Genomic DNA, 515,432 nt, shown 5'->3' with positions numbered 1-515,432 from the left:
AAACAAGACTGGCAAAAATTAAAAGGTCATCAAGTTTTGGAGAGTGCTTAGACTAGTAATAAGAATTTCTATCTACTGCTGGAGAATACATAAGGTTATATAGCACTTTTGGAAAACAGGCATTATCTAGTAAAATTGAAGTTGTACAAATCCTAAAATCTCAGCACTTCCTTCTAGGAGTGTAGCCCTCAGAAACTCTATCTTATGTGCACTAAGAAGCATACATATGAATGAAAAGTGCAGCAATGCTTGAGTAGCAAAACACTAGAAATAATGCAAGTATCCATCAACAAGGAGAATGGACAAAAAAAAAAGTATTTTTCAATGGAACACTATGCAATAGGCTAAGTAATGAAATAACAACAAATTCATAAACTTTAATGAACTTCAGAAATATGATGATTTGTAAAACAAGGAAGCCACAGAAGAATGTGTTTTAATCTAATTTACATAAAGTTAAAAATGTCAACGTAGTTTTAAGGATGATACATACATATAAAAAATCAGGGAATTATGTAAAAAACTACACAGAAAAGCAGGAAAATATAAGCATACAATTCAGGAGAGTCTTTGGTTTCCCTTCTGGAGGAGAAGGGGAATGCATCATGAGATATGCAATCAGAGAGAGAGAGACTCAGAGTATTTCAATTTAATTGATAATATTTAATTTCTTAAGTTGAGTGATATGTCTTAGGTGTTCATTTTATTAATCTTTCTACTTTATGTCATAATATTTTTATATATTCAATATTTCATAATAAATAAAGAAGCAATTTGAGCATTTAAAGACTTCTGAGATATATTATCAAATGCAGTAATAAAAGACAAAAGCAAGAACAAGTACAGACCTGGGTATATAAAATGTTGCTATTTTTGTAAAAAAATACTACATAGGATATTTCCTCATATATTTAAAGAAATTAACTCTAGAACTAATAGGCAAAAACATATTCCTATATCTCTTGAAATTGGGTAGCAAATGGACAAGAGATTTAGAAACAGAGAGGTTAAAAACCTTTCTCAAAGTCCCAAAATGCTGGCAGAGTCAGGCCTAATTTCATTCCTTCCTTTAGCAATTACTTGCTGAGTACCAGTTCTGTGTCAGGAATTGGTCAGGCAGTTTGGATGTATTAGAGAACAAAATGAAGAACTCTGTCTTTGTTTAATCAAATTCTAGCTGGAGGAGATGAGAATAAAAAATAAACACAATTCATAAATAAACAAATAATATATCATGTTAGATATTTGTTAGAATGTGATAAATGCCGAGCATATGATGACAGGGTAGAACAGCGTTGGACATAGTGAGGCCTGGGAGGGGGAGGGCAGTGTTAGCTTGCAGAGTTAAATAGAGCAGTCAGGGCAGGTCTCATCAAAAGGGTGAGGATTGAGAAAAACCTTGAAGGAAGGAAGGAAGTGAGCTAAGCTAAGCGTGTATCTAGAGAAAGAATATACCGGGCAGCTAAAGCAGGCCTTAAGGAGCAGATGTAGCATCCAAGCTGATGAAGTCAAGTTTGCTGATTTAAAAAGTTTCATCATTGTCATTACTATGCTCCACTGATTACTCTGAGTTTTACTGTTTCTCACACTGGCATGGATTGTTAGACACAGCTTGTGTGAATAGAAACAAATTTTTCCTTTTAGAAATATCAACTAATTTGTAATTTAATATTTTAAATCAGTTGTGTATGGTCCTAAAATGGGAATAAATTGGTATTACACTATGGGGTCAACCCACAGAAATATCATGAAAGACTTGAGCAAGGATGATGTGCAGAGACTTAAAGCCTTTCCCACCTTTCCTATCATGGGGCACATATAAAACTCACTTGTTTCCAAAAACTGAATACATTAAATCCAGAATAAAGGAAATAGAAGAAGCAATACTGCCTAGGCTTGCATCATTGTTTTCTCGAGGGTATTTGTAAGACAATGGTGGGAAGCTTTCTCTAAAACCTTCTCTTTTCAAGGAGAGTTTCTCAAAGAAAAATATTTTTTCTGGTTTTAAAAAATATATATCAGCCTATAAAGAAGAAATATAGCAGTCAATATTAAAAATATAACATGATGTTAAAGGAGAAGAAAAACCCACCCACAGTCTACCTGGGGGATTTGTAGAGGAAAAAGGGAAAAGAACAAGCATTGCAACTGTTATCCTCCCAAAATAAGCTGCTGTAAGGACTTAAGTTGTTTTAATCTTCTCTTTATGTACCACTAGTTTTCTTGACCTAGCAAAAGTCATTCAGTATGTGTTCATATATCTGTGAAAACAAGGACAATGACCCCATCTCTCTGTGGATCCTTTGGGATAATTTAGTGACTTTAATATCTAATACCAACTTACTATTATGCCCATTGCCTTTGTTCTCAAAATTCTCACCACTACCTAATAATAGACAAAATGACAGTCATGTCTATAGCCACTTGCAACAAAAGACTCTCAGTAGTGTCGTATTGCAATATAATGAAGAGAAATTACAAGTGAGTAGAGAGGCAGCAACTACCCAGAGACAATCTGAGGACTGAATGAAAAGAACAGTCTTGATGATGTCCTTATAAATGTGCCACCAGGCTAAGGGGAGAGAAAGCATGCTTCCTAGTTAATTTTTCATATTAGTGTAATGAGAAGAAATAGATAAACTGCCAGAGAGCTCATTTGTCTAATGTTTCAACCAGCAGACATGGCACACCTCTCACTTAAAGGGGTTAAAGGTGGACAAAAAATATATATAATTCTAAGCTGCTTGTTTTGACCTTATAAAATAACAAATCAGGGCCACTATGGATAGTGGTTTGAGGATGACACCAGTCATTTATAGTTCATTTCTCCTACCAGATTCTGATTTTTACAAAATATTTCATTTTAGTAAACTGCTGGCTGAATTACACTTAGAGCATCAAGGCTAGCCTTGTACTTCCCATTACTATGGATAGTTCCCTGAGCAGTCAAATAAATATGTTTTTGTAGATGCTCATTCAGCTGTTTTTTGAATAGTGAGTATTCATTATTCAAACCATATAGCAACTATTCAACCTAAAGACCAACTTCTCTTAGAATTTTGACAAGGAACAAATGAATAAAATATAAATATGTAGTAAATACTTTTCTTTGTTTATAGACTAGAAAAACTGCTGATCCCTAGCACAACTGCCTCATATTGTAGCCATAGAATGACTGGTTAAAGGACTGCGCTTATTAGGTCTAAACATTACAGATCCACTGGGAATACAATATTGGTTGTAAAGTATTTATATGTCATAGTTTTCTAAAATGCTCTACAATCATTAGCTACTCCTGACAACAACTCTATGAAAACAGCTCTATGTGAGGTGGGTTACCTGCTCTGCTCAGTTCTACTTTGGGGAGTCTGGTGTGGATAGTATCTGTCCAAAAATTACCCAGGGCAATAATTCACGACAGGAGTTGGGCTGACCTAAAGATATACTGTTACTATATCCACAGTCAATTCATTGACCAAGTTCCTCATTTGAGAAAACAGTCATTGCTTCTTGTTCATTTTGTTCCTTAAAACACTGAAATCCCAAGACTATTTCAGACAACTCTCTCTTTGTAATAATCATAAGAATTTAAAGATATTGATTATCTATAAATGGATTACCTTTTACTGATTATCCACCATGACCGTGACTAATATGCTTGGTGTAATGGAAAGAAGAGAGGATTTGGAATAAAGCCTAGCTCTACCATTAATTAAAGAGATTTTGTCAAGTAACTTCACTTCCTTTTGTTCATCTGAAAGATAAAATATTTTGAACAACTGATTTCTAAGGTCCCTTCTGGCATTAAAAGGCAGTCATTTTATATCCTTTATGTTCATATAATGGCAAATTCTATGATTACATTCATTTTTTCCTGATTATGTTCTGGAAAAATATCTGAGACTATCTAATATATTAACTGATATTTCAGTGATTGCCTTTTTGGAAAATCATTGTATGTGGGCTGACAGTGTCCCTGGTCTTAAAGGACTGGGTTAATGTAACAAATTCATATCAACAGGAGAGATGAGATGGAGGTACAGGTAGATGACAAGGAACTGTGAGTAAATGCATGCCATTGTGCATGTGAATGAAATCTATCAAATTTACTCTCAGTGGAAGATAAATGGAGAAATACTCTTACACTAATTACATTTCAAAACCATATGTAAATAGTCCAAAATTGTTTTCAGCTCACTTTATTTAGCATAAACAGTTGGAATGTGGTCATGCTTAAAATTCACATGTCCTTGTCTGTCTAACAACCCTGAAATAATTCACACTAATTTGATGCCTTGGGCTGTTGCTAAGCTTTCAAGCAATGGAGAGTAAAATGCCAAAATCTTTGAGCAAGGTATTAGAAGTTTTAAATGGTCATTAACACTTGAGTGAGAATTAATTTCTGTGGTTTACTAATCAGACTGTAAAGGAATAGGACATAAACATGTGATGGTGTGGTAGACAATACAGTACAATGTTTACAACTAGAGTAATTTAGGGAGGGCAGGTATGGATAACAAGAAAGAATGGGTTGCTGTTGAGGAAGTGATTCCAGAATCCTCAGATTGATGCCAAAAGAAGAAAGGAGCATAGAAAGATAGAATAACTTTCAGTATCCTTTTGTACTTTTCACTATTGCCTCTGGTTGATCTTGGCTTCATCAAATCTTATGTGGAAAATTAAATTATTGGTACTGATTCTTCACTTTCCTATTTGAAAGTGGGTATCCATATCCTTACCATGTCATCATGGTGAAATTCCACATACTTTTACTTTGGGCTTGGCTATGTGACTTTCTTTGGTCAATGGAATGTTTGTTAGTGGATGTGATGCTAACAGAGGCTTGAATTATGATTGCTTACTTTGACTTGCCTTTTATATTTGATAATTTGCCATGAGGAAAATATACACCAGATAGCAACAGACCAAAGGAGAACGAGAGGCATATAGACACAAGCTTCAGCTTTCAGTTAAGCCCAGCTAACCCACAGTCCGAAACAGTGCCATAAAGCTGCACAGCTGAACCCAGCCTGTGTTATTAGCAGGGCTGCAGTTGTCCTACAAACCCAGAGTAAGAAAATGCTTACTGTTATAAAACACCAAGTTTTAGGGTCTTTTTTTCACAGGATCAGTATATTGAACAATAATAGTAAACCATGCTTTAGTAATGCCTTCTCACTTTTTCAGAAAACTCTTTTCTTGTTTATTTCTTGAATATCAAAACAATACATAATCAATGCAAAAAATTTAGAAAGTAACTTTGTATATTTTACCAAATATATGAACATATTTAAGCTTATAGCAATTTTGACTTGTATACATATAAAAAGCAAATAAAATAACATTGTGTCTGTAAAAATAAGTCCATATTAAATAACCCTTCTTTCACAAATAATTGCATCTGTATTGTAGATCTACAAAGAGATATCAGAGTTGAAGTTAGTCTTGAGCAGGAAGAAAAATTCCTTGAATGTGGACTAATTTCAAACAGGTTATAAGCAGAACTTATTTATTACAGTGTTTTTAATGGAAGTAAATAATCAGGTTACTTTAAAAAATTTGAACTAAATATTGACAGATTCTGTGTATATCTGAAAATATAAACTTGTGGAAAAATTCTGATAGTTGAAGAGATAGGTCTGTTACACACTCTCAAAAATGAGACCCAATAGTTATACATAATTTTCTTAGTAATTGTATTTAAAACTGTAATTTTAATTGATTATTTACTCCATTTTAATTTTACTCAGGTGTGCAAAAATACTTTATTTTAAATTTATAAATTTAATCTGAGCTGTTATTTGTAATATATTTGCACTGAGTTTTTTCTACTCTCTGAGTTTGCCAGGCCATATAAAATCAAACCATCTCATATCAGATGGTCAGTGAATAATGTGTGAAGAGTATGCGATGCTATATCTAGAAACAAAATTACATGTTTCAAAACTTGTATATTATACAATGATGGAAATAATATTAATTGTAAAATGCACCATTTTTTGAAGTGCTATTGTATGCCAAGCACTGTGATAAGCATTCTACATGGATTATTTTATTTGTTACAGCAGCACTTTGAGTAGGCCCCATTAATATTCTCGTTTTAATAGCTGAGGAAGTTATGGCAAAATTCTCCATTTTTCTTAGATTTGCTTCCATATTGAAGCAAAAATGTTCTTGTGTCTGTTATCAATATAAGGAAAATATGATCTATTGAAAACAACTGATTTACATAAATAACTGCTCTTCATGTTAGACCACCATAGAATAGGGTAGGGATTGGTGTGACCCCCATCTTCCAACCCTGTTATCATTGACATTATGTCAAAGACTTTCCAAATATCTGCCAACCCTCTAATAAGTATAGACTCGGCCACATTTTTCCTTGTTTGTTAATGATCGATGGTGTTAATGGAACAGCATTGAAAATCTTGTTAACATCAAGATATATTTAATCTATTGCTTCTCCTTGATCTCCTAAGTCACTCTGACATATAAGGAAATTAGATTAATCTGACATGATTCATTCTTTATACAGCCTTTTTTATTACTCCCCAGTACGAGGTAGCTGCTGATGTTCATTTAACTGTTGCCAATTGATTTTTGATGATAAGTTCTATCTTCATTTTTTGTGTTGGATTTTAGTTAAAATGTATCATTACTTTGTGACCCTTATTTTAGATTGGGAAAAGGGTATAAATATATTTTATTGTATTGATCAGTTTTATTAAGAATTCTTAAAATTTAGTTTGTTGATTCTTTAATTTAAAAACTTTAAATATATATATCATGATTCAATTAATATCTTCATTATCAGAGGCTATTGGTCACTAGAAACAAAAGGTTTGAACACATAAAATTCAGTCCTAATTTTTAACTCATTTAAATTTACTTCCTTCCACTCTGGATCAAGTGTAGCATTGTTTTTTTTTTTTTCTTTTTTCTTTTTCTTCAGATTACTATAGTGGAAGTTTTAAAATAAAACTGAAGACAAAAATAACACTAAAAGTTTTGTGTTTTGAATGTTCTTTCTGTGTCTGGATACTTCAAGTTTGATAATTTAGCTAAACAACCATTTTAGAATTAATTTTGAGAATCCACCACATTATTCTTTACTCTAAAAGCATTGTGACCAAAGCAAGATGTATAATGCATTATATTTGTCTTCAAAGAACTTACGATGTTTTTTTAGTCAAAATAAACCAAGTAATTAAAGGATAGATTAATATCAGGTCATCAAGGTGCATAGGTCTGAAAACCTTGATGAAAAACTTAGTTCCTCTGATGTCCTACACTTATTTTACAGACAGGGAAAAGGACATCCACTATTCTTCGGAGAGGTAGAACAGGGGTTGAATTCTTGTGATCATTTTAAATCTTGCTCGTTCAAAAAACTTATATAGAACAAAAAATATTTCTGCTTAGGGTGGGAACCAGATATTTATGGCCCACCTAGTCATTTCCTGGTCCTATTGTCCACTAGTTGTCCAGATCTTTGGCCAACAATGCACACTACCCTTTCCATGCAGCCACTCTCTGGATATCACTTATATTTCATAGAAGTCTCCTAACCAGTCCTTCTGGATGCCAAAGCTTAAAAGGTCAAGCACTATTGGGAAGAAGAAAAATTATCTAAGATAATAATAAATAATATTTAAATCTTTAAAAACAAGAAAGCAGAACAGAGGAGAGCAATTGTGTCTCAGAAAGAGTAGAGAGTAGAGGTGTAGGGACAATTTTATGAGCATGAACGGAGAGGTACCTAAAAGTTCTGCCATCACTCTCGCTCCCGTCCATAAATATGCACAAAGAATCTCATTTCCAAGTTGCCTCTAGATAATCCCTTGTTAATCTACTCTAAAGTGTTATCTTTTTCAGTCAGTACTCTCAGTTAAACTTTTCCCAATTTGGCAGCACAAAAAAAAGTATGAAATTAAATGAAATAATGTAGGTTGACAGTGTTTGGCACAGTTGTTGAATATAAATACAGTACTCTTCAATATATTTCTAAAAATTATCTTTTGGGCTTAGCTTTTCTGATTGTATCCTAATGTAGTATATTTTTTCATTTTTCATGTTTTTAGGAAAAAAGGCCTGTAGTGTCTATTTAGCTTTATACTTCTTCCTACCCTTCCTTCATAGCTTGGTGTAGGGGCTGGAATGTTTTGTCATCTAGATATCAGTAATTTTTAATGATTTTCCTAGACTCTTCTGATGCTTATACTGCATTTCCATGGATCATCATCTCCTGTGATCTCCATTAAATCCTCTGAAATTCACTTTCTAACACAGTATACTGAAAATTTCTAATGGTCTGAAAAGTGCACAGAATGACATCAGGATGAAGAAGCAAAGAGAGGAGCTCAACAAAAAATCTCACCTCAAAAGTTCAAAGCCCTTTTATGCATTCAGCTGACTATTCACAGAGATTCTTTCTTCTACTCGGCTGTTGGAAGCAGCTTCTGAAGAATTTGCAGAGGTTGTCTCATTATATCTAGCTAGGCACATTGAAAACACATACAAAAAAGTGGTTCTATTATTATATGTTACATTTTGTGCCCAATAATGTTAACCATGGAAGAAAACATATATCAGACTCTGAGGTCAATTAAATCCTGGTAGTAAAATAGGTGAGATTAAAAAAAAACCCAAAACAATGTATGTTTTTGAATATTATCTTTTTATTATCACAATGAAAGTAACTTAGAAACAATAGTTTTTTTTTCTAACACCAAAAAAAGAAAAAGAAAGAGGAAACCTCAAGAAATGCCTCTGGTATGTACACTTTTTGAAAAAGAAGAGAGAAAAACGGTAATTTTTATCAAATTAATTTTCTAGGTCTTACAATTTTAATATTTGTTCTTTAAACTTGTTTCCTATGCATGTGGTACTTTTCCCTAGTTTATTAATTTATATTTTATCTTTATTAGAATGATTATAACTGTAACCAATTTTGCCTGCCCCTTCCACCCAGATGCCTTTGTAATAAATGAGGAATTGAATTTGCTTAAAATTTTAGAGGTTTGAGCCCAGTGAGACTTAACTAAGCTAATATTAAATTTAATCACAACTTATTTAATCTTTTAATGTTTTTCAGTATGGTATTCAATATGATTAAAATGTAACAAATAATAATAATACAATTGATAGTCAAAAATGTGAAGAAGGGAAAATATGGATCATAAACAGGAACTATTAACATTTGTTCATCATCATTCCAGTTATTTCTATCAATGGACAAATAGGAAGATAGTAAACATATAGGTAGATACATAAAACATTTATTAGTATTTAATGATATTTTTAGTTAAATATATTAACTTTTGCATGAATATAAGAGGATATAATAAACCTGAAATGAAAAGGAAGACATTGCAGAACTTAAGGTCAAAAGTTTTTCATGAGGTAATAGTTCCTTAAAAATAATCCTTCTGAAGCTAATGGGGGCAAAAAAGTCTTGAAATACGTCAAAGATTGGAGTTATTGTAGTTTGTCTTTTAGCCAAGTGTTCTCCAAATGTCTAGCATTTCCAACATTTTAAAAATTTCCAGTATTAACTTCCTGCCATGAAAGAACAAAAACCAGTGTATTGATACTTTTACTTCCCTTTCTCCAACCCTATTATCTTATGTGTTTATTATTTTTTACACTATTACATTTTTTTTCATTAATTAATTAATTTATTTTTTGGCTGTGTTGGGTCTTCGTTTCTGTGCGAGGGATTTCTCCAGTTGCGGCAAGCAGGGGTCACTCTTCATCGTGGTGTGCGGGCCTCTCAGTATCGTGGCCTCTCCTGTTGTGGAGCACAGGCTCCAGACGCGCAGGCTCAGCAGTTGTGGCTCACGAGCCCAGTCGCTCCGTGGCATGTGGGATCCTCCCAGACCAGGGCTCGAACCCGTGTCCCCTGCATCAGCAGGCAGACTCTCAACCACTGCACCACCAGGGAAGCCCACTATTACATTTCTTAAATTATAACTTCCACAGTTACAGGACTTTTGTCATTTTTGTGATTCACTTTTATTTCTTCTTTCCTCCATTACAGCCTTTATAGTTTTGATATTTGTGAATCTGTCACACTAGTGCTCAATAAATACTATTTTTCTTTTTTCCTTCCCACCAGTAATACCAACTGATTTGCTCCATTACAGATCAGCTTTTTCTTTCTTTTTTTTTTAGCTAACTTTTACTCTTCCAATGATTTCTTTGAATCAGTGTTGTGGGCATTTGTATCTCTCTGAATATATTATGATGAATTGTTAGAATTCTTTTTTCTCTGTGTCACATGTAAGATTTGCATGCACAACAAAAGCACAAATCATTACTTTTTTTTTTTGTTATTCACATAAGATGCATTCGGGGGGAGGGGAAATCTAAATTACAATGATTTAAAAGAATGTTCACTTCCCAGGAACATACCAGGAAGATTATTTCACTGTAGCATAACAATGACTGATGACCTTGTAGGAATATATCATCTAAATAGTTTTGTCTTTGCAGTCTGTATTAATATGATTAGTAAACATTTGGGATTTATATTATGCTTGATAAACTAAAGCATCATAAAAATAAAACACATAGCTGATCTTCATTTTTGAAATGAATAAAAGTAATAAAATAATGAAATACAGGAGATTCTATATGACATATTTTTGCATAATTTAGAATAATTTTATTTTAGAGCAATAGTTTTGCAAGAAGAATTGCATCCACACAGAAGTGACATATCTTTTGTTAGTTATTGTTCCCCTCAATTCCAAGTTTAGTATCATTGATAGTAAGAAAGACTACTAACATATATTTCTACTGCTTTATCTTCTAGAAGCACACAGACTTTCAATAATTGTGATTTTAGCAAGTATGATGTTCATCTTTGCAATAGCCACAGAAAGCAAATGGTAAGTGGTAAGAGAATCATAACAAGCAAGTAGTAAAAGAATCACAATGATCACTGTCTTAAAATGATTTTAAAGGCCAAATAAGATGTCCCAGAATAATTTATAACATAATCTAAGATTTTTAATTCCAGTTAAAGATGTTGAAGCAGAAGGAAGGGGCAAAGTAGAAACAAAATCCATAGAAAAGGGGAAGATAAAAAACACACACATGCATATACACAGGTGCAGGCATCCAAGGATATTTTAGGTTTTCAAATAAGACTAAAAAATATTATTTATATCTTCTCCTAATATCTCTTAATTAAACATGTCCAACATAATAATATCAGTAACAAATCAAGTAAATCACCATACATTTTACATATTTAAACTACCAAAGAGTCTTAGATGTATAAAGATACTTAACAATAATAGTATTACTCTGGTGTAAATTTTGCTAACTGCTCATTATTGGAAAATTTTAGTATTTTCAATGTCTTCAAAATTTCTGGAGTCCTGCATTTTTGCTATTAGTTCAAGGAATCCCCTTTTCTGAAACTTTCTGATGTGAAAAACCATGCTCTTTTACCTAGTCTTACAATGGTAGGCCCCATTTGTTTTATTAAAAGCTTAACATTTATTGAGAATTCATGAAGTGAAAAAATTATAAACACATTAGAAATAATTTATAACTAAATATTAATCTATATCAGAGAAGTCTATGAAAAATATTTTTATTGTTCTGATTTTATCTAGCTTTGTTTGGGATGAAAATCTAAAAGCCCCTATTCTGGATATTTTCTGAACACATATGACTTTTCTAACTCTTAAGACAGAATAAAATAATATAATGACATGTTTATAGTTCAGATGTTAAGCTAGTATAAGCAGTACTCTTTTTTTTAATGAATTATTTTTGGAGTATAGTTGCTTAACAATGTTGTGTTAGTTTCTACCATACAGCAAAGTGAATCAGCTATACGTAGACATATATCCCCTCTTTTTTGGATTTGCTTCCCAGTTACATCACCACAGAGCAGTAAGTAGAGTTCCATGAGCTATATAGCAGGTTCTCATTAGTTATCTATTTTATACATAGTATCAGTAGTGTATATACATCAATCCCAATCTCCCAATTCTCCCACCCCCTCCTTTCTGCCCTTGGTGTCCCATATGTTTGTTCTCTACATCTGTGTCTCTATTTCTGTATTGCCAATAAGATCATCTATACCATTTTTCTAGATTCCACATAGATGTGTTAATAAACAATATTTGTTTTTCTCTTTCTGACTTAATTCACTCTATATGACAATCTCTAAGTCCATCCACAGCTATACAAATGACACAATTTCATTCCTTTTTATGGCTGAGTAATATTCCATTGTATATATGTACCACATCTTCTTTATCCATTCCTCTATTGATAGACATTTAGGTTACTTCTATGTCCTGGCTATTGTAAATAGTGCTGCAATGAACATTGGGGTACATGTATCTTTCTGAATTATGGTTTTCTCTGGGATTACTGGGTCATATCATTGTTCTATTTTTAGTTTTTTAGTTCTATTTTTAGTTTTTTAAGGAACCTCCATACTGTTCTCCATAGTGGCTGTATCAATTTATATTCCCACCAACATTGGAAGAGGATCCCCTTTTCTCGAAACCCTCTTTATTGTTTGTAGATTTTTTTATTGATAGCCATTCTGACCAGTGTGAGGTAATACCTCATTGTAGTTTTGATTTGCATTTCTCTAATAATTAATGATGTTGAGCATATTTTCATTTGTTTGTTGGCCATTTGTATGTCTTCTTTGGAGAAATATCTATTTAGGTCTTCTGCCCATTTTTTCATTGGGTTGTTTGTTTTGGTTTTTTTTTGGATATTGAGCTGCATGAGCTGTTTGTATATTTTGGAGATTAATCCTTTGTCAGTTGCTTCATTTGCAAATATTTTCTCCCATCCTGAGTGTTGTCTTTTCATCTTGTTTATGGTTTCCTTTGTTGTGCAAAAGGTTTTAAGTTTCATTAGGTCCCATTTGTTTATTTTTGTCTTTATTCTCATTACGCTAGGAGGTGGGTCAAAAACGATCTTGCTGCAATTTATGCCAAAGAGTGTTCTGCGTATGTTTTCCTCAAAGAGTTTTATACTGTCTGGCCTTACATTCAGGTCTTTAATCCATTTTGAGTTTATTTTTGTGTATGGTGTTAGGGAGTGTACTAATTTCATTCTTTTACATGTACCTGTCCAGTTTTCCCAGCACCACTTATTGAAAAGGCTATCTTTGCTCCATTGTATATTCTGACCTCATTTGTCATAGATTAGGTCACCACAGGTGTGTAGGTTTATCTCTGGGCTTCCTATACTGTTCCACTGATCTATATTTCTGTTTTTGTGCCAATACCATACTGTCTTGATTACTGTAGCTTTGTAGTATAGTCTGAAGTCAGGGATTCTGATTCCTCCAGCTCCATTTTCTTTCTCAAGATTGTTTTGGCTATTTGGGGTCTTTTTTGTTTCCACACAAATTAAATTTTTTTGTTCTAGTTCTATGACAAATGCCACTGTTAATTTGATAGAAATTGCTTTGAATCTGTAGATTGCTTAAACTCTACTCTTGTCTAAGATACTTTTGTGCTAGTTAGCTTGATCTCAATTTTAAAATCTTTGAACTTTTTATATGGCCAAAGCTTTCCTCCCTATATTAAGCCATGAGGTCAAGCCCCTCTCTGCTTCAACTGGTTATTAGAAGGAAATAAGCTATTAAAGAAAAAACCTCCACTTTTAATATCATCGCACTGATTCAAAACCACATGGAGAGCTAGTTCTACTTTGAAAGACAGGGTGTTGGGACTTCTGAGAGAAGCTACTATCAATCAAGGGCTTGTGATGCTATAGAGCACATCTCCTTCTGTCAAAGATGGCTAAATAGCCATCAGGAATCCCTGGCATTTTCCCCATAAAAATGTGTCAAGTAACAAACAATGGAAGCACAACATAGAAAAGACCCATACAGGTGGGCCTTGACTATTTGTGACTGAGGAAAAACATCCAGTTTGTGAGACTATTTTACCTTAGGATTTTCTGTGGGCATCACAGAAGTAGTAATTAGAGCCATTTCTATTATTTCATTTTTGCCTTACATTTCCTTTAAAGTGCCTGGCATTAAAATATAACTAGATTTAGCCATAGGGTGAGTGTTTTTAAATTAAACTCACCTAAAAACCATTCTGTAATTAAGATCACATTCAGAATTTATCAGTTATAAATATCAACATATATCATTTTGACTGGACAGCAGTACTTCCTGTGAAATACAAAATATATGAAATACAAATGCACTCAATTCAAATGCGCTTTTATTAACCAATGCATTTGTGACAGCACAACATAATTAGCCTAGGTTACAATTATAAGCAGTTTGATATTACTTGCCATAATCATAAACTAATATTTTATCTTTGTCCATCAAACATAGACTTTATGGTGAATGCCCTCTAAGTGCTTACATGTTGAGAAAATACATTGAAGACAGTTTTTCTTATTCTGCTTTTCTTATCCAAACAAACACTTCTGATTTTGCTACATTTTTAAGCCAGAGCAGGCTACTCTGAAGGGTAGAAAAGCCTGGTTTGGCTCATGGGGTTTCAGTGTCTTTACCCTGTGTTTCCACAGTTCTTTCTAAAACACCTTGGCTTACATTTCTTGTATTCTAGCTCTTTGCTCTAATGCCTGATTTTACACCATTGTCCAGTTCCAGGAGAGCTGGGTTTGTTTGTTTTTTTCTTATTCATTGTCAGATAAATCCTAGAAGCTGACTCAATACTTTGCTAATATTGGCTCTCATACATATTCAAGAATAGATAGATTAATTAGTCTAGCAAGATCCTGAAATGTTGAACTTAAACTTAAGGCACATTCAAGCCACCACTGACAAGCAAATAAATTTATTTAATTAATCACTGAAGTATGGAGCACAAGCCTAATTTATGTACCTCCAGTGATTTCCCTTCAGCAATAGTTATAAAAATAATTTTCTATGTCACTTTGTTGAGATTCCATCAAATATAAATCTCTAAAATAGAAGAATGGACATAAAGATGCAGCAAGCAGATGAACATTTGTTAGAGCTGCAGACCAGTAAATATGCCTGCTCATAAGTAATGAATCCATTTTATATTTTATCTCACTGGCCTCTCCAAAACTCATGCCTCAATTTTTTGTTTTGCCTCTTATGAGTATCTTCTAAATATCTAAATATCTTTTTCTCTTGAATAATAAAGTTACATCTTATTGTTGGCACTTTATTTTCCCCAGGGTGAATAATTGAAAATACTAAAAGCTGGTGAGACCAAGAAGCAGGTGTATTTCTTATAGCATTCTACAGTGTTCTTTCCATCTGTCCAAGTTTTTGATTCAACTTGACAGGAACTAAATATGCTTAATTCCTGTGAGGAATAAAGTTCTCCTGGCGATCACCTTCAACCAGAGTTGGGAACATGCTGTAAGATTGAAAGCCAGGATTTTATTTTTGCTTGCCCTGGTGATCTTGTCTCCCCAAAGGCAAAACATATGTCTGAGGAAACATCGAGGAGAATACTGTTTTACTTGGTGCCATGAACTCAAAGTAGATGTATGTTGATCTTCAGTATTTGTTTATACATACTGTCTTTAAATATAATGAGAAATATAGACTGTCTCTATTCTAAACTATTTCACTGCCTGCCAAGATGAAATTTACTCAGATTTATTGTTGCAGGGAGAAAGTTGAGTATTTTCAAGAGGTTGTTTGATTTGGCACCTGACTTTTCCTGTTTGTGAAGTGGGTAAATAACACCTCCCTTATAAAATATTTGTGAAGACTACATGAGAATGTAAATACAAATTGAAAGTGATATGTAGATTAAAATGCCTAGAACAGTTCTTCAAAGAGTGAAATTGCCCCCCAAATATTAATCTCATCATTCCATCCTTTTCATTTTTAATTTAATTCATTTTCATTTTTAATTTTTTCCTCTATTCCATTGGGAAACTGAAAAAATATTAGTACTCAACTGTAATCTGAAAGACAGAAAAGAAACACCTAGTACTGTTGAGCTGCCATGTGACTAGATGATCAGTTAGGACAATGAGCCAAACTGAAAGTAACAATCAAGCCTTTCTTCATTTTCTGTGATAGTGCAATCAGGAGGCAAAAATAAGCTCCAGCTTTCCAGTGTTTTATTTTCCTCAAGGAGCAGCACTGGTTGAGGAACGGATGACAAGGAGTGTAGGTACAAGAAATCTTCCCACTGCCCAGATGCACTAAACAAAAATCTTCTGTCTTATCATGGATCCAGGGTACCAGGGGTGGGGAAGAGAGGCAAGGGGTGGAGTAGGAGTGGAAAAAGACTGAGTCAGAGTGGACAAAATGCCTCAGCTAAGGGCCCCTGATAAAAAGTTCTCTGTGATGCACCTGGAGTAGGAGTGTAGATCTGTACATGACCATGGCTGAGTTGGGGGAGGGGGTACTGAGTCCTTAACTGCAGTTCTCTCCAGAAAGCAATGCACTGTCTGTGCACCAAGTCTGGTGTGAGGAGGGTAGTCTTTCTCCTTGAGATCTGCCAGGCTAAACCTTATCTTTGCCAAAGGTCAGGCTTGAAAATTTACACATAAGATTTTTGCCTGGAGTTGGACTTCTCAGTTACTTTTGTGAATGCGAAATTGGAAAGCAGCTAATCCGTATTAGAAAAAAAAATGTATATGCTAGAGAAAAGGTCCTTGTAATTCTAAATTACAAAATAGACATAAATGACTTCAGGAAAAAATGAATGTACCCAGTTTTGGGGCAATAGTTAAATAGATTGTGGTTCATCTACATAATGATATATTAAGTAGTAGCTATGAAAGGTGTTTTCAAGAATATTTAATGATGTGTGAAAATATTTGCAGTATAATGTGAAATAAAGACTGTAGAGTACTCTATGTGATATAAAGCAGGAGACAGTACCCCAATTTATAGTTATATTTGTGTGCATGTGTGAAACCTTGTGAAAGCATATCTAATGTTAAAAGTAGCTATTTCTGGTTAATTGGATTATGAAAAAAAACTTTGTAACTTCATGAGACTTAACAAAGTCTCAATAATGAGCATATATAACTCATAATTATTAAGTATATTATTATAAAGGCAAATATAAAAAACTTTAAGTGTATGGTGTCTGAGTAAAGGGAAAAGGAGCTGAGAGCTTACACAGATGCACTTGTTACTACTCTCAGCACAAGCAGATGGAGCAGATGAAAAAAGGTCCCAGAGGTGTAAAGGAACATTCATTGGAACCTGCCTCTCAATGAAACTTATGTCTGCTTCTTTTCTGGGCTTTTAGCTCATCCTTTTTTGTGTGTGAAAATATTGTACATACATATAGTAATTTAGTAAACTAAATGTGAATTGACTTATAACAAATGAGCAGTGATGTTTGGAAGGATATGGGGGAAGAAAGCACTTTTTTTTTTTTAATATTTTTTTTTTTGTTAAGTATTTATTTATTTATTTATGGCTGTGTTGGGTCTTCGTTTCTGTGCGAGGGCTTTCTCTACTTGCGGCAAGTGGGGGCCACTCTTCATCGCGGTGCGCGGGCCTCTCACTATCGCGGCCTCTCTTGTTGCGGAGCACAGGCTCCAGACGCGCAGGCTCAGTAATTGTGGCTCACGAGTCCAGCTGCTCCGCGGCACGTGGGATCTTCCCAGACCAGGGCTCGAACCTGTGTCCCCTGCATTGGCAGGCAGACTCTCAACCACTGCGCCACCAGGGAAACCCTGAAAGCACTTTTTGAAATAAAAAGTGGGATTATGACTGTTAATTATGAACGAACCACTTCTTTACTCCCTCCTTATTTTCTCCTAGATGCTATGCTGCCTTCCTTCTTCAGGAATGTGTGCCCAGCTGAGTAGAATCCTGATTCTCTGGGTGCACACCTGAGAGGCTTGCTCACACTGTCTCTCTGCAGATGTAACCTCTGCCATTTTAGTTGTGATACATGCTATTGACAAGCAAGGGTATTGGAGAACATCACTGCATTTTTTTCTATTTTGCATCATCTTGACAACTTAAAATGTCCCCTAACAGCACAATCCTTCCATTACATTTTGACTTTAAAATTTAAAATTAGAGATTTGTTTCAGAGGATTAAGAACTCTTCACCTCGGACTCACCCTTTCCTAATCAGTGGTCTTGATCCTGACATTCAAATTTTATTTTCCTCAAGAAATTCGAAGGCTAAATTACTGCCATTTAACAAAGCAAGAGGAGCAGATCCTGAAATAACAGAGGAGGACTATGAAGATTTTTCCTGAAAAACTGATGTAGAACTGATGCCATTAATGCTTGTGTTTCTTTTCAAAATAATTCTTTGTGTACACAGCTGTTCCCTTCCTGTTCAAAATAATCCGAAACAGAAGCAAGTAAGTTTCAGAATTACTGGAAGCTCAGCTTGTAATCACGGAGCAAGTTAATCAAGAGAACACATTTATATCAATATGAATATAAATTTTTAACAAATTCCATGTGTAATGAGTATAGACAATCATGTATTCATTGAGGAAGGCCAAAAGGTTGGATATTTCACTTTATTGTTTTTCAAAATTGCCTTTAACCTTAGTAGCCACTATTTTCTCATTTGGATAGATACACAATAATGGAAATTTTAATATTTTAATAGCTTTGATTATGTACTTCATTTCATTCAGACAAGAGGAGAAATTGGTGCCTAGCTCCAAGGTATTTTAGAAGAGTAGGCCATCTCATAGATATAAGGATATAGTGGAGCCCCAGGCTATGAAGATAGGTGGAATGTAGTGTTTTCAGTGAAAGGAATAATGGATGTATACACAGACATGAAGTAAGCAGCTTGTATTCTTTTGCTTTTTTTTTCTTTGATTTATCTTGAACCCCATTATCTCTTGTAGACTATGGTAGGCAGCCCTCTACTGTGTTTGAGGCAACCCTGTCTTTGGAAAGTTGCACAGGAGCCAGGATGGAGACTGAGGGAGACAAGAATCTGTCCTGACTCCTCTCTAAACCAAGAGGGAAGAATATTTCTTAGACCCTCTGGTATGTGACCAAGCCAATTTACTTAGAAAGAAGATGAGGTAGAATTAGAGGGTAAAAGCCTGTCAATTTAATTAATTTCTTATCATTCCAACTCATTTTAGCTGCAGGATGAGTGAGTTAAAATCCTGTCTCTACTATTCATAGCAGTGTGATATGGTTACGTGTTTAACTAATCTGGCCATCAGTTTCCTCATCTGTAAAATGAGGCTACTACTTTGTACTTCCCTCAGAGGGTTGCTGAGATGATTAAATGAGTCAGCACATGCAAAGTGGGGCCTGACACATGCTGAGAACTAGGTATGTATTTGTCTTTTACCATTCCCTTTCTCTCTTTAGCTGTTTGAATAATCTGCATTCTGACCATTTCTTTACTTAGAGAAATGATGAATCATTTCAAAATGTCAAGTTAATTGTCTCATCTAAATCACTGCTACTTTACACTCAGCTTGGGTCTAGTCTTTGGCTAAAGAAATGGCATGGTACCATGGACATACTGTGGATTTATGAGAATGCAGAGCAGTTACTTCTCTGATCTCCCATGGATCAAATTTAAAACAGTTAAGTAAGCATTAGAGCAAATTGATTCATTTAAAATGTTTTCATTCCATTAATGTTATTTTTATTATTTTTAATAATGTTACTGTTTTGTTATAATTTATTTCAGATGCACAAAGTTGCTTAGTTCATGGTGCACTGGTAGCCTTGGTTTGCAAAATGCTTACCCCTCATTTTATTGTTATTATTATTATGTCATACTCCATCTCCTACCTACTTTGTTTCCCTCTCCTATAAAGACCCTGGGCTAGTCATCACCTGTTAACTCTCAGATCCAACCAGTCTGCATTTCCCTCTGCCTTTCCCTTGGTCTGCTTTTTAACACAAGGAACTGACCACCCCCCTCCATAGAATACATGTCCAGGCTCCCTTACCCTCTGGCATCAAGTTAGACTGGGTCAATGGAAGGCACAAGAAAGGAGGGAAGGGGAAAAGCCTGGTGATTCTCCTCCTGTCTCTATCTATATATTAAACTACCTGACATGGATTCCATTTTCCTGACTGGGCTCTGACTATATATACACAAAACTAGAGTATTAAAATATATTCTAAGTTATGCATGCATTTCTAAAAATTATATGCTGATATTTGTGTTTTTAAAATTAATATTAATAGTTTTGTGCTTACTTTAAACTTATTATTTTTTAAAATCTAATCACAGTGCTGTATAAATTTTACTTCTTTATTTTAGACCACTTTATAGTAGTTCATCCTTTACAAAGACAAAATTTCTAGTATTGTTTCCCATAGTAATAGATATCTCAATTGTCTTCAACACCCCACTACACATTCGGATAGCAGGAATTTGCCTATATCTCATCCTAAGGTAATGCATTAAAAGTTCTGCTATTATCAGTCAGGGTAGGCTATTGCTTTTTCAAAATACAAATATTCCCTTTTTCTCCTTATATTCTGGAGTTTTCTATCAGAGATTAGGATTGAACCTTATTAAATGCTTTTTCTGCATCAATGAAATGATCATTCTTCTCCTTTAGTCCACTAATAGGATAATTTACATAGATGATTTTCTGATGTTTTAACTAACTTTCCCAGAGATATAACCTACACAATGATGTATTATGTGCTTCATATATTATTATGTACTTTTAGTGTTGATTAACTAATAAAAATACTTCTTACTAGGCAAATCTATTCTGCTCCTGAGTTTAGAGAGCAAAGATTCAGAAAAAATCTTAATTTTCTACTCTTACCCTCATTGTTTCTTATTATTTCTATCCTTCCTGTTTCTTTGCATTTACTTTTTTGCTCTTCTTCCATCTTCTGAAGTTTCACTAATATTTTTCTCAAAGGCTTAGCTGTATGCCATACTTTTTTATTTAGATTACTTCATTTTATTCAATACTTCATTGTCTTTCTTCTTCAATGAAGAATTATTTAATATAATGTTTTCAATGTATGGAATTGTTTAGCTATAATAAATTTGCTTTTATATTGATTTCTAATATTATTGCATTATGGTAAAAAATGTATAAATACATATATATATAGAGAGGGAGAGAGAGAGACTATATGTGGCATATTTTGTGATCCTGAACAGATCCAGTTTTTGAAAATGTCATATCTTGCTTTTATATCTTATATAGTTTGCTTAATTTACATCTTTTTGACATATTAGTTTCTAAGTACTAGAACAGAATATTAAAATTTCTGAATTCTAACAGATATTGATTTATTTATGATTTTATTGATAGGTTACATACATTCAGATTTTCTGATAATCTATTTTTTATTATTCCTTTAGCCAATATAATATTCCTCTCATTTTCTCTTTTGATGTTTATCACCTAAAATTACACTTTTTTCTAATATTAAGATTGTTATCATGCTGACCTGTATTTGGTTTATACAATCAGAGAGGCTTTCTCTTTTAAATTTGCAGTCTAATCCTTTTATAGTTATTATAATTACAATTATATTAGGACTTACTTTTGCCTTTGTATGTCAGATTTTCTATATATCATATTTATTTCAGACTCTAGTTACTTCATGTTCTTTCTTCTTTCCTAACTGCATTAAATAATTTAAATTTTCTTCCTCTTCTGATTTAAAAGTTTGTTCATTTGATTTTTACTCTTGGTGACTCATACACATATATATTTTTATGTATACTTATGTATATTTTTTCCCATCTCTTTCTTAAGGTCAAAAATATTCATTTCTTTCTTCCTTCTGCTTAATAGATAACCTCTCCAAGTCTATTTTTCTTCTCTTTTCTTAATTTTAGGACGTTATTTATTTAGACCACTGTAGAGCTTTGTTGACCCACTTATCCAATTTTATCTTCTAAATCTTGTTTCTTCCCGAATCCATTTCTATTTTGAGTACTTCCTCCAATATTGTTTTCAAAGAAAACTTTGCATAGTAAATTTTATGAAGTCTCATATGCCTGAGGATAATATTTTGACCTCACATTTAAATTATAGCTTTACTGGATAAAAATAAATGTTCAAATTTCTCTTCCATCAACACGTAAATATTATTCCATTACCTTCTGGCATGAAGTTTAGCTGTTGAGCTTTTCTCTCTGGAAGCCTTTAGAATGTTCTCTGCATTGGATGATCTCAAATATTATAATAATATACATATGTGTGGGCCTTTACCTTTATGTTTAATGCTATATATGCATTTTTCATCTTCTTTTAAACTGAAGATGTTTTATTGTTGTTTCAAATGTTTCTTCATTTTTACCTTTTTTTCTCCTTCTGCTATATGTATGCTATGGATGATGAAACTTCTATTTTTATTCCATATCTCTAGACTTATCCTTTATTTTGTCATCCTTTTAATATTTTTGTGTGCTTTCTGTAAAATATTACTTGACCTCATCCTCCAGCTACTAATTATTTTCTTTATTCTATTTTTAGTTATTTATTTCCTATTTTATATTATTCATACCATCATTTCCAATTGGTTCTTCTTCATACAGCTTACATGTCTGCTACTAATTTTATGGCTTATCTGAAAGAATATATATGCTGTGCTTTTTAAGTTCAAAATTTGTATGGTTTATTATTATTTTATTTTTCTGACAAGTTATTCATTCTCTTATTTCTTTCATAGACCTTGAGCTCTTAAATGTCTTTCATTTTTTCCTATGATTTCTTATTCCCTTGGGGTGTCAGCTATCTTGTCTTTATTGTTTAATTGTTGTTGTTTGTTTTGTTTTGTTTCATTTTTAACTTTTTATTTTATATTGATGTATAGTAACACAATATTGTGTTAGTTTCAGATGTACAGCAAAGTGATTCAGTTATACATACACATGTATCTATTCTTTTTCAAATTCTTTTTCCATTTAGGTTATTACAGAATATTGAGCAGAGCTCTCTGTGCTATACAGTAGGTCCTTGTTGGTTATCCATTTTAAATATAGCATTGTGTACATGTCAATTGCAAAATCCCTATCTCCCCCCCTCCCCCCAGTAGTCATAAGTTCATTCTCTAAGTCTGAGTCTGTTTCTCTTTTGTAAATAAGTTCATTTGTATAATTTTTTTTAGGTTCTGCATATAAGTAATATCATAATATATTGATATTTCTCTTTCTCTGTCTGACTTCACTCAGTCTGACAATCTCTAGGTCTATCCATGTTGCTGCAAATGACCTATCTTGTCTTTATTGTAAACCTGGAGAAGGGGTGGAAGCCACAGTCTTATGCTAGGCTTGTCAAGGTGAGTTTAAAAGTCTTTGGGATAAGACTTCAAGGCCAAGAACTTCTGGCATTCCAATCAGGTCTCAACTCCAGTTCCATCAGGTGACCTTGCCCATCAGAGAGCAGCAATACTTGCACTCCTATTTTCCAAGTGTTCCTTCCTTAGGTTGACATTGTGTGACTCCTGGGGTTAAGATGTGGGGGAGGCAGGATCATTCCAAGCCATCAGTCTTGTCTCCTACCCCAGCTGGACTACATTAGTTTACGCTGTCATCTCCTCTTTGTGTTCAGTTGGCGTTGATGGAGGAAAGAACGGAGCACACCAGAAAGCTCTTCCGCACCATATTCTCTCATTTGGCTCTTGGCCCTGCTCCACCTTGGGTCCCCAATTTCTTCCCTCATAATGACCCTACCAACTTCCATTTCCCCAAAGGTCTTTCACAATTTTGCCTTATGCTCCAGATTCCATCAACTTCTTTCTAACTTCTGTGGTATGTTTAAGGCTAGTTTCATCAGCAGCTTAAACAGAGCTCTGATTTTGTTTCTTATTTTATTTAAAGATGCAGAAATTGTGTTCCTGGCATATGTTGATAACACTTGGTAATGTGTCACTCCCTAGCAAACTGGACATATATTAAAGCAGACCAGAGCCCTGAAATGGAAGTGATTTGTTTTCATATGAGGTCCAGATTTATATGTAAAGTTGAGTGATTATGCGGTAGCATTCAGTGTTTTCTTTTTCTCTCTTTTTTAATGTTCTGAATGTTTTATAATTTGGAACTATTCAGATGAAACTTTAGAGCTGTGTTGAATTGTTGTTGGTAATTTATTGATAGTAACTAAGTGACTGTGCCTGGTAGCAGAGCCAAGATACTCTGACATTCTGAAAACAACTAATATCTGTTTAACATTTTGCAAAGTATTATCATAGTAGCTGATACCACAAAACTGTAAAACAAGCTTTATTATAATTCTCACTTTATCGATGAGGAAACCAGGGTTAAGAAGGGCTTTTTGACTTTTCAAAATCATTCAGCCAAGAATAAAAGACAGGTAAATAGCATAAAGAAAATAACAGAACCTGGGCTGCCTCAAATGCTGGATTAAGCAGGCACAAGTACTGAGTATGCTAGTACTAAACCAAGCCAGCAAATGCAGAAGGGAGCAAATGCAAGAAATAGATATCTACTTATGGCTGCAAAACCTGAAAGAACCAAGCTGGTCTGGCTGCCAGAATTTAGCCTCCTCTATATCTCTATTTAATATAAGAAAACTACCTAGAAAATGTAAGAAAACACACACTTAGTTTAAAATTGTCTTAGCAGTGGGGAAGCAGTGGGTGGGAGGGACAGGACAGTGGGAGGGGGAACAACTCAGGTGCTTTCCCCACAGCTTTCTAAAGAGGAAAACATTTTGGTTACTACACTTATTTTTAAAATGTCAAAACAATGGCATTTTCCTTCTCTCCACACTACCCTGACTTCTGTTTCTATCTCACACTTTCCTTGACTGATTTTTGTGCTACATCCCTTCTACCTCCACACTTCTTTACTCCAGAAATTTCTATGCTATTAAGGTGCTTCTCCTATTTTCCTCTATTTTTTCTCTTATTATTCTCTTCTGTTTCTCTTTAATCCAGCATCTGGATCATAATTATTCTACAATGATACATTAGGATCACCAACTCTGCAACATTTATGCCTAAAAGAAAGCTTTACAGTATTCTGATATTTGAGTTAATTTCACATTTTTATGTGTTCTTTCCAGTATGTAGATATTTTATTATTCCTAAATATTATTCCATTATCTGGGAGATTCTGAATAAAAGTGATGAAAGTGAGAGTCTTTATCTTTTCCCTGAGTTTAACAAAAATGATATATACCAGTTGTTCTGGGTATCTTATAAATATCTAAGATTTAGGAATTGTCTTTCTATCTTTACCTTAGTAAGTCTTTTGAATTTTATTTTGCTTTTAAATCAAAACAGGCATTTAAAATAATTTTTTAAAAATATTTTTATTGTATATTAAGATAATCATCTTTTTAAAAAATTAATCATGAGCATAGTAACTCATGATAAATAATTGCTTCATTCTTAAGAAAAAGCTTACCAGGTACTATTTGTAAATATTATATTTAAAAGTTTAGCTTTTTGTTCATAATTTATATTGATCTATGAGTTTTCCTTTATGTGCACTACTTATTCAGATCTGATTTCAGATTTGCTTTAGCCTCCTTCAGGAATAAGTTGTTTTTTGTTTGTTTTTTTTACTTTCCATTTTTCTTAAATTTGTTTCTAACACTGATGGTATCTCTTCTTGAAGTTTTGGTGAAACTCATCTGCAAACTGTCTAGAACTGACATCCATTTTAGAGGTAGTACTTTCCATTGAAATTTTTTTTTTCAAATTCTGTGATTATTAGTTTATTTAGTTATTTTAATTCTCCTTGAATTTTAGTATCTCTTTGTTAATGTATATTGTCTTAAAATATTAATTTAATTAAATTTAGTGACATAAATTTGCCTGCAGCAGTATCTTATTTTTTATAACTATTTTAATTTATGTAACTACTATGTTTTTAAGTCTTTTCTTCCAGTTTTGTTGTTGTTTGGTTGTTTTGGTCTTCTTCCATTTTTCTTGATCAGATTTCCCCAAGGCTTGCTAGGCTATTGATCTTAAATAAGTTGTTTAAAAAACTAAAATAAAATAAGCTTGTTTATAATAACCAATAACATTGTTTCTATTATATTGTTTCTTGTTTTTATAATTGTTATGCTCTCTCTATTTTTAATTTATTTTGCTTTTCTAACTTCTTAAATTGAAAATTCATTTGATAAATTTTCAAACTTTTTTGTTTTCTATTATATATATTTAAAAATGTAAATTTTCTCCTTGTGCCATTCTGGTCTCTGCCATGTTTAAATATACAAGTGATCTCATTGCCTACCATTTTAAAGTACTTGCTAATTTTTACCTCATTTCTTCTTTAACACAAGAAAAATTTAGTGGCATGTCACTTACTCTAGACATACACAACACTGGGAGAAAGGAGAGGAGGAAATGTTATTCTTCTGTTGAAAATGTCCAATTTTTCTCACAATGTTCATACAAGTAACATCTGCTTTGGGAAAGTTGTTGAGTTTCTTTAATGCCCAATATATGATCTGGTTTATCGACTGCTCTAGATTTATTTGAATATAAGTTTATTTCCAGTTTTTTGATACACAATTATATTTACCTGTCTATGACTATAAGCTGGTTGTTTTATTAACATCTCTCTATAATTTCTTTTAAAATGTGTTATCTCAGTTTCAGAGGGAGGAGAATTAATAAGATTTAATTATAATAGTGAATTTGTCAATTAATTTGTATAATTATCAAAAAATGTTTTTACTGTATTACAACAATTTTTTTAGGCCTAAATAGGCTTCTTATTACTATGGGTCTTCACAAATTAAATCTTTAATGAACATTAAATAATACTGAACATTTATTGAGCTTCCTACATAACAGGCTGTGTTTAAGTACTTTGCATTTCTACTAGGTTGATAGTATCATTATTGTTATTATTATTTCAATTTTACAGAAAAGAAACCTGATATAAAGAATGAATACCCAAAGTTACTCTCAGCTAGCAAGCAAAGAGGCTTCCTGGACCCAATCCCACTGGCTCCAGAGTCATGTTCATTAATTATCACAATATGTGACTCATCATCAATATCATTCACAATTTTGTCTTTTTCTTGAATTCTATATTGCCTTTCCTTTATATGGTGGTTGTCTGGCCTACCTTTTCCCATTCTTTTGTTTTCAACCATTTTGTATTAGGTCCAATGCTTGTTAACATCATACAACTGGATTTTTAAAAACCAGTTTGATAGTCCCTCCTTTAATAAACAACAGAACCCCCCACCACACACACACACATTTTAATTATGGGTATTTTGACTTAATGTTGTTTTATTTTCCTATTTACTATATATGTATTAATTTTTAAATTTATTTTTTCTTGTAAAATGTTCTTTACTAAATAATATTCATTTACCTCTCCTAATTTTCTTCATTACTCTATCTTCATGAATGTCATAATCCTCTCCAGTTGTCTAATGGTTAGTTCAACATTTTATCTTGTGTTTCTCTGAAAAGTCTAAAGAAAATCAGCTTTTATTTCTTCCTCTGAAACAGGACAAGAAATTTAAAATATCTAACTCTACCAACATATTCTGGGGGGAATTTTGTGCCAGTTATTTTTTTAAATATTGAATATTATCAATAATTTATAGTTAATTGAAAATATTACTTTCGTCTCATCAAGGTTTCTTGTATATAAAAATCTATTCTTTTGGCTTTGCTTTTGTAAGACCAGAATGTCCATAATAATAACCTTTTTCATTTGAATAAAATTTCTGTTTTCATTCCCTTTTCTTCTGTCTGACCTGTTCTGGGATTTCTGTTACATAAATACTAGATTTCTTCAATTACTCTTCCAACTCTCCCATGTTAAGTGCATAATTTTCTTATCCTTATTGAATTCATTTTAGTTCCAGGGAAAATACATTGAGCTGATCATAAAATATCTGCATTTCTAAATTGTTTCTCAGTATCTCCATGGCACTTGAAATTTCTGTCTTTAATCTCCAAGCAATCCACTTGTTCTTTCATGACTTCTGGCTCTAGGTCATAGGTGTATCTTTTTTTATGTTTTAAAGATTAAATTTTCATTTGTTTCTTTGAATAAGTCTTATTTGTAAGGAAGTTATTCTTCCAACTGACTCCCCCAATTTGATAAATCATTTTACATGTCCAATGTTTTTTTATTTGCTTTCATTTTCTATCTTCTTCTATACATTGATTATAAAGACTGTGCTGAGTCTCCTCCCAGATAGTGTGAGCCTTTGATTTTCTCATGTCCAGCCAGATGGCACACATATTTTGAAAAAGTAAGACCCTTTTTTGATGACTAGAAGTGTGAAATGGAGATGGTAAGAGAGGGTTGAGAGAGAGGAAAGAGGTCAGAAGTACTCTTCATATAATGAACAGGGGTTATTTTGCACACCAGATGAACTGTGGTAATGCCTAGAGGCATTTTAGTTGTCACAACTTGTGGGGAGCTACTGGCATCCGGTGGATAAAGGCCAGGGGTGCTGCTAAACCACCTACAATACACAAAACAGCTCTCCAGATTAAAAAAAAAAATTTTCTAGTCAAAATGTCAATAGTGTGGAATTTGGGAAACTCTGGTTTATAGAAATGAAAAGGAACTCACGGTTGAGGAAAAGCAGCAGCAAAATAGTCAAAGAAGGGTCAGTAAGAGAGAACAAAGATCATTGCCACAAGAAGAATAAATACTGAGAACAGAATGCACTGGCAATTTTACATTCTCCAATAGAAAATAAAATATGATCCTTTTTTAATCTCCTCAAGAACATTTAATAAAAATCCATATTGTTGAACCTACTTTGAGTGTTGCATTTCTGATGTTTTCCTATTTGGTTTTTCAAAATTATTCTAAGAATAATTCCCCGGCAGGTGAAGCAGAAACTGCCGAGCAGTCCTTGTAACAGTATCATTATGCTTAGAATTATTGTAACCATATCAGAAGTTTCCTAGCTTCTGAGAGATAGTTGGAGAGCAACAGCTAGAAGATATGGCAGATAAGCTGAATTTCCATGTCTTAACACAAAATAAGTGGATTTCTATTTAGGGCTAATACAAGTGGTACTGGTCAGCAAGAGTCTCCTTCCATGATAATTTAGGTTCTGTTTATTTTTGGTTGGGCCATCCCGGAGACTGCAGCATCAAGCCCGCAAATGGAAGATGAAAGAGTGAAGAAAGAACACACCCTTCTTAAATGCCTAAACCCAGAATTGATATACATTACACTTTTTCACTTTTCATTGGAGAGCACCAGTCACATAATGCCACCTAGATGAAATAAATGTAGGGAATGTAATTCTTGATTGGGAAGCCACTTACCAGCAATTACTCTAGATATTAAATGGAGAGCATGTATTTTGATGAACAGTTGATACACATCATGAGATTTTTCATGTCCTTGAATTTATTTATTATTTTTATATTACCTGTGATAGCTTGACTTAACTGGGGAAATTCAATTATTCTCTTATTGACAGACTTTTAGCCTTATTAGGAGGAAATGCTTAAATGTTCTGTTCCTATCAATAAGAACATGGTCTAGGTGTTGAGAAGGAGTCTCTCTTTTATCAGTTCTGTGTTGCCAAGTTTTCCTCCAAGTGGAAGAAGTCTGAGAAGTTCTACTTCTGGAGAGGTGTTTTTTATTCATTGTACAAATATGCAATGCATTCATACGTGTATAAGTCGTGAGTTTTTTGACCCTAGCCTCAATCTTATCTTACTTACATTATAACCTACAGAAACTCAAACATACTTGGAATGTATAGATTGTACCTTTGTCTAGTTTCTATGAAATATAAACTTTAAAAATTAATATTCATTTTTAATAAGAATTAGAAGAAAATGGCATAAATGAATGTGCTCAAAGTGTGCACATTCCTTTATGCTACTGAGAGCACTACTTCTTCCAACATCCTGCTCTTGTTAGCTCCAAATATGAAAACATTTGAAGTGTCAGCCATTATTGCATGCATGGGATTCTGAAGTAAAACCAAGGAAGTTCCTTATCATATTAAGATATGTGTTGATTTCCTCACAGTTCCTGCTGGAAATGAAGTGAATTTAGTTGTTTCATTTATGAAAGGACAGAGTTGTAGGCATCAGTTTTAAGTTGTGAGAAGACCACAACAGTGGTTTGCAAGGAGCAAGATATTTAATGCGGTCTGATTTTTTTTGTTTGTTTGTAATCACTGCTGTATGCATTCCAATGAAAGTGTTTTGCATAAAAGGGCTTGAAAAAAAAGTGTTGACATGGCACTATCACAAACAGAAATTATCGCAAGCAAATAAGTATTTCCTGCCTTTTCAGAAATGCAGAGCATCCCTTTGAATCAAAAGGACTTTATTTAAAGATAATTAGATCACACAGAAAACAGTGTAATAAAAGCGCTTCACATTTCTTTACTGAGGACACAGAGAGCATATGTATATCTACCAGGGTATCACACCAACTCAAGGGACACCAATGGCATAGGGCTGGCCAGACCTAGATGTTCAACTCAGCACAGTTCTGGGATTTTACTGGTCTTCGTAAATATGTGTTAGGTTTAAGATAAATAACAGAAACAAAAGAATAGGCAGAAGAATAATTTCAGGGTGAAAGTTAGAAGACAGATTCGTAGAGATCACAAAATTAGAAAATGGCATTAACAAGCAGAATTGATCCATTTTAATACAGTACAGTTTTCTCTGGGTTATACTCTCTCTGTCTTGACTTATTTGTGCTCAAAGATGACAATTTCAGCCAAACAGAATTTAGGGTAACTCACTCATGATTGAGTAAAGATATGCCCGTTTGACTTAACATAAATGAATCTTAATAAGACCATAAGATTCTGTGAGTAACATTAAAGCCAGATTTTACTAATAGAAAATATTGTTTATTCAGCACCTACTCAAGACCATGAAGAGGAAACAACAATCTATAGGCATGTGCAAAATAAAAGCTTATAGACTACAGCAGAGTAGTTATGGCATCCACACCAATAACTGTATTCTAAGGTGCAAATTAATAACTGCCATAAGATTTTTGAAGATGAAATGATTTCAGAAATTCAGAAAACAGGGACACTGCTTGCATATTGTGGGAGATGTCAAAAATATCATGGAAAAAGACATTTGAAGAGAGCTTAAGATAACAGGAAAAATAAGTTTGGAGAACTATATTTAAGGTATGTTAGTAGAGATCCTCATACCCTGGACTAAAGAGTTGAAACTGTTTGGTGCCCAACTGAAAACAAGTGCTGAAATTCTAGGAAGAGGAATAGGGATTCTACTTTAGGGAGATGCATTTTGCAGCACTGTAGTGTAATTAGAGGAAAGGAGACTATGAAACCGGCAAGGGCCATTAGTAGCTTATTGCAACAATTATGGTGGTGAAAGTCTGACTGCAGTAGCTGCTGTAGAATGGATACAAAAAGTGACTGGTAGTGGTGTTCCAGAACACTTGGCAGAATGTGATCACCATTGTGGGTGAGTACTGCAGAATGATAGCACTGATGTTTCAAATCTGGATATCTAAAAGGACAGGAATTCTCTTAGTTTGGGTAAGGGATATACAAAGAAAATATGGTTAGAAGTAAGTTTAAATACTAAATAAGTACTCAACATATTTAAAAGTTACTTCGATATTTTAACACATAAAATAATTTTTAACATGACTTTTTAAGGATTAAAACAATATAGCATGAACAAATCATATTTCCAAAGGAAAGTGAACACTGATTAATATACCTACCAATTCCATCCATTATCTATTTTAACACCTGATAATATTTATATAAATCATCTCATTACTATATTCTGTGCTTTACTTGATTGAGAAGATTTATCCTTAAGAAGGCCAAAGGACTCTAGTTATGTGAATATTAATGGCTAAGTTGGTTTGTTAAATTATTTTTGCAAAGTAACCTTTGGCTTTTAATAACCATTAACAGTAAAAACAATGGTCATGCCCTTTGCAGATATATAGAATTTTTGACCTCCTGGGGAATAAGAATAAAATGATACGAAAGAAAACTGTCATAGTGTGATTAGAAGAACTTCTAGAGCACAAAGAAGGCCATGTTGTCTACATCAATTTGAGAACAAAACCTTTCAGCTAAATAATCCTTAGTACCAAGAGAGGAGTTAAACATAGACTGGAGGAATTGGGAAGTGGAACCCAAAAGAATTCTAAGATTTAACTGGCAATTTTTTTTCCTGTAAAAGTAATAAAGAGACCCTGAAGTAAATTTTCACAATGCACAAAACACACATGCACAAATAACCTCTCCAAAATTAACATTTCAGTACTTATCCTTCAAATCTTTTCTAGGTACATATATTCAGATGTTTAAGGCATGCATTCATTATTAAGATCTAACTCTGTTCAATATACTGATCTAAATCAGTGGCTCTCAACTGAGGGCAATTTTGTTCCCCAGAGGACAATTGGAAATGTATGGAGATATATTTGGTTGTTATAATTTGGAGTAAAACGTGCGACTGGCAACTAGTGGGTAGAGGCCAGAGATGTTGCTGAACATCCTACAATTCACAGAACAGCCCTCACATCAAAGAAGTATCCAGTCCCAAATGTCAGTGGTGCTTAGGTTGAGAAGCCGTAATATAGTTGCCAGGGATTCAGTAGTTTATAAAACAAAGTCTCGGTTTTCATAGAGATTTTCTCTATTTGCTAGAGTAACACACACACACACAAGTACAAACAAATACGTAAGATGGAGACAAAATAACTAATAAAAGTTATTACAGAGTGATGATAGGGGGTGCCACTTTTATAGGATGCCATGGAAGTTCCCTAAAATTTGTTATCATCCGAGCAGACATACGTAATGTAAAGGAGCTAATTATATGGGCATCTCAGCAAAGATACCACTGGGCAGAGGGTAAATAGGCACATATCCTGAGAAGGAAATGTATCTAGTGTGTTCAAAGAAAAACAAGGTGGCCAATGTGCCTAGAATGTAGTAAGGAGGTAACTGGAAAGAAACAACGTCAGAAGATAAATGGCTGCCAGTAGCGTAGTACCTTGTTAAGCATGACAAAGGTTTGGGGCTTTTACTCTGGATGAGAGGGAAAGTCATTGGAAAGTATAAACAGAAGAGAGATATGATCTAATTTACATTTTTTTGTAAAGGATTATTTTTATTAATTTTATTTTTTATTTTTTTATAATCCATCATTTTTTTTAATTGGAATAAAATTGCTTTACAATGTTGTGTTAGTTTCTGCTGTACGATGAAGTGAATCAGCTACATGTATACCTATATCCCCTCCTTCTTGGACCACCCTCTCTCCCTTCCCTCCCCCATCTAGGTCATCACAGAGCACTGAGCTGAACTCCCTGTGCTATACAACACGTTCCCACTAGCTATCTATTTTACACATGGTAGTGTATTTATGTCAAACTTAATTTCCCAATTCTTCCCACCATCCCCTTCCCCCCTGTGTCAGCATGACTGTTCTCTATGTCTACATCTCTATTCCTGCCCTACAAATAGGTTCATCTGTACCATTTTTCTAGATTCTACATATATGTGCTAATATACAATATTTGTTTTTCCCTTTCTGGCTTACTTCACTCTGTATGACAGACTCTAGGTCCATCCACATCTCTACAAATGACCCAATTTCATTCCTTTTTATGGCTGAGTAATATTCCATTGTATATATGTACCATATCTTCTTTATCCATTTATCTATCATTGGACATTTAGTTTATTTCCATGTCCTGGTTATTGTAAATAGTGCTGCAGTGAATATTGGGGTACATGTGTCCTTTTGAATTATGGTTTTCTCAGTGTATGTGCTCAGTAGTGGGATTGGTGTGTCATATGGTAGTTCTATTTTTAGTTTTTAAGGAAAATACATACTGTTCTCCATAGTGGCTGTATCAATTTACATTCCCACCAACAGTATATTTTTAGTTTTTAAGGAAAATACATACTGTTCTCCATAGTGGCTGTATCAATTTACATTCCCACCAACAGTATGAAAGGGTTGCCTTTTCTCCACACTCTCTCCAGCATTTACTGTTTGTAGATTTTTTGATGATGGCCATTCTGAACAGTATTATGTATTACCTAATCATAGTTTTGATTTTCATTTCCCTAATAATTAGTGACATTGAGCATTTTTCCATGTACCTCTTAGCCATCGGTATGTCTTCTTTGGTGAAATGTCTATTTAGGTCTTCCACCCATTTTTTAATCGGATTGTTTGTTTTCCTGACATTGAGCTCCATGAGCTGTTTGTATATTTTGGAGATAAATCCTTTGTTTGTGGTTTCATTTGCAAATATTTTCTCTCATTCTGAGGGTTGTCTTTTCGTCTTATTTATGGTTTCCTTTGCTGTGCAAAAGCTTTTAAGTCTAATTAGGTCCCATTTGTTTATTTTTGTTTTTATTTTCATTACTCTAAGAGGTGGGTCGAAAAAGATCTTGCTGTGGTTTATGTCAAAAAGTGTTTTTCCTATGTTTTCCTCTAAGAGTTTTATAGTGTCTGGTCTTACATTTAGGTTTTTAATCCATTTGGAGTTTATTTTTGTGTACGGTGTTAGGGAGTGTTCTAATTTCATTCTTTAACATATAGCTGTCCAGTTTTCCCAGCGCCACTTATTGAAGAGGTCGTCTTTTCTCAATTGTATGTTCTTGCCTCCTTTGTCATATATTAGGTGACCATATGTCTGATTTGCATTTTTAGAAATCACTGCCTGCCATGTGAGTAGACTAGAAGGGAGATTGGGCAGCCAAATTGGATACTGTCCAGCCAAAAAAAAATATTGTGATTTGGGCTAATGAATAGTAATAGAGATAGTAAGAAATTATTGGATTCAGTATATGTTTTGAAAATAGAGCTAAAGCATACCATCCTTGGGGACTAAGAAGTCCAAATAGTAGAACTCAAGGCTGTCAGGATGGGAGTGGTGTTGAATCTGGCCTCTGTACCCTGACACTAAATTAAATCTTGGAGACAGAGTTTTGGGTGCAGTAGAAAAGAATAGCTTTATTGCTTTGCCAGGCAAAGGGGGCCACAGCAGGCTAATGCTCTCAAAACTGTGTGTCCTGACCTGGAGGGGGTAGTGAAGAGTTTTATAGTAATGGTTCAAAGAGGAGGGCATGATTGGGCCATGGACATTCTTCTGATTGGTTGGCAGTGAGGTAAGTGGGAATCAGCAACATCAACCTTCTGATTCCAACTGATGCTTGTGGGCAGCATAGTTAACTTCTTTCACCGGGAAGGGTTTCAGTATTTGCAAAACAGCTCAAAGATATTGCTATGTATATCTCTTGAGCGGGAACCAGGACCCTGCCCCAAGGCTGCACTATTGTTTCTTGACTGCTCCTCCCTTGTCTCCATGTCTCCTCCCTTTCTGGATTAGCAACTGTTTGAACCTGCCCACTGGAACTCAAGGAAGGTCATGGAGGTTGAATGAAGCCTATTTCCTATAATCAAGAACTGGGAACACAAAAAGACTTTTGTGCCCAGAAGCCCCACAGGGTTCTGCTCGATTTCAGCAGCAAAGATTCTGTGAGCGGTTACTAAGTATTTTAGTGTAAAGAGACAGTTCTACTCTATTACCCACTGATTCCTGGGTTCATGTATTCTGGCTATGAAAGGGAAGTACCATTTAATGTATATGGTTCAAGAACATATATACTTCATTGGGTAAGCCCATTTTTTCAGGGAGTTGTTTCCCAAATGGATCTGTAAATGAGTCTTTTGTAAGCCATCTTACCTTTGATTAGCCTAGCTGCTTCTTGGTGGTGAGGAATGTGGTAATCCAGTTAATTTTATAAGTATGAACCCACTGCTGAACTTTCTTTGCTGTAAAATAAGTTCTTTGATTAGAAGCAATTTGATGGGGAATGTTCTATGAGCCCACAGGTGGTGGTGCTGGCAGAAACATTAGGGGCAGTGAAGGCAAATCCATTTCCAGAATGCATGTCTATTCCAGTGAGGTTTAATCTGTACTCCATTGTAATCAACCTGTACCAAATAGTTGGCTAGTTTGCACCAGGAAATGGTGGCATACCAAGAAAAGTGGATCTCTGCCTTTGACAGATTAGGCATTTAACAGTAATGTTAATGAGGTCATTTTTGGTGAGGAGCATGTTACCAGGTCCAAGTTCGCTCTGTTTGCTGCATGACAGGCCAATAAATTAGGAGGGAACATGTTGAGGCAAGGAACAGCAACTTTATTTGGAAAGCCAGCAGACCAAGAAGATGGTGGACTAGTGTACCCAGAAGCCACCTTATCAGGGTCTGGATGCCATTTTCTTTTATAGAACAGAGAGGGAGAGGAGGTGAGGAAGTAAAGTAAAAAGGCCATTAGTTTTGCAAAATGTCTCCTGGCTCGGGGCCAGCATCAGGGAGGGGATGTGTTAATTTCTTCTTTTCTGCAGCCATTCACAGGTGGGCAGGGTCAAATTGTCTCTCTGTGAGCTGAACAAAGGCACTTTAGTTTAACATTCAGGCAGAGGGGCAGGATTCCCTAAGGCAGGCCATTATGTATGATTATAATAGAAAAAGCAGTGGAAAGCAAAGGTTAAAGTAGAAGAAACAGATCCAACATGGAGTCAGATTTTGCTCTTCCCTGTTACAAGAAGATTGTGTTGTTGAGCCCAAAGTATAACTTCTAACCCTGTCACCACAGCTACTTTGTTCATGGGTCCATTAAGCAAACAGTGGGGTAGATAGAGAAAGAGGCTGATTAATGTGCACAAAGGGTATATGTCATTTTGTCTACCAGATTAGTAGGAGTCTCTCATGCAGTGGATACCTTTTGATGGGTATTCACAAGGGACACAAATATCTTCACAGTCTATGCCCATTCTGAGAGGTCCATCCATATACTTCTTTACCAGACTTCACTGGGACACAGTGGCATTTTGAGTCTATGCACATGAGCATCAATTCAAAGCCAGTAATCTCTGAAAAGTCTGGATATTTATTTTTCTTCAATGTATAGTCATTTTGGTAAACAGGCTTTTTGGAAAAGGGTTGGAGAAGATTTAGTATGGTGGGTGTTTTTGGCAATACTGCAAGTTCTTTTCTCAAAAGGACCCAGTCTTCAATTAAAGGATCTGTGAATTGACTTAGAACAGGAAACTGGATGAGAGGCTAGGACTCTCCACTGTGATTATTCAAGTCAGATTTTTGGCTGTCAGACTTAGTTTTTTCTTGTATATTGATCAAGCAATAATCCAGTGGGCTGTCCAACTATTTCATTTCTATAGATTTCATGATCAAATAGCCACTGTCAAATATCTCTGCACACCAAGGCATACTGATTACGGGTATGCTCTTGTAGCATTTTTCAGTAGTTATGCTCTTTCTGTCTTTGATAGTTAAGTGCCTCTAGGTGACCTCTGGAACTTCTAGATTTCATTATCCCCTTTGAAATCAGGGAGATCATCCCAATGGTGGTACCTAGGATCACAACTCTTCTGATGGAAAACCACACTTTGAGGTGGCTGGGAAGCTGCTGCCCATTGGTCACTGCTGGCTGCAATGGATCGAAAGAGCCTGGCCAAATGACTAGACCAGAGACAGGAATACAGTCTTCTTCCTCAAATGTCCCTCTAGTGTCCTCTACTGACCAAGTAAACACTCTGCTTAGTGACCAAAAAAAAAAAAATTTATAGGGTTCAAATTCTTTATCACAGAAGGGTGGATTTGAAACTAAGAAACAATGCATTGATAACTAGCATGCTCTCTACTGTAAACATCCAAGTATGAGAATTTGGGGGTTTATCTGGAAGCTCCATAGTTGGGCAATCAGAATTTGTATTTTCTTATGCCCTCCACTTGGTTGAAGATGTTTTAAGACCACAGCCAAATACCGGAAAACAACATGGAGGAGGAAAGAGAAGCATGCTTCCTTTTTTTAAAGCAGTGACTTGGAATTTGTACACATCACTTCCACATGCATGCCAATGCCCAGAACATAGTCACCAGGACACAATTAGCTACGGAGACTGTATTATACAGTCCTTAGCTAGGCAGCCTGTGATCAGCTAAAATTCAGGAGCTTAATCCCTGTAGGAAGAAAGAAGAATGGATATTAGGAGTCAACTTCTTTTCTTCCTCTGTTATATTGTTTGAAATGCCTGTTAGATATTCAAATGTCTGCCTCATATATGATTCCTAAACAGAAATCACACAGTACATGTTTTATAATTAATTTTTGTACTTAAAATGTATGATCATATTTCCATAACAATACCTCAATCTGAGATCTAATATTGCAACATACTTTGTGTTGTTGCAGGAAGGGGGATCCCTTCCAGGGCCCGAGAATGGGCTCTTGTCTAACATTTGGAAATGAATTGTCCTAGGAGACACTTGCTGACAAAGCAAGAAACTTTATTGCGAAGGGGTGCCTGGGCGGAGAGCAGCAGGGTAAGGGAAACCAGGAGAACTGCTCTGCCACGTGGCTCGCAGTTTTGGGTTTTATGGTGATGGGGTTAATTTCTAGGTTGTCTCTGGTCAATCATTCTGACTCAGGGTCTTTCCTGGCGGTGCACGCATCACTCAGCCAAGATGGATTCCAGTGAGAGGGATTCTGGGAGGTTGATAGGACATATGGGCTGGTATCTCCCCTCTCCTTTTGACCTTTCCTGAATTCTTCCAGTTGGTGGTAGCTTGTTAGTTCCATGTTCCCTACCAGGACCTCTTGTTGCTAAGATAACTCATGAAAGTGGGTACTATCTGGCATGGCCAGGGAGGGCAGTTTTAGTCAGTGGTTCCCCAACAGTGTTACTAACACCCTATAATGTGCTTAATCTGTCCCTTAATCCTAGACATTTTTACTGCTTCCAATTCTCAGTAGTAAATTAAAGCTTCATATAGACAAGACCCTGCACACGTGTTTAATTTTTGTTTAAAATGCATTCTGAAAAACTGTATTACCAGTCAATAAATGTGATTTTTAAAAAATTTTATGTGTTGACAAACTATACTCTTATAATATAAACAATCTAAAATGATCTGTGAGAATGCCCATGTCATCACACTTACACCACACTATTTTTATTTTGTTTTTATTATTTGTCCATTTGTTTAAGTCACTTGCAATTTTTCTTATCTATGTTTTCTTAAAGTACTTTATAAAATATATTGTCAAGTATCTTGATCAGAGATATGTCAGACATATAAGTATGGTACGTCTCCATCACATTTTTAAATGGAATATTTTTGGTATATAGAAATTACTGATTTTTACATACTCACTTTTTTTCCTTCACAAAGTACTTGCTACTTCCTGAATCTCTTTTGTTTTCCAGGTTAATCTCATATCATCTAAAAATAATAGTCAGATTGCCATCACTGTAATACTCCAAATTTCTTTTATTTCCTCTTTCCTCAGCTAAAACTTCTAAAACACTATTAAATAAAAGTGGGGGGCTTTCCTGGTGGCGCAGTGGTTGAGAATCTGCCTGCCAATGCAGGGGACACGGATTCGAGCCCTGGTCTGGGAAGATCCCACATGCCGCGGAGCAGCTGGGCCCGTGAGCCACAATTACTGAGCTTGCGCATCTGGAGCCTGTGCTCCGCAACAAGAGAGACCACGATAGTGAGAGGCCCGCGCACCGCGATGAAGAGTGGCCCCTGCTTGCCACAACTAGAGAAAGCCCTCGCACAGAAACGAAGACCCAACACAGCCATAAATAAATAAATAAATAAATAAATAAATAAATAAATAAAAATTAAAAAAAAAAAAGTGGGGACACTAGTTGACCTTGTCTAGTTTCCCAATATAATTAAAATGCCCATTTAATTTCACCACTAAGCATGATAATGCTATTGGTTAAAACTGTTATTTTTCCTTATAACTGAGAAGAATCTTTCCATTAACAACCTGTCAAGACTTCATTGTCCAAACTCATGTACTTTTTCCTAGTCAAGGCAATTATGTCAGCAGTGATCCAGGTAAGATCAGGCTGCATACATAATAAAGTCTCTATAAAGTTGTAGAGATGGTGGGATGGGTTAACAAAGCTTACTGGTGAGTATTACAGGTAACTCATTACCTGGTTATTTGGGTTTTTAAATTTGGAGGCAGTGACCTGACACAGCCATACCTAAACTGATGGAGGCAATGACAAGAATGACCTGGAATTACAAGTCAAAAGAAAGCCAATCTCAACCACATGAACAATTCAAGAAACTTTACTTTGCATTGCCTTTATATATAACATACACGTCTATTTTAACTGTAATATCTAAGTGAGAACTTGGAACATAGTAGGCACTCAATACACATAGATGACTGAATTTGGAGATTATATTTTTGAGAATGTTCTACACACACAAAACTCATTTGTAATATTTATTAGAGAAAGAATTGAGGCAAAGGGTTGTTCTTAGATTAAGCTTGTTTAGAAAAAAAGACCAGCTATTTCTGTCTTCAAAACTAACACATAATAGAAGAAAAGAGTGAAATACTCAAAGGAGACTCAAGGAGACACTTTAGAATCCATTTATTATTTTTTCTGCATCCAGAGCCAGACTGTGTTCCAAATATGACTTATGACTTAGTTCTTTGACCCTTTAATTAATTTTGGGCATGATAATTATATCTTTTCTGAATGTTCTTTTATGTCATAATTCCACTTTTAAAAAATGTATTAGAATGTTTTGTCTTCGGCAATTCTGGAGAAAGTAAAATACATAACTCTTAATAAATGTCTCTGAAACCTGAGCCTTGTTTTCTATTTCAAAGCCTTATGTGCTCACACATACAAGTAAGTGACCTGCCCCACTTCAGGGCAATAACTCAGATATAATGTCAAATAAATATATTGTCCACGTTGAAGCTTTCAGTAGTCACTCTGCCTGCCAAAGCAAGACTCCTTTGGGAGACAGCCTTTTTCAGCATTGAGTCAAAAATTTCTATGCATCACACACATTTCACTGTCCCCACCATCTGTCACCAGAGGGAAAGTCCATGCCCTTTCCCCTAATAATCTTCTTACATTGATAATCATAGATCAAGAGAAACAGACTTCACATGCAAGCCACATCTTAATAGAGCTTAAATTAGCTGAGCTAAGTTTAAACACTTTTAACATATACCTGATGGTCCCAGTAAGTGATCATAAGTGGTTTCTGTGGCACTGGTGAGTAGAGAAATCTTGATGTCTGAACTGTACTTGTATAAGTTCTAGATATTATAAAAATGCAAATGATTTCAACTGTAATCATGGTCCACACCACCGCATGGGAGCAACCCAAAGGACATTAACACTGATATAAATATTCAGCAAGAGACTCATTTCTGGCACATTTGTGAGTTATTACTTTTATAAAAATATGTATATAAAAACATACTTCTGTTATATTATTATTAGCCTCAAATTTAAATAGTGTATAACTATATTTTATTTAACTAGAACATGGATTTCAATAAAAGTATTAAGGAAAGAAACAATAAACTAGAAAATAAATGATTAATAATATTTGCGAATTAATATTCTTGCTATGCAGAATAAATTTTTAAATCAAAAGTTAAAAATTTAACATCAATATAAAAGTAATATTGGAATATTGACTCACAAAGTAGGAAATACAAATGGTTAATAGGTATTTGGGGAAAAAAGAGGTTTTAACTTTAATATAAGAAATACTTTTTTTTTAAAGAAACCATTTTTCTTAACTTCTAAAATACCCAATGTTTTAAAAATAATCATCTTCATCTTCAATGAACTGAGAACTCTCATACAGTTCAGATAACTGGAATAACATTATGGAAGACAATTAAGATATATATTCATTGCAATATTGCATATATATACATGGGGGGGGAGGAAGAAAATTTTCTGTACCTCTTAGGTTTTTCTGATGGTTTAAGAATTAAACTGACATGAGACAGATTAACAGGAGAAAATCAAACAAAGTTTAATAAGATGTATATGTGAGAGAGACCAAGAAATACTGAGTCACTGGCCTAAATGGCAGAAGCCCTCACCTTAAATACCATTTTCAGCTAAAGACAAAAGAGGGTGTTGGGGTTAGGGGTTTGGGACTTCAAAATGGAGGAAGGGAATTCACATTGATAAATGGAATATTTCATGCCACATCAGTAAACAAAGGATGTCACAGTCATCAGTGATTGCAGCCACCACCAGACAGTGAGCTGGTGAACCCTGAGGGAACTCAGGAAGGAAAAGAATACCTGCCATCTAGCAGCCATCAGACTGCAGCCACTTCCTATGGTGAGCCCTGAGGAAATTCAGGATATGAAAACACATCCTGGCCCCAGATAGCTGAGGTACATATCAAAGGAATGATTTCAGTGAACCCAGACTCTTGTGTCTTCCCATATAGAGAAAAGTGTTAAATTCTTTTACTTGAGATTTCTAGTTTTCTTTAACTAACAATAATCTTTTGATGTTCAGACTACCTGTCCTTTGTTGCAAAGCTCTTATATATCCTGGCTCCTCCCATTTCTCACCTCTTAGGAACAATTCTCAGGTTTACTTGAGATGCTGTCTCCTGGGCTTGAAGTCCTAAAAATTCCCACCAAATAAGACATAATTCTCAAGTTTTAGGTTGTGAATAATTTTTTAGTTGACAGCATGAAGATGGAAAAGCAAATATTTGATAAACAAATGAGCCATGCAGAGACAATGGGGCACAGAGAGGCTCTGATCTCTATGCTCTTCTCCCTCCAACACACTTAACCTATACAGTTGTAGGAAGAGGAACTCCTTCCAGGGCCCAGGGGTGGGCTCTTGTCTAACACTCAGAAATGAATTGTCCAAAGAGACACTTGCTGACAAAGCAAGAAACTTTATTGGAAAGGGGCGCCTGGGTGGAGAGCAGCAGGGTAAGGGAACCCAGGAGAACTGCTCTGCCACATTGTTCACAGTCTTGGGTTTTATTGTAATGGGGTTAGTTTCCAGGTTGTCTCTGGACAGTCATTCTGACCCAGGGTCCTTCCTAGTGGCATGCTCACTGCTCAGCCAATATGGATTCCAATGAGAAGGATTCTGGGAGGTTGGAAGGACATATGGACTGGCGTCTCCTCTCTTTTGAACTTTCCTGAATTCTTCCAGTTGGTGGTAGCTTGTTAGTTCGGCATTCCTTACCAGGACCTCCTGCTGGCAAGTGGTTACTATCGGGCCTAGCCAGGGAGGGTGGTTTTGGTAGTGGTTCCCCTAACAAAATTATAGTTATGTATGTTGATAGCTCCCTTCCTGGAACAGGTTCTCTGGCTACAGTCTTTAATCAGTTAGTGAGAAGGTCAAAGTTTCTTTCTGAGTCTTTTGAGCCTTGACTGTTTACAGCTGAAAATAATCTGCATGCCAAAGAGACATTTTGGAGTGGCAAGTTTTGCTCCCTTAATATGTATATGACATATATATATATATATATATGAAACTATCTACAGAGATGATAATGGAAGCTTTGAATCATCATTAAATTGAAAATATCCTAAATACCCAATAATAGGGAAATAGGTTATTCATTTATTTAATAAATATTTAATTTGACAATATGTCCAGACATTGTGTTAAGGGTTGTATGAAAGATAATACTTTTTTTTTAGTAATTACTCTATGTCAGATGTGTTAAATAAGTTGCATATATGTTTATATTTTTCTTATCTCCTTTAATTCTTGCAAATGATATGTGTTAGTTACTTTTGCTTCAATTTTAACTTATGAGAAAACTAGATATAAGAGTTTAAGTAACTTGTCCAAAAGTTTATAGATAGTACATGAAAGAATCTGGAAGTGAGTCTAAAAGCTTAAGTCCATGCATTTAAGCAATAAACTTTCATAATAATAACTAAGTTAGGATGCACTTTCTATATGCCAACACTGTTCTGAAGCCTTCAGGTATATCATTTCATTTACAATGATAGCTTATAAGATAGATACTATTATTATGCTAGTTTATCACATGAGAAAACCATGGTACAGAATGATAAAGTAATTTGTCCAAGTTCTTCATCTAGAAAGTGAAAACCAGGATTAAAAATAGGCAGTCTGATTCTAAAGAATAAACTCTTTAATTTCAGGGGCAATGCTTAATTAAAACCCCATTATCGAAAATGATTTAAAACTTTGATCAATTATTTCTAATTGATGAATTGTATTGACCAAAACCTATAATTTGATAATATAATATAGACCTTTTTCATTAAAATAAATACTAAAAATAATTACACAAACTACTAAAAATAGAGAAATTTATAAAACTGGAGCTCAGGAAATACAAAGAAGAAATAATAAAATAAACATAGTAGAAGAAAACTTCCTTGAAAAGGTCGGTGTCTTCAATTTAAAAGAGCCCCTTAAATACTTGTAAAACTAATTAAAAGACATACTGGCCTAAGTGAAATATAATTTCACTTTTCTAAATTTCAAAAATAAAGACTAAAATACTTAAATTTATTCAGATAGAAAAATATAGGTAAAATATAAATATAAAAAATATGCATATAATTATTACTTTTTCAAATACTAAATGTTGAAAGACAATGGAGCAATGTTTTCAAAATTTAGTATAAAATTGTACTCAGCCAGACTATATGTGAACGCTATAGAAAGATATGGGCTATTTGTTGAATCAAAAATTTTCACAAAATATATTACCTTTTCTGGAAAGTAAACTCTTGACCAAGTACTCCATATAATCAAGAAATTCAAACACACACACACACACAAATCCACACACGAATCAAAAATAAGGAAGACATGATATAAAATTATAAACTGAGACTAATAAAAATAACAAAATGAACATTAACTTCCAAAGAATTATTAATAACTTTTACTAAACAATGAAATATGCAAGGGCATTTTTGAAAGAGAAAATATTATGCTATATAAAGCAACTAATTAATAAATTGGGTCTAATAATCACAGATTATTTCAATAGATCTGGAGCTCAGAATTGTTGGGAAAAGTTGAAGACTTGCTAAAGGTCTTAACCTATTAAGAGAGATCTTTTAGAATTTTTATGTCTTTTACATTAATGGAAAATCATATTCATTTACAGTTCAATAGATAAAAAGTAAAAAATAAAAATTCATAAATAATTCATAAAGGTAGAGAGATATTTTAAAGAAAATAGCAAGAATTTGTAACATGTAGAAAGCATGACATAAAGCAAATGGATAGGGAGAAACATTACATACATAAACAATAAAAAAATATGGAGGGAGTAAAGATAATATTAGACAAAATGTACTTAAAAAGAAAGAATATGTAATTAAGGTTAAAAAGGTCTTTAGATTAAATACTTATGTATGTATATTTATAGTCAAATATTTATATGTTAATTAGTATAATATTTATAGACAGGTATATCTATATCAATAAAATATAACATTCAAAATTAAGTTATAAAATTCCTGGATGTGGAGATAGATATATATATATATATCCTCAAACACACACACACAAATTGAAATAAAACAAAATGATTGCTCAATAATTATTTATGGAGTATATATTGTCTTAAGAGTAATGTAATTACTCAAAAAATGATAGACTTTTTGAATAAACAATAACTAAAGTAATCTAACAACTTTGAAATAATGAAATTAAGTTTACTTTGGTTAAAGAATTAATCAAAATTGCAAATTGCATTTCAAAGTAATCACAAATTATTATCAATGAGAATAACAAGATATTGGGAAAGCTGTACCAATTTATTTATTTTTAAGTTTTTAAGCAAGAAAAAATAAAAAGAAGAAAGTACAGTAAGATAAATGGAGTAAATGTAGAAGGAAGTAATTAATAATGATAGATATAATATCAGCATGTAATTTATTCAATAACAGAAGAAAAAAGAATTGACTAAATGAACACTTAATTTGTTAAATAACATCAATAAAATAGACAAAGTCTTTTAAGATCACTCATGACACAGTATGAAGGCAAAATTACAGTATATTATGTATGAGAAAAGGAATATAGTAACACTGATATGTTTATTATATTAAAAATATAACCCAAAAATGCTAATTTGAAAATTACAACGAAGTAGACTATTCTGAAGGAATTTATAATTTAAAATGTTATTCAAGAACAGGTAGAATAACTTAACAACTAATAATAATAGTTGAATGATAATGTAAGAAACTGTAAGAGTTGTCAAAGAACTAAGCAGAAAAGTGGTATCTCATACAAATAGTTTTAATACTAGGTTTTATGAAAATTCATTTCTATTATATTTTAGCTGCTCAGGGCATTTTTAAAAATCTTATAAAAAAACACACATTCACATACAAAAAATTATGGATGTGCCATACATAGGGAGTCCAAAATTCTAAATATATTAGCAAACAAAGCCAAATATATAATTGAGATCTACTCTGAGACTGGAATGATGGTTGACTATTAGGAGATACATTAATAGAAATTATTATATTAAGTACACTGTATAGGAGAAGAGAGAATCTTGTCTGTTTTTATATACCACTTTATCCCTAATGACTATAACAATGTCAATTTTATATTAATTGATAAATACTGTCTGAATGACTTTTCATCATCAATAAGCAAAGGAGAAAAAATAAATGTATAATAACACTAGCATTTTATTGATTGCTTACTTTTTAAGAGGTACACTTACCTGTGAAGTGGGTGCAAAAAATACTTGAGTAAAGGGAGGTATAGAACCAATAATTTACATAGTCAAGTGATGAGTAGTCAATGAAGGTAGTCTGGCTCTAAATTCCTAGAAACCAGACTGTATTGCTTATACAATTAATATGCCAGAAGGGCAACTGATGAATTCAATATTCTTTACTGTTTAAAAAATGTTTTTAAAATCTGTTTAAACAATACTACCAGATGGATTTTTCTTAAGACCAAAAAGAAAAAAAAAGATAGATAGATAATAGATAGATAGATAGATGATAGATAGATAGACACACAGATAAGCCAACATTATAGTGAACTATCTTAATGACTATGAAACATCAGAAGCATTCTTTTCAAAATTAGGAAATGATATACAGAATTACTGCAACATTATTTAGGAGTATATTGTAGTTTTCAATGAATTCATAATTAAGAACTCACACATAGTAAAGCAGTCAATACCGTTGCTATTTGCAGATAATCTTATTTTGGTTTTTATATAAAATTTTTTTATAAAATATTCAAAACACATAGATAATGACACCATTCTATCCTCTGCCAAAATGAAATAGATATGAAAAGTTTGCCCGGTGACTTCCCTGGTAGCACAATGGTTAAGAATCCACCTGCCAATGCAGGGGACATGGTTTTGATCCCTGGTCCAGGAAGATCCCACATGCCGTGGAGCAACTAAGCCCATGCGCCACAACTACTGAGGCCCACGTGCCTAGAGCCCATGCTCTGCAACAAGAGAAGCCACTGCAATGAGAAGCCCACACACCACAACGAAGAGTAACCCCTGCTCACCACAACTAGAGAAAGCCCGTGCACAGAAACGAAGACCCAATACAGCCAAAAATAAATAAATAAAATAAATTAATTAAAAAAAAGAAAAGCTTGCCCAGTATTTATCTGATCTCTTTTCTATTAAAAACAAATTAAATGGAATATTACAGGTAAAGCTAAAGCTCCAACCCTGAAATACACTAGACACTGTCTCCTACACCATTTCTAAGTTCCTATTGCCATCTTGGTATTGCTATGAGCATTTCCCATACATGCTTATAGTATTTTCCTACATAAATGTGTATCTTACCAATGATAGGTAGTTTTATTTACAATTTTTATGATTTACATAAGTGGATTTGTTGTTTTCTTATATAAAGTCGCTTTCACAGCAATATATTTTTGAGTATTCAGGGACTTGATTTATTCATTTTAAGTGGTAAAACTGTATTTTTCCATGTGAACACACTACAAATGGTTTACAATTCTTTTATAAAAGGACATGAACAATAAACATCATTGCACAGGTCTCCTGTGCACATACACAAGAATTTCTGTAGAATTGTCACTTGGAAGTGAAATGTCAGAATTTGACAATGTAGGCAACTGCAATATAGTTAGACATTGCCAAAATTGTTATACAAACTTATCCTTCTACCAGAAAAGGGTTACAACTCTGTTATCCCCATCAGCTAATACTTAGTTTCCCATCCTGATTGGCATGGAATGTATCATTGACATTTACATTTGTATTTCTCTGTGTTGAAATGTGTCAAAATAAATGTCTAGGCCCAAGATGGGGCTGCTTTTGCCTGGTGCCATGTCAGCAAACCGAAACTTGGGTAACTTTCAAGCCACTATAAATTCTCCCCTGGACCAGAAACATATTATATGCAGTCAGCCAATCCCCAAACAGCCAAGCCAACTCTGGGCTCTATGCTTATTTCCTGTTCCTTATCATTTTCTATTTTTCTCTTCCCTGTTCCTTATTCTTTATCCTATAAAAGCTTCCTGCCTTCGACACTATTTTGCAGCTCTCTGCACCCTTCTAAGCAGAGAATGCCTGTTTCACAGAGTGTTAAATAAAGTTTGTTTGTATCACCTGACAAATGACAAAACTAAAACAATTTTTAATAACGGGTTTAATGTTCTTTATTGAAGGGAGAACAATCCATAGACTGGGAGAGTTCAGTGCCTCCCAAGAGCCAGGGGCAAGAGCCAGTTTTACAGAGGTTAGAAGAGGCAACATGGAAGCAGAGCATGATGGGTTAGGAGGTCTGGATTTCCTTAGAAGGTGAGCAGGTTCTTCTTTCTAGGGTACAGAGAGCTAGAGAAAGAAGGGTTAGAAGATTGTGCTGGGTGTATGTTAGGTTTACTAGAGGTATGTTTCCTATAAATGCAACTGATTTAGGTTTGGATTTGTGATGTGGGCAGGGCCACTGGGGCAACCTCCATTTTGTGGGTCTCCATATGAATTAACTTTATCACACCTAAATTGTCTTCTTTGATCATTTTTAACATGTATAATTTTACAGACAACAAGATTCACTCATTTTGAACATACCATTTCATGATTCTTGACAATCCAGGTATATCAAATGTCTATCATCCCACAATATTTCCTGTATCACTTCTCAGTGAGTATCTCCCTTCTCCCCTACTCCAGGCTTTCTGTCACTATTGACTAGATTAATATACAACAACTTTTGGTCTTTGTAGGTAATTTTGTTTCTAGTTGCTTTTACAACTATGCTTCATTCTGCAGGTTCACTCTTATGTATCTAAGTTGAGATATATTTTAAAATATTTTGCTTAAGAATTATTTTCCTTGAAACTTTCACCAATCTTGGAGAATTCTCAGCCATTATCTATTCTATTTGAGGAAATAAAAGTTCACATTTTAAGAAAAGAGAAATTTAAACATAAAACTTTTTTTCTATCTTTGGCCTCCTCCCTCTCCTCAAATGTGTTATGCTTCTGTATTATGTGTTAACCAGACTTCCCCAATGGCAGAAATACCTGCTCAACCATAAAGATCAATTGTTCTCCTTCTGACACCAACCATGTAGCTCCTTAGAAGATAACATTCCTTTTTGAATCCTGGAAGTCATCACGATGACCCACCACTCACCTTGTATGTGCAGATATCTTTGGTAAACTTTATGTACAATGCCAACATATCATTTCCTTTAGAGATAGCGATTGGTGCAGAACAGACTGGTCAGCAGATGTAGGGTGACAGTAGGCCACACCTAATGGATGTTCCTAGCTTAAATACTTACTTATGACCTTACTAATGTTATTAGCTATATTACTTGAATTCTGCCTATTTTACAAGGTTATAGTCCCTTGCATTACCAAATGTGTGACTGAGCCTCAGATAAAATTAATGATGATTAGGCAACTTGAAACGATTGACCAAATATGGAGTCCTATAAGATCAATTTTTGTAATAGTGTAACTCTACATATGGGAAGAAGCAACAAGGGAGAACCATTTCCTGGACCATAATAGACTAATAAAACAGGTGGCACAGAGGCTTTTGGTTACTGTTAACAGAGCTTAGCCAGTAATAGCACATTGAGTGGCCTATCAGGAAAATCCTTGCCTAACCTGGGAATGAGCATTCCTAGTGCCATTGGACAAACTGGTCACAAATTGCCTCCCAAACTTAGGTTGAAATTAAGACTGAAAAGGAAGGGATTGTAAAATAAAGAATGTTTCCTACCATCCAGTTCTACATGAGTCAAGTCATTGGTCACTGCAATTGCTGAGCTTCAATACTGAAGATTGGGATGAAGCACTCTGTGCTCTGGAAAAACTGGCAGAATAGCCTTCAGATAGATACTTTCAGGAGAAATTTTTTATGAACTTGGATTCTTATATTTTCCCATACTCACAAAAACACTAAAATCATTAACTAAGAAGTCTGTTCCTCCTGGCTAGCTGCAAACTTCTATTGAGATGTGTGCTTGGTTGTGTGTACCCCCTTCACCAAAATCACATGTATACTGACCTTCCCCCTTACCTCTTCAGAAAAGTTCTCAGAGCTCTCTGAGAAGATGTCTCCCAGGTTATAATCCTCAGCTTGGCTCAAATAAAATTTTCCATTTCTTTCTTTTTTTTTTTTTTTCCAGATAAGGCTTTATTGGGACCCCTGCTGCATCAGGGGGGAGCAAGAACAAACAACAGGTTCCCTTGCTTGCTCACTCCCTGAGGGGGGGTGAACTTTTTCCTTATATGCGGTAAGGGTAGGGGTGTATCCAGGCGTTGGGCCAGAGGGGTGACCTAGGTGTTTTGCCCATCCCTTAGGTGTTGTTGTGTGCAGAGGCATGTGCAGTACCCTGCTTTTGCTCCTAACCCCCTGCTTTTGCTCCAGGCTTTTCAAAAGTGGCAGTTCGGTTTTTTGGTCTCTTTGAATCTTTTGTCCAGGATTTGCCCTAACTGTGCATGCATGCAGTTATTTTTAGTCCTATATAGTTTCCTTGTATTTTGTTGCTCAAGGAGAGGTGTGTCCAGGCACAAGCATTGCAGCACTGTAGCAAAGGATCCCAGGTCCCAGCCTGTCTCATTCCCCCCGAGAGACTCTACACCCTTATTCTTAAGGGGTAAGGGGCCAAAGTTCTCTTCTTCTGAAACTTCTTCCTGCTGGACAGGGGCTGCAGACCCTAGCCCACCCTAGAGATGTAAAAGTCCCTCAGTGACTGTTCCAAGAACCTGTAGGGACCTGGGACATCCTCCTCTGGAATGGGTTGAACACCTTGAGCTATCATGAGCCTTACTTCAAACTGCTGGAGCCTAGAAGACACAAACTCAACCAAAAGGTTAAATAAATAAGGGCTAGAAAGGAGAAGAACAACAATAGCCATTAAAGGGCCCAGAAAAGGAAGGAACAAGGTTAACTTTGGGTTCCCTTAACAGTTGACTAGAAAAGGGAGACAATATTGCCCCTGCCAAAATTATGAAGCCACTCTGCCTGAGGGTATATTTCCTTAATGTTAACTTTTACCTGCCCTGTTAGGTTGATCCAAGCGTGGCAGGAAGTACTACTTATTGCTCCATTTCTTTCTTAGATTGACTATTGATTGATGTTTTTTCTTGACATATTCTTTCCCACAATTTTCTTTCCAACAGTTTCTTTATCATCTTTATCTCTAAACCCTAATATTCACATGTAGTATTTTCTTACTTCATCCTTAAAACTCATATTTTATAACAGTTTCATTCCTCATAATTTCCTCAGGTCTAACTTGAAATTGATAAGTTCTATTCCTAGACTTGTCTAATTTATTATACAATTCATCTACAGGTTTTAAAATTCATTTATATATTTAAAAATTTTAAGACATTCTGTTTAGCTCCTTTTCAAATCTAACTTTCTTTTTTTAAAGTTGTGATTAAATAATTTATGTGCTTAATCATTGTGAAAAAGTATTTCATATTCTCTTTCTGATGTATCTGAAATCCATGTTTTCTATTATTGCTCTTATTTCCTATTGCTGTTTACACCTTGTGTTTATTCTTGCTTTGTGTATTTGGTAATTTCTGATGGTTAGTTCATATTTCCCTTCTATTTTTTTCTTTTTTAATTCCTTGTGCCTAAGGTTGTCAAAGTATCTTTCCAGAGTGATTCTGATTGTCTTCTGCCAAGAACAAAATGCATATAATTGGTTCAATAGCACTATTCATGTTAATTTCTCAGATTGTAAATTCCAGGGCCACAATTGAAACATCAAATTTAAGCAAATTGTATACTAGAGGTTTTAAATTCTTAGAGCAGAATTTTCTACACCAGACCTCAAGCAAAGATGCATATTTTTGTCATCTTAAATCAATTTTTAATATTTATATTTATTTATGAAAGTGAACAAAGTATCTGGATCCAGGCAGGTTATCATTATTACAGAAATAACAACATCATTTTCCCTTTTCCCCAATTCTTCCCTCTTCTAAAGTTATGCACGACAGGAGAGGAACCTTGAACTAGGAATTTGGGAGTTTTTATAAGAGAGCTTGCACAGCAGCCCCTCCTCCCCTCCAAGAGAGGAGTGGAATAGTTTGTTTATCAGTATAAACAAATCCTTTGTAAAGTAAATGATAGCTCCAGATATAATCTCTCTTTGAAATGTAAACATACACCTCCAGGGAAGTAAATCTCTGTTCCAGAGACATCTAAATCATCTTTTAACTTGCAAGACTCATCCTTTAATCCAAGTTTCAATTTTCTTTGTTTGGAAAACCCTAACCATGCAGAAACATCAAAATATTTTCTCAACAGTCTTATAGTTTCCCAGTGTAAGTCAATTTTTTGAAGATTCCCTTTTCATGAAGGGTGTATGCAGACTTTCAAATAGTCCCAACCAAATATAGGGCCTTCATACCTACTCCACAACTCACTCAATATGAATGCATCATTTGTTTTACCTGCATGGGTATTGAAACTCCGGCCTTAAATTGCCAGAATGAATAATAGCCTCAAATTCCACTCTAAGGCAATTATGGTAATTCTCAGTTCTTTATTCCTGGCACCTGAGGATTTTCCTTTGCTTTTTACCAGTTCTTTTATGCATCATTTACTTATTTATGTTCAAAAATCTCATACAGTATTTCTAAATATATCTGAAAGATATTCAGGTTATGTTTATCACATTGTCAGAAACGAGCAACCAATGATTGCGTTTTGTAATTGTAATAATAGTAGGTCCATGAGGTGGCTGCATAAAACATAAATTCAACAGACGTTCTATATGCCAGCATTAAGCAGTGTGGACAAAGAACGACACCTACCTTTTTAATAAACAAAGGATGTTTTAGCTATAAAGCATCAGCTACTGCAGCTGCCCCCTGATGGTGCACCCTGAGGAGTATTCAGGATGGAGAAAAACAGGATACTGACCCTAGATAGTTAAGGTGTATATCAAAGAAATAAATTAAATAAGCCCAGACTCTTGCATCTTTCCATTCATAGAAAAGCACTAAAATCATCAACTTAAGATGTCTGTTTTTTGTGATTAGCAGTAATCTTTTGATGTTCAACTACATGTTTTATTTCTCAGCAAATTCCTATATACCCTGGCTTCTCCCATACCTCTTTGGAACATTTCCTCAGATCTAAGAGGCTGTTTCTAGGCTATAGTCCTCAATAACTCCCCAAGTAAAACAAAATTCTCAACTTTAGGTTGTGCTTTTTTTTTTCAGTTAACAGCTGATAAACAATAGTGATGAAATCCCATTCAACATAGTAGCAAACATATGCTCAAGGTTATCCAGTGTTCTGCAGAAAGAACTGGGGAAAGAGGCACTCTTGATGGGAGAGGAGATTTGGCACTTTCATGCAGCAATTTGCCATTTTCATGTAGCAATTTGTCAATGGTCATTAAATATCCTCACAATATTTATACTTTCTGCTGTATTAATTCATACTCTAGAAATTTATTCTAAGAAAATTATGATGGATATTTGCAAAAATGTCTGTAAAAGATGTTTATAAAAGTATTTTTTATAGATAAGTAGATCTGATTGATAAAAATGGAAAAAAAAAAAAAAACCCTAAATGCTCAACAATAGGGTATTAGGTAAATTATGGGATGCAGTAGTAAATAGCATGTAAAAGTTTTAAATTATATTACACAGAATATTAACATGAAGAAATATTCATAATATAACAATTCATGAAAAAAGCAAGGCACTGAAGTATATGTAGAGTTTGACATGATTTTTCATAAAATATATGAGAATGCTTAGAAAATTTACTTAAAATACATAAAAACTTTAAATAGTATTTATCTCTGAGCACTGGATTCTACTGAATATTTTACATTTATAAATATTCTTGTTTCTTTTCTTGCATTCTGCAACAGAGATATGTAATTTTATAATTAAAATATAAATTTTAACGGCATAATAATTCCACTTTTAGGAATATGTTAAAGCAATATTTATAATAGTGAATCACTATTTATAATAGTGAATCACAATATTTATAATAGTGACTCCAACTATATTATATCTCCATGTAAAGAAATAATATGCAACGATTAACAAAATGTTCTTAAGGAATATGTAAGATTGTGAGAAAAATGAAAACAGTATAAGGTTAGGTTAAAAAGTACATGATTGAAGATCATAGCATAATTTTCATTTATGTTCATTTCTTTTTTTATTTTATTTTATTTTTGAATTTTAGAATTGTATTTATTTTTTTATACAGCAGGTTCTTATTATCCATTTTATACATATTACATTATCCATTTTATACATATTAGTGTATATGTGTCAATATGTTCATTTCTTAGATAAAAGTTTATAAATGGTCTTCAAGATTTTAAATAATAGCTTAGGTTATCATAAAATATGTTCCTTTTTGTATAAAATACTTATTTATATTCTGTGAGATTTTACAGGACTGCAATACCCTAGAGGCAATCACTGTGATCTTATAGTTCATTAGAAGATATTTTGTCCCCTAGATAGGACATACTCCTGTAGGTCTTTGAAATTTAATCACTGAGTCAAATGCATAGCTTGTGCTGTACAATACTGTTGTCAGTAGCTCCACCTGGCTATTTAGATTTAAATTAGTTAAAATTGAATAAGATTAAAATTGTGTTCCTTATGTTACAGCAGGTAGGTAGCTAGGTAAGAGCAGAGAAATGGGGGCAGGGGCCAGGTGGCAGGAAATCATGCTTCTTGTAAACAGCGGGGGTCCATAGGCAGACAAAGGAAAGCAGGAACCTGCAGACTGATGAGAAACCACACATTTTGGGTGATAAGTGTCTGGGTAGCAGAAAAAGAAATGTGGGAAAAAGCGGGAACCTCCTGAGTCTGAATGTAACCTGTTGCTCATTATGTTCTTATTACTATAAAATTAGCCTTACAGATAAGAAGTACCCATCATGCACTGACGCCATGACACTTCTGATCTAAGCTAAATAAGTACAAAAATCCCTCCTCTGCTCTGGAAAATGAAGCTGGGATGAAAATCAGGGAATGCGACCCCCAAACTGCCCCTTCCCCAGTGAATATTCCACCCCTTCATTTGTAGGCCCCTCATAACCAGCTTGCCAAAAATACCCCAGGGCAACAGCTTCTCACCTGTCCGCCCGCTCTCCCTCTGAGAGTGTATCCTTGCTTAAATAAACTCTCACTTTACTTTCTTAACCTCTCTCCTTCGTCTCTGAATTCTTTCGTGACGAAGAAAGAACCTTAAATTCACCGGGAACACTTAGTCACATAGCCATGTTTCAAGTGGTCGATAGCCACTTGGGACTAGTGGTTGCCGTAACAGCAGTTAGCCTAAGAGCAGAAGTGCCATTATATAATATTTCTATCATTACAGAAATTTAATGGGAGAGTGCTACATAGGCTTTTCAAAATAATTCCCAAATGTCTAAGGAAATATAAAATAAAATAAATGATTAAATCTTCATATTTAAGGGAACAAAATTATTATTATTTTTTTAACAATACTAGTTATATGCTGACTCAGAAAACAGTCAGAAAAATACAAGCCACCCTAGACATTTCAACAAGAAGAGATTTCATGCAGGGAATTGGCACATAGATATTTAAAGTTTGAATAAACAAAAGGGTACCAGATAATATAGTTACTGCAAGAAGCAGATATTATTCATACGACTATGGTAACTTAGGTAATAATAACTGAGGAATCTGAAAAATGGAAGAGGTAGTGGTATCTAAACCTAGGAACTCATAGGAGGGGCCCCAGATTGCTGCTTCTTGGACCTCTGAAGGATACATTACATGGTTCGTACAAGGATTGCTGAGGGAAGCATGGCCAGCTGGGGCTGGTACTTCCGGGGCCGGAAGGACCAAAAGAAGAAGATGGAGGATGACATTGTAACAGTCATCTGAAACTGAAGTGATAGTAACATGAACTGTAAACAGAAGGGAATGTCTATTCTCCCCTCATCCTGCTTTCCTATCTTCTTCTAATACAGCTTCTTATAGAGCTAGGCGGACATCAGTAGTAAAGAGATGTGAAAATTGTAGTTTGCAGATCTCTGTGAGCGTCCCAGAGCCAAATACGGAAGAGAGGATTTGAAGCTGAAATATAATAGGTAAGTTGCCTATATACATTTACACAAAATAAACCTGAAATCACCTCATTATGTATGGTCCTCTAAAGAGAATAACTGCATTTAAATAAAACAAATATATATACTCATCTATATAATATATTAAATGTACATACACATGTATATTATATATATATATATACCCCCACTAGTTAAAACATCCTTCATGGAATAGCTTTATTAATATTTCTAATGGCAATGTTTAGGATTTTGTATTCAATATTAATATTAATATTAAAACATTAATTATTTATTAATTAATTTTTAATTTCACTAACGTAGGTACTCTTTACATGTGTTATCTCATTTACTTGTAACAAAAATCCTATAGAGTATTATTTTACCATTTACTACATGTGAAACTGAAGTTTGGTAACATTCCCAAGAATTCACATTCAGGAAGAAGAAGACTGATATAAAAACTGAGCAATTAACCTCAATGGCCATCTGGCAATAAGGGATAGTCTGAGGTTATATGTTCCTATCACTCATTTAATATGTAGTATTTTGACTAATTATTGCTTAAGAAATGAAGGCAAACAAAACAATCTAATGATTAAAGTGTTAATACAGTAGTAGGCACTTAACAAAGATTCATGTAACTGCATACTAATTTTGACTTTCCTTACATAAGGCCTTGGAACATTTAGGGTACTCTATTAGTCAATGTATGAATATTGCATTTAGAGCAGTTTCCCCTGTCATTTTTATTTCCCATAATGTATCCTTTTATCTATAATGTTAGAATAATTTTTCCATGGTCATCCGGGGAAATCATCATTTTGGAGATCATTTCAACTGATTTTTATACTATTTTTATTTTGACTAGAGATTATGCATGTGTCAACAAGTACAAAAGAGCATTGTCTTTTGGTAAAAACAAACTTCCAAAAATCATACTATCATTGCATCTAGAAGCATACATATTTCTAGGACCATGAGTTTTTGTACAGAACTGAAATTAAGAATCTGTAAGAGAGTAGAATAAGAAAATGAAAAGGAATTACATTTTATTGCATTCTTATTATCCAGCAAGTGTTCTGAATATGTGCTTTCCATTAATCATCAAAGTAAGCTTTTGAGAAAAATATATTATTTTACCTCTGATACGTGATAAAACAATTTCAGAGGGTGGGATGAGTACTTCTGGCAAATCTAGAGCTGGGGATCCAGTCCAGTTGGACCCCACAGACAATATACTCTCCTCAACACTAGGTAGGATTCTAGCTATTCATTTGGTGCTGGCTTCACTCTCCATTCACTGATTGAACCCAATTTTAAGAACCTAATATATTAACTAAGCACTCTGCTAGTAACTAGAGATGCTGAATGCATTGAGACAGCATTCCCAACAAAAAGAGCTCTGAGCCAAAGGACATAGAGGAGACATGCAATCAGACAAGTGCATCCCAGTGAGATAATTACTAATAAGAGGATAATCTGAGTCCTGTAGGGGAGATAGAGGAAGCCTACTTTTGCTTTCGAGTTTGGGAAGGCTTTCTTGAGGAAGTGGTAGACATTTACAGCACAGCAGAGTATTGTCTATTAGATGTGGAAAGCTTCATGCCTAGTAGGTTCCTAAAGGCAGCTGCAAGTTCTGACCACACTCCTCTGTACCATCCCCATTTAAAGTTTGCTGTGATCTCCACATGGGAATAATGCAAATTTAAAGTAATATATTTAATTTTCAGAATCTCATACCCCACTTGGAGATTTCACAATTACCATTATCCTTGGTAATATCAAAGATTTGAAGAAATATAAAATAAATCTTATGTTTCTCTCTCACTATTGATTTGATACAAAACTCTATTTACAGAACTCTCTTTTCGCCCCGATTTATTATTCAACACTCAAAAAATTAAACCTAGATAAGCACTGATATAAAAAATTATGTAATATATATTAGATACTGAATAAGAAAATAGAAAACTTTACAAATATCTTCTTAAATGTTTTAGGATATCCTAGGATAAGCTATTTTATAGCATAATCAGCTTATGTTACTTAACCTCAAATATGTCTCCAAGTAAGAGCTATCCTTCTACATCCAACCTCATATCTGAACAAAACCAAGTTCAACATCTTTTCTCCTTTTGTACTCCAGAACCTATTTGTTTGTTTTTTTTTATCAACATTTATTCAAGCCGTAAAAATGAAGAAATGCTAGACACCTTCTTCAACTGCACCCAATGGGTCACCTTTTCCAGTCAACTGTATTTCTTTCTCTATACTTGCATAACAATTACTATCCTTTGAATCTTCATTATTTATCTTATGTTTACTCATAAATGGATCACTGATATTAATCTTACCTACAGGTACCTTAGTTCAAATACTCATCATTTCCCATCTGAATTTTTATAATCACTCCCTAACTGGGCTCCATGTTTAACCTCACTTTGTTCCCAATGCAAATCTAATAACATGATTATCTACTAAAACAGTCCTATATATAGCCCTTATGTATGAAATCAGTTCTATGTGACTTAGCACAACATGCAAAGTTCTCCATAATCTATCTCATTTCTAATCTTTCCCATTGCATTTTCCATCCATGAACATCATCCCATGCTTCCAAACTCCAACCCATATTGAGTTTCCCCATTTCTCAATGAGTTCTTCTCTTCTCTGACTTTACATCTTTTCCTTTTCACCTATTGTTTCTCTGCTTGGAATTCTCTTCTTACTTCTCGAACTCTTCAGCACTTCAAATGTTACCTTTAGTGCTTTCTTCTCTGGTCAAACCCTTCTACTTCACCAGGTAAAATCATGTATTTCTTACTCTTTGTGTAAGTTTTCTGGAGTGTATTTGTTTGGGTGGGTTCTGCTTAAGTGTTCCCCAACAGCTCAGCATTTTAAACAGGGTGACATTAACAACAATGTCTCCTGTTTTTTTTCTTTTTATTCCCAAGTTCTACTTCAGAACTCCATATTATTGACGACCTCTTATTACTCTGGTTGTCCTTAGTTATATCACATCTGTCTTGACAAATAAGGCTGTTTAGCTAAAATATATTTTAAAATAACAAACTCTTATGACTTGTGTGATATTTTGAGGTTGAGAGCAGAGACAAAACTACTTTCAGCCCTCCTCCCCTTACACAGCTCGGTCCACTGATGTTTTCCATTCCTTAATACCACCTCAATTTCCAAGTAAATCTTAACTCAAGTAGTCAGCATAAAAATACATGCTGGAGAGCTTAAAAATAACTTCTCCAACCAGGTGGGGATTTAGGTTTCCTAGCGTGAATGCTAGGCTTGTTTATTTTTCTCAAGAGCTCTCTGAACCTTAGATATCATGTACCTAGGAAAACCTTCATGTCCATGCTCATTGAAAATCATTACTACACACCAACTGAGGGTCCACAAGTGCAGGTCTTGCTTTCCTGATTTAAGCTTTTGAGATATAAGAATAAGCCAGATAAATATTTGTTAAAAGATAAATTAAGGATATATCAATTTGTTATCTAGATACGGTGAAATAATTAGCCTCACTTTTCTGATTTCTCATCTATGGCCACATTGGCTGATTCCCTAGGTTCTGATCCTCCTCTGTCTCCTATTCTCAGCTCTCTTCTATACTCAAACTCATGGCATCTCCCATTAACTTTGGAATATTCAGACTTTGGGGACCATTGAACCTCTACTTCCAGCATCACAAACTGAGCCCTTCACCTTCTTGTTATTGGCTGATACCTTTAACTACTTTCCTTCAATTTTTACTCTCAGCCTTCTCTGTTCCAAATTATCATAAACTTGTATACAGGAAAGTACTGCAAAGGAAGTCCGAAATAGATGATTTTATCTTAACTCATTACAACCCAACTTCATCAACCTTGTCTTTGGAAGCTGCCTAGATGTTATAAAAGTTAGTGGTAAAAGAAAAAACCAACATATTACAAAAATTAACTTTTAGTTTATTTTTCTTAGTTTATTTTGTTTATTTCATACATAAAAGTACATATTCATTTCATTTAAAAAATCCTTTAGTGCCCCATGTAATTAAGAACACTGTAAGTCTAAATACAGTTCAGAAATTATTTCTCTACTACTTTCTAGTAGAGTCTAGTAGAGTTTTGGTTGTAATGAGTTAATATTAGGAAAGATGATCTGTAAGCTGCCTATTCTTTTGCAATGGCAAACTATGTCTGCCACTAATAAAATAATAAACTTAGGACTTCCTTTTCAGTACTTTCCTGTCTCTAAGTTTATTGTAATTTAGAATATAGACAGAAGGCTAAGTAAAAATTGAAGGAAGTTTATGAATAGTCAGTATCAGTCATAACAAGAAAATGATGGGCCTTGGGCTTTTAATGCTGGAAATAGAGGTTGAATGGTCCCCAAAGTTTGAATATCCTAAAATAAATGGGAGATGCCATAAATTTGGCTATTGAAGTTCATATATTACCATATATTCATATTACTATATGTAATGTTTCATGTTTGCAGTTGATGACAATTAGCCCTAAATCCAAGATATATATGGTGATTGAACTCCATATATAAAGAAATTTCTTAAGTTTGATTGTCCATCATTACCAACAGATTACTTCCTTTACAAGCTATCAAGTTGACCTTCAGATCCTGGAATATCTCCAGTGGCTCAGAAGAGTTTGAAATACCACTGAACACACTAGTCTACCATTTAGAATAGCATGGTTTGAATGGTTTTGTTTCTTTTAGAAGACTTGTAGGTATAAATTGCCAGCAAAAGGCAAACCATTATCTTAATAATAAATATTCACTTTAGCACAAGTTTTTTTCTTTTGAACTAGTCTCCAGAAAGAGATTTCTACTTTGATAGTGAACTACAGCATCTGAAGCAGAGCCAGAAATAATATCTCCCATAGTTGCTACCATTGCTATCTGGCTCTCTTGTCAGCTACTCAGTTTAAAGTATTTTATTAGCCAATTTCCCAGTTTTTCTCTATTTATCAAGCTGTGCTTGGTAAGACATGGGAGAAGTTGCCAGTTTATAAGGATTTCCATGACACAACCCATGCCCAACTGTTAACATTAAATGAAAAATAACTATTGGATAGCTTACAAAACATTTGGTAAGGTACAAATAGGTTAATTTGATTTTACTAACACATAATAATCTTATAGCCAGTTTCCAAGTTTACTTGTGCACTAAACAAAAATTTTCAATTTACTAGAGCTCAGCAAAATTCATCTTAAATTTTGACTCTTGTGCATCAGACTAAAGCTCTTTGGATTTTCAAAATTGTATTTTATGGCACACGGAAACATGGCCATATCAAAAGGTCACAATTTAGTTTTGTCCCAGACCCAACAAAGACTCAATAATTATCTTTCAAAGTATTATTTGAGCAGAGAATGCAGAAATATCTTCATATGCTTATTTTTCCCTTTACATCCAAGGGGAAATGTCATATGCAAGCATGCTAATTGATCAACTGATTGCTTATTTTGGACTTATTTAAAAATTATTGCTCAAAATTATTGGTGATAATAGAAAATGTAAAGCACAGCCCTTGTCCTCAGTGAGCTCAAAATCTGAACAGAGATGAAAACCAGTTCTTAAAAAATTAATAAATAGAAGAAGCTAAGGACTAAATTGGGTGGAAGGATGTTGGTAAGCAAAAATTCTAAAACAAGGAAGGTTTCTTGAAAAAGTTAGAAGTTAGGGAGGCTATGAAGACCAATTGAAAAGGAGAGCTCATGCAATGGCAACATAGTATGGGATTCTTGTTCTCAAAGTCAAGTCAGACAGGCTCTCAGAACCTCTCAAGACCTTGCTATGTCATTATTAAGTCAGTTCAATGCACAGTGGTAGATATTCATCTGTGAGAGAAATAAACTCTCATTATTGCTTTCTATGTGAATATGTCTCTAATAGAGTTTTCATAATGTAAATAAAAGTATTTCTGTTTTTATGAGTTTCTTTCTATTACACAAATACACACACATCCAAATATTTAGTTTTTAAAAGTATATACTTCTCTTTTACCTTTGTTTTCTGTCGTTTGCTATTCAGATTTTTTGTTGTTGTTGTTATTGTCTGAAGTTATTTGATCAAGGAGGCCTCAGGAGTAATCTGGTTACAGATTTGTTTTCTTTGTCCATTGATGTTTTTAGAAATTGGATTTGTTCCCATTAGAGAACATCTATCCAGTTAGAGAAGTCCCCAATAGGTCCTATTATTTTATTGCAGTCACTCTGTCTACTGAAGGAGCCTTTATTCTCCTCCTATATGTCTTTAAATTCTCACAAGAAATAATTTTAACAGTCTGAAAACATTATGGGTTTTATATTTTAGAGTTAAAGATAAATATCAATTAGCAAAATACTCCTCTGATATATGACTAAACAAAATTTCTTCATCTCATTACCGAAATGTCTACCTGTAGGCTTTTTTTTTTTTTTTTTAATTAACCTGGGATCTTAAGCCTAATTTATTGTTAATCTTTACATAAAATATATTGTCACACAAAAATTACTTATGCATTATTTTGTATCCATATTTAGAAGTGATTTAATTTATACTATGTTTAAGAGTTTAGTGTCTGAATTTTCCTATATCATTTATTTTTATTTATCTATTAGTTGATAGTTGTACTTACTTAAACATATATACACTTGTTTGCTTTTATTCCTGTTGACCTTGTCTCTTCTTAAGAATAACCATCATCCATATATTTGATATCCATTGTCTGTCCCCTTTGTCTATTGTATTTTGATGTTCCTTTCTTTTATTTTTTACTCCTTTTCTTCTATCTTCTGGTAGAAAGTATATACCCTGTCCCTGATTCAGTTCTTCTTTTTGTTAATTTCTATTTATATCTTCAAATAAAATATATTTGACTTTGTTAACTTTAGTTTACTTAAAACATTTCTTTAATCTATATAGTTCTTTTATATCTCTTTCTGCATTCTTCTCATCATATTCTTTACATGTTTTATCTCACATTTTATCTGCTTTCATAGACTATACATTTCATTGGATTTTTTTGCAAGTAAAAAATATACTTTTTTTCCCTCCTTCTCAAGCATACTATTTATCTCTGTCATTTGCTTGCCAAAATATTTTGTAGGCTCACATTTTGATTTTGTTTTTAGGTGCCGAAGACTTTATTCTTTATTTGAGGTAGATCTATTATGGTTTGTTTTGTGCTACAAAAGAGTACAGAGCATTCTCCTTGATTTCTCCCAATCATAATAGAACTCTCCTTATACATACTAAATTAGAGAAGTGGTTAATAGACCAATCAAGAATAAGAAAAATAAAATATTTTATGTAACTTTCATTTATTACTTTTCTAATGCTCTCCCTTTCTTTTCATAGATCTTAATTTCTGACTGATATCATTTTCTTTCTTTTTGAAGAATTTATTTTAACATTTCTTGCAAAGCAGGTCTACTGGTAACAAATTTTATCAATTTTATTTTTTTTTCTGGGAAGTTTTTATTCTTTTCTTTTTAAGGGTAATTTCACTGGATATAGAATTATAGGTTGTTTTTTTCTTGCTTGCCTATTTTCTGAAGAGAACTCTGATGTAATTTTTATCTATACTGTTCTACAGGTAATGTTTTATTTGTTTCTTTGTTTCCCAGCTTCTTTCAAAATTTTCTTAGAAAATTTCTTTGTCTTTTATTTTCTGCAATTTAAATATGATATGCTCAGTTATAGATTTTGTAGCATTTTGCACGTTTACTTGTCTCTGAGATTCCTGAATTTGTGGTTTGGTTTCTACATTAGTTTTGGGAAATTCAAACTCATCAATTGCTTCAACTATTTCTTCTGCTTCTTTCTCTTTCTTCTTCTTGTGGTATTCCCCTTAAGCATATGTTACATGTTTTGTAGTTTTCCCATAGTTCTTGAATATTCTGGATTTATTTTAATTCTTTTTTCACTTTTTCAGTTTTTGAGGTTTCTATTGACATAGGTTTTTGTTTGTTTGTTTGTTTTAATTTATTTATTTTATACAGCAGGTTCTTATTAGTTATCTATTTTATGCATATTGGTGTATATATGTCAATCCCAATCTCCCAGTTCACCCCACCACCAACCCCACCCCACCCCCGCTTCCCCCCTTTGTGTCCATACATTAATTCTCTACATTTGTGTCTCTATTGTGCCTTGCAAACCAGTTCATCTGTACCATTTTTCTAGATTCCACATATATATGTTAATATATGATATTTATTTTTCTCTTTCTGACTTACTTCACTCTGTATGACAGTCTCTATGTCCATCCACATCTCTACAAATGACCCAATTTCATTCCTTTTTATGGCTGAGTAATATTCTATTGTATATATGTACCACATCTTCATCCATTCGTCTGTCAATGTGCATTTAGGTTGCTTCCGTGCCAGGCTATTGTAAATAGTGTCACAATGAATACTGGAGTGCATGTGTCTTTTTGAATTATGGTTTTCTCTGGGTATATGCCCAGGAGTGGGATTGCTGGGTCATATGGTAATTCTATTTTTAGTTTTTTAAGGAACCTCCATACTGTTTTCCATAGTGGTTATATCAATTTACATTCCCACCAGCAGTACAAGAGGGTTCCCTTTTCTCCACACCCTCTCCAACATTTGTTGTTTGTACATTTTCTGATCATGCCCATTCTAACTGGTGTGAGGTGATACCTCATTGTAGTTTTGATTTACATTTCTCTAATAATTAGTGATGTTGAGCAGTTTTTCATGTGCCTCTTGGCCATCTGTATGTCTTCTTTGGAGAAATGTTTATTTAGGTCTTTTGCCCATTTTTTGATTAGGTTTTTTTTTTTTTTAATATTGAGCTGCACAAGTTGTTTATATATTTTGGAGGTTAATCGTTTGTCCATTGATTCGTTTGCAAATATTTTCTCCCATTCTGAGGGTTGTCTTTTCATCTTGTTTAGAGTTTCCTTTCTGTGCAAAAGATTTTGTTTCATTAGGTCCCATTTGTTTATTTTTTTTTGTTTTTATTTCCATTACTCTAGGAGGTAGGTCAAAAAAGATCTTACTGTGATTTATGTCAAAGAGTGTTCTTCCTGTGTTTTCCCCTAAGAGTTTTATAGTGTCCAGTCTTACATTTAGGTCTTTAATCCATTTTGAGTTTATTTTTGTGTATGGTGTTAGGGTCTATTGACATAGCTTTAAGCTCACTGATTTTTTTCAGCTGTGTCCAGCCTATTAAAAAGTCTATCAAAGGTATTATTTGTTTCTGTTACAGTGTTTTTGATTTCTTGTATTTCTTTTTGATTCTGTTTTAGACTTTCCATCTGTCTGCTCACATTACCCATCTGTTCTTGCATGTTGTTCACTTTTTCTATTACAGCCCTTAGCACATTAATCACAACTGCTTTAAATTTCTTGTCTGATAATTGTAACATCTCTGCCATATCCCTGTCAGGTTCTCCTTCCCCTGTCTCTTCAAACTGAGTTTTTTGTCCTTCAGGGTGCCTTGATTTTTTTTGTGAAACCTGGATATGATGTACTCGGTAAAAATATGGGAAGTAAATAGTATTTTAGTGTGAAGTTTGATGTTTACCTGGCTAGGAGTATGACTGTGTATATTATTGCTGTAGCTGCGGAACAGGAATTCCCAATTTGGCAGCATTTGGTAGAGGGCAGCCTGGTCCCATTGGGTCATACCTTAGGGAAAATCATAGAGTGATATACATTTTGAGACTTGTCACCTCTGCCAAGATATAGAACAAAAAGTACTATCAAGCAGATTTATTAACTGGCTTAGGGTTAAAGTTAGGGTATCTAAGGGCACTCATCTGCAGCACAATATGGCATGTGTGGAGTTTGTCAGCTGAATTGTGTTTTTTTCATTAACAAGGACAAAGTATTGCACAGAGCCAAAAAGTTTTAAACAATAACTTTGCAGACAAATGAATAAAATATAATATTTGATTGGGGTGTTATAGTAAGTAACCAGCAAGCTCAAACCCAGGAATAAAGGAAGAATCATATAGACTCTAGATATAAGCCTGCAATCACTTTTATTACCATAATCTCCTAAGAAGCTCAGAACTAACATAACTGGCTGCAAACAGATTCTGTGAACACAGGTCCATAATAATAAATGAAATGACATGTTTTCAAACAGGTTGGAGTAATGCTTAATATACATTTGTTAGAAGCTCAAGTGTCTAAACAATGAAAAAAGAGAATTATGAGTTAGACTGGCAGTTGAACACTTGAGTCCATGTTATGATATTTATTGGGCTGCTCCTGAAGGCTGTAATTGTGCACATTTGGTTGATTACATAAACAGCTGCTGATATTCTGACTAAAATCAGGTTTGATATTTATAAAGGTTTTATTGAATATTATAGTCATTGGATTTGGCTGAGCAATAGGTTCCAATGCTTACTGACCCATCAGAATGAAAGAACACATTGGTTAAGTTTTACAATGAGATACATACTTTTACTAATTATTTGAGTCAGTAATGCAGATAAAGAATTTGCTAAAAACAGAAAACACATTAGTTTGAGACGGAAGTTCTGTACTCTACTTCTACATCTATGACTCCTCTTAGTTTGGTCTCATGTTCCCATTTGCAAGTAAGAAGCCGCATTATATGACCTCTTAACGTTTTTTTTCAATCTTGATAACTAATCAAAAATATTTGGCAAGGTTTTGATAAAACTAGGAATACTTAGTTGTCATCTAGGCCAATGGGAACAGACTAACGATCAAGGAATTAATCCATTTATTTATATATTATTTTGTTTTCTCATTTTCTTTCTTTTCCTTTTTTTTTTAAATTCTACAAGTGACTCTGTTGCATAACCAACATTTAGAACCCCTCCTGTATGTATCCTCTAAGTTCAAAATGGATTAGTGTCCAACTGGGCATTAGTATCCCTAATACATTTCCTATCCATGTGGTACACCTCAAGAGAATAAGGACTAAATCTAGGAACAACCTGAAGCAACTACCCAGGCAAAGATTGTGACAAAGAGTAACAATTAAATCATAAGTAGGAAAAAGTATATGGAAAATTTGAGGCAGCTTCAGATGCCTTAAGTGCCCAAGATTTGTTCTGATTTCAAACATTGGGAATCTAGGGTTGGGGTGCATTTCAGAGAATTGAAATTAAGAATCTTCAAGGTCTGATGCAATCCAGATAATTAATCAAGATCATCAATTTATGCAAGACAGGGAAGTCAATAGAAAGTGTACAACCCTGTGATAGAGCTGGTAAGTCTTAAAAAAATAGGACAGGTTCTCATTAGATGACTCCTTAACCAGGCTTAATATCCCTGGAGGGTAGACAGTAAGTCTCCATTAGTTTTCCCACATCAAAACCACTGTAGTTGGGAAACTATATATATGGGAGTGAGGAGGAGAAAGTGTTAGATTTAGGTGTTAAATTAGTTCTAAAATGCCAGAAGGAGAACCTTAATTAGGATTTGGTGTTTTAGCCCTAGAGCAAGAAATTTTCTAAACTCTATTATTTAACACAACAACAATGTATTTTTTTCCAACCTGTCACATAAAATCTAGTTAAATATTTCTCAATTATCTTCCCTCATCTCAAGTCCTCACTTGTTTGTCCTAGTCCAAATCCTTCTTATCTCCATCCTAATTAGTGCTCCAGCTTCCTCACTGGGTTGCTCTGTCCACTCTCTCCATCTTGCAGCCCAGTTCATCTTCCATATTCACTGAAGTAAGTTGTTTTTTTTTTTTAATGAAATTTGAGATATGGCTTGAAACTTTTAGTTGTTGTCTGTCACCGACAGGACAAATATTCTCTGCCATGTGAGGCTGGTCTTTTACCATCTGCTTGCTTCTCAAGACTCTTTTGATGTGTCCTCTATAAGTGCTCAGTTCCAATCAGGCACATCCACTTGACTATTTCCTCTTAATGATCCATGTTGACATGGCAAGTGGAGGCTGAAAATGATAATCCCCCAAATTGGAATGATGAAACCAAGGCTTCTGGGGAATAAGAATAGGGATGCCAGATATAATTGTGTCAGCCTCTTCCCTGTGTCACAGAAGAAGACCCTCCCCAGTCATCTACAACCCCCTCAGGGCCAGGGAGGCCAGTTGCCCTTTGGGCCCCTGTTTGGTTGTGTTTTAATGACTAATTACCATATTTCTGGCTCAGACGATTTCCTCCAAAGATATGAAGAGAGAGCATTGTTGAGTTCACCAAGTCCAGTAGAGACGAGCCTAGCTTCATGGCAGGACTGATCCCCAACTTCTTTTCTGAAGAGACAACTCTTTTTCCAAACTCCAACTTCATAAACGTTGATTATTTGCATTGAATCAATAGGAAAGGCAGGATTCTCTGAGTTACTGAGGAAGAGGTGAATCTCTATTGATACTGACTTACAAAAATGACACAATAGAATTCTGATCTTTGCAGGAGGAGGCACTGGGTGTCAGCCATGCTGCCTCATTACAAAGTGATGATCTCCAGATGCAGAGACACAGAGTTGTAAAATGGATAAGTATGGGAAAATAGTCAATGATAAAAATTTATGTTAATGCCTACCTTATTTTATGTGTGCTAGTATTCTTTTTCCTTGTGGTCTTATTAGGCAAATAGAAAGTGACAACAATGTCAATTATCTTTTTATCTTCTCATTGTGCTGCTTTATTATGTTTGTCTGTCTGATACCATTGAATAGTTCTAATTGAATCAAAACTCAGAAGTTGGGACAGAATTATAGTTTATTGGTCTCCCAAATTCAGTCATCTGAGGAAAATGTACAAAGTATATCAGAATTTGTACATTGACTTATTACATATTTTGTTTCTAAGTAGAAAAAGAAAACTGCCTTCTGATTATGTCACCTTTCTTTTCACCTTGTCTGTGGAAAAAAATACAGTGGTTAGACCCTAGTATGTATTTTTATTCAGTATTTTTATATGAAATTAAGAAATTGGCACTCATTGCACATAATATTTTCTAAATGTGTTAATCTGGTTACACCACAAACTTTATTGTAATCACCTTTCAGATTTCCCCTCAAATTCACCTATATTTTGAATAGTTTTAAGAGAATGTAATAGTTTAATAAAGATGAAAACTAAATAATATGCTTTCTTAACTCTAAGAGCGCAAAGTACAAGATCTGTTTTGCTTCCCAATGATAATTGTTTATATATGTGCAGCACTCCTGCATATATTCCCAATTTTTATCCTCAAAAGGATGTTTTGAAAGTAGCAGAGCAAATGTCAGTCCCTTTTTTACATTTTACAGAAGCACAAATTTGGAATTAGATGGGTTTGAAGATATGCCTAAAGTCACTTTAAAGAGTAAAAACCAGTGAAAACCAAGCCTTACAAGGCCCAAGCGAGGCCATCAGAGTACCTGGGTGTATTAATTGACGCTTTTGGTGTGCAAGTGCTAAAGATGTTTGTTTAGGTAGTTGACATGACTTAGAGCTCTAAAATGAACACACTGGGGAAGTGTCACAGGGCCTTGATGAGAGAAATTGCAGGATTTTACATTTTTGAAGGATCATTCTGGCTGCTTTTATGAGAATAGACTGTAGAGGGTGAAAGATGGAAGTAAGGACACCTGTTGGGTGACCATCGCAATTATCTACGTGAGGGATGATGGGAGCTTGGACCAGGGAAGTGAACAGTAAAGATTCTGAGAAGTGATCTGACTAAATATATTTTAAAGAAAGAGTCAATCGGATTTTCTGATAATCATGGGACATGAGATAAATGAGAGGAGTAAAAGATAACTCAGCTTTTCATGTGTGAGATGCACAAAGTATGCAATTAATTACGTGAAATGGGGAATAATGCTGGCGGAGAAACTTTGGAAAGGAAGATTAGAATTTGAGGCTTAGACATGTTATGTTTGTTAGAAACATTTTTGGACATCTAAGTCAGGATGTTAAGTAGACAGTTGTCTATGTAAACCTGGAGTTCAGAGGAGAGGTCCAAATGGAAATATAAATTTAGGAGTCCTATCTGCTTTGTCCTTCTCTCTCTGGAGAACTTTCTCTGCTCCTTAGTTCACAGAAGGTACTATGCACTTTTTTCTAATTAAGAAGCAGCATAAACAGAGTAAAATTATTTGGTCCCAATTCTAATTTATTGAAGAGAATACCTGATTGGCCCAATGTTACTCAGGGGGGTCTACACTTTGACCAACTAGTTGCAGCCAGGGAATAGAATGATGAGGCAGACACATGGTCTAGCCCTGTAGGAGTGGAAAGTAGGTGCTGAACAAGAGTTAAATAGACCACCCTGTAGGTGACCACAATACACAACCAAGAGCTTTTAATAGGTGAGAGAGCTTAGTATATTTATTAATGAGTTATAAGAAAAATGAATGTAACTAACTTTGACAGGGTAGAGAGAAATATATATTAAAGGACTGTAACAGAGTACAGACATGTATAATAATTCTTGATTTAAAATAAATCATAAAATGCAAGAAAAATTGCAGGGAAAATAATCCAATCAACCTTCACTAATGTCAGCCCAGACAAAACAGTATCTCAATAGCAGATGCTTTGTTACATTCTAATTTGATAGCCAAATTCATATTCAAATTTGATCTGGTGATAATGTTGAGACTCATTATTTGCTATCAAATTTGAATATAGCAGCCATTAATGAGTCTCAATATTATCTCCAGATCACTAAATTCTCATTAAATTTTACTTAAAATAAACTTTTGTTATAGTTGTTAAAAAAATTATAAAATGTCTTTCTCTTATATCCTACACCTTTTTTTCCTTGATTTTATGTGTGATTTATGGAAAAGATGCATTTAACATGTAGTAAAACTAAAATTATAAATTTCTATGTATGCAGAATTAATGATTAAAATTCCTTATTTCTTTCTGTTCAAAGGGCTGAATATCCATTCCATGTTAATGACGACCAAGGCTGATATTATCATTGACATGAACCCAACAACTATTTTGTAGGTCAAGCTATCAGAGAGGTGGCACCATAATTGATTAATAGAGCCAAATAATGGTTTTGGAAATCATCGAAGATCTTGTTATTTTAAAGACAAGATTCGTGTTAAAGTTGCTATAAAAAGTGATATTGTACTTCCTTAGAATAAAAATTACAATGTGTTGTTAATACCGTCTGTCCCTTTCCAAAAGTAAAAATAAAGATTTTTCTGTAACATCTCTTCTTAGAGTGTGGCCTCAACAATACATTTGTGCTAAAATTACATATTTCTTTGTCTCACCCAGATCTCTGAGGTAAGACGTAGTGTGAAATTTGCATTTTTAACAAGCTCTCAAAGGTGACTCTTATGTGCAATAGTTTAAAAGCCATTTGCTGAGAGTCAATATAACTGAATTTATTTACAAATTCAGTATAAGCCAAAAAAAAAGCCAAATGGAGAATGAGATGACAGGTCGTGTTTCACAACCTTAAATGTTAGTGAGGAAAGAAGTACAAGTGTTATGATAAAAGTGGGCAAAAAGCCAAGATCATTAAAATTCTGATTGGGTTCCTGCCTGATTTCCCAATGACCTGGTCATATTTTAAGCAATTCATCAATCAAGAATAAATATTTAGTGAGATGTGTGGCATGTTCTAGGTGTGGTGTGATTTCTTCTGGTCCCTGGACATATGTTATATTTGCATGATTGATTATGCATGATATCTCAGTATTTATCCACCCCGTTGGCAGGATGAAACTGCTACTATACCCAAATTGCCTTTAACAGGCTAGTTATGAAGGGAAGGAAGAAAAAAACATTAAGTGAATAAATGTGTAAGGTTTACATATTAGGCAAATCCAATAGGACCATGTTGAATGCTGCTAAGATTTTAAATCCGTTTGGGGATGAACACAGAGAGCCTGAACTTTGACAGCATTCTCTGACTTTTTTATCACATTGACTAAACCATCTATTGAAACTATATTGATTAAAAATATTTGTTATACAGACCAGCTGAAGTTTAAAAAGCAAACAATTTGGAATTCAATGATCTGGATTTAAGCTTGACTGAGTTTCTCCAATACGTTATCTTTAAAATGAGGAAAATTATGAGTTCCTTACGGAACTGCTGGGACAATGAGAAAAAAAAATGTGATAATGTATCAAATGGTGAAGCATCATGTGAAGGGCTACAAAAATGTTATTTGAAAGAATCAACTATTCATTTCAGGTAGACCCATGACAAGAACTGAAGTTTAAAGCTTGTCACTTGCACTAGGATTTGATAACATGCCCTGTGAAAACTATGATAAGTCAGAAATTGGCAGGATTTTTGGCTCAACGTGTAGGAATTTTCTGAGGAGATGCATAGGGCTAAGATCCAATTAGGGCAGAAAATATCCAGCAAACAACAGGCAAATGTGATGCTAGGAATATCTTGTGGAGTTTCACCACCCTTAGCTCCAATATGACCATTGTCGTTCATTATAGTGATTTTATCTGTCATTTGTCATTCTTGGTATATTCTCTTGGTTCCTTCATATTTATCTATTTATCTTCTATTTATCTATTATTCACTACCAAGTACTGCACTGAGCAATTTACTTGCAATAGGTTATTTAATCTTTATAACACCAATCTGAAAAAGACACTAAATTGGCACCATTTTCATTTATAAAGAAAGTGAACTCCAGTAATGAGAAGTAGCTTGTCCATTGTTATACAGAAAGGAAAATGTGAAGCTGGAATTTAAAACAAAACCATCTTTACTCTAGAATGCACACTGTGAAATACCTCATTATACTTCCTCCTAGGGTTTTTAATTATTTTGAATAACATATTAAAAGATGTGTTAATTATGGTTTTTGTTTACATTTTCATAAATGTCATGTATCTCAAATTTTTTTCTATTGAAATATTTTTAACAATTTAAATTGGATTCCTTACATATTGAATTCTAAGCTCTAGAACTGGTTCTCAGAAATAATTCATTATACCTTTAATAATAAATAAATGGGTGATACACCTTACATTTTATAATATTGATTTTTTTAACATTAATTTTTTTTTCAATAATATGTTTACATCTATTTCTAGGGTTAAAGACTCCAGAATGTAATCTTCCCTCTGAACTTTATTCCTGTCCCCAAAATAGACACATAAAAAAGATAAAGTTGTGAGAAGTTTGTTCCTCAAGTCAAAGGAAATTAGTGATCCAAAGTGAGAAAAGATCCAGGCATGGAGAAATAGGGAAAGAATTGGATAAGGCCTGCCCATCACACCTGGATAGACTCCAAGGACTGGTAGGCCAGAGGGAGCACTATCGTCTTAGAAATGAGCCTGCAGAGTCTTAGCCAGCCCCTCACTGCCAGTAGGTAGGATGGCTAAATATGGTCCAGTGTGCTGGGAAAGAAATGATGTAATCATCTAACTAAATCACAGATTATATTCTAAATATTCTTTTTTATAATATGACTGTTGACTTGAGTCCTAGTCCTGTCGTTAGCTATTGAATGATCTTAAGAAAGATACTTAAATAATCTCTACCTAAGTCTCCTCATGAGTAAAAGGGGGCTCATAATAATGCCTACTTCATTAAGTTATTGAGAAGAGAAAATTAATTAATACATGCAAAAAATAAACAGAAAGTTGTCTGGTCCATAGTAAGTACTCAGTAATTGCTAGCTATTGCTTTTATTACCTATTTTTGTCTATCTAGTCCAGACTGCACTGCATGGAAAGATGAGCCTGGCACAATACTTGGCACAGAGATGGTGCTCAGTAAATGTCGTTGAATTAAATAATATATTTAAGCTTCCCCCAGTGAAATTACTTAACTATTCATAAAAATATTAAATGATCTATATTATAAGAAATTCATTAGGTTAGAAAGAATTCATATATAATCTTATCTTTATTGGTTACTGCTAGAAATGTTTTTTTTTTTAAATTTATTTAGTTTTATTTATTTATGGCTGTGTTGGGTCTTCGCTTCTGCGAGAGGGCCCTCTCCAGTTGCGGCAAGCGGGGGCCACTCCTCACCGCGGTGCGCGGAGCCCTCACCATCGCGGCCTCACCTATTGCGGAGCACAGGCTCCAGACACGCAGGCCCAGCAACTGTGGCTCATGGGCCCAGCTGCTCCGCCTCACGCGGGATCCTCCCAGACCAGGACTCGAACCCGTGTCCCCTGCACCGGCAGGCAGACTCCCAACCACTGCGCCACCAGGGAAGCCCTAGAAATGTTTTATTAAAGTCAAAGCTAAAGCTATTTTCATGAAAATTCCACAGCTGATGGTCTTCAAGGTATATAAATCTTTAGATTTTTAACCAACAAATTAAGCTCTAATGACTGTCTGGACATGCTTATGTGCCAGATATATAGGTCTTAAAGTCATGGAATTTGACAGCCTTCAGGTTGCCCTGGGATGATGTCTATGAGGGTCTGGAAGGGCTCTTTTCCCACATATCTATGTGCTAATATCTTTCTGCAGTTTGATAGAAATAACTGAACAAAACTGAACTATCACTATTAGACCAAGCAGAAGTAGTGAAGAAGTAGTCCAAAATGACACTGTAAGTGTGACTGAATACAGGAAGAATATTTGGAAATTGTTATCTTTATTTCCTCCCTCAAGTGCAAGTACAAGAAAGTCAGGCTGTTTAAGAGCAGAAAATGAAACTTTTTCACAAAAGATGAGTAAAGTGGAACAACACTTTACAAAGGACAATTTGTTGATATTAATTCTAATTCTAAGCAATGAACATGCCGTTTATTTCAACAATTTTTCTTCCAGAAATTTATGCTAAGGAAACAATCACAGCTATAAGCAAAGAAGAGTTGAAGTAATTACTTTCTATACCATTTAAAAAACACAATGGGCTAAGACAGTACTAAGCACTTTACACACATTTTTAATCTAATACTGACAACAATATTAAGTCCAAATGATCATCTCCTTCTTCCACTTTGGTCTAAAGACTTTTTTTTTTTTTTCCAAAGAGGTGAGCAAGAGGGAAGCCAAAGTCTTTTTTTTTTTTTTTAAATTATTAGCACCTTTAATTATTATTTATTTATTTATTTATTTTGGCTGTGTTGGGTCCCCGTTTCTGTGTGAGGGCTCTCTCTAGTTGCGCCAAGCGGGGGCCACTCTTCATAGTGGTGCACGGGCCTCTCACTATCACGGCCTCTCTTGTTGTGGAGCACAGGCTCCAGACGCGCAGGCTCAGTAGTTGTGGCGCATGGGCCCAGTTGCTCTGTGGCATGTGGGATCTTCCCAGACCAGGGCTCAAACCCGTGTCCCCTGCATTGGCAGGCAGACTCAACCACTGCGCCACCAGGGAAGCCCTGGTCTAAAGACTTTTAATGTCACTTATCCCATAAGCAGAAGTGGGAGAGTAAACATTTCAATCCAGATATATCACAACAGCTTCCCTACACTCTTCTCAGAAAACTAGATACTACCTAAAAGGGAAAAATAACCATCTATTACCCACATTATATTTCAAATATTTTACAAGCAGTAGATAATTACAGTTTTTACAAAGATATTTTAGAAGAGACCACTAGAACAAATGGCAGAGTAGGTAGCTCCAAGAATTCATCCACAAGAACATTGAAAAATGAAGCAAACACTGTTAGAATCAGTTTTGTCAGAATGTTAGAAAATAGTCAAAGGATTACAACAACCAAGTCAAAACTGAATGAAGAAAATGATAATTTAGAAAAGTAGAAAACTCCATGGTGTTTTTGCTTGCATTTGCCCACCCCCCTCCCTGGCTTAAGGATGATCTTGAAGATGGCAGCCTACTTCCCAGTATGGAACCCTGGTCACTGGTTCCATAGGGAGCATAATAGACCTTATTCTCAATCATGTTTATCTGTTCTAACATGTATGGGGCTACATGAAGACTGACATAATTTCTTAATTTCATTTTGCCTAAAATAGAACTCACACAGTATGGAAAGTTGTAGGCATTTCAAAAAAAAAATTTTTTTTAAGGCAATTGAACAACTTTAATTGAATTTAGCCTGTGGTTAAAGATTACAGTTTTGGTAAACAGTAAAATATCTAAATTCTGGAATAAAATTTGAGGAGAGAGGGGTTTTTTTTCCTTTTTTTTTTTTGTTTTTTGTTTTTTTGTTGTTGTAGTTTTTGGAATTCAAAAAGGCTCATGTGTACTGGAGACTTTAGAAAGCCATGGGCACCGCAGGGCAGGACACATGCTCATAAAAGACCTGAGAGGACCCAGTGCTGAAGTGAGACCGTATGAATACAGACCTTACAAAAATATTGAAGAAAAGTTGCCAAATAAACAGCTAAACAACACAGCAAACAAAAAAAACAAAGACTGAAGATGGGGGAAATTTGACTCCAAGAGTTATCACGTTATATAACTTAAATGTCCAATATTTTACAAAAAATTAGAAAGAATGAAAAGAAACAAGAAAGCATGGCCCATTCCTAGAAGAAATTTCCAGAAACTGTAGGCAAAGACTTTAAGTCAACCGTCTTAAATACGCTCAAAGAATTTAAACAACACAATCAACCTATTATTTTAAAAGAGATATACAGAACACTCTATCCCAAAACAATAGCATGCACATTCTCTTCAAATGCAGGGACATTTTCCAGGATAGACCATATGTTAGGCCATAAATTAAGTCTCCATAGATTTAAAAATATAGATACTCTACAAAGTATCTTCTTTGACCATATCAGGTGAAAGTTAGATCAACAAGAGGGACTTCCCTGGTGGTCCAGTGGTAAAGAATCCCACCTTACAGTGCAGGGGACATGGGTTTGATCCCTGCTCGGGGAACTAAGATTCCACATGCCACAGGTCAACTAAGCCTGTGTGCTACAACTACTGAGCTCATGCACCTCAATGAGAGAGCCTATGTGCCACAAACTACAGAGCCCACGTGCTCTGGAACTCACGTGCCACACTACAGAGTCCACGCACCCTAGAGCCTGTGTGTCACAACTAGAGACAGGAAACTTGCACGCCATTGCTAGAGAGAAGCCCACATGCTGCAACAAAGAGCCTGTGCACCACAACAAGAGATCCCATGTGCCTCAACGAAGATCCCACATGCCGGAACTAAGACCTGACACAGCCAAAAATAAATAAAATAAATTTAGAAAAATAAAATATATCTAAAAAAAAAAAAAGAAATCAACAAGAACTGGAAGATTCATAAAATTTTGGAGATTAAAAACACGCTTTTAAACAACCAATAGATCATAGAATAAATCACAAGGAAAATTAGAAAATACTTAGAAATGAATGAAAATGAAAATACAACATACCAAAACTGTGAGATACAGCAAATGCAGTGCCAAGGAGGAAATTTATGACTATAAATGCTTACATAATAAAATGAGAAAGATCTCAAATCAATAATCTAACTTTACAACTTAAAGAACCCGTAAAAAGAACAAACCAAAGCCAAATTGAGAAGAAGAAAGGACATATGATTACATCAGAGATGAATGAAATAAAGAATAGAAAAATAATAGAGAAAATAATAAAACCAAAGTTGGTTCTTTGAAAATATTAACAAAATTGTTAAACCTTTAGTTAGATACTAAGAAAAAAGAGGGAAGACTCAAATTACTAAAATCAAAGAGGAGTCTGGGCAAGATGGCAGAAGAGTAAGAGGCAGAGATCACCTTCCTCCCCACAGATAAATCAGAAATACATCTACACGTGGAACTGTTCCTATAGAACACCCACTGAATGCTGGCAGAAGACGTCAGACTTCCCAAAAGGCAAGAAACTCCCCACGTACTTGGGTAGGGCAAAAGAAAAAAGAAATAACAGAGACAAAAGAATAGGGACAGGACCTGCACCAGTGGGAGGGAGCTGTGAAGGAGGAAGGGTTTACCACACACTAGGAAGCCCCTTCACGGGTGGAGACTGCGGGTGGCAGAGCGGGGAGGCTTCGGAGCCATGGAGGAGAACGCAGCCACAGGGGTGCGGAGGGCAAAGCAGAGAGATTCCTGCAGAGAGGATCGGTGCCGTGCAGCACTCACCAGCACGAGGGGCTTGTCTGCTCACACTCCGGGGCGGGCAGGGGCAGGGAGCTGAGGCTCGGGCTTCGGTCGGATCCCAGAGAGAGGACTGGGGTTGGCGACGTGAACACAGCCTGAAGGGGTTAGTGCACCACAGCTAGCCTGGAGGGAGTCCGGGAAAAGGTCTGGAGCTGCCAAACAGGCAAGAGACATTTTCTTGCATCTTTGTTTCCTGGTGCGCGAAGAGAAGGGATTCAGAGCACTGCCTAAAAGAGCTCCAGAGACGGGCGTGAGCCACGGCTATCAGCGTGGACCCCAGAGATGGGCATGAGATGCTAAGGCTGCTGCTGCCGCCACCAAGAAGCCTGCGTGCGAGCACAGGTCACTATCCACACCGTCCCTCCTGGGAGCTGGTGCAGCCCGCTACTGCCAGGGTCCTGTGATCCAGGGACAACTTCCCTAGAAGAACGCAAGGCGCACCTCAGGCTGCTGCAACGTCACGGCGGGCTCTTCCGCCGCAGACTCTTCCCGCATCCGTAACCCTCCCTCCCCCCAGCCTGAGTGAGCCAGAGCCCCCGAATCAGCTGCTCCTTTAACCCCGTCCTGTGTGAGTGAAGAACAGATGCCCTCAGGCGACCTACAAGCAGAGACGGGTCCAAATTGAAAGCTGAACCCCAGGAGCTGTATGAACAAAGAAGAGAAAAGGAAATTTCTCCTAGCAGCCTCAGAAGCAGCGGATTAAACCTCCACAAACAACTTGATGTACCTGCATCTGTTGAATACCTGAATAGACAACGAATCATCCCAAATTGAGGAGTTGGACTATGGGAGCAGAATATATTATTTTTGCCCCTTTTCTTCTTTTTCTGAGTGTATATGTGTATGCTTCTGTGTGAGATTTTGTCTGTATAGCTTTGCTTTCACCATTTGTCTTAGGGTTCGGTCCGTCCGTTTCTGTTTTTTTTTATTAACTTAAAAATTTTTTTTTTCTTAATAATTTTTTTCTTATTTTTTATTTAAAAAGATTAAAAAAAATTTTTCTTAATAAATTTTCTTAATTTTTTTTATTTTTTATTTTAAAAAATTTAAAAAAATTACTTTAAAAAATTAAAATTCTTTTTCTTAATAATCTATTTCTTATTTTTTATTATAATAGCTTTATTTTATTTTATCTTACTTTATTGTATTTTATTTTATTTTATCCTCTTTCATTCTTTCTTTCTATTTTTTCTCCATTTTATTCTGAGCCGTGTGGATGAAAGGCTCCTGGTGCTCCAGCCAGGCATCAGGGCTGTGCCTCTGAGGTGGGAGAGCCAACTTCAGGACACTGGTCCACAAGAGACCTCCCAGCTCCACGTAATACCAAATGGCGAAAATCTCTCAGATATGTGCATCTCAACACCAAGACCCAGCTTCACTCAACGACCAGCAAGCTACAGTGCTGGACACCCTATGCCAAACAACTAGCAAGACAGGAACACAGCCCCATCCATTAGCAGAGAGGCTGCCTAAAATCATAATAAGGCCACAGACACCCCAAAAGACACCACCAGATGTGGAGGTGCCAACCAGAATGACAAGATCCAGCCTCATCCACCAGAACACAGGCACGAGTCTCCTCCACCAGGAAGCCTACACAACCCACTGAACCAACCTTAGCCACTAGGGAAAGATACAAAAAACAATGGGAACTATGAACCTGCAGCCTGTGAAAAGGAGACCCCAAACACAGGAAGAGAAGCAAAATGAGAAGACAGAAAAACACACAGCAGATGAAGGAGCAATGTAAAAACAAACCAGACCTAACAAATAAAGAGGAAATAGGCAGTCTACCTGAAAAACAATTCAGAATAATGATAGTAAAGATGAGCCAAAATCTTGGAAATAGAATAGACAAAATGCAAGAAACATTTAACAAGGACGTAGAAGAACTAAAGAGGAACCAAGCAATGATGAAAAACACAATCAATGAAATTAAAAATACTTGAGAAGGGATCAATAGCAGAATAACTGAGGCAGAAGAACGGGTAATTGACCTGGAAGATAAAATAGTGGAAATAACTACTGCAGAGTAGAATAAAGAAAAAAGAATGAAAAGAACTGAGGGCAGTCTCAGAGACCTCTGGGACAACATTAAACACACCAACATTTGAATTATAGGGGTCCCAGAAAAAGAAGAGAAAAAGAAAGGGACTAAGAAAATATTTGAAGAGATTAGAGCTGAAAACTTCCCTAATACGAGAAAGGAAACACTTAATCAAATCCTGGAAGCACAGAGAGCCCCATACAGGATAAATCCAAGGAGAAACATGCCAAGACACATATTAATCAAACTATCAAAAATTAAATATAAAGAAAACATATTAAAAGCAGCAAGGGAAAAACAACAAATAACACACAAGGGGAACCCCATAAGATTAACAGCTGATCTTTCAGCAGAAACTCTGCAAGCCAGAAGGGAGTGGCAGGATATACTTAAAGTGATGAAGGAGAGAAACCTACAACCAAGATTACTCTACCCAGCAAGGATCTCGTTCAGATGTGATGGAGAAATGAAAACCTTTACAGACAATCAAAAGCTGAGAGAGTTCAGCAGCACCAAACCAGCTTTACAACAAATGTTAAAAGAAATTCTCTAGGCAAGAAACACAAGAGAAGGAAAACACCTACAATAACAAACCCAAAACATTTAAGAAAATGGGACTAGGAACATACATATTAATAATTACCTTAAATATAAATGAATTAAATGCTCCCACCAAAAGACACAGACTGGCTGAATGGATACAAAAACAAGACCCATATATATGCTGTCTAAAAGAGACCCACTTCAGACCTAGGGACATATACAGTCTGAAAGTGAGGGGATGGAAAAAGATATTCCATGCAAATGGAAAACAAAAGAAAGCTGGAGTAGCAATACTCATATCAGATAAAATAGACTTCAAAATAAAGACTATTACAAGAGATAAAGAAGGACACTATATAATGATCAAAGGATCGATCTAAGAAGAAGGTACAAGAATTGTAAATATCTATGCACCCAACATAGGAACACCTCAATACATAAGGCAAATATTTACAGCCATAAAAGGGAAAATCGACAGTAACACAATCATAGTAGGGGATTTTAACTCCCCAATTTCACCAATGGACAGATCATCCAAAATGAAAGTAAATAAGGAAACACAAACTTTAAATGATACATTAAACAAGATGGGCTTAATTGATATTTATAGGGCATTCCACCCCAAAACAACAGAATACACATTTTTCTCAAGTGCTCATGAAACATTCTCCAGGATAGATCATATCTTGGGTGAAAAATCAAGCCTTGGTAAATTTAAGAAAATTGAAATCGTATCAATTATCTTTTCTGAGCACAATGCTATGAGACTAGATATCAATTACAGGAAAAGATCTGTAAGAAAGACAAACACATGGAGGCTAAACAGTACACTACTTAATAACGAAGTGATCACTGAAGAAATCAAAGAGGAAATCAAAAAAAAACCTGGAATCAAATGACAATGGAGACACGATGACCCAAAACCTATGGGATGCAGCAAAAGAAGTTCTAAGAGGGAACTTTATAGCAATACAAGCTTACCTCAAGAAACAGGAAGCATCTCGAATAAAAAACCTAACCTTGCACATAAAGCAATTAGAGAAAGAAGAACAAAAAAACACCAAAGTTAGCAGAAGGAAAGAAATCATAAAGATCAGATCAGAAATAAATGAAAAAGAAATGAAGGAAACAATAGCAAAGATCAATAAAGCTAAAAGCTGGTTCTTGGAGAAGATAAACAAAATTGATAAACCATTAGCCAGACTCATCAATAAAAATGGGAGAGCACTCAAATCAATAGAATTAGAAATGAAAACAGAGAAGTAACAACAGACACGGCAGAAATACAAACGATCATGAGAGATTACTACAAGGAACTCTATGCCAATAAAATGGACAACCTGGAAGAAATGGACAAATTCTTAGAAATGCACAACCGGCCGAGATTGAACAAGGAAGAAATAGAAAATATGAACAGACCAATCACTAGCACTGAAATTGAAACTGTGATTAAAAGTCTTCCAACAAACAAAAGCCCAGGACCAGATGGCTTCACAGGCAAATTCTATCAAATATTTAGGGAAGAGATAACACCTATCCTTCTCAAACTCTTCCAAAATTTTGCAGAGGGAGGAACACTCTCCAACTCATTCTACGAGGACACCATCACCCTGATACCAAAACCAGACAAAGATGCCACAAAGAAAGAAAACTACAGGCCAATATCACTGATGAACATAGATGCAAAAATCCTCAACAAAATACTAGCTAACAGAATACAACAGCACATTAAAAGGCTCATACACCGTGATCAAGTGGGGTTTATTCCAGGAATGCAAGGATACTTCAATATACGCAAATCAATCAACGTGATACACCATATTAACAAATTGAAGGAGAAAAACCATATGATCATCTCAATAGATGCAGAGAAAACTTTCGACAAAATTCAACACTGATTTATGATAAAGGTCCTGCAGAAAGTAGGCATAGAGGGAAATATCCTCAACATAATAAAGGCTATATATGACAAACCCAAAGCCAACATTGTCCTCAATGGTGAAAAACTGAAACCATTTCCACTAAGATCACAAACAAGACAAGGTTGCCCACTCTCACCACTATTATTCAACATAGTTTTGGAAGCGTTAGCCACAGCAATCAGAGAAGAAAAAGAAATAAAAGGAATCCAAATCGGAAAAGAAGAAGTAAAGCTGTCACTTTTTGCAGATGACATGATACTATACATAGAGAATCCTAAAGCTGCTACCAGAAAACTACGAGAGCTAATCAATGAATTTGGTAAAGTAGCAGGACACAAAATTCATGCACAGAAATCTCTTGCTTTCCTAGACATTAATGATGAAAAATCTGAAAGTGAAATTAAGAAAGCATTCCCGTTTACCATTGCAACAAAAAGAATAAAATATCTTGGAATAAACCTACCTAAGGAGACAAAAGACCTGTATGCAGAAAATTATAAGACACTGATGAAAGAAATTAAAGATGATACAAATAGTTGGAGAGATATACCATGTTCTTGGATTGGAAGAATCAACATTGTGAAAATGACTCTACTACCCAAAGCAATCTACAGATACCATGCAATCCCTATCAAACTACCACTGGCATTTTTCACAGAACTAGAACAAAAAATTTCACAATTGGTATGGAAACACAAAAGACCCCGAATAGCCAAAGCAATCTTGAGAACGAAAAATGGAGCTGGAGGAATCAGGCTCCCTGACTTCAGACTTTATTACAAAGCTACAGTAATCAAGACAGTTTAGTACTGGCACAAAAACAGAAACATAGATCAATGGAACAGGATAGAAAGCCCAGAGATAAACCCATGCACATATGGTCACCTTATCTTTGATAAAGGAGGCAAGCATATACAATGGAGAAAAGACAACCTCTTCAATAAGCGGTGCTGGGAAAATTGGACAGGCACATGTAAAAGTATGAAATTAGAACACTCCCTAACACAATACACAAAAATAAACTCAAAATGGATTAAAGACCTAAGTCTAAGGCCAGACACTATAAAACTCTTAGAGGAAAACATAGGCAGAACACTCTATGACATAAATCACAGCAAGATCCTTTTTGACCCAACTCCTAGAGAAATGGAAATAAAAACAAAAATAAACATATGGGACCTAATGAAACTTAAAAGCTTTTGCACAGCAAAGGAAACCATAAACAAGACCAAAAGACAACCCTCAGAATGGGAGATAATATTTGCAAATGAAGCAACTGACAAAAGATTAATCTCCAAGATTTACAAGCATCTCATGCAGCTCAATAACAAAAAAACAAACAACCCAATCCAAAAATGGGCAGAAGACCTAAATAAACATTTCTCTATAGAACATATACAGATTGCCCACAAAAACATGAAAGAATGCTCAACATCATTAATCATTAGAGAAATGCAAATCAAAACTACAATGAGATATCATCTCACACGGGTCAGAATGGCCATCATCAAAAATCTAGAAAAAATAAATGCTGGAGAAGGTGTAGAGAAAAGGGAACACTCTTACACTGTTGGTGGGAATGTAAATAGATACAGCTACTATGGAGAACAGTATGGATGTTCCTTAAAAAACTACAAATAGAACTACCATATGACCCAGCAATCCCACTACTGGGCATATACCCTGAGAAAACAGTAATTCAAAAAGAGTCATGTACCAAAATGTTCATTGCAGCTCTATTTACAATAGCCAGGACATGGAAGCAACCTACGTGTCCATCATTGGATGAATGGATAAAGAAGATGTGGCACATATATACAATGGAATATTACTCAGCCATAAAAAGAAACGAAATGGAGTTATTTGTAATGAGGTGGATGGAGTTAGAATCTGTCATACATAGTGAAATAAGTCAGAGAGAGAAAAACAAATACAGTATGCTACCACATATATATAGAATCTAAGGGAAAAAAATAAAAAGGTCATGAAGAACCTAGTGGCAAGATGGGAATAAAGACACAGACCTACTAAAGAATGGACTTGAGGATATGGGGAGGGGGAAGGGTAAGATGTGACAAAGAGAGAGAGTGGCATGGACATATATACACTACCAAACGTAAAATAGGTATCTCGTGGGAAGCACCCACATAGCACAGGGAGATCAGCTCTGTGCTTTGTGACCACCTAGAGGTGTGGGATAGGGAGGGTGGGAGGCAGGGAGATGCAAGAGGGAAGAGATATGGGAACATATGTATATGTATAACTGATTCACTTTGTTATAAAGCAGAAACTAACACACCATTGTAAAGCAATTATACTCCAATAAAGATGTTTAAAAAAAAGTACCAAAAAAAATTTTTAAAAAAATAAAATTAAAAACAAAAGTTTGCACAGTACTACCAATTCTGCAAAAATAAAAAGGAGTATAAGACAGTATTATGAATAATTATATAGCAAATATTTGTATAACCTAGATGACATGGACAGATTCCTAAAACAGCAAAACCACCAAAGATAAACTCACAAAGAAATAGATAATCTGAAAAGACCTATAACTAGTAATGAGATTGAATGTGTAATCAAAAATCTTCTAACAACAACAACAAAAAAAGCCCAAGACTTGATGGCTTCACTGAGAAATTCTACCAAACATTTAAAAAATAACTACATCAACCCTTCTCAAACTTTCCCAAAGAGTTGAAGAGAAGACAATACCTCTTAATTAATTCTATGAGGCCAGTGTTACCCTGATACCCAAGCAAGATGAAGACAGTACTAGGAAATAAAACCATAGACTAATATCTCTCATGAATATAGATGCAAAAATTCTCAACTAAATACTAGAAAACCAAATTCAGAACCATATTAAAAGGATTATACACCATAACCAAATGACATTTATTCCTGGAATGCAAGGATGGTTCAACATATAAAAATCAATCAGTATAATACATCACATTAACAGATGGAAGGGGAAAAAAACCCACAATTTCCTCAATTAATGCAGAAAAAGCATTTGACAAAATTCAAAACTATTTCATGATAAAAATACTCAACAAACTAGGAATAGAAGAAATTATCTCAACATAATAAAATCCATGTATAAAAAATCTCATGGTGAACATCAAACTCAATAGTGAAAGACTTTTCCTCTATCCTGAAGAAGCAGGCAAGTATGCCCTCTTTCACCACTCCTATTTAACATAGTACTGGAAGTTCTAGCCAGACCAGTTAGGCAACAAAAAGAAATAAAAAACATCCAAATTGGAAAAGAAATAATATTATCTCTATTCGCAGATTATATGATCTCATATGTAGAATACCCTAAAGATTCCACCAAAAAAAACCTGTTAGAAGTAATAAATAAATTCAACAAAGTAGCAGAGTACAAAGTCAACACATACACACACACTCACACACAAAATTCTAGCTATACACTAACAGTGAACAATATGAAAGGAAATTATGAAAATTATTAATTTATAATAGCATCAAAAATAATGAAACACTTAGGATTAACTTAACCAAGAAAGTGAAAAATGTATACAATGAATACTACAAAACATTGCTGAAAGAAATTGAAGAAGGTATAAATAAATAGAATACATCCCATATTCATAAATTGGAACACTTAATATTGTTAAGATGTTAATATTGCCCAATAAAATTTACAGAATCTATGCAATCCTTATCAAAATTCCAAAGAATTTTTTTTTCTTTTTGCAGAAACATAAAAACCCATCCTAAAATCCATATGCAACCTCAAAAGAACCTGAACAGCCAAAACAACTTTGAAAAGGAAGAACAAAGATGGAGAACTCATACTTCCTGATTTGAAAACTTAATATAAAGCTAAAACAATTAAAACAGTGTTGTAGTGGAATAAAGACAGACATACAGAAAAATTAAAAAGAATAAAGAGCCTGAAATAAACCCATGCATATGTAGTCAAATGATATTTTACAAGGGCATCAAGACCATTCAATGGGGAAAGGATAGTATTCTCAAGAAGTGGCACAAGGAAAACTGGACACCCAAAAAAAAAAAAAAAAATGAAGTTGGAACTTCACCTAACACCATATACAAGAATTTTTTTTAAATGTTTCAAAGACCTAAAAGTAAGAACTAAAACTATAAAAGTCCTAGAAGAAAACATAGGGCAAAATCTTCACAACTTTAGAGTTGACAATGATTTCTTGGACATGGCACCAAAGGGAGAGACAACAAAACACAAAATAGACAAATTGCACTTTATGAAAATTTAGAATTTTGTGCATCAAAAGACAATATCAACTGAGTAAAAAGGCAACCCACAGAATGGGAGAAAATATTTACAAATAATCTATCTGTAAAGGGATTAATATTCAGAATGTATAGAGAATTCCTAAAACTCAACAACAGTAAAATGAACTGCTCAATCAAAAAATCAGCTAATGATTTGAATAGACTTTTCTCCAAAGACATATGCAAATGGCCAATAAGCACATAAAATGTTGCTCAACATCACTAAGGAAATGCAAGTCAAAACTACAGTGTGGGGGAGACCTTCAAGATGGTGGAGGAGTGAGATGTGGAGACCGTCTTTCCCCACAAATACATCAGAAATATATCTACATGTGGAACAACTCCTACAGAACACCTACTGAATGCTGGCAGAAGACCTCAGATTTCCCAAAAGGCAAGAAACTCCCCACGTACCTGGGTAAGGCAAAAGAAAAAAGAAAAAACAGAGACAATAGAATAGGAACAAGACCTGCACCACTGAAGGGAGCTGTGAAGGAGGAAAAGTTTCCACACACTAGGAAGCCCCTTCACTGATGGAGACGGGGGTGGTGGTGGGGGAAGCTTCAGAGCCACGGAGGAGACTGCAGCAACAGGGGTGCAGAGGGCAAAGCAGTGAGATTCCTGCACAGAGGATCAGTGACAACCAGCACTCACTAGCCTGAGAGGCTTGTCTGCTCACCCGCCGGCTAGGATGGGTGGGGGCTGGGAGCTGAGGCTCGGGCTACAGAGGTCAGATCCCAGGGAGAGGACTGGGGTTGGCTGTGTGAACACAGTCTGAGGGGGCTAGTGCGCCACAGCTACGCAGGAGGGAGTCTGGGAAAAAGTGTGTACCTGCCTAAGAGGCAATAGACCATTGTTTCAGGGTGTGCAAGGAGAGGGGATTCAGAGCACTGCCTAAACAAGCTCCAGAGACGGCTGCGAGCCATGGCTAACAGTGCAGACACCAGAGACTGGCAAGAAACGCTAAGGCTGCTGCTGCAGCCACCAAGAAGCCTGTGCACAAGCACAGGTCACTATCCACACCTCCCCTCCAGGGAGCCAGTGCAGCCTGCCACTGTCAGTCCCGTGATCCAGGGACAACGTCCCCAGGAGAACACAAGGCATGCCTCAGGCTGTTGCAATGTCACTGCGGCCTCTGCCCCTGCTGGCTTGCTCCGCATTCCATACTCCTCACTCCCCCTACCCTGAGTGAGGGAGAGTCCCCTAATCAGCTGCTACGTTAACCCCGTCCTGTCTGAGTGAAGAACAGACACCCTCAGGCAAACTACACGCAGAGGTGGGGGCAAATCCAAAGCTGAACCCCAGGAGATGTGCAAAAAATAAGAGAAAGGGAAATCTCTCTCAGCAGACTCAGGAGCAGCGAATTAAATCTCCACAATCAACTTGATGTACCTGCATATGTGGAATACCTGAATAGACAATGAATCATCCCAAAATTGAGGCAGTGGACTTTGGGAGCAATGATATATATATATATTTTTTTCGTTTTTCTCTTTTTGTGAGTGTGTATGTGTATGCTTCTTTGTGTAATTTTGTATGTATAGCTTTGCTTTTACCATTTGTCCTAGGGTTCTGTCTGTCCGTTTTGGGGTTTTTTTTTTAGCATAGTTTTTAGTGTTTGTTATCATTGGTGGATTTGTTTTCTGGTTTTGTGGCTCTCTTCTTTCTCTCTTTCTTTCTTGAATTTTTTATTTTTAATATTTATTTTTTATGTTTTACTTTAATAACTTTATTTTCTTTCTTTCTTTCTTTCTTTCTTTCTTTCTTTCTTTCTTTCTTTCTTTCTTTTTTTCTCCCTTTTCTTCTGAGTCATGTGGCTGACAGGGTCTTGGTGGCTGACAGGGTCTTGGTGTGCTGGCCGGGTGTCAGGCCTGTGCCCCTGGGATGGGAGAGCCAAGTTCAGGACACTGGTCCACCAGAGACCTCCCGGCTCCACATAATATTACATGGCAAAAGCTCTAGCAGAGATCTCCATCTCAACACTAAGACCCAGCTCTACTCAAAAACCAGCAAGCTAGAGCAATGGACATCCTATGCCAAACAACTAGCAAGACAGGAACACAACCCCACCCCTTAGCAGAGAGCCTGACTAAAATAAAAATAAGGTCACAGACACCCCAAAACACACCATCGAATGCGGTCCTGCCCACCAGAAAGACAAGATCATGCCTCATCCTCCAGAACACAGGCACCAGTCCCCTCCTAAAGGAAGCGTACACAACCCACTGAGTGAACCTTAGTCATTGGGGGCAGAAACCAAAAACAATGGGAACTACGAACCTGCAGCCTGCAAAAAGGAGACCCCAAACACAGTAAGTTAAGCAAACGGAGAAGAGAGAGAAACACACAGCAGATGAAAGAACAAGGTAAAACCCACCAGACAAAACAAATGAAGAGGAAATAGGCAGTCTACCTGAAAAAGAATTCAGAGTAATGATAATAAAGATGTTATAAAATCTTTGAAATAGAATGGAGAAAATACAAGGAACGTTTATCAAGGACCTAGAAGAACTAAAGAGCAAACAAACAATGATGAACAACACAATAAATGAAATTTAAAATTCTCTAGAAGGAATCAATAGTAGAATAATGGAGGCAGAAAAACGGATAAATGACCTGGAAGATAAAATAGTGGAAATAATTAACACAGAGCAGAATAAAGAAAAAAGAATGAAAAGAATTGAGGATAGTCTCATAGACCTCTGGGACAACATTAAATGCACCAACATTTGAATTATAGGGGTCCCAAAGGAAGAAGACAGAAAGGGAGTGAAAAAATATTTGAAGAGATAATAGTTGAAAACTTCCCTAATATGAGAAAGGAAATAATTAATCAAGTCCAGGAAGCACAGAGAATCACATACAGAATAAATCCAAGGAGAAACATGCCAAGATGCATATTAATCAAAATATTAAAAATTAAACACAATGAAAAAATATTAAAAGCAGCAAGGCAAAAATGACAAATAACATACAAAGGAACCCCCATAAGGTTAACAGCTGATCTTTCAGCAGAAACTCTGCAAGCCAGAAGGGAGTGGCAGGACATATTTAAAATGATGAAGGGGAAAAACCTACAACCAAGATTACTCTACCCAGCAAGGATCTCATTCAGATTTGATTGAGAAATTAAAACCTTTACAGACAAGCAATAGCTAAGAAAATACAGCACCACCAAACCAACGTTACAACAAATGCTAAAGGAACTTCTCTAGAAAGGAAACACAAGAGAAGGAAAAGTTCTACAATAACTAACCCAAAACAACTAAGAAAATGGTAATAAGAACATACATATCGATAATTACCTTAAATGTAAATGGATTAAATGCTCCAACCAAAAGACATACAATGGCTGAAAGGATTAAAAAAATGACCCATATATATGCTGTCCACAAGAGACCCACTTCAAACCTAGGGACACATACAGACTGAAAGTGAGGGGATGGAAAAAGATATTCCATGCAAATGGAAATCAAAAGAAAGCTGGAGTAGCAATTCTCATATCAGACAAAATGGACTTTAAAATAAAGACTGTTAAAAGATGCAAAGAAGGACACTACATAATGATCAAGAGATCAATCCAAGAAGAAGATATAACAATTGTAAATATTTATGCACCCAACATAGGAGCACCTCTCAATATATAAGGCAAATGCTAACAGCCATAAAAGGGGAGATTGACAGTAATACAATCCTAGTAGGGAAATTTAAAACCCCACTTGCACCAATGGAAAGATCATCCAAAATGAAAATAAATAAGGAAACACAAACTTTAAATGACATATTAAACAAGATGGATTTAGTTGATATTTATAGGACATTCCATCCGAGAACAACAGAATAAAATTTCTTCTCAAGTGCTCATGGAACATTCTCCAGGATAGATCATATCTTGGGTCACCAATCAAGCCTTGGTAAATTTAAGAAAATTGAAATAGTATCAGGTATCTTTTCCAACCACAATGCTATGAGACTAGATATCAATTACAGGAAAAAAATCTGTAAAGAATACAAATACATGGAGGCTAAACAATACACTACTTAATAACCAAGAGATCACTAAAGAAATCAAAGAGGAAATCCAAAACTACCTAGGAACAATTGACCATGAAACACGACTACCCAAAAACTATGGGTTGCAGCACAAGCAGTTCTAAGAGGGAATTTTATAGCAATACAATCCTACCTCAAGAAACAAGAAAAATCTCAAATAAACAACCTAACCTTACACCTAAAGCAATTAGAGAAAAAAGAAAAAAAAGAACCCCAAAGTTAGCAGAAGGAAAGAAATCATAAAGGTCAGATCAGAAATAAATGAAAAAGAAATGAAGGAAACGATAGCAAAGGTCAATAAAACTAAAAGCTGGTTCTTTTGGAAGATAAACCGTTATCCAGACTCATCAAGAACAAAAGGGAGAAGACTCAAATCAGTAGAATTAGAAATGAAAAAGGAGAAGTAACAACTGACATGGCAGAAATACAAACGATCATGAGAGATTACTACAAGCAACTATATGCCAATTAAATGGACAACCTGGAAGAAATGGACAGATTCTTAGCAAACCACAACTTTCCGAGACTGAAAGAGGAAGAAATAGAAAATATAAACAGACCAATCACAAGCACTGAAATTGAGACTGTGATTAAAATTTTTCCAACAAACAAAAGCCCAGGACCAGATGGCTTCACAGGCAAATTCTATCAAACATTTAGAGAAGAGCTAACACCTATCCTTCTCAAACTCGTACAAAATATAGCAGAGGGAGGAACACTCCCAAACTATTCTACAAGGCCACCATCAACCTGATACCAAAACCAGATAAAGATGTCACAAAGAAAGAAAACTACAGGCCAATAACACTGATGAACATAGATTCAAAAATCCTCAACAAAATACTAGTGAACAGAATCCAACAGCACGTTGAAAGGATCATACACCATGATCAAGTGAGGTTTTTTCCAGGAATGCAAAGATTCTTCAGTACACGCAAATCAATCAATGTGATACACCATATTAAAAAACTGAAGGAGAAAAACCACATGATCATCTCAATAGATGCAGAAAAAGCTTTTGACCAAATTCAACACCGATTTATGAAAATAACCCTCCAGAAAGTAGGCATAGAGGGAACTTACCTTAACATAACAAAGGCCATATATGACAAACTCACAGCCAACATCGTTCCCAATGGTGAAACACTGAAAACATTTCCTCTAAGATCATGAACAAGACAATGTTGCCCACTCTCACCACTATTATTCAACATAGCTTTGGAAGTTTTAGCCACAGCAATCAGAGAACAAAGAGAAATAAAAGGAATCCAAATTGGAAAAGAAGAAGTAAAGCTGTCACTGTTTGCAGATAGCATGATATCATACATAGAGAACCCTAAAGATGCCACCAGAAAATTATTGGAACTAATCAGTGAAGTTGGTAAAGTTGCAGGCTACAAAATTAATGCACAGAAATCCCTTACATTCCTGTATACTAACAACAAAAAATCAGAAAGAGAAATTAAGGAAACACTCCTATTTACCATTGCAACCAAAAGAATAAATTACCGAGGAATAAACTTACCTAAGGAGAGAAGAGACCTGCATGCCGAAAACTATAAGAAACTGATGAAAGAAATTAAAGATGATAGAAACAGATAGCAAGATTTACCATATTCTTGGACTGGAAGAATCAACATTGTGAAAATGACTATACTACCCAAAGCAATCTATCGATTCAATGAAATCCCTATCAAACTACCAATGGCATTTTTCACAGAGCTAGAACAAAAAATTTCACAATTTACATGGAAACACAAAAGGCCCCGAATAGCCAAAGCAATCTTGAGAAAGAAAAACGGAGCTGGAGGAACCAGGCTCCCTGACTTCAAACTATACTACAAATCTACAGTACTCACCACAGTATGGTACTGGCAGAGAAACAGATATATGCATCAATGAAACAGGATAGAAAGCCCAAAGATAAACCCACACACATATGGTCATCTTATTTTTATAAAGGAGGCAAGAATATACACTGAAGAAAAGGCAGCCTCTTCAATAAGTGGTGCTGGAAAAACAGGACAGCTACATGTAAAGAATGAAATTAGAACACTCCTTAACACCATACACAAAAGTAAACTCAAAATGGATTAAAGACCTAAATGTAAGACCAGACACTATAAAATTCTTAGAGGAAAACATAGGCAGAACACTCTATGACATAAATTACAGCAAGATCCTGTTTGACCCACCACCTAGAGAAATGGAAATAAAAACAAAAATAAACAAATGAGACCTAATGAAACTTAAAGCTTTTGCACAGCAAAGGAAACCATAAACAATACAAAAAGACAACACTCAAAATAGGAGAAAATATTTACAAATGAAGCAACTGACAAAGGACTAATCTCCAAAATTTACAAGCAGCTCATGCAGCTCAATATCAAAAACACAAACAACCCAATCCAAAAATAGGCAGAAGACCTAAACTGACATTTCTCCAAAGAAGATATTCAGACAGCCAACAAACACATGAAAGAATGCTCAACGTCACTAATCATTAGAGAAATGCAAATCAAAACTACAATGAGGTATCAACTCAAACCAGTCAGAATAGCCATCATCAAAAAATCTACAATCAATAAATGCTGGAGAGGTTGTGGAGAAAAGGGAACCCTTTTGCACTGTTGGTGGGAATGTAAATTGATACAACCACTATGGAGAACAGTATGGAGATTCCTTAAAAATCTAAAAATAGAAGTACCAGATGACCCAGCAATGCCACTACTGGGCATATACCCTGAGAAAACCATAATTCAAAAAGAGTCATGTACCACAATATTCATTGCAGCACTATTTACAATAGCCAGGACATGGAAGCAACCTAAGTGTCCATCAACAGGTGAATGGATAAAGAAGATGTGGCACATTTATGCAATGGAATATTACTCAGCCATAAAAAGAAACAAAATTAAGTTATATGTAGTGAGGTGGATGGACTTAGAGTCTGTCATAAGTCAGAAAGAGAAAAACAGATACCATATGATAACACATATATATGGAATCTAAAAAAAAAAAAAAAAAGTTTATGAAGAACCTAAGGGCAAGACAGGAATAATGACACAGATGTTGATAATTGACTTGAGGGCACGGGGAGGGTTAAAGGGAAGCTGGGACAAAGTGAGAGAGTGGCATGGACTAATATATAATACCAAATGCAAAATAGATAGCTAGTGGGAAGCAGCCGCATAGCACAGGGAGATCAGCTCAGTGTTTTGTGAACACATATTTGGGTGGGAGAGAGAGAGTGGGAGGGAGACTCAAGAGGGAGGAGATATGGGGATATATGTATATGTATAGCTGATTCACTTTGTAATAAAGCAGAAACTACCACACCATTGTAAAGCAATTATACTCCAATAAAAATGTTAAAAAAAAAATCTACAATGTGATAGTACCTCATGCCCATTGGGATGGCTACTGTCAAACAAACAAAGACAAAGAAATTAAGTGTTGGAAAAGATACAGAGAAATTGGAATCCTTGGCACTGCTGGTAAGAATGTTAAATGTTACAACCACTGCAGCAAACAGCATGACAGCTTCCTAAAAATGGAAAATAGTTTTACCATATAATTTAGCAATTCCTTTTCTGGGCATATATTCAAAAGTATTAAAAGCAGTCTTGAAAAGAGATGTGTACACATATGTTTGTAGCAGCATTATTCACAGTAGCCAAAATGTGGAAGCAACCCAAATTCCACTGATACATACAATGGAATATTATTCAGCCTTACAAAGGAAGGAAATTCTGGCATTTGCTACAACATGAATGAACCTTGATGACATTATGCTTAGTGAAATAAGCCAGTCATAAAGAGACAACTCTATGATTCCACTTATGTGAAGTACTTAGAGTAGTCAAAATCCTAGAGACAGAAGTACAATGGTGGTTGCTAAGTACTGGGAGAAGGAGGTCATAGGGAGCTATTTTTTAATGGGTATAGAATGTCAGCTTTATAAGATGAAAAGAGTTATAAAGATGGATGACGTTGACGATTGCACAACATTATGAATGAGTTTAATACCACTGAACTGTACACTTAAAAATGGTTAAGATAATAAATTTTATATTATATATAATTTACTATAGTTATTTTTTTAAAGAAGCCAAACAGAAATTCTCAAACTGGAAACTAAAATAACTAAAATGAAAAACTCACTAGGTCGTTTTAATAGCAGATTTGAGCAGGAAGAAGAAAGAATCAGCAAGCTTGAAGATAGGTCAATTGAAATTATCCTGTCTAAGAGGCATGTGGGACATAATCATCACATTAACATATACAAAATGCGAGTCTCAGAAATAGAGGGGGAGAGAGAAATGAACAGAAAGAATATTCAAAGAAATAATGGCTGAAAACTCCCCATATCTGATTAAAAAAACATGAATATACACATCAAAGAAACTAAACAAATTTTAGCAAAGTTAAACTAAAAATATTTATGCAGACACATTAAAATCAGATTGTCAAAAGTCAAATACAAAATGAGAATCTTAAAATCAGCAAGGGATATGTGATTGTCACATACAAGTGATTCTCAGATTAATAGTCAACTTTGCATCATAAACCATGAAGGACAGAAAAAAATGGGACAGCAGTTTTAAATTGCTGAAAGAATTATCTGTCAACCAAGATTTCCATATCCAGAAAAATTCTCCTCCCAAAGTGAAGGAGGTATAAAGACTTTCCAAGATAAACAAGAATGAAGTTAGATTCCTACCTTGCATGATACACATAAAATTCTCTCAAAATGAATCAGATACCTAAATATAAAACTTAGAACTATAAAACTCTTAGAAAAGAATATAGGGTTAAATTTTTATGTCCTTGGATTTGGCAATGGAGTTTTATATATGACACCAAAATCATGAGCAACAAAAGAAAAAAAAAAGAAAAACAGATAAATGGACTTCATCAAAATTTAAAACTTTTATGTGTCAAAGGACATTATCAAGAAAAGTAAAAAAAAAAAAAAAAACAACCTAAATAATGGGAGGAAATATTTGCAAAATCATGTATATAATAAGTGTCTAGTATCTGGAATATATAAAGTATTCATGACTCACGAACAAGAGACAAAAAGTTAAATTAAAAAATTGGCAAAGGACTAAAGTAGATATTTCTCCAAAGAAGATATACAAATAGGCAATAGCACAAGAAAAACTGTTCAATATTAGGAGTCAATAAGGGAATGCAAATATAAACCACAATGAGCTATCACTTCACACCCACTAGGATGACTATAAGTTTTAAAAATTGAAAATGTGTTCAAAAGGATATAAAGAGATTGAACGTTTTGTACATTGCTGATGGGTATGTAAAATAATGCAGCCACTAACAAAGCAGTTTGGTAGTTCCTCAAAAAGTTAAATACAGAATTATTATGTGACTCAGCAATTTTCTTCCTGTATATAAACCCTTAAAACTTTAAAATAGGAACTTAAACAATTACTTGCACATGAATGTTCATAGCAGCATTTCTCACAACAGCTGAAAGATGGAAACAACAAAAAATCCATCATCTGTTGAACAGATAAAATATTATATATATATATATATATATATATATATATATATATATATATATATATATATATATATGGAATATTTTCAGCCATAAAAGGAATGAAGTGATGATATGTGCTAGTACATGAATGTACCTCAAAAGCATTTTGCTAAGTAAAAAAATAAGTCAGACACAAAACATCACATATTGCATAATTTCATTAATATAAAATATTAAGGATATTCAGAAATATTCAGAGATAAAAACCAAATTTGTATTTTCCGGAAGCAAAGGGGTGGGGGAAAAGAAAGTGACTGCTTACTTGATATGAGATTTTTCTTTTGAGGTCATGAAAATGTTTTGGACCTAGATAGAGGTGATGGTCACAAAGTGAACGTATCAAGTGCGATTGAATTGTACACTTTTAAATTGTTGATTTTACATTACTCCTTTATTTTACTTCAATTTTAAAAACACAATGTTTTAAATATTTTATGACACAAAAATTCTAACCATGCATGTTGTTAACAGAATATGGATTAGGACGTTATGTGTGTATTTGTATACCTGTGTCTCAGATTATATACCCTATAGGACAGAGGGTTTTTGTTTTTTTTTTTAAATCTGTTTCGTTTACTACTATATTGCCAGGAACTGAACCTGACATTAGTATGCACACAAAAACATTTGTTGAATGAATGAATAAATCTGTGAATTGATGGAAGATAAAGAGACAGACAATTTAGGTAAACACCAAAATGCCTGTTGCTATCTCTCAGGGAACTGTGGATGGTTTTTATTTTCTTCTACTTGCTTTTTTGTACTTTTCTAAAATTTAGTTCCTTTACATAAATATGTATAATTTTGTAGTGAAAACTGATTAACAACAAAAGTCTTTTAAAAGGAATCGAGGTTTTTAAATTAAGGATCCACAGAATTCAGCCCCTTCCTCTTCCAGTTAAATAAAAAAACAACAACTAAAGAGGCAGATTCCAGCTATATATTTTAGCAGCACATAATACAAAACAGCCAATAAATCCTTCATGAAAGACACTGAAAATAATTTTCTTTGGGCACTACTAATAATGTCTTAGTGCTCCAAATATGAAGCAGTTATTTCTTTCGAGAAGAAAAAAAACTAGTGATGAATAGTAAACCTTTTCTAGTAGAGAGATCTCTGATATAAAAACAATAACAGAATTTGATGATCATGTCATCATTGTGCACACAAATTGCTGAAAATATAAAACAGCAAAAGCAAGGTCAATAGAAATTAACATACAGTTATTCAGAGCCCCAAGCAGGCAGATTAATGGGCTACTTAATAAAGTACAAGTCTGTCAAAGCTGGCTGTTTAATGAACAATTATAGCATCCCAGATATTAGAGAAAGGATGGAAGACAGCATAGTATTTTGGAACTCATAATGAGTCCGGATATAATGAAATCTACTTCAGTAATGAGATGACAATAGACCTGAAACATGGATCCCTGAAGCAGTGATGAGTTAACCTTTAAAAATCATTTGTGAGATCTAGTTAAGAGAAAGAGGTGAAAGCTCAGATTCTTTAATCTCATTAATTGGAAATTCCACTGCACACACTAAAAATCAGGTTCATTACAACTGGAAGCCTCAACTATATAGGAATAAAAATTGTCTTTACCAGGATATTATTTGAAACTAAACTCAGGAATTTAAATTAAGGAGGAAAGAGCCTTAAACATTCATGTTCACTGGGAAAAAAATAGATTAAAGCAACATTCTGGACTGGTTTCATTTTATCAGAATTTACTTTTCTACTTCAGCTGGAGGCTGTCATATATCTCTAGAGAAATCATTAATGATGTATTTGGAGTTCTAATAAAAATTTAAAATGAGAATATAACAGGAGCTCCCTGTGCATGATGACAATTAATGTCAACATGTTTAATATGACATTATCTTTCCACATCTGTACTGAAATGGCCAAATATAATAGGAAAATCCAAAATATCATCTAGAGGTTTTAATTGCAAGCAATAGAAAACCTGAAATTTATTGGAAGGATATTAAGTCACACACAGAATCACCAGGTATCCTTAAGGTCATACTTGGAAAACAATTGGAATTAAGAGCAACTATACACTATGAGATCTATCCAGTGCCACTCTCATTAAATGCTAGATATTCTAGCTTGCTCCACTGATGCTAATGTGCAGGATACAGGATGTCACCTTATGCACTGTTGCATCTGGAAAGCTGATATTGCTGCCATCACCACCATCACCAAAATTGAGTTTATGATATTTCCACATCTATGTATCACTAACTCCCATGTCAGGTTCAGAGTGTGTCTCTAAACGTTAAGGCTTAAATCCTTTGCCTGCCCTTTTGGTGCAAGAAAGGGTGTTTTCTCGGTTTCTATAGGGGACAGGTGATTCTGGTTCCCATGAAGACTTAAACACAGTTGCCAAACATAAAAGGATATTCCAGTGATGAACGGGTAAAAATTATTAATGTTACCTACAATCTAAAACTTTGGTTATTCAACATCAATGTATGTTTTTTGCACTTCAAAACAATGATCTTGCTTATCACAATTCAACTATCTCATATTGCAAGCAAAATACCTCACCTTATCACCAAAAGGAGGCATCCAAATCATGGTATGTGTTGTGTCACCATTATCTGTGGGAGATTTGTGTTTCCTTACTTTGGCCTGAATACCACCTGTATATAGGCAAACTACTGACTAAGTCATACAGGTAGCCAAACCCATTTTATTCAACAATGGGTAAAATGAGAGAAATTAAAAAGAAAAAGTCTGTCTCCCAACACACATACACACATGTATGGGAAGGAAGAAAACATATTTATAGTATAATATAGTCCTTAATTCTGGGACTACTCATGAGAGAATTTATTATTTCCCTTATCTAATAACAACTAAAGATTACTTCTGTTTTCACCAAGCACCTAAACTGATCAGAGATCTGTTTACAGTGGGATAGACCAAGCCTTCAGTCCTAACAGATCTGAACCCTTAGTGGTTCCACCTGTGTAGCGTTGCAGCGGTCTTATATTACTGTTACTCTTGAACCTAGTAGTAAAAACATGTACCCTAGGGCATCCCATGGGTGCCATCTGTGCTCCCCTTTGACTCCACAACACAGATGCAACCCAATTGCCCCTTGATATTTAAAATATATCACCTGGACAACATAATAACACCTTTCTGGGGTCTTATGTATAAACTGACCTCAGAACAACAAAGTGGCCCTGTAACAGACTTACTCAGCTTCCAATTCAGGGGAAATATTGTTATGTCTTTAGTGGAAATATTCTCCATAAGCATTAAAATTTCTGAACAGAGTTCAGAACAGAAGCAAGAATTTTACAAATAAAACCTGAGGGCTAATCATGAAATGTTCTACCCTGTAGATATCAGCCTTCTCTAAACGTCCCTCCCAAATACAGTAGACTTCAGACTGGCAAAAATATTTTGCTTTTCATTTTATCTCAGGTAAAGAGCATATATACATGTACCAAAAGTACCCGCATACTTTCTGCTACCCAAAACACAAAGCCCTAGTTGACAATGCAGGTGTTTGAATCAGACAGCACTGGGTTAATTTTAGTCAAGCCAGTTACTGGCAATGTGATCTTAGACAAGTCACAATATCCTTTGAGTTTTAGTTTTCCCATCTGTAAAATGGAGATAACACCAACTATTCATGGATGTTGATTTCTTTTTCTTGTAATAAGATTATATAGTTAAAGTTCTTAGCACATTGCCTGCTAATGTGAGTGCTTGATTCATAGAAGAAGAGGTAATATTTAAAATATTTTGCACATCATAGTCACAAATCAATTAAAGCAGATTCAGGTTGTGATGTTAGAACAAGGTCTTGGGGGTCTGGCATCATCCCTTTTGATAGCAGACATTAGGGAGGTTCAGGGAAGGGGCTGGGACATCAGGAGCCATGTGAGGAGCTCTAGGGCAGCCGTATTTTACTAACCATGTAGGAGTATTCAGTGCTATATTAACTGGTGCAGCTAGAGTATAATAACTGATAACCAGCCTCTCATTAGAGACACGTAGTAGTAACAGGGATGGTGAGGGTGGTAGTGGGAGCTGTAATAAAACATTCTCTTAGTAAGGATAAGCAGAAAGAGATGAATCATCTAACACATGAAAAGCTAAGAAAAAACATAATGGGAGTAGGATAAAAAAAGAGGACAGTCATAACTTGAATGCAAATGATGTTCTTGAAATTTCAAAGCAGTACAGTTGTTCAGTAGTTTTTAACTGAATAAAAATGTGACTCATTATTCTTGGAAATAGGAACACTCCATAAAGTTTGGGGTTTTCTTTATGAAACAATTAATTTTTAAGGGAAATTTAATTCCGTTTGCCAGTGTTTTCTTCTAGCCAAATAGAAAATTCTTACCAAGAGTTAATTATATTTCATTTTCTAAAATGTGTGAGAAAAGAGGAAAACAGTTTCTGAGCCATGTGTTCTGCTGCACAGAAGAAAATAATACTCATAATCAACTTTCAATGTTAGTTTTTATACGTTTATATTTTAAAACAATAGCTATAATTAAAGATGTATTCTTCTCTTGAGAGACTATATTTCAAGTCACATTTATTGAGCATCTACTACCTATTAGGTAGACAATGGGGTACTGTGATTGATAGATCATGGTGTTTGTTAGGGAAACCACCATTTCAGCTCAATGACGTCCAACATGATAGACCAGACCCCGGGCTATCTCTCTGAACTCCTATCAATTCCTCCTTATTTACTATGTTCCAGAAAGATAGTTTTCCAGTCACTGGAGGAGGCCTAGCTTATAGTTGCCTTAAGGTCTTTGCATTTACTCTGTCCTCCCTCTGGAATACTCTTGTCATGACTGTCTTCTTTTCAACATTTACCTGAAAAAAACCACCTTCTCAGAGAGGCCTCATATGACAATCGTAGCTAAAGTAGCAACAATCCCCCAACTGTAACACTCTATCTCATAACCTTGTTTTGTAGACACTTTTAAGAGATACTTACCATTATCCAAAATATTTATGCTTATATATTTATGATTTACCCTTGAAATAAAAACTCTAGTAGGCCAAGATTTTGTTGTGATATCCTTAGTAATATGAACAGTTCTTGGCACATAGAAAGGTTCATAAATAATTATTTAATAAAAGTAGTGACACAAAGCAAAACTAAATCACTTGATTTCCAGCTATGTAAGTTTTGAGATTGTTTGAATTTTACACCACATTAGAAAAAGGTTAACTGCCATTGTATGCATCAAGTACTTGAAGAAACAAACATGAAGCTATCCTTGGGAATGGTATGTGTGGCTATTCCATGTGAGTTCTTTGACTATACTACTACATCTCAGTAGTAGATAGGGCTTGTATTAAAACAATTAAATATAAGCCTCAATTATGTTTCTTAGAATTTTCAACATTTTAGAGACCTGTTCCTGAGACCTTGAACTAATTTGCACTCATCTATTAATTATGGTGCCACTGTATGCAATCCCATGCTGTGAGGTTGTGATAATAATGGTTTATTTAATTTTTAAATCCAGTGTTCAAAGGGGAAACAAGCATTTTTCTCCTCTGGCTCCTTGTGGGGAGATAAAATGACTCAAGGGATGAAAGAACAGTAGATCAAATGTGAAACCACACATCTAAAGCTAGAGGAAAAAGTCAGAAAAAGAGATAGCCAGATACCAAATTTTAAAAAGAGAGATATTTATATTAAAGAAAGATAAGAAAAAAGGGGAACCAGTTCTGCTGTATAAACTTTTCCACAGCTCATAGAAATACAAAAAAATTATGCATTTTAATATTTAACTAGCAAATCATTGTCATTTAATTGCTGACACAATTTTAAAAGATTGTGCACATAATAACAATATTTAAATAACAGGTAAATGATAGAAAATAAATATCTCAAGTACAATAACAAGAAATGTAATATGCATAAAAATATCATAACAATAAATGAGAGACATATATAGAAAGAATAACAATACCCTATTGATGTCAATAAATTAAAAGGATTTGCTTGCTATTATTACTGAAGAGTATGAAATATGTGAAATATATGAAAATGAAACCCACATTAGTTGAGTTTAATTCAATTCAAGTTAAAATCCTAATTATGCATTTTTTATAAAGTTTTACAAAATTATTCTAAAATTCCTCCAAATTCAATATTAAAATGGGTGGTAATTCTCTCTGAAATAATTTTTATGTAATTTATTCCAGGGAAAATATTTATGATTGATTTTGGAAAAAAATGATTGAAAATTTAAAATTGGAAGAAAAATATAAAGACTACATGAAGGCTAGTCTTAAATAATATAAAAGTTATCTATGCAGTTAAGATAATCTAAATAATATGATTCTGGCAATTGGAAAACTAAATAAGGAAATTGAACAGAAAGCCTAGAAATAAACCAGAATATATAACTATTTAGTATATGAATGAGATGGTATTAAATACCAAGTTAGCATTAAATAACCAAGTTACTCTATAAATGGTGTCAAACTAATTGACCAGTTCTTTGGGGAGAGGAAAGATGTTTACCTCACTTTGTGCATCAACATAAATTTCAAAATGATTAAAGAATTAATAGTAAAACACTAATCCAAAAATATTACTAGACTATAAATGTTAATATAGAATTTAATCCAGAGAAGGCCTTTCTATACGTGACACCAAAGGTAGAAATTATAAACAGTATCGATAAGTTAAAATCTTCCTCATCAAAAACATACAACTAAAAGACAATGAAAAAAAATTAGAAAAAAAAAGTCATTCAAAATTAACTAACCTTTATTCTTTTGTAGAATTCATAAAGCTTGCTGTAAAATATTAAAACAATTTGTAAAAGTATAAAGAAATCAAGAAAAATTACTTTCAAACACACAGATTATTACATAGTTAGTATTTTGATAAATTTCCTTTCAAATATTATCTTCTCTGCATTGATATACATCAAATTGCAAGAATATAACTTTTCTTTTTAGATATGTTGTTCTGATAACCTACTTTTTCCAAAAAATATATTTTGGAACAATTATTTATATAGCATTTACATTGTATTAGGTATTATAAGCAATCTAGAGATGATTTAAAGTATATTGGAGGATGTGTGTAAGTTATATGCAAATACTATACCACTTTACCCTTTTTATAAGGGACTTGAGAGTTCCTGGATTTTGGTATCTGCGGGGAGTCCTAGAACCAATCCCACACAAACACCAAGGGGTGACTGTGTATATTATTCCATCATACAACTTGTACTAAAATTCAATTAATCAGTCCCTTTTCTTCTATTATAATATGTGTAATTATTTCTTAACATTTTCTTCCTTGCTACATAGTGAGTGTCCTGACAACAGAGGTGGTCTCTGTCATTTTTTCCTGCTGTAATCCCAGCGCTCATTGTGGGACCAAGCTAATGCTGAGTTCTCTAAAAGTAGTTATTGGGTAAAAGGATAGAGGTAGATTAAATATGTAAGGCTACATAATTTTGAAAACAAAATGGAGACTCTATATAGTCCGTGGGGACCAGTAACAGGATTTAAAACCCAGATTTTTTAAGAATGAGTGGTAAAGATAACAGGTGATAGAAAAATTATGGGAATTGTTCTCATCAAACCATGTGACCATGAACCTGACTTCATTATACCCTTGATGAAACTAAGGGACAAAGTAAGTTTTGTTAATTAATTTATATCTGTTACTAATAAGATAAATTACATATTGGTTTTTCATCTGGGGTCAACCATGTAGCTAAGGGAATTAATACACAAGGACTCCACAATTTTGGCAAAATAATCTCTTTTTTTGAGTTCCTCACAGTGGAACTGGCTAAGGAGAAGGAGCTCACTTTGAAGTCACTAGCTGACCCATCACCATTTCCCTACAGAAACTTCAAGACAGTCAAACATTAATGTACAAAGATTGTATAGCAGAGTTACTAATAATAGAAAAATGATGGACAAAGCCTACATAAACAGTGATAAAAGAATGGTTTAATCAAGTCTGTGATTAGCAATGTCTAATCATAAAATGAGGAAATGGTGACTAGTTTTCTGTCTCTAGAGCTCCTCAAACTATCTGTGGTGTAGATTTTTTTTTTCAATTTCTAATTTATTTCAGACTTATGTTTTATAAAATACAATTAAAAATTTTCAGCAATATCAAATTGCTGTAAATTTTCTTAGTGTTTCCCCTGATATTCTGTACTTATCCGTTTGTGGACCAATTACAAACAGTTCAGAAACTGTCATCAGTCCATGGACCACACTTTGTGTAGCACAGTTTTATACAACTTTGGTAAACATGCTCATTGATTCAAAATGGAAATGTCTTAAAAAAATTTTCAATCTCAAATATACCAAATATCACATGAACTTTCTTGGAGTATTTTCCATTATGGTATATTCATCTTAAAGTGGCAGTGTGTAACACTGACTACACTGGAGAATATGGAAGTTATTTGTCATCAACTGGTTTTGTGTCACAAATATCAAAACTGGGAACTTTGTTGTTACCCAGGTTTTGTATAGCAACCAGGAGTTGATATTTAGTATACTTTATGATATATATAACTATTCTTTTGCAGATAAAATATCTTGACTTTTACTTTGTCCATTTTCCCTCTATAAATAAAACTATCATTCAAGTCTATTCTTGAGAAAATGTTAGCTAGGGTTCATGTACAACAGGAAACAAATAACTACTATAATCCTGGCCAGGAATTGTTTCCAAAGAGCTAATTAACTCCGAGTATTTGAAGCTGACAGGATTGCCCACCTTCACCCTAGAGAGGGCAAATAGGCCTTATTTCCATGTAATACACTCATAGCCTCTCTTAAAGTCTGGCAGTAGAAATCCAGCGGTTGAGTTTTTAGTGCTGTTAGATTATCCCAGGGCAGCATCAATTTCTGGCAGTGATAATGCATGCAGTGGCTTTCCGGCAGGACACAGCCACAGGGTTCCTGGCAAAGCTACTGAGCAAGGTTTTTGTAAGCAGATCCGTATCAGTTTTGACAGGGCTAACATATGGCTTTGAATTTCTGGCCAAAGCCTGCTTCATGGTTGCTATCAGAAGAAACCCTACATGCTCTCTGGCAGCACTGCCATGCAATGTAAAGAATTTAATTCCTGGAAGTATATTGCCACAATGGTTTGCTACAGAACAAATTTCGAAGCTGGTTTCCTGCCAACATAAAATTCTATAGGTCATGTCAAGGCCAATACTGCAGTGAGTTTTCAGCAAAAAGATATTGAGCTGATCTTTTAATAGCCTTCATACTCACATTTTGCAATACTCTTTAAGTGTTTCCACGTACACTGAATGTAAATGAACTATTTTCTACATGAAAGGATATTGCAGTCAGTATGTGTTTTGTGCATTGGCTTATATGAGCATTTTCCAGCACCTCTCACTTGTCCATCTAATACAATGAATTGCAATTATTTCACACTTTCACTTTAAATTGTAAAAGAACCAACGCATGTTCATGTTAACAGTAAGTATAGAAAGAATAACATCCCGCAGTTGAAATTGCAGCTTAATTCTTTCATCTTTTTATTCTGACCACAGGCTAACTCAGCAGCTTAACTGACTGCAAATATCTGAGGGGAAGAAGCCCTGGCTTTGAAAGGTGATTAGAGTTCAAGATATAGGACAGAAAGTAGCAGTATATCCTTCAGTGGGAGTGATGCATCATTGTTTTTTTCCTAAAACAGAACTATGCACAGTGAATATATTTAAAACACTGTTCTAGTACTGCTTTCATGATACTGAAATTGACAATGCCACATGACATTTTCCTGATAATTTCATCACAACTGAGATCATCCTGCTTAGGCTTAACTTAATAAATACTGATTCAGACAAGAGATTTCTCAAAGATCACAGGATCATTACATTTCATTTGATTTATATAAAATACTAAACAAACTAATGAGAAAAGCAAGCTCAAAATAAAAGTGCTTTTAAAAATGGTTATTATGGGGCTTCCCTGGTGGCGCAGTGGTTGAGAATCTGCCTGCCAATGCAGGGGACACGGGTTCGAGCCCTGGTCTGGGAAGATCCCACATGCCACGGAGCAACTGGTCCCGTGAGCCACAATTACTGAGCCTGCGCGTCTGGAGCCTGTGCTCCGCAACAAGAGAGGCCGCGATGGTGAGAGGCCCGTGCACCGCGATGAAGAGTGGTCCCCACTTGCCGCAACTAGAGAAAGCCCTCGCACAGAAACGAAGACTCAACACAGTCATAAATAAATAAATAAATAAATAAAAGAACGTGAATTTCTTCAAAAAAAAAAAAAAAAGCAAACTGGGCTATTCATTTCAGTAACAGTCAAGTGGTCTTACTTTGCATTCAATTTCCAATCAGTTTCTCAATCTAAAAAAAAAAAAATGGTTATTATGCAACTAAAGCAAACAAAAAATTATTCTAGGTTACTTCTTGTCTGTTTCATGGTGCCGCTGAAGTCTTATTATAACAATTAATTCAGGGTAGTTTTTTAAATCTGTTTATTATCATTCTTATAAAAACACTGTCCCCAAACCAAAGGCTAGTCACATTTGAGTAACCCTTAAGATATATGTGGATTAACTCTAATGTGTAAAATGATTTGTGAGCAAAACGTCTCAATGAAATATAAAGCTATAAAACTTACAGGCAAATTAAGGTTATATGTGTGAGACTTGTTTCTTTGTTGTTCATTTTGATATGCCTAAGGAATATAAAGTTTAGAAACAATCAGCAAGAATATTTTCTGAGTGCCATAGACCAGAGCACTGTACTGATGGATGTACTATAGTTATAATTCCAAATCAGCTCTTACCTCACTAGAGTCCCTTCAACAAAGCCTGAAAAATATCTTTGAAGCTGATGTCTCTACTTCTTTTTTGTCAACAGCTGCAAAGACATTCTGAATTAGGTGAAACTCTGGTTGTTCTTTCATAATCATTCTAATAATTTGGAATTGTCTTACTATATCTGATGCAAAATTTGACATGTGTCACAAACCCTCAATATTTCATTCATTTATTTGCTCAATCAATAAATAATAACTGAGTAGCAATTATGTGCCAGGTACTTAAGATTCAGTGATTGGTATGGAGTGTCCTCACAGGATTCAAAAATCCTGAACCTCATCTTTGGACCATTATAAGGGAAACCTTGGAAGTTATAATTAATTTTTGCCCTACCAAAAGAAATAGGTCAAAAAAGAAGAATGAAAGGGTAAGATTTACAGTCCAATGAAGTTGGAAGATCTCAAAATTTTCCAGTAAATCACGGTTTAATTTGAAAAACAGCATGTCATACTACTCTACTAAATACATGTACAATGTAATTTACTGCAAATAAGATATAAGAATTTGGCACCAGGAAAAAGCAATAACTTACCTATTACTAACCAACACTTTATTTTACAATTTTCTGTTAATGCAGGACCATCTCATACAACTCACTAAGTGCTAATGTTTCAGTCAAAGAGTTCTAGAATCACTTATCTGGCTGGTTCATTCAACAATGCCTCAAACTCAAAAGACAGCTAAAACACAGAGGAGCAATAAATCTGGCTTGGCAAAATCACTGAAAATGACAGTAGCTCTCAGGTGATAGGAAAAGACTCTTGGTCTTTGGCCTTTCTTTGACTTTGTATGTTATAACTTTGCATGCCTGGGTTTCTTGGTAGGTAATTATAGAGCAGTAGGTCAATAACGTGTAGGTTCATCCTTCTGAAGACTGAGATATCAAAAGGGAGTCAAACTCTCTCCCACCTTTGACAGGACAACAGGAAGGGACCACCAGGTAAATTGGTCAGAGTTAAGTGAACTACTACAAGAGTGATGAATATGTTTTTAAACAAGAACAATGGAAAAGACTTTGGGATATCAAATGGAAATATGCACCCTTTTCCCCTGAGAAAAGGCAATCACTATGATTTTCAAAGCACTTACTAGGCACTAAAGACAATTTTCAGATATTATTATGCTAATTTAAGAATGAGAAAAGCATTCTTACAAGTTAAATAAATAACCCAAGAATGCAGAACCAGCACCTGGCAGAGGCAGTGTTGGCATGCAGCAGGTTGGTGTCACTTAGATACAGCTGCACCCCACCCTCCCAACCAGACCTTCCCTAAGCTTGTGGTTCCTTTTTACCACTGGGAGTGAATGACAAAGGCATCATTTTCTCACCTATTTTAGAGCACAGATTTGCTAACTATATTTCTCATTTCCATTCTCACAAAGCACCCAAAGTGCTTTTGTATGGGGTCAGGGATATCAGATTTCACCATGAAACCCTGGATTCTTAAACACATGATGTTTCTTTTAACAATTTTTTCCATAATTAAAAAATAATGACCATAGTAGAAACAACATTAGCAAATCCATTAATTAGGGCATTTCCTCCCCTAGGAAAATAATTTTAGATCAACTGTTCAGCCATCATTAAAGACTTTACATTCTATAGAATAGAAAATATGTTTGAGCTTCCCACTGCTGTGTTTTCAGTTGGATTGTCTCCTACTCCACATTTTATCAAACTATGGTATAATCAAGGTACAGGTTAAGGTAACACATTATTAGGCTTCCCAAGAGAAATGTAAATGAACTCTGATCTGTAAATTGGCCAATTATTTTTGTGCTACATCATTAGCTGTAGAAAGTCTTTAGACTCAAATGTATTATTGACAGAAAAATTCAAGCCTATCATTTATAAAAGGGACAACAGCATTATTCAAGGACATGTAATAGCTGAACCATGAAAGAATTTCTTTAATTCTTCTTAATTTAAATTATTTTCTTACTCTAAATGTAATAACTGTTCATTGTAAAAAATATAGGAAGATGCAGAAAACCACAAAGAAGAGAATAAAAATTGCTTGAACCCCACAACTCAGAGAAAACTACTATTACAATAACCAGTCTTAAAACATATATATATTATACATAACATATAAACATATATATGTTTAAACATATATATATGCAAATGTATTTATATGCTCACAAAATTGGGACAATAATAGACTACTGGTTTATAGCCTAATATTTTTTTTCATTTAACAATAAACCAGGAGGTCTGGGCAAGATGGCGGAAGAGTAAGACGCAGAGATCACCTTCCTTCCCACAGATACAATAGAAATACATCTACACGTGGAACTGCTCCTACAGAACATCCACTGAACGCTGGCAGAAGATGTCAGACCTCCCAAAAGGCAAGAAACTCCCCATGTACTTGGGTAGGGCAAAAGAAAAAAGAAATAACAGAGACAAAAGAATAGGGACGGGACCTGCACCAGTGGGAGGGAGCCGTGAAGGAGGAAAGGTTTCCACGCACTAGGAAGCCCCTTCGTGGGCAGAGACTGCGGGTGGCAGAGGGGGGAAGTTTCAGAGCCACGGAGGAGAGCGCAGCCACAGGGGTGCGGAGGGTAAATCGGAGAGATTCCCACATGGAGGATCGGTGCTGAGTAGCATTCACCAGCCCGAGAGGCTTGTCTGCTCAGCCGCCGGGGCGGGCGGGGGCTGGGAGCTGAGGCTTGGGCTTTGGTGTTAGCCGGGAAGGAGTCCAGGAAAAAGTCTGCAGCTGCCGAAGAGGCAACAGACTTTTTCTTGCCTCTTTGTTTCGCGGCATGCAAGGAGAGGGGATTCAGAGCACCGCTTAAATGATCTCCAGAGACAGGTGCGAGCCGTGGCTATCAGCGCGGATCCCACAGCAACAGGGGCGCAGAGGGCAAAGCGGAGAGATTCCCACACAGAGGCTTGGCACTGAGCAGCACTCACCAGCCCGAGAGGCTTGTCTGCTCACCCGCTGGGGTGGGTGGGGGCTGGGAGCTGAGGCTTGGGCTTCGGTCCGATCCCAGGGAGAGGACTGGGGTTGGCGGCGTGAACACAGCCTGAAGGGGTTGGCGCACCACAGCTAGCCAGAAGGGAGCCCGAGAAAAAGTCTGCAGCTGCTGAAGAGGCAAGAGACTTTTTCTTGCCTCTTTGTTTTGTGGCACGCAAGGAGAGGGGATTCAGAGCACCGCCTAAACAAACTCCAGAGACGGGCGCAAGCCGCGGCTATCAGCGCGGACTCCAGAGGGGGGCGTGAGCCGCGGCTATCAAAGCAGACCCCAGAGACGGGCGTGAGCCGCGGTTATCAGCGCGGACCACAGAGACGGGCAGGAGATGCTAAGGCTGCTGCTGCCACCACCAAGAAGCCTGTGTGCGAGCACAGTTCACTCTCCACACCACCCCTCCCGGAAGCCTGTGCAGCCCGCCACTGCCAGGCTCCAGTGATCCGGGGACAACTTCCCCGGGAGAACGCACGGCATGCCTCAGGCTGCTGCAACGTCATGCTGGCCTCTGCCGCCGCAGGCTCGCCCTGCATCCGTACCCCTCCCTTCCCCCGGCCTGAGTGAGCCAGAGCCCCCAAAGCAGCTACTCCTTTACCCCGATCTGTCTGGGTGGGGAACAGACGCCCTCAGGTGACCTACATGCAGAGGCGGGTCCAAATCCAAAGCTGAACCCCGGGAGCTGTACAAACAAAGAAGAGAAAGGGAAATCTCTCCCAGCAGCCTCAGAAGCAGCGGATTAAAGCTCCACAAACAACTTGATGTGCCTGCATCTGTTAAATACCTGAATAGACAACGAATCATCCCAAATTCAGGAGGTGGACTTTTGGAGCAGGATATATTAATTTTTCCCCTTTTCCTTTTTTTGTGAGTGTATATGTGTATGCTTCTGGGTGAGATTTTGTCTGTATAGCTTTGCTTTCACCATTAGTCCTAGGGTTAGGTCCGTCATTTTGTTTTTTTTTTAATTAAAAATTTTTTTTTCCTAGTAAATGTTTTCTTAATAATTTTTTCCTTATTTTCTATTTTTAGAAATTAAAAAAAAAATTTAATAAGTTTTTTCATATTTTTTATTTTAAAAAATTAAAAAAAATTTATCTTAATAAATTTATTCTTAATAATTTTTTTCTTATTTTTTATTATAATAGCTTTATTTTATTTTATTTTATGCTCTTTCTTTCTTTCTATTTTTTCTCCCTTTTATTCTGAGCCATGTGGATGGAAGGCTCTTGGTGCTCCAGCCAGGCATCAGGGCTGTGCCTCTGAGGTGGGAGAGCCAACTTCAGGACACTGGTCCACAAGAGACCTCCCAGCTCCACGTAATACCAAACGGTGAAAATCTCTCAGAGATCTCCATCTCAACATCAAGACCCAGCTTCACTCAACGACCAGCAAGCTACAGTGCTGGACACCCTATGCCAAACAAGTAGCAAGACAGGAACACAGCATCATCCATTAGCAGAGAGGCTGGCTAAAATCATAATAAGGCCACAGACACCCCAAAACACACCACCAGATGTGGAGGTGCCAACCAGGATGACAAGATCCAGCCTCATCCACCAGAACACAGGCATGAGTCCCCTCCACCAGGAAGCCTACACAACCCACTGAACCAACCTTAGCCACTAGGGAAAGATACAAAAAACAATGGGAACTATGAACCTGCAGCCTGTGAAAAGGAGACCCCAAACACAGGAAGATAAGCAAAATGAGATGACAGAAAAACACACAGCAGATGAAGGAGCAGGGTCAAAACACACGAGACCTAACAAATGAAGAGGAAATATGTAGTCTACCTGAAAAAAAATTCAGAATAATGATAGTAAGGGTGATCCAAAATCTTGGAAACAGAGTACACAAAATGCAAGAAACATTTAAAAAGGACGTAGAAGAACTAAAGAGGAACCAAGCAATGATGAAAAACACAATCAATGAAATTAAAAATACTCTAGATAGGATCAATAGCAGAATAACTGAGGCAGAAGAATGGATAAGTGACCTGGAAGATAAAATGGTGGAAATAACTACTGCAGAGCAGGATAAAGAAAAAAGAATGAAAAGAACTGAGGACAGTCTCAGAGATCTCTGGGACAACATTAAATGCACCAACATTCGAATTATAGGGGTCCCAGAAGAAGAAGAGAACAAGAAAGGCACTGAGAAAATATTGGAAGAGATTATAGTTCAAAACTTCCCTAATATGGGAAAGGAAATAGTTAATCAAGTCCTGGAAGCACAGAGAGTTCCATACAGGATAAATCCAAGGAGAAACACACCAAGACACATATTAATCAAACTATCAAAAATTAAATATAAAGAAAACATATTAAAAGCAGCAAGGGAAAAACAACAAATAACACACAAGGGAATCCCCATAAGGTTAACAGCTGATCTTTCAGCAGAAACTCTACAAGCCAGAAGGGAGTGGCAGGATATACTTAAAGTGATGAAGGAGAAAAACCTACAACCAAGATTACTCTACCCAGCAAGGATCTCATTCAGATTTGATGGAGAAATGAAAATCTTTACAGACAATCAAAAGCTAAGAGAGTTCAGCAGCACCAAACCAGCTTTACAACAAATGCTAAAGGAACTTCTCTAGGCAAGAAACACAAGAGAAGGAAAACACCTACAATAACAAACCAAAAACATTTAAGAAAATGGGAGTAGGAACATACATATCGATAATTACCTTAAATGTAAATGGATTAAATACTCCCACCAAAAGACACAGAGTGGCTGAATGGATACAAAAACAAGACCCATATATATGCTGTCTAAAAGAGACCCACTTCAGACCTAGAGACACATACAGACTGAAAGTGAGGGGATGGAAAAAGATATTCCATGCAAATGGAAATCAAAAGAAAGCTGCAGTAGCAATTTTCATATCAGACAAAATAGACTTTAAAATAAAGACTATTAAAAGAGACAAAGAAGGACACTATATAATGATCAAGGGATCGATCCAAGAGGAAGGTATAACAATTGTAAATATTTATGCACCCAACATAGGAGCACCTCAATACATAAGGCAAATACTAACAGCCATTAAAGGGGCAATCGACAGTAACACAATCATAGTAGGGGACTTTAACACCCTACTTTCACCAATGGACAGATCATCCAAAATGAAAATAAAGAAGGAAACACAAGCTTTAAATGATACATTAAACAAGATGAACTTAATTGATATTTATAGGACATTCCACCCCAAAACAACAGAATACACATTTTTCTCAAGTGCTCATCGAACATTCTCCAGGATAGATCATATCTTGGGTCACAAATCAAGCCTTGGTAAATTTAAGAAAATTGAAATCATATCAAGTATCTTTTCCGACCACAACGCTATGAGACTAGATATCAATTAGAGGAAAAGATCTGTAAAAAATACAAACACATGGAGGCTACACAATACACTACTTAATAACGAAGCGATCACTGAAGAAATCAGAGGGGAAATCAAAAAATACCTAGAAACAAATGACAATGGAGACACGACGGCCCAAAACCTATGGGATGCAGCAAAAGCAGTTCTAAGAGGGAAGTTTATAGCAATACAAGCCTACCTCAAGAAACAGGAAGCATCTTGAATAAACAACCTAACCTTGCACCTAAAGCAATTAGAGAAAGAAGAAGAAAAAAAACCCAAAGCTAGCAGAAGGAAAGAAATCATAAAGATCAGATCAGAAATAAATGAAAAAGAAATGAAGGAAACAATAGCAAAAATCAATGAAACTAAAAGCTGGTTCTTCGAGAAGATAAACAAAATTGATAAACCATTAGCCAGACTCATCAAGAGAAAAAGGGAGAAGACTCAAATTAATAGAATTAGAAATGAGAACGGAGAAGTAACCACTGACAATGCAGAAATACAAAAGATCATGAGAGATTACTACAAGCAACTCTATGCCAATAAAATGGACAACCTGGAAGAAATGGACAGATTCTTAGAAATGCACAAACTGCCGAGACTGAACCAGGAAGAAATAGAAGATATGAACAGACCAATCACATGAACTGAAATTGAGACTGTGATTAAAAATTTTCCAGCAAACAAAAGCTCAGGACCAGATGGCTTCACAGGCGAATTCTATCAAACATTTAGAGAAGAGCTAACACCTATCCTTCTCAAACTCTTCCAAAATATTGCAGAGGGAGGAACATTCCCCAACTCATTCTACGAGGCCACCATCACCCTGATACCAAAACCAGACAAAGATGTCACAAAGAAAGAAAACTACAGGCCAATATCACTGATGAACATAGATGCAAAAATCCTCAACAAAATACTAGCAAACAGAATCCAACAGCACATTAAAAGGATTATACACCATGATCAAGTGGGGTTTATTCCAGGAATGCAAGGATTCTTCAATATATGCAAATAAATCAACGTGATACATCATATTAAAAAAGTGAAGGAGAAAAACCATATGATCATCTCAATAGATGCAGAGAAAGCTTTCGACAAAATTCAACACCCATTTATGATAAAAGCCCTGCAGAAAGTAGGCATAGAGGGAACTTTCCTCAACATAATACAGGCCATATATGACAAACCCACAGCCAACATTGTCCTCAACGGTGAAAAACTGAAACCATTTCCACTAAGATCAGGAACAAGACAAGGTTGCCCACCCTCACCACTATTATTCAACATAGTTTTGGAAGTGTTAGCCACAGCAATCAGAGAAGACAAAGAAATAAAAGGAATCCAAATCGGAAAAGAAGAAGTAAAGCTGTCACTGTTTGCATATGACATGATACTATACATAGAGAATCCTAATGATGCTACCAGAAAACTTCTAGAGCTAATCAATGAATTTGGTAAAGTAGCAGGATACAAAATTAATGCACAGAAATCTCTTGCATTCCTATATACTAATGATGAAAAATCTGAAAGTGAAATTAAGAAAACACTCCCATTTACCATTGCAACAAAAAGAATAAAATATCTAGGAATAAACCTACCTAAGGAGACAAAAGACCTGTATGCAGAAAATCATATGACACTGATGAAAGAAATTAAAGATGATACAAATAGATGGAGAGATATACCATGTTCTTGGATTGGAAGAATCAACATTGTGAAAATGACTCTACTACCCAAAGCAATCTACAGATTCAATGCAATCCCTATCAAACTACCACTGGCATTTTTCACAGAACTAGAACAAAAAATTTCACAATTGGTATGGAAACACAAAAGACCCCGAATAACCAAAGCAATCTTGAGAACGGAAAATGGAGCTGGAGGAATCAGGCTCCCTGACTTCAGACTTTATTACAAAGCTACAGTAATCAAGACAGTTTGGTACTGGCACAAAAACAGAAATATAGATCAGTGGAACAGGATAGAAAGCCCAGAGAAAAACCCACACACATATGGTCACCTTATCTTTGATAAAGTAGGCAAGCATATACAGTGGAGAAAAGACAGCCTCTTCAATAAGTGGTGCTGGGAAAATTGGACAGATACATGTAAAAGTATGAAATTAGAACACTCCCTGACACCATACACAAAAATAAACTCAAAATGGATTAAAGACCTAAGTGTAAGGCCAGACACTATCAAACTCTTAGAGGAAAACATAGGCAGAACACTCTATGACATAAATCACATCAAGATCCTTTTTGACCCAGCTCCTAGAGAAATGGAGATAAAAACACAAATAAACAAATGGAACCTAATGAAACTTAAAAGCTTTTGCACAGCAAAGGAAACCATAAGCAAGACCAAAAGACAACCCTCAGAATGGGAGAAAATATTTGCAAATGAAGCAACTGACAAAGGATTGATCTCCAAGATTTACAAGCAGCTCATGCAGCTCAATAACAAAAAAAACAAACAACCCAATCCAAAAATGGGCAGAAGACCTAAATAGACATTTCTCCAAGGAAAACATACAGATGGCCAACAGACGGCTGAAAGAATGCTCAACATCCTTAATCATTAGAGAAATGCAAATCAAAACTACAATGAGGTATCATCTCACACCGGTCAGAATGGCCATCATCAAAAAATTAAAAACAATAAATGCTGGAGAGGGTGTGGAGAAAAGGGAACATTCTTGCACTGTTGGTGGGAATGTAAATTGATACAGCCACTATGGAGAACAGTATGGAGGTTCCTTAAAAAACTACAAATAGAACTACCATATGACCCAGCAATCCCACTACTGGACATATACCCTGAGAAAACAATAATTCATAAAGAGTCATGTACCAAAATGTTCATTGCAGCTCTATTTACAATAGCCAGGACATGGAAGCAACCTAAGTGTCCATCATCGGATGAATGGATAAAGAAGATGTGGCACATATATACAATGGAATATTACTCAGCCATAAAAAGAAATGAAATGGAGGTATTTGTAATGAGGTGGATGGATTTAGAGTCTGTCATACAGAGTGAAGTAAGTCAGAAAGAGAAAAACAAATACAGTATGCTAACACATATATATGGAATCTAAGGGAAAAAAAAAAAAAGTCATGAAGGACCTAGTGGCAAGACGGGAATAAAGACACAGATCTACTAGAGAATGGACTTGAGGATATGGGGAGGGGGAGGGGTGAGATGTGACAGGGTGAGAGAGTGTCATGGACATATATACACTACCAAACATAAAATCGATAGCTAGTGGGAAGCAGCCGCATAGCACAGGGAGATCAGCTCGGTGCTTTGTGACCACCTAGAGGGGTGGGATAGGGAGGGTGGGAGGGAGGGAGGTGCAAGAGGGAAGAGATATGGGAACATATGTATATGTATAACTGATTCACTTTGTTATAAAGCAGAAACTAACACACCATTGTAAAGCAATTATACTTCAATAAAGATGTTTAAAAAAAAACAATAAACCAGGTGCAGATCTCTATGTTATTAAAATATTTTGTATAAAGTTATATTTATGTCCATAAAATTCATAATGTACCAAAACGTTTAGTCAATATAATTATTTATTTATTCATTTTCAAGTTTTCAAACTATTATAAACAATCCCAGGAGGAATATACTTAAAGAAAACAAAATGACATCAATCTCTATGATGACTTCTTAAGAATAAATTAATGGAAAGAGTCAAAGAATATGTATTATTAAATTTTTTTTCCCCAAATGTCATACCATTTTAATATCTACCGACAGGGAGGTAAGATTGTTGATTTCTCTATCATTGCCTAAAGTGGCTATTATCAAAACATTTAAACTCTTATCAATTTAACAGATTAAAGGTTTTATCTTGTTTTTATTTACCTGGAGGTCTTTGACTATTAAGTGGAAAAATTTTCAATATAGTCATTGGTTATCTGCAATGAATTATATTTTACTTTTTTGTTGTATTCATCTCATCATTCATTGTTCATCCATTTATTCATTTAGTAAGTACCTACTGTGCTGCAGTCAGAATTCTTTCAGTTGCTAGTGAAGAAAAACTTCTGTTCACACGCTTCTGAAGGGAGCCAAATAATAAGCAAAATATCAAAAAATAAGTTACTTTTGGATTACTTGTATTAGTTTCTTAGGGCTGCTGTAACAAATTACCACAAACTGGGTGGCTCAAACAACAGAAATTTATTCTGTAACAGTTCAGAAGGATAGAAGTTTGAAATCAAGGTGTCAGCAGCACTGTGTTCTCTCTGTCTCTAGGAGAGAAAATTTCCTTGTCTATTCTAGCTTCTCCTGTCCCCCAGGCATTTCCTTGACTTGTGGCCTCTTCGCTCCAATCTCTGTCTCCATCTTCTCTCTGTGTGTATCCTCTATGTCTCTGTGTCCAAAGACATCCCTCCTTTCTCTTATAAAGATATCAGTCATTGGATTTAGAGACTACCCTAATCCACTATGACCTCATTTTAACTTGATTACATCTACAAAGACCTTATTTCCAAATAAGGTTACATTTACAGGTATTGGGGGTTAGGACTTGAACATATCTTTTAGGGGAGCAAAATTCAATCCACTAGACTGTGACAAACACTAGGAGGAAAACAAAGGTTTGAATTAAACTTCTATGATAGAGTGTGATCAAGTATGGGCTGGGAGACCTATTTCGATGTAGTGTTCAGGGGAGACATCTCTGGGAAGGTTACCACTGAACTAAGACCTGAATGATGAGCAGAAGCCAGTCATGCAGAGATCTCCAAGCAGCAAAAAAACAGCTAGTGCAGTGTCCCCAAGGGGTGGAGTGTTATGGGATAGGTAGGGGCTGATCATATAGGACTTTATAGACCATGGTGAAGAGATTTTATTCAATCAGGGTAGAAAATAATCTTTTAAAATAACTATAATTGGATGGTTACTATATGTCAGGAAATATTGAAACAAGTTTTATATACCATACCTCATACATACAGAGAAAATAATTTATTACTCTCTTCAAGAATAATAAAGGCTCAGAAATTCTAAACCAGTATTTTTTAAGGTTACAAGATAATTAGGAACATTTCTAATCGTTTCATCAGTACTTTTTCTATATTAAGTATGCTAATCTATATTTCTTTTGATGTGTAATTTCCTTTAATTAGTCTTTGGGCTTTTCAACCAGTACATACTAATACAGTTCTACCTATAAATGTACTTAGCTATCTATTTATATACCTACTTATCTATTATTTTATGTTATGAGCTCTTCCTTGCCTTGTATGACTAGGGAAAAGAAAAACCCTGCAACATCAGGGATTAAAATAAATGATGGTCTACATTTTATCTCTTCTGTTTGTTTGTTTGCTTGCTTTTTGTTTGTTTTTCATTTATTTTATATGTACTTCTTTCATTCATCTGGAAAATATTTTTGAACTAGAATTCATTTTGATATCCTGACCATTATATTAGAAAAAAAGTGGTGTCATAATGAAGGCCTTCTCTCTGGTACAACATTTACCCAAAGCCCATGCACACAACTGTCCCAAACCTAAATCTGCAGTGGCAAAAAATCATTTTCTATACCAGGGCATGACATAACCCCATCTTGGTCACTTCAGGCTGCTATAACAGAAATACCATAGACAGGGTGACTTTAACAACAAACATTTATTTCTCACAGTTCTGGAGGCTGGGAACTCCAAGATCAAGGTGCTCACGCAGCCCATGTCCATTGACAGTCCTTTTCCTGGTTTGAAGATGGCTATCCTCACTTAGCATCCTCATCTGATGGACAGAAGAAAGAGGAAGTTCTGATGTCTCTTCCTCTTCTTGTGAGAGCATTAATCCCATCATGAGGCCTCCACCCTCATGAGCTCCTCTAAAATGAATTACTTTCCAAAGGTGCCATCTCTAAATGCTTTCATATTGGGGATTCGGGTGCCAACATAGGAATTTGGAGGGACACAAACATTCAGTGCATAGTAAATATCTAGTTCTTGAATTTTCAAATCACAGAGCATTAATGTGGCTTTGTAATAATCTTCTCTACTGGCTTTCTGAAACACCACATTTCTTTCACAGAGGGAATGTTGTGAGTCAGCTTTTGGCATTTGCTTTTGTTTATATTTTGTCCCAAAGCAATCTTATCTATCAGATTTACTCTGAATGCAATTACTATTTACCTGGACTCCAAAAATGACTCAGGTTTTTCCCTTCTTTTCCTTTGGTCATTTCAATAAGGTTTGAGAAAAAGATGGGGGAAGTTGTGTTCTTGGGCTAATATTTTTATTTGATATTTAAAATTAAAAATATTTCAGTATTACAACATATAGAAAAACATAGCTTTCAATGAACTTCCAATTTTTCATCAAAATGATAGAAATAAGTAATTTTCATTTTATTTTCAGAGTTAAACTTCTACCATAGATACCACTGGCTTCAATATAGTGTCTTACTTGTTTTCCAAATCAATCATTCACCACATTTCCAAGTATCTCCTAGTTGTTAATTCTTGGTCACATTGTGAGGCTTTCTAACAGAATCAAACATCAGATAATATCAGAAAGAAGGCCAATGAAATTGTTGGTTGGGTGACTGATTTGGCAGAAAATTATTATTAAAAATCTGGATGCTATAAATTATTTCAAAATCTCTGACAATATATAAACTGTTTACTCAAAACAGTGAAACACGTGATACTGGGTCAATAAGAACATCAAGAAGTACAGATCTATAAAACAGAAAATGGCATGTGCTGATTCTTAGTCACTTATATGTGACAAAGTAGCTAAATCTTAGTTTGGCAGAATTCAAACACTACCAACTCCAGACCCAAAAGAGAAAAGAAAGATGTGACTATTGGTATAAAACTCAGTATGGAAATCAGACAGAGAAACAAGAAAATCCTACCAATTTTCTCATGTAGAAGAAACTGTTTAATCAGTTACAACAGATCCATTTATATAGTTGTAAAATATGGATGGTTCACTTTAAGTTACAGATTCTGAAAACTGTGCTCAGAATCTTATAGGAGTTAATTTTTTTTATTTTATGCCATTGTGATTATATTTTTCCCTAAGTAGTAACTGTATATGCACAGTCCTCAAAACATGATAAATAAAATTTGAACTATCCTATTATATCCATCAATATAAACAAGGAAGTTAAATGATTTAGTTTTGTATGCATTACCTCTATTTTACTTGATTAGATCAGTTTAGAAGCTGAAACTATCTATCTATCTATCTACCTATGTATCTATCATCTATCTATTTTCCTTCTTCTTCTATGTCATCTGGGTAGGCAAACCCAATTAGCACATGTTGAAAGCTAGCAACACCTTTTTCAACATTTCGAAGTTCTGGCAAACTCTAAAAGTTACTGTGTCACATAAAAGCTCATTTGGCACAATGAAGGGTTTGCAGTATGAATTTATCACATGAAATGATCATTGTTTAAGTGCATTGAGAACACACAGATCAATTGGATTTGGAAAGATCAGTTGAAATAAACGTCATTATTGTGATCCTAGGATCAATCCATTCAATCTCTTTAATGGAGTTCTTTACCTTCTCTACTTATACAAAAGAGAAAAAAACATGATCCAGAAGAGCCCTGGCCTTGGTCTGAGATGGTCTCATTTCTGGCACTAAATCAACTCACTAAAAGAATCTGGGAAAGGATGGAGATGAAGGCTCCAAGTTTACACTACAGGTTTTATAAAATTCCCAAATTCCTAAGTCTTTCTCATTATGTTAATGGTTTCCAAATCTCCTCAGAGATCAGCAATCAGTTTTCCTCAGTAATTATATACCTGAAACTGGCTGCCAATTGGCCACTAGTTTTTCTCTTCTACTTCAGTAACATGCATTAGAGAAATTCTCTGGTGTATTAACATTTGTCTCTTTTGATGTATATGCTATATTGCCTTGTTGGCCATTTGTTCCAAATTCCTTTAAGGGTGACTTCCTTTATTCAAGAGGCTGGACAGCAAAATATTACATTTCCCAGATTTCTTTTCACCTGGAGTTCCAGATGTAATTTAGGACCCTCCATTTAGATACACTTGCCTGAGCATTGGATCTATAATTAAGTTAAGTAGGGAGACAAGCAATAGCCCTTGAAACATGCATTTCGCTGTTGCATCTCAAGCAGCCATAACAGGGCTCTGGGGCCACCAGCTCTGACATCAACTCCCTATCCCATTTTCAAGATTCTGGATTGTGGCAGAATTGGCACTTCTTTTGGTACACCAGTTCTATGGTGTTCCTATGCAGGATCTTTCTGTGTATGAATCTCAGCCATCACCCTGCTCTGCCATCATTTCCAGTGATTTGTGTGAGCCCTTACTTCCCAGAATTAAATACCTTCATGTTTAAAAGAAGTAGTTTTCATCTGTACTGGATTCTGACTTATAAAGTCGTAGTCTACTACAGTGAGATTACTATGTCCTTGAAATCAAATTACCTTTATGAAGTGATTTAAGCTACATCACATATTCTCTTTTATCTCCTTCTTGCACACACAGAGATGAGAACATGAGGAATTATTTTGGAATTAACAATATCATAGTAATTCAAGAAGATGTCTTATTCTAAAACTAATACTTTTCCAGGTCCCTATCAGTATGAAGGATTATACTAAGAGCATACAACACATACCTTCATATACACATACCCCTATTTTAACTACCCACTTCATACACCTGTTTGAAATCTCCATTGTAAACCAGCCCCCTCCTCATAATCTAAATCCAAATGTTCTCTAAAACCAAAAACACAACTGACACTGAAGCTAATGTTACCATTTCTCTACTTATGGTCATATTTTATTATTACTTTTAAATCATCCCTAATATTTAAACAGACTCTATGTCTTATTTACTCTTTTATCACAACCATTCTTCATTAAGGGAAGCATGATAGAATGGAGCCAAACAGGTCCTACTCTGCCACATTCTAGCTCTTTGTGAGTGGCATCCTCTCACTCTCCTTAGTTTCCTCATCTGAAAAATGGGCACACTAAAGTCTACTCTATAATGTTTGGAGGCAATTAAATGAGAACACTAATATATCAGTGGTAACTGGCTTGGTAGGTGCTTAATAAATTGTTGCTTCTTGCCTGCTGTCATCATTCTCATTCAAGCTATTATCATTTCATAACCATGTATTGTAATGACCTCTGAATGTTTCTGGCTGGGGCAAAAGATGTTTAGATAGACCATCATATAAGAGGACTTTAGGTGGGAAGAGCAAGGTGCCTTATAGGAACACATGTAATCTTAGGTTTTCTCCATAAACTCCTCCTATAATGCCATCAAACCAGCTGTAAGCTTTTACTGATAACACAAACCATTGGAAATCTCTTCCTCTTTCAAACATTTGTAATCTTTAACTCATGTAATTCCTACATTTTCACATATTTTTGTTTTCCTAATTATACTATAAGCTGGGCCCAGAGCTAATGCCACAGTGTTCATGCTCCATTACTTGCTGAATATCACACTATAGGTACCTCAAAAAGGTTTTGGTTGATCTAACCTGAAATCTGGAATTCTAGAATAAGCCTCATTCTCGAATCATTATAATAGTTTTAAGTTTCAAAATAATTCCTCATGTCCATATCTCTGTCTTTCATTTTACTTTTTGGTGCACTTTTAAAGTACAACTTCTCTTTTTCACAAATAGATAACTTGTTACTCAGACATTTTGCTACTAGAATTGAAATCTGTCCAGTCTTATAAAAATAGCTATTTCTGAAATTATACTCAGTCTCAAAAATTCTGCTTTACTAGTTCTAAAATGCCATAATTAGAATTATCACCTTGTTAGAGGTGACCAGAGCCATACTGAATGAAATCAGCTCATCATGAGCTTACATCAGACTGTCCCAATATGATCTTTTAAATGACTGATGCATCTCAACTGTGTTAAGTAAGATGTATTAGTGCATTAAAAATAAATAAATAAATGTCAGGAAGATCCTTAAAAGCACAATGCTTGCAATAGATAAAATTTTGTACTGTTTTTTTAAAAAAAATAGATTAGAACCAATGATGGCTCAATATTTTAAAGCAAATATCATTTCTCATAATGTTTAGTGTATGGTTTTACGAGGTTATTAATAAACAACATTATTTACTGTTAGAGCTTAATAAAATATCACAGTGTCATATATCATCTACATTGTTCTGAAGAGACACAGTCATAGGCAACTCTGATGTGTAAAAGTTGCCTAAATGTTCATTTGGGATTAGCCAGTTTGGGGCTGAAATAACAATTTACCAATTCCACTAGTGGCTTAAGTAATTGAGCATGTCTATAGGGCTATGTCTTTAAAAGTGTCCTTGTTTTTCTTATACATCTTGCAAATACTTATGCAATGTGGGCACTGTTCAAAAGGCTAATTCCCACAGGGAAAAGAAGAAAGCCAAAATTTGAGTTCCCAAACTGAATGAAAATGTGTTCATTCCTCCCACTTCAGGGAGGTGTCAAAAAAGACTGTCAGTTTCATAATTATGCCTCTTGAGCAGATGGGCGGTAAGACATTCTGTGACATTTGAGAAGAAAATAATTTTAAAACACTAAAAATAATAACAAAGGAACTTCTAAATAAAGTGCATGCTCCAACACACAAGTAAAACATCTTAAAGTAGGAATGGAGCTTTTAAAATGACTAGAGATCCATTTGTTAGCTAGACCTTTCTATATTTACAGTACACACACCATCAGGTTTACAGCAGGTCATAACAAAAGACAACCCTGCAGAATGTTCTGGAATAGCTACATAAGTTTGGAACCAATGAATTTATGTAGTATGAATCCACAGTTTACTCCCACTTTGAATCAACCACAAGAAATAGCTGCTGCAGTAAACAATGTTAAAATTACAATATGAATCTGGGGTTTGAGGAGGGTTGGTAAAACTCACAGCTCAAATTCCTATCAAAACCTGAAGGATACCTGGCTTTCTGAACTGCTGGTCTATTGACAGACAATAAAGATGTCAAATCCCTAAATCATCACACCCTTTCAGAACATAGTATTTTCTTTACAGTGTTTTTTTGGGTACACTGGATGGATAAACACCACAGCTTTAGGTGTGAACAGTCTATCTGGAGAAGCATGAAAAAGAATATTGACAAGTCATTTGTTGCTTCTGTCTTTTGTGTCAGATTCAGAAAACCAAGGAAGAGCAAAAAAGAAAGCAAAAACAAAACCCAAAACAAACAAACAAACAAAACCAAAAAGATTTCAAAGCCCACATCAAATTTTGGTTGTTGAGTCCTGCAACCACCAGAACAGATGACCCTCAATTTTTCAATATAATACATTTTTAAATTATGAAAGTAATGTATGCTTATTATAGAACAGATAGAAAGTAAAGATAAGCAAAAAAGAATAAAAAAAAATGTGTCCATAATTCCATTACCTAGTGGTCAGTCAGGACTATAAACACTTGATGTCAGTTCTTTTGGTGTACTTTTCTATATACACATAACTATAATGAAAATATAAGATCATTTTTATTACTCTTCTATAGGCTGTGTGAAGGTTAAAAAGGAAAAATCTCGGTAAAATAGTCAAGAGACCAGAAGGGGGAGGTCTCACACACAGACCACTCCAGTTCAATACAGATCCCAATAGGAAGAGAGGTACCTTGCATCTCTGGCAAGGAAGTGACACTACTTTACTACCACCAAGAGGAGGAAGAAAGAGTTTTTCCCCTTTGCCTGGCAAGAGCTAAACCAATGAGAGACTGTCACAGCTCAGCCAATTAAAATCCACTATACTTTGAACTCCCAGTTTCTTCCAAAGGCTTTTTTGTTTATAAGAGCCTCTTCCAACTTTCCCTTCTCCTTTGTAAAAGAATTTCCTTTCCTTTGTTTTAATGGGCTTGCATGTGGTTCTCCTCCTGTCCTGAACTACAATTCTTTGCTGCTCCTGAATAAACCCATTTAGCTGTTTTTTTTTTTTTTTTTAACCAACTGTTTTACTAGGTTAACAGGTGCTTTTTCCATGTACAGTTCTTAAAAACTGTAAGTGTCATTTGAGTTCTGTAATTTTAACAGCTATATATTGCTTATATGCATATATAATATACTAACATAATATATAGGTAGTTATAAATATAGATATAGACAATTCCTATTACATTACATATGCATTTAATGTTTTGACATATTCCTACTACATTCCAAACAGCATTAGGTATTTCACTTGGATTATTTCTAATGATTTGATATAAATACTGCTGAAATGAATTTTCTGGTATATACAGCTTTTTAAATAAATTTTCTGAATAACTGAAATTGTTTCCTTAGAATTCTTAGGAGTAGAATTGCTTGGTCAAAGAGGATGTATACCCACATTTACAAAGATTTTGATATATATTACTAAATTTTCTTCCAGAAAAGCTGTGCCAATTTAAGCTACCACTAACAATTATTAGAATGCTCACTCTACACCTTGTCAAACCTGAACTTTATCTTTTCTAATCATATAAGAAAAATGCCACTCATAATTTTTTCTCTATTTATATTATTTGGTTACCAGTGAGGCCAAACAATTATTAACAGTTTTGTTGGCAATCTATTTCTTATTTAATGAAGCCTTGTTCATGACTTTATTACTTAGAATTTAGTTGCATATAACAGAATAACTACAGCTCTTTCAAACAATTGAAATATAATCAGGATTTTACATGCTTATAAAATCATTAGAAGATCTGGGAACACAGACTGGAGGCTGAACATATACAGTAGAGTGGATGTTACTGATGACCCACATGATTCCTCTTACCAGTTAGGATACCATGCCACAGAAGTTGTGAGAGTTAGTTCACAGCTGCCTACTTCTTTTAAGAATTTTCTTTGGCTGAATGGGAGCCACCTCACCCTGGTGGTTAGGTTACCCTACACCCCCAAAGAAGCTGGCAGGCAATAACTGACTAACATTAGATATAAAAGGCCAGATCCCTTGCCTCAAGGTGGTGCAATTGATGACCCAGAGTTTTCCCCACAGCCAAAGCTCCCCTTAGGTACAGGCAACATCCTTGTTTAGCCTCTCCCCACCTCATCCTGCTATCATAACCCTCCCTTTCCTAGGAGCATTCAATCAGTAAATCACTCACACAAAAATCCCCATCTTGGCTCTGCTTCTGCAGATCCTGACTGAACACAATGACTGTGAGGACAATACTGCATAACTGGCCCTCCACGGAGGCTGGTGGACCAATTCAAAAGCTTGGGAGACAGGAAGGCTGCTTCCCCAGTACTGCTCAAATTCCAATACATAACAGATACCCTGGATCCTGTGTCTTAATGTCTACAAGGCCATGGAGTATCCACTGTGGCCATGACTACTGTTGCTACCATAAAACCAATGACTTCCACAAACAAACTTGCCCACAGAAGCAGCAAGAACAGCAAAAACATGGCTTCCACTTCATTTCTGTGCTACTTTTGTACTATCCACCTTCTTCACTGCAGCTTGGACCAAAAGCACTAAGAGAGTCTGATGAAGGTGGTCTCTGGCTTCCCGGTCTCTATCCAGCTTTAAGGCTGGCTGCAAGAGTTTGAAAGCATTCCTACAATTCTCAGCTTGCCACTTGTGGCCTAATATTGCTTATGATAATTTTTTACATTCAGACATTTTTTTTTTTCAAATTTGCTTTTTCCTTATGGTTTCTCTTTGATATCACCCTTAGAATGTCTTTCCCCAGAAAGTTATAACAAAAATCTTTCCTATACTCAGTTCTAATCTTTTCATGGTTTTATCATGCATATTCAACTATTTGAAATTAGATGAGCATATGCAGTAGGATAAAGATTCTACTAAACATTTTTTTCAAATGTAGGCAGCTAAACATATGGGTCCAGATTATTGTACTCACTACTTTGATTTGGCTTGCTTATGCCTTTTGTATTTTTTGGAAGTGTTGTTTTTCTTAAACCATTTTATTGAAGTATGATTTATAAACAAAAAGCTGTCTATACTCAATGTATACAACTTGATGAGTTTGCAGATAAGTATACATCCATGAAATCCTCACCACAATCTATGCCATAAACATAGCCATCACCCCCCAAAATTTTGTATTTTTATATTGCCACTCATTCTTTGATTTTTAACCTTTCTCAGTTATTTCATTTAAAATGATGACATATAGTGGGGATTTTTTAACATAATCTAAGATGTGTAGAAAAAAGCAAGCACACTCACTTAACATGACAAACCAAAAAGGAGAGAGGAAAAAAGAGGTAACAGTTTGACAGCTGTGGGGGAACAAAATATTCATTTTGCACAGAAGGAAGTCCATAGATGGATTGTGAATAAAGTTAGAATGTCAAAAAATAACAGTGGAGAAGCACATTGCCTAAAATTTTGAAATAGTTTGTCAGAAAAATCAGGTAAAATATTTAAAAGTTTTTAAAGTGAGTACCTCTGAGGAAGAGAATAGCATACTACTGTTCTTTATTATACTCCTTGTAAATAATTTCACTTAAAGTATGTAAATGCTTTATTTTGATAAAAATAAATTTAAAAAACAAAACAAAAGAAAATACATTGATTGATAGATTGATAATAAAAATATTGCATCATTTAAGATCAAAATGGTAACCCTTTGAAGACTGAGACAAAAACCATTAACAGCCTTTGAGGAAAGGAGAGGGGGTAGAAAAATTTGCATTTCACAACTTCCTCTACTCTTTGATTTTTTTACATCATGCACACACATCCATTCCATAATATGGGTGTTAGATATCTGCTTTTTTTAAGCTTTTAAAAAAAGAAAATGTAGGAAATTTTTAAAATAGAATAAAGGAATTTTGTTGAACTAGAGTAAATAAGCCTATTTAGAGAATTGTACTTTATTTTATGTTGTGGATGTATAGCTAAAATTTGTTCATAGTTTAAATTATTTTAAATAAATTAGGGATCTGGATACTTTAAAAAATTCTGTGTTACAGTGGCTTGGAAGAAACATGACCACAGAAGAATTTTCCTCTGACTAAAAGAAGTTTCAGAAGCGGGCGGGTGAAAGGGTGAGAAAAGCATAGGGAACTTTCATGATTCCCCAAAGTAGCCCGCAGAGGATGGGGTAAGTTTCCTAAAAGGAACAGCTGCCTGGTGCATCCTGGCAGAGAGAAATCACAAACAGCTTACTCAGATGTGCCTCTGCCCCAGGCGGGCACAGGGCTGCAGAAGTCTGCTGGAGGATCAGGCAGAAATGAAGGGAACATCTCAGTGGGTTCCTGTGTAAAGCACTGAACAGTGCATAGCCCTGGATTGGTGGGGGGACGCCAGGAATGACTGAGGTTTCCTGCAAATATGAAAGAAGGTAGGCTCGCAACTGCAATTAAATTGATTTATAGAAAGTACAAAAAAAAAAAATCTGTGATAAACTCAAACAGGAGATACATATCTTCTTATTTGTATGAAATTGCAACTAAGACTTATGACTGAGAGCTGTATTAGTTATATAAACAGTTGACCCTTGAACTATGCAGGGTTTAGGGGTGTAGTAAAAGATCCACTTATAAACTATAGTTGGCCCTCCATTATACAAGATTCCTTTGTATCCGGGGAATCTGCCAACCTCTGATCATGTATTATTGTAGTATTTACTATCGAAAAAATCTACGTATAAGTGGACCTGCTCAGTTCACACCCATGTTGTTCAAGGCTCAACAGTATGTATGTACTATTATACTTGTCTTCATATATATGTATATATGTATAATATTTATCTTAGTGAACAAATAGATCTAAATCTTCCCTTAATTCTAGTTAGAACATCATTTCTCTGTTCTTGGGATCTTGGGGTCTTCTTTTCCAGTGATTCTTCTTTTCAGCTATTATGCTTCTTCAAATAATGTAGTATGAAGGTTACATAATGGAAAATATCCTAATGGTGTGCATATTTGAGAAGGTTTTTTGCTACCTTTACACTTAAGTAAAAACTTGACCTTTAGAATCTGTCCTGTCAGCACTTCACTGAGAGAAAGGGAAATGAAGACAGGGCTGGTTTCTAGTTGTCAGATCTGTCAGCCTTTTGGGAATGGTGGGAAGCGATGAAGGTCATCTCAGCAGGACAGCTTCATTGCTGGGAGATTTAGTTTATGTATTTACAATACTTGTGACTGCTGTCATTTCTGTTGCTACAGCAGACCTACATACTCAAGAAGCACCACTGTTCTTTCCCCTTCCACCCATTTCTTTACTTATAGGCCTAGGGATTGTGAAGCTCCAACTGCTTCAACTTCCTCATGCTCAGTGGGCAAATATCCTCTAAATGGGATGTTGACCATGGGTCTTCCTTACCATGGGTCACCATTCTTGTCTCTAGTCTTTGATTCTCTAGGATAGGACCTTGGGGAAAAAATCAACCCCCGTATATTCTCTATTGAATTCTGCTGTGTTATGATGCATTTGGGGAATGATGAGTTTCATGTTCGCTCTGAGTTCTCTTTATATCCTGTACCATTTACACTGCATTTGGTAGAAATTTTTAGTGTTTGGCATACAGATAAAACTAATTCAAACATCAATGCAGGGTTTTCACTCTCTATTTTTTTTTAAAGATTTGTGTTGGAAATAATATAATTGATTCTTTCCGGAAAACCCCTCCCCTCAAATATTTAAGAGCTACATTTAATTTATTTGCAATCTCAGAAGTTAGAAGAAAATTTATTAGATTTCACTAATTAGCTAGGTAAGCAATCTTTTTCATTTATTTACATTTAGATTAATTTATCACCCTATGGAGGTTTTACTTAATATAAGAGCAAAACTTTCATGTAGGAAGTATAAATGAGTTTATGAGGTGGATGGAAAAGGACTCTTAACTGACTTAATTGTGCATGTGAAGATATTTTGTGTAAATAAATGGCTAGAACACTGCATTTGTTTTCTAGTGCAGTTACAGCAAGTTGCCAAGGGCATAACAGTTTAAACAACACAAATTTATCATTGTATGATTCTCCAATGATTCTGCAGGTCAGAGGTCCAGCATGAGTCTCACTGGGTTAAAATCAAGATGTTGTCAAGGTTAGGCTCCTCTCTGGAGACTCAAGGCAAGGATCTGTTTTTCTGCCTTGTCCAGTTTCTAGAGGCTGCCTGCATTCCCTGGCTCATGGACCCTCTCTCCAGCTTCAAAGGCAGCAACGTAGCGTCTCTCTGATCCTGCTTTCATCATCATATCTTTTTCTCTGAGCACAGCCAGGAAGGATTCTTCGATTTTGAGGACTCATGTGCTTAGATTGGTCTCATCTGGCTAATCCAGGATAAGCTTCCCTACCCAATGTTCTTAAATTGATCACATCTGCAAGTCCCTTTTTCCACGTCAGGTAACATAGTCATATGTTTCAGGCACTAGGATGTTGATAGGTATGAAGTTCTACAAATAAATGTCCAGAAAAATTTTAGAAAAGTCTCTTGATCAATCTGCCTTTCAGACCTTAGTATGAATAGTTTTCAGATAATTTTCTCAGACAAAGTTTTAACTTGGAGTTGATGGGATGTTGCATTCTCCCCAACAGGAGAAGGTGGGGCCTTTGGGCACAGATAACATATTGCTCAGTAAATCCATAGTAATATTTCAGAGTTATTTTATAGGTAATCCTGTCCCTTGACAGGACCTCCAAGATTTGTTGATATTTAAAATGGTGCATTGCTCAGTATGAGAAACACTGGTATTTAGAATTTCATATAAATGTTCGTTCCACCACGCAACATAAGACCTGTCATGTTGTGTGGACTCTGATGGAGTTGAGCATGTAATGGTTCTCCAGAAAGACTTACTCCCTAGGCAAAGCAGCTCCCCTGTTGGATGCAGTGGTTGCCACACATATGATATCAACTCCGGAGTCTGCTCTTATGTTTCAGCTGCTATGATTACATTTCCTACACAGGCATCTTTCCAGTTGGTAGCTAGATTGAGAGGAGTGTCTCTCTATCTTAAAGCACCCTCTGGATGATTAACCCTTCATCAATTCCTCCCTCCCAAGCTCTGGGGAAAGCTGAAGGACACACATGCCCTCAAAGCCCTTGCTTAGTATGCCATGTCTTTGCTGCTCTCTTCCTACAACCTCACCACACGTGCCAAACATCGGGCAGATGTGCTCATTCTGCTGCCTGTTTATTTTTCTTGAAGTGGTTTGCACAGCAGATTTTCCAGTAAGTGTTTTCTCCTTCATCTCTTTACAATTTTGCTACAAAATAGAAACTGTACACATGCTATTTCCCTTCATATTTTCAAAGAGAAAACTCTTCACAACCCCCTTTATACCTCAGTGGAAACTACCCTTTTCTTCCTGGGTACAGATGTAACTTATTTGGAGAGTGTGTCCCATCATGCTTATTTCATCAGCATCTTTCTCCACTTCCAGGTGCCTTTCTCTACAGTCTGATTACTGCATAGTTATTTAATTTCAGATTTCTCTGCTTTTTCTAACCCAGCAGCCTGGTTAGCAGAACAGTTTTGTCATATCTGTCCTTTTCATCCTAGCACTATTCTTAGTCCTGCATGCTTATCACCCAGCTTTTGAAAATGGTATCACAAGTTCAGATACCTTAGAAAAAAAAAGCTCATTACATTAAGTGAACATCTCTGTTTATTATAGTAATATCACAATAGTTGTGGTTTAAATGATCATATACGTGCATTTTATAAACTATTTTAATCAAAATATCAAATCCATTAAATAAGTTATTGAAATGCATTTACTCAATCATTCTATGAATATTTCATGAGAGGGTGAAGTTCTCAAGTTGAAGAGTCAAAGAGAGCTGAGGACAAAATGTTCATGCCAAGCACGGCTCATGTTAAAGTTAGGCAGAGATCTAAACAGTGAATAATGCTTTAGTATTCTCAAATTTACTTCAAATATTACACAGAACATACTTATACTTATTTGTGGTTTATGTGAAAATCAAATTTACCTGAGAGTACTATATTTTAATGGGCAATCCTACCCTCAGTTTATGAAAAGGTAAGAAAAATGGAAGAAGATGGTCTAGTGTGTTCAGCTGAGTAAGCGGGCTTCCATTAGCATTAGAGTCAAAGTCGTTGCTGATTTGGGATATCGGATTTTTTGTTTTTGTTTTGCTTTTTGCTAAATCTGGCAACCTATGTGAGGAGGATTCCTCTTAGGTCATTGCTTCTTACCAGTATTAAAGGCACTAATAAAATCCCTTTGTAACCATGTTCATGAACAGAAAACAAGGACCTGGATCAGTGTGGCCTTAAAAACACCTCATGAAAACCATTTGGTTCATCTGCAAGTTCTAAAAAGAAAGTTCCTGAAGTGATTCCTATGCACACAAGTTTTGGAAAACTATCTAGCATGTGAATAAATAAGTTAATATTTTCAACTGTATTATCCCCATTAACCTTCACAAGAATCCCATGTGATAAATACAATTGTTATTACCACTTTACAGGTGAGAAAACTAAGGCAAAGGTATTTTAAATCCCTTGATTTGCCTAGAGCTGGGATTTGAGCCCAAGTTTTAAAGTTTGGATTATGTACTTATAAACACTATGCTATTCTGTCTCCAATTAATGTAACTTAAGGAATAATATTCAAAATTTTATATAAAGACAAGAAATCATATCTCTTTCTACTATCTCAAAAATTGCTTGAGTATATTATCTAAGCTCATTCACCAACATGAGCCAGGTGACACAATATGCCAAATTATAATAAATACACTAGAAAATGCTTCAAATTGGTCTTTACTTTTATCAAGCAAATTTTTTGTTTCCACAGGTAAATTAAATTGTAAGTCCAAATTAACTCCCTACTCTTATTTCTTCTTATATTGCTAATTCCCATGCAGAGGGCCTACGCTCAGTCTTGTTTGGGCTGTAACAAATGTTGCTTCTTCAGCAATAAGTGATCACTCTAATGCCAAATCACTAATGTCTCCCACATTTCTGAAGTTCCAGTGAATCAACAAAACACATATCATATACAAATATCAGAACATCAGCCCTGAGCTCGCAGGAATTCTAAAATATGATCAAATCTCAAACTAGTTTCCTATCAGATCTCTTGGAGATATGTCATTCATTATTCATTTCATCTTTTATGTTTAAAAGCTTTTGTTTTCCCTTTGGCTTCTGCCTTTCTGGCGTTTCAGTGCTGGATTGATATGAGCTCTGTATAGGGGAAACAGTCTTAATTCTTCTATTGTAAGAGATCCCCGTAATTTGAATAGGCAACCTCCCTGACCCAGTATTCTTGCTTTGAAAAGTCCCCAAGACTTTTGTACCCCAGGCTCTTTCTAAGGGTTACTCCTAAAGCTGTGACCTTTAGTCAAGTACTCTTCTAGAAACCATGCCTATCCTTGGTTTTGGAAATTTGTTACTCCAAAGACAGCACAAGTGTGTCATTCCAATCTCATTTTTCTACTGTAGCATACCCCTTTATTTTTTTCCTGGGTTAACATTTCAGCCATTAGTCCCAAGAGGAAAGGAGAACTTTGAATTCTAAACACAATGTCACCCACTGTTGCCTGGACCCTCCAAGCCAGATCCCTCCAGTGAAGTTCCACAAGGCAATGCTTCTCTGTTTTAGGAAATAAAGGCCTAGCTCCATCAAGGCTTTCTCTCCATGGAGGACTCTGACTGAATAGCAGCTGCCTTGTAATTTGAGACCCTATTTAAGTCTGCCTCAAATCCTAAAATTAAATCTTCCTTTCCAGATCAGATTCCATCTTCTAATTTCTTCAACCCCACATGAGATCGTGTCTGCAAGAAATGCAGTTAGTTGCAATAGCAGCTTGAATTCTAGCAGAAACTTTCCCAGCCTCAAAACAAATATCCCATCCTCATAAAGGCAAGATCCTTTTAGGGACATGTAGGCTATTTCTCAAGGAAAATGCTCTGTCAGCAGATTGAGATGTTATTACCAGTTGTTCAGGTAGGGGTTAGCCTCCCAGTTCCCAGTCTATTCCATATATTCTTTTTTTTTTTAAATCTTCCAAGAACATTTGTTTATTTAACCTCCTCCTCTTCCTCCCAATAGCACTTAGTATGAACACAGCATTGTTCTGAGGGCTTTAAGAATATTAACTTGTTTAATTCCCACCCATGAAGTAGATCCTAGTATTATTCTTATTTTACAGTGGAGGAGCCTGAGGTTCAGAGAGAGGTTAAGACACTTGCCCAGGGCCACACAGCTGGGATGTGGTGGGGCTGAGAACTGAACCCAGGCAGCCTAGCCCAGAACCTTGAACATACCACACTGAGCTCTGCCCACAGACAGATTCATGCTGATGTGAGCTCTGGGCAGCAGTGGGCCCTGGTGCTCTGTGTGGAGTCATCCTCACTGCCCCTCACACAGCCTGGTGGGGCTGGTACTGCCTTTCCAGCATGCCCCTGCCTCACTGACTGGGCCCCCAAGCCCCTTTGGTCCAACATAGGCCCCTCCAGACCGTTGGCCACCAACATCTCCACCAGGGGGCGCTGTGGTCCCACGTGAGCCGCTGCGTGTTTCTTAGGCAGCTCCTACCTGCCCGCCCTTTTCTCCCTCCCTTTGCCAGACAGACTGGCATTTTCCATCCCCTTCATGCACCCTGGGTACTCACCCCTTCCATGGAAGGGCAGTGACCTGTGGGAAGCTACAGTCAGATGAGGAGGCTTAGGGCAAGGCTCCCTCCAGGAAAACGGGCTCTCCTTCCATCTCCTCTTTTTCCTTTTCTTTCTAAAGGATCCTAAGGGCAGAGGAGGGTGGGGTGGGATTTGAGGGGTGTTGGGAAAGCCCTGAGATTCCTCCCTTCACCAAAGTTTCACCTGAAATCCCATCTGCACCCCTTCATTTATGTCTTGCTGTCTTTGATCATTTTTTAAAATGATGTGCAGAAAAGGCCATGGACTGAGTTCCAATTCAAACTGCCACATGTGTGAGTCAGATCCGCTCTCTGGAGGATCAGTTTTCCTACCTGTAAAATGTTTTCTTATCTGTAAAATAGAGGCCAGAGTGGAGAGGTGTGTTACAGCCACTCGTCATCATTACAGCAGAAATAACAAGCGTTTTGTAAATAAGCTCATTTGTACCATTTTTTTAGATTCTACATATAAGCAAATGAAGTTATTTACAAAACAGAAATAGAGTCACAGATGTAGAAAATAAACCTATGGTTATGGGTGGTTGGGGGGAAGGAGGGATAAACTGGGAGATTGGGGTTGACACATACACACTACTGTATATAAAATATATAACCAATAAGAACCTACCGCACAGCACAGGGAACTCTACTCAATACCCCGTAATGATATGTATGAGAAAAGAATCTAAAAAAGAGTGGATATATGTATATGTATAACTGACTCACCTTGCTGTACAGCAAAAACCAACACAACACCATAAATCAACCATAATCCAACAAAATTAATTAAAAAAAAAAAAAAAAGAACAAGCTCTAACAGCACTGTCAGGTGGGCACTTAGTTAAGTGTGGGCATTGGCCTGGGCCAATGTGGCCCAGGCATTGAGATTTTTTTTGTTTAACACTTGTATTAGAGTATAATTGCTTTACAATGATGGGCCAGCCTCCTCTTCACAACAAAGTGAATCAGCTATACATATACATACATCCCCGAATCTCCTCCTTCTTGTGTCTCCCACACACCCTCCCTATCCCACCCCTCTAGGTGGTCACAAAGCACGGAGCTGACCTCCCTATGCTATGAGGCTGCTTCCCACTAGCTATATATTTCACATTTAGTAGTGTATATATGTCCATGACACTCTCTCACTTCGTCCCAGCTTACACTTCCCCCTCCCCAGGTCCTCAAGTCCATTCTCTACATCTGCATCTCCATTCCCATCCTGACCCTAGGTTCTTCAGAACCTTTTTGTTTGTTTGTTTTTAAGATTCCATATATACGTGTTAGCACACAGTATTTATTTTTCTCTTTCTGACTTACTTCACTCAGTATGGCAGTCTCTAGGTCAATCCACCTCACTACGAATAACTCAATTTCATTTCTTTTTATGGCTGAGTAATATCCCATTGTATATATATATGTGACATCTTCTTTATCTATTCATCTGTCGATGGACACTTAGGTTGTTTCCATGTCTTGGCTATTATAAATAGAGCTGCAATGAACATTGTGGTACATGACTCTTTTTGAATTATGGTTTTCTCAGAGTATATGCCCAGTAGTGGGATTGCTGGGTCGTATGGTAGTTCTATTTTTAGTTTTTATAGGAACCTCCATACTGTTCTCCATAGTGGCTGTATCAATTTACATTCCCAGCAAAAGTACAAGAGGGTTCCCTTTTCTCCACACCCTCTCCAGCATTTATTGCTTGTAGATTTTTTGATGATGGCCATTCTGACTGGTGTGAGGTGATACCTCATTGTAGTTTTGATATGAATTTCTCTAATAATTAGTGATGTTGAGCATCCTTTCATGTGTTTGTTGGCAATCTGAATATCTTCTTTGAAGAAATGTCTATTTAGGTCTTCAGCCCACTTTTGGATTGGGTTGTTTGTATTTTTGATATTGAGCTGCATGAGCTGCTTGTATATTTTGGAGATTAATCCTTTGTCAGTTGCTTCATTTGCAAATATTTTCTCCCATTCTGAGGGTTGTCTTCTCATCTTGTATATGGTTTTCTGTGCTGTGCAAAAGCTTTTAAGTTTCATTGGGACCCATTTGTTTATTTTTGTTTTTATTTCCATTTATCTAGGGGGTGGGTCAAAAAGGATCTTGCTGTGATTTATGTCATAGAGTGTTCTGCCTATGTTTTCCTCTAAGAGTTTGATAGTGTCTGGCCTTACATTTAGGTCTTTAACCCATTTTGAGTTTATTTTTGAGTATGCTGTTAGGGAGTGTTCTAATTTCATTCTTTTACATGTAGCTGTCCAGTTTTCCCAGCACCACTTATTGAAGAGGCTGTCTTTTCTCCACTGTATATTCTCGCCTCATTTATCAAAGATAAGGTGACCATAAGTGTGTGGGTTTATATCTGGCCTTTCTCTCCTGTTCCACTGATCTATATTTCTGTTTTTGTATCAGTACCATACTGTCATGATTACTGTAGCTTTGTAGTATAGTCTGAAATCGGGGAGCCTGATTCCTTCAGCTCCGTTTTTCTTTCTCAAGATTGCTTTGGCTACTCAGGGTCTTTTGTGTTTCCATACAAATTGTGAAGTTTTTTGTTCTAGTTCTGTGAAAAATGCCATTCGTAGTTTGAAAGGGATTGCACTGAATCTGTAGATTTCTTTGGGTTGTATAGTCATTTTCACAATGTTGATTCTTCCAATCCAAGAACATGGTATATCTCTCCATCTATTTGTATCATCTTTCATTTCTTTCATCAGGGTCTTATAGTTTTCTGCATACAGGTCTATTGTCTCCTTAGGTAGGTTTTTTCCTACGTATTTTATTCTTTTGGTTGCAGTGGTAGATGGGAGTGTTTCCTTAATTTCTCTTTCAGATTTTTCAGCATTAGTGTACATGAATGAAGAAGTTTTCTGTGAATTAATTTTGTATCCTGCTACTTTACCAAATTCATTGATTAGCTCTAGTAGTTTTCTGGTGGCATCTTTTGGATTTTCTATGTATAGTATTATGTCATCTTCAAACAGTGGCAGTTTTACTTCTTCTTTTCCTATTTGGAGTCATTTTATTTCTTTATCTTCTCTGATTGCTGTGGCTAAAACTTCCAAACCTATGTTGAATAATAGTGGTGAGAGTGGGAAACCTTGTCTTGTTCCTGATCTTAGAGGAAATTGATTCAGTTTTTCACCATTGAGAACAATGTTGGTTGTGGGTTTGTCATATATGGCCTTTATTATGTTGAGGTAAGTTCCTGTTATGTCTACTTTCTGGAGTGTTTTAATCATAAATGGGTGTTGAATTTTGTCAAAACATTTTTCTGCATCTATTGAGATGATCATATGTTTTTTCTCCTTCAATTTGTTAATATGGTTTATCACATTGATTGATTTGTGTGTACTGAAGAATTCTTCTATTCCTGGGATAAACCACACTTGATCATGGTGCATGATCCTTTTAATGTGCTGTTGGTTTCTGCTTGCTAGTATTTTGTTGAGGATTTTTGCATCTATGTTAATCAGTGATATTGGCCTGTAGTTTTCTTTCTTTGTGACATCTTTGTCTGGTGTTGTTATCAGGGTGATGATGGCCTTGTAGAATGAGTTTGAGAGTGTTCCTCCCTCTGTTATATTTTGGAAGAGTTTGAGAAGGATAGGTCTTAGCTCTTCTCTAAATGTTTGACAGAATTTGCCTGTGAAGCCATCTGGTTCTGGGCATTTGTTTGTTGGAAGAGTTTAAATCACAGTCTCAATTTCAGTGCTTGTGACTGGTCTGCTTTTATTTTGAATTTCTTCCTGGTTCAGTCTCAGAAGGTTGTGCTTTTCTAAGAATTTGTTCATTTCCTCCAGGTTGTCCATTTTATTGGCATATATTTGCTTGTAGTAATCTCTCATGATCCTTTGTATTTCTGCAGTGTCAGTCCTTTGTTCTCCTTTTTCATTTCTGATTCATTGATTTGAGTCTTCTCCCTGTTTTTCTTGATGAGTCTGGCTAATGGTTTATCAATTCTGTTTATCTTCTCAAATAACCAGCTTTTAGTTTTATTGATCTTTGCTATCGTTTCCTTCATTTCCTTTTCATTTATTTCTGATCTGACCTTTATGATTTCTTTCCTTCAGCTAACTTCGTGGTTTTTTTGGTCTTCTTTCTCTAATTGCTTTAGGTGTAAGGTTAGGTTGTTTATTTGAGATGTTTCTTGTTTCTTGAGGTAGAGTTTTATTGCTCTAAACTTCCCTCTTAAAACTGTGTTTGCTGCATCCCATAGGTTTTGGGTTGTTGTGTTTTCATGGTCATTTGTTTCTACCTATTTTTTGATTTCCTCTTTGATTTCCTTAGTGATTTCTTTGTTATTAAGTAGTGTATTGTTTAACCTCCATGTGTTTGTATTTTTTACAGATCTTTTCATGTAATGAATATCTAGTCTCATAGCGTTGTGGTCAGAAAAGTTACTTGATATGATTTCAATTTTCTTAAATTTACCAAGGCTTGATTTGTGACCCAAGATATGATCTATCCTGGAGAATGTTCCATGAGCACTTGAGACGAAAGTGTATTCTGTTGTTCTTGGTTGGAATGTCCAATAAATATCAATTAAGTCCATCTTGTTTAATGTGTCATTTAAAGCTTGTGTTTCCTTATTTATTTTCATTTTGGATGATCTGTCCATTGGTGAAACTGGGGTGTTAAAGTCCCTTACTATGATTGTGTTACAGTTGATTTCCCCTTTTATGGCTGTTAGCATTTACATTATGTATTGAGGTGTTCCTATGTTGGGTGCCTAAATATTTACAATTGTTATATCTTCTTCTTGGATTGATCCCTTGATTATTATGTACAGTCCTTCTTTTTCTCTTGTAATAATCTTTATTTTAAAGTCCATGTTTTCTGATATGAGAATTGCTACTCCAGCTTTCTTTTGATTTCCATTTGCATGGAATATCTTTTTCCATCCACTCACTTTCAGTCTGTATGTGTCCCTAGGTCTGAAGTGGGTCTCTTGTAGACAGCATATATACGGGTCTTGTTTTTGTATCCATTCAGCCAGTCTATGTGTTTTGGTTGGAGCATTTAATCCATTTACATTTAAGGTAATTATCAATATGTGTGTTCCTATTACCATTTTCTTAATTGTTTTGGGTTAGTTATTGTAGGTGTTTTCCTTCTCTTGTGTTTCCTGCCTGGAGAAGTCCTTTTAGCATTTGTTGTGAAGCTGGTTTGGTGGTGCTGAGTTCTCATAGCTTTTGCTTGTCTGCAAAGGTTTTAATTTCTCCATTCAATCTGACTGAGATCCTTGCTGGGTAGAGTAACCTCGGTTGTAGGTTTTTCCCTTCCAACACTTTAAATATGTCTTGCCACTCCCTTCTGGCTTACAGAGTTTCTGCTGAAAGATCAGCTCTTCATCTTATGGGGATTCCTTTGTATGTATTTGTCATTTTTCCCTTGCTGCTTTTAATATTTTTTCTTTGTATTTAATTTTTGATAGTTTGATTAATATGTGTCTTGGCATGCTTCTCCTTGGATTTATCCTGTATGGGACTCTCTGTGATTTCTGTACTTGATTGAAAACTTTCCTTTCCCATATTAGGGAAATTTTCAACTATAATCTCCTCAAATATTTTCTCAGTCCCTTTCTTTTTCTCTTCTTCTTCTGGGACCCCTATATTTTGAATGTCGGTGCATTTAATGTTGTCCCAGAGGTCTCTAAGACTGTCCTCAATTCTTTTCATTCTTTTTTCTTTATTCTGCTCTGCAGTAGTTATTTCCACTATTTTATCTTCCAGGTTACTTATCCGTTCTTCTGCCTCAGTTTTTGTGCTATTGATTCCTTCTAGAGAATTTTAAATTTTGTTTATTGTGTTGTTCACCATTGTTTGTTTGCTCTTTAGTTCTTCTAGGTCCTTGTTAATCATTTCTTTTATTTTCTCCATTCTATTTCCAAGATTTTGAATCATCTTTACTATCATTACTGTGAATTCTTTTTCAGGTAGACTATTTCCTCTTCATTTGTTTGGTTTTGGTGGGTTTTTACCTTGCTCCTTCATCTGCTGTGCATTTCTGTGTCTTCTCATTTTGCTTAACTTACTGTGTTTGGATTCTCCTTTTCATAGGCTGCTGGTGCCTAGTTCCCATTGTTTTTGGTGTCTGCCCCCAGTGGCTAATGTTGTTTCAGTGGGTTGTGTAGGCTTCTTGTTGGAGGGGACTAGTGCCTGTGTTCTGGTGGGTCGGGCTGGATCTTGTCTTCCTGGTGGGCAGGGCCACATCCAGTGGTGTGTTTTGGGGTGTCTGTGACCTTATTATGATTTTAGGTAGCCTCTCTGCTAATGGGTGGGGTTGTGTACCTGTCTTGTTAGTTGTTTGGCATAGTGTGTCCAGCAATGTATCTTGCTGGTTGTTTAGTGGAGATGGGTCTTAGCGTTGAGATGGAGATCTCTGCTAGAGCTTTCACTGTTTGATATTATGTGGAGCCAGGAGGTCTCTGGTGGACCCATGTCTGAACTCTGCTCTCCCACCTCAGAGGCCCAGGCCTGATACCCGGCCAGAGCACCAAGACACTGCCAGCCACACGGTCAGGTATGTGGCGAGTTTCTTGGCTGTTGGGAAGTGTGAGCTCTTCTGTCAGCATTCAGTAGGTGTTCTGTAGGAGTTGTTCCTCATATAGATGCACCTGTGGTGTATTTGTAGGGAGGAAGGTGATCTCCATGTCTTACTCCTCTGCCATCTTGAAGGTCTCCTATTCCATATATTCTTAATCTGCTGAGCCATGCAAGACCATATTTGGCTGGGGACATAATTATATTACATCTGAAACTGAAAATACAATTAATTACAATATCATGGCCTATTATATTTAATACTATTAATATTCCATTATGAAATCAGAGCTTTATAAAAATTATTGCAGAATTACAAAGAATTTTTTATACTTGGTAAAAATGACAGATGAAACACTCATATTAAATTTGAGTCCCTCCTGAATTCCCATATAATATAAATAACAGAAGTTTTTTGAAGGCATAATCTCATAAAGGAAAAGGAAAGAAATTAACAACATTCAGAAGCTGAAAGCAGAAGTGTGAGAGGTACCTGACTTAGTATATAGAGCCAAACTGGAAAAAGCTTAGAAATTACCAAGAAGCCCCAGAAGTTGTCAGCAACATGTCCTCTGGAAGTCAGAGTGAAGATGGGGCTAAAAACAGAAAGATCCAAATCTGGAAGAAAAACATTAGGAAAAGTTTTTAAGAACATTAGGGAAAGAAAAACAATATATTAGGGCAAGTAACGAATGTTGGCTTTTAGTATCAATACTGGGTACGCTGGCAATAAAAATTTCCCACCCCAACTCTGCAGCTGAGGGACTGCCCCTTCCTTATCCAGGCAGAAGAGGGTAAGCTAGAGTATGACTATAGAAACCACAGTTGACAGCAGGTATGTGTACTTAAAGAAAGGAATTAAATGAATATATATTAAATAGTGAGACAACCAGCCCTCTTCTCCCTCTCATGTCAACAGAATTACTGGCTAGATCAACACCCTCTTAGCAGGACATTGGATAGGTCCTCTCTGAGAAATCTGATTAGCTCCAGAGAAAGATTTAAGGAACCTGATATCAGAAAGGCCACAACAAAACAACCCAGAGAGATGATCTTTCAGAGAAACTCATATCTCAATCCATGTTTATAGTGCTGCTATGAGCTTTCTAGACAGAAACAAAGCAACTGAGGATCAACAGGAGTACAAGGAAAACTTCTAAGATGAAATTTAGAGGCAAAAACAGAGAAAAAGGCAGTAGGAAATTGGAGAAAACCATGAAGGGAGAAAAAAATTCAAAATTTATTGTAATATAAATATAATATAAATTAAACAAATATATTTTAATCTATATACCTATATATAAACTGTATCTAATATAAATATGTAAAATTAAATGTATGAAATATTTTATAAAAGAAAAAAAGACTGACAAATGAAAAAATTACCATGAAGAGTGGGTTCATGGAACTCAATTTTAGAGCTTGAGAGTATTACAGAACTTTTGAATAAGCATGCAGTTCAAATGCCTCCTTCTTTAATCATTTTTTGAGATTGGGAGGGTTAATTTCCTCCTTTGTGTCCCTCATTTGTAATATAAGGATAATAGAATATATCTCTTCTCAGTGTTTTGTGGATTAAGTGAGAAATGAATGTAAAAGTCTGAGGATGGCTTTTGTTGAATAGGAGATAGTTTTGATAGCTATTATTTATTATTACTGTTATTGTTACTATTATTAGTCTTAATAAAGCAAAATTAAAATTAATCAATTTATCATTGCCAGTATAAAAATCCACGTTATCTATAAATAACTGTATATTTCTGACCACAAACAAGAAATCATGAACTCTCCTAGAATAGAGGTAAGTGCATTTTGAGGCCAGGAGAGTTCCTACTCACTGCCATCTCTCCATTCCTCAATGAATGGTGTTAGACTGAATTCATTCATCTTCAGAGCAGGAAAGGCTGGAGAACACAAGGAATATATGTACAAGATTTAAAGAACACAGAGAATGTAGGAGGGTTCCATCACACTTCAGAGAGCCCACACTTGCCCTCCCTGACTCTGCTTTCACTCTCCACCCATCTTCAGAGCACAGTGGGCTTTGAGAAGTGTACATTCATGGAGTGTTCAGCCCCTCACTGGAGTATTCTATTCTACCAGTCCTTCATCAGGTGCTTTGAGACACATTCACAGGTGTAAACTGAATGAGATTATATGGTTGAAACACAACAGATCTGATCAGTACTGAGAATAAAAGCAAAGCAAATAAAAAAGTAAAACTCAAAGAAAATGTCCTAATGTAGCAGAATCAGAGATTACTATCTAAAGCACAGCTACAGCTATAGCCAAATGAATTCTCCATGAGTTAAGGTGATTTTTTTTTTCCCTGCTGGCATTGTTGTCAGGTTTGGCTGACCCACAGCTTATCCCATGATGTTTTGCTACATTAGTCTGCTGCTACTGTCTTACGCACCAGAGGTAGCAGCCTTTGAGAAGTAAAACTACTTGACACAATTTGATAAAACAAAACAAACTGTTCCTTTTCTCAGTGTTTCAGGACATGAACCCAGGCAGGTTTTTGGTCCTATCTGTTCTATTATTCGTTCTCTTTCCTACTCTTTTTGTCCATAGTGTAAAAGATGGATATATATCTATATGTCTACAGATATATGTCATAAACATTTATATAAGTATATTCATATCAATAAAAATATACATTTATATTCAAATACTGGAAAGCATCCCTATTACAGAATACGGTGCAAGTTCTGCTGCAAAGAAAGAAATAGAATTACTAGGTAGGTGTTTAACTTTTCAAATATAAGCAAAAGGGTTATCTTTTTTTTTCCAAATAGATATGTCCACACGAAGATTTTCTGTTTTGTTAAATGATAAGGTTTGCATCACTGCAGGTGACAACAGAGGTATCATGGAGGAAAATGGTGCATTGGAAGAGAGTTTAGTGACTACATTCTCTTGCAATTTTGAGAGCTCCTTGTTGTGTAAATAAGCACCAATTTGAGAAATAAAAGATATATTGTAATTTCAGATGTGATTGATACTTAAGAACCCCATCGTCAGTACTTTTACAATTTGTTTTCAAGGCAAATTATATTTTAAGTTTACATAGGTCCATCTTCCACTGCCCTGGGTAGCAAATGTAATGCTACATCCCTTAATTCAAAAGAAGGAAAGGCAATGGGCTTTATTCACTATTGATTGCCAGCTCATTCTTCCCAAGGCACTGATCTGCTCTTGATACTTTCCAAAATTAAAGTACAGTTGACACTTGAACAACATGAGTTTAAATTCAGAGTGGTCCACATATACCAGATTTTTTTCAGTAGTAAATACTACAGTACTACACAATCCACAATTGGTTGAATCTTGAATTGGCAGATGTGGAACTGTTGATACAGAGGATCCATGGACACAGAGGGCCAACTCTAAGTTATAGGGTCAGTGCCCCTAAATTCCCCATGATATTCAAAGGCCAACCAGTAGTTCCAGACTTCTGAGCCTTCCACCACCTGATCATGCCTTCCTATCCAGCCACACATACCCATTTGCTCCAATCTCCCTCCACTGTCTCTTCATCTTGTCTTGCCTTTATATGTTTTAACCACTGAGCTAGATATTTTTTAATAGATTATCATAATACAAAGTCTTACAAAATATACATTTTAATCTTAAATTTCAACTCAGATCTGTCCAAATTTTTCAATGTACTATAGTGTGTCTTACTTATAGTTCATAATTTGTAAAATATCTTGGCAATTTTAGATTTTTCCACTTTTATGTGGTTAGAACATACAGTGAGGATATTAAAGGTAAAAGAAAAATTGTTATAGAAAGTCACAGTTATTGCTGTTATTGGCAAACATGTAAAATAATAGATGTTCATTCAGAACTAAAGAAGAAAAGCCACAGAATAATTTAAAGGCTATTAGTAATCTGGTCCCAAATGACATCACCACAGCCACATGACAGTCCCTAATGATAAAGACTTTTAAAAGCTCTCTACCAGGCATTTACAGGTCACACAACATCCCAGAACCAAGGCAGTCAGGTTTTATATTAAAGGACAAGTGCAATTTAGTGTTAAGACACAATTCAAAATGATGAGACTAATGGAGTATTTTCAGATATAAACCTGCAAAAGCCTTGGTCATGCATCTTCGCATTGCTGCAGGGTCTACACAGAGAAAGAGAGAAAAACAACCAGGCTGCAGGTTCAGACACATTCTACAGTTGTACCCATTAACTCTTGGAGAGAATACAGACTCACCACCTAATGATAGCAATTTCCAGTCAATCTAGCAAAAGACATGACCTGTTCTGGGTTTCCTGGAGGTTATAAGAACATTGACTAATTTACTGAGCCACTATAATAAGATAACCAGATGGAGAAGCTAATGAGCTGAGACAACGACAGTTAAACATTATTTGCTAACATCAGTACAGTGGGAAGTGGAGTATATTATAGGCCAGTACTTACCTTTTAATTAAAATAATACTGTTTTCAGCATTATTTTAATACAGCAGTTAGGCAGCATGGACTCAGACTACCAGCCTTATTATTATCATTACTTTTTAAGCCTCTTTCGGGATGACTGAGCAAAGTCAGACAGCCTGAATGTCACAGTATTTTGATCCAGCTGTTTAAAGTCTAGTTTGTTGCTTGTTTAACCCTACCAAGTTAATATTTTAAAGAAAAAGAAGCAGTATAGCAATATTCACAAAGATCGAAAATCTGAGAATTGAAAATAAAACCTTTAAGGATCATTAGGTACAATCTCTACATCCCATCTTTGAATACCTTCTAAGAGTTATTCAACAAACCATTGAAATTTAAAATATCCCCTACAGGTTTCTGTTTTTAAGTACTTCTAAGTTGTTTACTAAGCAAGACATGAAGACATTGCCTTAAGCAAATCCATTTCAGTGGCCCAACACTCTTCTACACCCAATTCTGTGATGAATATTACAAAAAATCTTGAAAAAACATTCTCATCATCTTAACACCCAGAGTCTGATCAAATCGTACTGACCACATGTGTCTTAGATATTCTCTTGTACCACAAAGCCTTGAAGGTATCTTTCTATCCCCTTCCCTTTACATAGCTTTTTCTTTAGTCTTTACCTATGATCTTGTTTCAAACTTTTAGTTTGAACAAATGAAACACATGCTATCCCAGCTTCCCCTTTGTTGACTTATTCTATCCTCCATCGTTTTTCCTGTGTGCTTCATTCACACTTATTTTTAACTCATTCTGTCTCTCTACCCTTACTTTTACTACTTTATCCCTTTCTCTGTCCCTCAATTATCCCTTCATTTCTCCCTTGAACTACTTTCTCTCTTTTCCTCTTTTTTTCCCCCTTCAGTCTTCTGAATTTACTGTCTCATCACTCTTATTTCAGTACTTGATTTTACTTTTACTTTTCTGGTTTTAAACTTTGAAAGGCAAACACACACTAGCGAAACCAGTGATAATAAATACACACACACACGAATAAAAAATCTTTATTTCTCTTTCCTCTTTTCCTTCTTCCCAGAGGTAGACAGAATGTGGTAAGAGCCAGTCTGAATTAATCTAACTTTGGCCAACTGAATAGTATTTGTAAAATTGTAATTAAAGAAAAGTAGTACTTTTAGAGACTTAGTTTAAGTCGACTATTTTTCTCTGTGCATTCATCCAGTATGGGAGATAATATTCCACTATAGGTACCTTAAATAACAAAACTATATAGACCTCTTGTGTGGTCTGTGCTGCCACTACTGTATTGATTTGTTCTCCACTATTTTTTGTAAGGAATCTGTAAAGTACTCACTCTCTAAGGCTCTGGACCATGAAGCATTAACTCACCTTAAGGAAACTGTCATCTACCAACCTCCGAGTCACTTTGCAACTACTGAAGATTCTTAAACCTGACTGGAAGTATTTATCTCCACTCTTAGTTTTGCTGGTCATTTGTTAACTCTGTGGGTTTAGAGGAGAATGCTAGTTCTCGCTACAAATCAGTTTCTCCATCAGAAAATGGAGAAAAAAGAGTACTTATGTCACAGGATTATTGAATAAGACTTACTTAATGGCAGAATAAGTAATTTAGTTGAAGATTTCTGATGCGGGCAACTATAAAAGCTGTATAAAATATTTTAAAAATCCACATGAGGTCATCAGAAAACTAGCAAGTTAGTGAATTATTTTTGAGCCAAGATCCAGGAGTGGTGGACAGAGGTTTAGGGAATTGATCTCATTAGGCCCGCTCTTCCCTTTGGAGACATTTGCTGTTATCAGAGGAAATGGTTGAGAGAGTTAGTTAGAAGCTTATAAACATTTTTGAGAACCTCATGTGACAAGTGAGACAAGAATTGGAATTTAGAGTCCACCTAAACAGGGATGTGGTCCTGGAGACACCCCTTTGTTTAGGTTGGAATCTTCAGGGGCTCATACCAGAAGTAAGAATGAACTGGAAATTAACATTCTATTGCAGGGTACTCCAGTTCAAAATTCTCTCCATCTCTTCAATTGACGTGCAGGTCAATTGTCTAGGAAGGGACTCGCTGGTCATGGGGAAACTAGACCCACTATTGAAGATCTTGCTCTGTCTTTTCTCTATGTGAGTAGAGCATTGTTCTATCCAGTACTCAATTGCATTGTGTTTTCCTTGCTGATTCTGATACCAAGATACAGTAGGCAGAAGCACTCAGACTTTTATTCCTGGTGATAGGCAACAGATGTCCTTTGCCAACAATCCAGATTTCCTCAATTTTTACTTAATGTCCTTCTTCTACTCCAGGATTTTATACAGGATACCACATTATGTTTAGACATCATGTCTTTTTAGACTCCTCTTGGTGGTGACTATTTCTCAGATTTTCCATGATGTTAATGACCTTGATAGTTTTGAGGAGTACTGGTCAGATATTTTGTAAAATGCTCCTTTGCTGGGATTAGTCTAATTTTTTGTCTTGTGCTCATATTCAGTTATAGTTTTTTTGGGGAAGAAGATCACAGAAGTAAAGTGCCATTTTCATCTCATCATATCAGTGATATGTGACTTATCTCTGTTAATGTTGACTTTGATCACCTGGCTGAGATAGTGTTTGTGAAGTTTTCTGTTATAAAGTTACCATTTTATTCCCCTTTTTCATATCATATTCTATGGAAGGAAGTCTCTATGCTTAGCCCACACATAAAGAGTGGGGAGTTATGCTCTACCTCCTGAGGAAGGCGTATCTACACAATTTATTTAGAACTCTTCATGGGAAATTTGTCTCTCCTCTCACATGTATTTTTGTTCAAAGATTTATTTCAGTATGAACTTATGGATATTTATTTTGTATTTTGGGTTAAATACAGTACTACTATATTTATTTGTTTCTCAAATTTTTTTCCATTTTGGCCATTGGGACCTCTCTTAGCTGACTTCTGTAACCCTTGACATATTCCCTCACTGTGTGTGTGTGTGTGTGTGTGTGCATTTCCTTACTTTCTGGCACTGAAAGATGCCCAGGCTTATTTTGTATAGCTCTTGTCCCAACCCTAGAATAATCTATTTCTTCAAAGAGCCCTGATTCTTTTAATTGGAAAATGGTATTAGAGATCAACATCTGGATGCTAACTGTGGTTATTGCAACTGAGATGTTGTTTCTAGGCCCTTCAGCTGATTGAACAAGGAATATGTGTATTATATATATGTATATTCATATATACACACCTAGAAATATTTATATATGTAACCATGCGTCTATATTAAGATAGGCATGAGTTCATACTGATGTCTCCCACTCTAAATCATTACTACATGAATCATTTTAGATTCTTCCCTTTGCTTATTTGTAAACTTCCAATCCAACAGTGAGAATCACCATCAATTTATTTCATTATTCAATTCACAATACATGTAGAGTAGTATTAGAATTGTTCCCTGTGGGAAACAACTTTGTTAACTAAATACAATGTTTATATTGTTTCTTTTGCCTTTAGTCTTGCTGATTCTATTCATTTCCAAAGTTATTTAGGTCGACATCTTTTTCATTTATAATACGGTAAAATTTTGCATTTTATTCAATAAAATGGCCAGCTAAATGATTTTTTAAATTTGCATACATTAAGATTTATTCCTTGACTGCGTGCACAGCTTCTCAGACCTTGGCCTCAAGGCAGAGACCACCATCACTCCAGGGAGAAGTGGAGGTAGCTCAGATTTGTGGCTCCAGCCCCTTGGGCCATGGTCCCATTCCCAACCAAGGTGGAGACTGCCATTGCTTTGAGGAGAAACTGAGCTCCCTCAGGGTTCATGCCCCTGAAAGGGCAGCAACTGCTGTCAAGCCTGGAAGAAACCCTGGCTCACACCTTGCTCTGGCTCTAGTGCCTCCAATTCCAGCCCTTTGCCTCACCAAGGTGGCTGTAGCCAGTGCACCCTGGTAGAAATCATGGCCAGTGACTTCAATCCAGCTATCCCCCTGAAACCATTGAACATATGCAGACTGCACAGGGATGCTCCCACATAAGAATACACCTCCAAGACCAGGATAGGTAACAGTTTAACTTAATTTTGAAGAGACAAACAGAGAAAGTCAAACAAAATGAGAAGTCAGAGGAATATGTTCCAAAGAAAAGAAGAAGATAAAACCACAAGAAAAAAAAAACTAATAAAAGAGAGATAAATAATTTACCTGATAAAAAGTTTAAAGCAGGAGGGGGATCAAGATGACAGAATAGGAGGATGTGGAGTTCACCCCCCACCCACCAACAAACACATAAAAAAAATACATCTTCATGTGGAACAATTCTCATGGAAAGTTAAGTGGAAACTGGCAGAAGAACTCCTATGCAAACAAACTAGAAAGAGTTCCATGTAATGGGTAGAACAACAACCAAAAAAGGCATCAGGTCAGAACCTGTGCCTCTGGGAGGGATTTGTAAGGTAGAGGAGGTCTACATGGGTGGACCCTCATCCTGGGGAGTGAGCAGGCTGAGCTAAAATCTGGCATTCCAGGCCTGGAGGCCTGTATTAAGGAAACAAGCCCCCTTGCCTGTTAGGAAATCCAATGACACAGATAAAAGGGCTGGAGAAGCCCAGATTCTAATCGTGAGGAGTGCACACATGCTAGATTGCTAACAATCAGGGAGGGGAAAGCTTTGTACTATTGGCTGCCATCTCACTGCACTTCCCAGTCTGAAGAGGCAGACGCCTCAGCCTCACTCACTCTGCACCAGAGCCTGGCATGAGATCTGGGCAAAGACTTGATCTATCTATGCAGAGACAGACTGGGGCAACATGGGTACGACTCACGCAAATCCATGGAGGCCAGTGCTACACCCTGGGCAACAGGTGTAGCCACAGGGACATTGTCAGAGAGCACACAGGGCAGTGCCACAAGGGCTTGCACAGCTAACTGTTGAATCTCCAGCAGACAGGTCCTGGGAGAAGACTCCATAGAGCTAAGCAGAGAGACAGCCTGGAGAGTCTGGGGAGTTGTCCAGCTGGAGCAGCATCAGCCATTGTCAGCATGCTCAGGAATATACAGTTGTTCCTCTCCCAGCCAGAGCACTCAGACGAAAGCACTCCACACTACAGCTTAGCACTAGATCTGGGGAAGATAGGTCCTGGGAGAAGTCTGCCACAGAGGCAGCCCAGATCTCAGGCGACAGCACAGCCACCTCAATGTCTACAGCCACAACACCCTAATCTCTGGCCCAGTCTATTCCACATCACATATTTGCACTAGATCTGGGACAACACAACAGAGAAAGGGACATGGCCATGGGCTGCTTTTGAATGTAACTGCAGATGCCTACACAGCCAGATTATAGGTCCTCTGTGACTTCATGGGCCTCACTTGCTTCAGCAATCATCTCCTTTTCGGCAGGGCATATGCTTAGGGCAAGGAAGCTTGATTTAACATGACTCTCAGAGCTTCTACCTCAACAACTGGAGAGCAGACACCACCCCTAACAGGTGGTAATAGCCACAGAAGAGAGAGGGAGCCTTACCTCACACCCAGCACAGGTTCTAGATCCTACAACACCAACAGCACCCCCTATTAAGGGGATAATGACCAGCACACCCTGAAGAAAGACTTGGCTGGTGTCTATACCAAAATCAGCCCTTGCACCAAAAATATTGAAGACACACAGGCTGCACAGGGACACTCTCACATAAAAACACCCCTTCAAGACGACAGTAAGTGGGACTTCCCTGGTGGCACACTGGTTAAGACTCTGTGTCCCAATACAGGGGGCCCAGGTTTGATCCCTGGTCAGGGAACTAGATCCCACATTCATGCCACAACTAAGAGTTTGCATGCTACAACTAAGGAGCCCACATGCTGCAACTAAGGAGCCCACCTGCCACAACTAAGACCCAGCACAACCAAATAAATAAGTAAATAAATAAATATTTAAAAAAAGAACACAGTAGGTAACTGATTCTCCTTAATTCATAGAGACAGAGAAAGTCAAGTAAAATGAAAAGGCAGAGGAACTACTCCCAATTAAAAGAACAAGTGAAATCCCCTGAAAGAACAAATAATGAAACAGAGCTCATCAGTCTACTACACCCCAAGTTCAAAAAGGAAGTGATAAAAGTGCTAACTGAATTAAGAAAGATTATTGACAGAAATGCAGATCATTGTAACAAGAAACTAGAAGCTACAGTATAAATATGAAACAATGAAAAATAGAAATTCTAATTCTCAAGACAAAAACCAATCAAGATGCAATGAATATCAGACAAAATGACACAGAAGAACAAATAAGTGATCTGGGAAAATAATGGAAATCACCCAATCAGAGCAGTAGACAGAAAGAAAAATTTAAAAAAATGAAAGCAACGTATAAGATCTATGGAAAATATAAAACATGCCAACCTATGCACAATAGGCTTTCCAGAAAGAGGAGAGAGAGATGGGGAACAAAAATATATTTGAAGAAATTGTGGCTGAAAACTTTTTAAATCTAAGAAGGAAACAGACACCCAGGTACAGGAAGTACAGAGGGTTCCAAGCAAGATAAACCCAAACAGACCCAGACCAAGACAAATCATAATTAAAATGTTAAAAGTTAACAATAAAGACAGGATTCTAAAGGCTGTAGGAGAGAAAACAGTCAGTTAAAAGGGAAGCCCCATATGGCCATCAACTGATTTTTCAGCAGAAACTTTGTAGGCCAGAAGGGAGTGTCATGATATATTCAAAGTCCTGAACAGGAAAACCCTGCAACCTAGAATATTCTACCCATCATGATTATCATTTAGAAGAGAAGGAGAGATAAAGAATTTATCAGACAAACAAAAACTAAAAGAATTCAGCAATTCTAAACCTACTCTAAAAGAAATATTGTAGGCTCTCCTCTAAATAGAAGGGAAGCAAGAATACATAGGAAAGTGAAAATCACAATAGGAAAGGCCAATATATAAAAAGATTGAAGATCACATAAATAAGCCAGGGCACAGATTAAAAAATGATAAAAACTTGTAAAAGTGACTATAACTAAAATTAGCAATAGAAGTATAAGCATGAAGACGTAAAATAAGACATCAAAATCACAAAATGTAGTGGAAAGGAGTATAAAAATGTAGATCATTTTTAATGTGTTTGAACTTGAATGACTATCAATTTAAAGCAATTAGATATAGTTATAGGTCAACATACTTGAAAACCAAGGTAACCACAAATTGAAAGCACAAATAGATTCACAAAAACTGAGCAGAAAGGAACTCAAGCATACTACAAAAGAAAGGCATCAAACTGCAAAAGGAAAAACAAAAAGAAGAAATGATCAGAGAAGAACTACCAAAACAGCTGAAAAGCAAGGATTAAAATGGCAATAAGTACATATATGTAAATAATTACTTTAAGTGTCAATAGACTAAGTGCTCCTATCAAAAGACAAGTGGCATATTAAGTAAAAAAACAAAAATGTATAATATGCTACCTACAAGGGACACACTTCAGGCTGAAAAGTACACACAGACTGAAAGTGAGGGGATGAAAAAAGATATTTCATTCCAATGGAAATGACAAGAAAGAGGGGGTCACTATACTCATATCAGAAAAATAGATTTTAAAACAATGGCCATAAAGAAAAACAAAGAAGGGCATTATGTAATGACAGAAAGATCAGTATCAAGAAGAGATTATTACTCGTTAACATATGTGCACATAATATAGGAGCAGCTAAATATATAACACAAATATTAACAGATATAAAGTGAGAAACTGACAAGAATACAATAAGAGCAGGAGACTTTAACACCCCACTGACATCAATGGACAGATCATCCAGACAGAAAATCAATAAGGTAACAGAAGTCCTAAATGACACTGTAGACCAGTTGGACTTAATTAGTATCAACAGGACACTACATCCAAAAACAGCAGAATACACATTCTTTTCAAGTGCTCATGGGACTTTCTCTAGGATAGAAGAAATATTAGTGCACAAAAAAGGTTCAACAAATTTAAGATAATAGAAGTTATTTCAAGCATCTTTTCTGACCACAATGACATGAAACTAGAAATCAACCACAGAAAGGAAAATGGGAAAATACTAAGCACACAGAGACCAAACAACATGCTATTAAAAGACCAATGGGTCAATGATGAGATCAAAGAAATCAAAAATTTAATACTCCAAGACAAACAAAAATGAAAACACAACCTGACAATTTCTATGCAATGCAGCAAAGGCATTTCTAAGAGGGAAGTTCATAGTTATACAAGCCTTCCTCAAGAAATAAGAAAAAATCTCAAATAAGCAATCTAACTTACTGCATAAAAGAATTAGGAAAAGAAGAACAAACAGAACCTGAAGTAAGCAGAAGGAAGGTAATAATGAAGATCAGAGAGGAAATAAATAAAATAGAGATCAAAAAAATGAAAGAAAAGGTCAATAAAACCAATAGCTGGTTTTCTGAAAAGATAAAATCTACAAACATCTAGCCAGGCTCACCAAGAAAAAAAGAGGGAGGGCCCATCTGAACAAAATAATAAATGAAAGAGGAGAAATAATAACTGTTACCACAGAAATTAACAAATCATAAGAGAATACTATGAACAATTAAATACCAACAAATTGGACAACAAGAAGAAAAACTGGACAAGTTTCTAAAAGCGTACAGCCTACCAAAACTGAGTCAAGAAGAAACAGATAATTTGAACAGACCAATCACTAGAAGTGAAATAGACTCTGTAATAATAATAACAATAAAACTCCCAACAAGCAAAATCAGGACCAAAAGACTTCACTGGGCAATTCTGCCGAACATACAAAGAAGAACTTATACCTATTCTTCCCAAACTATTCCAAAAATTGAAGAGTCTGAACACTCTCAAATTAATTCTATGAATCCACCATCACCCTGATATCAAAATCAGGCACAGACACTACAAAAAACAAAAATTGCAAGCCAATATCTTTGATGAATACATATGCAAAAATCCCCCACAAAATATTAGCAAATCAAATCCAACAATACATAAAAAGGATCATACAATATGATCAAGTCAGGTTCATTCCAGAGTTGCTAGTATGGTTCAGCGTACACAAATCCATGAATGTGATACACTACATTAACAAAAGGAAAGACAAATACTGAATGATTATGTCCATAGATGCAAAAAAAAAAGCATTTGACAAAGTTCAACATCCAATTATGATAAAAACTCTCATCAAAGTGAGTATAGAGGGAACATACCTCAACATAATAAAAGCCATTTATGACAAATCCATAGCCAACCTGACACTCAATGGTGAAAAGCTGAAAGCCTTCCCCCTAAATTCAGGAACAAGACAAGGATGCCCACTCTCACCACTCCTATTCAACATAGTATTGAAAGTCCTAGCCACAGCAAGCAGACAAGAAAAAATAAATAAACAAATAAACAGTATTCAAATTGGAATGGAAGAAGTAAAAATATCATTATTTGCAGATGATATGATATTCTATATAGAAAACTCTAAAGTCTCCACCAAAAAATATTAGAACTAATAAATAAATTCAGTAAACTTGCAGGATAAAAGATTAATATACAGAAGTCTGTTTCTTTTCTATACCTTAATAATGAACTATCAGAAAGAGAAATGAAGAAAAAAATACCATTTAAAATCACATAAAATAATAAAATATCTAGGAATAAATTTAAGGAGGTGAAATACTTATACTCTGATAACTATAAAACATTGATGAAGGAATTTGAAAATGATAGAAAGAAAAGGAAAGATATTCTGTGTTCTTGGATTTGAAGAATAAATATTGTTAAAATGTCCATTTTACCCAAAGTAATGTACAAATTTAATAAAATTCTTATCAAAATATGCTTGCCATTTTCTCATAGAATTAAACAAATAATCCTAAATATATATGAAACCATGAAAAATTCAATTGCCAAAGCAAACTTGAGAAAAATGGACATAGCTGGACGGATCATGCTCCCTGGCTTCATGCTATAGTACTATGCTACAGTCATCAAAACTGTATGGTACTGCCACAAAAACAGACACACAGATCAATGGAACAGAATAGAAAGTTCAGAAATATACCCATGCATCTGCCATCAATTAATCTACAACAAACGAGGCAAGAATATACTATAGAGAAAAGACTGTCTCTTCAATAAGTGGTGCCGGGAAAGCTGGACAGCTACACATAAAAGAATGAAATTAGAATACTTTTTCATATTATAGACAAAATAAACTCAAAACGGATTAGATTTAAAACCTAACTGTAAAACTGAAAATCACAAAACTCCTAGAAGAAATAGGCAGAACAGTCTGACATAAATCATAGCAAAGTTTTATTTTTGGATTCATCTCCTAATGCAAAAGACACAAAAGCAAAAATAAACAAATGGTACCTAACTAAACCTAAAAACTTTTGCACAGCAAAGGAAACTGTGAACTAAGTGAAAACACAATCTACTGAATGGGAGAAAATATTTGCAAATGGTATGACCAATAAGTGATTAATATTCAAAACATGTAAACAGCTCAACTTGGTTAAAAGAAGTTTAGGGGAGTTGGATAGATATTTTTCTAAAGAAGACATACAGATGGCCAACAGGCACATGAAAAATGCTCAGCATCACTAATTATCAGAGAAATGCAAATCAAAACCACGAGATATCACTTCACACCTGTCAGAATGGCTTTCATCAATAAGTCTACAAATAACAAATATTTGGAAAGGACGAGAAGAAAAGGGAATCCTAGTACATTGTTGGTGGGAATGTAATTTGGTGCAGCCACTATGGAAAATAACATAGAGGTTCCTCAAAAAACTAAAATACAACTACCATATGATACAGCAATTCTACTCCTGGATATATCCAAAGAAAATGAAAGCATTAATTCAAAAAGACACATGCACCCTAATGTTAATAGCAGCATTATTTACAATAGCCAAGATAGGGAAGCAACCTAAATGTCCATCAACATACAAATGGATAAAGAAGATATACACACAATGGAATACTACTTAGGAATAAAAATAATGAAAATTTGCCTTTGTAACAATGGGAATGGACCTGGAGGGTATTATGCTTAGTGAAATAAGTCAGATAGAGAAAGACATATACTGTATGTTATCACTTATATGTGGAATCTAAAAAATAAAATTTATGAATGTATGAGAAAACAGAAACAGACTCACAGATACAGAGGACAAACTAGTGGTTACCAGTGGAGAAAGTGAAGGATGGATGGGCAAGATAGGGGTAAGGGATCATGATATACAAACTACTAGGTATAAAACAAATAAACAACAATGATATATTGTACAGCACATGAAAATAAAGCCATTATTTTTAATAAATTTGAATGGAATATAAAAATATTGAATCATTATTTTATACACCTGAAACTAATACAATATTGTAAATCAACTATAGTTATAAAAAAAGAGTTTTTGTGCATCCTTGCCAAAATTGGTATATTTAGGTGTTTCAATTTTAACCATCATAGTGTGTGGTGGTAATTCACTGTTGTTTTAATTTTCAATTCTTTGATACATATGATATTAAGCACTTTTTCATATGCTAACCTGCCATCAGTATATGTTCTTTGATGGGGTGTCTGTGGAGATATTTTTGCCTATTTTTAGTTCAATTATTAGTTTTCTTATCATTGAGTTTTAAGAATTCTTTGCATATTTTTGGTATATATTGCTTATGAGATGTGTGTTTCTCAAATATTTTCTCCCAGTTTATCTCTTGTCCTTTTATCCTCTTAAACATGTCTTTTGCATATCAGAAGTTTTTTATTTTAATAAAATAAAATTTTCTTTTATTAATCATGTTTGGTGTTTCAGCTAAAACTCATCACCAAACCCAAGTTCATTTTTTCTTCTATAATTTGATCTAGAAGAATTATAATTTTGCATGTTGCTTTTAGGCCTATGATCTATATTCAGTTAATTTCTGTAAAAAAGTGTAAGATCAGCTTCTACATTTGGTTTTGTTTTGGGTTTTTTTTGCATATAAACACTGAATTTTTCCAGCACCATTTGTTTGTCAAAGATCAACTGATTATATTTGTGTGGGTCTATTTCTGGGTTATTTTGTTACATGATTCTGTTCTATGTGTCTATTATTTGTCAGTATGACCCTGTCTTAAAAATTACAGCTTTACAGTAAGCCTTGAAATTGGGTAGCACATATTCTACAACTTTATTCCTCTTCAGTATTATGTTGTATATTCTAGGTTTTCTGAATTTCTAAATAAACTTAGAATCTGTTTGCCAATATCTACAAAACAGTTTATTTAGATTTTGATGGAATTGCATTAAATCTATGTATCAGAGTGGGAAGAATTGAAATCTTAACAAAATATCTCCTTTTATTAGATCCTCTTTGATTTCTTTCACTAGTGTTTAATAGTTTTCCATATGTATATCTTGTATAAATTATACTAAATTTATACCTAAATACATCATTTGTATGTGTTTGTGTATACTAATGTAAATGGCATTGTTTTTATTTTCATATTTTATTTGTTCATTGCTGGCATATAAGAAAGCAATTGAGTTTTGTACATTAACATTGTATCCTGCAAACTTGCTGTATTGGCTTATTAGCTCTGGAATATTTTGTCAATTCTTTGAGATCTTCTACATAGCAACCATATTATCTGAGAATAAAGAGAGTTATAGTTCTTCCTTCTAATCTGTACACTTTGAATTTCCTTTTTTTGTTTTGTTTTGTTTTGTTGTACTATCTAGGTCTTTCAGTACCATGTTGAATAGAAATGGTGAGAAAGTACATCTTGGCTTGTTCTTGATCTTAAAGGATAACATTTTTCACTTTAGTTAGTGGATTATAAAACTTATATGCTAAACAAACACTCAAATTGGGTCAGAAACAAAGCACAAATCTGTAGTTTAAAAGAGGCAAAGTTAAAAATAAAATCTTAGAAAGATTAAATATAAAATAATGATTTTTAGAGAGCAATGTTAGGTAATTAGGAGATGCTCCTACCTTCTAATCAGAGAAAAAAATCAATGCTAATGTCACATCTTGCAGAGAGTAGCTGATCCCTCTACTGTCTCTTCTGGAATCCCATGTTTACTCTGAAAGGAGAAGAAAAAAAATCTAACTCCAAAATGATTGAAAACTTTCTCTAACTCTCTAAAACATCTGAGTTTTCTCTGTGACCTGGTTCTATGAGAAAAATTTTAGAAAATTTAATGAGAACTTCTGTTGGAATAAGTGAGTCACAGTGAAATAATACATATGATTAAAATATTTAAAAAATAAAAGCAAGCCAAGTACACAATTCAAAAGTAAATTTCCAGTAGTTTTATTTCTGTCACTATTCATGAGGCCATCATTCATGCACCAGAAAAACCTAAAAAAAGAATAATTTTTTATGTTCAGGCTAAAATACTTATACTGTAAAGTTACCCCTCTCTTCCCCAATTTTTCTTTTCTCACTGAAGATAAGAATGTACAAGATTTTTAGATCATCGGGGGCAAGATGGCAGAAGAGTAAGACGTGGAGATCACCTTCCTTCCCACAGATACAGTAGCAATACATCTACACGTGGAACTGCTCCTACAGAACACCCACTGAACGCTGGCAGAAGACGTCAGACCTCCCAAAAGGCAAGAAAATCCCCACGTACTTGGGTAGGGCAAAAGAAAAAAGAAATAACAGAGACAAAAGAATAGCGACGGAATCTGCACCAGTGGGAGGGAGCTGTGAAGGAGGAAAGGTTTCCACGCACTAGGAAGCCCCTTCGCGGGCAGAGGGGGGAAGATTCAGAGCCACGGAGGAGAGCGCAACCACAGGGGTGTGGAGGGCAAAACGGAGAGATTCCCGCATGGAGGATCGGTGCTAAGTAGCACTCACCAGCCCGAGAAGCTTGTCTGCTCAGCCGCCGGGGAGGGCGGGGGCTGGGAGCTGAGGCTCGGGCTTCGGTGCTAGCCGGGAGGGAGTCTGGGAAAAGTCTGCAGCCGCCGAAGAGGCAAGAGACTTTTCCTTGCCTCTTTGTTTTGCGGCGCGCAAGGAGAGGGGATTCAGAGCGCCGCCTAAATTAACTCCAGAGACGGGTGCAAGCTGCGGCCATCAGCGTGGACCCCAGAAGCGGGTGCGAGCCGTGGCTATCAGTGCGGACCCCACAGCAACAGGGGCACAGACGGAAAAACGGACAGATTCCCGCACAAAGGCTCGGCGCCGAGCAGCACTCACCAGCCCGAGAGGCTTGTCTGCTCAACCGCCAGGGTGGGCGGGGGCTGGGAGCTGAGGCTCGGGCTTCGGGGCTAGCCAGGAGGGAGCCCGAGAAAAAGTCTGCAGCCGCCGAAGAGGCAAGAGACTTTTCCTTGCCTCTTTGTTTCGCGGAGCGCAAGGAGAGGGGATTCAGAGCGCCGCCTAAATGAACTCCAGAGACGGGCGCGAGCCGCGGCTAACAGCGCGGACCCCAGAGACGGGCGCGAGCTGCGGTTATCAGCGCAGACCCCAGAAACGAGCAGGAGATGCTAAGGCTGCTGCTGCCGCCACCAAGAAGCCTGTGTGTGAGCACAGGTCACTCTCCACACCGCCCCTCCTGGGAGCCGGTGCAGCCCTCCACTGCCAGGGTCCCGTGATCCAGGGACAACTTCTGCAGGAGAACACACGGCGCGCCTCAGGCTGCTGCAACGTCACGCCAGCCTCTGCCGCCGCAGGATCGCCCCGCATCCGTACCCCTCCCTCCCCCCGGCCTGAGTGAGCCAGAGCCCCCAAATCAGCTGCTCCTTTAACCCCGTTCTGTCTGGGCAGGGAACAGACGCCCTCAGGCGACCTACACGCAGAGGCGGGTCCAAATCCAAAGCTGAACCCCGGGAGCTGTACAAACAAAGAAGAGAAAGGGAAATCTCTCCCAGCAGCCTCAGAAGCAGCAGATTAAAGCTCCACAAACAACTTGATGTGCTTGTATCTGTTGAATACCTGAATAGACAACAAATCATCCCAAATTCAGGAGGTGGATTTTGGGAGCAGGATATATTAATTTTTTCCCTTTTCCTTTTTTTCTGAGTGTATATGTGTATGCTTCTGGGTGAGATTTTGTCTGTATAACTTTGCTTTCACCATTAGTCCTAGGGTTAGGTCCGTCTGTTTTTTTTTTTTTTTTTTTACTGAAAAAAATTTTTTTTTCTAATAAATGTTTTCTTAATAATTTTTTCCTTATTTTCTATTTTGAGAAATTAAAAAAAAATTTTAATAAGTTTTTTCATATTTTTTATTTTAAAACATTAAAAATTTTTTTTCTTAATAAATTTTTTTCTTAATAACTTCTTTTATTTTTTATTATAAAAATTAATAAATCTATTGTTAAAAATTAAAAAGAATTTATTTCTGAATACATTAATTCTTAATAATTTGTTTCTTATTTTTTATTATAATAGCTTTATTTTATTTTATTTTATCCTCTTTCTTTCTTTCTTTCTAATTTTTTCTCCCTTTTATTCTGAACCGTGTGGATGAAAGGCTCTTGGTGCTCCAGCCAGGCATCAGGGCTGTGCCTCTGAGGTGAGAGAGCCAACTTCAGGACACTGGTCCACAAGAGGCCTCCCAGCTCCACGTAATACCAAACAGCGAAAATCTCTCAGAGATCTCCATCTCAACATCAAGACCCAGCTTCACTCAACGACCAGCAAGCTACAGTGCTGGACACCCTATGCCAAACAACTAGCAAGACAGGAACACAGCCCCATCCATTAGCAGAGAGGCTGCCTAAAGTCACAATAAGGCCGCACACACCCCAAAACACACCACCAGACGTGGACGTGCCCACCAGAAAGACAAGATCCAAACTCATCCACCAGAACACAGGCACTAGTCCCCTCCACCAGGAAGCCTACACAACGCACTGAACCAACCTTAGCCCCTGGGGACACATACCAAAAACAACGGGAACTACGAACCTGCAGCCTGTGAAAAGGAGACCCCAAACACAGTAAGATAAGCAAAATGAGAAGACAAAAAAACACACACCAGGTGAAGGAGCAGGGTCAAAACACACCAGACCTAACAAATGAAGAGGAAATAGGAAGTCTACCTGAAAAAGAATTCAGAATAATGATAGTAAAGATGATCCAGAATCTTGGAAATAGAATAGACAAAATGCAAGAAACATTTAACAAGGATGTAGAAGAACTAAAGAGGAACCAAGCAACGATGAAAAGCACAATAAATGAAATTTAAAATATTCTAGATGGGATCAATAGCAGAATAACTGAGGCAGAAGAACGGATAAGTGACCTGGAAGATAAAATAGTGGAAATAACTACTGCAGAGCAGGATAAAGAAAAAAGAATGAAAAGAACTGAGGACAGTCTCAGAGACCTCTGGGACAACATTAAATACACCAACATTCGAATTATAGGGGTCCCAGAAGAAGAAGAGAAAAAGAAAGGGACTGAGAAAATATTTGAAGAGATTCTAGTTGAAAACTTCCCTAATATGGGAAAGGAAATAAATAATCAAGTCCTGGAAGCACAGAGAGTCCCATACAGGATAAACCCAAGGAGAAACACGCCAAGACACATATTAATCAAACTATCAAAAATTAAATATAAAGTAAACATATTAAAAGCAGCAAGGGAAAAACAACAAATAACACACAAGGGAATCCCCATAAGGTTAACAGCTGATCTTTCAGCAGAAACTCTGCAAGCCAGAAGGGAGTGGCAGGATATACTTAAAGTGATGAAGGAGAAAAACCTACAACCAAGGTTACTCTACCCAGCAAGGATCTCATTCAGATTTGATGGAGAAATGAAAAGCTTTACAGACAAGCAAAAGCTGAGAGAGTTCAGCAGCACCAAACCAGCTCTACAACAAATGCTAAAGGAACTTCTCTAGGCAAGAAACACAAGAGAAGGAAAACACCTACAATAACAAACCCAAAACATTTAAGAAAATGGGAATAGGAACATACATATGGATAATTACCTTAAATGTAAATGAATTAAATACTCCCACCAAAAGACACAGAGTGGCTGAATGGATACAAAAACAAGACCCATATATATGCTGTCTAAAAGAGACCCACTTCAGACCAAGAGACACATACAGACTGAAAGTGAGGGGATGGAAAAAGATATTCCATGCAAATGGAAATCAAAAGAAAGCTGGAGTAGCAATTTTCATATCAGACAAAATAGACTTTAAAATAAAGACTATTAAAAGAGACAAAGAAGGACACTATATAATGATCAAGGGATCGATCCAAGAGGAAGGTATAACAATTGTAAATATTTATGCACCCAACATAGGTACACCTCAATACATAAGGAAATACTAACAGCCATAAAAGGGGAAATCGACAGTAACACAATCATAGTAGGGGACTTTAACACCCCACTTTCACCAATGGACAGATCATCCAAAATGAAAATAAATAAGGAAACACAAGCTTTAAATGATACATTAAACAAGATGGATTTAATTGATATTTATAGGACATTCCACCCAAAAACAACAGAATACACATTTTTCTCAAGTGCTCATGGAACATTCTCCAGGATAGATCATATCTTGGGTCATAAATCAAGCCTTGGTAAATTTAAGAAAATTGAAATCGTATCAAGTATCTTTTCCGACCACAACGCTATGAGACTAGATATCAATTACAGGAAAACATCTGTAAAAAATAGAAACACATGGAGGCTACACAATACACTACTTAATAACGACGTGATCACTGAAGACATCAAAGGAGAAATCAAAAAATACCTAGAAAAAAATGACAATGGAGACAAGACGACCCAAAACCTAAAGGGACGTAGCAAAAGCAGTGCTAAGAGGGAAGTTTATAGCAATACAAGCATACCTCAAGAAACAGGAAACATCTCGAATAAACAACCTAACCTTGCACCTAAAGCAATTAGAGAAAGGAGAGCAAAAAAACCCCAAAGCTAGCAGAAGGATAGAAATCATAAAGATCAGATCAGAAATAAATGAAAAAGAAAGGAAGGAAACAATAGCAAAAATCAATGAAACTAAAAGCTGGTTCTTTGAGAAGATAAACAAAATTGATAAACCATTAGCCAGACTCATCAAGAGAAAAAGGGAGAAGACTCAAATCAATAGAATTAGAAATGAAAAAGGAGAAGTAACCACTGACACTGCAGAAATACAAAAGATCATGAGAGATTACTACAAGCAACTCTATGCCAATAAAATGGACAACCTGGAAGAAATGGACAGATTCTTAGAAATGCACAACCTGCTGAGACTGAACCAGGAAGAAATAGAAAATATGAACAGACCGATCACAAGCACTGAAATTGAAACTGTGATTAAAAACCTACCAACAAACAAAAGACCAGGACCAGATGGCTTCACAGGTGAATTCTATCAAATATTTAGAGAAGAGCTAACACCTATCCTTCTCAAACTCTTCCAAAATATTGCAGAGGGTGGAACACTCCCCAATTCATTCTACGAGGTCACCATCACCCTGATACCAAAACCAGACAAAGATGTCACAAAGAAAGAAAACTACAGGCCAATATCACTGATGAACATAGATGCCAAAATCCTCAACAAAATACTAGCAAACAGAATCCAACAGCACATTAAAAGGATTATACACCATGATCAAGTGGGGTTTATTCCAGGAATGCAAGGATTCTTCAATATATGCAAATTAATCAACGTGATACATCATATTAACAAATTGAAGGAGAAAAACCATATGATCATCTCAATAGATGCAGAGAAAGCTTTCAACAAAATTCAACACCCATTTATGATAAAAGCCCTGCAGAAAGTAGGCATAGAGGGAACTTTCCTCAACATAATAAAGGCCATATATGACAAACCCACAGCCAACATTGTCCTCAATGGTGAGAAACTGAAACCATGTCCACTAAGATTAGGAACAAGACAAGGTTGCCCACCCTCACCACTATCATTCAACATAGTTTTGGAAGTGTTAGCCACAGCAATCAGAGAAGAAAAAGAAATAAAAGGAATCCAAATCGGAACAGAAGAAGTAAAGCTGTCACTGTTTGCAGATGACATGATACTATACATAGAGAATCCTAAAACTGCTACCAGAAAACTTCTAGAGCTAATCAATGAATTTGCTAAAGTAGCAGGATACAAAATTAATGCACAGAAATCTCTTGCATTCCTATATACTAATGATGAAAAATCTGAAAGTGAGATTAAGAAAACACTCCCGTTTACCACTGCAACAAAAAGAATAAAATATCTAAGAATAAACCTACCTAAGGAGACAAAAGGCCTGTATGCAGAAAATTATAGGACACTGCTGAAAGAAATTGAAGATGATACAAATAGATGGAGAGATATACCATGTTCTTGGATTGGAAGAATCAACATTGTGAAAGTGACTCTACTACCCAAAGCAATCAACAGATTCAATGCAATCCCTATCAAACTACCACAGGCATTTTTCACAGAACTAGAACAAAAAATTTCACAATTTGTATGGAGACACAAAAGACCCCGAATAGCCAAAGCAATATTGAGAACGAAAAATGGAGCTGGAGGAATCAGGCTCCCTGACTTTAGACTATATTACAAAGCTACAGTAATCAAGACAGTTTGGTACTGGCACAAAAACAGAAATATACATCAATGGAACAGGATAGAAAGCCCAGAGATAAACCCACGCACATATGGTCACCTTATCTTTGATAAAGGAGGCAAGCATATACAGTGGAGAAAAGACAGCCTCTTCAATAAGTGGTGCTGGGAAAATTGGACAGGTACATGTAAAAGTATGAAATTAGAACACTCCCTGACACCATACACAAAAATAAACTCAAAATGGATTAAAGACCTAAGTGTAAAGCCAGACACTATCAAACTCTTAGAGGAAAACATAGGCAGAACACTCTATGACATAAATCACAGCAAGATTCTTTTTGACCCAGCTCCTGGAGAAATGGAAATAAAAACACAAATTAACAAATGGGACCTAATGAAACTTAAAAGCTTTTGCACAGCAAAGGAAACCATAAGCAGGACCAAAAGACAACCCTCAGAATGGGAAAAAATATTTGCAAATGAAGCAACTGACAAAGGATTAATCTCCAAGATTTACAAGCAGCTCATGCAGCTCAATAACAAAAAAACAAACAACCCAATCCAAAATGGGCAGAAGACCTAAATAGACATTTCTCCAAAGAAGATATACAGATGGTCAACAGACACATGAAAGAATGCTCAGCATCATTAATCATTAGAGAAATGCAAATCAAAACTACAATGAGGTATCATCTCACACCGGTCAGAATGGCCATCATCAAAAAATCTAGAAACAATAAATGCTGGAGAGGGTGTGGAGAAAAGGGAACACTGTTGCACTGTTGGTGGGAATGTAAATTGATACAGCCACTATGGAGAACAGTATGGAGGTTCCTTAAAAAACTACAAATAGAACTACCATACGACCCATCAATCCCACTACTGGGCATATACCCTGAGAAAACCATAGTTCAAAAAGAGACATGTACCAAAATGTTCATTGCAGCTCTATTTACAATAGCCAGGACATGGAAGCAACCTAAATGTCCATCGACAGATGAATGGATAAAGAAGATGTGGCGCATATATACAATGGAATATTACTCAGCCATAAAAAGAAATGAAATGGAGGTATTTGTAATGAGGTGGATGGAGTTAGAGTTTGTCATACAGAGTGAAGTAAGTCAGAAAGAGAAAAACAAATACAGTATGCTAACACATATATATGGAATCTAAGGAAAAAAAAAAGGTCATGAAGAACCTAGTGGCAAGATGGGATTAAAGACACAGACCTACTAAAGAATGGACTTGAGGATATGAGGAGGGGGTGGAGTGAGATGTGACAAAGAGAGAGCGTGTCATGGACATATATACACTACCAAATGTAAAATAGATAGCTAGTGGGAAGCAGCCGCATAGCACGGAGATCAGCTCGGTGCTTTGTGACCACCTAGAGGGGTGGAATAGGGAGGGTGGGAGGGAGGGAGATGCAAGAGGGAAGAGATATGGGAACATATGTATATGTATAACTGAGTCACTTTGTTATAAAGCAGAAACTAACACACCATTGTAAAGCAATTATACTTCAATAAAGATGTCAAAAAAAGAAGATTTTTAAAATTATTAATTAAATGACATTTTATCTAAATGACTATGTTAAGCATTTTATGATTAACACTAAACGTGAGAGCTTCTTATTAACTAACTTGTTTTGAAAGATTTATGTACTAATATTAAAATGGGTAAACCAGATGTAATCTGTGTTCTTAATTTAATGTTAGGTTTCTTCTTGTATTGAAAAGATTCTGCACTGTTTCTTGTTTTTAAGAACTGTTTAAAAAGATATTAACAATAATATTGAAAAAGATTAAGTAAACCAAAACAATTGCAATGAGAGAAAACTATGTCTCTGTCTATAAGGTGTTTATACATTTGAAGAAAGAAGGAAGGAAGGAAGGAAGGAAGGAAGGAAGGAAGGAAGGAAGGAAGGAAGGAAGGGAGGGAGGGAGGGAGGGAGGAAGGAAGGAAGGAAGGGAAAACTTAGAAGGTTGGAATAAAACTATCTTTTGTTATAAAAGTCCCAGACTTGGAAAGGGCCAGACCAGTTTAAAATGGTATCTAACCCAAACTTCTACTGTTCACTCCCCTGACTTCTCATTAAATTACCTATAGAGATGGGAGAAGGGACCACAACGTAAGCAAGAACTAAGACTAGCAGGCATACCAATTTCAACTTCTGAGAAAAAAGTAGCAGAAATCATAAAACTGATTAATTTATATAGGGATTGCACTTATCAAACTAACATGTACTGAATCTTTTCGTGAAACAACGTAGCAGGCATTTGTCTATTCTCCATCATCTGCTGTCAGTGTCAGAGATACAGAGTTTCTATCATCCAAAGAAACAGGCAACTCTGTTACTATCATTTTCGTTGTTGCTATCATTCTTTTTTTTTTTTAATAGATCTTTATTGGAGTATAACTGCTTCACAATACTGTGGTAGTTTCTGTTGTACACCAAAGTGAACCAGCCATATGCATACATATGTCCCCATATATGATCCCTCTTGAGCCTCCCTTTCATCCTCCCTATCCCACCCCTCTTGGTCATTGCAAAGCACCGAGTTGATCTCCCTGTGCTATGCTGCTGCTTCCCACTAGCAAACTATTTTACATATGGAAGTGTGTATATGTCGATGCTACTCTCACTTTGCCCCAGCTTCCCCCTCCCACCCTGTGTCCTCAAGTCCATTCTCTATGTCTACATCTTTATTCCTGCCCTGAAACTGAGTTCATCAGTACCACTTTTTTTTTTTTTTTTTTTTTAGATTCCATATATATGCGTTAGCATACGGTATTTGTTTTTCTTTTTCTGACTTACTTCACTCTGTATGACAGACTCTAGGTCCATCCACCTCACTACAAATGACTCAATTTTGTTTCCTTTTATGGCTGAGTAATATTCCATTGTATATATGTGCCACATCTTCTTTATCCATTCATCTGTTGATAGACATTTAGTTTGCTTCCATGTCCTGGCTATTGTAAATAGTGCTGCAATGAACATTGTGGTACATGACTATTTTTGAATTATGATTTTCTCAGGGTATATGCCCAGTAGTGGGATTGCTGGGTCATATAGTAGTTCTATTTTTAATTTTTTAAGGAACCTCCATACTGTTCTGCATAGTGGCTGTATCAATTTATATTCCCACCAACAGTGCTGAAGGATTATATTTTCACCACACCTTTTCCAACATTTATTGTTTCTAGATTTTTTGATAATGGCCATTCTGACTGGTGTGAGGTGATACGCCAATCAGAATGCATTTCTCTAATAATTAGTGATGTTGAGCATCTTTTCATGTGCCTCTTGGCCATCTGTATGTCTTCCTTAGTGAAATGTCTATTTAGGTCTTCCACCTATTTTTTAATTGGATTGTTTGTTTTTTTGATATTGAGCTGTGTGAGCTGCTTGTATATTTCAGAGATTAATCCTTTGTCAGTTGCTTCATTTGCAAATATTTTCTCCCATTCTGAGGGTTGTCTTTTCATCTTGTTTATGGTTTCCTTTGCTGTGCAAAAGCTTTTAAGTTTAAGTCCCATTTGTTTTTATTTCCATGACTCTAGGAGGTGGGTCAAAATTATCTTGCTGTGGTTTATGTCAAAGAGTGTTTTTCCTAAGTTTTCCTCTAAGAGTTTTATAGTGTCTGGTCTTACATTTAGGTCTTTAATCCATTTTGAGTTTATTTTTGTGTGTGGTGTTAGGGAGTGTTCTAATTTCATTCTTTTACATGTAGCTGTCCAGTTTTCCCAGCACCAATTTTTGAAGAGGCTGTCTTTTCTCCATTGAATGTTCTTGCCTCATTTGTTGTAAAGTAGGTGACCATATGTGTGTGGGTTTATCTCTGTGCATTCTATCCTGTACCTTTGATCTATATTTCTGTTTCTGAGTTCTTTTTCCCAGATGTTTTGTGATGCAGGGGTAAGAATATTATTTCTACACATAGGGCCTTAATCCTGCTTTCTCTTATCTACCAATAAACCAGTAGGATCACCAAATTCCAGAAAGCACTGGGTAGGATATGACTAGGGCAGAGTTGGAAACAGGGCTTTGGGAAGACAAGTTATCCATAACCCAACCAAAGTTTAGTCTAAAAGATAAAAAGACTGGATAGAATAAAAGTATCTGCTTTAGCAACACATCCTAGTATTACAATTGTTAATATCCCAAATTTGTTTAGGGTATTAGACAATTAGGTAATGTATAGAAGGAACATTTGATATGTGTGCAGTGAGTATATACAGTGAGGTGAAACTTTGTCAGAAACCAGAATTTGAACACAGAATGGTGGATGGCTTATTATAAATCCAGTCAGTGAGACAAAGAAACAAAAACTGATTTTATCTGTAGAATTCAGAAGAAAAGTTCATGAAAGTAATGTCTTCAAAAGAATATAAGAAGAATTAATGTGATTTGAATTTAAAAATATGACTAGCTTTTCTTTTTTTTTTTTTTTAAAGATTTATTTTATTGATTGATTGATTGATTGCTATGTTGGGTCTTCATTTCTGTGCGAGGGCTTTCTCTAGTTGCGGCAAGCGGGGCCACTCTTCATCACGGTGTGGGGGCCTGTCACTATTGTGGCCTCTCTTGTTGCGGAGCACAGGCTCCAGACGCGCAGGCTCAGTAGTTGTGGCTCACGGGCCCAGTCGCTCCGCGGCATGTGGGATCCTCTCAGACCAGGGCTCGAACCCGTGTCCCCTGCATTAGCAGGCAGACTCTCAACCACTGCGCCACCAGGGAAGCCCCATGACTAGCTTTTCTTAAAACATGATAAAGATAATTATTAAAGCTTATTTTGAATAATAAATATCTTAGGCCAGTGGTCCTCAAAGTGTGATCCCCAGACCAGAATTATTAGCATCACTAGGAACTTGTTTGAGATGTGAATTCTCAGGCTCCCTACCAGACTTCCTGAATCAGAAACTCTGGGGCTGAAGCCCAATATTCACTGTATTAAAAAGCCCTTCAGGGTATTCTGATATATATTCAATCTGTTTTGATATATATTCAGTTTGATTTAGATTATTTACTTTAGGAGTAAAGAAGTATAATGTAAGAGGCATCACATGTCCATATATCTACACATGTGCCTGTGTGTGGTCAGCCATACTAATTAAAACAGCATGGAAATAGCACTGAAATAGAAAGACATTCACAGAAAGAGAAATATGTCCAAGAAAAGATTCAAGAATATTGGCAAAATGAAGCTGAATCTTTATCTAAAACCATATACAAAAATTAATTAAAAATGTATCAAAACCTAAACATAAGAACTAACACTATAAAACTCTTAGAAGAAACTATAGGGGAAAAACTTCATGTTATAGGATTTGGCAATGATTTCTTGGATATGACATCAAAAGCACAGTGTGATGGTTAATTTTGTGTCCACTTGACTGGCTTAAATGATGCCCAGATAGCTGGTAAAACATTATTTCTGGGTGTGTCTTTGAGGGTGTTTCTGGAAAAGACTAGCATTTGATTCAGTAGACTGAATGAAGAGAATTACCTTCACAAATGAGGGTAGGAATCATCCAATCTGTTGCTCCCAAATGGAGCAAAAAGGTGAAGGAAGGACAAATTCCCTCTCTCTTTTTGAACTGGGACATCCATCTTCTCCTGCTTTCTGACATCAGAGCTCCTGGTTCTCGGATCTTTGGATTCCAGGACTTATACCAGTAGCCCCATTCTCAGGCCTTTGTACTAAAACTGAATCATACCATCAGTTCTCCAGATTCTCCAGCTTGCAGACAGCAGACTGTGGGACTTTTTGGCCTCTGTAACTGTGGAAGCAGTTCCTATTTTATATATTTATATCTATTTATCTATCTCTCTATCTATCTATCATCTATCTATTATATCTCCTATTGATTCTGTTTCTCTATAGATAGAATCCTAAGGCAGGAAACAACAACAAAGTTGATAAATTGGACTAAATGAAAGTTCAAAACTGCATCAAAGGACATAATCAACAGTGTAAGGTGAAAAGGCAACATATAGAATAGGACAAAAATTTTCAAACCATATATCTGATAATGGACTATTATCCAGAGTATATAAATAACTCCTACCACTTAATGACAACAACAACAAAATCTGATTAAAAAGTGGACAAAAAACTGTAATAGGCATTTCTTCAAAGAAGATATACAAATGATCAATCATCACATGAGAAGATGCTCAACTTCAGGAATCATTAGAGAAATGCAAATCAAAACAAAATGAAATATCACGTCATTCCTATTAGGATGGCTATTAAAAAAAAAAAAGCCAGTGTTGGTGAGGACGTGGAGAAACTGGAACCTTTATACACAGTTGGTGCAAATGTAAAATGGTAAATCCACTATAGAAGACAGTATGGTGGTTCCTCAAAAAAATTAAAAGTAAAATTGCAATATAATCCAGCAATTCCACTTCTGGGTATATATCCAAAATAATTGAAAGCAGAGTCTCAAAGAGATATTTGTACAACCATGTTTATAGCAGCATTATTTGAAGTAGCCAAAAAGTAGAAGCAACCTGTGTCCATTGATAGATGAGGGGATAATCAAAACATGGTGTGTACATACAATAGAATATTATTCAGCCTTAAAAAGGAAGGAAATTCTGACAAATGTGACAAGATGGATGAACCTTTAAGATATGTTACGTAAAATAAGCTAGTCACAAAAAGAAACAAATACTATAATTCCACTTACATGAGGTAATGAGAATAGTCAAAATTATAGAGACAGAAAACAAAGTGGTGATTTCCAGGGGCTGAGCAAAGGGGAAATGGGGAGTCATTGCTTAGTGAGTACTGAATTTCAATTGGACAAGATGAAAAGTGTTATATATGAGGGTGTGATGGTTGTACTACATTATGAATGTACATAATACCACTGATACACTTAAAAATGGTTGAGATGGTAAATTTTATGTTATGCATATTTTACCACAATTCAAATAATATAGACAAAATTAAAATATAATAAAGTGTCAGTTTGAATCAGTAAAGATTATTTATCAGATGGTATTAAAAATTGGTGCCTATTTGTGAAAACATAGTTGTACCTCTAATTCAATCTAATCCCTACTATAAATTCTAGATATGTTAAAGAGTGAAAGGTGAAAGAGATTGAAACTGTAAAAATGTTAACAGAATATCTTATGAACATTTGTATAAGCTTTGAGTGAGGTAGGTTATTTAAAATCACAACAGAAGAAACTACAAAGGAAAAAAGAAATATGTCTGAGAGGACAAATAACATTTAAAAAATTAGGAAAAGAGAAGTGCCCTCCCCATGGAGGTCTGGGTAGCTCAGTATAAACTCTCCTCCAAGATGCTGAGGTACCAGCTGTTGATCTGCAGTGACCCTCCTAAAGGATCAGAGTCCCAATTCCGTGGAACACTTCTCTCAACTTCTAGAATCTGATAATCTCAGTCTTTTCCTTTTGTCCTCCCAACCCTATGGGTAGAAGCTACTTCCTGCAATTATTAGCTCTGCAAATTCACTATCCCTTTTTCCTTTTTTTATTTCTTCAGAATCTGCTTTTGTAATTCCTTGTATTATCTGTTAAAATATCTGATAAGTTTTGTTTTCTTCATGGACACACATTTTAAATACTTTTCTTATATTAATAAAACACTTCATAATAATTTTATATTATAAATTAAATAAGAAGGATTATGTTAATTAAGTCTCAAAACTGTATGAAGAGAAGAGATAAGGATTTGTTGTGCAAGAAAAATCCCTTTGTAGTTGCCATCTGTCATGCACTAAGGCTTGGGACAAGCCATATTACATGAGTTAAGAAGTTAGTATTGTTTGGAAATCTTATAAACCTGGGGTCAACAAGAAGAGAAAGCAATTGTTCCACAAAGCCTTCATTTTCTACAGACATAGGCATGCCAGGGTTTTATGCAGCACATGGAGTATGGGTTTATAATCCAGGGCAGATTCCCCTATCCCTCTTTCTCTCCTTTTTTAGGACAAATATGAAAACAACTGAGTCACACGGCAGGATGTGGTGGGGGATATGCATATTATTGGGATGTCAGGCAGACATGTCTTGAAGCCTGCTCTACAGGAGTTGTCTGAGAAAGCCAGCTTCTCACTGGTGACTTTGGGACCTTTGGGAATTGTAGACCCTCCTTATCAGGTAAAGAAAGATCTGATGATAAATTGGATTCAGATATAGTCCCTCTGCAAGGAAAGTAGGAAGAGTCTATTCCAAGCTTCCCTGTTGTCTAGGAAACCCAGAATGAATATATTTGTTGCTCTACATGCCTGACTCTTCTACATTTCTTTTATAAAATACATATATTGCCTGTTAACATACTATATAATTTGCTTACTTATTATGTCTATTGTCTTCTGTCTTTCTCTTTGCACTAGAATGTATAGTACATGTGGGCATAGTTTTGGGTTTGTTCACTGATGTTTCCAAGTGTCTAGATACAGTTTTTATATTATTAGGTAGTCAATAACCACTTGTTTAATAAATCAATAAAGGCTGGAGTTGCTTTCTTCCAAGTGTAGCTGCCTTTCATTTTCCTTTTCTGCTCACTTTCTTATCTAGACCACCAGTCCCTTAGCTCTATGAAACATTTTCATGTTCTACTCTCTAAAACAGGTTTCAACTTTTTTTCAGACACCATCATCTTTTCCATACTTATACATGTTTTTTCCCTCTTCACTACTTTCCCTCTCAAATTTCTTTAAGGAAAAAGAGTAAATTGAAAGAAAATAAGATGACATGTAGTAGTATGAAGAAATGGGAAAACTTTGAATGTATAATTAGAATGATCCAAGTTTATGAAAACAATAAAAGGAAAGAAAAATAAAGGGACCAAAAAAGAATGGTGTTCTCCATGAGTCTCAAAGCACAGGATTGGTAAGAGCTAGGGAGTTAGAAATGTGGTAAGGTGGGTAAGAGTAGTCAGAATTATATGTTAAAATTGAAGATTTTTGAAATGGAGAGAAAACCAAAAGATGGCAAAATTTATGCTGTTGCTACAGGTGTGGGTGCTATAAGGAGGAGAGGATAAAAGTTTCTGAGGGAAGGGTAAAGGATCTCTGAGGCCAGCATGTTGGATGGGCCACAAACACATAGGTTTAAGTCATAGATACGGTCTCAAAGGAGATCTTAAATGTGGAATTTTGCAGGTAACAGCTGCAGGGATAATAACTGAATAGTGTCAAGGGGGAGAAGTTATTTTCTCTCTTTCTTCTTTTTTTAATGAAAGATTATAAAACAATTGTAGGGAAGCTGCAGAGAGGGGCCAAGAGTGTGCTTTCTCCTTTCTCACGTCCCTGAGATAGAGGGGAAAGGAAGTTTTAGCTGGAGAAGTTAGTGAGACCATACCAACCAAACTCCATTGATAGAAATGTCAGGAAAGATCTGACGTGAAGGAAATGTCTGTGCTTCTGCTCATTATGGCCAAACCTTGGTTAATTTTAGAATGCACTATCTGCCACAGGTGAATCAGTTTGTTTTCTCTAGCCCAGGATTTAGCTCAAAGCCAGATTTCAGTGAATGCTTTTTTTAACATAATGTTGATTTATAGATATTTCATTTGTGTAATGAGAAGCATATTCTCACACTGAAAGAGATACGACCTGTAAACACATCAGCACAGTGCTCAGTCCTTAGGGTGTCTTTGGCATTTAGGCAGAATTTGAAGTTGAATGTCACAGTGCTTCCCATTTTGATTTTCTTATTGAATCCTGATACACTTGTTTTCAAATTCAAAATCAAACTAAATTTATTATTTGACTATATCATCATCGTTATGCTTTATATGCAACTTATTAAAATATTTTCTACATTTGTCTTGTCTTTTAATTGGCCATAATACTTGAACTTAGGAAACATCAAGGTTAAGCTGCTTACCTAGATATAGAAAAAGAATGAAAAATTATGACAGCAGGAATTGTATACTATATGCCCTTCTATTCAATCATGCGCAACATGTCACTTCTCATCCAACTTATCATGAGAGCCATTGAATGTATATGACAGGACATATATTTGACTGCGGGAATGATGGACGTCTTTGAATGTGTGGACCTGGCTTGATGAGAGAAGATTATGAATGTGTGGCATCGAAGGCAGATTCCCAGCAGAGGAAACGGAATTTCTACCTGATGCTGCACCGAGGTTCGGGGACATTTGCCTTAATATGATAGCTGACAGTTTGCATGTGTTTTAACTCTGGCAGTCAGTCAACCTGCTCTTGATGGGTAATTGCCAGCAGGAACCTAAGTTTTTCACATCAGTTGTCACTCATGTCTCTAATATTCTTATTCACCATTAACTAGATTGACGATGTTGTTTCAGACAAGAAGGAAGGAAAGGTTTCACTTTCTTCCTAGAAAGACACATTAGTTCAGCTAAATTATATAAGTAAAAAGCTAACAAATCTTTGGAGTAGGCACTGAAGATTAAAATAAATGATAATGTCCAATGTCACATTCATGCATTGATCAGTAAAAAATTGCTACATATTTTGTTGATGTACACGAAGTCAAGTTATTTTAGCTTGTGGAACAGAGATCCATGGATGCATTTTGAAAATAGGATCTTTTGAAAATACATCCACTTGATGTGGATATATTCTCTTTAAGTTTTAAATGCATTTGAAGCTAAAGCAGATTACTTATTTTTCTAATTAAATTATTATTAAGATAATAAATACCTCTATTAAAAAGAATATATGCATGTAAGAAAGTCTGGAAACAAGATGAGAATTGATATAATGAAGAAAATACAAAATATTAATTATTTTATCACAGGATAACTTTTGATATATGAATTTTCAGATATAAATACACACATGCATATATGTTATCATTACACATTATCACGCTAATGCGTGTTTCGTTTCACCAATTTTCTTATTGCACATTTGAGTTTTTGTTAATTTTAAACTTTTATAAATTACGTTTTAACAGATAACCTTGAGATTACATGTATGAAGACACCTTTATTACTTATTTATGCTAAATGACAATAAAAGGAATTTCTGGGATTAAAGATATGCAATTTTAGACTTTTTATATCTGATGTTTAATTTCTCAGAATTTAAACTTCTAGTAGTAGAGTGTAAGAATTTCCACTTTCTCACATCAAAAGCTATTTTTTCTTTGACAACTTAATAAATTAAGAAAAAATAGGTTACCATTGCTGTTTCCATTAGGCTTGATTACTGATGGATAAAACGTGATTATTGGGCATTTTTATTTCTTGTGTGTGTATTTCCATACGAATGTGTGTATGAAATGGTTGTTTTCAAAATCTTGACCATTTTCTTCATATTTTTCTTTGTAATTTACTTTTTAAAGTTTTTGTTTTGAGATAATTATAGATTCCTGAGAAGCTGCAAAAATAATGAAGAGTTCTCATGTAAACTTTACCTTGTTTTCCCAATATTTACATCTTACATAACTATAACACAATATCAAAACCAGGAAATTGACATTAGCACAATATGTGTTTACAGTTATATACCATTTTTATCATTTTGGGTAAATATCATTACAATCAAGGTACAGAGCTATTTCATCAAAACAAAGATTTCTCTTTTGTTATCTCTTTATAGTCACACCCACCCCTCTCTCTCCTACATTCCTGAACCCTAGACACCACTAATCTGTTCTCCATCTCTATAGTTTTGCCATTTCAATAATGTTATATAAATAGAAACACTAACTTATCTTTTTTGGACTCTTTGTATATTAAAGATATTACATAATTGTAATGATTTCTTTATGTTGCAAATTCTTCTAAAGGACCATTTTACTTTGTGGGGTTTTTTTGAGACATTCCTTTTACAAAGTTTTATATTTTATTTATTAAAATATCATTTTTATGGTTCCTGCCTTTAGTGTTTTCCTAATATCATCCATTTACTCTATATTATTCTTGTGGACTTAATGCATATACATTTAATTTCTTAAATTATTTAAAATTTCATATTTAAATATTTCCACTTTGGTTTTATTTTGACGCATGTTGTAAAGTAGAAATTTTAACTTTATTTTGTTTCTGAAGCAATTTTCCCAATATAAGTAGTTGAATTATGTATATATATATACTTATCTGAAATATGAAGGAAATATATATATATATATATTCTCTAATTTGAAAAAGCCAACTTTATAGAATATTTAATTATATATGCACACACATACATATACATATACACTTCTTTTATTCTGTTGGGTCTGTCTCTAGGTTTCTAAGTTTTATGTGAACTATTTTTCTCTTCTAGCAACAGTGTAGCCTTCTCTTAATTATTGTGGTTTAATTATATTTTAACTTCTGAAGATGTAACTTTACCTTTATTATGCTTCTTTCTGAGATTGTTCTTCTCATGTATTTTTGAATCCTTGTTATGATATTGAAAAATAGAAAAGTCCCATTGGGATTGTAAATAACAATAATACAAATTAAGAACTTAGTTTGGAGAGGATTGATATCAACACAGTATTAAATTCTCTCACTTAGTAGTAACCTCCAAGTCTTCTGCTTTTTTTCAATCTGCTGTCCTACAATTTATGTGTGGACCAATGTTCATATGAGGCTTATATATTTATTGTTAGGTAAATTCCTAGGTATTTTATAAGTTGTACCCTCTCACCTCACCCTGATAGGCTCTTGCCAAGAAGTGCCACTCAAAGACCCCCAGTCACTTGCACCAAATGGAATCTGAAACGAAGGAGCGTTACCCTGCCATCTGGGTGGAAATTAGACAGCCTTCCCCAAGCAGGGTATTACAGGAACTCAGCAAGCTCATCTTGCTGACTTTGCAGAGTTCCTGCCTTTCAGGGGAACTTACGGGGACAAGCTGGCAAAACAAAGGCCCGGTGTGTGTGTGGGTGGGGCGTGGGGGCTCTCACACAACATAGAAGTGCTGTCTCCTGCTTCTCCTAATTCTCCCAGCAGTTAGGTGGTGTTTCCATAGGGAGCCCTCCATCCAAACTTCACAGTAGCTATTTTTAACCTCTACCTCTATTCTCTTCCCCCTCATTCTCTGCAAATGACCTGTTAACCTACTTCACAAATAAAAGAGAAACTCTCTTAACACTCAACTCCTTTAACGTCCCTCCATGTACCTCCCACCTACCAATTTTCCTGAGTCTGCACCCACCTACTTTTTCTTTTTAACTGCTGTAATAAAAGAGTTGTCCATCCTTTTTATAGCTTATTTCTCAACCTGGGCTATGGCTTTCTTGGAGACCTTGCTCTATTGATTTCCCTTCTTGTATTTCCTCAATACAGTTCTATCTACTGTCCTCTTTCCTTCAAATTTAGAAAATTTCAAGTGTATTTCATCTTAAAAAATAATCCAATTTACCCATCATCTCAAAGTACAGGTCTCTGTGGTTATATGACATTTGTAATTATTCATTCTATATAGTGTTTTCTAGCTAGTCTTGTCAGAAGACTGTCTACTATACTGATCTTTGCAAATAACCAGTGCCAATATTTCTTCATCAATTCTTAAGTGTTTGTATTTTCCAATTTGTTAATTTTGTTTTTACTCTTCCTCCTATTTTTAAAGCATTCTCCCCCCACCTATATTTTTAGTTATAGTCTTTAGAAATAGGGATATTGTTGTTGTTTTTCTTCTCACTTATTTAATTAAATGTGAAATTCCTTAGTAATTGTTTCTTGTTTTATAATGAAAATATTTATTGCTCCTCTTTTTCATCTGATTTTACCTTTAGTTGCATCTCATATGCTTTGAAATATAGTCTTGTTATTTTCATTGTTTTTCTTTAAAGCCTGTAATTGCAGCTTTGATCTCTCTTTGACCCAAAAGTTATTAAGGATAGTGCTTTTGGTTTCCAAGTAGTTTGATTATTTTGGTTTATTTCGTTATTACTTTCTAGAATCATCTAGTGGAAGTCAGATAATATGATCTCCATAAGATATTCATTGTTATCTCAATTTTTAAAAACATTTACAGACATTAAAAAACAGTATATATTCTCTGTAGGGTACAACATTTTATATAAAACTATTAAAGCAACATTATTATTAAAGATAATATTCCATCACTCATTTTTTACTTTTTATTTTTTTAGTTTGTCAAGTCTAACAGAAGTAAGTCAAAGTTTTCCAGTAAAATTGGGGTTTGGGCAATATTTTCATGCATTTGGATGCTACATATTCAATTGTATAAACTTTTATGACAAAACAGTTTCACTCTGTAGAGAAATTTTAATCAAAAGGATATAATCCTTTTTATCTAATTTGTCTACCTGGATTACTAACTTTCCCATTAATATTGATATTGCTAATATGGTTTGCCTGATATGGTTTTGCTAATCTGTTTATGGTTATTTTTGATAGATGGTCTCATAATTACCATACAGATACATTTTGTATTTTGACTCATTTTGAACTATATTTTAATAAAAATTTACTTACACATGTATTTATTAAATAGCCAACCTTTTGGGAAGTTGCAAAATTCAAAAGATATACATTGGTATAAATGAAAAAAAATAATCTGTGTCCCTCCCCTGTACCCAAGTACCCTTTTACTGTTCTCAGAAGTCACACCATTAACTCATAACCATCTGTTGTATCTGAGATAGTCCATGCATTTACATACATTTGTGCATGTGCTTCTTTTTTCAAACAAATTGTAGCATATTCTTCACACTGATTTTTTTTTTTAACAGATATATTTTACCTAGCTATATGACTGTACACAATTCCTATCTGTTCATATATAACTACTCTATTCTTTTCAGTAACTACAAAATATGTCATTGGTTTCTTGTGTCATTTCTGCCAGTCTTCTTTCTTTCCCTTCACACATCTAGCTTCCATTAAGATTCTTTTTTTTTTTTTTTAGTGTAGATGAATTTGGTATGATTAATAAATCTGAAAATAATAATTAAAATTAGTCTAAAATTAACACATGCACAGGAATAATCCAAATGTGTTTTAAACTTGGCACTCTGTCATTCTGAGCTACATAATTGTGTAATCAAATTACTCTTGTACCAGAAACATTGACTGTATTGACTAATTGATGAAGAGGCATAGAAATTTCTCACAGTAACACTTGTTTCTTCAGGCTATTTTGCCACACAGGTAGAATGCTAGCATTCCTCAGGTCAAGATTCAGCAGAGGTGAAATCTAACACCATTTGCATGAAACACATGTATCTTAACACTCAAACACACTCACTATTTGTGTTACTGCTACAGAATCTTGCTCTCTCTATAAAATAATTACAATTTATATTACTTTGGTTAATTTCACTATGAAAGAAATAAAAATATGTCTATAATTACAGATACTTCATTTTCAAGTATATTTTGATGGGAGCAAATTTCTATTTTAATTAGACTCCAAGACACCTGAATCCTGGACATACAGTTTTATAAATCTCAGATTAGAAGAAGTTTTCACAGATTAGCATCTGCTTCCATACTTTTCAAAACTTATTTCTTCTCCACTATTCACAAGTTTCTAAGGACAGGTGCTATGAGGCATGTTCATCTTGTGATTTGACCACTTGCCCTACACCTTCAACTATGAATGAGTCAGCAGAACAGGTAGCTGGAGTATTCTTAGAAGCCATTCCTACTCTGGGTCAAGGTGCTATAACTTAATTGTACATAGAAGCTACTGTGAAACACATAAATATATCCCTCTAAACCCAACCTACATGTATTCACTAGAAAATTTCCTCTTTGCCTAAGTATTTTAAATCTTTTTGGTACCACTGACCTCTTTGGCAATCTGAAGCCTGTGGACTTTTCAGAATAATAAGTGCATAAATTAATATACTATTATTAAAAACTAAATCAATTATATTGAAATCCATATATAAATAATAAAGTTGTAATATATTAATATAAGTGTGTCTTTATTATTACATTACAATTAAAGGATTTTATCCCTATGATTTCAAATAGTGATAAGCAAAGGATATGCAGAGTTAGCTATTATGACTCTATGATGATACAAAATATATGTAATGTCAATGAGAAAAAACTAGTCACAGATATTGTTAATTTACTGTGGTTTAATTCTTTCGTTCATAAGTAAAGGAAATACTAAGTCATTGTACATAAAGATGTACTTTTTTTCACCCAAATTCACACATAAATTCTGAGTTCTACTCATTCATTTATATGTTAAGACCAAACAGAACCAAATTGTCCATGGCCACTCTAACATGATTAGAAGGAGAAGAATGGAGAGAAAGTTAAAATGGAACAATGTAGTGATTTAACAAATTCCAGTTAAAGTTTATTTTTAATTTTTTTTCAGAGTCTTTTCCATTATAGTTTATTATAAGATATTGAATGTAGTTCCCTGTGCTGTACAGTAGGACCTTGTTGTTTATCTATTTTATGTATAGTTGTTTGTATCTGCTAATCCCAAACTCCTAATTTGTCCCTCCTCACCTTTCCCCTTTGGTAAATGTAAGTTTGCTTTCTATATCTGTGAGTTTGTTTTGTAAATAATCTCATTTGTTTGTTACCATTTTTTTGGATTCCACATATTAGTGATATTACATGATATTTATCTTTCTCTTTCTGACATACTTTACTTAATATGAAAATCTCTAGGTCCATCCATGTTGTGGCAAATGGTGTTATTTCATTCTTTTTTTTTTTTTTTTTGTAAACATCTTTATTGGAGTATAATTGCTTCACACTGGTGTGTTAGTTTCTGCTTTATAACAAAGTGAATCAGTTATACATATACATATGTTCCCATAACTCTTCCCTCTTGCATCTCCCTCCCTCCCACCCTCCCTATCCCACCCCTCTAGGTGGTCACAAAGCACAGAGCTGATCTCCCTGTGCTATGCGGCTGCTTCCCACTAGCTATCTATTTTACGTTTGGTAGTGTATATATATCCATGCCACTCTCTCAGTTTGTAACAGCTTACCCTTCCCCCTCCCCATATCCTCAAGTCCATTCTCTAGTAGGTCTGTGTCTTTATTCCCATCTTGCCACTAGGTTCTTCATGACTTTTTTTTTTTCCCTTAGATTCCATATATATGTGTTAGCATACTGTATTTTTCTCTTTCTGACTTACTTCACTCTGTATGACAGATTCTAACTCCATCCACCTTACTACAAATAACTCCATTTCGTTTCTTTTTATGGCTGAGTAATATTCCATTGTATATATGTGCCACATCTTCTTTATCCATTCATCCGATGATGGACACTTAGATTGCTTCCATGTCCTGGCTATTGGAAACAGCTTCGATGAACATTTTGGTACATGACACTTTCTGAATTATGGTTTTCTCAGGGTATATGCCCAGTAGTGGGATTGTTGGGTTGTATGGTAGTTCTATTTTTAGTTTTTTAAGGAACCTCCATACTGTTCTCCATAGTGGTTGTATCAATTGACATTCCCACCAACAGTGCAAGAGGGTTCCCTTTTCTCCACACCCTCTCCAGCATTTATTGTTTGTAGATTTTTTGATGATGGCCATTACGACTGGTGTGAGATGATATCTCATTGTAGTTTTGATTTGCATTTCTCTAATGATTAAAGATGTTGAGCATTCTTTCACGTGTTTGTTGGCAATCTGTATATCTTCTTTGGAGAAATGTCTATTTAGGTCTTCTGCCCATTTTTGGATTGGGTTGTTCGTTTTTTTGTTATTGAGCTGCATGAGCTGCTTGTAAATTTTGGAGATTAATCCTTTGTCAGTTGCTTCATTTGTAAATAATTTCTCCCATTCTGAGGGTTGTCTTTTGGTCTTGTTTATGGTTTCCTTTGCTATGCAAAAGCTTTTAAGTTTCATTAGGTCCCATTTGTTTATTTTTGTTTTTCTTTCCATTTCTCTAGGAGGTGGGTCAAAAAGGATCTTGCTGTGATTTATGTCATAGAGTGTTCTGCCTATGTTTTCCTCTAAGAATTTGATAGTGTCTGGCCTTACACTTAGGTATTTAATCCATTTTGAGTTTATTTTTGTGTATGGTGTCAGGGAGTGTTCTAATTTCATACTTTTACATGTACCTGTCCAGGTTTCCCAGCATCACTTATTGAAGAGGCTGTCTTTTCTCCACTGTATATGCTTGCTTCCTTTATCTAAGATAAGGTGACCATATGTGCGTGGGTTTATCTCTGGGCTTTCTATCCTGTTCCATTGATCTATGTTTCTGTTTTTGTGCCAGTACCATACTGTCTTGATTACTGTAGCTTTGTAGTATAGTCTGAAGTCAGGGAACCTGATTCCTCCAGCTCCATTTTTCGTTCTCAAGATTGCTTTGGCTATTCGGGGTCTTTTGTGTTTCCATACAAATTCTGAAATTTTTTGTTCTAGTTCTGTGAAAAATGCCAGTAGTAGTTTGATAGGGATTGCATTGAATCTGTAGATTGCTTTGGGTAGTAGAGTCATTTTCACAATGTTGATTCTTCCAATCCAAGAACATGGTATATCTCTCCATCTATTTGTATCATCTTCAATTTCTTTCATTAGTGTCTTATAATTTTCTGCATACAGGTCTTTTGTCTCCTTAGGTAGGTTTATTCCTAGATATTTTATTCTTTTTGTTGCAGTGGTACATGGGAGTGTTTTCTTAATTTCACTTTTAGATTTTTCATCATTAGTGTATAGAAATGCAAGAGATTTCTGTGCATTAATTTTGTATCCTGCTACTTTATCAGATTCATTGGTTAGCTCTAGTAGTTTTCTGGTAGCATCTTTAGGATTCTCTATGTATAGTATCATGTCATCTGCAAACAGTGACAGCTTTACTTCTTCTTTTCCAATTTGGATTCCTTTTATTTCTTTTTCTTCTCTGATTGCTGTGGCTAACACTTCCAAAACTATGTTGAATAATAGTGGTGAGAGTGGGCAACCTTGTCTTGTTCCTGATCTTAGTGGAAATGGTTTCAGTTTTTCACCATTGAGGATGATGTTGGCTGTGGGTTTGTCATATATGGCCTTTATTATGTTGAGGAACGTTCCCTCTATGCCTACTTTCTGCAGGGCTTTTATCATAAATGGGTGTTGAATTTTGTCAAAAGCTTTCTCTGCATCTATTGAGATGATCATATGGTTTTTCTCCTTCAATTTGTTAATATGGTGTATACAGACTTCATTGGGAGTTTTTCCCTGTCTTTTCAGCTTATTTCTTCCATCTTCATTTACAATCACATCCTGGTCTAAGAGAGACAGCTTTCTTTTCAGCAGAACACCTTTCTCTTGAACAGAGAGTGAAGGTTCTGAGGACACTCTTTTTAAACAATCCTCTCTGGCAGGCATGTCTGTTGAATTTATAGCCTTTGCTGACTGAGCATGGTTTAGATTTCCTTTGACAGTCTCTGAAGTGACCTCTGCTGTTTCTTCATTCTGCTCTGGGCTAAGCTCACTGGCACAATGAGACTCTTCTATTACTGAAGGAAAACCAAAAGGTTTGTTTTTAATACATGGTAATGAAATCCAGGAAGAGCCCTTCAGGCCTTCTTTTAAGCTTTCAGGTGATAATAAATCACATAAAATCTTGTCTACTTCTAGCTTTGCAGGTGCGAAATCTTCATCAAGCATTAAGCCCTGAAGAAACAGTTGTAAGGCATCACCTAAAAAACCAGCATCTTGGAGGACTTTTCCTTTCCTGAAGTAGACCTCAGGCCAATTTTGCAGTTGAAAGAGAACTGCATTTAAATCTTCTATGGCTGCTTTAAACTCTCTCAGACCAGCATATGATTCAGCTCTGTAAATTTTCAGAGTCGAGTCACTGGGCTCTGTTCGCAGCTCCTTGCAGGCGGCGGCCAGGGCCTCCCCATAGCGCCCCTGGTGCAGCAGCTCCCTGAGACGCCCGGCCACCCGGGCTCTCTCCTGCTCGCCCGGGAACCACTTTTCAGTCAGGTGTTTGAGAACGACGCTAGTCCTGAAGCCCGAGGCAACGATGGCAGTGGCCAGAGGCGGTGGCCGCGGGGAGGTCCCCTCAGCATCAGCGGCCATGGCGGGCGGCAACTGGTCTCACTCTTTTTTTATAGCTGAGTAATATTCCATTGTATATATACACTGCATCTTCTTTATCCATTCATCTGTCGATGGACATTTTGGTTGTTTCCTTGCCTTAGCTATTGTAAATAGTGCTGCTATAACCATTGGGGTGCATGTATTTTTTCCAATTAGAGTTTCTCCAGATATATATGCCTAGGAATGGGATTGCTGGATCATATGGTAGCTCTATTTTTAGTTTTTTAAGGAACCTCCATACGGTTCTCCATAGTGGCTGCACTAATTTACATTCCCACCAATAGTGTACAGGGTTCCAACTTCTCCATACCTTCTCCAGAGTTTATTATTTGTAGACTTTATGATGATGGCTATTCTGACCAATGTGAGGTGATACTTCATTGTATTTTGCTTTGCATTTCTTTCATAATTAGCAGTGTTGAGCATCTTTTCATATGCCTATTGGCCATCTGCATGTCTTCTTTGCAGAAATTTCTATTTAGGTCTTCGGCCCATTTTTTGATTGAGCTATTTGTTTTTTGTTATTGAGCTGCATGAGCTATTTATATATTTTGGAAATTAAGCCCTGTTGGTCATATCTTTGGCAACTATTTTCTGCCAGTCCAGAGGTTGTCTTTTTGTTCTGTTTATGGTTTCCTTTGCTGTGCAAATGCTTATGTTTGATTAGGACATATTTGTTTATTTTTGCTTTTATTTCTATTGCCTTGGGAGACTGACCTAAGAAAACATTGCAATAACTTATGTCAGAGAATGTTTTGCTTATGTTCTCTTCCAGGAGTTTTATGGCATCATTTCATATTTAAATCTTTAAACTATTTTGTGTTTATTTTTATGTGTGCTGTGAGGGAGTGTTCTAACTTCATTGATTTACATGAGGCTGTCCAGCTTGCCCAACACCACTTGTTGAAGAGACTGTCTTTTCTCCATTGTATATTCTTGCCTCCTTTGTTGAAGATTAATTAGCTGTGGGTGTGTGGGTTTATTTCTGCTCTTTCTATTCTCTTCCATTATCCATATGTCTGTTTTTGTGCCTATATGATGCTATTTTGATTACTGTAGGTTTGTAGTATTATCTGATGTATGGGAGGTTATGCCTACAGCTTTATTCTTTTTCCTCAGGATTGCTATTGCAATTCTGGGTCTTTTCTGCTTCCATATAAATTTTAGGATTATTTGCTCTAGTTCTGTGAAAAATGTCATGGATAATTTGGTAGGGATAGCATTGAATCTGTAGATTGCTTTGAGTAATATGGCCATTTTAACAATATTAGTTCTTCCAATCCAAGATGGGATATCTTTCCATTTCTTTGAATCATCTTCAGTTTCCTTTATCAATGCTTTATAGTTCTCAGCATATAGCTCTTTCATCTCATTGGTTAGGTTTATTCCCAGGTACTTTTTTGATGCAATTTTAAAGGGGATTTTTTTTCTTTTTACTTTCTCTTTCTGATATTTCATTGTTAATGTAGATATGCAACAGATTTCTGTACATTAATATTGTATCTTGCTACCTTGCTGAATTTGTTTATTAATTCTACTATTTATTGTGTGGAGTTTTGTGTTTTCTATGCAGAGTATTATGTCACCTGCATATAATGACAATTTTACCTTTTCCTTTCCAATTTGGATACCTTTTATTTAATTTTTTCTTGTCTGACTGCTGTGGTTAGGATTTACAATACTATGTTGAATAGAAGCGGTGAGAGTTGGCATCCTTGTCCTTTTCCAGATTTTAGTGGGAAGGCTTTCAGCTTTTCACCATTGAGTATTATGTTGGCTGTGGGTTTGTCATAAATACCTTTTATTATGTTGGGATATGTTCCCTCTATTCCCATTTTGATAGAGTTTTTTTTTTTTTATCATGAATGGATGTTGAATTTTATCAAATGATTTTTCCACATCTATTGAGATGATCATGTGATTTTTGTCTTTTCTTTCCTTAATATGGTGTATCACATTGATTGTTTTGTATATGTTGCATCATTCTTGTGACTCTGGGATGACTCCAACTCGATCAGGGTGTATGATCCTTTTTATGTGTTGGATTTGGGTTGCTAATATTTCGTTGGGGATCTTTACAGTATATTGATCAAGGATATTGGCCTGTAATTTTATTTTTTGGTAGTCCTGTTGTCTGGTTTTGGTATCAGTGTGATGGTGGCTTCAGAGAATGACTTTGGAAGTGTTCCCTTCTCTTCAATCTTTTGGAAGAGCTTGAGAAGGATTGGTATAAATTCTTCTTTGTATGTTTGTAGAATTCTCCCTTGAAACCATTTGGTCCTGGACTACTGTTTGCAGGCAGTTTTTTTTTTTTTTCTTTAATTACAGATTCTATTTCACTTCTAGTGATGGGTCATTCAAATTATCTATTTCTTCTTGACTCAGCTTTGTGGACTGTATGTTTCTAAAAACTTGTCCATTTATTCTAGGTTGTCCAATTTGTTGGCACATAATTGTTCATAGTATTCTCTTATGGTTGTTTGTATTTCTGCAGTATTGGTTGTTATTTCTCCTCTTTCATTTCTTATTTTGTTTATTTGGGTCCTCTCTCTTTTCTTCTTGGTGAGCCTGGCCACAGATTTGTCAATTTTGTTTATCCTTTCAAAAAAACAGTTCTTGGTTTTATTGATTTTTTTCTACTGTCTTTTAATCTTTATTTTATTTATTTCCTCTTTGATCTTTATTATTTCCTTCCTTCTGCTGACTTTAGGTTTTGTTTGTTCTTCTTCTTCTGATTCTTTTAGGTGGTAAATTAGGTTGTTTATTTGAGACTTTTCTTATTTTGGGGGGAAGGTCTGTATTGCTATGAACTTCCCTCTTAGGACTGCTTTTGCTGTATTCCATATAATTTGTATGGTTGGGTTTTCATTATCATTTGTCTTAAGGTATTTTTAAATTTCCTCTTTGATTTCATTGTTTACCCACTTTTTTTTTATAGCATGTTGTTTGGTCTTCATGTAATTGTTTTATTCTCATTTCTTTTTCTGTGGCTCATTTTTATTTTCATTTCATTGTGGTCAGAAGAGATGCTCGAAACAATTTCTATTCTCTTAAATTTATTGAGGCTTGTTTTGTGAACTATTAACTGGTCTATCCTAAAGAATATTCCATATGAACTTGAAAAGAGTGTGTATTCTGGGGGTTTTATTGGATTTAATGTCCTGAAAATATCAAATAAGCCTAACTGTTCTATTGTGTTAGTTAGGATCTCTATTGATTACCTTATTGATTTTCTATCTGAACGTTCTGTCCATTGATGTCAGTGGGGTGTTAAAGTCTCCTATTATTATTGTATTCTTGTCAGTTTTTCCCTCCATGTCTGTTACTATTTCTGTTATATATTTAAGTGCTTCTGTTTGGGACCATATATGTTAACAAGTGTAATATCCTCTTCTTGTATTGATTATTTTATCATGATATAGTGTCCCTCTTTATCTTTATTTATGACCTTTGTTCTAAAGCCTATTTTGTCTGATATGAGTATGCTACCCCTGCTTTCTTGTCATTTCCACTTGAATGAAATAGCTTTTTTCATCGCCTCATTTTCAATCTATGTGTGTCCTTCACCCTAAAGTGAGTTTTTGTAGGCAGCATATTGTAGGCTCTTCTTTTGTTATCCAGTCTGCCACTCTATGTCTTTTGGTCAGAGTATTTAGAACATTGACATTTAAGGTAATTATTGATAGATATGTATTTATTGCCATTTTCAACTTTGTTTTCTAATTTATTTTGTATTTCTTCTTTGTTCCTTTTTGTTTTTCCTTTTGTGGTTTGACGGTTTTCTTTTTGTCATGCTTGAGTTCTCTCCTTTTTGTTTTTTTGTAAATCTATTGTATGTTTTTGATTTTTGGTTACCCTGTTTTTCAAGTATGTAAACCCATTACTATATCTACATGCTTTAGAGTGGTAGTCATATAAGCTCAAAAACATTATTAAAAAAAAATCTACATTTTCTTACTCCCCTTCCCCACATTTTATGATTTTGGTGTCCTTTTTTACATCTTCATGTTTATCCTTTTTCCTGTTCATTGTAGTTATAATTGCTTTCCCAAAAGTATTTTGATTTTTGAAAAAAATCTGTGTACAGACTTATTTAAGTGATTTACTTTCCTATTGTAATTTTCTCTTTCCTGTAGATTCTTTTTTTCTTTTCTTTTCTTTTCTATTTAGAGAAGATCTTTCAGTAATTCTTTTAGGATAGGTTTAGTATTGCTCTATTCTTTTAATTTTTGCTTGTCTAAGAAATTCTTTAATTCTCCTTCTTTTCTAAATGATAATCTTGCTAGGTAGAGTATCTTGGGTTGTAGGTTTTTCCCTTTCAGGACTTTGAATATATCTTGCTATTCCCTTCAGGCCTGCAATATTTCTGTAGAGAAATCAGCTAATAACCTTATGTGGGTTCCCTTTTAAGTAACTCTTTGTTTTTCTTTTGCTGTCTTTAGAATCTTCTGTTTTTTGCCATTTTAAGTGTAATATGTCTTGGTGTAGGTTTGTTTGGGTTCATCTTGTTTGGGACCCTCTCTGCTTACTCTATCTGGATAGCTATTTCCTTCTTTAGGTTTGGGAAGTTTTCAGCTACAATTTCTTCAAATACATTTTCTATCTCCCTTTCTCTTTCTTCTCCTTCTGGGATCCCTATTATGCATAGATTGTCTCAGTATATATTATCCCATAGGTCTCATATATTGCTTTTTTTTTTTTTAATTATTCTTTCTGTCTGCTGTTCTGTTTGGGTGATTTCCATTATTCTATCTTCCAGATCACTTATTCCTTCTTCTGTATTATTTAGTTTGCTAGTTATTGCCATAAGCTAGATTTTCATCTTAGCTAATGAGTTTTAAATTTCAGCTGGCTCCTCTTTATAGTTTCTAGTTCCTTATTACAATGCTCTGCATTTCTGTCAATAGCCTTTCTTAATTCCTTCACTATTTTTATTACCTCATTTTTGAATTTGGGGTCTGGTAGTCTGGAGAAGTCTGTTTTATTGTTTATTCTTTCAGGGGAATTCTCTTATTTTTTAAATTAGGAGTGGTCCCTCTGCTTATTCATTTTACTTTTATTTATCTGACTCTATAAATTTAGGAGAAACAGTTATCTACTGTGGTCTTTCAGGGCTGTTTTTATGTAGGAGGGTACCTGTGCAGCCTTCATGAGCCTAATATGTTTGGTGCAAGAGCTGTTTTTAATATGGATATCTGCCACATCTTTCCTCAGTGTGTGCTGGCCATTATCCCTTTGATACCCCAATTGTGATTGGTGTTGTGGTGACAAGAGTCAGCATGGGATGTTGAGCAGGGCCTCCTCTTTGCTCTGTGGTTGTCATAGAAGTTTCAGGGACAGGGTCTGCTCCCCAGCTGTTGGAGTAGAAGACCCCAGATCCAGTTCTAAGCTGCAGAGTGAGGTAGGCAGTAATGAAGTGCTCCTGCTTGGAGAGGAGCCACTGAGTACTCCTCCATAGGAGTCGTCCACCAGGAAGTGCACCTTGTGGCATTACCTGTCACCCATTGTGAGAACTCACAAATTACACTGTTTTTGGCATTCCCCTTGACTCTGCCTCAGCCTTGGGAATGCAGGAAATCTGCCCAGATCTCCCTCAGGCACTGTGCTCACAAAGCCGCTGGTGCAGATCTGTTTATGTCCGGCATTGGGACCTGCTGTAGTAATGCACATGGACCTGCCTTGGGAGCTGCAGAATCAGCCCAGACCCCAGCCCTGCCTCTTCATGTTCACACCCACAAAGCCCATGGCTTCTAACATCAGACCCAACCCAGCCATGGGAGCACCAGTAATTTTCTTGGATGTCCTGGAGGCACTGTGGTTACAAAGCTATCAGCAGAGTAAATCTGCCTAAGTCACAGAGCCACTGGACTCAGGTCAGATATTAGCCCTGCTTCAGAACTCCTGATGCCACCAGGGATCATTTCAGATTTCAGCCCCACCTCTGTGTGTGGGCAACCCTCAGAAGCTGTCATGCTCCTGGAGCTTGTAGAGGCAAAGCCTGGCACCCTGTGAGCATGAGGCTATGGTGGGCCCTGCCTCTCTCTTCTCATGTGGTTTAACAATGGGTCTTCTGTGGTGTACCTGAGCTCCATCTTGTGAACACCCCCAGTTACAGCCTGGACCACACTCCAGTCCTTTCAGGCTGTCTCTGTGCAGTCCTCTCCCCAGGTCTGTTCACTGAAGCCTGAGTCTCAGCGCCCAGCCACCGTGCACACGAGCAGATGCACGTCTCTGGTTGTGAAGTGCATGAAGTTGCCAGGACAGTCTGTGTTGGTTTCTGTCTGTTCTGCCTGCTGCAAGCCAACTGCTGCCTCTCCTCTGAATCTCTGAAGTTCCCTGTCTGTCCCCACTGGTCTCCTAGCTGGTGGAGGGGTTTCCCAGGGTAAGGGAACCTTTCCTCTTTCACAGCTCCCTCCCAGAGACACAGATCCCAACCTGATTCCTTTTTTTTTCTTCAGCCTACCCAGTTATGTGGTGAACTTTCTTGCATCTTTGGTTGTATGAGCTCTTCTGCCAGCATACAGTAGGTATTCTGTGAAAATTCTTCCACATGTAGATGTATTTTTGATGTATTTGTGGCAGGAGGTGAGCTCTGCATCCTTCTATTAGCCATCTGATATCCCTACTTAAAATACCTCACTTTTGTAAATTTTATAGAATTCAATGACTATGTGGGCACATTGTTAGATTCTTTAGAAGAGGTCCATAAAAATGTGGAACACTGAAGCTTAAGGTCCATTTAGCTTCTTGGTAAATTCATCTTGATTTAGATTCAAGGCAAATCCACTTGTGCATAATATGTATATTTGATTTCTTTTTCTTTATAGGTCTTACCTTTTGACTCTGTATTTTCATATTTCATGCTGTGAAAATGGCTCTAATTAATCAAAATATTCCAGTTTTTGAACATAATGGAATTTTCTGCTTGATCATTTTCACTGAGGTATGTATAAACCGATCCTATAGGAAGCTGAAGTGAACCAAAGGAGGTGTGAGTTAAATTTTGGACCCTTTAGTGCAGAATATGAAATATGAGAATGGTGTAGAATCATTGCAATTTTATTTCCCCAATGAGAAAAATAGCAACCTGTACGATCTTTTCTTAATTGACATATAGTTTATTTACAAAATTATATTAGTTTCAGATGTACAACATAGTGATACAATATTTTAATAGACTATACTCCTTTTAAAATTATTATAAAATACTGGCTATATACCCTGTGCTATACAATATATCCTTGTATCTTATATACATTATACATAGTAATTTGTGCCTCTTAATCCTCTACTCCTATCTTGCCCTTCCCCCTCCCTCTCCCCACTGGTAATCACTACTTTGTTCTCTATATCTGTGAGTCTGTTTCTGCTTTGTTATATTCATTCATTTTATTTTTTAGATTCACTTAAAGGGAATAACATACAGTTTTTGTCTTTCTCTGTCTGACATTTCATTAAGCATAGTAACTTCTAGGTCCATTCATGGTGTTACAAATGACAGATTTCATTCTTCTTTAATGGCTGAGTAATATTTCACTGTATATATCTTCTCTACCCATTCATCTGTTTATGGATACTTACATTATTTCCATATCTTGACTCTTGTAAATTACACTGCTGTGAACATTGTGGTACATGTATCTTTTCAATTTAGTGGTTTCCTTTTCTTTGGATATACACCCAGGGTGGTATTGTTCAACAAAAAGGTACTTATATTTTTAGTTTTTGAGAAACCTCCATAACGTTTTCTACAGTGGCTGCACCAATTTTCATTCCCACCAACAGTGTATTAAGGTTCCCTTTTCTCTACTTCCTTGCCAGCAATTGTTATTAGTGGTCTTTTTGATGATAGCTATTATGACAAGTGTGAAGTGATATCTGCTGGGGTTTTGATTTGCATTTCTCTAATGATTAGCAATTTGAACATATTTTCATGTGCCTGTTAGCCATCTGCATATCTTCTTTGGAAAAAATGTCTATTCATGTCTTCTGTCCACTTTTTAATTTTTTTTTTTTTTTTTTTTTTTGCTATTGAGTTGTATGAGCTGTTTATATATTTTGGGTATTAACAGTTTATTGCTCATATCACTGGGAAATATTTTCTCCCATTTTGTAGTTTGTCATTTTGTTTTGTTGATGATTTCCTTTGCTGTGAAAAAGCTGTTAAATTTCATTAGGTCTCATTTGTTTATTTTTGTTTTTATTTCTTTTTCATTCAGAGACTGATCCAAAAAATAATGCTACAATTTATGTCAAAGAGTGTTCTGTCTATGTTTTTTTCTAGCAGTTTTATGGTTTCCAGTCTTACACATAAGTCTTTATTTCATTTTGAGTTTATCTTTTTATATGGTGTAAGAAAATGTTCTAATTTCATTCTTTTACATGTAGCTGTCCAGTTTTCCCAGCCCCACATGTTGAAGAGACTGTCTTTTCTCCATTGTATATTCTTGCCACTTTTGTCATAGATTAATTTTATGGTATGTACATAGGTTTATTTCTGGGCTCTCTTTCTATTGCATTGATCTATGTGTCTGTTTTTTTGCCAGTATCATACTGTATTGATTATTGTAGCTTTGTAGTATAGTGTGAAGCCAAAGAGCATGATACCTCCAGCTTTGTTCTTTTTTCTCAAGTTTGCTTTGGCTATTTCTGTTCTTTTTTGCTTTCATATACATTTTAGGATTATTTGTTCTAGTTCTGTGAAAAATGTTTTGGGTATTTGCGTAGGAAATGCATTAAATGCATACATTGCTTTGGGTAGTATGGATATTTTAACAATATTAATTCTTCCAATCAATGAACATGACATATCTTTAAATTTATTTGTATCATCTTCAATTTCCCTTATCAGTGTCTTACAGTTTACACAGTAGAGTTCTTTCACCCACTAGCTGCCCTTCTGTGACTAGGTTTTCCAACACTATTTTAAATAGAAGTGGTGGAGATGGACGTTATTATCATGTTCCTGATTTTAGAGGAAAAACTTTCAGCTTTTCACCATTGAGTCTGATAGAAGCTGTGACTGTGTAATAAATGTTCTATATTATGTTGAGATATGTTCTCTCTTTGATGAGAGTTTTTATCATGAATGGATGTTAAAATTTGTTAAATGGTTTTTCTGTGCCTAATGAGATAATCATGTGATTTTTTCCCTTCTTTTTGTTAATGTGGTGTATCACATTGATGTATTTCTGAATATCAAACTATTCTTGCATTCCTAGGATAAATCCTACTTGATCATGGTGTATAATATTATATATATATATATATATTTAATTTTGTTTACTAATATTTTATTAAGGATTTTTACATCTGTATTCAAAAGAGATATTGACCTGTAATTTTTTTTTTTTTTTGGTAGTATATTTGTCCAGTTTGGTATCATGGAAATGGTGTTAAAGTCTCCTACTATTATTGTATTGTCAATTTCTCCTTTATGTCTGTTAGTATTTGCTTTATATATTTAAATGCTCCAGTTTTGGCTGAATATATGTTAACAAGTGTAATATCCTCTTCTTGTATTGATCCCTTTATCATTATATAATGCCCTTCTTTGTCTTTTGTTAAAGACTTTGTTTTAAAGTCTAATTTCTTTGGTATGAGTGTTGCTACCCAGTTTTCTTGCTGTTTTCATTTGCATGAAATATCTTTTTCCATCTCCTCAATTTGTCTTTGTTTGTCTTTACCTCTGAAGTGAGTCTCTTATAAACGGCATATAGAGGGTTCTTTTTGATTGTTTGTTTTGTTTTTTTATCCAATGAGCCATCTTATATCTTTTGATTGAAGCATTTAGTCTGTTGACATTTAAAGTGATTATTGATAGGTATGTACTTATTGCCATTTTGTTACTTGTATTCTGATTGTTTATGTAGTTCTTCTCTGTTCTTCTTTTAGGCTCTTCCTTTGTGGTTTGATGATTTTCTTTAGTGGTATGCTTGTGTTCATTTTCGTCTAGTTTTTGTGTACCTATTATAGGTTTTTGATTTGTGGTTACCATTTGTTCATATATCTTGACCTGTAAGTGTATCTACTTGTTTTAAACTGGTTTTCATTTAAGTTCAAACACATTCTAAAAGACCTCCATTTTTTTACTCCCCTCCCCAACGTTTTGTGTTTTTGATATTATATTTTACATCTTCATCTTTATCCCTTTATTTTTTATTGAACTTATAGTTGCTTTTAAAATTTTGTGTTTTTTAATCTTTGTGTTAGCTTAACTGGTTGATTCACAGCCTTTACTATATATTTGCCTCTTTAGTGGGATTCTTCCTTTTTAATAGATTCTTACTTTTTGATGTAGCATTTTATTTTCCACATAGAGAAACCCTTTAACATTTATTTTAGGATAGGTTCAGTATTGATGAACTCTTTTAGTTTTTGCTCCTCTGAGAAGTATTTTTTTTTAAATCTCTTTGAATTTTAAATAATAATCTTCCTGTGTAGATTATTCTAGGTTGCTGATTTTTCCTTTTCAGCACTTTAAACATATTATGTCATTCACTTAGGCCTGCAAAATTTATGTAGAAAAATCAGCTTATAGCTTTATGGGTGTACCTGTATGTGATTCTCTGCTTTTCTTTTGCTGCCTTTAGAAAGCTCTATAATTAACTTTTGCCAAGAGGGTTTCTATGGGTGTGGGCTCTGTTCACAATTTTTCTGTTCCTCTGAAGTCTTCCCTAAGGTTATCCTAAGTCAAGTGAATCAGGAAAGTAAATGAATTAGCGAGAATTAAGAAGCTTTTGTGGAAGAGAGCAGAGTGGAAGGATGTGAGTTCACCTCTTCTTACAGAAACACCAAAACCACAACTAACTACTGAACAACCATTAAAAAAACAAAAACAAAAACAAAAAACCCTGGAACCTACCAAAAAAGATACCCTACATCCAAAAACAAAGAAGAAGCTACAATGAGATGGTAGGAGGGGTGTAATCACAATAAAAATCAAACCCCATACATACCAGTGTGGGTGACCCACAAAATGAAAAATAACTATACCACAGAAGTTCTCCCACAGGAATGGAAGTTCTGACCCCCATGTCAGGCTCCACAGTCTGGTGGATCTGGCAACTGGAGAAGAAACCCCCAGAGAATCTGGCTTTGAAGGCCAGAGGGCGTTGACTGCAAGAATTCCACAGGACTGGAAGAAACAGAAACTCTACTCTTGGAGTGCACACACAGGTCCTTGTGCACACCAAGAACCAGGGAAAAAATGGTGACCTCAAAAGAGCCTGAGCCAGACCTACCTGCTAGTATTGGAGGGTCTCATGTTGAGGTGGGGGACATCAGTGGCTCACTCTGGGGACAAGGACACTGCCAGCAGTAGTTCTGGAGAATAATCATTGGCGTGAGCCATCTTGGAGGCCACCATTTTCTCACCAAGGCCTAGCCCCACCCAACAGCCTGTAGGCTCCAGTGCTGGGACACCTCAGGCCACACAACCAATAGGGTGGGAACACAGTCCCACCCATTAGCAGGCAGGCTGCTTAAAGTTTTCTGAGCATCATACTCAAAGGTGAAAAGCTGAAAGCATTTCCTGTAAAATCAGGAACAGAACAAGGATGTCCACTCTCACTGCTTTTATTCAACATAATTTTGGACATCCTAGCCACAGCAATCAGAGCAGGAAAGAAATAGAGGAAATCCAAATTGAAAAGAAGTAAAACTGTTACTGTTTGCAGATGACATGATACTATACATAGAAAATCCTAAAGATGCCACCAGAAAACTACTAGAGCTCATCAATAAATTTGGTAAAATTGCAGGATACAAAATAAATACACAGAAATCTGTTGCATTTCTATACACTAACAACCAAAGATCAGAAAGAGAAATTAAAGAAACAATCTCATTTACCAATGCATAAAAAAGAATACAATACCTAGGAATAAACCTACCTAAGGAGGCCAAAGACCTGTACTACAAAAACTATAAGATGCTGATGGAAGAAATCAAAGATGACACAAACAGATGGAAAGATATACCTATCATGTTCTTGGATTGAAAGAATCAATATAGTCAAAATGACTGTAGCACCCAAGGCAATCTACAGATTCAATGCGATCCCTATCAAACTACCAATGGAATTTTTTTACGGAACTAGAACAAAAAGTCTTAAAATTTGTATGGAGACACAAAAGACCCTGAATAGCCAAAGCAAACTTGAGACAGAAAAACAAGGAGCTGGAGGAATCAGATTCCTTGACTTCAAACTATAATACAAAGCTACAGTAATCAAGACAGCATGGTACTGGCACAAAAACATAAATACAGATCAATGGAACAGGATAGAAAGTCCAGAGATAAACCCACACACCTATAGTCACCTGTTCTATGACAAAGTAGGTCAGAATATACAATGGAGAAAAGACATTCTCTTCAATAAGTGGTGCTGGGAAAACTGAACAGCTACATGTAAAGAATGGCATTAGAACATTCTTGAACACCATACATAAAAATAAACTCAAAATGTATTAAAGACCTAAATGTAAGACAAATACTATAAAACTCTTAGAGGAAAACATAGTCAGAACACTCTTTCACATTGCAGCAAAATATCTTTTATGATCCATCTCCTAGAGTAATGGAAAAAACACAAAAGTAAAGAAATGGGACCTAATTAAACTCAAAAGCTTTGACACAGCAAAGGAAACCATAAACAAAATGAAAAGACAATTCACAGAATGGGAGAAAATACTTGCAAATGATGCCGACAAGGGATTAATCGCCAAAATTTACAAACAGCTAATGAAGCTCAATATCAAAAAAGAAAAAACACAACCCAGTCAAAAAATGGGCAGAAGACCTAAATAGACATTTCTCCAGAGAAGACATACAGATATCCAAGAGACACATGAAAAGATGCTCAACATCACTAATTATTAGAGAAATGCAAATGAAAACTGCAATGCATTATCACCTCACACCAGTCAGAATGGCCATCATTAAAATGTCTACAAACAATAAATGCTGGAGAAAGTGTGGAGAAAAGGGAACCTTCCTACACTGTTAGTGGGAATGTAAATTGGTACAGCCACTATGGAGAACAGTATGGAGGTTCCTTAAGAAACTAAAATTGAATTACCATGTGATTCAGCAATCCCACTCCTGGACATATATCTGGAGAAAAGCATGGTTCAAAAGGATACATGCACCACAATGTTCATAGCAGTGCTGTTCACAATAACCAAGACATGGATGCAACCTAAATGTTGACAGAAGAATGGATAAAAAAGATGTGGTACATATATACAATGGAATATTACTCAGCCATAAAAAATGAACAAAATAATGCCTTTTGCAGCAACATGGATGGACCTGGAGATTATCATACTAGGTGAAGTAAGTAAGACAGAGAAAGACGAATATCATACAATATCACTTTTATGCTGAATCGAAAAAAATTATACAAATGAACTTATTTAGAAAACTGAAGCAGACTCACAGACTTAGAGAATAAACTTATGGTTACCGGGGGGAAGGGTTGTGGGGAGATAGATTGAGAGGTTGGGGTTGACATATACACAATGCTATATTTAAGACAGATAACCAACAAGGATCTTCTGTATAGCACAGGGAACTCTGCTCAATATTCTGTAATAACCCAAATGGGAAAATGATTTGAAAAAGAAGAGATACATGTATATGTATTACTGAATCACTTTGCTGTACACCTGAAACTATCACAACATTGTTAATCAACTGTATTCCAATATAAAATAAAAATAAAAAAAAAAACTTTTGCTATTTTAATTATGATATGTTTTGGTGTGGATCTCTTTGGGTTTATCTTGTTTGGGACCATCTGTGCTTCCTGTAATTGGATATCTGTTTCCTTTTTTTAGGTTTTGGAAGTTTTCAGCCATAATTTCTCAAAAATAATTTGACCCCTTTCCCTCTCTCTTCTCCTTCTGGGAGAATGCTGGTACTTTTGATGTTGTCCTAGAAGTCCCTTAAATTGTTCCCTCCACCTTTGCTTTAATTTGTTTTTCTTGTTTGTTTTGTTTTGATTGCATGATTTCCACTATTCTATCTTTGTGACCTCTTATGTGTTCTTCTGTATCATTTTGCTGTTCATTCCTTCTAGTGGGTATTTCATTTGAGTTATTGTATTCTTCAATACTGACTGGTTCTATTTTCTGTTTCTTTGTTAAAATTCTCACTGTCTTCATCTATTCTTTTCCCTAATTCACTTAGCATTTTTATTAATAGTGCTTTGAACACTTTATCTGGTAAATTACATTTTTTTCTGTTTCATTAGTTGTTTTTTAGGGTTTTTTTTGTTCTTTCATTTGAAATAAATTCCCCTGTGCTCTCATTTTGCTTAACTTTCTCTGTCTTCATGAAATTAGGTGAAACTGTTAACTGTTCTAGTCTTGAAGTCGTCTCCTTATATGGGCACATCCCTGTATCTTCTGAGTGTGCTCAGTGGCTTAGGTGGGAGAGCTGGAGTCATGCTTTTCCCCAGGGTGCACTAGAAGCTCTCAACTTGGTAGGAGGTGCAGCTGGAGTTAGAGGGGTTTGAACCAGAGGCAGGTGTGAGCTGAGGCTTCTCCTCTCCTCAGTGGCCAATATCACCCTATTGGGGGTGGGGTTGGGTCCCAAGCTGCTGGAGCAGAAGCCCTGTGTGTCAGGTTCATTCTGGCTGTTTGCTATAAGTGAGTGCTTTACCCCTCCCAACACTGGCAACATTGCACCAAGGGAAGCTATACTGGAGCAAGAGGGGCCAGAACACACACTGGGCATGGGTCAGGGTATGGGCTGTTGTGGCCCCAGCACCAGAGTCTCAGACTACTCCTGACTCTCTGCCTCCATAGGCTCCAGCAAGACTGCCCATGCCCCCTTTGTATCCTGTTCTGGGACCAAGCTGGCTCTGTCCCTCACAACTGTTCACTCCCCTCAGTGTGACACCCCTCACCCTAAGGCAGAGCTGCATCCTGGAGCAAGAGGGGCTGGAGCATGTGCTTGGCTCAGGCTGGGGTACACGCCATGACAGTCTCAGAAAACTGACCAGGGTCCTGGGAAGTTTAAATCTGCTACCTCCACCTTGTTTTGGGAATAAGCAAGTGTGTGTATGCTCTTCACAAGCAGAGTCTAAGTTTCTTTCAGCCCTGCTGTCAGTCCTACAAGTTTTCAAATCAGCTAAAGAAGACTCATCCTCCTGGTGCTGCACCCTAGAGCTGGGGCACCCAATACGTGGTTTTTACTACTTACTTCCCAAGGAGGATCTCAAAACCCATGTAATTCTCCTCCTCTTCTGTGTCCCCTCCCAGTGGGTGCTTGTTCTAACCTGATGGTTTATCTTCTCCTCCTATTCAATTCCGTGTGGATCTTTCTTACAGCTTTGGTTGTATGAATCTTTCTGCCAGTCTCCAGTTTGTTTTCAGTGATAAGTGCTCCACATGCACTTATTTTTTGATGTGTTTTTTTGATGTGTTTGTGGGGGCTGGGAGCTCTGCATCCTCCTACTCTGGCATCTTGGTCTCCCCACAATGTGTGCAATCTTGATGGGAACTCCAGGTGGAAGTTGTTGAGGCAAGGCATGTATTCTTCCCACTAAGTAAAAGCTTTTCTGTATTTGTTGGGTTAGCTAAAACTAGATAGGGCCAAGCATCCTCTACTAACTCATACAGTTGATAATGTAAGTGGTCTCCTGTGGTAAATTGAATTAGTGTTCATCCATAATTAGTGCTTCTCAATTCAATTCCCTTCCCAAGGAGAAGATTATATATTCTCAAACTGCTGAAATTTGGTCTTGCCATGTGTCTTGCTTTAGGCCAGTGATTTTCAACCAGGAGCAATTTTGTCACCAAAGAGACCATTTGTCAATATCTGAAGACATTTTTGGTTGTCACAATTAAGGGAGGGGTTATTACTGATTCTGAATAGATAGAAGCCAGGGATGTTGTTTAAAATTCTGAAATGTACAGGACAACTCTTTACAACAAATAATTATCCAGCTCAAAATATCAGTAGTGCCAATGTTGAGAAACCCTGATTTAAACAATAAAATGTGAAAATAAATGATGTTTTTTCCTTCCAGGAAGAAGATTTGAGTGTAATTTCATTAGTTATTATATCCCCTGATAATATCTCAGAGACAAGCTGCTCCATCAGCCTGGCTCCTATAGTAAAAACAACATGGAACCATAACCAATTATGAAGGGTCTGAGCTTTTACTCTACTTGCAAACATACAATTTCATCTTCCCACTGTTTTAGAATAGAAGGTATGAGACACTTGAGTCAGAGAAAAAAATTATTATTACTCACAGTACAGGTAAGCAGCATGAGCATCATGTATCATGTCAGTTTAATTTGTCCCCAAGTTCCCCTTGGGAGTGACATGGAGGTGGTCAGGTTGAAGAGCACATGCATGGTAACCTCGAGTTAGGAAACCCAAATCTTTTATAATTGATTGAAACAAACATGCAGGGCATTTTTCCTGGAGGGATAAATTAACTTTATTATACTGGGCATTAAACAAGCACTTCTTTTGCTTCAGAGGGAGATACTTTCTCTATCTTCCAAAGCTGTTCAACATACAAACTACTCTGAAAAGATAGTCCAGAGTGATGTCCAACAATGTTTCTGCTCAAAGACAGTGGTGTGAGAGCACCATGGAGGACTGTCTTCCAAAAAGAGTAGAACCTCAGCAAAGCTGCACTGAACCTATAGCATGATCTAGAAATAAACTTGTAAGGTAAGCAGCTGTGATCTGGGCCACTCACTATGTTTGCTGGAAATCGTATGACTTCTTACTCTTGATCCATTTACCAAATTGTCACCAGCTAACTAATTCCAGCAAATTAATGATCCTTCTACAGCCCAAACTTATAATAGCTGCAGTTAGTCTTCAACAGGAAAATGAAGGAAGAAGATCTACAAAGAGGATCCCCTAACACTCTCTTGATATATATTTGTGTCAAGCTGTAAAGTCTCAACTGCCTGGATGACAACTAACTTGTAAATCACTTACAAATTACTTGAATTAATGAGTATAAAATTAATATTTGAGCAATTGATACATTGTAAATATTTTACAAGGGATTTATTTGCTATTCATCATAATTGTATGTATTCTGTTACATGATAAATCATTTCAAAAGACTAGTGTGTCTTGTGAATGATTTATAATATTTGCAAAAATTTGTCTCATACATTGGCCCATAAATAATTTGTCTTTTACATGTTACCACATACTTATGATCTTCTGTTTACCATAAATATTTGAATTCCTGAAGATGCATTTAATGCTACTGAGCTCCAAAATGATCTTTTGTAGCTTGCTGTGACTGAGAAGAATAGAAATAGCTTTGTGGGGGTTTGTTTGTTTGTTTTAATTTTAACAATTACATATATATTTATGCCTCTAAGTGTTTAGAGGATGTGACTATTAATGGCGAGATTGCTAATTTTTAACAATAACAAAGAGTTTATAAAATTAATAAACATCAATTTTCAAATTAACATTTTTGGAGACCTACATTCTTTATCAAGAAATGTTCCTGTTTCAAAATTTACTTCTGAAATCCTCTTTAGAGTAGTCTTCTTCATAAACTTGAACTTTTTCTGTGTTTAGTTTATAAACCTACCAAATTTATTTAAAAAGAAAATTCCCAAATTTCTCTAGTTTCCTTTCCATGTGCTATTTCTGTCACTTACAAATAACTTCTTTCCTTATATACAACATTCACTCTTGAACACGCTAAACCTGTGTTCCCCATCAGTCTTCCATCAGAAATAGATTTTTTAAATGATAACAAAATTTCTCATATATATATGTATATATATACATATATTTGTATATGTATATATATGTGAGTATTTTCTAACTGGAAAAGTAACATAGATTCACCATAGACTTTTACACAGTACAGAAAAATAAAAATAAGCAAATCTTTGCCATTAGAAATATATTCCATTGTTACTTTGATGAATATCCTACATTCTGTAGTCTTTCTGTTTTTTGTAAGTATAAATGTATATATTCTTACACAAATTTGCAGATGACACCAAATTTTATATTTATTTGCAGGCTATGAAGGTGGTCTTTGAGGACATATACTGATTCAGAAACTGGGAATCTAGCAAATCTAGCTGAGGAAACTAGCAAATCTTAGTGTATTTTGAGCATTTTTAGCTGTGATCTATATTAAGAAATATGTTTTTCATTGTGATCAATTATATACACATTTATACACACATTTTTAAAAAGTGTCATAAAACAATTCCCATTGTAACGACATCACTTTTAATATTTTCTACTCTATTTTCTATTTTAAAGTAACAAACGGTTTCATTAGTAGGTCGTGGACAGTGGGTCACAAATTAGTAGTTTAGAAAACAATAATCTATGAGATGATTTATTTCCAGATCTGATAACAGACTCCTAAGTACTAATTCTGTTATCTTTGGGAGCTCATGGCTTCATTCAGTTTATCTGTTATAGCAGTCTCCAGACCTCTGTGACCACCTGGAGTGAATTACCACTGATTCAATCTCTGTTCCAGAGCAGAGTTTCCCAGTATTTGTTTCAGTTTTAATCAGTTTATGTCCTGACCTTACTAATCCATAGGTGTTTTAACAAATCAAAACACTATATCTCAACAGTAGTACTACTGGTGTTTTGGGTTGAATAATTTTGTTATGGAGGGCTGTCTTCTACATAGGATGTTTAGTAACATTCTTTTTTTTAAAAAATTTTTATTGGAGTACAGTTGATTTAAAATGTTTGTTCATTTCTGTGGTATAACAATATGAATCAGTTATACATATACATATATCGACTCTTTTTTTAGATTCTTTTCCCATATAGGTCATTTCAGAGTATTGAGTAGAGTTCCCTATGCTATACAGTAGGTCCTTATCAGTTATCTATTTTATATATAGTAGTGTATATATGTCAACCCTAACCTTTTAATTTATCCCTACTCCCCTGCGTTCCCCCTTGGTAACCATAAGTTTGTTTTTTACATCTGTGACTCTATTTCTGTTTTGAAAATAAGTTCATTTGTACCATTATTTTTTTTTAGATTCTACATATAAGCTATATCATATGATATATGTGTTTCCCTGTCTGACTTACTTCAGTCAGTATGACAGTCTCTAGGTCCATCCATGTTGCTGCAAATGGCATTATTTCATTCTTTTTTATGGCTAAGTAATATTCCATTGTATATATGTACCACATCTTCTTTATCCATTCCTCTGTTGATGGACATTTAGGTTGTTTCCATGTCCTGGCTGCCCTAAATAGTGCTGCAATGAATATTGGGGTGCCTGTATCTTTTTGAATTGTGGTCTTCTCTGGGTATATGCCCAGGAGTGGGATTGCTGCATCATATAGTAACTCTATTTTTAGTTTTTAAAGGAACCTCTATACTGTTTTCCATACTGGTTGTACCAGTTTACATTTCCACAAACAGTGTATGAGGGTTCCCTTTTCTCCACACCATTTCCAGCATTTATGTTTGTAGATTTTTTGATGATGGTCATTCTGACCAGTGTGAGGTGATACAGGTTCTGCCTGTTTCCCTCTAAGAGTTTTAAAGTGCCTTACATTTAGGTCTTTAATTCATTATGAGTTTATTTTTGTATATGGCATAAGAAAATATTCTACTTTCATTCTTTTACATGTAGCTGTCCAGTTTTCTCAGCACTACTTATTGAAGAGACTGTCTTTTCTCCATTGTATATTCTTGCCTACTTTGTCATAGAATAGGTGACCATAGGTGCATGGGTTTATCTCTGGACCTTCTATCCTGTTGCATTGATCTATATTTCTGTTATTGTGCTAGTACCATACTGTTTTGATGACTGCAGCTTCATAGTATAGTCTGAAGTCAGGGAGCCTGATTCCTCCAGCCTCATTTTGCTTTCTCAAGATTGGTTTGGCTATTCAGAGTCTTTTCTGTTTCCATACAAATTGTAAATTTTTTTGCTCTAATTCTATGAAAAATGCTATTGAGGGACTTCCCTGGTGGTGCAGTGGTTAAGAATCTGCATGCCAATGCAGGGGACACAGGTTCGAGCCCTGGTCTGGGAAGATCCCACATGCCACAGAGGAACTAAGCTCATGCACCACAACTACTGAGCCCACACGCCTAGAGCAGGTGTTCCACAACAGGAGAAGCCAGCACAATGAGAAGCCCATGCACAGCAACGCAACTAGAGAAAGCCTGCACACAGCAACGAAGATCCAACACGGACAAAAATAAATAAATAAATAAATTTTTTAAAAATGCTATTTATAATTTGATAAGGATTGCATTGAATCTATAGTTTGCTTTGGGTAGTATAGTCATTTTGACAATATTGATTCTTACAATCCAAGAACATGGTATATCTCTCCAACCGTTTGTGTCATATTTGATTTCTTTCATCAGTATCATATAGTTTTTTGTCTCCTTAGGTAGGTCTATTCCTAGGTATTTTATTCTTTTTGATGAGATGGTAAATGGGAATTTTTTCCTTGATTACTCTTTCTGATCTTTCATTGTTAGTGTATAGGAATGCAAGTGATTTCTGTGTATTAATTTTGTATCTTGCAACTTTTCCAAATTAACTGATGAGCTCTAGTAGTTTTCTGGTAGCATCTTTAGGGTCTTCTATGTATAGTATCATGTCATCTGCAAACAGTGACAGGTTTACTTCTTCTTTTCCAATTTGGATTCCTTTTATTTCTTTTTCTTCTCTGATTTCCATACCTAGGACTTCCAAAACTATGTTGAATAAAACTGGGAAACTGGACATCCTTGTCTTGTTTCTGATCTTAGAGGAAATCCTTTCAGTGTTTCACCATTGAGAACGATGTTAGGTTTGTCGTATATGGCTTTTATTATGTTGAGGTAGGTTCCCTGTATCCCCACTTTCTGGAGAGTTTTGACCATAAATTGGTGTTGAATTTTGTCAAAAGCTTTTTCTGCACCTATTGAGATGATCGTATGGTTTTTATTCTTCAATTTGTTAATGTGGTGCATCACAGTGATTGATTTAAGTGTATTGAAGAACACTTACATCCCTGGGTTAAATCCCACTTGATCATGGTGTATGATCCTTTTGGTGTGTTGTTGGATTCTGTTTTCTAGTATTTTGTTGAGGATTTTTGCATCTATGTTATCAGTGATATTGGACTGTAATTTTCTTTCTTTTTTTTTTTTTTGTCATATTGTTGTCTGGTTTTGGTATCAGGGTGATACAGTCAGCCTTCATCTCCCCAGGATACACTTCAAGACCCCTAGGTAGGTTTAGCTCAGGTTCCTATGGAGGTACTGCCTTGTGGTTGTTCCCAGTGCATGTGAGACCTTGTGCACATCCTCAAAGAGTGGAGTCTCTGTTTCCCCAAGCCCTGTGGAACTCCTGCACTTAAGCCCCACTGACCCTCAAGGCTAAATGCTCTGGGGGTTCTTCTTCCTGATGCCAGACCCCCAGACTGTCTTGGAGGGCTATTTTTATTTGGGAATGTCCCTGTGTAGCCTGAGTGGGTTTAATGCTTTTTGGTGTGCGTGCTCTTTTTGTTATAGATATCTGCCACCTCTTTCCTCAGTGTATGCTGGCCACTATCCCCTTGCTAGGAGGTGTGACTGATGTTGTGGTGACTAGAACCTGCCCTGGATCTTGAGCAGGTTCTCCCCTTTGCTCTGTTGGTGTCACTGCCCTGTCAGGAGCAGGGTCTGCTCCCTAGTTGTTGGAGCAGAGGCCCTCAGATCTGTTTCTTAGCTGTGTTTCTGATCTGCAGTGTGAGGTAGGTGGAATTGGAGCATTCCTACTGGGAGAGAAGCCACTGAGTGTCCCTCCTTTGGAGCCGTTTACCTGTGGGTGTGCTCTGTTGTGTCACCTTTTACCCATTTTGTGAGCTTTCAGATTACACTGTTGTTGGCACTGCTCTCAGCCTCACCTTAATCATGGAGATGTTGGCAATTGGCCCTGGTGGCTCTCAGGCATTGTTTTCCCCAGGCCACCAGCTCAGATTCACTGAAGTCAGGTCCTGGAATTGCAGTAATCATGGATCTTGGATCTGGACATTCTATGGGCTCTATGGGGGCAGCTCAGACTCTGGCCTGGCCCTACCCCTGTGTGTACTTGCCCACAAAGTCTACAACTGCTTAAGTTAGACCCATCTTGGCTGCAGGAGCACTTGTTGTCTTTTCAGATGTACTGTAGGTGCTGAGTTTACAAAACCAGTTGTGGGTGTGGCAGTCCACAGTTTGTGCAACTGTGAGGAGAGATTTCAGCCTCTCTTCTTTAGTTGTATGGCCCCTGGGGCTCGGCTGTGGTTTCAGCTCCACCTCTGCGTGTGGACCACCCACAGGTATCTGCTCCCAAGGCTGCCCCAGAGCACACAGCCCACCCTGGGGAGGAGGGGGGAACTGGCATCCAGGGCATGAGAGAACCTGCCCCAGTGGGGATGGTGCTCAGAAGAAGAGGCGGCTGCTGCCAGGGTTGCAAGAGCACCTGTCCTGATGGGAGCCTTTTCTAGTGCTCAGGAGGCAGGGGCTGGTGCATGGGAAAAGAAGCTGCAATGGCAGCCCCACCCTTCGTGCATCACTCAACAACGGCACTTCACTTTTATGGCAGTCCCGGTTTCCTCCACAAGCATTCCCGGTTGTGGATTTCCTCACTCCCATCTCCTCAGGCCATGCCCTCACAGCCAACAGCAGTCCTCTCCCTGGGTCTGCTCTCCAATCCCCATGTTCTAGCAACCAGCCTCTGTCCACACTTGGGGACACACCTCTCAGGATGGACTGTGCAAGGCTGTGGTAAGGACCATCTGTGTAAGTCTCACGCTGTCCTGCCTGCCACAGATAAGTTGCTGTGCCCTCCTCCAATAGTCCCTGAAACTCCCCTTCTGTCCCAGCTGATCTTCCCACTGGTGAGGAACCTTCCCAGGATATAGGAACCTTTCCTCTCCTTCAGCTCCCCCGCAGGGGTACAGGCCCTGTCCTGCTTCCTCTCCTCTTCCTTTTCCTTCTTCTTTCCTTCACGCTACCCTGTTATGTGGGGATCTTTCTTACCCTTTTAGGTGTGCGAGGTCCTCTGCTAGCGTTCAGCAGGTGCTCTGTGAGAATCGTTCCATTTGTATATATATTCTTGATGCATTTGTGAGGAGAGATGAATTCCATGTCCTCCTACTCCTCTGACATCTTAACTCTTCTCCTAGCAACATTCTTGTCCTCTACCTACTATATGCCTATAATAATCCTTGACATATGCCACTTATGATAATTAAAAATATTCACATACTTTATCAAATGTTCCCTGGGAGGGTGAGAGCAGAGCCATTCCAAGTTGAGAACCATAGCTTTATATGGTCAGGCATTTAATCAGGAGAAACTTATAGGGAGACAAAAAATGAAATTCAAAGTCAGCCCCACAGTAGGTCATTGTCATAGCCCCTACCATAACCCCAGCCCTTACCACATTTTGTTTAGCTCACAAGTACCAGGAGACAATATGTTCACCATGGGCCTATATCATATAATTCTGGTGTGAAAGAGAATAATAATAGTAATAATATACATTTATTATGCACCAGACACTGCTCTACATGCTTTAGATAACAACCCCATCCATGACTTGGAAAAGAACAGGGCACTTAAATGTCTTGTTTATTATGACCACAGAGGTCTATTAAGTATGGAGCCAAGATTTGAACCCAGGCAGTATGGCTTCAGAGTTTACACATTTAGCTATCCTAACATAATTGTCTCAAGAATTCTGCACCTATAACTTGATTTTTAACAGACTGGTTTCTAGACATCTGTGCTCTCAAATGATCAGATGTCTGCAGAAGAGGGTTCCTGCAAATGGGCGACACAATTCTTCCACTATCATCTGGCTATAGATTGTCCCTTTAGCACAATTCTTAACTAAGGTCATAGGGAGTAATTAATTCAGTACACTCTACACATATTTTACTTAAAACTTTGCCCTCAGTGGATCTCATTCTCTAAAGAATGTGTGTAATATTAAATTAGCTCCTGGTATGGTAGAATCCACTTTGCTTGCCAGCCTCCTTCAGCCAACCTTTCACCTCCACATGTATAATCTGACAGCTCACATACAAACCACAGACTCTCTGTGGTCTTAAGAGAAATGTCTGATGGATTCTTGGCTAATTAGTGGACTGGTTGATCTTGAGTAACAATATTTCATGTTTTATTAATTAAGCCTGTGGTGGAGGATGAGTTGGTGTAAGAGGGTTCAAGTGATACATCTCTTCCAGTGTCTGAGCAAGGCAGTTATTTTGAACTAACTGTATTTGATTGGAAAATTGATTGTCATGTGCAATTCAGACAGCCATCCCTTTTCCCCCAGTCTGTATTTCCCATGCTTCCTTCTGAATTACATTAAGATCCAATCTCTTAGATCTAAGTTAATTTTTCTAGCCTTAGAGAAAAATACAGTCACAGTTTGGCTAGAAGGCAAGAAACATGTTTGAGTGTCTGTGCTATGATACATGTAATTTTCCTAGGCCGTGTTCAAACTGCCTTCACCTTCTCAGGTGTGTCTCTTTCTTTTTGAATGGAAGATTTTTTGTTTTTGTTTTTTTGGTTTTTTTTCTGACTGTGATAAGTATGTAACTCTATTTTAGAATCTTCTGTTTTATGAGTCTTCCAAAAGCAGGAACACTCTCAAGCATTGAAAATTTCATTTGTTTTAGACTCATATACATTGTTACAGTATATTTTTCAAAAAGATAAATTGTGATTCCAAGGTAAATATCAAATGAATACATGAAAATATTTTACTTAACTCATTAATTAATGAGGAAGCCAATAAGATGTTATGGCCAGTTCAAAAAGCATTTAAGGAGAAACTTATTTATAGTCTATTTGACAAAGAAGTATCAAATTAACCTGCAAGTTAGATAACTTTTCTAAGTCTGGGACCTTTAATAAAAAATAAACAATGAGATGAACTACATACATAACCCCAGTCACTTCTTGGGTGGCCTTTTCTGCCGTATAATATTGAAAGATTGTGTCACCTACCTTTTCTGTCTTATTTCCAATACATGTGTAATTTTTGTATAGTATTAAAGTCTTCTCTATCATGAAATTTTCTATGAATTCCAAACTTTTGGAAATAAAGTGCACACAACTCAAGATTCAATTCCAAGATATAGAATCAAAGATCTAATTACATTTCCTTTCATGCCTTCCTTCTAATTTGTCCTTTGTAACACTTATAAGTATGCTTCCATGAAGTATGTATTTTCCCTTAAGCATAGATCTTGCCTTTGAGTGTGGTTCCTGTCTCATCATTATTTGCCCTTCTCAACTCGGTCTCTAAAATGCCATTTTTGTTTAATATTTTATCCAAGCAAGAGACCCAAAAGATAAGTGAGTATGGTATTTGATGAACTTGGACGAGATTGCACAATAGAATATTTGGAGTGTTTATGAACATGTATGTGTGTATACGTATTTGTATTACTTAATAACTGGAAGGAAGTATCAGATAAATTGTTATATATAATACCTATTACATTTTTTTACCCTGAATCAGAAGTTTTACATCATACTAGAAGCTGATGCCAAATGGATCTGAGGCTGCTAAAGATTCAGTGGATGGTCGAGTCTTGACCATTTAATCTATATTGGCAGAGATGATCTAAAGCCCCCTCATAACTTATTCTTCTGTAGTAGCATGTCTATAAATGTAAATGCTGCAAAATTGGAAATATTGTTAAATGTGTACTTCAGGGACAAAAGAAGTAAATCTGCCATAGCACTTTTTTTTGGGAGTCATTATGTCACACCAACGAATCTGTGATAAACAAGACTTGGAAGCATATTCTGTAGACACTCATGCATGTTGAACAGAAATTTGCTTTGAGCTGTACTCCAAGTAGAAGGACAAGCACATTATTTGTTCTGAGAGATCTACCCACGTGATGAGCTGCTGCTTCATACTTGTGACTCTCTTGATCTCCTTCAATTCTAGGGAGTTACTGAAGTTTTTGGTTTTAGCTCTAAGACAACCAACAATACCAGAGATGGTGGCTGCTCCATCATTCTGTGTCTCTTAGTACCTAATGATTAGCAGAGCCCCCTGCCGGCATGCAATGGGCATACAAAATGAACAAGAAATAAACCTGTGCTGTTTTAAGCCACTGAGATTTGAAGATTTTGTTACTGCAGTATACCCTAGCCACTCCTGAGGTAATACAAAAATGGTTTTATCATTAACTTAAAAGTCAATGAATAACCAAGTAGAAATAGACAAAACAAGCAGAAAATAGTCTGTAACAGTTATTCGTTTCCTTAATGTGTATCAGAATCACCTGGAAGGCTTGTCAAAGCCCAGATGGCTAGGTCTCACTTCCAGAATTTCTGATTCAGCAGGTTTGGGGGGTGGGGTCCAGGAATTTGCCTTTTCAGCACACTCTCAGGTGATGCTGATGCTTCTGATATGGAAATCACACTTTGAGGACCTCTAGCCAGAAATACTTTCAAAATATTAATGATGGTGAGAATGCACATATTTTATCATACAATAAAATTCCAATGATACAAGCAGGCTGGTTCTCTGATACCAAGGAATACATAAGTTAATGAATTGACTAAAAGGAGCAGAACCATATATAATAATATATGTATATGTTTTACTATTGTGATCTAAATACAAAATGATTTTAATTTCCTAAAACTAGTAATAATTGAAAGCATATTTCCTCTTGAGCAACTGACCTTTTTAATGATACCTTCATCCGATATATTTATTAAAAGAAAGTCAATTGAATTTAAAAAATAAGTTGTATATATAATTGAAAGTTTGCTCTCTTCTCCACAACTTTCTCATTCCCAGCTTCAGTCTGAACTTGCGGAGGGAAGGTCATCTCCCCATCAGCAGTCACAAACTTGCTTCCTGGTATCTGCTTCTCAAGTTAGAGTTAGATGGAGTACATTCACTGTGACTGTCTGGTGTGTCAGCTGACCTCTTTTTGTTTGTTTGTAATTGTTGTGATGTGAGCAATTGCATATCTGTGTGGTGGCAATGATCTTAAAATGGTTATCTGTAAGGCATTATGCTTTGAGTGATGGTGAAAACCCTATGAAGGATGATTATTAATATGATGGGAAATTTAAACCCAAGCTGCTCAGCTGGTATTTGTGGTTCTTGGTAGTACTCAGCTATCTTCAGGCTCACCCATTCATTTCTTTGAAGCGAGTTTCTCTTCATGTGTGCCTCTCTATCAGTCCAGCACACCTGCAGAGCCAGTTTCCACTGTTCCATGCTTTCTTATATGATACCAGGGTAACTTTTGGGATCTGCTTTGATTTTTAAGTTCTAAGTGAAGAGATGATCCTTTTCTTCAAAAGTGTTACTTAAACTTTTCCAGAACTCTTAAAAAGTAATGTAGGAAAGCAGCAATTTTGTCCTGACGAGCGCTGCTACTCCAGGGAGACAGTCCACAGAGCTTCATGCCTTTAGAAACGTTCAGACCAGAGAAAAACACTCACTTCTGTGTTTAAGAAGAGCCAACATTCAGTGGACACACATTCAGCATAAATGTTCATCACTCTGACCTGGAGAGGGAGTAGGACTGCTGTAGAGTTTAAAAAAGCAACACTCAATATGAAACTTCTAGGCTCAAAGTATGTCCTTCCTGATTCTGACCTTCTCTCTCAATGTCTCCTTTTTGACTTTTCCTAAGGTCCCTTATATTGCTCTTGAGGTGTATTGGGAGTCATTTTGCCAAGAACCAGACATACATTGAACTTGGCCTTGGAAAATTTGGTAATTTTATTTTCAATAGGCCAATTTTCTCCAAGATGACTCCTATTATACTTTGTAAACTCCCAGAGCAAAAAGAATCTTAGTACTTCACACCATCATGTTATATAGTACAGTTATAGTGCATTACTTGATAAATGTGGTGTTTTTACTTAGTGAGGAAATAAATATTTCATATTGAGTCCTGAAATAATTGATTAACACTTTGAAGAAAAAATATATATTGAGGGTAGCTTATATTTACTAAATGTTTACAAAGCTTTTTGCTAAAGCCAATACTTTTAATGTCTTATTTGTTCCTCACAGTAAAAACAAGAAGTGAGTCATATAATCAAGGCTACATTGCAAATGAGGAAACTGAGGTTTGTAGAGGCTAAGAAAAATCATTAAACTCTTGGTTCTGACTGCATGTCCAAAGTGCTTAACCAGGTGGTTATAAGTCAAAGTGAGTTCTAGATGAATTTTAGACATAAAAAATGAAGCCCTAATAAACACAGATGCACTTACATGTGAAGATGATCATACTGCTTAGATAGACAGTAAATCAGATCAAATTAACTACATAAAAATTTAATATTAACAAAAAAATACATCTGAATTTCTGTGTTGGCCTAGATCTGGATATATCTGAAATAGATTTCAAAAAAAGAAAAAAAAAACATAAACAAAACATTCTTATCCCAGATTTGTCATCATCATCTGTGGAACTCATGAAATGATCATTCTTGACATAAGGTCTTTGAAATAGTGATTAGAATGGTAAGATATGGAACCTCCCTGTGACGACCTGTGACTATAAAAGAATAACATGGATAACTATTTTTGACATAGAAAAATATTAGTAATATGCTAGAAACAAACAAAAGTGAGTATGAAGACCATTTTGAAAATTTTAAAAAATATTTGTACCAAAAGTAAAAGCAACAAAATCAAAAATTTAAGAAGGGACTACATCAAACTAAAAAGTTTCTGTACAGCAAAGGAAACCATCAATGAAATAAAAAGGCAAGCTACTGAATGGGAGAACATATTTGCAAATCAAAAATATTTGTTAATATCCAAAAAATATATAAAGGACTCATACAACTCAAAAGCAAAAAACCAAACAGTTAAAGTTAAAAATGGGCAGAAGATCTGAATAGACATTTTTTTTTCCCAAAAAAGACATACAGATGGCCAACAGGTACATGAATGGATGTTCAATACCATTAATCATCAGGAAAATGCAAATCAAAACCACAGTGAGATATAACCTTGAACTTGTTAGAATGGCTATTATCAAAAAGACAAGAAATAACACGTGTTGGTGAGGGTGTAGAGAAAAGGGAGCCCTTGTACACTGTGGGTGGAAATGTAAATTGGTGAAGCCACTATGGCAAACAGTATAGAGGTTCCTCAAAAAGTTAAAATAGAAATATCATATGATCCAGCAATTTCACTTCTGGGTATTTAACCAAAAATTATGAAAACTCTAACTCAAAAAGGTATAAGCACCCCCATATTTACTGCAGCACTATTTACAATAGTCAAGATATGGAAACAACTTAAGTGTCCATCAATGAATAAATTGATAAATAATATATATATATATATATGTACACACACATTATTCAGCCATAAAAAACAATAAATTCTTGCCATTTGCAACAACATGGATGGACTTTGAGGGCGTTATGCTAACTAAAATAAGTCTGACAGAAAAAGGCAAACACCCTATGATCTAGCTTACATGTGGAATCAAAAAACCAAAAACAAAAATAACAACAACAACAACAAATCAAACAAACAGAAAAGCTTACAGATGCAGAGAACATATTGGTGTTTGCCAGAGGCAGGGGTTGGGGGGGTGGGAGAAATGTGTGAATGGGGTCAAAGTTAAAATAAATAAATAAATACACACACACACACACACACACACACACACACACACACAAATCTTAGATGTATTTAGTAGTTTTTTCTTTTCTGGACTATAGAGATTATAAAGAATTGTTTCTTCATATTTTCCTTTTTTACCCAAGAGTTCTACATTTCAGTAATAATACTCATAATTAGAAAAAATGATTTTTAAATTCTTACTATATTTGCTCTCCAATGTGTTATTTAACCTCTTTTAGAAATATTAAAAGATAATGTTGATGGAAATGGCAATTATGGTACATGTAGTGGAGGAAATGTGAGGAAGATAGGCCATGCACGTCTGACTTACTATACCTCTGCTTTTCCAACACCTCTTCTCAGACACCAATTGACTGTCCTACCATTCAATTTAATTCAACTCTGGTGTTAACTGCCCAGAGTTAGCACAGACCCCACGGGTCAAGGATTCAGTCCTACAAGACTGCCTCCATTTTAGATGCTAGCCACAATTGGGGTTCCCAGTCTACCCACACTTCTGTCTGACTCATCTACAATTTTAGGGATGCCCATGAATCCCCTTCAAGTTCAATAATTTGTTAGAGTGACTCACAGAACTCAGGAAAGCACCATACTTACCATTACAGCTTTATTCTAAAGGATAAAACTCAGGAATAGCCAAAGGGAAGAGGTGCACAGGGCAAGGTAGGGAGGATGGTGCAGAGTCAGGTGCTCTATTCCCACAAAGAATCAATGTGTTCTCCAAACAAGAGACTTCCTGAAACTCATTGTTAAGAGTTTTTACAGAGGCTTTATTACAGAGACATGATTGGTTAAATAATTGGCCATTGCTTACCAAACTCAATCTCCAGCCCCTCTCCCCTCCAAAGGAGTTATTAGGGGGCAGGACTGAAAGTTATTGGTTGTTATGGCAACCAGACCCTATTCTGAAGCTACCTAGCCTCCCCACTCCCCACTGCACAGGAGTTACTCAAGGATTTCAAGGATTTGTGCCAGCAACTGGGAGGCAAGGACCAAATATATATTTTTTGTTATACTACAGCCACAGTTAAAATCTATTAATTATTTGGTGAAAGATATATTTATAATGATTTCTAGAGATAAAACAAGAAAGATCTTAGTAAGCAAAAACAAACAAAATGGGACTTCCCTGGTGGCACAGTGATTAACAATCCACCTACCAATGCATGGGACACAGGTTTGATCCCTGCTGGGAAGATCCCACATGCCACAGAGCAACTAAGCCCGTGCACCACAACTACTGAACTTGTGCTCTAGAGCCTGTTAGCCACAACTACTGAAGCCTGCATGCCTAGAGACCATGCTCCACAACAAGAGAAGCCACTGCAATGAGAAGCTTGAGCACCGCAACAAAGAGTAGCCCCCGTTCGCCACAACTAGAGAAAGCCCGTGTGCAGCAATGTAGACCCAACACAGCCAAAAATAAAAAAAAATAAATAAAGTAAGTAAGTAAATAAATTTATTAACAAACAAACAAAAAAAACAGTAAACAGGATTTCAAGCCTTCTCTGTAACCTGGAAGAAAATCAGTAAAATTTATTTCAATCTCCAATGTAAAACTTAGTAAAGCTGTCCTTCCTAGTCAGCCAAATCATGATGAACTTTGTAGCACAGAAAACACAACTTTGATATGGGTACCATGGAAAATCATTTTTCTCTCATTAAGAGGTTTAACCACTTCACCTGCCATCTAACATCTGATGGACGATTGTGGGTTATTGAATCTCCTCTTTTTAGACTTTGTGAACCAAACAATGTAGGATAGATGGCCTGCTCCCCACTGTGGCCACATCCTCCTTGAACAATTCCTATCTCTTAGCCATTTTGGCCTGTCTCCTTTATTTACAAAATTCTTAAAACCCATTCAATGAATTGATGATTAAAAATCGATACTTAGGTATTCTTTGCATCATTAAAGCAAGGAGCAGTTAAAATGTTACCATCATTGACTATGTTTGTCCAACAAGTTCTAAGATTGTAAATAATCTTGGCATCACAACTTAATTGTGATCAACCTGTACATGGGCATGTGGGCATATACCTTCGGAGTACTTCATCCATTCTGGGTACAAGCATCTACACAGATTTGTAGAACTATATAAAATTGGGAGGTTGTTATTAGCTATATGTTTTATGAGACTTTTTAAAATTACATTTTACTATGCAACAGGCTTTATGTGTTATAGAGATTCTGTTCTGTAAGAGTTTAAATGTTAGGTAGGGAATCAAGAGTTACAAATAAATTATGTTAAATAACAATATAGAATTAATAAATGTCTAAGACAATAATAAAAGGGGCTTATAAATTGGTGTCTGATTAAATACAAAATGAACAGTACAAAAAATAGCAGGAATTTAGAAGGAGAAAAGAGCATTTAATGTGAATCTATTTTTATACTCAGAATCTTAAAGTATAACCTTTATCAACAAAAGACTATCACTGATTTGTAATTCAATCTAAAAAGGAGTATAAGTCATATTTTTAAAAATTATTTCCAGTTTTGCAGCACCCAAATGTATCTGTCTCATCAACAAACACTACAATTTATAAACCAACCATAATTCTTGCTTCAAAAGGTAACTGTTTACTACCAAATTAAAGACAATTTAAGCAGGTGCCACATATAATATAACAGTTCATTATATTTCATTATTTTCTTATCTACACTTTGAAGAAATCACATTAGTATTTAGGTTGATGTTTTAAATTTTTGATGTGGTTGTACTGTTCTCTGTTAAAAAAGAGATTGAAATTGAAAGGTTATAAAGTCTTGACAATATATTTTCATAAAGGACAATACTTGGAAAGGAAAATTACTTCATTCATGCAGCAGCAAATCAATAATTCCCAAATTTCTACACTGAGAGTAGGATAGAGTTACACTTATCCAGTAACAGTACTTCAAATCCTGAAGGATCTAACAAAGCTGATTGTAAAGAAGTAATGATTTCAAATATAGCTAGTTCATTAGCATACATGCAGGCAATTTACTTTGCTCTTTGACATAAGTAATAAGATCTTGAGAATAGACATACACATATTAAAGCCATATTCCAAGCAAAGTAATTTATCTTACTTTTGAGGATACATTATTTTAAGTTCTGTGATTGATCTGGAGATAATTTCTAATGCCATGGCAAGGGAACCTGTGTCTCATCCCTTTTGATAGACTCATATTAAGAAGGCAGATTCTAAAAGGTGAAGTATTCTTTGAAAAACATGGAAGGTAGATAAAAAAGACAAAGAGCTTAAAAATAAATGCAACATTGAGAAAAGTAAGTGTACCTTTGGGATGGGTGAGAGCAATCAAGGGATTTTGGGGGAAGAAAATCAGAAAGAATCGTTATTAAAAAGAGCATTTAAAAATACTACATCAGTGGATGAAAGGGGACTTTCAAGATGGTGGAGAAGTAAGACATGGAGATCACCTTCCTCTTCACAAATGCATTAAAAATACATCTACATGTGACCACAATGTTCATTGAAGCTCTACTTACAATAGCCAGGACATGGAGGCAACCTAAGTGTCCGTTAACAGATGAATGGATAAAGAACATGAGGTGGCACATATATACAATGGAATATTACTCAGCCATAAAAAGAAATGAAACTGAGTTATTTGTAGTGAGGTGGTTGGACCTAGAGACTGTCATACAGAGTGAAGTAAGTCAGAAAGAGAAAAACAAATACTGTATGCTAACACATATATATGGAATCTAAAAAAAAAAAAAAAAGTTCTGAAGGACCTAGGGGCAGGACAGGAATAAAGATACAGATGTAGAGAATGCACTTGAGGACATGGGGAGGGGGAAGGGTAAGCTGGGACGAAGTGAGAGAGTAACAATTGACATATATTCACTACCAAATGTAAAATAGATAGCTAGTGGGAAACAGTGGCATAGCACAGGGAGATCAGCTTGGAGTTTTGTGTCCACCTAGAGGGGTGGGATAGGGAGGGTGGGAGGGAGATGCAAGAGGGAGGAGATATGGGGATATATGTACATGTATAGCTGATTCACTTTATTATAAGCAGAAACTAACACACCATTGAAAAGCAATTATACTCCAATATAGATGTTAAAAAAAAAAATGCATCTACATGTGGAACAACTCTTACAGAACACCTACTGAATGCTGGCAGAAGAACACAGACTTCCAAAAAAGCAAGACAATCTCCACATACATGAGTAGGGCATAATAAAAAAAGAAAAAAAAAAAAGACAAATGGATAAGGATGGGACCTGCACCTCTGTGAGGGAACTGTGAAGGAGGAAAAGTTTCCACACACTAGGAAGCACCCTCACTGGCGGGGACAGTCAGGGGGAGCTTCAGAGCCTCAGAAGAGAGTGCAGCAATGAGGGCATGGAGGGCAAAGTGGAGATATTCCCACACAGAGGATCGATGCCAAGCAGCACTCACCAGCCTGAGAAGCTTGTCTGCTCATCTGCTGAGGTGGGTGGGGGCTGGGAGCTGAAGCTCAGGCTTCATAGATCAGACCCCAGGGAGAGGACTGGGGCTGGCTGTGTGAAGACAGCCTGAAACTGGCTAGTGCACCACAGCTAGCCGGGACTGCTACCACTGCCACCATTGCCACCAAGGATCCTGTGTGCAAGCGCAGGTCACTATCCACACCCTCCTGGGAGCCTATGCAGCACGCCACTGCCAGAGTCCCGTGATCCAGGGCCAAATTTCCTGGGAGAACACACAGTGCACCAGAGGCTGTTGCAACTTCATGCTGACCTCTGCCGCAACAGGCATTCCCCACATCAAAATTGTGACTACCATACCTCTCCCTCTCCCCATCCTGAGCAAACAAGAGAACCCTAATCAGCCGCTGCTTTAACGCCCTGATATCTGTGTGGGGAACAGATGCCAGAGGGTGGCCTACATGCAGAAGTGGGGCCAAAACCAAAGCTGAACCCCAGGAGCTGTGCAAACAATGAAGAGAAAGGGAAATTTCTCTGTGCAGCCTCAGGAGCAGAGGACTAAATGCTCTCAATCAGCTTGGTAAACCGTGTATCTGTGGAATACCTGAATAGAAAACAGTTGTTCCTAAAATTGAGGCTGTAGACTTTGGGTGCAACTGTGGACTTGGGGTTTGCTTTCTGAATTTGATTTCTTTTTGGTTTTATGTTTATCTTAGTTTTGTTTTAGTGTTTGTTTTCATTTGTGTGTTTTCATTTGTGTCTATTGGTTTGGCTGAACTCTTGCTTTTTTATTTTTCCTTTTTTGGGAGTGTGCGTGTGTATGTTCTTTGTGTGTTTTGTCTGTTTAGTTTTGCTTTTACCATTTGCCTTGGGGTTCTGTCTGTTCATTTTTTTTCTGCCTTTTCTTCCATACCATGTGGCTGGTAAGGTCTTAGTGCTCCAGTTGGTTATCGGGCCTGAGCCCCCAAAGTGGGATAGCCAAGTCCAGAACACTGGATCACCAGACACCCCCCGGCCCCATGTAATATTAATCAGCAAGAGCTCTCCCAGACATCTCCATTTCAACACTAAGACCCAGCTCCACCAAATAGCCAGCAAGCTCCAGTGCTAGACACCCCATGCCAAACAACTAGCAAGACAGGAACACAACCCCACCCATCAGCAGACAGGCTGCCTAAGTCATAATAAGTTCACAGACACCCAAAAACACACCACCAGACATGGCCCTGCCTACCAGAAGGACAAGATCCAGCCCTACCCACCAGATCACAGGCACCAGTCTCCTCCACCAGGAAGCCTACAGAAGCCAATGAAACAACCTCACCCACTGGGCACAGACACCAAAAATAATAGGAACTATGAACCTGCAGCCTGTGAAAAGGAGACCCCAAACACAGTAAGTTAAACAAAATGAGAAGACAGAGAAATATGCAGCAGATGAAGGAGCAAGGTAAAAAGCCACAGACCAAACAAATGAAGATGAAACAGGTAGTCTACCTGAAAAAGAATTCAGAGTAATGATAGTAAAGATGATCCAAAATCTCGGAAATAGAAAGGAGAAAATACAAGAAACTCTTAACAAGGACCTACAAGAACTAAACCTCAAAAAAAAAAAAAATTGATGAACAGCACAATAAATGAAATTAAAAATACTCCAGAAGGAATCAATAGCAGAATAACTGAGGCAGAAGAACGGAGAAGTGACCTGGAAGATAGAATAGTGGAAATAACTGCCACAGAGCAGCATAAAGAAAAAAGAATGAAAAGAATCCAGGAGACTCTCAGAGACCACTGGGACAACATTAAATGCACCAATATTAAAATTACAGGGGTCCCAGAAGAGGAAGAGAAAGAAAGGGTTCAAGAAAATATTTGAAGAGATTATAGTTGAAAACTTCCCAAACATGGGAAAAGAAATAATCAATCAAGTCCATAAAATGCAGAGAGTCCCATACAGGACAAACCCAAAGAGAAACACGCCAAAACACATGTTAATCAAACTAACAAAAATAAAATACAAAGAAAAAAATATTAAAAGCAGCAAGGGAAAAGCAACAAATACCATACAAGGGAATCCCCATAAGTTAACAGTTGATCTTTCAGAGAAACTCTGCAAGCCAGAAGGGAGTGACAGGACATATTTAAAGTGATGAAAGGGAAAAACCTACAAACAAGATTACTCTACTCAGCAAGGATCTCACTCAGATTTGACGGAGAAATTAAAACCTTACATACGAACAAAAGTTAAGAGAATTTAGCACCACCAAACCAGCTTTACAACAAATGCTAAAGAAACTTCTTTAGGCAGGAATGACAAGAGAAAGAAAAGACCTATGAAAACAAACCAAAAACAATTAAGAAACTGGTAATAGGAAGATACATATCGATAATTACCTTAAATGTAAATGGATTAAATGCTCCAACTAAAAGATATAAACTGGTTGAATGGATGCAAAAACAAGACCCGTATACATGCTGTCTATAAGAGACCCACTGCAGACATAGGGACACATACAGACTGAAAGTGAGGGGATAGAAAAACATATTCCATGCAAATGGAAATCAAAAGAAAGTTGGAGTAGCAATACTCATATCAGACAAAATACACTTTAAAATAAAAACAGTAACAAGAGAAAAAGAAGGACACTACATAGTGATCAAGGTATCAATCCAAGAAGAAGATACAACTGTAAATATTTATGCACACAGCATAGGAGCACCTCAATACATAAGGCAAATGCTAACAACTATAAAAGGGGAAATCAATAATAACACAATCATAGTAGGGGACTTAAACAACCCACTTTCACCAATGGACAGATCATCAAAAATGCATATAAATAAGGAAACACAAGATTTAAATGACACATTAGACCAGATGGACTTAATTGATATTTATAGGACATTCCATTCCAAAAAAACAGAATGCACTTTCAAGTGCTCATGGAACATTCTCCATGATAGAGCATATCTTAGGTCACAAATCAAGCCTCGGTAAATTTAAGAAAATTGAAATCATATCAAGTATCTTTTCCGACTACAACGCTATGAGACTAGGTATAAATTACAGGAAAAAAACTGTAAAAAATACAACAGATGGAAGCTAAACAATACACTACTAAATAGCCAAGAGATCACTGAAGAAATCAAAGAGGAAATCAAAAAATACCTTGAAACAACTGACAATGAAAACACGACTACCCAAACCTATGAGATGCAGCAAAAGAAGCCCTAAGAGGGAAGTTTATAGTAGTACAATCCCAGGTCACGAAACAAGTAAAATCTCAAATAAACAACCTAACCTTACACCTAAAGCAATTAGAGAAAGAAGAACAAATGAATAAATAAATAAATAAAACAAAAACAAAAACAAAAGAGCAGAAGGAAAGAAATCATAAAGATCAGATCAGAAATAAATGAAACGGAAATGAAGGAAATGGTCACCTTATTTTTGATAAAGGAGGCAAGAATATACAATGGAGAAAAGACAGCCTCTTCAATAAGTGGTTCTGGGAAAACTGGACAGCTACATGAAAAAGAATGAAATTAGAACACTCCCTATCACCATACACAAAAATAAACTCAAAACAGATTAAAGACCTAAATTTAAGACCAGACACTATAAGTCTCTTAGAGAAAAACATAGGCAGAACACTTTATGAGATAAATCACAGCAAAATCCTTTTGACCCACATCCTAGAGAAATGGAAATAAAAACAAAAATAAACAAAAGGGACCTAATAAGACTTAAAAGCTTTTGCACAGCAAAGGAAAACAAGAACAAAATGAAAAGACAACCTTCAGAATTGGAGAAAATATTTGAAAATGAAGCAATGGACAAAGGATTAATCTCCCAAATTTACAAGCAGCTCATGCAGCTCAGTATCAAAAAAACAAACAACCCAATCCAAAAATGGGCACAAGATCTAAATAGACATTTCTCCAAAGAAGATACACAGATTGCCAGCAAACACATGAAAGGATGCTCAACATCACTAATCATTAGAGAAATGGAACTCAAAAGTACAATGAGGTATCACCTCACACCAGTCAGAATGGCCATCATCAAAAAATGTACAAGCAATAAATGCTGGAGAGGGTATTGAGAAAAGAGAATGCTCTTGCACTGTTTGTGGGAAAGTAAATTGATACAGCCACAATAGAGATCAGTCTGGAAGTTCCTTACAAAACTAAAAATATAACTACCATATGACCCAGCAATCCCACTGCTGGGCATATATCCTGAGAAAACCATAATTCAAAAGAATCATGTACCACAATGTTCATTGCAGCTCTATTTACAGTAGCCAGGTCATGGAGGCAACCTAAATGTCAATAGACATATGAATGGATAAAGACGATGTGGCACATATATACAATGGAATATTACTCAGCCATAAAAAGAAATGAAATTGAGTCATTTGTAGTGAAGTGGATGGACCTAGAGACTCATACAGAGTGAAATAAGTCAGAAAGGGAAAAATGGATACTGTATGTTAACACATATCTATGGAATCCAAATATAATGGTTCTGAAGAACCTAGGGGCAGGAAAGGAATAAAGATGCAGACATAGAGAATGGAATTGAGGACATGGGGAGTGGGAAGTGTAAGCTGGGATGAAGTGAGAGAGTAACAATTGACATATATACACTACCAAATGTAAAATAGATAGCTAGTAGGAAGCAGCCACATAGCACAGGGAGATGAGCTCAGTGTTTTGTGACCACCTAGAGTGGTGGGATAGGGAGGGTGGCAGGGAGATGCAAGAGGGAGGAGATATGGGGATATATGTATATGTATAGCTGATTCACTTTGTTATAAAGCAGAAACTAACATACCATTGTAAAGCAATTATACTCCAATAAAGATGTTTTAAAAAAAATAAAAAAGAAATGAAGGAAGCAATAGCAAAGACCAATAAAACAAAAAGCTGGTTCTTTGAGAGATAAACAAAACTGATAAACCATTAGTTAGACTCATTAGGAAAAAAAAGGGAGAAGACTCAAATCAACAGAATTAGAAATGAAACAGGAGAAGTAACAACTGACACTGCAGAAATGCAAAGGCTCATGAGAGGCTACTACAAGGAACTATATGCCAATAAAATGAACAACTTAGAAGAAATGGACAAATTCTTAGAAAAGTACAACCTTCCAAGACTGAACCAGGAAGAAATAGAAAATATGAACAGACCAATCACAAGCACTGAAATTGAAACTGTGATGAAAAACCTTGCAACAAACAAAAGGCAGGACCAGATGGCTTCACAGGTGAATTCTGTCATACATTTAGAGAAGAGCTAACACTTGTCCTTCTCAAACTCGTCCACAATATAGCAGAGGGAGGAAGACTCCCAACCTCATCCTACAAGGTCACCATCACCCTGATATCAAAATCAAAGTTTTCACAAAGAAAGAAAACTACAGGCCAACATCACTGATGAACATAGATGAAAAATCCTCAACACAATACTAACAACCAGAATCCAACAGCACATTAAAAGGATCATACACCATGATGAAGTGGGGTTTATCCCAGGAATGCAAGGATTCTTCAATATACGCAAATCAATCAATGTGATACACCATATTAACAAACTGAAGGATAAAATCCATGTGATAATCTCAATCGATGCAGAAAAAGCTGTTGACAAAATTCAACACCACTTATGATTAAAACCCCTCAGAAAGTGGGAATAGAGGGAATCTACTTCAATGTAATAAAGGCCATATATGACAACCCACAGCCACCATCATTGTCAATGGTGAAAAACTGAAAACCTTTTCTCTAAGATCAGGAACAAGACAAGGGTACCCACTCTTACCACTATTATTCAACATACCTTTTCAAGTTTTAGCCATGGTAATCAGAGAGAAAAAGAAATAAAGGGAATCCAAATTGGAAAAGCAGAAGTAAAACTGTCACTGTTTGCAGATGACATGATACTATACATAGAGAATCCTAAAGATGCCACCAGGAAACTACTAGAGCTAATCAATGAATTTGGAAAAGTAGCAGGATACAAAATTAATGCACAGAAATCTCTTAGATTCCTATACAGTAACAATGAAAAATCTGAAAGAGAAATTAAGGAAACACTCCCATTTACCATTGCAACAAAAAGAATAAAACACCTAGGAATAAACTACATAAGGAGACAAAAGACCTGTATGCAGAAAATCATAAGACACTGATGAAAGAAATCAGAGATCATAAAAACAGATGGAGAGACATACCATGTTCTTGGATGGGAAGAATCAACATTGTGATAATAACTATACCATACAAAGCAATCTACAGATTCAATGCAATCCCTATCAAACGACCAATGACATTTTTCACAGTACTAGAACAAAAATTTTACAATTTGTATGGAAACAGAAAAGACCGTGAATAGCAAAACAATCTTGAGAAAGAAAAACGGAGCTGGAGGAATCAGGCTCCCTGACTTCATATTATACTACAAAGCTACAGTAATAAAGACAGTATGGTACTGGCACAAAAACAGAAATATAGATCAATGTAACAGGATAGAAAGCCCAGAGATAAACCCACGCATATATCATCACCTTATCTTCGATAAAGGAGGCAAGAATATGCAATGGAGAAAAGACAGCCTCTTCAATAAATAGTGCTGGGAATCTGGACAGCTACATAGAAAAGAATGAAATTAGAACAATTCTTAATACCAAACAAAAAAATAAACTCAAAATAGATTAAAGTCCTAAATGTATAGGCCAGATAGTATAAAACTCTTAGAGGGCAAAATTGACAGAACACTCTATGACATAAATCACAGCAAGATCGTTTTTGACCCACCTCCTATACTAATGGAAATAAAAACAAAAATAAACAAATGGGACCTAATGAAACTTAAAAGCTTTTGCACAGCAAAGGAAACCATAAACAAGACGAAAAGACAACCCTCAGAATGGGAGAAAATATTTGCAAATGAAGCAAAAGACGAAGGATTAATCCCCAAAATATACAAGCAGCTCATGCAGCTCAGTATCAAAAAAAACAAACAACCCAATCCAAAAATGGGCAGAAGACCTAAATAGACATCTCTCCAGAGAAGTTATATAGATTGCCAACAAACACATGAAAAGATGCTCAAAGTCACTAATCATTAGAGAAATGCAACTCAAAACCACAATGAGGTATCACCTCACACCAGTCAGAATGGCCATCATCAAAAAATCTACAAACAATAAATGCTGGAGAGGGTGTGAAGAAAAGGGAACTCTCTGGCACTGTTGGTGGGAATGTAAATTGATACAGCCACTGTGGATAACAATATGGAGGTTCCTTAAAAAACTAAAAATAGAATTGCCATATGACCCAGCAATCCCACTACTGGGCATATACCCTGAGAAAAGCATAATTCAAAAAGAGTCATGTGCCACAATGTTCATTGCGGCACTATTTACAATAGCCAGGACATGGAAGCAACCAAAATGTCCATCTACAGATGAATGGATAAAGAAGATGTGGCACATATATGCAATGGAATATTACTCAACCATAAAAAGAAATGAAATTGAGTTATTTGTAGTGAGGTTGATGGACCTATATTCTGTCATACAGAGTGAAGTAAGTCAGAAAGAGAAAAACAAGTACAATATGCTAATACATATATAAAGAATCTAAAAAAAAAAAGGTTCTGATGAACCTAGTGGCAGGACAGGAATAAAGATGCAGATGTAGAAAATGGACTTGAGGACACAGGGAGGGTCAGGGAAGGGTAAGCTGGGACGATGTGAGAGTGTAGCGTTGACATGTATACACTACCTAATGTAAAATAGATAGCTAGTGGGAGGCAGCTACCTAGTACAGGGAGATCAGCTGGGTGCTTTGTGACCACCTAGAGGGGTGGGATAGGGAGAGTGAGAGGGAGGCTCAAGAGGAAAGAGGTATGGTGATATATGTATACATATAGCTGATTCACTTTGCTATACAGCAGAAAGTAACACAACACTCTAAAGCAACTATACTCCGATAAAGATGTAAAAAAAAAAAAAAATAGTGTAAAAATAAATAAATAAATAAAAATACTGCTTCAGTGGATGTTAATATTCAGAATTTGTCTAATTTAATACTAAAGTAACTGGCTAAAGGTCATAGAGACCTCCTTGTATGTAACTGAGAAAGTAAGTGTTGTTTGTGAATATTTTGGTATTAGTATTAGTCATAAGAAGCTAAGCTTTGCAGCAGTAACAAAGCCCATTCATTCTCGGTGGCTTGGCACAAGATTCCAAATACCAGAGTTGTTGGTTGTGTTCAGGTGGCTGTATTTAGAACCTGCTCCTTCCTAAATGTTAACTCAGGAAGCCAGGATCTTTCCACAAGCCATGGATAGAAAAGAGAGAGGATGAAGAATTCAATGAAGAATTCCAACCTGTTTTTAACTGTCTCAGGCCACAAATAACAGATGACTTTCACTCACTTTTATACTGAGCAGAACCCAATCATATGGTCCAAATTTAACCATCAGGGCTACTGAGAATTGTAGTTTTTCAGCTTTCCATAGGAAAGGAAAATGATGTGGTAAACACATAACATAGTCCCTACCACAGTACTCTGGGGAATATAGGAAGAACTAGGTGAGTTACCAAAGGCTTTAAAAAATATAAACTTGAAAGGGAAAATTACTTCATCCATGAAGAAGCTAGTCAACATTTCACAAATTTCTACACAGAGAGTACAGTATTTTGTTTAATTAGTTGGTACAGCATTACAAATTTCCAAAAGCAAGCTTCCTTGGGCCATATATATATTCATTAATTTGTTTTACCTACCAGGAGAAAGTGGACTTAAATATATAAATTTAGACATACAAGTTTACCAGTGAGGAATAAAGGGGAAGGACAGATGAGAATCATTCTTCTAAAAGGAGAAAAATATTGATTATATAGTATACTATAAAAAAGAGCATTGCTAAGTGCTGTTGTCATAGAAATTTGTGTTAAGTATTAGTCATATAATTTATGGGGCCCAGTAGGGGCCCAGAAGTCTTAGTAACCACAGACAATGCTTATTCTGTTTGGGTTTTTGCTTTGGTTTGAATGTTGAGACTGATGACACCTCACACGCACCAAGAGGGTATGAAAAAGTTTATTACTCACATAATGAGACTTTCTGGAGAGAAAAGGGAAGGCTCCCAAGCTGGTTCAAAAATGGTCTTGAGAAAGCAGGGAAAGGAGAGTGGCATGGGATTTATGGTAGCTACAGGGTGGGGCTGGGCTTGGGTCCCTGCATACAGGATGGGGCTTGCATGGTTTTAATTTCCCACTTGCTCCAAGCATTCCGGTTTTCTTATTAGCTAACCCAGGTGTAGGAGAGAAGGGCAAAGGGGAATGTTAAGAATTCAAAACTATCATCTGTCAAACATAAAAATGGTGTCAGACTTTATGACAGTTTTTCTGGATCTCATCTAGTGTGTTTCAGTCATAAATAAACAGCAACTAATCCTACTCTTACTCAACATTTCAAATTGTGTGTGTTTTGGGGGAAGGATTATAAATATTAATAAGATATTGGAAAATTTATTTTTTATGACCTGAGAAGATTCCTTAAGCAAGCTATAGAAATTGTTACAAACATATATATTTAATATTAAAGGTAAAAATTATGAGACTACTCAAGTAATCATTCTGTTTCTGGCAGGCAGGGTCCTTGATATTCTTTGGGGTAAAAACCCACAATGGAATAAATACTGGAAAGTATTATGCAGCTAGAAAATTAAAAAGATCTGTATTCATAAATAGTATCTTCACACTGATTTCAAACATGAAAATTATACCATGGATTTGTTTTATTCTTTCATTTCTAACAAATGTTTATTGTATACCTACTATATGCCAGGCTCCAGAATCTTGGCAAATTTGAAAACACCTGAATAGTTCATATTCAGTTTGAAATAAGTACTGTAGAAATTCCCTAGTCATTCAATATTTAATTTTGAGGCTGGAAAGTTTGACAAATAATACATGTTTTATTATACTTATCCCACCTAGCATAACTGCATACCAAATTAAAAATTAGTAGAAATTGAAACTGACATAAATGAACTTCAGGATGTGTTTTCTCATCTCAAGTACTGAAAATAATCACACAGTTTGGGAATCTGGGGATATATATCATTTTGCCTTTAATGGAAAAATGTACAGCATCATTAGAATTTAGAAGGAACCAAGATGTCATTTAGTTCAAACTCCTAACTATTGCAAACCACTTTATACACTATTCTAGCAGTTGGACATCAGATACCCACGTTAATATTTGTACTAACAAGTTTTCACTACTTGCCAAGACAGGCCTTTATGTTATTTGTCAAAGCTGGAAAATTCTCTTCTTCAATGAAATCTATAATTCTTGTTATCCTGATGTTTTTCCAGGTAATCCTTTTGATTCTCCTTTAATGGCACTTTTTCTGTTAACTAGGGTTTTGATATGGTCCCACTTTCCTTCTCGCTATACACACAGTCCATGATCCATTTCTTCAATTCCCATGGATTCGATATTAAATGCTAATATACACACCCCTACCATTCTTTTTTTTAAAAACATCTTTATTAGAGTATAATTGCTTTACAATGGTGTGTCAGTTTCTGCTTTATAACAAAGTGAATCAGTTATACATATACATATGTTCCCATATCTCTTCCCTCTTGCATCTCCCTCCCTCCCACCCTCGCTGTCCCACCCCTCTAGGTGGTCACAAAGCACCAAGCTGATCTCTCTGTGCTATGTGGCTGCTTCCCACTAGCTATCTATTTTACGTTTGGTAGTGTATATATCACCCTTACCATTCTTAATTTCAGATATATCTATCTCGCTAGTCCCTGAATTGCATTAGTTGAAAATTCTCAAGTTTTTTAAAGTCAACAAGTCCAAAAGAGAATTCATTATTTTCTACCACAAACCATGTCATTCCTTCTGTGGCTGCTATCTTAGATAATAATATCATAATATGTAATAATATGTTCTTAGTTGCTCAAATCAGGAATATGGGTACTATCCTCAGTACCTCCCATTTCCTCAATTTTTGCCTGCTCCCAATTGCATGGTCCTGCTGCTTCTACTTCCTAGAAAGCTCTCATGTGAAGTCCTAAAATGTCATAGAGTATAGGTGCTAACAGAGCCTCTCTCTTGAGGAGACTTTCTGGATTAGAATAATGCTTCTGTGACTTACTACCTTAACTTCTCCATTTCTTGCATTCTTATCTGTAAAATGAAGCTAACAGTAGTGACTATATGTCAAAGAATTGTTGTGGGTCATTAAATACAATTATTGGAACAGTGCATGGTACACAGTAAGCACTTTATGAATCTTTACTATCCTCTCTATTGTTTTCTGCTCTTAACTCCCATTGGCATTTTCATAAGTCATTCATCATCTCTCAAGTGACATATTGCAGTAGACTCCTAACTGATCTCCAAGGTTCTCGTCAGTCTCACTTCATCCAGTCTTCATACCAAAGCCAAAATATGTTTACTATTCTTATTAAGATCCATTTATGACACCCTTGTTGCTGGAGTATAAATTCTAAACCTAAGTTAAAGCCCAAATGCAGCATAGCTGCCTTCATATTGCATGATCTGGCCTCTGATTACTTTTCTAACTTCACTTTATACCACCTCTTTCTTCACTTACTGCATTCTGTTTCCTTGAACCATTCATGTTCTTCTTACCTCTGAGTACTGTTGCCCTCTTTTGAAAACTCTTTCCATCTTGCCGACCCTTAATGCGGTATTTCCACTCTTGCCAATTGTGTCACTCTAGTATGTGTTCCAATTCTATCCCATTCTTCATTATAGCACTTCTGACATGGAACTAAAAATTGCCATCCAGATTTTTTGCATCTGGGAAAAGGAGCAAGCACACTTCCCCTTTTTATATTACTATCACCTCAAACATTAAAGACAGGAATGTTTTACCCTACCTGAATCTCTTCTTTATTCTCAGTTCTCCAGTTTATTCCACAATACTGTTATGATTTCCAACATCCCAAGAGTCTACTCATCATACTCTATGTGAATTTCAAAGTGTAAGAAAACACAGTATATCAATTATTTTCAAACCATGATAAAATATTGAGAACTGAGATACTCTGCTTGTGTAGAAATTGGTACTCCATGCATTGTTTGTATAATATACTCTGACAAAAAGCTCAAAATATTTACTTTGATGACAAATTAGATAGCTCATTTTTAGAGTAGAATATCTTCCAGAAAGTTACATTTTTAATGTGAGAATTTTATACCCACACTAAATTCTCCTATTTCTCTTCCCTTCATTGGATAGCTCTTCATTAGGCAAAAAATGTGTTCCTAAATGTACTCTGTGTAAAAGTAACTCTACAGGTCTCAATAACTGTTATTTCAATGAAGAATATTCCAAAATTCAATAACGTTTGGGAAATAATGGATTCAAGCACCCTCTTTACTATAGAAATTCTCAAAGATTTTAATATATCAATGAGCATTGAGAATGTCTGAGAGGGTGGATAAAACATATGGCTTTCCCTTAAGGTTACTTGACCTTGGAACACTTTTGTGCAAAGCACATCATGGGACTAATGTAAGACCAATTTGGGACTTTTTTTATTCTAAGTGATAGATTTCTTTAAGAACTCTAAGATGATATATAAAACTTTCTTAATTACCTCCTCTGATGACCGACCTTATTAAGATCTATATTAATACTTCATGTGGCCAAAACAAAGTAGACATATATTATCTATAAATATATTTAGAGTTCATACTCACTCAGAACCCCAAATAAACTGCATTCCCCTCAAGAATTCTTCTTCTAGAATAAACTGGCTCTTTCCCATATATAAATAAATAAAGTGATTCAGTTGAATCATTCTAGTAGGTATCCTGCAGCTGATGTTTTTCTTGGTTTGGTTTGGTTTGGTTTCCTGTCTGCTATCGACTGAACTGCATTCCCACCAAATTTATATGTTGAAGTCCTAATCCCCCCAATGAGTCTGTATTGGGAGATGGGGTCTATAAGGAGGTAATTAGGTTTAAATGAGGTAATGAGGATGGAGCCCTGATCTGATAGGATTAGTGTATTTATAAGAGGAAACACTAAATAGTACATTCTCTCTGCTGTGTGTACAATATCAAGAAGGTGGCTGTCTGCAAGCCAGGAAGAGAGCTCTCACCCAAAAGCAAACCATGCTGGAGCCTTGAGGTTGGGCTCTTCAGCCTTCAGAACCATGAGAAAATAAATTTTTGTTTAAGCCAAACAGTTTATGGTATTTTGTTATGGCAGCCTGAGCAGAGTAATCCATTGCCTGATTAATCCACACATTAGTAATCCTCCATCAGATTTCCTCCATTATCTAAAATCAAGTGAGTGCCCTGCTAAAGGGGTACAGCAAAACTCAATAATTTTGATAATATGAATATTTTTGACTCCAGGGAATACTCATCATATAGTTCTTCCATCATTTCCATTAGGGTAGCTTTTATAACATGTACAAAATCTGAACTCATGTCTGATCTCCTTTCAATGCATTTTTATTCTTATATTATTTTGAAAAGCAAACAATAATGAGCATAGGAAATCTAAAATCCTTTTTAACACTGCAATTAATTCCTTGGATCTGCTAAGGAAATGACTTAGATAAGATGAACCAAGGCCCATGTTTGGTCCTCTCACCTCCCCTTCTACCAGCAATCTTATTTCTTGTCTGAGGGTAAACTCTAGCCCAGAAAACACAGATGAATAAATGACATCACCTGAGGCTAGTGACTGATCAGGAACTTGTCAACTCAGATAATAAAGGCTTCCCACATTACTGTGTGCTGTTGTTGATTTATTATGATTTTCCAATGCCTTACCCAGCAGAAACAATGGGCCTAATCTCCAGCAAGGGAAGAGGAATGTCATATATGGAGAGATCTATTAAATATTTTCCATTCATGATACCAGGGTCTTATCATATTCATTCTCATTTAATCCAGATGAATTTGACATATGCTCTGTTACTAGAGAGATTAAAATATATTGTGTTCTTAATTTAAATAAAAGCCTCACTGAATCTCAAAGTAAAGAGTACATTATGTTATTTGTAAATGTGGAAATAGTTATTTGCAAAGGTACATGCTTTCCTTGATGGGCAAAGTAAGAGCATTCTTTAAATCAACATTTACAAACTCAGTTCCATAGAATATTAGTTCTGAAGGATTTTGTTAGGTAGTAAATTAGAGAAGGATATTATGTTGGGACACATCTATTGTAGAAAACCCAGGGTTAAACCAAGTGAAATGGGTTTCTTGACCACAATATTTCTGATATCTTTAAATGTTATAGGGCCTTGTGAATTTCCAAAGGGAGCATGTCATATGCAACATTTTATGAATTTAATTTGAACATAGGAACCTCTTTTGTTGTTGTGGTTGTTGCTGATGTTTATTTTTTGTTTCTTTGCTTTTATAGAAACCATCTTCTGTTAGTATTACACAGCACATTATAGAACATGCTCTGTACAGAGAGGTATAGGTCTCTCATGTTACGTGATTGCATAATGTTTCCACTTAAGTCAATTCTTATTTTAAAGATTCATTTAACATTAAATTCTAAGTAAATATGAAATATAAAGTTTGAGTCCTCACACAGAGTCATCAGCCTACAAGAATATAAATATCTATGCTCTATAGCAAAGTGGTTCTCAAAATGTTGTCCTCATACCAGCAGCACTGACATCACCTACTAGGAATGAATATTATCAGACTTCACCCCAGACTTAATGCATCAGACGTGCTGAGGGTGGGGCCCACCAATCTGTTTTAAAAAGCCTTTCAGGTAATTGTCATACATGCAACATTTGAGAACCTGAGAACCACTGATTTTGCATATTATAATCTAAACAGTGACTCAGACCTTAATCGAGTAGAATGGGCAGTTTTTTTGAAACTGGATTGTACCCCGCCGTAGTACAAGCTCAACAATAGTAGACAGGGAATTGAGTAGCTAGCTAGCAAGGTATCATATCAAGAGGATAGAGCACCTGCCCAAGAGGTACTACAAGCAGAAGCAAAGGCTGCAGCAGGGCACATTGGATGTTTGAGAAACTGAGGTCATTTAGAGATCAGCAAAGCAGGTTTGGTAACAAATGACTGGGATTCATAGGCAGAAATCAGGTGCCTAGTAATATGGGCAAGAAAAAGACATTGTTCAGCCTTGGAGGAACCTGGATCCTAGAGATATGCCAAGGCAGGAGGAACTCAGAACTCCAGGGAACAAAACAGAAGGCAGTTACAGAATTTTTTTATAGGAACAATGCCGAGGTCCTGACACTACATGCATGCACTTGGACTAAGTAAAATTAAAACTTAGTTTCAATGATAGATAACTTGAGTTTCTGAACTTAGACTGGTGATGCTGGTTATGCTCTTCTGATTTAAAAGCAATTCAAGGTTATACAACATGCAGTATGGTAAATATGCCTTTATGAGATGTCATGAGGCTTTAGAAATTAGAGAGGTGTAGAGATGAGGAGCTTGACAAGGATCTAGGCTGGTTATTGCCATGAAAGTCTTGGAAGCATCAGCTAAATAATCAATTACTAACACTGTGTGGCTGTCATGGGCCTGTAGAGCAGAATGAATTTTCTTCTCTTTGCTTCTCTTCACTGTTTGATTATCTGTAATTCTTTAATAGCTTCATCCAATGAATGGTCCTGCTTTCAGTGCTTCAATAAGCAAGGATATATGCTATGGATTGCATAAATTTCAATATTCTGTTTATTATTCTTGTAGATGTCTCCTTGCTGATATAACACTGATACTGAATTCCAGGTGTGGTTTGACTAGTACAGCTTAGATTCAAACAATAACATTCTCTATTTTGGACATCTCTATGACTTGTTTTCTTTGGTGGTCTTGTTGTAATTCACATGCATTGATTGCTCAAAAAACACAAGGGTTTACAGATTGGGATACTACATTTTCTCTCCTTTCTCAGTTTCATGACAGGGATCACTTTGTAGTGTAGATCTACCACAACTTCACTCAAGCTACTGGCAAAAGTGTGGCATGAAGGCCAATGGCAGATGCCAGGGGCATCCTCCTAGAGGTCTCCTTCCCCTCACACTGTCTTATTATTGAGTGAAATTATTTGAAATATTATGACTTAGTCTACTTTTAATTTTCAAAGTATTTGGGTTTTTGGCATTCTGCAAATGATGACTCATCATTTACATCTTTAGTCTCAGAAGGTCATATATGAAATATTGTGAGAAGAGCTACAATAGAATGAAAATTTAAACAGATATATATATATATATATATATATATATATATATACACACACACAATATTTATAGTTTCTGATTTTAGATATTTCTTTATTGCATAATACAATAAGTAAAAGCAAACTCAGCATTACTAAGAATATTTATGAAAAATGTAATCAGAATGTTCGAATAATTGACCATTCCAGTCTGTATGTATCACATCCATAATTCCGTTTAGGCATGGTTTTCATGTCCTTGCTCTATAAATACTCCATGATATTCCTCAACCTGCATAGCTTTCAGAGTTTCAATAAATATTACAGTATAAAATCAAATTACTAATCAGGATGGTCTTGAAATAGAGCATAACTTGTTTTAGGGCTCTTTAACATTTTAACATGAAAAATAAGTAAAATCAAAATAATTCCTGACTTTTAGAAGACAGTAAAAAAAAAACCTTATGTTAGCTATAAGTAGAGAAAAAAAAATCAAAACGTCTCTAGAGGTGTGACATATTTCTTCCACTGTACGCTAGGAAAATACTAAGTGTGTCATTTGACTCATTGAATGCCACCTTTTAATGGGGCCACAATCCCAAATTTAAAACTCTCTTCCATGTTGAGGGAGAAGGGGGAATCTAGGGCAATCAGTTTGCATAGCACTTGAATGAACCAGACATGGTGATGAAAGTGACCTGAGGGGACAAGTTTGCTGCATATCATTGAGGAGTCCAGACAATAATTTAGTCTGAGTGGTGACTAACAGAAACCTTGCACCTTGTTTACACCAGGCTTTCAGCATAGATATGACTGACTTTTGTGTTTAAAGGATGAATAATCCAATATTTGGTTCTTAAGTCATCTGCTGAAATAGCACTAATTTTTTCAAGAAGCTGTTTTCTCTAAAAATCTACTTGATCTCTCATACAATATCAAGTTTGAATTTTTCAGTTAAGAACTTTTCTAAGCCTACTTAAGCAAAGATGTTTTTTAGGTTTTTTGGTTTGTTGGGTTGGTTGGCTGGTTTGGTTTTTTGTTTAATCATCAATAGCGTTCCAAAGCTCAGTATAACTTGTTCTGGCATATGTAAATGATATTTTAAAAAAAATTATTTGAAAGTTTTCCTATTCAGAGGGTATAGCATTGTCATAATGTTGTCTGTTTTGTTAGAAGTTCAGTATTTCACATTAGACTTGAGGAAACAGTTGGCCAAATATGGCAGTTTTAAATAACATGAAGAGTATTATCAATTTAGGACTCTCTTTTGTTTACAATAAACAGAAATAAACAGAATAAATTGTTGATTTAAGCCAAATTTGGTCAAGATTTTTCAGGTATGACCTCTAGTAAATCACTTCAGGCAGGGGTGGGGTGGCAGATGGGATATATGGCTGATGTTGGATAAATGGAGAAGGTGGGAAGGGTTAAGAGAATCCTTGTAATTTGGGCAGGCACTCCAAAATGTTCTGCTACAAATCTGTTAAATAATTATTAAATTAAAAAATCAAAATGCCAAAGAACTATCTTTAATTTTTAAACTCATAGTCAATTCATTCTACTTGAATAGTTAGGAAACATGGCCAGATATAATATAATCCAAATTTATAAATGTTAGCAGGAAGGTTACAAGAATCTGAGAGCAACAGCCTGTGTTCCAATGTGAAAAACTTCCTTTGATTTAATTTTCTTTAATATGACATAATTGTTTAATCAATTAAGATAGAATTTAACTTCAAATCTAATTTAAAATCATAGTAAGACAGAATGACTTTGAGAAAAAAAATTCTTATACTCTATGCTTGTTTACTTTGATGTGAAAGTAATTGACAAAGCTCTTTTATTATTATTTTAGGAGAATTTGGAATTAAATGGACGCCAGCTCTCTATTTAGTTCTTCAGAAAACCCACTAGTACCACCACATACTAGCACCATTCGGAATGCAAAATCTCACTTAATAAAGGATGACATAGACTATATAATTTCAATTTGTTTTAAAATATCAAATCAGACCAGTGGTTAGATCAGGATAATGTCCATAGTGAATCAGAGAATTGATGAGATATAGCATCACAGAACCAAGGAAGTCAAGTGAAAATGGTTCAACTGATGTGTGCATAGGTATTTCCTTTGTTAAAAAAATGGGTGATCACTATGCTTTTTTCAGATTAGTAATCAATTTCCGCACAGTTCTCGCTCTCCTAGAAGATCATTCAACCTCTAACCCTTTCAAGGACACTTACTTTTTTCTCATATTGTTATTTAATTCTGTTTGAGTTACATCATGTCTCCAGAAGTAATTATGAATCCAGTTAGTTCATAAGGTATCTCATACTTCTTTTTTCAGGACTTCCTTACCTGAGGGTGGAACATACAGAAGGCACTTGATAGATACCAACATATTCTTCTTAGATTGCTCTGATATAGACTAGAAAGATTCTATAATATAGAGACAAAGCACTCAACATTAGGTGGGCTGTGGTGTACCAATTGCAAAATAATATGTTTATTTTTCTAACATTTTTTTCTTTTATTGATAAAAATTACACAAAAGTTAATTGATAATTAATTTAAAAACCAAGGTTACACATTATCTTGTGTTTAGAAATTTGTAGCTTGGCAGTTTCATTCATTGACCACATGGCCTTTGTTCTTCATATACCCCTAGTCCAGGTGAGAATATTTCTGATTGTCTTCTCATTTGGAGGCCTTCACGTCTTTTTATTCACCTCTCACACAGTGAAAGCTCACAGTGAGGACTGCCAGTAGGAAAAAAAAAAAAAATCAAAACTCACATTGTATACAATGTGCCTTGAAGGATCATTTGCCCAGATTTTGTTGGATTTTCATTCCAGTAGCTTTGTCAAACTTTGTGGTCAATTTTATTTCTTTGTGGTCTGTGGTACACCAAATATTCTTTTGGTACAACATAAGTTTGAACACCCATGTTTAGAATTGGGAACAGAATTGCTTGACCAGGAAAAAATAAATAAAACAAACCAAACATGAACAAATGACATTTTTAAAAGAAAAATGAAATGAAAGCAATTTTAATAATCTGTTACACACACCTAACAAGGAAAACTGTATTGTTTCCCCAACTTCCCACCCACACCTGGTTTGATGCTCCCCCCACCCCTCACCCCCTGTGGTTCTCCAGCCCAGGAACCATGCAGTGTAGAAAAAGCAAAATATACAAACAAACCTACAGGTAACTAAGGTGAAATCTATTTTTATAAGAACTTGACACTTTTACTATTTACATCCAGGAATATTTCTGTTTGTATGTTTTAAAGCAAAGAAAATTCTGTAGTTCTCCTGGTTATGCTGCAGGTGCATCCACTGCCCTCATTAAGCAGTTTTTTGTTTGTTTGTTTCCTTTCGTCTATGTCATAAATGTCTTAGGAACGATGAGCAGGCTGGATTGCGTGATTTGGACACCCATTCTCCTTTAAAATGAAGGCTCTCTTTCCCCGCGTCGAGTTCCCCAATGAGGAGTTAGTTGCCTTTCACGTTAGTTTGTTATTCTCTCAAGGTAAATGGCTGGGGCTGCAGACCTGGCTATGGTGGCGATGAAGCTGTGGTTGGGCCCGAGCTCCAGGCTGGGAGTTTCATCCTGCTCTGGAGACACTGCTTCGTAGCCCTTGTTGACATGGAGTGGCTGGTGAGCCTGGCAGTACCTGATCACCGGCTGGTCGTAGCTATAATATGGCAAGGGCTTCACATGGTGTAGGATCTGGTTATGAGAAAGAAAGATACTGATTATAAAAATGTTTTGGATGAGAAGATGACACTCATAGGATTGTATTTTGTTCTCTTTCATGGTGTTTTAATTCATCACTTGCTGATCCAACTATAAATAAACATTAAACAAAATAACGCTTGTTAGTATTGTTTTGTCCATTATATATCATTTTATGTACAAAGTGTATATATACCTTGTATATGAAATCATATATAAAGACTTTTCAGTGTGTGTCCTATCATCTGTCCATCCATCATTTATCATCTATCAACATAGCAGAAAGTTAGAAACAACCTAAATTCCCATCAAAATTTAACATAATTATGTTATGTTAAATAATTTTAACATATATTATGTACATGTACATTTGAATGCAGATAATACAAATATTGGGGAATATCAATCTGTGTAATATGGTAAGATATGATATTAAGTGAAAAAATTAAGTTGTAAAGAATGTATAGTAGGATCCATTTTGTGTGAATAAAACTGTGAACATATAGATTTTTTCTTTACTTTCAAAAATATCTTTATAAATCATTGAAATCTTTATTATGGGCATATATAACTTTTATTTAACTTTTTTTTAAATTACAGTTTCTCACAGATTATTACTAACAATTCTATAATTTCTGAACAAAAGTACTCTAGAATCATGAAAGTGGGCATATCTTTGCATTCGTAATAGTAATGTTGATTTTAAGCTAATAAGCTAAAATGTGTCTAATGTTAGAATAATAAACCTGAATAATGGTCTATAGAAATCTCTTTAATAGGAAATGTTAAAAATGTTAAAATTACAGTAATTTTGATTCTCTGTACAGCTTTTTATTATATCACAAATTTCCGATAAAGAAAAATGTCTCAAAACTAGTAAAAGGAAAATGATGATTGCTTAATTCTTGCTTTCATGCTACAGCATTTCTCATAACTCACTAGATCCAATATGACTCTTGATAACAGTCCACAAATGATAAAATTGCAAACCCTTCACTGTCCTGTAAGGTTAAAGGTAGTAGTGGCCTAAACCATTGTCTCTTGGCTCCAGCCCCAGTTCTGTAGTTGGCTTTATGATGCTGGGCAGGGGCTTTGCAAATCACATTTCTGTTTGACTTGCTTCTCCCTGTTAGACTTTGCCAGTGGGGACCACTGGAGGGAGATGGCAAGACTAGAGAAGATAGAAGGAATGCTCCTATGGTGGGCTTCCTCTCTGCTCTTTCCTGCTCCAGATATTTACCCCAACAACACTTCTTCATTCTGGCTGCAGCAGTGCCTTTTCATAACAGCAGGTGATTCTGTTTTGTAATCTTTTCAACATTTGCATTTCCAACATTTGATCTCATCATGTGCCCCACAGAGACTCTAGCACCAGAGAAATATGAGGTTCATCTCCACAAAGCTCCTCCTCCAAGTGTTTGATTTTTAATGATTCCAACATGTTCCTTTAGTTCCTTAATTCTATAGGTGGTAGGAGTGGCAGTATTTCCTGAAGTTGCTGTCTATGTTATACTATGACACTGTCTTTTAGCCTTTGCATGAACTTAGCAAAAATTCTGTATTTACTTAGCACTACTTTATAAAATTCTTTGTGAAAATCTCTGATAGGTTGTCTGTCTCCTGACTGGACTATATCTGGCTCTTTCTGTAGGTTAAACTGTGGAAAATGATAAGTTGTTATAATTTTATAATTTAGTAGAGAAGTTAACTGTGGCTTAATTGTTCTGTAGGAAGTTAACTAGTCTTATATCTCACTTAGCCACCTTATTTTCAGAATCCATTCCTCCAATTACTATATAAATACCTCAAATGCTCTTTAAACTAGGTCTTGTGTTTTCTTCCTGATATCCTCATTAATGTGTTGAATAAAATTTTGACACAAATTCACTGTCTGTTTGTATGAGAATTATGTTTTTAACACTCTATACTTATTAAGATAAAAGTCACCTCCTCACATTTTTAAAGATATAGATCAAAGCAATGTTTTCTATGGCAGATCACAACTCATTAGTGAGTTATAAAATCAATTTAGTGAATCCAGATAAACATTCTAAAAATAGAATTAATTAGAAAGTATCAGAGTATATCATACGAGTAAAGGTAAGTTGTTTCATAAAACTTTTGTTTCACATTTGTGTGTACATATGAGTATGTGTCTACTGAATCATACTGTGATTTTTTAAAAAATTGGGAATCACCATAAAAGATGCTTTTTAAAAATAATCAGAAAACATATTCAGATTACAGATTATTATAATGTGATTAGCAATAGCCTGAATAAATTTCCATCCTGCTTTTAACTATTCTTTTTTTCCTAACTCATAATTCACTGTTTTTCTCAATGAATGAGAAAATTAAACTAATATATATTGCTTTGTTTCTATGATGAGGCATATTTACTTCTAATGAAAAGCAAACACTATTTTCATCAAGTCTTTTAAGAAATATTGAGGAAGAGGTAACTTCTTTATATTTTGATGTAATCTGAATATACAATTCCATCCTCAAAAAAAATCTGATAAAAATACATACTAGGTCAAAGTTGGGATTTATACAGAGGTTTTTTTAGACATTAGACATTAATTTCTCTGCTCATAGTGAAAGCAAGGAACAAATTATAAGACAACATGGCCGAATTACCACATACTAAATATAAAGTTAGGTCTTCCCCAAATCAATAGTTTTTTTTTTTTTTTTTTTCTTTTTTTTCTTCTTACTCATATAGACCTGTGTTTGTCAGCAAGTTCTATTTTAGGAAACCTCATTGGATTTTGAAGTGTGTTGGATAGGTTGAGATATCTGTGATTGGTGTCATGGGTCACCAAAACTCTGAAAAAGTGTAGAAATCAAATCATATTATTCTGACATTTCAGCAGGAAGAATTTTATGAAGAAGACCTCCTTATGAGTTACATAGTCCACTCTTACTTTTGTTGTTGTTGTTGTTGTTGATAGGTGAAATAGTATTACTTGAAAATATAAAAACTTTCACCAAATCATTTCCAATGACAGCAACATTCACTGGGTATAGAACATTTTTTGCACACTTTCATTTAAAGAAATGACTCATTATCTCCAAATTAACCAAATACCAAAAGACATCAAAATAAACGTTAAGCATGGATTGTGATTTTGTTCACCATCTTGTATCCTCATGTATAGTCTTTCTCCAGTCATTGCAGTGAGAAGACACTTGAATCTACAAACATGTATGAGCAGAGAATGTGAGAATAAGACAGGGTCTTAAAGACCCTTCTGAAAACCAGGTTAATCTACAGATGAAAACCATTAGCTCATTTGTGAACATGGTTGAATTTCCAGTATAAAATAAAATCCCTAAAGTTGAACTATAATAGGAAAGAGCAATCCAATATCTAAGATACCGTGGTATTTGTCTTCAAACGTGTCAAGGGACTTCCATTAATTTCAGAGGCTTAGGTTTACATATTGCATCACCTCTGAACTCAGAAAATTTGTTTTGCTGTTACAGTTGTACCAGTTTATTTTTATGTCAGTGAACAAGGGCTTCTTCCATTTTCTCTATTGTTTTTGAGACAAGCTTGAAACCTCTAGCAAAGTGAAAATATTGTAAAGTTATCCTGCACAGCAGCCCGATATCAAGACTTCAAAAGCCAAGTGAATTGGCAAGCTCTGAAAGAGTATCTGCGATGTTTGCTCCTTTACATTTAAAGTCTATTCTGTAGGGCACTGTGTAATCAACTCACTTTGTGGTTTCTGAGGAACTGAGAGACTGAGGTTTTGTACTTCATAATAATAATGTACAGTACATTAACCACCTGGGTCCCTGTGTGTAACGTTGTTTCCAGCAGTCAAAACAAAGTATGCTTAAGTTCCTCTTAATGTGTATTTGGTATTTTTGTAAATGTGTTCTTAGAGCTTTTCCAATGGTCCCCGTGTTCCATCAGCTCTCTGATGGACTCCACTCTGTAGCACAGCACAACAACATTGCTTAAATATGGCCTCATTCACATGCTTGATTGCTCATTGACTGCCTTGGAAGCTGCACTTTATTTACAGATACTGGGTGTGTTATGTGGTATGAAGGGAACTCATTGGGGGAAATATACTAAAATTCTGTTTGTTTCTCTCGAGAATATGAATATTTCAACTCAAATGCATTTAAACTTTTATAGAGACATATAAACTTCTATAGAGACATATTTCATAACTAAATTTGAGGTAGGTTACAAAGGGGAGGAAACATTATTATCACTAATTATGTCTCTTTAATTATCCCAAGTTTCCTGTGAATCCACTGAAAGAGGGAACAGTAATGACACCTCCTTTACCTGTATAAATTTCAGATAACTCTGAAAGTACTCCCTGGTTCTCAAGAAAGAAGAATATACTGAAAAGGCATATTTCTACACAAATTTTACTCAACTTTGATAGTGTCTTTCCTGGAAACTGTGCCCTGTCTTTTGTTTCTATTCAGAGAGATGCAAGGACATGAAGGGTCACAGAGTGGCTCATTAACAGGGGCTTTCATTCCTACTTTGTTCATTCAGAAGCTTAACATCCTTAGTCTGTGTGCCAGTTTTCTAAAAACATTATTTACCTTTTGCCTAGGATATGTTTTTCTTCCAACATACTGAAGGGAATATAAAAGGACACACTTGTCTCAATTACAGTGGCCCATAGTGTTAGAGATTCAAAGAGGGAAGAGGAAAAGGGGAAATTTTTAAATCTTAGGAGAAAGAGCAAAATTATAGAAGGATATGTGGCATTTCAAAAGTCTGAAAATTGCTTCAGATCCCAGAGTTTTACATCCATAATAATTATATTTAAAATGAGAAATGAATGTCTCTAGATAGTGAATGTGAGAGCAACGTGGACTCTTGATATATGTGATCATGAAAGGCTTTTGAAGTTCAGTTTGGTTTTGAGCATGAAATTCCAATATCATTACCCTCTTTTCTCAAAGGTATTAACATTAGTTATAAGTAGTTTAATAGCCTGATCATTCTAAAATTACTATGCACTATCATTAGTTTTATTTATTAACTTTTCATGAACACTGTTCACATTTCAGTATGAGTTCTTTCAATTGAAGTCATAAAAAGTTGATTTTCAATTTCCTAAATGACATTTGGTCTCTAATTTTTAGGATTAAAGTGTAGTGTCTGACTACTCAGACCATCTAAAAAGTACCATCTTACAAATCTGGATGAAGAATTAAATATAGTTGAGTTGCTTAATGAAGATGGACACTTGGTTTATTGGAAATAAAATTGAAAAATGCAGGGCAATAGCTAAATGAATATATAACTTAGCCTTTATTCTACTTAATATATTAGTATTAGACAAGAATGGACAGGGAATAAGAAAATGTAAACAAGTTTGGGTACAGGTTTTTTGCAGGATTTTGCTACAAGCTGATAGAACCTCAACTCATTTAAGTTAGTTAGGTAAAATGGAGACAATTGACTCATAGACACAAGAAAGGATTTAACAGCAACACTGAGGGAAGTTCAAGGTTACCACTAAGTCTCAGGAGCAACTGAAACTAGGAATACAAATTTTACCAGGGTCGTCTCAGTCAACCATGCCTTATAATCTCTGCAAGTTATCTTCATGTCCTATCAGTTTCTCCTACACGACTACGACAGCTCCAAAGCTGTACATGTTCCAGACATAATAGATTCCATAAATGACCACAGTTCTTAGTAGCTCCTTTCATCCAGAAATTAGAGCCTATTTCTCTTTGCCTTTAATACTGGCTGTCCTTGTAACTTTCTTTGGGCAATAGAAAAGTGGCGGCAACACTGTTTGGGTTGCAAGGCACTTAGGATCCTGGCCAGGCTAGCCACCACCATGAGAACAAGCCCAGGTTAGACCACTGAAGGATGGAAGGCCTTGTGGATCAACTGAGGCATCTTAGACTAGCTAGCACCCCCTACAGCCCAGAGAAGCTCATCACAGGCACATAAGCCAAAGAGCAAAAATCCCAGAGGAGGTTATGAGCATCTGACTGAGCTGTAAAATTAATAGTTCCTACAAACCTGATTCCATCCTTCACGTCTCAATTGAGAGAATTAACAATTACCTTTTCATAAATTTTACCCCCTTGGGTTTTGAATATCTAAAGACATTTATAATATAAAAGAAAAGAGACACGATAAGTAAAGAACCAAAATAGTTTTATCAAATGACATTTTTAATCCCATTCTACAATGAAACATTCTTATTCATTTGTTTTTAAATACAGGCTTGCTTCTTCATTAGAAAACACTGATTATCTAAGCATTTAGTTTCTGCTAATTAAAAAGTAAAACTTTTAATATCACATGACATTAAAAAAATAGAGATGTTTGTGTTTTTCTATCACCATATCAAAGACTCTGAGAAATTCCTGCAAGACAGACAGGAGAATGGATCAAAAGAAAACTTTACTAGCATATAATTCAGTGCAACTGGAGGAAAGCTAGTTTGGGCTGGGGAAAGGTCCTTTGCAAACCTATGAGACACTCACCAGTTTTGAGTATCCAGGATGGTAAGGAAGGAAGAAAACTCAGGATTTTGAACAATTCCTTGGCCAGGAGTAAAACCAGAGAGAGATGCAAGAAGAGAATAAGCCGTCACTCCCAGGATTCACAGCGTGGGACACGAAGTCAAGCAAGGTGTGCCTGAACCAGAAAATTCACCTTCTATTTTAGAAAATGATGAGTTTTTCAAGTGACAAAAGTGAAACAAAACTCTGCCTGCTGTTTTATTTCTTGTTGTTCAGCTGCCTTCACCAATAGCTTCTCTCTCTCTGTGACCTACAAACTTCAACTAATTCACTAATTAATCAAAATCTATACACACACACAAAGACCTTCCTCCCTAAGCAGTAACTATAACAGTGAAGAATCTCCAGAAACAAGAAAGATTCAAGAATTCAAGAGAAGATGATAAATCAAGGGATTAAAGGGCAAGATTTGCTAAAAATGAATAAAAATAATTTTAAATGCATTCGTATTGAACTTCATCATCTAGACACTGATTAGGTACGTAGTAGGTATTCACATATTGATTGAATGAAAGAACAATAAAAATCTTATCTTTCCCCTACTTTGTTTTAAAGATTAAAATAAGTCATAAATGTGAAAAACATAAAATAATCTATTAATATTTGTTAACTACACTCATTAAACGTATGACCTTTGTTTTAGAAAAACTTTAAAGGAAAACAAAATGATAATGGTGCAAATTAATAACTGCCCCACTTACATTTTGTTTACAGGCTTTAGCCTGTACACAAAGGCTTGTACACAGAGTTGTGTGTACAGCAACTCTGGCACGTAAAATGCACAATGCTAGACACACTGCATGTTGACTTTTTATATTGACTGGACTCTTTGGACCATTTCAAACTTAAGGTCTGACAAAATTTACATGGTAGCATTTGTTTTTCTTTTTCTGGTCTTATTTAAAAGTGGGAATGTGTAGTATTTGTGCACTCATGGTTGTCCAAATTCTAACTTTTAAGTCAGTGATGGGAAAACAGAACAGAACATCCACTTACAGCTTTATTGCTCTCTTACCAGGATGCCATGTTTGTGAGGTGTCCAGAGAGTTGATTAAGTTAATGAATGAGTACTAGCCATTCTTTGAAGTTCACTTTGACTCCATTAACAGGGAAGATTATTACATTAGCAGCACTCTCAGCATTCACTGAGGTTTTGGACTAAAAAGCTGGGTTAAGTAGCTAATATTAACATCTAAAGGCTTTCCTCCTGTAGCTCTGGCCCCTGAATTTGAAAAAGTAAGGTGTCCCCAATAGTGCAATGAAAATGAACATACTATTTAAGTGAAATCTATATAAATTTGCTTCCAAAACACTTAAGTAAAAAATAGAGACAATAAAATATCAAAACCCACATTTTTCCCCTAAAAAAATATGGAAGTTTCAACGATATACAATGATGTGCAAAAGACAAGTCTTTTCTATAACAGAACTTGAGTCTGAATCTACTTCCCAAAACTTGAAAACAAAACTATACAAAAGAAAACAAACAAAAAGTAAAACAAAACATCAGCTCATGAAACACATTCAATTTAAGATTTACTTTGTAATCCTTTCTCAGAAATTTGGAAAAGGAAATAAATAAAAGGCAGCAGGAATGCCAATACTAGGAAGGTGCAAGCAACAGGCATTAGAGCCATTTTCTTTCCAAGTTCACTTCCAGTTTCTCCACACTGTTCAGAGTAGCTTATTTCTAGTTTCCATATGAAATTTTGTAGTATGTATTTTGTATGGTTTTTTTGTTAAATCATTAATAGTGTCTTTAACTTGCTTTATACAAGAGTGTATCTCTTCCAAATGTGACCTGTTCTGTTTTTGAAGATATACTCACTTTGTGATCCTCCCAAATAACCAATTCAAATAGTGCAGTGAGTATTCAGTAAAAGCTAGAATATGTTTAAAAATGTAAAGATAAAATAAATGAAATTCACAAATAAGGAAGGTGATTGAGTTTCTTGCAGTCATGTATCTTTTCAGAGCAGAATTGTGTATCACAGGGTAAAATGTTAGAACCAAATGACAAAAGCAGAAGGAAGAAAACCCCAGAAGGACATACACATACTTGATAGAATGAGATGAGCAACCTGAAATGAGTAACAGAGTTTAAATAGAACTTTTGGGGGAACTGGCCGATCCTCATGAAAAAGAAGCATGGTGATGTATGTTTACTTACAAAAATCAGAGAAGCCCATTTAGAAAACAAAAAGTTTTTATTCTGGTTGAATTTTAGACTAGCACAGCAGAGTGATGCACAAGTCATACTGGTCTCATATTTTTTAATAAAGTGTGTTAAGACTGAAATTAATGCCTGGATCTCTGCCATGGAGTACTTCTGAGGAGTAATTACATAAAAAGTAAATTTGCCATTATAGTTCATTTATTTATGTATTCATTCATTTACATGAAAATTACTTGTCACAGAGGTTGGCAAACTTTTTCTGTGAAAGGCCAGTAGTAAGTAGTAAGTAAGTCTTGTAACCCATATAGTCTCTGCCATAAATAGTCAACTCTGCCATGATAGCATGAAAGTACATAGGCTTTGACAAAATGTAAATGAGTGAGCATGGCTCTATTTCAATAAAATTGATTTATGAACATTGAAATGTGAATTTGATATAGTTTTCAGGTGTCACAAAACATTTCTATTCTTCTGTTTTTTCAACCTTTAAAAAAGTAAAAATATTCAGGTAGTGATCAATTTACTGTATACTATTCATTGTAGTAAGTAAGTATCTGCGAGGTATCTGAAGAGGAATAAAATAAGGGTATTTTACTCAAGGAGCTTATTCAGAACTGATAGAATGAGGCAAACCCAATTCCACTTCCCTGTGTTTTATATTGCATAACCCAAATCAAGAAAGCAGAGGGAGAAAAGTGTCCAGCCAGCGGGAATTGCAGGTTTCCTTGTGAAGATCCAGGTCTTCCACTTAACAGCAAAGCTCTCAGCTGATCCAGACAAAGAGCTGGACTTATACAACCTCGGTACTTAGAAGTCAGACTTAAACCTCCAGGTGGGAGTTCTGAAGTCACCATTCAAGTCATTTAGAGCAAACATGCTTGGGCAGAATAAACACCCAATGACCCTTTAGTGAAGACCTTAAGCAACACTCTTAAGCCAGTGAACATGCCCCTAGGTGTATGATGGTTTATAATGCAAAGCCCAAAAGAACTTTGGTGATTTTGTAAAAGAGGTTAGGTTCACAGGTCATCTAATTATAAACAGGTTTTTGTTTTGTTTTGTTTTGTGAAAAAGTTTAAAAGCCTTCTTTTCATTTCTCAATCTCACCAAGCCTTTTTCCATATCTGGGTCTTTGTACTCACCATACCCTTTGCCTGGGATATTCTTCTTCCAACTCTTTGCAGTGAAATTATGTTAATCTCTTGGGGCACAGTTTAAATGTCATGTTTCTAGAGGGGCCTTCTCCAATCACTTTGTCTAAAATGCCATCCCATCCTTATTCACATACGTAAGCCATACCTTGTTTCAATTCTCTGTTGTTGTTGTTTTCCCGTCACAGCATTTATCAAAATGTTAAATATCCATGATTATATTTTATTTCTGTGTTGGGAACCAGCTGCAAGCTGACACAGTTCTTGCAGCTTAAAGCATGGCAAAGTCCTGCTTAATTCTTGACAGGACCCGAAAGAGTTATTAGAGAAGATATGAGTCTTGGCCCGTGAGGTTGCTTGAGGTTTCTCTAACTATAGTTTGTCCTTGGCATGTTTCGGTAATCACAGTCTGTTCTCATGCATGTTTATATTCTGGTTCGCAGAATGTTTTGTACTATAACTTCAACATTAAGGAAATACTGTCTGATGATTCTGTCTTGTGATTTTAACAAAAACATGTATTGCCTACTGCAATCTATAAAAAGGGTTTTGATGGGAAATAATGTGTGTGTGTGCTTGTACACCACCCTCCTGACCCCGTCTCTTCTTAATCCCCTCACCTGCTCTCAGGACTTGTTCCTCAGTCTTACAGCGACTGACAAATGGCGCCCGAACAGGGACCTGAGTACGTGGGCTGTTGAGAGGGACCCCAGAGATACTTCGCGTGCACGCCTAAGGTAAGTGAGATTGTGCCGAGGGATGTTTTAGATGTAGTTTTTCTTTCTGTTTTGTTCTCATCAGGAGTAAAAATGGGGCAAATTGGATCTAAGGAACGACAACTTTTCGTTCAGCTACTGTACTCTATGTTTTCCACTCGGGGCGTTAAGGTTATGCATAAACAGCTTGATCGTTTTCTTCATTTTGTGCAGGAAATTTGTCCATGGTTCCCGGAAAGAGGAACTGTTAATATTCAAACATGGGAAAAAATAGGTCAGCAATTGAAAACTTTCTATTCACTTCATGGACCTTCTAAAGTTCCTGTAGATACTTTTTCACTTTGGAATTTGATAAGGGACTGTCTTGACCCAACTCATGGGATTCACAAGTTATTTAAAGCAGCGTCTTTATGCCGCTCTCCTTCTCCTCAGTTACAAAATTTGTCTGAGGAACCTGAGCCTGTCTCTCCTACTGCGCCTCCCTTGTCGGCGAACGTGCCATCCTCAGAGTCCCTGGAGGACGATGATAAATTATCCTCAGAGGATGAGGCTGAATTGGAGGAAGAGGCTGCACGATATCACAATCCTGATTTTGATGATGGCATTTTTGCAGCCCTTAAGAATGCACCCGCGGGATCTGAAAACTTCCCTATATTAGATAAAACTTCATTTACTGCTCTAGCCCAAGCTTTAACTTGTGTAAAACATTTACATGATGTTACTCAAGATGCTTCCCTAGCCCCTGTTGGGCATTCTTCTGGTTTTTCCTTGCCAGTGAAAGTTCCTGATGAGTCCCCCTCAGTAGATCAGGGGTCTGTTTCTGCTTCTTCTACTTCCTCTCTGCCTGTGAGTCTTTCTTCTCCACTCCAAACTGCTTTATTTCAAGCTTCTAAGCAGGGGGAAGATATATCTTCTTTGGGGTTTAAAATAAAGAAGGGGGAATATACCACAACCCCGCACAATTTATTGCAACGTTCTTTATATACTTTAAATTTTTTGAACGTAGATAAGCAAGGACAGACAGCTTCAGAAATATTTTGGCATCCTGGTGCCTTGCCTTTTGCTGAAGTCCGTTGGCGGGATCCTCTTACTAATCAATGGAATGGTCCAGATCCTGTATTAATATGGGGACGAGGGCATGTTTGTGTGTTTCCTAGGGATGCTGAGGATCCTCGTTGGGTGCCTGAGTTCCTGGTGAGATCCTATGGATCTGGACCAAATGGAGAATTCCCTTCCCTGCATTATGGATCCGGACCTGATGGTGAATTCCCTCCCCCACCATATGAAGAGAATGCGACTCGACAGCATACTGTTAGGAATTTAACCGCTTTTGTTATGGCTTGTGTTCCATCACCCTATGCTATTCTTACTGGTTCTGTGTACGTTTTCCAAAAAAAAGGGTTTGATGACATACGTTGTGATAATTGTAATTTGACAAATTGTATAACCACGGGGGAGTCCAATCTGAGATTTCTTCTTGTTCATCAGCCTCCGTTTGTTATGCTCCCTGTAAATGTTGCAGGTCCTTAGTATTCTAATTCAGGTTTGCAGGTCATACATGAACTTTCCCTTCTTTTACATTGGCCAAGCGATTTTGGGGGCTACTTATAGCTGGAATTACAGCGCTCATTGCAGTTATCGCTTCTGTAGTTGCTTCTGCTACTGCGCTGACTCAAAGTATCCATACTGCCACATTTGTGAATAACTTAGCCACTATTGTCTCTAATGCTTTGGGAACTCAAGAATCTATTGATAGAAAATTAGAAAGTCGTGTTAATATGCTGGAAGAAGTTGTTCTTATTCTTGCAGACCAGTTAGCTGCTTTAAAACTGCCTTTTCTATGCGTTGTCATGCAGAATTTTCTGCCATCTATGTAACCTCTAAGCCATATAATCATTCGCAATGGCCTTGGCCTCAGATTAAGAATCATTTATTGGGAATTTGGTCTCATTCCAATCTATCCCTTGATATTGTTCGTTTACATGAGGATATCACAAATATCCAGCATGCAGCTCCCCTAGATGTAAATCCAGTGGAAATTGCTCAAGACATATTTACCCAGATTACACATACTTTTGCCCCGAGTTCTCTTATTAACCTCCTTTATCCTATAATTGTTATTGGTATTTTAATATTATTGTGTATTTGTTGTTTTCCAGTCCTCCTGCGAACTGACTTATGAGCAATTGCAGAACTCCGAGTCGGAATCTACAACCTTACATTAAAAAATAAGGAAGGGGGACATGTCGGGAACCAGATGCAAGCTGACACAGTTCTTGCAGCTTAAAGCATGGCAAAGTCCTGCTTAATTCTTGACAGGAGCCGAAAGAGTTATTACAGAAGATGAGTCTTGACCCATGAGGTTGATGGCGGTTTCTCTAACTATAGTTTGTCCTTGGCATGTTTCGGTAATCACAGTCTGTTCTCATGCATGTTTATATTCTGGTTCGCAGAATGTTTTGTACTATAACTTCAACATTAAGGAAATACTGTCTGATGATTCTGTCTTGTGATTTTAACAAAAACATGTATTGCCTACTGCAATCTATAAAAAGAGTTTTGTTGGGAAATAAAGTGTCTGTGTGCTTGTACACCACCCTCCTGACCCCGTCTCTTCTTAATCCCCTCACCTGCTCTCAGGACTTGTTCTTCAGTCTTACAGTGACTGACATTTCTGTACTGTACTGTTTTCCCCCAATACTGTCAGAGAGCTTTTCTGATTGGTTTGCTGCTTTCTGGCTAGAATATTCCAATAAATAAATGGTAAAAGAATGTATGAATTTATGAGAAGTACTAGAGAATTGGGTTTTATTTGGAAGAGGTTTGTCTCAGAAACTGTGAACTCCTCCCTTTCCTTTCTCTTTTTCCACTGTCTGTCATCCATTCTCAGCTTTGAATATAAAAGAGATGTACGATAACACACGAACATTTCTATCTACAAAAATTTGCATGCCTGGCATTGTGCTGAGACCTAAAGGTATGAGTATGACTACAGGTATCCATGACCTTAAGGAATCTATAGCCTAATATGGAAGACAAATGTGAGCAGATTTACAATGTAACATCACTTGTGGTAAAATGCAATACTGGAGGTGTATGAACAATGACAAGGAAGGAAAGAAGAGAGAATAAGATGCTTATCAAGTGGTTCCTGATTCAAAGAACAAATGTTTATGGAGTCACCAAGAGAAAGCCTGGTACCACATGTAGCTTCAATATAGAGTCAGCACATACATATTGCCATGGCACATGGCTTCCTAAGTGCCATTGAGGACCTACTTCCCAAGTGGTGTATAACAAAAAGCTACTCTTTAAAAAATCTTAGCAATCTACCCAACTTACCCACAACTTGCCCATGTACAGAATGGATTCCTCACCCTCAGTCTCTTCAGCCATTGTCCACACCTCTCAGGTCAACACTGCAAATGAAGTGTTGCAAATGAAGCATCCCAAAGTTATATTAAGCAGTGAGACTTACCATACCTCTGGAATATGGAGACAGCAGGGCATTGCTACAAGCTGCTTTCTCAGCTGTTGCTGAGAAACAAAACAATCAACCCAAGCCACCCTTAATGGAAGCCAAAAAGTACTGCACTTAAAGCAGTAGTTCTCAGGCCTGGCTGCAACTTTGACATCTGTGATGATTTTTAAATACTTATGTCTCATCCTTACCCCAGATCAACTAAATCTGAATTTCTAGGGTATGGCCTATTAAAAAACAAACAAACAAAACAACAACAAAAAACAACAAAACACCTCAGGTGATTCAAATGTGCAACTACGGTTGAGAACACTGCTTCTTTTTAAATTTAGAAGCCTTTCCTTTAAAGAAGTAGGCCCAACAGGGAGTACACAGTTTGATTTAACTGATTTCCCACACCTGCCTGGCTCAAAACAAAGCTGATTACTTCCCAATCAGAAGTTGACATACATGTGCACATAGGTGTGTCTTCTTTTTTTTACCTTTCCAATTAAGTTTTTCTTAAGTTCAATTCATTACTGCTAATTATTCTGTCTCACCAATTTAAGCTTCTTCACTTGGCCCTATTCATATTCTTGTTGGTGATTATTCTTTCATCCTTTTAGTTATCATCAATTTGGCTATGTATATATTCTACTCTTTTGTCTAAAGTTAGGTGTAATTCAGTTAGGTAGGTTTAACAACTATCATTATACACATGTTTTTTAAATAGCTACTTGTAGGGTGTATTTACCTTGCCTTGATGGCGAAGTGCCCATAAATGTTCAGTCAGCTGGAGAACTCCTTTGGCTAAACATTTTCACAATCTATTTATTTTCTTTTTTTAAAGTAATTTAATTTACTGGGATGGTAGTAATAGCCCATTCCACTTTGCACTATGGGTAAGAAAGGATAATTTTATCTACCTAAAAGCAATAAAGGCTCCCACTGTTGAAAAATATCCACACCTCCCAATTGTTTCCATCAAGTGATAAATTTAAAAGAAAAGAAAAAGAATTAAAACTCAAAAGTGTTAGCAAGTAAGCAATAATGACTAAGAAAAATCTTTGGGAAGGATCATTAAATTCATCTTTGCTTTAAAGCAACCTGATACTCAATTACATAGGGGGCTGTAAAAGGGGGTCTTCTACTGCTGAAATTAGTAAGAGTTGACTTATAATTGATGAAATTCACTATCTGTGGTAGTAAATCAGAGGAGGAAATGATCTGCAGGTATGAGACTACAGACATCAGCTTGAAGAAGCTGTTCTTCCACCCTCCACCCATCACACCCACTGTCAGCTGCCACCCACCCCAAAGATCACAGGACTTATTTACTTGCCTCTTACTACCATGTTCCACCACGGGCCACCAGGTACACATGCTTACAGTTTCCCAGCACTACGGAGTATTAACTTTTATAGACTACCTCCATAGGTCCCTATTTTATTTATTTATTTTTTAATTTAATTTTTTAAATTGAAGTATAGTTGATTTACAATGTTGTGCCAATCTCTGCTGTACAGCAAAGTGACTCAGTTATACACATACATTCTCCTTTTTATATTCTTTTCCATTATGTTTTATCACAGGATTTGAATATAGTTCCCTGTGCTATACAGTAAGATCATGTTGTTTATCCATCTTATATACAGTAGTTTCCATCTGCTAATCCTACACTCCCAGTCTTTCCCTCCTCCATCCCCCTCCCCCTTGGCAACCACAAATCTGTTCTCTATGTCTGTGAGTGTGTTTCTGTTTTGTAGATAGGTTCATTTGTGCCATATTTTCGATTCCACATATAAGTGATATAATATGGTATGTCTTTCGCTTTCTGACTTACTTCACTTAGTATGATAATCACTAGTTGCATCCATGTTGCTGCAAATGGCATTATTTTGTTCTTTTTTATGGCTGAGTAGTATTCCATTGTATATATGTAACACATCTTCTTTATCCTTTCACCTGTTGATGGACATTTAGGTTGTTCCATGACTTGGCTATTGTGAATAGTGCTGCTCTGAACATAGGGGTGCATGTATCGTTTTGAATTATAGTTTTGTCCAGGTATATGCCCAGGAGTGGGATTGCTGGATCATATGATAATTCCATTTTTAGTTTTCTGAGGAACTTCCACAGCGTTTTCCATAGTGGCTGCACCAACGTACATTCCCACCAACAGTGTGGGAGGGTTCCCTTTTCTCCACATCTTCTCCAGCATTTGTTATTTTTAGACTTTTTAATGATGGCCATTCTGACCATGGGAGGTGGTACCTCACTGTAGTTTTGATTTGCATTTCTCTAATAATTAGTGATGTTGAGCATCTTTTCATGTGCCTACTGGCCATCTGTATGTCTTCTTTGGAGAGATGTCTATTAAGGTCTTCTGCCCATTTTTTGATTGGATTGTTTGTTTTTTTGTTGTTGAGTTGTATGAGCTGTTTGTATACTTTGGAAATTAAGTCCTTGTCTGTCCCATCATTTGCAAATATTTTCTCCCATTCCATATGTTGTCTTTGTTTTTCTTTTTAATTTTTTAAAAATAACTATTTATTTTATTTTATTTATTTTTGGCTGTGCTGGGTCTTCGTTGCTGTGGGCAGGCTTTCTCTAGTTGCGGTGAGCAAGGACTACTCTTCGTTGCAGTGCACCAACTTCTCATTGTGGTGGTTTTTCTTGTTACAGAGCATGGGCTCTAGGCACGCGGGCTTCAGTAGTTGTGGCTCACAGGCTCTAGAGCACAAGCTCAGTAATTGTGGAGCATGGGTTTAGTTGCTCTGCGGCATGTGGGATCTTCCTGGACCAGGGCTGGAACCTGTGTCCACTGCATTGGCAGGTGGATTCTTAAGCACTGTGCCACCAGGAAAGCCCTGTTTTTTTATGGCTGCCTTGCTGTGCAAAAACTTGTAAGTTTGATTAGGACCCATTTGTTTACTTTTGTTTTTATTTCTGTTACCTTGGGAGACTGCATAGGTCCCTATTTTAGAATGAAGCTAAATTGAGTAGCTGAATTGACACAATCCAGAGGAGTTGGGTGAATCCATCATGCTGTGGTTCATTTGTTTTTTTTGGCCAACACCCAAAATCTAAACTCTTCTGGGTGTCTAAACCCACTCTACACCATGACTATAATAGTATTTTCCCCAACCCAAATTTCTTTTCTATATTTCCTAAAAAATTCCACCCTGGCTTCTTGAATTCTGATTCGATCATTAACTACCCTTTATCTTAAACCACTTCAGTGAATTGCATGTAGCTTCCTCAGCTGTTTATTATAATTCACATACCTTTTACTTCTGACTATCTCAGCAGATCACTTCTAATCTACTGTTGTGTTCTAGTTTTATCTGTTTCTCCTAGATCCTGATTTCTGGGTGCTTGAACCTAGTCAAGGTATTTAGCCTAGATTCCTAATTTCCCACTGCTCTTAATGGTTCGATTTGAAAGCTCTTATTTCTGAGCTGTATCTTAATACAGATAAATCATAACATATAACAAGGAGGCTGACACTTAGTGAATATGACTAAGAATGCTCAATAGAATGACTAATTTTTTAAGTGCCAACTTAATTGTAGTATACTGGTTTACTGTTATCACTAATAATACTTATTATTTATAATAGTGTTATAAATAAGCTTATATATAACATATTAATATAAGTTGTATTATTATTTCATCATGAATTTAGACCCTCAGAGAAGCTCTAGATGCCTGGAATGGAGTCTAGCATTGAGAATTTGGTAAAAAAAGAAATCACAATATTCTTGGAAACATTTAAATATTATTATTATTATTTTTTACATCTTTATTGGAGTATAACTGCTTTACAATGGTGTGTTAGTTTCTGCTTTATACCAAAGTGAATCAGCTATACATATACATATATCCCCATATCTCTTCCCTCTTGTGTCTCGCTCCCACCCTCCCTATCCCACCCATCCAAGTGGTCAAAAAGCACTGAGCTGATTTCCCTGTGCTATGTGTCTGCTTCCCACTAGCTATCTATTTTACATTTGGTAGTGTATATATGTCCATGCCACTCTATCACTTCGTCCCAGCTTACAGTTCCCCCTCCCCACATCCTCAAGTCGATTCTCTACAACTGCATCTTTATTCCTGTCCTGCCACTAGATTCTTCAGAACCATTTTTTTTTTTTTTTAGATTCCATATATATGTATTAGCATACGGTATTTGTTTTTCTCTTTCTGACTTACTTCACTCTGTATGACAGACTCTAGGTCCATCCACCTCACTAAAAATAACCCAATTTCGTTTCATTTTATGGCTGAGTAATATTCCATTGTATATATGTGCCACATCTTCTTTATCCATTCATCTGTTGATGGACATTTAGGTTGCTTCCATGTCCTGGCTATTGTAAACAGAGCTGCAACGAACATTGTGGGACATGACTCTTTTTGATTTATGGTTTTCTCAGGGTATATGCCCAATAGTGGGATTGCTGGGTCGTGTGGTAGTGCTACTTTTAGATTTTAAGGAGCCTCCATACTGTTCTCCATAGTGGTGTATCAATTTACATTCCCACCAACAGTGCAGGAGTGTTCCCTTTTCTCCACACCCTCTCCAGCATTTATTGTTTCTAGATTTTTTGATGATGGCCATTCTGACTTGTGTGAGGTGATACCTCATTGTAGTTTTGATTTGCATTTCTCTAATGATTAATGATGTTGAGCATTCTTTCATGTGTCTGTTGGCAATCTGTATATCTTCTATGGAGAAATGTCTATTTACTTCTTCTGCCCATTTTTGGATTGGGTTGTTGTTTTTTCGTTATTGAGTTGCTTGTAAATTTTGGAGATTAATCCTTTGTCAGTTGCTTCATTTGCAAATATTTTCTACCATTCTGAGGTCTGTCTTTTTGTCTTGTTTATGTTTTCCTTTGCTGTGCAAAGCTTTTAGGTTCCATTGGGTCCCATTTGTTTATTTTTGTTTTTATTTCCATTTCTCTAGGAGGTGGGTCAAAAGGATCTTGCTGGGATTTATGCCATAGAGTGTTCTGCCTAAGTTTTCCTCTAAGAATTTTATAGTGTCTGGCCTTACATTTAAGTCTTTCATTCATTTTGAGTTTATTTTTGTGTATGGTGTTAGGGAGTGTTCTAATTTCATTATTTTCCATGTAGCTGTCCAGTTTTCCCAGCACCACTTATTGACGAGGCTGTCTTTCTCCATTGTAGGTACTTGCCTCCTTTATCAAAAATAAGGTAACCATATGTGTGTGGGTTTATCTCTGGGCTTTCTATCCTTTTCGCATGATCGATATTTCTCTTTGTGTGCCAGTACCATACTGTCTTGATTACTGTAGCTTTGTAGTATAGTCTGAAGTCAGGGAGCCTGATTCTTCCAGCTCCATTTTTCGTTCTCAAGATTACTTTGGCTATTCGGGGTCTTTTGTCTTTCCATGCAAATTGGGGAATTTTTTCTTCTGGTTCTGTGAAAAATGCCATTGGTAGTTTGATAAGGATTGCATTGAATCTGTAGATTGTTTTGGTTAGTAGAGTCATTTTCACAATGTTGATTCTTCCAATCCAAGAACATGGTATATCTCTCCATCTGTTTGTATCATCTTTAATTTCTTTCATCAGTGTCTTATAGTTTTCTGCATACAGGTCTTTTGTCTCCTTAGGTAGATTTACTCCTATGTATTTTATTCTTTTTGTTGCAATGGTAAATGGAAGAGTTTCCTTAATTTCTATTTCAGCTTTTCATCCTTAGTGTATAGGCATGCAATAGATTTCTGTGCATTAATTTTGTATCCTGCTATTTTACCAAATTCATTGATTAGCTCTAGTAGTTTTCTGGTAGCATGTTAAGGATTCTGTATGTATAGTATCAAGTCATCTGCAAACAGTGACAAATTTACTTCTTCTTTTCCAACTTGGATTCCTTTTATTTCTTTTTCTTCTCTGGTTGCTGTGGCTAAACCTTCCAAAACTCTGTTGAATAATAGTGGTGAGAGTAGACAACCGTGTCTTTTTCCTGATCTTAGAGGAAATGGTTTCAGTTTTTCACCATTAAGAACGATCTTGCCTGTGGGCGTGTTATATATGGACTTTATTATGTTGAGATAAGTTCCCTCTATGCCTACTTTCTGGAGGGTTTTATCATAACTGGGTGTTGAATTTTGTGAAAGTTTTTTCTGCATCTATTGACATGATCATATGGTTTTTCTCCTTCAATTGGTTAATATGGTTTATCACATTGATTGATTTGCGTATATTGAAGAATCCTTACATTCCTGGGATAAACCCTATTTGATCATGGTGTATGATCCTGTTAATGTGCAGTTGGATTCTGTTTGCTAGTACTGTGTTGAGGATTTTTGCATCTATGTTCATCAGTAATATTGGCCTATAGTTTTCTTTCCTTGTGATATCTTTGTCTGGTTTTGGTATCAGGGTGATTGTGGCCTCGTAGAAGGAGTTTGGAAGTGTTCCTCCCTCTGCTATATTTGGAAGTTTGAGAAGGATAGGTGTTAGCTCTTCTCTAAATGTTTGATAGAATTCTCCTGTGAAGCCATCTGGTCCTGGGCTTTTGTTTGTTGGAAGATTTTTAATCACAGTCTCAATTTCAGTGCTTGTGATTGGTCTGTTTATATTTTCTATTTATTTCTGTTTCAGTCTCAGAAGGTTGTGCTTTTTTAAGAATTTGTCCATTTCTTCCAGGTTGTCCAATTTATTGGCATATAGCTGCTTGTAGTAATCTCTCATGATCCTTTTTATTTCTGCAGTGTCAGTTGTTACTTGTTTTTCATTTCTAATTCTATTGATTTGAGTCTTCTCCCTTTTTTTCTTGATGGGTCTGGCTAATGCTTTATCAATTTTGTTTATCTTCTCAAAGAACCAGCTTTTAGTTTTATTGATCTTTGCTATCATTTCCTTCATATCTTTTTCATTTATTTCTGATCTGATCTTTATGATTTCTTTCCTTCTGCTAACTTTGGGTTTTTTTTTTTCTTCTTTCTCTAATTACTTAAGATGTAAGTTTAGGTTGTTTATTTGAGATGTTTCTTGTTTCTTGAGGTAGGAATGTGTTGCTTTAAACTTCCCTTTTAGAACTGCTTTTGCTGCATCCCATAGGTTTTGTGTCACCCTGTTTTCATTGTCATTTGTTTCTAGGTATTTTTTGATTTCTTCAGTGATGTCTTGGTTATTTAGTAGTGTATTACTCAACCTCCATGTGTTTGGGTTTTTTTACAGATTTTTTCCTGTAATTAATATCTAGTCTCATAGCGTTGTGTTAGGAAATATACTTGATATGATTTCAATTTTCTTAAATTTACCAAGGCTTGATTTATGACCCAAGATATGATTTATCCTGAAGAATGTTCCACCAGAACTTGAGAAGAAAGTGCATTCTGTTGTTTTGGGATGGAAAGTTGCATAAATATCAATTAAATCAATCTTGTTTAATGTATCATTTAAAACTTGTGTTTCCTTATTTATTTTCATTTTGGGTGATCTGTGCGTTGGTGAAAGTGTGGTGTTAAATTCCCTACTATGATTGTGTTACTGTTGATTTCCCCTTTTATGGCTGTTAGCCTTTGCCTTATATATTGAGGTGTTCCTATGTTGGGTGCATAAATATTTACAGTTGTTATATTTTTTTCTTGGATTGATTCTGTTATCATTATGTAGTGTCCTTTGCATCTTGTCTTTATTTTAAAGTCTATTTTGTCTGATATGTGAATTGCTACCCCAGCTTTTGATTTCCATTTGCACGGAATATGTTTTTCCATCCCTTCACTTTCAGCCTGTGTGTGTCCCTAGATCTGAAGTGGGTCTCTTGTAGACAACATATATACGGGTCTTGTTTTTATATCCATTCAGCCAGTCTATGTCTTTTGTTCGGAGCATTTAATCCATTTACATTTAACATAGTTATCGATATGTGTGTTCTGATTACCATTTTCTTAATTGTTTTGGGTTTGTTATTGTAGGTCATTTCCTTCTCTTGTGTTTCCTGCCTAGAGAAGTTCCTTTAGCATTTGTTGTGAAGCTGATTTGGTGGTTCTGAATTCTCTTAGCTTTGCTTGTCTGTAAAGGTTTTAATTTCTCCATTGAATCTGAATTAAATCCTTGCTGGGTAGAATAATCTTGGTTTTAGGTTTTTCCCTTTCATCATTTTAAATATGTCTTGCCACTCTCTTCTGGCATGCAGAGTTTCTGCTGAAAGTTCAGCTGTTAACCTTATTGGGATTCTCTTGTATATTATTTGTTGTTTTTCCCTTGTTGCTTTTAATATTTTTTCTTTGTATTTAATTTTTGATCGTTTGATTAATATGTGTCTTGACATGTTTTTCCTTGGATTTATCCTGTATGGGACACTCTGTGTTTCCTGGACCTGATTGACTATTTCCTTTCCCATATTAGGGAAGATTTCCACTATAATCTCTTCAAATATCTTCTGAGTCCCTTTCTTTTACTCTTCTTCTCTTGGGACAATTATAATTTGAATGTTGGTGCATTTAATATTGTCCCAAAAGTCCCTGAGACTGTCCTCAATTCTTTTCATTCTTTTTTCTTTATTCTACTCTGCTGTAGTTATTTCCACTGTTCTATCTTCCAGGTCACTCATCCATTCATCTTCCTCAGTTATTCTACTATGGATTCCTTGTAGAGAATTTTTAATTCATTTATTGTGTTGTTCATCATTGTTTGTTTGCTCTTTTTCTTCTAGGTCCTTGTTAAACGTTTCTTGTATTTTCTCCATTCTATTTCAAAGATTTTTGATCATGTTTACTGTCATTACTCTGAATTCTTTTTCAGGTAGACTGCCTATTTTCTCTCCATTTGTTTTGTCTGGTGGGTTTTTCCTTGCTCCTTCATCTACTGTGTGTTTCTCTGTCTTCTCATTTTGCTTAACTTACTGTGTTTGGGGTCTCCTTTTCACAGGTTACAAGTTTGTAGTTCCCATTGTTTTTGGTGTCTGCCCCCAGTGGGTAAGGTTGGGTTGTGTAGGCTTCCTGGTGGTGGGAACTGGTGCCTGTCTTCTGGTGGATGAAGCTGAATCTTATCTTTCTGCTGGGCAGGACCATGTCTGGTGGTGTGTCTTAGGGTGTCTGTAACCATATTATGATTTTAGGCAGCCTCTCTGCTAATGGGTGGTGTTGTGTTTCTGTCTTGCTAGTTGTTTGGCATAGGGTGTTCAGCACTGTAGCTTGCTGGTCTTTGAGTGGAACTGGGTCTTAGCATTGAGATGGAGATCTCTGGGACAGCTTTCACCATTTGATATTATGTGGAGCCAGGAATTCTCTGGTGGACCAATGCCCTGAAGTCAGCTCTCTCACCTCAGAGGCACAGGCCTGACACCCAGCTGGAGCACCAAGACAGTCTCAGCCACACAGCTCAGAAGATAAGGTAGAAAAAAAGAAAGAATGAAAAACATAAAATAAAATAAAATAATTAGAATAAAAAATTACAAAAAATATTAAAAATAAAAAAATTAAAAAGTAATTAAAAAAAGAAAGAAAGAAGTGAGCAACCAAGTCCAAAAACAAATCCACCAATGAAAACAAGCACTGAGAACTATACTAAAAAACAAAACAAAACAAAAACGGATAGACAGATCCCTAGGAAAAGTGGTAAAAGCAAAGCTATACAGACTAAATCACACAAAGAAATATACAGGTACACACTCTGAAAAAGAGGAAAACGAAAAAAATACATATCTTTATACTTAAAATAAAAAGGAAGAGAGCAACCAAATCAATAAACATATCTACCAATGAAAATAATCTCTAAATACTAAACTAAGAAACATAAAACCAGAAACAAATTAGATATAGAAAGTAAACTCCAAGTCTACAGTTGCTCTCGAAGTCCACTGCTTCAATTGTGGGATGATTTATTGTCTATTCAGTTATTCCAGAGATGCAGGGTACATCAAGTTGATTATGAAGATTTAATCCACTGCTCCTGACGCTGCTGGGAGAAATTTCCCTTTCTCTTCTTTGTTCGCACAGCTCCTGGGGTTCAGCTTTGGATCTGGCTCCACATCTATGTGTAGGTCAACTGAGGGTGTCTGTTCTTCTCTCAGACACGACGGGGTTCAGGCAGCAACTGATTAGGGGGCTCTGGCTCACTCAGGCTGGGTGGAGGGAAGGGTACAGAATGTGGGGCGATCCTGTAGTGGCAGAGGCTGGTGTGACATTGCAACAGCCTGAGGTGTACTGTGTGTTCTCCCCGGGAAGTTGTACCTGGATCACAGGACCCTGGCAGTGGCAAGCTGCACAGGTTCCTGGGAGGGGAGGTGTCAATAGTGACCTGTGCTTGCACACATGATTCTTGGCGACTTCAGCAGCAGCCTTAGTGTTTCATGTCCGTCTCTGGTGTCTGTGCTGATAGCCATGGCTCACGCCCATCTCTGGAGCTCGTTTAGGCTGTGCTCTATATCCCCTCTCCTCACGCACCCTGAAACAATGGTCTCTTGCCTCTTAGGCAGTTCCAGACATTTTCCTGGACTTCCTCCTGGCTAGCTGTGTTGCACTAACCCCCTTCACGTTGTGTTCATGCAGCCACCCCCAGTCCTCTCTCTGGGATCTGACCTCCGAAGCAGGAGCCTCAGCTCCCAGCCCACACCCACTGGTGGGTGAGCAGACAAGTCTTTCAGGCTGGGGGGGATCCTCTATGTGGGGATCCTCTGTGCTTTGCCCTCTGCATCCCTATTGCTGTGCTCTCCTCCATGGCTCTGAAGCTTCCCCCCACCACCTCCCATCTCCGCCAGTGAAGGGGTTTCCTAGTGTGTGGAAATTTTTCCTCCTTCACAGTTCCCTCCCAATGGTGCAGGTCCCATTCTTATTCTATTTTCTCTGTTTTTTTCTTTTTTCTTTTGCCCTACCCATTTACGTGAGGAGTTTCTTGCCTTATGGGAAGTCCTAGGTCTTCTGCCAGTGTTCTGTAGGAGTTGTTCCACATGTAGATGTATTTCTGATATATTTGTGGGGAGGAAGGTGATCTCTATGTCTTACTCCTCTGCAATCTTGATGGTCTCTTGGAAACATTCAATTTTATATGGCCTCTTTAGGCAACCTAAGTACCATTTTCCAGGATGATAAGAAATTTGTGTTTAACTAACTAAAAACATGAAAAGGCCCATTATTTTTTTAGCTAAGCATGTAGTAAAACCTCATCGATTCAGATAAATAGATGATCACTTAATGAGAATTATAAATTATGTAGCATTTTTTAAAATGTAGTGAACTTCATTGAGTGAAACGGAAATTTGTTTCATTAACCTAAGGTCAACAAGCTACTAGTGTATGTAGACCATGCACTTTCCTACCTCCATCACCTTGATGGATAGTGAGTTTATGTTAAGGTTAATTAAGATTAAATGAGCTTATAATGGTTGGGGTCCTGAATTCATAAGATTAGTGTCTTTATAAGAAGAGATGCCAGAAAGCTTGCTCCCTTTTGCTCCATGTGCACATAAAGAAGAGGTCATGTGAGCACTCAGTGAGAAGGTGGTCACCTACAAGCCAAGAGAAGGAGCTTCAGAATGAAATCTACCTTGCCAGCATATTTGACTTACCAGCTTCCAGAACTGTTGTTTAAGTCAACCAGTCTGTGGTATTTTGTTATGGCAGCCTGAACTGACTAATATAGGCACGGTCACTACAGAATGGTGAGGTTTTGCATGAATATTGCTGGATGCTCTCACAGTGATGGAAGAAATGTGGCTGTAGTTGATGGATCATTTTGTGAGAAAGTATTGTTAATTCTTCTACAGAGGTCCAGAAAAAATTCTTAAGAGAGATGAGTGAAATCCTGCTATTTAATAGCAGAGTACATGGGCTTTAGTTGTATTTATCTGATTTCTCAATGCTGGACTGCAAAGATCAATATATTGACTCTCACAAGATGCTGAGATCTCTCTCCTAGAAAAATATCTATGAGTTTAGGACAGAAATAACAGGAGCATGATGATTTGTATTCTTTTTTGAACATCTTCTCCCTTCCTCCATTATATAATGTTAATTTTTGTACTATTTAAGTGAAGCTAGAGGTGGGAGGGGGTTATATATGAGGGGATTTTTTTCCCTTCCTTCTGCCTTATTTTTAATGTTCGCTTGGAATCCAAGCTGAAGACATTTTTATACATCTAAGCTGTAGTTCTCATAGTGTCCAGCTGGGGACCTGACATCGATACAGTTTCCTAGGAACCTACAAGTCATGGTGCTCCTTGTCTTTTCATGTTACACCAAAGGCTTATGACTACTGCAAAAGGGACCAGGTAACTCTAATTTAATGCATGCCTTTGGACTGTAAATAGATTATTTTCCTTTTGTCCCCTCAGAATTCTTTCTGCTCTTCCATACTCTGCTATACCCAAAGAATCTCAATTTATAACTAGACTGCTTCACCAAGCTCTCTTGCTTTCCAGCTTTGATTAGTTTCAGTAATGAGAGGTATCCAGTTGTGGTGGGAATGGTAGGTCAGAGTATTTAGTACTTGACACACATTCTGGCCTTACTACAGTCCTGCAGTGTCTGGTTCTTCTACAACAGTGGTTTTCAACCTGGAGGAATTTTATCCCCCACCCTCACCCCAGGAATATTTAGTGGTTAATATCTGGAGGTATTTCTATTGTCGAGACTGATGCAAGACAAGAGATTGTCAGGCCTGAAATATTACTGGAATCTAGTGTAGAGGCCAGGGATGCTACTAAGCATCCTACAATGCACAAGACATCCAACAACAACAACAGAGGATCATCTGATTTAATGTTGAAGTACCACTGTCAAGGCGCCCCATGCTGTAGTTACAGCTCCTTTTAAATGGATCCTTTTTCACAACTATAGTGCCTACTTAGATCTGATCACACTGTATCTTCCCTCTGCTCCTTCAGGCCTTGGGGGTAGGAGGTCAGGAGAAGCTTCCAGCTTTTTCTGTTTGAATTCTTCACCATGCTTTTCAGATCTCCCATTAACGCTGCTCTCATTTCTATACAATTCCCTTCACTAAACTCTCTTTGATTAAAACTTTTAAGTGTACAATGTTTCTTTGTGGGATTCTAAGTGACATGGAATTTTAGATTTACATGTAGCAATTGATATGAATATTTAACATCGTGTTCATTTTGCTTAAATTAGAAACTTCCACCAGTACTAATTGCTAACAGTTATTGAGTGGTGTCTTTGGACCACCCATCTTTATAAGTGCTTGATGTGATCGACTCAATGTTCACAAAAGTTCTATGATTTGGGTGCTAATGTGATTTTCATTTAAAAGATAGTAAAACTGAGGCACATGGGTGAACTGGCTTGAACAAGGTCACATACTGAAAATGGCTCTCAAGCCTGGGTGTTTACTACCTCAAGCAGTGCACTCTGTCTTCAGAAAAAAAAAAAAAAAAAAACTGTATAATATCTATAACACAAGAAGCTATAGTTGGTGCTAGTGAATCATTCAAATAATCACAAAGAAATTTTCAGAGAAGCATCCAGGGCAACTCTTGGTGGCATTCTATACTCCACTCTGCATGTCCTTTGTTCCTCTTTACTTCTCTGTCTTTACCTTCTTCTTGCCTCCTATCTTTCCTCTCATTTCCTTTTTGTTTCTCTTTTCCCTTTATTCTTGCATGCCTCTCCATTTCCACTCTTCCCTCCCATTGCCTTGCCTATTTTAACAAAACTTGGTCTTTCTCTGGCACCTAAATGTTAAAATAAACTAGGTTCATTTCTTAGTCAGAATGGCATTCAAACCATCAGGAACAGAAAGAATGTATGAAATATTAATTAAAGCTATTCGTGGGATTTAATGAAATGTTAAATATAAAATCAAACTTTATTTTTCCAAGTGCTAGTGTCTTGAAGCAACAATATAGCCAATTTCATAAAGAATTTTTGTTATGTAATCAATTGAATCTTAAAGCTTATACTTTAAAAACACAGAAAAAGCAGGTTTTAATTTATATTCATATTATATAGAGATATGAAGCTTTTTTAAAAGGAATAGGTTTTTTTTTTATTATGAGGGCTTTGTTTTGAAAATATGAAATGCTGATATTTAAAAGTAATAGTTTCTTAGAAAATACTTTTTAAAAGTGGGCAAATTGATTCATTCTCTAAGGAATTATGACGGTAAGGGAAAAAGTATACTCGTGTTTTACATGCAACAATCCTAAATATGTAACATATTCTATCCCTTTTTTGTAACAAATGTGTACAGTACTTAACACCAAAAGCTGAGTTGGCCTGACACTTTGATAAATGGATGCATTGGTGGATGAGTGAAATAAGATTTTGTCTTAGAGGAAATACTGGCTTTTTATTAGGTCAACTGAGAATTTATAGTATGCAAAGAATTGGTGTTATTCTAAAAGAGGTTTAAATACTCTTTCTAAAGATATACAAGTTATTTTTTCCTAGGGAAATTATTTCCAATTTCTATGACTAATTGAGAGCAATGCACAACATGCTTGCCCTAAACTTACATATAGAAAGAGTTAAGACTGGAAGTTTATGCTTGTAAATTCAAAGTGCTCTTCTAACTCTGTCTTCTTTATGGACAAAAGTAAATCCTCAGAAATAAGAAAACAAAGCACTCTATTTCTCATGGCAATTTTCTCTGTAAATAACCCTCTCACAAGTCAAAAACAAAGCATTCTCTTGGCATTTCAGAAATTTAGCTGAAATCAGGATGTGATTCCTCCTGCCTAAAACTATCCAGGATAATTGAAGAATTGGGAGAGATTAATTGCCTTGTTCATTCTTTGCAGGGAATAGAATGTGCTGGGGACAGGCTATATTGAAATTCACGTGAAACTGACACAGAGAAATGTCTTCTTTTGATGTGTACAGCACTCTAATGTTATAAAGAGGTCTGAACAAAGATATCAAATGAAGCATCCTGTGGTACTGCTTAAGAAATGACTCATGTTTCTTTGAGGGCTGCTCATAATCACCAACTAGTTTCAGGCACAGTGGGGCTATAAAGTATGTATTTCAATTAATTGCCATAAAAAGAGGCAGGTGAAGATCATTAACTTCTCCATAGGACTTGAAGGATCATTCTGCTACCTTGGTTTCATAAACTGTCATTGCTACCTAAGGAACTCCTCTTCATTAAAATGACTAAATGTACCCTGAAAAAAACAAAACTATTTTTCTAAAATGATTCTACCATGTTCTTCTTATTCCCAATCAGATGTAGAACCAGAAAAAAAAATACTGATAAGTAAAATGAAGGATTAATTTAGAAGATATTTAAGGTCCACTTTGACTTACTCTATGTTTTCTGTGAATACAAAAAAATTTTTTTTTCTTTTGGGAGTAGTTGACAGTGATAATATAACTGAAGTAGTGAAATTAATTAGATGAATTTGGAATTTGAAATGTCCCTTAAAAGAAGTTCATTTGTTACTGAAAAAAACACTAATATTTTTGCTAAGGTGATATATTCAATGTCCTTTAACACCTCGCTCCTAGCAGTCTAGTCCACACCACCTAGGAGCTTGTTGGAAATGCAAAATCTCAGGTCTCACCCCAGACTTAGTGAATCTGAGTCAGCATTTCAACAAGGTCTCTAGATGCTTCATATGAATGTTCAAGTTTATGCCACACTGCTTTAGCAGATCGTTTCAGAGCAATCATCTACCAGAATGGTGATGGTATTTATACTGGATGACCCCAATGTTTCCATCATGCCTAGATCAAAAAAGAAAAAAGAAAGAAAAGAAAAAGAAATCATTTTTTTTAGATTCCAGAGAAGTGGTCGTCTGGACCAGTAACAGCAGCATGACCTGTTAACTTGTTAGAAACACAAATAATTGTACCCCTCTCCAGACCTACTGAATCAAACCTATGGGTTCAGGGCCCAGGAACCTGTGTTTGAACAGGCCCTACAGGTGATTCTGATGCACAATGTGACTATGAGAATGGGAACTGAAGACTCACCAGATGTAGGTAATCAGGATGAAAAGCAGTTAACTGGAGTTACCAAATAAGAAGAAAACAGAAGTTCCAAAAAGAGGCTGAGAGTAAAAGGAAATATTTCCAAAAACAGTGCCATGTTTTAAAGGATTAGTAACATAATATATGCGGAATGGACTATGATTGTTATATTTTCTTCAACTGCATAAATTTTCCTTCAAAACTCATAAAATACTAGCTCCTTTAGAGAACCCATTTCTCCCAAACAGCATTGTTTTCTGTTCTGAACTCGCATCCTCATTATCTGTACAAGGAACCCCGTGGGATTGCTTCAAATATAAAAGTTCTAGAGGGTAGATATTTGGTCTTATATCTATGTAGCCCCCAGGCATCTAGCACTATACCTGGGATACAGTTGGTGTATAATATGTGTTTTCTATTTATTTGTTAATGTTTAGTTTTAGGATGAAAAGGCCTATTTATTTTCCTGGTTTAGAAGTCATCCTATTTTTTTTAAGATGAATAACTACCTGTAAAATACACTGAAGTCCTCTGATTAAAAATAAGCTATGTTAAGAATTTCTCCTTTTATATATTAAGCATTAAAAAAATCCACGAACAAAGTCATAGAAGGTCTTTTACCCCCCAATAGTACAATTGAAACATTTGACATAACATAAAATATGTCTCCATTTTCATCCATTTAAATTTCTAATTGTTTCTGGGTCCCTTGGAGAGCTTTTCTAGGTCAACTAAGTACTCACACTGTGCTACATGTTCCAAGAGTCCAAGTTAGTCTCATCTCTGTAATCCTCAAAAAATAGGATGCGAACAAATGCTCCTCACTTATACAACAGTTTGAAAAGATCTAAAGAAAAATTTGACTCTTCGTTAAATACAAGCCCTTGTAGGTATTAGGTTTCTTATTAACAATGTTATTCCTAGCTCTCTAATAATTTCCCTTTTCTCAGGTTCAATCCTGAAAAACAAAACAAAAATCATCAACAACAACAAAATGTGACAAACAATTGTTAAAAATACAGTGATATGATCACAAATGCCTAACCCTCATCATGTCTCACTTTCAACTCAAAGAAATGATTAAAGGATGAAAAAGTGTGTGTGTGTGTGTGTGTGTATGTGTGTGTGTACATGCAGGGGCTGGAATTGCTGTACCAGCTATTTGGAAACAGTGTAAAGTATTACCTTTTTGCCATGACCTTAGAGGACTTTGGGGCAATTTAATGCAACAAGAGACAGATAGAAGGAAAACAATGGCTGATTCAGAACTACTCAATCTGATTTAGGTGAGATTGACATAAAATCTCACTAAAATGACCTTATTCATGAGAATGAGGAATGGAAGTTGGGTGGGGCAGAAGCAACAGCTCCATGTGGAATCCTTTTAACAGCCATGCTTCCACAGTATTCTTAAGTAGCTGCCTGGGAGGTCCGAGACCCATTGCTGTCACTTCAAACAACTTTGGCTAGAACGCTTCCCTGGAGCATCAAGAAGGCTGTGTGCTGCACCTTGAATCATTGCTAGATGAATTGAAAAACAGTTTGGTTTAAGACTGACCTGGAATACACCTGGTGACAAATACAGTACAGAAGTGAGTCCAAACCAACACAGAGAGGACCTTTCTCTTGACAGACCCCAGGGACTGATCTCTTTCTTTGCCTCTAATGCTATAGAATCCTGAATTTAGAGTCCCTTCCACCTAATATCCAGAAGGACTCATGCTCTCCATGGGAGCAATGAGGGATCTGAGGAAAAACCCACCCAGGTGATTTTGATGGAAATTTCAGCCCAGAATTTTTCTCATGTCCTCAGAGAGAGAGGAAAAGAACAAAATAAACATGAAAACATAGATGCCAGGTGTGAGACAAATGCAAAAATTTACAGGAAATTACTTAAGAATAAGAAAGAAGTTGTTGTGCACAAAAAGAACAAGAAATTTAGCAATGTCTAAATAAATGTTGATGGTGTACTAAGTACTAAAATAATGGAAAAGAATTATGGAAAAAGACAAATATGTAAAAGAAATAATAAACTGACCAAGAGAGCCTTTGCCTTCCCCTAAGCTGTACTAAACTTTGATCCTTCCAGACTATAGGCCACGTCCTTACCTTTTTTTAGAGCATTTACTTTAGAAAACTTGAAATTATAAATTCTTTCTCTGCGCTTGTGAGATGTAAGTCTTCTCCCAGCCTCTTGGCAGTCTTACAACCCAGGAATATCTTTCTCAAGGGCATGGAGCCACACCTTTGAAATATACTCATTAAAAAATGGCCTAATCATATTGATCAATCTCCCCCAAATGTCCTCCAGTGACTTTCCACTAGCTCACAGAGGGCTTACAAACTGTCTGGTCTTTGTTTCAGCAGAGTTCAGTTCTATCTCTTTTCCTTGTTGCTGCAGTCTTTAGTAAAATCTTTCTTGCCTATTTAAGTCTGTTTAGTGGAATTTTTCTTTGACAAAACATATATAGTTTTAATAAAATCTATATATAGTATGGACCACATACAGTATATGTGGGTGAGTAAAATGATAAGTTTTTCATCACCATTTCATACAGGTATGTAGTTTCACTCTAAAAGTTGAACTGAAAGAAAAAAATGTTAATTCCAAAGTAGAGTCAAAGGAAAGAAACAACTAAAAATAAAGAATAAAAGATAAAAATTTAAATTAAATTAAATTTAAATTCTCAAAGTTGTGATATTTACACAGAATAGTACATCAAAGAAATATATAAAATCAAAATATTTTAGGGGAAAAATTCCTAGAAACTCAATGAGAAATTGAATAGTTCCTTTCAGTTTTCCATAGACCATGTGGACAAAATAATAAAGGCTATAAATGGTTTAATCTTGGAATCAATGTTTTCTTTACTAGGAATAATACAATTTTAGAATTCTTAAATTCTTTTGTTCTCAAATATATCTTAAATTTAAGATGAGGATAGCTGTCCAGAGGGAAAAATTAAAATATAATAAATACAACCATGTTAACATTGATTTTAAATTAGTTAATGATTTCTGAAATTTTAAATTGTTGCTGGGGAAACAATTTAAATTGTGAGGGCAGCATATATTAGAAATGGGGATATACCAAACACATAGCAATTACTTAAGCCTTTATTAAAATTTATAAATTCATTAAAAATGGCTTTTAACCATTATTCTTTTTTTATTCTCTAAATGTGTATATATATGTATATATCTTAGAGATATTCATGCTTAGGTGCAGGGAGTTACATGTACAAGAACTGACAGAGAACATTATTTACAAATGGCCAATGTTAATTACTACTGGGAACAATTCATATCCCACCAACACAGAATCAATAAATAAACTGTATCATTTTCATTTAGAGGAAAATGTAGAACTTAATTTTTTTGGGTATTAAAAAAATGAAAGCAAGCAAACTTAACATTTGCTTCAAGAAACTAAAACAAATTTTGAAAGATAATGAAATAAATCTGTAAGAGAAAAAGATATCTCAAGAAGGGATTTAACAAATTATTGAATAACATAAAAGAAAACAATTAAATATTAATAATTTAATTTTTTCTCTGAAAACTACTATAAAATAATGACAAATACATTTTCCTTCTGTTAATCCATATATTCTCTTTTTTTCCTGCAGTATTTAACAAACCTTATTTAACAAATATTTAATTGCACTTTCCACTAAATCAGACCTTGGGAGATAGATACATGGTAAACAAAACAGGCAGGGTTTCTGTCTTATACAATGATGTTATATGATCAAGTAAAATGGTCGGGTTGGGAAGATGGCATTTCTGGCAGAAGAAAAACAGGTGCAAAGGCATGAGGCAAGAGAACACAATAGCATTTTTGAAAGAAATTCAAGGTGACAATGCTTGTGTGTGTGCATGTGTGTATGTGTGTGTGGTGTACTTTAATTGCAATGTTCAATTAGTGTTTCAAAATGAGATGGAAGAAAGATGTGTATGAGCTTATAGTAAAAGGACTCATAACAAAAGTGACTAGTAATATATAGATTATTCATTTATTCATTAGGAAAAATGTAGAACTGGAGGGTTAACAAAATGTTTGAATTTTCAAAAAATGTAAAATTGTCTTGCATTTTCTTTATTTTATTGTGAAAGTGAGAGAATGCAAAGAATTATTTTTGGAAACTAATTTCCAAATAAGCTTTTGTATTTTGAATTAAAATATCCCTAATGTTAATGATATATTCACATTTATCTAATTTAATGTTCAGTCATAACTATAGATGTATCACAATAAAAGATGCATAGGTACCACTAGATTAATATTTCTGAAAAAGAATCCCAGTTTCTTCAGTTAAGATGTTATTCAGATAAATAATATATACTACATTAGTTTATGCATTGTAATCCTATGCAGACGGAAGATTATGATGGAAACATATTTAAGGTCAGGAAAAAGCTTTCATATACATGCCAAATGAAAAATGGAGATCAGAAATAACTATATTTCCATTAAAATAAATCCAGCACATATGCCTGTGCATAGGTATGTGAGTATTGTGTTTTTCACTGGGTGATGAATTTGAGCTGATTTTTGTGCTCTTCTTTTATAATCACATAATATGAATAAATGCTATCTTTTTAAAATTATTTATTTTATGTAATTTCATTTATTTAAGTTGTATTTATTATTGGGTACCCCTGATTTTGAAATGATAAATGTAATGTTCTCCTCATTTCATGCATGAAGAGCTTCCCATAATCTTATTAATATCATAATTACACATCTGAATAACTTCTTAAAATACCAGTAACTGTGTTGGCCAGTAATTTTGTGAAGACTGAATTTCTTTCCATGTCATTTTTTATTTACTCATTTTCACAAAAATAAAATACTAAGACAGTTAAGTAAATATGCCTTAAAGAAAACTGCTCAGCCCAGCATGTAGTGAAATGTTTTAATTGTGAAATCAATTATTTTGCACAAAATTCAATTCAAATAGAAGTTCACAATAACTTAGTGGCAGACTGCACTGTAGGATGCATTGTAGCAATTTGGGTCTTTGTATTCTATCCCATCCTAATCCCTTAGAGGCAGTGTTCTCTTGTTGTTTACAATATGACTATATCAACATTCAATTATTTCTGCAGTTGAAAATTATCTAGATGTTAGTCCTCCAAAGATTTCTTGCTACATGCATTCTTGAAGAAGAATGTAAGAAAGTATAAACAACTATTTGAAAATTCTGATCTTGTGTTTACATTGGTGTCTATATTTTGAATAGTCTGAATAAAATTTAAGAATAAGAACTTTTTAAATAGTTGAATAGCAGTATTGTAATGAGAAAAATCTTTTCTCAAATGTCTGGCTACAGTTTTCTTTCTGAAGTTAAGCATGTGGTAAAATTAATAATTTGAAGGATTAAGCAAAATAGAGCATTAATTTCTAATTATGTGCTTTATAATATCAATAGTATTTTTTAAGTGGCTCAAGAAAACTTCTAATAAAGCCAAATTTCATGAGAGTGAATTTTGGTTGGAAAACCAAATAGTCCATATCATATTTTAGAAGCAGATCATCACTAATCACCTTTTGTATGGTAATCCTGGAAGGATCCTTTTTTATTTAATTTAGAATGTGTTTCTATTTTCTACCAATAATTTAAATTATATCTATATAACATATTATTAATAATCTTTTTTAATAAAAACATATAAATAGAGTAAATGGTTTATGATATATATTAAAATATTAAAGTAAAAAATATTTTTTTACCCTCTCAGATTTATATAATTGAGTTGCAGCAAATACCTGGTGGAAAATAAAATTGATTTTGATGTACGAGAAATTTAACAATTCTATATTTAAACTGTTAGCACGGCTTGAATCAATCATGTTCATGAATTTATTTATAAAGAAGGGCATTAAAATGCAAAGACCAGACATATAGAAATCTATAAATTTGGATGAGGAAGAAAAAGTATTGCCTGTTGGTCAACCAGAAACAAAATGAACCATGAGTAGAAATATCTTCAACAAGAGTTAATCAGTGACAGTGCACTTGACTGATTTCTGAGCAATATGCACTTTAGCTGAATGATACCTAGCTGCTCCTATCTCTTTAATAGTTTGTGACTCCAGAAAACATAAGCTATATGAGTATCTTGGCAAGCTATATCTTCAACCCTCACCTCAAATTCAACTTCATCTGGGAAACCTGCCATAATTGATTGGAAAAGAAGTACAAAGTTTTTCATATTCATAGAGCAATAAAGAAAGCTTCTAGCTTATTTTCCAAAATGAAACATGAACCATTAATAAGCTACACTTAACCTTTCCCAAGTGATCAATTTTCCTTAGATTATAAGTTTGAAAATGGCAGAGAGTATATTGATTGTGAATATTTATAACATGTGGGGAAAAAATCAAGAAAACACAAATTATAAATGAGTAAATTGATTGTCTGGTTTCCCAACATCTCTAACACTTTCTTAGCAGTATTTGTATAATATTTTCAATTCTATCATAGGTTTCATTGTCATAACATTCTAAGAATAAAAATTAGTTGTAATTAAATTTAATGAAAACTTTGAAAATTTCTAATGTAACTCTTTTAATCCTTAAGGGAGTTGTCTGATTCAATTTTCCTTTACCTTTTCTCCACTCTGTCCTACAGAGGAGCAAAATAACAAAAGACCTCAGAGTAGAGAGGTAATTTAGTTTTAAAAATATCTACGGGAGGTGCAGATGAATTCAGACAGTTTCTATCACTTTAATTCCTGCTCTCTAAGTGGCCTCCTTTCAATTTTTTATCTTGTGTCAACAGGCTATATGATTTCTGCAAAGTAATACAACATTTTCTTCGTTGACAAAATAAAAATAGCTTGCTTAAAGAATGCAGAGGGAACAGGATTTTCATATTGTTTCCCTTGCTGTTTTTCTTTTTTTTCTTCATGCTAATAGCATCATAGTGAAGCCATTCTAGTCAGCAAGTTCCTGACACTTTGATTGGTTGAACACAGTGAAAACTTGCTGAGGAGGAAATTTGACTCACTTTTCTATTTCCTTCCATGACCAGGTGACTTGGAGACCCCCAAAGGCATATGGAAGGGAAATACATATGAGTGCTCTGGGGAAAATTCCCATCTTGCTATCCACAGCTGGAGAAAGACAACATGTGACCAGGGAAAGGAAAAACAGTATCCATGCTATAAAGGAAGCAGTGAGCTGTCAGGTGGCCAATGATATCTCTAATAGAAAAGAGAGAAGAGTGTGGAAAATAAAAAATGATTTGGAAAACATGATGGTTGGATAGAGAAAAATCGCTCCAGAGGTAAAGAGTGAACAACTGGTATAAGGAGATTTGATTTGCTCTAATAATATATAACTTGCCATTATTGGCAATTTTCAGCCTATGCTGATCTTTATCTCTTTAGATTATTCTTGTGTTGACATATGCAACCTACTCTGCATAATCTCACCAATGTCAACAATTCCAGAGTTCAAGATCAACAGGTAGGAGGCCCATTATCTATTGAGTTCAACACAGAATATTTAATGATTAGGTGTTGAGTTGAAAATAGAGAGTGGGGGTTAAAAACATGGAACAGGAAAAAAAAAAAGGAATCTTTTATGGAGTGAATAGGAAAATTTAGTACTTTGGTTAAATTTAACAAAGATAGCCTATTTTGTGAAAATTAAAAGAGTTACAGGGAAAAGTCTGTGTTTCAGTGGAAAATTATGCATTTCCCAGAGTATACTTTTCCAGGTTATCTATTCCTGATCCCACAGGAGTTATTTTACAACTATGTAAAATGATTCTTATCTATAGACAACAAAGACAGTCTTTCAGATGGAGGTTCAGTTGACTTCTTTTCCTCTCCATGGAAAAAGCCACTTTCTCTTTATAAAATCATTTCACCAGTCCTTTATATAAATTTTGTGCTTGTTTAACTTCTTTGAACAAGTTGTAACATCTGTCTAGAATCTTCATTATGAGTTAAGTAAAATCTTTAACACATGTTCATTTTGCCTGTATGAGGTTCATGATTTTACCATATAAAAATTATTTTTTAACAGAGTTAATATGTGTAAAAACAATCAGAACCTCGTCTGGTATAAGGAGAGGTGAATAAATGTTGCAGTTGTTACTATTATTTTTTATGAGCTAGCATTTGTGATTCTACGTGATGGGCCCAGTCATGATTAGAACTGAAGAAGGTCAGAGCGTAGTGAGATAATCAATTAAATAAATAGTTCCAGTACAGTGTGTTAAGAAATGTAATTGAGGTAAATGTAAGTTCCTGTAGAAATGTGGATAGAACAGCAATTGACTCTGCCTTAAGTTTAAGAGAAAAATGGGTTTGGGCTAGCGCAACATTTGAGAGTTAGTTTAGAAACAGAGTTAGCCAATCACATTATTGTACCTAGCTATCCTTGATAAATAACTATAATCAGACATTGTAATATTAAACACAGAATCAGGACAAAGGCAATGAGTGAAAAAACTCTCTTTCACTCAATCAGAACTAAAATGAATTTGAACACAAGGTCACATTTACTAGAACTAGGAAGTGAGCAAAGTACTAAGTGTTCTCTATTTGTGTAGATTTAGGAGTAGCTGAGATTAATCACAGCAAAGAAACACAAAAGACATAGTTTAAAAATAAGTGCAAGGAAGCTTACAAAGCGAGGTTAAATTTAGATAAAAATTTAAGGCCAACTTTTTTTAAGGGTAATTACATAAGAAGGAAATCACATAAGGAGGAAATCACATAAGAAAAAAGTAATAATGCAAATTTGAAGCACTGTGTCTCTGTTCAATGTCCTCTTATATAATTATATCATTGTAACCTTAGAAAGAAGATCCTGTGAATTCATGTGAAGAAGAGAATATTAAAAGTTTTATTATAGTTGAGGACTCGTAAACATAGGTTTTTATGCTAAGATCTGTGATAATAATGCTAAATGCTTTTATGTATATGGAACTTATGGTCTCAAAAATATTTTCTGTATACAATATTTCCTTTAAATCCCTAACCACTGTTAAAAAAGAAATTTTATTGAGAAAACTGAGTCAGACAAATAAATGCTCTTATACCAAGTTAAACAGCAAATACATACTGCTTTTCTGGTTCTTCATTCTGTGCTTTTTCTACTACAAGCTACTTCTCAGTAAAAATGGAAACTTATGCTCTGGAGATGCTTTGGGGTCATAGAGTTCAGGGTTGAGGACCCATTAGGGATAAGGATAAGAGCTTTGTCCCTAATTCCTAACTTCTTTAAATTCCAGAAGAAGGGTGGGACAGAGATGGCAGAGGAGCCAATAAGTTACCCTTCTGTCTTGTCCCACCCTCAGACCATGATACCTGGAGGCAATAAAGAAGAATTGCATGTTATAATCTTTTATCCCAACACTATTATAGTTAGTTTACTTTTTGCCTTCTAAAAGAAATGCATTTTCTTTTTTAAAAAATGACACAGCATTTTGTTTTAGTTTACAGAGAACATGTAAAGATCAAGGCCAATCCTAACAACCGCTACATAACCATACTGGTTTCAATAAGGTTATTGTTTAACAAAGAAAACTGTGTAGTATAAGCCTATAGCTTTCTTGTTTATCTTCCTTGTATAGGACCAAGAATGCTAACTTGTTCTCAAATTGAGTTTGGGACATTGTTAGATGATGCTTGCCTGGGGTATTGACTAATTTATCAACTTGCAGAACCACCACCTAGGATTTGTCAGGCTGTGCCCTTCAGAAATTGCCCAGACAAACAAATGAGGGAACTCAATTCCAACCCACACTCCACCTACACTTTCTTCCCCATGGGGAGCACCTGCCTGGAGTTGGACTGCAATTATTTGGAGGAGATGCTCACTGTTATTTTATTCCCACTGAGATTCTGTACGTGCTAGCATGTGTAGTGATGAAAGGGAATACAAATAGCAGGGAAGACACTGGAAAAGTGGTCAAGGAGGTGAGGTTTGTCTTTAGAAACCCCTGCTTCTCTTTCCCAAACCCCTTCTGTAGCTCAACAGTCTCTTCTCCTCACTCACTTCCATTCTAGTGTTCTCTCCCTCTTCCAATAACACTCATCTTCAAAGAGTAACTCAAAAAACATGATTCGTCTAATAATCCTTCTTTGGAAGGGCTTCTCCATTGCTAAATAAATCACTAAAGAGGGAAATTCTAAAAGGTAATGGGATTTGGTTTTTAACATTCTAACTTTATACAATTTTTATTTATTTTTTATTTATTTTAGCTTAGTGAGAACTTAAATTTCAGGAGGAGTTTATGACATCTTCGTTATGGTTGCCATGCACCATTCATGCTTGAATATTAGTCACAGTCATGAAGAAAGAGTGTTGATCTGGAATAGCCAAATTCTAGGTTCCCAAGCCTATGGTTAAATGTTTCAATGTCATGTAGCTAAAGGGCATGATCTCTTTCCATTTTTTAATGTCCTTCTCTTCTTAGAAACCTGATTTGGGCAATAACACTTTCTGATTGGACCCCAGAGAGGATCATGGTAATCAATAAATACTGTGCTACTACAATGGCAGGGCATGTTTCTTTATCTCACTCTAAATATGGAAAAAAAAGAAAAAAAAAAAACACTCCAAAGTTCTTTTCTCAGCTACGTGGTAAGCCAGTTTGATGTTACAATGACAAAGAGATAATTTACCAGGGATATAATTTGTTGGCTATTACTCTGATGGCCTCAGAGGACACAGAATATCATGTAAACACCAAGATACCATAAAGAAGACAAAGGGCTCAGGAACTTAGGGCCTCTACTTCAATATAAATATTCAATAGAGCAATAAATCCAATCCTACCAGGCATGTAGGAAAATACAGTAGGACACAGTGGATACTTCTGAATTGTATACAAAGTTTTCTTAAACTGTGAGGATCAGCTTAAGACACAATTTCAGTACCTTTTATGTTCTCATATGGAGAAATGTCATAATGCAAATTGGTGAGAGAATCAGCTACGCAGAGTTACACATTCTATGGATACACAACAGAAAGGAACTTCCAGTTTCAGAGCTGTATTTATTTATTTTGCCAAAATATTTTGTCATAGAGAATCAAGTCAAAACATTGTAACAAGTTAGTTTCCAATATGAAGCTTTAAAATCCCAGAGAATTCTTGGGGAAAACAAAAAATAAAAACCAAACAAAAACTTCTTAACTAGCTTAGCTTATCACCCACTCATGTTTCGGTATCAGATCTGGGTCATAAATTTTATTACATTCCAGTTTTCTCTATTATAGTGTTCTATTTCAGAAAGAAAGTCAGCTCTTGTTTATCTAAGCACATAAACCTAGAGTCAGGCAGAATACATAAAATACAAATGTCCATATTTAATAAAAGGGGGTTTTTCTGGTCATAAAACAAAGAACTTGCAGACTAAGAAAAGAAGATCAGATATGTGGTTTTTGATATTATGCTCCACCTATATGTAGTATTAGTTTGTCTCAGCATTTTAAAAATGTATATTAAATCATCTCAGAAAGAAAAAAAAAATATCCATAATAACAACACCCTCTTTCTGGGCAAGAAGGAAGTCACTTTATACATTAAATTAAACACTAGCCCCCAGAGATCAGGAATATATAGAAATTCTGCCAAGTGCCATAGAATGCTAGTGTTCAACTCCAGGAAACATTTATTTGGCATATAGTCTGTACAAAACACTTGTTAGGAACCATGGTTGATTTAAAAGTAGAAAGACATATATCCATACTTTAAGAACTTAGAGTATACTAAGAAAGACATGTGTGTGTGGGCATGTGTGTGTGTGTGATGGCACAAGGTAAGCTTTTCTAAGTCTTCTAGTAGCTATCAGAGAACAGAGTATTCCAGGCAAGAAAAACTGCCTTATGAGTAGCAATGTTGATGCCGTGAATGGTCACTCTTCTGCTGAATTCTTGATGGAGACCCTCTACAGATCTCTGGAATTCTCTCTTCCCCCTTTTTAGTATTTTTTCCTGTAAGTGCTAGTAGTTACAGACACTCAGCTCTGTTCCTTAATTCAGGGAGTCACCTGGGGTCTCCCTGGGTACCCCCTTGCTGAACTGTGCCCTGGAAACTCATTCAAGGCAGTAAGCCAGAGCAATCACAGGGTTCACCTTGTTTGTCTCCATATCTCAGGGATCACTGTCTTTCATTGCTTGATGTCTAGTATCTCGAAAACCATTGTTTTATATATCTTGTCTGAGTTTTTATTTGTTCTGAGTGGGAGGGTGAAACCTATCTATGTCACTCCATCTTGATGGAAAGTAGAAGTCTTCATTGATTCTATACTCTCTTAGAAGAAATTACTCATTTGCCAGTGAAGAAACCAAAGCTTTATCAATATTAAATAACTTCCTGAATTTCACACAGAACATGGAAGTATGAGTTAGTATTCACACTCAAGTTTTTAAGAAAGTAGGGTTCAGTGTCCTATATAATGAAGTGAATGGCTTATGCCATTTGGTTTCAGGGAAATTGCTCTCCCCTTGTTATGCTTCATATTTGTTCAGCTTTCCTTGACTCTTCCCACTATCAGAGTACTTAGATACAAACAATATTCTTTATTCTCAAAGCCTGCTTTCTTTCTGGGAGTCTAAAATCTTGATCATGGTGATTTTTTTCTGTATGTCATAGGCTTGGTTTTCAAATTTTTTATAGTTTCTTACTTATTTGGGTATATTGTTCTAACTTTATTTTTCTTAATTATCTATAATGCACATTCACTGACTTTTCATAATATTTTCTGTCTACATAACTAGTATATATGTACATTGTTTTTGAAAGAAACAATTCATAAACTCATAAAGAAAAGAATCACCTAATATCCAATCAAGAGTTGTCCTTTTCTTTATCTCTTGATGCGTACACATACTTTATGCTTTTTTAAAATTTGCAAAATTGCTGTCGACATTATTTTGGCACAGTTTTTTATTTTCCTGAAAAGTAAAAACCAGTATTTTGAAGGCCACTACCAAATTTCTAGAATTGGTACGGAATGATTTTGGAATCTACCATTATGTGCATCAGTGATATGGAATGTTTCATGGCCAGTGACTTTTCTTGGAACACATTTAGTCAGGAAACTCAAAAATGCTATGGATTACTGAGAATTTTCTGCTGGAATTTTTTTAATGTTCAACACAGAAAATAGATGGTAATCTTATTTTAAAGAATGTTTTCTTCCATTTCTTTCCCATTTTAGCAGAGACAGTAAAGAATTCAAATTACATAATATCTCTGTCCTCTAGACCAGCTGTGTTTTGTTTGTTAAATGTTTCAAGTGATTTTCAAACAGCTGGGCTTTCTCAGCCATATTTTACCCCAATTATATTTCTCCATGATCTCAGAGCTATTTGAAATGATTTTCCCCTTCATTCAATACACATGTTTACAGTAAAAAAAATTGGAAAATGGAGAACAAAGTGATGAAGAAAATCAGTCAACTATAATTGTACTAACCAGTGATAAATAACGTAAACATCTTTTTATCACTAGTAATTTTTCTATACACATACACACAAGTGCAATCCTATTGTACATATTGTTTTATACAATTTATCCCACATACTATAGCTTTAACAGTTTCCAATTTTGTTACATATTCTTCTAGAGTATGAACATTAATATTTGCAGTTCATTGCTACTACTCTACAACCACCTTCCTTTCCAAGGTCTCCCCCTGTCAGTTATGCCAACTTCATACCTCAATTGCTCACGCCTAAACCATGGACTCTTCCATGACTCTTCCCTTTCACAGCCCACATCCACTCATCTTTTTAACTTTACCTCAAAAAAATCCATAATCTACAGACTTCCTACCCTCCACTGCTAACTCCTTAGGCAGACAATTTTTTTTTTTCCTTTTCTAGTCGACAGCAGAAGGCTCCCTTCTTCCGCTTTACCACTCCTACCATTGGTTAAATAGGTCAGACCATGTACTCGTCTGCTTAGAATCCACCAGTGCCCTTCATCACACTGACAGTAAAACCCCAAATACATGCCTTGGCCTACAAGAACCTGTATGACTGTCCTGTGGCTCCTCTTTGATCAATCTTTATCCTTCTCCCCTCTCTCACTGGACTCCAGCCACAGCTGTTTTCTTAAGGACGCTTGAACATGCTATACTTCCTTCTGAGAGCCTTTGCACTTTCCATTTGCTCTGGCTTTAAGATCTTTTCCCAGACCCTCATGGCTCCTTTTCTCACCTCATGCAGTTCCTATTCAAATGTTATCACCTCAGATACCAACCTATAAAAAATATCACCTGTTACTTGCTGTTCTACATTTTGCTTTATATTTCTTCACAGCATTTATCACCAGCTGATATGGTATACATTTATGTACTTGTTTTACTTACTTTCTATATCCTTCATTAGAATGTAAGCTGAATGAAGATAGTGACATTGTCAGTTTTTGTTCATTGCTATATACCCACCACCTTCAAAGTGAGTGACACACAACAGTCACTCATAAATTGATTAAACCATTTTCTTTTAACTGCAGTTTTTATTTTCTCTTATAGACAATGATTTTCATCCTTAATTATAACTTAACAGTAAACCCTAAGAAGTAAATTACATCATTTAAAATATGTTAACATTTTGCTTAATAACAGGTTTTCCTAATTTATGATTCCACTAATAGGGTATGAGAATGCCTATATTCCCATAACCTATGAACGCTGAGCTTTATCATTTTTTTCTCTTATATTTTCCATTTACTTGTGAGATAAGATATTGTTTTTGCATTTTAGGTATTACTAATGAAACTGCTTTGAGATCATTTATGTAAACGGCCTGCTACATAGTGAGCTATCAGTACAGGTTAGTGATTCAAAAAAAAAAATTATAAATGGTTGTTTTTCTAAAAAGTCTTAAAATCTAAAGAAATTGTATAAAAGACAGGTTTTCAGCCTGTTGCAACAACTTGCTTACTGAGTTTCTCATTATTTTCACGAAAATACTTAAGTCCCTGCTTCAGTAGGATTATTGGCGTCTTGATAAAAACTGTGCCTTGAGATCAATGGATAAACCACATTACAAAAGCATGCTGATTAGGCATGAATGTGTTTTCTCAAGGAACTAAAATCCAGGAGGCTTATTTCTAGTTATTATTCAATATTACAAACTCCCTCTTAGCACTTATGAATACTTGGGGTTATTTTGAGAGATACTGCACTATTTCACTAGTGTGGTAATATTGTAATCTTTCATTAAAATATTATGAACTAGATCAACTGAAAATAAATCAAGAGATATTTGGACATGATTCATTTGAGAGAGATATGGAAATGAAAAGTCCTTCTTATTTGGACAAAGTCCTCCAACCATCCCACCCCCACCTTAGCCCCATCCTTTCTTTAAGGTGCCAGCCACAGACCTTGAAATTTCTACATTTAGAAGCATTTCTTTCTGTTATGGCTTTGATTCAAAAGCCTATTATCAACATGCTTGAATAGAGTTCCTGACACCTTGTAAGCAACCCCAAATTTTCTTGAGTATTCAAGAATCTATGTTATTAAAGAAAAACAAACATCAGCACTCCATAACCCCTTAGCCCACATATTTTATCTAATTTCATAGTTGTCACAAAGCAGCTTTCAGAAGTTTGAAGCCCTAAAGACAGATGAATAGACATTTTGAAGAGTGGAAGATAAATGTGGGCAAACCAAAATGGCTGGGGGCTCTTGGGCTTCCAAAAGGCAGCAAATGTACACTGACTACTTGAAAGGAGGGCCGCAGGCCACCTGAAAGCCCAAGGGAACAGCCACACCATCACATATCTCTACATTGTGAGTTTATTTAAGTGTGAGTTTATTTATTTCCCTTCTACCTGAAGGGAAAATCCATTCCTTCGTGGCTATCATTTTAGCTAGGTTTGTCTGCCTTTGTTGCTGCAATGTCTATATCTGGTAGATGAATGCGTTCATGCAGGAAATCAACATAAGAAAACTGAACAACAACAGAACTGGCTTCATGTGTGTCTGACCTGTGTCCCCCGACACTTAGAAGGGCCTCATGCTTGCTCTTTTAATTATTTGTTGAACAAAGGCCTCACGTTTTCATTTTACTGATCTTAAACACGAAGGAGGCAGAGAATTAGAATCCAAATTCTCAATGGTTGAAAGTAAGCCTTCATTTCATTTGGAAGGTAGGAAATCGCAGGGATACAGTTGGAAAAAAAAATCACACACACACACACACACACACACACACACACACAGAAAAAACTGTATGTTTTTCTACCATGATCCTATTCATTGTTTTTATTACATAGTAAGTTTACTCCTTTACTTTTCTTATGTTAATCTTCCATTTTCCTTACTCCCATTATACTAAATATGTTTCATAAGAATTAAATTTCAAACACTGACCTTTTTTTCCTATAGCAATAAAACATTAAAATAACTTATACTCCTTTTGATAAATGGAGTTATTTGAACTTCATAAAGCACTAAGAAAAAATTTATAGTGTAACTGAATAATAAACACAGGTAGTAGAAGTCTTTGAGGTCTGGAAGGAGGAATGAAACAATGTATACTTCCTCCCATTTCATATATCTAATCCAATTTTCAGATCTAGGATCCATTCTAATCACTTAAACACCACATAAACTTCTTTGACATTTAATTATATTATGTGTATGCTTGGTACTATAGAAAGACTGACAGAATGAAAACTTCATTGAGTGTTTTCCTGGTTGCCAACCAATGAAATGCTCTGTAAGAATGGACAGTGGTTAACAAACGCCTGGCCTGGCAGTAAATTCTCCAGTCTTAAGAGCTTTGGAAAGGTCTGAGAGAGGCAGCTTGCTAAAATGTGGTTTAAATTGACTGGGGATACTTGTTAGGATTGAAATGAGATCTAATAGGCTCGCACAACCTTGATAAGAGCCTGTTTCACCAAGAGATACAATTCAGAGTAATTATTGGTTTTTAATTATACTTGGGTCGCCTCCAGCCCCAGTGCTTTCCTATGAAGGAGACATGAAGAAGCTGTTTTGCAATAAGGTAGACTTTTTGTGCCTAGGCTGAAGGTGGGATACATATTTAATCTGAAATGGTGCATTTACTGCATTTCTGCATTAAAATAGGCTTTTTCCAAGGTCAGATTTAGAGAAAGTTTGCATATGTTTTTGCTAAAAAATACTCAGATCCATTAAAGGAGGAATATGTATACATATTTCATGTGGAAAGGTGTGCATCAGGAAGTCACCTCACTGGGGAATTGTTTATAGGAACTATTTTTCTTTACTTAAATCATGAATGGTATAATCTTGCTTTTGTCAGACGAGGCCTATCTCTCATCAGCTGTTTCATCAGATGTCTTTCATCAACCCTGGGCTTGCCTGACTTTCTCTCATTTCAGGGGAATATAAAAGCCCTGGGTCTGTCTCAAGACATGAAATCCCCAAGACATAGAGTATGAAAATATCTATTAATATTTTGTTCTTTTTAATTTCTCATATTCTTTCCATTAAAAATATATAATTCATGTGTTTTAGATGTAAACTACTCATTTATGTGAGCAGTAGAATAAATAATCCCAGGCAGCAAAAAATAATTAAGTAGTTCAAGTTAGCTTTTTGCACATTTCTTTCCTTTTGAATTTCAGATTAGGTTTGGTTGACAGGCTTTAGCTTTTATTACCCCTGCAGTGGTAGCAGGGGGCAGATGAGGAGGAGAGAGGGGTGTTATTTTTTAAATAAACTTTTTTAAAGAATAGTTTTGGATTTACAAAAAAATTTAGAATAATTTTTACCAAAAAGATAGTATAGAGGGTTCCCATATTCTGCACAGTCTGTTTCCCCTATTCTTAACATCTTACATTAGTGAATCCTTGGTATTACACTGTCACAGTTAATTGGCATAATATTATTCACTAAAGTTCATTCAGATTTCCTTATTTTTTACCTGATGTCATTTTCCTGTTCCAGGACCCTGTATTACATTTAGTCTTTATGTCTCCTTAGCCTCCTCTGGGCTGTAGCAATGTCTCAAACTTTTCTTGTTTTTAACGACCTTGACAGTTTCAAGGCGTACTGGTAGGGTATTTTGTAGCATGCCCTAAACTGGGATTTGTCTGATGTTTTTCTCATGATTATACTGGAATTATGGGGTTTTCAAAGGAATATCACAGAGGTAAAGTGCCATTCTCATCAAATTTATCAAGGGTACATAGTATCAACATAACTTATCACTGGTGATGCTAATCTTGATCCCCTGTTTTAGGCAGTGTTTTTTGGATTTATACACCATAAAGTTACTCCTTACTCCCACCCCTTTTCCATACTGTATTTTGTGGAAGGAAATCACTATGCATGGCAACACTTAAGGAATAGGAGGTTATGATCTTTCTTCTTGAGAAGGAGTGTCTACATAAATTATTTGGAATTCTGCACTGGACATTTTTCTATTCCCTCTCATCTCTTAATCGATCACGCATTAATATTGGTATGACTCATGGATATTTATTTTACACTTTGGCTTACAATCTATGATGTTTATTTTGTTGTTTAAATTGTTCCAGTTTTGGTCATTGGGAGCTCTCCAGTTGGCTATTTTTATCCCTCTGACATGGGTATATGTTTTTTTAATAATATAATAATGATAAAAATAGTGAAAAGGCTTAAAAATCTGAAGAAATGCAAATTTATCATTCCTCTGGTCAAAGCTAAAGCAGAGGTTTTGGTGAAAAGGATGTTTTTCAACTTCTGCTCACTGTTTACATCAACTCTTACTGTTTTATTTCTGTTTTTTTTTTAACTTCTTTATTGGAGTATAACTGCTTTACAATGGTGTGTTAGTTTCTGCTTTATAACAAAGTGAATCAGTTATACATATACACATATCCCCATATCTCTTCCCTCTTGCGTCTCCCTCCCTCCCACCCTCCCTATCCCACCCCTCTAGGTGGTCACAAAGCACTGAGCTGATCTCCCTGTGCTATGGGGCTGCTTCCCACTAGCTATCTATTTTACATTTGGTAGCATATATATGTCCATGCCACTCTCTCACTTTGTCCCATCTTATCCTTCCCCCTCCCCGTATCCTCAAGTCCGTTCTCTAGTAGGTCTGCGTTTTTATTCCCATCTTGCCCCTAGGTTCTTCATGACCATTTTTGTTTGTTTGTTTTTTAGATTCCATGTATATGTGTTAGCATACGGTATTTGTTTTTCTCTTTCTACTTACTTCACTCTGTATGACAGACTCTAGGTCCTTCCACCTCACTACAAATAACTCAATTTCATTTCTTTTTCTTACTGGTTTTAAAATCCCCAAGCAATGATAAAAGGAGGTAACACCTCCACTACCCAATTATTTCATATATGTTTCTCCACAAATAATGAGAATATTGTGAGAGAACACTCTCTCACCAATTATAAGAATATTAACAAATTCCAGGACCTATCCATAGATCCTAGGTTGAAAAAAATAGTATATTTACCATGTAAATAAAACACAAATGAAGAATAAGCAATCCCTATAATGTACACTGTCTCTAAGTCAGATGTAGGAAACATCTGGTGTTGACATCACCAAGTGTTTATCTTTTTTAATTTTTATTTTATATTGGAGCATATTTGATTAATAATGTTGTGTTAGTTTCAAGTGTACAACAAAGTGATTCAGAAGACCTAAACAGACTTTTCTCCAAAGAACACATAAGATGGTTAAGAAGCACATGAAAATATGCTCAACACCAGGTGGTTTTAATGGTGTGAGTTACTGGCAGGTGGAAGTATAAAGTGGGTCAAATGTGTCCTTGAAAGCAACTCTTCCCTCTTCTTCTTTCCTGCTTCATTTTTTTCCCATTTCAGCAGAAAATTCCTCACCCCAGGGCACTTAGTGATTTCTGGCTGCCAATTTGACCCTACCTGTCATAGAGAAAAGCATCTGGTAAACCAAATAACAGAGCACACAATAAATCACCTAATGCTTTGACTTATTACTTAATGCAATTTCACTTGGCAGACATTTATGGAGTAGCAATTTTATGCTAAACAGGGGAATCGTGGAAAATAGCACAGCCTAGCAAGTGAGGCAGATACATACATAATCATGATTCAGTGAGATTAGAGACATTTAGTACGTATGCCTCCCTAAGATTTCATTTTTACCAATGGGATTTATGCGTGTTTTTTTATTATTATTATTCTATAGAGAGGAAAATGCTTATTTCAGGTGAATCATTAATTGTAGAATTTTAGGCCTTAGAGGGTGTGATGATATGGAATTAAAAATGGGCATTCCCTTCATCTCACAAATGAAACCTAGAAAACTGACTATAGGTATTGTTTTAGTTACATGGGACTAATCTTTTAAACACCTCTTCATATTCTCACACACATGTGCATATTTATCATTGTATCCCTAGTACTTAGCACAGAACCTGATAATACATTTTTATAATAAGTATATATGCAATAAATATTTTTTGTTCATATACCTTTTTTGTTTCTTTTTATTTCACTTGGACATTAAAAATTGAGTGTATTTTTTAAAGAAGTTATAAGTTCACAACAAAACAGAGCAGAAAGTGCAGTTCCCAGATACCCTTGCCCCTGCAAATGTACAGCCTCCCCCACTATTAAAATTCATTTGAGAATGAGAGGGAGAAAGGAAGAGAATTCGAGAGGGAGGGAACAGGCTGAAAGCAATGGTGAGTGCCAGGAGTAGGCATGGTTGTTTCTAGCATAAATGAGCAAGCAGTCTCAATAGCCTGTTAATTCTTTCCGATGTATAGTGGGCAATGATATTTCATGGGTAATATGGGATCAGATTGGAAGTTCAGGTTAGGTTGTTGCTGAGTTTGAGGTTATATAAATGTATCAAAGTCGACATGATTATTATAGAAGTAAAAGACATGAGGATTGAGGCCGTGTAAAATGGAGTTGGGGTCAGGATGTAGAAGAAGGAGCAATTAACTAACATTTATCAAATTACAATGCTGGGAATGGAAGGAGTAATACCTTGTTTAATCCTCACAAGAATGGAAGAGGTTAAGTAACTTATCCAAGGTTGCACAGCTAGTAAGTTTATGAAATCACATTTTGTTATTCCATTCTTGACACTAGGAGTTCTGGGGAGCAGTTAGAATTGTAGCCAGAGAGTAAGGCTATGCCCATAACATATCTACTCAAGTCCTCAGCAACGTTCTTGCAAAACTTCCTTTAGTATCATTTTAAAATGCAAAGTGTTTTAAAATACTACTGTATGCTTAAATACTCTTTGAACAAGAGACATTTTTAATAATCCTATCAAATTTGCATTAATGAATCTGGGCTTCAGAGTAACATCATCTTGCTTCAGATATTCCAGTTTTATACCTTTCAGGTGAAAGGACTGGTTTTCCTCTGAAGGGAAAAAGAGCTGTCATATTTATAATAGAGCATATCATCATTCATAAAATATAATCATGTTGGACATAACACTACAGGGTTTTATGCTCTCTTAAACTCTGAATGAATGAATATCCAGAGCAAGTTCTCTAAAACGTTAAGGATACAGATAGCAATAGAAGCATGGACATTGTGGTTTGTAGCCTTTGATCAAGGAAAGGAAAAAATAAAAGCTACAGTGCATTATCCTTTGTAATATATACTTAAGCTGATGACATATTTCATGACCCTTAAAGATACTTTTCAATTTAAAAAATAATAAGACAAAAAGCAAATTAAAATTAAAAAGTAAAGTTAACTTTTACTTTTAAAGTAAACTTTTAAAGTAAAATTAACTTTTTAATGGAAATGTTTTCTTTAAACTTATGTTAAAAACATAGTGTTTTATTGATTTGTTGTGTTCCTTTAGTCAGTGAAAAGTACAGTAGAATTTACTTACTAGGACATACCCTCATATAATATCAAATTTCTACTTTAAAAACTCAGAAAAAAAATACATGAAAACTATGATCTCCTCAGAGCCATGACCCATCGTATTACTGAACATGAAGTCTGAACTAAAACAGTATCTCAAATTCCTCAGCTAGAATGAGCAAATGCTAAGATGTAAAATGTATTGTAGAGTGAAAGGAAAGTGGTAACCAATCCTCCCTTTCTCAGTTCCTCACAAATAAAATATTGATACGTTCCAAATGTGCTCAATTCAATTAATATTTAAGGTCATTAAGGAGATAGCCTTGAACATGAAAGTTCACTCATGTATCACCACACCCACACCTACAGACAGCCCTCTACCAGACAGATTATCGTCCACATATGTTTTCTAAGAATATCATTTTTAAAAAACTGGTTAATCCTCCCCCCAAAAAATAAAGAGACAAAAATCATATACACCACATAAAATTAAAAGATGAGAAGTCATATACATTAAATATTAGTGAAACAATTAAAAATAATGTCCTAAATAATTGTTGACATGGTTATGAAACAAAGCAAATAATAGAACAGTTTTTGAAATACAAAAAATGCAATAATATTGTGTTTAAAATTCCATATTATATTATCAAAAATTGATAAAATAAAATTATTAGTCTATTTTTATAGACTAAAATAAAGCTAAACATATTACTTTATAATTTGGGAATAAAGGTAATCAGTAATAATAATAGCCAGTATTTATTGCTGTCTCATACCATATGTGCATTACTTCATTTAATCTTCATTCAATAAAATCACCTGAGGTAGTTAGTAATATTTTCTTTATTATACAAATGAGAAAGCTGAATCATAGAAAAGTTACATTATTTGCTTGAGGTTATAAAAATAGTATGTATACATCCCAAATCAAAAGGCATAAATAGCAAATCAAATGTCATCCTCAATGTAGCAAAACAGAGCTAAGGAAACTAAGAAAGAACAACGAAGCATTTTGTAATTAAAGTAAAAACTGACCAATTGGGCCTGGAAAGCAAAGCAACAAGCAAACTGTATCTTAACATTCTGTTGATAAGTGAGGTACTTAAACATTCATAGATATCACTTCATAACATTAAAAATATTACTATTTCAAGAAAATAATGGGTAAAATTGAAAATCAAAGACTTTGCCACTCGACAGTGATACTTTCATAATTTTCCACTCCTAAAACTGTGATTCACTTTCTAGATTGCTATTCTCAGCCTACCACTGCCATTAAACCTTCAATTGAGAAAATTAATAATATCACGTAGAACTTGCTCAGATGCCAGCCATCCCAACTAAAATTTAATTTTCATGTGCAACCATCCTTTTTTCCTTCCTCCAATTTTAGTAACCTCCCTGTGAAAGGTCAATCTATCAACTTTCTGCTTTTTCAGGAATTTCAAACCATCAGTATACCCACTCCGTGATCTGAATCTTTAACTTCTCTATCTCCTTGACACATTTTAATAGTGCCCATTTTAGCAACAATGGCAACTACAAGAAAAACTTCTGAATCCCACATGCCTTTCCAGGTACACATCTCACAGTTCTCTTGCTCTTTAGTAGAATGTCTTAAGCAAAAAAACAAAGGAAACTTAACATAATCTACTTCTCTTATTCTCATTCTATTTAAATCAGGCTTTTGCTCATGCTACAACAATGAAATTGCTTTTTAATTGTTACTAAGTTTAATTGGTGCTTTTAAAGTTCTCATCTTGCATGGCCTCTCTTTCAAACTCTGTTGGGTAGTCAGCCTTCCTACCTGGCCTCTCAATATTGGCATTTCTCAGGTCTTCATCTTGGGACTCACTTTCTTCTCATTTAACATTCTTTCTCTAGGCTCTCTAACTTCCTGCTGCATCAAATTAGAAAAGACAGTACTGAAGGCCAGATCAGGGCCAGGGCTATAGTTAATTCAGTCGGATTGGAGGAGACTGGAGAAGTTAAAGATTGCTTCAGACCTCCATAGGAGTGGGAGTAAAAGCAAAACAGAAATCTAGGGTAAATCATGGTTTCCTATATTTAGACTTAGTTACTGGGAGGCAGAATCACTGGAAGAAATTTGTCATAAAAACAATGGACTATGTTTTAGATATGTTAATCTTTAAGGAATTATGAGACTTCCTTGGTGGTCCAGTGGTTAAGAATCTGCCTTCCAATGCAGGGCATGCGGGTTCGATATCTAGTTGGGGAACTAAGATCCCACATGCAGTGGGTAACTAAGCCCATGTGCTCTAAAACCTGCACACACAACTAGAGATAAGCCCGCAAGCTGCAACAAAAGATCCTGTGTGCTGCTGACACAGCTAAATAAATAAATATTTAAAATAAATCTTTAAGGAATTAGATAGATCTGCTTACCCAACTATATATGACTATCTTTAGTGTTTTTTGCTTATAGAGAACTACTTATAATACATCGTCAATTATCAAAAATATTAATTGAGACTGAAACTCTTTGTTAAAAATTATAGAAAAAGTAAACTTAAGTATCAAGCTGGCAATACTGCTAATGTTCAGTTATAATCTAATACTATATAAAACCATGAATGCTATTATTGAACTAATAAAATAAAAAACCACTGAGGCAAAAAAGGAGCTGGAAGCCATTGCAGCATATTAATTCTCCATGATATCCATTCTTTGGAGACTGGAAATAAGGGCAAACCAGTAAGATATCACCTAATGCATCTGACATTCATTTTTTGAACTAAAAATGAGGTGATTAGATGTATGTTTTGATGTAAAATCATGGGTTATATCAGCATACTAAGCATGGTGCTATATCCCAGTGATGCTATGAATATAAAAACTAGATGATTTATGTCATAGAGTGTTCTGCCTATGTTTTCCTCTAAGAGTTTGATAGCATCTGGCCTTACATTTAGGTCTTTAATCCATTTTGAATTTATTTTTATGTATGTTGTTAAGGAGTGTTCTAATTTCATTCTTTTACATGTAGCTGTCCATTTTTCCCAGCACCACTTATTGAAGAGACTGTCTTTTCTCCATTGTATGTTCTTGCCTCCTTTATCAAAGATAAGGTGACCATATATGTGTGGGTTTATCTCTGGGCTTTCTATCCTGTTCCATTGATCTATATTTCTGTTTTTGTGCCAGTACCATACTGTCTTGATTACTGTAGCTGTGGAGTATAGTCTGAAGTCAGGGAGCCTGATTCCTCCAGTTCCCTTTTTCTTTCTCAAGATTGCCAAAAAACCAAAAAAACCAAAAAACTAGATGAGGTGTTGATGAATATAAGAAATAAATGGAAACTGATTTTGAGCAGCCTGTGACCAAGGTAAGAAAAAATGAGTTGCTGCTACAACATAATGTGTCATATAATTGTGTAGCAAAATAAGGCCAAGCTTTTATGGAAGCACACATTTAAGAAGGGATGTAATCATCCCTTCTGCTTTGTTTAAATGCATTTTGAAACCAAGGTTCAACAGCTTGAGAAAATCATAAAAAGTGAGTAGGATAATTCAGATTTCTGGTCCTCTCTTCTCCAAGTGAAATTAAATTAAAATGGAAGAAAAATTGAGTGCATCCCTGGGTATTATGTACAATTGAGGATAGATGTCTGTCACCATGCTGCCCTGAGTTTTAATGTAATTACTGTATTTTTTTTGTTTGTTTTTTTTAGTTTTCATAATTTCTGAAACATGATGTATTCATCTAGGTATAAAGCTCATAGAACCAGAATGAAAGACCTCAGAGACCAAATGCATTTCAATGGAAATCAGGAATCCAGTGAAATAAGAATAAATAACAGATATTGACATAATTTTGCAGCACCTGGCATGGATCATTTCCTTTGACTCTTCAGTCCCCTTGGTTTTAACTACTTTGAAAAGAAGTACACTAAGGAAATAATGTGCTGGTACATCCAGCAAATGCTCATTACAGTAGGGGAAGTGAAAAGGTGGGCTTTCTCCCGGAAACAGCTTCATTCCTACCTTATTAAAGTGGAGTATAAAGAAAATACAAAAATTTTACTAAATATGAGGGCAAAAAAATGTACCAATAAATTTATTTATTGACCATCCTTATAGTGTACTGCCCGGTGTGTATTGGAACAGAGTCTAATAACTTTTTTTGAGGAAATCCTAAACAAATTAATCTATTCTGATTTTGGAAAATAACAGAACTAAATAAATGCTTACAATTTAATGAGTGAAAAAAAAATGAATTTGGTCCATGAAAATATTCAGTAAAATTTTGATAGAGATGATAGTCCAGATTCAAACAAAAATCATATATTCAGAAAAAAATGCTTTAGAAAAACAATAATGGGGAAATAAGAAAAGCAGAAATGGGACAAAATATAAATAGTTTTTATTATTTTACATTGAACAGAGTGAAAAGATCATATATTAGTCTTGATGCAATGATTACAAAATGAAATGATCAGGTAATAAAGTAAAAGTTACCATGGTAAAATATAAAATAGGTTACACAACATACAAATCACAAGAGGAAATTAAAGAAGCATACCTTTTCCTTATAGCAAAAGACTGGAGAAAATATATCCAGGTAGAAGAGAACAGAGAAACAAGTAAACTAGAAAGAATTAAGATGAGAAAGTATGACCAAATAAAACAACTTTAACTAAATTGACTAAAAACTTTAATTAAAATAAAAGGCTCTCACATCCAGTTAATGTGGTGATTTAAAAATATATTCACAGATTCTCTTATACTGCTCCCTTCAAGAGGTGAAGGCTAATATATTATAGTAATGCAAAAATAATTATTATCCATAGACATGCAAATTCTGTCTTGTCTGGTAGAGATTTAATTGACTCTTCCCAAACTCCCTTTCCAGTTTTTCCTCCATTTACACAATCATTCAGTATTCTTGATCTATAAATGTATCTGTTTTTTGCATTCTCTTTTGACCAGTTATGATATCTACCTTGTTTCCTCATAAATTAATGAGTAGAATAAAAATTAGAATGTGTGTATTTTATTTCTGCATTATTGCCATAATTTTACTTTATTTTCGTGAAAAAAAATTGACATGTTTGCTTCAGGGAAAAAGAAAAGATTTTTTCCTTCAACTGATACTCATAGACCCTTATAAATATAATGTTTTCAGGTTCTCAATGGAGTGTCTTCATGTTCAACCAATTAATTATAAGCCATTTAATAAATTCTTATTTTGAGTGGTATCAATACACTCACTTCATTAAATTAAACAAACACAGTAGTTAAACAAAATGAGAAGACCAAGAAATATGCAGCCAATGAAAGAACAAGGTAAAAGCTCACCAGAACAAACAAATGACGACAAAACAGGCAATCTACTGGAAAAAAGAATTCAGAATAATGATAGTAAAGATGATCCAAAATCCTGGAAATAGAATGGATAAAATACAAGAAACGTTTAACAAGGACCTGGAAGAACTAAAGAGCAAAAAAAAAAATGATGAACAACACAATAAATGAAATTAAAAATACTCTAGAAGGAATCAATAGCAGAATAACTGAGGCAGAAGAACGGATAAGTGACCTGGAAGATAGAATAGTGGAAATAAATACCAAAGAGCAGACTAAAGAAAAAAGAATGAAAAGAATCAAGGACAGTCTCAGAGACCACTGGGACAATATTAAATGCACCAACATTCAAATTACAGGGGTCCCAGAAGATGAAGAGAAAAAGAAAGGGACTGAGAAAATGTTTAAAGAGATTATAGTGGAAAACTTCCAAAACATGGGAAAGGAAATAGTCAATAAAGTCCAGGAAGCACAGAGTCCCATACAGGATAAATCCAAGGAGGAACATGTCATGACATATATTAATCAAACTATCAAAAATTAAATACAAAGAAAAAATATTAAAAGCAGCAAGGTAAAAGCAACAAATAACATACAAAGGAATCCCCATAAGGTTAACAGCCGATCTTTCAGCAGAAACTCTGCAAGCCAGATGAGAGTGACAGAACATATTTACAGTGATGAAAGGGAAAAACCTACAACCAAGACTACTCTACCCAGCACGGATCTCACTCAGATTCAATGGAGAAATTAAAAACTTTACAGACAAGCAAAAGTTAAGAGAATTGAGCAGCACCAAACCAGCCTTACAACGAATGCTAAAGGAACTTCTCTAGGCAGGAAAAACAAGAGAAGGAAAAGACCTACAAAGACAAAACCCCAAAATTAAGAAATTGGTAATAGAAGCATACATATCGATAATTGCCTTATATGTAAATGGATTAAATGATCCAACCAAAAGACACAGGCGGGCTGAATGTATACAAAAATAAGATATATATATATGCTGTCTACAGGAGACCAACTTCAGACCTAGGGACACATACAGACTGAAAGTGAGGGGATGGAAAAACATATTCCATGCAAATGGAAATCAAGAGAAAGCTGGACTACCAATACTCATATCAGACAAAATGCACTTTAAAATAAAAATTATTACAAGAGAAAAAGAAGGACTCTACATAATGATCAAGGGATCAATCCAAGAAGAAGATAGAACAACTGTATATATTTATGCACCCAACATAGGTACACCTCAACACATAAGGCAAATGCTAACAGCCATAAAAGGGGAAATCGACAGTAACACAGTCTTAGTAGGGGACTTTAACACCTCATTTATTACCAATGGACAATCATCCAAAATGAAAATAGATAGGGAAATACAAGCTTTAAATGACACATTAGACCAGATGGACTTAATTGATGTTTATACAACATTCCATCCAAAAGCAGTAGAATACACTTTCTTCTCACATTTTCATGGAACATTCTACAAGATAGATCATATCTTGGGCCACAAATCAAGCCTCAGTAAATTTAAGAAAATTGAAATCAGATCAAGTATCATTTCCAACCACAACGCTTTGGGAAAAGATATCAATTACAGGAAAGAAACTGTAAAAAATACAAACACATGGAGGCTAAACAATACGTTACTAAATAACAAAGAGATCACTGAAGAAATCAACGAGGAAATCAGAAAACACCTAGAAACAAATGACCATGAAAACACGACGAGCCAAAACCTATGGGATGTAAAAAAGCAGTTCTAAGAGGGAAGTCTATAGCAATATAATCCTACCTCAAGAAACAAGAAACATCTTGCTTTAGAGAAAGCAATTAGAGAAAGAAGTACAAAAAAAAAAACCCCGAAGTCAGCAGAAGGAAAGAAATCATAAACATCAGATCAGAAATAAATGAAAAAGAAATGAAGGAAACAATAGCAAAGATCAATAAAACCAAGAGCTGTTTCTTTGAGAAGATAAAAATTATTGATAAGCCATTAGCCAGACTCATCAAAAAAAAAAAAAGGGAGAGGATTCAAATCAACAGATTTAGAAATGAAAAAGTAGAAGTAACAACTGACAATGCAGAAATACAAAGGATCATGAGAGATTACTACAAGCAACTATATGCCAATAAAATGGAAAAACTGGAAGAAATGGACAAATTCTTAGAAAAGTACAACCTTCCAAGACAGAACCAGGAAGAAATAGAAAATATGAACAGACCAATCACAAGCACTGAAATTGAAACTGTGATTGATTAAAAACTTTGCAACAAACAAAAGCCCAGGACCAGATGACTTCACAGGTAAATTCTATCAAACATTTAGAGACAACTTAACATCTATCCTTCTCAAACTCTTCCAAAATATAGCAGATGGAGTAACACTCCCAAACTCATTCTACAAGGCCACCATCAGCCTGATCCCAAAACCAGACAAAGATGTCACAAAAAAAGAAAATTATAGGCCAATATCACTGATAAACATAGATGCAAAATCCTCAATGAAATACTAGCACACAGAATCCAACAGCACATTGAAAGGATCATACACCATGATCAAGTGAGGTTTATCCTAGGAAAGGAAGGATTCTTCAATATATGCAAATCAATCAATATGATACACAATATTAACAAATTGAAGGATGAAACTCATATGATAATCTCAATAGATGCAGAAAAAGCTTTTGACAAAATTCAACAGCCATTTATGATAAAAACTCTCCAGTAAGTAGACATAGAGGAAACCTACCTCAACCTAATAAAGGCCATATATGACACACCCTCAGCCAACATTGTTCTCAATGGTGAAAAACTGAAACCATTTCCTCTATGATCAGGAAAAAGACAAGGTTGCCCACTCTCACCACTGTTATTCAGCATAGTTTTGGAAGTTTTAGCCACGGAAATCAGAGAAGAACAAGAAATAATAGGAATCCAAATTAGAAATGAAGAGGTAAAACTGTCACTGTTTGTAGATGACATGATACTATACATAGAGAATCCTAAAGATGCTACCAGAAAACTACCATAGTTAATCAATGAATTTGGTAAAGTAGCAGTATACACAATTAATGCACAGAAATCTCTTGTATTCCTATACACTAACAATGAACAATCAGAAACAGAAATTAAGGAAACAAGCCCATTCACCATTGCAACAAAAAGAATAAAATACCTAGGAATAAACCTACCTAAGGAGGCAAAAGACCTGTATGCAGAAAACTATAAGACACTGATGAAAGAAATTAATGATGATACAAACATAGGGAGAGATACACCACATTCTTGGATTGGAAGAATCAATGTTGTGAAAAATGATTATACTACCCAAAGCAATCTACAGATTCAGTGCAATCCTTATCAAACTACCAATGGCATTTTTCTCAGAACTAGAACTTAACATTTTACAATTTGTATGGAAACACAAAAGACCCCGAATAGCCAAAGCAATCTTGAGAAAGAAAAACGGAGCTGGAGGAATCAGGTTCCCTGACTTCAAAATATACTACAAAGCTACAATAAACAAGACAGTATGGTACTGGCACATAAACAGAAATATAGATCAATGGAACAGGATAGAAAGCCCAGAGATAAACCCACGAACGTATGGTCACCTTATTTTTGATAAAGGATGCAAGAATATACAATGGAGAAAAGACAGCCTCTTCAATAAGCGGTGCTGGGAAAAATGGACAGCTACAAGTAAAAGAATGAAAGTAGAACACTCCCTAACACCAGACACAAAAATAAGCTTAAAATGGATTAAAGACCTAAATGTAAGGCCAGACACTAAAAAACCCTTAGATGGAAACATAGGCAGAACACTCTATGACATAAATCACAGCAAGACCCTTTTTGACCCACCTCCTAAAGTGATGGAAATAAAAACAAAAATAAACAAATAAGATTAGTGAAACTTAAAAGCTTTTGCACAGCAAAGGAAACCATAAACAAGATGAAAAGACAACCCTCAGAATGGGAGAGAATATTTGCAAATGAAGCAACTGACAAAGGATTAATCTCCAAAATATACAAGCAGCACATGCAGCTCAATATCAAAAAAAGAAACAACTCAATCCAAAAATGAGCAGAAGACCTAAATAGACATTTCTCCAAAAAAGATATACAGTTTGCCAACAACCACATGAAAGGATGCTCAACATCACTAATCATTAGTGAAATGAAGATTAAAACCACAATGAGGTATCACCTACACCAGTCATAATGGGCATCATCCGAAAAATCTACAAACAATAAATGCTCCAGAGGGTGTAGAGAAAAGGGAACCCTTCTGCACTATTGGTGGGAATGTAAATTGATACAGCCACTATGGAGAACAGTATGGAGATTCCTTAATAAACTACAAATAGAGCTACCATGTGAACCAGAAATCCCACTACTGGGCATATACCCTGAGAAAACCATATTTCAGAAAGAAACATATACCACAATGTTCATTGCAGCTCTATTTACAATAGCCAGGGCCTGGAAGCACCTTAGTGTCCATTGACAGATGAATGGATCAAGGAGGTGTGGCACATATATACAATGGAATATTACTCAACCATAAAAAGATACAAAATTGAGTTTTTTTAGTGAGGTGTCTGTCATACAGAGTGAAGTAAGTCAGAAAGAGAAAAACAAATACCATATGCTAACACATATATATGGAATCTAAAAGAAAAAATGGTTCTAATAAACCTAGGGACAGCACAGGAATAAAGAAGTAGATGTAGAGAATGGACTTGAGGACACTGGGGAGTGGGGGAAGGGGAAGCTGGGATGAAGTGAGAGAGAGCATTAACAGACATACACTACCTAATGTAAAATAGATAGCTAGTGGGAAGCAGCAGCATAGCACAGGGAGACCAGCTTGGTGCTTTGTGACCACCTAGAGGGGTATGAGAAGGAGGATAGGAGGGAGGCACAAGAGGGAGTGAATATGGGGATGTTTGTATACATATAGTTGTTTCACTTTGTTATACAGCAGAAACTAACAGAATATTTTAAAGCAATTATACTCTAATAAAGATGTTATAAAAGGAAGTATTTAATTTTTCTCATATATTAAAACAAATCCAAGAAACGAACACTGAATTTGCTAACCTAGAGTAATTGATAACTTTGATAAAATAAGTTTCATTGTATTTGAATGGATGGAATTCCACTTAGACTGTTGAGGAGACAATGAGAAATAAGAAAGAGGTGGTTACATACCAGCAAGTGTTATCTAAATGTTTTGCTATAAAGAAGACCAAAGAAATGCCATGGTAACTACACAGAACATTTTTCCTTAATATTGAAGATGAAGATCATTACCAAATGCAATTGTTAATGACACAAAAAATTAGCAAACCTAACTGAAGATTACAGAAAAACCACCAAGTTGTTTAATATAGCAGCAAAGAATTTAGGCTTACGAGTAAGAAGCAGCTGGTTTTGAATCCAAGTATCCCTGCACACTGCACACATCTTAAATAAGTTACATAAACCCTTTCAGCATTATCCAATCATTCATAAAGGGAAAACCTTAAGTTTGACAATATTAAGGACTACACCAATATACTCCTTAAGAATTTGGAAAGTTAGAATATGCATTGTCATTGAAACATAAACTGCTACATAGAAAGAAATAAATAAGTTTATTTATATATATGCAATTTATATATTATATAAAAATGGATATATATAAAACATATAATGGATATATATACACACACATATACATACAATATGCATTTTGAAATTCATCTGTAGGAAATAGAATATCTACAAAGCCAATATTTAACAGTACTTAAATGAATTGCATTAAACTACCTAAAGAATCTTGTAAATAATCAGCCATTGAAGCAGAAATAAAAGGAACGTCACTGGAGAAGGTGCTGATCACAGTGATTCAAATACAATGCAAAAACAAGTGTACATTAGTCATCACCCCCAAACATCTCTGTTTCATATGGAAAGTCCATCTTTGGAGTAGAAATCACTGTATTGTTCTATAGCCAAGGGGATGTCTGTTTCCATTTTTGAAAGGAAACTCATCACAATAACAAGGGTGGCTTCTAGCTTTCTCAGGCAGGCACACTAAGCTTGATTGACTCCATTCCCTTGTTTTGTTTCCATGCTCACCAAGCCATTCTCATGCTCTTGTACACATCTAGCTCATGAAGAGGAAGTGCTGATGTGATGGACCTTTGAGTACTTCTCTGTCTTGAGACCATTAGTTCTTGTGGTAACTCAATAAAGTGGTTTCTAATTTCGATTTGGCTTCCCATAGCATTGGATGGCAGAAGAGAAAATGTGCTTATCACTCTGAGTTCAAGTATTTCCTCATCCTATGGCGTTATTTTCCATTGTAAAATAATAAATCAGAAATTTGTGCATGTTTCAACTCTGTAGACATTTGAAATAGTCTCTCAGGACCTAATTCTTCCCATGTACTTGAGAAAGTTTTTGAGTCTTAAAAGAGCTGCCTCAAATTTCAGGGGTTTGTCCTTATGATTCACCTGCCCTACTGGTTACTGATTGTGAGTCTCCATTAAAACAAAAACACATACTGCTTCATTCTTTCCTTTGAATGTTGCTCAGATTTAGTCTAAGGATTATGATGATACTAGAAATTACACACTATGATGACTATGTCTTGATGGATTGACATGTATTTCATGGCATTGAGAAAATTTCTCATCTGATTTCTGAAAATGTGTTATTTAAATTGACCATATTTCAGATTCATGTACAAAAAGTTGTATATGAGGATAATGAATTGAGACAACTAATTTTATTTCTTCGATTGTATATTTAAGATCAACATATTGTGTACTGATAAAATTACAAATACATTGTTGTAGTTTTAGGCAATATTAATATCTATCAAGATACCTTGTGCCAGATTTTAAAGTTATTTCTTCATGGGAACTAGATAGTTATAGTACTACTGTTATTGTTGCTTTCTCTCAGGAATCAGATTTTCCATTTTCCACAGTTAATTATTCTAAATATAACATCCTAGTTTGGGAACACAATAGAACAAATGAAATGTTATTTTCAAAATTCACAGGAAAATGTCATTTGCTTTGACTCTAATTTGCTGTCTATATTAGAAAAGTCTTGCTTAGACTCAAGTGTTTACATTTTGGATTTAATGAAAAGAATAATCATTCCTTTCATCATTTCTTTATTACTACCATTTTTGGAATAGAATTATCTCCTGCGTGTTTCTCGTTAACATTGAATGATCTGATGTAAGTGGTTGCCTGATTGCCTAAGCATGCCATTTAGGACACTACAGAGCACTCTAAAGAGTTGCTTCTCCCTCCCAAATTGCAGTTAAGTAGGAAAGTTCTTAAAACTTCAAGAGGCAAAGGCCATCTCCATTTCAGTGCTTCCATAATTGCATCTTATTTGGGCCCAAATGCCTTATGTGTAGTGTATAAAAATGGAACAGTAATATGAAGTGGAAGGGTTATCATTGTAATGCACATTTTAAAGAAACAGTGCTACTTCTCTTGACTTCCTGTGCTTTGAAGTGTTCAGAGAATGAAATGATGACACTTATGAAGAATCTGAAAAATTCCTTCTTGGGGAGACATTCAAGGTAGTGGAGGAGTAAGACGTGGAAATCACCTTCCTCCCCCAAAATACATCAGAAATACATCTACATGTGGAACAACTCCTACAGAAGAGCTACTGAACATTGGCAAAAAACCTCAGAATTCTCCAAAGGCAAGAAACTCCCCACGTACCTGGGTAGGACAAAAGAAAAAAGAAAAATCAGAGACAAAAGAATAGGGACGGAGCCTGCCCCTCTGGGAGGAAGCTGTGAAGGAGGAAATGTTTCCACACACTAGGAAGCCCCTTCACTGGCAGAGACAGGGTGTGGCAGTGGGAAAGCTTCAGACCCATGGAGGAGAGTGCAGCAACAGAGGTACAGAAGCCAAAGAGGAGAGATTCCCACACAGAGGATGAGTGCCAACCAGCACACACCAGCCCAAGAGGATTGTCTGCTCACCCGATAGGACAGGTTGGGGCTGGGAGCTGAGGATCGGGCTTCGGAGGTCAGATCCCAGTGAGACGACTGGGGTTGGCTGTGTGAACACAGGCTGAAGGGAGCTAGTGCACCACAGTTAGTCAGGAGGGAGTCTAGGAAAAAGTCTGGACCTGCCTAAGAGGCAAGAGACCATTGTTTTGGGGTGTGCTAGGAGAGGGGATTCAGAGCACTGCCTAAACAAGCTCGAGAGATGGGAGCAAGCTGTGGCTATCAGTGTGGACACCAGAGATGGGCATGAAACACTAAGGCTGCTGCTGTAGACACCAAGAAGCCTGTGTGCAAGTACAGGTCACTATCCTCACCTCCCCTCCCAGGAGTCTGTGCAGCCCGCCACTGCCAGGGTCCTGTGATCCAGGGACAACTTCCCCAGGAGAACACACGGCACGCCTCAGGCTATTGCAACATCATGCTAGCCTCTTCCGCCATAGGCTCGCCCCACATTCCATACCCCTCCCTCCCCCTGGCCTGAGTGAGCAAGAGCCACCTAATAAGCTGCCACTTTAATCCCATCCTGTCTGGGGGGGAAGAGATGCCCTCAGGTGACCTACACACAGAAGTGGGGCGAAATCCAAAGCTTAACCCCAGGAGCATTGTGAAAAAAGAAGAGAAAGGGAAATTTATCCCTGCAGCCTAAGGAGCAATGGATTAAATCTCCACAATCAACTTGATGTACTCTGCATCTCTGGAATAACTGAATAGACAGCGAATCATCCCAAAATTGAGGCAGTGGACTTTGGGAGCAACTGTAGACTTGGAGTTTGCTTTCTGCATCTAATTTGTTTCCGGTTTTATGTTTACCTTTGTTTAGTATTTAGAGTTTACTATCATTGGTAGATTTCTTTATTAATTTTGTTGCTCTCTTCCTCCTTTTTTTAAATATATATATATATATATATATATATATATATATATATATATATATATATTTCCTTTTTCTCCTTTTGTGAGTGTGTATGTGTATGCTTCTTTGTGTGATATTGTCTGTATACCTTTGCTTTTACCATTTCTCTTAGGGTTCTGTCTGTCTGTTTCTTTTGTTGTTGTTGTGTTTTGGTTGCTTGTTTCTGTTTATTTTACTATAGTTTTAAGTGCTTTTTATCATTGATGGTTTTGGTTTTTGGTTTGGTTGCTCTCTTCTTTCTTTTTCTTTTTTTATTATTTTAATTTTTTTATTTTTAATAAATATTTTTTATTTTAATAACTTTATTTTATGTTATTTTTTCCATTCTCTCTTTCTTTTTTCTTCTCCCTTTTCTTCTGAGCCATGTGGCTGACAGGGTCTAGGTGCTCTGACTGGGTGTAAGGCCTGTGCCTCTTAGATGGGAGAACCGACTTCAGGACGTTGGTCCACCAGAGACCTCCTGGCTCCGCATAATATTAAATGGTGAAAGCTCTCCCAGATACCTCCATATCAGTGCTAAGACCCAGCTCCACTCAATGACCAGCAAGCTACAATGCTGGACACCCTATCCCAAACAACTAGCAAGACAGGAACACAGCCCCATCCATTAACAGAGAGGCTGTCTAAAATCATAATGTCACAGACACCATATAACACACCACTGGATGTGGTCCTGCCACCAGAAAGACAAGATCCAGCCTCATCCACCAGAACACAGGCACTAGTCACCTCCACCAGGAAGCCTACACAATCCACTTAACCAAGCTTAGCCAATAGGGGCAGACACCAAAAACAACAGGAACTACAAACCTGCAGCCTGTGAAAAAGAGACGCCAAACACAGTAAGTTAAGCAAAATGAGAAGACAAAGAAACGCACAGCAGGAGCAAGGTAAAAACATACCAGACCAGACAAATGAAGAGGAAATAGACAATCTACCTGAAAAAGAATTCAGAGTAATGAGAGTAGAGATGATCCAAAATCTTGGAAATAGAATGGAGAAAATACAAGAAACGTTTAACAATGACCTAAAAGAATTAAAGAGCAAAGAAACAATAAATGAATAATACAATAAATGAAATTAAAAATTCTCTAGAAGGAATCAAGAGCAGAATACCTGAGGCAGAAGAACGGATAAGTGACCTGGAAGATAAAATAGTAGAAATAACTACTGCACAGCAGAATAAAGAAAAAAGAATGAAATGATTGAGGACAGTCTTAGACAACATTAAATGCACCAACATTCAAAATATAGGGGTCCAGAAGAAGAAGAGAAAAGAAAGGGACTGAGAAAATATTTGAAGAGATTATAGTTGAAAACTTCCCTAATATGGGTTAGGAAATAGTTAATCAAGTCCAAGAAGCACAGAGAGTTCCATACAAGGATAATCCAAGGAGAAACATGCCAAGACACATATTAATCAAAATTTCAATAATTAAATACAAAGAAAAAATATTAAAAGCAGCAAAGTAAAAACAACAAAAAACATACAAGGGAATCCCCATAAGGCTACCAGCTGATCTTTCAGCAAAAACTCTGCAAGCCAGAAGGGAATGGCAGGACATATTTAAAGTGATGAAAGGCAAAAACCTACAACCAAGATTACTCTACCCAGCAAGGATCTCATCAGATTCAATGGATAAATGAAAACTTTATACCCAAGCAAAAGCTAAAAGAATTCAGTGCCACCAAACCAGCTTTACAACAAATGCTAAAGGAACTTCTCTAGGCAGGAAACACAAGAGAAGGGAAAGACCTACAATAACAAAGCAGAAACAATTAAGAAAATGGTAATAGGAACATACATATTGATAATTACCTTAAGGGTAAATGGATTAAATGTTCCAACCAAAAGACACAGACTGGCTGAATGGATACAAAAACAAGACTAATATATTTGCTGTCTACAAGAGACCCACTGCAGACCTAGGGACACATACAGACTGAAAGTGAGTGGATGGAAAAAGATACTCCACGCAAATGGAAATCACAAGAAAGCTGGAGTAGCAATTCTCATATCAGAAAACATGGATTTTAAAATAAAGATTATTACAAGAGAAAAAGAAGGACATTACATGATGATCAAGGGATCAATCCAAGAAGAAGATATAACAATTGTAAATATTTATGCACCCAACATAGGAGCACCTCAATACATGAGGCAAATACTATCAGCCATAAAAGAGTAAGTCGACAGCAACACAATCATAGTAGGGGAATTTAACACCCCATTTTCACCAATGGACCAAGCATCCTAAATGAAAATTAATAAGGAAACACAAGCTTTAAATGATACATTAAACAAGATGGACTTAATTGATATTTATAGGACATTCCATCCAAAAACAACAGAATACACACTTTCTTATCAAGTATTCATGGACATTCTCCAGGATAGATCATATCTTGGGTCACAAATCAAGCCTTGGTAAATTTAAGAAAATTGAAATCATATCAAGTATCTTTTACAACAACAATGCTATGAGACTAGATATCCATTACAGGAAAATATCTGTAAAAAGTACAAACACATGGAGGCTAAACAATACACTACTTAATAACCAAGAGATCACTGAAGAAATCAAAGTGGAAATCAACAAATACCTAGAAACAAATGATCATGAAAACATGACGAACCAAAACCTATGGGATGCAGAAAAAGCAGTTCTAAAAGGGAAGTTTAGAGCAGTACAGAACTACCTCAAGAAACAAGAAACATCTCAAATAAACAACCTAAACTTACACCTAAAGCAATTAGAGAAAGAAGAACAAAAAAACTCCAAAGTTAGCAGAAGGAAAGAAATCACAAAGGTCAGATAAGAAATAAATGAATAAGAAATGAAGGAAATGATAGCAAAGATCAATAGAATTAAAGCTGTTTCTTTGAGAACATAAACAAAATTGATAAACCATTAACCAGATTAATCAAAAAAAGGGGAGAAGACTCAAATCAATAGAATTAGAAATGAAAAAGGAAAAGTAACAACTGACACTGCAGGAATACAAAGGATCATGAGAAATTACTACAAGCAACTACATGCCAGTAAAACGGACAACCTGGAAGAAATGGACAAATTCTTAGAAAAGCACAACCTTCTGAGACTGAACCAGGAAGAAATAGAAAATATAAACAGACCAATCACAAGCACTGAAATTGAGACTGTGATTAAAAATCTTCCAACAAACAAAAGCCCAGACCCAGATGGCTTGGCAGGCAAATTTTATCAAACATTTAGAGAAGAGCTAACACCTATTCTTTTCAAACTCTTCCAAAATATAGCAGAGGGAGGAACACTCCTAAACTCATTCTATGAGGCCACCATCACCCTGACACCAAAACTAGACAAAGACGTCACAAAGAAAGAAAACTACAGGCCAATATCACTGATGAACATAGATTCAAAAATCCTCAACAAAATACTGGCAAACATAATGCAACAGCACATTAAAAGGGTCATACACTGTGATCAAGTTGGATTTATCCCAGGAATGCAAGGATTCTTCAATATACACAAATCAAACAATGTGATAAACCATATTAACAAACTGAAGGTGAAAAACCATATGATCATCTCAATAGATGCAGAAAAAGCTTTCAACATAGTTCAACACCCATTTATGATAAAAACCCTCCAGAAAGTAGGCATAGAGGGGACTTACCTCAACACAATAACGGCCATATATGACAAAACCACAGCCAACATTATTCTCAATGGTGAAAAACTGAAACCATTTCCAATAAGATCAGGAACAACACAAGGTTGTCCACTCTCACCACTATTATTCAACATAGGTTTGGGAGGTTTAGACACAGCAATCAGAGAAGAAAAAGAAATAAAAAGGATCCAAAATGGAAAGAAGAAGTAAATCTGTTAACCTTTTGCACATGAGACGATACTGTTCATAGAGAATCCTAAAGATGCTACCAGAAAACTACTAGAGCTAATCAATGAATTTGGTAAAGTACCAGGATACAAAATTAATGCACAGAAATCTCTTTCATTCCTGTACATTAATGATGATAAATCTTAAAGAGAAATTAAGGAAATGCTCCCATTCACCACTGCAACAAAAAGAATAAAACACCTAGGAATAAACTTACCTAAGGAGACAAAAGACCTGTATGCAGAAAAATATAAGACACTGATGAAAGAAATTAAAGATGACACAAAAAGATGTGGAGGTATAGCATGTTTTTGGATTGGAAGAATCAACACTGTGAAAATGACTATACTACCCAAAGCAATCTACAGATTCAGTGCAATCCCTATCAAACTATGAATGGCATTTTTCACAGAACTAGAACAAAGAATTTCACAATTTGTATGGAAACACAAAAGACCCCAAACAACGAAAGCAGTCTGGAGAAAGAAAAACGGAGCTGGAGGAATCAGGCTCCCAGACTTCAGACTATACTACAAAGCTACTGCAATCAAGACAGTATGGTACTGGAATAAAAACAGAAATATAGATCAGTGGAACAGGATAGAAAGCCCAGAGATAAACCCACGCACATATGGTCACCTTATTTTTGTTAAAGGATGCAAGAATATACTATGGAGAAAAGACAGCCTCTTCAATATGTGGTGCTGGGAAAACTGGACAGCTACATGGAAAACAATGAAATTAGAACACTAGCTAACACCATACACAAAAATAAACTCAAAATGGATTAAGGACCTCAATGTAAGGCCAGACACTATAAAAGTCTTAGAGGAAAACATAAGCAGAACACTCTATGACATAAATCACAGCAAGATCCTTTTTGACCCACCTCCTAGAGAAACAGAAATAAAACCAAAAATAAACAAATGTGAGCTAATGAAACTTAAAAACTTTTGCACAGCAAAGGAAACCATAAACAAGACCAAAAGACAACCCTCAGAATGGGAGAAAATATTTGCAATTGAAGAAACTGACAAAGGATTAATCTCCAAAATTTACAAGCAGCTCATGCAACTCAATATCAAAAAGCAAACAAACCAATCCAAAAATGGGTAGAAGACCTAAATAGACATTTCTCCAAAGAAGATATACAATTTTCCAACAAACACATGAAAGAATGCTCAACATCACTAATCATTAGAGAAATGCAAATCAAAACTACAATGAGGTATCACCTCACACCAGGCAGAATGGCCATCATCAAAAAATCTACAAACAGTAGATGCTGGAGAAGGTGTGGAGAAAAGGGAAACCTCTTGCACTGTTTGTGGGAATATAAATTGCTGCAGCCACTTTGGAGAACACTATGGAGGTTCCTTAAAAAACTAAAAATAGAACTACCATGTTACCCAGCAATCCCACTAGTGGACATATACCCTGAGAAAACCATAGTTCAAAAAGAGTCATGTACCACAATGTTCATTGCAGCTCTATTTACAATAGCCAAGACATGGAATCAACCTAAGTGTCCATCAACAGATGAATGGATAAAGAAGATGTGGCTCATATACACAATGGAATATTACTCAGCCATAGAAAGAAATGAAATTGCGTTATTTTTGGTGAGGTGGATGGACCTAGAATGTGTCATACAGAGTGAAGTAAGTCAGAATGAGAAAAACAAATACCGTATGCGAACACATATATATGTAGTCTAAAAAAAATTTAAAAGTTCTGAAGAACCTAGGGGCAGGACATGAATAAAGATTCAGATGTAGAGAATGAACTTGAGGACCCGGAGAGGGGGAAGGGTTGTTGGGATGAAGGGAGAGAGTGGCATGGACTTATATATACTACCAAATGTAAAATTGATAGCTACTGGGAAGCAGCCACATAGCACAGGTAGATCAGCTTGGTGCTTTGTGACCACCTAAAGAGTTGGGATAGGTAGGGTGAGAGAGAGACGCAAGAGGGAGGGGATATGAGGATGTATGTATATGTATAGCTGATTCAGTTTGCTATCAACAGAAACTAACATACCATTGTAAAGCCATTATACTCCAATAAAGATGTTAAAAATTTTTTTTTTTACATAAAATAAAAAATTCCTTCTCAACTACTTAATGCAATGCTCCCTTTTGAGAGAGGACAAGGGAAAAGTGTACAGATCCATTAGGGAGTTAACAATTTCTTACTACAACTATGACGCTGTTGGTACCATGAATGTATGACTGAATTTTCCTTTGTGTTTTCAAAAACAGACCTTACCTCTTTACTTGCAAAAGACACTTTAATTTAAGCTCTTGTGAACACAGTGTCTACTGCATCCTCATAGAAAGTGAAAGCAAATTCATCTTTGAGCTCCCAGATTCTTTTCATTTTTCAGCTGTAGAAGAATGGAATAAATTTACTATGCCTACTACAAAAATTCTCTGCTCAAATAACCCCAAAGCTAACTTCCACTGGAGATTAGGTACACAGGCTTAATATACAGCCAAGGAGCAACTGATGGCTGGGATTGAGACAGTTATAGGTTGAGGGTGTCCATACCCATGTGTATGATGCTTGTCGAATGCAGGAAAACCTGGAGGTAGGAAAAGAAGGGAAGCAAGATGCAAGCTAGGTGTGACCATTTGTACTCTTTCTCCAATCCCACAAATATTAGGGTCTTTCCTGCCTAAAGTATTCAGTTTAATTCTACAATTTCTTAACTGAATTGGTCATTTTATTTCATAGAGAAGCTGCTCACCTATGACATCCGAGTTCATAGAATCTGCACTACAATCTGGTCCTTGATCATAGACTGTCAAGTGATTGCTTTTTGATTGGTTACGGCCTCCCCTTACCCTCTGTAATGACATATAAATTGCTTTTTTTTTTTTACTGTTTAGTATACTGTTATGCATAAATCAATTACTAAGCTCATTTTGTTATATAAATGTACATGGAGAACCAGGCTTATGTTTAAATTAATCTGATTTTCTCTTCCATTTTTCTTTGGGTTGTTGATTTTATTGATGTGCCCAGGAAAAGTAAAAACAATGTGTCCTAGTGGTTTAGCAGCTTCTTGTTCTTGACTCCCCTAGAGTCCCCTGGACCTCTGCCTTACATTTTAATTAATCAGGATTGTAAACTTCATAGCTTTCATTTATACATTTTGAGGAAATTTATTTTTAGAATAGAATCATGGAGAATGAAGAAACATGAATGGCCATTTTGTTTACTCCCCCTTCTTTGGCAGGAATCCAGTGTCCTTGACAGATGTCCAAAGATTAATTGTCCATCCAATTAACCTTAGACTACCAGATGCATATATTGCAGGACTCTGAGCAGTTTTAACCGACCAATGTGTAATAAAATCCTCCCAGAATAGAAACAAATCTCATAATTTTACATGTAAGAAGTAACAGTAATTTGATTATCAGGGCTAGTGTTCTTTCATGGGAGAGTCTTAGAGACCCCAGATTCATCTGTGCCCAGTGTCCACATGAAACATTGTTCTTACCGTCATCAAAGTATTCACATTTCTATAAACTATATTATCTTATATTTAATTCCGTTATGTCCATTCTACTTTTATCCTTTAATTTTTACCTTCCAGGATTTTTATTTTCTTATTCCTGCAAAGTAATGGGAAAGGAATAATTAAGACTAGAAAGAAATTTCAGCCCTGCTTCCTTTTTTGTTGTCTATGTTTCTATGTTTAAAATTAGTTGTTTGCATGTGCTTTTGAGAGAGAGAGGGAGAGTTTGTGGGTACATGCGTGTGTGTATAAGTGCTCCAGGGAGCATAACTATGGAATGGAATGGAGAATATTTGTATTTTTTGAATTCTGAAATTGTGTGTTTTAAGATTTTGTGTTCATATTAATATTAGAATCCTTGTTACAAAATTAAAAATTAAGCTTTGCATTATCAAAAATTCTTAAAAACAATGTTGTTATGAACTAGCATTGAAAAACATAAGAAAAAGAGTGTGTTTATTTAAAAGTAGATAAATTTTTATGTAAACTATTTCTATTTAAGGTAAAGCAAATGGAACAAATATGGTGAAATGTACCCAATGTTAATTCTAGTTTGTTTGATTTTTAGATCACAATTTTAGCTGTTATTATATATCTCTGATTCAATAAATAAAATATAAATATATAAACAAATGCTATAGTTCTAGTCATGGTTATCTTTAAAAACAGAGTTTTATGTGGTTACAACTTAGCACAATTGGTTTAAATTACTAGCCAATTACTTATTTTAAGGAGATTTTTATTTGTTTTTATAAATTTAGCAACGTTCCACCCCCTGCCTTGTTTAAAGGTGATGTTACTGGTGAAGATTCTTTATTTCTATTTTGTAATTGCAAAACAGTGTATCATCGTTAAAAATATAATAAATTGTATGTGCCTCTATATATATATGAATAAAATATACAATGAATATATCTACAATGAACACACATACACAAAACTATACACACACATATATATATATATGAATATATATTAAGAATTTCAGGTGGTTTGCAACTACTAAATATTATTTGCAACTTTAGTATTTCTGCCTATGTACTTTCATTTGTGTGTGTGCATGGTGCACAAGCATTCTTTAAAAATAGCCTCTCTACATGGTCTCTGCATCTCTACCTCTCTGTTCTACACACATTTAAGAATACTTTAACCATTCCTTTGCACCCACTTAAATGGCTCCCTAATGTGTTTTCTGTTTACAATAGCTTTGCTGTGGACCCTCATCTATTTAATTCCTTCTATAGCATATATAATCCCAAACATAAAATTCATTAGCTAATAAAAAGGAGTATCCCTTGATATCTGATCATTCAGTTTTCAACCTTTGCTATAATGACTTGCAAAATGGAATTCGTGATCCATATTGTAACACTGCTATAATGAATATGTTCATATATCGGTGGAAATGTTGACATCTGAAAGAAAGGATGTTAGTATACTAACACCTTCGTTCAATCCCTCTCATGATATCCTATTGTTGTTACTAACAATTTCCCCATTTTTCCTGAGAATTTAGCCCTTATTGGGCTTCAATATTGAATCTACCAAGCACCGGTGGGCACTGTCAACCTGTCAACCTGCGCAATTCAGACATCATCTTTAGTATCTTTACCATTTCTCTTCTTTATTTTTAGAATTTATATGGTGGCGCATGTTTGTTGCAGTGCAGAAAACAAATGCAATCTATAGCTGACACAGTATTGTATCTTTGTATTCTACATGTAAACATATCCTTTGGGGTTCATTAAATGTTAAATAATTTTAGAATTGGTATCTTAAGAACATTCTATTCTGCAGAAATCCTCAATGGATTTTTATATTGGTGGTTAAAAACAGTTTAAAGATTTGCAGGAAGATGTTTGGGGGTTTGGATTCATTTGGAACCCATTCTTTTCCCTCAGTTTAAAATAATGCAATGCAGTTTACCACTTTCTGAAAATTTGCTCTCCAACACACTGGCAGACACAAATTAGGTTTTTATACTTATAGATGTCTATGCTCTACTTTATCTTATTGCTTTTATTTAGCATGTCTGAGTTTCCTATCACCAATGTAATTGTAAATCATTTGGAAATTTATCTTAGGCTTCTTTGCATCCGTATTGAGTCTAAAATGTGTTGCATGTGAAACAGGCACTTTACGCATATATTCAAGTTGATTAAAGCTTCACACACGCACACACACACACTCACACACATGGTTTCCCTGACCACCACGTGGATTGCTAATCTTATGTTTTCCTATAGTCTATTTTCAGATACATCATTTAGTTGCATCCTTGAAGTGATTCTTTTCTCTATCTTGCTTAACAGGGTAGAGAAGACTAAGAAACTCTTAGATCCTGGATGAAAATTTGTTAAAAGGTGAATTAATATTTTTACTTTTTCTATAATGTTTGAATTTTCTCACTGTATATCCAATATATTATATCAAAGATGTTTTAGAATGAATGTATTTTGATATTTATAGACTGAATTTGAATAAAAACATTCTAATTCCCAAGTCTTGCCATTTTAAATTAACTATAACTCATGGATGAGACAGTGTGATTGATTCAAAACCAGCTATAACACCTCTAGTGTACTTAAAGATGTCCAAGACAAAGATAACTGCAGGTCTCCAGGTATGATGTGATAAGGGCTTGATTAGAGTGCAAGGTATTTCAATAGAAAGCTAGGAAGGATTAGGAAAAGAGTCAATAGAACATGCTGATTGAGCTAACTCAGTAGGTAAAGAGCCCAGAGGAATTTAGACACCATCAAGTTGTTCATACTGAGAGAAAAGGGAGGATGTGGTACACTAGACACATTTTGATGCTATTAACAACATCAGAAAGTTAGAAAATAGAACATGTTTATTGGGTTGGGAGAGTTATGGTGGGTTATTTTGAGTTTGTGGTGACTGTTAGATATCTAAGTGGAACTGTGTATGAAATATGGATCTGGAACTTGGGTGAGTAAGCATAGTTGGAAATACAGATTTGGGAGCTGTAAGGCATAGAAATAACGGTTGAAACCATAAAAGTAAATGAACTCTTCAAGGGAGTGATCATAAAGCGTGAGAAGTTTTATTTTAAAGCTCTTATTTTCCTTTAAAAGAATCCTCTGTGACTTACCCATCCACATCCAAGCAGCAAACTCTGATTGTAAATATGCCATTTGTCTTGCAACTTTATATGGATGTTTTAAGTGGGTCAGAGTACTTGAATCCATAAATTTTTCTATACCCAATATATTTTATCTCAGAATTGGAGAAAAATTATAAAAAACTTAAAAATAACTTAGCTGTCCTTATAGATGATGCACCTTTCAAGTATATGATAGTCTGGTCACTATAAAAACTAGTAAAACTAGTAGAATAAGGTTGATGGTTAACTTTCTCAGTTTAACTATGTATTGGAATATTCACTTATAAATTTATATTAGTAGCTACATATTATCAATAAACATAATTTTATAATAAATTATAAAAATGATGTTACTAAATTCATAATAAAGTTTTAATTGTGTTAGTCTTTAAAGTTATTTAACTTCATCATAAGGATGTTGTAAAACAATTTAAATTATAAAAATTAAAATATTTTCTTTTTAGAGAAAATAAAAAGATAATATTTTGATATGTCTATATTTTAAATATATTGCTCTATTTAATTATAAGTAACAAAGATAATTTTTGCACTTTTCTATCTTTCTTTTTTCTCTTTTCCCTAATGGCATTAAATACCCTTCATATAAGTAGTTTTTAAAGAATGTGTAATACTCCATTGAACAGATAACCATGACATCATTGAAAGAGCTCTTATTTTTGGACTTAAAGGCAATTTCCAAGTATCAGTTACTCTAATTCTTCAATGAGAATATTTGTGCTTAAAATCTGGTTAGTCTTCTCTTTGCATATATTCCTAGACTTAGAATAGTGAGTCAAGGCTTATAGGTGTACTTAAGGCTCTTGGTCCATATTGTTGCAATCATGTAAGAATTTCAGGTTCTAGGAATGTATGTAACGTTGTTGTAAGTAATTGGATTTTTGCCAATTGGATTTGGCCTCAAAGAGCAGACTTCTTTAATAGCTGTACAAGGTAGATTTAAGATCAGAGTACAATTAAGAGTCTCTTCATGCATTTCTATTCTGCTTGCTTTTTTTTTTTCTGAGCAATATATCATTCCATCATAATCATATTCATCATCTCTTTTATATAATATGTCATTTGACATGGGTATGCTTTCTCCATGGTCAGTGGCTCAAACTCCTATTCAAAGATTGCTATTCAATTCTGAGCTAGGATTTGTGAGAATATCAAAATATTTAGTTTGTTAGCTTATACACTACTTGTATAGATGGTGCATATATAAAATGTATAGATCTCTTTAGAAAGATGATTCATATACCAAATTCATGAAGTAAGAATAGAAGAAACACTATGCATAATGTTACACAGCAATACTTGAATAAATGCCAAATGAGTGTAAACAAAGAAAGTTACCAGCTATCACATGGATCAAGTCATTGGCCACTGCAGCTGTTGACCTACAAGTATACCCAAAAAGGAATTTAGGATGAAGCATCCTGTGTTTTGGATACATGGGCCTCTAGATAGATAAAATGGAAGAATTTCAATGACCCTCAGATTCTTACATCTTTTCATATATAGATAAGCACTAAAATCATTAACTGAGATATCTGATCCACATGACTAGCAGTAACATTTTACCAAGAGGTATGCTTGATAACATGTATTTCTTACCTGAAAAAAAAAAATTATATATATCCAGGATGTTCCCCTACCTCTGTGGAGCAGTTTCTTAGCACTCCCGGAGAGGCTGTCTCCTGGGCTATAGTCCTCATTAAGTCTCCAAATAAAACTGAAATTCACAGCTCTCACATTGTGTGTTTTTATTTCAGTCAACATGAGTGATTTCAAAGAAGACCAAGGTCACCACTAGACCGTGACCAATAAAAGGTTTTTCTTGGAAGACCATAAAGTTCTGATCTTCCCTTTATATGTGAAAAAGTTAATAATAGAAAGAAGACACATCAGTTCAATGACTAAATACTGTGATTTATAAGAAATATATATTTGGTCATTCAGATATGTTTGGTCTTTGTCCACAGTTCCTGGATCACAGGTCCCAAAACCCTTGAAATTTCCTGAGTGATAAAAATAATGGAAGCATCTTTTGTCATAATATTTGGTCTCTTGTTATCACTTCTTGAAATCGCTTCAGAGCCAAAAATATAAAATGGATGTCTTGTTATTCATAACGCACAACAACTGGGTTTATCTTAATAAGGGGACTTTTGGAAGGCATGTAAAGATGGGAGACTGTTTGCCAAGGGAACCATGAATAGACAGCTGGAGCTTTCAGTCCCACCTCCTGACCTTCTGGGAGGGGAGAGAGGCTGGAGATCGAGTTCAGTCCCCAATTGCCATTAATTTAATCAACCAAGCTTGTAATGAAGCCTCCATAAAACCCCAAAAGAGAGAGCTCTGGAGAGCTTCCAGGTTGATGAACAAGTGGAGATGTAGAGAGAATGGAGCATTCAGAGGGCGTGGAAGCTCTGTTCTCTCCATACTTTGCCCTATGCCTCTTTTCCATCTGGCCTTTCTGGAGTTATATCCTTCTATAATAAACCAATAATCTAAAAAGTAAAAAAAATTCTCTGAGCTCTGTGAACTGCTCTAGAAAATTAATTAAACCCAAAGTGAGGGTCGTTGGGACATCCAATCTATAGCAGGCCAGTCAAGTGACAACCTGGAATTGTGACTGGTGTCTGAAGTGGAGAGGGGAGGTAGTCTTGTGGGACTGAGCCTTTACCTGTGGAATCTGTCATTATTTCTGGGTAGATAGTGTCAGAACTGAGTTGAATTATAAGACAACTAGCTGGTGTCTGAGCATTGCTTATTGATATGGGGGAAAACCCCTCACCTCCATGTTGGAATTGGGTGATCAGAACTTTTACTATTTCAATGTTTAGTAAACTAGATGGTTTTCGGGAACTAATAATATCAGGATCCTTATAGTCTAACTCTGGTCTTATGTACATATTTCATCAAGAGTATCATCCCCATGGTAACATCATAAGCAGGATGTAAGAGACCAGTAATGGTTTAACTTAGCTTAAAGGAATCAAAATATCTGAATATTAATTCTTCCTTGTCAGTAATTTATTAGATATGTGACTTTGGTCCATCTACATAACTTTTCTGAGCCTCAGTTTCAATGTTTCAAAGACTCTTGGCATACTGCAATTGCTCAATAAATATTAGCTTTCTTCTTTGTTGTTTTGTTAATGTCTTTGATTATGCCCATGCCAACATTTGCAAGCACCTACTCCAGGGCATTCTCCATGCCTTCCTGTCTTTTTTCTCATTTTCATTTTCTTCCATACATCTTTCCAACAGGTCTCCCTTGTCTTGTCCTTTTGTTCCATCTTTAGTTGTAAAGACATGATAATGATACTATTGATAAACAGTTATTGAACAGTTAATATACACTAGAGACTGTGCTAAATGCCTTACATTCATGTCACTTAATTCTAATAACCCCATATGGTAAGATCTACTGTTACCCAAGCTTATTCTCTTATTCCATTAATCTCATAGATGGAATAAAGGTTCAGAAATAAGTATTGTCTTCAGTGTTACACAGCTGGTAAGTAGCACAGCTGGGATTCAAATCCATATGTGGTCAGAATCCAAGATCTTGCACAATTCAGCATAGAATGTGTTTCAGAAAGTCTAAGGAGGTGGAGAGAAAGATGTAACTAAAGTTTATGTTTGGCCATTAGTTGTTAAGATTGGTCCCATAGAAGTTGTTTTAATTTGTCTTTCCCTTCTGTTCCAAGAACATTTTAATATTAAGTTATATATAGTAAATAAAAATAATATATAATGTCATGAAATTAGAGGATTTTCCCCGTGTTGTATACAAGCAGGTGAAATGTTAGGATGGGATCATTCTGTCACCCTAGAAGTTAAGAATGAAGATAGAAGCAAAAATTTGGGGATGTTTAAGCATTTTAGTATTACTTAAATTTACATTCTCAAAAGTGCCTTAAACATCAACTATGTAATATACCAGAGATGCTTAATTGCATTTATCATTCAATTTATATTACTGTAAGAAATTATTTTGGTTGAGTTATCCAGAAGCATAGTTTCAACTTGTTTTCTCTGCACAATATTTATAGTAGTTGTTTTTCTACTTCTAAGATTGTAATTAGTTTATATAAGAAGGCTTTCTGCAGTGTTTAATGTATACCCCTAAATCAAGAAGAATAACTCACTGAGTAGGAACAAATAATGTAACAATTTCAGACTCTATCCTACTGTTCTTCATGACAGTGTAAAAAAATTCAGCTCGTGGAAACCACTTCTAATTTTGTAACCTCAAGTGCTTTTGCAAATTAGTTTTAGAATCCATTTCCCATTTCCCCACCCAACCTCTATTGAAGTAGAGAGTGGCATTTTGCTTCTCATTTTACTTGAAACTGCTATTAACACTTACAAAGTTCTGAAATGTTATAGTCAGTTTCTTCTCTGAATCACACCTCCAATAACATCCAGAAATGTATGAAAATACGTTTTAAGTAATAGATGTTATTTTAATTAAAAATGATATTCTTGAATTGATAATGACATGGGACGTGTTAACAAGAGCTCATTGATAGACTTAAAGGGCTAAGTAACCCAAATATCACTTTTGAATTTGATCTGGGAAAATTTCATCAATATATGCTGGATTTAATTATCAATTATTTCAGGATACCTACTTTTTGTTCTGCAAACAAACCCATCCATTCAATTTGTCTTAGTTTACGTAATTATTTTGTTTTTACCCAGAACAATACTAGCGATGAAGTGTATAACATCCATTACTCAATAAAAAAAGAAAGGGAATTTGGATACCCATTATGGGAGCCAGATCACCTCAAGTCCTCTGTAATGTAAATATTCTGCACTAAAATATTTTTGTAGCATTTTTCCTAAGGACATTTACCATAATATAGAGTTAATTATGAAACTGTTAAAAGATAAAAATAAATTAAGAGGCAGTGTGAGGAAAATAAGAAGTACTCTCCCAAATAATTGTTGACAACAGATGGAGAGTCAATGAAGTAGAGAGATACAGATATTTCATCCTCAAATGACAATTTCTGAAAGGGAAGTTCTCTAAGTATAAACACAAGATTGCATTAACAGTTCTAACCAGATCTCAGAGAATGTAAGACTCACAGAAGACAGGAAAGAAATTCTTAATTAACCTTTTTATAACTAAAAACATTTTACTGTCCCTAAATTCTCAAATTGTAATCTTAAATTAATAAGAAAGCAGTGAACTATTTTTACTGTACAATTACTTGACAATTTACAAACAGTATCCATTTTCCTTATAATAATTAATTATATTTTCTAATATATTGCACATCAATTGCACATCAAGCCTTCCTGATAGATCATTTTGATCCTGTCATTTTCAATTAATCATGCCTGTTTGTTGGTGATGTTTATCCTGGAAAACTGTCATAAAAATATTATTCTAGCACAGTATTTCCTACATCATAGAATAGATTATTTCCACTATTATTAATAGTAGAAAGTACATATTTGCATATATCATATAACTAATTTCTTTATCAAATAGTTTATTATGCTTATAAACATATTTGAATAATTCAAGTAATTTCTAAATAAAATTTTACTTTTTAATTGCTGAATCTTGTAAAACTGCACAAAGGAGTATTTGTTCTATCGGTGTGAGGAGTAATCTCAATGTCAGTGTCACACTATGAAATTCTTGTTTTATCAAATGGTTCTGGAATTCTGAATTTTTCTTTTATTCACTTAGTAAGAATTATTGAGTGTCTACTGTATGCCAGACACTGAGCCTGGCTCTGAGGACACAATAATAAATAATGGAGACTCACCTGCTGTCCAAATATTCCTTCTATTCCTGAAGGACCCTCCTTTAACTTTCCTTTTTAGGTTCTGATAATAGTGTTCTTTTGAATATCATCAATAGTTAAAAAGCATTGTTTTCCCTTTGAAAATGAATTTCTTAGTAAGGAGGGTTATGGGACCAAGACAAAGTGGGCTAACAGCCATTTGTTATTTTAAAATAAGTTTAGTGAAATGCAGAATGCTCACATTGTCATTGTTCCTTTTTTTCAAAATCATAGATTAAATAAAATACAGTGGGAGCAAAACAGGTTCTGAGGGAAATTGCAAAAATAATGCCAAAATTGTTTGAGCAAAGGCATCCTCTTAGAAGGCATATTCCACAAATGCAGCCTTTCACAGCTAGTAAAAGAGCTTTCCTTTCTTTTTCTTGCATCTCTCAGAACACAGTCTGGGCATCCAGCAAATGCTTTGGTGTACTTGTTGGAATGTTCACCAGCACCTGACAAGGTCATAGAGTGATAACTGTGAATATCAAAATTTTATCTGCTGGTTCTCACATACAGAAGACAGGATCATAAAACAAAACAAAAACAAAATCAAAACAAAAACAAAAGACAAAACAAAACAAAAACCAATTGGTTGGGTTTTTGCAGATGTCCTGTATACATGTAGTTTTCTATTTCCTATGGTAACAGGTAAGAAAACAAAAAAGAGAGGATGGAGTTGGTATTGATATCTGGATTCTTGTTTCTGGTCATAAATTTGCCATCTCTCTGACCATATATCCAGGAAAATGTCACTTTCAATTTACTGCCTTTCAAAGGCCTTTGTAACACTGGGGTGTGATGGGAATTCATTACAATGAAGTACTTTGAAATCTTCAACTTTTAAATACCATACAAGTCCAATGATTATTAGTATTCAAGGCACACAATGCCAGTCAAAATATAGAAAGTTCAGAGCAGTTTGGTAACCTGGAAAACAGGGAAATGAAAAGTGTACTGTGTACATATGATAAAAAAGCATTCAATATAAAAAAGACAAATGCTCCAATACAAAAATGTAAAAAGTGTGTAAACATTCATGAGACAAATGAAATAACCAATAAAATATCAAATACTCAACCATACTATTAACCAAAGACACACAACTTAAAGCAAGAGATATTATTTTCACATATCAAATGGGCAAAAATTTAAAAGGATGTCAGTGAGACTGTGAAAAAAATGGGCTCACACATACACTGCTCATAGGAGGCAAAACTTGGACATTTGTTATTAAAAATTGAGCATTAATTATCATTAAAAACGTATTTGGAATTTAGCTTCAACTGTTTAACACTTCTCCTTCCCATATTTCATGTGAAATAATATCAAAATAAGGAAAATTCTGGATTAGTGAAAAATTAAAATAGGGAGGAAATTGACCCTCTCTTTTCTTATGAGTGACATGTGATTAGGGTAAATCTTTATGAAATCTATCTATATTAAGGGAGACTGGCTACTTTTTATAAATATATAGTTGGAGTTAGCTGTCACTTCTATGGATTCAGATGCAGAGAGAAATTTCCTCTGCTTAGAAATGGCCCATAGGCTCAAAGTTGTGCTCTAAAATATGTGAGAAAATTTATACATTGCCACTCTTTTTCTTTTTTCCATCAATAACTTCAACACCATAGTGTGGTTTTGCTTGTTATCATTTCCGAGTGACAAACAGGTAATAGTCATCTTTTTGGGCAACACAAATAGGTAAATATGAGTGAGGAAGAAGTGAGAGCAATGGGTCTGGATAGAGGGAGAAGAGAGAACACAAAGGAGGAATCCAAAGATGGTCAGAGTGTGATTTACAGTTTTTCCAGTCTCAATTTTATTTTTGTATTTGCCCTTGATGACTTTTTGATGACTTAGATTTAATGCATATTCCCAAAATCTAAAATTGTATTGTAAAATATCTTATTAAAATGAATATATATATATATCTTACCTCATTTAATCCTCAACCCCCCTTTCAGGTGAGGCTTTTAACCTCATTTTACAAATAAGAAGAATGAAGCCATACAGAAGTAAGAGGAAAAATAAGGCCTAAAATCAAGTTCTTATTAATGGATAATTGGAAATATCCATGTTGACTGGATATTTGATGATAATAAATTATTTTAAATTTTACATCTAATACTGATGTTTTGGTTAAGTTAATGAGTTCTCATTTTAAAAATTACATACTGAAATACTAACATATGAAATGATAAGATTTCTCAGATACATTCAAAAAAATTTGAAGGAGGAAGGTTGGAAGGGGGTGAGGCTAGGGTAGGACTGGCCAAGGTTGATGGTAGCTGAATTCAGGTGGTAGGTAGATGGCAATTTTTCATACAAAACTATTTATGTGTATGTTCAAAATTATCCATTATGAAAGTTAAAACAATATCAATACTAAATATTTCCATCTCCAAACCCCATGCTTTAAAACACACACAATAATTTCTTTATTAATATTTACTTGAAAAAGAATCACGATTTCTGTTTCTCTCCTTGTTTTTTGTTCCCATCTTTATGTCAGCAAAAGTTGAATTAAATTATTTCTTTATCTATTACTACATAATTTAGTTTTTAACTAAAGTTTCACAAATAAGCAAAGAAACAAACAAACCATGTATCATCTCCAATAATTGTTGTTTAGAATTGGTGAGTCCCAGGCTAAATGTATTTTACCATTATTTCTATTCACAAGGAGGGTTAAACTGTTTTAGAAAAAAGATTATTTGATTATAATGTCTCTTAACCTCCACTTCTAAAGTCATTGAACATCTTACTTAGTGGTGGATCACTGTTGTGTAAAGGTTTTAATGAGAAAATCTGATATAATGCTACCAAACCCATACACATTGTGTAGTTGGATTTCAGCCTAGAGGTTGCTTAGTCATTTTTTAAAAAGGAATGTATTCCCTTCATTTGGAGAAATGACAATGGGATTCTTTTGTTACCAATTAAAAGGCAGTCGTAAAGAGTAGGGAAAGACATGCTGGCAGGGCTTGCTTTAAGCAGAGGTATGGTGAGTTTGCAAATGTGAATTCATTTTAGTGATGCAAGTGAGAATCCCGGCCCCCAAATCTATAACTTCGGTTCCTCTATTATAGTCTGTTTGATGTCAGAGAATTAAAGATTCATGATTTATAAAACAAAAGTCTGGAGGTGGAAAAACTTGACTGTAAAGAAATTAAAATGCAATCAAGGTGATAAAACCAATGCATATAAGACAATAGAAAAACCACAATAAATAAGAAATTAAAGTGTATGTAACAAACTAAAAAACACAGGGTCTACTGTGGACAGCAAGGTGAGTGGCAGCTCACTGTAGACGTGTGAAGAAGAATCCTCCCCAGGAGGCAGGTCTCAACTGGAGGCTGTAGATGGACTGTGGGATCAGGTCACACCAGCAGATGCACTGAGGTGGAAGTGAGCATTGAGGACACTAAAAAATGCATTCCTTAGTATGCAGGCATTTTTCTATAAAATTCAAGTACTATCTGGGGAACTTAGATGAATTTTTTTCAGTCTTTATATCTCAAAAATGAAACAGCTATTTATAAAGTTGTCTATGTGATAGCATTCTCCACATGAACAGTGCAGAAACAACTGGAGCTTTGATAAGGAAATAGGACAGAAAAACTCCTAAATATGATTGGGGTTCAGTGCTCTAGTGCAGGAGGACATCTCAGAAGCTAGGCATCATGGGAGGCACTGGAAATTTGGAAGAAAGCTGATAAGGTAGTGAGGTAATTCCAAAACTGGGCAATTGCAGAGACCGAAGTGATATGAGTGAGGTACCTAGGGGGCAAATTTAAGGTTGCACTCATTTTCAGGGGCTGACCCACACTTGTACCACCCTGATGAGGACTTCCTTAATATTTGTGCCCTAGGTGCCTTCCTCCCTTCTGTTTGTCCTGATCCATGTACCATTAAAAAACGTCAACTAGAGTAACATTCTACTCAAAACTAAGGCTATGTGTTCTGTATAAATGTATTTGTACAGATTTTAACAGATTTTCTCCCTCTCTCTCTCTCTGTCACCTATCTCTCTTTATGTATTATCTATCTATCTATCTATCTATCTACCTACCTATCTATCTATCTACCTATCTATCTATCATCTATATATCTGTTGACAGGAAAATCATTCAATAATGCTATACTAATTCAGCACAGAAAAAAAGAGAGACACTTTTAATTACAAATATTTCTGGATAATTAGAATATTTAGTTGGTTTACCTGCTCTGTACCATTAGATTCAAATACTAATAAATATTTTCACTTTTTCCTCAACTATATACTAAGAATAGCTTTATATGTTGGAAACACAAAATTGGATCTACCTAGAAACCTTCCTGAATTTAACATACTGTTTAGTAGGTGAAAGATAAATATTTTGTAAAAAAGTAAAATTTGAGCTAGATTTTGAAGGACAAATGAACAACTACTTATTAGATCAGTGCTTTCCAGATAGACCAGATATCAAGAACCAACTAGGAACATTTTATTTTAAGTGGAGTCCTTAAAAAGGTATAAAAAAATAATTTATTAATTCTTATTTTCATGACAGATGTATCCGGGAAAGATTGTAAGTTTTGTAAAATAATATGTTTTGAACTTCTATCCATCTATCACCTCACTCCCAACGTACTTGTGCCTCCTTGCCAACACAAACAGTTTGTATTGAAAATTCTACTGGACTTAATATGTTTTCTTTGGAATAAGCTGTCCAACAAAAAGATGCTTTCTGTAACAATGACCACAAATTTAATATCAGAGAGATTTTTATAATAGTACTTAAAATTCTAAAATAAATACTGCTTTCATTTTATAATTTCCACATGAAAGTAACTTTCCTGTTCTTCATCATCTCTTCTGCAGCACCCTGTCTCCATTTTTAATATAGATTTTCTCCCATTTCTCCCAAAGGTATTTATCAATGCCTTTCTATGTTTATGAAAGGTGTATGGCCAGCAGGATAGGTTGAGTTTTTATAAAAATTATTTTAATTTTATTATTTTCTGTTACTTTCATAAAATAAAATTCTGTTTGAAAAAGAAAAGAAAAAATGTCATTGGCTTAATTACAAAGGAGAATAAATATTCTCGTGTATTTTAATATTCTGTTTCATACATATTTTTAAATATTCTACATTTGCACAATTTTGTTTATCTTTATTAAGTACTTTATAAGAAAATTTATTGATTATGCATATTAACTTTTGTCAATTTCAGAATTAGATACTCATTAGACTTTTAATGGGATTTCATAAAAACTTTAAGTTAATTTATTTTAAAAATTGACATCTAGGGCTTGAGGCAGTCGGAGCCGAGGCGCCGGGCAGCGTCCTTGCGCTCCCGCCCTGCTTCGGTGTGCGGCTGCAGCCGGAGGCTTTGCAGGTGAAGAAAATACAGCGTTTGTGAAGAGTAAATGGTTTCTGAGACAGAGTACTATTTTGAAGCGCTGGAAGAAGAATTGGTTTGACCTGTGGTCAGATGGTCACCTGATCTATTATGATGACCAAACTCGGCAGAGTGTAGAGGATAAGGTCCACATACCAGTGGACTGCATCGACATCCACACGGGACATGAATGTCGGGATATTCGGCCTCCAGATGGGAAGCCAAAAGACTGTCTGCTGCAGATTGTTTGCCTAGATGGGAAAACCATCAGTCTTTGCCCAGAAAGCACAGATGATTGTTTGGCCTGGTAATTTACACTTCAGGATTCCAGGACAAACACAGCTTATGTTGGCTCTGAAGTCATGTATGATGAGACTGCCGTGGCTTCTTCCCCACCTCCTTACACAGCCTATGCTGCACCAGCCCCTGAGGCATATGGCCATGGTCCATACAGTGGTGCATACCCGCCAGGAACTCAAGTTGTCTATGCTGCAAATGGGCAGGCTTATGCTGTACCCTACCAGTACCCGTATGCCGGACTTTACGGACAGCAGCCTGCCAACCAAATCATCATTCGTGAGCGGTATCGAGACAAGGACTGTGACCTGGCGCTGGGCATGCTGGCTGGAACAGCCACAGGCATGGCCTTAGGAGCTCTGTTCTGGGTCTTCTAGAGTCCTTGGAACCTGGATGTGCATAGCTTCTGATACCCTGGGTGCAATAATATAATTTGCAGGGCATTTCTGTTTGTTATAAATGTTTTTAGTAACAGTTTTAGTAGTTCTTTTGAAAGAAGTGACATCATACTTATAACTAATCCATATAAGTACCACAGAGAAGGCTTTGGACTGCTGTTTAGCTAAAACGTAGACTATTTGGGGGCACTGGCTCATTGTAGGAGTTTTTTTATGGAACCCTCAGAATACCTTATTTGAACACACCTGTTTGTAAAGGCCATTTTCTTTTTAGAGTTAGGCCTTAGTGCTTAAGGGATAATTTATTTTAGTGTTATGCTAGTAACATGGTGATGTATGAGTGAGCGAGTGATTGTGGCAAGAAGAACTGCAGCTGTTTTGGTTTAATGTCAGACTTTGAAACCTCAGACCAGAACTGGTTGCACGTTACTTCAGGAGTTGTAGGATGGAACCTTCCTGAGGCAGCCGTGTGATATCCCCACAGCCTCTGGGGCTCTGCAGACTTTCAGCAAAGCTGACTGCTCAGGATGATGGGTGGGATGGCAGATCCCCCCCTTTAAAATGATGCTTTTTCATTTTATTCTTACTAGTTTGTTTTTGGTAGTGATCCTTGGAAAACATCCCAAATTAGGAGTAAACTTGAGTCTCAGCGTTTTAGGGCTTTATCATTTAAAACTTGAACAAGGCAAAACAATTACAAACAAGTGTGTGGAGGTAGATTTGCTTTATTCAGAGACATCATGTTTTTAGTGTTTGCTTTGAGCGTTTTTATTGCCACTTCAGCCTACTTATAGCTTATTTTTCTACCTGTTGAGAAAGTAATATTAAGAGAATGGTGAGGAAAGTGGAATGAGAGCCATAGTTACAGTGTTACTGTTTCAGGGGATTGGGCTGCACTAAGGATTCTCTTTTCCACCCTTCTGAAGGCTGTTAAAGAACCCATTTCCTGTCCTGTGCTGGACTGGGGCACTGTGGCTCTCCCAGAGCACTGGGGTGCCTGGAGCTCTAGTGATGGCATGGTGGGGTAGAGTCAGGTTACAGATGGGAATTGCAGCCTAAAGACATGAATGACCTGCGCAAGGTATTACCCCACCTGACCAGGACACTAGCCTTGTTTTTATTCTTCACTCAAATGTCACAGAGTCACTTAAACCATTTAATTTGAGCCCCAACTATGTGTGAAGCTCTGGAAAACTGAGAGTCATGCATTTTTGTTATTTCTTATTTCTTTATTTATGCAAATTTTAAAATTTCAATTATTCCAGTTTTCTGTCCTGCATGCTTTAAAAAATTTACTTTTTACAAAGGCAGTTTAGCACATTGAAGGTCTCTGCCTCTATACTCCATATGGCCCTATTTTCCATAAAATACACTCGTAGTAGCACAAATTCTGTTTTTAATCTATGTGGCCAGTTACATACATAGTCATTTGTTTCACTGATCAACCCACTCCATCTCTAAGGCAGACTTAAATAGATCTATCTCCGTATGAAACCAGATGCCAAATGAACTTTGTGGTGACCACAGGTCTGTTTTCCTAGCCAATTCTATTGCACTTGTTGACACTGGAGAGTTTGTTTCCAGCTGAAAAGAAGTATACTTGGCTGTCATCTCTTCGAATGTTTGACATGGTGGAAAGTTGCCATATGTGATGTGTGACAACACTGGTTTTGATGGTTAAAAGTGTTGCTTTAGTTATTTTACATCTATGTAATAAAAATGGTTTTGTTCAGATGGTAATCATTATTTGAGCTGTATGCTTTACTTACAAAATACTAAACTCAGTTTTTAATGTTACATCGGGGTATTAATTTTGAACTTGGTGTTACTGGAACCACAGATACCGAGTTATGTCTTGAGTTATGTCAGTGAAATGCCCTTGAAGCAGATGGTCTCCCTGTGTTCCCCTGGCTTCCCTCTGACAGAAGGGGTAGAGCTATGGACTGAAGCTTGGGCACACATGTGTCCCCCCATATCCAGTCCCTGTCCCCAGTGGGGCCAGCCCCACTGGGCAACTATAGTTGAGTCTTGAAGTTCACTGTCACTAGTGACTTGATCCTGAGAGGAAATACATACTCGGTATAAAGATGGGCTGAGATACTTCATTTCCCTGGCCCCAACTCTCGTAGATGCCAATGCTTAGGTAATCCTAAATCAAGAAGTTAGGTGAGTTGGAAAGAACTTGTTCAGGTTTAGTCAGTATTTTACTTCCATGTGTACTTTTAACTAGTTGGCCATTGACATTGCACGCATGCCAGTCTGCTTGTTTCTTAGCTCTGTTCTTTGAATTCCTTGAGTTAACTTCACGGTCTTAGATGTAAAGAGAAGGGAGAGACCCGTGGTTGTGTTTCAGATCATCATTCATGAAACAGACCAGACTGGGATGCAAGATCTGTATCATGGGAGAAGTTCCTGCCATTGAGACAGAATGACCCACATTTATTTTCTACATTAATTGTGATACTATGTGATCTTTCTTTCTCCTTCCCAAGTTTATGTAGACACCAGCATGGGATGCAGTTCCATTTTTTTCCCCTAGGGTTGATCTTTTTTTCTGATTGCTTGCCTGTCTCTAGTATTCTGTTGTGTCCTCAGAACCTATTTTTCCCTGTATATGCAAATTGTGTATATATAAGTGATAATGTTAATACATTAAATGATTGTTAACCTTAAAGCATAAAAAAAAAATTGACATCTAAAATTCTCATATCTCAGTACAAGTAAAAGTCCTTATAAGGACATTCACTCATCCAGTTGCCCATTCATCTGCAAACATACTCCCTCTGGAGCATTCAAACGAGGCCATGGGTTCCAAAGATTGATAAAGAATTGGTCACCAATCTCAAACAGCTCAAGAAAAGACAGACATTTAAACAAGTAAAATAATAAACAACGCCTGATCAGTAGAATATGGAGTGTAGCAGGTATGTTACAGTGGTGGTCCTGGATCTGAAGAACAGTTGTTATTTGAGTGGGTTGTGAAAGATTTTATGTAGTGGAATATAACTGAGTTTGTGCGCTAGGCTAATTCATAGGGGTTGAGGTCAAGGGTGAACACAGTGGGTGATAAAATGTGTAAAGGGATCTCCATTGCTAAGTCAAAAAGACATGGAATAACATGTAGCATTAAGGGATTTGGTTAGAGATTAATGCTACAGGTATGCCATTCTAGATGATGAGGTTGGAAAGGGGAAAAAAAGGACCTATTCATGGGTGATATTTTATGAAATTTTTGAGAAATACAAAGATAGCTCTAGTCAGACATGGAGATGTACTGACCAATGAAGCAAGAATCAAAGCAGGGCTGAATCTTAGAAAAAATTCAATGGTGGCAGTTTTCCAGAGATCTCATTTATATATTTTTCCTTTTGATTCTTTTTTCTTTTCTTTCTTTCTTTTTTTTTTTTTTTGAGTGGATATATGAGTGACTTTTTCTCCTACTATATTTTGATTTCTTATTGCTCTATACATATTGATGCTATATATGAACAATATAACTTTTTTTGAGGTTTTAATTTTTATTGGAGTATAGTTGCTTTACAGTGTTGTGTTAGTTTCTATGGTACAGCAAAGTGAATCTGCTATACATAGACATATATCCCCTCTTTTTTGTATTTCCTTCCCATTTAGGTCACCACAGAGCACTGAGTAGAGTTCCCTGTGCTATACAGTAGGTTCTCATTAGTTATCTATTTTATACATAGTATCAATAGTGTATATATGTCAATCTCAATCTCCCAATTCATCCCATCCCCCCTTTTCCCCACACTGTTCTCCATAGTGGCTGCACCAAATTAAATTCCCACAAACAGTGCAAGATGGTTCCCTTTTCTTCACATTCTCAACAACACTTTTTATTTGTTGCAAGTTTTAAATAATTGCTATTCTGACAGGCATAAGGTGATATCTCATTGTGGTTTTGATATGCATTTACCTGGTGATTAGTAATGTTGAGTATCTTCTCAAGTGCATGTTGGCCATCTGTATGTCTTCTTTACACAAATATCCATTCAGAACTTCTGCCTATTTTTAAATCAGTTTGTTTCTTTGTTCTTTTTTTTGATGTTGAGTTGTATGAATTATTTATATATTTTGGATATTGACCCCTTATCAAACATATCATTTGTAAATATCTCCTCGTATTTAATATGTTGCCTTTTCATTTTGTTTTTGGGTTCCTTTGCTATGGAAAGCTTTTTAGTCTGTTGTAGTCCCATTTGTTTATTCTGCTTTTGTTGCCCTTGCCTGATGAGACAGATTCCCCCAAAAATATTGCTATGCTATATGTCAAAGGGCTTACTGCTATGTCTTTTTCTAGGAGTCTTATGGTTTCATGTCTTATACTTATGTCTTTAAACTGTCTTATTTTTGTATATGGTGTAAGAAAGTGGTCTACACTACTTTCATTCTGTTGCATGTAGCTGCCCAATTTTCCCAACACCATTTATTGAAGAGATTGTCTTTTCCCCATTGTATATTCTAGCCTCCTTTGTTGTAGATTAACTGACCTTATAAGGATGGGTCTATTTCTAGGGTCTCTATTCTGTTCCATTGATCTATGTGTCTGTTTTTGTGCCAGTACCATTTTGTTTTAATTACTATAGCTTTGTAGTATAGTTTGAAATTAGGCTGCATGATATCTCCAACATTGTCCTTCTTTCTCAATATTGCTTTGGCTATTTGAGGTCTTCTGTGTTCCATAAAATTTTAGGATGATTTGTTCTAGTTCTGTGAAAAATTCCTTTGGTATTTTGGTAGGAATTACATTGAGTCAGTAGATACCTTTGAGTAGTATGGACATTTAAACAATACTAATTTTTCCAATCCATGAGCACAGTATATCTTTCCATTTATTTGTGTCATCTTCAGTTTCTTTCAATGATGTCTTATAATTTTTAGTGAACAGGTCTTTTACCTCCTTTATTAAATTTATACCTAGGCATTTTATGCTTTTTTTATGCAATTGTAAATGGGATTGTTTTTCTTAATTTCTCTTTCACATAGTTAGTTGTTAGTGTAAAAAATGCAACAGATTTCTGTATATTAATTTTGTGTCTCATAAGTTTACAAAATTTATTATTATTTTTTGGTGGTGTCTTTGGATTTTCCATATACAGTGTCAGATTATAGGCCAATAGTGACAATTTTGTTTCTTCTCTTCCAATCAGGATGTATTTTATTTCTTTTTCTTGTCTGATTGCTGTGGCTAAGATTTCCAATACAATGTTGAATAAAATTGTCAAGAGTGGGCATCCTTGTGTTGTTCCTGATCTTAAAGGAAAAGCTTTCACTGTTGACTATGTTAGTTGTGGGTCTGTTACATATGACTTTTATTATGTTGAGGTATGTTTCCTCTATACCAACTTTGTTGAGAGTTTTAATCACAAATGGGCACTGAATTTTGTCAAAAGATTTTTCTGCATCTGCTAAGATGATCATGTGATTTTTAATTACCTCCATTTTGTTAAAGTGGTTTATCATACAGATTGATTTGTAGATATTGAACCATCCTTGCATCCCTGCATTCCAGTTAACCATGGTGTATGATCCTTCTAATGTATTGTTAAATTTGTTTTACAAATATTTTGTTGTGGATTTTTGTATCTATGTTCATCAGGGATATTGTCCGGTAGTTTTCTGTTCTTGCACTGTTTTGTTTGGTTTTAGAATAAGGGTAATGCTGGCCTCATAGAACATGTTTGGAAGCATTCTTTTCTCTTCAATTTTTTGGAATTGTTAAGAATGATGGTGTTAAATCTTCTTTAATTATTTTGTAGAAGCCATTTGGTCCTAGATTTTTGTTTGTTGGGTTTTTAATTACTCATTCAGTTTCATTGTTAGTAATCGGTCTGTTCAAATTTTCGATTTTTTCCTGATTTACTCTTCTAAGATTGTATGGTTCTGTGAATTTATCCATTTCCTTTAGTTTGTCCAATTTGTTGCCATATAATTATTTGTAGTAATCTCTTATGTTTGTTTGTAATTCTGTGCTATTGATTGTAATGTCTCTTTTTACATTTTGAATTTTATATATTTGGGCCCTCTCTTTTTCTCTTGTTTAGTTTTGCTAATAGTTTGTCAATTTTGTTTATCTTTTCAAAAAACCAGCTCTGAGTTTTATTAATCTTTTCTAAATTTTTAAGAAATTTTAGCCTCCCTTTCATTTATTTCCACTCTGATCATTATTATTTCCCTCCTTTTGCTGACTTTGGGCTTTGTTTGCCCACCTCTTCATTGATAAACACCTTTATCATTATGTAATGCTCTTATTTGTCTTTTGTTACAATCATTGTTTTAAAGTATATTTTGTCTAATATGAGTACTGCTACCTCAGCTTGTATTTTTTTCATTTTTATGTGTATGTAATATCTTTTTCCATACCTCCACTTTTAGTTCATGTGTGTCTTTAGTTCTGAAGTGAGTTTCTTGTAGGTCTTGTTATTTATCCACTAATCTACTCTATGTCTTTTGATTGAAGTATTTAGACAGTTTACATTAATAGTGATTATTGATAGGTATGCACTTATTGCCATTTTGTTAATTGTTTTCTGGTTGTTTTTGTAGCTCTTCTCTGTTCTTTTCTCCTTCTCTTGTTCTCGTCCCTGGAAGTTTGATTTTCTTTAGTGTTTTGTTTGGTTTCCTTTGTTTATTGTGTATCTATTGCAGGTAGTTACCATGTAGTTAATATATATATATATATATATATATATATATATATATATATGTATGTATGTAAAATAGTTTATCTTAAGCTGATATTCACTTAACTTTGACTGCAAATTAAGCTAATTTTAGTTGTGAATTTTCTTATTTAAATCTGCAGTTCATCATTATTTTAAAGCTGGTTTCCATTACTATTTTATTTTATTTGAAACCCATGAAATTATCTTTGTATAACGTATGCTGAGGATTTCTAAACTATTTTCATACATGTGAATATTAATAGCAATTTCAAAAAAAGGAAAAAAAAAACTTTTCCTGATGGACAAATGTTTGGGGAACATGTGCTTATACTAAGTGCAAATGTTTATTTACAGTAAAATATTTGAAATATTAGAAAATTTACATATTAATAGACTTTATTTTTATTGCAGGGCAGAAAAGAGTATGCAAGATTTTGGAAAATTAATTCATGAGAGCACGCTCCTTGATGGACATGCTTTATACCAAATATTTTGAGGAGTCCTAGTTACCAAATACCCACTGGTAAAAGTTCTGACAAGCAAAATCTGTATTCTCTACCATGCCAGACCTCATTTTCCCCCAGATATTGTTCTTATATTAAAATTTACCTTTATGAAACAGATTGTAAATAAAGAAACAGAGTGTAAACAGAATGTAAATAAAGGTTTATTTTTCAGGATTAAATAATAGTACAGAGTTTTAATCAAGGCTTAATAAGTGCTTTGAGAATGGTGTAGAGATGGTGGTGCAAAGGAGAGTGAGTAGGTTGAATTAAGGAAAGGCAATCATGTGGAGGGCTATTTCTCTTTTAATAAGGTTCTTGCCTTTGTGCTCAAGACATGCATTATCAATGTGATCCTCCTCTTCCATCCTTCTTTGAGACAGCATGACTTCTCCTCTTGAAAAAATTAAAATATCTCAGCTGTGATGTAATGTTTCTTCTGTGAATTAAGGAAGGCTGAAAACACAAAGTTGGAATATTTCCTATTTTGTGAAAATATATAAATATATCCTACAGAAGAAATTGTCCAAAATAATTTCTATGCATTTGTAAGAATAATGAATGGAAATGGGAGGAAAAGTCTTCTTAAAATGAATGCATTGTTATACTTCTATAAAAGGTGACTTAAAAAATCTTTTGCACAAAATATATAATCATGATGATCAGTAATCTCTACCAAATTCTTCTTTAGAAAATAAGTTCCAAAAGTAAACTTTCCTAATTTTTTAATGAAATCAAAACAACTTATTTACAAATACCTGCAACTAGATTATAATCTCCTTGTATTTAAGTCTGTATTATAATTTCAGTTATTTCACAGTATTTAAAATAATGTTCGGTAATCCCTTAGAGGTTCAAACAATTTTCTGAAAAGAAGAAAAAAAGAAGTGATAATGATATGTTCCTTTCATACAAAGAAGTGATTTACAATAATATTTTCCCTTCTTATTCACATGAAAAGTATAGTGATTGTTGGAGGCTGGTAAAAGGAGTTGAATCTTACAGCATAGGTATGAATGATGATGGAGCAAATATGTCCTCATGCACATAGTGACAATCATTTGGTACTAGTGAATAATTATTAGCCCTTGAATTTTGAAGTCTCCACTATTTTAGATCCTTCTCAATCTAATTTCAATTTTTCAACTTTCTATCTGAAAAGTCTTCAAGTTAAACATATTATTCTAGACGTTTCTGAGTTTTCCTGCTCTATCCAAACCCTTTGTGCCCATCTGTATTTCATGCCATATCTTTTTCTTTCTTTACAATCATTCACATCTTATCTATCTTTCAAGACCTACCGAAAGTTCAATATGTTCCATGAAGAGATGTATTTACCAGAAACTCAGTGAAAAGGAAGCAGTTGTGCTGTAGACAGATCAGAAAATGACAGTGTAGCAAGACCATGGATTAGGACTAAGAAAAGTAGATTCAAATATTCGTTGCATTAATAATTCAGTGATGTAAAGCAAACTAATGAATAGTTTTAATATTAGGTTTTTCCATTTGGTAGTTGAGAATAAAAATAAGTAGGATCCAAAATTGCTAACTAGATTAAATACCATGTTTAAGTAAGAAATATGAGAGGGTAAGAAAGGGAAGGTATGCATATTTCTCCATTATATGTTAAGTATTCTGCATGTGGTAGGCCCTTGACACATGTCACTTTTCTCTCCCCACCTCTGCTCAACTGAAGAACAAGAACGACATCAATATGTCATTGGATGTGTGTGTGTGTGTGTTTGTACAGACGCTTTGTAGTGCTGGGTCCAGTATTATATACATAATTTTCTCAATAAATATTCTGTTAATGCTTGACTGATTCTAAGAATTAAATTTGTCAATTCTTATTAATAAAAGGGGAAATGGAAAAATGAGAGAAAGCTAAAAATGGATCATATATCACAATTAAGACTTATGGGAGAGACCTTCAAGATGGCAGAGGAGTAAGACGTGGAGATCACCTTTCTCCCCACAAATACATCAGAAATACATCTACATGTGGAACAACTTCTACAGAACACCTGCTGAAAGCTGGCAGAAGACCTCAAATTTCCAAAAAGGCAAGAAACTCCCCATGTACCTGGGTAGGGCAAAAGAAAAAAACAGAGACAAAAGAATAGGGACAAGACCTGTACCTCTTGGAGGGAGCTGTGAAGGAAGAAAAGTTTCCATACACTAGGAAGCCCCTTCACTGGTGGAGACAGCAGGGAGGGGAAGCTTCGGAGCCATGGAGAAGAACACAGCAATAGGGGTACAGAGGACAAAGCAGAGAGATTCCCGCACAGAGGATCAGTGCCAACCAGCACTCACCAGGCTGAGACACTTGTCTGCTCACCTGCTGGGGCTGGTGGGGGTTGGAAGCAGAGGCTCCAGCATCAGAGGTCAGAGACCAGGGAAAGAAGAGAGGGTGGCTGTGTGAACACAGCCTGAAGAGGGTTAATGTGCCATAGCTAGCTGGAAGGGAGTCCAGGAAAAAGTCTGGAACTGCCTAAGAGGCAAGAGACCATTGTTTTGGGGTGCACGAGGAGAAGGGATTCAGAGCACTGTCTAAATGAGCTCCAAAGACAAGAGCAAGCCACAGCTATCAGCGCAGACAGCACAGATGGGCATGAAACACTAAGGCTGCTGCTGCAGCCACCAAGAAGCCTGTGTGCAAGCACAGGTCACTATCCACACCTCCCCTCCTGGGATCCTGTCCAGCCCTCCACTGCCAAGGTCCCGTGATCCAGAGACAACTTCCCCAGGAGAACACATGGCACACCTCAGGCTGTTGCAATGTCATGCTGGCCTCTGCTGCCACTGCCTCATCCCACATACTGTACCCCTCACTCTCCCCAGCCTCAGCGAGCCAGAGATCCCTAATTAGCTGCTACTTTAACCCTGTCCAGTCAGAGCAAAGAACAGATGCCCTCTGGTGACATACATGCAGAGGTGGGGCCAAATCCAAAGCTGAACTCCAGGAGCTGTGCGAACAAAGAAGAGAAAGGGAAATTTCTCCAAGCAGCCCCAGGAGCAGCAGATTAAATCTCCACAATCAACTTGATGTACCCTGCATCTCTGGAATACCTGAATAGACAACAAATCATACCAAAATTGCGGCAGTGGACTTTGGGAGCAACTGTAGACTTGGGGTTTGCTTTCTGCATCTAATTTGTTTCTAGTTTTATGTTTATCTTAGTTTAGTATTTAGAGTTTACTATTGTTGGTAGATTTGTTTACTGATTTGGTTGCTGTCTTCCATTTTTTAAAAAATATATAGATATATATACTTTTTCCCTTTTCTTTTTTTTTAGTTAGTGTGTATGCTTCTTTGTGTGATTTTGTCTGTATAGCTTTGCTTTTGCCATTTGTCCTAGGGTTCTGTCTGTTGTATATTTTTTTCTTTTTTTAAGTATAGTTTTTAGCACTTGTTACCATTGGTGGATTTGTTTTTTGGTTTGGGTGCTCTTTTCTTTCTTTCTTTCTTTCTTTCTTTCTTTCTTTCTTTCTTTCTTTCTTTCTTTCTTTCTTTTTTTTTTTCTTTTCTTTATTACCCGAAATTTTTTTTAAGAATGTTTTAATTTAATAACTTTATTTTATTTTATTTCATTTTTTTCTTTCTTTTTTCCTTTTTTCTCCCTTTTCTTCAGAGCCATGTGGCTGACACGGTCTTGGTGCTCCAGACAGGTGTCAGGCCTGTGCCTCTGAGGTGGGAGAGCCAAGTTCAGGACATTGGTCCACCAGAGACCTCTGGGCTCCATGAAGTATCAAAGAGCGAAAGCTCTCCCAGAGGATCTCCATCTCAATGCTAAGACCCAGCTCCACTCAACGACCAACAAGTTACAGTGCTGAACAATCTTTGCCAGACAACTAGCAAGACAGGAACACAACTCCACCTATTGGCAGAGAGGTTGCCTAAAATCATAATAAGGTAACAGACACCCAAAAACACACGACCAGACATGGTTCAACCCACCAGAAAGACAAAAGCCAGCCTCGTCCACCAGAACACAGGCACCATTCCCTTCCACCAGGAGGCCTACACAACACACTGAACCAACCTTAGCCAGTGGGGGCAGACACCAAAAACAACAGGAACTACGCACCTGCAGCCTGTGTAAATGAGATCCCAAACACAGTAAGTTAAGCAAAAAGAGAAGACAGAGAAACAAACAGCAGATGAAGGAGCAAGGTAAAAACCCACCAGACCAAACAAATGAAGGGGAAATAGGCCTTCTACCTGAAAAACAATTCAGAGTAACGATAGGAAACGTGATCCAAAATCTTGGAAACAGAATGGAGAAAATACAAGAAACGTTTAACAAGGACCTAGAAGAACTAAAGAGCCAAAAAAATGATGAAAAACACAATAAATGAAATTAAAATTACTCTAGAAGGAATCAATAACAGAATAACTGAGGCAGAAGAACGGATAAGAGACCTGGAAGATAAACTAGTGGAAATAACTACCACAGAGTAAAATAAAGGAAAAAGGATGAAAAGAATTGAGGACAGTCTCAGAGACCTCTGGGACAACATTAAATGCACCAGCATTCGAATTATAGGGGTCCCAGAAGAAGACAAGAAAAATAAAGGCTTTGAGAAAATATTTGAAGTAATTGTTTAAAATAATTTGAAGTAATAGTTGAATAGTAATTTGAAGTAATAGTTGAACACATCACAAATATAGGAAAGGAAATAGTCAATCAAGTCCAGGAAGCAAAGAGAGTCCATTACAGGATAAATCTAAGGACAAACATGTCAAGACATATATTAATCAAACTAAAAAAATTAAATGCAAAGAAAAATTATTAAAAGCAGCAAGGAAAAAACAACAAATAACATACAAAGGAATCTCCATAAGGTTAGCAGCTGACCTTTCAGCAGAAACTCTGCAAGCCTAAAGGGAGTAGCAGGACATATTTAAAGTGATGAAAAGGAAAAACCTGCAACCAAGATTACTCTAAGCAGCTAGGATCTCATTCAGATTTGATGGAGAAATTAAAACCTTTAGAGCCAAGCAAAAGCTAAGAGAATTCAGCACCACCAAACCAGTTTTATAAAAAATGATAAAGGAACTTCCCTAGGCAGGAAACACAATGGAAGGAAAAGACCTAAAACAAAAAATCAAAAACAATTAGGAAAATGGTAATAGGAACATACATATCGATAACTACCTTAAATGTAAATGGATTAAATGCTCCAACCAAAAGACATAGACTGGTTGAATGGATACAAAAACAAGACCCGTATATATGCTGTCTACAAGAGACCCACTTCAGACCTAGGGACACATGCAGACTGAAAGTGAGGGGATGGAAAAAGATATTCTATGCAAATGGAAATCAAAAGGAAGCTGGAGCCGCAATTCTCATTAGACAAAACCTACTTTAAAATAAAGACTATTACAAGAGGCAAAGAAGGACACTACATAATGACCAAAGGATCAATCCAAGAAGAAGTTAAAATAATTATAAATATTTATGTACCCAACAGAGGAACATCTCAATACATAAGGCAAATGTTAATAGCCATAAAAGGGGAAATCGATAGTAACACAATCATAGTAGGGGACTTTAACACCCCACTTTCACCAATGGACACATCTTCCAAAATGAAAATAAATAAGGAAACACAAGCTTTAAATGATTCATTAAACAAGATGGACTTAATTGACATTTATAGGACATTCCATCCAAAAAGAACAGAATACTCGTTCTTCTTAAGTGCTCATGGAACATTCTCCAGGGGAGATCATATGTGGGGTCACAAATCAAGCCTTGATAATTTAAGAAAGTTGAAAGCATATTGAGTATCTTTTCCGACTACAGCGCTATGAGACTAGATATCAATTACAGGAAAAAATCTGTAAAAAATACAAACACATGGAGGCTAAACAATACACTACTAAATAACCAAGAGATCACTGAAGAAATCAAAGAGGAAATCTAAAAAAATACCTAGAAACAAATGACAATGAAAATATGACAACCAAAAGCCTATGGGATGCAGCAAAAGTAACTCTAAGAGGTAAGTTTATTGCAATATAATCCTACCTTAAGAAACAAGAAACACCTCAAATAAACACCTTAACATTACACCTAAAGCTATTAGAGAAAGAAGAGCAAAAAAACCCAAAGCTGGTAGAAGGAAAGAAATCATAAAGAGCAAATAGAAATTAATGAAAAAGAAATGAAAAGAAATGGAATACAAAGGCTCCTGAGAGATTACTACAAGCAACTATATGCCAATAATATGGACAACCTGGAAGAAATGGACAAATTCTTAGAAAAGCACAACCTTCCGAGACTGAACCAGGAAGAAATAGAAAATATAAACAGAACAAACATAAGCACTGAAAATGAGACTCTGATTTAAAATCTTCCAACAAACAAAAGCCCAGGACCAGGTGGCTTCACAGGAGAATTCTATCAAACATTTAGAGAAGAGCTAACACCTATCCTTCTCAAACTCTTCCAAAATATAACAGAGGGAGGAACATTCCCAAACTCATTCTATGAGGCCACCATCACCCTGATACCAAAATCAGACAAAGATGTCACAAAGAAAGAAAACTACAGGCCAGTATCACTGATGAACATAGATGCAAAAGTCCTCAACAAAATACTAGCAAACAGAATCCAACAGCACGTTAAAAGGATAATACACCATGATCAACTGGATTTTATCCGAGGAATGCAAGGATTCTTCAGTATACACAAATCAATCAATGTGATTATCCATATTAACAAAGTGAAGGAGAAAAACCATATGATCATCTCAATAGATGCAGAAAAAGCTTTCACAAAATTCAACACCCATTTATGATAAAAACCCTCCAAAAAGTAGGCATAGAGGGAATTTAACCCATAATAATAAAGGCCATATATGATAAACCCACAGCCAACATCATTCTCAATGGTGAAAAGCTGAAACCATTTCCTCTAAGATCAGGAACAAAACAAGGTGGTCTACTCTCACCACTATTATTCACATAGTTTTGGAAGTTTTAGCCACAGCAATCTAAGAAGAAAAAGAAATAAAAGGAATCCAAATCAGAAAAGAAGAAGTAAAGCTGTCACTCTTTGCAGATGACATGATACTGTACATTGAGAATCCTAACAATGCTACCAGAAAACTACTAGTGCTAATCAATGAATTTGGTAAAGTAGCAGGATAGAAAATTATTGCACAGAAATCACTTGCATTCCTATACACTAATGATGAAAAATCTGAAAGAGAAATTAAGGAAACACTCCCATTTACCATTGCAACAAAAGGAATCAAATACGTAGGAATAAACCTACCTAAGAAGACAAAAGACCAGTATGCAGAAAATAATAAGACACTGATGAAAGAAAATAAAGATGATACAAACAGATGGAGAGATATACCATGTTCTTGGATTGGAAGAATCAACATTGTGAAAATGATTATATTACCCAAAGCAATCTACAGATTCAATGCAATCCCTATCAAGCTACCAGTGGAATTTTTCACAGAACTAGAACAAAAAATTTCACAATTTGTATGGAAACACAAAAGACACCGAATAGTCAAAGCAGTCTTGACAAAGAAAAATGGAACTGGAGGAATCAGGCTCCCTGACTTCAGACTATACTACAAAGCTACAGTAATCAAGACAGTATGGTACTGGCACAAAAACAGAAATATAGATCAACGGAACAGGATAGAAAGCCCAGAGATAAACCCATGCACATTTGGTCACCTTACTCTTAGTAAAAGAGGCAAGAATATACAATGGAGAAAAGACAGCCTCTTCATTAAGTGGTGCTGGGAAAACTGGACAGCTACAGGGAAAAGAATGAAATTAGAACCCTCCCTGACACCATACACAAAAATAAATTCAAAGTGGATTAAGGACTCCAATGTAAGGCCAGACACTATAAAACTCTTAGAGGAAAACATAGGTAGAACACTATGACATAAATCACAGCAAGATCCTTTTTGACCCACCTCCTAGAGAAACGGAAATAAAAACAAAAATAAACAAATGGGACCTAATGAAACTTAAAAGCTTTTGCACAGCAAAGGAAACCATAAATAAGACGAAAAGACAACCCTCAGAATGGGAGAAAATATTTGCAAATGAAGCAACTGACATAGGATTAATCTCCAAAATTTACAAGCAGCTCATGCAGCTCAATATGAAAACAAAACAAAACAAAACAACCTAATCCAAAAATGGACAGAAGACCTAAATAGACAATTCTCCAAAGAAGATATGCAGATTGCCAACCAACACATGAAACAATGCTCAACATCGTTAATCATTAGAGAAATGCAAATCAAAACTACAATGAGATATCACCTCACACCTGTCAGAATGGCCATCATCAAAAAATCTACAAACAGTAAAACAGTAAATGCTGGAGAGGGTGTGGAGAAAAGGGAACCCTCTTGCACTGTTGGTGGGAATGTAAATTGATACAGCCACTATGGAGAACAGTATGGAGGTTCCTTCAAAAACTAAAAATAGAACTACCATGTTACCCAGCAATCCCACTAGTGGATATATACCCTGAGAAAACCATAGTTCAAAAAGAGTCATGTACCACAATGTTCATTGCAACTCTATTTACAATAGCCAGGACATGGAAGCAACCTAAGGGTCCATCAACAGATGAATGGATAAAGAAGATGTGGCACACATATACAATGGAATATTACTCAGCCATAAAAGGAAACAAAATTGAGTTATTTGTAGTGAGATGGATGGACCTAGAATCTGTCATACAGAGTGAAGTGTAAGTCAGAAACAGAAAAAAAAATACCATATGCTGACACATATATATGATATCTAAAAAAGCCAACATGGTCTGAAGTACCTACGGGTAGGACAGGAATAAACTTGCGGATGTAGAGAATGGACTTGAGGACATGGGGAAGGGGAAGGGTAAGCTGGGATGAAGTGAGAGAGTGGCATGTACATAGATACACTAACAAATGTAAAGTAGATAGCTAGTGGGAAGCAGCCACATAGCACAGGGAGATCAGGTCGGTGCTTTGTGACCACCTAGAGGGATGGGATATGGAGGATGGGAGGGAGACGCAAGAGGGAGGAAATATGGTGATATATGTATACGTATAGCTGATTCACTTTCTTATAAAATGAAACTAACACACCATTGTAAAGCAATTATACCCCAATAAAGCTGTTTTTAAAAAAAGACTTATGGAATATTCGTTTTCCCCTATAACTTAGTGTAGACTCTTTTAAGATACCTGAAAGATTGACACTATTTCTATATATATTTAATTACCAAAGCTCCAATTGATTTTGGCTAAAGAGCAGCAGCCCGTTTGGGTAAATCTAGAGCCCTTCTTGGGCTGAGGGCCCAGTTTTGCTAACAGTGCACATTCTGGGAATACTGTGAGCAATTCTGTTTATCTAAGAGTTCAGCCTCATGCTTGACTTTGCAAGTGCAGCTGTAAATTTCAGGTGATTTACAGAGTGGAAGCACACCAAATCTGAAATTATAATGGAGTTCAAGGCTCACAGCATCTTTTGTTAGATGCTCTGGTTTTATGATTTTGGGTTGATGCCACCACATTTTTCTTCCAAGTGCAATAAAAAATGATGCCAGTCAAGCTGAAAAGCTAAACAACCACTTTACTTTTATTGAATCTGTAGCTAATGTACTGAAATAGCAGGGGTTTTGCTGCAAGTATAATTTTGGGTTTTGTCTGGGCATCTCTTTATGCCTTAAAAATGGGTTTGCATTGAGGACAAGTGAGTTACCTAAAAGATCTAATGATAAAGACGCAGGACATGACCTTATTGTGCTGACAGATGCCCACCTAGAACCAGTGAGAAAGAAACACTGATTTAGAGATCATGGGGATTGTGAAGCCATCTCCTAAAAACCATCATACAAGACTAACTATTTGTAGATTTAGGCAGTTGCTTAACCTCTGCAGGTTTCACTTTTCTTATCAATAATTTGATAGAGTTTGTGTTGATGACCTTCAGTTTCCTTCAAAGTCCAGCAGTGTACTCTTTTAAGGAAACTTTCATGCTTAATTTGTTTGTTTGTTTATTTGTTGATTTGACACTGAATGTTTTCCTAAAAACTTTTCCCAAAAGTGATGTTATCTTCCTGGGATATGGAAAATTAAGCACAGGTTTTTTATTCCTATTTATGTTACAATTCTGATTACAATAAAAAATTACAATTTTTGATCCCATTTGTTAATCACATAAGAAACAGTCTCTATATCTGTAGAAGCAAAGGGAACAAGGGAAAGCACTACTCTCATGACTGTGGAGTCTTAATATAAGTCATTATTACCTAAGGTTGAATCATACTGTATGTATGATAAAGTCCCAAGGAAACCTCATTTCTTCTAATCCTATTCACATTTAACTAATAATTTTGAACACTTACTATCTCTTACACATTATCCTAGGGAATTATACCTGCATTGTTGAATGTTATCATCAAAACAGCCTTACTGAAGGTCACAAGTGAGTAAGAAGATTCTAACTCTGATCTTCTAATTCCAAACTTAGCAGTCTTTCATAATACCTTTTCTATTAAATCCTGCTTCTTACTACCACTCAGCACAAACTGGAGGCAGCATTCAACCTAGATTCCTACCATAATCTTAGCTTCATTCCATCCTCAAAATCATCTATGCTTTTTGGAATTGTTTGTTGTCATTCTGTCCTAGGGTATGCAAACTTTACACTTACATTAACATTCAAATGATGTTCCAATCCTCATCAGGAACTCTTAATAATAATTACATCAGATTTCACCAATTCCCTTTTCTGAATATTTTTAGTGAATTTTGTCTGCATCACTTTTGGATGCAATTTTAAGCTCTCATATTATTATTTATTAAATTAGTGTTTGCTTATAAGCTCCTTTTCGAAAAAAGCATATTTCTCTGGCCACACATAAGATTTATAATAATTATTGTTTAACCCATCCATTTGTTCAATAAAATTTTTAACATTCTTTGCTCTGAAACATGCAAATACAATAAAGTATTCTTAATACTTTGGAAATTCAAAGAGTAAGATAGGGTTACAGACACTCAAACAAATAAATTAAAATATTACTACAGGAGGAGCTTCAAGATGGCGGAAGAGTAAGACGTGTAGATCACCTTCCTCCCCACAAATATATCAGAAATATATGTGGAACAACTCCTACAGAACACCTACTGAAGGCTGGCAGAAGACCTCAGACCTCCCAAAAGGCAAGAAACTCCCCACATACCTGGGTAGGGCAAAAGAAAAAAGAAAAAACAGAGATGAAAGAATAGGAACGGGACCTGCACCAGTGGGAGGGAGCTGTGAAGGAGGAAAGTTTTCCACACACTAGGAAGCCCCTTCACGGGCGGAGACTGCAGGTAGTGGAGGGGGGAAGCTTTAGGAGCCACAGAGGAGAGCGCAGCAACAGGGGTGCAGAGGGCAAAGCGGAGAGATTGCAACACAGAGGATCAGTGTCATCCAGCACTCATCAGCCCGAGAGGCTTGTCTGCTCACCCGCTGGAACTGGTGGGGCCTGGGAGCTGAGGCTCGGGCTTCGGAGGTTAGACCCCAGGGAGAGGACTGGGGTTGGCTACATGAACAGAGCCTGAAGGGGGCTAATGCGCCAAGGATAGCCAGGAGGGAGTCCAGGAAAAGGTCTGGAACTGCCGAAGAGGCAAGAGACTTTTTCTTGCCTCTTTGTTTCCAGGTGCATGAGGAGAGGGGATTAAGAGCGCCGATTAAAGGAGCTCCAGAGAAGGGTGCAAGCCGTGGCTATAAGTGCAGACCCCAGAGATGGGCATGAGGTGCTAAAGATGCTGCTGCAGCCACCAAGAATCCTGTGTGCAAGCACAGGTCACTATCTACTCCCCCCTTTTGGGGAACTGGTGCAGCCTGCCACTGCCAGGGTCCTGTAATACAGGGACAACTTCGCCTGGAGAACACATGGCGCGCCTCAGGCTGGTGCAATGTCACGCCGGCCTCTGCCTCCACAGGCTCACCACACACAACATACACCTCCCTCTCCCTGGCCTGAGTGACCCAGATCCCCCGAAGCAGCTGCTCCTTTAACCCCATCCTGTCTGAGCAAAGAAGAAATGCCCTCAGGTGACCTACACACAGAGGTGGGTCCAAATCCAAAGCTGAACCCCAGGAGATGTGCAAACAAAGAAGAGAAAGGGAAATTTCTCCCAGCAGCCTCAGGAGCAGCAGATTAAATCTCAACAATCAACTTGATGTACGCTGCATCTGTGGAATACCTGAATAGAAAATGAATCATACCAAACTGAGTAGATGGACTTTGAGAGCAACGATATATATATATGTTTTCCCTTTCTCTCTTTTTCTGAGTGTGTATCTGTATGCTTCGGTGTGTGATTTTGTCTGTATAGTTTTGTTTTTACCATTTGTCCTAGGGTTCTTTCCTTTTTTTTTTTTTTTTTTTTAGTATAGTTTTTAGCACTTGTTATAACTGGTGGATTTGTTTTTTGGTTTGGTTGCTCTCTTCTTTCTTTCTTTCTTTTTTTTATTACATGTTAAATTTTTTTAATAATAATTTTTTTATTTTAATAACTTTATTTTATTTTATTTTACTTCATTTTATCTTCTTTCTTTCTTTTTTTTTCTCCCTTTTATTCTGAGCTGTGTGGATGACAGGTTCTTGGTGCTCCAGCTAAGTGTCAGGGCTGTGCTTCTGAGGTGGGAGAGCCAAGTTCAGGACACTGGTCCACAAGACACCTCCCAAATCCATGTAATATCAAATGGCAAAAATCTCCCAGAGATCTCCATTTCAACGCCAAGACCCAGCTCAACTCAATGACCAGAAAGCTACAGTGCTGGACACCCTATGCCAAACAACTAGCAAGAGAAGAGCAAAACCACATCCATTAGCAGAGAGGCTGCCTAAAATCATAATAAGCCCACAGACATCCACAAAACACACCACCAGACGTGGACCTACCCACTAGAAAGACAAGGCCCAGCCTCATCCACCAGAACACAGGCACTAGTCCCCTCCACCAGGAAGGCTACACAATTCACTGAACCAACATTAGCCACTGTGGACAGACACCAAAAACAACGGGAACTACGAACCTGCAGCCTGTGAAAAGGAGACCCCAAACACAGTAAGATAAGCAAAATGAGACGACAGAGAAACACACAGCAGATGAAGGAGAAAGGCAAAAACTCACCAGACCTAACATTGAAGAGGAAATAGGCAGTCTACATGAAACACAATTCAGAATAATGAGAGTAAAGATGATCCAAAATCTTGGAAATAGAATGAAGAAAATACAAGAAACATTTAACAAGGACCTAGAAGAACTAAAGAGCAAATAAACAGTGTTAAACAACACAATAAATAAAATTAAAAATTCTCTGGAAGGGATCAATAGCAGAATAAATGAGGCACAAGAGTGGATAAGTGACATAGAAGATAAAATAGTGGCAATAACTACTGCAGAGCAGAATAAAGAAAAAAGAATGAAAAGAATTGAGGACAGTCTCAGAGACCTCTGGGACAACATTAAACACACCAATATTTGAATTATAATGGTCCCAGAAGAAGAAGAGAAAAAGAAAGGGACTGAGAAAATATTTGAAGAGGTTATAGTTGAAAACTTCCCTAATACGGGAAAGGAAATAGTTAATCAAGTCCTGGAAGCACAGAGAGTCCCAAACAGGATAATCCAAGGGGAAACACACCAAGACACATATTAATCAAACTAACAAAAATTAAATGCAAAGAAAAGATATTAAAAGCAGCAAGGGAAAAATAACAAATAACACACAAGGGAATCCCCATAAGGTCAACAGCTGATCTTTCAGCAGAAACTCTGCAAGCCAGAGGCAGGGCATATTTAAAGTGATGAAGGAGAAAAACCTACGACAAAGATTATTCTACCCAACAAGGATCTCATTCAGATTAGACGGAGAAATTAAAAACTTTATACCCAAGCAAAAGTTAAGAGAATTCAGCACCACCAAACCAGCTTTACAACAAATGATAAAGGAACTTCTCTAGGCAGGAAACACAAGAGACGGAAAAGACTTACAATAAGAAACCCACAACAATTAAGAAAATGGTCATAGGAACATACATATCGATAGGTACCTTAAATGTAAATGGATTAAATGCTCCAACCAAAAGACATAGACTGGCTAAATGCATACAAAAACAAGACCCGCATATAAACTGTCTACAAGAAACCCACTTCAGACCTAGGGACACATACAGACTGAAAGTGAGAGGATGGAAAAAGATATTCCATGCAAATGGAAATTGAAAGAAAGCTGGAGCAGCAATTCTCATATCAGACAAAATAGACGTTAAAACAAAGTCTATTACAAGAGACAGAGAAGGACACTACATAATGATTAAGGAATCAATCCAAGAAGAAGATATAACAATGTAAATATTTATGCACCACACATAGGAACACCTCAATACATAAGGCAAATACTAACAGCCATAAAAGGGGAAATCGACAGTAACACAATCATAGTAGGGGACCTTACCACCCCACTTTCACCAATGGACAGATCACTCAAAATGAAAATAAATAAGGAAACACAAGATTTAAATGATACATAAAACAAGATGGACTTAATTGATATTTATACAACATTCCATCCAAAAACAACAGAATACTCATTCTTCTCAAGTGCTCTTGGGACATTCTCCAGGATAGATCATATCTTGGGCCACAAATCAAGCCTTGGTAAATTTAAGAAAATTGAAATTGTATCAAGTATCTTTTCTGACCACAATGCTATGAGACTAGATATCAATTACAGGAAAAAAATCTGTAAAAAATACAAACACATCGAGGCTAAACCATACATTACTAAATAATCAAGATATCACTGACTAAATCAAAGATGAAATAAAAAATTACCTAGAAACAAATGGTAATTAAAATACGATGACCCAAAAACTATGGGATGCAGCCAAAGCAGTTCTAAGAGGGAAGTTTATAGCAATACAACTCTACCTTAAGAAACAAGAAACATCTCAAATAAACAACCTAGCATTACACCTAAAACAATTAGTGACAAAAGAACAAAAAAACCCCAAAGTTAGCAGAAGGAAAGAAATCATAAACATTAGATCAGAAATAAATGAAAAAGATATGAAGGAAACGATAGCAAAGATCGAAACAACTAAAAGCTGGGTCTTTGAGAAGATAAGCAAAAGTGATAAACCATTAGCCAGACTCATCAAGAAAAAAAGGGAGAAGACTCAAATCAATAGAATTAGAATTGAAAAAGGAGAAGTGACAACTGACACTGAAGAAATACAAAGGATCGTGAGAGATTACTACAAGCAAAGCTATGCCAATAGAATGGACAACATGGAAAAAACGGACAAATTCTTAAAAAGGTACAAAGACTTCCAAGACTGAACCAGGAAGAAATAGAAAATATGAACAGACCAATCACAAACACTGAAATTGAAACTGTGATTAAAAACCTTCCAACAAACAAAAGCCCAGGACCAGATGGTTTCACAGGTGAATGTTATCAAATATTTAGATAAGAGCTAACACCTATCCTTCTCAAACTCTTCCAAAATATAGCAGAGGGAGGATCACTTCCAAACTCATTCTACAAGGCCACCATCACCCTGATACCAAAACCAGCAATGATGTCACAAAGAAAGAAAACTACAGGCCAATATCACTGATGAACATAGATGCAAAAATCCTCAACAAAATACCTGCAAACATAATCCAACATCACATTAAAAGGATCATACACCATGATCAAATGAGGTTTATCCCAGGAATGCAAGGATTCTTCAATATATGCAAACCAATCAATGTGATACACCATATTGACAAACTGCAGGAGAAAAACCATATGATCATCTCAATAGATGCAGAGAAAGCTTTTGACAAAATTTAACACCCATTTATGATTAAAACCTTACAGAAAGTAGGCATAGAGGGAACTCTCTTCAACATAATAAAGGCCGTATATGAGAAACCCACAGCCAACATCATCCTCAATGGTGAAAAACTGAAACCATTTCCACTGAGATCCAGATCAAGACAAGGTTGCCCACTCTCACCACTATTTTTCAACATAGTTTGGAGGTTTTAGCCATGGAAATCAGAGAAGAAAAAGATATAAAAGGCATCCAGTTTGGAAAATAGAAGTAAAGCTATCACTGTTTGCAGATGACATGATACTATACATAGAGAATACTGAAGATGCTACCAGAAAATTACTAGAGCTAATCAATGAATTTGGTAAAGTAGCTGGATACAAAATTAATGCACAGAAATCTTTTGCATTCTTATGCACTAATGATGAAAAGTCTGAAAGTGAAATTAAGAAAACACTCCCATTTACCATTGCAACAAAAGAATAGAATATCTAGGAATAAATTTACCTAAGGAGACAAAAGACCTGTATGCAGAAAATTATAAGACACTGATGAAAGAAATTAAAGATGATACAAATAGATGGAGAGATATACCATGTTCTTGGATTGGAAGAATCAACATTGTGAAAATGACTACTACCCAAAGCAATCTACAGATTCAATGCAATCCCTATCAAACTACCACTGGCATTTTTCACAGAACTAGAACAAAAAATTTCACAATTTGTATGGAAACACAAAAGACTCTGAGTAGCCAAAGCAATCTTGAGAAATAAAAAAGTATCTGGAGGAATCAGACACCCTGACTTCAGACTATACTCCAAAGCTACAGTAGTCAAGACAGTATGGTACTGACACAACAACAGAAATATAGATCAATGGAACAGAATAGAAAGCCCAGAGATAAACCCACACACATATGGTTACCTTGTCTTTGATAAAGGAGGCAAGAATATACAGTGGAGAAAAGACAGCCTCTTCAATAAATGCTGCTGGGAAAACTGGACAGCTACAGGGAAAAGAAAGAAATTAGAACACTCCCTAACACCATACACAAAAATAAACTCAAAATGGATTAAAGACTTAAATGTAAGGCCAGACACTATCAAACTCTTAGAGGAAAACATAGGCAGAACACTCTATGACATAAATCACAGCGAGATCCTTTTTGACCCACCACCTAGAGAAATGGAAATATAAACAAAAATAAACAAATGGGACCTAATGAAACTTAAAAGCTTTTGCACAACAAAGGAAACCATAAAAAAGACAAAAAAACAACCCTCAGAATGGGAGAAAATATTTGCAAATGAAACAACTGACAAAGGATGAATCTCCAAAATTTACAAGCAGCTCATGCTGCTCAATATCAAAAATACAAACAACTCAATCCAAAAATGGGCTGAAGAACTAAATAGACATTTCTCCAAAGAAGATATGCAGATTGCCAACAAACATATGAAAGAATGCTCAACATCATTAATCATTAGAGAAATGCAAATGAAAACTACAATGAGATATCATCTCACACTGGTCAGAATGGCCATCATCAAAAAATATGCAAACAATAAATGCTGGAGAGTGTGTGGAGAAAAAGGAACCCTCCTGCACTGTTGGTGGGAATGTACATTGATACAGCCACTATGGAGAACCATATGGAGGTTCCTCAAAAAGCTAAAAATAGAACTACTATACTACCCAGCAATCCCACTACTGGGCATATACCCTGAGAAAGCCATAATTCAAAAAGAGTCATGTACCAAAATGTTCATTGCAGCTCTATTTACAATAGCCAGGACATGGAAGCAATCTAAGGGTCCATCAACTGATGAATGGATAAAGAAGATGTGGCACATACATACAATGGAATATTACTCAGCCATAAAATGAAACGAAACTGAGTTATTTGTAGTGAGGTGGATGGACCTAGAGTCTGTCATACAGAGTGAAGTAAGTCAGAAAAAGAAAAACAAATACTGTATGCTAACACATATATATGGAATCTAAAAAAAAAAAAAAAAAACATGGTCATGAAGAACCTAGGTGCAAGATGGGAATAAAGACACAGGCCTACTAGAGAATGGACTTGAGGATACAGGGAGGGGGAAGGGTAAGCTGGGACAAAGTGAGAGAGTGGCTTTGACATACATCCACTACCAAACGTAAAATAGCGAGCTACTGGGAAGCAGCCACATAGCACAGGGAGATCAGCTCGGTGTTTTGTGATCACCTAGAAGGGTGGGATAGGGAGTGTGGGAGGGAGGGAGCCGCAAGAGGGAAGAGATATGGGGACATATGTATATGTATAACTGATTAGCTTTGTTATAAAGCAGAAACTGTCATACCATTGTAAAGCAATTATACTCCAATAAACATGTTAAAAAAAATGTTACAATACAATTCATGACTAAAATTGCCTTAAATGTTATTATAAGAATAGATATGGAAAGTAGCTTTGTTAAGGGTATCTTAGGTTTGAGAACACATCAATGAGGAGGCTGGAAATTATGAAAAATTGAGCTTTCTTTTAGATAAGAGAGGATTTCATTAGAAGAAAAAATGTATGCAAACACAAGTATGGTATATTCTCAGAAGAGGATGGGAATCTGTGTACTATAGCAAGTTGAATAGTAAGAGATGACACAGAACTCACAGTTTGGTACATGTCTCTTGAAAGCTTTATGATATGCTGAAAAATCTAGGCTTTATCTTAGGAGATGCTGAAGATTTTTCAGTTTAGTTTTGAGTTAGGCAGAGCTTTGATGTGAAAATTTTGGTGTTGGAGAGATAAGGTGGGTACAGTGTGGAGGATGCACGGGGAGGAGCTGTTGTCCCTGATATAGTTGTGGTGAAGAAGGAGAGGTAAAAAATTGATTCAAGAGATGTTTGAGAAATATAATCAACAGAACTGACTGAATTGAGATAGGCTCTCTGTCCCCCTAGATTTTTTTAAAATATAAGTCTGCCTTTATTTCAACCTCCAAATTATTGAGAGCACCTATCACCTTCTAAATAGAACACAATTGCTTTCTTGCTGATTTTTTTCTGGGACAAACCAAACACTTGTTTTTGCCCTTTGCATATTAAAGCTGTCTTTGAATGGGAATACTGTTCAGTTGTGGATAATTTGTCTAAGAAATGCTACCTAGAACATATACTTTAAAGTGACTTCCTTTAGTACTACTTAAAATAGTCTAAGTGGCAAATATAATACTTGTGCACAGCAAAAAATTGTTAATCCTAAAGAAGATCTTGAAAGTAGTACTTTAACTCTTTTCCACAGTGGATATCAGGCATATAACACATCAAAAAAAGTGTCAAGATAAATCCCAAATGAAGTCATTTTCCAGAAGGCAAAGAAAACAAAAAATATAGAATTGATTAGTGTTCTGTACGGACAAATGCAATGACAGTATTACAGCTGATCCTACATGATGCTGACCTGCCATACGTGATATCTAAAGGAATGTGTTTTCTCAGTGACACAAAATTCAGTTGCCTTTCCCTCTCAGTTGTGGAAATTGTTGAAAATTCATATGCATCTGCCTCTCCTCAAAACTGCAGGTGCTCATTTGTCTACCCATTAATGAGTTCAGTACTTAAGAAAATCTTTCATCATGGTCTGCCTTTAGTAGTAACCACTCTGAGTTGGCAGTCTTACAGCCTTCATACTCCACTTCTTTCCTAGCAACTAATTCTTGATTTTGTTCAGGGATGCAATTACATTTCCAGTAGATGAGTTATGACTACTCTAAGGCAATAGTAGTGGAATATTTCCCATTGCTAGACATTCACTGTCACAGTCTCCTGCGCAACTAAAAGATGGTCCTGTGACAAATATGGGCCGATGAGAGGTTAGCACTAATCTTTTAAGGGATATCTGAGAGAGCCTTGGCTGTCTGATAAAAGAGCTAGTCATGCTGAGAGTTTGCTTTCACTTTCCTTCAATAAACACATAAATCTTAAAAAGAGTCATGATACAGCTGAAGTGGCAGTCATCTTTCAATCATGAAGTAACAAGCACAATAATCCAAATCAATAAGCATGGCAGAAATAAAGGAATGAAAAACTTGGGTCCAGAGGGATGTTGATAAACCACTTTTTGAGGGCAAAAAGTCATGATTTGTATTGTTTATCAATTTTAATGGTGTAAATATTCCTATTATCACTGAATTGAAATTACCAATCACTGAACATGTAGCACACCACAGACTGGGTACCTGATGACAAAAATTGAACTACTGAGCCTGCTCTAGACTATCTACTTTAAGATATCTCTATTTATTTGAAAAATATTTATTGAACATCTACTACATGCCAAAAGTTATTCAAGGCATTTGGGATACATCAGTGTGCAAAACAGAGAAAAATATCTCTGCTCTCATGGAGGTGAGATTCTAGAAGAAAGGGAAAGATAATCAATGATAAGCATAATACACAACTGAATTATATAATATTTTAGAAGTTGATAAGTAGTACTTTAAAAAGAAACAGTAGATCACAGAAAGGAAGATAAAGAGAGTCTAGTGGCCAGAAGAGGTAAATTGCAGTAATAAATAAGATGACTCAGATAAGATGCATTGAGACAGTGACATTTGACCAAAGGTTTGAAAGAGAAGAAAGGTTCAGCCAAGCAGATATCTGGGACAAGAGTATTCCAGGCAGAGAGAATTGTTAGAGCAAAGGTTTTTGGTCAGAAGACTGGGAGGCCAGATTGAGGAGTCACCAGGAGCAAGATGAGGGAGAGGAGAGGGAGCGTAAACACTTTTCCCAACTGTTTACCCATTTAATGTATTTGTTCTTCTAAACACTGCGAGGCAGGATGGGAACTTTAAACGTGGAGCATAGAGGACTTAGGCACAGATGGCCCATCCCACAATCATATTGCTAGAATACTGTGAAGGAAGAGCTCTGAAATCACAGCCCCCACTGCCCTGATGAACAATTTACAGGACAGGGTGTGTCAGGAGGAGAAATGCCCATTGCGACCAAGGGGAAGCCTTTGTGAGAAGATTATTTCAGGATGTTCCCCGTTAGCCAAGCACACCCCTGATCCTGTGCTCATAATCAATCCAGAGACTGTGAAATGGTCAAGTGGGGGTTTGTCTCTTCCACCTCTGTCAGCAGCATCTTAATTTCCACATCATATGAAGATTTATTCAGGCCAAGCATCTGCAGGTCACATTCCAGACTGATCAGGGCTTCACACAGCACCACCGCCCCATCACGGTCCAAGCTAATCCATTCCAGGTTCATGCACCTCAGTGATTTGCAGGCAGTGAAAGCCAAGGCCAGGTCCTCACAATAGGCAGAGGTGAGCTCACACATCTCCAACCCAAGATTCTCTAATTTACACTTAGGATGCTTCAAAGCTTCACATACCTCTTTGACACCAGCATCATATATCTTATTGTTCCCTAGTTTCAGAGTTTTTAGTCTTTCACTGTGAATAAGTATAGTAGCAAGGTCCACACAGCAAACAGAAGTGAAGTAACCACCCATCAACCACAACTCCTGTAGTTTGCAGTTTGGGTGCTTCAGTGATTCACATAGAGTTATCACTCCATCATCTTGCAGGAAATTTAAGGTAACACGTCAGGGAGGACTTTTAGGTTATGAGTTGTTAGGTCATGGACCATCATTGCCGAAATAACTGAAGAAAATTACTGATCCATATCTAGGACATAGATTGATATTTATGAATGCCCGACCTCATACTCTTTGACAATCCTTAAGTGCTAACTCATGCTCTGTGAGACCAATTTCACCTTAGGACTTAAAATATTCCACAAGAAAATGTTTTCTCCTTAAATGATGGTTAGAGCTAAAGCTATTAAAATCTTATATATTTTCCAATTTGTTATAAAAGGAAACATACACTCTAAAATTTTATGTTATTTGACAGATAGCAAAATCATATAAGATACTTTATAAAGTTTCCTTTAAAACCAAACAGCAATGGCATGTTACTCAGCCATAAAAAGAAACAAAATTGAGTTATTTGTAGTGAGGTGGATGGACCTAGAGTCTGTCATACAGAGTGAAGTAAGTCAGAAAAAGAAAAACAAATACCGTATGCTAACACATATACATGAAATCTAACAACAACAACAAAAAAAGGTTCTGAAGGCCCTAGGGGCAGGACAGGAATAAAGACACAGACGTAGAGAATAGACTTGAGGACACGGAGAGTGGGAAGGGTAAGCTGAGACGAAGTGAGAGAGTGGCATTGACATATATCCACTACCAAATGTAAAATAGATAGCCAGTGGGAAGCAGCTACATAGCACAGGGAGATCAGCTTGGTGCTTTGTGACCACCTAGAGGGGTGGGGTAGGGAGGGTGGGAGGGAAACACAAGAGGGAGAGGATATGGGGTTATATGTATACATATAGCTGATTCACTTTTTTATACAGCAGCAACTAACACAACAATGTAAAACAATTATACCTCAATAAAGATGTTAAAAAATAAAATCACACATTCTGTGAATAGATTATTGGTAGAGAAAAAGAATTTCATTTATCCTAGTCTCTTCTTTTGCTCTCCACACTGTTTAATGAAACCACAAAAAAACATAAAAAATCAGATCATTTTAAATCAACATTAAAATTAAAACCAGCAAATAATAACATCAGTATGCCAAAATGTAAAAAAAATAGGTCTGAAAACATATAATGTGGATAAATCTAAAAAGTGAATCTGAGGGCATTAACTCGGAAGAAGAGATATCATCCTGCTGTTGGCATATTTGGGTACTGTGTGAGGTTAAGGGACCTTGATAACAAGGCCCCCAACTGGGATGTGGAGATTCAAGAGAAAGCACAAATAATAAAAAAGAAAGAGAGAGAAAGAAAAAAAGCACAAATAATGCTGCTGTTGAAGGGTGAGAATAAATAGTAGATTTAGATAAAGACGTTTCTGGAATTTTTTAAAGTGGGAAATTGAAATAAACAATTCATAGAAGAACTACAGTTTATTACTCTTGTAATCATTCAATTACTCTGATAATCAAAGAAACAAATTAAGAAAAAATGAGGTGTTATTTTTATATATTTAAATTAATATTACATTGGGTATATACCCGATATAGTTGAAGTGCAGGTTAAGAGGTCTCTTATGTATATAAATGTAAATATTGCAATAGTAACACTTATTAATGAGAAATATTAAGCCACATGTAGCAAAAGCATTATCAGTACACCTAGAATTTATCTCAGAAATTTGATTTCTAGGAATTTCCATTAAAAGGTTAATATTGCTTTATGTAATTTGTGTAAAAGTGTCCTTTTAATAGATAAAAATAGGAAATGACCTAAGTGTTTAATATAAGTTAATACTTAAATTACTACCTATTTATCAATAAAATATTTTATTTTCCATTTAGAGCATATGTATTAAATGATTTGTGAAAATGTTCTTGTATATCATTAAGCTGAATGTGTTTTAAACCTGCATAGTGTTTTTTTAAAAAAATATATATGTTTATAATCAAAATATTAAATATATACATATGGCTGAAATAAAGTTTATACAATGATAGAGCAAATTTAGAATTAGTCATTGCATTATTTTTGCTTCTTTGCTTTCTTGCTTTTCTCTTTCCCCTCCCAAGTTTTGAAAAATAAACATACATGTCTTCTGTTCTTAAAAAAAATCATTAAAACAAAATAAAAATTTACAGCAAAAAATCCTCAAAATTCTTGTTAACAAAGTATGTTTCTCTTACTGCTCCAATATATAAATGTCTCCATTACCCTTTTTGTTTGAAACACATTTATTTACAAATTTATCAATATAATATACATAGAAATACATAATTGTATTCATATATTCATATTAGTGTATTCATAATGCAATATTTGTACAACTCCAAATAGTGGACAACTTCTGGGAGTTCAGAAGTTCAAAAGTTTGCCTTTTGTAACCTCTAGGCAAAAGGCTACAATTACTGGTTTTCCAAGGCAGAAAACCTGGTATATACAATTGTCCATATTGTGTATTTACATGTGACTTTTTACTGTCTATTTATTTTGCACTTAATCCTACCCTGCAATATGTTAAGGAAATGCTAAGGATACTGGCACAGGAGTTGAAAGAGAGTGACTTCAAAATCCTGCTTTGTCACTAATCATATCTCTTGGTTTTTTGTACATCATTTGAACTTTGTGTCTCATTATTCCATTAAAAAGCAATACTGTTATTATAAATAACATTTAACATTTATTGAGTGTCTAATACATACTGGGCAGTATTTAGTGTGTTTAATGGGTAATATATACTGCTCAAAACAACCCTATGAAAAGGTTTCTATTTTATAACCAAAGAACTGGGGGAAGCCAGAATAAATAGCTTTAAGAAAGAAACAACAAATGACAAAGCTGGGATTCAGGCTCTTTCTGATTCCAATATCCTTGCACTCAACCCATATCCTTCACCTCCTCACTAAATTAAATACAATTCTTTTTAGCCCTTCCTGCTTTACAGTTTTTTTTAATGAAGTACGATTACATGATAATACAGAAAATTGTTTTGGAAAGTATAAATAGCTATGCTTTAAATACAAATTCAATAGCAGTTACTCTTCTGTATGTTGGGTTTAAAGAAGCCCCACAACACAGTCTTTTGCCAGAGAATAGTTATAAACTGGCTTCCAAGACACCTATGTGAAGACATTTTCTTGGGGACTGCACAAGAGTCCTGATGTTCCAGAAACTTGAACTATTCAGTATCCGAAGGATCTGGGGACTTAAAATGTCGGCTCATATAAATTAAATTAGCAGGAAACGTTTGGTGCTGTGTAGTGCCTCTGCTTAAGTGGCTGGTAAGGTCTGGCAGTAGTGGGTATTTGTACTCTTGGAACACAATCCCTTTCAGGTTGAGAGTGTGTCCTTGGGATGTGAGGAAGCTTAGATTAAATGGTAATTCACAGCAGTGCTCAGAAAATGCTTTTTTGAATCTAGCAATCACTTATTTGTTGCTTCTACCTAAAATTGCTGTGAACTTTGTTCTTTATTCAGGGAAGTGCTTGGAAAGGGTGATAAAGCCAGCTGCCACTTCTCAGGTGAGAAACAAATGCTGAGAAATGCTATTGTCCTGAAAAGATCATGCTGAAGGTCATTGCTCTGGACCAGACACAACAACAGACAGTAGCAGCATGACCTTCCTGACTGAAAGAAAAGGAAGGTTGTACTCTGAGGAGAGGGAGGGAAATACTATATACACATGTATTTATTATATTTATTATATATAGTACATATATATTATGTATATCATAAAGCAATGATATTATATATATGATATATAGTACATATATACGATGTATACCATAAAGCAATACTCTGTAAATGCAATTACTCTGTTAAACTGAATTCTATTGATCCATGCTTGAACAAAGTAAGAACTGAAAATGAGGATCTTATTCACATATATTTGTTGACTTTGAAGGAGGACTGGCCCGCGCCCGAGTCACGGCCATGGCGGCCTCGCTTTTGCTGGGGCAAGGTTGAGCCGGGGTGCTGAAGACCGTGTTTCTAGAAGCAGGAGTGTTTCGAGGAGTTGTTCCTATAGTTTCTCTCTCTGCAGAATCAGGAAAGAATGAAAAGAGATTGCTAACGAATCCCAAGAAGCAAAGTCCACCAAAAAGCCACTGCCCTTGCTGAGCCATTTGACAACACCACCTACAAGAATCTCAAGCATCATGACTACAGCACATACACCTTCTTAGACCTAAACCTGGACCTCTCGAAGTTCAGGATGCTTTAGCCCTCTTCAGGAAGAGAGTCACCTCGCCTCTGAGAGCTCAGTTTAAAGATTAAACTTCCTGTGTCTTTCTGCATTCTTGCCTGCAAAAATAAAATCTGCTCAGCAGTCAAAAAAAAAAAAAAAAAGAATTGGAATTAAAAGAGAGAAATGTGATTTTAACAAATGAAGACATCTAGCTGGCAAGATGGATTCTTATGGTTGCAGAAAACCACGTGGTTAAGGATGGCACCATCTGAATATTCTTTTGTGTAATCTAAAGCAGATTCTACTTCCAGACTATATTTCTGCCCTCCAATCATCTCCTTTGCCAGGGCAGAATTTAAGTCATACACCATCACAACAGTATTCAAAACTGGAAACATTTTGTTGGTGACTTAAACATAACCCCTCTGGACATTTCTACCTCTCACCTACTCACCACTTTCATTCAAATTATTTTATTATTTGTAAAATTGTCCATCTCCTCCAGGTTATTATAAACTTCTGGTAAGAGAGAAAATCTAACTGCCAAGAGCCTTGTATTTGCATGTAATCATTCAGTCCACACAATATTTTGGTATATAATTGAGAGTGTGTGTGTGTGTTTCCATGTCAGAAAATTAAGATGAAAAGATTAGTGATGTACTCTAGATCACATAGCTAGTGTAGCACATATAGTAAATGAATCCTGAACAGCCTGGCACTAAATTTACATTGCTTCCTCTATTCTTCACAGGTAAAAGTGTTTTATAGTTATATATCTTTGATTCCTCCCTTTCATTGGCTAAGGTCAAGTCCACAGTTTTTCAAATAATAATTTTAAATAGATGCTAGTTATACACAAATAACTAAAACGCTCCCCAGAAATTAATAGAAAATACAGAGGAAGAGAAAGTCATTTTCCTTACATGTTTATTACCAAGTTAATTTTTCACAATTTTCTGATGATGTAGAAGGTAAGACAACCATATTTCACAAGTCTAACACTCAGGCATCTGAAATACACTGGGTGACTGAATTAGACCCCAAAGTTCTTACCTATTTGGAATATCAGGTGGCATCTAATTAAGATGAAATTTAATAAAAATTAATGTTAAATACCACACTCTGATTTTTTCTTAAAAATCTGCAAGACTTAAAAAGATTTAGGCACACCTAGCCTAAACTTGCTCACTACATTTTAGCATGGGAAACCAAACAAATTATATCCCATTTTTAGAATGATGGTCAGGATTACTAAGTAAATTGGGAATATTCCATCAAAGGAATTTTGCTTAAGAGAATAAAAGTCTTGGGGAAAATATGATAGTCTTCTTGCAGTATTTTGATATGGTCATGTGGGATAAAAATTGAACTAATTCTACTTGTTTTTATAGTGGTAGAATTCAGATCAAAAGGCAGAATATGGAGTCGAAAATTTCCTATCACTACATAACCAAGTTGGCCAAAGACAGAATGAAATACCCGGAGAGTATAAATTTCTTCACTCCTTGAATTTTTTATGCAGAAATTTAAAAACCATTTGTTGGGGATTTTTAAAAAGGGATTTCAGTGTCAGACAGTGCTTATAATCCCATCAAAATCTTGATTATTACTTATGTTCTTCATATTCTTGTAGGAGAGAATTGTTACTGGGACTCTGACAACATTCTCTACCTTCATTCCTGGTTAGGTTATGTTGCCTCACCACACTCTCCCACAGCACAAGCAATCAATGTGTAGCACTTTGCACACATGCTGTTTTCAGAAGTTATTTAGCATGTGTGTTCAAATCCTTTCACTTTAGACTATATGCGCCATGAGGGCAAGGATCATGTCCATCCTGATATTCATGGTTTACCCACCCTTTTGGAGGAAGAAGTGGGTCCCCTTTTCAGAAGCCACTTCTAGGTATTCTCTGGTAGTGAAAACGAGTCAAAGACTAATAGAGTATTGATGCCAACAACACCATGGGATCTAGGGGATGGGCATGGCCCACCTATCTCATGGGTTATTTTGAATGAAGTTTATAAAATTAAAGTCTTTTCCAAAATAGCATTTTACTTTTTTGTACCTAGTTTTCATTCACCTTTGTTACTTTATTAGAGAAGTTATTATCCATTAATAAAACTCGTATTCCTAATTTGAAGAGGTCAATTTTTCTAGGCTTTTTCCTAACTTCTCATTAAACATCTGGGCTAACAGGATTTTGAGCTCCCTCCCATAATTGCTAAAAGTCAATGTTTAAATATTTTAGAATCAAGGGGATCACTAAGATCCAACCTTACTTTAAAGGAATAAATTAGGCAGAAATACACATACTTAGGATATAGATATTGACTAAATAAAGGGCAAAGACTATACATTTAAACAAAGAGAGAGAGACCTGTTATTACCTGATATCCCTGTTTAGTATTATATAAAAGGAAGATGTATTAGCACTGTCACATTGCATATTACTAGACAGCAAGTAAGAAACTAAATCAAATTTATCTTTAGACCTCTGAAGATTAATGTTAGAGTTCAGAATACTACATCACATTATGACAAATATTGTATATATCAAAACTCCCATATTCAAATCATTCAAATTACTTTGAAGAAGGCACATGTTACTCTTAGGGTGATCAATACAAATTTCACAGAAGACTTAACTTAGCAGCTGGAGTGAAATGAGCAGGCGGGGAGGTACTATACCACATCCCATCCCTGAATGCAAACAAAATAGAGGAACTTGGTACTATTCCTTCCAGAGCAGGATAATGCTCTTGCCAAAGAATAATCCCAATTACCTACCTCTCTTCAAGATTTATCCAAAGTTAAGGAATTAAATTCCTTTGAGGATCACTGAACATTTCAGAAGTTAATTTAAACCTCCTTGCATGCACTTCAACTGCGGAACAATCTCAGTTCCCACCATCCTTCTCTTTGAAGCCTTGACAAACTCACCAACATGAAACGATTATGATGATCTCATTCTGAGCATTTTCCTCAGGGTTTTCATCAGCTCTGCTGGCTACCTTTCTTTCCTTAGAGCAAATTCAATTTCCTATGACTAAGCAAGCAACATTGGATCGGCCCTTCATCTTTTTTTTCCTAAGACGAATTTAAAACCTTTCTCTTCCAAAAGACAAAACTTGGAAAACTCTGCACTGCATCCTTTTTCAAACAATCCTTGATTGATGTGTCATGTTGTGTCACATCACTTTAGGTAACTCCTGTCTCCTTGCATTGTACCCATCAATGAGCAAGTGAGAATGATGGACTGAACTGAACAAGAAACATTAGGATGCAATGTGATGCTTGTTGGACAGGTCTCTTTGAGGTTTAACAACAAATTCTGCCAATGAATACAAATATGAAAGACTTCAGATCATGTTTGCAAGCCAAATTGGATACAAATAAGGCCAAGTATAAATGATTTAAAGATAAAATGCCTGGGACATGGCCCAAACTCTGGAAACACTTTTGCTGTTCATTTCTTCTGGGTATCTTTGGTGAGGATGATGTATGTTTATTTTAATTTTTTGTTTGTTTCCTTTTATGAATGTTAGAAGTTAGTTACTATAATAAACTCTTTAGAGATCTTTCAATTGGGGAGATATTTGCCATTAGGTTAGTGTGCAACTGATGCTACAGTGGTCCTAAAACCACAAACAATATACTCCCATCACTGTTCATAGATTTTCCCCTATTTGGTAACACCACTTTAGTATGTAATCACTGACTTAACCTTTTAAAATAAGGTGCTCTTGTCAATTTATAATTTTTGGCACTATGAGGCAGATGTTGTCTGGAATAGAATATATTTTCTATCAGACATATACCTTCCTATAACACACACAAGTACACATATACATGTATATTTCTTGTCATTCTAATTAGCAATGGAAATTCCACCAAAGTCCCAAGATACATAGGATTGAGGTGTTAATGGTTTACATAGCCCTAGGAATTTTCTAGAGATTAGCTTCATGAGAACTTCTTATTAATTCTTACTGCCAAGTTAACAAAAAAAAGCCCTACAGGGTCAGTTCATGTGTGGGAACATTTCCTGTTGATAGGGATGTTCTGTCCTACACTGGTCTAATGTGAGTATCACAGGTTGAGTCAGGAAAAAAAATATAAAGTCATCTAATCGAATTAAGTATTTTTTTCAACTGAACTCAGTCAATCTATAGAAAGATTTTAGACATAGACTCTCACGCAAAAATCTCAGAATAAAGGTAGATTTTTCTGATATTATTATTTTTTACTTGATTGATTAAATTAATAGCTCATGAAGGCATCAAATTTAAGATCTAGTCTGTACTCCTACATGAATCTGAATCACATTTATTAAAATTTCAGTATCTTCTATCTACAGACATGCCACGGTCAGTTTTCAACAAATTTTTTCTAGTGTGAACAGGATAAGAAAAAATATCTCTCATTTATATAGCACCTTTCAATCAGAATGTTCTTTATACACTGTACATGGTAAATTTTTCCTCTCAAAGACATGCATTAAACTCCCACAGATCTATCAGCAATTTCAAGGGCCTATTTTAGGATTATGTTAGAGAAGGGCTTTAGCAGAATAAGAAAGCCTGGTATAGCCCTCACTCAACTTAAGGAAGTTCAAGCTATTTTTATATTGTCAAGTTCTATGCAGAAATATTGTTAAGAACATAATAAAAAATATCCAGTGGCTTTGCAATAGGCAATATGTAGGAGGGAGCCCTGTCACTTAAATAAAAAGAAGCCTAAAATTTTAACTGAGTCAGATCCAGATGAAAGAGGACAAAGTTGACCTCTGATCTTTTCTGGGCAGTCCTTCTTTTTGCCCCCATTTAATCATCCTTTGTCTCTTCCTATTCTCAAGTACCTGAATTCTCATTATATTTTCACTGGTCACCCTATTAAAATTGCTTTCAGGAAAGGACAGGGAATTTACTCAACCCTATATATGTACAAGTGTTAACAGTTTTATTTGACCTCTCTGGGGTTTTATATTTTAAAAGCTAATAAAACTTGAAGGTGAGGAAGATAATTTCAGGTAGCAAGTTGAAGAGACTGAGCCTTCTCTTTGTCTTTCAGATTGTATAACAGGATAGTCACCAGTTTCATGTATTTTTTTATGTTAGGCTTGTCTTAACCTTATAAATGCAGACTGGCAAAGCTCTGAAATCTCACAGGATGGTTTGGCTTATTCTGAGGCTGATTTGAAAAATGAATTAGAGGTGAGAAAGGATAGATGATTGATATTTTTTAAAAAGGTCAGATCTTTTTGGGGAACTTAAAAAATGTCTGCCAACTTCAGATATACTTAAGTACATGGTTGGCATTATGTGTGATATAAGTAAATGTATGCTATTAAAACCAAATACAATATAATCAAAGGCAAAATGAATTTACTAAACCTAGGAAGTAGAATTGAGAGTTTATATTGCATGATTATAAGATAATTTGAAAGAAAACTACAAACTAAAACAATACGCAAGGAAGGACAACAAAATATTCTAGCAGGCAACAACGTATAAATTAATAATAATAATGATAAGGAACTAGTATTATGTATGTGCACATTATTTGGCATTTCACACATAAATTTACAATTACCTTCTTATAATATGCCCTTCTAGGTGAGTGATAGTGTAATCCATTTAGGACACAAAGTGAGACATTTTCAATATAAATGGAAAGGAAAAAGAGATTTAGGGAGACAGAAGACAATTACCCAAAATGGAATTTTGTCAGAACACATAGATTAACAGTCCTATCCTGGGAGAAGTATCCTGGGATCTTTAATGCTCACTAGTAGCCAGGATCATTCTTTTATTTTTCACTGGAAAGACATATGATATTTTATCCTACTGAAATCTTCCAGTGTTTACTGTTTGCTCAGCATTTTTGCATACCAATGCCTTTTACTGCCTTCTCCAGGAAGAATATATAGTTTACATTTGGATCTGCAGAGTTGCTGAGTAGTCTGACAAAGTCTTTTTGAAAAGGTTGTGTGCTGGGTCATATAATAAGAGATATTATAACCCTCTCTGGCATCTCTCTTTGAGTACTGCAGGACAGTACATTGTTGAATAATGATTGCATGAGCATAGTCAGAACACCCCCAACTCCATCCTTAGTGTTTCCCAAAAGAAAAACTGAAATCTTTGGATAAAATATTTTCTTTGGGAAAAAAAGAAGCTATAGAGAGAGGTTAGATAGCAAGTGCAGGTATGCAGCAGGGCAGGTGAATGAAATTTGTCCAGTATATTTGATTCTACTGCTAAACAGAGTAGTGGCCGATTCCTTTCCTATCATTTTAGATCTTTTATTTTTCTCCATTTGTACACATGTCAAACTTCATGAAAATGTTGTAACTCAGCTGCTCCCCAATAATACACAATTTAATCATCCTACCTTTGTACTAATCTGTGTTCTCTGAATGAATCCAGGGACACTGCTTCTGATTATGTGTACAGAGTTCTACATCTTACAGACTACATAATTAGGTTGCAACACAGTACAATGTAGGTTATAAAATCGTTGAAAAAAATCAGCACAACCTCAGCTTGGTTACCCATACTTTAAATTGGCATATTCTATACTGTAGAGAACAAACATTGTCTCAACTTTCATTTCATATAGAGTTGCAAAGGTAGAAAAAAATGAACTTCCACTTAAATATTTAAAACACCCTTTAGCCAAATTTGCCTTAAAAGTTCAGATTACTGTATCTGATGCACAGTAATAAGATATTAACATTAAAATGATTTCTAGTCCAATCTCTTGATATTATAGATAATGAAACTGGGCATAAGTGGAGTTGAGGATTTGACTAACATTGTATAGTAGTTAGTAGAGCATCTGGAGTTTATACTATAGTCTACTTTTACCAGTAACCAGTTTAGCAATCTAAATAGTCTTACCACATCTTCTAGTCAAGGATATCGCAAGTAAATGCATATATTGAATTAAAAATTTTGTGTTTCTGCCATAATTTATGCATCCCACTTAAGCATATAAAACTTGTAAAATTGTGTGGTAGAGAGACTCTGAGATGGTTCCCCAATGATTTCTTCCTCTTTGTACTAATGTCCTTGTATAATCGAGTGGGCAGGAATTGTGACTTGCTTCTAACTAACAGAATACAGCAGTTGATGGGCTAATATGCATGATTGTAATTTCTGTCTTCCTAACTAAAAGCCTGCTGCTCATTTTATGAGCTGTCCTATGAAGAGACCTGGGTGGAAAGGAACTGAGAGCTACCTCTGACATCCAGCAAGGAATTCAGTCTACCATTCACACAGTACAAGGAATTAATCCTGTCAACAGCTGTGTAAGTAAGCTTTCAAGAAGATTCTTCCCCAGTCAAATGTCAGATAAGTCCTCAACATAGGCCAGCACCTTGACTGAAGCCTTGTGAGAGACCCTGAAGCAGAAGACCCAGCTATGCCATGCCTGGACTCCTGACCCACAGAAATGGTGAGGCAATAAATATGTTTGTTTTAAGCTGTTAATTTTGAGATAATCTGTTATGCAACAATAGATAACTAATACAATTTGCTTTGGGTAAAATAGCAAGGTACAATGTTTAAAGGAGATAAATCTTGTCTACAATCAAGGGAATGTAACTGCAACATACAAACATTAAGTTTTTTCCATAGTTCAGGGTAGGTTAAAATCAGAGTCATGAAACCTCTATTAAAATGATCATAAAACAATTGCATAACCATGAATCAGTAAAAGCAATAATAAAAATGGAATTAATAATAGAAGTAAATTATAATTACCTTCTAAAATGTCTTTACACACAACAAATGGTTCTTTGAATGTCACTCTTTACTTGCCTATAGATCCCCTTACTGAAGTGCTCAGAGTGTCATCTCCAGGAAGCCACCTCTGACCTCCAGTGTCTGTGTATGGTATTGGCTTCATTTGCCCTCCCTAAGAACTTACTGGTTGTATCAGTTATGCAGCACCTAAAATATGTTACTGATAATACTGGTGGGTGCACAGACCCATATCCTGTCTTCCTAATATGCCCTTCTAAGTAAGTGAAACTTCCTGAGGTCATGTATAATATCTTTTACCTCTCTAATACCAGCATAATATATAGACATTTATGACAGACAAGATGCTCACATATCTGTCTTTGTAGGTTATGTTGCTGATGTTATCAATAGAAATAATGTCTCTTTTATTTAAGGGAAAATTCAAATATCAAAAGTTTTCAAGACATGAGGAAGCCCATTTGCATTATAGTAGGAAATTAGGTAGTTTGCTTAGTATTTTCAGACCTAGACCCTCCTTGACACTGGTGTATTTACCATCACCTAGTCAGCCACCTATGCATTATACACAGCCTAGTTGTAAAACCAGCTCTGAAAAAAATAGCTAGTTCCTCTGAGCAATTATTGATTTTTCTTCTGGCATTCAGGCAGCTAATTAGACTAACACTTTATCCCATCTTTAAATTTTGTGATAGCCTTGTGACCCTGGCATGAATGAGACCAACATGCTACTAGGTAGCATTTTGCTATATGACCATATGGTTAATCATCAAGGTATGCTGCTTGAAGTCACAAATTTTACTAGGAGAAACACATGAAATTGGTTGATAGATTGATACCCCAATCCTGATGCTAATGCATTTAAACACAAGAGGACTCATGAACAGTGTACACAATAAATTTAAGTATTGATTACTTCTTTTGAAGGTCAGTCTCCTCTAATCCTTTGAATCTGTTGAAAATTTGTAAGGCTAATTACTCCTAATTTAATAGCAAATCATGTTTGTCATAAACAAGATTTAATAAAAATTTTAAAACCGAGAAAAAAGTTATAAATACCAACCAAAAATCTACCTCTCATAGAGAATCATTGTTAGTATGTTGGAGTACTTTATGGAAAATTCAAATCATACTGTATAGGAAATGTTTGTGTTTTTCTTTGGACATTGGCATATAATTTTTCTTCTGTCTGGAACATTCTTCCAAACATTCTTTGTCTGCTTAAATCCTATTCATCCTTCTTGTCTCATACTAGACAACCATTGAGGAAGTCTTGACAAATCACAGTTGATTTTGACCCAACAAGCTGTGCTCACCAAATTTTTATTGTGTTCTCTTAGTACCTTTCTCTTTTATCTCAAAAAATACACACACAATATCACATTTAAATTCTTTGTTTAACTCTAGAGCTAGGCTACAATCCTCATGAGAGCAAAGACAATGTTTTGCACAAAACTGTACTGCCAAAATAGGCCTGTATCAAAATAGTAATAAACATTTCATAAATGAATATCTTGGCAAATGAATGGCCTGTTTTAATACATAAATTAAATTATGAGTATATTTGATGATGATCAAGTATTGAGAATAATATTTTGAATAGCTGTATAATATTCCATCACATGAATGGACCATTGTTTATCGAGAAATTCTTTTTGGTTGGTCATTGATGTTATTTCTAATGCTTTGCTATTTAGATAGCAATTCAGTGGTTCATTTTGTAATATAATACTAATCTCTTTTTCTGATGATTTCCATAGAATATATTCCTATAAATAGAATATTTTTAAGCCTCTTGATACTACTGCCAGATTAGTTTTTTTGGAAAGATTAATGATTAGTAATGTTAACAGTGGGTATAATTTATTTCTTATCATTTTCTTATTTTATATGTGACAGCGTCAGGTTTCATGTTATAGTTAAGTGATGAAGGTCAAATATTCTGTTCATGTATTTATTGCTTATCTGTTACAATAATTTACATGTCTTCATTTATTATAATTATTTCCATTTCTCATCTATAGTTTGTCTGGCAATATCCCTGGTTCATTTGTTTACGGGAGTGGCATTTGATTTGTGGAATTATTTTTATGCCTGTATATTCTGCTACACAATGGCAGAAACTAGAAGCTTCTACATGAGCCAAGTAGCATACAGGTTAAAATAAACACATGTTCAGATCCACCAGAGGACAGACAGTAGAAGCAAGAAGAACTACAATTCTGCAGCCTGTGGAACAAAAACCACATTCACAGAAAGATAGACAAGATGAAAAGGCAGAGGAATATGTACCAGATGAAGGAACAAGATAAAACAGCAGAAAAACAACTAAATGAAGTGGAAATAGGCAACCGTCCAGAAAAAGAATTCAGAATAATGATAGTGAAGATGATCCAGTATCTCAGAAAAAGAATGGAGGCAAAGATCAAGAAGATACAAGAAATGTTTAACAAAGACCTAGAATTAAAGAACAAACACTTAAAAGAATTAAAGAAAAAACAAACAGAGATGAACAACACAATAAGTGAAATGAAAAATATGCTACAAGGAATCAGTAGCAGAATAACTGAGACAGAAGAATGGATAAGTGACCTGGAAGACAGAATGGTGAAATTCACTGCAGCAGAACAGAATAAAGAAGAAAGACTGAAAAGAAATGGAGACAGCCTAAGAGGCTTCTGGGACAACAATAATTGCAACAACATTCGCATTATAGGGGTCGCAGAAGGAGAAGAGAAAGAAAAGGACCCGAGAAAATATTTGAAGAGATTATAGTCAAAAACGTCCCTAACATGGGAAAGGAAATAGCCACCCAATTCCAGGTAAAGCAGAGAGTCCCAGGTAGGATAAACCCAAGGAAAAACATGCTGAGACATATAGTAATCAAATTGGCAAACATTAAGGCAAAGAAAAATTATTGAAAGCAACAAAGGGAAAATTACAAATAACATACAAGGGAACTCCCATAAGGTTAACAGCTGATTTCTCAGCAGAAACTCTAAAAGCCAGAAGGTGGTGGCATGATATATTTAAAGTGATGAAAGGGAAAAAGCTACAACCAAGATTACTCTACCCAGCAAGGATCTCATTCAGATTTGATGGAGAAATCAAAAGCTTTACAGATGAGCAAAAGCCAAGAGAATTCAGCACCACCAATCCAGCTCTACAACAAATGCTAAAGGAACTTTTCTAAGTGGGAAACACAAGAAAAGAAAAGAACCTACAAAAAAAAAAAAACATGACAATTAAGAAAATGGTAATAGGCACATACATATCGATAATTACATTAAACGTGAATGGATTAAATGCTCCAACCAAAAGACACAGGCTCACTGAATGGATACAAAAACAAGACCCATACACATGCTGTCCACAAGAGACCCACTTCAGACCTAGGGACACATACAGACTGAAAGTGTGGGGATGGAAAAAGATATTCCATGCAAATGGAAATCAAAAGAAAGCTGGAGTAGCAATTCTCATATCAGACACAACTGACTTTAAAATAAAGACTATTACAAGAGACAAGGAAGGACACTACATAATGATCAAGGGGTCAATCCAAGAAGATATAACAATTATAAATATATATGCACGCAACATAGGATCACCTCAATACATAAGGCAACGGCTAACACCTCTAAAAGATGAAATCGACAGTAATACAATAATAGTGGGGGACTTTAACACCTCACTTACACCAATGGACAGATCATCCAAACAGAAAATTAATAAGGAAACACAAGTTTTAAATGATACAATAGACTGAATAAATTTAATTGATATTTATAGGACAATCCATCCAAAAACAGCAGATTACACTTTCTTTTCAAGTGCTCACAGAACATTCTCCAGAATAGATCACATTCTGGGTAACAAATCAAGCCTCAGTAAATTTAAGAAAATTCAAATCATATCAAGCATCTTTTCTGACCACAATGCTATGAGATTAGAAATCAATTACAGAGAAAAAAACATAAAACACATGAACACATGGAGGCTAAACAATACGTTACTAAATAACCAAGAGATCACTGAAGAAATCAAAGAGGAAATCAAAAAATACCTAGAGAAAAATTACAGTGAAAACAAGATGATCCAAAAAATATGGGATACAGCAAACGCAGTTCTAAGAGGGAAGTTTATAGTTATACAAGCCTACCTCAAGAAACAAGAAAAATCTCAAATAAACAATCTAAACTTACAGCTAAAGGAACTAGAGAAAGAAGAACAACCAAAATCCAAAGATGGCAGAATGAAAGAAATCATAAAGATCAGAGCAGAAATAAATGAAATAGAAACAAAGAAAACAATAACAAAGATCAATAAAAATAAAAGCTGTTTTTTTGAGAAGATAAAATTGATAAACCATTAGCCAGACTCATCAAGAAAAAGAGGGAGAGGATTTAAATCAATAAAATTAGAAATGAAAAAGGAGAAGTTACAAAAGACACAGCAGAAATACAAAGCATCCTAAGAAACTATTACAAGCAACTCTGTGCCAATTAAAATGGACAACCTGCAAGTAATGGACACATTCTTAGAAAGGTATAACCTTCCAAGACTGAACCGGGAAGAAATAGAAAATATGAACAAACCAATCACAAGCAATGAAATTGAAACTGTGATTAAAAATTTTCCAACAAACAAAAGTCCAGGACCAGATGGCTTCACAGGTGAATTCTATCAAACATTTAGAGAAGAGCTAACACCCATCCTTCTCAAACTGTTCCAAAAATTGCAGAGGAAGGAACACTCCCAAACTCTTTCTATGAGGCCACCATCACCCTGATACCAAAACCAGACAAAGATACCATAAAAAAAAGAAAATTAAAGAACAATATCACTGATGAATATAGATGCAAAAATCCTCAACAAAATACTAGCAAACAGATTCCAACAACACATTAAAAGGTTCATACACCAGTATCAAGTGGGATTTATCCTAGTGATGCAAGGATTCTTCAATATATGCAAATAAATCAATGTGATACAGCATATTAACAAATTGAAGGATAAAAACCATATGATCATTTCAATAGAGGTAGGAAAAGGTTTTGACAAAATTCTACACACATTTATGATAAAAACTCTCCAGAAATTAGGCATAGAGGGAACTTACCTCAACATAATAAAGGCCATATATGACAAACCCACAGCAAACATCATTCTCAATGGTGAAAAACTGAAAGCATTTCCTGTAAGATCAGGAAAAAGACAAAGATGTCCACTCTCACCACTATTATTCAACATAGTTTTGGAAGTCCTAGCCACGGTAATCAGAGAAGAAAGGAAAATAAAAGGAATACAAATGGGAAAACAAGAAGTAAAACTGTCACTGTGTGCAGATGACATGACACTATTCATAGAGTATCCTAAAGATGCTACCAGAAAACTACTACAGCTAATCAATGAATTCAGTAAAGTTTCAGAATACAAAATTAATGCACAGAAATCTCTTGCATTCCTATACACTAATGATGAAAAATCTGAAAGAGAAATTAAGGAAACACTCCCATTTACCATTGCAACAAAAAGAATCAAATACCTAGGAATAAACCTACTTAAGGAGACAAAAGACCTGTATGCAGAAAACTATAAGACACTGATGAAAGAAATGAAACAGATGGAGAGATATACCATGTTATTGGATTGGAAGAATCAATATTGTGAAAATGACTATACTACCCAAAGCAATCTACAGATTCAATGCAATCCTTATCAAATTACGAATGGCATTTTTTACAGAACTAGAACAAAAAAATCATAAAATTTGTATGGAGACACAAAAGACCCGGAATAGCCAAAGCAGTTTCGAGGGAAAATAACAGAGTTGGAGGAATCAGACTCGCTGACTTCAGACTATACTACAAAGTTACAGTAATCAAGACAGTATGGTACTGGCACAAAATAAGAAATATGGATCAATGGAACAGGATAGAAAGCCCAGAGATAAACGCATGCACCTATGGTCAACTAATCTATGACAAAGGAGGCAAGGATATACAATGGAGAAAAGAAAGCCTCTTCAATATGTGGTGCAGGGAAAACCGGAGAGCTACATGTAAAAGAATGAAATTAGAACACTCCTTAACACCATACACAAAAAAATACTCAAAATAGATTAGTTACCTAAATGTAAGACTGGACAGTATAAAACGCTTAGAGGAAAACATAGGAAGAACACACTTTGACATAAATCACAGCAAGATATTTTTTGATTCACCTCCTCGAGTAATGGAAATAAAAACAACAATAAACAAATGGGACCTAATGAAACTTAAAAGCTTTTGCATAGCAAAGGAAACCATAAACAACACAAAAAGAAAACCCTTAGAATGGGAGAAAATATTTGCAAATGAATCAATGGACAAAGGATTAATCTCCAAAATATATAAACAGCTCATGCAGCTCAATATTAAAAAAAATAAAACAACCCAATCCAAAAATGGGCAGAAGACCTAAATAGACATTTCTCCAAAGAAGACATACAGATGGCCAAGAAGCACATGAAAGCTGCTCAACATCAATAATTATTAGAGAAATGCAAATCAAAACTACAATGAGTTATCACCTCACACCAGTTAGAATGGGTATCATCAGAAAATCTACAAACAACAAATGCTGGAGAGGGTGTGGAGAAAAGGGAACACTCTTGCACTCTTGGTGGGAATGTAAATTGATACAGCAACTATGGAGAACAGTATGGAGGTTCCTTAAAAACCTAAAAATAGAACTACCACATGACACAGCAATCCCACAACTGGGCATATACCCAGAGAAAACCATAATTCAAAAAGACACATGAACACCAATGTTCATTGCAGCACTATTTACAATAGCCAGGTCATGGAAGCAACCTAAATGCCCATCAACAGATGAATGGATAAAGAAGTTGTGGTACATATATACAATGGAATATTACTCAGCCATAAAATGGAATGAAAGCAGGTCATTTGAGACATGGATGGATCTAGAGACTGTCATACAGAGTGAAGTATGTCAGAAAGAGAAAAACAAATATATTAACGCATATATGTGGAACCTAGAAAAATGGTACAGATGCACCAGTTTACAGGGAAGAAATACAGAAAAAGATGTAGAGAACAAACCTATGCACACCAAGGGGGGACAGTGGTGGTGGTTGGAGGGGAGGTGTTGTGTGATGAATTGTGAGAATGGATTTGACATATATACACTAATATGTATAAAATGGATAGCTAATAAGAACCTGCTGTATAAAAAAATAAATTAAATTAAACAAAAAAACAAATAAACACATGTTCATTTATTTGTAATGATGCACACATGACGGACATGTATTTTTCTGAAATAAAGTAGATAACTATTCCTATGGTAAAACTTATGAGACAATAAAAGATGTGTCTGCTGCAGATATCAGCTAATTCCTACCATGTTCTGATATATTCTAGGACCTTTAAGTGAAATAGCGCTCCCTCTTTAAAACTTCTCAATGATTTCTCCTTCCTTAATGTTTTTTTATGATTTACACAAACTTTTCACATTCACTCATCATATTGCTTTTAGATTATGCACTGATATAATTTTATTCCTCTGAATGACCAGGAAGCCACCTTTGTAATCTCACATCTAGCCCATATCTGACAAATTTTGTTAAGATATGTAGTTTAAAAATTACTGAATAATGAGTGAATGAATCAGTCAAGTAATTCAGATGCATTTCCATTTATATTGTCATTGCAGATAGTGGGTGTATAAAGGAATAAGAAAACCAAATTTTGATGACTGGCATATGTTAAGAAATATATAGACTCTGGCCTTTGTCTGTTTCTCTATGGTTTTTTTTTTTAGCATCTTTTTTTGAGTATAATTTCTTTACAATGTTGTGTTAGTTTCTGCTGTATAAAAAGTGAATCAGCTATACATATGCATATATCCCCATATCTCCTCCCTCTTGCATCTCCCTCCCACACTCCCTATCCCACCCCTCTAGGTGGACACAAAGCACCAAGCGGATCTCCCTGTGCTATGTGTCTGCTTCCCACTAGCTATCTATTTTACATTTGGTAGTGGGTATATGTCCATGCCACACTCTCACTTCTTCCCAGCTTCCCCTCCCCCTACTCTTGTCCTCAAGTCCATTTTCTAGGTCTGCGTCTTTATTCCTATCCTGCCCCTAGAGTCGTCAGAACCAATTTTTTCTTTTTTTTTTTTAGATTCCATGTATATGTGTTAGCATATGGTATTTGTTTTTCTCTTTCTGACTTACTTCACTCTGTATGACAGACTCTAGGTCCATCCACCTCACTACAAATAACTCAATTTCGTTTCTTTTTATGGCTGAGTAATATTCCATTGTATATATGTGCCACATCTTCTTTATCCATTCATCTGTTGATGGAAACTTAGGTTGCTTCCATGTCTTGGCTATTGTAAATAGAGCTGCAATGAACATTGTGGTACATGACACTTTTTGAATTATGGTTTTCTCAGGGCATATATGCCCAGTAGTGGGATTGCTGTGTTGTATAGTATTTCTAATTTTAGGTTTTTGAGGAACCTCCATACTGTTCTCCATAGTGGCTGTATCAATTTACATTCCCACCAAGGGTGCAAGATGGTTCCTTTTTCTTCACACCCTCTACAGCATTTATTGTTTGTAGATGTCTTGATGATGGGCATTCTGACCAGTGTGAAGTCAGATTTGCATTCTCTAATAATTAGTGCTGCTGAGCATCCTTTCATGTGTTTATTGGCAATCTGTATATCTACTTTGGAGAAAAGTCTATGTAGGTCTTTTGCCCATTTTTTGGATTGGGTTGTTTGTTTTTTTGATATTGAGCTACATGAGCTGCTTGTATGTTTTCGAGATTAATCCTTTGTCAGTTGCTTCATTTGCAAATATTTTCTCCCACTCTGAGGGTTGTCTTTTCGTCTTTTTAATGGTTTCCTTTGCTGTGCCAAAGGTTTTAAGTTTCATTAAGTCCCATTTGTTTATTTTTGTTTTTATTTCCATTTCTGTAAGAGGTGGGTCAAAAAGGATCTTGCTGTGTTTTACGTCATAGTGTTCTGCCTATGTTTTCCTCTAATAGTTTGACAGTGTTTAGCCTTACCTTAGGTCTTTAATCCATTTTGAATTTATTTTTGTGTATTGTGTTAGGAAGTGTTCTAATTTCATTCTTTTGCATGTAGTTGTCCAGTTTTCCCAGCAAAATTTATTGAAGAAGCTGTCTTTTCTCCACTGTATATTCTTGCCTCCTTTATCAAAGTTAAGGTGACCATATGTGCATGGGTTTATCTCTGGGCTTTCTATCCTGTTCCATTGTTCTATATTTCTTTTTTTTGTGTGCCAGTACCATACTGTCTTGATTACTCTTGCTTTGTAGTATAGTCTGAAGTCAGGGAGCCTGATTCCTCCAGCTCTGTTTTTCTTTCTCAAGATTGCTTTGGCTATTCCGGGTCTTTTGTGTTTCCATACAAATTGTGAAATTTTTTGTTCTAGTTCTCTGAAAAATGCCAGTGGTAGTTTGATAGGGCTTGCATTGAATCTGTAGATTGCTTTGGGTAGTATAGTCATTTTCACAATATTGATTCTTCCAATCCAATAACATGGTATATCTCTCCATCTGTTCGTATCATCTTTAATTTCTTTCATCAGTGTCTTATAGCTTTCTGCATACAGGTCTTTTGTCTCCTTGAGTAGGTTTATTCCTAGGTATTTGATTCTTTGTGTTGCAAAGGTAAACGGTAGTGTTTCCTTAATTTCTCTTTCAGATTTTTCATCATTAGCTTATAGGAATGCAAGAGATTTTTGTGCATTAATTTTGTATCCTGCTACTTTACCGAATTCATTGATTAGCTGTAGTAGTTTTCTGGTAGCATCTTTAGCATTCTCTATGTATAGTATCATGTCATCTGCAAACAGTGGCAGTTTTACACTTCTTTCCCAATTTGGATTCCTATTATTTCTTTTTCTTCTCTGATTTCTGTGGCTAAAACTTCCAAAACTATGTTGAATTATAGTGGTGAGAGTGGACAACCTTGTCTTGTTCCTGATTTTAGTGGAAATGGTTTCAGTTTTTCAGCATTGAGAATGCTGCTGGCTGTGGGTTTGTCATATATGGCCTTTATTATGTTGAGGTAAGTTCCTTCTATGTCTACTTTCTGGAGGGTTTTTATCATAAATGGGTGTTGAATTTTGTTGAAAGTGTTTTCTGCATCTATTGAGGTGATCATATGGTTTTTATCCTTCAACTTGTTAATATGGTTTATCAAATTGATTGATTTGCATATATTGAAGAATTCTTGGATTCCTGGGATAATCCCCACTTGATCATGGTGTATGAACCTTTTAATGTGCTGTTGGATTCTGTTTGCTAATGTTTCATTGAGGATTTTTGCATCTATGTTCAACAGTGATATTGGCCTGTAGTTTTCTTTCTTTGTGACATCTTTGTCTGGTTTTGGTATCAGGGTGATGGTGGCCTTGTAGAATGAGTTTGGGAGTGTTCCTTACTCTGCTAAACTTTGGAAGAGTTTGAGAAGGATAGGTGTTATCTCTTGTCTAAATGTTTGACAGAATTTGCCTGTGAAGCCATCTGGTCCTGGGTTTTTCTTTGTTGGAAGATTTTTAATCACTGTCTCAATTTCAGTGCTTGTGATTGATTATATTTTCTATTTCTTCCTGATTCAGTCTCAGAATATTGTGCTTTTCTAACAATTTATCGATTTCTTCCAGGTTGTTCATATTATTGGCATACAGTTGCTTGTAGAAATCTCTCATGATCCTTTGTATTTCTTCAGTGTCAGTTGTTACTTCTCCCTTTTCATTTCTAATTCTATTGATTTGACTCTTCTCCCTTTTTTTCTTGATGAGTCTGGCTAATGGTTTATCAATTTTGTTTATCATCTCAAAGAAACAGCTTTTAGTTCTATTGATCTTTGCTATTTCTTTCCTTCATTTCTTTTTCATTAATTTCTGATCTGATCTTTATGATTTCTTTCCTTCAGCTAACTTCGGGGTTTTTTTGTTCTTCTTTCTCTACTTGCTTTAGGTGTAAGTTAGGCTGTTTATCTGAGATGTTTCTTGTTTCTTGAGGTAGGGTTGTATTCCTATATACTCCCCTCTTAGAACTGTTTTTGTTTCATCCCATAATTTTTTGGGTTGTCGTGTTTTCATTGTCATTTGTTTCTAGGTATTTTTTGATTTCCTCTTTGATTTCTCCATGAACTCTTGGTTATTTATCTCTATGTTTTTTAGAAACATCATTTTCTTTATTAAGCACTTATGTCAAGTTACCATTAATAATATAGAAATCTTGATGTGTTTACATGGGTTAAGTATTTTTTTTCCTCCCATGACCTTTCAGATGTTTCTGGTCACTTTATATCCTCAGCGGAAACTATTTTTCCAAAGGCAATAATGCTTTTTAAGACAGTGTATGGTGGGGCTATAGGCAATCCTTGCAGGCAAACTCTTATTTCCACTGAATTGTGTCACAGCGCATGGTTAAAAATGTGTGTTTCATTAGAGTGTTGCTGACCTGGGAGCACATTTTCAGTAAGAGTATTTACTAAGTTGGAATACCATTTAGAGTAAAAAAAAAAAAAAAAAAAAAAAAACCCATCTTTTAACTTTTTTCCATATTTACAGTAATTCAATTTCATGAGCATTTCTTTAGTGGTCCACAAGGAATCTACTCTCTAATCAAGTCTCATTGGTGTTTTCCCTGGAGTTAAGAATTATACACACAGAGTAAAGAACAAAGTCGGCCTAAAGATTTTAGAAGAAAAGGGAGGAATTTTTTTGAGAAATGAGTAAGATTTGGATTGATTATTGTTAAATCCTGACATACTTACACCTAAGTTCAAAATATTGTTCATTTACAATATCTCTGAACTCAAAAGACACTTATAAAAAACTAATGAAGTATTGGATGTTAGTGCTGGGTCCAGAGGCATAACACTACCTAAAAAGATTGCATTATTGCTTTAAGATTAGAAATTGTTAGATATTTTTTGCTAGTTTAAAGTCCTGGGAAATGTACTGAAATGATTTTTTTTTTGTTTTGTTTTTACTGAAGTATCTCTATTAGACATAACATTATAAGAAAAAAATTTAATTTCCATTATCCTTAGATAAAAATATTAAAAAACTCAAAGGATAATATAATGAGTGTCTACATATCTGATGCTCAAAATTAACATATAATGTCTATGATTTTCATATTTGCCTCAGAACATTTTTGTTAATAAATTCTTATACACAAAGTTGAACATCATTCTTGATTCTCTTGCCGTTACTCCCCTCCTGTCATCCTACTTTCCTCCTTCATAAGAGGCAGCTACCATATCATGAAATTTTAATATATCTCTCCATGTTTTTATATATTAAATGCTTATTGTGATTCTAAATGTAGTATGTTGTATTTTTATTTATGTACTTTAACCTTTAACTCTGGCTGAATTTTTTTCTTGGCTTATAAATAAAAAAATTGCTCTGGAACTTGGTAAAAAATAACAGATTGTTGGTTTACAGAGATAGAGGTTGGGGAGTGGGTGAAATGGTTGAAGGTAGTTCCAAGGTACAAACTTCCAGTTATAAAATACATGTCTTGGGAATGTAATGTGCAGCATGGTGACTATAGCTAAAAATACTGGATTGTGTATTTGCAAGTTGCTAAGAGAATAGATCTTAAAATTTCCCTTCACAAGAAAAAAATTGTAAATATATGAGATTATGGAAGTTAACTAGACATATTGTTGGCCATCAATTCACAATATATACATAGATCAAATCATTGTGTTGTCCACCTGAAACTAGTATTAATATGAAATGTCAATAATATCTCAATAACAATTTTTAATCTAAAAATAAAACAATAATGGATATAAATTGATGACATGCAATAGAAAGGAGATGATGGTGCAGTGAAGACCACATTGATAAATTGGTTAAAATAAAGGTTTCCAGTCTTTAGTTTTTCAAATTTTAAAATTAACATTTTTTATAGTTTGTACACTAAAGAAGATACAGGCATACCTTATTTTATTGCACTTCACTTTATTACGCTTTGCAGATATTGTGTTTACTTTACAAATTAAAGATTTGTGACAATACTGTGTCAAGTTTATCAGCACCAATTTTCCAACAGCATTTATTCACTTTGTGTCTCTATGTCACATTTTGGTAATTCTCAGAATATTTCAACTTTGTTCATGATGTTTTTATTTGTTATGGTGATCTGTGATCAGTGATCTTTGATGGTACTTTTGTAGTTGTTTGGGGGCACCCCAAACCACACCCATATAACACAGCAAACAATCATAAATGTGTGTTTTCTGACTGCTCCACTGACAGCAGTCGCTCTCTCCTTCTCTTTGGGCCTCTCTATTCCCTGAGATACAACAATATTGAAATTAGGCCAATTAATAATGCTACAATGGCTTCTAAGTGTTCAGGTGAAAGGAAGAGTCTCATGTCTTTCTCTTTAAATCAAAAGCTAGAAATGATTAAGCTTAGTGAGGAAGGAATGCTGAAAGCTGAGATAGGTCAAAAGCTAGGCTTTGGAGCCAGTCAGCCAAGCTGTGAATGTAAAGGAAAAGTTCTTAAAGAAAATGACAAGTGCGACTCCAGTGAACACATGAATGATAAGAAAGCAAAACAGTCTTATTGCTGATTTGGAGAAAATTTTAGTGGTTGGGATAGGAGATTAAACCAGCCACAACATTCCATTAAGCCAAAGCCTAATCCAGAGCAAGTTTCAACTCTCTTCAATTCTGTGAATGCTGAGAGAGGCAAGGAAGCTACAGAAGAAAAGTTTGAAGCTAGCAGAGTTTGGTTCATGAGGTTTAAGGAAAGGACCTGTCTCCATAACATAAAATTATAAGGTGAAGCAGCAAGTGCTAATGTAGGAGTTGCAGCATGTTATCCAGAAAACCTAATTAATATAATTAATGAAGGTGGCTAAGCTAAACAATAGGTTATCTATGTAGGCAAATCAGCCTTCTATTGGAAGAAGATGACATCTAAGACTTTTATAGCTAGAGAGGAGAAGTCAATGCCTGGCTTCAAAGCTTCAAAGGACAGGTTGACTCTCTTATTGAGGCTAAAGCAGTAGTGGCTTTAAGTTGGAGCCAGTACTCATTTATCATTCTGAAAATCTTAGAGCACCTCAGAATTGTGCTAAAGCTAGTCTTCCTGTGCTCTATCAGTGGAACAAAAAAACCCTGGATGACAGCACAACTGTTTACAACATGGTTTACTGAATATTTTAAGCCCACTGTTGAGACCTACTGTTCAAAAAAAAAAATTCCTTTCAAGATATTATGCTTCATTTTTTCATAGACGATGCAACTGGTTACCCTAGAGCTCCGATGGAGATGTACAATGAAATCAATGTTGTTTCCATGCCTGCTAACACAACATCCATTCTGTAGTTCATGGATCAAGGAGTAATTTTGACTTTCAAGTCTTATTATTTAAGAAATACATTTCATAAGGCTATAGCTGCCTTAGTGATTCCTCTCATGGTTCTGGGCAAAGTAAATTGAAAAGCTGCTGGAAAGGATTCAGCATTTTAGATACCATCAAGAATAGTCATGATTCATGGGAAGAAGTAAAAATATCAACATTAACAGGAGATTAAAAAAAGCTGATTCCAATCCTCCTGACAAACATTGAGATATTCAAGATTTCAGTGGAGGAAGTAACTGCAGATATGCTGGAAATAGCAAGATAACCAGAATTAGAAGTGGAGCTTGAAGATGTGACTGAATTGCTGCAATCTCATGATAAAACTTTAATGGGTGAGGAGTTGCCTCTTATAGATGAGAAACAAAATGGTTTCTTGAGATAGAATCTACTCCTGGGGAAGATGCTCTGAAGATTGTTGAAATGACAACAAAAAATTTAGAATATTATGTAAACCGTGTTGATAAAACAGCAGCTGGATTTGAGAGAATTGACTTTGAATTGGAGAGAAGTTCTACTGTGAGTAAAATGCTATCAAACTGTATTGCATGCTCCAGAAAAATCATTCATGTCGGGGCTTCCCTGGTGGTGCAGTGGTTGAGAGTCCGCCTGCCAATGCAGGGGACGCGGGTTTGAGCCCTGGTCTGGGAGGATCCCACATGCCGCGGAGCTACTGGGCCCATGAGCCACAATTACTGAGCCTGCGCGTCTGGAGCCTGTGCTCCGCAACGGGAGGGGCCGTGATGGTGAGAGGCCCGTGCACTGCGATGAAGAGTGGCCCCCACTTGCCACAACTAGAGAAAGCCCTCACACAGAAGCGAAGGCCCAACACAGCCAAAAATAAATAAGATAAATTAATTAATTTTTAAAAAATGTACTTAAAAAAAATCATTCATGAAAGGAAGAGTTAATGCATGCTGAAAACTTTGATATTGCCTTATTTTAATATATTGCCACAACCACCCCAATCTTTATTACCCATGACCCTGATCAGTCAGCTGCCATCAACATTGAGCAAGACCCTTCCCCAGTAAGAAAATTACACCTTGCTGAAGGCTCAGATGATGGTTAGCAATTTTTAGCAGTAAAGTATTTTTTAATTAAGTTATTTACATTGTTTTTCTCAGGCATAATGGTATTGCACACTTAACAGACTACAGTATAGTGTAAACATAACTTTTATATGCATTGAGAAAGCAAAAAATTCCTGTGACTTGCTTTATTGCAGTTGTCTGGAATTTAACCTGCAATATCTCCAAGGTATGCTTGTATTTTAAACTTAAATTATTTTAAATTTTGGGAATTTTCATCTAGAATGTATCAGAGGTTTTGAAAAATATAGAAGGATCTTACAACTTTTAGCATTTAACACTTTTTAAAGAGTTACAAGTAAATTTTATTTATTTAATTAATTAATTTATTTATTTTTAAAATTTTATTTATTTATTTATTTATTTATTTATTTATTTATTTATGTCTCTGTTGGGTCTTCGTTTCTGTGCGAGGGCTTTCTCTAGTTGAGGCAAGTGGGGGCCACTCTTCATCACTGTGCGTGGGCCTCTCACTATCGCGGCCTCTCTTGTTGTGGAGCACAGGCTCCAGGCGCGCAGGCTCAGCAATTGTGGCTCACGGACCTAGTCGCTCCGCGGCATGTGGGATCTTCCCAGACCAGGGCTCAAACACGTGTACCCTGTATTGGTAGGCAGATTCTCAACCACTGCACCACCAGGGAAGCCCAAATTTTATTTTATTTTGAGCGGATTCTGTCTACTCTGCTTCTTTGGTAAAGTTGTTTTATTAATTCATTTATTTTATTCAATTTTAAGTGAGTCGTCTGAAAAAGTTGTTTGAAAAATGATATTTTATTAGTTAAAATATCCATAATTTTGTGCAACTTTGAAAAGGAAGAGTTTATACATTTTTACAATTATTCCTTTAGATTTTTAAATTTTTTTGCTGCTTAAACTTCTAAATCTTTTTCAGAAATTAGTGACTAGTCTACCTTTATGAACAATGGTTAATCAACTAAAGGATCAGCACTTTATAATTACATGTTATTTAGTGTAATTAGGGTGACATGTAAAATAATACCTATGTCTATTGGAATTTTAAATTGAAGGTAAATGGTCAAATTAAAAATGTCTTAGGTTGTGTTCTACATTCTAATATTAAATTAGTATTTAATATTACATGCTAATATTTCTATGTTTATTTCAGGAATATAAAAAAAATTCTCAATTATTTTATTCCTTATCAAAATTTTATTTTCTTCCTGATAAAAACTTTATCAAGGTCACTTAGATATAAATCAAATATAAGATCTAATTAATAAAAAGAAAACAACTGAGGTTTTAAATTTGAAGTCGGGGAAACATTCCATAATATATAGCTTATAGGGATGGAATAGTCAAGGGAAAAATTAAAAGACTTGGAGAATCAGTGAAGCAAATCCAATATCTGTGTAGAGGTATTCTAGAAAGAGAGCACTAAAAAAAAAAAAAAAAGGGAAAAAGAAGGAAAGGAAATAGCCACAAAACTATTGGAAGAAAACTATTTGGGGCCATAAGAAGACAAGCAGCTTCAAACTGATCAGACTTCTGGACCCTGGAGCCTGGTGAATGGACACAAGCCCATGACTAGAGAGAAAATCAAATTAATTTTTCCTATGACCACAGCTACTACAACAGCAATGTCACAGCCTGCTAATAAGTGAATTGAGAACCAATTTGGGATTTGACTTTTCATTTGTGACCATGAAGGAAGGCAGAAAGAACATTGTCATTGTCCTTAAAATAATCAGTTTGAAACCAAAATTCAGTAGAGCCTAATTAGCAATCAACTGTGAGGGCAAAAAGGAAACATTTTCAAACATTTAACATTTCAGATAGTTTACTATTCACACATGGTCTATGAAATTCTTTTTCTTTTGTTAGTAGGTCACTTTTTTCCATTACATTTATAATGATAATTTATATCTGGTATTATTGTTATTATCTAAGAATGTAACATTTTTGCAGTGAAGGTTTGCTTTGTTCTTTTAAATGTGTTCTTATTCTCTTTTACTTTATGTTTTTTAGCCATAGATATTGAATTTATATTAATGTTATTGTTTTAGTAAATTTTAGTAAAGAGTCTATTTTAAATTCTACTTGTGTTAACTTTTAGGGAAAAAAATTAATCCTATTTTTTCTCTAATAACCATCATCCAAAATGAATAGAACTTTAAAGTTGAATTTCTAGTACAAAATTCTTTTTCAACCACACTTAGGGCTTGACGCTCTGCTTGTACTCTGTGCATAATTGCTTTCTACTACGCTGTTCAAACTAGATTATGAGTGTCCAAAGATGAGAGGCTGGGTCCTCTTTATGTTGCATCTCCACCATGTGGTAATGTCTAGAACATAGTTAAGTGCCCATAATTTTTTGTTGAACAAAGGATGCATTAATTGGTATCTGAGTGCTACCCTTCATCTGCAGCACTTTTCCAGCCCTTAAGCTCTTCTTCAGACCCAGGAGGAGTTTCTCCTGGAAGGTTTCTACCACACTGCTATACCCCAAAACACCAAGAATACCTAGCCCTGGAAGGTTATTTTAATAGCAACCCTACACATTTATTTAAAAGGGAGGAATGGTAGTGTTAAACTTGCAAGAGGATTTTTGTAGCCAGACTAAGCTGCAGTTTGAGAGCCAGATTCCATGAGCTCAACCAAAAAGGTAATCACACAATCCCAACTGGATATGTATGGCTAGGGTAGTGGAAGGAGGACAATAGAAGATCCTATTAGCAAATAAAAAAGTCAAAAGTGTCTCATTGTACTTCACTCTTCCCCTCATCCCACTTTTTCTTACAAATCCTTACCTCAGGAATTGAGAAGCTTGGAGCAGTCACTGTCCCTGAAAATTACTTTATCAGCCATCTCAGCTTCAGTAATCTGGGAGAACTAAAGTTGAGTACTTCAGAGAGGCTCTAAATCTCTAAATGAGTGTGAGTTGGTTGAAAGAAAAGTCTTTTATACTGATCCTAATGTAGTCAAGATTTAGATGTTTTATTGGTACCTGATTTAGACTAAGCAAGCCAACTAAGGAGAATGTGACTTTTAAAAAATGCCTTTGCACCTTAATATTGTTGAGCACTTGATTTTATAACAGGCACCATGCTAGACTCATTGTTATATTACTTCATTGAATTCTCACAACAACCCCATGGGGAGAAGAAGAAAGAAGCTTAAAGAAGTGAAGTAGGTTGCCCAAGTCATGCAGCTAGTTAGAAGTCAGGGAATCCTAAACCAACTGTCAAAAACCAAATCATAACTACTATGACAACTACTTTAAAATTTATATTATGTATAATGCTGAATATTGGAAAAAGACTAAATTCCAATGATGACAAATGTTTAAGCAAGCTATAATTCTACCCAAAGATTATTATGTGCCTATTAACAGATTTACACATAAAGATGTTTTTGTTAGGTCAAAGAAGTAGAATGTAAAATTGTATATAAATTATGATTACAACTACATATCTGATTAAAACAACAACACAACAAAATCCTCCTGCATGGGGGAAAAATGAAGCAAAATCCAAAACAATCTTTCTGTTCTTTGGTAATATGTACTGAAAGCTTTTTAAGTGTTGAAACATTTAACCCAGCAATTCTATTTCTTATAATCTGTTTTAAAGAAGTAATATAAAAAGTGGATAAACACTTGTGAATAAAGGTGCTCATCAAAGTGAAAAAATGTAAACAACTTAAATATCCAACTGGGCACATTCAAGAAAATTATTGTGTACATAGGATGTAATTTTACATAGTTATTATACCTTCAAAACCTTTTTAATGGCAAGGAAAAATGCTTGAGATATAATGGTAAGCAGAACTGCAGTATGCAAAATTGTATGTGTGGTATGATTATAAAATATAAGCACAGATAAAAGACTGGAAATACAATAAAAACACTAAAATGTTACTAGTGGTTTTCTCTGAATATTTGGATGATGATTGATTTCCATGTTTATAACTTTCTGTATTCCACAACTTTTCCACAATCCCCATATTTTATTTATATTTTTAAAAATGTCACTCCATGTTAAATAAATAAATAAATACATAAATAAATAAAAAGTCACTCCAAATTCCAAACTTTCTCTATTAAGTATGATTATTTTTATGAAGAACTAAGCAAATGTAAAAAGATATTGAATGGTGACTTGTAAAATAAAGTCCTTCCCTATTAGACTGTAGAAACTAAAATGCAGCCACAGCATGTTAATAATATGTGTATTCCCTTAACTTACCACTGTGTGCTCAATAAATGCTAATAGAATCAATCAATCAACAAAAGACATGGAGGATTTGATCTGACTGATAAACAGAAAGGGAGCTTTGCCTAAAAAAAAGTCTAGAAAATATCATGAGGCTTTGGGAGTTTTATGGAAAATACATATGAACTTTCAACTAATAAATAAGAATTTTGTATGTAAACTTTTCCAGCTCCTAAGACATAAATCTTTTCAATTCATTGCAAGAAGCTAACAACACCTCAGATAAATAAATGTGAAAAAAATAACACTTTCCAAAAAACTAAAAGTATAGTACATCATATCAAATAGAATCCATTTCTAAACTTAAAAAATGTTCAACATGACTTATTAAACCAAAGGTTAAAGCTAAAGGCATTGGAGAAAAGTCAATATCCTGAATATAAAATCAAAGAAAAGCAAAGCCAAGCTAAGAAAAAAGAATATTAAGAAATAAAAAAATTATAATACATTTCCCTTAGTGTGATATAGAATACTTATCTCAAATAAATAACAATATTTTATTTAATAACAAGCAATAGTCTTAACCATTTGAGTCCCAAACACTTTTGAGTCTTCATCATTAATGATAATTAAACACCCTTAAACTTGCACATACGCACATTTTTACGTGATATCTGGGGGTATGTGGATTAGCTTGAATGTTCATGGAACTCAGGTTAAACACCTCTGCTTTAGAGAAGTTCCCTTTATAGTTAAGTATAAGTAAGGATTCCCATGATCAGCACTGTTATGGTATTTTTCTCTATCTCATGCAATAAAACCAATAGTGAGATAATATGAGTGAATATGAAGGAAAAAAAAGAGACATATCTTTAGGTCAAGATGATATAGTTTACTACCTGGAAAACCCATGGGAAAAACTGAAAAGCCAATAGACTTAATAAGCGTGTTTATAAAAATGTCTGGTTACAAAAATAAAAAAACAAACATAACTCTCCTAGATACTAAAAATTATCATTTAGAAAATGAAGTGTTTAAAAAAAAGATTGGCAGAGAAAAATATTAAACACCTGGTAATGTTAACACTACATGTGTAGGATCTGTACAATCAAAACTGTCTCATTCCTGATAGATTTAATAAATAAAATAAATGAAAATCTTTTATTATACTATAAAACACTGAATGAAAGATTCAACACAAGAAGGGTATTAATTCCTCCAAACTGATCCATAGGTTTCATAAATGTTTTAGCTTAATACCTTGATATTCACATTTGTCTGCAAATCTAAATGTGTATTTCAGAATTTTTCAAAGTTATAGTAAAAGAGGACTTGCATTGTACTATTATTGCATCACAATTATTTACTTTTAAAACTGGGCTGCTAATACCAGAATGTATAGAGAGATCTATAAAATGAAATATTAATCAAAAATACACAGACAAGCAAATACTTTTCAATAAAAAATAAATTATTCAAAATAAGTTTGAATTAACTGTTTAACTCATTAAACAGGAAAGAAAATAATTATCTAGTATCATATGCTAAAATAAATTTGAGCATTAAAGTATAATGTGAAAGTAAATGTGTAAAATATTTTAAAAACTTGTCATATTTAATTTAATTCAGTAAATCTTGTATGTATACAAGGGAATCTTTTTCTAAGGCTCACAGCAATGTCAATAATCAAAAGAAAAACATGATAGATGTAAATATATGACCAATAGTACCATCACTACAAAACAGTAACAGTGACAAATAATTACAATTGATACTCTTAATTTATATATATACACATAAACATATGTCATAAATATGTATATATTGTATATACCCATAATATGTTTATGTATGTATATATGTTACTATATATATGTATAAACACATTTCAAAATAAAATACAATAGAGGATAAAATTAGAAAATGCTTCACTATTGAAAGTTAAGAAATTCAAATGGCTGAGAAAAGCATGAAAAGTTAAAATAACTTACCTAGTAGCCAATGGAATGTGACCTAAAATAATGATGTACTACTTTCACTTTTTGGCTGTCAAATTGTCACGACTAAGAAAACAATAATGCCTAAGTTATCAAGTGGAAGCCCTAATATTCACCTTATGAATGGATAAAATAACAATCTACTTGGAGATGAACTTGTTGCTGTTTATCAAAAGCCTTTAAAAGTGTATACACTTTGAACCATATATTATATATGTGGGTAAATATACATATATATATTCCTAATGTCTGTTATTGTGTGGGTGTATATATATATAACATTAAAGAAAAATATATAATTATATGTATGTACATATATATAATTTTAAAGAAGAAATAGTTTAGCTGCTAATGTATTTTTGGAATAATAATGAAATGCAAGAAATAACCCTGAAGCTCATTATCATATGCATATATGCATTACTGTATAATGTATAATATATAGAGATAACATATGTTTTGTTCCTGTAACTACACCCCCCCCCGCCCCCCCCCACACACATTTGAAAGGTTATATTCTAAAGTTTTACAATTATCAACTATGGATGGCTAGATTTATTTTCTTAACGTGCATGCATATCTTTCACTGTCAATAAAAATATATTTAAGGCTAAAACTAGCTTACTTCAAGCAAGGAAATTAAGAAAGGCATTCTGATTTGTTGAGATGGCAGATGCTTGTAATTATTCTTATAAATCAAAATTATCACCTTAGTTTCAAATTCTATTCAAATTTCAAAGTTCATTTTAATTACCTAATGCTTTTTTTTCCCCTAAATTTTAGTTTAGATCACTGCTTTCCTTGCCTCTTGTGTTTTGTATTTAATAATATTTATTTTGTTGCACATTTTTCTTTTGCTATTCTGGAGAAATTATGTTCATTCTTTTGCATCTAACACCTGGTTGCCATGTCCAAAGAATGATTGTTCTTTTAATGATTTGTTGATTAAATCAAGTTAATGCTTTTAAAAAAATGATGCTTATTTTGACAATCCTGCTTTCTCCTTTTTAAGAGAAAGACTGCAATTCTAAATTTTTCAATTAAGGCATGTCAGGAACCTAATTTCAACAATCTTTTCTTCTTAAGGAAGCGTATGTTTCGATACTTAAATATCCCATGGTAATACTTCATGTTAACTCTGAATTAGAATGACAATATCACACAGGTAAAAACAAACAAAAACTATCAAAAATTGAATTTGAAATAGACTATTTGTTTTTCTTTTCATGGAGGAGTATTAGGAACATTTGATCTTTGCTTTGGTTGGGTTAACCATGCAATTAATGTAAAATTAATAATGTTATCTTAATCACCATTTTACTCATCTGTTTATAAACTAAGGTTTTGATTTTAGTTTTGAACATGCTTCACCACAAACCTCTCTTAGCTAGATGAAGCTTAGATTGAGAAACCAGATATTGATTTTGAGGAATAAATATTTCTATATAGACTAAAAATACTGCTTTTTGTGTGTATAGTCTTAAAAAAAAGAAATGAGAACGTCTTACTGAAAAGAAGTGAGAAGAGCCTTTACTTGAAGTATGTCTTTCATTTTCATTAGGATTAAGGTGAAAAATCCACTATCACTTCTTTCTATATCTTCATTATTCTTAAAGATATTAGTGTTTAGTATATGATTTATGAATTTAAGAAATGAAGGTGGTAAAGATAGGCTAGAAACCTGGCAACAGATACATAAAAATAATTTGACTCCAAAGATCCAAGGATACAGATTGAAGCAAATGGAAGGTCAAGTTAACTGATGATCCAATTAGCAAGGTGGCAGGCAGGCAAAAGGACTGCACTTTAACATGAGCAGTAGCCCCCACCACACTCTCAGTGCCTGTTTAAATTACATAGTAGAAAAATTATTCTTGCTTTTATCTTTCTTTGTGTTTCTTTCACATAGGAGAGGAAAAGAGACAAATAAAATGAGGAAGAAGGAGGAGAAAGAAACAGAAGGTAGAGAGTGAGATTGAGATAGAGAGAATGATTGCAAAAATGAATTTTCAAGAACTTGCAAGTGATGGCCAGTGGCCACAGGTACTGAAGCACTATTCACCTCAGGGCATTCTGTTCTGTGACCTATTCTTAGATGAATAACTGCAGGGATATTTGGGGAGATCAGTCATTCCATCAAGAGCAAAAAGATCTGAGGTCATTTGCTGGTGAATGTCCCAACCACGATCAATGAAAAGAAGTAATTGTAGCACACACACCATCAAAAGCAATATAAAAACTTAGGCTCTTAGAGTTGGATTTCATCATCCCACCACACCAACCAATAACTTTCTGATAAAGCCAAGGTTCATGATTGTGAAGCCTACACAGCTAGCTGTCTAGCCCTGAGTGGTTATTAGAATCTAGGTCTCATGATCCAACAGGGTTTTTAGTTCATAGATTATTACTCCTGCAAATTAAAATTTCAAGTGGGGACGAGCCAAAACCTCACAAGTGAAGTGAGAACAAAAGATATTATGTCCTGACCATCTTAATATTCTACTCAACAAGTTCTAACATCATGGTTAAGTATGATTTACGTAATTATCAAAAGTTTCTTCAGAGACCAAAGGTCTTGCCAATGTTAATTACATTTTCTTTAGACTGTTTCATGACCATATTTCCTCAGACTAAGTTAATATTTTTTGATATGTTAATGCACATTGAAAATTTATGACTTAACAAAACAAACAACTGAAAGAAATAGAAAAAAAACTTTAAAATATATATATGAAAACTGTATATACAATAGTAAAGAATGTAATGTTTCCATAGGACAATAGGAGCTAACTCAGCTTTTCAAAAATCATACATATCAACGATAGCAAATACAACTGACCATAATCCATACCTAATACATAACTGATAGAAAGATAATGCTACAAAATTGAATTTATATAGAACTATTGCAATAAATAACTTAAGCAGAGCCAGTTCTGACTCATATGCCGAAAAAGAGGGTTAGGAAGAGTCTGGGTAAAGAAAAAGGCTCCAGAAGCCTAACATAGGCAGAAAACCGGTGAAATCACTCTTAGAAAGAGAGAAGCATACCCTGATGGGCAAGATTCAGAACAGATCTGAGACTGATGGGTCTAAGGAAAGATTACTGACAAGGCAACAGGAAGTTTTGAAATTTCAAGGCACTGAAAATGTCAGTCTTAGGGCACCACTTTAAAGACAAAGGAAGGATGAAGTCAAAGGAGGAGGCATTTAAACACTTAGTGAAGGAAAAGAAGGAAATTAAAGATTCTACAAAACAAAAAGGATCATATAGGCAGAAGACATTCCAAATAAAACAAAAACTACTTAAATATAACAACTGGAGAAGATCTCAAAGAAATGTAATAAAACAACTCAACCACTTTTGCCTAAAAAGAATAACCTATTATTGCTTGTCCAGAAAATTATAAGGAATTTCAAAGTAAACAAAAGAGTAGATGACATTCTTACAAAACTACCTAAGGAAAAAAAAAAGAAAAAGAATCAGTATTCAGCTGCTGGAATGGAGAAAATTCTTACAAAACTACTCCATGCAAACCATCTCCAGCCTTAGAATATTTTACAAGAAAACTCTATCAAGTTTTCAAAAAAACATAATCACAATATTATTTTACATTTTCTCAGAGTATATGAAAATAGAATAACATTCAGATTCTTTATATGAAGCAAAGTTAACATTAATGCCTAAACATATATATGCACACTTACTCACATAAAATTACCAATCTCACTTAAGCATATTTATGCATAATAAATTATGTAAGATTAGTTTAATATTCATAAATCTTTTGACTATAATTTACTAGGTTAATAGATCCAAATAGAAAATTCATGATTATCCTTGTAGATGTTGAAAGGGTCTTTTATAAAATTCAATACATATCTCTGAAAAAAACAATAAAATAGGAGTTGATGGATACTTGCTTTACATAGTAACAAATGTATGCCTCAATCCTAAAGCCAGCATTTTACTTATTGAGGAACACTAGAGGCATTCCCACTAAGGAGATACAAAAGGTAAGGATGCCCAGTATCTCTTCTAATATTTAGCACTGATTGGAGGTGTTAATGCAGCAGTCCCCAAACTTTTTGGCACCAGGGACTGGTTTTGTGGAAGACAATTTTTCCACGGATGGGTGCAAGAGAGATGGTTCAGGCGGTAATGCAAGCAATGGTTCAGGTGGTAATGCGAGCAATGGGCAGTGACGGGGCGTGGCAGATGAAGCTTCACTTCTTCACCCACCGCTCACCTCCTGCTGTGCAGTCTGGTTCCTAACAGGTGGCAGATGGGTACCAGTCCACAGCCCAGGGGTTGGGGACTCCTGTGTTAATGAACACACTCAGACAAAAGATTAAACAAAATGAACAGAACACAACCAACCAAAAACTAGCAGAGTTGTAGCAACTGGACAAAAAATAAAAAGACTTTTTTCAAGATGGCCACCTATTACTGGCAACTGAGGACAGGGGGTCAGCAAACTATGGCTAGCAGCCTGGCCTTCTGTTTTGTAAAATCAAGTCTTTGTATATAAAGTTTTACTGGGACACAACCATGGTCATTGATTTACGTATTGTCTGTGCCTGCTTTTGTACTACAACAATAGAGTTAAATATTTGTGATAGGAAAGTCATTGCCAAGGAGGCCTAAAGTATTTATTATCTGGCTCTTTCAGAAAAAGTTTGCTAACCCTTTCCTTAGAGAATCAGTGATAAGATTAACACAAACAATAACACTTATTAAGGTGGTAGAATATGAAATTGTTAGGTAGTTAGACATTAGCAGCAAGGAGGCAACAGTGGTGAAAAGACAAGAGGGGAGTAGTTGAATCATACCCCAACCATCTGGGGACCCATCTCTGACCCCACCCAGAATGGGTGAAACTATGGTCGCGTGGTGGGCAACTTTTATCCTGATAAGATGGAGCACAGTAACACGAGGGAACTTCCCCAGGCTGAGCACGCCCAGACCAGACAGGCGTATCACCTATAGTAAACCCAAACTCATTACACCATCACTATAATAAAATCTGCATGTGGTTTTGCTCTCCCATCTCCCTGCCCCCAGGTGTGCTTTTCTTAGCAAATCAAGGGTAAGGGCATGCACAATAATGAACTTGGTACACAACTCAGGACTGTCAATCAAATACTGATCCCCTGTCACTCACCCATGATCGCACCCTATCTCCTTGCAAATCACTCCTTATAAACACGCTTAAGCCTGTTCAGGACGGCTGGTTTGACGTCACAGAAACAGCCCGCTCTCCCTCTGAGAGTGTAACTATGCTTTAATAAACTTTGCTTTGCGCTTAAGCCCAAAGTGGTAGTCTGCAATTCTTTGCTTGCTATCACAAGGACTGAGATTGCTGGTCCGGGTCTTCCACTGACCTCCTTGGTTAAAGCTATTTGACACAACACGCACCAACCTGGTGACAAACTGACCAGGCAAAAGTCAGTAATGTTTATATATAAATAACATCTAGTTAGAATATTTAAGTGTGAGCCCAATTTATAATAGCAATATGAAAAAAACACTTTTTTTTTTTTTTTTAACCACCAAAGGGAACCCTCCTACACTGTTGGTGGGAATGTAAATTGGTACGGCCACTATGGAGAAAAGTATGGAAGTTCCTTAAAAAGCTAAAATAGAGCTACCATATGATCCAGCAATCCCACTCCTGGGCATATATTTGGAGAAAACCATAACTCAATACATACACCCCAATGTTCACTGCAGCACTGTTTACAATAGCCAGGACATGGAAGCAACCTAAATATCCATCAACAGAGGATAAAGAAGATGTGGTATATATATATATATATATATATATATATATACACACAATGGAATATTACTCAGCCATAAAAAGAAATGAAATTGAGTTATTTGTAGTGAGGTGGATGGACCTAGAGTCTGTCATACAGAGTGAAGTAAGTCAGAAAGAGAAAAACAAATACCGTATGCTAACACATATATATGGAATCTAAAAAAAAAAAAAAAAAATGGTTCTGAAGAACCTAGGGACAGGACAGGAATAACGATGCAGACATAGAGAATGGACTTGAGGACATGGGGAGGGGGAAGGGTAAGCTGGGATGAAGTGAGAGAGTGGCATGGACATATATACATTACCAAATGTAAAATAGATAGCTAGTGGGAAGCAGCTGCATAGCACAGGGAGATCAGCTCAGGTGATTTGTGTCCACCTAGAGGGGTGGGATAGGGAGGGTGGGAGGGAGAGGCAAGAGGGAGGGGATATGGGGATGTATGTATATGTATAGCTAATACACTTTGTTATACAGCAGAAACTAAAACACCATTGTAAAGCAATTATACTCCAATAAAGATGTTAAAAAAAAAAAAAAGAAAAGAAGTAACTTAATAGGGCTGTTGTATTACTGAAGTTTCCGTAAGATATTAATGTGTAAACTGGAAAAATTAAAAGAGATTTAAATTCTCAGTTATTATTTGAAGAATTCATGTAATACTCTCTTAAAATGTAAATGCTTTAAAGTAAATTGCAACTGGTATATATTTCTGGGCAGTTTCTAATAGTAAAATCTGTGTCCAATAGAGTAGGAAAGTTTTTGGAAGATGGTTGTATATTTGGCTATCTGGGAAATAATTTACATATCTTTAAATTCTTATAATACTACTAATAATATAAACAACAAGAATAATTGTTATTATTTTAGAAAACCTAATATGCCCCTGTTTTATGTGCTTTCATATATTATCTCCTCTAAGGTAATAGGAACCTGAGAAGTTTATCATCTCCATTTATACATGAGGAAATGAAAGCAGTAGTTGAGTAACTCACCAACGTGCACAGCTGGCAGTGGGAGTTTTGGGTCTCATCCTGGCTACAGTATTGTACTTGATGTCCAGACCAACAGAAAAGCAGGCTTCCACCAGAATATTTGTGGCCTCTGTTGCATCTCTTAATATCCTCAACAGAGAAAGAGACCAGAGACTGTGGAGTAATCAGACAATAAACTCAGTCTTCTAACTGGAACCGAGCAGAACCCTGGGTGTCCCCAAGTACAAAGGCCCCACCACGTCCCCTGCCTCTTATTTGTAGAAAAGATAAAGTCTCCCAAAAGAGCAGGCTCAAGCAGTTAATGATTAGGACAATAGAGTTACAGAATCTTTCAGTGTCTGATGCACATTCCTGAGTCATTTTACAGGTACTATAACTGCCCCCAGAGGGAAAAAGCTAACTGCATGACCAGACTGCAGCCATGAGGTAAGCTGCTCCATCTTGAGCAGTACTGTGTCTATGGCTAGCACAATTCCAAGAACTGGCCTTAAGAGAATGGAATTAACACTATTGCTCATAATAATCTAAACCTTTGTGGGTATCAAAATAATTGTAGCTTGTCCTGCCAGTATATGTAAGCAGGCAACTAAAATAGTCAGCAAAGAGATGCTACAGACCCATGTTGACATCTTCCACTCTAAGAATATGGCACCCTCTTTCAGCATGAAGAAGTTACAGAAGACGGACCTTCACCCCTAAACCTATAGAAATGAAATGATGTTCTGACAAGTGGGGATTTGTAGGCAGCTTTTGGCAGAAAGAGCTCTTTGCAGGAAACAGCTCTCTGCAGGAGGCCCCTTTTGTCTTGTCTCTTTAGCAAAGCTATACTGTAACTAACTTTAAACCAGGCACCCCCATGGTCTACTCATCTCCAGCCTAAGCACCTTTCAAATCTTTTGATCACACAATACCTTGCATATTGGTTCTTTCTGTAGATCAAAGTAGAAATGAAGAATAAATAAACAGATGACCAGATCTCTTCCTTAGCTTCCCCTTCAGCAATCTTGTGAACAAATTGTGTGAACAAGATAGCATTTAAAGAAAGATCACAAGGAGTTGACAAGTCTGCACACAGTGGGAGATTCTGATCTCCTATCTCCATTATTAACTGAGATTACTTCCACTTTTCCCTTTAAAAACTTTTATGGCTGAGCAGAAATTTTGGAGTTGGTTTTGGGAACACGAGCCAGCCTTCTCCCCAGATTACCAGCTTTTCTGATTAAAGCAACTTTCCTTCCCACCAACACTTGCCTCTTGAGTATTAATTTTCAAGCAATGAGCATCCAGACCTGAGTTTGGTAACATAACTGCTGAACCCAAACCATACTCCACTCTCTAGGTAACCTTTCCATCCTGGGACAGTGTTCACTTGGTTACCTTTCTGGTTCTATTTGTCCTTTCTGATACAAAATTATAAGCTGGAGTTATCATTTATTTGTCAAATATATATTTTGATTATTTTCTCTTCCAGTTTTGGACCTTCAGCAATAGTCCCTAGTTTTCTAGTTACTTGATGGTAGCACAAATTTTCCATGCTGACAGCCCTAGCTGTTTCATTCTGCTTTCAAAGTTGCTGCCAGGTCCATGATGTAAATGTTATAATGTGGTATAATGCTCATACCATTTTTATTGCTTCTAGAGTAGATTTTTAGGAAGTTAGAAAGAGTTAATAGACCCCTAAGGCATAGTTTCTCCCACTTTAGGCATTTGAAAACTGATTTAAGTGTAAATTACTTTTTTTGGCAAACCTAAAAACAGTGATGAATATCAGGAATTCCCAAAACATGTTCCAAGGAACCACAAAAGTCAATAAGTTTAATTTTAAGAGGAAAAAAATCAATGTGTGAAGTGGGGATTCAAAATGAAATATATTTAGGAAAAGCTGGGTGATTTTGCATTGTTTAAACTTGGAAAATCACAGCACTTTAAATATTCATTATTACCCTCCAAGAGGGAAATGAAGTATGTAGTATTTCCCAAATATATTTTCCTCACATCATTTTTCAAGGAAGATCTTAAAGGACTAGAATTCCTCAAAAATATCTTTGGGAAATATTGACTTCGAAGGAAATATGATAAGAAACATTGAAATGACACTTCAGTGGTATTCTTTGGGGATTATTAAAAATCTTTCCTACTGACATATTCAAAGTTGTCCCAAAAGCATGAAAAGATGTTGGAAATCATGATTAGAGGACTATTACTTAATTTGAACCTCAGAGAAACAGACATAACTATTATCAGCAAAAAACAAGCAAAATAAAAATCAGTGCACAAAAAATTAATGAAAAACTGACTATAGAGTCTGAATTTATAAATCAACCATTTAGTGAGATTAAAGTAGTAATATTATTCTATTATTTAGTGGCAAAAAATCAGTTAGTTTTGTTTTATATTAAAGGAAAAAACTTTTGCATTTGACTTTTAAAATAAATTCAGATACATATTGTTCAAAAGACGTACAAGGAATTATATTTTTCTAAAACAAATTGATACATGTTGTTCAAAAGACATACCAGAATTATATTTTTCTAAAGTCACATTCAAATAAAAAGGAATACTTTTCCCAAAGAGGGTGGATTTTCAAAAAAGCTATTATTGACCTCAGTAGAGGTAGAAGAACTTTAATAACCTAATAATCTCTGATAAATCTGATAATGTTAATTTTAAAGTTTTAAAGAATTAAAAATCAAATGGCATTCAAAACAGATAATTCTTGGTGAGTTATTTCAAACCTTCAAAGAGCAGATAATTTATAGTTTATTTGGTCTATTTCAAGGCAAGAAAAAAATGTGTTAACAACCTCAAAATATTGTTCCCAGGTAGATGAACAAGCTAAGAAAAACAACACAAACAGGTAAACTCCAGGACAATTTATGGCATGGTTTAGTTGTGTATTTGTTGTTGTCATCAAAATGGTACTGATTAATGTATATACCCATGCACAGAGGGAAATTTTACTGGAATTCCACAGGGATCTTGATTCATCCTCATCCTATTTTGATGTGTGTGTTTCTGTTTCTCTTTACGTGTGTATACTTATACAGAATATCAACTTTAGTGTAAGCTGATGTCCTCTGCTCCAGTTAAGGCATGGGTCTTCCAGGAGTCTATTTGTTTGAAAGAGAACTCATCCTAAGGACACTGACATATTTCCTGACATGAATGGTCAGGATCAGAGATAGAGAAGATTCTAGTTGTGTCAATGCATTCTGTCCTTATTTTTTCCATTAAAAATGTCACACACTCATCTCTGAGTCCCAAGGATTAAAAACAAACAAACAAAAAAACAAACTCTAAATAAGATCTAAAACAGCTGTTTTACTCAAAATAACATATGTATTTAGTACACACTGTGTTTGTACATTTCATGTGTTTAACACTAGAGAGCAGAAAGACATTTTTTATTATTTAGTCATGAGTCAGTGTGCAGCCAACAACTTTTCCCTCTAAAATATGGATGATTTTTCATGTGAGAAGAACTTTGACAGATTTTAAATGGCCTGAACTCAAATAGCACATCTGGTTCAATCAACTATAAGTAACTCTCCCAATTAGATAAATTCAAATGTGCATATTATACTGAAAAATGGTTAGCTAATTTTATGTAAAAAGGGTCTTTATTAATGTCTGTTGTTAAAGATATGCAAAGATGACCAGTGGATGGAATTTACAGAGAGATAAAGTTTGGCTACTTAAAACTTTTCTTAAAATTAAATGGTGTTTACAATGAAGTTGGTGTCCTTGAGAGGCAGTGGGCTTTCTTCCACATGCTAGAAAACCATATGATGATAATGCATTAGCAATAATTCAAGCACTGGTGGATAATTGGATTATATGGCATATCACACCCCATTGGGCCTGGAATTCTAGAATTCTATGATTCTTGTTTGTAGAAAGTACTGAGTCATTTGATCCCTTATATCTTGATAGAGGCCATGTCTACTTATGGTTTCTAAATTGACCGCTTTTGAGGATAATATGTTTTTGTGTTTTTTTTAACATCTTTATTGGAGTATAATTGCTTTACAATGGTTTGTTAGTTTCTGTTGTATAACAAAGTGAATTGAATCAGCTATACATAAACATATATCCCCATATCTCCTCCCTCTTGCATCTCCCTCCCACCCTCCCTATCCCACCCCTCTAGGTGGTCACAAAGCACCAAACTGATCTCTCTGTGCTATGTGGCTGCTTCCCACTAGCTATCTATCTTACATTTGGTAGCGTATATATGTCCATGCCACTTTCTCACTTCATGCCAGCTTACCCTTCCCCCTCCCCGTGTCCTCAAGTCCATTCTCTATGTCTGCATCTTTATTCCTGTCCTTCCCCTAGGTTCTTCAGAACCTTTTTTTTTTTTTTTAGATTCCATATATATGTGTTAGCATACGGTATTTATTTTTCTCTTTCTGACTTACTTCACTCTGTATGACAGTCTCTAGGTCCATGAGGATAATATGTTTAATTCATCTTATTAATTAGCTTGTTTGTAATCTATTGAAACTTTCAGACTGTTAGGTTGCTACAACAGCTTACAGTAGCAGATCAGCTGATTTTTAATATGGTGTTTGTAATTAAACGGTATTTTGCTGGAAAATTATGTTAATGTTCCTATTTTCAAAATGGGCCAAATGTTAACTCTTTTGTAATACTGAATTCTATTTGGTGAAGGTTAAAAAAAGCACTATAATAAATCTTTGCAATAGTTTGAATTACATTATTTTTTCTTTTAGTAAACTGGCAATTCAACTCAGCGAATAGTTTTGAACACTTGATTGTAAGCTTGCTTGACAGATATCTATATGTAAATATCTGTATATGCATGTGTGAGATATACACACACATATAGTATGTATGTGTGTATATGTTTATATATGTGTGCATGTGTAGGTAGGTTTATATACATATATAGGTTTATATATATACACACACATTGTTTATTTACAATGTATGTGCACAAATACACATAGCTATACTAGATAGTTAAAAATAATGCAGTTCAATAACAACTTGATTTATGCATTATAATACTATTAATATTATATATAATTAATATATAATATATACTATATATTATACTATATACTATATATATTAACTAATATATATAATATATTAATATATGTCTCTTAAAATAAATTATAATCTTGCAACTGTCACCTCTTTAGAATATTCACTTACCAAATATTAAAGAATGACATTTCATTTTTAAATGAAACAAGGAAAAATACTTTGGCAGACAATGCAATTTTTAAAAAGAGCCAGATTTAATAGGACATTCCCAGGTAGATATTTTCCCACTATAAAATTTTAGCACTTCATTTGCATTTCTATTTGTAACGTATCTACTTTTTTATAACATTCTGTGTTACTTTCCAACTCTATTTATATAAAACTTGTGGAAGATGTTAGACTGATTTGCTATGGATAAAAATAACTCATATTCAAAGAGGCTTTATAAAATAGATTACCCATAAGTTCTTTACTAGTGAATCTATTCTCAAACTGCAGTACCATTTATCCATCAAAGAGAAGGAGTGGTCATAATAAAAACAGTGCTTTATGCAGTATTTATACTGCATAAAGCAGTATAATTTATATTACACAATTTATAAATTTATAAATTTATACAATTTATAAATCAAGGTCACAAATATTATCTCATTTTGATACAGAGTCTCAGAACAAAGGCAGACATGGTGACAAATCAAGCTAAAATTACTCATCCTCTGAATCAATGGGTATGGAATTGAACAAAAATACAGGCCTCGGAATTTTCTTCCCTCCCAGTCATGGTTTGTGATGAAGAGAAGCAAACAGATTGTTAGAGATTTAAATATTTCTCTACTTTTAGCTTGAACTCTATGTATATCCATTATCTGTCCATAAATCCAGCACACTCTTCAGATTGTACAGTTAAGAAGAGAATAATCTGTGCCTTTATCACTCCATCTGAATGGAATGTGAAGAGCCACAGGGGCAAACACAATGCAAAAAATGTATTGGTGGTTTTAAGCCTAATTCTGTCTTTTTATAAATAATTAAGAAAATGACTAACTTCCATGCAGACTAGGAAGGGTGGCGACATAACCCCAATTACTTGCATTGACAACTGAATTAATCTTCTTCTTTTCTTTTTCTCTTTTCAATAACATATGGGCTCCACTCAGCTGTGGAATATGATGGAACCTCACTGGGATCACATCTGTCAGGTTTACAGGGTAAATAAAAGCACTCAGCAGGTTTGTGTGCTACTGTGTGTGAATACAGAGGTGGATAAGTGCCAAGTCTATGTCCTTGGAAAAACACTTTAACTTGTCCCAAAGAAGTTAAAGATCATTATCTATTACATAGATGAACCCCACAAAATATCCTTTATGGGAAAATTCCAAGAAGAAAAATGTATCTAAAATGGCTTACACTAAGTTGGAATTTCTCTGCAGCTGACACATGCTTAGTTTAGACTCTGTTATGTTTTTCCTATGGTGTGGCAAAAAATCACTTGATCAATAACTTAGACAATAAACACCATACCTATGCAGTCACAGTTAATTAAAATGTAATAGAATAAAAAAGCATATTGCTTTGAATATAAAAGTAACAGTTTTCATCAGGTATAGACATATTCTAATTTCTACCTGACCCTGGCCAGGGAACTGAAAATTTTATTCTTCTGTATGAAAAAAATTATCAAGCTTGAACAATCCATGTGGCTTATCTCAGGTGCAATTTTTCATGATATGGCAACATTTTTTTAAATTAAGTATGCTATATTTGGCAAAAGTTTATATGGTTCAAACTATACAACCTACATATCAGTTATTTAGAGTATTCCCAGAAGATAATCACTTTAGTTAAAACTGAATCTCTTTATATTTTTACTTAGTTTATGAAAGTGTCATCTCATCAAATCTTTGAGTCAGTCTGATTTTCAAATCCTTTCATTTCATAGCAAGTGCTTATTGAACACATTCTGACAGTACCCTTAGGGATTATGATTGCTGTACACGATATACATGATGTGTTCCTAGTACCACAGGCTCATTATTTGGCAACACTAGTTATACATAAAAGATAGAGTTAAATAATTATATAATGCAATTTCTAACAAACTAATGTTATTATACAAAAAACATGGGCTATACATGTGAGAAAGGAATTAGAAGAAATCTGGAGTCTGTACTTTTAATTTTCCTGAATTTGGGAGAGAGAATATTCTGACGAGAGTGAACTTAACTAAGTGCACTTAACTAAGATAGACTTTCTTAGGTTAAGTTTCAAAAAGGAGGTGGTTGTTTAGACAACTCTACAGTCATTGCTCTAATGAGTCTGAAAGAGCCCAAATTCTCTGAGAACTTTATATAAGAAGGCAAGCTTTGAGCTGAATTTTAGTTGTTTATCCAGTGCAGAGAATGGGATGGTGTGGGGTTGCCTGATAATGCAATCACCTTCCCTTCTGCATTTAGAGAAAATTTAGCTCTCTGAAATTTAAGTTCATGAGCAGACAGAGGAAAGAAATGTCACACAACACCTGTGACATCTCAAATTTCATCTCCATATCTAAAATAAAGTAAGAGTTTGTATGATAACCAATACCTACTTTTATTACTAAGTCTATTGGGCATAAAGGCAACTAAAATGAATCAATTTGAATTTTCTCATGGAATTTGTACATTGTGCTTATTCTCTATAGAGTATAAAACATTATAACAAAATCACCTTTTATTAATCTTTGGTAAATAAGCATAATATTAGATGTAAAGAATAAAAAGAGAAAAAGAGTGAGATGAAGTCTTGAATTCTTAGATCTTAGTCAATCAAAGATGGTCATCATAGCTGTTGCTCTATGTATATCCATTTTTAACCTCCAATTAGTACAACTAGGAGGTAATACACTTTAGGCAAAGACAAATGTTTTAATCACTGACTGGGCTATGGCCAACTGAATGCCATTTCCTTCAGTGACCGGGGCTTGGCCATATGTTAACGGGAACAATTCATAGGTTCAGGCTAGTCATTTGCTCTGTGGACCCTTGTCCTTGAATCCTACCTCTATTCCTGCCTGGCCAATTAATAACAACAATGTCTTTCATTCCATAGAGGAAGGAAGAACAAAATAGGTTTTTCATATTAGTAGAATTAAGCCATCAAAAGGGAAGACAATCTAAATAGGGAAGACTTTATATAGAACAAATATTCTAATGTCTTTACTTTTTCAAATGTAAACTCCAACCCCTAACAAGATGGCCCAGATTTGTTCCTTTGCCCAGTCTTCCTTCAGAGTTTCTCTGTAGATATGGAATAAAAAAGGAGAGGGCACAAATGAATGGCTAAACACCCTCTAGTATCAGAAAATTTAGCTAAAAGAAATGTGACAAATCCATACAGGCTCTCTTCCCTTATAAATAAATTTGCCTATGTATTCTAAAGCAGTTGTCCCCAATTTTTGATATCAGGAACCAGTTTTGTGGAAGACAATTTTTCCATAGACGGGGTAGGGGGATGGTTTTGGGATGATTCAAGTGCATTACACTTATTGTGCACTTTATTTCTATTATTATTACAATGTAATATATAATGAAACAATTATACACCTCACAATAATGCAGCATCAGTGGGAGCCCTGATCTCATTTTCCTGCAACTAGATGGTCCCAGGGGTGATGGGAGACAGTGACACCCTAAGTGTGTTGCTTATGTCCAGCCTACTCCATAAGATGCAGCTTAATTGTCACTTACCACTCACTGATAGGGCTTTGATATGAGTCTGCAAGCAATTGATTTATTATGGTCTCTGTGCAGTCAAACCTCTCTGCTAATTATCTGTATTTGTAGCCACTCCCCAGCACTAGCATCACCGCCTCAGCTCCACCTCAGATCATCAGGCATTAGATTCTCATAAGGAGTGCACAACTTAGATCCCTTGCATACGCAGTTCACAGTAGGGTTCGTGCTCCTATGGGAATCGAATGCCACCACTGATTTGATAGGAGGCAGGGCCCAGGCAGTAATGCGAGCGATGAGAAGCGGCTGTAAATACAGATGAGGCTTCGCGCACTCGCTTGCTGCTCAGCTCCTGCTATATGGCCAGGTTCCTAACAGGCCACAGACCAGTGCCTTCCGTGGACTGGGGGTTGGGGACTTCTGTTCTAAAGGATGTATATTGCTACTTATATACATACTTATATACATTGTGTTGTACTCTTGGTTGTTTCTGCTTCTTAATTCTGTATAAATAAAAAATATGTACTCATCATATATTGACTATGTTTTTGTTTTTAAATACATAGGAATGTCTCTGCAAAGCTATTTTCTTCTGTTATATGGAATATTTGCTAACAAATTTTCAGGGATCAGCAAATTATATAGCTATACAGTATTTGAGACAATGTGACAAACAACCATTAAAATAATTTCCTCTTGTATATTGCAAGTCAAAATTTTACTTCTGTAGAAAAGGGTAATTTCAAAACGTTCATAATGGTACATTCACAGTACGGTAATGGGTGGTGGTACCAGATAATTCAATTAATGTCCCCTGTTCAAATCTGTGTTAATATTTTTATTATTCACAATCATGTACAGTTTCCTGAGCAAATAGCTCTAGAGATACGGCATCTTATGGACGATGTCTACTAGTTCTAAAAAGAACTAATATAAGAGTATAAGATACATATAGCTTTCTTTGTAATTTTTGCGCACATTGTACACCAATTATTAATTTCTACTTTTGATTCCAAATTTTAGTTTAGCTTTTTTTTTTTTTAAACATCTTTATTGAAGTATACTTGCTTTACAATGGTGTATTAGTTTCTGCTTTATAACAAAGTGAATCAGTTATACATATACATATGTTCCCATATCTCTTCCCTCTTGCATCTCCCTCCCTCCCACCCTCCCCATCCCACCCCTCTAGGTGGTCACAAAGCACCGAGCTGATCTCCCTGTGCTATGCGGCTGCTTCCCACTAGCTATCTATTTTACATTTGGTAGTGTATATATGTCCATGACACTCTCTCACCCTGTCACATCTCACCCCTCCCCCTCCCCATATCCTCAAGTCCGTTCTCTAGTAGGTCTGTGTCTTTATTCCCGTCTTGCCACTAGGTTCTTCATGGCTTTTTTTTTTTTTTCCTTAGATTCCATATATATGTGTTAGCATACTGTATTTGTTTTTCTCTTTCTGACTTACTTCACTCTGTATGACAGACTCTATCTCCATCTACCTCATTACAAATATCTCCATTTCATTTCTTTTTATGTCTGAGTAATATTCCTTTATATATATGTGCCACATCTTCTTTATCCATTCATCCGATGATGGACAGTTAGGTTGCTTCCATGTCCTGGCTATTGTAAATGGAGCTGCAATGAACATTTTCATACATGACTCTTTTTGAATTATGGTTTTCTCAGGGTATATGCCCAGTAGTGGGATTGCTGGGTCGTATGGTAGTTCTATTTTTAGGTTTTTAAGGAACCTCCATACTGTTCTCCATGGTGGCTGTATCAATTTACATTCCCACCAACAGTGCAAGAGTGTTCCCTTTCCTCCACACCCTCTCCAGCATTTATTGTTTCTAGATTTTTTGATGATGCCCATTCTGACCGGTGTGAGATGATATCTCATTGTAGTTTTGATTTGCATTTCACTAATGATTAATGATGTTGAGCATTCTTTCATGTGTCTGTTGGCAATCTGTATATCTTCTTTGGAGAAATGTCTATTTAGGTCTTCTGCCCATTTTTGGATTGGGTTGTTCATTTTTTTGTTATTGAGCTGCATGAGCTGCTTGTAAATCTAGGAGATTAATCCTTTGTCAGTTGCTTCATTTGCAAGTATTTTCTCTCATTCTAATGGTTGTCTTTTGGTCTTGTTTATGGTTTCCTTTGCTGTGCAAAAGCTTTTAAGTTTCATTAGGTCACATTTGTTTATTTGTGTTTTTATTTCCATTTCTCTAGGAGTTGGGTCAAAAAGAGTCTTGCTGTGATTCATGTCATAGAGTGTTCTGCCTATGTTTTCCTCTAAGAGGTTGATAGTGTCTGGCCTTACACTTAGGTCTTTAATCCATTTTGAGTTTATTTTTGCACGTGGTGTCAGGGAGTGTTCTAATTTCATACGTTTACATGTATCTGTCCAATTTTCCCAGCACCACTTCTTGAAGAGGCTGTCTTTTCTCCACTGTATATGCTTGCCTCCTTAATCAAAGATAAGGTGACCATATGTGCATGGGTTTATCTCTGGGCTTTCTATCCTGTTCCATTGATCTATATTTCTGTTTTTGTGCCAGTACCATACTGTCTTGATTACTGTAGCTTTGTAATATAGTCTGAAGTCAGGGAGCCTGATTTCCCCAGCTCCATTTTTCGTTCTCAAGATTGCTTTGGCTATTCAGGGTCTTTTGTGTTTCCATACAAATTGTGAAATTTTTTCTTCTAGTTCTGTGAAAAATGCCAGTGGTAGTTTGCTAGGGATTGCATTGAATCTGTTGATTGCTTTGGGTAGTAGAGTCATTTTCACAATGTTGATTCTTCCAATCCAAGAACATGGTATATCTCTCCATCTGTTTGTATCATCTTTAATTTCTTTCATCAGTGTCTTATAGTTTTCTGCATACAGGTCTTTTGTCTCCTTAGGTAGGTTTATTCCTAGATATTTTATTATTTTTGTTGCAATGGTAAACGGGAGTGTTTTCTTAATTTCACTTTCAGATTTTTCGTCATTAGTGTATAGAAATGCAAGAGATTTATGTGCATTAATTTTGTATCCTGCTACTTTACCAAATTCATTGATTAGCTCTAGTAGTTTTCTGGTAGCATCTTTAGGATTCTCTATGTATAGTATCATGTCATCTGCAAACAGTGACAGCTTTACTTCTTCTTTTCCGATTTGGATTCCTTTTATTTCTTTTTCTTCTCTGATTGCTGTGGGTAACACTTCCAAATCTATGTTGAATAATAGTGGTGAGAGTGGGCAACCTTGTCTTGTTCCTGATCTTAGTGGAAATGGTTTCAGTGTTTCACCATTGAGGACAATGTTGGCTGTGGGTTTGTCATATATGGCCTTTATGATGTTGAGGAAATTTCCCTCTATGCCTACTTTCTGCAGGGCTTTTATCGTAAATGGGTGTTGAATATTGTTGAAAGCTTTCTCTGCATCTATTGAGATGATCATATGGTTTTTCTCCTTCAATTTGTTAATATGGTGTATCACGTTGATTGATTTGTGTATATTGAAGAATCCTTGCATTCCTGGGATAAACCCCACTTGATCATGGTGTATGATCCTTTTAATGTGCTGTTGGATTCTGTTTGCTAGTATTTTGTTGAGGATTTTGGCATCTATGTTCATCAGTGATATTGGCCTGTAGTTTTCTTTCTTTGTGACAACTTTGTCTGGTTTTGGTATCAGGGTGATGGTGGCCTCATAGAATGAGTTTGGGAGTGTTCCTCCCTCTGCAATATTTTGGAAGAGTTTGAGAAGGATAGGTGTTAGCTCTTCTCTAAATGTTGGATAGAATTCACCTGTGAAGCCATCTGGTCCTGGGCTTTTGTTTGTTGGTAGGTTTTTAATCACAGTTTCAATTTCAATGTTTGTGATTGGTCTGTTCATATTTTCTATTTCTTCCTGGTTCAGTCTCAGCAGGTTGTGCATTTCTCAGAATCTGTCCATTTCTTCCACGTTGTCCATTTTATTGGCATAGAGTTGCTTGTAGTAATCTCTCATGATCTTTTGTATTTCTGCAGTGTCAGTGGTTACTTCTCCTTTTTCATTTCTAATTCTATTGATTTGAGTCTTCTCCCTTTTTCTCTTGATGAGTCTGGCTAATGGTTTATCAATTTTGTTTATCTTCTCAAAGAACCAGCTTTTAGTTTCATTGATGTTTGCTATCATTCCCTTCATTTCTTTTTCATTTATTTCTTATCTGATCTTTATGATTTCTATCCTTCTGCTAGCTTTGGGGTTTTTTTGTTCTTCTTTCTCTAATTGCTTCCGGTGCAAGGTTAGGTTGTTTATTCGAGATGTTTCCTGTTTCTTGAGGTAAGCTTGTATTGCTATAAACTTCCCTTTTAGCACTGCTTTTGCTGCGTCCCATAGGTTTTGGGTCGTCATGTCTCCATTGTCATTTGTTTCTAGGTATTTTTGGATTTCCCCTTTGATTTCTTCAGTGATCACTTCGTTATTAAGTAGTGTATTGTGTAGCCTCTATGTGTTTGTATTTTTTACAGATCTTTTCCTGTAATTGATATCTAGTCTCATAGCACTGTGGTCAGAAAAGATACTTGATACGATTTCAATTTTCTTAAATTTACCAAGGCTTGATTTGTGACCCAAGATATGATCTATCCTGGAGAATGTTCCATGAGCACTTGAGAAAAATGTGTATTCTGTTGTTTTTGGGTGGAATGTCCTATAAATATCAATTAAGTCCTTCTTGTTTAATGTATCATTTAAAGCTTGTGTTTCCTTATTTATTTTCATTTTGGGTGATCTGTCCATTGGTGAAAGTGCGGTGTTAAAGTCCTCTATTATGATTGTGTTGCTGTCGATTTCCCCTTTTATGGCTGTTAGTATTTGCCTCATGTATTGAGGTGCTCCTATGTTGGGTGCATAAATATTTACAATTGTTATACCTTCCTCTTGTATCGATCCCTTGATCATTATATAGTGTCCTTCTTTGTCTCTTGTAATAGTCTTTATTTTAAAGTCAGTTGTGTCTGATATGAGAATTGCTACTCCAGCTTTCTTTTGATTTCCATTTGCATGGAATATCTTTTTCCATCCCCTCACTTTCAGTCTGTATGTGTCTCTAGGTCTGAAGTGGGTCTCTTGTAGACAGCATATATATGGGTCTTGTTTTTGTATCCATTCAGCCAATCTGTGTCTTTTTGTGGGAGCATTTAATCCATTTACATTTAAGGTAATTATCAATATGTATGTTCCTATTCCCATTTTCTTAAATGTTTTGGGTTTGTTATTGTAGGTGTTTTCCTTCTCTTGTGTTTCTTGCCTAGAGAAGTTCTGTTAGCATGTCTTGTAAAGCTGGTTTGGTGGTGCTGAACTCTCTCAGCTTTTGCTTGTCTGTAAAGGTTTTAATTTCTCCATCAAATCTGAATGAGATCCTTGCTGGGTAGAGTAATCTTGGTTGTAGGTTTTTCTCCTTCATCACTTTAAGTATATCCTGCCACTCCCTTCTGGCTTGCAGAGTTTTTGCTGAAAGATCAGCTGTTAACCTTATGGGGATTCCCTTATGTGTTATTTGTTGTTTTTCCCTTGCTGCTTTTAATATGTTTTCTTTATATTTAATTTTTGACAGTTTGATTAATATGTGTCTTGGCGTGTTTCTCCTTGGATTTATCCTGTATGGGACTCTCTGTGCTTCCAGGACTTGATTAACTATTTATTTTCCCATATTAGGGAAATTTTCAACTATAATCTCTTCAAATATTTTCTCAGTCCCTTTCTTTTTCTCTTCTTCTTCTGGGACCCCTATAATTCAAATGTTGGTGCGTTTAATGTTGTCCCAGAGGTCTCTGAGACTGTCCTCAGTTCTTTTCATTCTTTTTTCTTTATCCTGCTCTGCAGTAATTATTTCCACCATTTTATCTTCCAGGTCACTTATCCGTTCTTCTGCCTCAGTTATTCTGCTATTGATCCCATCTAGAGTATTTTTAATTTCATTTATTGTGTTTTTCATCATTGCTTGGTTCCTCTTTAGTTCTTCTACGTCCTTGTTAAATGTTTCTTGCATTTTGTCTATTCTATTTCCAAGATTTTGGATCATCCTTACTATCATTATTCTGAATTCTTTTTCAGGTAGACTACCTATTTCCTCTTCATTTGTTAGGTCTGGTGTGTTTTGACCCTGCTCCTTCATCTGCTGTGTGTTTTTCTGTCATCTCATTTTGCTTATATTACTGTGTTCGGGGTCTCCTTTTCACGGGCTGCTGGTTTGTAGTTCCCGTTGTTTTTGGTATCTCTCCCCAGTGGCTAAGGTTGGTTCCGTGTGTTGTGTAGGCTTCCTGGTGGAGGGAACTAGTGCCTGTGTTCTGGTGGATGAGGCTGGATCTTGTGTTTCTGGTGGGCACGTCCACATCTGGTGGTGTATTTTGGGGTGTCTGTGGCCTTATTATGATTTTAGGCAGCCTCTGTGCTAATAGATGGGGCTGTGTTCCTGTCTTGCTAGTTGTTTGGCATAGGGTGTCCAGCACTGTAGCTTGCTGGTCGTTGAGTGAAGCTGGGTCTTGATGTTGAGATGGAGATCTCTGAGAGATTTTTGCCATTTGGTATTACGTGGAGCTGGGAGGTCTCTTGTGGACCAGTGTCCTGAAGTTGGCTCTCCCACCTCAGAGGCACAGCCCTGATGCCTGGCTGGAGCACCAAGAGCCTTTCATCCACACGGCTTTTGGGAGGTCTGACGTTTTCTGCCAGCGTTCAGTGGGTGTTTTGTAGGAGCAGTTCCACGTGTAGATGTATTTCTAATGTATCTGTGGGAAGGAAGGTGATCTCCACGTGTTACTCTTCTGCCATCTTCTCTCCCATAGTTTAACTTTTGAAATGTTTTGAAAGACTGGTTTTCCTTGGAAACAGGTCCTAGTTTATATAAGAATGTGCTCTTTGATTAAGTTATATTTACAAACCAGTAGAGGAAAAATTGTTTATGATCAAATTGTGTTGAACAATTGGTTAACTCCACATTTGAAGAATTATAAGACTCTTAGCTAACTCCTTACACCAAAACAAATAATTGTTTAATTGAAATAGAACTAAAAATTTAAATGAAATATAGGTGAATATTTACAAACTCAAGATAGGAAAGAACTTTAATAGTTTAGTCAACAAATATATAGAGAGACATCCTGGGGATACAGAGGTGAACAAAACTTCACAAATACCTGCCCTGTAGGCTTTACATTCTAGTGGAGAGGAGATAGGCAAATAAGCAACATATCTATATACACTTTACTTTAGAATAGTAGATGATAAACACTATTAAGGGAAAGGATAAAAAATGTTGATTGTGTACTGTTTAATAGTTGTTATAAGACTGGTCATTGTTAGGCCTTATGAGGATGATATATGAACAAAGACTTGAAGGAGGTGAGGCATAAATCCTAAAAATTCCTGGAGGAAGACTCAACATGAAGGAAACAGCCAATGGAAAATGCCTAAGATGAGTTCATCCTGGCATATTGAAGGAACAAGGAGGATAAGGGAAGGGAGAGAAGGAAGGAAAGTAATAGAAAAATTATTGAAACTATAGATGGATTTACTGAAATGATTGATAGGTTTAATTATGTATGCATTTACAACTTTCTGGACATTAAGGACATTGAATAAATTAACAGACAAAAGACAAACTGAGGTCAAATATCGGGAACAAATATAACAAAAGGTAATACACTAGATATCAACATCTATGAAAGCAAGAACATTTTTTGGTTCACTGCGGCAACTCCAGAACTTAGAACAGGACCTTTTGTATGATGTCCACACTAAATACTTCTTGTTGTTTAATAACTTTCTTGTGGCTGTAGAATATGGATTTCTTTGAGGTATTAGAGAGTTAGAAATACCTATCACAAGTCTCAAAATTTCATGCTGTTTAATTCAATTATCATCTCCATTCCCTCATCTTGTATTACTTTCAAAGTAGTCAGTCTTAACATTATATTTTACATTTATTTTATTATAATGTATGTATTAGGGTAACAGTTTTGTTTGCTCTTTCCTGTATGCCTAATTATAGAATAGTTCCTGGTACATCACAGCTTTCTGTAAGTACTTTGTGAATAAATGAATAAACAATTGTACTTCTAGCAAATAATCCAATTGAAATAAGGAATACAAAGATCTATGTAAAAGGATGCTCATTTCAGCATAATTTACAATAATGAATCAATGGAAAACCTCACATTTACAAAATAAAGGTAATGATTAGAAATTATTGCATATCCATTTGATGGAATATCATATAGGAATAAATCTTCTTTACAAAGAACATTTAATATTACAAAATAATGCTCACAATATGTTAAATTAAAACAGTGCAATTCTAAATCTAACGACATTCAATTAACACTTGTTGAAATTGAATCATATAATAGCAGATGTTGACTAGAACTGAATTTCAGAATTGTAGAAGCGTAAAAATACAGTTAATCCAGGCATTATCTAACGTTTCTCTCTCTCTCTCTCTTTGTATACCTATTCTCTTATTCAAGAGAATTTTTAATCAGGATCTTAATGAAAAAAATCACATTTTAAATGGAGTCACTGTCACTGTGATTCAGAGAAGGGAAAGAAGAGGATGGTGTGGGAAAGGCCCTGTGTCCTAATTCCTGAAATCCCATCCTCCTATTCCCATCTTGCTGTCCACAGAAAGCTCAGAGGCAACACTAAGATTCTGAGGCTGCCTCTGAAATTAGTGGAAAAAATTTTTCTGGTTTAATTGATATCCAAAAGAAGATACTGAGACTCAGAATGTCAAGTTATTGTCTGTGGATATGTGTCTTTTTTAAAAAAATAATTTTAATTTAATATATTTTATTTATGACAATACATAAATTTAATGTGTTACAAAGTACAATGTGTTACTTTGATACATTTATATATTGTCCACATTAATGTTTTAACAAAAATTTCTGTATGAAATCACTTCTCGTAAACCACGGGGCTGTTGGAGAAAAGAACACAAGGCACGTGGATTTTGATGACTGAGAGGAGTCTAGAAAGTTTAGAATTTAGGGGCAGAGATGGAAGATGATAGCCAAGAATGAGGGCCTCATAGGACCAGAAATTATAAGGGGAGCCCTAGGGAGACAGTTCCTGAATGAGATTTGTGCCAGTTAGTAAACTTTGCCTATTTTAAGTTTTACCTGGGCTTGCACTCTCTTTTAAGTTCTGTTCTGCACCACCATTTTATTTTTCATTGAACACTTATCTAAGATCAAACTGCCCTAGTTTTAAAATATTCTATTGTTATACTTTCACTGATCTCAAATTGATAGATTTCCCTGGTGCATTTGAAAGAAGTTTTTGAAAAAGTTACCATGCTCTTTGCGTTCTTACCATTTCTTGGTGTCTCTGAATATAAAGTTCTATTTCCAGGGACTGACTTTTTCTATAATAAATTTAAGAATTGGGTGGGTCAAGATTAATGTAATTTTAAACTGTCAATAAAATTCCACAACTTCTCAGCTCATTAGTATATACTGAACTGTTTCAGTTATTTTTCAACCAGATTTAATTAAAACTACAAAAGCTTATTTTATCCAAGCTTGGTAATGCTTGTTGATGACATTGCTGTCTAGAGAAATTAGGAATCTGAGCAGCAGTCAAAACATGATATTCTTGCAACTGAGATACATTAAAAAGTGAAACATCCATAAAGCATTTTCATCATTTCATGTTTCCTTGGGTTTCAAGTATCTATAAATCCAGTTACTAATAAAATGATCATAGAAAAGTTGCATTCTGGAAAGGTGATATGCTACTTTTCTCAACTATGTAATTTTTCTTTTCATTATAACAGAAGACCTTAGTAAATAGATTATTATTCTATTCTATCCATTCACTTTATACTACCATGTGTAAAATAGATAGCTAATGGGAACTTGCTGTATAGCACAGGGTGCTCAGCTTGGTGCTCTGTGATGACCTAGATGGGTGGAATTGGGGGGTTGGGAGGGAGGTCCACGAGGGAGGGGATATATGTATACATATAGCTGATTAACTTCCTTGTACAGCAGAAATTAATACAACATTGTAAAGCAATTATACTCCAATTAAAAAAATATATTTAAAGGAAATCCCTTAAGTGTTTCAGAATTAAGTGGCCATTCTTCAAATGTAGGAATACAATGTAATGAAAATGTGAAAGCCAGGTGCTCTTACGTTTAATCTTGGCAAGGATACTGGACGACAGGTCTTAATCCCACCTACTGCTAAGGAACTGAAATCGAATGGAATGAAGTTACTTCCCAGGTTTGCATAGCATGGGAAAATCAGGATTCAGTTAGAGTACTCCCAGTTCAGTGCCATCTATTACTATTACAATTGCCCTTGGGGCAGAGCAGCTTGTGATTCAACCTCATAGGATGTCTTTTGTTGTATAATTGGAGTATGCTTAGCAGATCTTCCTATCTTCCAATTAAGCTATTTCAGTTAATTGCCTAATAGAATTACACCAATTTATTGAAAACAAAAATGGCATTCTTGGAGAAACCATGGGGGAAGAATGTAAGAGAGAGAAAGAAGCATTTGCTTATAGGGAAGATAGAATGAATTTTTAAAAATAATAAAAAAGAGCAAAGGGAAAAATGACAAAACTTGGGTTGATTTGGGATAATCTGGAATACTACATTTTTAAAAAAGAGAAAAGTAAAAGAGGAAATCAGTTTTTATTTTTTAATTTTATTTTTTATTAAAGTATAGTCGATTTACAATATTATATTAGTTTCAGGGGTACCACATAGTGATTCAATATTTTTACAGATTATGAACCCTTAAAAGTTATTACAAGACTATAATTTAGTCACTATATTATAGTGACTATAATTCATTGTACTATAAAATATATCCTTTTTGCTTATTATTTTATACATAGTAGTTTGCATCTCAGTGCCATGCCCCTCTCCCCTTTCCTATCCCCTTTGGTAACCACTAGTTTGTTTTCTATATATGTTTGTCTCTTTCTGTTTTGCATATACATTCATTTGTAGTATGTTTTAGATTCTGTATATAAGTGATGTCATATGGTATTTGTCTTTCTCTGACATTTCATTAAGCATAATATTCTCCAGGTCCCTCCACATTGCTGCAAAGGGCAGAATTTCATTCTTTTTATGGCTGAATAATATTTGATTGTATACATATATGCCCCATCTTCATCAATTCATCTGCTGATGGGTATTATTTTTGCCTCCATAATGTTATTGTAAACAGAGCTGTTATGAACATGGGGGTGCCTGTTTCTTTTCAAATTAGTGATTTCATTTTTTCCACATGTATGCCCAGGAGTGGAATTGCTGGGTCATATGGTAGTTATATTTTTAGTTTTTGGAGGAACCTCCATATAGTTTTCCATAATGGCTGCACAATTTATATTCCCTCCAACAGTGTACGAGGGTTCCCTTTTCTCCACATCCTCTCTAGCATTTGTTATTGGTAGACTTTTTGATGAAAGCAATTCTAACAGGTGTGAAGTGACACCTCATTGTGGTTTTGATTTGCATTCTTTAATAATTAATGATGTGGAGCATCTTTCCATGTGTCTGTTAGCTATCTGTATGTCTTCTTTGGAAAACTGTCTATTCAGGTCTTCTGTCCATTATTTGATTGGGTTGGTTGTTTATTTGATATCGAGGTATATGAGCTTTTTGTGTATTTTGGATATGAACCCCTTGTCAGTCGCATCATGTGCAAATATTTTCTTCCATTCAGTAGGTTGTCTTTTCATTTTGTTAATGGTTTCTTTTGCTGTGAAAAAGCTTTTAAGTTTAATTAGGTCCATTTGTTTATTTTTCTTTTATTTCCTTTCTTTAGGAGACAGATCCAAAAAAATGTTGCTAAGATTTATGCCAATGGGTGTTCTGCCTATGTTTTCTACTGGGAGTTTTATGGTTTCCAGTCGCATTAGGTTTTAATTTATTTTGAGCTTATTTTTTATATGTTGTGAGGATATGTTCTAATCTCATCCTTCTTCATGCAGCTAACCAGTTTTCCTGGCGCCACTCCTTGAAGAGACCGTCTCTTCTCCATTGTATATTCTTGCATACTTTGTTTTAGATTAATTCACCATAGGTACATGAGTTTAATTCTGGGCTCTCTATTCTGTTCCATTGATCCTTGTGTCTGTTTTTGTGCCAGGACCATGCTGCTTTGATAACTGTAGCTTTATAGTATAATCTGAAGTCTGGATGGGTGATACTTCCAGTTTTGTTCTTTTTTAATCAAGATTGCTTTGGCAATTTGGGGTCTTATGTGGTCCCATATAAATTTTAGAATTATTTGTTCTAGTTTTATGAAAAATGTCATGGGTATTTTGATAGAGATTGAATTAAATCTGTAGATTTCTTTGGGTAGCATTTCTATTTAACGATATTAAATCTTCTGATCCAAAAGCATATGCTATCTTTCCATTTCTTTGTATGATCTTCAGTTTGCTTCATCAAAGTTTTATAGTTTTCATAGTATTTGTCTTTCACCTCCTTGGTTAAGTTTCTTCCTGGGTATTTTATTCTTTTTGATTTTAAACAGGATTGTTTTCTTGCTTCCTTTTTCTGATAGTTAATTATTAGTGTATAGAAAAGTAACAGATTTCCGTATAATAATTTTGTATTCTGCAAGTTTGCTGAATTCATTTATTAGTTCTAATAGTTTTGGGGTGGAGACTTTAATATTTTCTGTATAAATTATCATGTCATCTGCAAATAGTGTCAGTTTTACCTTTTCTTTCCCAATTTGGATAGCTTTTTGTTGGTCTGATTTTGGTGGCTAGGAATTCCAGTACTATATTGAATAGAAGTGGTGAGGGTGGGCATTTTTGTTTTGTTCCTGAATTTAAAGAAAAGACTTTTAGCTTTTTATCATTGAGTATGATGTTGGCTGTGGGTTTGCCATATATGGTCTTTATTATGTTGAGATATGATCCCTCTTTAGCCACTTTGATGAGAGTTTTTATAATTGATGGATGTTTAATTTTGTCAAATGCTTTTTACGCATCTATTGAGATGATTATGTGATTTTTATCTTTCTTGTTGTTAATGTGGTGTATCACATTGATTTGTGAATACTCATCCATCCTTGCATCCTTGGACTAGATTCCATTTGATCATGGTGTATGATCCTTTTTATATACTGTTGGATTCAATTGCCTAATATTTTGCTGAGGATTTTGCATACATAGTAATCAAATATATTCATCTTTTGTTATAGCCTTTTTTTAAAGTCTATTTTGTCTAATATGACTATTGCTACCTCCGCTTTCTTGTTCCTGTTTACGTGAAATGTTTTTTTCCATCCCCTCAATTTCAGTCTGCCTTTAGCCCTGAAGTGAGTCTCTTGTAGGCAGTATATTGAAGGGTCTTGTTTTTTTTTATTCAATCACCAACCCTACGTCTTTATCGGAAAATTTAATTCATTGACATTTAAAGTAATTATTGATAGGTAGGTACTTATTGCCACTTTCTTACTTGTTTTCTGGTTGTTTTGCAGTTCTTCCCTATTCATTTGTTCTTTCTACCCTTGTGCTTTGATGATTTTCTTTAGTAGTAAGCTTGTATTCATTTCTTTTTGGTTTTTGTGTATCTATTGTATATTTTTGACTTGTGGTTACTATGGAGTTCATATATGTTCACCCATAATTATATATACTTGCTTTAAACTGGTAGTTATTTAAGTTCAAAAACACATTCTAAGAGATCTACATTTTTTACTCTCTTCTAGGCACATTTTGTGTTTTTGATATCATATTTTACAACTTCATGTTTATTATATTTTACAATTTTTTGTCTTTCAATCTCTGTACTTATTTATTTGAGTAATCTTCAATTCTTGCTGTATATTTGCCATTCCTTGTGTGATCTTCCCTTTCCTATAGATTTTTACCTTTCTTTTGCCTTTGGAGAAGACCCTTTAACCTTTCTTTTAGGGTACATTTAGTATTGATTAATTCTTTTAGTTTTTGCTTGTCTGAGAAGTTCTTTATCTCTCCTTCTATTCTAAATGATATTTTTGCTTAGTTGAGTGTCCTAGGTTGCAGGTTCTTCCCTTTCAGCACTTTGAAAATATCATGCCACTCTCTTCTAGCCTGCAAAGTTTCTACAGAGAAATCAGCTGATAGTCTTATGGGGATTCCCTGGTAATTACCTCTTTGTTTTTCTCTCACTGCCTTTAAAATCTTCTCTTTATCTTTAACTTTTGTCATTTTAATTATAATATGTTTTAGTGTGGGGCTATTTGTTTTCATCTTATTTGGGACCATTTGTGCTTCCTGAATCTGGATATCTGTTTTCTTCTTCAGGTTTGGGAAGTTTTCAGCCATAATTTCTTCAAATACATTTTTGATCTTCTCCTCTTCTCCTTCTGGAACCCCTACAGTGTGACTGTTGGAATACTTAATGTTATACTAGAGATCTTTTACATTGCTTTTATTTTTTTCTTAATATTTTCTGCTGTTCTGATTGAGTGATTTCCGTCATTCTATCTTCCAGGTCACTTATGTGTTCTTCTGTATCACTTAGTCTGCTTCTAGTGTGCTTGTTATTTCAGATATTGAATTATTTATTATTGATTGGGTCTTTTTTATATTTTCTAGTTCTTTGTTAAAATGATAATTGTTTAACTAAATCCTTTTTCCTAATTTAGTTAACATTTTTGTTACCAAAGTTTTGAATTCTTTATCCAGTAAATTATTTCTGTTTAATTATTTAAAATTTTAGGAGTTTTCTCTTGCTCTTTCAATTGAGAATAGTTCCTCTGCCTTTTCCTTTTACTTAACTTTATATGTCTCTGTAAATTTAGGTGAAACAGTTACCTATTGCTGTTTTGAAATGGTGCTTTTAAGTGGGACTGTTTCTATGCAGACTGTGTGTGCCTTTGGTAGGAGGGCTGGATTTGATGTGGAAAGCAGTTGCATCTTTCCTCAAGGTTTTCTGACAGCTATCACCTAGGTAGGGGGTGGAGCTAAAGATGGAGGGCTAAAGTCTGTGCAGGATGTGAGGCAGGACTTCTCTGTCCAGTAGCCATCACTGCCCTGTCAGAGGCAGGGTCTGATTCCCAAGTTGCTGGAGCAGAAGAATTGGGGGTCCAGCTTAGACCTGCTCTGTTCTTTTTAAGTGTGTGTTTTCCCCATCTCCCTACACTGGGACCTTTGCCCCAGAGGAGGGCTGTGCTGAAGTAAGTGGGACCTCTGTGTATACAGAGATCCAATGTGCTACCTATGTAGTCATCTGTGGCTCCACTCAGATGCAGCCCATGGCAGAGTTTTATCCCTGGTCTGGCTGCCCCAGATCCAGTCTGGTCTGTGGCATGGACTGAGAGGGCCAGAGGGTTCACATGGTTTAGCCTGGGGTGCATGGTGAGGTGGTCATGAAAAACTTGGCAGCCTCAAGAGCAGACCTCTCTCTGACCTTTCTGGGGGAAAAAAACCCTTTGTTTCTCATAGTGTATCACTGGCCCCAGACTCTACAGCCCCTATCCTTTTATGGAACTGCTCTGCAGTGGTGGCAGGGCTTGGATGATTTTTCTGTGTGTATTGGGTGGTGAGCTATGGCAGAGAAAGGGTCAAGAATGGCCACTGCCACCCCACCCAGATCCTCTGCCCTAGGATCTTGTAACCTCTGGGTCCCAAGTTTAAGCCATTTCCCCAGTCTTTGCCACCCCAGATCCAATGCCACACCGTGGCATGGAGTGAGTCGGAATGGAGCATTTGTTTGGCTCTGGCTGAGGCGCATGGTGAGGCAGTCATGGGAAACCCAGCAGCCATTAATGCAGACCTCTCTCTGCCCTTCCCAGGGGCAAGCCAGCATGGGTGTACTCCTCAGAAGCAAAGTCCAGGTTTCTCCAGCCTTTCTATCTGTCCCAGCAGTTCTCCAACTGGCCAAAGGGGCTTGTTTCCTCAGTGTAGGACACCAGCACTAGGATGCCCAGACTGTAGCTTAATCTGCTAACTCCCCAGGGTGGATGTCCACTCATGCAATCTCCCTTTTCGTCAGATTTCCACTCACCCCAAGGTCACATATCCTGATATGATCACTTTTTTTCCTTTCCTGCTAATTACGTGTGCATTTTTCCTACAGCCTTGGTTGTACAGGAGTCCTTCTGCCAGTTTCCAGTTAGTTTTCATTGAGAATTGTTCCACATGTAGATGTATTTTTGGTGTGTTCATGGAGGGAGGTGAGCTCTGCATCCTCTTAGTTTGCCATCTTGATCTCTGATAGTCTTAAATTTACACCAACAAATTCCAAGCATTTTCATGCATTTATTATCCTCATTATACTATAAATTTGTTTTATAATCTTCATATTATATATGGAAACAACATAAGGTTCATGGTTTAAAATGCTAGGCTAAACTCATTAGATTAGAACAAAAAAAAATTGAGATGAACACACTTCTATATGTCTCTAAGTTCATACACTGTCAACTGCTTAACGTTTTACATTATGCGAAACAATAATCCAGTGTGAGTTATCAATTGAAAAGTTAAAAAAATACTATCGTTTTTCAGAATCATAGTGATGATGTTGATACTGTAGTGGAAACATTAATAAATGTGTTTACAACTTTATGGAATTATAAATGAAAACATACAATTAAGGCTCAGAGTTTTAATGATATTAATAATGTGGTTATTGAAAACATTTGATGATGGAATTAATTCATATATCTAATATAAATAGATCTTTTTTCAAGATTAATGAAAATATGCAGTGAATAACTTATTAAAAATAACTACTTTAGAAAGAAAAAAAAGACTAAGACATTAGCAGATCTGACTCAAACAGTAACAATAAAATAAAGTCAGAGATTTAAAAGATACCCAAAAAAAATCTTCAAAGATTTAAAGACCTACTGCATGAAATAAGCCTTAAGTTTCAGGTTTGAATTTTAAGAAGGTATTTTTTCAGCTTAGCAGTAGACAAGAACTACCAGGAATAAAGGCTACACAAGAAAAGAATGAGATACTTAATGAAGTTAATGAGTTAATCATTGCTGGAAGTTTTAATGGTGGGGCTTGGTTGGCATTTGTTTGCGGTGTTGTATGCAAGATTCAAACAGGCAAAGAAAGAATTGACAGGATACTTCTATGTCTCTTCCAACTCTCATTGCTTATGATTTTAATTTCACTATAGGGAATATCAATGTGAAAATACTTATTTACTTAATATTTATATTATGTAGATCAGTGCTTCATTTGCCAAATATTTTTTTTACCCCTTTGTGTAGGCCAAGATGGAAAAAGTCTGTCACGAAGTTTCCATTACATAGCTAGCTAACTTCTGAGAAGAATATAACCTTATTCCTTGAGTAGCTGTACATTTTAAGGAGTAAAACATACAACCCTACTGATCACAGCAGATTTGATTCAGAGATTGTTGCTCAAGGAAGAAAACACTCACAGATAGAGTAGACGTGGAATCCTCCCGATTTGATGGGATTTAGTCACACCCTTGATGTCAGTCTTATGTTTCACAATTGCATATATCATTACAACATTTTCATGATGGAAAATAAGCTGTGTTCCTTGCATACAAGCTTGAGAATATGACTGGCTGAAACAACGTGTATCTCTCAGCAGTGTTAATGTAAATCATTGTGAGAGTATAGAAGATTCTAAGTGTCTGTAAAGGACACATTTTCACATATCAGAGCAGTGAGGAATCTACATCAATATCTTAGAAGGCTGTTGGACCTGTAGAAAGAACATCTGCTTGGAAGTTAGAAAACTCCTACGGAAACTCCATCTACAATTAACAAGTTCTATGATCTGAGGCAATATCAAATGTCACACATGTAAGAAAACCGGATATAATGTATAAAACTATGCACCATGAAATGTCATAGTGAAAATAACATGAGCCACTCACTTGTTGAAAGTGCTTTATTCTTAAATCTCTATTATTAAGCATAAATATTTTTCAGTTTCTCCTTATTCATAGATTAATGGAATACCTTATAAAAAGTGTGCAAGCCCAAGGATAAAGCTGTGTCAAATTCTTTACTTACCACTCTAGATAATAACTTTGTAGTTATGAAAGAAGACTGCAATAAAATAGTCACAAAGATGCTGGAGGGCCACCCAGTTCACAGAAATACTTTGTTATATGAAAACAACTGTGGTGTGAAATGTTAACTGATCTCATATGATTTCTCTTTCCAGCTTATTTCCTTTTTCCCCCAACATATAGTAGAACTATATCTCAATTCTTCTACTAGACATTATCTGTCTTTTTTGACTATTTTCATGCATTCTCCACAGTGTCTTAGACTAAATAACAAGAAAAGACACTGACGACCTTGATGGTATTGAGTAATAAATTGATCTACAAAAAAATGCTTTCACTCAGTAAAACAATCTATAAGATTGCTAATCTTTGCAGAAAATATGGAATTCACATTTGATTCATAATATTTACACATTTTACTTAGGGAATAAGATGAAAAAGAAATGTCTAAAAAAGTGTTCTTTAGTTAACAATGAATCATTTAGGAAGAATCATTTTTCTTGAATGCAGAGAATAAAGGTCAATTAGGTATTGAATTTACAAAGGAAACCTTCAGTGAATAATATAATAGATGGATTTGTTGCAAAGCCAGAGTAGTAAAAACAACAAATATTTTATCATACTATTTGTTAATACAATAATAATTATTAGGATTTTCATAATTATTTGCTTTCAGTCCATAAAGGATTTATTGAAAATAAAAGTGAAAATCTTGTCCCTGACAACCAACAACAAATACTGTGACAGAACATAGTCTTTCTCAAGAAATGGTTACACACTCAACCATGGTGTAAATCTTTCCATCTGCAGTAATTCTATCAAGTGTTTCAAAAAAAATTCTAATGTTTGAGAGTTACAGCTTTTTCCTACAGTTCATAGTTAATGAGCTATGGCTTTTTCCTATGCTTCTTGGCAGTGAGAGGTGAGACACTGGGCCATTGAATGGATCATTATGGAGCTCTGTTATGCTCTCTGAAGAGGAGAAATTGAGTATGGGAGAAGAAGAAAACAAAACAACAGAGAAAAGAGGAGTAATGGGGAAGGCAGAGAGGAATATATAGAAAAGGAAAGAAAGAAAGGGATACATAGAAATATCCCTTTATATTTAATTAATATTTTATTTATATTTATTTATATTTAATAGATATGTATAAAGACATGGAAATAAACTAGAGTGGGCTAATCATTTTTTTATGATAATATGTAATATGCACACTCAAAGAAGAACAGAAAAAATGAAAACATTGATATACAAACTTGTGTAAGTTTAAGGTGTACAATATGTTAATTTGATGTATTTATATGTTACAATATGATGCTGGGGAAAAAAAAGAAAACTAACGGTACATCACTTTGATGGAATTATATGCAACAAAGTCACATTTTCCAATTAAAAAAAAAATTAAAACTTTATGATTTGTATGTGTGTGTGTGTGTAGACGTGTATATGTGTAGTTTGAAATTGTCCATAACCCCACCACAATGAATTAGAAACAATGAGTTATGATGTGTCTTTCTCATTAGGTGTGTGTATAATAATAAGTAATGCATTACACACACTACTTTACAAATGTTTTTCATTTATGTTATCAAAATTTTTATTCCATGTCAATAAGGATACTTCTGCAAAAGTGATATAATATTGCATTTTAGGGATATGTCTTAGTTCAGTACATGTTTCAATTAGTTTGTTTCCAATTTTTTGGCAATTATGAATAGGCCTATGATGAATCTCTTGCTGTTTTAAACTTTAATCCACCCTTAATTATTTTCTAAGGATAAAATTTTAGAAGTAAAAAAACAGGCAATAAGTAATGCAAAAGACCTTTGGTAATTCCAAGACTGTTGTAACATTTAGAAATAATGCCATTCAGAATGCTCATGATGACTTAGGTTTTGCCAGAACAAAAAAGTTTTGATATCACAGGACCCAATTTCTTACCATCAGACAGCACTTATTATCATCATATAGTTTAATTTTTGCAAATGAAAAATATTATTTATTTTGTAGCATCACTACTATTCATACTGAACTTGTCTTTACATCTATGTTTCTTCTACTTAGGCCATATGCTACCTTGATTCATTTTTCTTAGATGCATATGTTATATTTATTGATCTGTAAGAGATCTATATATTTTGGAAACATTAGAATTCAGCATTTGAAAAGTTTTTGGTATGTTTCATGGTAAGTTTATTACTGGGTATATTTTTTCTAATGTAAATGGTATTTTTTACAATTATCTCAGATTATTGCTAATAAAGGAAAATTAATGTAAGTTCATTTACTTAAGTAAGTATATTACTGAGTTTATTATTAATTTGAAATCTTTAAGTTACAAATTTTTTTTCAAGTAGACAATTTTAACATCTGCAAATAAGGATAAATTCTCTTGTTTACCTCCCAATATTCATAGTTCCTACTTCAATTATTGTCTATCTAGATATTCACTAAAAGTATTAGAAAATATGTAAAATAATAGTGGTGATAGAAAACTTGTTTCTTTTTTAGTTTAGAGCATATTTTAGACTTTTGCCACTGTGTTTGAATATTGTTTAGAATCATTTAGAATTTTTTCTTTTTCCAGAACAGGATTTCCTTTCTTTCTCTCTTTATTTCTTCTTTCCTTCCTCTCTCCCTCCCTTGCTTCCTTCCTTTCTTCCTTCCTTCTTTCCAGTTTTAAAGAGATATAATTGACAAGAGCACTATGTAAATTTGTCATACAGCATAATGATTTGACTTACATAAATCATGAAATTATTACCACAATAAATTTAATGAACATGCATAATTTCATATAGATACAAAATATATAAAAGAAAAAGAAAAATTTTGTTTTCCTTCTTGTTAGAGCTCTTAGAATTTATTATTTTAACAATTTTCATATATAACATACAGTAGTGTTAATTATATTAATCATGTTGTATATTATATCCCTAGTACTTATTTATCTTATAACCAGAAGTTTGTAACTTTTCACCACCTTCCTCAGTTCCCCCTCCCTCCACCCCCTACATTTGTTTAACACAAATCTGATATTTTTTTCTATAAGTTTTTTTGGTTTTGTTTGTTGAAGTATAATTGACCTACAACACTATGTTAGTTCCTGGTGCACAACATAGTGATTCCATATTTCTATACAGTACATAATGATCACCACGACAAGTCTAGTTACCATCTGTCACCATACAAATTATTATTGACTATATTCCCCATCTATATTTTATCCCTGTGACTCATTTATGTTGCAACTGGGAGTTTGTACTTCAATCTCTGTCACCTATTTCTCTCCTTCCCTCACCCCCCTCTCCTTTGGCAACCACCTGTTTGTTCTCTGTATCTATGACTCTGTACCTGTTTTATTATGTCTGTTCATTTGTTTTGTTTTTTTAGATTTCACATATACGTAAAATTATGTGGTATTTTATTTTCTCTGTCTGACTTATTTCTCTTAGCATAATGTCTTCTAGGTCCATCCATGTTGTCACAAAAGGCAAGATTTCATTCTTTTTTATTGCTGAGTACTATTTGATTGTATATGTATATCACATCTTCTTTATCCAGTCTTCTGTCAATTGACACTTTAATTTTCTTTATATCTGTGGCTATGCCATTTTAAAAATCATTTTATTTGTAAGAGGTTTGATTTCTTTTTGGTTTTTTAGACTATTATTCTTTTTATCTGAATTTTCATTGTAAATAAAGATAGTATACTGTACTCCCTCTACTTTTTCTTTATATTTGGACATATTTTCCATTTTGCTTCATCATCTGGAGTAATATTTTTTTAAAGCTTCAGTGTTCATTTGAACAAGTGAACATTTCCTGTTCATATGGTAAAATTAGACTGTCCATTAAATTATGATTATTAAATATATTATTAAAACTCATATCACATTTGTGTCAACTTGAAAAAGTGAGCAGTATGTTTGAGTGAAAGTTAGAGAATTGCATGCTTTAATATCATTCGTTATTTCTGCTCTGACTCAACAAACTTCTATTTATTCTTGAAAACCCTAAATTGAAATTTTAAAGTAGTATATGTCTCATTTTATATAATTCCATTTCTACGATTTTTAACTTAAACTTTTAATGTTTAATAACAAAGTTTAGATTAATTTCAAAGTTTAACTCAATTTGTTGTTCATCAACATAATTATAATTACTTCTTTATTATATTCTATCTATAGTTACATATTAATTAACAGCAAAGATTATAAATCATAAAATAACTACTGTTTACTAGGAGTAGTTAGGAAATTTCAGGTATCTTATGCTTATTAACTAAAAGTTAAACACTGCTCTTTTTCAGTGATGTTGAAAGACTCTGTGCACCTGGGCTTTGTAAGGAAACTGGAGAAATCCACTTTCTGAATACCCAATAAAATATAACAAGAAATAAGAACTGTTGCTGGATTTGGGAAAGTGCCATCAAAATAAAACATTTTAGGAGTGTCTCAAAAAATTTAAAATGAGACCAAAAAAAAAAAAAAAAGCAGAAGAAACAACCAACTGCAGATTTACCATATGCAAAAATATATTTGCCTTGGGAATGAGGTGGATCCTGGGAGCAAACTGGGTGATGTCATCCTGATTGGAGTGGCCAAAGGCAAGAACAAGTGAGCTAATGGTTTATAGTGTAAGAGAGAGTATCTATTCTGAGTCCTCACAGAAAGTTCTGCAGGTAAGTGAAAGTGATATGAAAATGAAATCCAGTCCTAACAGTTACAACAGACCTATGCCTTGAGGGTTGGTCTGTTTAAAGTTGCGTCTTTTTTAATAAGAGAGACTGTCCCAGATAAATTTGCAAGATTTATTTTTAGTGAAGAGGCAAAGATCATCTTCTCCATCTACCAGAAGCTGTACAATTCTTTTGCCTCTAAAGCTCAGACTTCTGACATTTAACTAAAGATAATGATTAAAGATAATGATTAAAATGCAGGTAGTTGGATAAGTTTACCTCTTTCCCTCAACTGAATTTGCATTTTTTTATTCTTCCATATTCAGAACATAAAGGAGACACGCAGGTACCTCATTTCATACCTGAAGGAAACCATCTCAACCATCTCCACTTATCTGGAACATAGTAAAAAAAAAAAAAAAAAAAATCCCTTTCAGGGACTAAGTGAAAGTAAAAAATATTAAAATATGAAAAAAGAAGTTCAAATTAAAGGACACACTCTGGGGTAAATAAAAGTTATTATAAAATAAAATAAAATATAATATATATATTATAAAATATACAACATAAAAGTTATTATAAAAAACTGAAGAAAACTATAAAATATCTATTTAATATATTCATAAAGATTCAAAACTGTAATTAGATCTCACCTCACATCTGTCAAAAAGGCTATCATCAAAAAGACGAGAAATAACAAATGTTAATAAATAAGGTTGTGGAAAAAAGGGAACCCAAGTACACAGTTGGTGAGAATGTAAATTAGTACTGTCATTATGGAAAACAGTATAGAAGTTCCTCAAAAAAATTAAAAATAAAACTACCATAAATCCAGCAATTCCACTCCTGGGTATTTATCTGAAGAAAATGAAAACACTAAGATATATGCACCCCAATGTTCATAGCAGCATTATTTACAATAGTCAGGATATGGAAACAACCTACGTGCCCATCCACAGATGAATGGATAAAGAAGATGTGGCACACACATATATATACACACATGGGAACGTTACTCAGCCATAAAAAGAATGAAATATTGCCATTTGTGACAGAATGAATGGGCCTAAATGGTATTATGCTTATTGAAAGGCAGACAGAGAAAGATAAATACTGTATGCTTTTACTTATATGTGGAATCTAAAAAAGCAAATGAAGAAATGTAACAAATATAGCATACTCACAAATACAGAGACAATCTGCAGTTGCCAGAGGGTAGAAAGATAGGGTGGGGGGAGGGGTGGAATAGGTAAAGGGGATTAAGAGGTACAAACTACCAGTTATAAAATAAATAAGTCACAAGGAAGTCATAGATAGCACAGGGAATATAGTTAATATTTTTGAAAAATTTTGTATAGTGTGTAATCTATAAAAATATTGTATCATTATGTTATAAACCTGAAACTAATATAATATTGTTAGACTACCATACTTCAATAAAAAATGTTTTAATAGCACATTATTTCTATGAAACTAGAACAATAATTATATAATGAATGATACATTTTACTGAGAAAAGGATTATTGGAAAATAAAAAGTTAATCTTTGCATTTTTAATCTGGTAGTAAGCCTCAGATTAGTAACTGAAGAAAACAAACCAGTGCATTTGAAGATATAGACATTTTCTCAGCAATCAGAATTCAAAAATAAAGAGATGGTAGTGGTGAGAGGGAAAAGTGACATGTAGAACAGATTCTGGAGATAAAATATATTTAAAATATAAATTCCAGAGGAAAGAATAAAACACAGGGATTCTGATAATTTAACCAAAGAAGTGGTAGAGTTTTAAAGATACATACGATCAATCAAAATTGATAAAAATTAATAGCATCTCACTGTAGCCAAGATTTTGAAACTACATGTAATTTCTTAAGTTGAAATCCAGGAAACACTTGGGAAGGTGTTTTTATTTTTCCTGGGGTGTGTCAATATTTTTCCTGGGGTGTGTCATACACAGGTCCCCTTTGTTAACAAATTCTATTTGGTGCAAACCAGGGGTTGGCCAACATTTTCTGTACAAGGCCAGATAGTACATATTTTAGACTTTGTGGGCCATGGGGCCTTTGTTGCAACAACCCAACTCTGCCATTGTAGCATAAAAGTAGCCATAGACAATAATTAAATGAATAAATATGGTTATATTCCATTAAATTTTTATTTACAAAAGCAGGAGGCAGACTTGATTTGGCTCAAAGGCTATACTTTGCTGACCCTTGATATACTAAGTTCCCAGAACTCTTTCCAAAGACTTTTAATTTAATTATTTTTATATTGGATTTCATAGCACTGTCATCCTTGAAAACAGTACCTGTGTTCCTAACCAGAGGTTCATGCATTATGTATCTCCATTGGATGTCTTAACTTTTCCTAAGTTCTGTTTTTCCCTCATTTTCATCCAAAATTGTTGGATAATTTTCCAGGACATTTACCTACATAGAAAATTCAGGGAGATTATTGTGCATATATCACTATATGCCCATCTCTGTAGTGTTGCTAAATACCAGGAATCAAGATAATAAAACCACACTCCAAATTTCCTCTCAAGTTCGTGTCATAGTCATGTCCCTAAGAGTCTTCCCTGAGAGGGTAGAATTGATCCTCATTTCCTATTCTTCCTCTATTTTTTCTCTTCTCTACTCCCATTACTTTAACTAGTGCCCACGACCCCACCCCCAACATTACACTCATTTTTGTATTGACAAGGCTTTATTTTGAGGGAAAATGTATTTCCAAATCCTTCTGCCTGATACTTAGCCAGGCAAAATGTACCATCTTTTTCTTATTGGGGCAGGGAAGATGGATGAACACACCATTCGATACTTCAAGGTATTAGTTGATTTCCCGGGATTAATACTTAACATATCACCTTTATTGCAAAAGAGTAACAATGCTATGTTAATAAAACTATGAGGGGGTTTCCCTGGTGGTGCAGTGGTTAAGAATCCACCTGCCAATGCAGGGAACACGGGTTTGATCCCTGCTCTGGGAGGGTCTCACATGCCATGGAGCAACTAAGCCCATGCGCCACAACTACTGAGCTGTGTGCCACAACTACTGAAGCCTGCGTGTTTTAGGACCCGTGTGATGCAACTACTGAGCCTACATGCTGCAACTACTGAAGCCCACATGCTTAGAGCCTGTGCTCTGCAACAAGAGAAGCCACCACAATGAGAAGCCTGTGCACCACAATGAAGAAGAGGTCTCGCTGGCCGCAACTACAGAAAGCCCATGGGCAGCAACGAAGACCCAATTCAGCCAAAAAATATTAAAAAATAAAGCAATGAATACTAAAAATTGTAACAACACACCAGTATATAAGAAATACACTTTCTTGAAGATTGCCTGCCCTTCTAAACCATTTATGAAAGTTCTACCAGTTGCTGAATTAAACATTAAAATCACAAAACAACAACAGGCTTGCAGCAAACAAATATTAAGTTTTAAAATAGTATTTAATGTTCAAGGTTTTTTTTTTTTTTTTTTTTTTACTTGTGGTGCAATCAAATGACATTATGGCATTTTCTTTCTGTCTGTTCATATTTAGAACTGTCGTGTACCAATTTGGGGTAAATGTTTTCATACAATTCAGAATTTCACCTTTAGGTCCCATTTTTAAAATTTTTTGACTTTTATCGGGAACATATTTGGCTTATCACATAAGTCAGAAGTGTGGGACATGAAGGCTTAGCCATATACAAAAATGTAAAAGGGAGGAGCTTCAAGATGGCAGAAGAGTAAGACACGAAGATAACCTTCCTCCCCACAAATACATCAGAAATACATCTACAAGTGGAACAACTCTTACAGAACACACACTGAATGCTGGTAGAAGACCTCAGACCTCACAAAAGGCAAGACACTCCCCACATACCTGGGTAGGGTAAAAGAAAAAAAGAAAAAACAGAGACAAAGAATAGGGACAGGACGTGCACCAGTGGGAGGGAGCTGTGAAGGAGGAAAGGTTACCACACACTAGGAAGCCCCTTCACAGGCGGAGACTGCTTGGTTGTGAGGGGGGGTGGGGGGTGGGGAAGGTGGAGCTTTAGAGCCACGGAGGAGAGCATGGCACCACGGGTGTGGAGGGCAAAGTAGAGAGATTCCTGCACAGAGGATCAGTGACAACCAGCACTCACCAGCCCAAGAGGCTTGTCAGCTCACCCGCCTGGGTGGGTGGGAGCTGGGAGCTGAGGCTCGGGCTTCCATGGGATCCCAGGGAGAGGAATGAGGCTGGCTGCGTGAACACAGCCTGAAGGGGTTAGTGCACCACAGCTAGCCAGGAGGGAGTCCAGGAAAAAGTCTGGAGCTACCCGAGAGACAAGAGACTATTTCTTGCCTCTTTGTTTACTGGTGCGCGAGGAGAGGGGATTACGAGTGCTGCTCAAAGGAGCTCCAGAGATGGACGCCAGCCGTGGCTATCAGTGCGGACCCCAGAGACGGGCCTGGGATGCAAAGGCTGCTGCTGTAGCCACCAAGAAACCTGTCTGCAAGCACAGGTCACTATCCACACCTCCCCTCCCCGGATCCTGGATCCTGTGCAACCCACCACTGTCAGGATTCCGTGACAACTTCCTTGGGAGAACACACGGCATGCCTCAGGCTGGTGCAACATCACGCCGGACTCGGCCACCGCAGGCTCGCCCCGCATCCGTACCCCACCCTCCCTACAGCCTGAGTGAGCCAGAGCCCCTGAATCACCTGCTCCTTTAATCCCGTCCTGTCTGAACGAAGAACACACACCCTCAGGCAACCTACACGCAGAGGCGGGTCCAAATCCAAAGCTGAACCCCGGGAGCTGTGCGAACAAAGAAGAGAAAGGGAAATTTCTCCCAGCAGCCTCAGGAGCAGTGGATTAAATCTCCACAATCAACTTGATGTACCCTGCATCTGTGGATTACCTGAAATGACAATGAATCATCCCAAATTGAGGAGGTGGATGTTGGGAGCAACAATATGTATATATTTTTCCCTTTTTCTCTTTTTCTGAGTGTGTATGTGTATGCTTCTGTGTGTGATTTTGTCTGTATAGCATTGCTTTTACCATTTGTTTAGATTCTGTCTGTCCAGTTTTTTTTTTTTTACTTAAAAACTTTTTTCTTAATAATTATTTTTTATTTTAATAACTTTATTTTATTTTATTTTATATTCTTCATTCTTTTTACTTCTTTTTCCTCCCTTTTATTCTGAGCCATGTGGAGGACAGTTTATTGGTGCTCCAGCTAGGCGTCAGGGCTGTGCCACTGAGATGGGACAGCCAAGTTCAGGACACTGGTCCACAAGAGACCTCCCAGCTCCACATAATATCAAATGACAAAAATCTCCCAGAGATCTCCATCTCAACACCAACTCCCAGCTCCACTCAACGACCAGCAAGCTACAGTACAGGACACCCTATGCCAAACAACTAGCAAGATGGGAGCACAACCCCATCCATTAGCACAGAGGTTGCCTAAAATCATAATAAGGCCACAGACACCACAAAACACACCACCAGATGCAGACCTGCCCACCAGAAAGACAAAATCCAGCCTCATCCACCAGAACACAGGAACTAGTCCCCTTCACCAGGAAGCCTACAAAACTCACTGAACCAACCTTACACTGGGGACAGACACCAAAAACAATGGAAACTATGAATCCGCAGCCTGCGAGAAAAAGACCCCAAACACAGTAAGTTAAGCAAAATGAGAAGACAGAGAAACACACAGCAGATGAAGGAGCAAGGCAAAAACCCACCAGACCTAACAAATGAAGAGGAAATAGGCAGTCTACCTGAAAAATAATTCAGAATAATGATAAGAAAGGTGATCCAATATCTTGGAAATACAATGGAGAAAACACAAGAAACGTTTAAAAAAACCTAGAAGAACTAAAGAGCAAACAAACAATGATGAACAACACAATAAATGAAATGAAAACTTCTCTACAAGGAATCAATAACTGAGAATTGATAATAACTCAGAATAACTCAGAATAACTGAGGCAGAAGAACGGATAAGTGACCTGGAAGATAAAATAGTGGAAATAACTACTGCAGAACAGAATAAAGAAAAGAGAATGAAAAGAATTGAGGACAGTTTCAGAGACCTCTGGGACAACATTAAATGCACGAACATTCGAATTATAGGGGTCCCAGAAGAAGAAGAGGAAAAGAAAGGGACTGAGAAAATATTTGAAGAGATTATAGTTGAAAACTTCCCTAATGTGGGAAAGGAAATAGTTAATCAAGTCCAGGAAGCACAGAGAGTCACATACAGGATAAATCCAAGGGGAAACACGCCAGGACACATATTAATCAAACTATCAAAAATTAAATACAAAGAACAAATTTTAAAAGCAGCAAGGGAAAAACAACAAGTAACACATAAGGGAATCCCCATAAGGTTAAGAGCTGATCTTTCAGCAGAAACTCTGTAAGCCAGAAGGGAGTGGCAGGATATATTTAAACTGATGAAAGAGAAAAACCTACAACCAAGATTACTCTACCCAGCAAGGATCTCATTCAGATTTGACAGAAAAATTAAAAGCTTTACAGACAAGCAAAAGCTATGAGAATTCAACACCACCAAACCAGCTTTACAAGAAATGCTAAAGGAACTTCTCTGGGCAGGAACCACAAGAGAAGGAAAAGACCTACAATAATAAACCCAAAACAATTTAAAAAATGGTAATAGGAACATACATATCGATAATTACCTTAACTGTAAATAGATTAAATGCTCCAGCCAAAAGACATAGACTGGCTGAATGGATACAAAAACAAGACCCGTATATATGCTGTCTAAAAGAGACCCACTCAGACCTAGGGACACATACAAATTGAAAGTGAGGGGATGGATAAAAGATATTCCATGCAAATGGAAATCAAAAGGAAGCTGGAGTAGCAATTCTCATATCAGACAAAATAGACTTTAAAACAAAGACTATTACAAGAGACAAAAAAGGACACTACATAATGATCAAGGGATCAATCGAAGAAGAAGATATAACAATTGTAAATCTTTATGCACCCAACATAGGAGCACCTCAATACATAAGGAAAATGCTAACAGCCATAAAAGGGGAAATCGATAGTAACACAATCATAGTAGGGGACTTTAAGACCCCACTTTGACCAATGGACAGATCATCCAAAATGAAAATAAATAAGGAAACACAAGCTTTAAATGATACATTAAACAAGATGAACTTAATTGATATCTATAGGACATTCCATCCAAAAACAACAGAATACACATTCTTCACAAGTGCTCATGGAACATTCTCCAGGATAGATCATATCTTGGGTAACAAATCAAGCCTTGGGAAATATAAGAAAATTGAAATCGTATCAAGTATCTTTTCAACGGAAGCTTTCAACAAAATTCAAAACGTATTTATGATAAAAACCTTCCAGAAAGTAGGCATAGAGGGAAATTTCCTCAACATAATAAAGGCCATATATGACAAACCCACAGCCAACATTGTCCTCAATGGTGAATAACTGAAACCATTTACACTAAGATCAGGAACAAGAGAAGGAGGCCCACTCTCACCATTATTGTTCAACATAGTTTTGGAAGTTTTAACTAGAGCAATCAGAGAAGAAAAAGAAATAAAAGGAATCCAAATTGGAAAAGAAGACGTAAAGCTGTCACTGTTGGCAGATGACATGATACTCTACATAGAGAATCCTAAAGATGCTACCAGAAAACTACTAGAGCTAATCAATGAATTTGGTAAAGTAGCAGGATACAAAATGAATACACAGAAATCTCTAACATTTCTGTACACTAATGATGAAAACTCTGAAAGAGAAATTAGGAAAACACTCCCATTTACCATTGCAACAAAAAGAATAAAATATCTAGGAATAAACCTACCTAAGGAGACAAAAGACCTGTATGCAGAAAATTATAAGACACTGATGAAAGAAATTAAAGATGATACAAATAGATAGAGAGATATACCATGTTATTGGATTGGAAGAATCAATATTGTGAAAATGACTATACTACCCAAAGAAATCTACCGATGAAATGCAATCCCTATCAAACTACCACTGGCATTTTTCACAGAACTAGAACAAAAAATTTCACAATTTGTATGGAAACACAAAAGACCCCGAATAGCCAAAGCAATCTTGAGAAAGAAAAACGGACCTGGAGGAATCAGGCTTCCTGACTTCAGACTATATTACAAAGCTACAGTAATCAAGACAGTATGGTAGTGGCACAAAAACAGAAATATAGATCAATGGAACAGGATAGAAAGCCCAGAGATAAACTCACGCACATATGGTCACCTTATCTTTGATAAAGGAGGCAAGAATATACAGTGGAGAAAAGACAGCTTCTTCAATAAATTTTGCAGGGAAAACTGGACAGCTACATGTAAAAGAATAAAATTAGAACACTCCCTGACACCATACACAAAAATACACTCAAAATGGATTAAATACCCAAATGTAAGGCCAGACACCATCAAACTCTTAGAGGAAAACATAGGCAGAACACTCTATGACACACAGCAAGATCCTTTTTGACCCACCTCCTAGAGAAATGGAAATAAAAACACAAATAAACAAATGGGACCTATTGAAATTTAAAAGCTTTTGCACAGCAAAGGAACCCATAAAAAAGACCAAAAGACAACCCTTAGAATGGGAGAAAATATTTTCAAATGAAGCAACTGACAAAGGATTAATCTCCAAAACATACAATCAACTCATGCAGCTCAATATCAAAAAAACAATCAACCCAATCCAAAAATTGGCAGAAGACCTAAGTAGACATTTCTCCAAAGAAGATGTACAGATTGCCAACAAACACATGAAAGAATGCTCAACATCATTAATCATTAGAGAAATGCAAATCAAAACTATAATGAGATATTATCTCACACCGGTCAGAATGGCCATCATCAAAACATCTACAAACAACAAATACTGGAGAGGGTGTGGAGAAAAGGGAACCCTCTTGCACTGTTGGTGGGAATGTAAATTGATACAGCCACTATGGAGAACAGTATGGAAGTTCCTTAAAAAATTAAAAATAGAACTACCATAGAGCCCAGCAATCCCACTACTGGGCATTTACCCTGAGAAAACTATAATTCAAAAAGAGTCATGTGCCAAAATGTTCATTGCAGCTCTATTTACAATAGCCAGGACATGGAAGCAACCTAAGTGCCCATCAACAGATGAATGGATAAGAAGATGTGGCATATATATACAATGGAATATCACTCAGCCATAAAAAGGAACGAAACTGAGTTATTTGTAGTGAGGTGGATGGACCTAGAGACTGTCATACAGAGTGAAGTAGGTCAGAGAGAGAAAAACAAATACCACATGCTAACACATATATATGGAATCTAACAACAACAAAAAAAAAAAACAGAAAAAAAAAAAGAAAATGGTCAGAAGAACCTAGGGGCAAGACGGGAATAAAGATGCAGACCTACTGGAGAATGGACTTGAGGATACGGGAAGGGGTAGGGTAAGCTGGGTCAAAGTGAGAGAGTGGCATAGACATATATACACTACCAAACGTAAAATAGATAGCTAGTGGGAAATGACCACATAGCACAGGGAGATCAACTCAGTGCTTTGTGACCACCTAGAGGGGCGGGATAGGGAGGGTGGGAGGGAGGAAGATGCAAGAGGGAAGAGATATAGGGATATATGTATATGTATAACTGATTAACTTTGTTATAAAGCAGAAACTGACACACCATTGTAAAGCAATTATACTCTAATTAATATGTTAAAAAACAAACAAACAAAAAGATTCAAAAAAAAAAATGTAAAAGGAATAAATGAGACTGACCAAAAAATGGGGAAGGAGGGTAATGTAAGAATATAGAGGAACCAGAAATCATCTGCATCATTACTCTTGGTGGCCTAATTAACAGCTATTTCCTTGCCTTATTTTCCTTCATAAAAACTTACCTCACATGATAGAGGCTAAAACTGCATCATTCTCAGTTTAGCCTCAGTTAAGCTAGGAGTGGCCCTGTGACCTGCTTCTGACTAGTACAAATTAATTCTGGGAAAGATACCCCTCTGTGATGAGAAGAGACATAAATGAGAATATTGTCCTCATTGCTTCCCACTTCTGACACCAACTTTTCTGGGGTTCCCCAAGACCACACTCAGGATCAATCATTAGCTAGAAAGACGCACAGGACTCAGAAAAGGTGTTATACTCAAGGCTATGGTTTATTATAACAAAGTGAAAAGATGCAAAGAGTGGAATTCAGGAGAAACCATGTACAAGCTTCTAGGTGTCCTTTCTCAGTGGAAGCACATTAACATGCTCAATTCTCCCAACAATGTGTGACACACATGGAAAATGTTGCCACCCAGGGAAGCTCACCCAAGCCTTAATGTCCAGGGTTTTTATTCTTTTTGGTGGTGGGGTGTTCAGTCACATAGGCATGCAGCACCTCTATGACTGACCTTAGCTATTCAGACTCCAAAACCCCAGAGCAAAAACAGGTATTCACCATAAACCACATTGTTAGCATAAACTGTCTAATCAAACTGGCACTTCATGGCACAAGGCCTCGGACATACTAAACAGAACACAAAATATTTTTAAAACGCAGCTGGAATATTCCAAGAGCTCGAAATTTATCTCCCAGGAACTAGTCAAAGGCCAGTTCTGAAGGCAAAACTTTCTTGGGAATGTGCAGGATTTGAGTCTTCTGAACTAATCCTTTCCTGTACACTTTGAACTTGGCTTTGTGTGGACATGATGTTTAGAGCTGTAGTCTCCATCCTATGACTCTAAGGGGAAAGTTGAGAGAATTGAAGAAGTTAAGAGCCATGACATTTTTGATATGATTTACCACCTCCAAACCACCCTCCTGTGAATACCTTGAATGTGAAATATACTGTTAGGCTCTATCTTATTTGGCTATTCTCTTTGGTTCAGCTAAATGGATCTTAACTGATTCAGTATCTAATGTATACCATGACATACACGTATATGTTTTTAAAACATATATATTCTGATACAATTGGCTCTTAGATTGAATATCAATACGGCAGAAAGTTTGTCTTCTTGTCCTGTCTTCTTCTGGTCCTCTGTCTAGTGCTAAATATATTCAATAACTACAATATCTCTATTGCTACAATTCTGAGAAACTCACATTCTCTTTTACTCCTTTATATTTCCTTGAAATGTTATTTCCAATAACCTAGCCCAGTGTTTTTTATAATGAACTCTCAATAAATACATTGAATGTTGAATTTCTATTCTAATTATATGTTCTTCCAATGAGATTTTGCCACTTATCTCTCTCAAAAGAACAATTCAAAATCCTTTTCTGCCATCTACAGATAATAAAAATTAATTTGCAACAGATACTTAGGACGTAGTTTTTTTTTTTTTTTTTTTTTAAACTTTGGGTTTATTTATTTATTTACTTATTTATTTATGGCTGTGTTGGGTCTTCGTTTCTGTGCGAGGGCTTTCTCTAGTTGCGGCAAGCGGGGGCCACTCTTCATCGCCGTGCGCGGGCCTCTCATTATCGCGCGGGCCTCTCATTATCACGGCCTCTCTTGTTGCGTAGCACAGGCTCCAGACGCGCAGGCTCAGTAATTGTGGCTCACGGGCCTAGTTGCTCCGCGGCATGTGGGATCTTCCCAGAGCAGGGCTCGAACCCGTGTCCCCTGCATTGGCAGGCAGATTCTCAACCACTGCGCCACCAGGTAAGCCAGGACGTAGTTTTGATAGAAATGGTCAATTTGTAGCCATTCCACATTTTTCTATTTTCTCTTCATTTTCAATAGAAATAAAAATATTTTTCCTCAAAAGGATAAACTTTGATGTAATTCTCTGTTAGTTTCAGATTAGCTGCATTAAATCCTAGCTAACCTGAAGTTTCTTTCACAATACTTTTAATCCTTCAGCACAGTTTTAGACTATAGACACTCCTTTAAAATCAGGCTTGAATGCCTGGTTTTGAAATAAAAGTTTAGTTTCCCATAAAATTCTGAAGGCTTTGCACTTGTGCAAAAGAAGGACATTGAGGTTTTAGCAATTGATTTCAGAACCTGGAGAAGACTTCATTTTCATACTTGTCACACTTGGTGTTATGTAGGCCCTAATAACATTCAAAAGTTGTCAATTTGATATATTTTTAATTTGGGAGACTCAGCTGTTAGTTTTTAGAGCTGGTTTGTTGGTTTAGAGGTGTTTTCTTTTTTGTCTAAATACAGAATGATGGAAAAGCAACAAATAAAATATGATATGTAAAATGAAGCACCTAGCTCAGCCCATAGTAGATTCTCAACAAATGGTCTTTGCTTTTCACTTCATTTGCCAAAACACCATTTTTCTAGGCCATATCTCTACCACATTTAAATTAATTCATATATTTGAAACATTTTTTTCCTAGTATCTTTCTTTGATTGTTTTCAATTTAAGTAAATTTTTTACTTTAAAAAACTTTAGATATGGAAAAGTTATATAGAGATAAGTATAGAGTTCCCATATACCACTCACCCTATTTCCCCCATTTTTACCATCTTACATTAGTATGGTGGATTTGTCAAAATTAAGCCAGTCTCCGTATAATATTATTAACTGAACTCTATACTTTATTCAGGTTTCACTAACTTTCACCTACTGTCCTATTTTTTATGACAGCCTCCCACCCAGGATATCACATTAAATTTCATCATCATATCTCTTTAGCTTTTTCTTGGCTAAGACAGTTTCTCAGACTTGGTTTATTTTTGATGACAACCGTTTTGAGGAGACTTGGTCAGGTATTTGGTAGAATGTTGCTCAAATTGAATTCCTCTGATGTTTTTCCTTATGGTTAGGCTGGTGTCATGGGTTTCTGGTAGGAAGACCACAGAGGTGAAGTGCTTTCTCATTATTTCATATTAAGTGTACACTCTATTAAGATGACTTATCACTGATGATGTCACTTCCGGTCACCTGGCAGAGGTAATGTTTGCCATATTTCTCCACTGTAGTTACTCCTCCAACCCCTGCTTTTTTCATGTCCTGTCCTTTGAGAGTAAGTCATTAAGCACAGCCCACATTCAAGTTAAACTCCATCTCCTGGAGCAGGTAATATCTATATAAATGAATTGGAACTCTTCTGTTTGGGAGATTTGTCTCTTTCTCCCATTGGTTTATCTATCTAACCTTTTATTTATGTCAGTATAGATTCATGGACATTTATTTTATACTATAGGTCATATTATTTGTTGGTTGCTCTAATTTTTCCAGGTTTGGCAATTGGGTTTCTTTCATGTTTCTGGGTCCCTTTGACATATTCCAATTGTTTTTTATTTTTGAGCACTTCCTTACTTTCTGGCATTACAAGATGATTCACGCTCATCTTGTATATTCCTGCTCCAGCCTTAGAATCAGCCACTTCCAAAAGGAGACCTGGGTCTTTTTATTGAAAAGAACATTGGAAGCTAAGATCTGGGTGCTGGATGTGCTCATTGATACCAGGTTCATTTTTATTTTTGTCACAGAAAATTTCAAGTATATACAAAAGTAAAAAAATTATTGAATCCCTCAGTCTTTCACTCACTCAATAATCAATACAGGCAGGAGGAGCTTCAAGATGGTGGAAGAGTAAGACGTGGAGATCACCTTCCTCCCCACAAATAGATCAGAAATACATCTACATGTGGAACAACTCCTACTGAACACTGGCAGAAGACCTCAGACTTCCCAAAAGGCAAGAAAATCCCCACGTACCTGGGTAGGGCAAAAGAAAAAAAGAATAAAACAGAGACAAAACAATAGAGATGGGACCTGCACCAGTGGGAGGGAGCTATGAAGGAGGAAAGGTTTCCATACCCTAGGACGCCCCTTCACGGGCGGAGACTGCAGGTGGCGGAGGGGGGAAGCTTCGGAGCCATGGAGGAGAGTGCAGCAACACGGGTGCGGAGGGCAAAGTGGAGAGATTCCTGCACAGAGGACCAGTGCCGACCAACACTCACCAGCCCGAGAGGCTTGTCTGCTCACCCGCCGGGACGGGCGAGGGCTGGGAGCTGAGGCTCAGGCTTTGGTGGGATCCCAGGGAGAGGACTGGGGCTGGCTGTGTGAACACAGCCTGAAGGGGGCTAGTGCGCCACAGCTATCAGGGAGGGAGTTCCAGGAAAAAGACTGGAGCTGCCCAAGAGACAAGAGACTTTTTCTTGCCTCTTTGTTTACTGGTGCACGAGGAGAGGGGATTAAGAGCACCACTTAAAAGAGCTCCAGAGACGGGCATGAGGCGCGGCTATCAGCGCGGACCCCAGAGACGGGCCTGGGATGCTAAGGCTGCTGCTGCTGCCACCAAGAAGTCTATATGCGAGAACAGGCCACTTTCCACACCTCCCCTCCTGGGAGCCTGTGTAGCCCGCCACTGCCAGGGTCCCGTGATCCAGGAACAACTTCCCCAGGAGAACACACGGTGCACCTCAGGCTGGTGCAACGTCATACCGGCCTCTGCCGCTGCAGGCTCGCCCCGCATCCGTACCCCTCCTTCCCCCTGGCCTGAGTGAGCCAGAGCCCCCGAAGCAGCTGCTTCTTTAACCCCGTCTTGTCAGAGTGAAGAGCAGACGCCCTCAGGTGACCTACACGCAGAGGCAGGTCCAAATCCAAAGCTGAACCCCGGGGGCTGTGCAAACAAAGAAGAGAAAGGGAAATTTCTACCGCAGCTTCAGGACCAGCAGATTAAATCTCCACAATCAACTTGATGTACCCTGCAACTGTGGATTACCTGAAAAGACAACAAATCATCCCAAATTGAGGAGGTGGACTTTGGGAGCAATGATATGTATATATTTTACCCTTTTTCTCTTTTTGTGAGTGTGTATGTGTATGCTTCTGTGTGTGATTTTGTCTGTATAGCTTTACTTTTACTATTTGTCCTAGGATTCTGTCTGTCCGTTTTTGTTTTTGTGTTTTTAATACTTCAAAAAAATTTTTTTTCTTAATAATTATTTTTTATTTTAATAACTATTTTATTTACTTTATTTTATTTTATTTTATCTTCTACATTCTTTCTTTCATTTTTTTCTCCCTTTTATTCCGAGGTGTGTGGAGCACAGGCTCTTGCTGCTCCAGCCAGGCGTCAGGGCTGTGCCACTGAGATGGGACAGCCAAGTTCAGGACACTGGTCCACAAGAGACCTCCCAGCTCCACGTAATATCAAATGGCGAAAATCTCCCAGAGATCTCCATCTCAAGGCCAACTCCCAGCTCCACTCAACGACCAGCAAGCTACAGTGCAGGACACCCTATGCCAAACAACTAGCAAGACAGGAACACAACCCCATTCATTAGCACAGAGGCTGCCTAAAATCATAACAAGGCCACAGACACCACAAAACACACCACCAGACGTGGACCTGCCCACCAGAAAGACAAGATCCAGCCTCATCCACCAGAACACAGGAATTAGTCCCCTTCACCAAGAAGCCTACACAAGTCACTGAACCAACCTTAGCCACTGGGGACAGACACCAAAAACAATGGAAATTATGAACCTGCAGCCTGAGAAAAAGTGACCCCAAACACAGTAAGTTAAGCAAAATGAGAAGACAGGGAAACACACAGCAGATGAAGGAGCAAGTCAAAAACCCACCAGACTTAACAAATGAAGAGGAAATAGGCAATCTACCTGGAAAAGAATTCAGAATAATGATAGTAAAGATGATACACAATCTTGGAAATAGAATGGAGAAAATAAAAGAAACGTTTAACAAGGACCTAGAAGAACTAAAGAGCAAACAAACAGTGATGAATACACAATAAATGAAATTAAAAATTCTCTAGAAGGGTTCAATAGCAGAATAACTGAGGCAGAAGAACGGATAAGTGGCCTGGAAGATAAAATATTGGAAATAACTACTGCAAAGCAGAATAAAGAAAAAAGAAAGAAAAGAATTGAAGACAGTCTCAGAGACCTCTGAGACAACATTAAATGCACCAACATTCGAATAATAGGGGTCCCAGAAGAAGACGGGGTAAAGAAAGGGACTGAGAAAATATTTGAAGAGATTATAGTTGAAAACTTCCCTAATATGGGAAAGGAAATAGTTAATCAAGTCCAGGAAGCACAGAGAGTCCTATACAGGATAAATCCAAGGGGAAACATGCCAAGACACATATTAATCAAACTATCAAAAATTAAATACACAGAACAAATAATAAAAGCAGCAAGGGAAAAACAACAAATAACACATAAGGGAATCCCCATAAGGTTAACAGCTGATCTTTCAGCAGAAACTCTGCAAGCCAGAAGGGAGTGACAGGACATATTTAAAGTGATGAAGGAGAAAAACCTACAACCAAGGTTACTCTACCCAGCAAGGATCTCATTCAGATTTGACGGAGAAATTAAAAGCTTTACAGAGAAGCAAAAGCTAAGAGAATTCAGTACCACCAAACCAGCTTTATAACAAATGCTAAAGGAACGTTTCTAGACAGGAAACGCAAGAGAAGGAAAAGACCTACAATAATAAACCCACAACAATTAAGAAAATGGGAATAGGAACATACATATCAATAATTACCTTAAATGTAAATGGATTAAATGCTCCAACCAGAAGACATAGACTGGCTGAATGGATACAAAAACAAGACCCATATATATGCTGACTACAAGAGCCCCACTTCAGACCTAGGGACACATACAGACTGAAAGTGAGGAGATGGAAAAAGATATTCCATGCAAATGAAAATCAAAAGAAAACTGGAGTAGTAATTCTCATATCAGACAAAATGGACTTTAAAACAAAGACTATTACAAGAGACAAAGAAGGACACTACATAATGATCAAGGGATCAATCCAAGAAGATATAACAATTGTAAATCTTTATGCACCCAACATAGGAGCACCTCAATACATAAGGAAAATACTAACAGCCATAAAAGGGGAGATCGATAGTAACACAATCATAGTAGGGGATTTTAACACCCCACTTTCACCAATGGACATATCATCCAAAATGAAAATAAATAAGGAAACACAAGCTTTAAATGATACATTAAACAAGATGGACTTAATTGATATTTATAGGACATTCCATCCAAAAAAAACAGAATACACATTCTTCTCAAGTGCTCATGGAACATTCTCCATGAGATCTCCCAAGATCATATCTTGGGTCACAAATTAAGCCTTGGTAAATTTAAGAAAATTGAAATCATATCAAGTATCTTTTCTGACCAGAACACTGTGAGTCTAGATATCAATTAGAGGAAAAAATCTGTAAGAAATAAAAACACATGGAGGGTAAACAACACACTGCTTAATAAACCGGAGATCAGTGAAGAAATCAATGAGGAAATCAAAAAATAACTAGAAACAAATGACAATGAAAAAACAATGACTTAAATCCTATGGGATGCGTAAAAACAGTCCTAAGAGGGAAGTTTATAGCAATACAATCCTACCTTAAGAAACAAAAACACCTGAAATAAACAACTTAACCTTACACCTAAAGCAATTAGATAAAGAAGAACCAAAAAACCCCAAAGTTAACAGAAGGAAAGAAATCATAAAGATCAGATCAGAAATAAATGAAAAAGAAATGAAGGGAACGATAGCAAACATCAACAAAACTAAAAGCTGGTTCTTTTAGAAGATAAACAAAATTGATAAACCATTAGGCAGACTCATCAAGAAAACAAGGGAGAAGACTCAAGTCAATAGAATTAGAAATGAAAAAGGAGAAGTAAGAACTGACACTGCAGAAATACAAAGGATCATGAGAGATTACTGCAAGCAACGCTATGCCAATAAAATGGACAACTTGGAGGAAATCGACAAATTCTCAGAAATGCACAACCTTCCGAGACTGAACCAGGAAGAAATAGAAAATATGAACAGACCCATCACAAGCACTGAAATGGAAACTGTGATTAAAAATCTTCCAACAAACAAAAGGCCAGGACCAGATGACTTCACAGGCGAATTCTATCAAACATTTAGAGAAGAGCTAACACCTATCCTTCTCAAACTCATACAAAATATAGCAGAGGGAGGAACACACCCAAACTCACTCTATGAGGCCACCATCATTCTGATACCAAAACCAGTCGATGATGTCACAAAGAAAGAAAACTACAGGCCAATATCACTGATGAACATAGATGCAAAAATACTCAACAAAATACTACCAAACAGAACCCAACAGCACATTAAAAGGGTCTTACACAATGATCAAGTGGGGTTTATTCCAGGAATCCAAGGATTCTTCAATATACACAAATCAATCAATGTGATACACCATATTAACAAATTGAAGGAGAAAAACCATATGATCATCTCAATAGATGCAGAGAAAGCTTTCAACAAAATTCAAAACTCATTTATGATAAAAAAACCTCCAGAAAGTAGGCATAGAGGGAACTTTCCTCAATATAATAAAGGCCAAATATGACAAACCCACAGCCAACATCAACCTCAATGGTGAAAAACTGAAACCATTTCCACTAAGATCAGGAACAAGACAAGGTTGCCCACTCTCACCACTATTATTCAACATAGTTTTGGAATTTTAGCCCCAGCAATTAGAGAAGAAAAAGAAATAAAAGGAATCCACATTGGAAAAGAAGAAGTAAAGCTGTCACTGTTTGCAGATGACATAATACTATACATAGAGAATCCTAAAGATGCTACCAGAAGACTACTATAGCTAATCAATGAATTTGGTAAAGTAGCAGGATACAAAATTAATGCACAGAAATCTCTCGCATTCCTATACACTAATGATGAATAATCTGAAAGTTAAATTAAGAAAACTCTCCCATTTACCATTGCAACAAAAGGAATAAATATCTAGGAATAAACCTACCTAAGGAGACAAAAGACCTGTATGCAGCAAATTATAATACAGCGATGAAAGAAATTAAAGATGATACAAATAGATAGAGAGATATACCATGTTCTTGGATTGGAAGAATCAGCATTGTGAAAATGACTCTACTACCCAAAGAAATCTACATATGAAATGCAATCCCTATCAAACTACCACTGGCATTTTTCACAGAACTAGAACAAAAAATTTCACAATTTGTATGGAAACACAAAAGACCCCGAATAGCCAAAGCAATCTTGAGAAAGAAAAACGGACCTGGAGGAATCAGGCTTCCTTACTTCAGACTATATTACAAAGCTACAGTAATCAAGACAGTATGGTAGTGGCACAAAAACAGAAATATAGATCAATGGAACAGGATAGAAAGCCCAGAGATAAACCCACGCACATATGGTCACCTTATCTTTGATAAAGGAGGCAAGAATATACAGTGGAGAAAAGACAGCCTCTTCAATAAGTGGTGCTGGGAAAACTGGACAGCTACATGTAAAAGAATGAAATTTGAACAGTCCCTAACACCATACCCAAAAATAAACTCAAAATGGATTAAAGACCTAAATGTAAGGCCAGACACCATCAAACTCTTAGAGGAAAACATAGGCAGAACAGTCTATGACATAAATCACAGCAAGATCCTTTTTGACCCACCTCCTAGAGAAAGGGGAATAAAAACAAAAATAAACAAATGGGACCTAATGAAACTTAAAAGCTTTTGCACAGCAAAGGAACCCATAAACAAGACCAAAAGACAACCCTCAGAATGTGAGAAAATATTTGCAAATGAAGCAACTGACAAATGATTAATCTCTAAAACATACAAGCAACACATGCAGCTCAATATCAAAAAAACAAACAATCCAATCCAAAAATGGGCAGGAGACCTAAATAGACATTTCTCCAAAGAAGATATACAGATTGCCAACAAACACATGAAAGAATGCTCAACATCATTAATCATTAGAGAAATGCAAATCAAAACTACAATGAGATATCATCTCACACCGGTCAGAATGGCCATCATCAAAACATCTACGAACAACAAATGCTGGAGAGGGTGTGGAGAAAAGGGAACGCTCTTGCACTGTTGGTGGGAATGTAAATTGATACAGCCACTATGGAGAACAGTAAGGAAGGTCCTTAAAAAACTATAAATAGAACTACCATAAGACCCAGCAATCCCACTACTGGGCATATACCCTGAGGAAACCATAATTGAAAACGAGTCATAAACCAAAATGTTCATTGCAGGTCTATTTACAATAGCCAGGACATGGAAGCCACCTAAGTGCCCATCAACAGATGAATGGATAAAGAAGATGTGGCACATATATACAATGGAATATTACTCAGCCATAAAAAGGAACGAAACTGAGTTATTTGTAGTGAGGTGGATGGACCTAGAGACTGTCATACACAGTGAAGTAAGTCAGAAAAAGAAAAACAAATACCACATGCTAACACATATATATGGAATCTAAAAAAAAAAAAAAAAAGAAAGAAAAAAAATGGTCAGAAGAACCTAGGGGCAAGACAGGAATAAAGATGCAGACCTACTGGAGAATGGACTTGAGGATACGGGGAGGGGGAAGCATAAGCTTGGACAAAGTGAGAGAGTGGCATGGACATATATACACTACCAAACGTAAAACAGATAGCTAGTGGGAAGCAGCCTCATAGCCCAGGGAGACCAGCTCGGTGCTTTGTGACCACCTGGAGGGGCGGGATAGGGAAGGTGGGAGGGAGGGAGATGCAATAGGGAAGAGATATCCGGACATATGTATATGTATAACTGATCCATTTCACTATAAAGCAAAAACTAACACACCATTGTAAAGCAATTATACTCTAATAAAGATGTTAAAAAAAATAATCAATACAGGCAAATCTTGTTTCATCTACTCCTTTACTAGCTTCTCTCACATACTCCTGACGTTCTACTGTCCTTGCTTCTACAGAGTGTCTAAAAGATAAATACAGGTTTTAATGTAGCCACAATGCTATTATTAAACTTAAAAAAAATCATTCTGTAATATTATCCAAACTCCAATTAGCATTCAAGTTTAATTGATTGCCTCATATTTTTAAAGTTTATTGTTTTCTTCCTAAGCTTATATAAAATGTTTAAAAATCCAGGAATTTTATGATAGCTTTATTCATAAATGGGTGGAAGTTTATATTGCTAAATAGTTGCTTAGGCTATACAACCAGGAGTTAACTTTTTCAGTGACTGTCAAACAATACTTGTAATTTCTAGAACAACACATTTGCAGAGATTATGTGTATTCCTGATTATAGCTGCTTCTTGTGGAGAGGAGGGGGATGCTTATGGTGTAGCTCCATGACCACTATGACAGAAATGTTGGATGCCTACGATTATTTAGGAAAGGACAGAGGTGATGAAGCCTGGCCACCAGATTGCTAGGTAAGAGATGGCTGAAGGTAAGGTAAGACCACAGAGTGTTTTGTCTGGACCCAATAGGTTAGATGTTCAGCTCCTCTCTACTACTGGCTATAGTAGGCACTATGTAACTATTTGTTGAAGGAAATATAAATGCTTTTTACCAGAATTGTGCTTTGTCTAACATTACTAGTATTTGTCACTGGCATTATTTTTTTCTGTTTGTATTACCTATATGGGCAGTTATTCATCCCTCTATTATTATTTTTAAATGACATTTTGTTTTAGATGCAAACAGCATTTAGTTGTTATTTGTTTTTGAACTTTTTTGGGAGTCACTGACTCTCATTAAAAATTTTACAAAATTAACCTTTATTTCAATAATTTACAAACATATTCTTATTTTCATGTTTATTCTTACATTTCTTAGCCACTACATATTTTTCCTTATACTTTTTCTATTGAGCAGTTTTTATTCTCAACCCCACACGTACCCCATATATTCTAGGAAAGCTTTTTCTTTGTTTATTAAATTATAGTTTGGCACTTAGTTTAGCCAAATCCCACCACACTAGTATAATCCACAAAATTCTCAAATGTGTGTTGTTTTGATGCTATTTCCTTACCGTATTTCACGAAGGCTAATTGAAATAATCTTATTTTAGTTATGTCAGTGGTAATTTGGTGCTAATTTGGATTAAATATATGGTCACTAGTCATCTTCAAAGAGGAATGTCTTCTTATTCTTTTTCACATTCCTGAAATAGTCATGTAGGATGATCCACACATGAGGCATTTTTAATATTGTTGTTTCAGAGATGTAAAATATTCTTGACTTAGCTTGTTTTGACACTTAACCTGTTTTTGCTTAGGTTCCTGATTGTCTTTCTGCAGAGGAAGTGCTATTGGGAGAATACACTGAAATTTCTTAACTAGAGTGGAGCCTTGATAGCTGGGCAGCATTTTATAAAAGATCGAGTGAGAAATAGAGACAAAACTATTTATGTGTTTCTGAAATTTTCTGTTACAGAAACTCATTTACTTTCAGAAACTCTCTTGTACCAAACACATTTTAAAACGAAAGCAAATAATAAATATCATAGTGGTTAGCTTTAAATTAGAACTCAGGTATCCAAACTGTACCACAGTGCCTTTACAATATATTTTCCTGAACTCTTCTCATTCGTTCTCTATGAGCTCTACATCATTATGTAGATAAACCACATATCCATCCCATTTCTCTTCTTCTTTGGCTCATTGGAGCCATGACCACAATTCAGCAAGGACTTGATGGATTGAAATAAAGCCCATTTGTGTATCTATTCCAAATCCAAAGACTATTCCAATTCTATTCAATTTAAAAGGTACTACAAAATTTCCATTCTACGCCAACGTTCTTTTAGGTATTGAAGGCAATAGATAAATATGTATAGTTCATTCTGCTATATGTTTGTTTTAAAAATTCACATTAGTCCCAACACGACTGATACATTAAGGAACAACCTGAGCATAATACGAATTTTGCATTTGCTTATGCATGATTTAATCTGTGAGAAACAATAGCTGAATGCAGAAAACTGCACAAAGCTGAACTGAGCTACTGGGTAGGAATTCACAAAACACACACACGCACCTCAAACATCTACCAGCTACCTCCATTCACTACTTGTGTTATAATCCCCATTGATCCACATCTTGTGTTAAAACTTTTCATCCAATTTCATGTAGGTCTCCTATCACCACTTCACAATAACTCACAAGCTGCAACTGTTCTGTTTTAATAGAATTCAAAGATGGCCTCCAATGATGCATGTCTTTGTATTAATCCCTTCTCTTGAGTGGGAGGGACTTGTAACTTGCTTCTAATCAATAAAACATGTAAGAGGTGATGGGTTATCTCTCCCATGATCAGGATACATCATATGGTAATGGTGAAGGAAATTTTCCAATATAATTAAGTTTGTTAATCAGTTAACTTGAACTGATTTAAAGTAGATTATTCTGGGTGAGCCTTACCTAATCATGTGAGGCTTTAAAAAGAGGGTCTCAAGGTCAGGGATGAAGGAAGTTAGAGCTCCTCCTCTCCTGCTGCGTTGTGAGCTGCCTGTGGGGAAGGGTGGCCTCCAGAAGCTGAGACCTCAATCCTGCAACCCCAAAATCTGGCCTGCTTACGTACTGAGTGGAAGAGGACCAGAGCTTTAGTAGATATCACTACCTCAGCTGACACCTTGATTTCAGCCTGTGAGACTATGGGCAGAAAATTCAGCTAAGCTGTGCCTGGACCTCTGGTCTATAGAACCGCAAGATTAATAAACAGGTGCTGTTTCAAGCCATGAAGTTTGTGGTGATTACCATGCACGCAATAGAAAACAAATGTAGTTTCTGATGCCCACATCCACAAACAAACTTCAGGCCATTTACAATGTAAAGTACCATTTTGGGAGCAATATTCATGTATTTCTTAATCATTTACCATGTGTGAAAGTATGCTACTGCTTTTATTAGGTTCCTATCTTTTCTTAAATGTGTCGCTAATGAAGTTCTTAAGTGTTGTGACCCAACCCCATTTTTCCAATAGACTCTGTATTTTCTAGTGTGCAATTTTACACAGCATAGTGATTTTTAGGAATACATATGCCATCTTATATTAGAACTGGCTGTATTTGCAATATATTTGGGGACAAACCCTTTCACAAATATTTACAATGTAAACATCTTACAAAGAGTAAAAACTTTTTTCTAATAGTATTCAATGTAGTTGCCATATTTACCCTCAAACTACCTTTTAAAGTAATGAACAGTTTGTGAGGCCTTCAGAAATAAAACCAAGTTATTACAAGGCTGCTCTTTCCAATCTCTACCCTCATAAACAAGATGTGAGTCTGAGACTTTATTTAGGAATTACTATAGTAAGTGAATTTTTTCTAAGTTCTACTTTTTATAAATTGAGGAATCTGATTTGTTTTCTCTTCTGAGGTTATAAGGTTCTCCATTCAGGGACTATTTAGAGGACTCAGTTAAATATGGAATGTATTTAAGAATACTTTCATGAAGGATTAACCAAGATCTTAAAAACATTCATTTTTCAAATACAGATAAAATAAAACTATTATAAATAGTCTTACAAAGAAAAACTCTTTAGGCAAGGCTATGCCATTGCCAGTCAACAATAGTACTGATTCACTCTATATTAGGTCCAATACATTTTATATATAACACATGAATTCTCTGGTTTACTCCCTCTAATGAAAGCCCATCATTGTCTACTACTGAAGAGTAAATTGATGGAGTAAGAGAAAATTGAATTACAGTTGACATTTTCATGAATTGTTATAAGTATGATGATAATGGTGCTTTCATCAAGAAAAAAGAAATTTCCTCTCAATTGCATCCACATACTGTTCTGTATCTTAAAATTTCCTCAAACTACTTCAGAAAAGCTCATATAAATATGAAATGTCTTCCTAGTTTCAGTAGGAACAAAGCAAAGGCATATGAACATGTGTCAAGATGATGAATGGAGACATAATATATTACATCTCTTTAATTTATTTCTGCATTCGAATTGCAAATCAACAACTATTTATGGTGATTTTACTTATGATGTTTTCATTTATGTTTATTAATACTTAAGCTGTTTGCAGTAGTTAGGTTTTGTATGCTTGTAGTTGATTTCTACAGAGGTCTTTATCAGTGGTCATCTTACATTTTTCCTGGGAGCCCTCCCTTTGTTATATTTACATGACCACATGATGTACTGCTGTATTTATATACATAGTTTATTTGTTTTGGAATGTGAATCTGTCCCAAATTGAACCAATCAAATTCCTTCTTTGGAATTTTAGAATGTGAGGGGATTAAGATATCTGTAAAGGCCTCTCCAATATAAAAAGTCCATGATATAAAACTTTGTTCTTCTTGATAGCTGTGATTAGCACAAGTCAAGTGTGAGGGATAATGGAGATAAGCCAGAGACAAACAGAGACAAAGATGAAATGGAAAAGACTTGATGGTAAATCTTGATTCTTGAAGCTACCCTCTTTCCCATGATCTGGTTTTCCAACAGTTATGTATTTCAAGAGTAAATTAGTTCTCCTCCACTAATTTACTTTGGTTTCTGCCATTTGCAATGGAATCCTAATTAATAAACTGTTACAGAGGTAACAGATGAACATATGTAATTTAGCTTCCCAGCTTGTGCCTTATGCTTTCTCAGTTTACAAGTTCAGTCTAATGTTTTGGTCTCTTTTTCTAGAGTTTTTCAGTTTTAAAGCACTGATATCTGTCTATAAGGTATTCAACAGTTGGGACAGGAGACAGTGAGGCTAAGCAGGTAAAAGGAGGTAACTCTCCTCTAATCTAAGCAATAAGGTTTATTTTCTCATAAGATTTATTACTTTGAAGGTCTTGTTTTTGAAAATCAATTACACTAAAGTGATTCAAATAAACTGACTAATTTTATAAAACACATACTCTAATTACCTTCCTAAATTTCATGCTCCTGGAAGGCAGAGAATGTGTCTTTCCAATTTTTATATGGCTTTACATCAGATATATAGTAGTCACATAATAAACGTTTGTTGAACTGAATAGAAGGACAGGAGCCATGTGGATGTGCGAATTTGGGTTTGTGACAAAAGTCACACTTTAGAATCACACTTCATCTCTAATGCTTTAAATCCTTTAAAATATTGATAAAATAAAAATTCAGTGTTAATTGGAATTCTCTATTTTGACTGTCAGTTCTCTCATTTAAAACATTAAAAGCGTTATAATGTATAATTTACTGAGTAACAGCAAAAGCCATCCCAAAGTGTTATGAATTTGTTTAAACAAGTGCAGGACGAGAGGCTGAGACGTAAAGACTTCTAATTTTGTGGTTTCAAGATCAAATTCTGCAGTGTGCCTATAGGTCTGACCACTACTCATGCAGAAGCTTTGAGGATTTTTGATGATGTAGAACAATCAGTGGTGAAAGATCAAAGACTGGAACATTGAGGGCAAACACGGGTTCATGCATTTTAAAGGCAGTCATGCCCGAAATAATTTCAATGCATAGAATGAAGCTTCTGGGACTGGTGAAATGAGCATTTAAGGAAGCCAATTTACCTTCTCTTTAGATAAACGGGAAAAGAAAACTACAGCCCAAAATATTGTTTCTCAATTTTTTCAAGCTAGTTGAAAGACCTTTAATCAGTTCAAGGAATAAAAATGCTTGTCAAGGTTTCTGCTTAATTACTGATAATTTTCCTGATAATTCCACCTTTGACTTAACACCATGAAAAAAAATTAAGGACTATCAAAAAGCAAGACTGTGGTGTAATCATCTTTAATATAAAATCATATTAAATCTATTTTCTGTGATTGGTTCTATGTTACTGTATTTAATTTCACATGAACTTTAGAAAGTTTTATGTAATGTAGTATGTTCTTACTTTTAGAAGGAGTTGAATATGGTTTTTGTGAGGATTACACTGCAAAAGTGGGCAGATGATCAAATTATAGGTTTAGGGTTCTACTGAAAAAAAAAACCTCCTTAGGATAGTACTGACTGCACATTTTAACCAAAAGCTGAAGCTCACCAGCTCAGCTTCTTCTACAAGCTCAATCTCTGAATGCTTCAAAGAAATAAAAACAAATTAGGCAACAAAAGAGTTAAGGGTCAGAAATATTAGTAAGAAGAAGAAAGAGGTTGTGGATTTTTTTTGTTTTTTTTGTTTTCCCTTTGTGGATTGTTCTCATTTGTTAAATCGTCTCTCCTTTTCCTCTCTTTCAATTCCATCATAGAGATGGCCTGGAGAACCCTCATACTAGGAGGAGCAGTCTACATCTGCTAAAGACCTAAAATGATCAGCAAAATAGGACCCATAGGCCACATCCTTCCTGTTCCACATCAAACCTGACTATGCTCATTGCTGCCATGACAAAGATGAGTGGTTGCAACAATGGTCTTATAGCCCACAAATCTGTATTTGCATTTATTATCTGGACACTTACAGAAAATATTTGTTGACCCACCAGAGTTGGGTTCAGGTGGAAGAAGTATAAATTGAGAATTTTAAGCTGACTCTGCTCTAGTTCTTAGTTTTTTCTATCTTGGTTTTTCCTTTGAGACTTCCTTTGCCAATAGGGTGAGAAAATCTAAATATCCTAGTACAGACTTCAGGAAAAGTGAAAAGAGCAGACATGCTTCTAGTCTTGACTTTAAGTTAAATGTGCCAAGTAAGGTCTTAAACTACACACGTAGTCCAGCATAATTCAACAAGGCACAGACTGTGGGAGTTTAAAGCCAAGCTCATCTTACATAGCAATAAAGTGAACATTTGCCCAGCATTCCCTCCATGTAAATCCCTCATGGATCTAGTGTAGGACAGGTCTCAGAGTCCAGCCACATGCCCTAGCATCAGTGATCTGACTGAAAAAGCATACTGCTTCAAGATGAATGTTAAAGGAACCTCACATATCCTATCTTTTGAGCTTGTTCATTCATAAAGAATAGAAAAAAACATAGGTGAATCTGTTTTGTAATAGAGCTCTAAAAATAAGTCAATTGCAATTAGAGTTGCTTCTATTTTTTTAAATTTAACTTATAGCATATTTTTTTAGGATGAAACCAGTTTAAGTGGGAGAACTACCTCTAACTGTAGGATTTTTTTGTTGGTGATGTTTTTCTTTTTTTTCATTTATTATCTCTCTGCAGAGAGATTGAAGATCAGTGCCATTTCGACTTCAGACTCTGTGTAATAATGGTGTAATTTCTAACAGCCAATCACAACAAACCCATGAAACTTGTCTTAATGGGATTTTACTTTGAGCACCATCTGTAATTAGGTAGGGGGTTACCACTGCAACTCCATTACTGTGATTTTTAGGTGAGTCTCTTGGGGCTCCTTTGGCCTCTGGGTTTCCAAGCTTCACAGCATTCACTGAACATTAGGTAAGCTTCTTCTGATGCTGAGGTGCACGTGCACACACACACACACACACAAACCATAGTATGGTTAATATCCATCAATAGTTCTGTAATTAGTAAATGTGTCTGTGCTGAAAGTTTTGTTCTTATTTTACTAATATTTCTTCCTTTTTGCACATATTGGCTCTTTTGATGTAAGTATAATCCAATCTAGAGACAGAAGTAAACGCAGATGCTGCACCAGAAGTATGCTGATGACACCATCTGCTTTCTGCAGTTCTCTCTTGGTCATTGATTTCTCTGAGAGATTTTCTTCAAAATAGTCGGACAATCTTATGGCATGTTGTGTGACATATGGAGTGCTTTTTCACTAGTGACTTCAGCGTGCTGGAGTTGAGAAAGCAAGGGATATGGAATCAGATGGATAGATAGATTTAGAAGTCTGGGTTGGTTTCCTCACTGGATATAGTCATGTGTCCTTCCTGTCCTTAGTCTTCTAATCTCTAAAATAATGACCAATGTAATGGAGATGCCTAAGAGGTGCTATGATAAATAACTGATAAAACATTGAAAATGCTTGATAAATTATAAAGTGCTATTTAAAAATAAATTATAATTGCATTTTTCTTACAGTTTTCTTAATGGAAGTCAAATCATCTCTAACATCAAAAAGGAAAGTTCTCACTCCAGCCCTAGTCATATTTATACCACTTCTGTCAGCATTGCTTAAAACTCATAGACCCTGTTTGATTTTTGTGGTATTAAACTTTTGTTTGAAGAATTTGCACACATTTGTTTTATAGCAGTATCTTAACTATGTAAGAAAAAGGCTATAGGATTATGGTACAAAATCAATGAGGAAGAAAGAGAGAAAAAATTGAGAGAAAAAAGAACCTTTGGAAATAAAAATTAAGTAAAAAAATATCAAACTTCTTTATCAACTATGAAACCCATGTTATTGTGATATCTCCTACATCCATCAAATAAATAAGAAAGCTATTAAATAGAGGTGATTATTTGCATTCTGGGCATTTTTTTGGAGAAATATAAGCATACATTAATAAATATTAGCAATACTACTCATAGCTCAACATTATGTTAAACTCATCTTCTGTAATGAAATGAAGAAATATAGCATAGTGGAAACCATTTCCTTATTCGCCCCATAATTCTGTGCTTTGGCCTTTTGTCGTGCTGCTCTCCTTGATTTTTCCCTTGACAATTTCTTTTTTGATTCATGAGCAGTATGGTGAAAGCTTCCCTGATATGCCCATAGCTTGCCTGTATGTATTCTCAATGTTCTTTCTCGGTCACACTCTCTCTCCCTCTTGCTCTCTTTTTTTCCCCCATTTCCTGATGCCTCCCAGCTGTGTTATTGATCAGAACAGTCCCTCCTTACTCTCAGGGTTGAATGGACAAAATCCAATTGGCTGGCTAAGTACATATGTTCTCTATAGGGCTTGATTTAAAGGAGTAAAGTAAAAAAAAAAAAACACAAAAAACCTATTTACACCGCAGGTCCAATGCACTTTCTTCAGTCTAAATTTACTACACCTAAAGCTGATATTTTGATACATATTTTACTCTTATTTTAGTTTCAAATGATCCAGAATCATTGAGTGGGGGACTTATAACTAATTAGTACCTTCAAAAATCCAACAAATATTTTCAATATCAAGGTAGTTTTCATCAGGTTGAAAGAAAGAAAGAAAGCAGAGCAGAGAGGCTAGTAAGTGAAAGAATAGTCTTAAGATGTACAAGTATGTCTCCAAAAATATTTGGCTCCAATTACTCTAACCTGGGAATTGATCACAACAATCACAGTGACTACTGTGTTATCCCCCTTTTCCCCTTATTTAAAGTGAATTTTATTCTGTTTATCCTGCTCATCTTTCATTGTATATTGACTGAGACAGAAACACGTACCTTGAGCCATGAGCATTACATCCAAATGTGACCACATCCCAAGTGGTTGGACTTTGAGCTGAAAACATGAATTAACTGAAACCTTGATGATATTGCCTTTAGGGAGGGAGAAAATATGTTCATATATGAGAAGGGCTCTGAACATTATCTCGGTGATCAAAGTACAAACTGATGAGAGAGAATTGTTGTCCCCCACTGATAACTCTTATCCACTCTTTCTCTTAGAAATAAAATCTCCAACTTATATCTGACACCAAGCTACCCATAATAAAGATATTCCCCTGTCTTCATCATAGCTAGGTGTGACCACTGTATTAAACTGTGACAAAGGAATGTGAGTAGAAGTAGTGGGTGCAAGGAATTATCCTTAAAGGAAGGAGGGGCACATCCTTCTTTTGTATTCAGTATGTACGCTGGACCTCACTTGTCTCATTTGTAAATGCAAAGCCATTGTCCAGAATAATATCAAAGTTCACTACCAGGTCTGAAAAGCTTATCACTTTCTGATAACCCTTTAAAATGTGCCTCAGGCAGACATAGCCAGAATTTTCCACTAGTAAATTTAAAGTAGATGAAGCTTTTTTCCAACAACTTCTTTTAGCTTTATTATTTTTGTAAAATGGCGTATTCACTATCAGAAAGGAAAACTGTAAGTTATTTCTGAGAGTAGTGATGGTGGAGGAAGTGAGTGAATTCATATTAATGTGTTGGTGACTCACTGTATTAATCCCCTGGAGTGTTTGCCTTTTGAGGAAAATAAATACATACACACACATTACACACATACATATACTATACAGGTATTGCCCTCTTTTAGAAAGTTTGTATTATGCCATTTTGCTTTTACAAAAGACCTACATTAGTACCTGTTTTTGCTAACCAAAAGAAATCTGAAAAAAGATTCTCACCTCTACGAAAAAGAAAATTGCTTCTTCATTTTAAATCATTTGGCTTAACAAAAGTTTTCATAGGAACCCTGTACTTCAGAATAGCAGGAGGATATACACACACCACATGTGCATTCTGTCTATATACATATACATATATGCATATGTGTATATACATACATAAGACAGGAAAATGCTTGCCTTAAAGAAATTAATTTCAAATGATGGAATTTTACACATTCAGTTGAAGTGCGTATAGGAAAATAATTTGAAATACCTGCATTTTCTTCAATTCCTCAAATCCTAATTTTGTGGACACAGGACTTAGCCAATAAGACAAATAACATTGAATGCAACAGTAAGTCAACTTATGATAAATGACAATAAATACATCTAAATAGCACATTTTGAAAATCTGTGAAATAACATCAATTCCTTTCATCTGAATTTCATATCAAAGTAATCACTGTAAGTAGTCACTTAGAAAGATATGCTTTCTTAAGCAATAGAATTGTACGTTATCCCATTCTACTATTGTAAACCTGCCAATTACTACATATTAAAAATATTTTTTTCTGTATCCAAAATTAGGCGTTCTTCTTATGCTCACAGTATTCTATAAATAGCTGCTTTTCCAAAATTTGATCATATTTCTAGTACTAGAGTAAGAATCAAATTTTGCATATTTACCTAGAGTAATTAGAGGATGATAAATAGAATTGAGGTATGTAAAAGAAGTGCTTATTAATTTTTTAGAATTTGTTACTAAAATTAGCCTCTGGTATTAATGATTGCATAATTTTAGGATATCATGCTTTGAAATAAAAATATGCAGGGTTTGACCCATTGGTGTACTAGCAGTAGCTATTATACTGATTGAAAGCTGCCAGATAAGTCTCTCTTCATTTACAAGGTGTTGACTGGATCAGAGACTGATGATTTAAATAAATAAAGAGGGAGAAATTTCTGAACACAGCACTAGTGTCAGAATCAATGAATTGTTCCTGCTGGGTATTTGTTAGTACACCTAGAAATACTAACTTTAGAGGCAGCCATGACATTCCTGGGAAAGTTGATGAAAAGTTTAACCCTTCACTCCAAATTTACATTTTTCCCTTTCCTACTCTACTTGGATATTAAAGGTAGAAATTTAAAATATATTGGTAATAGTCTGCCCTACACAGGTACTTCTATGCTGAGAAATAACATCTTCAGATCAGTGGCCAAGATGCCGACAGCATTCATCAATTGATTTACCAGTGTTCACCTTGCATCAGGACTCCAGTTCTCAAAGCAAGATTCTGCATTAAATGAAAATAGAGCACTATGCAGAAAAATCTCATGAGGATTTCAACAAACTTGGATTTTTGTCCTTGTCACTCAGAGTTCCTTCAAAAATATCACTAGCATTTAATTATGCTAACCATGGTAATTAATCCATTAGAGCGTGTATGTATATATATATATATATATGTATGTGCGTATATATATATGTGTGCACGCATATGCACCTGTATAACTTTATCACACAGATAAACAATATTGGAATACAATTATTTAGTGATACAGAATAACAACCCTGGAGAAGGGTGAAAAAATAATTGAGTTTAAGTCAAATAACCTGCATTTCTATCCAATTACACACATGACAGTCATGTGATGAGGTGTAAGCCAGCTAACATATTGGAATCTTGGATGTCTTATCAGGAAAATTCAAATTAGTGTACATTTTTCAAACAGTTACAAGACATACATTTAGTGATACGCTGATAAACATTTAACAACCAGTTGTCCAGGCCAAGAAAGGCCTCAATCTGTAGCAGTTGCCATTTTTTTGAGAGTAAATATTCCCACCATAGCCAATTTCAAGGTATCAACATGATAACACTGAGCATGGAGGTGGAAAGGGATGCACAGAATAGATTTTGTAAGCTGGTGAAAGCTAGTTCCAGTACACACTGCTTCCTTTGGAAAACAGGTGAGCTGTAGTGTGAATCACAAAAAGCAGATGCTCACTAAATCTGTGTTGAGTGAACATGTGCATAAAAATATTCGTGAAGGTGATCAGCTGATGGAAATCAAAATCTCGTTAATCTAGCTATAAGACAAGGGGGGAATGGAGTATCTAGGAAGTTCTAGTGAAAGACACTTAGCATAACATTTTGATAACAGTTTTCCCTATATTGGTATGATAGAAAAAGTGGCAAAGAACCAGTGTGGTGGTCATTCTGATCTTTGGATGGAACTTTCATTTTTTTTAACTTGATTTTGTTTAGGCATCAAATAATCCTTTTATTTTAATTAAGGCATTATGCAAGATGATAGGTGGATTTTATCAATCACTGCATATTGTAAAAAATGCATAAGCTCTAATGACACTTGAGTAAATCACTGAATCAAAGTATCGCTTATAAGCAATAAAGTAATGTTGATTTTGTTTAACATTTGGGAGCTTTGTCTCTGCTTCATTAAGATTCTCCTGAGTGTTTTCCCTCCCCAGAATTTTTTAAATATCCAATAATAAACTTTTCATCCCAATTTGTGTTTTTTAAAAATAATTTCTGGTAAAGAAAATTTCTGTTGGCTCATGGCTGCATTTCATCAGTTCGTTTCAACAGCTTTGATTTTTTTCTCTGACATTCCTTAGTTCTAATTCCATCTAATTGGCAAGTCCAGAGAGAGTACAAAGATTAGTCCTGACACAGGTGTAGAGAACAAACGTACGGACACCAAGGGGAGAAAGTGACTGGGGGTAGGGGTGTGTGTGTGATGAATTGGGAGGTTGGGATTAACATATATACACTAATATGTATAAAATGGATAACTAATAAGAACCTGCTGTATAAAAAAATAAATTAAATTAAATTAAAAAATTCAAAACAAAAAAAAAAGCTTCATTTGGCCCTAACTGCCTGGCAAACTTAAGTATTTGGCAAAGAATCATACAGATCATATTTTAGAAATTGGGACAAAACTATTGTGACATTTCTTAATTTCAGAGACAAAAGAATATAAATTATTGTAAAAAAGTATATCTCAAATTGTAATGACAGTTTTAGAACAATTTTCCTGATTATGGATCACATAATTTCATTAGAAAGAGCTTCTTCATAACTGCTTTTTATTGTTTGTAGTTATGTTTTGGGAGATGTGATTTGACACATGGTATGTTTGCATATGAGAATTAATGAACTAGATTTTAATGAGCCTCACTGAGTAAAATGAGATACTACATTTTGTGTGATGTAGAATTTGTATCTAACATTTTCCCTCATTTTTAAACAATTGTTCAAACAACTTTAGATTTAAAAGCTAAGTGGGTTTTGTTTTGTTTTGTTTTTTAGGAAGAGTACTTATAATGCTGTTCTGTTGATCGTAGTTATACGCAAGCAGGAAGGCTATTATGGAAAGTTATTTTTGAAAGACATTAGTGTTTTTATAATATTATATCTGAAAAAATTAATAGGGAAAGCAAATAAAATGTTTTAAATTATTCATATTTTATTTATCTATATCATAAAAGATCTTATTTTCATCCTGTGTTCTTTTTATTTTTTAAAGTGTGTATATACAGTCCTATCTTCTAATTTTATGTATCACAGAGGATTCCAGCAAAGAAATGCCTGGGGAAAGCAAAGGAGCAAAGCAGATTTAGCATTCAATTGTTTGTTATTCTTTGTAGCAAAATTATTCTCTATAGAAACATCTTTGTCTATGAAGAATATTTGGAGGATCTGTTGGCAACAACTGTTGGTAAGCACAGCTTTGGCATTCTTGCTCTGTAAAATTATTTGTGACACAGACCTTATGAGGATGACACATTTCTATTATGCTAATAGTAGAGAAAACAGATTATCATCTAAGAAATTCTATTCAAGAAAACTTGGAATCAACCTAAATATCCTTTAACAAGGGAGGTGATGAATAACATTTCTGTACTCTATTCTTTCCCATTGCCCTTTTTCCATCCTCACTCTTTGTAGGAATGCTGTCTTTGAGCAAAATAATGCATTAAAATTCAGTCACATGAACCATGTTAAGAGAGACATCATTTCATACTAGATGTAGGGTTTGCAATTTGGATGAGCCAAGGGTTTGAGCCAGAACGAGATTGAAGGAGTGACAGTATGAAATAGAATGAAATTGATAGCGAGATGAAAAGATGAAGCCAGGTGTTGGAGTGAATAAGACATGCTGACCAAAGACAAGGGTGAGGGAAATTTTAGTGCCGATGTTAAACTAACTCAGCTAAGAATAAAAAGCAATCACAGAGGAAGAGTGTATAAATCTTTGTATTATTCCCTGGACTCCAAGTGTATTAATAGTCTAGTGGTATCATATGGTTATTTCTGATACAGACTGTCATTTGGTCTATTCAAGTATTTTAGAGATATTCGTATAATAGCTGCCTTCTATCAGCGATAACGTGAACATTCTGTGAAGAAATTCCAAGCATTCTGAAAGTTAAAAAACAGAAAAAAATACAAATTAAATTTACTTAAGTATAGTATTAATGAAGAAGTATTATTTGTTTTATAAAAACAAATATTCCTAAAACTATCCTCTTGGTATTATAAAAATCAAATTTAATTGCAATAGACCACTCAAGTAACGAAGGACTCACCTCCCACTTGTCTTCATTGAATTGTGGGGTTATGTAACATATCCATTTTTTATTTATGTGTGTGTGGTCAAAGGAATATTTGACAGGGAATATGGAAATCTGGTGCCTTTTCATATATTTGTGACATTGTGAAAACATTTAACTTCTTATCTTCAGTTTATCTAGAAATCATGAGCTATACAATATGTTAAGTCATTTCCAGATATGAATTTTATGCCTTTTTGGATTCCCCTAGAGGTTAACTTATGAATTTATTTCACTTTGCATTAACATTGAATTCAAGTAGATCATTATTCAGTTATAATTAATATTTCATATATTTTCTCTTGATTTCTAAAGGATAAACTATTAAAATAAACTTGTTTAAATATTAAATATATATGTGAATGGGTTTATGCAAATTTATTCTTAAGTTTATATATGGAAAATTAAGTACTTATACAGTTAAGGTAATATTCTTACATATTTTGTGTTAAGACTTCTGGCATCCTACTCATTTAGGCATGAATCCAGAAGAAATGTAAGATGTAATATACCTTCTAAATAATAGAGTTGATATATTTTAGGCATTGGGCATATAATACATCTGGCCTCAATTTGCACATGTGGTTCACTGGAAATAATTTATTTGTAACCTTAAGCATAGTGTCTAGTGCATAAAGAGAACACAAAAGGTATGTATAATGCTATTGATCATTATGATAATGATAATAATGACAATAATAATGATAATTATACTATTCTGTTATGATTATTACTTGATACCTGCTGACTTCTATGAAAAACTCAAGGCTCTTGAATCCTGGTCACTTCATTCCCTGATGCCTCTCCACTCAAAAGTAGAAATATTAATAACATAGGATCATTGTCAAGGATGTTGATTATATTCCAATTCTAGATGAAGAGCTTTTAAGATCTAGTAAAGATCTAATGTATTCAAGCTCTTTGTTTCATTGTCATTATCTCTGTCTTAGCTGGAATATGGGATAATCAAAGGCCTTGAGTCTCCCTGCTTTCTGGGATATGCTTCTTTCTTAAGGCCTGCGACAGATAATTTAGATCAACCCTGCAGTAAACATTAGGGAAAATATGCACTTTCCTCTTCTTTTGCCTTAGACTTTTTCTTGCCATCAAAATAGTAAGATAGTTTTATAGATAAAATTTAGAGGAAAAAAGAACTAAGGAATCCATTAAATCTATTGGAGTTAAAATCTCAGGCCTACCTTCTCAACACAAGAGTTTTTGCATATCTATAGATTCCAACTCAGTTCACTCAGGTCTGAGATTTAGGCCGACATGGAAACAAAGAATAAAATGTTCCTTCCTTGCTGTCCTCTGAATCTACATCTCCACAAAGAGACTTGTGTTGTAATAGTTGTGTTAGGATAAATTTCAGGAATGATACATATGTGGTCTTCTCTGAAAAATTTTCCATCAGGCCCATGGATTATAGAACCTCATAGATAACTTATATTTCTTTATTTCAACCCACTAATGATGATGCTTTTTGATAGCTAATGAAAAGGAGACTCAGAACAAAACAACGAACAATAAAAACCCAGATATAAGACATGGTAAGTGACAACATAGGAGTGACATGCCACTAACAAAAGAGCAGGAAAAGCTAAATCAGAGTAAGTGATTTTATTTATGACGAGTTGTTTCTGAGATTTGTGACAGAACAACATAAACATTCTGTAGAATCTAGAAACTCCCCACATATTCCACTTTCTAGATGAACATTCATACTTCAGAAACTTCTATATTTACTAGAACAGAGGATAATACCTTCTAGCAATTTTTTAACTGGTCACTTTTTATTGGAAAAATTCTGGTGATCTTACTTTTAGAGTGCATTAACAAACTTTAAATTTTAGATAACACAGTAGAAATCTCTAACTCAGACAACGTTTCAGTGCAGTTTTTCCTGGGTACTTTCCTCTGCATGAAGATTCATGAATTCAGATTGCTTTCATCAAATGCTCTATGGTCTTGTAATCCACATTCAACATCAAATGAGGGAAAAATAGTGAAGACATACCTGCACCTTAAAAATCAGAAAATTTCATGTTTCAATTCTGCTCATATTCCACTGATGAAAGATAGCTCTCTCCCAGTGGTATAGTCATGTTATGGAAGATAAAATACATTTTTGGTAACTATCTACTGGCCCTGTCTTGGTATTCAAAGAATAAAAATAATATTTTGCCACTGTTCTGACAGATGCTGTGTTTCTCTCCTATATTAAATGACAAATTTTCTTCTGACCATAAAACTGTGGAACAAATTTTATCCAAAGTAATTACAGGTATTTCAGATAGTTGCAGATGGTCTGATTTTTAAGTGATATCCTTTTAATGAATCTGTATTCAGTGGCTTCTAACTGGCCAGAAATCATCAATAATTCTTAGCATTTTGCAGCAGATTTAGGAAAAAATAATCATGGGTCATTTCCCCATATATAATTGATTGATACCATTGATTGTTATATTCAAATGAACACGTTACTGACAATTATTCATTATTTCAATGCCAAAATAGGGTTGGTTCTTCGACTACTCTGTTTCTTGTTTAGATGTACAGGTTCCAGATTATATTTGTTTTCTAGACCTCAGGAAGAGAGTTCCTGAAGAGGGTATGCAGTGTAAATCTCCACTCACCCTCCTTACACTGTGCTAACCTGGATCCCCTTCTTTTTTATGCCCAGAATTTAAATCTAATACCCCAGCTCTAGCAAAAATCATCCTTTCAATTAGAGTCCTTTTTCTTTCTCTCTTCTTATACAAGTCTAGCAAGTCAAGCTTCATACAGCATTTCACTATCTACTGACTTCTTACCACTTAGTTTTCCCTAGAGCCGAGGTTGATTCTCATAGCTGTGTTTAGCAACTCATTATTTTTTTTTTTTTCTTAACTTTATGTCTGGAGTTTTATTTGTTTTTTCATGGAATATAAGGAAGGAATGAAAAATAAGGTAAAGCACAATTCAGGAGAAGATAAATAAAAATGTATGCAAAATATTATTTCAGAAATAAGATCAAAAAAAGAAGGAAAAATTTAAAAAAGAAGAAAAAGTTGTTTCATGGGCTGCATTCACTAGCAGAATGCACATATACTATATGTTTCATACATTGAATCATATGTGATTAATTTTCAGGCAAAAATGGCTTTTTATATTAAACATTCCAAATACATTCAACTAAGAGTCAGGTGAAAGAGTATTATGATTTAGAGATAACTGGTGTTTTGCCCCCAAGGAGAACAGACAAAAGAATACATATTTCTAATGCTTAAATCTCTGTGCTAATTCTTCTTTGTTATAAAAACACTCTCAAACAGAGTTTCAGCCAGAAAAAGAAGGAAATGTATAAATTTGCATTATAAAAATAATGTGCCCAATAGGGTTTATGAACACTGGGTCTACCTGTTAATATATTTATAATGGGACCTTGGGCAAGTAAGCAACCCCTAAGATCAAGAGATTTTTATTTCAACAGTACAGGGTAGTTATAGGTTTTTAATTTTTTTACTGCATGACATAATTTATATAAAACTCTTAATAAGAGTGTGGGGAGTACTAGGTACTAAATATATATTAATTTCTGTCTCAGGGTTTTCTAGTTCCAAGATGAATGTATCCATGAAATAACATAGTATTTTGTAAATGTAGGTAATTAATATTGCCAATGATTAAAACTACATGTTGCAATAAGTAGTTCTAAATTACATATCATTTGTCATAAACTATATGTCTACTGGTCCTTTCCCTTTGATAGGTAATAAAATTTTGAGAATTACAAATATACCATAAAGTTATAATCAGTAGATTTTAGTTCTGTCTTCATGTTAGAATTCCTGTAAAGCTGTTATAACACACCAATCTCTGGATTCTGAAACCCTCAAATCCCCAGATTCTGATTTGATTTTTCTGTGACCAGGACAAAATATCAATATTTTTCAAAGCTCCCTAGGAGATTAATATGCAGCTAGTTTTGTGTATCACTTAAAAGATTCATTGGAAACAGTAATCATGACATGAAGAGGTGTTTACATTTATTTATGGTCTATACTTCCTCATTACAATTTATTCTTCTATCCATAACAATTGGATTCTGCTCTACTGCTCTTGTGAGCTCCAGACTTCTATATCCCACTGCCTTCTGGTTGGCTTCAATTGTATACCCTGCAGGAATCTAATCTTCAAAACACCACAAAATGAACATATTACTTTTGTCTCAGATCTACTTCTTCTCCTCTATTATGTACTTCAATAAATGGCACTGACACACATTTGTTCTTTTAAGCCAAAAGCATAAGCATCAACTTTAATGTCTTGCTTGTCTTCTTCCTTCACACACAATCCCACACACCAGAAGTCTGATAGCTTCCCCTCTTATACATCTCCTGTATCTTTTCATACTCAGGTCCACTACCCTAGTACCACCATCTTATCTTTCCTGGACTATTCCTATAGCTTCATCATTGATCTCCCTGATTTCAGTCTTATTTGTCATCAATCCAAGTTCTATACTGAATCATCAAAAGAACATATGATCTCATCGCTATTTAACCTAAATGCTAATGTGGTCTCTGATGCCCTTTAAGATTGGCTACTTGTCTCTTAGGTCTCATTTCTCTTCTCCCCTATAAGTTCCAGTCACATAAGCCTTCATTCTGTTTCATGTATGGTCTTAACTCTTTGAACATGCTATCACCACTTTGTGAATCAGAGTTCCTAATACCTCTCTTTCCTACTCCTGACTCATACTTTCATGCCACCTCCTCAAGGCAGCCTTCCCTGACACTTAAATCCAGATGAAATTTCTTCTTAGGGACTCTTATGGTACTATACCTCCCTTCTCACAGTACTCACACATTGTATTGAATTCTCTATCTACTTGTTTATTTGTTCAAAAACACTGAAAGCTCTCAGATGGGACATAACTGATTTGTTCCCAGCTACATCTCCAGTGATTTTCCCAATGCCTGAGAAGTAGTAATCACCCAATAAATAATGAATGAAGGAAAAGAAGAGAATACATTGTTTATGACAATGAAAGAACACGCCTTATTATGAATCATGTATGCATACATTCACCTACAGATAAGAATTAGTGGGAGACAAATGAAGATAAAATAGCTCAATGCTATTGTTTTCAATTTTGTTCTAAAACTATAGTCGTACTTATCTACTGAAAATTTAATTATGGTTATAGGATATTCAGTTAGTAAACTGAGAAGTGTTCTTCCAGGTGTTCTCAGAGTATATTTTAGAACACCAGACAGGAATTTCACCAAAGGCAAGTAAAAAGATATTCACAATGAATGAAGAGATAATCAAAGTTATGTATTTTTAAAGGTGTAAGTCTGTATTCACTGGGGACATTAATGAGTGTTCTTCAGCTCAGATATAAGAAAGGAGATGGCAAATTATGGGGTTTCTACAGAGTTTACTTGGAAGGTTGTTGCAGGAGTTCAGGACTCCTATAAAAGGGCACATAGTTTGTGGAATTTAGAAATCACCTGTGGAGTCAGGACCCAGATTTAAGGATTTGAAAATCCTAATTCAGGTTTAGGATAGTTGTGTTTTGTTTAAGGTCATGGGTAGAGTAAATAGCAAGACATTATGACATCTATAAAATGAAACGTAATTACCTAAAGGAGAATCTTAACCAAAATAACTACTTAATAGTTTCCCTTTTATCTTTGTAAAAAAAAAAAAAAAAGATAGAATATGCAAGTAACTTCAACTCCAAGGAATTGTTCATAAGATAAAGTAACTAGGATATCTAAATGACACTTTTTATATTTTCCTGAGGAAAGTAGATTCACTTTAATGTATACTGATTGGTCTCAGAGTAATAACTTCTTCAGTGCAGAAAAATTTGCTGTGAAAATGTCACAATAATAAAATGTATGATGTTTTATTTTAGCAGATTGAAAATGGCCCATTAAGGCATGGGGCAATATTGGTGAAAATGAAACGTCAACTGCTGTGGCAAATGTACAGTGCAGTTGGTGGCAGAAAGAGGATCCAAGGTGTAATACAAATTATTAAATAACTCTTCATAGAATTAGAAGCAGCATTTGATTACAAAGATTTTTAACCTATTGGGCACTGAAAAAAAGATCTGCATATCTTTAATGCAATCTTTTTTTAAAGTCTTATAATGAACTTCAAGAACAAAGAGAACAGAAAAACAGTAAAATTTTGATTAATATATGTGGGAAACATTTGGGATTAAAAAAATGAAACATGTTGAGCAATCATATTTTGAGTAAAAAAATGTGTATTTTTTTTCAAAGAAGCATTATGGAAGGTGGTTTTTTAAAAAATCACAACAACAAAACTGTTTTTTCTTTTACTTTTATTTCATTCAAATATGCAACCATAATTGTATCCACAATTGAGAAATTGTGGTAAGAAATTCATATGTCCTTTCTCATGCTTGTTTTCCACTCAATTTCTCTTAAAAAATTTAAGGTTTCTCTTAATAATAATAATAGTAATTAAACTTTTTAAACAACTTATACTTGAAATCTCAGTGCAGTGTCTTTAAAGTGCAGCATTTTGTCATGTTTTCTAAATGTAGGCCCATTGCATCTTGACTCCATGGGTAACAACTTAGAAGCCAGTTATTTCCTTACACCTAAATACTTTCCTAAAAGATGGTTGAAAACCTTCTGGGGAGTAAATATTACAAGGAAATCACACTTTTAATTATGTTCAGTGGGATTGATATAAGCATATGTTCATAAATTTATACATTTATATTTTAGTTTGCATTATCTTTATAACTTGGTACAGACTAAATATTTGTGTCTCCCAAAATTGGTATGTTGAAACTTAACTCCCAATGTGATGGTATTTGGAGGTCATGAGGAGGGAGCCTTCACGAATGTGATTAGTGCCCTTATAAAAGAGATGCCAGAGAGCTACCTCTGTTCTACCATGTGAGAGCACAGTGAGAAGAGTGTGGTCTATGAACCAGAAAGCAGGTTCTCACCAGACATCAAGTCTGGTGCCTTTATCTTGGACTTCCTATCTTGGACTTCTTCCAGAACTGTGAGAAATAAACTTCTGTTGTTTCTAAGGCACCAATCAATCTACAGTATTTACTACAGCAGCCCTAACAGACTAAGACATAACTATAAAGGCAAATTCAAATCACAGTAAATATATGAAAAATAGAAAAACTATTCTCAATTGCATGGAAAGAAGATGTCCAGTGTTCTTATGTGTTTGGAAATAAGGCTGTATATAAAAGCACAGATAAGACTTCAGTATTTGAAAAAAATCTTAGCAGTATAGTCCTAAAAACATACACTAAAAATCATGCACATTGGATACCTTTATCACTTCCTAATACTTAGTGAACTTACAAGTTATTATTTCTGAACCACAATTTTTTTCTTTAAAATTGAGATAATAATGTATGCATTGCTGGCTTCATTGAAAAAATAAATGCAACAGAATACATAAAGCCTGGCCAGTTTCAGCAGCCCAGTAGGCATGTAACAAATGTTAAATGTTTTGCTAATGCATACTACAGTAAGAATTTTGTCTATAATCTTCAAAATTATACAATATAAAAAGGAGAAGTTAATTTTTCCTCTAAAGTTTCATTGAAATTTTTAAATATCACTTGAATCATCATTCAATATACATGGATTTATTTATGAGCCATTACTCAAAGTATGTCCTTTCTGCCAAATAAGGTATACCTGGCATATACAGGTGAGGAAGAGAACAAATGTTAAGTTCCTTTCTTTTATTATAATCTTTTAAAAAGATTATAATATCACCAGGAAGTCCTGAAAGATGACATGTTTAGATAATGATAAAATGGTTGGAATGATAAATAAAACTTAATTCATAAGTGTGATGGAATCACCAGTTTTGTATTAAGGGACGGGGTTTTGAATTCTCAGTTCTTGATCTGGGAATTTCAAGGAAATATTGAGATTTGAGATGGAAAAAATGAAATTCTTAACATGTTAATGCACTTGTCAACTGAAAATCAATCAGGAGGAATAAGAGAGTAAGCTGATAATAATAAGTAGCAGCAGAAGTAGAACTAATAGTTATTGAATTCATTCAATGATCCTGAGGCTACAATGAGGTAGTTTATGCCTTATCTCTTTCAAGCCTCATAATAGTACTGTTACTGGTAGCCTCCCCATTGTAGAAATGAAAAAGACATTAACAAATTAGATAGGATACACAACTTGCCTAGAAGAACAGATCCAGTAAAGTGAACATGCCTGGATTTGAAGTCAGATTCTTCCAAGGAATGGTCATTATAAATTAAGTATATTAATGTAGGAATTATGACTTGTTTTATAAAGTCATATTCATGCCTAACTTAGTGCCTCACCCCATCTTATCTAATTCATGCTTGCATGTTCAAGCAATCAATTTACAGATAAAACAGAAATGAGACATCTTCACACAGACACATGGACAAATTGATAGACATTTGTACGCACTCATGCATGCAAGCATGCAGACACATACACACATACAAACAGCATTCTAATTTTGACAACTTACTTCAGAGGGCAGCTGCCCATTAGAGAGGAGTAGAAGTTGTAATGAATACAATACAACCACTAATCACAATGTCATTTATGCCTGTCATTTATGCCTTCCTTTTTATTCTTAGGTTTGAGAGAATAGGTATGCTTACGCTAGCTTCTTAGAAATGACCAAACAAAAGAAAGGAATTTCAATGTGACTCCTCAGATTAAAAAAAAGAAAAAAAAATTATGAGCTGCCCAGATAACTTGATCTTCCTCCCTCATGCCTTGGACTGGAGAATGTTTTAAAATTATGTACTATCAGTTGATTTCTGTAGTTTTCTCTTTTTGCAGATCCTCAACCTATTTTATTCACAAGATAGAGAGGAAGGAAACTTTGACTTAAGATAGAGAACTCCAAATACTGTGAGAGTTGCAAGTTGCACAGCAACAGCAAGTAAACACCAGCACAAATCTATTCAATGGCAAAAGGGATAGGGCTGTCCTTTGTTTCTTCCTGCCCTCATTACTTCTTGTTACTGTGAGCAGAAAATTTTACAGACAGAGGAGATGACAAATATACCTTGAGGCTATGTTCCTATTGTACCCATAAATCTCTTTCACCATTTAATTAGACTAGAGATATGTATAATCTACATGACTGAACTCTCTTGGGTTTGTCATGTGACAAGCCCAATTCTTTGCATTTTAATCTTTTTTCATTAAAGTCTACTGGACATATTTGCAGAGGAAATTTAATAATCTTACACTATTTAGAAATATTTTATTTTTAGTATTTCTTATCTTTTTTTCATTTATCTGACTTCCATTTCCAGTAGAACTGGTCATAGTAACTTCATTTGGAATAAATTCCTTGGTCTGATTATGATTCTGCAGGTGTTATGTAGTAACTTAATAATAGTTCTTAGGCAGTTATTTCACTAGAGATAATTTATAGTGGAAATGCATAAGGAATAATATGTTACTGCTCCACTGAATTTCAAAGGAATTCATTATGATTAATATTACAATAGCAATAGAAGGAAGTAATAATGATTTGCTACAAGTTGTAAGGAATCATTGAATAGTTTTAATCTGACTATACTTAAACATTGAACTGAAAGTAAATTCAGCAATACTCAGTAATGAGATTTGGGATTCATAAAAATGCCATTAATCATAACTAGGTTTTGTAGATTTTAAGGCAAGGACTACATGATATCTGGAGGATTTGATTTAAAATATTTTACTGATTTTAAATTAAGCTATCTGTGTTAGATTTGAAGCCTGTGGTGATTAAGTCTTTACAAAGGCCATATTTGTTTTAAGTGATTGATAGGTTTAATTCTCTCTAGTGAATATTCCATATTTATACTCAAATTCAACTATTTCATACAATTAAGAGAAATAGAGTGCTTTAGAAAAAAATGAGCAATCTTTTAGCTAATAAAAATACACTTACCCCCACGTCCCTGTTTCTTAGGCATCCCTGGCCCTTGGAGTTAACCTTAAATCTAGATGCATTTTTTAAAATAAGTTCAAGTAAATTAATAATTATTAAGTTTCTAGCTCTGTGTTAAAGACTTGGGATATAAGTATAAAGAAGTCAGGCTGCTCACTCTCATAGAATTCCCAATAAAGTAGATGCAGAGCCATATACAACTAAATATAATACAATATAAAACCTTCTCTCCTAGAAGCTGGAAAATACCCCAAAGAAAGAACAATTCTTTCTGCTTGAATAGTTCACAGAACACTTCATAGATGAGAAAACATTTTCAGCCAGACTTGATGGATGAAAGGAATTTCAGCTCTTGGGGGAGACATGGAAAAACGTGCCAAAAATATTAGTAGAGACGTGGTAATGCTCAGTGACCACAGGATTTGGAAAGATCTCAGATTCTTCTTGTATATTCAGTCTCTTTGTGTTTCAGTTGACTTATCTGTAAAATATGTTACTTCCCTGTTACTGTGATAATTTGCTCATATCTAACAGAATTATCATCAATGAACACATTGAGATAGTTGAAATCACCTTGTGATATTGTAAACACATTATTTATTTTGATATAAAATACTTATGGTGATAATATTAGAAAAATATAGACAATGCAATAACTGTTTCAACAGAAAAGTGGTAAGCTGCATTATCATTGACTGGTCAAGATCATAGACGAAGTCCCATTATAACCAAAATTAAGAGCCATGGAGAAAGAAATAAGTAGGAAAAATAAGGGATACGATAGAAAATATGTAAAGTTAGTAGAGAGTAAGAAGTCAGCAGTAAGAGGTGTAAGTTTGACAAGAATGAATGAATAGAGGCCTTGGTGCAAACAAAGAAAAGTGGATTCTCAAGGGATAGAAAGTGTAGTAAGAGTGGCAATTCTTGGGAAAAGGATCAAGAAAGCCCTTCCAGATTTCTGAGCATTTTTATGAAAGTTCAGAAATTCTTAAAGAGATTTCCCAAGAAAAAAGTAAGAGCAATCCATAGTTCTGAAGAATAGCCTAGAAGTATATCATAAAAGGTCACCTCAGAGGCCTCTATGGTACCATGGCATTTTAGCTCATTCACATCTGAAGGCATGCCCATCAAGGTACTTCAGGTATTGTTATGAAATTGGTCACAAATACAACATAACCTCATGCTTAAGCAGCTCAATTTAACCTAGCATATGGCAGAAAAATTATCCAAACTCCATCTAATGCAATGTAAATGGTGTTAGTTAAGAAAATTCTATTAACCTTCTAAACTGTGAATATGGATATTGTATTTGAATTAAAAAGGTTAGAAAAGAACTGAATCCTTTGCTGGATCTAGTCAATACTGATTAATTTGTTTGAAATAATATCCTTTGAGCCAAAAGATATTTCTATCCAAACCTTCAATAATTATTTTTACAAATAGTTAAAAAAGACTACATTCTGTACATAGTCAAATTTGTGTCCCTATAAGAATATTTTTAATGTAGGAAAAAGGGAAATATTGAGACCTGACCCAATTCTTTTAAAAAATTAAATAATTTTTTTAAAGATCAGTTGTAGGTGAAAGTGTTTTCAAGAAGGAGTTTTGTCATAGTTAGATTTAAAGCACATGAAATTAGGAATTCTGTTTTGCTATTCTTTTCTTCATTGCCAATAAATGTGTGTTGGTTGAACAAATGGAAGTGTAGATAAAACATTATAAGACTAATTATACAGGAAAAAGTACCCTTCAAGTAAGACTGCAACTATTTCAAATAAATAAATTCTGAACATTATTCTTCCTTTCAAAATGTTAAAAATACTTTCTGTTCCAGTATTTTTAAGTTAGATGACAATTGGTGCCTGAGAATCAGTTGTCCTTGTGTTGAAGCAAATATAAGACAAGCTGATAATTTTAAATGTGCCAATGCCAGTCCCTCATAAAATAGACCTTCACTGATAAAACAATATGACTCTTCCACACCACTGAAAGCTAAAGAACATTAATTTATTGCTTCCAGAGTTTATGTTTACATTTGAATGAAAAATGGCAAACATTCCCTAACTGGTTGAGTCATAAGTTTGTATCTTTACTAATGTATTCAGAATATAGTTTAGCTTTTCTATTTCTGGATAATTATAAAGCTTATCACAAGGACAAGCAATAAAAGTCTCATGAAACTATAAGATTTGGATTATTTAATAATAATGTCCTCCGCACTGTTAATGGTTTACTGATTGGGAATTAATGAAATGCTATCTGGAAGCACATTTGTCTATTTGAATGGAAGCAATTCTGACTCAAACAATTACTAGGGTTTGCCTGCTTAGTGGCATATTCTTTTGCCTTCCTGGAAAGAGCTTTGTTATCACCATTAATATGTAGCATAATTGAGTTATTCAGGAGCTGTTTTGTCCAATATCTAAACATGCATCATTAATGAAGCTAAAATGAACTCAAGTTTCCCAGATATCAGGAAAACCTCATTGTTTTCCTGACAATGTGTCTTCAGATATACCATACAGATGCATTCACGTACAGCCTGTTTTACTTAATTTCAACACTTTGGAAGAGGAATACATCAACGTGATTTAACAATAGGTCTACATATTAGCATTTTTCTATTTTAAGGAAGAAATAAAATATAATAAGTATACCACATGTTATTTATGATGATTTTAGTCTAGAGGATTTATACAAAAGTCAATTGATAGATCGGCTGTTTTTTAAATAATAGCTGGAAAAAATTAAGTGAAAATACACATAAATAAATTCTTTTCACTTGTTCCAAAATTTAAAAGTAATCTTACAAGCACTAAGTAATAATAAAACTGGAGTGGAATGATGGAAGTTAACTAGACTTATGTATTTGATCATTTTGTAATATATATAAATATTGAATCATTATGTAGTGCATCTGAAAGTAATATAAAGTTATATGTCAATTATACCTCAATTAAAAATATATAAATAAATAAAATAAATTTGAGTGATTAACAGACTAGAAGTGTCTGTTCTGTGATCCTGCTGATCAGTTTGTGGACAATATGAATGGCAAATGTGTAAGTATGATGATTAGGAGAGAAGTTGATTTGAGTTTTGTCTTCTTCTAGTCTTAAGGGTAGCTTCTTTACCACTTAGTTTTTAAGATGCCCACTTTATTCACAAACACATTTTTTTTCAACTGTACTCTTCATAATGAGAAAATATGTCTTTGGTTAATTATAGGAAAACAGGTCACTGGACCACATCTTCCTTCTACTCCAAATAATATTTTCTGGACCTTTTTTTCTCACAGTAGGGGAAACATAATTTAAGAATTTCAAGGTAAGGAATATTGTTTTACTTTCCAAAATAACAAGAAAATGTATTAACTATTCAAAATTTAAATCTAACTTTCACAATTTCAAGAGAATTCTTTATTTTCATTTCCATAATTTACCATTTAATCTAGGTCAAACTTGGGTTACCATATGCCCTTCCTGATCGATTTAAATTGATTTGGCAGTATTTTAGTGCCCACTATTGGAAAGTGAACTCTTTGATAAAATGACTAAATTCAACCTACTTTAACAGGATGAAAAGACTTGAATATGAGAAGTAATAATCCAAGTTTCTCACAATGGCACACAGTCATATAATTTTGGAATGACCACTTCTCAGAATATAGACCCTTATGATGTGGCTTTGTTAAATAGAGTAGATTTCCCTCAAGAGATATACACTTTTATTTTATTCAGGTTTAAGTCTTCTGTTGTCATGGTTACAATTTCAGCTATTTTCAGCTGTAAATCTTGGGTACCTTTGTGACAGTACGGTCAGGTTTAACTGTTGATATGACTCACATGGTGGCAAAAAGTTGTCTTATTAACTACAAAATTTCATGGGATCAAACATTTCTCTACTCTTTCCATTAATATGAAATTAAGTATTTATAGAAAAGCTAACCATTTGCACCCAGTAGCTAAGCAGAGGGCCTGTGCTATAATCATAGTGTTAAATTTCTTGTGAAAATCTCTTCCCGGGAATCCAGAATGCAAACTAGGAATAATTTTGACAGAATCTCTTGATTGATGAAAATTCCGAGGCTGATTTTGTAGCTCTCTGGCATGATGTGTTGATAAATTTTCCAACTCAAAGTGAGCAACTGAGCCCCATGATCATTGGAATGAGCAAACCTTGTAACACACCCACCCCCACCCAAAGGAGGGAAACATACTGAAAAAATTGAATGTTCCAATTAGAACACTTTTAAACTCCTAGTTCATCTGCTTTCATAGTTGTTTAAATATTAAATACCATGACAAATTAAATTTAGCATCCATTTTCATGGAAGAACATTCTGGTTTACAATGAGACCCTGAAGTAACACTTGAATCTCACCTATGTTCTTTGTGTTATTTGAACCAAGCAAATAAATCTTGGATTGCTTTCATGTTTCAATGAATATAAGACAAAACTATTCCTCTAAACTGATACTACACCTAGAATAAAATTATCCTCAACCAGGAATTGGTAAGATTTTTCTGTGAAGGGCCAGATAGTAAATATTTTAGGCTTTACTGGCCAGATAGTCTCTACTGAAACTACTTAACTCTGCCATTGTAGCATGGAAGCAGCCATAAACAATAAGGAAATGAAAGGGCATTGTTGTATTCTAATAAACATATATGTATTTATAAAAACAGGCAGTAGGTTGGATTTGGCCTACATACCATAAAGTCTGACTCAGACCTAACTGAAACCTCAAAGGTCTGTTGTTACTTTCTTGATCAGCTAATGGAGTCTGAGGAAATCTTACCATTCATATCAGCTGTTACAGTCCCCTTCTGCTTTTTATCTCTGGGCTGTAGAGCTCAAAACTTGAGTCTACAAAGGTCCCAGAATCTTCTCCCTACCAAGCTTCTATATCAGTCAGTTTTTCAACTTAACCAAAGCTTCTGGCTCAGACAGTTCATATCCGTGAAGTAGGAGGACATGGCAGTGTGAGAAGATTCCACTCAGGTGGAGAACCTCAGGCACATATGAGGATCCAGTTAAAAAATAAGCACTATTTTGTAATTTAAATCAGTGTTTCTAAAAACCTTAGCAAGTACAAGAAGTACCTGAGAATCTCGCTTCTATAACTGCAGTCACAATGATCCCACTCCCCAGATATTGCAGTTCAATATGTAAAGAAATCTGAATTTTTATCAAGCCACCCAGGCAATTTCAATATAAATGATCCACTGATTACACTTTGGGAATTATCACCTAGTCACCAAAACTGACTGAATACATACAAACCCTGTCAGAAATTATGTCACATGCTTTGGAACCACATGAAGATTCTAGTTATTAAGGATGATCCTGTCATGAAAAACAAAGACAGGTATTTCCATCTGTAAGGACTAATGACAGGTTATCCGTGAAGGAGTTCATAGGCTCCCTCAGAGAGCCTAGAAAATAATGGTAACTGATTTGGAGGGTGCACCCTATACAATCTTTTCCTTTATTCTCCCTTTTATGAATCCTTCAGGCAACGTATCAGTATGCCAGCTACTGGTGAGCCTAATGAGAGCCTGATCCAGAGCTGAACACACAACCCATGGCTTCCAGTTGCTGAAGAGAATTTTTGAAGGAATGTTCTAAGGAACTGTAGTCCTATGGAATAGTAATAGGTGTTAAATGAAAGAAGAATTGCATGCTTAGGTGGGAAGGTAGAATATGTAGTATTTCTCAAATTTTTAAATCTTGAAATCTCCTCATGTACACTCTGTTGCAGCAAGTATCTTGTTGGAATAGTTTTCCAGGCTTGTTGCCTAGAAAATGATCCTGTAGAAGGTGAAGAGCCCAAGGTGGGCTGTCCTCGGTGGTGAAAGGAGAACTCAGAGGCAATGGTCACATTATTAATGTTTCCCTGAGTGCCTTTTCTAGAGAATATTGAACTTTTTGTTGACGATGTCCAGCACCATGAGTATCTGACCTCTAAATCTAGAGTGTCCCCTTGGGTAATTATGATTACTGTTACTTGATGCTGAAATTTGAAATTTCAAAATTTCCTCTAATCTTCACCCAAAGTAGTCTATTAAACTACTCTTCTTCTTTTTTTTTTTTTTTTTTTACCAAATGTGGACATTTATTACTGCAGATTTAACAAATGGACTAGAAAATACATTTACAGACAACTTGCTTAGTTCTCAAACCTAAGACATTTTAGTCTCAAAATAAAAAAGTTAATGCTATTGTACACTTTAACGCAGAAAGTAAAGTTTATGGAGGGTGAAATAAGAGTTACTAAATGATGCAGCTCAACTACTTTTACTACCTAAATGAAATGCAAAAGAGATTGATGGGGAACTCAAGAGAAAAAAAAAAAAAAAAGTGCCTAGGCTGTAAGAGGTTTTTAGAAATTCAAGGCAATGATCTCAATAATGTTTATCCAAATAGGTCATGACATTCCATAAATCAAAATAAACTGATTCATTCCTTTTTCCATTTTAGTCAAGTGGAAATAAGCATTAAAAAAGATCCTCAACTCCCTATATATGGAACTTGCAAAATCAGTATCAAATGATGCTTTATTGCTATTTTAACTATTTAAATTGAGTAAATACTTAATTAAAATACTCTTTAAAAGATACTCTTGATAAGTTCTCAAATTTTAAAATTGTATCCAATGTTGTTCATAGTATTAATTAAAAATAAATGTCATGATGGAGAGAAGTACAATTTGAATATAAGGATCTAGCAGCTCCTTCCTAGAAAAATACTAAAATAAAGAAAACATCCTAAATATAGGAAAAGAAAACCCCACATCAATGTTAGCGATGGGGCATAGGCTGCTATCTAATAGCTAATATCACAAACATCAAAGCGTTCCTGGAAAAAGAGAAGACAAGATAGAAGACATAAGAAAAATTATTCCCATCTTAAAAATGAGTCACATCAGAAGTGCACATGAGAGTGTTACAAAAAAACAAACACTCAGTTTGAATAGGGAAGGGATTGAGAGGAAGGTAGTATCTGGAATAGACAAGGCACACATGTACTAGGAAAAATTTCAGCAGCGTATGTAAACAGCATGCAAAATAAGCTGTTCTAAGTATTTGATGTTGGATACACAGAATTTAAATATAGTATGTGATACAACTACTGTTCATTTATCTTGGTAGGCTGGAGGGTACAATTATAATGGTAGGGATCAGTGGTATATTAAGGGTTATGTCTGTGGGAGTCCACATCCAGGTAAGGAAGAGTACTATATCACTTGAATTGTTTTAAATGCCAGTACATGGTGATTTTTTTTTAAGGAGGCTGACTCATTTTGTTTTATTACTATGTTAAAAATCTCTACAAATATTGCATCCCATTATTACCTGTACTTGGGGAAGACCAATTCCATTGTTACTATCTTCATAACCACTGGTTTATTGTGCATTAGAAATGAAAATATGACCAAGCAGAAAACTAGTTCTTAGAAATTGCCTGATGTGACAGTGACTTCCCAAGACTACAAGCAGAAAGAACACAAAAAGTGAGTTAAATCAGGAGGACCACACATACCACATCTTCTTCTCCATTCTCTTAGTTAGTAAACAGTAAAAAAAACTAATTAAATTCTTACATATTAAAAGAGAGAATAATATATCATTTTGAAAACTTTTTATAGGATATTATTTCATATAATGGATAAATGTTCCAAATATATTGGTTAGGTAAAACAATGTTACAATAGAGAATTCACAGTACAATCATCAATTTGTTAAAAAATACATACGCAGGTTCAGATCAAGATGGCAAAGTAGAAGGACATGGAGCTCCCTTCCCCCCATAAACACATAAAAAATACACCTACGTATGGAAAATTTCTCATGGAAAACTAACTGAAAACTGGCAGAAGAACTCCTATATAACCAAAGCTTCAAGAAAGATTTCCACATAACTGGGTAGAATGGAAAAAAGGCATAGGGTCAGGGCCTCCATCCCTGCAAAGGATCTGAAAAGAAGAGAAGATCCACATAAGCAGATACTTGCCCTGGGGCAAGAGTGGGTTGAGCCAAAGTCTAGGTGTCCCAGTCCTAGGGTGCTATGTGAAAGAGACAAATGCCCTTGCCTGCTGGGAGAACTGCTTGGACAGATAGAAAAGATGGAGAAGTCTAACCTCCACTCGCAAAGTGTGTACAGGTGCTGGCTTGCCAACTAAAGGGTGTCAAGAGTTCTGCACTGGCAGTGGCTACCTCGCCACCATCACCAATCCAACCAGGTGAATACCCCAGCCCAGATTATTCCATACCATAGCTTGGAATGGGATCTGGGCCGACCCTAAGAAAACACTTGATCTAGCTACAGAGTGACAGCCTGGGAACCTGGGGTGTGGTCCAAGTGTGGAGGGGGGAGTAGCAGCTATTTTCTGTGCTTACTCAAGCAGTGCCACAGGAACAGCTCCAACCCCACCCACTCCACAACACAGCCTTGGACGAGATCTAGGATGACCACAAAATGGTAAGGGACACAACTTGGGCTGCATCTGAGCCGAGCCCTGGAAACCTACACAGGCAATGAATCAGACGTCTATGGGCTCATAAGCTTCATTTACTTCAGCACTCCCCTGCTTTGGGGCAAATGCACACTCAAAGGGAACAGAGCCTGATTAAGCTCAACCTTCAGGGCTTTATTTCCAGTAACTGGGGAGCAGACCGCATCCCTGACAGGGCTGTGATAGCCACAGACCAGAAAGGAAGTCCTGCCTCACACCTTGTGCAGCCTTTAGATCCTCTAACAGCAACGACACCCCTATCAAGGTGATAGTGACCAGCACACCCTGAGGAAAGATGTGCGTGGCATCCAAATCAAAACCAGCTCTCACCCCAAAGATATTGGACACACGCAGTCTACTTAGGGATGGTCTCACATTAAAACACCCCTTCAAGACCACAATACATGACTATTCATCTTAAATTCATAGACAGAGAAAGTTAAGTAAAATGAAAAGTCAGAGGAACTACTCCCAACAAAATGAGCAATAGAAAACCCCTGAAAGGACAAACAATGAAACAGAGATCATCAGTCAACCAGACACTGAGTTCAGAAAGATGGCAATAAAAATGCTAACTGAATGTAAAAAGATTATTGATATAAATGTGGGTCATTGTAACAAGGAACTAGAAACTTAAAAGATGATCCAATCAAAAATAGACAATTTAATTTCTGAGTTCAAAAGCAATCTAGAAGCAAAGAATAGCAAAAAAAGTGACAAAGAAGAATGAGTTAGTGATCTGGAAGATAAAACAATGGAAAACACCAAGCAGAACAGCAGACAGAAAAAGAAACTTACAAAAAAAAGAAAAGAAAAGAAAGCAATATACAAGATCTATGGGTTAATATAAAACATGCCAACTTACACGTAAAAGAGGTTGCAGAAGGAGAAGAGAGTGAGAAGGGGATCAAAAATGTATTTTAAAAAATTATGCCTGAAAACTTCCCAAACCTAAAGAAGTAAACAGATATCCAGGTACAGGAAGCACAAAAGGTCCCAAGCAAAATGAACCCAAATAGACCCACACCAAGACATATCATAATTAAAATGGGAAAAGTTAAAGACAGAATTCTAAAGGCATCAAGAGAAAAACAGAGTCATTTAAAAGGGAACCCCTACAAGGCCATCAGCTGATTTCCCTGCAGAAACTTTGCAGGACAGAAGGGAGTGGCATGATATATTCAGAGTCCGGAAGGGGAAAAATCTGCAACCTAATATACTCTATCCAACAAGATTATCATCTCTAGTAGAAGGAGAGATAAGAAATCTTAGACAAGCAAAAAATAAAAGAATTCAACAATACTAAACCTAGCATAAAGGAAATGTTGAAAGGTCTTCTCTAAATGGAAAAGTAGCAAGAATCTATAGGAAAAGAAAAACGCCAATAAGAAGGCAAGTATATAGTAAGTATTGAAGACCATTTAAATAAGACAGTACATAGAATAAAAATCAAAAAATTACAAAAGCAACTATTACTACAATAAACAATAAAAGGATAAGCAAGAAGATGTAAAATAGGTCATCAAAAGTTCAAAATGTCGGGGAGGGGAGTAAAAATGTAGATATTTTAGGCTGTGTTTGGACTTAAATGATTATCAGTTTAGAGCAAGTAGACATAGTTATGAGTCAACATACATGAACCCCATGGTAACCACAAATCAAAAACCTAAAATAGATTCACAGAAAAGCAAAAAAACAGGAACATAAGCATACTACAGAAGTAAATCATCAGACCAAAACAGGAAAAACAAAAAGAAGAAATGAACAGAGTAGAACCACAAAAACAACTGGAAAACAAGGAATATAATGGCAATAAGTTATACCTATCAATAATTTCTTTAAATGCCAATGAACTAAATGCTCTGATCAAGACATAGAGTGGCTGACTGGATCAAAAAGAAACAAGAATCTTCAATATGCTGTCCACAAGAGACTAATTTCAGGGCAAAAGACACACACAGACTAAAGGTGAGGGTATAGAAAAGATATTTCATGCCAAAGGAAATGAGGGTAACAGTCATATCACACAAAATAGACTTTAAAACAAAGGCTATAACAAAAGACAAAGCAGGACATTACATAGTGATAAAGGGATCAATACAGGAATGGACTTTTACACTCCTTAAAATATAGGCACCCAATACAGGAGCACCTAAGTATATAAAGCAAATACTAACAGACATAAAGGAAGAAATTGACAATAATACAATAATAGTAAGAGCAGTTAACATCCCACTGACATCAACAGACAGATCATCCAGAAAGAAAATCAATAAGGCAACAAAGGTCCTGGATGACACAATAGACCAGTTGCACTTAATTGATATATAAAAGACGCTACGTTCAAAAAAACAAGATACACATTCTTTTCAAATGCATATGGAACACTCTCCAGGACAGATCACATACTAAGTCATAAAACAAGCCTCAACAAATTTAAGAGGATAGAAATTTTATCAAGCATCTTTTCTGACCACAACAGTATGAAACTAGGAATCAACTACAGAAAGAAAAATGGAAAAAGAACAAACACATAGAGAATAAACAACATGCTAATAAAAAAACAATGGTTCAAGGATGAAATCAAATCAGAAATCAGAAAATACCTTGAGACAAAAAACAATGAAAACACAACTTTACAAAAATATGGGATGGAGCAAAAGCAGGTCTAAGAGGGTAGTTCATACTGAAACAGGCCTTCCTCAAGAAAAAGGAAATACCTCAAATACAAAAACCTAACTACTACTTAAAATAATTATATAAAGAAAAACAAACAAAGCCCAAAGTCAGTAGAAGAAAGGAAATCAGAAAGATCAGAGAGGAAATAAAGTAGACTTCAAAAAAAAAAAAAAGAAAAGATCAATGAAACCAAGAACTCTTTTTTTTAATGATAAACAAAATTGAGAAACATTTAGTGAGACTCACAAAGAAGAGCAAAATCCCAAATACATAAAATAAGAAATGAAAGAGGAGATATAACAACTAATACCACATAGATACAAAAAATCATGAGAATAATATGAACAGTTATATGCCAACAAATGGGACAACCTGGAAGAAATGAACAAATTTCTAGAAACACAGAGTCAGCCAAGACTGAGTCAGGAAGAAATAGATAATTTGAAAAGACTGACCACTAGAAATGAAATGGAATCTCTAAAAAAAAAAAAAAGCCCCTGCAAATAAAATCCAGGATTGGATGGCTTCACTGGGGAATTCTACCAAACATATAAAGAAGAACTTCTACCTATTTTTCTCAAGCTATTCCAAAAAATTGAAGAGGAAGGAGCATTCCCAAATTCATTCTACAAGCCCACCATTACCCAGATAGAAAAACCAGACAAGACACTCCAATTAAGAAAAAAAAAAAAAAAAAATACAGGCCAATATCTTTGATAAATATAGATACAAAAAGCCTCAACAAAATATTAGCAAACTGAATCCAACAATACATAAAAAGGATCATACATCATGATTAACTTGGATTTATTCCAGGGTCAAAAAAATAGTTCAACATACTCAAATCAATCAATGTGATACACCACATTAACAATAGGAAAGACAAAAATCACATGATCATCTCAACAGACACAGTACAAGCATCTGAAAAATTTCCGTATCCATTCAAAATAAAGAAGAAAAACTCTTATCAAAGTGGGTATGGAGGGAACATATCTCAATACAACAAAGGCCATTTATGACAAACCCACAACCAACATAATACTCAACAGTTAAATTCTGAAATCATTTCTGCTAAATTCAGTAACAAGACAAGGATGCCCACTCATACCACTTCTATTTAACATAGTATTGGAACACCTAGCCACAGCAATCAGCAATCAGACTAGAAAAAGAAATAAATTTATACAAATTAAAAACAAAGAGGCAAAACCATCACTACTTGCAAATGACATGATACTCTGTACAGAGAATCCTAAAGTCTGCACCCAAAAACTGTTAGAACTATTAAATGAGTTCCAAAACATAGCAGGATGCAAGATTACTATATAGAAATTGGTTGCATTTCTATACAATAATAATGATATATCAGAAAGAGAATTTTTTTTTTTAAATCCCATTTAAAATTGTATCAAAAAATATCTGGGAACAAACTTATCCAAAGAGGTGAAAAAGTTATATGCTGAAAACTATAAAACATCGATAAAGGAAATTGAAGATGATTCAAAGAAAAGGAAAGATAGCCATTCTCTTGAATTGGAAGAATCAGTATTATTAAAATGGCCATAATACTCAAAGGACTCTACAGATTTAATGCAATTCCCACCAAAATACCAAAGACATTTTTCACAGAAATAGAGTAAATAATTATAAAATTTATATGGAACCACAAAACCCCCAAATTACCAATGCAATCCTGAGAAAAAAGAAAAAACCTGGAAATATAACCCTCCCAGACTTCAGACTATACTGCAAAGCTACAGTAATCAAAACAGCATGGTTTTGACACAAAAACAGACACATAGATCAAAGGAACAGAATAGAGAGCCCAGAAATAAACCCACACACCAATGGTCAACTAATCTATGACAAAGGAGGCAAGAATATACAATAGAGAAAAGACAGTCTTCAATAAGTGGTTCTGAGAGAATTGGACAGCTACATGTAAAACAATGAAATTAGAATATTCTCTAAAACCATACACAAAAATAAACTCAAAATGGTTTAAAGACCTAAATGTAAGACATGACATCATAAAACTCCTAGAAGAGAACATAGGCAGAACACTCTTTGACATAAATTGTAGCCATATTTTCTTAGATCAGTCTCCTAAGGCAAAAGAAATAAAAGAAAAAATACACAAATTGGATCTAATCAAACTGAAAAGTTTTGCACGACAAAGGAAGCCATAAACAAAACAAAAACACAGAGATGGGAGAAAATATTTGAAAATAATGTGACCAACAAAGGGTTAATATCTGGAATATACAAGCAGATCATACAACTCAATGCTAAAATCATAAATAATCCAATGAAAAATGATCAGAAGACTTGAATAGACAGTTTTCCAAAGAAGACATAAAGATGGCTAACAAGCATATGAAAAGCTGCTCTGCACTGCTGATTATTAGAGAATGCAAATCAAAACCACAATGAGGGGCTTCCCTGGTGGCGCAGTGGTTAGGAATCTGCCTGTCAATGCAGGGGACATGGGTTCGAGCCCTGGTCTGGGAAGATCCCACATGCCACGGAGCAACTAAGCCCGTGAGCCACAACTACTGAGCCTGCCTGCGCGTCTGGAGCCTGTGCTCCGCAACAAGACAGGCCACGACAGAGAGAGGCCCACGCACCGCGATGAAGAGTGGCCCCCGCTCGTCACAACTGGAGAAAGCCCTCGCACAGAAACGAAGACCCAACACAGCCAAAAATAAATATTAATTAATTAATTAATTAAAGAAACGTTTAAAAAAAAAAAAAACCACAATGAGGTATCACCTCACACCTGTCAGAATGACTATCATCAAAAAATCTACTAAATATCAAATGCTGGAGAAGATGTGGAAAAAAGGAAACCCTCATTGACAGTTGGTGGGAATGTAAATTCGTGCAGCCACTATGGAAAACACTATGGAAATTCCTTAAATAAATAAAAATAGAACTACCATATGATCCAGCAACTCCACTCCTGTGTATATAACCAGAAAAAATGAAAACAGTAATTTGAAAAGATACATGTACCCCATTGTTCACAGGAGACATATTTACAATAGCCAAGATTTGGAAGCAATCCAATTGCTCATCAACAGACAACTGGATTAAGAAGGTGTGGTATAAACACACACATACACACACACACGCACATGTACATGCACACACAGTGGAATATTACTCATCCATAAAAATGAATTAAGTTCTGCCATTTGCAGCAACGTGGATGGAACTAGAGATTATTATGCTTAGTGAAATAATTCAGACAAAAACATTACTGTATGATATCACTCACTTGTGGAATCTAAAAAATAATACCAATAACTTTATATACAAAACTGAAACACACTCACAGACATAAAAATAGATGTACGGTTACCAAAGGGGAGAAAGAGGGAGGGAGGGACAAATTAGGGGTATGGGATTTATAGACACAAACCCCTATACATAAAATATCTATTTTATTATTGAGTTATATGAGCTGCACATATGATTTCTATGAGCAACAAGGATTTACTGTATAGCACTGGGAATTATACACAATATCTTGTAACAAATTATAATCTGCAAAAAAAAAAAGCCTGAATCACTATGCTGTACACCTGAAACTAACACAGGTATTATTATAAATCAACTACATTCAATAAAAAAATACAAATAGTTCATCACGCTGTAAATTCTCCATTATATACATATGTATAAATGTTTTGTACTATATATAGTATATAGGTTCGTATAGAAAACCTGAGAGTTGGAATTACATGAGATTTTATTTTTCCATTTTATGATTTTCTATTTTTCAAATTTATAAAATAAACAGTACTATTATTGAAAAGACAAGAGAGTCAAAATAAAGTATAAACTGTTCCATCTAAAGGAACACTAAAGCAATACAGCCTTGCATGACCTCTTTACTCATTAGTCTCAAAAATTGCATCATAAAATTGCTGCACAGTCAGCAATATGTGGTATCTTTATCACAAATGCTCATATTAGCGTGCACAGACACACACACACAGGAATACCACATATCCTTTTCAGGACCACAGTATATTAAAAACAATTTTCTGAGGGTCAAGGTATTACACAGGTTAAGGGGACTCTAGAATCACATGATGTAAGTTTTAAACTTGACTGCATTTTCTATTGTATGACCTTTTGCAAGTTATTTTTCCTTTTAAAACAAAATCTCTGTATATTTATAATCTAGTCTCTTAAAAATCTGAACTTATACCATTCTTATGAGGTTTAAATTGAGAAATATATTTAAAATGCTTAGTAGAATGTTCGTCATGTTATAAACAATAAATGCTCACCATTTATATTGAGTAATGACTATGCAAAATATACTGCGCTAGGACTGTGGGAGAAATGAAAATAATACCAAGAGATGATTTATTTTACCAGTGTGATTTTGGAATCAACACTTGTGAATAATTAGGGAGAATGTAAAATCTTATTTTCATTGTGCCCATCAGCATTGATTCATGATTTATTAGTTACTCTCTAGTGTGCTTCCTTGACTATATACAATATGAGATATTTGAAGGAAATAAAATTTATGATAAATTCCAGATCTACCTTACAGTTTTTCTATAATATCCAAAGTCAGAATATCTGAAATTTCCCTCTGATCCTTCTTATCATCCTCAAATAAGAGTGTTGAATCTGAGGTATCACCTCACACCCATCAGAATGGCCATCATCAAAAAATCTACAAACAATAAATGCTGGAGAGGGTGTGGAGAAAAGGGATCCCTCTTGCACTGTTGGCGGGAATGTAAATTGATACAGCCACTTTGGAGAAGAGTATGGAGGTTCCTTAAAAAACTAAAAATAGAACGGCCATATGGCCCAGCAATCCCACTACTGGGCATATACCCCAAGAAAACCATAATTCAACAAAGTCGTGTACCACAATGTTCATTGCATCTCTATTTATAATAGCCAAGACATGGAAGCAACCGAAGTGTCCTTCGACAGATGAATGGATAAAGAAGTTGTGGCACATATATACAATGGAATATTAGCCATAAAAAGAAATGAAATTGAGTTATTTGCAGTGAGGTGGATGGATCTAGAGACTGTCATACAGAGTGAAGTAAGTCAGAAAGAGAAAAACAAATACCACATGCTAACACATATATATGGAATCTAAAAAAAAAAAAAAAAAAAGATTCTGAAGAACCTAGGGGCAGGACAAGAATAAAGACATAGACGTAGAGAATGGACTTGAGGACATAGGGAGGGGGAAGGGTAAGCTGGGATGAAGAGAGAGAGTGGCATGGACATATATACACTACCAAATGTAAAATAGATAGCTAGTGGGAAGCAGCCACATAGCACGGGGAGATCAACTCGGTGCTTTGTGACCACCTGGAGGGGTGGGATAGGGAGGGTGGGAGGGAGGCGAAGGGGGAGTAGATTTGGGGATATATGTATATGTATAGCTGATTCACTTTGTTATAAAGCAGAAACTAACACACCATTGTAAAGCAATTATATTCCAATAAAGGTGTTTAAAAAAAAAAAAAAAAGAGTGCTGAGTCTTAGCATTTTTCCCTCTGCCTGAATCAAACTAAATAATGCCATAGGTATCTGTAACACCTGTCATATATTTAAATTGTTTGATGTATTTCAGACTTGTTTGACTTATTTCAGACACCCTCCTTCCTCTCATGTTCCAAATTCAGGTAGTCAGAAAGTTTCCCATATTTTATCTCCTAAATATGTCTCTGATCTATTCTTCTCCAGTTGCAGGATCTCTATCAATTCAGATTCCAGTAACATCATATAGAGTTCCACCTACCCATGTATTCTACAAAACTCAACTGGTTTCGTCTTTCAATGTGGCAATTTTCATCATGTCACTTACAACATAAGGTCATTCAGCTTCTCCACAACAAATTGTAATCTCTAATATTGTTGGAATATGGGCATGGGATCTTTTGGCACTCCTGCCTACCTCCTTTTTTAATCTTCTCAAATAACTTTTCCATCACTTAACCTATGTTCCATCATGCAAAATAATTTTTAATTCATCAAACTGGCCATAGTTATAAAACTTGCTCTTTTGCTCACGACAATTCTTAGGATATCCTTTCTCCTCAGCCACATATGTAGTTTTGTCAGATTCCTACTCTTTCTTTAAGTCTTACATTATATATCATTTCCTCTGAGAAGCAAGTTTCTCTTATTTTTTTAAATAACACTTTGCAAATACTGATGTTATAACACTTATTACATTCTCCCCCTGGATTTTGGACTCTATATGAATAGACCCTATGTCCTATTTGTACCTCTATTCCCATCAACTAGCTCAGTGCCTGATGCAGTATAGTGGTTTAACAATATGAAGACAAATGAAGGTTGACTGAGGACTGGCATGTCATTTTCAACTATTTATTTGATTAAAAAGGCAATAAGAGATGATTAAAAGATTAAAGATGTAAGTAAGCAAAGTAAAGAAACAATGTCAATTACACCATTCATCTATCTGTCATCACATTTTGGCACATATTCAGGCATTTATTTATGGAAACCTTACATTAAAAATGTAGCTTACAAGGCATATGTAAAAACTGTTTAATTCACTAATGATAATTAAAAATATATAAATTAAAACAGCACTGGGAACTCTAAAAGTAAAATCAAATTTGGCAATGAATCTAAAATCTAATAACACAGAGTATTGGTCAAATGGAAATATAAAGATATGTAAAGTATACAAAAAGAAATTAATCTTTCCCTTTTGCATGCTCTCTCCTCTCCTCCCCTCTATATCGATCTATCATCTATCTATCTATCTATCTATCTATCTATCTATCTATCTATCTATCTACCTACCTATCTAGCTAGCTATCATTCTATCTTTCTATCTTCTCTTATTGAAAAGACAAGAGAGTCAAAATAAAGTATAAACTGTTCCATCTAAAGGAACACTAAAGCAATACAGCCTTGCTGTATGAGTGTATGTATGTGTGTGTATGTATATATATGTGCATATATACATACATATGTGTATATATATATGTGTGTGTGTGTATATACACACACACACACACACACATATATATATATAAACTTTCAGAAGTAAATACTCTTGTGCAGCCAGCCTATTCTTCCTCAATAGCTTTCCTTTAATCTTTAGCTCATTTAGCTTTTAACTCTCTTGGGTTGGCCAGAGGAGGAGAGTAATAAGTATTTATGGTGGAGGGAAAAGGAACAGGTAAAGAGGAAAAGATAAATGATATGCACAAAATTCTTGATAATCCACACAATCAGGTAAGAATCCTCACCCTGCGAAACTACTCCTCTCTCACTTTAAGCTCCTGCCCAGCATTCAGAGTTCAAAGGCTTCTGCTCAGTAAAGCACTTAAAGTAGATTCCCCTACTCATTGATTTGTGGCTTCTTTTTAAAGATCTCACAATCTCAGAGTTTTGTTTTCAATGTATTAAATCAAAATTGAGCTCCTAGGGAGCTGTCAATTACCTTGCAGTCATTTAGCCTTTGCTAATTGAAAAATAAAGAGAACACTGCCCTTATCATCCTCCCAAAGGGCTTTCCTCTCATTTATATAGTACATCCAAGGATTTTCTAGTATCTATTTCAATTTTTAACGTCGAAGGAATCTGATTTTTTTAGATCGTAGAAACATGTTTAAGGAAGAGCTTTGGGTCCTCTTTAAAAATACCCTTCTTTATGTTAGCAGTCCATTAAACAGCTAATTAGCCTCTTGTGAGGATAGGTTGGGTGCTAAAGGAGTAGTACCATAGACCTTGCTTCTTACCTAGTCATTCTGCAAATTAAGTCTTATTCTATTTTGAAGAAGTTCTGGTATATTTTCTATCTTTTTTGTTTGTTTGTTTGTTTGTTTGTTTCTGCCCTCCCTGTTTCCAGCTGGTGCCAAATACAGAGATGCAAAAGTGCAAGAAAAATGATGTTTTTAGTATTCGCCTCAATCCAGAAGCAGATGTTCTAGAATTCCTCCAAGAAACACAACCCTAGAAAAGTCAGTGCAGGTCTGAATATAGAGAAAATTTAAGCCATTCAGGTAGACATACAGATAGCTAAATACTAATTACATGCTGAATAAAGCTTTGCATTTTCCATATAGTAACAAAATTTTCTAATTAGTAATAAAATGCCATAGCAATAGAATAATAAAAATAGCACCAATAATAATATAATTATAATGATGAAAATGATGATGCTATTGGTAATGGTTTTGAACACTTACTGCATTCTCAAACTATATTATGGACCACTTTTTTTTAGATACATTGTCTTCATTGCTCACAACAACCACAAGATTTGAAATTGCTATCTCTGTATTCTTTAAAAAGATAAGAAATTGAGGTTTAGAAAAATTAATAGTTGACCCAAATTCTCAAATGCATCTCTCCTGGTCTGTGTCTTCTTCAAAATATCTCTATTCTGCTGGAACTTCTGATAACTTTCATGTAACTTCAAATCAGAAACCATTTTAGAGATCACTCAGTCCCACTCACTCCTTTTAGGAAAAGGAAATTGAAACTCACAGAGTTAAGTGATGAACCCATGGTCAGTCAACCAGGGAGTTCAAAGCAGTACACAACACAGTCTTCCTTCCATGACATCTACAATGGCTCTAAAAATTTGGATTCATAATTTGATAATTGTGAATAAGTGTACAGGATAAAAGTGATAGAATATTTTAAATCTCTGAGAAGCCAATGAGTACATTCAAGATATACACCATGCTGCCTATTTAGTTCTTAGACAAAAGAAATGTATTTCACAGTATTCAATTCTGAAAGCTTTTTCTTCTCCTAGCACTCATGACACTAATAGTATTGTAAATAGTGAGGAAACAATTTTTATTCTGTTGTAAATCCCAAATATTCCTTGTTGGTTTCTTTCCTATTAAAATGATAAGCACATTGGTCTGGGTCCTTACTTTACAAGTACACTATTGATTTATGAGAAGTTGAATAAATTCAGCAATATTCATGGCATGTTATACAAATGTTATAAATATTATAGAATAACTATTATCCTTAGCTCAATAACTTCTGAAAAATAATTGGTTTGCATTATGAAACCTGTAATTTCTCACAAAAGGAAAATACCCTGAAGTAATTTAACACCACCTTCACATATGTTCTGCCAACAGTTACATAAAGTCAAAACTCCTAGCCTAAAGCTGTAGCAATGTAATTAGATTTCATTTTATGACTGAATATGCTGATTTCATTGGAAGGTGTTTAATCACATATTTTGCTTTATTATGCCAAAATGTCACATTCAGAGGTTGATAAGTTGAGTTACAATTACATGCACTATTTTGGGGAATAACTGAGACAAGAGCAGTATGAAGTTCCCATTGGGATGTAAATGAGACCCACTTAAGTCTCAGGATCATTGATTTATTTGCTCTTTAGAACCAACCCCTTTTTTCAAAGTCTCTCCAAGGCTTGCAGAACAGAAAACCTGATGACAGTACAAAGCAGCATGTGAAGGCAGCTAGGTAATTTGATGATCCAAGATTCTTGAGCTGGAAACAAGAGCAAACTCCCTGTGATGGGACTGATGCTAGAGGGGAGAGCAGCTGCATATGGAAGAGCAGTCTTCTGAGACAGATAAAACAGACTCCCACTAGCACTTTCTCAAAGTCTATAGCGAGTATCACCTATATCTGCATGCACCTGTGTGTTTGTTGAAAGCACACATTGTCACCCAACCAACCCATTCAGAATGTTTTGAGTTGGAGTCCTGGTATATGCACCTCTGATAAGCTCCCCAGTCAATTCTGAATGCACACTGAAGTTTGACAACCACTGATCCCTAGAATTTGGTGGCAGGCAATTGATGAGAGAAAAGCAGATGATTAACAGGTGCTAAATCCCTGCTAAATACGGGGCATCAGTTGAATTTCATTGGGAAGGCCAGTCACTGCATTAGGAGGAATGGGGGGGATTCAGATAGGTGATTGGCATCAGAGGTGTCTGTCAGGTAGAATAGGAGCAGGCTCTAGTCTCAGGTTTGGGTAGAGTTCTGATCTCAAAGAAGAAATAATTTTCAGTGTAGCCCCTTGTTTGAGAAATATTGGTACAAACCTGGATAGTAAACAAGGAATAAGGAGTCAGCTTGGAATGGAGAGCATAGGGCCAGAGTTTAACTATATTAACTGTTTTTAAATGTATTTACAAATACATTCAATCATTCAATTGTGGATTTGTTTTACAAAGTTTTCAAATGGACATAGCAGAAAAGAACAGAAAATAACACACCCTCCTCCAGAAATACATGGATAAAACAGAGAGCAAAAAATCAATAAGATTTAAATTGTAATGAAAAAATTTTATGGTTATTTACTTTTCTATAAAATGAAGACTGATGATTATAGTGATAGTGTTATATTTCATCCCACCTATCATGCTGTTTCATTGATCTGCAAGGGAACAGATGTCTTTATTTTGGGGGTCACCATCATTTTTCCTTTATGGCCTTCATTTAAAATGCAGCACAGGACCTGGTTGTTATCCTAGCACTTTCCCAGAAGTCAGCCATTCCAGGAAAATCTCAACAATTCTCAATGGATTTTTCTCCAGAAGAATTTGTCAGCGAAAAGGAGGTACCCAATAGTATTTCCCGGAAAATCCTGGTCAAATCTGCTCATCCAATTAGATGAGAGGTCTGGGGAGGATGAGGATATGAGAGAAAGTAACAGGGAATGTAAGTGTGGCTAGCACCCACGGTGAGCCTCTCAGGAGAGAGAAAGTCTCTTCCTCCTACTGTAGTCAAGCTCCTAATTAATATAACTCTGAAGTCACAAATCACTCTCTGCCTTGTAAATATCGTGTGTAATTCATTCATTCATTCAAAACATTTTTAAGCTCCTTCTGTGTGCCATGTGGTAGTTTAGGCACACCCATAAATAAGACTGTTGATGTGTCTAACTTCATGGCATTTGGAACCCTGGATGGCAAGGTTTGTGTCTGAATTATCATGCCACCTCCAATGAAAAATATTTACCATATGAAATCATGAAATTAGTATGAAGAAAAGGTTTGCTAGAGTTAATTTTGTGGTTCTTCTTCCTGCTTTCTCTTTAAAAGGTAAGCAAGAATATTCAGTAAAGATTTTTTTCTACCAAAATTTGACAAGTATGTACCATTTGGACCAGATCAAAATGAAATGCTTTCTGTGATACCAAAATAACAAAATCAGGTTTTGACTCTCTGAGGTGGTTGACAAACATTATCTGGTGATATATAAGCTAATTTTATTGCATAAAAAGTGGTGTAAGTGAGGGCAGTTGGAAGGAAACTGATAGCTGACAAAGAAAGGGTTGGAAGATCAGTGGCATTGAATTAGCATATGATTTCTATGAAATTATAATCATAGGATAAATGACTAAATGTCTTGAAGGTACTAATTACAGTGTCCCATGTCACACTACAATTTTCTTTGTTTTATTATGTTTATATAATAGGAGAGTACTATTTGTCCCTACTTCCAATTACATTAAATTGATGAGTTTTACTGATTTTTAAAATATTCTTAAGTGGAAGAAATATTTTCTCAGAAGTTTTAGTTCTCCAGTGCATATTACAGAAAATATATGTCATATTTGACATGCACACTCTCCTGAAGGTAGACATGCTGTTTACTTTTTCCATTGTCTAAAGTTTTCAGATGGAAAGAAGTCTTCACCGGTATTTGGAACACTCTGCCCAAGAAAATATTGCCTTTCCTGTGAGACAAGGGGAATTGTAGACCATATCGCTTCTGATGAGCTCTAATATATACTTTCAAAGGCAATGCTCATTTCTACTCTATCAGTGCTAATACAACCAGATAACCCATTTATGCAATTTTCTACCTTTCTACAAGATGGATGAGTAAGCTTAATGTACAAAAGATGACAAAATGAAATATGGAAGTCTGGACAGAACAGAATAACCAGGGTAGCACATACAATTACTAGCATCTGTCAGTCTTTCCCTATCATTTGTCATTCATTCTGCTAATAACTCTCACAGTTGAAATTATATGTCATGGAATAAATGTGATAGAAAGTTACTTTTCAGCTTTTCTTAAATAAAGGATCAATGAAACATGCATTGCGAAAAAAAAAGCAACTGGTATTTCTTGTCATGTTCACATTTTCAGGGTGGAGGAAAATGTACTCTCAAAGTAGCACCTGTTAAGAACACAGTACATACGGAGAATAATTTCCAGTTCCTTAGAAAAATGTCTTGTCATCTGTTCAGATAAATGCACATTTTCTAATGCTGAATTATATGTTTATTAATACATTTGCTCTAGTATATCTGTATTTTTTTAATTCTGACATACCAGAGCATGAAAAATGACTTAACAGATTTTTAAACATATTTTGACATTATTATTCCTGAAAGTTAAATGTTTTTTAAGTTAGAAACATTTATTTTGAGAACACTAGACAGTTTGAAAATACCAAATGATTGTATTATTACTATGGTGTATTTTATAATATTAACCAAACCCTCACTATGCCTAAAAATTTTAATAAATAAGAGGGTGGGATTACCAATGTGATACACATACACACATAATGAAAATGACGAGAAAGCCCAGAGAATTATCCAGGTAATATATCTACACTTTAGTTTCTAATAAAAGTGGAATTTCAAATGAGTACAAATAATATTTTTCAGTAAATTGTGCTAGGATTTGGAAGGAAATTTGATTACATTTTAAAGTTAAATGAATACTCTTATATACTAAGATTAGAAATTTAATTTTCCAGGCTCCCCTGGTGGCACAGTGGTTGAGAATCCACCTGCCAGTGCAGGGGACACGGGTTCGATCCCTGGTCCGGGAAGATCCCACATGCTGCAAAGCAACTGAGCACGTGCGCCACAACTACTGAGCCTGCACTCTAGACCCTGTGAGCCACAACTACTGAGCCAGTGTGCCACAACTACTGAAGCCCGCCCGCCCTAGAGCCCACGCTCCACAACAAGAGAAGCCACCACAATGAGAAGCCCACGCACTGCAACGAAGAGTAATCTCCGCTCTCCGCAGCTAGAGAAAGCCTGCATGCATCAATGAAAACTCAGTGCAGACAAAAATAAATAAATAAATGTATTTAAAAAAAAAGAAATTTAATTTTCCAAAAATATTTCTGGAGTATATTCAACAATATATTTTAAAAGTTCTAAAAATTTACACTTTTATCTTTTAAAACCGTTTATACTTCTTTTTAATCTAAGGAAATCATGAGGGGCATGCAGAAATAATTATGCACAGCAATAATCATCTTGGCATGTGCTTTTAAAATATTTTCTTTTATATGTATTTTCTACATTTCCTAGCATTCAAAATTGATAAATTGTTAAATTGAGTGGCACTTTAAACAGTGGATCTTTATTTATAAATATCACATGAACTGTGTGCAGAGGTATGCTGATAAATATTTAACAAAAGAAACAAACAAATGAACAAACAAAAAGCCCTGATTAGTAGCACTGGCTGATTTCTGTGATGTAAATTCTCCCACCACGGTGGGTTTCTAGCTACCAACCTGACATCATGATGCTGGAGAGGGAAAGGGATAAGTACAGTTGGTCTTATCTTTGAGCACACCACTGGACCCATTTAAGAAAAAATAGCATATCATAGGCTCGGAGAGCTCATCTTTTTTTTGTACAAACCAAGTCTCTTCTCCTCATAGTGATTTCTTAAGTAGGACCCCTCTTTGCCATGCATGTGGTGAGAAACAGGCCACTTTGCTCTTAATGCTTAGTTTAGGCAAGGAGCATGCATCCTCACTTGTTCACTAGGAATCTGAGGACAAAATCTAACAGCAATAAAATCAAAGGACATTTTTGGCCAATCCTCTGTGATTTTCTAGGGAAAGTCTGGAAGTAGAGGGAGGTTGTTTTCAGAAAGGGCTAGCAGTAGTGTGGAAGAGACCAATACCTGCCATATTATTTCCTCCCCTACTATTCCGTATTCTAAGCATTTTATTTAATATCACTACATTTTAATTTTCATGTCTCAAAAATAAAAGAAGATAATTATACCCACACTAATAGTCAAAAGATGATTCTGAGGAGAATATTAGGAGTTACTTGTGGAAGTACTCTACTAAGCAGAAAATATTAAACAGACATGAGCAAGATATTTTATTGGACCATTTTTGGTAGAGTCCTTTGTAAAAGGCCCTAAAGTGTCTTTATGATGCCACAATAACTGATAAGTTTATAGGAAACAGTGAATCAAATCAGCATCTTTTTCTCTCTCATTTGTTTACTTTGTAGCTAATCAAATAGCTATTAAGTGATTTAGAAACAAACATAAATTCTAGAGATAAAATAAGTCATAGAACATTTTGAGAAGAGATAACTTCCTGTTTTGTTTTTGTTTTTGTTTTTTTTTCCTAATGAAATAAATAGATTTGCATTCTTGGTCATTCATGCCATGTGTATGGATTTTCTTTTTTTATTGCCTCTGATTATTTGGGGAAATAATGTTTCTTTTATTGGATTTTAATTCTTCTTATAACAAATATGTTCCTTTTATTGAAAATTGGTTTGTGTGCATTTTATATTAAAGGGTTTCAAACTTTTATGCAATCTCCAATCCACTTACAGGCATAGTCTGCAATATTTTTGTCTTTAAATGCATAAAAGATGTTCTTCTAGATTTTTTTCCTTTGCTTGCTTATCACACAATTAACCATGCAAAGAGTCTTTAATAATATCAGACTATGTTTATATCAAAATACATTTTAAATAATAAAATCAAGAGAACAAACACAATAAAATTATGACCTAATTAGACCCAGTATCTGTGGAAAGAAAAACATATTGGGCTTGATTTAAAGAAATCCATGCTTAAATAATGACTTCTTTATTTAATGGAATCATTTAACTAAGAAAAAGAAACCAAAACAATCTAAAACATATGAGTAATAAGGTTGGATAAGCTAATCATTCATTAAGAGACAAATCATTATTATATATCAGTAGTTAGCTACTGTCTCTGTTCTCATATCTCCTTTTAGGTCTTGTTGCCGTCTCTGCCTTCTCCATAGTTCTCTGAATGTCAGTGTGGCCCAGGCTCAGACAAAATTTCTTCTTTACCCACACATACCATTATCTTTTCTCATACATCTCTATGGCATTAAACGTCATCAATATGCTGATTGCATTGTATGTGTTTGTGTGTGTGTGTACATGTGTGAATGTGGGTACATGTGTAGATAGTCTTCTCAGTGGAAACCTTCCCTTTGAGCTAGCAATTTGGTCATTTCCTTTGGGAGTTCATTAATTCCACATAAATATTAATACGTTCAAAATGGCACTCTTGATCCCACATTCCTGGGCATTCTTAATGGCACCAGCAAATATCCTTTTTTTAAATAAAATATCTAGATGTCATACTGATTTTCTGTACCTATCCTCCAATTTTTTGTCCATATTTGAAATCTTTTGCTCATCTTCTCTTGGGAGTAATGTGTGATCCTTAATTTTTGATCAAGTTAAGTACAAATACCCATGAACTTACCCGCCTAGTGGCAATCACAATTTCCTGCATAGAGTTCACACAGCGTGAACACATTTTATTGCAAACTAATTCTGAAAGATTGCAAGTATTGGCTTATTCTCAATAAAAACTAAAATTTCAGAAGGCAGGTAGAGCATTAACCCACTGCAGTCATACACACTTGAATCAGCAGCCTGTTGATTTCCAAAATATCTAAGGCTGCCTTTCAATGCCCAAGGCATAAATGCAATAACCATCCCAAACTGTTATTGGATTCCTAGGTCCTCGCAGATATAACTCATGTAGAGGTTTATTTCTTTTGGAATATTGATAATGTTGAGACCAGAGAAATATGACATCTCATTCTTCTTGGTATAATGGTTGTCAATTGGTGATTCTTTATTATATTTCAGTCATGAAAGAGCAATCTAAAGCATAGGAAATGTGTTTTCTCTTTCAAAAACCTATTATATAAAAACAAATAAGGATTAGGGTATAAACTTTTTTTTCATCCAAATGTAGTGAAAACAGTGGGATGCCCTTTTATGCTAACTACGTCTAGGAAAAAATTGAAAAGCTTGCTGAGCCAGAAACATAAATGACTTTGATAGCACTGGAGTTGAAAATCTTTATTTACATTCACTCAGTGTGAATGTGAGCTTCCATATGGTCAAACCCATGGCTTATGAGTCTGTGGGGAAGGTTAATACGTTATCTGGTTCTTCTCACACAAATTATATTCTAATGGCAACCATTAGCCCTCTCATAGTTTTCTTTCTTTTATGAGCCTTCCCAAACTTTTCTCCCTCTTGACCTACAAACAGATTATTTCCTCTGCTAGGCTGGTTCAGCATTATCGATTCTGAAGGCAAGGTCCTTTCTTTTTTACTACAGAAAAGTAATTCTTTGCTAAGGCATTTCCTTCAGAAGCATTTCGCTCTGCGAAATTTAGATACTGGAAAAAAAGAATCAAGGCACATGTTTGGCTTAAGTTAGAGGATTTTACTGCTTAGTTATGTTGGTGATGATGAATGATAATAGCTGTAGTCATTTTTCTTATATAACATGAAAATATATTTTTTAGTGTTCTGCTTTCACATTTATTTTCTTCAGTCCAAATGCTCACTCACTCATATGGCCTCTAGCTTAGGACTCTTGCATTCTAAGCAATGGGTGAGAAAAAAATAAAACTGATGAGATACCACAGAGCACTTAATTATTCCATCATTAACTCTGTCATTTATTCAATCAACACACATACTACTTTCAGCAGAAAGGGAAGCTTAAATATGTTTGGAAGTGCCTGGTGAACTGGTAAACAGATCTTCATGTAGTTGGTTTGCATGAAAACGTATTTGTTTTGAAGAAGGTGAAAGGGGAGATTTTTTTGGATGCTGGCACCTTGTGACTGAGCCTAGAAGGGGGTGGTGCAGAACAACGCAGCGTTCTCCCTTACCTTGCAGCATGAATTGGGTTTGAGGTCTGAGGAGACAGAGATGAAGAGGAAGTACATAACATATTTTCATGTAGCCTCATATTTGACACTGAGAGACAGCCTGAAGTCCTCAAGTCTTCAGACAATATAAAATGACACAGAGTGGGAGAGAAGGATTTTGTTCTCTGTTCCACACACATAATACAGTATTAAGGTTATTGTACCATGTGTAATTTCACTGTGACTACCAGTGATCAGAAAAGAGTCACAGAAACCAGAATGTTCAATGGTCAGTGAGGATGCCTGACCCCCACTAAGTAGTCAGCAGTTGCTCACCTAAGTAATGGCAAATTCCACTATTATCAGACATACATGTGACCACATATCAGAAAACCCTTGGAGACTCCCAGAAAAGCCTGGAGGATACTTTCACATCATTGAGGTACTGCATGAGCAGAAGCAGGCAAGAACAAATGGAGTTTCTGTTACTACTGTTAATTTAACCTCATTAAGAAATAGTTACAACTTATTGGTAGATGCTGTAAAAATTCAGAGGGAGAGTGATGTGTGAGCAAAGGATGAATGTGTAATCCAGACTTGTGAGACTGAGTTTGGAAAGATATAGAGGAAAAAAATAGAGAAATCATAAAAAGCACTACAACAAAAGGATTAGCAAGACATTCTAAAGTATATTCATGGACTTGAAAAAGTTTGCTTGTGTTTGAAGCAAAAGTTTTAATTAGGGTGTAAGCAATAGATAGATCGATAAGTAGATAGGTAGATAGGTAGATAGATAGATATAGATAGATAGATAGATAGGTAGATAGGACAGAGAGATAGTAAGGTAGAGAGATAGACAGATATGAGTTTAGAAGACAAATAAGGTTCATGTCATAAACTATCTTGTGTTCTTTCGTGGTGTCAGGTTCTACACGGCTAGAGACCACATCTGTCCTATTCACTGCTATAGTTCAAACAGCAGCACAGTAACTGGTAAGCAGCAGAAATTCAATAAATAGTTGTTGCCTGAATAGATAAATGCATAGTAAAGTGATCCAAGTTTATCTTATACCCAGTATAAATCATGGCACAATAGCACGCAGAGAAGAATCTTGTGATGGGAAGAAAATATTAATACATAGAATAGCAGTTAAAGCTTTCTTTTTTAGGTTATAGAGTTGAGCATATTTATATGCTGGAGAGAAAAAGCCAATAAGGAGAGAGAAGATGAATATTCAAGACAAGAGGCAATTGTTGGAATAACTGCCTAAGAAGAGTGAAGACATAGGTTCCAAATCATGGGTGGAGGAATTTTCTTTGGACAGACAAGAGGATACCTCCTCCACTTGAGAGGGAAAGGAAAAAGATGATGGTGAGCATGGAGGTTGATCATATGACTAGAGAGAAGAGATTGGGGGAACACAGGAGGCTGAGAGTGAACCTTCCTTATGTCCTCTATTTTCTCTATGAAAAAGATGAAATAGTCTCAGAAGTTCAGGAAGAGGCAAAAAAAAAAAAAAAAAAAAAAAGTTGGAAGGCTAACCTGATCAGAATCTGGTTGATGGATGTGGAGAAAGCACTGAATATCTTGGCTAAAGCTAGAAATAGGATCAGTGCTGGAAATTATCTGGGTGTATTATTTATCTTCCACCAGTTTTATTCATAAAGAAGTAAATGAAAAGGAAGTGGATCATTGTATAGGGAACACACATAAGAAGCAGAATAAGCATTTATTCAGAACTTATTTTGTGTAGGTTTGTATAAGACAATGGGAGTTCAAATAGTGTAAAGAAATATCTCCCATGACATTGTACATGAGTGTGAATTTCACCTCCCCATGTTAACTTTAAGCTCTTTAAAAAAGGGGATTGTAACTTTACTTAAGCACCGTTGCATCTAGTCTGCTACTTCACTACTTTGGACATATACCCATCTTTGTTTCCAATTCCTTAATAAAGGAAGAACTGTGTTGTAGTAATGATGTTTAAGGTCTCTTTCTGGTCCAATAATATTCTCTGTCGGGGGCTTGTCTTCTCTTCTTATTCTTCTTTCTTTTTCTCTTTTTTCTTTTTCTAGTGGAGTAATGTGTAAAATTAATGATAATGATATTATAAGACATTGAGACATGTCTTATTGTACCTTTGCGTGAAAGGGTAAGTCAAGGTGGCCATGTTTTGTTCCACATGGTACCATCCCCAGCCAATTGAATGAGAAGCAGTCACTGAACTCAAGAGTAACCATCCAAAGTCCACTCAGCAACCCTTGACTTATTATCTGGCCCCAAATTATGAGCATATTCTAAATCTCATCACTTATAAGCCAGGACTACTGTTAGAAAAGGGCAAGTTAGGTTTGGGAACAGATGCTCAAAAGATTTCTTAAGAAGAGTTGTTAAGTATCACCGGTTCTGTGATGGGCCAAGCACAAATTGAACATATAAGATTAAAAAATATATTTATTAGTAAAGAAAAATCCAGTCAGAAGATAAAACAGGATGAAATACTAGTGTGAACTAAAGAGAATGTAAGGAAGACCCTGTGCAGGCTATATGAAGCAAATTTCTAGGCTATGTCCCTACTACATCTTATTTCCATTGTATTTGTGAATATCATGAAGTTTAAAGGCATAGTCTATGGAAACAAATTTCTTGGGTTTGAATAAAACTCTATTTTTCACTAAACATGTGCTCATTGGAAAGTTAAATTTTCTTGCATCAGTATCATTATCCATAAAATGGGAATTATAATACTTGTGAAGAATAAATTAATAGAAAACACTCTTGAAAAAATCCCTCAGTACAAAGCTCTTGATATTATTGTAATATTCCTTACAGTCAATTAGATCTGTCTAAAAGTTTCCATTTCCCGCCTCACCAGTTGTTCTATGGAATCATGTTACATTTTAAGACATTAAAAAAATTAAACTGATTTGTATATTCAAAATGTATTTGAGACTTTTAGACATAGAAGAAGGGTGAAAAGTTCTTGAAGATGTTACTCTTTGAAGATACTTAAACTCACACCAACATGACAATATGTGAAAGTAGTGGACTGATTGGAGCAGACTTTAGATTTTTATCTGACTGTTTGCTCATTATTCCTCTTATTATGGTAACATTCTTCCTTATCACCCGTTCTTCTGGGAATAACTCCTCTGATCCCACTCATCACACACTGTATCCACGTGTTTACTTTCAGAGGCTGGACACAAGCTCAGACAATCATTCCCTTCTCTGGATTTTAGATGATGGAGAATGAGATTAGCCTTTCCTTAGGTAGCTATAATAATAATATGTAAACTGAGATAGTATAGGTAACCATGTGCTGCTGTATGGACTGAGGAGCATAGAGAGCCAGTCTTCAGCAAGACAAAAGAATACCACAAACTCTCAGAGAGAAGCAACAATGAGAGAAATGAGAAAGTGTGCTGATGACAATTGAGTCCCTGGGTGGAGCTGTTGCTAATGTCTGGACACCTCTATCCTCAGTTTTCATGTGCATCCCTGTAATATTTTAAGTGCTATGGTCTGAATGCTTGTATCACTCTCCCACCCCATCACATGTTGTAATCTTAATGCCCAATGTAATGGTATTAGGAGGTGGGACTTTTGGGAGGTGATTGGGTCATGAAGATGGAACCCAAATGCATAGGATTAATGCTCTTATAAAAGAGAGCCCACAGGACACACTAGCCCTTTCTGCCATGAGAAGTCTGAAACCTGTGAAGAGAGCCTCACCAGAGCATGCTGGCACTCTGATCTCTATTTCCAGCCCTCCTAACTGTGAAGAATAAATTTCTGTTGTTTATAAGCTACACCTTCTGTAGTATTTTGTTATAGCAAACAAGTTATATATTTGTTCAAACTAGCTTGTGTTTAGCTTCATGTATTTGCCAAAAGGTTGGGGGGTGGGGCAGAAATGGCTCTGAATAATAAATCTAGGTTGTTTAAAATGTTTCAAGTATATGATTAAAAAACAAAACAATAACGGTGGCAGGATAAACGGATGGGATGTCGCTACGGCTCTATGTGTGTCTTGCAGAAAGATTCAAGAAAAGAGAAGACCGATAGCTATGGAGAGAAGCCACTCTCCTAAAGGACAAGTTCTTGGCACCAGATTATTAAGACAGTAAACTCTAACTTGGTATGCTAGCAAGCTAGTGAAAACCTGCAGGCATTTTTGAAGCCAGTAACTGACTGAAGTGGGGTAAGGGCTTTGATCCCAGTGCTTCAAGTTTCAGAACAATGACTCCTGAAATGAGCACAGTCAACATTTGATGGCTGTGAGAAAGTATTCTAGTGCTTAAACTTAGATCTCAACAAATGCCAGAGGTAATGATTGGGTCAAAAGTATTATTAAAGAATTAAGAGGAGGCAAGGAACAATTACGTTATATTTTTGTATTCCACTTTATTTCTTATAATTTTTTAAATTGTTCATGGAAATCGGAGAATTGTCTCCTATGGTTGCACACTGATATTTAAGTGCTCTTATCTACCCAGTTAACACAGTAGGCTTGTCCTTCACTGGCCTTCAATTTCTTTGGGGGACAATCATAATGAAATGATTAATGTAGTTATCAGACTCTGTTTCGCTCAATTACAAGTGCTTGCCACCATAGTGAGTGCTATAAAATATTCATATTCAATGAATAAATATAAGCATTATTTATCTTGTTACATTTGAAAAGTAATAGTGTTCATTAATTCCTTACTCAACATGCATTAACCTTGTTTTGGGCAAAACATACTGGTTATGTGTGGGAAACACAGAGATGTGACTATGAAAATCATAGTCTCCGCCCTAAAAGAGAAACTCAGATGGTAGTGAAACAGAAAAAAAATTCTCTCTCAGCTATGCCTCACTCAAAAATTCACAGCTGGGAACAACTACTAGGCACCATCAATAGAAATCTCCATTCACCTAAGGGCATTTACTCCTATTGCATAAATTATGTCAAGGTGGAGCCAGTTGGGCCTTGCAAATCAAAACCTGTTTTAAATATAGCAATTTAATATTAGCTTGATTTGGAAATATACAAGCAACATTTTAAAGAAATCAATTAAAAAGGAGTCCAGGCTTCTACATAGAGTAATGGAATGTATAATGTGAGTTTTGTCACAAACATTGGACAGAAGGTAATATTAAAAATTGGGTACTTTAAGGAGTCTCAATTTCCTTAACCCCATAAATCTTTGGGAAACTGAAATTAAACTGCCTTGGAGGAGGCATATTGGCCTTTTGGTAGAAGATCTCTTCTTTAAAAAAACTTAGAAGTATATTTGCTAACAAAAGGATTGTGCTCAGTGAGTTTATATGTTCTTATGTCATCAATCCTAGGTCGTACTGCATTATACATTCATGAATATAGTTATGATCTGACATTTGCCATATTTCCTTTACCTATCTAGTTATTTGACCTTGAAAAGAAAGTCTGCTATCATTCTTTATTAATTCACTCAAAGTCTTGTTACATTTGAATACAAAATAGTAAGAAACCCTACTGAGTAGGAAAATCATCAAAATAATATGAATTGTTAGAATATTAATAACATTTATATAATTTCACTCTGAAAATTCCAATGATGCAAAATGGGAAATATTTTTAACCACATATTTTATTTTTAAGCCATCAGTCTCTTTTGAGGGGTTTAAATTAAATGGAAAGAAAAGGATAATTTGAAATCTATTACACTCATATCAAGGTTGATAATAAAAAGGTAAATTTGCATAATTCTTGACCCTTTATAGGAGAGTTGGAGTGGTAGAGGAGTTTGTGACCAGCTGGGGGAAACTTAATTGAGTGATGGAATGTGACCTATTTCAGTTGCTGCAGCATGTGTGGATCAAGAGCATATCCAGAAAGACAGAAGGAGCATGGATGAAATCCAGAGTTACACAAGGAGTGTTTGAAGGTTTGATATGAAATGATTCAGGTGTAAACCAAACAACAGGGTAAATTATGAAAGCCAGTGTTTAAATAGACTTGCAAAAGTAGGATACACTTGCAAAGAAAGTGAAATGAGGGGTGAAAAGTTGCAAGTTTCATTTATTTTTAAAACTTATACCTACAACTGTGGCCCTTCTACAACAAGTAGAAAAGCATTTTTTAGACAATTTTTCTTATGCTCCAAATGCAGATAAGTAAACTGAGGCTCTGGCAGTTAAATAACTTACTCAAGGTCACACATCAAATTAAATAAACTTACTCAAGGTCACACATCAAATTAAATTATTTAATGTAAGTCCTTTAACTATAAATATTGTGTTCTTTATAGGATAGTACCATTACACTCAAAAGATTTTAAGTAATCCTTTTAATTCCAGCATAACATTAAAATAATAAAAACCGCTCATTTCTGCCAGCATAAGAAGGTTGCTGTACAATTCAGAAATGCTTTAATAAACCTAAATATGCAAGAAAATGGTATAGATAGAATGGAGCAGAGGAGTCCAAATTGGCCTTACGTTCCCAGCCCTTTTTCTAGACTCTTAGAAGTACATCATTGAACAGTAATGTTTCTTAGTTTGTATTTGCATTTTATTTATTTTGTATTTTTGTGTTTATATCATATTCTTAAAAATCATACATGAAATTAGAAAGGAAAAGACTCAGGGGTTGTTTCCAACCATCTTCATGTAATCCAACTCTACAAATCATTTCTGTGAGATGAAACAAGATTAGGCCCTAAAAAATTTTTAAATTTGTCTGTCTTCATAATGTCCTAGTATATAGACAAAAATCCAATAAAAACAGTGATATTGGGTCCACAAGGAAGTTGTGCTCTTAAATAGCACACACCTATTTCTCTGTATATGTTTTAAGATGGGAAGTATCAAACGTTGTACAAACACACATTTGAAAACAGCAGGATGATTCCCAGTGCAACTACCTGACACCTGCTGCTTGTGATCATTATCTGAATTAAGATTCAATCCACGGTTACCTAAACAATTATGAATTATTTACAATTTTAATGAAATTTACCATGTTAAAATGTTACTAAGCTCATTTTAGGGAAGTAGAAACATACAATACAAAATGTTCCTCTGACTAAGAATTAAAACACTGTGGTTCCTTTGAGACATGTCTTCTCAGCTCCGAGATACATTATTAATTTAATAACAGCTGCTTTTGAGTGTAAAATATATTTAATATTAGCACACATTGACTGAAATTTGTTTCTCAGATTCAGAAATGTTTCAATATTTAAAAATATGTAGATTCTATTTTTTGTAGAATTAAGGAACAATTTAGTATCTGGTGGTTTTTACATGTTTATCTCTAAGAAAATAGGCAACAGAGATGCAACACTGTTGCATAATTTTAGCTGTTCTACACCTCAGTCCCATTTTTCCTAGATGACTTATATGTATGGTGGCCATGTGATAACATTTTGACCTATGAGACTTAAGGGGGAGTCTTCTGGATTTGACAGAGTCAACCAGAAGGCTCTCTGTACAACCTTCTTCTTCCTGCCCTAAACTGGGATGTGATGCTGGAGTTAGAGAAGGCTTCTTACGACTTGAGGCCAAGGACCAACACAGTCAGGTTGATAGATCAAAAACCAGCAGAAGTCTTACACATTAAGGATATTGTGGAGCCACTGAATCGGCACTAAACTGCTCTCAAAATTCTTATATAGGAAAGTAAACTCCTACTTGTTTGAGTTCATGTTAATTGGATTTGCTGTCACACGCAGGACAAAGCATTCCTAAGTATACTGCTCACTTTCAAGTTAATATGATTAAAAAACTGAAATAGGTATAATGTATTTAGATTTGCATAAGTAGATAGTAAAATGGAGGTTTGACAAAATAAGAATTATTAAGATTAAAAATAATATAAGGATATTTTTTCTGAATTTTGGGGAAACCAGAGTGTAAAGTTTCAGTGCTATAACATTATAGACATTCAAAGTAAAGTATTTTAAATTTAGAATGAATTATGTGCATTTGGTTTTTCAAAATCTCATAACTTCAAGCAGATCCTCTCATACTTTTCCTCCAAAAATATTTTTTTGATCTTTCATCAAATTGTGGATACTCTTCAGGAAACTCTTTAAACTTTTGTTTAAAACTATTGTATTAAAAAAAAAAATGAATTCACAATTAGAAAACTTGGTGTAAGGGTTTGTATTAGAAATACATAAAAGTTGTGTATATCTAAAAAGTCCCCAGCTGTGAATTATTAGGGGAGATAATGTTTCCTTAAGAGTAAATTGAGAAATTGCCTCCTCTGTATTAGAAAAGATTCCCAGAGAGACTGGCTTTCAGCTTAGAGACACAATGGGATAGCATTTCCTTGCTTTCTTCTGCCAATACCACAGAAAAGGAACAGAAGAATAAGAAGAAATAGGATTCCCCTTCCAGAGACCTTAAGTGACAGTAAAGCAAATAAGAGTCATCACGCAGGGTGAGAGAGCCCATCCTGAGACAAAAGTTGTCAACTGCTAAAAGGATGTTAGTGAAAATTCTGTTATGTCAATAGTCTTGCCACATGATTGAAGTTTTTATTAAGGAGTTCAGGAAGTTAGAGACTTCTGAGTAATGTGTGAGAGGCAGTCAAAAAGGAGACGGGGAGGACCTTCAAGATGGTGGAGGAGTAAGACGTGGAGATCACCTTCCTCCCCACAGATGAATCAAAAATACATCTACATGTGGAACAACTCCTACAGAACACCTACTGAATGCTGGCAGAAGACCTCAGACTTCCCAAAAGGCAAGAAAATCCCCACTTACGTGGGTAGGGCAAAAGATAAAAGGAAAAAACAGAGCCAAAATAATAGGGATAGGACCTGCACCTCTTGGAGGGAGCTGTGAAGGAAGAAAAGTTTCCACACATTAGGAAGCCCCTTCACTGGTGGAAACGGGGGGTGGGGGGGGGAAGTTTCAGAGCCATGGAGGAGAGTGAAGCAACAGGGGTGCAGGGGGCAAAGCGGAGAGATTTCCACACAGAGGATTGGAGCTGACCAGCACTCACCAGCCTGAAAGGCTTGTCTGCTCACCTGCCAGGGGTGGTGCAGGCTGGGAGCTGAGGCTCCAGCTTCAGAGGTCAGATCTCAGGGAGAGGACTGGGGTTGGCTGCATGAACACAGCGTGAAGGGTGTTAATGTGCCACAGCTAGCCAGGAGGGAGTCCAGGAAAATATCTGAACCTGCTTAAGAGGCAAGAGACCATTGTTTTGGGGTGCATGAAGAGACAGTATTCCTTCTCTGTCTGCCCACAGAAGGCAGAGCACTGCCTAAACAACCTCCAGAGATGGGCATGAGCCATGGCTATCAGCTCAGACCCCAGAGATGAGTATGAAATGCTAACACTAAATAACAGTTAAATAACTGTTAAATAACAGTAACAGAATATGGATGGGGAAACATAGAGAGTAAAGTGTAAAGAGGCCACAATCTAGTTCAGGAGGAAGACAGATGTTGTAAGTAACCTTAGATTTTGATAGTTTAGTGTGTATAAAAAGACAGTGATAAAATGACTATACTACTCAAGGCAGTCTACAGATTCAATACAATCCCTGTCAAAGTACCAAGGGTATTTTCACAGAACTAAAGCAAATAATTTTAAAATTTGTACAGAAACACAAAAGACCCAGAATAGACAAAACAATCTTGAGAAAGACAAACAGAGCTGGAGAAATCACCTTTCCTGACTTCAGACTATCCTACAAAGATACAGTAATCAAAGTAGTATGGTATTGGCATCAAGACAGACAGAACAATGGAACAGAATAGAGAGCCCAGAAGTAAACCCAGGCACTTATGGTAAATTAATCTATGAAAAAGGGGCAAGAATATACAATGGAGAAAAGACAGTTTCTTCAATAAGTGGTGCTGGGACAACTGGACAACTACATATAAAGGAATGAGATTAGAATATTCTCTAACACCATAAACAAAAATAAATGCAAAATGGATTAAAGACCTAAATGTAACACTGGAAACCATAAAACTCCTAGGAGAAAACATAGGCAGAACACTCTTTGACCTAAATCATAGCAATAATTGTTTGGATCTGATTCCTTAGGTAAATGAAATAAAAGCAAAAATAAACAAATGGGACCTAATTAAAAGCTTTTGCACAGTAAAGGAAACTTTTGACAAAACAAAAAGAGAGCTTACCAAATGGGAGAAAGTATTTGCAAATAATTTTACTGATAAGGGGTTAATATACAAAATATAAAAACAGCTCATACAACTCAACTTCAAAAAAAATAATAACCCAATTAAAAATAGACAGAAGACCTAAATAGACATTTTCCAAAGAAGACATACAGATGGCCAACAGACACATGGAAAGATGCTCACCATCATTAATCATCAGAGAAATGCCAATTAAAACCACAATGAACTATCACTTCACACCTGTCAGAATGGCTATCATCAAATGACCATAAACAACAAATGTTGGAGAGGATGTGGAGAAAAGGGAGCCTTTGTTCACTGTTGGTGGGAATATAAATTGGTGATGTCACTATGGAAAACAGTAGGTTCCTTAAAAGAAATATAAATAGAACTCTTGTATGACCCAGCAATTCTACTCTTGGGTATATATACAGAAAAAAGAAAACAATAATTCAAACAGATACTTGCACCCCAATGTTCACAGCAGCATCATTTATAATTGCCAAGATATGGAAGCAATCTAAATGTCTATCAAGAGATGAATAAAGAAGATGTGGTATATATACATATATCAATAGAATACTACTCAACCACAAAAAATTGCCATTTGCAAGAATATGAATGTACTTGGAAGGTATTATACTTAGGGCAATAAGTCAGACAGAAAGATAAGTACTGTATGATATCACTTATATGTGGAGTCTGAAAGATAAAACAAACCAGTGAATACAACAAAAAAGAAACAGACTCAAAGATATAGAGAAAAAACTAGTGGTTACCAGTTGGAGGAGGCACAAGAGAAAGATAAGAGATTAAGAGGTACAAACTACTATGTATTAAATAACTAAACTATAAAGATATACTGTACAACACAGGGAATATAGCCAAAATTTAATAAGTGGAATATAACCTTTAAAATTGTGAATCACTGTGTTACACACCTGGAGCTTATAAAATGTTGTATATTAACTATACCTCAATAAAACAAAGACATTGAGTGGGATTCATTCACTTATTCAGTACATATCTATTTAGGGCTTAATATGTGCTGGCTAGGGTCTTAAGTGCAGAGGAACTTCAGCCTATACCCTTAGCTGAGGAAAAATCATGAAGTGTCAAATAAATATTCTTAGATAGTCACTAGCTGGAGAAGGACAGTACCAGTTGTCAAGGCTTAAACCTGTGAGGGTTACTGTGAGAGAATTCTGAGTCCTATAAAGGAAAAAAATAAGGAAATGCTTGCTATGTTCTAAGGTTTGGGCTGTATTTGAACATGGAGACTGGTAACTGGTGCTGGTGTAGAAATTTCTATAAAGATTTGGGGAATACTAAAAGAACTTGGAGGAACTGTGGTGCAGCATACCTAAGAAGAAGATGGGACATTTCTTGGCAGAACCCAGTGGTTTCCTAGCTCCATAAAGAGAAAAAAATGCTATGGGACAGAAAGGAAGGCACTAGAAACCATTAATCTTTTATCTTCTAGGCTATAATTATGCTCATTTGTAAGATTATTGTGCTTTGTTTTCATTTCCAAGAGAGCTCTGTTGGGCTGCACCCTCCAGGCGTACAAACCTTGCACTTGCCCAGCTTCAAGACTGAAGAAAGAGCCCAGACTCAGCAACAGAGACATCAGTGGTTTAATGCATGGGGGAGTTTACACGTCTGAAGCAAGGTCCTTGGAGAGACACCCCACTGTGTGCAGCGCATGGTGGCAGGACATGGTGTCAGTCTTCACTCCCAGGGGTGTGGGAGGAGGGGAAATTACATAATTCCTATAACTGGAATTATTAACCAGTCAATTCCAGTTATAGGGGAATTGACATCAGGTGGGCTCATTAGTTACCAGGGAAACAAGAAGAGTGGCATGCCCCTCACTGACCCTTTGATAAGAGCAATCACTTGCTGGAGCCTGGGGCAAGTACATAGGAAGGTCACCATGTGTCACGCGCATAGGGTATAGGTGAAGCAGGCACTGGTCGAGAAGGGGATATACAGAGAGCAAGAGAACAGCCATCTTGACTGGCCTCACCATACAAAGCTCCATTAATAGTATATAGATTGTATTGTATACATGTAGTTTTGAACTATTCTCATATGAAATTGAATTGACTAATGAGTTGTATAACTAACAATATGCTGCCAAACTCAGATCATATTTAGTTCACGGTAAATAGTCTTAGGGAAGTGTGAGGTAGAGGAAAAGCCACATGCTTGGGCATGGGAACTTCACAATTAGGTGAGAACACGTGAGAGAGATCATATGTGAACATTGCTACTTTACTAGAAGTTGACTCAATGTCTTCTGGTCAATTGCATATTATATGCCCTTCAATGCATTCCTCATTGTTCCCAACAGAATGCAGCTCAAGAGCTGAGCTTTTCTCAGTATAAGAATTCTATCTTATCCCCCACACAATCAGACAAAAAATAAATAAATAAATAAATAAATATGTCAGATGACGGATGTATTAAGTAGATAGTGGGAATCATTTTACAATGTATACATAAATGAAATCACCACTTTAAATATCTTACACTTTTATTTGTCAATAATATGTCA

At 35.5% G+C, this 515,432-nt stretch overlaps 2 long non-coding RNA genes and 2 pseudogenes across 4 annotated transcripts; 3 read left to right on the top strand and 1 right to left on the bottom strand.

The window, feature by feature from the left end:
* Positions 1 to 88,511: 88,511 nt before the first annotated feature.
* Positions 88,512 to 88,959, bottom strand: LOC309644417. Its single transcript, XR_014254412.1, has 2 exons — positions 88,871 to 88,959; positions 88,512 to 88,824 (listed from the first exon to the last, which is right to left on the bottom strand). It is a non-coding gene; the product is annotated as an uncharacterized lncRNA (long non-coding RNA).
* A 2,308-nt stretch (positions 88,960 to 91,267) lies between these two features.
* Positions 91,268 to 348,235, top strand: LOC309644423. The gene is made up of 2 exons (XR_014254418.1): positions 91,268 to 91,319; positions 341,842 to 348,235. It is a non-coding gene; the product is annotated as an uncharacterized lncRNA (long non-coding RNA).
* On the top strand, positions 305,409 to 331,881 carry LOC309644415 (pleckstrin homology domain-containing family B member 2-like; annotated as a pseudogene). Its single transcript has 2 exons — positions 305,409 to 328,043; positions 328,181 to 331,881. The product of its transcript is annotated as a pleckstrin homology domain-containing family B member 2-like (transcript).
* A 5,621-nt stretch (positions 348,236 to 353,856) lies between the features above and the next one.
* Positions 353,857 to 374,074, top strand: LOC309644414 (NADH dehydrogenase [ubiquinone] flavoprotein 3, mitochondrial pseudogene; annotated as a pseudogene). The gene has a single exon. The product of its transcript is annotated as an NADH dehydrogenase [ubiquinone] flavoprotein 3, mitochondrial pseudogene (transcript).
* Positions 374,075 to 515,432: the final 141,358 nt, after the last annotated feature.

This window comes from Balaenoptera physalus (genome assembly GCF_965194825.1).
Source record: "Balaenoptera physalus genome assembly, chromosome: 15".
Taxonomy (NCBI): domain Eukaryota; kingdom Metazoa; phylum Chordata; class Mammalia; order Artiodactyla; family Balaenopteridae; genus Balaenoptera; species Balaenoptera physalus.
The sequence above is the reverse complement of the archived record's forward strand: the minus strand, read 5'-3'. Positions and strand labels throughout refer to the sequence as shown.